The sequence below is a fragment of the Phacochoerus africanus genome, chromosome 15, assembly GCF_016906955.1.
Source record: "Phacochoerus africanus isolate WHEZ1 chromosome 15, ROS_Pafr_v1, whole genome shotgun sequence".
In the NCBI taxonomy this organism is placed as follows: Eukaryota; Metazoa; Chordata; class Mammalia; order Artiodactyla; family Suidae; genus Phacochoerus; species Phacochoerus africanus.
This window is the reverse complement of record NC_062558.1, coordinates 43,343,022-43,919,245: the sequence shown is the minus strand read 5'-3', so window position 1 is coordinate 43,919,245 and position 576,224 is coordinate 43,343,022. Positions and strand designations below refer to the sequence as shown.

The 576,224-nt window shown below is 46.0% G+C and overlaps 2 protein-coding genes and 1 non-coding gene across 4 annotated transcripts; 1 reads left to right on the top strand and 2 right to left on the bottom strand.

Moving 5' to 3' along the window:
* Positions 1-117,449: 117,449 nt before the first annotated feature.
* On the bottom strand, positions 117,450-354,702 carry MYO18B (myosin XVIIIB). Of its 2 annotated transcripts, none has more exons than XM_047761184.1 (44): positions 354,549-354,702; positions 339,728-339,898; positions 337,916-338,074; positions 331,571-332,839; positions 330,963-331,029; positions 330,028-330,140; positions 328,471-328,647; positions 323,323-323,521; positions 321,466-321,608; positions 320,581-320,681; positions 316,671-316,734; positions 307,640-307,784; positions 285,121-285,294; positions 281,427-281,517; positions 279,418-279,610; positions 275,986-276,066; positions 273,930-274,077; positions 269,369-269,528; positions 266,705-266,888; positions 265,689-265,911; positions 262,888-262,997; positions 255,385-255,450; positions 250,556-250,684; positions 248,778-248,921; positions 247,046-247,135; positions 236,447-236,566; positions 236,065-236,182; positions 232,280-232,401; positions 227,512-227,666; positions 223,948-224,071; positions 222,958-223,158; positions 218,608-218,718; positions 216,209-216,313; positions 205,194-205,346; positions 186,277-186,390; positions 184,884-185,000; positions 184,039-184,122; positions 182,921-183,058; positions 180,651-180,836; positions 150,468-150,598; positions 141,369-141,413; positions 139,964-140,101; positions 119,920-121,168; positions 117,450-117,665 (listed from the first exon to the last, which is right to left on the bottom strand). In XM_047761184.1, exons 2-43 carry the CDS (start codon positions 339,764-339,766, stop codon positions 119,932-119,934), a joined length of 7,668 nt encoding a protein of 2,555 aa, XP_047617140.1. In that variant the 5' UTR covers positions 339,767-339,898; positions 354,549-354,702; the 3' UTR covers positions 117,450-117,665; positions 119,920-119,931. The 2 variants fall into 2 exon arrangements, with proteins under 2 accessions (XP_047617140.1, XP_047617141.1); XM_047761185.1 differs by having other exon boundaries at positions 236,068-236,182.
* A 10,332-nt stretch (positions 354,703-365,034) lies between these two features.
* Positions 365,035-493,178, bottom strand: GRK3 (G protein-coupled receptor kinase 3). Its single transcript, XM_047762235.1, has 21 exons — positions 492,989-493,178; positions 464,179-464,255; positions 437,648-437,721; positions 427,908-428,009; positions 426,210-426,284; positions 419,247-419,308; positions 413,837-413,888; positions 412,015-412,106; positions 408,703-408,802; positions 401,088-401,166; positions 398,523-398,653; positions 395,625-395,719; positions 391,164-391,271; positions 382,310-382,376; positions 381,897-381,997; positions 379,425-379,491; positions 378,560-378,655; positions 375,407-375,569; positions 372,565-372,701; positions 369,384-369,497; positions 365,035-367,828 (listed from the first exon to the last, which is right to left on the bottom strand). Exons 1-21 carry the CDS (start codon positions 493,099-493,101, stop codon positions 367,667-367,669), a joined length of 2,067 nt encoding a protein of 688 aa, XP_047618191.1. The 5' UTR covers positions 493,102-493,178; the 3' UTR covers positions 365,035-367,666.
* Positions 493,179-507,359: 14,181 nt separating this feature from the next.
* On the top strand, positions 507,360-507,465 carry LOC125117165 (U6 spliceosomal RNA). The gene has a single exon (XR_007132523.1). It is a non-coding gene; the product is annotated as a U6 spliceosomal RNA (small nuclear RNA).
* Positions 507,466-576,224: the final 68,759 nt, after the last annotated feature.

Genomic DNA, 576,224 nt, shown 5'->3' with positions numbered 1-576,224 from the left:
CCTCTTGGCGGATGCTCATGGCAGCCCAGCGCTGGCGAGGCTGGAGAGCGTCCTGACCATTTTCCAGACCGTGAGATGGAGGCCTCGAAAGGAGCACAGCCCTCAGCCTGCAAGCAGCCTGGGGCTTTCCATTGCTCAGCCTTCCGCGGAGATCCCAGTTTCATCCCTTCTCCGCTGTATTTCAGCCCTCTCTCCGGACAGCCCTCCGTGGTTCCAAAGCGAGTCCTCATAACCCAGAAAGTCTCAAACTTCAGGCATCTGATGAAAGCTGTCGATCTCCCTAGAACAATACAAATGGCCAAAAAATTGTACGTCCAATACCCGGGGCTTCCTACACTCTGAAGCCCAACCTGGGACTCTAAATTAAAATGTATCCACGGTCTAAATCTGAGCGCCTTTTCTCACGTTCCCATTGTTAACGGGGCACCAGAGCTAGCCAAGGCTTCCTGTCAGCTCAGCCCTTTAGCCCCGCTGTATTCCTTTCCCCCAGTTGAGCCAGAGTTCAAGGCCTATTCTCTGCTCTTGCCTGGCCCTGATTCTCTGGGCAACTTGTCTTTTCTCCACAAATAGAGGTGGTGAGGGACAATAGATGGGGGAGACAGGCAGACACTTGGGGACAGGCATTGACCAAGCTTGCACCCACTCCTGCAGACTGTGTGGATGACCTTTGCAGACCCAGCCAGCTTCCCAGGCCTCTCACCCCAATTTAGAAGCTCTCCCTCTCCCCACTCCACCTTGCCACACTGTCTACACGTTGCAGCCTGAGCAGAGGGAGCAGATGGAGGGAAGGTTGTAGGCAGCAGTGAGGAGGAATACGTCTTTAGCAGAGTGGAGGAGCTGGGAGTCCCTATAAGGAATGGATGGGGGAGGTGCCTTCTGGTTGGGGGAGGACAGGAAGAGAGAGGGAGCACTCTGGTCTACTAGCCACACCCAAAGCTTCCCTGCCTCTCATTCATTCAATGCTCTTGCGCAGAGTATTTACTGCAGGTCCAGATCTGCATCAGGCTGAGTGACTGAGAGCCCCCAGTAAAACCCAGTGTTTGGCTGTAGGAAGTTTCCATTGCTGGCAGTAAAGCCAATTCGTTTTGATAAAGAGGGAGGCTGAGGTACACAGTGTCCAAGAGCTGAATTCTCCTTTGGGGAAGATGAAGCATCCATGCTTTGCTGGCTGGGGCTGGGAGCTCTGTAAGGGGTGGCCTTGCCTGCTTTGCTCATCACCACCCACACAGGGCCTCCACAGTGCTAGCATACAGCAGGCGCGCAGTGATACTTGTTGAATGGAAACGTAAATAAGCAAGCAAGATGGAGGGAAAGGGAGAAAGTGAGGGAGAGAAAAACAAAGAGATAGGCCAGCTCCACACCTGGAAGCAAGGAAATGAATGTAAACATCTACCGTTTGTCAGGTGCTATAATGAGGTAACGATCCTGACAGTGAGGTGTTATTGTCTCCATCTGACAACTAGGTCCCTAAGCCCTAGGGACCCTTACAACCCAGCTGAGTCACTTGATGGGAATTCGATGCCAGGTCTGAGCCCAGAGTGAGAACCCATTGCATCTCAGTGTGCTATTTCCCAGGGAGCACAGAGAAAAGTCCTGAGAGAATGAGTCACAGACCCAGGAATCTGAAATCGTGATGGTGGAAATATAAGGGGATTCTCTAGGAGCAATATTCTCTGGGCCTTTTTTTTTTTTTTTTTCCCAAGAAAAAATACCGTGATAGGAATAGAAGTCTGCAAGGGACCAGAGCAAGCAGCTTGTAGACAAAAATCTTCCCCCAGTACAATTTTGATACCCATATCACAAATGAGGAAACTGAGGTTCAGGGAGGTAAAGTGATTGCTCAGTAGCATGTTCTTGGTCTACCTCTTGTCCAGGCTTGTGCTATTACCCCTGGGCACTTCTGGCCTCGATTCTGGTGTCAGAGTGGACTTTCTGCTACCACTGCTACCGGGGGAAAGAATCCTAGATTCTCTGCAAAGCAAATGATGTGTGCTCACAACTCTGTCTACTTTATATGCTGTCACTTGATAAAGCTGCTCTTATACAGCTAGAATGAGTCCAGTGGAGACAAAGGTTACATTTAGCCTCACCTCTTCCTGCTGGGCAAGAAGCCCACATTCTTTAACCTCTCTGAGCTTTATTTTCCTCTTCTGAGGAGTAGGGATAAAAATAACACCATGTGGAGTAATTGACACAAGTGGATAATAATATCACTGTGACAGGAGGGGATACAACAACACTTATTTTATAGGGTTACAGAGGGCACTCCTTGATCTGATAAACTAGAGCATTTAGCCCAGTGCAAACTGTAAGGAAAACTCTCAGTTTCATTCTCAAATGTTTGGTGTTATGAGCCAGAGAGCATTGGGATAGGAGTCCTGAGTTCTGATCTCTTTTCTGCTGACATGCTGTGTGATCTTGGGTGAGTCACCAGCCTCTCTGGCACTCTGTATCCTTATCTACCCATCTATCTGTCCATCCATGCATTCCTCTATCTTACATCCACCTATCCATCCACTCATCCACCCACACATTCATCCATCTATCTACAAATATTATTTGAGCATCTACTATTTATTGAGTGGCTACTCAGTGCCAAATTCCATGCAAACTCTCTTGTTCTGTAGAGCTGGTAGTATAGTGAAGTCTGGCAACATGAGTGCCCAAATCCTTTCCAAGATTAATGACCTATGCTAGTGGAAGCAGAACAGCAGAGTGGTTAAAGGTGGGCTTTGAATCCTGACAGATCTGAATGTGAATTATTTCTCTTCTACTAACAGCTGTGTGACCTTGAACAACTGTCTTAACCTCTCTGAAACTGTTTCAATGAAAGGCTGCCATTTAAGATTAAATGAGACTATCATTATAAAGCACTTAGGATAATACACATATAGTAAACTCTCCATCCCTCTATCCATTCATTCATCCATCTATTCATTCTTTTGACAAATATTTCTGGAGCACCTTCTATGTGCCAGACCCTGTTCCAGGCACTGGAAATATACAGATGAACAAAACAAAGTCCCTGCTCTCTGGGGCTTGTCTTGTCAGGTGAGAGAGAGACAGTAAAGCCTTAATAAGAATTTCAAAAAGCTCTCAGTTCTATGAGGAAGATAAGGCAGGATGAGTTGAGAGTAAAGGAGGCTTGTTCCTTTTGAGTGACCGGGGAGGGATGGCCTCCCAGACTAGGAGATGTTTAGGCAGAGTGAACAATAGAGAAAAGGTAAACAGGTGAAGATTTGGGGAGGACCACCTTCTAAATGAAGGACATAGCAAGTGCTAGGCTCTGAGACTGAAAAATGGCTGTTGCATTCAATGGTAGCCATTGTCATCATTTCTGTGATGCCATTTTTTTTATTTATGAAAATCGTCATTAATCAGGGGCTTGGTTTTGAGGGCACCAGGAAGACTATACTCAGTAATTACTCTCTCCATCAACATGCCACACAGGAAGTGTCAATTTTATTTTCAGTCTTGCCCCACCCAAACCCAGCATCAATTTCTCCCTCAGGAACATCTGGTATTGGAACAGTCTTTATCACTGGAGGAAAAAAAAGAGAAAAAAATCTTTTGTCTTGGAGTAGAAACGAAATATGAAATGAGATGTCTTGAAAGAGAGGGAGAGATTAAAAAGGAAAAGAAAAAAAAAAGTCCCAGCAAAGAATCTATTCCAGGAGACAAACCTGCCCTGGATCTTTGAAGGGCAGGCAGAGCATCCAAGCAGCATCTCATCATGGGTTTTCAAGCCGGTTTTCATAAGGTGAGCCTTGCGGCCCCATGCAGGAAGCCTGTGGCAATCGTAGCCCTCTTGTCTGATGCTAACAAGGGAATGATCAACTGTGACGCAGCTGCCCCCATGCAATGCGTCCACATTACCTGGAAAGAAGCAATTATGCCTCTTTGGTTTCCCTGGAAATGCTTGCTCTGTCTCTATCACCTGCTCTGGCTCTTGAGAAATGCCCGTTGCACAGCAAAGATTCAACAGTGAGACAATGCTTTTATTTTCGAACTGAAAGTTTACAGAATACAAAGTGAGCCTGCAAGATGGATTTGCATTCTCCAGAGGCTTGTCTGGCAGGACAAAAAAGAAAACCAGTGCACTGTCAAGAACAGGAAGGAGGCTGAAAGGGAGAGGGACAAACATACAGGATCTGATGGGACCCCCTCCCCCAAGTCAAACCCAGTCGGGAGATTTTCCTGGGTTTATGTGTTTGAGTCTCAAAGGTGAGAAAAAAATCAATTAAAGGCACTGTGTATATTTATATACTCTGTTGGCATTATAAACTGTGATACACATGTTTTTCAGACCATAAAGAATAAATAGCCTATACTGGCATAAGATTACACACCTGTGGGCTGTTCTAAGCTGTCCTTTGAGCACCTGTATCATTTGGAATCATCAGGATTGTCTGTCCTTTGGAGTCAGACATGCCCGAGTGTGAATGAGTCAGAACTCCTTCCTAGATGTGCCACTTCTGAACCTGTTTCCTTGTCTGTATGAAGCGAGAGATATTAAGCTTAGGTCCTTGTCTGTATGAAGTGAGGGATATTAAGCTTAAGTCTCTCGTGATGGTAAGAGATGGGATGCATGTTCAGTGCTGAACCAGGTACCCATCCTGTAGTAGGTGCTTAATAAGCAGGAGGAACTATGAGATATTATGCAGATTGTAAGTGAAAAACACAGCCCACATGCCATAAAAAGCTCTTCTCTATTAGGATTTATTAAGTGTATTTAGATATGCCTCAAACCCAAGGGATGTCCATTTGGGGTTAAGGATGCAGAATCAGTAAAACCCCCAGGCCAGTCAGGGACTTAGCCAATCTAACTCATTTTCCACGTGATTTGCCTTGATCAGAATTAACCAAGGTGGAACTGCGTTGTTCAACTGGGGAAACATCCCCTTAGCCCTTTACCTTCCTCTCTAATCTCGCCTCTCTCTTCAGTATGGGCTATTGAAGTACTGGGGCTGTGTCAGGTCCCTGCTGAACCGTATCCTGACCTTTTTCCAGCTCCCCAGCCAAAGCCCAGCCTTTGTTCCCCAGGAGGACAGGAGGGTGGGGAGAAGAGAAGACTAATGTCTGAGGACCATCTGAGGCTCAAAGGGTCTGTGTTCTTCCATTACCCCACACTGTTCCCCAGGGGGAAATACCACTTGGCATCAGCAGGAACAGAGGCCAAGGAAATTACTCTTTAGAAATCATGGGTGGGCTTGAGTCCAGAAGCCCAAGGGAGAGTGAGCAGAAGTCAGAATGCCCTAAGACTGCCCCACTAACTCCTCTGTGATGTCTGTAAGTCCCCTGCCCTCTCTGATCCTTAATCATCCATATGAAAAAGGAAAATAATTAGGAAAAATGATCTCTTAAAGCCCTCCCAGGTCTGAAGGTCGATCATTCTAGGGTAATAGCTTCCATAGCCAAGACACGATGGGTTCTACTGCAGCTATCCTGGAAAGAATAAAAGCTGACTTTTTAAAGCAGCTGCCTGGAGTTTACCATTTGCTATTTCGCTTAATTCTCACAACCACCCTAGGAGGTTGTAGCGTTATAACCCAAACTCCTCCCCTAGCCTAGAGGACCCTCCAGATCTGGCCCCTCTCTGATCTTTTCTTGTGCTCCCCTTTACAAAGCTCCGGCTGCAAACATTCCAAACCCAGACCTCTCATTTTTGGTGCCTGCTGTTCCCCTGCCTGGAAGGCCCTTCCTCCTGATAGGTACACAGATGGCTCATGCTCATCCTGTGGTCAGACAGAACCCCATCTCCTCAGAGAGAACTTCCTCAGTTTTAAGTTCTTCTTAGGATTTCTTATCACTCTCTAAAAATCATCTTTCTTATTTCCTTATGCGTTTTAAGGTGTATTATCTGTGTTCTCCCCCTAGATTCTAACTTCTGTGAAAACAAGAACATTTTCCAGCCCAAAGCACCTTGGAAGTTTTCAGTGAAGTCTTGCCCAACACTGATTGATCGAATAAGTGAATGAATGAATGAATTTCCACTTTGCCGATGAGTAAACAGAGGCTCAGAGGGGTGATGAAATTTGTCAACAGTCACCAATCTGTGACAGAACAGAGACTCAAACCCAGGGCTGTCTGACCTTGGGCTAGAGTTTATAACCACTTGACCACATTGCCTTTCAGTTCTGGGAACAGGTGATGCTTCCCAGCAGTAAGATTCTAAACCAGCGGGAGTTCTCAGCCAGAGACATGATCTAAGTGGCAATGTCTGAATGTCTGTGAGCATTTCAAGTCGTTTCAAGAAAAGGCAATGTTAGCAGCACCATTAAAGCCTGCTGTTCCCCATCCCATCCCTGCCATCCCTACCTATTAAAATAATGGTATGAAAAATAAACAGCCTTTATGGACAATTTTCTACAATGCGTGCATTGTTTGTTTCTCTTACCGTTACCATGGCAGTGATGGTTTCTAGATCACTTCAAGTTCCTACATGATGGAAGGGAATGGAATAAAATTGCTTGGGGAAAAATTGCCAAAGGCGTTTTCCTTTTCTGGATGACCCACCTTCCTAGCACTCAACAGCAGCCGCACTCTGAGTACTGGTGCACAGGATAAAAGCTGCCTCTTAACCTGCAGCCTTCTGTGGCTCCCTAGTGCCTGAAATGCAATGGCCTGGGATCCTGGCATGGCTATAAGGCCTCTACTACCTGGCTTCCTCTCCTGCCCTTTGTCCTCCTGTCACAGAGACCTGCCTGTACGTAATCCCCCTGCTCATTTTGTCCCTTTCCTCTTGATGCTTCACACATTGGCTCATGCTGATCCAACCTCCTGGGCGACCCTTCCTCCTTCTGCATCTCTGCCAGGCCAGTTACTACTCAGTTTTTCAAGTCACAGTTCATGTGGGACCCCTCCTTGCTGCCCATCTCCCAATCTGGGCATGATTTTTTCCTCCCCATTTTCCCCACAGCCCTTTCAAGTATAGTTTGAAATGGTCACCCAGGTACCACCTTAGTGGAGGGTAGGAACCATGCTTGTTCAGTGAGTAACAGAGTGCCAGAAACACAGTAGGTGCTCACTAAATAAATTAATGTTCGTCGAACCAAATTAGAAAAAGAAAAATCAGCTGGTCTGAGAGGCTGCCTAAAGGCACGTTGTCTGAGTGGATCTCATTCCTTGGGAATAAACGTGGGGGTTTTAATTCAACCCCCTGAGATAAAGCCATGCTTCTCAACTTTGGCTGCACCTTAGAACCAACTGGGAGTCTCTAGAAATTCTAATGCCCAGGCTGCATCCCAAGTGCATTACATCAGACTCTCCCTGGGCATCTGTGTTCTTTAAAGCGCCCTAGGTGACCCCAGCGTGCAGCCAGGGTGGGCGCCACTGGGCTTAAGTTTCTGGTTCAGAGTCCCTATCACAGTTCTCTGTGAAGGTTCATGACCAGGATCTCCTATGGGCTGAGTTCAAGGACCCAGAGCCAGAACTGAGCCAAAATACACGCACTGTGTGCACGGCATGCAGCTAAGTGCATCCCCTCAGAATCATTCTTTAACCTATACAGTTGGCATTATGAAATTGAGACTCAGATACTTGGGAGATTGCCTATGTTTATGTATCCAGGCAATGGCAGAGACAAGATTTGAACCTGGGTCCATTTGAACCCAGGGACCAGAGCCCATGCTCTGAGCATTTCTCAAATGTAGGCAGATTGGGGCAGCAGGGAGGAAATGCAGATGTTAGAAGTACCCCAGCTCTGGCTCTCCAGGACACGCCCACTGCAAAGGAGTTCCTTCTGCCTCAGTAAGGCTCTGGTAGTGCTTTTCCCTTCCTCTCTGTGCCCGCTTTTCTGTTCTCCTACCTCTCCCTCCATCTCTCTCTCCCCCTGCGTATCTCTCTTTCTCTCCCATCCCCAGATCTTTCAGAGCAGTGGCTGGGAGCAGCAGAAAGAGCCAGCAGTTGGGGCTGCTCGAGGTCCCTAATTAGAGCACACTGGGAGCTGGGGTGGTGGTGGTGATTGCAAACCACCCTGTGAGGCCACAGCCTCAGCAGTTTCCAGGGCCACTACTGGGATTCAGCCTCCCCAGGGTGATAGTTTAGGTTTGGAGGATGAGTGCTGGGGCTCCCCACACACTCCACACTGACTTAGCATCCAAATGGCTTCTTTGTGCTTGTTTTCTGGCTGATGTTTATTGTATGTTTTTTAAGTGTCAAGTTCTGTCCCCACAACAGCCCTATAAACCAAATCAAGTGCAAAATGGAATTTGGAAACAAGAACAAGAGAACACACAATTCCTTTTTCCAGGTTTTTCTCAAATCTCAATGAAGTCTTCCCTGACCAAAGGGTTTTAAATGGCAACACTTCTTTATCCCACCCCTGACACCACATGCTACCCATCCTCCTGTCTTGCTTTATTTTTCCACATAGCAATTCTGAGCATCTGATTACATTATAATTTTTATTGTTTTTGTTATTTACATCTGCCTCCTCCAGCTAAAAAGTCAGTCTCATAAGGGTGGAGACTTTCATCTGCTTTTTTCACTCCTGAATCTCCAGCAACTAGATGTGCATGTGGTAGGGGCTTTGTCAACACTGGATGGGATTCATTATTATGTATTACCTAGGACTCTTTGATTCTGGGTAAATTCAGACATAAAAAGGTGGGAGAGCTTTGTCAGAAGGAAGGGAGTATCTCACAGACCTGGGAAAGCAGGTTTGAAGATAGAACCACAGGAGTTCTAGGGATCTAGGAAGTTGGGACCCTCTCAAGTCCTTTACAAAGGCTGCACTTGGTATGAATCACTACACAGGTTGGGTCATGTGCTCACCTCTTGGACAGAAATGGGTAAAGCCTTCTGAACGACACCAAGCCTGCATCTGATGAGTGGATCTTAAAGCCAAGTATTGATACCAAAATAAAGATGAGTAGAAATTCCATCAAGGGGAAACAGTAGTTGTCCATGATATTTGGCATATCAATCCCACTGGGCACCCCAGTATAGGTAGGAGTGTATGTGGCTATGAATGCCCCATGTACAGACCCTGATGTTTTGAGTTTTCTATGTTTCTTTCTCCCAGCCATCTGAGCTATCTCAATAGTGAGAGACCAGCTGCAGGTTGCATAGAGGGGCCTGAGCATTATGGCAAACCTCTGAACTTAGAAATCCCAGTTTCCCTTCAGTTTCCATCCAAAATTGGTTCTGGAATGGCCAGCAGCCAACAAGCCATCAGTCTCAGAATGTCTAATAGCCAAAAAGCCTTTAGTGCATTCAGAGCAAGGGGCACAAACAAAAAATTAGACTTGATGCCATCACTAATCAGTATGATCTAGGTTATGCTGCTATGACAAGGAAGCCTCAGAACTTCAGTTACTAAATGCAACAATGGTTTATTTCTCACTGACAAAAGTCCTATGGGGATTCCATTGCTCTCCAGGACAGATGTCTTCCCTGCAGTGACTGGATGACCTAGGCAACTTCCACCTTGTAGTTTTGTTATCTCTACAAGTGGTTTCCCAGCCACCACCCTTTAGTTCCTTCCAAATGGAAGTGACATATTTCTGCTCACAGTCTATTCATCAGAAGGAGTCACACGGTCTCACTCTAACTGCAAGGGAGGCTGGGAAATGCAGGGGACCACATGGAATATTTGATGAACTCCACTATCTCCTATATACAGATGGCAGAAACATTTCCCACCAGCTAAGGCCATGACAGTGGGACATGGGCCTTGCGGGAGGTATCACAGAAAAGCCTCTGTGGGGAGGCTGTGATTTGAAACCTGGAGATTTTTTTTTTTTTTTAATGCCACACTTGTGGCATATGGTAGTTCCTGAGCCATAGATTTACTCTGAGCCACAGCTGGGACCTATGCTGCAGTTTCGGCAACCCCAGATCCTTTAACTCACTTTGCCAGGCTGGGGATTGAACCCGTGCCTCCGCAGTGACCTGAGCTGCTGCAGCTGGATTCTTAACCCACAGCATCATAGCGGGAACTCCAAAACCTAGAGATTCTTGAGTTTGTATTCTATACATGCCCAAGCTATATCACCATCAAAACCATCTGTCAAGTGGATGGGACTGGATATTTGAGATGGAGAATCCACATGGTTCAAATGGCTAACTCCATGCCAGGCATGACCCACATTCCTTGTTACATTTCTAATATCCCTCTGAAATCTGTGCTCATTTTACAAATGAGGAAGCCAGCCGAGAGCAATGTAAGGACTTGCTAGAAGTTGCAAACTTTACGAGTGGCACAGAGTATAGAACCCCCGAACCCAAACTTGTGTTCTTTCCCCTATAACAGAAAGCTCACCAAAGCCACGGCAGGCATTGCAAGAGCATTCTCTTCACTGGATGGAAATGATAATGGTGATGTTAATGATGATAAAGAAGATGACGTTGAGGACAATGCTATCAACTCAATTACTGAAAGGTGACTTCATGTTAGAAAATGTATAATCTCAAGAATCCTCTCAGTCACCCTATGAGGTAGGTTCTACCGTGATCCCCATCTCGCAGGTGAGGAAACTGAGGTTCAGAGAGGCAAAACAAAACCTGTTCAAGATCACACAGCTAGTAAGTAGCAGAGTTCAGATGTGAACTCAGGGTTGCCCAATTTCAAAGCGACTCTATCCTACAGAAAAGAGAATGATTCAGTTCAGTGGGTTGTTTTGTCTATATACCTCTAATCACCACGTTTAACTAATTGCTTTTCTTTAAGCTGACCACTTCATGTCTTTATGACTTGCATCCTCCTCTGAAACAGTCCTTAAAAGGGAGTGAGACCAGTGTGGCCTGCCCCACCTAGGATGCAGAAGAGAAACATGAACGCCCCTATTATGTTCCCTGTAAAAATATACACCCCCACCTCGGTGTCCTTAACAAAAGACAGATGCTAATTAAAATTTTCACTAGCATTTACAGGCTCAATTTTAATTATACCAGCTCTATCTGAATTTACTGTAGCCCTCTGATTAACAGGGGAAGAAAATCAATAAGCATACTGAAAAATTTGGATATGTTATATGACTAATTCCAATTTTATGTTATAATCATGTTTTAATGTGGCTCCTAATTACCATAATTAAGCTGCCTATGACAGTGCTGGCTGGGACAGAAGCTGTTACTATTCTAAGATGACTTATTGAAAGCTTTTCCCAGATTTTGGGTGCCATTTGCCATTTGGCTGTTTTGGGGTGCTATGGGTGTGTGTGTGTCTGTGTGTGCATGCACGCATGTGTGAGATAGTTCTTGGAGCCCTAATTATTCCCACAAAAGCTTGCTTTCTAAGGTTAAAGCTAAGCCAGGTGGCATGCCCTTGTCACTCATCAAATATTTATTGAGCACTTACTATGTCCCAGGTCTTGTGATGGGCTCTGGGAATATGGATGAGATCTTCCTCTTCCACTGGTATGAGTTAACCATTAGACAACTAATTACATAAGGAGGAAAATACCAGGAGATATGGGAGCTCTTATCATTACCAATACATGTAACATGATGGAGAGGTCTGAAAGGCTTCCCAGAAGAAGCAAGTACTTAGCTGAGACATTAAGAGTCTTGGGAGTTAAGTAAATAGGTGATCATTTGTAGGACATCATCCCTGGCTAAGAAAGCAGCAAAGGGACCTGGAACTGAAAGAAGGTTGATGTGAAGTGTTATGAAAAAGGGAATGAGATGTGGTGTCTCACAGACCCCTTCGTGGATGCTCAGTGCCTGGCCACTTCAGGCTCCAGGCCTCTGAGAATCCTTCCTCCCTCCTTTCCTTTCTATGTTTCTTCCTTTTTCCATTTTCCTCTCTCCTTCCTTTCCCCTCCTATTCATATGAAGACTACCACTGACCATGTACCAGGACAAAGACTCTAGCTCTTGACTTCCTTAGATAGTCATTCATTCGTTCATTCATCCATTTGCTCTCTCCTGAAGAATTTTTTTTTTTTTTTTTTTTTGGTGGCAGGTTGAAGTTCTCAATCCAGGCATCAAACTCCAACAAAGCAGTGACCTGAGCTGCTACAGTGACAACACTGGATCCTTAACCTGCAGTGCCAAAAAGGGAATCTGCCCAAAGCATTTTTGTACCAGAAACCCAAGTACTAGATTTACAAGAGTCTACCTTGAACTCCATTCATTTAGTGAATGTTATTCATTCGGAAACTTCCCCTAAAGACTTACTATGTTTCTTTTCTTTCTTTTTAGGGACGCATCTGCGGCTTATGGAAGTTCCCAGGCTATGGGTCAAATCGGAGCTGCAGCTGCTTACACCTCAGCCACAGCATGACTAGCTCTGAGCCACATCTGCAACCTACACTGCAGCTTGCAGCAATGCCAGATCTTTAACCCACTGAGTGAGACTAGGGATCGAACCCACATCCTCACATGCACTATGTTGGGTTCTTAACACACGGAGCCACAAGGGGAAATCTATGTTCTAAATAGATAGCACTCTGGCCTTCCAGCTGAGTTCACTAAATAAGTCATTCATCCACTCGATGACCATTCTAGCGTGGGGTCCTTCAGAAGTAGACACTGAGACAAGGATTTGAGCACAAGTAGTTGACTTGGGAGATGATCCTGGGAAAGATCCGTAGCGGAGAAGAGAAGTGAGGAAAGAAAAAGGAAGGATTATTTTTCCCCTCTCCCTGCCACAAAAAGGATGTTATCAAGGAAATGACCACTGCAGATCATTGGAATTCTGTCTCACTGGGACCTCAAGGATACTCATGTCTTAGGCATAAACACCCCAGCTTCAATCAGTCCTTGTTTCCAGGACTGCTGGTGGTCTTGAGCTAACTCCCCAGGACTTGCAGTCTGCTCTGCTGGCAGGCAGTAGAGAAAGCCCTCCAGCAAAGAGATGAAGACATTAGCAGATGCAGGGGGTGGGGGTGGGCAGCACAGTTAAGGTTAAGGGCTGAAGGGTATGGGAAAGGGGAGATTACCAAGTGCCTGGACCATAAGGACATTTAACATATCTTCCACAGGCCAGGTATTTGCATTTCATTTACTGATGCACATCTGCCCAAGTATTTATTGTCCACCACTATCTGCCCTGCACATCAGATCCCACCCCCCAACCCCACTCACTCACAATTCTATCCATTTATCAAACTTGCTTACACTGGGCTCCTGGGATGCGCTAGGCATTTAAGATTTCAGCCTTAATCTCAGCCTCTAGGAAGCAAGACAGGACCCAAAAGGGGCTGCAAGAGGAGGCTGGACAGGTATCATCCCTCTGCTGATTGGAAGCCCAGACAGGGCTGGGGTGGCCTTGTGAGGTCTGAGCTATGATGGAGCAGGCGAGCCGTAGTCATTCTGGCTTCTGTCCATGGCCCCTGGGAGGGCACACAGCAGCTAAGCAAGTGGCCGGGTGTCAGTGAGTCCCCTCTGTGGATCCCAGAGCAGTTCTCTTAGGAGCAGGCGAGGTGCACACTGGCTAACAGGGATTAACTCCTTCCTGCCCAAGAGAGAACAAGGAAGAGTTTGGAGATTAACTGCCAGATAATTAACCATAGGGATCTGTGGTTCCCAACTTTTAATATTCTATAGGATCCGACTGTGAGACTTGTTAAACATGCAGGCTCCAGACCCCACCCCAGGTTGTGGTTCCGTGGGTCTAGGGTTGGGGCTGGGGATCTCATTTTAACTAGCATGAAGGTGATTTTTTAGAAGCAGGTGGTCCACAGGGCTCTCTGAGAAAAACACTGCCTTGGTGTAATAACCATCTTTTACAGCTGGGACAACTGAGGCTCAGGGAGAGATTCAAGCTGCAGTGATTCATGTGACCAGGACTCAGGCCTCCACCCTGAGGGCCAGAGCCACCCTCCTCTAGAAGAGGTAAGACATCTCAAGCTTCCAGGGACTTGTGCATTTCAGGCACACACTCTGATATTGACAGGCATTAATGGTGCTAACGAACTAAGGCGACCTGAGTTCACCCTGTAATTGCAGGTGAGGCTGAAAGAGTAAATATAATCCTCATTAATGTAAAGCAACTTTCACTATAGAGATTTTATGCAAAGTTTTAAGCAAAGGCAGAGTCTAACCACATCCTTTATTTATTCGTTTAGCTTTCAGGAAAAAAAAATATTTCAGAATGCTTATAAAATAGGTGCAGTAAGAGAAACCAAAGCTATATCAAGCTCCCCGCATTCAATGTACATAACTATATATTTGAGTTAAGACGAGTGTAGACCTAGGCACATGCCCATCTAGACATTTTAGATGGTCACTTGGACAGAGAAGCAAAGGGTGAGGAAGAGAAGGCATGAGAAAAAAATGGAGAAGGATGAAATAATACAGATGGTATAATGTTAATTGGATGCAGAATACAAAATTGTATACATATATTACCAAGGAGGTATAAAAAAAAAAAAAGCATCTATACAAGACCTGAAAAAAAAAAAAAACAATAAGAAGAAAAAAGAATTACCAGGTCATTAAGTTTAAGTTTTACACTTCTGTTTTTGAGCATCATTCCACATTCCCCCACCCCCACCCACAAAAAATAAAGAAATCTATGGAAAAGAATATAAAAATGTAGTAGCAAAAGAGAGCAAAAAAAGAGTTTCTATTCTGATAGGTGTGCCATGGGCAAGGGTTCTACAACTTTCTTGGAAATGAGAATTGCTGGGGGGAGGAGGTTGTTAAAATGCTGATTCCCAAGACCATCCTGAGAGATACCGATTTTAAGGAGTTTCTCATGTAGTTTTTTTTTTAATAATATTTTTTTCCATTATAGCTGATTTACAGTGTTCTGTCAATTTTCTACTATACAGCATGGTGACCTAGTTACATATACATGTATACATTCTTTTTTCTCACATTATCATGCTCCATCATAAGTGACTAGACATAGTCACAGCGGTATCTCATTGCTACACAGCAGTATCTCGTTGCTAATCCATTCCAAAGGCAACAGTCTGCATCTATTAATTCTAAGCTCCCAATCCACCCCACTCCATGCCCCTCCCCTTGACAACCACAAGTCTATTCTGCAAGTCCATGATTTTTTCTGTGGAGAGGTTCATTTGTGCTGTGTATTAGATTCCAGATATGTGATATCATATGGTATTTGTCTTTCTCGTTCTGACTTACTTCACTCAGGATGACAGTCTCTAGTTCCATCCATGTTGCTGCAAATGGCATTATTTTGTTCTTTTTTATGGCTGAGTAGTATTCCATTGTGTATATATACCACATCTTCCTAATCCAATCATCTGTCAATGGACATTTGGGTTGTTTCCATGTCTTGGCTTTTGTGAATAGTGCTGCAATGAATATGTGGGTGCATGTGTCTTTTTCAAGGAGAGTTTTGTCTGGATATATGCCCAAGACTGGATTGCTGGGTCATATGGTAGTTCTATGTATAGTTTTCTAAGGTACCTCCATACTGTTCTTCATGCAGTTTTAATGTACATTGTGATTAGAACACAATTTGGCCCCAGACAGTAGAGCTTGCCCTTAGACCCTTTTCTACCCAGCATGACTTGATCAGGCCTGAAATCCCAGTTAGAATCTACTTTTTGTAATTAGTGTATCTTAAATGCAATCTTGATCTGAGGGGATCACCTATTAATATTGATATTTATAAGACAGTGTGATAGGGTGAATCAGCCCTGTAGAACTTTTCCTGATACTGGGTTAATGTGCTAAGAAAAGCAAGTATTTATTGAATACTTATGTATGCAATGCCAAGAGCTTTACATACTCTCAACAGTTCCGGAAGATACTACTCAGATTATCACCATTTTCCAAATTAAAAAAAAAAAAAACCAAGGTACAGAGAGATTAAGTAATCTGCACAAGGTCACAGAGCTAGTAAGTGGAAGAGCCAGGTTTTGAACACACATTATCTTATAATATACTAATATGTTATTTCTCCCCAAAAGAGAAAAGTAGGAGATAACATGATGACTCAGGGAATCAAAAATGAGGGAAAAGACACACCAAGAGAGGATAAAGTAGGAATCTAAACCAAGTCTGATAACCATATTTCCAAAGCCAAAATTCCTATGTATGGTTAGGGAAAGAATTTTTTTTTTTCCATTTTGCAAAGGTCTGAAGATGTAATCATGCTTACTCATTTTAAGGAATAGGATATATTGAAACAAATAAAACTACATAAGTATATAGAAATAGGGACAGATCTCTCAATCAGGAAAAAGACATGAGCTCTGGGCATGGAGGGTAAAAAGGCCTGGGATGGGTCTATAGAGAAATGAGGTTATACCATCGGAGTTGTATTGTAAACTCTGACCTCGGGAAGATTTTTTCCTATAATCTGATGCTGTGAAGGAAAATGTTGAAATATACTAGATGAAATGACACTAGAATTATCAAGATACCAGTGGTGTTGCATTGCATGGATATATCACATTTTGTCTTCATCCACTCACGTGTATGATGGGCAGTCAGGTTGTTTACTTTTTGGTTCTTACAAATAAAGCTGCCACAAGAATTTGTATACAGGTCTTAGTGAGGCATTGTTTTCATTTCTCTTAGGTAGGAGCAGGAGTGGAATGGCTATATGATACAGTAGGTGTATGTTTAACTAATTAAGGAACAACAGGATGGCTTTCCAGAGTGGTTGCATCATCCTACATTTCCACTAGGAGCTTCTAAGTGTCCCAGTCACTTAACATCCATGCCAACTCTTGGTATAATTCAATTTTCTAATTTAAGCCATACCAGTGGGTGTGTGGTGGTATCTCAGCATGGTTTTAATTTTTATTTACTTTACAACTAATGATGATGAACATCTTTTCATGTGTTTATTTGCCATACATATATCTTTGGTGAAATGTAGGTTCAGTTCTTCTGCCCATTTAAAATTTTTGTGTTTTTAAATTATTGAGTTGTGAGAATTCTTGGTATATTCTAGAGACAAAGCCTTTGTTGGAAACACATTCTCTAAATATTTTCTCTCAGTCAGTCTGTGATTTGCCTTTTCATTCTCATAAGTCTGTCTTAAAGAACAGAATATTTAGGAGTTGTTGTTGTGGCTCAGTGGTAACGAACCCAACTAGGATCCATGAGGATGTGGGTTCCACCCCTGGCCTCACTCAGTGGGTTAAGGATCTGGCATTGCCATGAGCTGTGGTGTAGGTCACAGACATGGCAAAGATCCCACGTTGGCTGCAGCTCCGATTCTACCCCTAGCCTGGGAAATTTTACATGTCGTGGGTGCAGCCCTAAAAAGACAATAAACAAACAAACAAACTGGCCCTTGAGAAAATAAAGCATTTTTTTCAAAAAAGAACAGAATATTTAAATTTCCATCTCATCCAACTAATATGATCTTTTACAGTTTATGATTTTTGCATCATATTTTTCAAACTTTTGCCAAATCCAAGTCCACAGATTTCCTCTTCTGTTCTTTCTTGGACATTTTGTCATTTCAGCTCTTACATTTAGGTCTATGATCTATTTTGAGTAATTTTTGTATCTGGTTTGAGGTAAGAGTAAAGTTTCTTTCTTGTATTTATTTATTTTGCATGCAGCCATCCAATTGTTTCGGCATGAATTAATGAAAAGATTGCCCTTTCCCCATTGAATGGCCTTGGCAACGCCATTGAAAATCAGTTGACACATGTGTATAGGTCTATTTATCAACTCTCTATTCTATTCCATTGATCTATATGTCTACCTTTACGTCAATACCAAACCAATACAGTCTTGGTTACTATAGCCTTATAACATACATTAAAATCAAGCAGTGTAGATCTTCAACTTTGTTCTTTTTCAAAATGGCTTTTGCTCTTCTAGGTTCTTTGTCTTTCCATATGAATTATATGCTGTCCTTGTAAATTTCTGCAAAAACTCGTGCTGAGCTTTTAATTGGGGCAGCATTCAATCTGTAGATCAATGTGGGCAGTGCTGACATCTTAATAATATTAAACATTCTGACCCATAAATGCCACTTATCTTCTCATTTATTCTTTACTTTCTCTCAATGCTATTTTATACTTCTTAGAATACAGGTCTTTAAATATCTTTTGTCAAATTTATCACTAAGCATTTCACGTTTTTCCAGCTATAGTGGTGGTATTGCTTAACTTCAACTTCCAGGGGTTGTTACTAGTTTATAGAAATACAATTTCTTTCTTTTTTTGTATACTGAATTTGCTAAATTCACTTACTTCAGCAGCTTCTTTGAAGCGTCTTAGAATTCCTTCTTTGTAAAATTCTTTAGAATTTTCTATGGGAATAATCATGCCTTCTACAAATAACGTTAGCTTTACTTCATCCTTTCCAATCTAGATCCTTTATTTATTTATGTTTTTAATTTATTGCCCTGAGTAGAACTTTAAGCAAAGTGTTGAATGGACATGAGTGTGGACACCTTTGCTCCACTCCTGATCTAAGAGGGAGAGCATTCAGTCTGCTGCCCTTAAGGATGATATTAGCTGGAGAATTTTTGTTTGTTTTTTATAGATACTCTTTATCAGGTCAAAGAAATTTCTTTCTATTCCTGATTTGACGAGGATTTTTCTTATTAGGAATGGATGTTGAATTTTGTCAGAAGCTTTGCTGCATCTACTGAGATCATGTAATTTTCCCTTTTTAACTCCTCAATATGACAAATTCCTTGTATTGACTTTCAAATTTTAAATCAACCCTGAATTTCTGGCATACACTTCTCTTAGTCACAAAGTATTGTTCTTTTTTTTATACATTGTCGGATCTGATTGGATAGAACTTTGCTATCAATTTGTGTGTCTATGTTTATGACTGATATTGATCTGATCGTTAATGCCTTTGATTTTAGTATCAGGGTAATCATGGCCTCACTGAATGAATTCGGAGATTCTTTTTTCTCCTACTTTCTTAAAACGTTTGTGTTTAATTGTATTGTTTTTGTCCTTAACTGTTTGGTAGAATTCACCAGTGAAGTCATCTGGGCCTGGAGTATTTTTGTAGGAAGATTTTTCAACTAGAAATCCAAGTTCTTTAATAAATGCAACGCTATTCAGGCCATCTACTTTTTCTTGAGTGAGCTTTGGTAGTTGGCACTTTCCAGAAGGATTTGTCTATTTTAGGTGAGTTGTTGAATTAATTGGCATAGCACTAATCATGACGTTCCTTAATTTGCTTTTTATTATCTGTAGCATCTGTAGCAATACTGCCTCTCCTATTCCTTATTTTAGGGATTTGTGTATTTTTTTCCTGATTATTCTATCTAGAGGTTTACTACCTGTGTTAAATTTTCACAAAGAACAAGCTTTACTTTTATTGATTCTATTGCTTTTTCATTTTATTGATTTCTACCCTGATCTTTATTTCCTTTCTTTAGCTTACTTTGATTTAACTTGATCTTTTTTTTTTTTTTTTTTAGTACTAGAAGGTAGAAATTGGGCTCATTGATTTCTCCTTTTCTAAAATATGTTTGACATTATAAATATTCCTCTCAGTATTCCTTCAGCTGCATCCATCTTTTGACACATTGCCCTCTTTAAAAGTTCAGTTCAAATAAATGCATTTTAATTTCTCTTCTGATTTTTCCTTTGTCCCCTTGGTTCTTTGGAAGTGTGTTTTTAGTTTTCAAATACTTGGAAATGTTCCAGAAGTCTGCTACAGATTTCTATTTTAATTCCATTGTGGTTAGAAAATACACTTTCTAATTTGAATCATTTTTTATTTATTGACTTGTTTATGGTCTATGATATGGTTTATATTGGTTATAATGCTCCATATGCACATACAGAAATTTTTGTATCCTGCTGTTGTTAGGCCAATTACATCAAGTTGGTTGACCACATTCTTTAGTTATCTATACCTTTTTTTTATTTTATGTCTACTGTTCCATCAATTATTGACATAGGGATATTAAAATCACCGAGTATAACTGTGGATTTGTCATTTTCACTTTTAGTTCTGTCAGTTTTGGGTTCATATATTTTGCAGCTAATATTTGACATTTTGAAACAGCATTGTTGAAGTATAGTCTACAAACCATAAAGATCATCCAGTTAAAATGTACGATTTGGTGATTTTTAGTAAATTTATAAACTTAGGCAACCATCACCACAATTAAGTTTTAGAAAATTTATAGCACCCCTGAATGATCTCTCTTGCCTATTTGCAGTCAGTCCTTCATGCCTACCTTCAGCCTGAGGCAGCACTAATCTGGATTTTGTCTTCCTAGATTGGCCTCTTCTAGACATTTCATATGAGAGGAATCATATGGTATGTATTGTAGCCTTTTGCATTCTTCCACTTAGCATAATGCTTTTGAGGTGCATCCACATTGCAGTCTGGATGAGTACGTCCTTTCCTTTTTATTGCTTCTTATTTCATTGAATGGAGAGATGACATTTTATTTATTCAAATGCCTGTTGATGGATATTTGGATTGTTTTCTCTTTTTGGCAAGTACAAATAATATTGCTCTGAAGATTTGTGTCTAAGTCCTGGTGTGTACATATGCTTTCACTTCTCTTGGATAGATTCCTAGGAGTTGAATTGTTAGGTCATATGGTAAGTCTGTTTAAATTTGTGAGGAACTGCCAAACTGTTTTCCAAAGTGGCTGTACCATTTCACATCCCCACCAGCAACGTAATTCCAGCTTCTTTACATACCGCCAGTGTTTGCTAAAGTCTGTCTTTTTTATTGTGAACTGCGTTTTGACTCCATTAAAATGGCATTTATTTCTTAAAAATGGTACAAATGAACTTATTTACAAAATACAAATAGGCTCACAGATATATGAAAAGAAACTTACAGTTACTAAAGGAGAAAAGGGAGGGAGGGAGAAAATAGGAGTTTGAGATTAATGGACTCACACTACTGTATATAAAACAGATAAACAATAAGGACCTACTGTATAGCAGAGAAACTATATTCAATATCTTGTTATAACCTATAATGGAAAAAGATCTGGAAAGTATATACACACATGTATAACTGACTTTGTTGTATACCTGAAACTAACCACTGTAAATCAACTATATTTTAAAAAAATAAAAACAACTAATAGTATACCTAAAAAATGGCATTTATATGATTCAACTTAAGATTACCACTCAATTTTATAGCTGTGAAAGCTGAGAGCCAGAGGTGGAAAATGGCAGAGATCTGATTCCAGTTCACATTGGTCTGTCATGCAGACTCAGGCTTTAAGAGCTGCCTGTGGCTGCCTCTCTTCCTCACTGGAAGCTCAGACCTGGCTTTCCTTTGCAGTCCACAGGGAGCCAGGCTCCAATCTCAGAACCTCTTTCATCTCTTCTCTCAGTCCCTCTGGAGGCTGGCTTGGCCTGGAGGTTTGCTGCCTTGACTTGGCTGCAGAGATACACCAGCTCCAGGCTTGTCACCTGATGCAAGACTGATGCAGAAGGCAATCAGAACTTGCTTAGGTGTGTCTGAATCCCATGGGCTTCTTCCCAGATTGGTATTCAAACCAGGAGTTTCAGCTTCTGCTTAATGCATCCCCAATAAATTGTGAGATAACCTCATTTGAATCTGTTACTATATTATTGTTATTAAAAAAATCCTCTTTTAGGTTTGTTGAATTTGTGCTAATACCTGGGCAAGAAAAAAAATATAGAATATACAAATATAAAAATTATATATTTTTCTCCAGCTATTTATCAGTTGACACTTTTCTGAAAACACGTTATTTTAGAAGCATGCTTTGATACCCCAAACCTCTGTGCAACAGCCCACCCCTTCCCCCCACCAAAGCCTTGGTGGTGGCAGGGCAGGCAGCACTTTCAAAATGCTGGCCCTGGAAAGGTGGGCTGGCCTCTGATGAGGTTCCCCCTGGTCTTCTGTGGTAATGAGAAGACTAATGTGAGGAGAGTGCTCAGAAAGCCACATTTATTTAATTTAAAGGGCTCTCTTCTATTCTGCGATTATGATTTTCCCTTACCTTTTAGGTGCTAAAATGTCCTGGCGTTATGAAATGATGGTGGTAAGAGATGGTTGTCATTTTTATAAAAGGTCTTATTTGGTAAACTAGAAAATAGAATACACTACATCAATCCACATGTATTTACTTGTAACTTTTATTTGTTTAATTTTTTCACTGACCAGTGATGTCCAAACGTCTGGGAACTACTGGCTGGGTGACAAGGACACAGGGATGGGGGGGGAATTATAATAGGCCTGGCTTTAAAGGTGGCTTCACCACTCTGGAGCAATTTGATCTTAAGTAATAATAATAACAGGAACAATAATAATGGCAAGAATAAACACTAGTGGATGTCTTTTTATGTGCCAAATACCTTTCTAAGTACCTTATATTCATGAACTCATTTGGTCTTTAGGACACCCCAGGGAGATAAATAGAGTTAAAACTACCAGGAGAGTAGTGACTAAATTAACACACATGAAAGCTATTGGCCTTTGAGCCTGATTCCTGGCCAGAGCTCCTAAAATCCTGGGCATTTCCTGAGTGATAAGCATCTTTTGTTTTAATGAGGTTGTACCTAGAGAGCTTCAGGATGGGGCCTGGAAAGACCAAGCTTTGACGAGAAGCTTGGAACGTTCAACCTCACCCTTCAACGTTCTAGGGATCACCAGGTGCCAATGATGTAATGGATCCTGCCTACATAATGAAACCCCCATAAAGCCCCTAAATGATGGGTTTCCGGGTCACTGAACATGTTGAGGTGCTGGGAGGTGCTGGGGGGTGTGGCATGGAAGCCTCGTACCCCTTCTCCATACCTTGCCTTATGCATCACTTCCATTTGGCTGGTCCTGAGTTGCATCCTTCATAATAAACCAGTAACCTAAGTAAAACACTTTCCCGAGTTCTCTGAGCCATTCCAACGAATTATTCAACACTGGAAGTGGGGGTTGTGGGACCCCCTGAATCTGTAGCCAACTTGGGCAGTGTGCATAACCTGGGGACCCAAGGCTTGTGACCAGCACCAGAAGTGAGGCAGTCCTGTGGGACCTGTGGGGCCTGTACTGAAGTGGGGCTGTCTGTCACAATTGAATTGAACTGTAAAACCCCTAGCTGGTTTCAGAGACTCAGCGAATTAACTGGTGTCAGGAGGGGAAAAAAAAGCTTTGGGTGGGTGGAGGGGGGGCTTATATATTTCCTGACCCAGATGCGCCCAATTAATATTAATTCTCCCTCCCTTCTTTTCCTCTAGTCAAACCCTCAAAATTTCTCACAGAGGGCATGTTAATTGGTTGACAACTTGGGTCTGGGAATCTAACAGACCTGGATTTGAGACCAGGCTCTGCCCTTTCTTGGCAGGGAGACCCAGGGCAGTTTGCTCAGCCCCCCAGCACTGCAGTAACTGAAGGTTGTAGGGCAGCCAGGGGCAGTTTGCACTTTGTATAATATTCCTCCTCTGTCTGGGGAGAAGACCAAAAATGAGAGCCTGGGAAGAAGCATGTGAATTCCGCCTCTCCGCTTCACTCCTCCTGGACTGCATCCACCCCGACTGCAGTGATGTGTGACTTAGTGTCTCTTGCCTGCCCTCCGCCTGCCAGAGCCAGCTTCCCGCCGGGCCAGCCCCCCCAGCCGAGCTCACCCTTGTCATCGGTGCTCACCCCAGTGCAGGGTGGCCTGGCCAGCCACAGTGGAGTGTTAACTAAAGCCTGAGTCAAACTTCATTTCCTCTTGCCCAGGGAGCCTAGCCTGCTGAGGGCCAGGGGCCAGGCCAGCACACTGCTGACAAATCAGCTTATGCTACATGAATTCACCTCTTACCACACCCAGGTGAGCAGGCAAGCACACACACATCCTCTCCCCTGTCACAGAGCCCCCAAGGACACCTTGCTTTATGCCCATTGCACAAACAAGAAAACGGAGGCTTGGGTAGGCAGGGTTGTTTGCAGAACATCCCAGAGGGAGAAGGGTCTGTTGGGGTTGAAATCCAGGTCCCTTCTGATGCTGATTGTCCCTCTTCTTTTATGCCATTTTTGTCTTGTTTGCTCTTAGGTGCAAATGACTCATTCGCCAGGCTCAAAATACAACCCTCTCCTTGGAGAGCATCACGTGGAGAAAGAAATACAGCAGCCGGAGGGGAGGATTTTAGTGGCAGCAGAATTGTCCTGCAGGGTCTTGAATGGTAACAGCTACCATTTTGTGAGCATTTAGGAGAGCTGGGGGTTGGGCTTTCCATAAATCTTTACATGTAATCCTCTCAACAACCCAGCCAAGTAAATGTTAACAGTCCCCAATTCGCAGATGCGGAAATTGAGGCTCAGTGAAGAAAAAGAGCTGGCTCAGGATTGCACAGTCGGGAAATACAAGGGTGAGGATGTGAACTCAGCACTATGGCTTCAGAGCAAATTTCCTATTGTCCCTGAATGCCAACCCATGTGGCAGTAATCTGTCCCTCCTGGGGTTGGCCTGGGTGTATGCTGCACAGTCTAGGGTGAATCTTTGGTAATCTCTCTTTTGCGTACACAGGACACAATGCCGGTTGCAAAGGAGCTGTAGATACAGCACAACAGAACCTTGTGCCTCCAGTGGGAAGTGTCCAGTTGGGGAGCAGGAACACCTAGTTCTGTCCTTGGCACTGTCACTCAGTGGTTACTCTTTTCCTCTCTGAGTCGGAATTCAAATTCAGTCAAGGAGGGCAATCAATTCCAACTTATATGCCAACTCCTATCCATTGATATTTGGTGTCTAGAGTGTTATACTGAAAAGAATTGTGAGGCTCAGCAATTGATTTGTAATGTGTGTCATTACAGGGGTGGAGGTGAGTGTGTCTAAGGGCTGCTTTTAGGCTATGCATTTGCAAATTCCAAACCAAGGACTCTCTAAGAAAAAACAAAATGAAACAGCTTCCTATGTCAAAGAGAGGGTTGAAGGTTGTTTTCACTTAAGCACTAGGCAAGGGGGGAAGAAGGCAAGAGCTTAGGGTTGCCAGATAAAATCTGAAAGTCCTACATTTTTATTTGCTAAATCCAAGAGCTGCAAATTCAAGAGACTCCAAAAGTATCTTTCCAGCAGCTTGATTTAATCTCAAAGGTAGCCACAGTTGATATACAGTCACATTTGGCCACAGACCTTTGCGCACTTTATTCTGTACAAGCTCAGCTTAGATCACGAGCCTCTTTGTGAGTAGAGATACAGCTGCCCCTCTGTATCTGGGGGATTGGTTCCAGGACCCCCTGTGGATACCAAAATCTGAGGATGCTCAAGTCTCTTATATAAACTAATGTAGTATTTGTATAAAACCTATACACAGCCTCTGGTATACTTTAAATCGTCTCTAAATTACTTACAATAACTAATACAATGTAAATGCTGTATAAAGAGTTGCCACTATGCAGCAAATTCAAGTTTTGCTTTGGGGAACTTTCTGAACAAAAAGATTTTTTGACTGTCTTTCAATATGGTTGAATCTTTGGACATGGAACCCAGAAATTCAGAGGGTTGGAGCCAGCTGAATTACTTCTGGGCAGGGGGTGGAGTTGAACCCAGTTTCTTTTGGGGTGATTACCGGGCCAAGTCAAGATTCTTCTCCCTCACCCCCTTTCTTTATCCCTGGGTGCCATCTGAGTCCAGAGGAGGTTTCTGTCCTGGCTGGCCCCTGCGGACCTCAGGTCAGATCTCAGGGGTCAGCCTTCACCCGGCTGATGCCCACAGTACACCAAGGTAGCAGTTGTAAGGTCCACACACCAGCTAGGAGGCTTTGATTTTACTGCTTGCCTGGGAGCACCTCATGGCTGCCTCCAGTCTAGACCACACTCTTGGTTATTGCTACTCCGTGGTCAGGGACCCTGTTGAATTTCAGGCTTATCTTGGAAATATCAACTTATGGGAGTTTCAGTGGCCCCTGTCTCTTCTTCTGCCTCAAGACCAGGACCTTAGGGTCCTTCTAAGACCCTCTGCTGATTCTTCTTTCCAGCCCCCTGTCATGGAAGAATGGATACCATGCCTTCACATCTTCCTCTGTATTCTGGTTTTTGTCTTAGGTTCTTGATATTTGAAGTCAGCATTCAGACTTTTTTGTTGCTGTTAAAGGAAGGTTTTTTTTTTTTTTTCCCCTGCTTAAACATTTGACATTTTCAGTTGAAATCCATGGCTTTCAATACCATGGTTTGTGTTATAGATTCACAAAAGTCTGCCTAAGAACTCTAAGCCAATACTTTGATTCTCATTTCTTTCTTCCTTTCTTTCTTTTTTTTTTTTCTGTTCCCTTCCCTGAGGGCGATCTGATAGGATTCTTCACTGCTGCTAGAAAGGTAGGCAGAAGGATGGGTACAAGGACTTGAATATAAATACAGTTTTTAATATCAATATATTACACTGCTATGAATACACTTGGAATAAGTTATAAAATCCACAAACCCAAAGGATTCTACCTCCCATACAAAGCAATGATCGTGTAAACACAAGCTGTGCATCATGTCTGACTTATCTCCAGGGATGCTCACATATCTATGGCTAGGATCCTATTTTCCTAAGGTACTGCCGTCTGTCCATCACCACCACGCTGTGAAAAGACTCCCCTAGACTTTATTTCTAGAGTCTTGGTACAAGTTGTTCATCCATTCTTTCACTCATTGACTCGTCTATTCAGCTGCAGGATTTCTGCAGCTGCACTCTGAGTTAGGGACCCAGTGATAAACCAGAGACAGCCTCTGCCCTCATGGAGTTCACACATAAAGACACAGCAGTCCTGGGAAATGCTGGGTGAGTGAATGACCAGGTTCTTCTTGGCTACCCCTTGGTTATTGTGTTAGTTTACTAGAGCTGCCATGACAAGGCAGCACAGACTAGTGGCTTAAACAACAGAAAGTTGTTGCTCCAAGTTCTGGAGTTTAGAAGGCCAAGATCAAGATGTCAGAAGGGCTGCATCTTTCTGAGGGCTGGGAGGAAGCATTGGTTTCATGTGGCTCAACTAATTCTAGCAATCTTTGGTGTTCCTTGGTTTGCAGGAGCATTGTCCCAATCTCTGCCTTCATCTCCACATGGCCTTCTTCTTGTTGATGTGTCTTTGTCCAAACTTCCACTTTGTATAAGGACACTAGTCATCTTGGGTTAGGGCCTACCCTAATGATTATCTTAAGTAACAACATCTGCAATAATCCTGTTTTCAAGTAACATCATGTTCTGAGATATAGAGGGTTAAGTCTGTAGCATATAAATTCTGGGGACAGAAGTAAACCTGTAACAGTTATACATGGGCTCACAGTTCTCACATCAGACTGCAGGCAAGGAAAGCCTCCTGCCATCTCAGTAAACAAAGGATGTTGCAGCCATCAAGCCATCAGCCACTGCAGCCACCCCCAACTGTGCACCCTGAGGGGATTCAGGAGGAAAAAACCCAGCATACTGGCCCTAGATATTTAAGGTTCATATGAAAACAATGATTTCAATGAGCCCAGACTCTTGTATCTACCCATACACAGAAAAGTGCCAAATTTATTAACTTAAGATATCTGTTTTTTCTTTAATTTTATTTTAATTTCTTTAATTCAATCTCTTGATGTTCTGACTGTGTTTCGGTTGCAAAAATTCCTATATATCTAGGCTCCTCCCTCACCTCTTTGGTATAGGCCCTCAGAGCTATCTGAGAGGCTGTCTCCAGGGCCTAAGTCCACCAAATAAAACCTAATTCTCACCTTTTAGGTTGTGCATTTTTTTTCAGTTGACAAGGCTCAAGGTCTATGAGGACAGGCCATGACACTTGTACACCCCAGGAAGTAGCAGTGGACAGAGCCTGTAGCAGGTGCCCCATACATATGTCTTGAGCTGGGAATTATCCACAAATTCACAGAAAGAAAAATAATGAGGTTAAGGATTTGCCCAAGGTCCAAGGTGCAGTTAATGTGAGTATTTGAGAGTCTGTGTGTGAGAATGAGTGTGTGTGAGAGTGTATTTAAGTCAGCATGTTGCTATACATGTGAGATGGTGCATGTGAGCACGGAGGGCATTTGAGTGAGTGTATGGTTGTGCATTTGTGCAAGAAAGGGTCAGCTCATGAGTATGTGAAGTCAGTGAGCAGGTGTGAGGATGTGGGTGTGAACATGAGTGTATGGTTGAGAGTGTGGGAGCGAGTAGCTGTGTGGAAGCATATTTGTGTGTGTGCATGCATGTGAGCGTGGTGAGAGAGCAGTGACTTCCTCCAGGAAGGCCTCCTGGTGTGGCTGGTGAGCAGGAAGAAAGAGGGGGGAGGCAATTCTAGATGCTGAAGTCTCCTCCTCTCCCTGATCAAACATACTATTCTTTTCACGAGCTCAAACCTTAGCAAGAAGCGCATTAAACCCGAGAACAAGGTCAATGCACATGTTTGAATGTTCTTGTCCAGGAGCATGAATGCACGCACCCACACACACACACTGCTGTGGAGGGATGTGTACGTAAATACACATGACAGAGACAGAGATAGAGAGGGGTGGGAAGAGACAGCACTCCTAGTTAACCCCTTCTGATTGGATGTGATTGATCTCAAGGACATATGGGACAGTGGTAGAGCAAAACAACTGCTATGAGTTTTTCATCTCTTAACTCCAATACCTGGCATTAGTAACTAATCTTTTATGGCCCTTTCACACCCAAGCTAGGAAGTTAAAAAAGTAATAAACACACATTTGTGTGGTGAGGACTATACTTCCGGTTAGTACCTTTCACACATTTCTGAATGTGAAAGGTACTATTCTTTCACATACTCTTAGTATAATTTACTTATTGACAAACTCTTATTGAGCACCTATTCACGGCCAGGCCCTGGGTAGGTACTGGAGATACAGTAGTGACTATGAAAGAGAGGGTCATTTATTCACTCAACAAATTTCTGATTGCCTTTCTGTGGTTCTGAAACCAAGCAGGACTCTGGCATAAAAGCCTTTCTGTGTCCCCTGCTTCTTGTTTGTAGGCAAAAGGCTCACAGCCTCCTAGACCTTCACTGAGTTCCAAAGGGCAATCAAACAGTTGCTCATTAAGGAGTGAGGGACACAGAAAGAAACAACAGTGCAGGGATGGGGCAGGGTCAAGGTCCCTTATCCGGGGATGTACAACCAATCTGATCCAGATCCCTGAGTTCTTCTACAGCATCTAAGGCCCCTACCCAGGTGGAAGATGGTGACTTCAGGCTGAGCACAAGCACTGGACCCCAGACTAGTTGGAACCTGAAAGCTGATGATAGAGATTTCTGGACCAGCACCCTGTGACCCCCCACCAACCAATCAGAGGAAGGTTACCTGCCCTGCAGCTCTCCCTCCAAATTTTGCCTATAAAAACTTCTTTCCTGAAACCCATCAGGGAGTTTGGGTCTTTTGAGCACAATCCAGCCACTCTCCTTGCATGGCCCTTGCAATAAACCTTTACTTACTCAAAACTCTGATGTTTCAGTTTGTTTGGCTTCACTATGGGTCAGGCACATGGACTGGGTTTGACAAAAATCTTGTACTAAATACTGAGGCTACCATAGGAATTCACATCCATTCATTCGACAAATACTCATTGCCCACTCACTATGTGCCCTCAAAGTAACTCATTCACTCATCTACATATTTATTTATTCAACAAATTTGTGACGCCTACCCTTGGCTGTGGCTTAGACACTCAGGCTACCGTAACGAATCATGCAGGGAAATGTCCGCTCATTTGACAAATGTTCACTGAATATCTACTCCATGTGGGACAGATATAAGTCATTCATTCATTCAGCAAATATTAATTGGAAGCCTATTTCCAGTCAGGCCAGTCCCAGGGACTGGGGATTTCGTGATGAATAAGACAGACAGTGTCCTTGCCCTTGAAGCATCTTGGAAAGTCATCCCTGAGGTGGGAGTTTAGGAGATTCAGGATTCAAAGTAGAGAGACCATTCCAGGTAACAGGATGGATAGGTTCAAGGATCACCTGAGGAGCTGCTGGTAGGGACGAGGATGGGACCACGTCTTCCAGCTACCCAGAGCCTCTCTCAATGGCATCCGTCCTACATGAGCATTCATGGAAACCACTCCTCACTAAGGACAGGCTGCACTACCTACAACTCCCTGCCATCCTCTCTCAGCCTCACATGCAACCCTGTGCTCCCTCCAAGTGGTCTGCCTTCAGACTAATGCATGACTATTCTGCTTCAAAAGCACTGTCAGGGCAAATATCCAGCTCATCCCTCTCCTTGTGGCCTCGTGGAGTCAGCCCTCGAAGCCTGGCCAAGGGGGCCGCTCATCTAATAATAATGCTTGACAATGAAGTCAAGACTCACCGGAGCCTATTCTGAGCACGCAGATCAAACACCACACTTGCTTCCCCTCCAGGCCCGCAGCTTCCCTGCACTGGCTTGCTTGCTGGAACTCTGGCTCCAGGCAACTTCCCAGGGATTCCATGGTTTATTTTTGCCTGACCAAGCTGATTTTTTTCTTCCCCTCTCTTATTCTCTCAAGGTTTTGTTCCTGGCGCTGTTGCTGGAGATGCTCTGGCTTTGCAGGGAACTGAAATGTGATTCATTGCAGGGGGAAAAGAAAAAAAATAAAAAAAATAAAAAAACAAAGTAAAGACTGTAGCTTTCCATAAAATAGGTGTTCAGTTATCAGGAAAAAGTTGTAATGAGGAATAGAGGTAAAAACTTTTAACTCTTGTGGCAACAGGCTTCCCCCCTGCCTCTAGGAGTCTACTTGGGTCCAGCCATCAGGAGGACCCAGTAGAGGGGTCTCCAAACTGTAGCTGATTGGTTGATTGATTGATTGATTCATTCATTCATTCAATATTTACCGAGCATCTCTTATGTTCAGCCATTGTGCTAGGTGCTTGCAATACATTGATAAGGAGAACAGACTTGCTCCCTGCCTTTATGAATCTTAGAGTCATGGTGTAGAGACCCACTATAAAATTTACCCTGCAACATACAGAATGGGGGAAATATTTGAAAACTGTAAATCTGATAAGTACTTGATATTCAGAATATATAAAGAACTCCTACAATTAACAACAACAAACAACTCGATTCAAAAATAGGCAAAGGACTTCACACAAATATTTCTCCAAAGATGATATACAAGTGGTCAATAAGGAAATGAAAAGACACTGACATCTCTGGCCTGGGGTGATTGGTTTCCCTCCCTCTGCTCTTGACCCTATAGTCCATTCTCTTTCCTTTACACTGAAGTATAGTTGGTTTATAATGTTATGCTAGTTTCTAGTGTACAACAAATTGATTCAGTATGCATATAGATATAATATACACACACACATATTACAAGATACTAATCATTAGGGAAATGCAAATCAAAATGCAAATCATAATGAGATACCACCATCAGCAGGGCCGCTATCAAGATAGCAAAACAGGTGTTGGTTGGTGAGGAGGTGGAGAAATTGGAGCCCTAGTACACTGCTGGTGAGAATGTAAAATAAGTGAAATAAGCTAGTCAAAAAACATGATTCTACATGTATGAGGTACCCAGAGCTTCAAATTCATAGAGACAAAAGTAGAACTGTAATCACCAGGGGCTGGGGAAGTTGGTTGATGGGTGCAGAGCTTTAATTTTGCAAGAGGAAAAGAGTTCGAGGGTTGGATGATAGTGATGTCTAAAGAGCAATGGGAAGGAGCTTAACACTACACTTAAAAATGGTTAAAATGGTAAATTTCACATTACATGAATTTTATTACAATTTTAAAAAATTACCCAAAGGTGTGGTTTTGAACTGTAGCAAATGCTATGTGGGAAAAGCATAGGGATTATGACCAGGTTCAAGAGGAAGGGGGTCCAGATCTTGTTTGGTGACTGGCCAGGGAAGGTGTCACCTGAAGAGGTGACATTTAAACTGAGACTTGGAGGGGGAGGAAGAGGTCAGATATCAAAGAGGAAGGAAGGGCACTGCAAGCAGAGGGAACAGCAGGAAAAAGGCAAGATGTCTACGGGTTGGGCAGATTGAAAAAGATGAGATATTACAGCTGGAGGTGAGGTGAAAGAGGCAAAGAAGACCAGGATTTCTCTGTCTTCAAAGTTTAATGGGAAATCACCGGAAGGGTATATTAGTCATGACTAGATTCTTACTTTCCAGAGTTGACTCCAGCTTCATTTAAAAGAGAATTCTCTTTACCATACGATCCAGCAATCCCACTCCTGAGCATATATCCAGAAATGATGAAAACTCTAATTTGAAAAGATACATGTACCCCAATGTTCACAGCAGCACTATGCACAATAGACAAGACACAGGAGCAACTAAATGTCCAGAGAGATCGATGGATAAAGAAGATATGAAATACACACTGGAATGTTACTCAGCCATTAAAAAAAAGAATGAAATAATGCCATTTGCAGCAACATGGATGGACCTAAGGATTATCATACTAAGTGAAGTGAATCAGACAGAGAAAGACAAACATCATATGCTATCACTTGCATGTAGAATCTAAAAATACGATGCAAATGATCTTATTTACAAACAGAAACAGGCTCACAGATATAGAAAACAAATGTGATTACCAAAGGGAAAAGGGGGAAGGGATAAATTAGGAGTTTGGGATTAATAGATACACACCACTACATACAACATAGATAAACAACAAGGAACTACTGCATAGCACAGGGAATTATATTACAGTATCTTGTAATATGTGTGTGTGTGTATATCTATATCTATATGCATACTGAATCAATTTGTTGTACACTAGAAACTAGCATAACATTATAAACCAACTATACTTCAGTGTAAAGGAAAGAGAATGGACTATAGGGTCAAGAGCAGAGGGAGGGAAACCAATCACCCCAGGCCAGAGATGTTGGGGGGCATGGCACGCAGGGGAGGCAGTGGAGGTGGACAGAAGGAGACAAATTTAAGAGACAGACATGAGGGGAGACAGGCTGGGAGCCGGCAATGAGTTAGGGTCCCTCATGAACAGGGAACTGGAAACCAGGTCTGTGATGTAGCACCTGTGACCTGAGGTGGATAAGGCGGTCAATGAGAAACAAGTCATAAGGTCAGAGCTGGAAGCAAGGGAGGGAGGGAACAGGGGTTGCGGCAAGAGGGGCAGAAGTGAGCACATGCACAGCCTCCCCAGGCCAGGGGGCCGCTTGTGTGGGCTTAATGGCACCAAAGCAGACCTGAAACCCAGGAGCGTGGGGACATCTGTTTGTGTTTACTAAAGCCGTAGCAGCTGATTCTCCAAGATAGCACAACACCCTAGGAGGACCAGGCAGCATGAGGCTGTTGTGGAAAAATTCTAAAGACTGGCTCTGTTTAGGTGGTTGCCCTAAGTATCCCATTCTTATCTTACAATGCTGAGCTTGTGAGAGCTGATGACCACCTGACGTTTTCTGCGCTGCTACAGTAACCCTTCCAGGTGATGGACATGAGGCCCTATTAGAACGGAGGAGATGAAATTGCAGTATCTGAAAAAAAGATGGCTGCCATGACCTTGGGAAGAAATCTCTATTTAGGTTTCTTAAAAAGTTGCACTGCTGTTCTCGGATGAACGTGTTTTACTTGTGTGAAAAAATAAAATAAAGAAATACACTGTTGGGCTCACTCATTGCCAGAGGCCACTTGTATTGATGCAAAAAGCAATGGGGGCAGGCAGATATCAAGATTCTTTAAATTGTTTATGACTTTTGTTGCAGTAACTGTACTTCTGAGATTCTTTCTTCATGAAATAATCCTAAGTACGAAATAAAAGCTTTACAGATACAGGCATGGTCACTGCAGCGGTAACAACTGAAAAACTGAAAACAGCCTAACTGTCCAAAACAAGGGCCAAAAAATCCTGCCTCATTCCATTCACAATGGAATATTATATAGCCGCTCAAACCGATGATTGCAAAGTATGTAGGCCAACCTGGGCAACGCTTGCACAGTGGAATGTCTGTGAAATTGATCTCGACCACAGAAAGACAAATCCACAACAGCAAAAGTAGGTTTCTGAACAAAACCAATAAAACCAAAAAGAAATACAGCAAAATGTTAACCATCTTTGTGTTGCATTGATGGAACTGTTGATACGGTTCTTTATTCTGCTTTAATTTATGCAACAATATTTCTATAACATGTGTATTTGACAATGGGTCACATTATTTTTTTATTTAAAGGAAAAAAAAAAAAAAAACCTTTTCCAGTTAGCTGACTACTGGGAAAAGACTTGAGCTCTTTATGGATGCAGGGTTCAAGATGATGGAGGAGGTGGAAGTACTGCAGGGAAACGTGTGTCATGGTGATTAGGAACTTGGCCTTGGGCTTGGTGTTAGACAGGGCTTGAGTCTGGGCCAGGCACCCTGCCGACTACGTGACCTTGTGTAGATGACTCAACATCTCTCTGAAGGTTCCTCTTTCTCTTCTGCTGCCTGGAGATGATAACAGTACTCCCTTCATAGGGCTTGTGAGGATTATTTGAAATGATGTGAATAACCACTTAACAATATGCCTGCCATGTAGGCTGCCCTCCATAAACATGAGTTATTATTAATACTTTTATTGCTAGGGGACAGGCTTAAAGGGCTGTGTGGAGAAACTGATGACAGCCAAAGAATCCAGATTTCATTGATCCAAGAGAAGCAGGCTGTGTGGGTGTTTTACTCTGAAAGGAGAGTGATGTTGCTATCAACTCTCCATGGAGCTTTGTAAAAGGAGGTAGTGGTGCACGGCCAGGGTAGCAACCTGGGCAAAGGGCCCCCCACCTTCCCAGGAGCTGCCAAGAGCATCTAAGAAAGGGTTTGCATCAAATGGGCCACAGTCACGCTGTGGAGAAATGCCTGATTGAGGCCACTTTAGTGTTTCCCTGACTGTGGAAAATTCTTTCCCTCCATCCGGAGGACGCAATGATCTGGCACTTTTGCATCTCTGCACAAGCTGTCTCCTTTCCTTTGAATACACCGCCCTCTGCTTTCACCTACTGTGAATTCCCACTCTGTCTTTAAGACCTGGCTCAAATGGCACCTCCTCTAGGAAGCCTTCCTCAAATGCACTGCCCTAGAATTAATCACCTTTCACAGATAACGCCTTTGTACCTTATGCACTGTTAGAGAAACATCTTTTATCACCCATGCTTTGCTTCTCCTTTGCAGCTCTCATCATAACTATACTAAAACAATTCATTAGGGAACTGTCTGATTAATGTCTCCGTGAAGGCAGGGATTGTGTCTCTCTTGTCATGGCTGTGTTAGCAGTCTCTGGAACACAGTAGCTGTTTAGTCAATATTGAATAGATCAGTCAATGAACAAATGGATGCTTTCCACCTTCCAGGTTGCTCCATTTCAGGTATCCCACAGAACAGGTTTTCTCAGAGAAGAAAAGCTTGGTCAGGGCTGGGATTGAGTTTGTCTTGTTCATTGCTTTCTCTCCTATCATGGACTTGGGGATGCACTGCCAAGATCCCTCTCCCAGTGCTGTTGGCACGTGGCCCCTGCTCTATGCCCCTTCAGGGAAGCCCCAGCTGCAGAGAGCTGTAGGCCCAAGGTCATGGCCTTTCCAGGGTGGCCACACTCGGTGATTGATTGGTGTGGTCCAGTTTGGGCCAATGCTGGAAGGCCACCCCAGCTCCAGGGTCCTTATGGCATTGGCCAGGTCTCCTGTTGGTCTGTATATGGCTTCTCTCTACCCAGTTCTGCATCCTTCTCCCTCCTTCTAAAGGTGATCCTTTCAAGGGCTCTCTTTACTACCCCTGAACCTTGTCTCAGGTTCTCCTTCCCCAAGAACCACACCTACAACATCTTCAGTCCCAGGATGGTTCTGAGTAGCTACTAACTAAATATTTCCTGAGTGAATAAATGGATGAGTGGGTCCCTCTCTGATCGAATGACTGCTTGTCTCCCCCCACAGACCATGAGTTCTCCTGGAAGCGACTATGTTCCTTCATCTCTGTAACCTCAGTGCCTAGTACCATGCCAGGTATACAGCAGGTGCTCCATAAGTGTTGGAGGAATGACGGATAACATGAGCTCTAGAGGAAGACAGATTTGGCGAGAGAGTGGGGATGAGTCAGCATAAATCTGTCTGCACTCTCAGATCTTACACTTAAAAGAACTCTCTCAGAAGCTCCTTTGCTAAAGGTGGGTCAGGAGCACTGTTTCTGGACCAATCAGGTGGAACTGGTGAGTTTCCATCTCTGCTCTCCTTCCCAAAGGCTCTTTCAATACTGCATGGTTGAGGAGGAGATGCTGGCTTGGAACATAGCCGAGGTCGGTAATAGTAAACACCTCTTTAGAAATGACTTCCATCACTTGTGGTCAATTTGAGGCTTGCGGGCCATAGAAGCAGATCTCAGCAGGCTTGGAGTTGTGGGGGGTGACAGCAAATTGATTCTGGCAATTAACACAGCAGTTCTCCAAGGTCCAGACCCAGGAGACACTGCCCCTTCCACTGCAGCCCGAGCTGGGCTTGTCCAGAGGCAGTCAAAGCAGCAGACAGCACCCAGGCTTTGGGGACAAAACTTATGGGCCTTCTCCAAGCTCTGTGATCTCAGGCAAATGACTTCACCCTACAAGATCTCAGTTACCTCCCCTGTAAAATGGGGCCACTCCAGGGCAGGAGAGAACAATAGCCACCATGAGCTAAAGTTTGATTCACTTGGATGGGGTCTGAATTCCAACCCTGTCACTTGTTCAGCTGTGTGACCTCAAGCAAGATGCTTACCCTATCAGAGTCTCAGCTCTTTCATCTGTAAAATGGGGCTGATAATGCCTTTTCTTAGAAGCCATCGTGAAAAATAAGACATCCTACGTAGCACATTTGGTGCACTGCCTGACTCTTAGTGCAGGTTTAATATGTTTGCTACTGTTATAATTCAGGGTATGAAGGCAGTTCTATTGCCGAGGCAATTATTTTAGAGCCTCTATGGAGTCCACAAAGTAGCTGACAGGGGCTTTACCATGTCCCCATCGCTGGCTGGCCCAGTTATTTCTTACCAACCTGTATCATTTAATTTTTTTTATACACACTTCAATTTTCTCTGATTATATAAGTAACACATGTTCATTGTAGCATATTTGGAAACCACAGAAAAGCACAAAGAAGCAAATAAATATCACCCAGAGATGAATACTGCTAACACTTTGGCTTATTTTTCTGCTATCTATATATCTACACTGCACTCAAATACGCATATGTATGTAAATACTGGTGCTTCTTCCCTTAAGCTGGGTCGCATGGTATCATGTGGTATAAATTAGTTTGTAACCCGCTTTTTTCACTTAATAGATTATGGACATTTTTCCGTGTAATAAAGTATCCTTCAAAAACGTGATTTTTTTTTTTGTCTTTTTGTCTTTTTAGGGCACACTCAGGGCATATGGAGGTTCCCAGGCTAGGGGTCTAATCGGAGCTGTTGATGCCGGCCTGCACCAGAGCCATAGCAACGCGGGATCCAAGCCATGTCTGTGGCCTACACCACAGCTCACAGCAATGCAGGATCCTTAACCCACTGAGTGAGGCTAGAGATCAAACCTGCAACCTCATGGTTCCTAGTCGGATGATTCGTTTCTGCTGCATCATGATGGGAACTCCCCCGCCCCCCTGCCTCCTTTTTTTTTTTTTTTTTTCTGCTGTGCCTACAGCATATGAAAATTCCTGGGCCAAGGATTGAACCCATACCACAGCATCAACCCAAGCCACTGCTGTGACATCGGATCTTTAACCCACTGCACCACAAGATAACTCAAAAAATGTGATTTTTAATCATTTCATAGTATTCTACTATATGGATATATTCTATTTATTTTACCACTTTCCCATTAAGTTTTCTCCTCACTCCAAATTTCACTATTATAAACAGTACAGTGATGACCAGTTTTTTTTTTTTATTTGTATGTTTTTTTTTGTCTTTTTAGGGCTGCATCTGCGGCATATGGAGGTTTCCAGGCTAGGTGTTGAATCAGAGATGTAGCCACTGGCCTACAGCCACAGCAATGCCAGATCTGAGCTGTGTCTGCAACCTATACCACAGCTCACAGCAATGCAGGATCCTTAACCCACTGAGTGAGGCCAGGGATCAAACCTTCATCCTCATGAATCCTAGTCAGATTTGTTTCTGCTAAGACATGACAGGAGCTCCAGTGATGACCATCTTTGTGGCTAAATCTTTGAAGGCTCTCTAGAAATTACTGGTAGGACATATTCTTCAAGGGAAATTCTTGGGCAAGAAGATATATTTTAGGCAAGATTCAGACATTCACAGTTCTTGTGTAATATGATCTATTTGCATGTTAAATATCAACTTGATTTCTAACTATTCTGTTGCCTAAATGCTCCTCAGAGATGTTTACCAATTTTCATGCTTTCTAATTATTGCATGAGTGTGCAATTTCCTCACACTGTGCCAGCATTGTCTACTGTTTTATTTTTTAAGCTTTGTCTAAAGCGTGCTTTTAAAATACAAAAATCAATCTATATTGGATGTCACCATAAGCTTGTTGTGTGACTTTGGGAAGGTCACATCCCCTCTTTGGACTTCAATATCCCTATCTATCAAATGAAGGGGTAAACAATCAGAGAATTCTCTTGGTTGCAAGTGAAAGAAGCCAAGTTCAATTGGCTTAAAACAGTAACAATCATTTTTTGGTTCATGTAACTGTAAAGTTTAGGGAGTAGGACTTCAGGCACAGCTGCATCCAGTACTCAAACAAGATCATCAAGAAGTAGTTGTTTCTGTCTTCCAAAGGTTCTGTTTTGGCTGGCTTTTTGGGAAGTCACCATCCAGGTAATCACCTTGGGCACTTCCAAGCAGACATTCTCCCAGCTTTAGCACCACTTCTTTTATAATAGGGTCCCAAGATTCATTCTGATTGGGCCAGCTTGAGACATGGGCCCATTATAAACCAATCACTGTGGAGAAGGGGCTGGACTATGCTGACCGACCAGATCTAGATCTTGGACTCCCCCTGCAGGTAGAGAATGATGGCCCAAGTGAAAGAAAATTATGGTGTGACAAGAGTATGTGGAATCACTGCTGGGCAGGCAAATCACCCTGACAACCTGTGAAGATCCTCTAACCTTGGCATCCCAGCAGTCTGGAGGACCTGGTTTTCCCCAGCATACTTCCTGCAGAGGTTCTGCATACCTGTTTTCTCCATGGTCGATGGCTCCTGCCCATTAAACTCATGGGTCCCTTGTTTCGGTTATCTTTGCTTCTAGGGGCAGTGGAGCAGAGGGGAGGATAATTACCATATAGATTTATGGACCTCTGCTCAACAAACAGAGCCCTTTCCCTGCAAAGGCACAAAGCCAGCCTCATAAATATTAATCAGAAGGAAACTGCAATCAACTCAAGTGGGAAAGGAAATGGCAAATTGCTTTTTCCTCTCTAGGACATAAAAGCAACATTTATTTGTTGCATGACCAGAAGCTGTTTGGTGGGCTGACTGTCTTTCTCAGATTCCAATGATAATCATAATAGCAACTATTATTTGTAAGGTGCCTACTAAGTGCTGCACTTAAATGTGGCATTTCCCTTACATGAATGTTAATTCCAATTTTACAGATGAGAAAGCTGAGGCTCTGGAAGTTTAAGTCACTTGCCTAGAAAGGCATAAGCAATACACGGTTGAGTCAGGATTCAAATCTCATCCACCTGATCTCAGTGTCATTTCCATTTAACGGGCTGCCTCAAGTTTCTCAGAAGGGGGAACTTGATTGTCCTTTGAGTTTTGGGGACACCAGAAATCAGTCTTCTGTTTTATATGAACATCAAGGAGAGTAGAAAAAGGGATCCTGGCTGCTTTTGCAAAAATTTGTTGACACATGGACCTCACAGCCTGAAAGTTCTGGAAAGATCTGCTCTAGTTCCAGCTTTATGCAAGAGCCAGGTGCCAGATTTATACTCTTTGTCCCCATTTTATAAAAAGTCCACAACTTCACCACTTCACTAGTCTCAGGCCAAATTTATACACAAGGACATAAAGGCCAGAGGGGTGACTGAGATTACAGCCCAACTTTCATTCATTTTTTCAATGAACATTCAACTACAAGTGGAAGTAAGTACGTAATAGAATCTTAACCAACTTCCTCTAAACCAACTTGTCATATTTACAGATGCTCATTCTCTCCATAAAACATGACAATGGGTACCCACCACCCACCGATGGCTTAGAGACATCACTCTTACTCGATGGAGTGCTTGGCGCCCCTCAGCTGAGTTAGAGGCTTCCTCCAAGTCAGCCATGTCTCTTCTCAAACCTGTTTACGCCAGTTGAACTTGTTATTATAATTATACAATTTAATTAAGTAAACCGATTACACCAATTGTAGTGTGAAAAGAAAGGAAAATGCTTCCATGAATAGGAAACTCAATGCTCTACAAAGACTCAGTGAGAAGGAGGGTTCCTGGAAGGAGGCAAAAAAAAACTTTGCTATCAAATGAGGTGTGGGAGGTGATGGAAGGTGCAGATTCAACACATATCACCCGGAAGTGGCTTTGCAAGAAAAATTATATGAAGCTCCAAAAGCAGAAACACACCCATGAGAAAGCCTTACCTTCTGTCATAAGATTCATCTGCGCACACTGATGTTTAAAAAAAAAGGGTTAAAAAATTTATCCTTTTCATTCTGTTTTAACCATGTTCTTTTTGATTCACTCGTGAATTACTGGCCCTACGAGCATACAGTAAGATGGGTCCTCTGTGTCCTCAAGTAACCAATTGCAGCAGGATTTGGGGACACAGGGACATGAAGGAAATCAACACACTGGAAATGACTCCAACTTCTCCCCTTGCTCCCATCACAAACACTTTCCTTTCACAAGAAGGATGAATGGTACCTGCATCTGCCAGAAGGCTTAAGCCAAAACCAGGTGTCACCACAGACTTCTCTTCCCACCCCTTGCCCACAGCCAAAGTCCTGTCAATGCATCTCCCTGAAATGTCCCAAACCTACCCCGCCGTCCCTCCAATGCCCTCTTCCCCCCCACTTACTTCTCTCATTTATTCCCACTCTTCCTCCCTCTTCCTTCCCCTCTGTTCTCTCTTCCTCCACTCCTGCTTGCAAATACTTATGGAGTCTCTACTAGGTACTGGTTGACTCTGAGGAAGCACTAATAGGCAGGGCTGACGGGGTCCTGGCCCTCAAGAAGGTTATAGTCACACAGAGAAGCCTAAATAAACAAGAAAACTGGGAAAGACATTAATAATTATACACTGTTTGAAGTGCTATGAGAAGAGCAAAAGGGACAGTGAAAGAGAACTGTGGAGGGGACTGCTTTGGAGGAAATCAAGGAAGGCTTTCAAGAGGAGGTGGCATTTGAGCTGAAACCCAAATGATGAGAAAGAACCTGCTGAGGGAAAAGTTGGTGGGGGGTGGGGTGGAACAAGCCATGGAGAGGGTATGCCATTGAAGGAGGCTTGAAATCAGATGAGACAAAATGAAAGCTGCCTGGGGTGGCTAGAGTCTGGAGAATGGAGCATTGTGGGATGAGTTAGGAGGTCAGTGGGGTCTGAAGGCCAAGATGAGAGTTTGGATTTTATTATAAAGTCAGTAGGAAGTTTGGATGATTTTAAGCAGGGAACCAATGCTCTCTTTTCTTGAAAAAAAAATTAAAACTACTTTTTTAGCTGCATCCACAGCATGCAGAAGTTCCCGGGCCAGGGATCGAACCCACACCACAGCAGTGACAATGCTGGACCCTTAGCCCGCTGAGCCACCAGGGAACTCTCCATGGCCCCTTCACCCAGTTTCCCCCAATGGTGACACCTTGCAAAACTAGATACAATATCACAGCCTGGATGTTAACACTGATACAGTCCAGATGAAGAAAGGATCCATCACCTCAAGGATCCCTTTCATGGCCCCACCCGCTCCTCCTTAGCCCGTAGCAGACACTCGTCTATTCTCGGTTTCTATGATTTTGTCATGCATGAAAGTTATATAAATGGAATTATACAGTAACATTTGCGATTGGCTTTTCCCACCCCTACACTGAGTATAATTCCCTATGGATTCATTCAGGTTATTATACGATCAATCATTCTATTCTTTTAACTGAGTGGTGTTTCACGTGGATGTATCCCAGTTACATTAATTGTTCCCTCGCTGCAGGACATCTGGATTGTTTCCGGGTTTGGGCTATCATGAATAAAACTGCCATAAACATGCAAGTGCAGGTTTTTGTGTGGACATAAATTTTCACTCCTCTGGGACAAGTGCCCAAGAATGTGATAGCAGGGTCTTATGATATTTGTGTAAGATTTGGTTTTATGAGGAACTTCGAAACTGTTTTCCAGAGTGGCTGTCCCATTTATAAAACATTCCCACAAGCAATGTACGAGGGATCCGATTTCTCCATATTTTTGCCAGCATTTGGTGTTTTTTTTTTCTTTCTTTTTTGGCCATTCTGATATCTCGTAGTTTTAATGTGCATGTCCCTACTGGCTAATGATGTGGAGCATCTTTTTATGTGCTTATTTGCCACCAGTATATCCTCTTTAGTAACTCAGTGCTCTTTTACAAAGTTATCGCTCTGCTTTTACTGACAAGCTCCTCTTCCTTAATAAGACTTGAGAGCAGGATCTGATCCATGGATGATGCTCATAAGTGCTCCTGGGATGAGCAAACTCAGGATCAGGAGCATCACTGAAGCCCGGACATGGCTGATCCTGGGTCAGTGCCCCTCCTGCAGCTCACACCCTGATGTCAATGGCACAAATCTCACCCCTGCTCCACCAGCACCCAGCTGACAGCATCAGTAAGCTCCATCTAGGAAGGATTTGACACCCAGAGACTTGCACTCACTGTATAATTAGGTCTAGCAAAGCTTATAAATGTAGTCCCAGATTATAATCACTTTTTAATTATATTTACCTTTGTCTGTAGAGAGGTGCAGTATCTTATTGGCTCTGAGAGGTAACAATTCAAATCTTCATCCAAAGAAGCAGGTGCCCTGAGAAAGATACAAAGAAATTTAAAAATGATCTATAGACACAGCGGTCTGGCTTCCAGAATGAGTCTTGGATTCTGAAGTTAGGAAGTTAAGGGTCTTCAGGTTACCTATTCTCAGGGCACAGGGAAGATGGGAGATGAATAACAGAGTTCAGATCTTGAGTGCTACATGCTGAGTGCTATGCTAAAGACACTTGCCATAAGGGTCTTATTTAATTTGCAAAAGTAACTCTGGGAGGTAGAAACCATTAGTGTTATTCCAAGGTTATGGAGGAAATTGAGGAACAGAGAGGGTAAGTGGCTTGTTCAGGATCACACAGCCAGGGGGAAGAAGGACCAGAATTTGAACTCAGCTCTGCCAGATGTCAGAGCCCCTGTAGGGATCCCCAGTGCTGTATATAATATGACCCTGCTTTCCTACAGCTGGGTCCTCTGACTCATGCCCTTGGCATTCCCAGCTCCCTCTGTTCACCCTCATTGGCTCAGAAGGTATCACTCTGAAAAGGATTTTTAGCACCGCTTCCCACAAGGACCAGAGCAGGTGACATAAAGTCATGCACTCTCACCATGGCCATCCTGATTTGTCACTTCTGCTGACAGTAAGATCCAGATCCCTTTCCAGAAAGTTCTCAGCCTGCGGGATCATGCTGTGGTCATGATGATGATGGTGATGATGAAGCTGACAATGACAGCCAGTAATTTATTGAGCACTTATGTGCCTACGCTGGGCGTAGGTGTTAACTTCTTCATAGGAACTAGGAATGTGTCTCAGAATGCAGTCCTGGGACCAGCAGCACCCTTACTTGGGAACATACTAGAGGTGCAAACACTTGAGTCCCAACACAAAATCTAATGAATCAGAGACTCTGGGGGTGGGTCCAGAGATCTGTGCTGTGGCCAGCCCTCCGACATATGCTCAAGTTTGAAGACCATTACGTGAACTCGTTTCTGCCTCACAACCATCCATGAGGTAGATATTATCTTCATTTCATAGGTGAGGAAACTGATGCTCCAAGAAATCAAGTCACATGCACAAGGTCACCCAGCTGGTGAGAGGTGGAGCATCTCTCTGCTCTGTCTTTGCCTTAACGACTCCAACCCATACTTTCTACTCACTATGGTTGGAACCCCAAGAACATGGCTGCATCCTAAACCCCAGCTCACTCACTGAGGGCCTAGATCAGGTTTTCTTGACTTTGGCACTACTGACATTTTGGTCTAGATCATTTTTTGTCGTGATGGACTGTTCTGCACGTTTCAGGCTGTTTAGCAGTATCTTTGGCCTCTCCTCACAGATGCCAGGCGTCTTTCCTCCCCCATTCCAGTTATGACAAACAACAATGTTTCTAGGTATTGCCAAATGCCCCCTAGGGGAAAAAAAAACTGTCCCTGGTTGAGAACAACTGATGCAGATAAACCACCTGCTTCCATGCAGGACAGAGTCATCCTGGTCCCGTACCCTCACCACTTCCCTCCCATTCCACTGGGTCAGTTGCACATAAACTGCACTTGCATTAACTTAAAGGGGAAAAGTTGAAGTTTAGACCCGAGTTCAAAATCCAGTCTTCCCATTACTGTGTAACTGTTTGCAGCTTACTGTATCTCTTTGAACCTCAGTTTCTTCCTCCGCAAAAGTGATGAGATTTATGGCACTGGGTAGTTAGGAAGAGCAATATTCTGATGTAGGCAAACAGTCTTTAAGCCCTGGAATCAGATATAACCTCAGCTCACTTGCACACCTCACCACTAATAAGCTATGTGACTTTGGGTCAGTTCTTTCCCTTGATCCTCAGTTTCCTCATCTGTACAGTGGAGATGTTTATAACAGATGCTTCCTTAATAAAGCATGAGGTAATATAAAGGGTCAACAAGTAGGAGTTTTCTGTAGTATCTGGAACACAGTAGGTGATCAAGAGCACTTAGGGTTGTCCCTCTTTCCACACCAGCCCCTGATCCTGGGTCTGACTTAGCTAATGGACTTGCCCATAGGAACCAGCGGACCACTTTGCCTGTCCCTGCTGGACAGTGTGTTAGGGCTAATGGGCTGCCCCCTCTCACGAGCTTCTGCCCCAGCCCTGTTCCCACCTCTCAGTGGATGTCCCAGTCTCAGCTTGCCTCTCAGTCGAGGCTAGACACTCAGAGCCAAAAACCATGGCCCTCAGTAAGAGATGAGGACCCTCTTATCCAAACTCGGGGAGGGATCGATATTTAGCTCTTTCTTCATTCTCCAGTCATTTATAATCCATATTAATCTGCTGTCAGGACTGTTAAACCTGAGTCTAAATCCCTTGTCACTGTGGTTACCTTTTTATTTTATTTTATTTATTTATTTTTTTAGGGCTGCATCCGTGGCATATGGAGGTTCCCAGGCTAGGGGTCAAATCAGAGCTGCAGCTGCCGGCCTACGCCACAGCCACAGTAATGCAGGATCTAAGCCATGTCAGCCACCAACACCACAGCTCACAGCAACGCCAGATCCCTAACCCACTAAGCGAGGCCAGGGATTGAACCCATGTCCCCATGGATACTAGTCGGATTTGTTTCCAGTACACCACAATGGGAACTCCAAGTGGTTACTTTTTGTGTGGGCCCCAATTTCCTCTGCTGTAAAACAGACGTATAGGGATCTCAATGGCTTCCCTTCCTGGAATACGCTTTCCTTCTATGTCCACCTGTCAACTTCTTCCCATCTTCCAGACCCACCCTGGGTTCCACTTTACTTGAGAAGCCTACTCTAATTCCCTTCTTTCTCTGCTCACCTGGTGTGTACTTCCCATATTTATTACAGATTCAACTCTTTATATCCCAGAACTCATTATAATACTAAGCTGGGAATCATTAGTTCTGCACATGCCTGCAGCTGGTCATTAGTTTATTAAGAATATTGCCTGGAAATTCCAACCCATTTATCTGCCCATTTTCCCATCCATCCACCCATCTTCCCTCCCACTGATCCATCCATTCAACTACCCACCTCTAAATCAATTTGTCCATACATTCATTTACTCATTTGTTTGTTGATTTGTTTTTAACATTTATTCAATCATTCATTCATAAGGGATTTATTGGCCTTTATGTGATGGATAATTTTTAATATATCAACCTGACTAGGCCACGATATCCACCCAGATATTTGGTTAAATATTAGCCTAAGTGTCACCATGAAGGTTGTTTTTTGTTTGTTTTAATTTGTCAGGTCCCTTTTTTTTTTTTTTAATCTTTTTAGAGCTGTGCCCTTGGCATATGGAAGTTCCCAGGCTGGGGTTGAACTGGAATTGTAGCCAGTGGCCTACACCACAGCCACAGCAATGCAGGATCTGAGCCACACCTACAACCTATTCCACAGCTCATGGCAACGTGGATCCCTGACCTACTGAGCGAGGCCAGGGATTAAACCTGCATCTTCATGGATACTAGTCAGATTCACTTCTGCTGAGCCATGATGGGAACTCCAGTATTTTTAAGATGAGATTAATGTTTAGTCAGTATGCTTTTAGGACCTTAAGCATGTGGCTGAAGGTTAAAGCCATTAGTTTATGGAATCTTCTGGGGAAAGTGGATTAATGAGAATAATGAGCACAGAAAATCCCTGGAGAACATTGTTATTTAATGATAAAACAACAGGGAAGAACCTTGGTAGAAAGAGGAATATGAAGAAAGGACCAAAGAGGTATGAATGAAACCAAGAATTGCTTTAGAGGTTAATGGAAAAGGATATATATGGAAAGGTGTTATCAAAAGTATAAATTAGAGGAGTTCCCATCCTGGCGCAGTGGTTAACGAATCCAACTAGGAACATGAGGTTACGGGTTCAATCCCTGGCCTTGCTCAGTGGGTTAAGGATCCAGCATTGCCATGAACTGTGGTGTAGGTCACAGATGCAGCTTGGATCTGGTGTTGCTGTGGCTCTGGCGTAGGCTGGCAGCTACAGCTCTGATTAGACCACTAGCCTGGGAACCTACATATGACATGGGTGTGGCCCTGGAAAAAGACAAGAAAAAGACAAAAAAAAAAAGTATGAAGTAGAATGAAGAGGTCAAATCACAGCTTTGAAATCCAATTCAGCTCAACTTACTTATAGATCCCTTTCCTTCTGTGTACTTTGGTTTAATCATCCAGAAATGGCAATAAAATATGCCTTCTTAGAGCCATTACAAAAATTCAGGCAATGTTAATAGTCTAGCAATGCCTGACACATAGTAGGTAGTTAGTATGTGATATTTCCCATTCACATCCCCCATGATCAGGTCAACAATAATACTTCCAACTAAAAGAAGACCACAGTATATTACGTACACATCGCATTTTTTTTCTCACATGCAAAAATGATATGTGTTGTGGGAAAGGCAGTATGAGTGGCTTGGGTAATTTTTCCTTGCATGGTCTGGGCTGTCAAGGACTGACATCTCTGGTTCAGACTCTGTAGCGACTGTCATCTGATGCTACTGAAAACCAACTCAGAGTGAACTCCCACGGTGATGAGACTGGCACCCATGCCCTTGGCATGCACCCTATCTGCTGCTTATGCGAGGCTGGGGTGTCAGAGCTGTCAACCGAGCCTCTTATTCAAGCAGTGAATTCCCTGAAAATGGGGTGTGTGTATATAATTATGAGATGTAGATCCTGACATTAAAACAAACTGTCTTGAACCCCCATCATCTCTAAGGATGGCAGTTGAGGAGGGAGATGACATGTCAGCAATGATTAGGGAAGGCATATAACTCAGTACGCTGGGGGATGCACACAGTAGAAAAATAGAGGAGGCATTTAATAGCACAGATTATGTTTTTAATTGCTTTAGCAAACGAACTGTACTTGTGCTCTGGTAAAATTGTTGGTGAAACCACCCCCACTGTTCCCAGGCTGCCTCTGAGTCACCACCAGGTTGGGGGCTGGTCTTGGGAAGCCAGAGAGCTTCTAAGGCAGCACAACTGGGCTTGCAAGCGATGTCTACTTCCCAGGGAACCCTTTGTCCCACCCATCTGTGGGGATTCAGATCATTATCAGTGATGTGTTCAAGAGAAATGATGCTGGAGGTAGCCTAACTGGACTTGAAACTGACTGCCACCATTAATTAACCATGTGATCTTAGTTAAGACAACTGCACAGTTGAATTGTGTCCCTCTGCTCCAACCCTATCTTTATGCTGAATTCCTAACCCTCAGTATCTCAGAATGTGACTTTATTTGGAAATAGGGTCCCTGCAGATGTAATTAGTTAAGATGAGGCCATACTAGAGTAGGGTGGGCTCCTAGTTCAATGTGACTGGTGTCCTTATCAAAAGAGGAAATTTGGACACAGACACACACAAGGAGAATGCCATATGAAGATGAAGGCAGAGATCAGAGTGATGCTTCTAGAGCAAAGGAGTGCCAGAGACTGCCAGCAACCCACCAAAAGCCAAGCAAAAGGCATGGAACAGATTCTCCCTCACAGCCCCCAGGAGGAACCAAGCCTGCTGATACCTTTATCTCAGACTTCTAGCCTCCAAAACTACACAACAATATTTCTGTTACTCTAAGTTACCCAGTTTGTGGTACTTGTTGACAGCAAACCTAGGACATTAATACAACAACTTTACCTCTCTGTGCCTCTGTTCTCTATCTGTAAAGATAATGATAGTATCTAGACTTCATGGTGTTGCTGTAAGGATTAAGGGCAATTTACGTAAAGCACATTAAACCAGGCCAACTATATGACAAGCTCTCCATCGCTGTAAGCTGTCAGGTTTTATACTGAAACCATTTTGGAAGGGGATGCTCTGAATGGGGATTAAGAGAGGAAAGCCAACTTGGATCAGATATTTAGTGTTTACTGGGAGCCATTCTCAGTCCCTCATATATCTTGTTTACAGTAAGAAGGCATTTTAATCCCATTTTATTCACACAAAAAAAGTTGAGGCTCAGAGAGGGGACATGATATTGTACCCAAGATCACATGCTACAAGTAGTGGATAAGAGATTTGAACTGTGGACATTGGACTTGGAAGGCAAGAGCCACACCCTCTACTAACTTAGTGCTTCCATGAGCATTAACACTGCTCTTGGGATGGGGGACAGCAGGTAGTGACAGTAAGGGAACACAAGCAACACAAATCGTGAGAGGCCACTGGGGCCACGTAGAGCAGATTTGGACTTAGAACTCAGGGCCACCATCCCTTGGCTATCTGACCATGAACAAGTCATCCCTTGAGCCTCTACTTTAGCAGCTGTAGATGAAGCTCCTGACACCAGATGGGCACTCAATAAGCCTTCATTATTATTATGATTCTCAGGAGGGAACACTTACATTATGTGTATCTCATGCCAGGTGTTTTATATACCTGGATATGGGTCACTGCTCGATCATTTCTTGGGCAATCTCAGCGCCTCAGTTTCCTCATCTATAAGATGGGGTTATTAACCATCTTAATCCTTGGAGATGGTCCTTTCTGATATTCCCAGTTAGTTGATGAGTTCTGATTTTAAAGTCCTTGCTTATACAGAAATGAGAGGTTGGTGGCCTCCATGACCCAATTCTCTGCCTCCACAATTTTACTTTCCATATATTTTTGTGTTCCAGTCTTGTTCCAGTTACTATGGCTGCATAACAAATTATCCCAGAACTCAGTAAAACCACCATTTATATGCTCATGGATTCTGGAGGCTGGGAATTCAGACCAAGGCACAGCAGGGATGGCTTGTCTCTGTTTTATGATGCCTGAGGTCTCAGCTGGAAGACTCAAAGGCTGGAGCTGGAACCATCTCGAGTCACATTTATTCCTATGACAAGCAGTTGATACAGACTATTGGTTGCAGGCTTGGTTTGTCTCTGCATGGCCCCACTAGGTGGTCTCTCAGCATGGGCTGGTTTGGACTGCCTCCTAACCAGATGGCTGGGTTCTGGAATGAAGAGAGAGGGAAAAGGAAAAGGGGTGGGAGGGGGAGATGGGAGCTCCAGGAAAGAACTGTATCCTTTTTTGTGATCTTACCTTGGATGTCCCATAGCATTCTTTCTATTACATCCTATTGACTGAAGCAGCCACCAGCCCCTGCTGAGATTCAAGGGAGGAGACAAAGACCACTTTCTAAGTGGAAGGAGTGTCAGGTCCATTATAAGAAGAGCTTATGGGAATGTATCTAACTCCATCTTTGGAAAATACAACCTGCCAAGCTCTTTCATGGCTTTTAGATAAAAACACATCATTAAAGGTCCCTAAGAAAGGCAGTGTTTGGATAACAATGGGCAGAAACCATGAATGTCTGTACAACAGAATATTATCCTACTAGGACCAAAACTCCCCTGGTTTATGATGGCAGGTGCCCCAAAGGAGTTTATAAGAGACACACTACAATATGACAGCCCCCTGATGCTCTAGCAGAGAGAATACTCTGAGTCCCCACTGGACCCCTCAGTTGTCCCTGTTAAACCCATTGTGGTTTTGCTCATGGAAGCGCTGGGCCACACACACTCTGGCTAGCCCTGCAGTGGCTGAGGTTTGGAGGGCGGCCTTGGGACCAGGCTGGACAGAAAAGAACATCCTTTGTTCTCAGCCACACCCTCCATCGTTGTCCTGGGAACTTACACATGATGAGCCAGACACTCTGGCTGTCTCTGGGACAGGGGACACATTGGGGAAGCTTTCTGAAAAATCATCCAGAATCGCACAGTCATGTTTGTTTCACTGGGAGCCAACTGCATTGTTTTCATCATTCATTTGAACAACAACAAGGATAATCAGTTGAGGGTGTCCCACATGCCAGGTCATGGCAATAGTGTGGTGGGCAAGCCTGGCTTCACCACCTTACAGTCAGTATCCTAAACGCTCTAATGGGGAAAACTGAGGAAGCTATGGGTGTCCAGAGGTGGCCCCTGACTCAGTCTGGGGATCAGAGAAGACTTCCTGGAGGTGGGGATGTCTAGGAAGCTTTGTTTATTTTTGGTCTTTTTAGGGCCGAACCCTCGACATGTGGAGGTTCCCAGGCTAGGGGACAGAATTGGAGCCATAGCCACCAGCCTATGCCACAGCTACAGCAACGCAGGATCTGTGACTTACACTGCAGCTTGTGGCAACACTGAATCCTTTAACACACTGAGTGAGGCCAGGGATCGAACCTGTATCCTCATGGATACTAGTCAGGTTCTTAACCCGCTGAGTCACAATGGAAACTGCTAGGAAGGGTTTTGAAGTTGGCAGAGGAGTTCGATAAATGAAGAGGACGTGGGACAATGAGAGTTCTGGACAGAGGAGCCTACCCAAACAAGGTCCAGGAACCCAGCTAAGGGGGGAAGGGACACCAGGGCACAGCTTTCAGCCCCGGCAGGGGACAGAGTGAAGGTTTTGATATCATCCCTGCCGGGAGTATCCTGATGGGCAGAGGTGGCAATGTGGACAGGTGGGCTGAGGGCCCCTAAAAGTCTCAGTACTGAGCTGGATGTGGCAGGGGGTTCAGAAAAGGATGGGAAGGAAACTGTCAGCTAGAAATGTGGCAGTGGGTTTGGAGAGGATGTGAGATTTTGCTGAGACAACTGGCAAGAATTCGAAGGGGGTGGGGAGGAGGGAGGGTGGAGGAGACGCAGCTGTGAGGAGGACGGACAGGGAACCAGCCAAACTGAGGCCGGTCGAGGCAGAGCAGGGCAAGTACCGTGCACGGTGACTGAGCCATGTGAGGGGAGAACGGAGGCTGGGTGTGTGTGTGTGCATGGCTGGGGCAGGGGGTGTAACTCAGGTGCTTGTATAGGCGTGTACACAGACACACACACACACTTGCTGGCCGCCATGTCTCAAGCAGCAAATAAAAAACAAGTCTGTACTGTTTCTAGATTAAAAATAGGTAACATCTGGGGGTTTCCACTGTGGCTCAGTGGTTAACGAGCCCGACTAGTATCCATGAGGACTCGGGTTCTGTCCCTGGCCTTGCTCAGTGGGTTAAAGATCCAGCATTGCCGTGAGCTGTGGTATAGGTCGCAGACGTGGCTTGGATCTGGTGTGGCTGTGACCGTGGCGTAGGCCGGTGGTTACAGCTCTGATTGGACCCCTAGCCTGGGAATCTCCGCATGCTATGAGTATGGCCCTAAAAAGACAGACAGACAGACAGACAGACACAGACAGACAGACAGACACACACACACACACACACACACACACACACACACACACACAATAGATAACATTTGGACCACACTTACTTTGTCCCAGGTGCTGTGGAAGTGACTTGCTGGCCCTCTGCAGGCTCCAGGCAAGAGGGCCATGGATGGCTAGGGAGACCTTGCCCACCCCACCCCGCGACTCCAGCAAAAACTCTGTGAGATCAGACTTACATCCTGCCCTATCCTAGAGACGCTAGTTTCTTGTGACCCCAGGAGTGTGCTTACTTGGGGCTTTTATCTCCTTTTAGTAGAACCCACACAGTCCATGCCCTAGCTAGGAAGATCTCAGACACCTGGGCCTCTTCTAGTTCTCAGGCAAATGCAGCCCCATCCTTAGAGGCACAGCCACACCTGGGAGGAGAAGGTAGTAGCCAGGTGAGCTGGGAAGCCTCTCCACCCTCCTTTCTAGTGATCCAGAAAGACCATGCCCTTGCATCATTAATAATAGCCCCCTGAGAGCATGTAACCCTGTTAATAGACCCATTTCACAGACGAGGCTCAGAAAGATGAACATCACTTGAGCAGGGTTACACCTATTTAGTAAGTAGTACAGGCTGGATATGGGCCCAGTGGTTCTGAACCCAGTGTGTGCCCTCCTCCAATGCCCTGAACACCACAGTGTGATTAGGTTACAACCAAGTGTGGATGGAGGACCCTTACAGTACCCTGATCAGGGGGTCAAAAAACACCCACAACTTCAGAATGGACAGGACTGCAGGGCTGGGTCTTCAAGGCTGCATAGGAATTTGGTGAGAAAGGCATGGCGGTCGGGGAGGAAACAGCACGTGTGAAGGTGTGACCTGTGGCAAAGTGAATTGGGGAGTTTTGTGTGGTTAGAGAAGCCATGAGCCCAATTTTAAAGGACTTAGAGGCCACATGGAAGCAGCTGTGGGCTTTGAAGACCCAGAGGAGCCCAGCTATGGATCAGGTTGGTTTGCTGATGGGAGGCAGGGCTGTTCCATGGTTCAGAACCAGCTGGGGAGTCTGGCTGCTGCCTTCAGATCCCAGGGCTGCGGCACCTAGTTGCGTGTCCTTGGATAAATAACGTGGCTTTTCTACGCGTTACTGTCCTCATCTGTAAAATGAGGAAGAGGGTAATAAAAGTACAGGACTCAGAGGTACGGAGAGGCGCAAATGATCTAATCCAGGCCTAGCTTTCAGCAGGGTGCCTGGCGCATGGCAAGCGATTGATTAATATTCCCTGCCATTATCCTTTTTGAAGGAACTCTCTGGAGGCGGCATTCAAGTGATGTGAACAGGTGGGCAGACAGAGGATGGGGATTAAAGGGGCTGCAGCACAAGTCCAGACCAGCAATGGTGATGCCTGGTTCCCAGATGCAGCTGTGAGGACAAAGTGTGGAGCACAGACTGAGGGGAAGACTGGCGAGCATCATTCAGAGAGAGGATTCAATAAGCTAACACACACGGGAGGCTGCTGCAAACTGTACACATTTAAGTATGATTACAATTAGGGCTATTTTCATCAGCTTTATTTCTGGGCCCGTCAGCTTCGGTTCTCTCGAGAGAAGATGCCATTTAATTCTCCCAGATCAAACATGAACAAACATAGCACGGAATAAACCTAGCCTCGCCTATTTAGCATGCGCTCTGTATTTTTAGTTGCCAAGTGCAACGCCCGAGATTTACCACCTTGGCTGACATGATCCTCTGCCTGAGACGATCTGGACGAGGGACTGTACACACGCTGTCGTGGCCAAGAACACGGGACCTGGAGCCCGACTCCGTGGGTCTGAAACCCAGCTCTGCCCTTGGGAAGCTGCTCAACCTCTCTGTGGCCCCAGTGATAAAAGGAAGAGAATCTTAGAATTACCTGATGGGGCTGCTGGGAAGATTCAGTGACAGAGGGTCAGGGTCTGGAACGTGAATATATTCATCATGGTTGTCATCGCCACCATGAGCGCCACTCTTCTCAGTATTTCTCTTGGTTCTGCAAAAATATAGTGATTTTTTCAGCAGGACATATTAGGTATGTTAATGTGTAACATTTATTATCTGTAAATGAATAAATACGTGTATTTAAAATGTTTCTGTGTTCATTTCCGATGTGATACCTTATGTTGATATAAAACATATATATTTGCACAAAAGTTCTTTGCAGGTCTTCCATCATTTCTAAGAGTGTAAACAGTCTTGAGAACAATGCCTTTGAGAAACGAGAGAGACTGGGTGGTTACAACATCACAGGCAGGAAGTACTAGAAATTCCTCTTGAGTGCCTGCAATTAGACTGCTCTGGGGTTTCTGGACCCCACTCTGTGGTGAGGGCTGCCAATCCTGGCCAGGTGACGCTTCCATGATCGCAGCTGGGTGGACCAGATGTTAGGGGCGCAGGTCTGACGCCACCTTCCCCATCCACTGTGGGTTGACTGCCCTCCAGAAGCCATAGGCTGAACTTCACAGTTGCCACACCACTTTATGGGCCATTAATCTCCTCTGAGTCAGGGCGAAGGGCTTGGCTTGGCTCCCTGTGCTTGTCCGCTCCGGGAGTTGCTTGATTGTCTCTTTACTTTGGCCCCAAAGAGCACCATTCTACTAATTAAAGGGGCCTTTATTCTAGAGGCCTCTGGAGAGGGCACACATAGAGTTATTATGCCACAGACAAGCTGATCCTTAGTCCTCACCGGGTCCTTTTGGGGAGAAGAGCAGGAACAAAAATTTTCTAAGTATGTACTACACACAGGGCACAGTGTCCTGGCGTTTTTCATGTGTAGTTAAGAACACAGGTGTCAGAATCCTTTCAGCATGCTGCTTATTAGCTGTGTGACCTTGGGCAAGTCACTGCACCTCCTCTGGTCCTCAGTGTCTGCAGCTGCACAATGGCTATAATCATCATTCTGACCCTTGTAGAACTGCAGTGTGGAAGGAGGGAGACTCCCTCCACCCCGCCGAAGGTGCATAGTATCCATCACTAACAGGTGCTTGGCTCTGTCACTGATAAAGACTATGGCTACTATCTTAATAAACCTTCCAGACAACCCCACAGGTAAAGGAAGAGGGACCCAAAGCTCAGAAGAAATTTGTGTTCAAAGTCACACACCCTGTGCATGGCTTCAGCCAGGGTGGGGTGAGTTGAGTCCAGGAGCTGAGAGTCTTGTCTGCTTGGTGACACCTGCAGTTTCCATCCGAGATCTCATTTTCCCTCTCTTTCACCTTCAGGCAAGTTGCTAATATTTGATAGGAAACCCGACATGAAACACAGGATCTATGCCATCGTTTCGTCTCCATGTCTATTTCTCTGTCCCTGAATGATGGCAGAGAGTCTTTTTGACTGGAGCAGCAGTCCTGCTGCAAACAGCTTTGAAATGATCCAAAAATATTTCATATCATTTAATTTTTTTTTTCCCTTAAGGATATCAATTGTAAGGACAAGGGTTTTTAAAAAATGATTTTGATTTGCACTGAATGAGGGGTGATCCTATAGGAACTAGGTGTGGAAGGAGGGAGGAGGGCAGGAGGCTGAGTGAAACTGAGGGAAAGGAGGCTGGGGGGGATAATGTACATTCCCAAAGTTGAGCCGCTGAATTAAGGCATCAGGAAAATGTCCCAATTATGGTAGCAAATGGAGGAAAGACAGACATGAAATTTACCTTGAAAGTGAACAAGGCAGTAGGAAATTTAACACCTCCCAGATCAAGGGCTTCGATCTATTTGGAGAGGAAGAGCTGCCTTTATCTCCTTGATACGCTGCCTTTTTCTCCTTGAAGAGAAAAAGCTGTCAGATAAGGGGTGTGTGTGTGTGTGAGAGAGAGAGTGACAGAGAGCGGGCGGGGGTGGGAGGGCCATACAGAGACAGAGGGAGAGAGAGAAAACCACAAAGGAAGACAGATGCAGAGAATGAAATAGACCGTGGTTGGGAGGGATGGACTCAGTGAATGGACCAGGTCCAATCCTGGCACAGGCATCAGTAAGTCTCCGAGCTCTCCCTGTCCATCCGAGCTGCCCTGGTAAGAGAGCCCAGGGACCACCATCGCTGTGGACACCTGTAACCCCTGTCTCCTGGTTTGGGACACCCCAGGTGTCCAGTATGTAGACTGCAAGCTGGGCCTCTGCCTGGGAAGTGGACAGATTCCCCTTGACCCCTCTAGAGGGACTATAGTAGACAAGCCTGGTCAGAAGGTCTGAGTCCAGATCCAGCTCTGCAGGGGCTTGCTGTGTGATCTTGGGCAAACTTACCTAACCACCCTGGACCTCAGTTTTCCCACCTGTAAAATGGGAAGGACCATTCCTCTCCTTCCTATCTCCAGGGCTGGTGTGAGACTTTATTTATTTATTTATTTATTTTATTTTATTTTAGGTCTTTTTTTTTTTATTTTCCCACTGTACAGCAAGGGGGTCAGGTTATCCTTACATGTATACATTACAATTACATTATTCCCCCAGCCTTTCTTCTGTTGCAACACGAGTATCTAGACAAAGTTCTCAATGCTATTCAGCGGGATCTGAATGATATCATGGTTCTAAGTAGGCTTCTAAAAGTTAAAATCCTTAATTAATTAATTCATTTATTTTGGTCACACCCACAACATGCAAAAATTCCAAGGCCAGAGATCAAACCCACACCACAGCAGTGACAATGTGGATCTTTAACTGCTAGGCCACCAAGGAATTCCTGAAATACTTAACTTTCATCTGTGGGGGTCAAGGTCCAATTTGTTGCATTTCCTAGATAACGTTCCAATTCTCCTCTTACCTGTGAGCAGCCAGTCTGCCCAGAAAAGAGATTGTTGTGTTTTTAGGCTGTGGGAGGAAAATGTTCAGGGAATTTATGTTTTCCTCTCCAGAGGAAAACCCTTGAAGCAGGCCATGAAACTAGGTAGGGAGAGGATGATAATATAATGATGATTTTTAAAAGGAAAATGAAATGACAGACATCAACTATGATAATGTATGAGGGAAGCGCTGGGTGATTTTTTTCTTCCCTCACAAAGGTCCTGGCCTCCTCCCCATCACCGATTTCTGAATGGGCCAATGGCTGCTGGGTAATTCCCCCCTCCCCTTTTTTTTTTTTTTTTTGGCATATCCATGGCATGCAGAAGTTCCCAGGCCAGGGATTGAACCCAAGCCACAGCAGGGACCCAAGCTGCTGCAGTGACAATGCCGGATTTTTAACTCACAGCGCCATAGGAGAACTCCCAGGTAATTCCTTTGGAGAATGGATTATGGCTGTGACTTTCCCTTTCCATCATGCCTGGGGCTACTCCTTGCCTTTGTCCAGTCCCCTCCCTCTCAGGCCTGCAGGCGGGCCATGGGCAGCAGCTCCATAACTGCTCCCTAAGTCAAGGGGTTTGGCAGGATGTGGATTCCTTTAGCACATCCTTCCTCATTGCCTGTAGTCCTCCAGAAACAGGAAATGGAAGTGCTTCATAAGCAGGAGTCTTCTGAATGAAACAGCCAAGTAGCAGTCAGGCAGTCACTCACACAATAGCCTCACACCTGCCCTGGCAGATGAGTGTCATCAACACCCCAGCTTGACAGGTGGAGCCCAGAGCATCATGGTGACACAGAAGGTGAGATGGGGCTGGATGGCATGTGCCCTCGGCTTGCTGTGTGACCTCCTACATGCTCTGGGTCTGTGGAGACACTTCATCTAAAAATCGGAGAAAGCAATTTCTACCATATTTTGTGGCATGCAGGAAAGTGTGCATAGAAATGTCTGGCCTTGTATAGGAAGTTTAAAATAACAAAAATACGGAAATGGTGACCACTGACACATGTATGAAGGCCCTCAGGTTTAATAACTTGTCCTGGGAAATGGCTGGAATTAGGTTGGAAGATTGGTGTTCAGACTAGAATCTAGGGATCTTTCAAATAGGTGTGTATCCTGCGTCAAATTAAGGATATTAGCATTTTGATGGGGAGCGACACTGCCTTGTCTCCCTTACACTTTGCGGCTTCTCACCACATCTCACCTTCCCCAGAAAACACTTGATTTGTAAAGACAGATGTTCTGCCTTCCCCTTCATTGAAACTTACTGACCAGAGTCCCATCCTTTCAGAGCTCAGTCTTCAGCCTACGCTCATGCATTAAAACCCAGAGTGATGTTCTGATCCAGTATCAAAATCAAATAACTACAGGGAATGGGGCAGGTGTAATGAATATGAGAGGTGGTCATTTGTGAGACATTAGGGAACACTGAGGTCTGGGGCAAATCCTAATTATGTAAATTAATTATATCAATTAAAATTTAATTATATTAAATTTTAAAATGCAAAATTTATTATTTAAATAAATCATTAAATTTAAACATTATACAATAAATGTATTTAAATAAATTATTAAATGTATTGTTCATTTCGGAGTTCCTGCTGTGGAACAACAGGATCAGCACTGTCTTGGGAGCACTGGGATGCAGTTTCGATCTCCAGCCCAGCAGAGCAGGCTAAAGATCCCGCATTGCCACAGCTGCAGCTTAGATCACAACTGCAGCTCAGATCTGATCTCTGGCCTGGGAACTCCATGTGCCACAGGGTGGCCAAAAATAACAATAAAAAAAGCATTGTTTATTTAAATGATTATTTTAAAATAATTATCCCAATTAAAATTTTTATTTATTTATTTACTTATTTATTTTTAGGGCCATACCTGTGGCATATGGAAGTTCCTGGGCTAGGGATCTAATTGGAGTTGCAGCTGCTGGCCTACACCATAGCCACAGCAACACCAGATCTGTGCTGCATCCGTGACTTACACTACAGCTTCAACGTCAGATCCTCAACCCATTGAGTGAGGCCAGGGATCGAACTCTCATGCTCAAGGACATGGTGTTGGGTTCTTAGCCAGCTGAGCCACAACAGGAACTCCCTAATTAAACATTTTAAAAAATATTTAACAGAGATAAAAATAGGCCTCAGGGTTCCACATGGCTCACAGAGCACTTAGAACTTTTGTTCTAACTCAGCTTCTACACTCTGCAGAGAAAATTCAATTTGCCCATGTCCACAGAGCTTACAAGGTGGCTAAAGCCACAGTGGTTGTTTCTCTGATCCCAGTCCAGTACTTGTACTGCTCTGAGCTCTAACTAATTCATACTATCGTGTTAATGACTGAGCCTTTGTGTTATTCTTGGAAAGGTAACAGTCACCATAGAAATCCACTCACTTGTGACCATGTGTTGAGAGACATTTAAGAGCAGAGGTGTCCTTGGCATGTGCCCTAATTGTTCATCTCATACATTTACTTCTGAGAAAGAAGTAGCCTCCTTAGCCTTAACAGGAAATGGTGATGCCCATCACTTTCTATTTGTCATCAGGCAAGAGAAACCTCTTGGGCTGCATGACTCCATCTTAGGGAACAGTGCATCAGTTCCCTGCCACCCACCCCTCCCCAAGTCGAAGGCTTTCCCCCAGCACAGGAACGGACTTGCTAATGAATGCAAAGCAATGCCGTCTCCTTATATTTTCCTGTGCTTTCTGCAAAAAAGAAGCATGATGCACTTTATTTGAATTCTGCGACCTTTGCAAACACATGCCTGCTTATTCTGTTCTATTGCAGAGGAAAATGTGAAAGCCCACGTGATGCAGGAGGAAAATGTGAGACCCTTAAAATTTCCCTTGGTTGTGGCCTGGTGATGTATGTTCAAGGAAGCCTTGCAATGTTTTAAGACAAAGTTGATGAGACAAGTTTTGGGAAGCCTCTGTTTTTCCTTCTCAAAAATGGGGAGGATAATGTAAGCAACAAGAACTGATACAATGATGAAACCAGAAAACACCGTCTAAGCAGCCAGCACAGTGCCTCCCACATAGTAAGAGCTCAATATGGAAGAACAATATGAGGGATTTAGCCTCAGGGGAAGCAACGTACAGAGCAGGGTTGCAAACTATGGTTGCGGGCCAAATAAAACAATTCAAATTTCTTTGGAAACATTCATGTCCTTTCATGTGGGCATTATAAGTAGCTCTCTCTGTGCTACAATGATAAAGTTGACTAGCTGTTGAAAAAATTGACTATCTTGTCTTTGCAGAAAAAGCTTGATGACTTCTGACCTAGTAGAATCAGACAGGTCTGGGTTCATGGTTATGAAACAGGCTGCTTTGCTTCTCCAAGCCCCAGTTTTCCCATCTCTAAAATGGGGATAATAATTGAACCTTCTCATAAGGCTGTCACAAGGAGTAGACAGTATAGGGCCTGACACACAGTAGGGACTTAGATTTTTTTTTCCATTTTTTGGCTGCCCTGTAGCATTTGGAGTTTCTGGGCCAGGGATCAGATACAGCTGCATCCATGTTGCTGCAAATGGCATTACTTTGTTCTTTTTTGTGGCTGAGTAATATATATATAGTAGAATATATATAGGGATATATATATTCTATATATATATATAGAATATATATAGGGATATAGCTATAAATATATATATATATATATATATATATATTTATAGCATTTTCTTAATCCATTCCTCTGTCAATGGACATTTAGGTTGTTTCCTTGTTTATTGTGAAGAGTGCTGCAATGAGCTAGAATCTTTTTGAACTACAGTTTTGTCCAGATATATGCCCAGGAGTGGGACTGCTGGATCATATGGTAGTTCTATACTTAGTTTTCTGAGGAAGAGGTCATGCTTTTAATTTCTATACTATATACTGTCTCTTTAAAGGCACTGGATGAGGAAATCGTGGCTACAAACAAAAAAAGAACAACTGAATAAACAAGCATCCTTGCCCATAAAGACATAAAGAGAGACGTTGAAAAAATAGTCCTTCCTGTCTCAGGGCCGCATAATCTCAGGGCGCTGGGCAAGTCTCCCCGCCTCGCTGGTCCTCAGTTTCCTGGTCTGGCATATGGGGAGATGTCCTCCAGTGTCCTTTCCATCCAAGGTCCCAGGTTTCTGCACAGCCCCTTGGCTGCCAGCTGTGAAGCCAGGAGCCTGGGGCTGCCATAAAATTCAGGTCACACGGGCTGAGATGCACTGCTCCTTTCCCAGCAGGACCTGCGTCCCCAAAGGATCCCAGTGTACCCGGCAAAACGGAAACCAGAGAGACTGAATGCTTTTATCAAAGCAGCAACTCCAGAGAAGCTGGGAAGCTGTGAAGCCTCGGGAAGGCAAATCAAAGGCAAACTTTGAGGACACACTTTGTGAGGCAATGAACATTGCAACTGCACTATCGACTCTATGGAAGGCAATTGACTTGGACCAGAGTGAGGCTGTGTCTGTTCCTGTCTCCAGTCTGAAAAAGTGAACCCAGAAGGCAAGTCAGACAAGCATGCAGCAATCGGTTTGTCAGATAATTGGCATAAAAATGTTGCTTTTCCCTCGCCTCTTGAATTATTTGAGTGCTTCAAGAAAAACCTTCCGTCTTCAAATTTTATGTAGAAACACAATTGTGGAGAGGTTTATTCTTTATTCTATCTAACCTATCTACTATCTACTATCTATCTATCTATCTATCTATCTATCTATCTATCTATCTATCTATCTACTATCTTCTATCTATCTATCCATCCATCCATCTTACTATATAGCTGTCCATCTGAATGTATATTAGATACATATTAGATTCTTTCTTCTCTAGCTACCAAATATATGATCCCGTTTTTTTCCTTTCTTTCTACCTATTACCTATCTATAGCATCTCATCTATGTGTATAAGGGAATCTAACATGTATCAGAGAGTGAGAGAGAGATTCTATGTATCAGGCATTGAGCTAGTCTCTGGGGAATCACTGATTACAAGACAGACATGATTTTAAAAAAAAGGTGGTCTGGCCTCATCGAACCTGCCATCAGGGGATTATAACCCAGCTGCCATATGTGAAGTTGCAGAAAGCATGAAGGAGTGGAAGCTGGGAAGCCAAGGGGAGATCCCAAATCAGCCAAAAGGCGGTGGAGGGAGGAATAACAGTGGTCAGGGAAGGATCCCTGGGGAACGGTACTATCACAAAAAGCACTGGATTCAAATTCAGGATCAACATCTATATTTTCTATCACTTCCTCTCTATGTGACAATGAATATGTTGCTTTCCCTAGTGATCCTCATTCATAAAATCAAGCCAGCATTTCTCAAAGGATCTGCCACAGAACACCTGCCCTTCATGGCATTCTGTGTAAGAAGGGTTCCCTGGCCAACCAGGCATGAGATACCCGCATGGGACCCTACTCTGTTGAGAGTGCAGACTACATCTTAAGGTATAGTAAAGGCTCCGACCATTCTGCAGTAAAAATGAGAATTGTATTTTTAACTCCATTTCCAAAACTTCTTTGATAATACATGCTCTAAAGCAGAATCTCACTATTCTAGGAGTCCACGGGACACTTTTTGGAAAATGTAGAAACACTATCAAATTTAAAATACCTTACACTTGCATAGTACTTTAAATCTTATTAGCACGTTCATAACATCCTGCCTGATTATCACAAAAAGTCTGAGAAGATGATGCAACAGCCCCTCCCTCCCTTCTCCCCTCTCCTCCCTTCCTCCCTTCCTTCTTTCCCTCCTTCCTTCTTTCTTTTCCTTCCTTCCTTCTTTCCATCTTCCTTATTCCCTCAACATTTTTTGAATGCCTCCCTAGGCCAGAATTCAACAGTTACAAAACATGAGGAAATTGAGGTAGAGAGAAGAAATGATCTCTTCAGGGTCACCAAGAGCTGGAGTTAAAGACCTGTGCAGCCCAGGGAAAAACTAAACAAACGGCTGGTCCAGGCTAGAGGCTATGCAGTCTTACTTTCCTTCCTATAAAAGGTCACAAATTCAAATTGTCCAGAGGCCGGGAAGTGGCAGCATCAGTGAGCCTGGCAGGTCAAGTGTAGTGCAGTAGGAAGCGTTGAGGACTGAGGCAAAGTAGAGAAGAGAGTCCTTCCAGGAGAGGGTGGCCCCAGCTGATATTATTCTATGAAAATCCAGGCATGGTATTGTCAAATGTTTTGACTTTTCATGGTGAACTTTAAATCTACATTTTTCGGTAAAACTTCTAGATGATTCTTAGCCATAAGTTCCATTGTTAAGGGGGCCTCAACATACACTGATGGGCTAAATTTGACTCAGAGGGCACTGGTTAACCACCCCCCCCCAGTGAATATGCTTCTGTCACTGCACTTGGCACTCCTCTTTATACTTATTAATTCACATATCTACTCTCTTCCCCCACAACTGGGTTGTAACCCCCTTGAGGGGAAGGATTGTGCCTTAATCATCTTTGCATGTCCCAGCGCCCTTCATAGAGCTGGCATGTAAAAGGACATAATAAATGTTTATTGAATGAATGCTTACATTCCTTCCCTCCACAGCAGCTGAAAAATAAATATATAATAGCTTTTAATTAAAAGAAACAGTATGAAATATGCATGAGAATCTTATTCTTTAACAGGAGGCAGTGTGTTGGAGAAAGATTTTCAAATTACATTTGCCAGCAATGCTCCCAAAAGGCTGAAAAAATTTTCTGGGCATGTGGTCTCTGCTGGTGAAATCTTGTTCTCAGTTCTGCATTGCGACTAATGCTCATTGCGTTTGGATAGATCTTGAAGAACAAGAAGACTGCTCATCAAAACAGGGTGGGTCTTGCCCTCATCAGCCAGAGAGATCTACTGATGAGGAATCCAAACACCCCTTGTGCTACCTCACCACCATCACTCAGACTGTTACTCCCTGGAAATGCCTTTTCCAGCAATAATGATGAGCTAGTGCTAATTATGAACTGCCTCCAATCAGAGATCCGGTACAACAGCCTGAAGGTTTAACCAATGGTTTCAAAATCAGACAGATGTGAACCGGAATCCCTGCTTTGGCACAACTACCAAGGTGAACTTGAGCCAGGGCCCGAGTCTCTCTGAACCTCAGTTTCCTTTTCTAACATATGTGGATAATAATCCCTACCTTCTAGTTTTGATACAGAGGGTTGGGGACAGTATATATGAAAGGTGTGGCATAGAATAGATGCTGAATAAATGACAGCCACCACCACTTAAGGAGATGGTTTCCAAACTTCTTTGTTGTTGTTGTTGTTGTTGTTATTGTTGTTGTTATTTCTTGGGCCGCTCCCATGGCATATGGAGGTTCCCAGGCTAGGAGTTGAATCGGAGCTGTAGCCACCGGCCTATGCCAGAGCCACAGCAACGCGGGATCCGAGCCGCGTCTGCAACCTACACCACAGCTTACGGCAACGCCGGATCGTTAACCCACTGAGCAAGGGCAGGGACCGAACCCGCAACCTCATGGTTCCTAGTCGGATTCGTTAACCACTGCGCCACGACGGGAACTCCCCAAACTTCTTTTAAGCAGGAGGATTCCTCTTTGAATTAAATCATACCTAGAACCCCAACATGGGAAATAAAGCAAATCTCCCACCTCTGCTCCCAGGCTTGGCTCCCCTCACCCTTTGGGGGAAACTCTGTGGACCCCTAGGACTCAAGGGAATGTAGTCTGAAGGCCATGGGTCTATTCTGTCTCTTTCCAGGTGTGAAGACTGAATTTTAGGTGGGGTGCAGAATCCTCAGGACACATAGGAAATCTTCAAAGGAACTGGGACTCAGACCTAGGAAGCTGAGTGCCTAGACTGGTTGGTGCTAAGAGGTCATTAAGGTGCAGAGTAAAAGCAATGGCTTTGGGAATCACTCCAGCCTGGCTCGGATCCTGGGTCTATCCCCGCTGCCTGTGTGACAGTGAGGGGCTCACCTCTATGAGATTCAGTTTCTCCCTCCAGAACATGGAGACAATGATGTGTTCCTTACTTGCAGAGCCATTATGAGAAGTAAATAACATACAGCAAAGCACCAAGCAGGGGCTTGGTCCCATAGTTGCCAGTCTACCAAAAACTAATAATAGAAACAAAAGAAATTGTTGTAACCAGATGAATACATTATACAAAGGGCTTTAATAGTCATTTTGTCCTCGGTGGGATAGAGATTATTCTTCCTATCACACAGACTTTAAAAAAAAAAAAAGCTCCAAGAGATGCGATCATTTGCATCAGCTCACGTGGATAACAGAATGGTGGCAGTAGGAGTTAGACTTACCTCTGGTAAGGGTCTACTGACCCGACACTGCCCTATTGCCTTACAGGCACACTCCTATCTAGCTGGACTTATAGGCTTTCTACAAAAACACCCTGCATTACAAATGGCTGATACATGGCCTATGTACCACCTCTCTCCATTTCTGTGCTCATGGCAGACATTACTAATCAATCCCCAGTCTTTCCCACTGAGCCTCAACATCTTTCCTTGCACTGGGCTATTGTAAATGGGCAGCCATTTATGAGAGACTGGGTTGGGCCCAGGAGCTCAACTCTCTGCCCGTATCCCACCCTCACTCCCAGCCTCAGTCTCCTGCCCTGGGCAATTGTGAGCCCAGAAACCCAGGCTGCTATGCCTTCCTGAGTTCACAGGGCTCCTCACTGGTTGGATCACTGGATCATCTTCCTTTGTCCTCTGGCTTTCTGCCCAGGGATGCCTGAGGAAAAGAACAGCTATTACAGAAAAAGCTCTTTGTGCTTTAAAAAATCCTTTATCTAGGTGTTGAATCACATAATTGGAAGCCTTTCCCAATAAGATTGAAGCTCCCACCTGCATTGGTGACCACTGTCCACATTCTGCTGACCTCCTCACTGAATTTACGTCCCTGCCCGCTGCCTGTCCCCAGCAATTTTCTTGGACTTGGATTAGACATCAGTGAGAGTCTGCTTGTCCTGAATGGGCCCCCTTGAGATTTAGGTCTTTCCAGGGCAGGAGGAGACAGAGAATCATTTATGACCCCTGAGTCCCGGCTGCTTCGTTTTCAAGATACCTGGGGTTGGAAGAACAAAGAACAATCTCAGACACATGCTTCTAGTTATGGGGTGACTGCTCCCACCTCCTCCTTCCCAGATGCTCACAGTGGTTCTCTGGTTTGATGGGGAAAAAACATAATATACTGATGCAGTCATTTTACCATCACAATGTATGTAGCTCTCTTCACAGTTATGGGGCTGTCACATAGCTGACATGCCATGTTTCTGAAGGTTACATACACCTCCTGCCACATCCCCTCAAGGTATCTGAGTGTGTAAATGTGTGTGTGCGTCAGAAACGGAGGAGGGAGAAAGATGGCCCATTGTTGCAATCACTCTTTTGCATTCAACCTTCACATTCTCAACCACCTACCTCCTTCCCACTCAGCTGACAAAGCTTCAGCCCAAGTTAAATCTGAGTCCTGGCCTTTCCACACCTGTGGTTCCATAGATGCACATGGATGAGGCAGTTTTTCACTTTAAATCCCTGCTCACTGACCTCGCCATCCTATGGTGCTTCCTTGATCCCAGCTGCTGGATGACTTTCCTAGGTCTCTCCCCAACCCTGCAACTCTTCCCTATCAGCCTCAGTTAATAACGCTGCATCTTTTCCCATGAGAAAACAGGAAGCAATTCCCCCCACCCCACTCTACCTGTGCTGCCACACCTGCCAACCTTCCCCAGGTGACGCCATGCACCTGTCCCTTCCCACTTCCAGGAGGCCTTCCAAGCTGCCCTGGGCTCCTCCACTTGCACTGATGTAAACATATCACCCAGAAGTTAACCCTTTTCTCTCCAGTCTTATCAGTTTTTCTCTCTCTATGGGGTCATTCCCATTAGCACAGCAATGTGTAGCAACAACTACCTCCTTAAAACAAAACAAATAACACAAAAGAAACCTCCCTTGACCCCATGTCCCATTCCAGCCACCCTCTGTTTCCTTTAGGAAAAAAAATTACTCGGAAGAGTTGTCCAGATTCCTTTCATTCTCCTCGCATTCTGCCTTGAACCCACTGCAGCCAGGCTGCCCTGGGATGGCTCCAGCAAGGTCACTGATGAGCTCCACTTGGCCACATCCAATGGGCCCTCCTTAGCATTCATCCTATTTGAAGTGTCGGCAGTATTTGCTCCAACTTACTTGTTCCCTTTGTCTTGAAAGGCTTCCTTCATGTGGTTTCCAGGACACACAAGCTCCTGCTGCTTTTCCACCCCCTCCCTGGCTGCTTTTGTCCACCTCTTTCCGAGCTCCTCCTCATCTGTCCTCGACACACTGGGGTGTCTTGGGACTCAGGATGCTTCCCCTCTATGCTCACTTCCCTAGAGTTTCTTCCAGCCTCTGAACTTCGCATACAAGCTGTGCTCTGACAGCTCCAAGTCCACATACATCCCCAGGCTCCATCTCTCCAAACCCAACACAGTCCTGCTTAGGATATCCAGGATGTCTAATAGTCACCAACCTGAGGTGTTGGCCCTCCTCACATCACATAATTGGCAATTCTGTCCTTCCAGTGGCTCAGAGTCAATTTCATTGCATCCTTTTTTTTCTCACTCCCCTGTATCTGTTAGGAAGTACATGTCTTCAGGTAATCTAGAATCTTACAACATCTTAAAACTTCTGCTCTTGTTACTCTGGCCCAAGCCATCATGTTATCTAACCTCGATTATTTTGTCCTCATTTTTACTGGGATATAATTGATATAACATTGTTTATAGTTTAAGGTGTATGGTGTAAGTTTAAGGTGTATAGCATAATGATTTTATATATATATATATATAGATAAAGATAGATAAATAGATAGATATAGTGAAATAATTACCACAATGAGTTACCACCCATTACCTCACAGAGTTGTAGTTATTTTCTTACTGATGACAATTTTATTTACTTATTTAGTTATATTTTTAGGGCTGCCTTTGAGGCATATGGAAGTTCCCAGGCAAGGGGTCAAATCAGAGTTGTAGCTGTCAGCCTACACCACAGGCACAGAAATGCCAGATCCAAGCCACATCTGTGACCTACACCTCAGCTCACGGCAACACCGGACCCTTAACCCACTGAGCAAGGCCAGGGATTGAACCCCCGTCCTCATGGATACTCGTCAGGTTCACTACCACTGAGCCATGATGGGAACTCCCTGATGAGAACTTTAGATCTTGGCAGCCTTCCGATACAACCTGGATTATTGTAGTAGCCTCCCCTTGTTCCTCCTTGCCTCCAGCTCTGCCCCTACAGCCCAGCCTCCACACAGAATCCAGGCGCAGCCTTTTAAAACAAAATCAGACCATGACATTTCCGCACTCCAAATTCTCCAATGAGCTCCTATCTCACTTGGAGTCAGAGATGAAATTCTTGCCAGTGACCAGCAGGCTCTGTGTGCCCTGCCTCTTACGCCTCCCCGCTCCTTGCGCACTCTACCTAGACGGCAGCCTCTTGCTACTCCTCACACATCCAGGCACAGCCCTGACACAGGGCCTTTGTACGTGACTTCCCACTTCCTGGGGTGTTCTTCCCCCAGACACGGGCATGGCTCCCCCTTTCACTTCCTTTGTTCTCTTCTCACATCTTCTCAGAGAGACCTTTCCTGGCTGTCATACATAAAATATCACCCCCCCCCCCACACACACACCCAATCCATACTCTGTCACAAGAGGCAGGAGCTGGGGGAAAATATCCCAGTTACCCTGATTCTTGGTAGGCATATGTGAGTGTTTTCTTTGCAGGACTGAACTCCAGTCCCTCACAACAAAACTTACTTATTGGCATGTCCTTTACTGGCTTTCTTCCCCTCCTCGTATCAACTTCTCATTCCTTGTTGGTACCTTCTCAGACCACCTCCTAAGCACATGACCTCCACTTGAATCCTTTACTCAGTCTTCTTTTGGGAAATCCACACTAAGACATACCTTTTGGCCAGTGACATTTGCAAGGCAATATATGTAATTGTCATATAATTTATTTTATTGACTATTTCTTCCCACTAGAACATAAGCCCAAGGAGAGGGGAAGCATGCTCTTCTCAGGTGGCTGATGGGCCCTCACCAAATGTTTGTCCAGTGGGAAGGTTTACTCACTCATCTGACAAGTAGTTATTAAATGTCTACTCTGTGCCAGGCACTCTTCCAGATGCTGGGGATACAGTGGTGACCAAAACAGGTGAAGTTCCTACCCATAAGGATCTCACTTTCTGAGTGGATGCCTTGGTAGATGGATGAATAGACAGATAGATGGGGAAGATAGGAATCAACTGGGACCCACAACAACTTTATAACATCCAGCATTTGGATATGAAGGTACCATGCCAGTCCGAGGATTTCTTTTCTTTTCTTTTTGTCTTTTAGCCTTTTCTATGGCCGCTCCCACGGCATATGGAGGTTCACAGGCTAGTCAGAGCTGTAGCCACTGGCCTACGCCAGAGCCACAGCAATGCAGGATCCAAGCCTCGTCTGCCACCTACACCACAGCTCACGGCAATGCCGGATCCTTAACCCACGGAACAAGGCCAGGGATCGAACCCACAGTCTCATGGTTCCTAGTCGGATTCGTTAACCACTGAGCCATGATGGGAACTCCATGTCATAGGATTTCTTGTGTACAGCCTCTCATGACCTGTGCTTGCTTCATCCATTCTATTATCTCTACCCTTTTGTCGTGTCCCAACCACAGACATTTTCCCGAGATGCCTATGACCTTACTTACTTCTGGAGCAGCAAACTGGCCTGCTCGCTGCATTCTCAGATGCAATTTCACACACTCTAATGTCTTTCCTGCCTCCTCTGGATCTGATTCCATCCTTTTTCTGGTCCAGGGCTTTTGAGGCAATTCTGACTAAACCGTAAATGCATGGCAGTAATTTTCCCCATTGACTGGCATTTGTGTTCACAGGAAATTCATCTTTGTTATTAAAGGAAAAGGAAGTCAGGGTGGGGAGTAGTCCATTTTTTTTTCATTCAGGAGTCTGATAGGACTCAAACTGAGTCCCAACTGCATCACAGGACTGCATCCTAGCTGCATCGCATCGGGCTGGATGCTTTCTCTCTCTGGGACTCGGTTTACTCATGTGTTAAATAGGGAGGTGGACATTCCTCCTCTCCAAGATTATGGAGGAATCATATGAGATTATGAGTACAAAGGAGATGAATTTTTATTCAAATCCTGGCTCTGTTCCCCACTCACTGTGTGACCTTGGGCAAGTGTCTTCACCTCGCTGACTCTCTGTGTAATTATAAAACGGGGCTAGATGTGAATTCCTCATAAAGCTATTGTGAGGATTACAGGAAATCATGCATACAGAATGTCTGGCCCAGAGCCTGGTGCCTAGCAAGTACTTAATCAATTATTACCATTATTTTCTTTATAAAGCTTTTGAGCTCAAAAGCCCTGATGGACTAACAACCGCCAAGCAGGCTGGGCAAATCCTTGAAACATCAGACTGCTCACATGATGTGATGGCATCGATGATAAAATCTTGACCTGGAGATGTTGCTTTTCCAGGGCTTAGAATCTCCTATTCTTCCTTGGGCATTTTGCTTCTCCAAGAGCACTTAGAAGCAAGCCAAGATTCTTTAATTCTGAGGAAGGCAAGTGCTGCAAAGCCTAGGGTAAAATATGAAAGACTTCCTCTTCACGCTTATCCCGCCAGCAATCTTAAAGAGGGCAACACACCACCCTTTTATCTTCATCTGCAGATGAATGTAAAACACGCTGCTAGGGGGATGATGAATGGGGAAAGCTGCTGAACAGATCAGTTCCTTTCCAGAAGGTTGAGGCCCCCTTTGTGAAGGCAAATACATCAGCCAGAGGCCCGCAGGGAAGGCCAGATTTCAGCCGGGAGTGGGAGGAAAAAGGTGCTGATCCTCTTCAATAATTAATTCAATTTAATCTTTCAAAATTTTTATTGTTAAACATATAATACATACAAAACAGTGAAAATCTCTATACACAGTTAAAGAATAATAATAGCTTGAATAACTGTGTCCTCACTGCTTGGCTCAGGAAACAGAACGCAATTAATAATTCAGCAGCTCCTGAAAGAAATCACTACTCTGAATTTTGTTTTAATCATTTCCTTGCTCTTCTTTGTAGTTTTGCCATCATGCGCATGTTTCTAAATAATGATAATAATGACAATGTAATAACAATAACAAAGACAAAAATAATAATAGGAGCTACATTTACAGAATGTTTCTTCTGTGCCAGGCACTCTTCTAAGCACTTTCTACATAATAATTCTTTTCATCTTCACAAGAACTCTTTGAGGTAGGGACCATTGCCATCTTTCATATTCTGCAGATGAAGAAACAGGCACCGAGAGGTTAGTTAACTCACTGGGGTCACGCAGCCAGGAGGAGGGGACACCCACGCATGAACCCACTGTTCACGGTTCCAGAATGGCAGACCACCCACTGTTATTGGGTCCAGTGTTCATAAAAACCATGTGTGGATTTTTATGAGATTTCTTTCTTTAGCTCAATATTTACTTGCTGTTTCATATACCTTCAGTTTATTCATTTCTACAGCTGTGTAATGTTCCATTATATTAATTCTGTTGATGGAAACTTGGGTCGTTTGCAGTTTCTTATTTAACCTCTAGAGATCTCACCATGTAGAATATGATTCTTGTGGTTTTATGGATGAGGAAACTGAGGCTAGAGAAGAGGTTTTCCCAGGTTAGAGCAGGCAAATGTCCAGAAAGACTTCAAACCTGGAACTATCTGACTTTGAAGTGCTACCTCTTTCTGCTGTTCTGTGCTTAAACTTTATCTGCTGAACATAGACTTTTAACTTTGAATCTGCAGTGCTGTTTTTAGCCCCACCCCCACCCCAGGAACTAGCTTTGAGGCCTTCATTCTCTTCCTTCTGGGAGAAACCACATTCATCCTTTCACACGCACAATGTCAACGCCCCAAGTTTTGTGGATAGAGAGGAGAATGAGGCCCCCCTGGCCTTGGAACTGCTCTGATTGCAGGGAAAGGAGACAGACATTCCTAACAATAGTCAAAACGTACCTTGCGTCTTATAGGAGAAAGAAGTACAAGTGATCTAGAAGCATAAAGGATAAAATAAAATCAGGAAATGCTGCATAAGGAGGAATATTTAACGAATGTCTTGAAGAATGAAGAGAAGTTATCATGTAAGATGAGGAAGGGCACTTCCCGCTGATGGAGGAACAGCACAGGTCAAGACTCAGAGGTAGGAAAGTCATGACAAATTCAGAAAACAGGGAGAAGTTTGGGGCAGCCTGAGTGTCAGCTGTGGGAGAAAGGGGAACCCTGGGACAGGGGAGCTTGATGATGAGTGGTCTTGGATGCCAAGCTAAGGTGTTTGGACATCGTTCTATGAGCAGCAGAGATGGTTGTTATTGATGTGTCAAAAGGCACAAAAGTAACATAGTGGGACCACTGTTTCAGAACAATCTCCTCGTGTCCCATGTGGGATCTGGTCTTGGGGGATCAACACGAAGCTTCCCTTTCAAGAGAAGGGAAGTCTGGATTCCATTCTGTGAAGTGCTAAGGATCATAAGGGAATTTCCAGTCCATATTCATACCTTATTCTTTCCTTTACAGTCATACGTATTTCCCATGGGTTTAGCTCCTACTCCACTAGCTGTATGAACTGGGAAAAATGACCTAAACCCTCTGTGTTGCAGTCCCTTATCTACAAAATGAGCACAATAAAATTTAACAATGTGAGGAAATCTGGAGTTCCCATCGTGGAGCAGCAGAAATGAATCTGACTAGGAACCATGAGGTTGCGGGTTTGATCCCTGGCCTCGCTCAGTAGGTTAAGGATCCAGCGTTGCCATGAGCTGTGGTGTAAGTCGCAGATGCGGCTCGGATCTGGCGTTGCTGAGGCTCTGGTGTAGGCTGGCAGCTGTAGCTCCGATTAGACCCCTAGCCTGGGAACCTCCATATGCCATGGGTGCGGCCCTAAAAAGCAATAATAATAATAAAAAAAACTAGTATGAGGAAATCTCATGAAAATTAAAGGAATCCATATGTGTCTAGAAGTTTGAACAATGTCTAGTACATAATCTTAAATTTTACTGAAAGTTTAATGTAATTATCATCACTATCACTTTCATTATCACCATATTTACAGGACATAAAACCATACTTTGCCATACACTGAGTGATACTACATCTTTCAAATATCTCTGTGGAGTGGGGAGCATAAGCATCTGCCTTCCTACATTAGAGATGTGTCAGGTTGAGAGAATCGCCCAGTGTCATCTGAATCAACAACAGGCTTGTGATCTCAATCTGTGCCTTCTTATGAGTTTCCAGTCATGACTTCTTATATCTACTCTCAGACCAGGACATTACCCTGTGCCCCACCTAGAACACGGAAGTCCTTAGAAACGGTCAACTACATGGACTCTATAATAGCTTGGTCAGTCCCTTGGACAGTTGATGGGAATTGTTAAGGAACTGAGCACTTCGGCTGCAGAATAGCATTCCTCCAATGTTCTTCCCTGCACAACCATCATCGGTCCTGCAATGAACTAAACAGGATCTTCCGGGGGAGTCTGGAGGCTTCCTTACTCACTTTATAATTCCATAAGTCACCCCCCGCCCCACGATACTCTTATTGTTTATCTTCAGGGCTAATTCTCTGCTCTGATCTCAGTGGGAAGCATGTGCCCAGTTCCTGAACAGTTAATTAAGGTCAAAACTCATTTCCACAAGAAATAGCAGTGAGATTGAGGCTGCAGATGGTTCTGTATCTTTCATTATTCAGAAAACAGGTCTGTGTTTGCGAGGAGCTGGGGAGCAGATAAGAGAGAGGGAGAAAGAAAGTGAAAATTACAGAGCACATTGGCAAACTCTCAAGTTAGACCATTAGGATTACAGCTCCCAAAATTTTATGTGTTGGAATTTCTGGGCCAAGAAATGAGGACTAAGAATAAGCCCCAAAGGTGACAAGGTCAGAGGACCACAATAAGGCCCACTGGTGACTTCACCACACCTCGACGGAATCCAGAGACTCCTCCTTAAGTGTCCCTCTTTGTGAAACAAAGGATGACTCACAAATGAACAGTATAAGTGGAGTGACTTCTCTCCACTGCAGTTTTTACTAATCCTCAGCATTTGGACTAATTCTAGTCATAAGGAGTCTGTTGAGATATTCCCTATTGTCTAGTAGAAACAAAACCTGAGCTGGATGCTGTAGCCTGGGTCATGACACTAACTTGGTGTGCTACCCAAACTAGTCGTTTCTCCTTTCTTGGCCTCAGCATGCACATCTGTCAAAGGCAGGCCTATGCTGGGTTTTTTAATTGACAAGCATAGATCGAATGATGTAAGCACTTTGAAAAAGGAAATCAACACAAGGCAGTATAGCCCCCATGTTTAGCTCTGATCACAGCTAATTTAGCAATTATCTGTTTATGCCCTTCTTTCCTACATGAAAGTAGGCTCCTTGAGAACAGGAGCTGTATCTCATTCATCCTTGACTCGTGAGCACCTAACACAGAACCTTGCCCAGAGTGGTCCTCGCTAAATGTTTGCAGAACAAGAGGTAGGACAGACTAACAGTTCAGTGCATGAGCTGTGCTGTCAGGAAGTCAAGGTCATGTTCTGGCTTTGCTGCATCTCAGCAGTGTAACATTGAGCAAGTCTCTTAGCCTTTGTCATCCTCAGTCTGTCCATCTACAAAAGGGTGGTGATTCCTCTCTGGGTCATTGAAAATCTTAAATAAGACTATGCATATCAAGCACTGGGAAAGTTTCTGGTATCTAGGCAATAAACCTTAGCCAATGTATTTATCTTTCATGTTCTAATTTTTGCATTGTGGGCCATTAAGGGGTTTCACAAGGGAGAACCTACAATTGCTAAGTGGAAACTCTGCCATCTTTTGTGTGGCTATTCCAAACCCATTGCAATATGAGTGTTTCATCAGCCAGAGGATATCCAGAAATAGCCAAGAAGCATGTCCAGGTGCCATAGGAAGCTGAACAGATCTCAGATATGACACTCACCTGCTAAGTGACCCCATGCTGACCTGCTTTCCATCTCCTGGCCTAAGTTTTCCTATAGGTAAAGAAATGGCCAGGATCAATTTCTTTCTTTCTTTTTTTAAAAATATTTTTAGGGACAAACCCATGGCATATGGACCTTCCCAGGCTAAGGGTTGAATCAGAACTGCAGCTGCTCGCTTACGCCACAGCCACAGCAACGCAGGATCCAAGCTGTGTATGCAACCTGCACCACAGCTCACGGCAATGCCATATCCTTATTAACCCACCAGGCAAGGCCAGGGATCGAACCTGCATCCTCATGGATACTAGTCAGGTTTGTTACTGCTGAGCCAAGACAGGAACTTCCCAGGATTGATTTCTAAACCCACCCTGCCATTCTACATACCATGAATAAGCTCTGTGCTAAAAGGAGGTCATCCTTTCAGAATCCCTGCAGCTGCTCCCAGGGAGGCATGGAACCCAATAGAAGAAGGGGTACTGGCTTTGGACAGAGCCAGAGTGATCCCTTAAGCATCAGGGTCGATGACTCAACCCAGAGCTGGGCTGCCTGAAAGACACAGTTCACAGCAGAAACCAGAGACAATTCTCTGACTTTCACCTGGGAGAAATCTGAGTCTGAGGACTCTCCTGGATCCCACCCCTGCTTCCCCAAGGAGTCATTTTGCTCGACAATGCATTTCCCTGAGCCAATCGCTCTTTACAAGACGTAATGTAACTGGATTCAGCAAAGAGACTACTGCTGCTATACTGAAAAGGACATGGACCCACTGTCTTTCAGGAAGTGGAATGCTTGCTTAGGGCATTGAGCAAAACCAAACCAAACCAAATCAAAACACAAAGTAAACCCTTCCTTACTCCTCTGGAAAATTAGAAGGGGTATGCCAATCTTGAGTTTTCAGCAGCCTGGGAACTAGGATCCCTTTGTATGGCCTCAGTAGTAACTGAAAAGGTCCCAGAGAAGACTCGAGAGACTTGAGTTAATTAAGCCTTCACCACTGACAGGCTGGCTGACTTTGGGCAAAAAATGTCCCCTCCTGAGTCTGGTACTCCGTGCCAGTACTCAGTAGTGGCTCTTTCTGCCCTAACACAAAAGAAATTGTCCAGGATGGGGCAGATGCACTGCCTCTGAGTCTAGCACTGCCCTAGGTGCTGGGGAATGCAAGAAGACCTAGTTCCTACCCGCCTAGAGGGGATGACTGAAGGAAGCCGAGGGATGGCAAAGTAAGCGGATAATCACTTTCCCATGAGATAAATGCAGAGGTAAACAAAGTGCAGCTGCCCTGGGCAGATAGGAGAAAGACTGTGTGTGTATGTGTGTTGTGGCAAAACAGAAAAACTTCCCCAGAGGATGAGGATCTAAATTGAAATTTGAAGGGAAAATAATCATAACCACCATTTTTTGAGGACTTACTACATGACAAAAAGGATTATTCCATTTAACTGTGAAAATATTTTTTTGAGGTAGGTAGTATGAGCACTGCCCTCATCCTGGGGACAAGGATACAGAGGCTCAGAGAGGTAAAGTCATCTGTCCAAAGCCGCCCAGCTAAGAAATGACAAAGCTGAGTTTGAATGGAAGTCCTTAGTTTCTGAGCCCATGCATTTGCTTAGCTACCACCCCATCTCTCATAACAGAAGCTGGTCGAGCAAGTAGATGGTGAGAAGGAGCTCTAGGTAAAAGAGTACATGCAAAAGTACTTGGGCAACAGAGCAGGGAGTCTGCAGAACTGAATTCTGTGTACACTGGCTGGCATACAGTGTGAGCAGTGGGGAGTGTCCAGGAGGCAGTTGGTAGGACCCTAGGAGGCCAAAGAGAAAGGTAAAATCTAGGATAATAAATGGAGACTGTCATGAGGCCAAAAGAAGCCAGTAAAGAGTTTCCAGCATCAGGGAGCTATTGTCAGGCTTGCTATTTTGAAAAGCCACTCTGGCTGTCCTTTGAGCATGGAGGTTCCTTGCCTGGTGCGGATGGCCAGGGGACTTGGCCATCAACGAGGGACAGTGAGACGTTGCCCACAGGAGAGTGGGGCTCAGCCAGCCTCTCCTGCCCACTCCTCACTCATTGCCATCTTCTCTCCACGCATGACCTGGCAAGCTTCTGCTTCACCGTAGTGACAACATCTCACAATGGGTCAGACCCATCAGTTAGGAGCCCAATGTCCCATGACAGCCACTGCCGGAGGCCCATTGATGTTTAGCAGAACGGACCACCTGCAACTTCCCATTCAATTCTCAGTCCTGGTATGAGGGAGATGCCTACCAAGAAATAATCAATGGTACTGTGGGGAAAGACCAGAAGGCAATGACGGATGCAGGCTCAACATGTGTTGCCTCATGCAAACTGTGCTTCCTGCTAGATTGGTGGTGATAGCAGTTTTAGAGCCTGTTTTCCCATCCATACAATGAACTGACTAGAGAAGGTCCATGTTTTCCAAAGTATATTCCAACAAAATGGATTTACAAGATGCTCCTTGGGGAAAAGATCCCGTAACCTAATAATACTGGGGAAAGCTGCCTGTATGACCCTCTTCAGGGGACTCACATCACACACTAGTACGTTAAAGGCTTGGACAAGTCCTGCAGGAAAGACATTTGCTTAATCCATAGGCTCTTACACCTGGTAATGGACTTTCCTCTTCTGATATAACATCTCTGAGCATCATAAACCAGTGTCCTGTGACACCCACATAGGGAAAATTTGAAATAGATGCTATCTAACTTCCATGGCTCTTAGAGTCCCTAGTTTAAGATTAAGAGCTCCTGGAGGTCAGAGACAGTATCTCACATAGTAGGTACAAATAAAATATTAGATGAGAGGAAGAAGTTCATGATTACCTCACACCCAACAGAATCTATAGATAACCCTTTTTTTTTTTTTTTGCTTTTTTAGGGCTGCATTTGTGGTATGTGGAGGATCCTAGGCTAGGGGTCTAATCGGAGCTAGAGCTGGCACCCTACACCAAAGCCACAGCAATGCAGGATCCAAGCCATGTCTGCAACCTATACCACAGCTCATGGCAACGCTGGATCCTTAAACTACTAAATGAGGCCAGGGATCAAACCTACAACCTCTTGGTAACTAGTCAGATTCGTTTCTGCTGTGCCACAGAGGGAACTCCTAATCCTTCATCTTTATCTGTACTTTACCAGGTGCTAGTGACATACCTGGTCATGTCTAAGACACTTACTGATCACCCACATGGCACCAGATTTGGGGGCTGCAGATATGATTGTCGTCCAGCAATTTCCAGTCTCTAGGGAACCTGGAACTAAACGCAGTGCCGTAACTGAGGTCTATGCAGAGAACTGTGGGTGCTGGGCCTCTTTTGTTTGCCCTCTAAGCTTCACCCTGCTCTGGCCTCCAGAGCAAACTGCATCAGCAGACCCCTTGTCTTCTTACTGCCAGGCATGTTCTGCTAACAACAGGCACCAACAAGATCCTGGGAACTAGGAGGAAAGTGAGGTTGGGGTTTATTCTCCTGGTTCCCTCCCTGATAGGTCACTAGGAGGTGAGGCTGGCAGGGAATCCCATAGTTCTGTCTTCTGTGAATTTTGTAACTGTTCCTTCCTTTGCAGCTTTGGACTTTGGGGGGTAACAGTTCCCCTGCATTGTTATCCCAGGCACTGTCCTATATCTAGTTGGTTTCCTGGAACCCTGTCCATTTAATGCAGATTCCATTGTAAATACCCCTTTGTTACAGTGGCCTCATATTGTCCAGTTTCCATGTTTTCAACTGAGACCCTCATTAAGATGAGATGAACATGGAGAGCAGAGTGGTGGAGATGCAGAGCTGGCACAGCGACTAACCCCTGGGGAAAAGAAGGTGATGAGCAATAAAGGCTTCATGAAGGAGTGCATATTTGAGCTTGGTTTTGAAGCCTGAAAAGGAGTTGTCCAGGCAGATGTTATTTTGAGGAGGGATACACCTGAACAAAAGCAAAGGGGTATGAAGAGATGTTGTATTTGGGGGAAACAAGGAGAAGTTAAAGGACACTGGCGTTTCTTTGAAATCGTCCTCTCATGCCTCTGAAACTGACCATCCTAGAAGATGTGGAAGCAAGCTGTAGTTGCAAATTCTTCAGGATTTAGTGCCAAAGATGCTGTAAGTGAGGCCTGCTCAGAGACTGCAAACAAACAGCCTATGGGCCAGTTCGGCCGCCAGAAGAGTTCTATTGTACGCACAAAGATCTGTAGGAAAACTCAAGATAACACTTAAAAATTGAGATATTTTACTTCAAAATTCTGACTTCTCTTAAAAAAAAAAAAAAAGAATCTGGTGGTACCATTCCTGCATTCTAATCTGGCAGCATCAAGTGGAACTGGGAGGCCCCCTCTCCAAGACTAGGCATAGGGTCTGAAGTCTGCCACAGTCCCCAACACTCCCTACTGCATCCTGACCACACATTTTTAAATCTTGTCCACCAAGCTCTATAAAAATTATCTACCGTGCCCTATAAGAATGGATTGATGATGACTCTGGCTGTAGAGAGTCCAACCCCATCTATAAATCTTCTCCCCTCCCTTTTCCTCTGCCAGGACCTTCCCTAAACAAAACACCTTTCAACACTCAGACCTGTCTTTCTCCATGATCAGTGTCTGGGAGGGGCTGGAGCATGTTTTCACCTCACTGTCTTTGTACAACATGTACACAGCCTTGTTTTTAAGTGGCAGAGGCTAGGTTTGATCTGCCTCTTATGATCAGAACTGGTGGGATTTTAAAAGGCTGCTCTAGAGAAAAGCTCATTGTTTGATGTATGATGCCAGAATCAGAAGGACTCTGGCGGCATCAAAATCAACCCCCTCTTTTTACAGATGGGGAAACAGGCAGAGTGTGGTAGGACTCACATAGGCTCATGCAGGGAGTAAGGAATGAGATGGGGAAGAGAAAGAAACTGGCATCTGGTGGCTCCCTACTAGGTGTTTCAGAGGGGCTTCTGTGTTCCTCTTACAATCACTGTTAATTCCATTTTACATATAAAGGGATGAATGCTTGAAGCAATGGAGTGAGACGTCAGAGGCCACACAGCCAAAACATGGTAATGGTTCTGAACCTGGGGACCCCAGAGTCAAATGGACACAGGTACAAATATCAGCTCTGCTACTGAGAAGAGGAGCTGAGCCATCCACTGGTTTGTTCCAAAGGAACAATCTCTCACTGATGATTCTGGACACTAAAGGGTTATTGTCATGCAGACAGCCTCTCCTCCCTGTAAGGAGGATGCTATAGTATGACTTCGGGACCAGTCAAAGTACAGGTTCACACAACCATGCTCTGTTTACTAGCTTTGCATCCTTGGCTAAAGTCCATCACTTCCCTGAGCCTCTGTGTCCTAATCTCTAAATGAGAACATTACCTCCCTCATAGAACAGATACGAAGGTTCATAACAATGAAATTGTCAGGTGCCTTGCAAATTGTGGACACTGCTTTAAAGGTCTGTTCCTATTTAGGGAGTTCCTAAGACCATACACATCTCCTGTGATTCACTAGAAGCACTCATGGAACTAAGGATATCATTATCCCCATGGCTAAAGTTCATTACAGAGACACAGTCAGGAGGTGCAGGCAGCTCATTAAGGGAAGGAAGCACAGGTGGGGTCTGGAGGCATCTACGTGCAGGACCCTATGCTCTGCCCTCCCATGGGGTGGGGGGCAGTCACAGAGGTGCACTCTCCCTCCAGTACCAAAACGCAACCACACATTTGTAATACTTGCAATGCCCACAGTTGCCTGTTTGAGACTCACAACTTAGGCTATGGGGCTGATCACATAGATTTCTCTGTCTAGGAAGTATCAAAATTCCAGACTCCCAGAAGGAAATCAGGTGTTTACCATAAATCAGGATGTTTTGTATAAACAATCCAGGTTGAGGGAATCAACTTTATCAGTCAGGGAACAGAGGAAGCATTTTGAAAGCCAAGGTCCCAGACACCAGCTAAGGACCAACCTTGCAAGCAGGCCTTTCCAAAGATCACAGCCTCAGGCCTGTTATGTTAATTCTTCTGCAAAGACCCCATTTCAGAGCACTTATACTCATTCTATGAATTTTAATGGGAGTTTCCATTAAGTTTCTGTAACAATGAGACTCTGTGTATTCTGGGAACAAAAGATTCTGATATCAAGGAATTGGCAGCCTAGATGGTGAAAGGCACAAGGGAGAAAAATAATGGCAGTACACTGGACACTGGTTGGTTTGCAGGACACTGGTTGGTTTGGTCTACTCAAGTCCCTTCCTTGCTTCTTGAAATAACAGCACCTTCTTTATGGAGAACTTTCTCCCCCACAACCTCATACCCCTTGCCCTGGCAGTTCTCTGGTAAGGCTGCCAATCACAGATGCTGCATACTTGGGCATAGGCCAAATTTGGTCAATCACAGTCTGCTGGCTATGAATTTGAATTTTAACCAAAGACACTCAGAGAGTAGGTGGGACCCATGTCTCAGAGAGAAATTCCTCTGGCTCCTGCTTTCATGACCCCTAGACCTGCCAGCCTGCCTGATCCAGGACCTCCAAAAAGCCTGGCAGCTTCTTCTAGTAACTCTTGTCTTGGTTCAAGTGAGCCAGGGCTGAATTTTTGACCTGTAGTAGAAGCAAGGACAGCTGAGGTGTGACCAAACCTCTGACTTCGAAAGAGAAGGTGGAAGCCTGGATTTGATGTGAAACACTTGTTTTTGAAGCACTGTGCTGACCAAGCTAAACACGTTAGCCTACAGGTCATAAATCTTCAGTCACCACATTAAATTTCCACCAAGTTCCCACCTAGGACTGCCAGATTTAGTCAATAAAATATAAGATGCCCAGATCAATTTTAATTTCAGATAAACAATGAAATTTTTTAGTTAAGTATGTCCCAAATATTGTATGGGATATACTTACGCTAAAAATTAGGATTTTGTTGTTGTTGTTGTTGTTTTATATCTGAAATCCAACTTGACCAGGGATTAGAGTTAGGATTACAGTTAAGGTTAGGGTTAGGGGTAAGTATAGGGTTAAGGTTAGCAATTTTATTCCCCAGATGACCCACTTGGCTCACCCAACACAGAGGCAATAAACTGGCTCCATATTAATCTTCTGGCTCATCTGGGGCCTGTGCTAATTCTGTATCTTCATCAATAGTTCTTGGTACTCAGCCCACACTTCCCCTGGAGACCCATCCTTACCTTCTCTTATTGCCTTTGATGAATAAGGACTGCAGAGTCTCATCAGGTGCAGCCAGAACAGCCCTGCTGTGCAGTTGCCACTCCCAGACTCCACGACACATGCCAATATATCAAGTAACACCTGTCTTTTGATACAATGAGAGGAGAGGAAATCCTCTTGGCCCTCACAAAGCCAGGAGCTCCAGTTCTCTGGCACCAAAGAGCGATTCCGGAAAAGGCTCCTTAGGAAGTGGTTTCCCTGGGTTGCAGATAAGATGATAACGTGTCATCTTACTTGGATGCATGGCCTGGGAATGTATAAACAGCTGAATGCACGGTTTTCTTCCCTTGCCTACCAGGTATACAGTCAGTCCCCTAGTTGTAGAGAGTCTTCTGTGGACAGGTGGGTGATTGGGGTATCCTGTTTCTCATTCTTCTAGATGTCCTCCATGGATGCCTCTGAATGCCCTGCCAATGAATGGCCCCACTGTCAGCCAGAGATGAGCAGATAGTGAGCAGTGATTCCTCCAACTCAATTCCCTTCCTTTGCCAGTTCAGCACACTCAGATACCCATTCACCTGTTCTTTCTGTGCCTCTAGGCAGCAGCTCAAATGCCCCTTTGTGCTCAAGGCAAGATGACCAGGACTTATTAAACTTCGTTTGATACCTGGCATCTGTTTCCTTCTTCTTCCCTCATTCTGCTTCTCTGGCCCCATGAGTCTGCTTTTCTTTCTCCCCTAAACTGTCTCATCAGCTCTTAATGGGCTTCCATGATGCTGGCCTTTTCTGCCTTAACCCAGATGAGGCTTTGGGTGAGCCTCTGCACAGGGCCTGAGGTGGGAAGAAGCAACTTGTCCCTAATCCCATTTATAATCAGCAGTGGAGCCAAATACAAACTTGGGCTCAGTGGACTCCAGAGCCTCACTCTCTTAAGGCTCCAGCAGAGTCCAGCAGGAGCCAGTGCCAACCTGGTTGGATTATCCACACACTGGCTTCCAGACCGGGATTTAATTACAGCGCTGATGCCAAGGGCTTTGAAAGTCCCAGGGTAGGTGTTTAAAACACGGGAAGTAAGGCGGGTTTGCTGTGCCTCGCTTTCCCTTCAAGGATTGTTCCCTGAGCCGCATCAAATCCCCAACCCCCTTTCATCTTCCTTTTGCTTCTTCAGCTCTTTAGCTGTGAACCAGTTTTTTTCTTCCCCTTCCAGATAATTATTTACACAGAAGGAGAATAATTAGCAGCCCAGGAAACACTTCTTTGTTCTCAGCTCTCTGCCCCTGCCTGCCTCTCTTGTCTGAAGTGGTGCCGCTTGGAAGAGGGACATCAAAGCTGCTGGGGAGGCTCTGCACGGAGAGGGATTTTCTTTGTCTGAGTGAGAAGCAGAGAAAGACGACCATGGCTTGTCCATCTCTGCCCCCAAGTGCTGCCATTCCTCTGGGCCTGGGGAAACCTAGTGACCTCGGAGAGGTTAGAATAACAGATTATTTCCCAGGTATGGTAGGTGTTTTCCTACTTGGTTTCAATCTCTTTCCTTGGACCATGAAGCGGATGTTCTGCCTTCTGAGAAAATGTTAGAGCTGAAAGAGAATGTCTGGTCTGGAAAACTCAAACCCAAATGCTTCTTGTGGTTATCAGGTCACAGGTGGAGTGAAGCAGACAAGTGCAAGATGGTAGGGAGGGGTGGAGTCTAGGGTAACTGAGAGCACGATGCTCTCCGAAAATCTGTCTGTCCTCACTATGTGGCAATGGCAGCCCAATGTGGGCTGACCGCCAATTTTTCTAAAGAAGTTGGATACTTGAGTTTGCAAATGAAATTTCCTAAACTGTAAAATACTGTGCAGGCCAATTGAAACACCAAAAGAAGGGCTGGCTATAGCCTTCGACTGTTAATTTGTAATGTCTGATCTGTCCTAATCTCATCTTCACATATATAAGGGACACTGACGTTCAAACAACAGTAATAACTTATCCAGGACCTAACACTCCTCAAGATGCTTGGCACATAGTAGGAACTTAAATAGTTGTCAACTAGATAATTAGTAACAATATTTAATTGGCATTGAACATCTATTATGTTTTAGCTCCATGCTAGATGTTAACACATCTCAGATATATCCATCAGGACTCTGAGCTGCAAACAACAGAAAGCCAACTCAAAATAACTGAAAGACATATTGGTTGCCATATACAAAGCTGCAAGATCTTCGGGCATGTTCACACCAATCATCAGTTTGTTTTCTTATCCCACACTCTCTTTTCCTCATTTCTACTTCTCTAAAGGCAGTGTGTAGACTCCAGTCCTAGATATAGGCAAGATGGTAAAAGTTAGACAGCTCAAAGTTAGCTATTTTCCTGCTAAAGACCTTAGTAGGCAAGAGTTTCCTATCCTAAGAGTTAAGCGTAAGTCCCAGTGCTGACTCTCATTGGACCAACTGAAGTCACTGCTCATCCCTAAACTTTTCCTTGTGGCCAAGAGAATGGCATGCTCATGTGACCACATTTAATGCTTGAGTGGCAGGAAGAAAGAGGGAAGTACACCAGCCCCACCCAATTTTATCACCTGAGAATGTCGAGGGGTGGGGGGCACAAAGGAACATCAGGGTGCTATGTGAGGAATGAAGACTGCACAGACATACAGATGCCCACCCCGTCAGTGTTAATTCTTACAGCAGCCTTATAAAATTGATACTGTCCCCAGATCCATGTGACTCCTTGAAGTGGGATATGGGACCAGCAAGGTGTTCTCTATTCAGGAAAACTACGTGAATTTTTTAAGGCAGTAAATCTCAGCTGGGGGCAATTTTTGGCAACAATGGAGACATTCTTGATTGTCACAACTGAGAAGGAATGCTACTGGCATCTTGTGAGTGGAGGCCAGGGATATTATTAAACATCCTACAAGGCACATGACAGCCCCCACCACAAAGAATTATCCATTCCAACATATCAATAGTGTGGCAGTTGAGAAATCCTAAGAGTTAACTACTAAAGATACTGTACATGCATTTGTTCAAAGCAAATAGACACACAAGAGCCACACCTCTTTTGGGACTTTATCCATTTACTTACAATAGGATGGAGACAGAGGATCAGACCTAATCCCACTTCCTGGAGAAGGCATCCCATAGGCTAGTGCCCTAAGCAAGTACAAGCTGGAAGAAAAAGGTTGTCACTCATGGAGTCAGCTCAAGGTCTGGCAAACATGATCTTTGGGATTCTGAAGTGATCCCTGGCAGGGCACTGGGAAGACCAGGGAAATGAGTATCAAGGGAATCCACTGCAGGGCCCAACCTCTGTGTTGGAGTCTAAAGCCTAAATGGAACTGGAAAGACTGAGATGGTGTAAGCATCTCAGAGACAGAGACTCAGGTCAAGGTTTATGAGAAGAGCCAGGGCACTGCAGGAGGGCACAGGGCACGGGGAACAAAGCAGAGGCCCCCCATGGAAGCCCCAAGGCATGAGTGCAATAGAGGCTTAAATGTGGCCCACCTGCATGCGGGATTGGTCCTTCCTGTTAAGGCAGGGAGGATGTAAGCAGAAATCAAGTTATAAATGTGAGGGGATCAAACATGGAAAGGTCAGACCCAGGCATATCCTGACTAGTAGAGAATCAAGCTAACCACTTTTAAGGATACAGTTCAGTGGCACTGAGTACAATCACACTGTCATACAACCATCACCCCCACCCATCTCCAGAACTCTTTTCACCCTGCAAAGCTGAAACTGGGTGCCTATTAAACAGAAACTCCCCATTCAGTCCTTCCCCAGCCCCTGAAAACTATCCTACTACATTCTATCTCTACAACTTTGATTGTCCCAAGTACCTCATATAAGTGGAATCATACAGTTATTTGTCTTTCCATGTCTGGCTTATTTCACGCAGCATAATGTCCTCCAGGCTCCATTCATGTTGCAGCATGTGTCAGATTTTCTTTCTTTTTTTTAAAAGGCTGAATAATATTCCATGGCGTGGATATACCTCAATTTGCTTATTTGTTCATCTGCTGATAGGCACTTGGGTTGCTCTATTTTTTTTCCAGTTTATTGGCATATAATTGGATAATATGTTGTAATTGCATAATAATATTATATTACTTACTGACATATAGCACTGTATAAGTTTAAGTTGTATAGCAGTGTTGGTATCATACACTTATATACTGTAACACAATTACCATCATTGTGTTACCTAACCCTTCAATCATGTTACATAATTATCACTTCTTTTTCATGGTGAGAACATTTGTAATGCAGGCTCTTAGCAGCTTTGAGGTATATAATCAGGATTGTTAACCACATTTACATGCTCTCTCTGTTTTAACTATTATGAATAATGTGACTACAAAACATGGATATACAAATACCTCTTTGAAATCCTGCTTTCAATACTTTCAAGTATATGCCTAGAAGTGGAATTTCTGGATTATATGGTACTTCTAGTCTTAACTTTTTAGGAACCACCATACTGTGTTCCACAGCAGTTGTATCATTTTACATCCCCCAAAACCGCGTACAGCGTTTAAATTTTTCTGCATCCTCACCAACACTGGCTATATTCTGTCTGTTTTGTTTTGTTTTGTTTTGCTAGTAGCCATACTAATGGGTGTGAGGTGGTATCTCATTGTGGTTTTGATTTGCATTTCCTCAATGATTAGTGATACTGAGTATTTTTCCATGTGGTTATTGACCATTTGTTGATCTCCTTTGGAGATATGTCCATTCAAGTCTTCTGCCCACTGTTCAATTGGTTTGACTTTTTCTGATTGAGTTTTAGGAGTCCTCTATATAGTCTACGTATTAACCACCTTTCAGATATATGATTCGCAAGTAATTTCTTCCCATTCTGTAGGTCTCCTTTCTACTCTATTGATTGTGTCTTTTGATGCACGAAATTTTAAAATTTTCATGAACTCTAATTTGTCTATTTTCACTTTTGTTTCCTGTGCCATTGGTGTCATACTCAAGAAATCAATGCCAAATGCAACACTGTGAAGCTTTTGCCCTATGTCTTCTTCTAAGAGTTTTTATGGTTTTAGGCCTTACATTTAGGTCTTTGGTTCATTTTGAGTTAATTTTTGTATGTGGTATTAGCTAAGGGTCCAGCTTCATTCTTTTGCATGTGAATATCCAATTTTATCAGCACCATTTTTTGAAAATACTGTACTTATTGAATGGTCTTGGCATCCTTACTGAAACTTAGTGAATCATAAGTGTAAGGATTTACTTCTGGACTCTCTAGTTCATTCCCATTGGTCTAAATTTCTGTCACTAAGCCAGTATCACACTATTTTGATTACTATAGCTTTGGGTAAACTTGAAATCAGAAGCGTGAATCCTTGAGTTTTGCTCTTTTACAGAATTGTTTTGGCTATTTGGGGTCCTTTGAGATTCCATGTGAATTTTAGAATGAGTTTTTCTATTTCTGTAAAAAAACATCATTGGGATTTTGAGAGGGATTGTATTAAAACTATAAATAGCTTTGTGTAGTATTGGCACTTAACAAAATTAAAACTTTTAAAAATCTGTTTTATATGTGTATAGAAGATCCATATGTGAATTGTGTTTGTATGTTTGTTTATAGGTTTGAATGTCTGTGTGTTTGCATTTTGATTCATTCTAAAAAGAATATGAAGTGGCTCTAAATCTAAGACACTCCTGGCTCATGGTAGGAAGTCAACAACTACTTTGCTGAATGGTAGTGAATTACACTGAATGAACAGAGAACTTGTTATTGGCCATATTACAGTTCAGAGGCTAATGTTTATCTAGGATCAGCCAATGAGTAATTTGTGCTGATTTACTAATCTTAATCATCTGTTTATTCATTTGATGATTATATCATTTCTTTCTTTCTTTCTTTCTTTTTTGTCTTTTTGCTATTTCTTGGGCCACTCCTGCGGCATATGGAGGTTCCCAGGCTAGGGGTCTAATCAGAGCTGTGGCCGCCAGCCTACGCCAGAGCCACAGCAACGCAGGATCCGAGCTGCATCTGCAACCTACACCACAGCTCACGGCAATGCCGGATCGTTAACCCACTGAGCAAGGGCAGGGACCGAACCCGCAACCTCATGGTTCCTAGTCGGATTCGTTAACCACTGCGCCACGACGGGAACTCCTGATTATATCATTTCTTAATGCACTGTGCACTCATTCCTCTCTTACTGCTAAGGATATAGAGTGATGAACAAGAGATGTTTCTCCTGGAGTTTATGACTAAGTTGGAGAGAAAGAGACTCAAGAAATGATAATGTTTTAAGTGATGGCTGCTGTCTTCATTAAGGTCTGTTAGTTCATCTTAATGGATGGTTGGGTCTGTTGAGTGATAAGCTTTACTTATGCCCACCATGTTCTCAAGGATTATCTCTGAAAGACTTTACTCTCTTTTAAAAAGATGTTCTTTGAGTTGTTAATATGCCATAATAAGCGGGAGCCACTAAATCAAGAAAGGAATGATGGGGAAAAAGAAAAAAGCATAAATGGCCATGATAGTATTCTCAGCCTTGACCCTTTATGGTTGGAGTTGGAATCTACAGGCATGTTTTTCACAGGTGACAACTGGAAAGTGATGAAAGAAAACACAGATATTCTAGCAAAATGTTTACAGTTGGGAGCGCATTTTGACCTTGGCGTGGTGGGGGGGGCGGGATCAAGGGCAGAATCACTGCATGCACTGGCTGGAAACATGGGAAACAGAGTCCCACATTGGTCACAGGTGGGAAATAGCAAACACAGCTTGTGGGGTGGTGTGCAAAGAGAGCCAGACCAGAGCCAGGTACCCCCACCATCAAGGACTGATTGCCTCCCACTAGCTATGTGACCTTGGGCCAGTCACCTATTTTTGGCCATCTTGATGTCTGCATAGTGAAACCAATCATCTCTGCCTGCTCAGAGGGTGATTTCAGTATCAACAAGTTTGTGGAGGCTTTTATCCAAAGCTGTGGGGTTCTGAGCCTATAAGGTAATGTTTCCATTGTTCTCTTCACACATCAGATTCTTCTCATTTCTGCCACTTGTTTACACCTGTCTTCTTGGCACTTCTGCCATTCCACATGAGTAATTTCCAAATTAAAGCTGCCACTCAGCCGGAAGGCCTTGGAGTCTCTTTTATTAATCTGAATATCATTCAAGTCAACATATGTTGTTTTCTAGCTGCACCAAGTAAATTATTCCAGAATCAATGATCTGGAATCAATGATCTTTGGTGTTGGAACAGAATTACAGCAGAGAATGTAGAAATTTAGAGCAAATGCAGAATCATGGCATAACCCTAGGGGAGGCCTAGGATTGGGTGAACATGTCCCTAAGAGCCTCCCAAGTGGGTTGGCATGTGGTCAGTCCCCAGGATGCTGAGACTATGCCCTGGCATTAGAAAGATGAATTATGGATGGAGGCTCTGCTGTGCTCTTGACTTGTTGCATCTGTCTGCTCCATATTTGACCTCTCACTTTTATACAGCCATCTCTCTTTGGGGACACTGGAATGGGTAGACCAGAATATCAGCCGTGGAGCTTGACTTCAGGGACTGCATTCCAAGGACTGGGGGACAGTGGCGGGATTCTGACCCCAAGTGGCATGACACATATATAGAACCAGAGGAGGCTGCATCTTCTCCATCAATTCATCAGGCACTTGTGAGAGATAAAAATAAATTCAAAGTAGCTTAAACAAAAACTAAAATTTAAATGGGGTGGTGGGATTTATTTACTCAGGTAATTAAGAAGTCAAAGGAATGGAACTAGCTTTAGACCTAGTTCAGGAAATATTGTCAGGGCTCTGCTCTCATGCTCTCTCTCTCTCTCTCTCTCTCTCTCTCTCTCTCTCTCTCTCTCTCTCTCTCTCTCTCTCTCTCTCTCTCTCAATTCTGCTATCTTTCTTGGCTTGGGTTTCTGCTTGAATAGGTGCCCTCCACCTGACAGCCACTTGACCCACTGGCTCAGTAGTATCCTAGCAACTCAACATGCCCAGTGGAAGAAAAAAACAAGTCTTTCCTGAGACTCTTGCCAGCAAAGACCTAGCAAGGACACTGGTAGGTCCAGTTTAGATCACATCCTCATCCTCCACCAAGCCCTGTTAACAGGACTGAGTCATATTCCCAATCTTGGTGCTGGAGATGGTGGCAAGCATATCCATCCCACTCACACTGGATGGAAAAGGTCTTTGACTGGAGAGAGGTATCCTGTCACCAGAAGAAGGTGGGTGGGAGAAGGATGGGAGTTAGACAAAAATGCCAAATATTTATAACATCAAATAATGCTTCATGGATCCCAAACACCGTGAGATAATCCACACAAAGACAAAGAGTCTCATGTTCAAATTAGCTTTGAAAACACTACTCTCTCAATTGCTTTGTATGTTAAAGATTCTGAGACATCCTCTTTAAATTTGTTTAACTCAGCCAAGAGACCTCTTTAAATTTGTTTAACTCAGCATTTCTAAAATGTTTTGACCACAGATGATTTTTGTTTTTCAGAATCAAATTTTAAATCTCCAAACAAACAAACACACAGATGGGGTAGAGAGGGCCAAGATTCAAATGCCAAGAAGACCAAGGCCAAACCATCAGAGGAAGGAGTAAAGGTGGTGTTGACTGGAGCACAAGGCTGGAGCTGGCAGATGTGCGTGGAGAGCATTAGCAATTTGGGACTGAGCGAAGAACATCATTTCCTGGATGATGGGGGCAGAGAGCACAGGTGGGCTGAGGTGGCCAGGAAAGCCAGAAGCTGGGAACTCTAAGAGAGCCACCGACTTGGGGGCCCATCTCACTGTGGGCAAGAGAGCAATACTGGGGAATGGAGATGGGTGGTCATCTCATGAGGGGAGAGAAGCCCAGGGTCCTTGCAAGGACTCCTTGGCTGATGGAGCATCTGCTCCCAACACATGGCAGAACAGAGCCCCTGAGGAATTCAGAGCCAAAGTCTAACAGCTCAATCAAGGTACAAAATCTAATGCTGACTCTAATAGGACTTTTAGGCTCTGGTCTGTGACTCAGGTCAGGACTTGTACCTTTCAGGATCCAACAGATAAAACAGAAGCAACTGTGTGGATGAAGAATAGGGAATCTGGTACAGGGATTTGGTTATACAAATGATGCAAGGGCTGGACCTGAGTGAGCCCTGGTAAGAGAGCCCAGAGAGGAATATGGTAGTAAGCCCCCACCCCTTCTTGGTCAGAGGTAAAAGAGGGGAAGACAGTATTACCCAGAGTCTGAGATCCCCAAGCAGAAGCTGGCATCACAGTGGGTGAGTCCAGCAGAATCTGGGTCTATAGTAGCTCCTAGAGATGCTGACCAGACTGTATGTGTGTGTGATTAACTCTCTCCAGTCTCCTTCCAGTACCAGCCATTGCTGGACCCAGGCAGAAGCCTAAAATGCACCAAGAGACAACTCTTTTGGCAATTCCCTGAGCAGAAAAAAAGGAGAGAGAGGTGCTGGACCAGCACAGAAACCCAGCTTCAAATGACAAGATGATGTGGTTTCCCAGAGGTTCCACTAGATCAGGGATCAGAAAACTTTTCCTTTAAAGGGCCAGATAGTAGATATTTTTGGTTCCGCAGGCCATTCAGTCTCCGTTACAATGACTCAACTTTGCTGTTGTTTTGTGAAGCAGTCACAGACTGTATATAAACAAATTTGCTATCTTCTAATAAAACCTTATTTACACAAATAACAATAGGCCAGACTTGGCCTGCTAGAATGTAGGAACTCAGTGATGTATGAAAGACAGTTGTTCTCCTTGCACTTGACACCAAGGAGGTGAATTTTTTGCTTCTCTCTATAGGAACAGCATGCTGGGCTGCACAGATCTCAAAGCTCATAAAAAAAAATACATTAAAAATTGTTTCATGCTTAAAATTGTTTCTCCCAGGATTCTGATGTGCAAAATCTTTCCTAGGGCGTCACAACAATCTACTACATTGTCACCACATACATGTCTTTAAGATGCGTCAACATGTTGCAACCTGGCCCAAACAGGCCATCTCCAACCTTCTCTAGGACAGCATGTAATTTCTTCTTCCAAGAGTCCCAGGCACAAGGGACGCTTGAACAGCAGGGGGTTGATTTTGAATTGTACATAACGAACCATCAGTTGAGGGCTGCTCTCTCATTGGTTTGAAGAGGCCAATTCTGTCTCTCGAATTGTGAGAGTAATTCTCAAAAATGCCCTCTTGGGGTTTAAGGATGGATTTAGGCAGGCAGTGGCAATGCATTCAAATTGGAATTGGTCCAAAATGGTGCAGACAGCAGCTGCTTAGCTCAGGGTGCAGACAATGCCAGCCTGAGCTCCCCTTGCCTGGGAGAGGGGCTTGGTACTAAACTTTGACACACCCATGAGACAGAATCCCTCCCTTGAAGACACACTTCTTTAGAAAGCCCTATTTCTTAGAATTCCAAATGGAAATAGAGCCACTCATTTTGGAATTTGCATATACCCTCTCTTCCCAGCCCAGTGTTGGGCTGTTTTAAATGTAGTACCACCACCTCTGCCCTTCTCTCTTTGCTCTTCTGACTTCCTTCATTAATGCTCCCAAGATCTATCACCCCAGCAGCCACAGCCATCGAGAAAGTCCAGTAACAACCAATATGACAGAGTCTTGTTTTGTTGGAAGAATCTTGATCGAATTTGCTGATCACATGGCATCCATCACCCAGGAAATGTCCTTGTCCAAGCCTACTTCAGAGTGGTCCCAAAGATATTGTGGGGAGCTATACGACCCTCACTCTTTAATTCTGTTACCTTCCTTTGTACATGGGCACCATATAAAAGAGGAGACGGGGGGTGGGGGAGAAATGAGCTCTTTTGTACTGAATATATACCATTCATATTTCTTACCTGGTCCATTTACCTCCTAAGTCTCACTCCATTTACCACCTAAGCCCACTGCATCCACCTTCTCTTTCAGCTGTCAGTCTCAGCTTTCCTCTTGTCAGATTTTACATCCCTCTTCCTCAGTTTCACGTACATACAGATTACTCTCAGCTTACTGCTGTCTCTTGTTGACTAGCCCTCCAGCTAACAACGTCTCCCATCATATCCAGTCCCCTTGTGGTGGTCCCCATGCCCACTCCCATCTTGCTTTCTCATAACCTTGTGATCAGAGTACAGACATCAATTCATAATCTTGCTTTTCTGTCTCCAAAACTCACCAGCCTTGGACTTGGTCTTTCCTAGTCCTTTGAAAGAAGTTATCTTGGACTGATAAAATTTTCTGAAAGGGATAACATTTTTTTTTTCCTTCCCATTTATTTATTTATTTAGTCTTTTTGCCATTTCTTGGGCCGCTCCCGCGGCATATGGAGGTTCCCAGGCTAGGGGTCCAATCGGAGCTGTAGCCGCTGGCCTACGCCAGAGCCACAGCAACGCGGGATCCGAGCTGCATCTGCAACCTACACCACAGCTCACGGCAACGCCGGATCGTTAACCCACTGAGAGAGGCCAGGGATCGAACCTGCAACCTCATGGTTCCTAGTCAGATTCGTTAACCTCTGCGCCATGACGGGAACTCCGGGATAACATTTTTGAAAGCAGATACTCATTGTGTACTTGTTTGGGGTTGTCTTGAAGGCCTTGAACAGTGTGGAACATGGTAACAGTAGTAAGTAAGTTTTATCTCATCTCCCAAATACAGTTGATTGGGAGTGCCTATATCAAGCCATACCCAGGCTCAGGGGGAGAGAGTTCCATAATTGAATAGTACTGTCTGCAGCAGATAGGCTAGGAGAGTCATGACCTATGTGCTACTTATCTGCTGTCTCTATGGTAAGTGTTCAACTAGTACTGAGATAGAAAGAGTTCAGAATCCAGAAAAGGTAGGATTTAAAATGAGCATTGCTGCTCATTAGCTGGGTTGATAGTAAACAAGTTTCTAATCCTCTCTGGGCCTCTACTGCCTTAACTACTAAGGGAAAAGTTGGGAACCCAAACCAAAATATTTAATCCGGAAGCTCCAACCTGTAGAAGCTTGTGAAGAAATTGATAAACATTCCCCAAATGTCTGTCCATAATTCAAAAAGGTGAATAAGGAGTTTCCATAGTGGCTCAGTGGTTAACAAACCTGACTAGCATCCATGAGGACACAGGTTCGATCCCTGGCCTTGTTCAGTGAGTAAAGGATCTGGTGTTGCCATGAGTGGGGTAGGTTGCAGACACAGCTTGGATCCTACATTGCTGTGGCTGTGGAGCAGGCCAGCAGCTAAAGCTCTGATTTGACCCCTAGCCTGGGAATCTCCATATGCCACAAATACAGCCGTAAAAAACAAAACAAACAAACAAAGAGGCTAATGAAAAGGCTTCAGCACATAATGGTTAAGAATGACTTTGTGGTTAGATCAACCCAAGTGTGGAGCCTGGTGGGCAAGGGACAGAACCCCTTTGTACCCCATTCCAAAACTGAAATGAGGACAACCTAGTGACTATGTAGTAAAAATGAGGTAAGATAAGGTGTGTTGATTCCTTGGCAGGGCCCCAGGAGGCATCTAATACTCCTATCATTATTGGTATCATTATTATTGTAGATGGGATGGGCCACTTGTCCTATAAAAGCAGCCTATTAACTGAGTGATCTTCAGTTACACAGACCTGTGGTTATTCTGAAGGGAAACACATCCTTTTCCAGATGATCAGAGCAGTTTAGTTTGCTGGCTGCATCCTTTAGAACATGAGGCCCAGGGGAAGGGGGCTGGGGTATATCAAAGAGCTCTCTGATGTGGAAAAGGCCAGGGACCCTGGGGATGGTTGTCCTCCACAGCCCTTTCTTATTCCCAATGTCTATGTTCCTCTAAATGCCAGCCACACAACTCTACAGGGCTCGGCACACAAGCAGCTCTCTTGGTGGGAGGTGACACCATTCTGAGATTTTTCTGTACTATTCTGTGACTCAGTGTACAGTTCGTGTCCCCTGTTGGGCCAATTACCAACTTAAAATGTTGTTAGGGGAAGGCAAGCACATTCATTATGTAGCAGCGAGCACTCAGGCTCTGTGGTTTTCTATTTATGCTGTGTGAAAAAGCCATTCTTCCTTGGTCTCTTTGTATGTGCATGTCACCAAAAGGCCTCCACACCACAGACTTTCCCCTGGTAGCTGTCCATCCTCCCTTCCCATGCCTGCCCATCACCCTGTCCTGCCCTGCTGGGATCTGCCTGGACAGGAGCCACAGGCAACTAAGAGCTGAGCAGGAACCAAAGTTGCTGGGGACAGAGATGCTAAGTACTGTGAGAGTGCAGGGGATGAAGAAAAGTAAGGCAGGAATTGATTTATCTGGCCTGAGTTCTTGTGGCTCAGGTGGAGATGCGGTCACGTGATGCCATAACCATGAGTAAATTCCATGAAGATGCTGGAAACCATGAAAATAACCTAACATTCTCCTGGTGTGAAAGACTAGGAGTGAAGAGACCTGGGCTCTACTTATGGCCTGACTTTGAACAAGTAATTGAATTGTTCTGGCTCCCACCCCTTCCTTCTGCATATTGAAATTTGTTTGGTGAGATCTTCATTGTGCTTCCATTCAGCCCCTATGATCTGTGGATTTATGATTCCATGAAGCCTGTGGAGACTCTGCGTTCTTTGCTAGATTCCTATTTCAGCTTCACAGAGATCCAGTCTCTGTTCTTAGACCCTCAAGTGACCTCAGGGGAGGGGTCCCAGATGTGGATACACCTGGATCAATCCATATACATTGGAGTATAGAATTGAAAACTCCAGTGAGCTAGAAGACTATTTACTCATCTGGTCAATCAATCATTTTCATCCAACGATAAATATTTTATTGCAAGGAATGCATACACAGGCACTTTTTATTAATCCAAGTCTGCTATCAATCAGGGAATAGATTAAGGCTTTCACTTTACTTTTCCTAAGCAAGCAAAATGAGCTCATCTCAAGCGTAGGATTAGTTCCATCAGGAGTGTGGTATCTTTTCTGCATCTTCCAGTCAGTGTGCCATCCAAGTCCTCACTTCATCAGGAGCCCATGTCCCTAACCCAGCTGCAAAGAGGTGTGTACTTTCTCCCAAAGTGGCTCTCCTGATTTGGGGTTTCTTTACTGTCTCCTGCTTTTTTTTTTTTTTTTAATCACTCATTCTAAAGAATAAGGCACAAGATTTCCAGAGTTAACCTTAGAGAGCTCAGAGATCTCCTTCAGCTAAAAGATGCCCATGGAGTTTCTCCATCTCCTCTGCCTACTTTCTAGCCTCCTGAAAAACAGAAAGATAAAGAGTCACCAAGTGATTTGATCCCCTGTGCCAACATGATGGCAATAATCTCCAAGGTGGCTTTCCTCCTTTGATCCAAAGGGAGAGATTTTCCTTCCTCAAAAAAGAAAGGCTCTCCTCATGAGAGTCATCAGCATCTCAGTGTTTACTGAGCTAATATGACAATGGTCTCCTTAGCAACCTCACTCTCATAGGATTAGAGGAGACAAGTCTTTCTTTAGTGTTCCAGGTTACAAAAACACTACCATAGACCAGAACACTGCTCTCCTCAACATTGGTAAACAGGATGTAACGAGGTTACAAAAAAGGCAGTGATGCAAGATAGCTTGTCCCTGAGTAGCAGCGAGGCAGGGTTGTTATGCTACACAGTGGCACTCTGTAACTGAGGACCTGATACACAATGGATGGATGGAGCATTATGTAAATCCCATCCTGAAATGAATTTGGTGTTCTAAAGAGGAAAGAGGTTGGGCTTATACCATGCTTACCTCTTAGCTTTGGATTGAAGCTCACAGATTGTAAATGAGAGCTTCTACCATCGAGTATGCTACACACCAGGTCAGGAAACCTGATGGGGGTGAAGAGATTATGATCTACTAGATTGTCCCCTCTAAGAAGACAGGTATCAACCCGCCCTCTTCAGCTATCAATGCTTAGTGGTGCCTGGCACAAAACTGATGCTCAAAAGTTTGTTACTTAAATGTACTTTATATGTGTTACTACATTGTCAGATCCTCGATACCAGGGGAGGTGGGTAACACCATCATGTAACATTTTACAGGTGAGAAGAAGGAGACCCTGAGGTCAAATATCTGGACTTAAGTCCCGTGGTAAATGGGAGAGCCAGGCTCTGTCCCCATGTCCAGTTGACATTGGTGCCAAAGCTCTAGCCTTTCCTTCACTGTCTCAACTAATAGCTACTCTTTCTCTGGGCTCTGTGAAGAACAAAACAAGGTCCAATTTCTCTCCAGTGCTCTCAGCCCTATTTACCTGCCAACATGGAAGAAGTGTGATGTGGAGATTCCCCTTAAGGAACTTTAAACATCCTTGGTGCTTTGAAATTTCATAACTCTGCCTGCCCGTTCTCTCCATCACCCCATGCCCCCTGGAAGTTGTCTCCAAAGTTGAAGCTTGAGTGATACAGTTTCAACAAAGCTCCTTCTGATTCACCAAGGCGAGTTCATTCTCTGTTGCTTCTTCAACATATATTTATTCAAATTTATCACAGTAACACGGAATCACGTGTCCCTGGCATGGAGCTCTGCTGTATGGGCAGGTTTTCCTGGCAGGGAACACAAGCACACAGGACTCAGGAGTGGGGTAGGCACATAGATAATTTTATTGAGCCCTAGTAAGGTGCTGACAGGGTCTTTCAGATGCTAGAATTATAGAATAAGGAGACAAAAATGCAGCTGTGAACATCTGGGTGAGGCAATGTAGTTTATGATGCAGCTTCTTCAATGGGAGCCCCAAGAGCAGGTGATGCTGCAGAACTGTCTTCTGGGGCTGCAAGAATTTGTATATGGTCCTGGGACACCCTGCTCTGATTCTTACTAATCACTGACTGGGGGAAATACTGGTCACTCAGAATAGAAACCTCAGAGGCATCCTGGGATCTGCCCTTTTCTCCATCCCCACGCTCAATTCTTTTTTAGCAACACCTTTTGGGTCATCTCCTCTCTGAGTTCACCTGACATCATCTCTTACCTGGACTTTTGCAATAGCATCTCCACTGACCCCAGAACTCCTCCTTACGCCCCTCTCTGCTGTACCACCTCCTTTGCAGCTGGAATAATTTTCTTTCCTTCTTTCTCTCTCTCTCTCTCTCTTTTTTTTTTTTTTTTTTGGTCATTTTAGGGCCCCACTGGCAGCATATGGAAGTGCCCAGGCTAGGGGTCGAATCAGAGCTGCAGCCTACTCCAGAGCCACAGCAACTCAGGATCCAAGCCACATCTGTGACCTACACCAGAGCTCACTGCCAATATCGGATCCTTAACCCACTGAGAGAGGCCAAGGATCAAACTTGCATCCTCATGAATACTAGTCAGGTTCATTAACCTCTGAGCCATGATGGGAACTCCTGGAATAATTTTCTTAGAAGGAAAATCTACTCAAAAGCCTTCAAAGACTTCTCACGTTTTTATCATAAAATTAAATCCTTTAGCCTGGCATTCAAATCCTTCATGGTCTCACCTCTTTGCACCTGGCTTTATCCTTTCTGAGCCTCAGTACACCTCCACGTGGCTGTGCATGCGATTTCTATTAACCACAAGTGCACCCCAGACCTGGTACCCTTTATGCAATTCTTAAGAGTTGATGTTTCACTCTCCTCCAAGGGAGCTCTCCAGCTCCCCCAGGAAAATTCTTTTTTTTTTTTTTTTTTGCTTTTTAGGGCCACACCCAAGGCAAATGGAAGTTCTCAGGCTAGGGATCAAATCAAAACTGCAGCAGCTGGCCTACATCACAACCACAGCAACAAGGGATCCGAGCCTTGTCTGCAACCTATACCACAGCTCACAGCAATGCCGGGTCCCCAACCCACTGAGAGAGGCCAAGGACAGAACCCGCATCTTCATGGATCCTAGCTGGATTCGTTTCTGCTGCGCCACAACAAGAACACTCAGGAAAATTCTTAGTACCATGAAATCAGAGACTGAAAGGCATACTGTACAAATTAAGCACCCCAAGCCCTATATGAACACAGATTACACTAATGAGATGCTAATGAGGATGATAGGGGATTATAGCATGGGCTTCTTGATAATGACACATGGGGGTAAATTCCAGGGGAGGTAAATTCCAGGGGGAATTCACAGCTGGCACCAGCCCTGCAGCTGTGGGCAAAATGTTGAATCACATTTAGCCTGGGATTCTTCATAAGGATAGCAATATACCACCTTTATTGTTTAAAAAGAAAACCATGTAAATGCTAATGCTATATACACAAATGTGATGCAGATAACTGATAATGATGACAGCAATAGCAACACAACCAAGGTAAATCCTGGGGCACCACCTGGTCTGGTTTTGGAGTAGGATGACATTCAAAGAAGCACAGTCCAGCAACCAAAAAGTACTAAAAAGCAAGTCCTTTGTTTACTTCTCTCAAGGAGACATCCAGTTCATAAATCACAGCATCATGTTTATTGATTTTTTTTCCTTTTTATAGCTGCACCTGCAGCATATGGAGCTTCCCAGGCTAGGGCTCAAATAGGAGCTGCAGCTGTGGGCTCCCCCACAGCCACTGCAATGCCAGATCCAAGGGACAGCTATGATCTACAACTGCAACTTTCAGCAACGCCGGATCCTTAACCCTCTGATCAAACCCACACCCTAATGGACATTATGTCAGTAACCCACTAAGCCACAATGGCAACTCTAAATCACAGCATCACGTTTAAAACATCCTTTCCCAAGTTCTCTTATCCTCCCATCTGGTAGCTGCCCCAAAGTGATTTCCTTCCTAACCTTTCTATAATCCTCAACTCTTATTCTAACTCAGCTGTCCTCTTGTCCCTTCCCCTTGGGCTCACTTTCTTTTCTCCTAAATGAATATCTTCAGCCCAACCTCTTCATTCTCCCCCTAACTGAGTGCTCCTTCTTTTTGCATGTTTGAGGACCAGAGGAGGGAGGATAAGAATGCTAGACAAACAACAGCAAAATTTTCCCTGGCAGGTGAGGGAAGAAAAGGAAACTGATAATATATGTCCATTAATCCCAACTTTCCTGTTAAAACAGCATCAGGGCAATAGAGAACATGAAATAAACAATGAATTAGTGAACTGCCACCTCTCTCCTTGGTAACCAACTCCATCAATGGAGATGACCTTTTTCTTTTATTCTAGAAGATACATGTGAAGTGATCAAAACTATATCAAAGGACCCTGCATCTAAGTAAGAAGGATTCCTCAACTCCAGGCTCATGCCAGGGCTTATTATTATCCTCACTGGATAGACAAGGAAACTTAAGGTGAGACACAGTGAGAAACTTGCCAAGACCTGGAAAATGCCAGAGTCATGATGATCTTCTGCCTCCTGTATTCATTCCTAGCACCCTGTCTACAAAATTCAGATACAGTAAGACCTAGGAATCTCTGTCCCATCACCACTCTTTAATAGCCTCATCCATTCAAACAGACCCGTTATTCTCTTCCTTATTGTCCTTTTACCCAGCACCTGCGGAGTAAGGAGCTGCAGAAGGGAACCTTAAACAGCTTCTCCAGATTGCCTGTGGCATGTCTGAGATCTGAGAACACTTCCACAGGTCAAAACTCCCGAGGACACCACCTTGCCCCGTTACACTGGGGTTTCAATGGGCCCCTGGAGCCTGTTCTGCATACCCATGGTGTATAATTATGACACCATAGGCAGGGCTGTGAGCTCATCTCCAGTCACAGATAAATGGCTCATTATTCCCTACAATGCCAAACGTCCCTCTACAGCAGCTCTTTAGAAAGGATTGTGCATTTAATGATGGCCCATCAATTTCCACATACCCATTGCTGTGGCCTGATGGGTGGTAGTCAGCCTTGTTTATTTGTTTTATAATTTAATTTCCCACCAGAGATAAAACGGCATTGTTTTTCTGAGGTCATTTCTTATATGAATTGAAATCAACTCAAGCACTGATTTAGAATGGCTTTGCAAGGACAGCTGCTCTTTAAATTTAGAAGTGCCAATGTAGTTAGTCTGGATTGTGGCTTTGCAATACAAAAGAGGGTCTGCTGCTCTTCTGCACTTGTTGTATACCAGCCACAGGGCCTAGTGTTTAACATGCATTTTCCCACTGAATCCTCAGGGAAGTTTTATGAGGCCACTTTATGGTTATAGATGAGGAAACACGCATTAGAGAGGTGAAGTGACTCGGCCAAGACCACTTGGAAGTGTGGTCAGAACACAAACACAGACCTCTGGAACCCCAGCCCTGTGATTACTATCTCTTTAGACTCACATTTGTCTTACAAGTTCGCATCAGTGTCTCCCAGAGTGGGGCACTTAGGACTTGGCATTGAACAAAATGGTCACAACCCTGTGTTTGTGAAATCTTTATTATGATTTGTCAGCAGCATGTTATGCCTGCAAAATAACCACTGCCTTTTATTTGCCAAGCACTTCAAAGTTTACAAAATGCATTCACACTCATTATCTCGTTTTGAATAAATGTACTGTACTCCCTGATGCTCAAATAAATGGTAAATGAGACCTGTGACTTTGGAGTGGCCTATTTTCAAAGTGTATCGTCACTCAGTCTTTCCAAATCCAGAGGCTGTGTTTACTATACTTGAAGCAATTGCATTTAAATTAAATTACTGCCCCTCTTTCATTCACCTCACTCTCTGCCTTCGGCTGCTCTGAAAATGCTCCTTGGGTCTCCAGATTGGTAACTTTTGCTTTCCACTGCCATCTCACTTGGATGAAGGCATAGTTCTCCAGGCTGGGGGCCAGTTACCTTGGAGACCCATGGGATTTGATTGACAGCTGACTGACAGCTAGGGACAGCCCCCGAGCAGTCAACCCACCTCAGAAGTCTGTCCTTCTCTTATCACATATCTACCCATTCCAAGTTCTTTCTTCACAATGTTCCAAGCAAAATCAAAAATAAGTACAAAAGTATTTTTTAAAAAAACAAGCAAAATCACTCTAAAAACAATAGCCCATCAACTATGTATCATAAGCCCTATAGATCATGATAAAGAACTGCGATTTCTTTTGCTCTCAGGGTAATAGGGAGCCACTGAATGATATGTTCTAGTCGAGAGATAATCTGTCAGTTTCTGCATTACCTTCCTTTCAGAGAAAAATACTGTAGGCAGATGACAGAAGCCACGCTCTGCACTCCTACTCTGTTCCTGAGGAGTCTCCTCATCATTAACACCCAGCTAATAATGATGATAATAGTATCACTACATGTAAATCCAAAGCCTTTTTTTTTTTTTTTTTTTTTTAGGGCTGCACCTGCAGCATATAGAAGTTCCCAGACTAAGGGTCGAATCAGAGCTGCAGCTGCTGGCCTACACCCCAGTCACAGCAACGCAGAGTCCGAGCTGCATCTGTGACCCACACCACAGCTCAGGCAACCCCAGATCCTTGACCCACTGAATGAGGCCAGGGATTGAAACCAAGTCCTCATGGATACTAGTCAGGTTCTTTTCCACCATGCAACAATGGGAACTCCTAAGCCTAATTTTAATGATCTGAGCTCACTGGTCAAAAGTTTGGGGTTTTTTTCAGCTTGCTCCCCAAGTCCTTTTAGGGAATTCCTCTAACGATTATATTTTTTGTTGCTGTTTCATGCCAGGAAAGAAAGAGTTGCTGTCCTTATGGATTTTACTGCCTAGTGGGTGAGAGAGACAACACACAGCTGACCAATAACTAAAGTACAACCTGTGGTTCAGGTCATAAAGAAAATAAAGAGAGCAAGGTATAAAGTAACCAGGGCACACCTATTTAGACTCTGAGAGGGGAGGATATTTCAGCAGAAATGAGCCAGAACCAAACACGTGGACTTCAAGGGGAAGAGCACGCCAGGCACAAAGAACAGCATGAGGAAAGGATCAGTGGCAGGGAAGGACCTGACAGGAGGCCAGTGTAGCAGGAGCTGGTGAAGGAGAAAGTGGTGTTGGATGTCAGAGGCAGGTGGGGGCGAAAGCAGCACCATGAGATAAAACAGCACACAAGCCACGCGAGTAATTTAAAATTTTTCTAGATAGTCAAGGCAGTAGAAATAGATTGGGACCAAGATGGCAGGGTGGAAATATCTCGCAAGAGAGTTGTGATCATGGGCACACCAAAATCACACTATTTGCAGAACAACCATCAACGAACAAGACTGGAACCTCCCAGAAAAGATCTTCCACAACTACAGATATAAAGGATGCACAGTGAGGCGGGTAGGAGGGTAGTCTCGTGATAAAGCCAAACCCCACACTCCCAGGTGGCGGCTCACGCCCGGGAGAAGAACTGCACTGCAGAGGTTCTCCCACAGGAGGGAGGGGGCTGAGCCCCAGCCGAGCTCCCTGCCCAGGAAGGCGAGCCCCCAGGGCATCTGACTCTGAAGGCCAGTGGGGCTTCATCGCCAGAGCCCCGGGCAGGGTGTGGGGGGAGGCTGATAAGAGGCTTCACTCTCACAGGACACGCACAGAATCTCACGCTCCGGGAGCCAGGGCAGGAGCGGAACTTGGTAAAATTCTGGGCCAGCCCTACCTGCAGGTCTGGGAGGGTCTCCGGAGCCGGGGGTCTGCCGCTCACCCTGTCAGCAGCCTTAGTTGGGAGCTCCTTCCTCTGAGGGCCGCTGACACAGGTCTCCAGCTGGATACCGCCGAGGCCTGGCTGGGCCGACAGCCTGCAGACGCCGCTGCTGGGACCAGCCAAGCAACTAACTGGGCGGGGACTCGAGCCCCCAACAGCAGGCAGGCTGGCCAAAGATTCCCTGGGCCCGCAGCCGCCTCTGCATGCGGCCCTGACCACCAGAGGGCCCAGGACCCAGCTCCGCCCACAGTCCCAGAATCCCCTGCGCCTGGCCCCGCCCCCAGGGAGCCGGAGCTGGGCAGTGCACCTGCCCCACTTACCCTGGCAAGCTACGGGTGCAAGAAACCGGCAGTCCTGCAGCCTGTAGAGTCTGCAAACCCAGAGCTAGACCCACTAGCAGACCAGTGCAAGCTTCTAGACACCTTGGACCCTGTACCCAGGTGTGTCAGGAACCGACTTCCTCACCAGCTCTGGAACCCCTGATCCCTGCACCCGTATTCCAGGACCCAGCTCTACCTGCCAGTAATCTGGTACTAATTTCAGGACCTGGCTTCGCCCACCAGTTGGTGGGCAACAGCCTTGGAATCTTCTGGACCCTGATTCTACCCACCAGTGAGCTAGCAGTAGCCCCAGAGCCCCTGGGGTTCTACAATCAGCTGCTTGGTGACCTGATCCCATCAGTCAGTGGCCAGCAGCCTCCACACAAGGCAGAACCTGACAACCACCTGGCCCAGGAGCCTACCAAGCCTACCAGACTTCCCACGTAGTCAACCTGCCACAACAGAAGGACCCACACAGCCCTCATGGGGGAACCCCCGGAGCATATAGCTTGGATAATGAGAGGGCAGTGTGCTGCTGAGATGTATAAGAAGCCTCCTACAGTGGCCAATTCTCCAAGGTCAGGAGCTGTAACTAACCTACCAGATACATAAAAATACAAATAGCAACTTAGGCAAAATGAGGCAACAGAGTAACATGTTCCAGACAAAGGAACAAGATAAAACCCCAAAAGAAGAACAGTGAAGTGGAGGTAGGCAATCTACCTGAGAAAGAGTTCAGGACAGTGATTGTAAAGATGATCAAAGAACCCAGAAGAAGAATGGATGCACAGAGCAAGAACTTATTTTTTTTGTTGTTTTTATTTTAAATTTTAAAATTTATTTTTATTTTCTATTTATTTTTAATTTTATTGGAGTATAGTTGACTTACAAATATTTGTTACTTTCACTGAAAGCCTTCTCACTCAAATCTGGAACAAGACAGGGATGCCCACTCTCACCACTGTTATTCAACATTGTTTTGGAAGTCCTAGCCACAGCAATTAGACAAACAAAAGAAATCAAAGGCATCCATATAGGAAGAGAAGAGATCAAACTGTCACTGTATGCAGATGACATGACACTATGCATAGAAAACCCTAAGGACTCAACCCCAAAACTACTTGAACTGATTAATAAATTCAGCAAAGTAGCAGGATATAAGATTAACATTCAGAAGTCAGTTGCATTTCTGTATACCAGCAATGAAATATTAGAAAAGGAATACAAAAATACGATACCTTGTAAAATTGCACCTCACAAAATCAAATACCTCGGAATACACCTGACCCAGGAGGTAAAGGACCTATATGCCAAGAACTATAAAACTTTAATCAAAGAAATCAAAGAAGATGTAAAGAAATGGAAAGATATTCCATGTTCCTGGATTGGGAAAATCAATTGTAAAAATGTAAAAATGGCCATACTACCCAAAGCAATCTACAGATTCAATGCAATCCCTATCAAATTACCCAGGACATTTTTCACAGAACTAGAACAAACAATCCAAACATTTATATGGAACAACAAAAGACCCAGAATCGCCAAAGCAATCCTGAGAAACAAAAACCAAGCAGGAGGCATAACTCTCCCAGACTTCAAGAAATACTACAAAGCCACAGTCATCAAAACAGTGTGGTACTGGTATCAAAACAGACAGACAGACCAATGGAACCAAATAGAGAACCCGGAAATAAACCCTGACACCTATGGTCAATTAATCTTTGACAAGGGAGGCAAGAACATCAAATGGGAAAAAGAAAGTCTATTCAGCAAGCATTGCTGGGAAACCTGGATAGCTGCATGCAAAGCAATGAAACTAGAACACACCCTCACACCATGCACCAAAATAAACTCCAAATGGCTGAAAGACTTAAATATACGACAGGACGCCATCAAACTCCTAGAAGAAAACATAGGCAAAACACTCTCTGACATCCACATCATGAATATTTTCTCAGGTCAGTCTCCCAAAGCAATAGAAATTAGAGCAAAAATAAACCCATGGGACCTCATCAAACTGAAAAGCTTTTGCACAGCAAAGGAAACCCAAAAGAAAACAAAAAGACAACTTACAGAATGGGAGAAAACAGTTTCAAATGATGCAACTGACAAGGGCTTAATCTCTAGAATATATAAACAACTTATACAACCCAACAGCAAAAAAGCCAATCAATCAATGGAAAAATGGGCAAAAGACCTGAATAGACATTTCTCCAAAGAAGATATACAGATGGCCAACAAACACATGAAAAAATGCTCAACATCGCTGGTTATAAGAGAAATGCAAATCAAAACTACCATGAGATATCACCTCACACCAGTCAGAATGGCCATCATTAATAAATCCACAAATAACAAGTGCTGGAGGGGCTGTGGAGAAAAGGGAACCCTCCTGCACTGTTGGTGGGAATGCAAACTGGTACAGCCACTATGGAGAACAGTTCGGCGATACCTTAGAAATCTATACATAGAACTTCCATATGACCCTGCAATCCCACTCTTGGGCATCTATCCAGACAAAACTCTCCTTAAAAGAGACACGTGCACCCGCATGTTCATTGCAGCACTATTCACAATAGCCAGGACATGGAAACAACCCAAATGTCCATTGACAGATGATTGGATTCGGAAGATGTGGTATATATACACAATGGAATACTACTCAGCCATAAAAAAGAATGACATCATGCCATTTGCAGCAACATGGATGGAGCTAGAGAACCTCATACTGAGTGAAATGAGCCAGAAAGACAAAGACAAATACCATATGATATCACTTATAACTGGAATCTAATATCCAGCACAAATGAACATCTCCTCAGAAAAGAAAATCATGGACTTGGAGAAGAGACTTGTGGCTGCCTGATGGGAGGGGGAGGGAGTGGGAGGGATTGGGAGCTTGGGCTTATCAGACACAACTTAGAATAGATTTACAAGGAGATCCTGCTGAATAGCATTGAGAACTTTGTCTAGATACTCATGTTGCAACAGAAGAAAGGGTGGGGGAAAAAATGTAATTGTAATGTATACATATAAGGATAACCTGACCCCCTTGCTGTACAGTGGGAAAATAAAAAAAAATTATAAAAAATAAAAAATAAAAAATAAAAAAAACAAACAAATATTTGTTACTTTCAGGTGTACAGCATAGTAAATCAGTTATAAATATATCCATTCCTTTTTCAGATATTTTTCCCATATAGGTTATTAAACAGTATTGAGTAGATTTCCCTGTGGTATACAGTAGCTTCTTGATACTTATCTGTTTTATTTTACACTATTTTATTTTTTTGTCTTTTGTCTTTTTTCTAGGGCTGCACCTGTGGCAGATGGAGGTTCCCAGGATAGGGGTCTAATTGGAGCTGTAGCCGCCAGCCTATGCCACAGCCACAGCAACGCCGGATCCTTAACTCAATGAGTGAGGCCAGGGATAGAAGCCACAACCTCGTGGTTCCTAGTCGGATTCATTAACCACTGAGCTATGACGGGAACTCCTATCTGTTTTGCATACAGTAGTATGTATATGTTAATCCCAAACTCCCAATTTATCCCTCCCCCCATGTTTCCCCTTTGGTAACCATAAGTTGAATTTCGAAGAGACGTTAGTTTTTAAGAGTTGGAAAATATAAAGAACAATCAGAGATGAAGAATACAATAACTGAAATGAAAAATGCATTAGAAGGAATCAACAGTAAACTAAATGATACAAAGAAGTGAATCAGTGAGCTGGAAGACAGAGTAGTGGAAACCATTGAAACTGAACAGAAAAGAGAAAAAAGAATGAAAAGAAGACAGTTCAAAGGAACATCAAGTGCATTTTAATATTTGCATTATAGGGATCCTGGAAGGAAGAGAGAGAGGAAGGGGGGGCGGGGAGAGAGAGAGAGAAAGGGTCTGAGAACATATTTGCAGACATAATAGCTGAAAACTTTCTTAACTTGGGGAAGAAAATAGCCACCCTAGTATAGGAAGCTCAGAGAGTCCTATTCTGGATGAACCCAAAGAGGAATGCATAAAGACACATTGTAAATGAAATGACAAAAATTAAAGACAAAAGAATATTAAAAGTGGCAAAGGCAAAACAGCAAATAATATACAAGGGAACTCCCATAAAGCTATTGGCTGATTTTTCAACAGAAATTCTGCAAGCCAGAAGAGAGTATTATGATATATTTAAAGTGATGAAAGTGAAAAGTCTACAACCAAGAATACTCTACCCAGCAAGGCTCTCCTTCAGATTGACGGAGAGATCAAAAGTTTTACAGACCAAAAAGGAGCATGAGGGAAATTTCTGGGACTACTAAATAGTCTGTCTTCCTAGACATCTGTCAAAATAGACTGAACAGCACACTTCAGATCTGAACATTTCATTGCAGGTAAAGATGATGTCAGTTAAAAAAGCAATATGAACTATTATTATTACTATTGTCATTTTCTTATGCACCAAGTATGGTGGTTGACATTTAAGTGTCTTGTCTCATAATCACTGGACTATAAGTGCCATGAGGACAGGACCCTGTCCCTCTTGTTCCTGCCTGCTTTCCTAGTGCCCTGCAGAGTGCCAGGCACATGACAGGTGCTCAATATGTGTTTGTTGAAAGGATTCGTGAATGAACAGAAGAATGAGTGTTTGAAGAAGGAGAGAGCAAGAGTGAAAGAAATTTCTCGCTGGGAGAAATGCAGTCCTGATATTTACAGCCCTCAAGCATCTCTGTTCCGGTTTGCTGGACAAATAGGGTCTCCGTTAACACTCGTATCTCTGTATTTACAAGACATCCTGAAGGCCGCTTGGGAACTAATTCGGCATCTGAAGGAAATCATTTGCCTTTAGAAAAGAAGATGTAAATATTCCCCACTTGGTTGAACAGAATGGCTCCGCTGGGCTCCAGGAAACTGTCCTTAAGAATATCCTTTAACTAAGGAAGACTGGGAGAAGGATCCAGGGAAAGAAAGGGAAACTGACATTACTGAGGGCCTACTGTGTGTCAGGCCCCATGCCGGACACTTTCATGCACACTGTCTCCTTCATTCGTGATGATGATGAAGCTGACATGGGAGTCACTGTCTCCATTTCAAAGAAGAGAAAATGATTGCTCAGCAGTGCCCCAGGTGAGTTACACTCTGTTGAGGTTGGCACTGAAACCCAGGCCAGCCTGACACCCAATGAGGGGTGTTAACTCAGCTTGCTGGGTGCCCAGGGGCATATTATTCTCTGAGCTTTTTTTTTTCCCCATCTGTAATAAGGGGTCCATGCCTTGCCTTGTCTGCATCCCCAGCACAGGGCCACAATGACAGCATCCTGAAGGGTGTTCAGGAGGTACAGGTAGTCACTCTTTCTTGGTCCCTTCCAGCAAGGAAGAGGTGAGGCAGAGCAGAACCCCAGGAAAGACAGAGAAGCACCTACTCCTCATCTCACCCATGGCAGCTGGGCATGTCACCTGCCAGGAGGTCACCTGCCAGGCTATCAATGTAGGGGACAGGCACTCACATCTCCATCAAACATTTCCAGTTGGCTCTGCTTTATCATCTGTTGAGAAGTTCATCACTTCTCTCCACCTCCACTGTGACCACTCTGGTCTGAGCCACCTTCATCCCTCATCTGGATTAGTGGTCCCCAACTAATCTTGCTGATTCTGCTCTTGTTCTTTGCGTCTATCCAGCAACCAGAGTGATCCTCAAGTCAGATTGCATCATAGCTCCGCCACAAACCCTGCAAGGGCTCTAGGCTGACTGCCTCATTCTGGTTTGCCGTGGACGTTCCTGGTCTTAGCATTGAAAGTCCTGTGCTCTGGGAGCTTTCTCGGTCTGGGCAAAGTGAGATGGTTGGTCACCCAGAATGGCTCCCAAGTCTTTCTGAGTTAAAGCCAACATCTTTATAAAGTCCTACATAATATGGTTCCCATCACTTCTCTGACCTCATTCACTACTCCTCACCCCTTTGCTCACCCCACATTAGCCATGCTGGATTCCTTGCAGATGCTCACACACATCATTCACTCTCCTACCTCAGGGCCTTTGCACTGGCTGTTGCCTCTCCCTTGAATGCTCTTCCCCAAGTTATAAACATGGTTGCCTCCATCCCTCCCTTCAGATATTTATTTAAATGTCTTTCTCAAATCCTCCTCTACCCTACTCTGTTTAAAATATTCTCCATACCACTCTCAATGCCTCCTAGACCCCTCTGCTGCTTCATTTTCTTCCCCCCACTTTTCACTGAATCCTTTACTATTTGTCCCTACCCTTAACTAGTGAGTGGGTTCCATGAGGGCATGGATGCCTAAGTCACTGCTCCAATCTGCTGCTAGAATAGTCCCAGGGCCTGACACAGACCGGGTGGCTTAATAAATGCAGGTCGTGTGATGAATTTCCTCAGCATCAACTACAGGCAGGGTCCTGCATTTCACATTTGGGTGGGGGAGAGCAGTGAGTGAACAGAGAGCTACAAATGCAGTTGCAGAGGGAGACACAGGTGTGGGGGAGACTGTGACAGAGCCCCCAACCCTGAGAACTGAAGGGGAAGGGTGCTTCACAAGGTGAAAATGTAGGTGTCACTAGATGTGATGTCAGACCAGGAACTTCATCTGGGGTTGTTCAGTTTGTTGAGTGGATGCCCAACAAATCCATCTGAATTTGAAAGAATAAATGAATGAGTTCATGAATGAATGTTCAAGGCAGAGATGAAAGCATATGAGAAAGCCTGGAAGGGAGAAAGACCAGGGCAGGATTGGGGTGGTGGCCATGGCAGAGGCAGGCAAAGCATGTGGGACCACATCACTCAAGAGACTGGCAGCCAGATGAATAGCTTTTCCATCACGATGGCAGCTCAAGTCCACCAGTGATTGCAAAGTCAGGGGCAGCTCCAAGTGCTCTTTCATGCATCCACCTGTTTAATTTGCATAACCACTCTTTGCTTAGCCTCAATCTAAGCCCAGCCTCCCGAGGAAATAAAGCTGGGGCAAGGTTTAAATGTTTCTTTGTTACTGGAAGGTACAATCTCAGAGCAGTGAGACTGAAAGAGGAGGGAAGGCAGGAAAGATAAGCTATACGGTCGGTCAGTCACACATTCTGGCCCTGGTGGTGGCTGGGAGCCGTGGTATGTCTCTGTTAGAATGTACAGGAAAACTGCCTGGGGTGGTCCAATGGAGGGAGGAGTGGAGGGGGAGTGCATCCTTCAGCTCCTCCCCACTCCTTCCCCACTGGTGACAGTGCTTCCCACAGGGTGATCCCTTCATAATCCTGGGGTGGTGGGAAGAGACAGAGAGCCCGGAGTTTGGCTCCCTGACCTGCGTGTCTCTTGCTGTAACCAGTAGCTGAGATTCAGAGGGCAGCTGAGGGTCAGGAACTTGATGGGATCAAGAGAACCAGAAAAAGCTTGTGAGATGGTTCCAATCCAATTGCTGCTTATCCTGCCTTTGTAGCTGGGAAACAGGCATGGAGAGGCCCAATAGCTCAGCCAGCCATGCAGCTCGCAGTCCTGACACATAGTGAGTCGAGCTGGACCCCTCAGGCTGCAGAGAAAGAAAGCACATGGACCTAAATCTCTGAGACAGGGATGTGAAGATGCCATCAGGATCCTTGAGTTTACTCTGGGTTATCCACAGTCAACCCAAAGGCTGCATTAGCCTCACATCATTTCTCTCCAGCTCCAAGAAGCAGCAAGAATTGAAGGGGAAAATGCTAGGCTTAGGTCTGCTCTCAATTTGCTGTGTGACTTTGGGCAACAGATACTCCCTCTCTGGTCCTGTTTCTGCATATGAAAAATAATGGGCCAGTGCAATGCACTGGTATTAGTGGGGCCCTGCCAGTGGTGTCTACTCCTCGGCCACAGAGAACACCCTGTGTGCCCCTCCCTGCTTGTCCCAGCCTTCCAAATTCACCTGAGGGGTTTCCATACATAGGTATAGTGAGCAACAGTCCAAGGACCATGAACTGTGGCACCCCCAGCTCTGACTGAGATACCCAATGAGCCACGAGCAGGAAGGATCAAGTCAGTTACCTCTCTTTTCCTGGAGAGGACACATTTAAATCTACCTGATGGCTTCTAGTGCAATGGCAATTTGGCATAAGTCACTCGACCCATTAGGCATGAAATTGGGTTCCTTTAAAGACGGCTAGAGGCCAGGCGCCCATGGAGCCATCCTCCCATTCCGCCCCATCTTTGAGGCAGGTTGCTTGAAATTGGAGCAGGCAACAGAGGTGAATGACTGCTAGGGCAGAACCAGCACCCCCTTTTAGACTCTTCCCAAACTGGCCAGACAGCCATGCCATGAGACCGGCAGGAGGCCAGTGAATACTGGACTAGGAGTTAGGAACTCTGAATGCAGAGCCCAGCTCCTTTGCTGCTAACTTGGTCAGTCACTTGGTTTTGCAGAGCCTCAGTCTCCCTATCTGTAAAACTGGCATACTAGCTTCTGTCCTGGTGCTTTTGTGGGCCAGACAAGTTCTAAAAAGCAGGGTCTCCTCTTCCAACCAAGGCTTAAAGGAATTCAGTAGGCTGCTTGAGATCACAGCTTAAAAAGTGGCAAAGATGGGAATAAAACCAAGACTGCTTCTCGAGTCTAGGCCCCATTATCCCCCTGATGGAGCAGGCAGGGATGGCTTGGTTTGGCCTGAGGGACATGGTGAAGGTCAAGTCACATGATCCATAGGCCTCTTCTACCTGCTGACTTTAGGAAAGCACTGTCTACACTGCCAAGCTTGGCCCACAATATTATTATCAAGGACGCCTGGGTCTGGGGTCAGAGCCCTGGGTTTGAATCCTAGCACCTCATGTTCTCTCTGAACCTCAACACCTGATTCGGCAGAGGCCCCTCACTCTCTCCTCCCATCTTTCCTTTCCATCTGGCCCCTTGATCATGTCCCTCTCCCCACATGCTGAGTTATGAACTGTCATTCATTTAACCGTTCAGAGTCAGCTGCAGTCACAGGACTCAGTTGCCCAGGGGCGAGGCCAGTGTGCCTTAAAGTGTCGCATCCCCCAGCATCCTTCCACCCTGACTGCAGTTTCCTCCCAAGGACCTGCTGGGGGCAGGGTGAGGCCAAGGGCTTTTACCAAAGGCAGCTGTGTGCCCCATCCCCTCTGCAGCCAGCCTGAGCAGGAAAACCACAGACTTTAGATTATGGGAGGTATGGGATGGAGCAGTGGCTTAAATAAACCACAGCCCTGGGCTCTTAGAGCTGAAGGCTTGTGATTTTGCCCAGGGCCACCCAGCCTTCATGCAGCCAGTTACAAAGCAGCATTCTGAGTCATTTACAACTTTTTTCTTGTGTGTATAGATGACATGGGGTGATGGACAGGCAGCGGACCCCCCACGGCCGCCTATTAGAAGTGATATTTGCCTACAGCCCAGCACAGCACCTGGCTCTGTGCAGACCCACAAGGAGTGGGAGCTGTGGTGGCTCTTGACAAAGGGTGACAAGGTCACTGCCTCACCTGTTGCCAGGGCTGCTGCTTAGCATCTGTCCCCGGGCTCTGAAGGCTGCTGCCCATACTGACAGGTAAATAAGCAGTCAGGTCTGGGGGTGGGGACTGGGCTTGGGCTGCCCTTCACTTCTGAAAGATAACAGCAGGAGCTCGGCCAGGCCATCCATCACATGGAGAGCATTCTGAGGATGTATCCCACTCTCTCCAGCACCTGCCTCTCTCAGCTGCCCCAAGTCTCCCCTCTACTGATCTGGGGAATTGGGAGAGAATGCAAAACCACAGCTCCTTAGCCCTGAACTGTGTAGACAGCCAGGGCCCCTGGGACAAGGCTGGGTCTCTTTTGGCTTGGGGAGGGCTCTGGTCAGGGATGGGCTGGTGCAGACCTGGGAGGAGGACCTGCAGCAGGTAGACTACTGATGGGGCATTGGATGACTGGGCCCAGCTGATGTATATGTCCCCAAGTTTATTACCTGTCTCCTCCAGTAAACTGGAAGTTTCACAAAGGCAGGCCCTCTGCCCATCTCAGGATCAGCTTTATCCTCAGTGCCCTGGACATGGGGTGGCAGAGAGGTCAATAAATATTTGTTAAATCAAAAAACGTTAGTGTCCCTATTGTGGCTCAGTGGGTTACGAACCTGACTAGTATCCATGACAGTTCGGGTTTGATCCCTGACCTCCCTCAGTGGGTTAAGGATCTGGCGTTGCCGTGAGCTGTGGTGTAGGTCACAGGCATGGCTCAGATCCCACGTTGCTGTGGCTGTGTTGTAGGCCGGCAGCTGCAGCTCCGATTCAACCCCTAGCCTTGGAAATTCCATGTTAATTGAATTTTAACCTCAGATCTGGCTTTGTCTTAAAGACACATCTTTTCCCCTTCTGAGCCTCCATTTCCTCACCTGTAAAATTACCTGGAGGCTTTCTTTTAGTCCTGAGGGTCCAGGGGTTTTTTTTGTTTTGTTTTGTTTTGTTTTGTTTTTTAACGACCCAGGCACACTGCTAAAAATGGTCTCAGGTCCTGGAAACAAGGAAACATTTGGGGTGGCCACTTGACTCACCTGAACCCATGCCCTCCAACCCCTCACCTTTGCAATAACTTTGGTTAAACTGTCAGAGAAACTCCAGATAGGTGCCACCACACAGATGGAGCCTCCGATTTGGGCAGCAGAGAGATATGCCTCTGAGCCCAAAGACCAATGGTGCCACCGCTGACTATATGCCAGAGCTGACTACATGCCTTGTGCTGTGCTAAGTGCTTCCTGAGCATTTGATTTTTCACAGGATGCTGGGAGGCTGGTACCAGTTCTAGCCCATTACACAGATGAGTAAAGGAGGGCCCAGAAAGAGGTGAGCTGACTGAGGTCGTGCAAGGAGGGAACAGCAGAGCCCAGGGCATGAGCCTTTTAGTGACTCCAGGGAGCAGATGTCAGAGGCTTTGCACAGGGCTTCCTGCCCTGGGTCCTGGCTTGAACTTGTCGTTGATGGGACACCAATATCCATGCTGGAATTTGTGGAGTCAGCCTGCAGGGAGGAGGACCCAGCTGGGTCAGAATCCCCTGCATCAGGTTCTTTTGAGCTGGGGATGGCTGCCATCTTCTAGGATGTTCAAGTGGTTTTTTAAAATGAGCATCCTCAGGACTTCTTTTTCCTGCTGCATGATGAGGAAAGCTTGGCTGTTATTACTCAGGTTTAACCTTTCTGAATGCATTGCTCACACATCACTGAAGAATAATGACAGGTTTCTTCCTTTACAAAAAGGCACTTCATGAAATAAACATCCAGAAAATTTTTAACAGGAAACTTACAAGACAATTTCATCTTTCTTTTTCTTCACAGCACTTCTCACTCTCCGACAACATATTTGTTTCCTTGCCTATTGTCTGTCTCCCCAGCAAGGATGTTGCTCCCAGAAAAGCAGGGGGGCTCTTCTGCTCACCGTGGATCCCCCATGTGGGAAACAGTGCCTGGCAGCACTGAACAGGTGCTCAACAAATATTGGCTGGGAGAGTAATCCTAATCTTGCTGGCACAGGAGTGAGAGCTCACGGAAACCCACAGGTTCCAAGCCCTAAAACTCTCTGCAGAGCTCTAATAGGAAGACAGTACAAATCTTTTCCTAATTTCCACAGTTGCTTTTGTTTGGGGACTGAGCCAGGAGCCTGGGACATGTTTATTTGATCATCACATGAATAATTACAATTATTAATAAACTATACCACCACCTTCTTTGATAAGAGCATGTGCCACGGAATTTGTATGCTGAAGTCCTGACACCCATGACCTCAGAATGTGACTGCATTTGGAGATGGGGCCTTTAAAGGTGTGACTAAGTTCAAGTGGGACCCTTTGGGAGGGCTCTAATCCTCTCTGATGGGGCATCCTCTATAGGAAGAGGAAATGTGGACACACAGAGAGACACCAGGGAGGTGAGGGCACAGAGGGAAGGCCACATGAGGACACAGCGAGGAGGTGGCTGTCTGCAGGTCAAGGAGAGAGGCCTCAGAAGCCAGACGGGATGACATCTTGAACTTGGACTTCAAGCCTCTAAAATTGAAGGAAAATAAATTCCTATTGTTTAAGCCCTCCCCCGCCACCCCCAGTCTGTGCTATTTTGTTATAGCAGCTCTAGAAACAAATACAACATGCTACAGCAGCCATTCTCAAATCCCATTAGATTCTAATAACCATATTCCCATTGTTGAGATGAGGAAACTGAGGCCCAGCAAGGGAAGTGATCTTTCCAAGCCTCTAAGACACCACAGGCTCCACTGGAGGAAGACATGCAGACAAGCTCCCACCCTTGCCCCACACCCAAGTGTCAGCAAGCTTTTGAGCAGCATCCTCTTCCTTGCCAGGGCCTCTGATTCCCTCAGAGGAATGTCTGAGGATGTCTACAGACTCACCAACTGGGAGAATGCTCCTGCATACGAGAAAACAGTCCACTGTTCTACCGACCTGCCGCACCAGAGAGACAGGAAGGAAGCGGGGTCTTCCAGGGAGGGCATCTGGTGATTTTCCTTCCTGCCCCATCTCCCCTCCTTCCCACTTCCACCCACAGCCTTTGATGGGGATGGTCAGAGCTGGGGTCTCCCCTTCATGGAGTGAACCCCAACTGGTACTTGGTTAGGGCTTGAGTTGTGTCCCTCACCACCCACCCCCTCAGATATCCTGACCCCCAGTACCTCAGGATATGGCCTTATTAGGGGATAAGGTCTTTGTCCAGGTAATCAAATTGAGGTTAGGGTGGGACCTAATAAAACATGACTGTGTCCTCAAAAAAGGGGGAAATTGGGACACAGAGACAGACCTGCACAGGAGGAAAATGGTGTAAAGAGACAGGAAGAAGATGGCTGTACATAAACCAAGACAGAGTCCTTTAAGCCACTCAGAAAGAACAACACTGCCAACACCGTGATTTTGGACTTCTAGCCTCCAGAACAGCGGGACAGTAAGCTTCTGTTGTGTAGGCCACCCAGTTTGTGGCACTTTCTTAACAGCAGCCCTAGCAGATTAACACTGGTAATGCCAATGGGGCTTTCCTTCCTGATGGGATCTGTGACTGGCCATCCCAGAGGGGTCCTAGGAAAAGACCCACGTGGGGGAACTTGAGAAGCCGTGCTGGCTACCTCAGTGTGAGCAGAAGCTGGTTCTGCCTTTGTAAATAGGGATTAACAAGTGCATTTATCTTTCAGGACCTTTTTTTTTTCAAATCTTTTTAGGACCACACCCATGGCATATGAAGTTCCCAGGTTAAGGTCAAATCAGAGCTACAGCTGCTGGCCTACATCACAGCCACAGCAATGCCATATCTTTAAGTCACTGAGAGAGGCCAGGGATCGAACCCGCATCCTCAAGGGTATTAGTCGGGTTTGTTACTGCTGAGCCAAAACAGGAACTCCTCTCGGGACTTTTTATAATATCACAGTGGGGATGCACCATGTAAAATGCTAGCACAGTGGCCTGCACACAGTATGTGATCAATAAACATCAGCCTATGGTTTTAGTGTTATTAATTCTTCAAGGAGGTTTGAAAAAGCAGGTGTCCAGGCTACAAGTGTGCCTTTGCGAGTGTAGTTTTTGATACTCGTGTGGTGGTGTGTGTATGGGAGGGAGTGGGTAGGAACAAATGGTCACAGGTTCTTGAATGCTGATATGGGCGGTCATTTGTTGGGATGCATGTGTGTCAGTGTGTCACAGGCATTTGGGGTGTGTGGGCCACTGACTTGTCCCATGGTTCTTTCATTCATTCATTCATTCATCACAATTTCTTGAATGCCTGCACTTCTACACACAATACAGATACCTAAATAGACAAGGTAAATATAAGAGAGGTAAACATGGGAATTAAGGGAGAATGGAGAAAGAGCCTTTATTTTAGTTTGATATATTAGGGAAGACTTCCTGAAGGAGGTGACACCTGAGCTGAACTTGGCCAAGTGAAGAGGACTAAGATCACTGCATGTAGACACATAGGGAGAGAAATGGTGCTCCCGAAGCTACAAAGACTACAAAGAGTTGGTGTTATTTCCTTTCCTCGGAAGCCTTTCTATCACAAGCTGCACCCCGTCAACCCTCCAGAGTCCCAGGTAACATGATCACAGAACAGAGAGAAGGCACAGATGCCAAGTAGCCAACACTTTATTTGGTACAGACCTAGCACATTGGAAGCCCCATGTCCATGGGATATGCCTCTGCTGGGCCCTGCTGGCCCCTGGAGGGTGGCCGAGCTGGCTCTGGACTCAGGGCCTCTGAGGAGGCCTGGCCAGTCTCAGTCTCTCTCTCTCTCCGGACAGTCGTGGAGTCGAGAAGTCTTGGAGGGCAGCGCATCACAGGAGGCTGGAACAGATGCAGGTCAGAGCTGATAAGTGGGGCCCAGGGAGCGTGTTTTGGTGGGTGGAAGCCCCCTGAGCCCACATTCCCAGGTGGCGTTACTGCAGTGATGCCTCCCAGAGGAATGAGGGCAGCAGAAGGGAAATAAGTGGGGGGAACCTGAGACAGAGACCCTGAAGGGCCACCGTGTCCAAGTGCAGGACACCCTGACATGTACTTGGCCGCTGGGTACCGGGCTCTGGGCTGGGGTCTTGCTCACATCACGCTCACAGTGCTGCTTTGGGTGGCTGGTATTATCACCCCCATCTTCCAGGTGAGAACACAGATGCTTGGCAAGGTTGCATTGCTTGGCCAGTTACAGGGAAAACCTGAGCTCTGGGGGCTGGTGTGGTTCCGAATCCCACAGCGCATTAGCATGTGGGCAATGGAGGAGCTGTACTGTTGAGCTCAAGACTCCAGTGTGCCAGTTAAAGGTGGAGGTGATTTTCAGGCGGGCGCTCCATTATCAGAGTCAGCACTGCGGGGAGCAGGGAGGGGAGCTGAGCTTAAAAAAAAAAAAAAAAAATGGCAGAGACAAGATGTTCTGTGGCGACGTCTGCTAAGGACTGTTCCCCTTCCGGACGTGTGCCCTTTACTTGGCCTTTGAAACTGCGTTCTGTGTCCCCCAGAGCATAATAATGTAAATGAATATCAGAGCTCTCCTCGGTAATTGAGAGCAGAGAGAAGGCCATGTTAAGTCAGATGAATCTGCTCTGATACAGTCCAAGCTCATCTCCACGGAAGGGGCAATGGCTTTTTGATGGGCTGAGGGTGACTCTCCAAGTAGCAGGGCGTGCAGCTTGTTTTGGACCAGGAGGCCTGTAGAAGGAGGGCTGGTGGCTGAGGCCCAGTGTGGGCTGCGCACCATGTGCGGCCACTCCACCACCTAAGCTGCACTGATAATGCAGAGGTTTACAGAGGTGAGGAGCCACTGCCAGGCTGCAGGTGTGCAGAGTCTGAACCCCCCGGGGGGAGGCTCTCTCTCCTCCTCTGTGCCCCCACCAGCCTGCCTGAGGGGGCTTCACATTTCAATTGGGAGCCAGGAGGTGGTATTGTCGGCGCCCTGACATTTGAAACGTGCCCTGCGAGCGGCAGTCAGTGGCCGGCCCTGCCTCAGGGCAAAGGGCACTGGACAGGGAGTCAGGGTGGCTGGGTTTGCCACAGACTCACTGAGCGACCTTGATCTTGAGGTCCTCCTCATTTGTGCGAGAGTGGAGCTAGGGTCCGTGAGTTCCAACCCCCTTTTAGCTTTACGATTCTAAGGTCTGCCTCAGTTTGACCTCAATTGAGGCAACCTCTTTAAAGACCCAGCTCCATGATCGGCTCTGAGTTTACTCACACAGAGGTCTGGAATATGTACCTGAGAGAAAGTATTACTGACAAAAGTGTGGACTCTGAAGTTTCAAATCCCAGTTCTGCCTGGGTGATTCTGTACAAGGGAGTTAACCTCCTTGGTTCTCAGTTTGTTAACCTGTAAACGGGGAATAAATCATACTCACCACTTCTTGGGGTTACTATGGGCACCAAATGACCCCCTGATAAACACATTCGATAAATGTGAGCCATTATTAGCAATGAATTCCTCATCTTACCTCTACTGCAGCGAAGAGCCAGGATCAGGAAGGGAGCAGGAAGAGGGCAGAGAGAAGCACTGCTTCTCCCACATTGCGGTTCTGTGACCTCTGCACTTGTCCCATTCTCCCTGCTTCTTGGGCTCTAGTTTCTCTCTATACATTTAATATAAGAGTTGGACTTCACCACTGTCAAGGCCTCTTCTATTCTGGCCTGACTCTTCCCCACCCACCCACCCCAGATCTCCTCTCATTATGTGGACAGATGCCATCATGGCTCCCCCAACCTAGCCATGAAAAGAACAAGACAAGGGTGGGGAAACATGACAAGCCCAGCACATCCTTTAGCACCCACCCCCCACCCACCCAGGATCCTCAAGCTTTCTGATGGGTCTGTAGTTTAAAGAGCAAGGACACCGGTGGCACCTGGTGAGCACTTCTGATAAGTTTTGCATTTATCAGCAACACACTGTTTGCATAAACAGCAACCCATTATTTCAGTAAAAAACCTCTAAAAACTGCTCTCTAGAGAAATTAGTCACAGCATTAAAGGCAGCAGCAGCAACCGGTTTCCTCCAGGCACCCAGGCCTGGGTGGACTCCCTTGTTTCATATTCCCCAAGGGGCATGGTCCCAGCCTGCTGCTTGTACCTGAGCTGGTTCCTACTTCTGCAGGTATTTCTTCATGATGCTCTCAACATCCTCGTCTTTCCTCCTTGCCCCCAGCTCTCTGTTCTCCAGGGACGTTCGCTCCCCGCCATCGCCCTCCACTCGGGGGATTCTCGGCCGACTCTTGATGCTGTCAGCGCTTTTGAAAGACACGATGGAGCTGGAGGAGGAGGATGAGTCAGAGAAGTGAGCGGGGTCCTCCTTGGGCTCCGGGCTCTTTTTCAAAATGGTGGTTATCCCTGACAGAAAGCCCCTGTCGGCCTCTTCTGTCTCAAAGTGGACGCTTGAATGCTGTGAACTGTCTCGCCCATCTTTGGCAGCTCCGGCCAAGGACGTGGGAGTCTCGGGCTTCCGGATGGCAGGGAGGAAGTCATCAAAATCCACTTTGGTTTTGCGTTCGTAGTTGAGGCTTGGGAGCTTCCAGCTGAACGGGTCGCTGTCCAGGGGGCCCCCCATCAGGTGGGCGAACTGGCGGTTCTGGAAGACCAGCGGCTCCTTCCCAAGGTCCGTACAGCCGGCGTCGTCCAAGGAAGACTCCAGACAGCGCCGTCGAGGGCGCAGTATGGGCGACAAGAATGAGTCCCTGAGCGCGGACGGGGAGCTCGATTTCCTTCTCGCGCCTGCCCCGGGTTCTAGGAGGGACTCGCAGGAACTGAAGCGGGTCTTCAGCTTCTCAGGCAGAGGGGTGGGGCCCCCCACGCTCTCGGAAGAGATGCATTTCAGACTGGTGGACCGCAGAAGTCCAGCCGACATCCCGGCGGGACCCTCCGCGCCCAAGGGTGACGGCGCCCCAGACCTCAGCGAGAGGGCCCCCTCGTCGCTGCCCGCCCTGGCCCTCCTCAGCGTGGACGCCCCGGTGGTCTGGTAGATGGGGAGGGTGGGCCAGTCCTCCAGGCCCAGCGGCGAGCCCTGGCCCCTCTGCGCTCTCTTCCGCCGAAGCCCCTCCACGAACTCTGACAGGGCTGCGGAGGGACTTGGCAGCTTGTCCCTGGACAGCGGGGATGCGTCTCTGCTCCGGGAAGCCAGGGAGGAGGACGGCGTTCCTGCTCTCCCTGGGGGCTTTGTCTGGACGCCACACTCTTCGCCATCCCCAAAGTGGCAGGGCTTTCCCCGGCGGAGGGAGAGGGGAGAAGCAGCCTTGTCCCCTGAGGTCCTGCCGTGGACGTCCTGGGCCCCACTCCGAGGAGAAGCCCGCTGGGCCCGCTCAGCATCGCCAGCCTCCTTGTGCATCCTGCGCCAGGAAGAAAAGTGCCGTCAGCAGACATCACGCCATTCATACACTCCGCCCCATTGGTGTGAGGGCCACGGTGCGCAGGCACTAATACTATTTTTCTTCGGAAACGCCATCCCCACAGCACTCTCCAATGAACCGTGTGATTTAATGCGCAAACTCGGGCCGTATAAATGATTTCTCATTGCTTTGTGAAATGCAATTTCTGTCTATAATTAAACCCGGCTAAGTACGTTTGAGTAGATTAAAACTGCAGCTCTGACGGATGACTTAGATTTACGAGGCATCCTATCTGACATGATGGGACCTATCATCCCAGAGCCTGCTGTGAAATAGGTAATGTGCTTCGAAAACTCGAGAGGGACCTGCAGAAAGTTATTTATTTATTTAGGGCCAAGCCCAGAGGACAGTCAGACCATGCAGAACTTCTGAGAGCCAGTGACCCAAATATGCGGCTGAATGAGACACTGTGACACCCCCCACTGGTTCATGGGATGGAGGTGGGGTTAAAAGAACTGGTCCTTCAAAAGGGAAAGCTTTATACGAAATCAACTTGAAACCAAGACTATACACAAGAGGACAGACGCTTTCTATTCTGGGACTACACCAGGCAGAGGCATTTTGCAGCAGCTGAGCCAAAACCACTCTGCCTCTGAAAAGTGGGAATCTCACAGTGGGGCCAAATTATAGACTATAAAATGAAGAGGAGGGCTTAAAGGAAAGAAACTGGAGACTATCAGCCATTCCTTTGATAAATAAAATCTATTTGTCTTCTTTCTAAGACAAACAACCTCCTTCCCGCCCACCAGCAAGGTTGTAATTTATACAAGGGGTGCCCAATGTCAGCCCCTGAGTGTGGCAGACAAGGCCGGGGCTGGGCCAGAGGAAGCAGCGTCCAGAGCAGTGCTATGCGGGCTTCTGGTCATTAGGCCCAGTCCTTGCTTGCTGCTCTGCCACAACAGGAGTGATTACAGGAGTCAGCCACCTACACATGAAGCCTGGAATTCTGGCACAAACTGAGGAAGGCGTCCTGCTCTCCACAGTCTGTTATCACTGTCTCCACCCCCTGATTATGTAGGACAGTTTAGAAGGGAAAGAGCTGACTGCAGTGACCCAAAGTGCTGTTGATCCTCAGAAGGAGCCAAGCCTTCGGCCCCTGGAGGTGATGCCCAGAATGGAGAGGAGGGTGTGGAAGGGAAGGGGTTGGAGTCTTTTTCAGGGACCTAGGTAGGGACTAGACACTGCCTTCCTGAGCTCCCACCATCCCATAAGCCTCTCTCTTCTGATGTTGGCAAAAAACTCCCTGACCCAGGACCATAGCAATGGGAGGTTGGGAGGTTGCCATGGTGATGATGCTTTGTGAAAAGTTTCCATGAGTGACAGGTACAGGGCCAGCTGTGTTCATCTGTCCCTCCTTATGCCCTAGGTCAGCTAGGTAGAGAGAGTCAATGTCATGGTCTGGGGACCATGAGGGGACCACAAAGTAGATCCCAAGGTAAGGGTGTGGATGCCCTGCCCCCATCATCCACTCTCCTCACCATCCTCAGTCCTCCTCCTGGGCTCAGGGGACCAACCCCCTCCCTAACCTCCTGTATTATAAGTTGACCCCTTGCTCACTCTGCCCCAGCCACAAGGGTCTCCAGGGAAAGGCCAAGTGCTTCCTGCCTCCAGGGTTTGCACATGCTGTTCCCTTTGCTGGAAGCACCCTTCCACCTCCTCTCGGCAATGGTCACTGTGCTCATGGGGAGACCAGGGGATGAAAGAAGAACCCTGGGCTCAGTGCCTGGTACTAGGCTTCTTAAATAACGGTTAACAGTTATGACTAATTAATAATCAACAGCAAAGGACTATTAATCATTAATAATCAGCAGTTAGTGCTCCTTATAATTACTACTGATAACCTCTGAATTTCCAGAGACTTGCCCACCACTGGGTTCAAGGAAAGCTTTAACTGAAGTTCCAGGAGGCATGAACAGAAGAATAAATGGGCAGGTGACCTTGATCTCACTGTTCCTAAGAAAGGCTGGCCCTCTTGTGTGCCAACAAGCAGCCACACAATTTGCCCAGAGCAGCTGCTCCCTTCCCATTTCTTGCCTGTCACCTTTCATCTCTGTCACAGCTGGACACGGCTGGGGAAGGAGCCAGAGTGCTCCTGTGTGATTACCTGAAGGGGTGTTTGTCAACATCATCACTTTGGAATTGTTCCCCTAATACACAGCAAGATGGCATTCACAGGGCTTTTTTCTTTCTTTCCTTTTTTTTTTTTTTTTTTTTTAAATAAACAGCTTGGAGCTGCCAGGGCCAATGGGCTGCTGCAGAGCTGACAAAAGTAATTTCTGTCCTGTCCTGGCCCTCATGGGAGCAGGCATGATGAATGAGTCCTAGGCACGCTCGGTCTCTTCTGTCACCTGCCCCATGGGGATGGCAGCATCCAGGGCTCCTGCTGCCGAACCTCCTGGGACCTTGCCACCCCACTGGCCCCAGCTCCTCTCTCCTGTGCTGGCTGCAGAGGCCAAGACTAGGATGGAATAGAAGCTACAGGAGGAGGAGAAGGAGGTGGGGGGGGAGGGGGAAGGGGCAGGGGGAGAAAGAGTAGTAGGAAAAAAGTAGAAAAAAGGCTGGAAGAAGAGGAGGTGGGGGATACAGCTCTCCAGCCTGTGCCGTCAGGACCCTGCTGAGTCTCATGTCTGCACCCTGAGTTGGCACATGCCCAGTACACAGCAGATGCTCAGTATGTGTTGCTGAACTGAGTCAAGTCTTGGAAATCAAGTCTCTGAAAAAGAGGGAGTAGATAAGATGAGGAAAGCAAAGGAGGAGCAAAGAGAGTGGAGAAGGAGAAGAAGGACCAACAAGAGAGGAGCTGAAGTGAGGGGGCTGGTGACAGAGAAGGCAAAGGAGGAGAGAGGCTGGGGGCAAGGCAAGGGGGACAGAGGGGACAGTCGCAGGTGGATGCGGGCCGGCAGCTGAGGACCTGCTCTCATCTTTGATCAAAAGGTGGGACAGGCTGGGGCAAGCAAAGCCATAGGCAGCCCAGGAGCAGGGCCTGGGGGTCCCAGCCTGTGTGTGCTGCTGTCCAGGCCCAAAGGACATGGGCTCCCCAGGACCCAAGCCCTGGGGGCTCTGGGCTGGGCTAGACTCGGGAGATCCACCCACCTTCCCAGGCCCAGGCCCACCAGGAGCAGCATCTTCCTAAAGGTGGGCAATTCACAATGTCCCAGTGCAGCAGCCCAGGCTCCATCTGGCTGCCACCAGATGGTGATCACGGAGCTCTGCCCAGGAGCCCAAGGGCTGAAGTCCCCAGGGGGGTGGGTCGGGCAGGGTCCCACCTTCCAGAGTGCTCTGGTTGGTGCCTCAGCTGATAGGCCTGAAACCAGAACACAGACCAAGCAGTGTAGACTCCTGGGGGGCCAGAGAGTAGTGGGAGTGGGGGCAGAGTGAGGAGGGAGGGCTGACAGAGAAGGAAGGTGGGAGAAGGAGACTCGTCTCAGCTGAGTGCTGCCTCCTGGGTTTGCCATTGAAATCACCCACATCTCCATTTGGAGTTTATTTTTGTGTATGGTGTTAGGGAGTGTTCTAATTTCATTCTTTTACATGTGGCTGTCCAGTTTTCCCAGCGCCACTTTTTGAACAAGCTGTCCTTTCTCCATTGTATATTCTTGCCTCCTTTGTCATAGATTAGCTGACTGTAGGTAGGTGGGTTTAATTCTGGGCTTTCTATCCTGTTACACTGATCTATATTTGTCTTTGTACCAGTACCATACGGTTTTTATGACTGTTGCTTTGTAGTATATAGTCTGAAGTCAGGGAGCCTGATTTCTCCAGCTCCATTTTTCTTTTTCAGGATGTCATGGCTATTCTGGTTTTTTTGTGCTTCCAAACAAACTTTAAAATATTTTGTTCAAGTTCTGTGAAAAACGTCCTTGGTAATTTGATAGGGACTGCATTGAATCTATAGATTGCCTTGGGTAGTTATAGTCATTTTGCTAATATTGACTCTTCCAATCCAAGAGCATGGTATGTCTTTCCATCAATTTCTGTCGTTAAAGACCTAGATATAAGACCAGATACTACAAAACTCTTAGAGGAAAACATAGGCCAAACACTCTCAGACATAAACGACAGCAACATCTTCTCAGATCCACCTCTTAGAACAATGACAGTAAAAACAAAAATAAACGAATGGGACTTAATTAAACTTAAAAATTTCTGTACAGCAAAGGAAACCCTAAACAAAACAAAAAGACAACCCACAAAATGGGAGAAAATATTTGTGAATGAAGCAACTGACAAGGGATTCATCTCCAAAATTTATAAACACCTCCTACTGCTCAATACCAAAAAAACAAGCAACCCCATCAAAAAATGGGCAGAAGATCTAAACAGACGATTCTCCAAAGAAGACATACGGATGGCCAAAAAACACATGCAAAGATATTCAACATCACTCATTATTAGAGACATGCAAATCAAAACTACTATGAGGGTACCACCTTACACCAGCTAGAATGGCCATCATCAAAAAGTCTACAAACAATAAGTGCTGGAGAGGGTGTGGAGAAAAAGGAACCCTATTACACTGTTGGTGGGATTGTAAATTGGTGCAACCACTGTGGAAAACTATGGAGATTCCTCACCTCAGAAAACTAAACATAGAACTACCATTTGATCCAGTAATCCCACTCCTCATCTATCCAGAGAAAACCACGACTCACAAAGACACATATACTCCGATGTTCACTGCAGCACTATTTTCAATAGCCAAGACATGGAAACAACCTAAATGTCCACTGACAGAGGAGTGGATCAAGAAGATGTGGTACATATACACAATGGAATATTACTCAGCCATTAAAAGGAACAAAATAATGGCATTTTTAGAAACATGGATGGACCTAGAAATTATCATGCTAAGTGAAGTCAGTCAATGAGACACCAAGATCAAATGCTATCACTGACATGTGGAATCTAGAGAAAGAACACAATGAACTTCTTTGCAGAACAGATACTGACTCATGGACTTTGAAAAAACTTATGGTTTCCAAAGGAGACAGTTCGGGGGGGTGGGGGGATGTGCTGGGGGTGTGGGATGGAAATCCTATAAAATTGGATTGTGATGATCATTGTACAACTATAAATGTAATAAATTCATTGAGTAATAAATAATAAATGTGTTTAATCAAAAAAAAAAAAGAAATAACCCACTCTCTGCAACCTCTTTTTCTACTTCCTGTGTGCTTAAAAGCATTGCAAGTGAGCAGTCTGTGCTGGCCACCCCTTTCTTGGTGGATACTGCAGAATTTAATCTGAATTCAGATGCCCTCTTGCAAGCTTCAGGTGTGGGTCCCTGGTCTGCTGCCTGAGGCAGGATGTCCTCTCCTTTCTGCCCTGGCTCTGGAACAAATCGTGCTGTCTTCATCCAGGGGCCTGGGAAGACTCATTTTTTTCCCAGCTGTCCTCACAGGCCAGCGTGGCTCAGATGGAACTCCCTTCCATCAGCATTGTATGATGGATGGATGGTGGCTAATCAAGACGTCGCTGTGCCTGCCTCCCAGCGCCTTGGCCAGGGAGACAGATGATGGATGGGAGGCTCTATGAGTCACTGGGAGACAGCTATGGACACATGCTAGGTGGGGGCACTGTGGTTCTCTAAGAAGGGACTCCGGAAACATCTTGGGAACTTCTGCACCTGCCCCTTAGTCTATTCCAAAAGGAAGAGCCTTCTCGCATACTTGCCTGATAAGGAGCCAGCAGACATTCCTGGGTGTCCAGCCACATAGGTGCCAGGCTGGTCCTACAAGAGTTGCCCCTGCTTGAGCACCCACTGTGTACCAGGTGCCATGCTGCCGCCATGGACACAGGGAGAATGAGCGGCTGGGCCACCTGCCTGCGCGGAGCTAATGGCCACCTCCCTTATGATCTCGACAGCTACCCTGGGGGCTGGGGATTGTGAGCTCCATGCACAGTGAGGTGGGGTGACCTCTGCAAGCACACACAGCTAGGAGTGGCAGAGGCAGGGTTCTGACCCCACAAGCGGCAGCACCTTTCTCTGGAAACTTCCTCCAGACCCTGTGATGTGACCCAGGGTTAACAGGGTCTCCAACATCACCCCACCCAGACAACACTTGTCCCTCAGAGTGTAGTCTGGTTCTGCCACTCACTGCTCACTTAGTGGCCTTGGGATAGTCACCTAATTCCTCTAGGCCTCAGTTTCTTCAGATGTAAAGTGGGGGAAAAGCTGGTCAACCTTGCAACATTGTAAAGATGAGAGCTCCAGGAAGGCAAGGGTTTTTGCTTGTTGCACTCACTGCTATACCCTTGTGCCTGGAACAGTGTCAGAGTGCACACAGCAGGTGTTCTATAAACATGTGTTGAATGAGGAAGTGAAGTACCAGTTCCCTGGTACACAGCAGGTGCTCAATAAACATGTGTTGGATGAGTAAGTGAATCCCAAGCCCTCTGGCACATAGTGGGCACCCAATAAAAGCCGATTAAATGAAATGATGAATAAGAGAATATATGTAAAAATGCTCTAAAATTAGTGGCTCAAATTTATGAAGCTTATTAGATAAATCCGGACCTGCTCATCCAGAAATGCTGGAATTTCCTCTCTTTCTAACTTGCAAAACTAAGAATCCAGGTTTCAGGAAAGTAGACAGGCCTGGGTTCACATCCTGGCTCTGTCCCTTCGCAGCCAGGTATCTTGTAAAGCCTGGCTGTGAGAGTGGGTACAATCCTGCTGAACCTCACCGTTTTGCCAGGAAGCAGAGATGACAGGTGTGATCAGTAGAGTTGGTACCCAGGAGCGATGCCTGAAACACCTGCCCCTCCCCCAGCTCCTCACGCCAGGAGGAGGCTGCAGCAATTAAACCTGCAAAGTTTAAACTACTACTAAGTATGTGTTTAAAACCTTCATACTCGTTCAATTTGTTTTTTAATTAATGACCCCTTCCATCAGGGCTAGAGAAGGGGCAGCCGGTCAAGAATACATAATTCCTGGAGTTCCCATCGTGGTTCAGTGGTTTACAAACCTGACTAGCATCCATGAGGGCATGGGTTTGATCCCTAACCTCACTCAGTGGGTTAAGGATCCGGCATTGCCATGAGCTGTGGTGTAGGTCGCAGATGCGGCTTGGATCTGGCGTGGCTGTGGCTGTGGTATAGGCTCGCGGCTACAGTTCTGATTTGACCCCTAGCCTGGGAACCTCCATATGCCACAGGTGCAGCCCTAAAAAAAAAGACAAAAAACAAAACAAAACAAAAAAGAACATGTAATTCATATGTTTGAGCTTACTCCGTGCAGCACAGGAAAGGGATGAGGACCTTGAAGTGGTCTGTTCAGCCTCAGAGCTAGCCAGCTGCTGAGAGCCGTGTCTCCAGTGTGGGCCATGCCCCTTCCCCTGTAGGGCTGTCCTGTGAACATGGCTCCAGCCTTTTTCCTCTAGTGTCTACTACCAGGGTATAGACATGCCATCAAGACTGGGTGAAGAAGAACAAACTGCACATACTTCATCTATATCACCTCATCACCCCATCTTGCAGATGAGGAACGCGGGTGAGAAACCACCCTTTCAAGGTTCACACTGCTAAGTGGCAGGGCCTGGATGTGAACCCTGGTTGGCCAGATCTGAAGCTCCTGCTTTGTGCTTCCACAACATCTCACACTCTCCAGGGGAGAAGAAACCAACCAGTCGAACTCACATCTACACACATATATTTTTCAAAGTCCATTGAGACACAATGAGCCAAAAAAAAAAAAAAAGTGAGGCCTGAATTAAGGAGACTTTGGCTTTACTGGCATTAGACACACCACACAGCAAAGCTCCAAACTCCCAGGTCTGAGTCCGAGCAGAGCCTGGGCCTGTGGGAGCTATTGGAAATGTGATGCAGAGCTAATGACCCCATGAATCATCCCCCAAGACATGCTGTCACCCGCATTCTTCATCCACACCCTGAAATTAAAGAGGAAATTAAAAATGAATCAATGTTCTTTAACATCGAGGCCTGGATGGGAAACCAGATGTCCTTTGAAGATGGCCTGAAGGTTTTTCAGCCGAGTCTAACACGGTAATTGATGGTCTATAATAAAAGTTGACATGGTGCCCAAAACTGTGCCTGATGCAGTAGGAAACGTGAGATGTTTACAAGCCCCTAGAGCGTGTAGGTGATTTCTGTGTAATAGCAGCTACTGTAGCGTGGGCCTTTAGGCTTTGCAGACATTACTCAATTTTATCTTCACAACAACCCTCTGAAGCAGCTACTATTGTAATCTTCCCATTTCATAAATGAGGCTCAGGAAGGATGTGTAACTTGTCATGGAATAAATAGGAGGACATGAATTGCAACTGAAGATGCCAACTTTGGGATCCACGATTCCCAACTGCTCTGCTCTACTACCCTTTACTGCCTTTGACTGTTCCATTTTACAGAAAAGGAAACTGAGGTTCAGAGAGGCACATGGACTTGCTTCATTGCAGAAGATGTGTTGCCTTAGCCTTTCACCTGGGTCAACCATGAAGGGCCAGCTGTGCAAGCAGCTCCAGGCACACTGTGAGCTATGGGCCCAAAATGCAGAGGGCCAGGGGAAGGGGCTGAGGAAGAGGGGTAGGATTTGGGTGGTGGGGGCACTGAGGAAGACGCTTCAAGCGGGAGAAGAGTCCTCCCATGAGCGCCAGACCCTTGGCCATCAAGCCTGTTCCCTTCAATTCGCAGGCAAAGGCATGGAGCTTAGAAAGGCCACTGAGCTGAAAGGGAAGACCCAGAATGAGGAGGATGCCGTGGGGGTGGGATGCAGGATGCCCAAGAGGGCCTGCTGGACAGTAGGCAGAGGAGGTGGAACAAGTAGCAGACAGGCCCTAAGGTGCAGGGACTTGAGTCAGGAAAAAGACTCTGTAAATAGCCTATATTCCTTATAGTATGTTTTTAAGATACAAGATAACTTTAAAGCTTTGTGTACTGTTCCCTCCAATACGAAGTACCTGCTGAGTCCCTGACACTTTAAAAAAAACCATCAAAGTGAAGGGCCCTCAATGGATACCTGCCAGCACAGCTCCTGCGGGTCAGCAGAACTTGCCTCAACTCCCCCACACATTCTCACTAGCTACCAGGTAGTAGGGCCAGTGACTTTTGAACAGAGTTGCCCATCAGAATCTGTCTGGACTGCTACCAAAAAATCTGTTTCAGTGGGGCGGGGAGGTAGGGGACCATTTTAGTTTAAGAGACTGAAGGCTAATGGAGAATGTTAACAAGAGGGGAACCTGTGTGTGGGAAGATGGGGGTACGGGTGCTCTCTGTTAGTTCAGTTCAATTTTTCTGTTAAGTCTAAACCTTCTCTTAAAGAATTAAATCCATTCTTTTTTTTTTTAAGAGAGAGACCAAAAGAAACAAAACAATCAGATGCAATAAATGCCCTTTATAGAATCCTTCTTTTAAAAAGCACAATGATACAACTTCAGAAAAACTGGGGTAATATGAATGTGGGGATTTTAGATGATACTGTGGACTTGTTCACCTTAGCTGCAATAACAGTGCAATAGTTAGGAAATGTCCTTCTTCATAGGATAAAGATGTGAAATTATTTTAGGGAGAACGTTCATGATGTTTTCAACTTATTTTCACATTGTTGGTCATAAAAACTGTGTTTAGATTTAGACAGAAGTAGAGAAGAAGGTAAAGACAGAAATAAAGCCAGTATGGAAAAAAAAAAAAAGCCCTAGTCAGTGTGAAATTAAGGTGGAGGCTGGCAGAGTTGATGGTGCCCAGACACCTTTATTCAAGAAGAAGGGGGAGGGGAAAGAAGAAGAGGGGGAGGGAAGAGGGGAGGGGAAGGGGGAGGAGGAGGAGGAAGGGGAAGGAAGTGACACTTTACAGGTGATTCTGAGGAACCATTGATCAATTTTTTGCAAACAAACAAACAAACAAACAAAAACCACAAATATTTTAACTTGCCCTTCAATGTTGAGCCTGACCGCAGCCGCCTCCAGAGCCTTTGCCTGCCTCCCAGGCTGGGCTGGCACGTTCTCTGGTTCCCATAACCCTGTGCTCCTACACCCTCTATACTATCACTGTTTGCTTACTTGTCTATTCCTCTCAACAAGACTGTGAATTCTGAACTAGATTCTTTCTTTCTTCTGTGAATCCCCAGGATCTAGAAGAGTCCCTCAAAGAAGGTTCATGGAATGGAAAGAATGCAGGTACAGAGGATGAGAAAGATGAGAGTTCTATCTGGCTAGTTCATTCAGACCCCAGAAGCCCCACTTATTGGTCAGCCAAAGCCACTTTGCTGGGCTTCAAACCAATAGATTCATGACCATCTTCCAGTTTCACAATCTAGAGGGAATCCCTCATATGCTGAAACACAATCCAAACACCTGGTTTTATTTCTACTGAACTTTATCAACTTCAGAACTGAGAGGGAGCTGAGGCCACATCTGGTTTGAACCCCTCACTCTCCCCCTGGCAAAACGGAGAAGGAAGAGAGCTTCTGGGTCACGGTCTGATGAGACAGGGGAGCACGGGCTCTCAAATGGCAGCCTGAGCTTCCCATACAATCTCCACAGTGCTCTGAAAGGACAGACTGGGACATAGTTATTGATTACTCCAGTAATCAACATCTAACTGCATTAGAGGTTCAACTTGGCTTCAACATATTTTGCATACGTTTTCAATGCTTTCCTTTACTTTCCATGCACAAACATCACTTCAGCTGAGGATGGTACCATGGCAGGAACCCCACAAAACCTCAGACTTATTCCTAACCCTGCCCAGTTCATCATAAAATTGTAGTTTTAAGTGCATGCAAATCATCTGTCCACCTGCCCCTCTGCAGAGCCATCCTGAACTGCCTGTTGAGTGCCCTGACCCTGCTGCTGCAGACACTGAGTGACCAAGCCTGCCATTCAAGCAGCTTACAGTCCAGAGGTGAAGGCAGTTCACCAGCTGACGACTGGAGGGAAGGACGAGTGAACCTTCGTGTCATCCTGGGCATGGAAACTAAGGAAGAAATGTTTACTGGGAAAAGCCTCACTCAGCGTTCAGCTGCCAGTATGAGAGTCTAGCTTGTATGGGAGAAAATGCCCACTTTGAAAAAAACAACAGCTAAATTTAAACTTCAAGGCACTGGAGAGTTTAAAAAACAAGCATATGTAATTCCCAGCAGAAGTCGGATGGTGGCTTTTGAGTTGGGGGAGGTCATGAATGGAACAGATATAAGAGGGTGTTAGGGGTACGCGAGACGGTCTGGTTTTGATTTGGGCAGTAATTTCACAGGTAGGGCCAATGTTTGAAGATTTCCTAGAGAGGCAGTTTCCAGTATGTATGTTTCAGGGAGCTTACTGAGCAAAAGTTTTGCTCAGTTAGAGGATCACGGACTCTCTAAGAATGTTCTAAACCACCAGTCCAAATGGTTTTACGCAAACTTGCAATTAACCTCGGTGAGCCTCAAACCTCCTGAAAGGTTCGTCCATCTATCATGAATACCTGGAGCTCTAGATAGACAACAGCCCTCCTCCCCTGGCAAGCTGCCCGAGAGTGATCCTGGCTCCAAGGATGAACCATGGACACAGCCAGACTCCTGCTCCTCCCTTGCTCAGGCCTTGGGTCCATGGTTAATAGCTTTGCACTGAAAACTTCCACGCTTCCAGTTTCCATATCTTGCCCACTCATCTTCTTAATGCTGATAAAACTGAAAAGAATCCTTTTGTCCTAGGAAGATATAAAACCATTTTCATGAGAGGCTCATTCAGTAAGTATATTCAGGATGGATTAAAATGATCCTGCGCTCTGGTTCTAAGAATTCAGGGACCAGTAAACAAATGTGCTATTGAAATAAGATTAGCAGCAGACTCTTAACCTGCTTTGAGAACAAGCTGTTTTTAATGCCAAGTATCATCCATTCACATTTACATAATTAATGAACTAATTACAAACGAGTCTTATCTAATCATTTAAGCGAGTCTCACGTGACCCATCCTTGGCCCTACTTCTGCTGAGAGTAATTGCATTTCCTTGCAAGTAATACAACTTTATTTTAAAAACAATACCCTATAACTTAGACCTTTTTACTAATTCAACCAGCCTTACCCTACATAAAAATCAGCAGGGGCTGATCAGAGGAGGATGGTGGCATCTAAATCTTTTTCTTTTAGACTAAGGACCACAAGCCAAGAGTATGGGGCTGCAAATGTTTACAGAAAGCAAATTTTTCCCCTGAAAAAAAGGGAAAGTTGTAATGCCATCTTTTAGCCAAACGAAAAGCAGTTGTGTTAAATCGGTACCAAAGCAAATGATACATACAACAGTAATTAGCGAAGATTACACAGTAATTAAAATCACGATGATTATGTGAGTGAGAATAATTTATACAATAATCTCCACGCTCACATTGCAACATGGTACAAGTCCAAAAGCAACAGCAGAGAGCCATGTTTGGTAATAAATTCAAATCACAACAACTCTAATTACGTGGTGATAGATAGGTCATTGAAATTTAGGGATGAACTCTCTGACCGGGATACACACAATTTTATTTGGACTTCCCAAGGCTACCAAATGGGGATCTCGAACACTCTAGTACTCCCCACACCTTCCTCCCCAGAGGGAGCTCCAGTCCTTCAGGTTTTCCTATATTCCATTAATCCCGGTTCCATGATTGAGGACAGTTGACCCATCTGGCAATGCCACCCTTGGCTCTTGATATCAGCATCATCCTTCTAATCATCCTGGTGAGAGGCCATCTAACTTCCAATCACTGGCTGTTTATTTTTTTACCTTTTTTTTTTTTTTAATGGCCACACCCATGGCATATGGAAATTCCCGGGGCCAGGGAGTGAATCCAAACTGCAGCAAAGACAAATCTTTTAACCCACTCTGCAGAGCCACTGCAGTCAGATTCCTAACCCACTGTGCCCACAGCAGGAACTTCTATTTTTTTTTAATGTGTATTTGTTGAGCACCTACTATGTGCTAGACATTGTGGTGTGTGCCGAGGTATAATAAGGAAAAAAGGTTTCCGTCCTAAGGATGAAGGGAGACAACTGAACAGATGATCCCAACATGATATGGAAAGTGCAATGGGGGAGGGGATCATGGGGTCTGCAGGACCTCGTCAGAGGGGCATGTGACCCAGCCAGGGAGGCAGAGAAGTCTCCTGAGGAGGACGACATGAACTGAGTCCTGAGTAAGAGTGAAGAATCTTCTGTCAGGTGAAGAATCACGGGAAGGGAGTCCAGGCAGAGGGAATATCATGGATACAGGACCAAGGGAGGGAAACGCCACAGTGTGTGAGGGGACCTCCTAAGCCATCCAGGGCACAAAGGCTGGAGAAGTGATGGAGAGACAGGAGACCAGAGAGGCAGACAAGAGCCAGGGCACCGAGGGTACTGTAAGCCTCTGAAGGTAGCAGAATTTCCATCCTCTTCTCTCCCTCAGGGCAGAGGTCACAAAAGCCTCTCTATAAAGGACAAGTAGCAAGTATTTCTGGCTTTGGGGACACAGGATCTCTGTTGCATCAACTCAGTTCTGCCACTACAGTGCAAAGACAGCCATAAACAATATGTAACATTAAGGAAAAAAAACAAGGGCATGCCTGGGATCCAATAAAACCTGATTGACAAAAGCAGGTCAAGGTCCAGATTTGGCCTGTAGACAGTGATTTGCAGAGTCCTCCTCTGGGTGACAGGAAGCCACTGAAACCAGGTTTTCATTTGAGACAGATCACAGTGGCTGAAGCACAGAGGAGGGACTAACTGACAGTGGAGCTGGAACGTCTTTGCCAGGGTCTAGAACAGACATGATGGCAACGTGATTAAAGGTGTTGGCAGTGAGGATGGAGGGGAGTAAAGAGTATTTCCTTGTGGCAGGGGGTGGGGGTGGGGCAGAATGAACAAGACTCAGGGATCAGGTGACTCTGGGGTCCAGAGAGAGTCATGGGCTCCAGCTTGGCCGGCGTGTGAATGACAGGCCCACCAAGTGGTCCTGGTAACACTGGTGGGGGAAAGAGGAGTTTTCCTGAGATCCGCTGGGATAAGACACTGGGAAGACACCCAGATGGAAAGCTTCTCAGATACGATATATGCATTTAAAACCTGGGGGTATGTGAGAGCTGGAGGTCTAGATTTGGGGGTCACCTGCTTACAGTGAGGGAGTTAAAAATCCCAAGAGGACTACCTGGGACTGGGTGGGGAGAAAAACAGCAGATGAGAGCAGCATCCTCTGATCCTCAGCATCGGGGCAGTGGGTGGTGGGGGAGGGATAGGCAGGAAAAGACCATAACAGAGGTTTGGGGAGCACTAAGGAGCAGAGACATCTACGAGGCCAGGTAGACAGGGAGTTCAGGGAAGTGTCCGACAGATGCCAACGCAGGAGGGAAGTCCAGGAAAAGATTGGGACTGGAGATGCCCCGGTTAGACCCTGTGGGAGCCGCTGACAAGGTGAGAAAAGTTTCAGTGGAGTGGTGGGGCAGGCTCTGGGCTAGAGGAAAGAAGCGTAAATGTGAGGTGGGTGAAGGAGGCTTACGTGGATCCCACTTTGGAGAAGCTTGGCTCCAAAGGGAAGGAAAAGGAGTAACTCAGCAGGACTGCAGAGGGTGGATGAGGACAGAGTTTGAATGAGGAAGACCTGAAGGTGTGGATAACCTGTGGGGAAAGAAAGACGGGAAAGGAAGAAGCTGAGGATGCAGGAGAGTGAGGGCCCGCTGGGTAGGACAGAGCTGCATCTGTCTTCTGAGACCAGAGGGAAGATGGGGCAGACGGAGATGAATTTGCAGAAGTGGAAGCCATGATTTTCTTTTCTTGGAATGAACCAGGGGTTTCGGGCATCTCCTTAGAGTGAGGTCTAGGGTCTGGAGGAAAGTCAGGATGGTTTAAGAATAACTGTCCAGTGAAATGAGAGAAACAACAGGCCACTGACAAGATATTGGCGTCTGTCCAGCTGGTTCAATTAACGCCCGTCAGTGCTTGGACTCTGCAGAACCGTATGAGTGACTGAGGCCGGGGTTCTGCTGGATGGGGGGTGGGGGGTGGTCTAGACTGAACTGGGTCTCAGAACTTCCTTGGCTCCTTGGAAAGCCTGAGGTGCAATGAAGACCAGAGGGAAAGGAGAGAACACTCTTCTGGCGGGGCAGTGGCTCTGGAAGGCGGCAGGGCAGGGTGCACCTGTCAGCCCTGGACAGGCTGCCACCACCTGCAGCCAGACAATAAAGAGGGACCCCTGAGCCAAGCGTGGCTGCCACCACCAAGCCCGTGAACTCCCTCTCCCGGGGCCAAGGAGGTAATTTAGTGTCTCTGTCTCCAGAAGCTCTTGCATTTATTAGCGGCAGCTGCATGATTCCTGGGCTGTAAATCATAAAGCTTTAGGCGTATTTCTCTTGAGCTGACGTCCCCATATAAATAATATGGGGAATGCTTTTATTTTTTTGGCAGAACACTGCTTTCTCTCTCTCTTCTGTTTTTAGAGTGACCTTCTTTCTCAGTCAAATTGGAAATGTCCAAGAGACTCATTTTCAGAGCCCTGGGATGGGCCAGGTAGAAGGGGAGGGGCTCCAGGACCCTAGTACCCTATTGTGTACTACCTCCCAGCAGAAAGAACACTGGGATGGTCTGGCAGCATCTAGTCAACTTCAAAATGCAATGCCCTTTGACCTAGAGAACCACTAGCCTGTGTGCTTAAGGATGTGGGGGTTTTTAAGGCCCAGGCGAATAGCAAATACCCTGAAATCAACTAAAAGTAAAAGAAGAAGATTGCAGTTACACAAACCATGGTATCATTTTCAGATCTTCTGCAGGAACTTGAAGGAATAAGATAGACTTGTGTGTACTCATGGGGAGAGGTCTCCAAGGTACTTTGTTGAAGAAAAGAGGTACATTGTAAGACTGCATGTATAGCATAATACAGATAGTACAGCATCATATCATTTACGCTTTTTAAAAGCCCACAGACATGCTATGTATTTGTTACAAGTACATATATGTTCACAAATGCAGAGAAAGGTATGGAAGGATACACACCAAACTGAAGATGGTGGATACCTTTGGGAAGGGAGTTGGGGCTGGGGTGGTGGCCAAGGGAACTGTATCCTTCTTAGTTACATTCTAAGTTCCTGAAAAACGTAAGTATTTGTGGATTATAGAGCTGGAGGTCAAGGCACCTGAACTAGGTCAGTCCTTACTATAAACTTGGGTAAGATATTTCCCTTTGTGGACCTTAGTTTTCCCCATTTATATACTGAGCAATTTGGACTAAATAATGCTAGTGGTCCCTTCTAACTCAGAAGTCCTAGAATCTTTACATTGTAAACATTTCCAAGGACAAGGCTCGAAATTTTCAGGGCTTAATGCCATGGAGTCTGGCACTCAGTAGGCACTTAATAAACATCTTTTCAATGGATGCTGAATGTTGAACAATGATCCTTATGCAGTTTTAATATTAATAATGGGCCAACTCTCTGCCAGTCAACTTTTCCAGGTGAGTGATCCACCTCCTGGATAAACATCAGAGAGTCACAGCAGGGTGGTAAATACAAATATAGGCTTTGGAGGGATTCAAACCTGCTGAATGACATGGAACAAATTACTGACCCTCTCTAAGTCACAGTCAGTGTTGAGCTGTGACCAAATACAGTTAATATTTCTGCTCAAGAGTTGATATTATGGTCAGTTATTAATTATTTATTGAGCACCATCTGTGTGCCAGCCCTAGGGACACCAACATGAAGAAAACTGATGGAGCTTATGGTCCCTTCTCGCCTCCTGCCCCACACCACTGTTCCTGGTGTAGGCACCTCTGCTTTGAACTGAGGCTGGATGAGGGTGAGGACTTGGAGGGAGAGAGGGGTGCCTGGGGGTGCTGAGGACCACCCTGCCCAAGGTGCAGCTATGGGAGCAGCAGTTGTAACCTTTTTTTTTTTTTTTTTTTGTCTTTGTAGGGCTGCGCCCAAGGCATATGGAAGTTCCCAGGCTAGAGATCAAATTGGAGCTACAGCTGCAGGCCTACACCACAGCCACAGCAATGTCAGATTCAAGCTGTGCCTGCAACCTGCACCACAGTTCATGGCCATGCTGGATCCTTAACCCACTGAGCAAGGCCAGGGATTGAATCCCAGTCCTCATGGATACACGTTGGGTTCATTAATGCTGAGCCATGATGGGAACTCCCTGGTTGTGACCACTTTTGCCAGAATCAGTTGATCCCTCATCTCTGGGCCTGAGATTCCTCTTCTGTAACACAGGGGTAATGACATCCATCTCCTGGGGTTACAAAGCAGCTACTTTTGTGAGCCCTTTCTAGGTGCCCAGCTCTGAGTGAATCCTCTGATTAACCCGGACAATGATTTACTCAAAAGAAAACACGAAGAGAGAAGTTAAGCAACTTGTCCTAAATCTCACAGCTGCAGAGGAGCAAATATGAGATTGGAACCTCAACGCTCATACTTCCATGTACTAAAACCACTGCAGCCTCCCGTCTCCCACCTGCACAGGGGCTATAATCCAAGGGCTAAAGGCCCTTCTCATGCACCCTCATATAATTACAATCATGAAACATGGGGATTATGCTAATGAGCTCTCACACGCAGCTCCAGCCACCTCCAGTTCTGCTTCTGCTGCCTTACGCACTGGCTGATGGGGAAAACCAGGTATTTAGTTATTTGGAGAGAAAAAGTCCTTGTCATCTGGAGTTCATGGAGGACATGGCTCTTTCTCCACACAGGTCTTTGTTTTTAATTAAGGGCAGTAATCAGATAATCTCTCTTTAATTAACGCCCCGATGCACCCCATTTTTACAGCCTTCCTTTGATATTTTCGACATCAAATCTAAGATTCTCTGCAGACACCGCACCAGACATTTTGCCATTTGCCGAATAGGCCCGAAAGGCAGGTGTGAACTTCCACCCTGTTCTTTTTGTAGAGACAACCCCCTGCTGCAGAGCAAGCGTGTTTCAAGCCAGGAAGGGGTTGTCTGGGTTTGCGCCATTAGTCTGTGATTTCTTCTTTCTATCTTATCACATTGGTTCTTTTGTTATCACACAAACGGTGTGCATTTCATCTTAATTACACATCTGCTTAATCTATAATTTCTGATTTATGGCCATTATCTCCTAATTACAAGAGGGTCACCCTTGGCAAGGAAAATCAAATGAGCCGAAAGGAACAGAGCTGAATAGCAAGAGGGAAGATGGATTGAAGTCCTACAACAGAGTCCCAGGGTCCGTTTGTGGGAGGGTCCTATAGACTTGTGAGGGTCCCATAGGCCATGACTGCAGGTGTCTCCTCTGACGGTAGGAACAAAGCTGAATCTCCAAGGAAGAGATCATCCAGCCTACCTGCCTTTGCATGGACTCCCCATTAAGAGAAACAAAACCAAAAACCTTTAGTTAAATATGTTCATAAAGAAGAACTTATATCCAAAAATTATCTATAAATGGAAAACTAGTAGGACTTGCCTTAGATAGAAAACAACTATAACAATTCCACAGCTATTTCAAAAAAATGTTCACCCCACGCTATCTAAAATCATCTGGAAAACCATGTTTGAGGGAGGCTGTATTAGATCCTCATCATATCAACTGTTTGGGGCAGTAAATACAATTATATTTCCTGTTTTACAGATAAGGACATGAAGGTGCAGAGATGGTAACTGATCTGCCTAAAGTTACACAGCTAGGAAGTGACAGGGTCATACCTCAAACTGGACCATACTTGTCCTTGCCTAGGACACAGAGAAATGGAAGACTTGAACAACAGCCTTCAAAGTCAGAGAGTCTTTGAGCTGCTGGTCATCCAGAGGCAGCAGGGAGATACTTACCTGGAGCTGAGGATACGGCTGCTGATGGCTGACTGTCGAGACGGGGTCCTTGCGGTGTCTGTGGCCAGGGACAGAGTACAACTCAACCAGGACTGCAGACTGCCCTCTGGCTGGGAGCTGAGGATGGAGACGTTATCTCTAGAACCAGAATGCAAGAGGCTGTCAACACGATGATAACCACATAACAGCAATAACTTGACATCCACCCCTTTGCGTAAGCCAGACATTGTGCTAAGTGCTGACATGTACAGTATTGAGCAATGCTCCCAACACCATCTCTGAGAGGGGGAGCCAGTGCTGCACCTATAACATAGATGAGAGTAATGGGACCTGGCGAGGCCAGCTGGGTCTTGACCAAGGTTACCCAGTTAGTAGTGATGCCGTTGGGACGCAAACCCTGGTCCCTCCAATTCCAATGCCCATGCTAATCACCTTTGCTCTTCTTCGGGAAGATGAACACTCTAATATTGATGCTGAAGTATCTCCAATTTTGGAGTAAAATTTGGCACTGAATGTCATATCAAATGATATGTTCATGGAGTGTAGCAGGTCTTAACTCCTTGCCCGCCTTGCCTAGAATGTCTTCGTGGATAAGGACTTTATTTATATGCCCCCAATTTCTGAAAGCAGCACAGAGAGGGACTGCGTGGGCCTCTCATTGATGTGAGCAGTCAATGGCTATTTTATCTTCTGGCTGATATATTCACTCAAAATTTATATATACATGAATGTATTCATTTGTTTATAGAACACTCTATGCCAGGTACCATGGGAAGGAACTATAAACAGGAAACTAACATTGACCTTGCCTTCAAGATCCCATTTTAGCAGAGTAGACAGCCATATAAATATCCATGAAATAAAAAAGAAAATGATCAGTCCTGTAGCTAGGGACAGAGGATAGGTTCTAAGGAGGACAAGGAGGGAGCCTTGAGTTGCTTCTTGGAGTAGAAGGGAAGGAACCAAGTACTGGCAGTGGAGCTTGTCTGAGGTTAGGGCTGGGCCAGGCAGGCCTGGAGTAAAGAACTTCAGGTGGGAGGAAGCACATCCACACAGGTATGGAGGGCATGGATGACAGGAAAGGTAAGAGTCCCAGGTAGAGGGAAAGTAAGGGTCAGAAGGTACAGGGTTGAAATGTCATCCTGAGGCAAGGGGCAGCCACTGAAGGGGTCTGAGGACAGTGGCATGGTAAGTCATGGGCTTCTGTTTGTCTACATAAGTTGGACAGTTCAATAGCATGTCCCCAGTTCTATATGTTATGGCCATGGCGTCAGAGGTCTCAGGGGCAGTGTGGATAATTTTCCAGGTGGGAGTGGGTGTTCCCTCTGCAAACTGGACACAGAGAGCCAGGGGCTTGTCTTTGGCTTCTGTGTAACTGGCTAAGTTCTACTCGGGGTTAACTTACATCTCTTTTCTTCCACTGCCACCACAGTCCACTGCTGTCTGGACACTAGAAAGAGGCACAAGACAGAGTCTGTTATCTTTGAGTTGCCAGGGGCTGGGGGAGAACATGGTCTTTGATGTTAAACAAACCTGGGTTTGTTTGAGTCTCACTTCCAATTGCCACTGTGTGATCTTAGGCAAGTTGCTTGCCTTCTCTGAACCTCCTGAGCTCCTTTGTAAAATGTAGCTAATAATGGGCCTCCACCTCCAGAGTTGTGGAGCAGACTAAGTGAGATAACCCTTATAAAGCTCTCAGCATGGTTCTTGGCAAATAAACAGTATTAATTAAAGGGGAGCAACCATTACCACTACTCTTATTTTAGTACAACTAGTACTGATATTAATAGCATCATAGTTGTCAATGAGCAAGGCATTTGCTTTATATTCTTTGTGAGTGCTTACAAATCAGACATGGGGCAGCAGCAGTTGGCTTTCCTGGCGCATTCTAGGAAACTCTGAAACTAATTACAATAGCAGCTATTCTTTGGGGATCATCCCTTGGTTCAACAAATATGCCTTACACACGATCTCACCGAACCATCTTGCCTATCTCCACTGTAGAGCTGAGAAAGCTGACACCCTTGTCTAAGGTCAGATAGCACTGCATGCCAGGTTCTGTAAGAGCTACCAGGCCCATGCTTTTATCAGAGTGCAACTGGCCAATACATGGGTGCAGACAGCCAAACCACAAACCTCAGACACCTGAGCCATCCTTCTAATCCTGGTTCCTCTGGCCGGGATCTCTCAGCTTTATTTTTCACCAGGAGCTGGCTATCTCCTCTGAGGGATGCACCTGCAGCTCCTTGGTCCCTGCCCTCAAGGACCTCAAGGACTCTTGGGGCTTCTACTAACATCTCCCCATCCCCAACAGACTACAAGAGCCTCTCACAGGCCAAGGATATGACCTATTTGTCCCTTTAGCCCCAGGGTTCAGGCCAGACCAGGAGTTCTCTCAGACAATGCCTGGTGAGTCCAAAAGAAGAGGGGTCTGTAAATGACAGCCATGGGCCAAATATGACCTACACATCTGCTTTTATAAAAAGTTTTAATGGAACACAGCCACCCTCCCTCATCTGCATTTTGGCCATGGCTGCTTTTGCTCCACGGTGGCTGAGCAGAGTGCCTGCACTGGAGGACACATGGCCTGAACAGCCTAAAACATTTACTATTTGGCCTTTTAAAGGAAAATTTGTTAACCTCTCCAATATAACAAAAAGCATCTTTTGTGAATGACCCTTTGAGAGGTGGAAGACCTCGAAGATGTCAAAGATGTCAGCATCCTCATCCCTAATCCCAAGAACCTGTGACTGTGTTTCCTGACAGGTTAGGAGGGACTTTGCAGATGTGGTTAAGGTTACAGATCTTGAGACAGGGAGGCTATCCTGAATTATCCAGGGGTAGGGAGTGGGCCCAGTCTAATGACTCCAATCCTTAACAGCAGAGAACGGTCCCCAGATGTCATCTGAGGGAGAAGTGGCTGTGAAAGAACAGTCAGAGATGGGACATTTCTGGCTTTGAGGATTGAAGGGCCTACAAGCCAAGGACCGTGGGTGCCTCTAGAAACTGTAAGAGGCAAGGAAATGGATTCTCCCCAGCGCCTCCAGGAGGAACACAGCTCTGCTAACACCTAGATTTTATTTTAGCCCAGAGATATCTATGTAAGACTTCTAACTAATTAACAGAACTATAAGATAATAAGCAATGAAATTTGAGCTAATTTGTTATGGCAGCCACTAAATTTGTGTTCATTTGCTCTAGCAGTGATAGAAAACCCCTGCAATAGAATATCTTTGTGACTCTAAATCTTAAGGATCTACATAAAAGTTTTGATACAGCTTTTTAACAAACTATTTAAAAACACTTAACAGCAAAAACTTTAAGTGAAGCAGTTGATGTGAGCAGAAGCAGCTCTATTCCCACAGGTGACCTGAGTCTGGGAACACTAGACCGTAAGGAAAGGTGACCGAGTCCTAGTGCCCTCACTGTGTGGCCTTGGCTTCCTCTCTTCCCTGTTCAGGGCGTCACATGTCCCCATCTGCGAAGTGAGGCCTTTGCACCAACATGCTGAGGTCTTGTCTAGCTTGGATGCCTGAAAATTAGATGTAATGGAGAGGATGCACTTAGGCCTGAGAGCAGGAGGCTCGGTCCTTTATGAGCATCTTTTATGAAGACTATGGAACTTCCATTTCCCCAAATGTACGAATGCGGACTCAAATTTTAGTGCAATACCTGAGGGTTCATGGTATACTCTCTTAGAACTCATGCATGGACACACCTGCCCTTGACCTATTTGTTCATAGACTCCAGTTAAGGATGCTGGCTCCAGCTGACCAAAGAAGCTAGAACGTGCTAGGTGAGGGCCCATGGGAAACATCCAGAGGGGTCTGAGTGAATAGGGCTACATCTTCTGAAACGCTCATAGAAAAAGAACTGAGGAGTCTTGTGGCCCAAGCCACAGAGTTCAAATGATGCAGCAGGGCCTCAAAAACAGAGAGGGTGAGTTGTATACAGAACAGGTTTCTCGGGTCCACAAGCGGGGAGGCTGGACAAACACCGGCTGCAGTAGGGCTGGGACTTGAGGCAAGATGCCAGAGAGGGATGGGCTTCAGGCCCATTGTCCGCCACAGGATTCCATGAGTCTGGATTTAAAAAGGCTGCCCAGAGATCCTGATGGGTGTCCAGGCAACCTCATGTTTCCATAATCCTAGGGAGACTGGCCTGGAACTTTGCAGGAGACAAGGTCTGGGCAGCCAGGGAGACTTCCTCACCTACCTCATTGGGCCGAATGACAATTTTTAATTGAACCCAGCACAGGAACATTTTTAGAGAACAATGCAACCAGTCAAGGCATGGGCTGGACATCTTAAAGTCAAGGAGTCTCTAGTCCGGGGGGAAAGAGCCCTTTCAGAAGGAGGAAAATTTAAACACTGAGTCCACCCAGGGGGAACCTTCCTCTCTCACTCCAATCAGAGGCTGCACTCCATCCTAAGCTAGGGTTTTCTGTAGGAGTTTGCTTTAAGAAGGAGGTTCTTAAAGAAGAGAGTTTAAAACACACTGACTCTTCCACCACAAGGAGTCTGTGGACCTCAAGCTCCATGAGGTGGATCTGTGTTTGCCTGTCCCCACACAGGAGGTGCTTATTGATGATGATGAAGACAATGAGATGTTGTTAACCTGTGGTGGGTAAGCAGAGGCCCAGGAGGAGCTGGTGGCCTGTCCATGGTCCTGACCTCCCTGGCAGTGCAGCCAGAACTGGAAACTGACAGGGGGTCCCTTGGTTTTTCCCTCATCTCCTGAAATGGGGTCAGTGGTTCTTTCTCTTGCCTCGGGGCATGTACCTTTTCAAGAAGAACTTGGGCCAGGTTATTTGTGGAAAGGAGGACGGCTGATGAGCAAGGGAAGTAATTAAATGTTGTATTCCTTTTGGGCGCGTCTTCACCAGACAGCTCCAGTCTGGATGCAAGCACTGCCTAGCAAGTAACACACAAATATACTGGCTCCACATCACAGCAACAGACCCAAGCTCACCGGAATGACAGGCCAGATATGTGTCAGAGAACAAAGACCTTGACCAGAGAAAGGGGGAAGGAGGGGTAGGCTTGGCAAGTGTAGGTGGTGGCATCAGCATGGAAATCAGATTATAGCCCCACCAACTACTGGGTGACTTTTTTGACTTTTCTAAGCTCCAGTTTCTTCATCTGTAAACTAGGGGCGATAATGGTACCAACCTCAGAGAGCTGTTGTGTGTATGTACAACATGTTAAGTTGTGTGGTCCGGCACGAAGCAAGTCCTCAGGAAGGAGTACCTATTAGCACGATGCTCATTATGGCTTGTAATGCCAGAGTAAACAAAGCAGTTTGGAGCCCTCACTCCCCAAGAACCCTACTAGCAAGGTAGTCAGGCTTTCCAAGCTAGGAAGATCCTCAGAAAGACAGGTGTCCCCTGCAGCCTCATTTAATCATGTGCTATCCTGCACTAGAGCCCTGCAATGTAATTTGGAACATCTCAGAAAAATGGAGAAATGCTTTAAGCTATTCCTTCTAAGCAAAATCAGAAGGTAAGAGAGTTGTGGAAAAAGAGATGTGGGCAGTTCCAGAGCCCATCCTACGATATAGTGGGACTTTTACAGTCTTGTCAGAGCCTGGGACCACTAATCACCTCAGAACCATGGCCTCAGTGGCAGCAGTGATCTTTGGTTTGACCTAGGTCTTTCTTCTTGTCCAATTGCAGCTTGTTTTAGCCAAGTTAAAAGGACGTAGGCTAGAAAATGTATAACTTACACCAACACGGCAATAGAGGATTCCTTTCCAAATCATTCATCTCAGGTGGGACCAGCTGGCATGGATACACTCTCAGCTGACCCAGGAGTCAGAGGTCATCCACTGACCTCTCCACACCTCCTCCCCACCACATCCCAAACTCCTGGCGACCGATGGAGCTGCCGCAGACCCCGGGCCAGGAATAGATGGGGCTGTCAGCTAACGCATCCCACCCTCCATGAGTAATGAGCACTCCAGGCCCGGGGGAACAGCTTAAAGCATTTCTCCATTAATCTAAGAAGGTTGACGCTGCAGTCTAAGTTACAACGCAAGGGCCCTGGTGCCAAGAGCACACGTTTAAATGCTGCCGCACAGGCCACCTGGCTTTCTGAGCACGTAGCCACGCTTCCAGCCTAGAAGGCCTGTTACGCTCGGATCTAATTCCCAACATAGGGAAATGTGACTTTTCATAATTTGAACAAGTCTCTCAAAGAACCTCACCTCCAGCTGAAGCACCGTTCTTTCTCTCTCTCCCTCCCGGGGTGGGTTTGAATCCTAATTGAGAGCTCACTTTGGAGAGGTACCTCAGATCTGTCCCTCAGGCTCCCATCCAAACCTCTTACCCCAAAGCAATGACACAATTAAAGGGGAGCTCAGTGCAGAGCTGCCAGCCTGGGAAGCGCACAGGCCAGCACCGGGGTGGGAGCTGGGACCCTGCTCCAGATGCTGGCTCTACAACCCAGCAATGCACACACAGCTCTTTTCACTGGTGTTCACCAACTGAACTGCGTGGCGGCCAGGCAACATGGTTTGTATGGTAGTAATGCTCTGAAAAGTGTTGAGACTTCTCTGTGGGTGATTCTTCCCCAGTCTGCCCTGACTCCTGTGCCATTATTGAAACCTGTGTTCCATGTTTCAAATCTAAGACACAAGACAGGGAGTCAGGACCAAGGGCCTGTGAGAATTAGGAGATGCTTACTAAGGAGCCCTGGTCTCAGGGCTGGCTCCATGGGCTTATGGCCTGGGCCCAGAGGGCTGTGCTCATGTGATGCTCTGCTGGGACTGCCCTGCAATTCCAAATCTAACCTGAAGAAGAAGCCCCATGTTCTCATGCCACGGCAGGCCCACGGATAATGTAGTCGATGGTGCCACGGGGACCCAGCAGGCTTCTGTGAGCCCTTCCAGAGGGAATGAAAGGTGAGTGAGAGCAAAGGAGGAAGTGGGGGAGCATTTATCCTGCTCAGGAACACTGGTCCACGTTCACTCCCTAGAACATTCCTCGTCCACCCTGACTCACCCTTCTCCAGGGCTCCCGTGTCTGGTTCCTTCTTTTCATCCATGTTTCCACCAATTCTTCCTCTCAGAAGAATTCCCCCGTGTCCTCTGCCCTCGTAACTACTGCTGTGTCCTAGTGTTTCATGCATCAGTGTGTCCACTGTATTCACAGACAGGGACACATACAAGTGCACACACACACGCCTGTTGGAATGTGGGTGCCATGAAGGCAGAGGCCACACCTGTATCCTTCACTCTCTGCTCCTCAGGAATTTAACTTCTGCCCAACCTCGGGCAACTTATTCAATCTCCCTTTATCTGGGAGGAATACGGTAACAAAAAGGAAGTGGAATAAGACCAACACCCTGCACAGTGTCTGGCGTGGAACAGGTCAGAACCGAACACATGCATGAATGGAACTGAAGAGGGCTAAGCCCCATGCCAGGTACATGGTGCTGGGCCGGGGGTTGGTATTTTTCCACTTACTTATCAACCCATCTTACTGATGAAGAGACTAAGGCTCAAAGAGGCTAACTCATTGAAGGTCATGCAGAAATGCACTGCTGCCTCCCTGGTTAGAAGTCAGGCTTGTTGAAAGGCTGCACTGCTGCCCTCCCCACTGCCACCTCCACTTCCAGTTGCAATAATTCTGCTTATCGCCTGGGACTCGTCCAGGTACAAGATGCATTTCTTCATACCTGTCATTCTATGATCATTTCACCCCTCACGCAGCCCTGAAACGTGGGAAAGGTCCCTTCTGACATTAGGAAGTGGAAGGTGCTGGGCAGACATAAGAGATACAGATGAGGAAAAGGAATCAGATGTCTGGCCCAGGATAAGACAGGAAGCCCCAGAGACAAAAGATCATTAAAAGGCAGACAGAAAGCTAAGGTTCAGAATAGATTCCCAGGGTCCCAGGGACTGGAGCTCAGAAAACCTGGTTTGGAACGAGGAAGGCAAGTCTGAGGATTGTTACCTGGAGCAAAGATAGGTAAAGGTAGCTCCTTTCAGGATGAAGCTGAGGGCAGGGCCCCTTTAAGGCCTGAGAGGATCCCTGTGTGAGATCAGAGTGAGGTCTGTAACCACCTGTGACCTCCCACCAGGACCTCATTCCTTAGGTGAGACTCTGCTCCGTGTCCCTCATCACATCTTCTGCCCAGTGTGTCCCTGCACCTCCAAGCACGGACTATCTGCCTCTTTACAGTTCTGCTGTTTTTAGAACTTGTATTGCTTCTTAGAAAAGCAATCTCTTGCTCTGCACGTAAAAGTGGTTCAAGAGTTTTGCTCATTGGTTTAAAAAAAAAAACAAAACCAATCCTAGTACATATACAGCCATTAATTCCCACTATAATTAATGCAAAAGCTCTAGCATTTCTATTAACGACAAAGCCAGCCCAAGCATCAAGCGGGTAATATGGACACGAGGGGTTTGTAATTGCAAATGTTAGTTCTGTCATGACACTAATAAAACTGGAGGAGGGGATGGCAGACGGGGCTCCTGAGTGTGATCATGAACTGGGAGGAGGCAGCTGCAGCATCAGTATTTGCTATTCCACAGCCATTGGGCAGCTGTGCAAATGAGCAGGGCGTGGCAGGAATCCTGAAAACGTAGGAGGAAGCCATTTTTGCATAAACTGAGGCTTTTCTAGAGAAAGCCCTTTATTTGGAGGCAAGTCCACTGGGTCTCGGTCACATGAATGCTGAGTGAGAATGAACACCTTCATGGGAAAGCTGGAGGTCACAGGCCTCTGAGCAGCTGACGACCAGGCCAGGACCTGGTCAAAGACAGGAAATGTTCAAGGTCTAAGATCAGGGATATAAAGCACACGACTTATATGAGCAACTCTCTCAAAGCAGGCACTGGTATGGCTAGGGGTGTGTGAGTTTGTTCACTGCAGAAATCTGAGAAAATCTAAATAAGCTTTAAAAACCCCCAAAATTTAAATCACCAGAAATGCTTTCCCTCAGTGTTAGATAATGTTGGTATGTTTCCTTCCTGTCTTTCATTGGGACCAGACACAGTCAGTTCTAACATAGACACACAGGCAACTCTCTCCTGTCTCAAGCTCACACCTCCCACCAGCCAGCAGCCAGCCCTGCCCTCGCCCTAGGAAGATGGCTGTGATAGGCAAAGGTCTGGTGTAGGGGGAGTTCCCATCATGGCTCAGTGGTTAACGAACCCAACTAATATTCATGAGGGTGTGGGTCCGATCCCCAGCCTCGCTCAGTGGGTTAAGGATCCGACGTTGCCATGAGCTGTGGTGTAGGTCGCAGACGCGGCTCAGATCCTGCGTTGCTGTGGCTCTGGCGCAGGCTGGTGGATACAGCTCAGATTCAAGCCCTTGCCTGCGAACCTCCATATGCCGCAGGTGCGGCCCTAAAAAGACACACACACACACACACAAAATCAGTATAGGGTGTGCATATGCTGTGTGGCCATGAACTTCTTGGAGGGCAGGGTCCTCCTGTAGAAAAGGAGAGTGTTGCACTCTGTGGTCAGATATTTTACTGTTCTGGCTGCAGCACAAACTATCTCCCACAGAGATAAGACCAGAAGGGACTGGCTGCTGGTACAGTCCACCTGGTGTGTGTAGGGGTGGTTCGCTGGCTCTGGAGGAACCACAGCTGAAGGTTACTCTATCCTGTTCCTCATCTTCTATTTTCTCTCCCTTGTTGCCTAGGCTTGGCTGCAGGGGCCTCGATGGAGGCAGAGATGCCACAGCAAGATGGGCAGCTGTGATTTACTTCCAGAGAAGTAACATGTTATGGCTGCAAAGGTCACTCAGGAGAACAGCGCGCTATGGGTGGGACAGCTGGGGCCCATGTGCCCAGTCAGGATGCCCCAAACTCCCTGAGCTGAGTGGCCCTCTCGTGGCCTATGGCACCTTGAGACTCGAGTGGAGAGAGAAGGCACCTGCCTGACTTCCAAGGAAGGAGAGAGGCCTGACACTGAGGTGAGGGGTCATGCCAAACCCCAGCCATCTGATCCTGCATCCTTGAACCAGCTGTTGTAAAACAACACTCACTGTTCTGTGCAGCATTTACACGCACCAGGCACGGTTCACCTACCAACTCACTTCACCCTCACTCACAACCCTAGGAGGCAGAGAGTGGGTTGAGTGTGTAGAACGTCCAGACTGTAGGTCAAAAGTGGTCAAATCCTGGCAATTTCACATGGTCTGTACAACAGCGTTATGTCCACTTTACAATGAGGGAATTAGGCCCAGATTGGACATGTAACCCGCCCAAGATCACACACTGGAGTCCCCTTTGCAGCCACTCTTTCAGACTGCCTCCCCAAAGGCTTGGCGAGCTGGGCCTAAGGGTTTCAGCAGCAACGCGGAGACGTCACCTCCAGTGGGAAGCACCCTGCCGCCCCTCCCCTGAGCCAGCCATCTCTCCCATGCCCCCAGCAGCGGTGGCCCCAGACCCCCAGTCCTGAGAGTGGGAGCACTGTGAAGACTGCAGAGCCTCAGGGTGCAGCCCACCTGCTGCGCCCAGCCCCACCTGATCCCCCATAGGCTACCTCTCCGTGTCACTGTCGCTGGACGCCACCTCTTCCAGGGCTGCTTGCAGATCAGCGATCCGCCGGATGGACGTCTCCAGGTCTGTCTGGAGAGTCTGCCTCACTGCCGCGAGCTCTTCCACATACTTCTCCTGAAGACAAAGACCACAGCACACGTCGGCCTTGGGCAAGACCCTTAGCCCCCTACGAGAGTGCGGGGGAGGGGGCTAGTGTTCACTGGGGCCGTTACACAGTGGGTACCCACACGGGGCTCTCCCTCTGCAGGACTTCTGGACCCTCAGACAGATGCTCTGAATTTTACAGAGGAGGAAACAGATGCTTGGGGGTCCCGGAACAGAGCTCACTCACCCACCCACCCACCCATCCTGGGGGTGCTGAACCCACCCTGACAGACTCCAAGGAGACTCCAGACACCTTGGATGGAGGGGTAGATATGTGATTCCAATGAGCCTTTCCCAGCAGGGTCCCTGAGGCTGGTTCTCGAAGTTGAGCCTCCACCCCAGGGACGGATGCAGAGCAGGAGGTTAGGGGGAGAGCAGAACAAAAAAAATGGGTCCCTTTCAACTCTGTCACCTATGCTCTCCCAACTTTCTGTCCTCAAAGGCAACAAAGGCAGAGATGAAAATCCCAGTGGGGCTCCCTCATTCCTGAGAAACCTTCCATGCTCAGCATCTCATGTTCCTGACTCCACTCAGGCCTCTCACACCTGACAGGTAGGTCTTTATTATTGTTCCCACTTCACAGATGAGGAAATGAGGCCTAGAGGAGCAAAGGCTTATTGACCAAGCTGGAACTCAAGCTTGGTGCGCCTGACTCTCCTCTTGATGCTTACCCCATTCCTTTCTGCCCTAATCGGGTTTTGTCCAGACTCTCTGGAAAATGTGAATTCCATTTGTAACATTTTTCACAGACGCCTCCCCTTTCACACAATGACTGTCATCTGAGGTTGGGGACCTTGGGCAATGTCTAGAGACACTTGGCTGTCACAGCTGGGAGTCTGATGGCACAGAATGGAGGCCCAGCATGCTGGCCAGCATTCAACATGCACCCGGTGGCCCACACCCCAGAGCATTACTTCATACGAATGTCAGTGGCATCCAGTCTGAGAAACCCTGGGTTAAACCCAGAAATCCACCTTCTGGGGATTAATCCTACAAGGATAACTCAAAAGACAGAACAAGGCTCTATAGCCAAGAATGCTTGGAGTGGTACCAGTGATGACACGGAGAGGCCGAGAGCTGCCTCTAAACTCACAACTGGGAATGGCTAGGGCAATCGTGGTGTGTCTCTTTGATGCTATTAGGCAGGCAGACATCAACATTACAAATAAGGCTCGTGGCAAAGTGGAATGCTTCTGTGAAATAACGTGAAGCAAGCAGAATAGAACAGGGAAATATCATGCCCAGGTCTATATGCAAATAGCACACATACTGGAGGGGAGACTTCGAGAGCTAAGAATACTTATGGATGGGAGTGAAGTTACAGTAAGAGAGGATTTTTCCTTTAAGCTGCTCTAATTACGTCAAATTTATCTTTTGACTGTTGTTTTAAGAAACACATCTCTACCAACTGATGAGAATGTGAGGGGATGAAAATAAAAGGGTTGAGGGTCGATCTAAGTGCAGCTCCCCAAACACCCCGCAGTTGTGGGAGTGTAGTTCACAGCTCCTCTCTGAGCCTGGGATCATTTTTCTTTGTTTTGTAGACAAAGAAACTGAGGCCAGTGAAGTGACTCAGGGCAGTAAGGAGCAGAACCCTGGTCTGCCCTGCTTCCAGGCCAGTCATCTTTCTGGGGCTGTGTCCTTACATCCCAGTGAAAGTCATACAGGACCAGGGCTGCTCTATTTTATGGGGACATGCTCAGCTCTGTGCAGCAGATCTGCCTGTCCATTCATGGTACCTTAATTCTGTGCCTTTCAACTGATTTTGAGTCTTTTCCAATTTGAGAGAGAGAGTGAGCAAAGACCAAGGGAGCTGAAGGGCCAAGTCCAGCTGGGGAGAGAAGGGAGGGGTGGCATGGACAGGAGGGGGTTTGCAGAGGGGCTGGCAGTCCCCTGCAGCTGATTGAAGCTGCTGGCTGTGACACCCCCATTTTGGTGTTAATGAGGTGAGAGATGGTTGGAGGCGGCGGGGGGTGGGGGGAGACAGGCAGGAGGCTTGTCAGAGGAAATCACACACATGGTGGGACTGCATGGTGGGTGCTCGCCCAGGACACCAGCCTGTTAGCTCCTAAGATACCTAGGAAACCCACTGGGTAAACAGGCCCAGGAGCTCACAGGAGCATTGCCCGGCTCCACTCCCTACTAGTGGGCTGGGATGATGGCATCACTCAGAGGCGGAGGGGACGAGGCACCTGGGTGTTTGTAAGATGTGAGATGCCAGCTAACGTCCACGTCGGGGCCATTTCGGGCATGTGGTGGATGTTCACTGCAAAGGTGGGAAAATGGATCGCCAAGCACCTAAAGGCCTCCCCAAGGTTGCACGGCTGGGAGACTGGGCACCCAGGTCTTGGGTTCCCAGCTGAGAGCCCTTACGCCACATGGGCTGAGAGAGGAGACAAGAGCCCAGACGTCCCCTCTCGGTTGAGCTTGGGTGACCTTGGCCCAGGTCAACATCATGCCACAAGGTCCTACAGTCTCGACTGGCAGGGAGCCTCCTGGGGGGCAGAGGACAGGGACAGGGTGGGCACTGGGTCTTGGATGATTGGCTCTAAATCGGGATTAAGCAGGTGAGTAGAGGAAATGGGGACCTGAGATGCATCAGATCCATAATATCATGAAAGTGAAGGTAGGCTCTGGAGCAGGATGCCTGGGTTCGAATCCCAGCTCTACCACTCACTGGCTGTGTAAGCTTTAGGAAGGTCAGCCTTGACTCAACCTCTCTGCTCTCCATGGGTAAAATGGGGAGAGTAGTAGCCCCCTTCTCAGGGCTGTTGTGAGGGCCAAGCGAGCATGACGGAGATGAAAGGCACAGCCAATGGCAACGTGACTATCATTTAATTCTCAGAGGAGAATGAGGAGCCCCTGGGTGGGTGTCCCCACATCATGAGCAGAGATGCCCAGGTCACAGAGAATAGGAGGTGGGAATGCAGGACTGGGGTGAAAAGTTTTTTTTTCCATGTGCAGAGGAAAGACATGGTGGGAAGCAAGGTCGGCTGACAGGTGAATTAACAACAGCGTGGAGGAGAGTTAAGAACAAGAAACCCATTGCCAGATGGGGGGTGTGGTTCTGGGGACCTGCCACACCGCCCACGCTGCCCCTTTGCCCTCCGTGCCCCATCCTCCATCTGCCTGGGGATGCACACCAGGCTCAGCGGGAACCTCCTGAGGAGACAGATTTGGCAAATGTTGAGTCTGTGTAATCAGCAATCAGCAAGCCTTTCCCGCTTCAACTCAAAAACCAAACAGCATAGCTGATTGCAGACACCAAGCCATTAGGGGAAATGGATGCAGTGCCCCCAACAATCTCCCTGGGGAGGACGAAACAAGGCCCTGGCCAGAGACAGCTCAAGGGACATGGGGGCGGGGGCACAAGGAAGGGTGCATGAGGGAGGCCCTCCAGGTTTCTTCTGCCTCTGTGATCAGCAGCGCTCAGGACTGGATCAGGACTGCTATGCAAACAGGGTTCGTTTTGAGGCCAAGCATAAATTTGGCCTTCTCTTTTTAATCTCCCTTTGGGGACTTGGAGCAGGAAGAAATAGGGGGAAAACTAGGGTATGAAACTGTTTTGTTTTATTTTTTATTTTTTTAGGGCTGCACTTGTAGCATATGAAAGTTCCCAGACCAGGGGTCAAATCAGAGCTGCAGCTGCCGGCCTAAGCCACAGCTCATGGCAACACCATATCCCTAACCCACTGAGCAAGGCCAGGGATTGAACCCACTTCATCATGGACACTATGTCAGGTTCTTAACATGCTGAGCCACAAGGAAAAGTCCAGGATATGAGACTGCTTGGGTGGTGAGATGTATACAGCAGGATTCCTACAAAGTGCACCTTGTGCCCATATTCATCTACAGCTACAATACAGTGATGGGTGCATTATAACAGACACACAACAGTGACACAGATTATGCAGCCATTATATATGTTCCCATACCATTTAGTCAGTAAGCATTTACTGAGCACCTACTATGTGCCAGCACTGACCTAGATACAGGACAGTTAGATAAAACCCTAACTTCTGTGGAGCGTCTCTCTCACCACCTGGACCACTGGTGTCTAGAACAGAGCAGGCACTCCCTATGTTCTGGGGCCGAGCGCACTGTGAGAGAGGGGAAGGGAAGAAGGTCAGGGTATCAGGTTTACCAAGGCGCCCACAAGGAGGTCAATATGAGATGCCATGGTCTGTGATGTGCTGGCCTCCCCGGCATCACAAGAGTCATCAACCCCTGTTCAGCTCCCAGACAGCTCCCCCAGGCGCCGGCCGCTAGAGCTCCCTGTGTGGGGGAACACTTCATATGGTAATTAGTGGCTGCAATTAAAACCATCTCCTCTTGTGATGTTCAATAAGAGGCTAATATTTAAAACCCTTGTCTGGTTTCTCCGCCCAGGGCATCTAGTCTTCAGAGGACCCTCTCCTGTCAGCAAATGCACAGGACTCTCACATGTCACTTTCCGAGGCTCTCCTGGGGGTTGCCCTTCTGACCTTTCCAGCCTCCTTCGAGGCCTCCCAAAGCTAATTTCACCTGCTTTATATTATGGATCAGAGTTATCACAAAATACTCCCGAAATCTGATGAAAATTTATCCTGTTATTCTTTTCTTTCTTTCTTTCCTTCCTTCCTTTCTTTCTTTCTTCCTTTTTTGGCTACCCTGCAGCACAGGGATCAGATCCCAGCCACAGCTGTGACCTATGCTCCAGCTGTGGCAACAGTGGATTCTTATTCCACTGTGCTGAGCCAGGGATCAAACCTGCATCCCAGTGCTGCAGTGACACCAGTAATTCTGTTTGTGCCACAGAGGGAACTCCTTGTTATTCTTTTCTGATGCGCTGAAGACAAATAGAAACTTGCTGTTACTGAGTCTGGTGTTAAAAAAAATTATACACATGCATATGCTGTGTAAATATTTATAAATGAATAATTATATGGTATCTAAAAGTAATATATATAAATGTAAATATATATATATATATATAAATACATACACGTGTGAATACATGTGCACATGTGTATACACACCCAAAAGTACTCCCCGTCTGACACATAGCACAGACTTAATAAATATTTGTTGAACTGAATGATAAATGAATATATTTATTTCTCTTTCTCACACAGGCAGGCGTGTTGCTAGATGTGTGAAATACCTTCTCTCACATAATCTTTACAAGAGCCCTCAGAGTCACGTGCAATACAAACCCAGAAAAAGTTATGTGAGAATATTAGAACAAAGTGGGAGTGGAGTTATTAGCTCTGTGGGGTGAGCTATCAGATGATTTTTATTTTCCCTTTTATACTTCTCCAGATAGTCTGCAAAGAAGATGAATTACTTTTACAATCAGAAATTTTTTTAAAAAAGGACCTTATTTCTCCCTACACTGCAATGAACAACCCCCCAGGTCCACCTGCTCAAAGCTTCTCATGGCAGCCTCATTATCCCCATTTTACAGATGAGTGGGCTGAGCCTCGGGAAGATTAAGTCACTTACCCAAGGACATGCAGCCAAGACACAACGATCTAGAGTCAACCAGGTCTCCTGACCCCAGCCCACAGCTATTCTCCTCCTTGCCTCTATTTGCTCCTGCCTCATGCAAGGATGGCTGTGTCTCTGGAGGTAGGGGGACGTCTTTCCAAAAAGCAAGATGATGAGGAACTGCCATTGTTTCATTCAAACCATCCAAGGGTCACCTGCCTAGGAGAAAGGAGGCTGCAGGGGAAATTAAAAGCCCTGTGAATTGAGTTCTGGCAAGAGCTCCAAGGCGGTACTGACAATGCTGTGAGCAGTAGCAGGGAGTGTTCACTCTCATTTAGGGAAAGGAAAGAGCTGGAGTGCCCAGGAGAAACCCCAAATTATGCATCAGATTCTCTTATTAAGAGTGAAAAAGAGCCCAGCCTCTGGCTGGAAGCAGGACTAAAGAGAAGGTGGTTGTCACCAGGCAACATCCTTTCTTCATAATCTTCCTGCAAATTCACTGTTTTATTTCATTTTTATGATTGGTGATAGACCCAGAGAGACTCATCAAAGATCCCAAGGTCACACAGCTAGAAAGTGACACACAGATTCAAGGTCAGGCCTGCCTGTTTCCAAAGGGTCGGTAAACACTGACACCTCCTTCTACCCTCTTATTTACCTGTGGCAGGCACATCTTCTCAATCACTGCACAGACCCAGGCAACTCGGAGCCAGAGTCCACTCTCTGAACTACCAAGATAAGTGCTTCCGTCTGGTGCTGCCCTGCGCTCCAACTACCAGCATCAGCCACACTTTAAATGAACTCAGTTCTCCTAGAAATGCCTCCTGACTCCTCCAAGAAGACACTTACATTAGTTGATTGGTTCAAGGGGGGGTATTTTTCCTTGAAAACTGATGAGTTCTCTGTGGAACCAAGGGAAGCTGAAGACCACCACGCTTAGGGAGAGACCCTGGTGGGCGGGGAGGGGGAGAATGCAGATAACCAGCAACACGGGAGCAGCAGAGAAGCACTGGCTTTGGAACTCTGAAGCACTATGGATTTTGAAGAACTACTAACCCTTTTTACTTTCAGCTCCTCATCTGTTAAAATGACTATTATCCACGATAAAAGGCATTGCAAGGAACAAATGAAATAACATAAAACTGCATACATCTGGTATACCTAACACTGTGGCACATATTTGATCTGTAACAAATGTTCCCATTTCCTTCTTTCAAAGTAAAGACTCTGAAAATATGAAGCCTGCGGGGATTTTATAGTGAGGATAGCCTCATTTTTCAGAAAATGAATTCTATGAACCTGACCCTTTTTTGTTGAAGCCGGGAGGATTTAATGCAATGCCTCCAAGGAGCCTGTATCAGTCAGGAAAATAGAAATCACTCTAGATCACTCAACCAAAGGAATTTAATATAGGGAATTGGTTTTCCAGGTGATGAAAAAGATGTGAAGCCAGGAGAGATTAGCAAGAGCAGGAAGGCACCGCCAACCTAGGGCTGGAAGGAAAAGCCCAGAAGTTGAGCCATCCAGCAGGCAACCTCAGGGCTGCCCAGTGGAAGCTGACTTCATGGGGAAGAGTACCTTATGGGATGTGGAATTACAGAGGCCAAACTGCAGCCAGGGACATCCTCTCACTCCCAGGCAGTGTGAGACAAGAAGAGATACCCCAGTTCCTCTCCTCCCCTTAGGTTTTATTGTCCCTCGCTGCCTTTCATTGGCTGAACCTACAAGAAGGCAAGTTAGGAAAACGGTTCTGCAATTTAGAGCAGAGCAGAGAAGGGGTGGGAATGAACCTGAACACAAACAGGAGGATTACTGGTACAGAGCAAAAAAGCATCTGGGCTGTAGCCAGGCTTCATTATTAAAGACAGACGAGGGTGTTTCCAGTTTGTAAAAATTCACCCAACTGTACATGTTTGATTTGCACACTTTTCTACTTGCATCTTTCAAAGACAGTATTACAAGAAATCCAGCTATGATTGTCAAGTGTTATAGAACCAAAAGATGAATTACAGCCCCCTAGTCTGTATAAGTGATGGATTGCTACGTAACAAACTGCCTCAATGCCTAGTCATTTTGATACATCAAATGTCATTCATTATCTCTCATAGTTTTCTATGGGTCATGAATTCAGAGGTGGTTTCTGTGTGTGGTTCTGGCTTAGGGTAGGATGGATAATGACCCCCAAAGGTGTCTATGTCCTAACCCCAAAAACACATGAATATGTTTAGATGGCAAGAGGAATTTTGCAGATGTGACTAAATTAAAAATCTTGAGATGAGAGGTTAGCCTGGATTATCTGGGTGGCGTATAAATGTAATCACAAAGGTCTCTATAAAGGGGAGGCAAGAGGGTCAGTGGGGAAGAAAGCAGCTGTGAGGAGGGAATTGCAGATGAGGGTGATGGAGCCAGGAGCCAAGAAATGCTGGCTGTCTCTAGAAGCAGGAAGACCAGGAGTGGATGGTACCCTGGGGCTTCTAGAAGGAACCAATTCCACTTTCACCTTGATTTTAACCCCTAAGACTCATTCTGGACTTATGACCTTCATGACAATCAGAGAATAAGTTGTGTTATTTTATTTTATTTTATTCTGGCTATGCCCAAGGCATGTGGAAGTTCCCAGGCCAGGGATCTTGAACCTACACCACAGGGATCTCAACCCAAGCTGCTGCAGACACAACACCAGATCTTTAACCCACTGCACCACAAGGGAACTCCTAAGTTGTGTTATTTTAAAGCTACTATGTTTGCGGTATTTTACTGCAGCAGCAATTGAAAATTAATACACAATGTGTCATGAGGTCACAGTGAAGCTGTCAGCCAGGGCTACGGTTGCCCGAAGGCTCCCGTGAAGCTGGAGAATCCTTTCCAAGAAAATTCACTGGCCTGGCTCTTGGCTGTAGGTCTCAGTTCCCTGCTACGGGGGCCAATCACTGAGCTGCCTGAGTGTCTTCCCAAAGTGGTGGCTGGCTTCCCCAGAGCAAGTGATCCAAGAGAGAGCAAGGCAAACACCACAGGCCAGTTATAACCTAGTGTCAACGTGACATATCATTATTACCGGTCAGTGTGGGAGGAGGCTACACAGGGGTGTGAACACCAGAGGTGGAGACCTCTGAGAACTGTCTTAGAAGCTGGCTATCCCATTAACACTGAAATTCCTTCTCATATAGGCCCCATCTCCACTGACTCCCACCCACAAAAGACAGTCTGGCAGGAACCCTGAACTCCTTCTCATTTCTAGGAACACATTGGTTTATAGGCTGATGTATGCCTCCCCTCCCCCCAAAATATGCTGAAGTCCTAATCCCCAGTCCCTCAGAAGGCAACTGTATCTGGAGACAGGGTTTTTCCAGAGGTGATCAGGTTAAAAAATGAGGTCATGAGAGGGGGCCGTAACCAGTAGGACTGGTGGTCTTATGAAGAGAGGGAAATTTGGAAACAGAGACAGACACACACAGAGGGAAGATAACCTGAAGATACAGGGAGTGTGCCACGTGTAGACAGAAGACTGAATGAATGCATCTCGAATCTAAGGAACGTTAAAGATTGCCAGCAAACCACCGGGACAGAGGCATGAAACAGTTTCTGCTCTTGCACCTTCCGGGGAGCAAGGCCCTGCCAACATCTTGATTTCAGATTTTGAATCTCCAGAATATGAGACGATAAACTGCTGTGTGGCAAAGCCACCCAGTTTGTGGTATTTGGTTATGGCAGCCCAAGCAAATTAACATAACACCATGAGATCTCTCCTTTTTCTTTTACACACCGTAATGTTTCTTTTCTGGTTCTGATAGGGTTCGGTATAAAGAATTTAGAGAATAAAGAAAGTTGAAAAAAAAACCACTAAAAATAGCCCTTAAGTCCGTTACTTGGGACAACCCCTCTTGATGACCATGTTGGTGTAGTTCCATCCGGTGTTTACTTCTGCATGTGCGTGACACACACACAGGTGAAAGAGGTCTACTGGAAAGGGCAGAGTGGAGCTATCAGCCACGCAGACAAGCAGGGGACCTGGGCCCCCCAGCCCACCCCTCCAGCTGGCCTGCCAGCCTTCTCGGTTATCTCCAGGCAAAAGAGCGTGGGGGCTCTGGGTGCCTGCTTACTCTCTTTCCTTTTCCTTCTCATTTTCCAGGCTGATTGTTTTAAAATGCCCCCAGCTATTGCCTGAAGGCCTTTACAGCTTTCTGGAAAGTTAGGTAACATGGGCTGTTCAAAATCTAAATGATACAGATCTGGCCTGCACAAAGTCTCTGATGTGTGTATTTGCTACACATGCCCAAACATCCCGCCCGTAACCTCTGTGGACACTACACAGAGCATATACCCGGGGCCCACACTGAGGCTCAGGGCAGGAAGCCATATGGCCAAGGTGTGCTGGGCCATTGGGTGTCAGAAGCAGAACTATAACTCTAGCCTTTCCTACCCAGGTCTCTGGGGGAAAGTGCCTGCCCCCTCCTCTCTCCATTTACACACTTTGAATAAGTCTTTGTTTTTTTGTCTTTTTAGGGTCATGCCCACAGCATATGGAGGTTCCTAGGCTAGGGGTCAAATCAGAGCTATAGCTTAGGGCCTATACCACAACCACAACAATGCCAGATCCAAGCTATGTCTGCAACCTACACCACAACTCACAGCAACCCCAGATCCTTAACTCACCGAGCAAGGCCAGGGATCGAACCTGTGTCCTCATAGATCCTAGTCAGATCTGTTTCTACTGAGTCATGATGGGAACTCCTGGAGAAGCCATTTTTGCCTAAATACTGGCTCAGCTAGTATTTTGCTGTCATTTTATTGAGTGGTAACAGTGCCATGGACTGGGGCTGCGATGGTGAGAAGAGGGCTCTGTACTTGATTCTCAGGGCCCACACTTCCCCTGATGGGTTGGGAGTGGCAGAGGCACAGCATCCTTGGGAGGGCACGAGACCCTACACAGAAGGGGAGCGTAGCTGAGGGTCACTGGGGCCAGAAGGATGGGGACAGGGAGGGGAGGGCAATCTGGCTTCCAGACATTAGCAGGCAACTCTGCCATGAGTCTTAAGAATCACAAAGTTTGCAGATAAAACTGTTACAAAAAAACAACAGCAAAAAAACCTCTCTAAAGCTCCTTATAGCCCCAACTACTTAGAGCTCACTGCTTTCTCAGTCCTAAAACTACCTGAACCTGTGACCTTTGCTGCAGCATCTTCAGAAAGGGACAAAGAACTGTCACTGGAGTCCAATCCTCTCCAGGTTGACACCCACAGGGCCCTCAAAAGCTGCAGAAGACACCCTAACCTGCAGTGGACCCCACACAACCCAGTTCCTGCTGCCCAGAGCTGCCTACCCAATTGCTTCCTGGAAAAAGGAAAAAAAAAAGGCATTTGATTTTTTTTTGCTCAAATGCAAATATGACATATCTGTGCCATCCAATCTTCCTGACAGACGAATAATTATATCAATGGAATTAAGTCTCAAATGCAAAAATTATCTGTATTGCCTACACCGACACTATGCTGCTACATCAGAGGGACACTGTTCCACGAAGTGATTATCAAGCCACCTTTGACACGTCTTATTTCAATTTAAATGGAAATGAAGCTCATAGATCTCCTCAGCCCACTACCTCATGTGATGGTGGAAACAGAGAAAATGGACTTTAAAACTTCTCAAGTGGCTTCTGGGTTTAGCATCCAAAGAAGTTAAAGTGTGAGAACAACTGATTACTTTGGACCCCTGGTCCCATCTCTTATCCATCAATACAGTGGGCTGATCTCTTCATCTTTCCCCTGCTCTTCGTTCCTGTGTAAATGTGGTTTCCACCACTAACTCCCAAGGGTTCTCGTTGTCTTAAACTGGTACTCCTCCTTCAGTCCGGCCCCCTCTCCAACCCATGGTCCATAAAGCATCCAAGGGCAAATCTCTATTTCAATCAAGTCCTCTCCTGCTTCAGAGCCTTCAGTGCCTCTTCATTTCCCCAGGTCCAGGCTGTATGGTTCATCCTAGCAAGCCCTTCACAGGCTTTCTCCCAACCCACCTTCCAAGGTTCCCCTCCTCCCACTGCCCATGCTACACCCACACATCAGTAATTCCCAGTCTTCACCAGTGCCCAAATACACTGTGTCCTTTCATGCCTCTGTGCCTTTGCACCTACCATTCCTCCACCTGAAATGCTCCTCTCTGCTCTGACAAGTGAACTCCTATTCATCCTTCAAGACCCATTCCAGAGTCAACTCTTCTGTGATGGCACCCCTGGCTCTCCTGGGTATAATCAGTCACTTTCACCTCTGGGTATTGGTACAAGTCACTGGGAGAAGCACACACCCCATCAGACTGCAATTAATTTCCAATTTCTGATTTCTTGCTGTAATGAGCTCCTTATGAATAGGGTTATAGTCAGCCTAATATCCCAAAGGCCTCATGCAGTACCTGGAGCTTAGAAGTCAGCATAAATACTTCAGCATTAGATTCTCCCAGCTTCACATTTGTGGCAGGGGCAGCAGGCCGAAGGACTTACACAGACTCTGCCTTGCAAGCCAGCTCAACCGCCTTCCAGCATGGCCCTGGGCAAGTCTGTCACCTATCCATCCACCTGACCCTCAGCTTTCTCATCTGAAAAGTGGGAGCATCACTTTACAGCGCTTTGCTGAGGGAACTAGTTGCAGATTCTGGGGTAGAAGGTGCTTGAAACACTACCTAAAACATAGCAAGTTTTATGCTCAATAAACAACAGCCCCTTTGCTGTCCTCAGAATTACTGGGTGACTCCTTGTGAAATGTGGCAAGTTTGGGGGGTTTCCCCATGATGACAGCACTCCCCCTCCCCCATCTACCCTCTCACATGCCTCATTTTGGCATCTGGTGACCTCAGTCTCATAGTCCACTGGCCACACTAGTTTAATGCCCCAAATGCAGTCCTTCCACGTTCTTCCAGCCCCCTCTCCACCAAAACATGCTCATATTTTGTCCCACTCCCTCACTGCCAGGTCACAAGTCATGTGAACATGCCTGAGAATCAGATAAAATCATTACTGCCCATGTGCCACCCACCAGGAAGATTAGGTCTCATTGTTGTCAGCATCCACATGTGCCCAATGGGTCCAGGAGGGACGTGTCTGGGGACTGCAGACACTGCCTAGGGACACAGGAGCCAGAAGATGGCCTCTTGAATAAAGTCATCCGAGCCAGCAGTGACCCCCACGGCCATAGCCCGATGCTAGGCTGGATGGGCACTGCTGGTGCGGGTAAGGGGGCGGTCAGCACAGGGCTCCACACCAGCTTCCGGACCTGGAAACCCGTCCCACACCTGCAGTGGGTCCCCATGCACCAGCGGGCACATCCCCAGTACGTCCCCCACCTGCCCGGCAGGCATCAGCATCAGCTTCCTCCCTGCCTTCGACACAGTATTCTGTGAGGCCCAAGTCTCCTGCAGGTGCCTGTAAACTGTGAAGAGCTCAATGCATACAAAACAGTATTTATCACACTGCTTCTTCCCTCTTCAGATCGCCTTCTTTTTTCAGGCCAACCTGAGGGCAGGCCCCCCTCACCACTGAAGTCCCAGCGGCTGCTGTTCTCAACAAACCAAAGTGCCATCACCGATCAACTCAGGCGCCCAGGAGAAGCAACCCCACCCCCACTGCCACCCAGAATATCAACCCTCATCAATAGTTTTGCATTATTAGATATGTCCCCTGCCCTCCAGGATCAATCAGGCAGAACCCAGACTGGAATTATTGGTATTGGCAATCAATGCCAGATCCTGGCCTTCCCCGTGCTTGGATCAAGTCAATGCCGCCCGTCTGGCTGAGAAACAACGGGTGGAGGTGGGAGCTACTGTCAGGGAAAACTGTGTGTTCAACACAAACAGCAAAAGACGCCGAAAAACAGTGGGCTGCCAGGCGTGATAATGACTAGAGATTAAGACAATGGTTTCTAGACGTGACGGGCTTCCATCTGCTGAGGCAAGAGGATGTTACAGAGACACAGACACCCACCATGGCCTCCTTTCCAAGTGGTGGAAAGTTCCGCCCACTGACTGGGAAGTGGACTTTTCTGGTAGTTACAGTTCTCTTTTATCCATGCTATTTTTCTGGGAGGGTTTCAAATGCTTTTGTAATTCAAGGGCGCTGTGTGGCCTCCAGAGTGGGGTTCAGGATGGATTTTTATTTTCTGGACTGAAGAAGGCAGGGTTTCTTAACTTCAGCAGGACGGACATTGGGGTGACATGATTCTTTGTGGACGGGGGTCAGGGGAACAGTCTTCCGCATTTAAGGATGTTGAGCAGCACCCTAGCCCCTAAAATGTCTCCAGATGTTGCAAAATATTTCTTGAGGTACACAATTGGCCCCGGCTGAGAGCCAAGCTAAAGGCATAATGCAAGGTGGGAGACGTCATGTTAGAAAAGACACAGATGCTGGAGGAGTCAGATGTGAATCTGAATCCTGAATGAACTGCTTCCTACTGTGACCCCATCTTAAAAGCAGAAACCTCCCCCTTTTGTGACTTCAGCGGGTCTGGCATAAGGAGCAAGGAGGAGGTTGTGCCAGCCACTCCAAAGGCCGCCCCTGGGCCTGCAGCAGCAGCTCCAGGCTGCCAGTGAGAAATGCAGCCTCTCGGGCCCTGTCGTAGACCTGCTGGCTCAGGTTGTGCATTTTAACAACATCCCCCGGTGATGATATTTCAGAAACACCCAGCACTGTGATCGAGAGCATAGGTTTTGGCATCCAAGAGACAGCTTTCATGTCCTGGTGCCAGTCTTTTCTAGCTATCCTGCCTTGGGCAAGTCACTTCACCTTTTGTAAGCCTCTTTAAACTGTGTAAAATAGAGATAAAAACACTACCTGGCTCAGAAGGTTGAAAGTGCAAATTTAATTAGATGGCGCGTGGAAAACTCCACTCAGGCGAGGTCAGCCTCAGCGAGCACACAGGCAGTGAATGTGAGTTCCCGGACCACCCTGCCCTCCTCCCGGCTGCCCTTCTCTGACTGTGACATTAGCCAGCCTGGGCTCCCAGCAGGGAGCCATGGAGACAGGGAAAGAAGCTCCCTCCGTACACTTTTGTGATCTTCCTTTTGATGGAATCTAAAATTACACCAGCACTTGGCCACTCATGGTCCATTTACTCACTTACTGACCCAGCAGGAAGGAAAAACAACCGACAAGTGGTGCACTCTCTCTCCCTTCCACCTCTCAAGGTCACGGCCCACTGGCACATGCCTCTCAGATGAAAAGCCTCATCAGGTCCATCTTGCAGCTGGGCCCCCAGCTCTCTCAGGTCTATCCTTCCTGCCCTCCCAGGCACTCAGGGTCATCTCCTGCTTCTCATCCAGGGGCCTGGCTCGGGGAGACCAGCACTTTAGGAAGGCAGGCGTGATTCCAACAGCCTCTCACTAGTTTTCCTCATCAGAGACTCGGCTCTTTGGCTCTCTCCCAGCACCAGGGAGCATGTCAGCTATAGCCCCTCCAAGCCCTGTCTTCCCCTCATTCCCTCTCTGGAGGCCAGATGCTGTCCTGGGAGAGATGTGGTCTGAACTGGGCAAAACTGTCCTAAAAATGGCCCTATGTTGATTAGCAAATACAAACTAGTATATACAGAATGGATAAACAAGGTCCTACTGTATAGCATGGGGAACTATAATCAGTATCCTATGACAAACTAGTGGAAAAGACTATGAAAAAGAACGGATACATACGCATAACTGAATCACTCGGCTGTACAGCAGAAATTAACACAACGCTATAAATCACCTATACTTGAATAAAATAAAGTTTTAAAAAATGGCCCTGTATTTGAGTGGGACCCGTGGGAATGTCTAAAGTAGGTCTGTGAGTTTCCTGTGCAGATCTTAGCACTTGATGACACCCTTTCAACTTTTATCCAGAACAAGGTGCAAACTATGGCCCCTGGTGTCAAACCTGGCCTGTGCCTGTGTTTGTAAATAAAGTTTTACTGGACCACGACCACTCTTGTTCGTTAACAGCTTGTCTGCAGCTGCTGTTGGAGATCAGAGGTTGAGACAGAGGGACTCTATGGTCCCCAGAGCTGAAAATTTACCTGGCCCCTATTCTAAACTCTTGAAGTTCTACATTCTGTAGCACTAGGAGCTGATGATTCTCAGAACGTGCGGATTCAGATGTTCAGTATTTCTATTAGGTTGAGCTGCATGACATCAATGACATTCAGTCGTTTTGGCACTGTGCCAGGGGCAAAGGCAGATGGTCTGACTTGACCAGACTTCAACATTATGTATGTCCAGTGATTCAAGATTCTGCAGGTCCTCAGATTCTGTGGCTGGAAGATCTGAGGTTTGAGCACTGCAGTCCTAGGGTGCCATCATTCCAAGTGCAAGATTCCACATTGCTGAATATTGGGTAGCCAGACTGATAGCTAGGAAGTGCTGTTGCATTAGAGGAGGGAAAGTTATGGATATTAATTAGCAGACAATGAAAGGGTTAGCTAGCAAGTTCACTTAAAAAAAAAAAATGAAGGCAGGTGTGCAGGTTGGGGGGACCTTGTTGGAAAACTGGAAGCAGTGCAGGGTGTGGGTGACAATGCCTGCAGCCTGGCCGTCCCAGGACTAGGGGGCTCCAGGCACAAATGGGGTTTAACCTAAAGGAGCTGAGGACCCAAATGAGACCCGCTGAGCATGCTCTAGTCCCAAATCAAGCCTCCCTCATTATGGCAATGGCACGATTTAAAAAAAAAAAAAAAAGCCACATGGGCGTTAAAAAAAAAGAGGATTGGAAACGAAGCGGCATGCATGAAGCCTGGCTAACTCTACCCAGAGAAAGTCTGGAAGGGACTGAGAATAAGACAGAACCAAGAATCTACACAAAACAATCGTGCCTGCTTTCCGCAGCTACTGAGCACACCCTAGGTGGCTGGTGCAACTAAGCAACTCAATTTCTAGTTTTATTTAATTTTAATTTACCATGAGGAAAATAACTACCACACTGAACAACACCATTCCAGAGGATTCACATGCATGTGGTGAGGTGGAAAATAATCTAAGTATCCGGGAAACCAGTGTGCTTCACCTGCCCAGTGTGCCAAAACCATTGCACTGGGGGAGAAAGCTGGAGAAACTCCCAGGTTCTAAGAGCCTTTGAGTTCTGTGCTTCTGTGTCCAAGGATGCTAAGATCCCAAGGGGTGTTATTTTTACTTATTTACTTATTTTGCTTTTCAAGGCCGCATCTGTAGCATATGGAGGTTCCCAGGCTAGGGGTCAAATCAGAGCTGTAGCTGCCAGCCTATGCCACAGCCACAGCCATGTCAGATCCAAGCTGCATCTGTGATCTACACCACAGCTCACGGCAATGCGGAATCCTTAGGCCACTAAGAGAGGCCAGGGATTAAACCCGCAACCTTGTGGTTCCTAGTCAGATTCATTCCGCTGTGCCACGATGAGAACTCCAAGAGGTGTTATTATTCTATATTCTAAAGATCTACAGCTCTGAACATTAGAGGAGGGAGAGATGCACCCAGGAAACCCCAGGGATTGCTACCAAGAGCCACCATCCCTCTTTCAAGATGGCAGAGTCTCAGTTTTACGCATGCAATTGTCTCAGGGCAGTAGATATCTGAACCCCTCCCGGGTGTGTGGTTAACTTTTGGGGCCCCACTCTGGAAGAGTTAAGAAGAAAGTGATTCTTAACCATCAGAAGTAGATGGTGTTACTGGGGGAAGAGATACAGAAGCAAAACAAACAAATCACTGATACAAAGGCAGGAACCATAAGCTAAACTGGGCAGCAGACAGTGTGACCGTGGTCTGAAAGGGAGAAGCCTGGTCTCTAACCTCTCGTCTTCTCACCCATAATATAGTCGTGGTGAGGTACCTACACCAGGGCCCCTCCTGTCTGTCTGAGTCACCTGAGGGTCTGGTTAAAAGGCAAAACACGACTCAAAGGTGTGGGATGGGGCCTGAGATAACTGGCCACGGCTGCTGGTCTGAGAAGGACACTGATTTGGAGGAAAGTCACAAGAAGTTTGGGAAAATGAAATAACATCGTGTTCAAACTATGCCTCAGCCTGGCATGAATGGTAGGCTGTTATGTAAATAATAATCATAATGCTGACAACAATAATAAGTAAATACAAACTATACATAACTCAATTTACAATCAACCTCCAGCCAACATCGTAACAGGACAAATACATAAACCCGCAGAATCACAAATCAAGGTTCTTTTTACCCTTTCCTGATGAAGAGCAGTCTTCATTCCCGCCTCTGGTTAAGTGAGTCTTAACTATCAGCATCATCACACAAAAGTCAGAAGTATCCTACAGCCCCCATCTAAAAATCAGACCAGTTAAAACACAGAGATAATATCAGACGTGAAACAGTGTCCTTGACCTGCAGCAAGTCTTTAATGTTGGCCCCACATTAAACTCCCACATAAACTACTCCATCTAACACAGACTCTTGATTTGCATACTTGAGTTCTTCCAGCAAAGGCAGTACCCCTGGGATGCACAGGGGTAGGCTGAGCCAGGGCAGGTCTTGCGGTGGGAGGGCCCTGGGGGAAATGAACAGGGGACAGCTGGGGACACTCAGAGATACCACACTCTCAAGCTACCAGAAGATTGGCATCACCAGTCCTTAACCCAAGGTTGGGGCAGACGGGAAATCACCAGGCAGCCTTCGACAGTTTTTACTCCCTGGTGATTTTTAGCAGGGGTGAGGAGGTGGGGACTGGGAAGAGTTATAGTTTACTGACATTTAGTATGTGGAAGACACTCCTTCAAGGAGTTGCCATTGTGGCTCAGTGGTTAATGAATCTGACTGGGAACCATGAGGTTGCGGGTTCGATCCCTGACCTTGCTCAGTGGGTCAAGGCTCCAGTGTTGCCCTGAGCTGTGGTGTGGGTCGCAGACGTGGCCTGGATCCCGAGTTGCTGTGGCTCTGATGTAGGCCGGCAGCTACAACTTCGGTTAGACCCCTAGCCTGGGAACCTCCATATGCCGTGGGAGCGGCCCCAGAAAAGGCAAAAGGCAAAAAAAAAAAAGACACTCCTTCAATCTCCAGGTTACCTCAGAACCCCTTTATAGATAAGGAAACTGAGGCTCAAAGAAAGGAGATGACTTGCCCTGTCCACACAGTCTGCAAGGGCTAGTGCCATGGTGATTGCAATCTCTTTCTGCTGTCCATTCCCTACTCTGCTTTTCCTTCCAAGAGAGCTTAAGGCAGGAGCTGGCAAACCATAGCCTCTGAGCCAAATCTGGCCCATCGCCTGTCTGGTTTTGTAAATAAAGTTTTATTGACAGGCATGTTTGTTCACTGAGGCATTGTCTTGGGCTGCTTTTGTGCTCTAGCAGAGTGGTTGTGACAGACACAGCATGGTTTGCAAAGTCTAAAATATTTAGTACTTGGCCCTTTACAGAAAACACTTGCTATTCCCTGGCACAGTGCATTTAGTTGCTACCTGGGCACAACCTCGTGAGGTTTGGCCAGGCTCTCAGGAAGAAGTGAATACCATCTTATTTCTGACTTTTTTTCCTTTTGTTTACTTAGAAGTCACATCAGCCTTCTTTTTTTCTCCCCACCCACCAAGCAATTAGTTCACAAAGGCAGGAGTCTGAAGGATTCCCCCTAAGTGTCTGTTTATAAGCTTCCCTCCAGTAGGATGCTTTGTGTCTAAACCACTGCCAAACTCTAATAACAGCATCGACCGCGTCATCTCCCCCTAAAAGCAAACAGGAAGCCTGGCTCAGCTGCCCAGCTGGGTGGATGTCAGCTGCGGACAGCTGCAAATTGCCTGAACAAGGACAGATGTAGCTTGTTTTTGCCTTTCTTCTTCCATCTGAAAACTTTTCGGGGGGGAGACAAGAATGCTGTTAGGGAAATGAATGTGTTGATTCTAATTATCTGAGCGGGCGGCAGAGGTGACATGCAGCGGGATGGGCTCCACGTCATTTACCTGGAATGCAGCCAAGACAAGGCTGGGGAAAGAACAGAATTCCAATGAAGCTGGTGCCCAGAACACTGAGAACAAATAAGGAGGCATCTATGAACCCACAAGTCATAAGGGGAGAGAAGCAGCACGTGGGGGGCAGAACTCCCAAATTTGTCAACCTGGAAAGGATTTAACCACTGCCTAGGCTTATGCCTCTGCTCTGAAGCTCAGAGCCTGCCTATTCTCGAGGGGGCTGTTCTGCGCTCTCTGCTCTGGGTCTCACTGTCCTGGTGAGGATGGTGGTGGTGATAATGATGACAGTGATGAGGATGATGATGGCAATGGCAGTGATGGTGGGAGTGGTGATGCTGATGATGGTGGGCATGACGGTTATAGTGATGACAACGAAGGTGGTGGGGTGGTGATGGCACTAAGGATGGCGATGGTGGTAGGGATGATGGTGGTGATGGTGATGATGACCGCTTGGCCTGAATGTTTGCTCCCACCTCACTGATACTCTGAAATCCTAACCCCCAAGGTAATGGTTTTAGCGGGCAGGGCCTCTGGAGGGAATTAGGTCATGAGGATAGACCCCTCATGAATGGGATCAGTGCTTCTGTAAACGAAGGCAGAGAGATCCCTAGATTTCCCACTGTGTGAGAACACAGCAAGAAGGCAACAGCTATGAACCAGGAAGAGAACCTTCACCAATATGGGACTATGCTGGTGCCCTGACCTTGGACTTCCCAGCCTCCAGAACTGTGAGCACTAAATTTTTGTTGTTTATAAGCCACCCAGTCTATGGTGTTTTGTTATAGCAGCTGAAACAGATTAAGACTGTGATAATGATAATGATGATGACAGTGAGTCTGCTTTGTGCCCGACACTGTGAGAAGCTTTTAAATGCATCATCTCATTAAATCTTCCATGAAATGCTGTGAGGGAGCTGCAATGATTAGCCCCACTTTATAAGACAGCAGAGACACAGAGAAGGTGAGCATCTAGGCCAAAATCACACAGTAGGGAAGCAACAGCACTGACATCTGCATCTAGTCTCCTAACTTCTATTTCTCTGCTGCTTCTGTCAAGCTGCTCTTCATTCAATGTGAATTTTTTCATGCCCGCCATGCGCCAAGCAAGGTTCAAGGGTAAAGGTAAATGCTTTTCCGTCTGTAAAGGACCAGTTCATTAGATGAACTGATAAATTCCCTTTGGCTTAAGCCAATTTGAGTTTTGTTTCTGTTACTTACAACCAAAAGAGCCATCATTTAGACCAGTTCACTCATGCATCTTCATTTAACGTACACCTGCGGCTCCAAAACAGCCAGTTGGCCAAAGAACACCATTTTCTTTACCACTGCTTGTTCTCTCCTCAAGTTCTGAGGTCCCCTTCACCCTTCTACTTTCTCATTGCTTGAGCTCAGCCCCCAAAACAAAACAGAACCACCAAGAGTGCCAAAAAGACATTAATTCCCTTTCGAACCAAATTATGAGATGACTTCAGAACATGGAAGAGTCTGACGCAGGGCTACCTGGATTTCCTTAGGACCACCATCTCCTGCAGGTGTCCAACTGCGACGGTGATCAAGCTTTTGCTTGTGAAGATTAACCTTCCCAAGCCTCTCTGACATACAGTAAGTGTAGCTTAATCTTATCTAAACAATTTCAATTGGATTTAGTTCAATAATTTAATGTATACCTGCACCATTCAATCACTATCTCCCCCCACTTTTCTTTTCCTTTTTTTTTTATAAGTAATTGACTATGGGGAGTTAAGTTACTCTGATTTCCAGCAAGTCTAAAGCGACAAAAGTTCAAATGATGAAGTCTCCGGGGACAAAATTAGTATTTGCTCCTCCGTTTGCCATCTCCAAACTCCATGTGCTATTTGTAATTGGTATTAGCAACTTTAAATTCTGATTAATTACTGGAGAGCCTGTTTTCGATGCAAAAACAAAGCCACAAGTCAGGGAGTAATAGACCCAATTATTCCTAGGTAGGCTTCCCGTAATAGATATTATTACCCAGATATCTCATCTCGGAGGCAGATGCAAAGAAACTCATTTCATTAGATGATAACCCCTCTTGAATTGAGACAAGCACATTCACCATGTGGAATTAGGAGAGCCTGGAAGAGCTCCGTTTCAGAAACGTGTCTGCAGCTGGCGATAATGGGTTCTAAGTCCCTTTTAGGACCAAGTTGTTTTTGTTTTTTTGGGTTTTTTTTTTTTTTTTTTTTTTGTCTTTTGTGTATTTAGGGCTGCACCTGTGGTATATAGAGGTTCCCAAGCTAGAGGTCAAATTGGAGCCTTACCTGCTGGCCTATGCCACAGCCATAGCCACGCGGGACCCAAGCCACATCTGCGACCTACACCCCAGCTCACTGCAACACCAGATCCTTAACTCACTGAGCGAGGCCAGGGACTGAACCCACGTCCTCAGGATACTAGTCAGGTTTGTTAACCACTGAGCCATGATGGGAACTCCAGGACCAAGTTTCTTTTGTACAGAAACCTTTGTAGGGAGAAGAGCAGGAGACCATGGTGCCTGGAAGGGGTGATACAGAGGCTGCCTCCTCCCCTGCCAGCTGAGGATGCGGGAGGCTGTTCCTAGTGGGGAGTGAGACAGTGTACGAACAGTTTATAAACGTGTTGGGCCATTCTGGATCACACTGAGATAACGGGGCAGTAATTAGGAGAGCTATTTCCCTGTCAGGAGAGCTATAAAAGGTGTTATTTACACCCTGCTCATGGCCCCCAGTGCCCTCCATATGGAATGCCGTTTTAAATACTTCATTTCTCAGCCAAAATAATTCATCTTTATGCTCTGAAGTTCAGAGCCATTGGTGGGGGCGGGGGGAACACCAAGAGTTTTTAAAATGAAACCCTTCAGTCTGGGTTTGGTGGATGCCCTGGGTGGGTGGGGGAGGTTGTGGGAGGGGCTGTGTTCTGACTGAGAGTTTGGAAAACAGGAGTCTTTGGGCAGGCCCCCAAACCAAAACAAACCAAAAGCAAAAGCCAACATAAATACTAAACAGAATCTGGCTTTGGGCTTTCTGAAGCCCTTACCAGCTGTGGCCAGATTCTCAGAAGACAAAAAGAAAGAACCAGAGGGAGGAGAAAGGAGCCAGCAGGCCTTTGGGGACAGTCATGTGACAGGCGGGGTGAGAAGCACAGTGGGGGGACTTGCTTGGGTCTTTCTGAGTAGATCTGATCACATCCGTCTCATACATGAGGTGGAAGAAGGTCCTCAAGAGGACAGAGTTCTCATGAAATAACCTGGCTTAAAACAAGACATGAGCCACGAGCCTCCTGCCTCCAAGCACCTGCCCCTCCCCGCTGCCCACTCCCAGCCTCCTAACAGCGGCAGGGTGAGCCCACCCCAAGGAGACCCCAAGGCTATGGTGTGCAGGGACCAGCTCTGATGGGCTTGCAAGAGCTGACGGCTGAATTTTCAGGAATTTTGCAAGTCAGATGTTACATGTGATGACGCATTATTAAAACTCGAATAACATCAGCTTACAATTAAGTAAGTCATGTTAAAAACAAAGGTAACACATACTCAAAATACGCTGCTTCCTAATGGTACTAAAACTTTACCGTGCTTTTGAAGCTATTTATGCCATCATATCTGTATGGTGGAGAAGCTTATATGACAGCTGGCTGCTATGGATGGCTTCCCAATTCCACACTCAGCGAGGGCACATTGTTGGCTAGAAATCAGCCCGGAGTCGGGGTAAGGGGTGGGGGGCTGGCACCACAGAGACTGGAAAACACCACAAGCCAGGCTCCGCCTGCCCTGGAGAGCCAGTTGTTAGCATCTGCCAGCACACGCTCTCCTCAGATCCAAGTCCACCGGAACCTCTCCCTCGCGTCAGTGGGAGGCTTTCCCCTTAGAGGGAAGTTCACCAGAACAGAAGGGAGCCATCCCCTCAGCTGTTTTAGGCCTCATATTCCTTTTCACTTGTTCCCCCAAAGGTGGAAAATATACCCCAAAGTAACACCAAATAAATAATTCATAAGCCATATATAATTGATGCTGGGTTTAACAGAAGTAGAGCCGTAAGTGGTTGTCTATTAACTATTTATGACTTTGCCCGGGCTGCTGACAAGCCAGGCTTGGTGCAGAGATCACACCCATGCTCCCATGTTTTATTTAAACATTATTAAAAGTACACAGTTGGCAGTGAGGCCTTCCATTCCACTCAGAATTAGATTCTGCTGTGAAGTAGCCTCTGGGTCTCGGAAAGGTTGGGACTGGGCTTTGCTGGAACTTCTACTGTTTCCTTCCCGTGTAGGGTGTAGGCTGCCTCTTCCACCTCCCCTTGAATTTTTCTCTTCTTGATGTGACCCCCACTAGAGTTTTCCTGTGACCCGAGGGACATCACATCACCCGCCCACCTGTCCCGAGCCTCAGTTTGATCATCTGTAAAATGGGGAGTATCACAGGCATTACCTTAAGGGTTACTGTGAGGATGAGGTTAGAGAGCTATTAATGGGGTATTTTGCTCCCCAGGAAACACTTGGCTGTGTCTGGAGATATTTCTGATTGTGATAACTTGGGGGGGCACCTTGCATCTGGTGGGTAGAGCCCAAGGATGCTGCTAAATGTCCAACAAGGCACAGGAACCCCCCCCCCCATAACAGACCATTATTCTGCCCCAAATATCAATAATGACAAGATTGAGAAACTCCAGATTACAGAATCAAAAGCTATATTAACTTTTATGGCTCACTTTTTAAAAAATGTACTGAGAGAGTAAACATTATATGTATAAATTTTATGAGGAAGAGAATGGGTTTCAGCCAGGGAGACCCAGGTCCAGATTCTGACTCAGCCACTTGACTGTGACTTTGAAGTTAGTTCCGTTTTCTCATCTTAGCTTCTTTGTTGGTCAAACAGGGAGAATGACCTCAAAGGGCAAGGCTTAAATGAAAGAACCCATGTAAAGTCCTGAACCCAATGCCTGGCATGCAGTAACAGTAAACAAATGCCAGCTCTCATCAATGTCACCCCCAGCCATCGCAGGCATCAGGTGGGATGTGGACTCAGCACTGGGAGACTTGTGATGACATCTGAGTGGAAGAAGAGAGCCAGAGGGAGAGTGAGAAGAAATGAGAAAACAAAGTACCATCTATTAAGCGCCTACTGTGTGCCATCACTGGGCACTTCTACATTCACCATCTCACTTAATCCTCACAGGCACCCAATGAGATTGGCTGTATTTCGCTCCCATTTAACACATGGGGAAACTAAGGTTCTGCCATGTTAACTCAGCTACCCAAGGTCTCATACTTCAAGTTTGATGGTCTTTCCACCAACCTGTGGTGAGCTGAGGTGTCATCCCTCCCAAAATCATATCTATTTGGAACCTCAGAAAGCCACCTTTGTAGTAGTTAGTTGGGGTGAACACAAAGCAATGTGGGAACACAGAGGAGGTACATAACTTAGTGACAGGTGGGGTAACCAAGGGTCTCCTGGAGGTGAGCCCTGACCTGAATGTTAAAGCCTGAGTAGGCAGGCAGAGGGATACATGAGAACAAAGACGAGGAGTCAAGAAATAACTTGGTATTGGGGCCTGAATAAATGTGTTTGTGCTTGAGCAGATCATGCAAGGGGGTGAGAGGCAGACAACTAAGGGCAGAAAATCTACAGAGGCTAGATTTCTGGGAAGCAGTTGGGAGCCAGAGAAGACTTCTTAGCAGAACAGTAGGAACCCAGTAAGATGTGTCCCTTCTAGAATAATCTTCTGTAGGGAGGAGCAAGAGTGGTGGAACCCTAACCTTAAATCAGCAGCATGGCTGCTAATCTGTGTGAGCCAGGAAGAGATGGGCCACCGCAATTTTCAGCTTGGGTCACTGGGTGGTGAGCAAGAGTGGGGGAACCAAGATACAAGGTAACTGTGCAGCCCAGACCAGAAGGGCTGCAGATTAAAATAAAGATGGGAGTTTCCACTGTGCTTCAGTAGGTAAAGAACCCAGCCTGTAGCCATGAGGATGCAGGTTTGATCCCTGGCCTTGCTCAGTGGGTTAAAGACGCAGTGTTGTTACAAGTTGTGGCATAGGCTGCAGATGCAGGTTGGATCTTGCATTGCTGTGGCATATGCCAGTACCTACAACTCTGATTCAGCCCCTAGCCTGGGAACTTCCATATGCCTCAGGTGAGGCCCTAAAGAAAAAAAAAAAAATCCAGAGGGCGCAGGGTTGGGACATGGGATGGATTTGAAAAATATCTAAGTAGAATAAAATCAGCAGCATGGCTGCGAATCTGTGTGAGCCAGGAGGAGATGGGCCACTGCGATTTTTAGCTTGGGTCACTGGGTGGTGAGCTAAGAGTGAGCAGAAGTGCCATCTAAGGTTTTGGGACCTGGAAAGCTTGTGAAAGGGATGCGAGGCTCAAGGGACAGTTAAGACTAGAGGGTGAGGCCAAAGTGCTGAAGGGTGAACCCAACAGGTGCAGCCTCCGAAACCAGTATGTGTGGCTAAGAGCAGACAGAGCGGAAGCTTTCCTGTCACCCTCAGCTCTTCCCAACTGCCCCTGACCCCCTTGGATACCCTGTCCTGGGGCTGAGGTGGTCTCTCCTGAGCTCTGTAACTATTGAAAAACAATAGGATATAAATCCACAGATGAGCTGTCTCACTACTCCAAAGACAAAGGGACTTGAATGATTTAGAGCCAGAATATTCTTTTCTCCATAATGGATCCTGGAGTCTCCAGGAATAGTACATTTACGAAAATTAATGGCAAAATCTCATTTTTCTTTTTTTCTGGGATGAGAAGTTCCATCAACGGGGTAATTGATCCTGATCTGGATGTGCTGGTGCGCCAGCCAGGGTGTAAATCATTCACATGAGACCATGCACAGCCCTTTAAACCAACACCAACAGTGACAAATGGTACCAGCAAATGGGACAGGTGGAAATGAACACAGAGGGGAGATCCATCAACATCCTTCCCGCTTCTTGCTGGGGCCCAGAATGAGAGATCCTTTGCGGGGGTCTCCCACAGCAGGGCCACTTTGCAGCAGGGCTGGGTCAGCGGGCAGCATGGAGTCCCAGGGATTAGCTTGAAAGGACTCGTAGGAAAGCCAATGCCAGACCTGCTGCTCCTGACTCTGCAGCCCCAGGCCATGCATCCAGCACGTCTGCACCCGGGGTGGGGTGGGGGTGGTGATGGAAGCATGAAGGAAGACAATATCTGCAAAGAGCCTAAGCACAGAGTGACTCATACATGTTTGTCCAGGGAATGAGTGAATGAATGAATGAATGCTTGACCAGAGAGTTCAGAAATTCATTCCATCCCTCCCAAGGAGATCCGAAATTTAAAAAACAGAGGATGGGAGTTCCTATAGTGGCTCAGTGGTTAATGAACCCGACCAGGAACCATGAGGTTGCGGGTTTGATCCCTGGCCTCACGCAGTGGGTTGGGGATCTGGTGTTGCTGTGAGCTGTGGTGTAGGTGGCAGACATGGCTCTGATCTGGCGTTGCTGTGGCTCTGATGTAGGCCGGCAGCTGTAGCTCCGATTGGACCCCTGGCCTGGGAACCTCCATATGTCACGGGTGCGGCCCTAAAAAGACAAAAGACGAAAAAATAAAAATAAAAAATAAATAAAACACAGAGGATGAAAGGGCAGTAGTTAACTCAATGAAACGATTTATGGTGGTGCCTGGGAGCATGATGCCAACTGGCCTTCTAAGGACCCTCCAAATCCCAGCATGTGGATGCCTGGTTTTGCCCAGGCAAGTCCTGAGTGCCTGTTGCAGAGGAGCAGATAAAATACACAAGGGATGGCCTTGGCTACAGCTCTCCACTCAGTGAGAGCTCCTCTGGGGGGTGGGGGGAGGGTGCATCTGGTTCCCCGCAGTTCCCAACATCTACCACTGGGTCTGGCTGGGACTGAAAACTAGAGATATATATCAATTGCATGAGTGAGAGAACCAGAATGCTGACGGCCTTGCAGGTTCCTGGTGAGGTTTGTTGAAAACACACGGAACAGCCACCCCATCTTACAGGGGTGCCTTGGAGGAAGGGAAATTGGTGGCATAGACTTGAACCTGGAGAGGTGTGATGCCATCTCCTGGAAGGGTCCAGGATGCCCACCAACAGGAGGGGCCTCAGCCACAGGGCTCCTCTGACAATGACAGTGGTCAGCCGTGTTCCGTCCATACTGTGAGCTTCTTCAAAGAGCAGGGCCCTTCCGACTCCCTGCCCCTCCCTTCAATGCCCACCCCCGTGCCAGGCTGAGTCGGTGCTGCATGAACAACCAGGTGCTCATGGACAGATGAGTACAACCAGGAAATATGACAGCATCCCTTCCCCCCAGTGGGAAGAGCCCAGGGCCCAAAGGCAAGGGCCACACTTGAGGGCAAGTAGGTTGGGTTAGGACAAGGCTGTCAGCTGCCCTGTCTCTGTGAGCCCTGCTCATTCACAGAATGATTACAGAACACAGCTAGGCAGGAACATGCCCTCCCTCCCGTGGTGGGTCGAAGGGTGGCCACTAGAAGTTACGTCTGCCCAGAACTGTCAACATGGCCTTATTTGGAAAAAGAATCCTTATAATTAAGGTAAGGACGGGGAGATGACATCAAACTGGACTTAGGACAGGCCCTAAATCCAATTACAGGTGTCTTCCTAAGAAAAAGACAGGGATATCTGAGACACACACACAGAGGAATGAGGACCATGTGGAGCAGAGGCAGGGATTGGAGGGACCTAGCCATAAGCCAAGGAGCTCCTGGAACCACCAGAATTTGGAAGAGTAAGAAGAATTCTACCCTGGAACCTTCAGAGGGAGCACAGGCCTGACAATACCTTGACTTCAGACTTTTGGCCTTCAGAACTGTGAGAGACTAAATTTCTCTTATTCTCTTGTTTTAAGCCACCTGGTTTTTAGTAATTTGCTAATAAGGCAGCGCTAGAAAACATCACCGAATCCCAAACACACCAAAATAAAAAGACTAGTAAAGCCTTGGTAAGCTTACCCAGAATCTTGCAATCAGCAAACAGGGAAAGATGCAGGTCTAATTTCAGTGTACATGCAAACTTTGTGCTTTAATTTTGATTCATATGAGTGTGCTATAATCTTTTCCATATTTTAGGGTCTTTAAAGGTCGTAACTTGTCCCTGAGAATGGGAGTAGGGATGGAGAGAAGAGAGGAGAGAGCAAAAGAGAGCAGAGGAGAGAGGAAGAAAACCACTCCGTGATCTGACCAGAAATCCTGAGCATCTGGCCAGTTAAAGAAGACATCAGAGGAGGAAGGCAGGGATGTTCTCTTACTCCAGCCAGAGCTGGCAGGAGGGGAGCTGGGCTGCATGAGAAACAGGGCCAGTTAATGAGGAAGTTATCCTGTCAGTTGGAAGAAAGAGCCTTTCCTTCACCCTGGGCCATTAGGGGTGGAGGAACTGGCAGTCACAGACTCGGATTTTGTCTGGGAACCTGGGTCTCTGTGCGGAGCCTCATCTCCCCACTCTCCACCCCCCACAACAGCCAGGTTGGTGGCCTGTCAAGGGTAAAGCTAATGGGAATGACCCTGGCCGTGGCAGGCAAAGACCCAAGAAATATACTTGCTGCGGGAGGACAAGGTGGTGAGACCTGCCACAAAAGCAAGAGTGGACAGGGCGGACAGACGATGATGGGGATTTAAAGACCTTTGGGCCAAACCACATCATGCTGTATCTCAGAGAAGGCTCTACAGGAGCGGGCGGAGAGGTGCCAGGTGCCTCCCAGGCTACAGAGGCAGAAACCTGGAGTCTCTGGAACCGTGGGGAAGAGGAGGAACAGGTCCTCTCAGATGCTGTGATTCCTATAGGAAAACTGTTCTCAGGAAAATACAATGAACTATAAAGAAAACTTCCCATGGGAAAGAAACAAATTTTAAAACACACCTTGGCCCACACCAGAAGGCAGAGCATGGCTTGGTGAATGAAAGCATAGACTACAGAGTTGGACAGACCAAAGCCTTACTTGTGTGTGGCCTCAGGTAAGTGACTGTTTCACTCTGGGCCTTAGTTTGGCATGTGTGTGCCCCTGGGCCTCTGTTTCCCCATGTGGAAATGGTGACAAGAACAGTACCTACCTCACAGGACTGGTATGAAGGTTTAACCCAGAACCTGGCACATAGCAACTGCTTAATAAATAGTGGGTTTTGCATGATAAATATTGTCTTTTACCTTAGTGGTTGCTGTTAATAGCCCAGAAAGAGGGCTCACATTTACTAGCTATGACCTTAGACACATGATCTTACCTCTGTCAAGCCTCCAGTTTCCTCATCTGTAAAATGGGATAATAATACTGACTTCATGAGGTTGTTATGATGATTACAGGGTATTAAGGGTGTTAGGACTCCAAGCAATGGAGACATTTAATAATTGTCCATTCTCTGCTCTTGGCATGAGGCCGCTTGGCCTCTGGAGGAGAATGTGTGATGCAGTCAAGTAAGTCTGCAAAGGTGCTTGGAAGCCACCCAGCAGGAGAGAATGCGATTGGCTCACTTTGGACCCGCCCCCAGAGTTTGCAGCCAATGGCAATGCCACCTCTCCACCCATCCCCTCAGGCTTCTTCCCTTCTTTGGGTCTACCCCACTGGCTCCAGAGACCAGCCCCTGAGGCTCCCAACTTGAAGGAAAGAGGGCTCCCTCTCCTAAGCCGTCCCTCACCTGAGGGCGGGCACTGGGGACAGCACTCACCAGCTCCACGCACCGCCGGCTGGCCTCAGCCTCCCTCTGTACCAGCTCTTCCATGTCCGCCTTCAGCTCCTCCAGGCGCCGCTGGTAATATTGGCTGTTCTCCCGCTGCTGGGACTCGGCTGTGGCCACCTGGGAGAGTTCCTCGCCCATCTTGATCAGGCTGTCCCGAAGCCGGATCACCAAGACCTGGAAAGCACACACCCACCTTGGAGTTAGAGGCCTGGGGCTGGAAACAGGGAGCTCCAGAAAGAGAAATCCTTTGCTGAGTCTCTGTGCATAAGTTTATAAAGCAATCGGGATAATCATCCTGATTTCTGACACAAAAATGAAGAGAACACAGGAAATGATAGCTGCTATTCTGAGAGGCTGTGTAGTACAGTGACTGACTCTGAATATGTTCTGTGTTCAAATCCTACCTCTACCTCTTCCTTGCTGTGCGACCTTGAGCAGGTTATTTAACCTCTCTGAAAGACAGGGATGCTGTCAAGCTTGAACACATGAACTTATGCAGAAGGCTTAGCTCAGCGCATGGCACACAGGATGTGCTGATTATGGGTTAGGAATTCATTCGGCAGCCTTCACTCAACTCCTGCTTTGGGAGGTTGGAGTGGTGCAGTGCAGAGAACGCCACGCTGGGGGGGGGGGGGTCCACACCCCTTTCCCAACCTGGGTTTTGGTTTCTCGATTTGTAAAATAAGGAGGTTTGAGCAAATCATCTCTCATGAGCCTCAGCGCTAATATTTTATGGCATGTTTCTTTGTGTGTGTGTCGGGGGGAATCCATGAGGACACAATGAAACTATGAATAGAGAAAAAAGAGCCTTGGGCATCACCAGTGCTACAGAAAACAAACCCAAGGGCTGTTCTGCAGAATTCATTAGTTGGCCAACAAGCCTGGAACCAATCGATTCTGATGGGCAAATACTCAAGTGTTGACATAAAACGGAGCTGGCATGAATATTTTAGGTCCTTGATACGGACTCTGAGCCCCTTTCCAGATCAGAGACTGAATAATGGTCTAAAAGGAAAGCTTTATGATTCATTTCCTCTTCCTCTTCAAATGGAGCCTAGCAGCCATTTCAAAGGGCAGCAGGAGTGTTCTAAGAAGAGTAGTCCTCAAACTGTGTCCCCGAGGCACCCATCTTAGGCAATTCCAAGAACCACTGAGGGTCAAGGCAAAGAAGAATTTTTCTCCGACCTTCAACCAGAGCAGCCTTCCTAGACACCAAATGCCCAAGAGGGAGTCGGGAAAAAAATGTTTCAAAATAAGACGTGCAGCCTCCCACTGTCCAGACACACCATCATACTGTGAGTAAGCCAGCTGCAGCAGGGACACTGGAACCTGAGATCAGGATGGGGTGAAGATCAAGGGGCAATCTACTCCTGTCACTGACACTCCCCGGCTTTATGTTGAGTAAGTCGCTCGACCTCTCTAGGGTCACCTTCTCGTCTATCCTGCCTGCCCCAGAGGACTGTGGTGAATGTCAAGGGCAGTGGCTGATGTGGAAGGTTTTGGCGATGGTGATATCCTCCGTGAACGTCCCAGGCCACCGGTGTACAGAGCTACTGTGAATATTATCACTGAACCCCACCCCATCCCAAACAAGTCTTACCTACCCTTCAAGGTCCAGCACCAACACCACCTCCTCCTGGAAGCCTCCCTGATTCCCCACCCCTAAGGCACCTCCATCCTCCAAGCCGCACAGCCCTCTCTCCATATTATGTGTGTTTATGTATATATCATACCAGCATCTCCTATAAAGCTCTACGTTTCTGGAAAACAGAGTCTGTGTAATATACTGCCTCCCATGCACCTAAAACAGCCTAACACACACTAGGTGCAAAATCAGTTTCTGCTCAAAATGAGTGTTGGGTGCATATGTGGCTGCGCAGGTGGATGGAGGTGAGCAGAATGGGTTCAATGGATTAGAAGATGGACAGAGGGTCAAGGTCTGAAAAAAAGAAAGAATAAAGGAAGAGAGGAAAGAATACAGAGTAAAGGAAGAACAAATGGAGAGGGGACAATGGGTGGGCCAGCAACGGTGTATGGAGACAGACAGAAGGGGGAAGGTTGAGTGGATGGGTAGCTTGCAGGATGGTGTGACTGAAGAAAGGAAGAGAGGAGGGAGGGAGGGAATGCAGACAGGAGAGGGATGAGTAACACAGATCCAGAAAAAGGCACAGGCGTGGACAGATGGAGGGTGGGAAGCAGGGCTTATAGGAAGCCCTCTCAGCTCTAGGTCTCAGCAGTGTTTACTCATCTACAAGTACCTCAAATCGCTTGATCTGCACTTTCTGGAACTCCGTCTTGTTTTCCAGGTCACAGATGACGGCCTCCTGTCTGCTGACGATGGCTCGGTCCACAGTGGACTGCTCCAGGTACTCAATGCGCATCTGAGCCACCTGCAGCTGGGAGCAAACCCACGAGGGGGGTGACCACCCTCTGGCCCCAAGTCCCCGAACAGGGGAACCTGGCCAGACCCAGCCCCGGGCCCACCCACCCTGCTCTTCCTCAGCTCAGGTGCACGTGCACACACTGGACCCGGCCCCCTGGGTCTTGGGTGCTGGGAAGTGATGCTTCCTGTGCTTTCATCTTCCAAACAGGCCTTTCAGTTGCTTCTCTGCCTGCCTGTCCTACCTGGACCACAGCCACTCTGTGAGGGCAGCAAACGTTAGCCTCAAGGACACAACCAAGAGGAGTGGTTTGGGGAGCACATGGATCGGGGTTCCCAGTCTGGCTCATCCACCTGGATGAGTCTGGAAAGTGTCCTTCCCTAAGCCTTGTTTCTTCATTGCCATGTGTGAGGACTAAGGGAGGTTAGTGCCCACTGCATGACAAGCAGCCAGCAAATGGCCACACCTGCTTTCTTTTTGTTCCACTTGTTGTGCCCACAGACACCGCTGGAGACTCGGTCACTCCGACAGCCACGTGCAATGTGGGCACAGGCAATGGCTCTAGAAGAGCTTTGAGAATTTCATGGATAACAGCAACCCGCTAGGTAATGTGGGAAATTCAGGGGTGTTTGGAGGAACCATGACTTCAAAGGAAGATTTCACAAAGGAAGATGAGCCTGTCTTACACAGACCAACCCCTTTTCCTTGGAGCCATTTCTCCGGGAGAGAAATTCTGCACCGAATGCCTGATGAGTCTTGCTGAGTGGGGCACCTATGGATGCTGAACAAGCATGAGTGGGAGTGAGAGTGAGTGTGTGTGTGTGTGTGTGTGTGTCTGTCTGTCTGTCTGTCTGTCTGTCAGTCTGTCTACCTGCCTGCATGCTGGGATTGTTCTCATTTCATCCAGCATGCATCTGAAGTTGAATAACTGAATGACCAAAAGACTGATAGTTCCCAGGATCCTCCCTCATGACATGGTGGTGCTGAGGACATACTTGTTCTTGAAGATTGTGCTTCTCCTTCTGGGCCTCCTCCAGCTGCAGCTGCAGTTCTTGGATCTGCCCAATGTCAGCAGCAGACTGGTGGGACAAAAAATGTCACCTTGATGTTTTGCCAGAAATCCCTTCTTCATCCACCCACAGCTGTCTATGAATCTCAGAGCATCTATGACAACAGCTGATTCCAAAAGGGTACCTCTCATGTCCTCTCAGTGTTTGCTGAGTCACTCCTACTACATAAGCCCATAGCTTTGGTCAACTGTCCAGCACTTTATTATACACCCTGAAGAGCCCAGAGAGAATGAGCTGGCTACGGCACTAGAACCAGAATTCTGAGGGAAGAGAACTATTCTGAGTGTCAGGTAACTGGAATTCTGCACCTGGCTACCAGCCTTGACAAGCCATGGACCCTCTCTGCACCATGTATCGTCATCTGGAAAATGGGCTGAGAGCCTCTGCTCATTTCCTCTACATAGAGTTTGTCCAGAGATTAAATGAGGCAATAGAGAGTAGAGGTCCTTAAAAAGAGTTGAACCAAACGGTTGAATGTGACTATCCCCAAAGGGAAGGATTCCAGAGGGTAGGAGGGCCCCTCGCTTTCCATTTTTCACATGTATTTATTGTTTAAATTATTTATAATGGGCATATAAATCTACTGCTTTCATAATTAAACAAATAAACTTCCACTATGACCAAAAATGAGTGCAATTCACAATTCCTAATAACTTTGTGGCATTTATCCCTCCGAGGTCCTAAAAACAGTGGTCTAACCCTATCACCGTCTCAATCCCTCCACCTACGCCACCCAAGGCTGCCAAACCCCTTCTGCCTGAGGCCGTCACCTGAGCAATGAGGTCCTTGTGCTTCTGCATGAGGTCGTTCAGGTCATCCTGGTCCTCGTCGATGCGCTTCAGGAGGTCCGCCCTCTCAAACTGCAGCCGGTACAGCTGCTCGTCCACCTGGTGGAGGCAGGACAATGGTAGGGGGCTGCATGGGGCTGATGAAGAACAAAGAGGGGCTTGCCTGTGGGAGTGTCAGGTGAGCGGACATCTCCCTGTGAGGGAGGCCATGGCTGTGTCAGTGCCTTACGTGGGCATGACAGCTGTGTGTATGTACCTGGCATGCATGCGAGTGTGTGAATGCAGCATGTGTGTCTGTGAATGGATACGTGTCCATGTTGAATGGATACGTATCTGTGTAAACGCACCCAGGAATCTGCAAACATACGATGGATGTGTGCAAGGTGCAGAGGTGTGTGTAATCTCAGGATTCCTCACAGGGGCTGTGCTCTGTTCACAGGTACTTCCCAGCACTTGGCCTGCGTGTAACATGCTCAGTAAATATGGCTCAATTTAGATGCACATTTAATCTGGGAGGGCATTTATTTTGTGTGTCTGGTGACTTTGTATGTGAGTGTGTAATATTCATCCCAGTTTGTGTGTGAACGTTTGTGGGCAAGTTCCCCTTAATCTAGCACAAACGAAATCTGAGACAAAAGGGCAGAGAGGGATCTTGAGACAAACTTTTGCTTGTAAGTCTCAAGCTCTAACTAAACTTTAGGATTTTATGTTTTGAGTAAAAATCTCAGCCAAGCCTGTTCAACCAGAAAGGCACTAGAAACCCACACCTGGTCTTCACCAACAGAACAGATCCATAACACGTGTTCATTGATCCCTGTTTGGGGCTGAGCACAGAACAGGCCCATAACAGATGGTGGAGTCCCTCTTAGAAGTGAGCCCAAGTGGGCCCACGAGGGTTACCCTTGTGTCCACTTAGAAGAAAGGACCTACAGTAGCCCAACAATGAGAAGCATGTGCCCTCCTAGGGTGGTAAGCACACAGTAGGATGGCAACAGATGACTGGGAGCCGATTCCAGTGGCAGGCAGTGTGGGCACACAATGGATAGTTGGGTTCCCACTTCAGGTGCTGAGCAAACAACAGGCTCTTACTGGAAGCAGCCCCATAGGGCTGAGTACACATTGGGTCCACAGCAGGTTCCTTGCCTACCTTTGCACAGGTGAGCACACTGCTGACCCTCACAGGTGCCTTTACACCTTTATAACCCTTGGCTTTGAATAGGCGGCCTGGGCTCTCAAGTGTGTCCAGCACCCAGTAGGTCTACCATGGATGTCTGCCCCTCCAAGTACACTACAACGAGTACCCTTGTCCCTCTTCTAACACCATGCACACAGTAAGCCCACAAGGGCCAGGCCCCCAGCCCCTGGGGACAGGTACCAGGCTCTTGCTGCGGGTCATGCTCTCCAGCTCGCTGTGCATGCTCTCCAGGTCAGCTGTCAGCGCCTTCTGGGTCTTCAAGGCATCTTCACACTTGGCTTCACTCTGCTCCAGCTGGATGGGGCAGGAGCGGGAGAAGAAAAAGGGAGAGGCCTGGTGACACCACCTCCGTGAACGTCCCTCCCCTCCAGCCCAGCCTGGCCCCTCCCAGGCAGCAGTGTGCTGTCCAGGCGACCTTCACATCTCCACAGCTACTCATCAGCCCCCAACAGTGGAAACAGAAGTGTTGGCATTGGAGGCCGCCAGCTTCCGAACCCACTCAAAAATGAATAGGCATTGCCCCAAGGAGTAAGGCCAGGCTACCCCCAATTCAGTGCTGATTCAGGAGAGAGTCTCCAGCTCCGTTCAGCCAATATTTGCCGACACCTACCTCAGTGCCAAGTACGAGGCATGCACGGAACCATGAAGGTGGCCCCTGCCCTCCCATGGGGAGACAGGAAGGGACAGATAATGACAGCCTCTCTGAGGAACACAGGGAAGAGAAGGGCACAGGGACTGGGGAACACAGGGTGGGAGCCAAGAAGGCTTCCTGGAGGAGGTGCTCATAGTTCAGTGGGGACTTGCCAAGTAGATGGTTTTTAACCAGAGTCGAGAGCCCCTTTGCAATGGCATGCCAAATATTCTGTGTGCGAGCATTTTCCTAGTTCACGACTTTCACCAGATTCTCAAAGGTTAAGAACCACAGACTTAAAGTTTCTCTTCCTCACCCTTTCTTCCTCCTCCTTCCATCCACATGCATACAGTAGGCCTTCTATTCTAACAAAGTGGAGCCATGGAGGTACAATTATCTGTGTGGCCCCAGAAGACAGCCATTTCCCACTGGAGAAACCACATTCATGCACAAAGTCTAATTCTATTCTGAGACTGAGTTTCGCCTGGATTTCTGAACCCTAGAATCTCTGAGCAGGAAACAGCCTTAGAGAATGTAGAGATATGTATGACTGAGTCACTTTGCTGTACAGTAGAAATTGGCACAACATTGTAACTCAACTAGCCTTTAATGAAAAATTAAAAGATGAAAAATAAATAAACTGACTTAGAAATCACCGAAGGAAAACACTAGCAGTTCAGAGAGGGGCAGCGCCTTGTCTGAAATCACATAGCTACAAGGAGCAAAGACACCACTTGTATCATCCAGACCAGCACGCTTTCTCAACTGCCAGACCACTGTCCCTCCAAAATAGAAAATGATGTTGGTGCTAACAGATTGGGGGACAAAAGAAAAGCAAGTTGGACTCCTACTGAAATGACATGCATAAAGTCTGATCCCTGAGGCCACCCAGAGAAGGGGCCCCACTGATCTATGAAGGGAAACCAAGAGTCAAGGCAGAGGATGCTCCAAGGCCAACTGGCCATGGCGGGGACTCTGTGGGGAAAGGCTACCTGGGACCTCTTCCAAAGTGGGCAGAGAACGTCTTCCCAAGAATGTCCAGGAGCTCAGCCCAGATGTTAGAATAACAGTGATGACATGGGAGGCGGGGACAAGGCAGCCTGCAATTCGTACCAATATCTCCTGTCAAGCACCACAGTAAAGGCTCCTTCAATCCTCCCACCAGGTCTATGGGGTACGCGCTGCTAAACCCCCCCATCACAGAGGGGGGGAAACAAGGCCCCGGACTATTCCTGCAGTTTCCTCACACGGGCACCTCTATTTCCAGCCCCACAACACCACCAGCAGCCACAATTCAAAAGAACCCACATTTTGGGGGGAGCCATGTCCAAAGTATGTGGACGTTCTGGGACCAAGGATTGAACCCACACCACAGCAGCGACCCAAGCCACTACAGTGGCAATGTAGATCCCTGACCTGCTGCTCCACAGGAGAAATCCTAAATACCCATTTTAAAGGCTGTGAGTAAAGAGTATCTTTGCGGCTGGGCCCCTCAAGGGGCCTGGAGAGGAGGGCTTGGTGGCCTATTTCCCTCAGCACCTGGGAGGGAATGAGACACACTGAGAAAAATGATGTGGAGTGAGGGAGGTAATTGGCATCATTAGAGCATAATCGACAGAGGAAATGAGAAGTCAGGCACAGTCTCATCTTCCCTGCAGGCGGCTCCAGAGCCTCTGGGAAGGAGTGGGGTGGGGGGGATGGAGGGCTCCCCTGCAGGCAGGCAGGACAAGGTCAGACCTTGATTCATGCATAAGTCAGAGGCCTCGCTAAGGACAGGAATGTCAACTAAGACTTAAAAGATGCAAAGGAGACAGCAAGATAGCATGCTTTCTACAACTTTCAGTGGAAAAGTGCCCTGAGGGGAGGCAAAAGCAAGTGCAAAGGTCCTGAGGCAGGAACAGGAAGGCACTCGGGTGCTGTAGAACAGAACACTAGCCAGCAAGGCTGTCAAGCCATCCAGAGAAGGCCAAGAGGAGGTGATGCTGAGGAAGTGGACAGGGGCCACATCAATGAGAATTATGAGCTGGGAGGCAAAGCTCAGGTTTGTTTTCAGTCTGCAGGAAAACCATGGCTGCTCTCTAAGGAGGAGGGGGTGTGATCTCCCTCTGGATGCTGAGGGGAGGACGGGCTTTCTCAAACATGAAGAGCAACAGGGCAGCCAGGAAGGATGCTGCCGTGGTCCTCCAGGAAGGGGGCGGTGGAGGTGCTCTGATCGGAGATGAAGGGAAAGTGAAGTGTCCCCACAGGGGGTTGTGCAAGGAACAAAAGAAATGGGCAGGCAGGAGCAGATGGGCCGGCATGGGAGATGATGTCAGATAAACTAATAGCGGAAGGGAGGCGTCATGCAGGGCCCCGCTGCTGGGTCAGGCTGCTCGGCCCAGGGCCAGGAGGCAAGAGAGAGCCATTGTAAGGAGCTCAACAGTGCAGACGCGACACGATGACAGCAGTTCCCATCTGCCGAGCCCCTCCTTCGGCTGCAGTAGGGTTTCATCAATATGATGCTGCTGGTCCTCAGAGCCGCCAGAGAAAGAAGGCTCTATTTTTTATCCCCATCTTACAGATGGTATATGATGCCTGATCCAGACATGCTCCTTCCCTTCCTCAGTATCCCTGCAGTGAGCAGGGAGAGCAATGATTTATCCCCAGGGTGGAGGAACACAGAGAAGGTGTGCAGTCAGCGGAGGTGGCTGCTGGCATCAGCCTACCCGCCCCCCCCCCACTGGGCCAGAGATAGGATTATCTTGGCCCTGATGGTTTGGGCATGAATGGCCACACCTGCTACTATTGCCCGGGGACCATTTGCAGGGCTTTGTCTGCCTTGCTTCACAGCAGCCCCATGACTCTAGGAGAAGGTGCCACTGTTAGGACTCACTGACCAAATGGAAGTTCATGGAGGGAAGTTACTTGCTCACAGTCACAGAGAGAAGCCTGGTTGGTCCAAAGCCCCGAGCCCAAGTGATTAACCACTGAGCTCCACTGCCCCTCAGAGAAAGCTACTCTCTGGAAAGAGCAGGATGAGTTAAAATAAAGACAGAACTTGAACAGCAGGGGAACCAGCTTAGTGGCTTGATGCTATCATGGAAGCCACTCAGGCAGTGTCAAAATGAACTGAGCCAGGCAGGGGCTACAGAATGAGAAGTAGACAGATCAGAGAGAAGGGACAGAACCAGAGTTTGAACCCAAATGGTGGCATCAAGGAAACACACATCATGACCAGAGCCTTCCAGGAATGAGCAAGTCCATCCCACAGGCAAGAGGCTGGAAACCAACCCGTGCTTGCCCTGCTAAGCACCAGGCGCACCATATGCAAGGTAAAAACATCAGGGGCACTGGGGCCAGAACCGGGGGAACTGCCTCTTTAGCCAGTCACTGAACTTGTGTGCCTCAGTTTCCTCATCTGTAGAATGGGGATGGTCACATCACAGCACCTGTGCAGGATAAAAAGGTGAAAACACGAATATGCTTAGCACAGCATCTGGTACCGGGAAAACGCCAAAAAACCATGGTGGGCATTGCTGTTGTTTGCCCCTTTCATCCCTTAACAGCCTGAGAAGTGGGGACTTTTTAACCCTGTTTTAGAGATGAAGAGAGTAGCAGAGAGGCCAAGTGAGCTGTCAAGGTCACAGGGCCAGGATAAGGCACAGCCTGGACCACAGTTTTAGGGAGGAGTTTTAGGCTCCCTGGCAGACTGGGAGTGGTTGGGGGGAGGGTGCTGACCCCAAAGACACAGGAGTTAAGAAGTCCCAAGTGGGTCTGGATGGGCAAGACCAGAGATTTCCCAGCCCGTGGCCTCTGCTGGGCAGGCTTGGGGCTGCTGCTGACAAGCCATCTTAATGCCTAGCTTTAAAGGTGTCAATTTATTATACTTTAGGGAGCAGGAAGAAATACAGGGCCATCTTGGGCTGATACTCCATTATGATCACGTGGCATAAGAATAACTCACTGCCCATTATTTCCGTATCGGAGTTGTTTGACTGACATTTTTATGAAGTCGCAAGGCAAGCCACGTCAGGGCTGAGATCAGATCCCTGAGAAGCAGTGTGATGTTGCTGCTGATGCTCTGAAAGTGACTTCCAGGAGGAGCTGCAGGAGAGCAGTCAGAGAACAGAGGGAAAGGGATAGCCAAATGACAAGCCATCCCTCAAGAAGGATTCTTGGGGTCTGATCTGTCAGCACGGCAGCCAGTGTGGCAATGAGGACCCCTTTCAGCTCCAAGGCACCATCCCGTCCTATGGACAAGCCCTCTGGGGTTCATGGCGGACCTCTACAGCACATGGTGGAGAGGGCTCAGGGGGAAGGGGGGGGGGGGAATGGGACCTATGACCTCCATCCCCCACCAGACCAAGCGTGGGGCAGGACCCACCGCAGGCTCTCAGTGACACAACTGATTCGATTTTCATCTAAGTTCATGTTTTTCTTTCTCCTCCAAATCTTGTTTCTTGCAAAATCAATACAAGAATGCCCAAAGCATGTGGGTACAAAGCACCAAAACCACCTTTCAGAGACAGAAACTTACCTCCCCCTCACACATGCCTGGTCATTCTACCACTCAGTAATTAAATCAGCTATCTGGCCCCAGAGTCTGCTGAAAGGCAAGGCATCATCTCCTCCCTGGCCTCCTGAGCTAGGAGCCCCCCTGTTAAATGGACACATACCCTTTCCCAGTCCCCCCAAACCACAGCCATGGAAGGGGACATGCTTCCCATCCTGGTGCATGAATGGTGTCTAAGTTCAGCACAGGGATATGTGGTGAGGTCCTGATTCTTGCACAGTGTGGGAAGACACTGAAGGTCCCTGAAGCCTGGAATTCTTGGGGGTACCATCCAGGATCAGAGTGCTCCATCTGCCTGGGAGCTTCCATGCCCACAGTTATGAGGACGAGCTCTTACTCATGCCTGGCACTGCTCCCAACACTTTCCATCAAAGGATGGGGGTGGGGGGAGTTCTAACATGGCTGCTCATCAACCAAGAGGTGGGACATTCGACATCACAGAGCACTGCATGGTGGCTAAAAGCAGACTCAGGGGCCAGGCAGAACTGGGTCCCAGTCCCATATCCTCTACCTCTGAGCCCGTGACCTTGAGCAGGCTAGTTCATCTCCCTGAGCTTCCATGTTTCCCCCATCCACAAAATGGGGGAAATAATTAATGGCCTGCATTCACTGAGAGGCACTGCTAGGTACACTTGTACTTAGGTGTATGCTGCACAAGCACAGGGGCTGCAGTGCACACAGGTTATGAGCCTGAGCTCTTACTCTGTGCCAGGCGTGGCTCTCCATTAGCCCATTTAACATTGGCAACAACAGGCTGGGCTAGGGTCACTGGCTATTTGGTTGCTACCATTGAGGAAACTGAGAGGGAGAGAAGTGAAATCACTTACCTAAAGTCACCCCGGTACTAATGGCAGAGCCAGCATTTGAAACCAGGGAGTCTGGGCACCAGGTTCCCACACTGAGCTGTTACACTGTGCTCCTTCTGTAACAGCAATGCCCACCATGCACGCTCGGAAGGGGAAGTCTCCCGAGGGTGATGTGACTGCATACACCTGCTCTCCTTTCTTTTGATAGCAGTACCTCATCTTCTCTGCAAAGAATGTTCATTCTCCAATGTCCATGATGAGCTGACCCTCCTCCCTCAAGCCCGGAGAAGATGCATGTGACTCAGTCTTGATAATCAGAGCACCACCTGCTGTTGGCCATAGTGGTTGGTTGTGGGACCCTAGCATGGCTGACACCAGGATTTTGGCTGGGACCCTGGGAACAAGACTGGCTCTTTCAAATGCAGACTATAAGCTTAGGAGGCCTGGGGGCCTCTTGCCACCAAGAAGGAAGAGACTGTCTAAGAATACAAGGTGACATCGAGGTTGTTAAGGCAAAAGACACATCCTTGATGACATGGTTGGAGCACCTAGATCCAGCCAAACCTGAAGGCATAATAGCCTCAGAACTTTTCAAGATACTTTGGAAAATAACAACCCTTTTTCTGCTTGAGTAAGTTTGAACTGGGTTGCTGTTACCTAGACCCAGATACAGGATGAGTGAGCAAGTTTGAAGAGCTAATACACACATGGTGTCAGCCACAGAGTAAACAATCAGAACCACTGGTGAGAGTGAGTCTACCAAAAGGTGCATCAAAGTAGCTCCATCCAAAACCCTGTGATAGAATAACAGTCATGTATTGTTTATTCTGTGTATGGATCCTTCCTCCTAGGGAGACAAAGAGTCCCCCTTCTTGATTGTTCAATGGGGAGAAGGGGAGGGAATGAGATTTATCCAACACTGGTTATATCGGGCACTGTGTGGACTTGATGTTTATTATGACTATGGCTACAACAGCCCAACAAGGGAGAAATCAGCTTGGGCAGGGGAGTGACTTGCCCAAGGTCAGATTCAAGTCAATGAGACTCTAAATTCGTGCTGTTTCTGGGCCACCAACAACCCCTCTGCACACAAGTCTTTCTCTATTGCTGAGTTCATCTCAGGCATTCTCTCCCAATACCCGCCTCCTTTCATTCAGTATGAGGTCAATTGAGATTCCCAGCACATATGCATCAACTACAAACCAATGAATAGCATTTCTTTCCTAGGCGAAGCCATCTGCCTGCTTTAAATACCTGGGTAAAATGTTTGCTTTGGACTTATTAAGCTACGAGATGAGTTGGCTAGACATATGGAATGAGGTGGGGAGAGAGAAAATGCTGATATTTCAGCAGAGCAGTTAGAACCTGGATTTCTGGGTCTGAATGAACAACTCAGAGGATTTAAAAAATGACGCATCGAAAATGCCATGGCAAAGTGTTCGAAGGAATGGTGGCTTTGGTGGGCTAATCCCAACACACTCTGGCCCCTGACATCCCACCAGCACACCTGGAAGAATTAACCTTCTCTGATAAGGCTTTCCCTGAAGGGAATCTCCAACATCTCAGACCACAGACAGCCTTCGATGGTGAACAAATGTATTAAATGCACGCATATTAAAAATGTCAGGTCAGGGCCAGCAATGATCAGTCCAGCTCAGAAGTGTGATGACAGTAGCCTCTGGGAATTTCCTAAGACCATATGGCAGCTACTCTCTATGTCCTTGATCTCAAACTATTCAGGCATGTACTAAACATTCCACAGTTTTCCTTTCATTGGGCAAGAGGCCCATCATTTACTGATGCATTGAAATGCTTTCTGAGTATCTCCTGTTCCCACCATCTTCCTCTTTAGAGTAATAATCATCATTATGACTAGGGGAATAATAACAACTGCTCTCTAGGGATGCTTACCAAGTTTCTGTTCATTTGCAACATGTAATAACTTTATGAAGTAGGTATTTTCATCTCCATTTTATGGATGAGGAAGTTGAGACTCAGAGAGGTCAGTTAACCCATCAAGGTCACACAGCTAACAAATGGTGCCTGAAGCCAGGACCTGAACTGGTAGCTTTTTCTTGTAAGCCCTGGGGCATGTGCTTACCACCTACTGAGTAAAGCGGGTCTCCTTTTACTTGTTTTAAGTCTGTTTCTTTGAGGATTTAAGAGTCTTTTCTAATTTTGTATTATGGGATCTAAGGACCACGCAGGTCCTACCTGACTGAAGAGACTACAAGAATTTCCTTCCTGACTCTCCTCTGGTGACAATGGGTTTGTAACTCAGATATGCTCTCCAAAGAGAGAAAGAAAAACAAGTGGAAAAAGAGGGTATATACTTCCCTCTGTCCCTGTCTTGTTCATGTCCCCCTCTTTTACTATATTCCAGCTCCCCAGAGCTCCCCTAAATAACAGAGCATCTGAGGGTCTCTATGTCTGTCTTCCCGCTTGATAGTAGGCTCTTGGAGGGTCCCCGAGCCTTGCTCACCTCTGGAACCCCACAAGTGGGGACGCCACATGCATGCACTGAGGGAAGGCGGCTGAGAGGTCAGCGCAGCGCATTGCTGAGGCCTGGGCAGCCAGGCTGCCTCATCTGCAGGCTGAGCTGCCCATGCAGCTCACCCAGGCCTCTAATGCCCCCTTGGGAAGCACGGCCCCCCCAACCCTGCTGCCTGCCCACCCTTGCCCCCGGCTCCTTCTGAGCACAGGTCTCTGACCAGACACCAGTCCCGCTCCACAGGAAGGAGAAGGTGGGCTGTGTGGGCAGGACCCTCCCTGCAGACAGGGGTGACCTGAGTACGGAGAGTGACCACAGTCATGTTCACCAAACCCAGGGTCCCCCAGCAGGTGCCTTTCTTCAAAGCTGGAAGGACGTCAGTCCTGGACACATGAAGGAAGCCCAGTCAAGTCCAGCCTGGGGGACAGCAGGGCAGAGAAGTTCCAGTGAGACTTCCCCCTTATGAAAGCAGCTCCTTTGCAAAGAAGAAAATGCACACATGCTTGAAACACCAGGACAGTTTAAATCCCCCTCTTTTCACAAAAGAAAGCTCCGAAACCCCCACTTGAGGCGCTGCTTACCAAGGGGCTGGATAGCTTCCAGGGACACACCCTACAGAAGTGCACATGCTTGTGCCTTCCCCAGATAAGCTAACACTGGAGAATGTTCATAGCAGCTCTATTCCCAACAACCAAACTCTCAATAACTCACAGGTCCATCAGTAGCAAAATGGCTAAATTATGATCCAGCCTCATGGGCAGCAAGGAGAATGAACTGCCCATGACATATAATAGTGTCAGCAAATCCTGGACGCATCAATGGAACCAAAAAAGCAAGACACAAGGCGAGAGCAGGCAGAGGGTCCGATTTCAGCAAAGAAGCACCTTGAGTGGATGAATCATCCAGGAAAGGCTCCTAAACTGGCACCTGGTTCATCAGCCTCTCCCCTAAATCTTGGGAACCTCTTAAGAACAGGTGGTACAGAAAGGCCAGAGGGCCCTTTTATCTTCCCCATAATCATTCAGGGCTTGAGACGCTGGCTCTAGGGTGACCAGTTCAATGCTGTTTGCCCAGGGCTTCTGGGATTTTAAAATCAGAAGCTTCGTGTCCAGAGAACACCTTCGGACCCACACAAATTCAGAAGCCTCTGAGATGAAAAACACATGCTTCAAATTCCAGTGCACCCGAATGGAGGAAACTTCTCCATGCAACTGGCCTGAAATCTCTAAAAATGCCAGTGTTGTAAAATACAAAGGCGGACTGAGGCTCTGTGGCATCTGGAAACTGAATGCAGGCTCTTACCCACCCAGGGTGGAACCCTGAACCGGGGGCCAAATTGCTATAAAGAGCGTTAGTAAAACAACAGGCAAAATTTGAATAGTCAGCAGGTAAGATTGGAGGTCGGTAAACTTTTCCTTCAAGGACAAGCTAGAAAGGATTTTAGGCTGTGTGAGCCAAGGAACAAAACTGAAGGATACAGGCAGGTACTTATCACTTATCTAAGTTTAAATGTAGCCATTGAACAATGAAAACCATTCTTAGCTCTGAGGATGTTAAAAAAAAAAGAATAAGGAGAAACAGGCAGTGCCAGCTGGATTTGGCCTCTCAGCTACCGTTCACTGACCCCTGAATTAGAAAACAGTATTTTATCAATGTTACAAGTTCTGATTTTGATTAGGGTAAGGGGGGCACGCTGTCAGCCACTTGTTTTCAAATCAATTGGTGACTGTAATTTAGAGAGAAAATGATAAAGCAAACGTGGCAAAATGTAAAACATTTAGAAACCTAGTGAAGGATATAAAGAAATCCTTTGAACTCTTCTTGTAATGTTTTAGTAACTTTGAAATTCTTTCAAAATACATAAGTAATAAGTTCCCACAAACTGTGCCTTTGGACAGGATCCCAGATGCTGAGTGGCCTCCTGCACAAAATGGACATCACACTGGCTGCTTCCTGTGAGACACCCCTGCTCAGTCCCAGAGCCCTGGCTGTTTGCAGACCTGCTCCTCCCCTCCGGCCCCAGTGAGAAAAGGCCCCCGTGCTTGTGGAACTCACTACATTCAAATGGGTAGAGGGGAGAAAATTAGAGGTGACATCTAAGCACTTGGCCCAGTGCCTAGCACGGTGTAAACAATGGATGCCTACCATCAACATCACTGTCCTGATGGTTGTTATCATCCAGTGGCTTGTTGGGCTGCTTGGGGGCCTGGCACACCATAGCAGCATGGCACCTGGTCTTTTGGGGAGATGCATCGGTGGTGCTCCTGGTCTGCAATGAAAGCAGTCTTTCCCAGGAGTTCCCTTCATGGCTCAGCAGTTAACAAATCCGACTAGTATCCATGAGGATGCGGGTTCGATCCCTGACCTCACTCAGTGGGTTAAGGATCTGGCGTTCCCATGAGCTGTGGTGTAGGTTGCAGAGGCAGCTCAGATCCTGCATTGCTGTGGTAGTGGTGGTAGGCAGATTCGACCCCTGACCTGGGAACGTCACATGCTGCAAGTGCGGCCCTAAAAAGCAAAAAATAAAATAAAGTAAAATTTTAAAAAAGCAGCCTTTCCCCACTCCATTCACTACAGCCTTGGAAGTGTCAATATTTGTGGGGTGACCAGGCCTCTGATAACCATGTTTTAAACCAATTATTATTTGGTTTTTATCTCCTCTGACAGGAGGTTATGTTAATATTGAATCAATTCACTCCAACATAATCTCTTTTTTTCCTAAAAAAAAAAGTCTTCAAATAAAACATCCAGGCTGCCTGTACCATGGTTTCTGGCTGGAGAGAAGCTCCCAAAGCTCCCTTACACAGAAGGCTCCCAGCCGGATCATCTCCCCAGAGCTTTTTTGTTACTTTCAGCGTCTCTTGGAAGCATGGGTGCTACCTGGTGACAAACGTCCTGGTTAAGGACACTGGGGATCAGCAGTCTCCCATACACTAGCGGGGGCACTGGGAGTTCACTGTGTGGAAGATACACTGGGCTTAACAGGCCACCTGAGGGACACCAAAGTTGAGCCAGAATCCCAGAGTGGAAGGGGATACGGGGGCCCATGGGGCTTCAGAAGGGTTGGGATGCCCAGAGTTGACAGCAGGAGGTCCATGGGTGGTTTGTGGTAGAGGATATTATATAGCCCAGGGCTCAAGTCCCACCTGAGTCTCTTACCATCTTCTTATACCTTTGGACAGGTCTTGCAATGTGTTCACTCATTCCAGTCCTTGCCTTTAAGGCATTAGAAGGGAAATGACAGAGATAAGCCAGCAAAGAGGTCGCTGGGACAGAATAATATGGATGTCCTAGGGGTAAGCCCAGGAGATGGTGAGAGAAGAGCAGCGTGCCTCCCCTAGCCTCCGGAAGCCAGAGACGGCTCCCAGAGACAAGGCCCAAACCCAAGTTCAGGGCATCACTGAATGTCCTTCAGGCAAAAGGCTTCAGGGGGGGAGAAGCAAGTGTCTAGCAGAAGGCATGGCTTAGGCAAAGGTGCAGAGGTGGGAACAGGGGTGGGGGACCCTAAGACATTGAGTGGTTGATCAGAAGTGATAGGAGGGTAGGAGCTGGACTGCATCCTTAGAGGTGAAGTTGAGGGATGTGGACTGTAGTCTGAGGGCAATGGGGCAGAGGCACTAATGGAATTTTTGTTTTGTTTTGTTTTTTTAGGGGCACACCTGCGGCACATGGAGGTTCCCAGGCTAGGGATCAAATTAGAGCTGTAGCCACTGGCCTGCACCACAGCCACAGCAATGCAGGATCTGAGCCACATCCGTGACCTACACCATGGCTCGTGGCAACACCAGGTTCCTTAACCCACTGAAGGAGGCCAGGGATTGAACCTGGATACAGCATCCTCATGAATACTAGTCGGGTTCCTTACCATTGAGCCATGATGGGAACTCCAGCACTGACTTGAATGCAAAGAACCAAGACAGTAACTTATACTTAAAACTTATTTCTCCCAAGATCAGGGTGCAGAATGACTGCTTGGACAAGACCGGAGGCCAGCTGACTTGAGAGAATTCCAAATGAGAGACACAGGTGGTGTGTCGTAAGGTGGTGGCAGTGGGGAAGTGGGGGGTGCTGCTGGGTTCACTAGCTCTTTAGGGGGCACAGTGGCTGAGAGTGGTGACAGCTTTGTTCTCAGCAGGAAGGGGGATACAGCCCCCGGCACGAATTAAGTAAACAACTAAAGAGCTCAGTGCAGCCTCTTCTCCATTTAACAAAAAGCAAATAACATATTTCCTTTTGGGAGGAGACAAAGGTCAAAGGCATGAATCAAATAAAAAAAAAAAAAAAAAAAGGCAACCACTGCCCCGGAGCAGACATCATCTTCCACTTTCTCCTCAGAGCCAGGTGCCAGCATCTGCTGCTCACAGATGTTATTTATGCACAGCGATTATCTCAATTATATATCTTGGTTGTTGGAATTGCTTCTGTCTCCAGATTAGTTTGTTTCCAGTGGAAACATTCCATGGGAATTAATTAGTAATTGCTCCTGAAGAACAGGTGTCATTAGACCCACCCCACACACGGCCTCATCTACCTGTTCCATGAAGTCCTATAAAATCATGTGCCCAGAATCCAAAGTCTTCTACCGGCTGACTCTGGGGTGTGGGACACAGGGAGCCAGTGAGGAGCTCGATATTTTAAAATCTTTGCCTTACAGTTTTCAATTTAGAGAATTCCTCTGAATCCAGGATCTAGGGTTCTTTATGATGGCCCAGTAACTGGGATCATCATGCCCATTTCTTAGGTAAGAAAAGGGAGTCTCTGAAAGGCAGGGTGACCTGCTCAGAATCATACAACTAATGAAGGAGCAGAGGCAGGATTTGAACCCCCGAGGTATGCATCTTGCCTCCATGCGCCTTCTGTGTTTCATCACAGGGTCTTACGCCTGAGCCAGGTTTCCCGATGGAGGGAAACTGGGCATAAAAAGCCAGAGTTCTCTTAGGATTCTAGGAGGTGGGGCCATGGGCAGAGGGGATACCTGTCTACTTGGGAAGAAGCCAGGGGCTTTTGAAGATCCTCTAAGGGAACCCTCCTGCCTCCAGTTGAGCCTGGCACCCCACTGCATTCCTGCCATTTTTTTACAAGCACTTCTGACCAGGCCCTCCTGGGCTCTGTAGCTCTCTATGGCTCCCTAGCCCCTTTGAGACAAAGCCCAAACTCCACAGCCAGGCTCATGAGACCATGCAGAAGCTGACTCCAGCTTCAGTGATGACACCACCCTGTCTGCTCTTTCCCCAGAGCCTTTACTCCAGCAGCACTGTGCCAGCAGGATACACTCCCTGCCTCCACGCCTCTGTCCTGGATGCTCCACAGTTTCCTCCTAGGACATCCACATGCATCTCACCCACCCAGCCAGCTGCTTCCATCTTTAGAGACAGCGGAAGCCCCAGCTCCTCCCCACAGCTACGTCCAGGGCATCCTCTTTAGCGCCACCCTGGCACTCCCCCAGTAATGCTCACACCACCTGCTGGCAACGGTCTGCTCCTGGGTCTGCCAGCCCCCTGAAGGAGGGCTCCTCCTTATCCCTGCGGCCTGGCCTCGATCTGCACAGAATGGAGGCTGTACCAGTACTTGCTGAACACACACAGCTCACTAACAGGTGCTTGAAACGCATTCCCTCCTCTTGGCCCTCAGCGAGATAACCTTGCTCCAGGTTACCAGCGCTATAGTCAGTCAACTGTAAAGGCTGCAGAGGGTATTTCTCAAGCTGCAGCTGGCTTGACCTCATCGGCCCCCACAAGTGCCTGGGACATCAAGCAATGACGGTGCCTCACTTTAGGAAACGGGCCCATGCAGGCCCTGACACAGGTTAAAGGTCACAAAGTTAGCAAGTACTGGATCCAGTTCTCTTGACTCAATGTTTATTTAATTTTAGGGAGCTCCCACTGTGGCACAGTAGATGAAGAATCCCAGTACAGGGGGCTGGGGGCCAGTGCAGAGATGCAGGTTCAACCCCTGGCCCAGCAAAGTGGGTTAAAGGAGCCAGCCTTACCACAGCTGTGACATAGGTCACAGCTGTGGCTCGGATTCAATCCCTGGCCTGGGAACTTCGATACGCCATTATGTATGTATGTATGTATGTGTGTGTGTGTGTGTGTGTAAACTGGCTGAACTAGGCTCTTGTCACACGAAAGCTTCACTGTCCATTTCTCACCTGCAAAATGGACATACACCACCAAACCTGAAAGCAAGTTTTGAGGAATAAATGAGGTCCTTGATTCCCCAAACAGTGATTCTAAGACCAGCATTAGAATCCCCTAATGTGACTGTTAAAAAATGTATATCCTGGGCCTCAATCTTAATGGGAAAAAAAAAAAAAAAAAAGGAGGTGGGGGATCCAGAAATCTATTATTTTTTTAAATGGTGCTTAAGTTATCTGTTGTGCAGCCAAGTTTGGGGACCCCAAAAAGGAAAAGCCTGATACACAGTAAGCAGGTACTTGAAAAATGTTACCATCATGGATACAGAACTGTCCTGATGAAGTGGGAGATTTAACTAAGAGATATGACTCCCCCTTGTCTGAAAAAGCAGCTGGGTGACTTTTCAGTTCTGCTGGCCTCATACCATCCTTCTTGTAATTATGTAGCAACTACATGCCCTATGTCCAAGTCAACAGCCCTGCTAACAGTGCTCCAAGCCTTGCTTATCCGTTTCACTCCTGTAACCTTGCTTGCTCTGTTTCTTAGGCAGGAATGCTGTCTGCTCTGGGAAGGGGTGGTCCGGGGCTGCTTACATGGGAAAAACAAGATCCCATATGGTATAAAAGTTGCTGAGAACAAAGACCTGGTGCTCAGACTCTGGAGGTGACTCCTCTGAGCCCCCACGGGCTCAGAGGAACAAACCTTGCTTTTCCGCATCTCCCAGTGCCGTTTGTCTCCTTCCACTGCCACAGTTTCTGCAGTTGCTGCAACACCAACACTGGCAGCATTAAGACATATGCTGCTATGTGCCCTTGAGTAAACCACTCGACCTCTCAGAGCCTGTTTCCTTATTAGTAAAATGGGTCAAAAATAGAAATAACCACCTCCTTAGAGTTCTCATGAGGATTAGCTAAATAATGCACTTCTGTTGCCACCCCGACCACCCACACGTCCTGTCAGCTTCAAACCAGTCCCTGGCCACCTCCTCTGGCCATTGCCACAGCCACTTAACCCAGGAAACCCTTCCTCCATCCTCGAAGGGTCCACCAGCCTCCTAACAGATCCACTCAACCCTCCTCTATCCATCCCTCACCTTAGAGGAGTAAGCCTCTAAAATATGAACCAGATTATATTACGTTCTGCTCAAAATCTCCCCATGGCTTCTCACCAACCCTGGAATAAAAATCCAAACCTTCCAGGCCCCACATGTCTGGTCTCTGTCTGCTTCTCCTTCTCCTCAATCAGCTAAGCCAAACGAGACCCTTGGCAATTCCCTATTCCCTTTACTATTTATAATAACCCATCTTATTTCCTTTATTAACTGAATTAAGAGGTGAGATGTTTCTATTTATTTGTATCATTGCTTGCTCATCCTCTTTTCCATTGGTTTTCCCTACGTTTCATGAGGGAGAGAGGGAGAGGACCATGCCTATCCCACTCACCATCATATGCTTAATCTAGCACATGTCCTGACACTGAGTAGGTGCTGCATAAATACTGAACGAATGAAACAGCTCACAGCAAACCCAACATTGAAGACGCAGCCAGCAGTGAAGTTAGCTCTCTCCTCCTTCCCTCTCCCATCTACTCTCCCTGCCTCTGTCCCTGGAGCCCTCAGGTAAAGGACAAATGCCCTGCATGGGAGAGGAGAGACAGCAATGCCCAAAGTCATCACCACTTTATTTGATTAGCTCTGACTCTGGCATCCGGACACGTGTGCTGAGAGGCGAAGCAAGTGTACCCTGACCTCTGGTCCACGCAATCCCATCCTTATAACGATTTCCATGACAACAGCAACAGAAAGCCAAGGCTGTGAATTCCCTTTGATAGGAGCCGGATGCAGGGACGGGGAAGAAGGACTTGCAGAAGAATGAAGCTCTTTGATTCAGCTCAAGGCGCCTTCATTAAATACCACTATTTTCCAAGAACACACATTTTAACCCTGCAGAGGGAGAGTTCTCATGAATACTAAAAAAAAAAAAAAAAGAAAAAAGGAAAAGAAACAAAACTACTGAGGTTCCTTTTCAAGCACGTTCACTTATGGGGAGCGGCAGGGCTTGGACAGCATCAGGGATATTGTGACGGGAGACAGGCAGGGCACGTGGCCCCGCCAAGGGGGCTGCATGAACCCAAGATGCCCAAGTGATAGCCTAATGCTGAGCTGTCCTCCCTGCCTGACGGAAGGGGCTCAGGATCCTCCACCCACCCGCTTGATCAGACAAACAGGAAGATGCAGGGTGAGGCCAAAAGAGCCCCCAGATTCTGCTCTTAGAATCGCAAGCACTGGATCTGAATCCCAGTCCTGCCACCTATCTGCTGTGTTACCTCGGGCGTGCTGCTTCCCATCTCTGGACAGAACTGTTCCATCTGTAAAATGGGCATGATACCAGCTGCCCTCCCACAGGGGTACCGTGAGGACTGAGGGAGGGGACACATTCAAACACAGGTGATTCTGATTTATTGACATGGCTTTGAAGAGGCCATGAGTAATCAGCTGTTCTGGTCTCCCCAGGACTGAGGGCTTGCCCCTACATGGGGCTTTCAGTGCTAAACCAGGACAGTCCAGGACGAGCAGGGAGGGTCAGTCACCCTGCTAAGAATCACAGAGCTGTCAGAAGAGAAGGGTCCTTTAGTGTCTTCTGGTTTAACGGCACTACGTCTCTGAGGGTGTTCTTTCCAAACCCCCACAAACCTGGTCTAACCATGAAAAAATCATCAGAAAAACCCAGCTTGGGGGCTCTCTTACAGGACGCCTGGCCAGTACTCCTCAAAGCTGTCAAGGTCATGAAAAACATGGTGAGACTAAGAAACTCCCAGACCAGAGGAAACTGGGCAGGTGTGACAACTAAGGGCGGTGTGGGGTCCTGGGTTGGATCCTGGAACAGGAAATGGACATGAATGGAGAAAATGGTGAAATCCAAGGCACAGCAGTGACAAGGCGGATCCTCAACGTGCTGCGCCATCAGGGAATCCCTTTGGGTTTTGTTGTTTTGTTTTGTAAGATTTCTGCTTTAGCGAATAATCTCTACCTAAATCTTTCTACAGATGGGAAACTGATGACAGAGAGAGGAAGCAACATAGGCTCTGCATCCAGTTTCCAACACCTACAGCCAGACTCTGCTGCCTCCTGCTGTGTTTCCTGGGGGAGCATCATGAGCCTCTCCAGAAGGAAGAGAGAAGAGCACTGAGTCTGGAGTCAGGGAACACAGTTCCAGGCCCAGCTCTGCCTTTAACTGGCTGTGTGACAGTGGGTAAATCTCACACGTTCTCTGTTCTTTGGTTTCCTCATTTGTCAAACTGGGTCCATGGGTTTCAGCAGGAAGGCATTTCTTCAGTATCTCTAACGTCCAATGCACTGGATGGGCACCATCAGAGATGAATAAAACCTGGTCCTCAAAAAGCATGTTGTTGTTTTTGGGAGTCAGTCCAAAAAGTAGAGATTATCTGTCAGAGTTTCTGGGGATATTAGAAGCCCCTAGCCAGGAGGCAAGGCTGAGGTCACTGGAGAGAGGCCAGGAAAGAGGAAGAAGGGAAGGCAGTGCTCTGAGAAGGTGAGGCCACGAAAGCAGCAGCGGACACCTTCCACCCTCACACCTGGGTTCTGCACGACTGGTTTACTCGAGGGGGCATGGGACTTGCATAGTAACACTAAACACACGGGCACCACCTCCCCAAGGGGTCTGCAACCACCACTCCGCAGATCTGACCCAATCACACCTTGCTAGGCCTCCTGTCCTGGGCCACATTGTCCTTACCTGGCACAGCCCTCACCTGTCACATCCCCCAAGGACCTCAGCTCCCTCCTGACCTCACCTCCTACCTGCCTCCAGTTCTTCTCTGAGCAACCAGGGATGATGGGGCCTGAATCCTGACTCTGTCCCTGTCTAGCTGTTGTGACTCTGGGCGGGTCGCCTCCCCTCTCTGCCACCCTGTCCCCTCGCTTGTGCATGGAGATGATGTCCCCATCTCATTCAGCTCTCTTAAGAACTCCATGCCACCACCTGTATAAAGTGCCAGGTTCATGATGGGGGTTCCAGGAGGAAGCAGCCAGTGACAGTATCACTTCAGGATCAATACCACGGGCAGTGCAGTAAATGCAGTAGTGCCTGCTATTCTCACTGTTAGGAGCAGGACTTGCATTATGAACACTATCTGTTTCACACTTAGCCCTGGTGGTCACATGCACGCATATGCAGGCACGCATGCATACTGCACTCAGCCATTCTGCCCCAGGGCCCTGATCTGCCCAAGGCCTCAAAATCCTTCTGCCTCAGCCCTAAAGAAGGGAACAGGACTCCTTAGTCGTTGAAAACCACTCTCCCCTCATCTACCATATCCATGTGGCCCACCCAGTGTCCCCTGCCGCCTCCCACGGTCTATGAAAGTCTGAGGTCAGGGTTATGGCCATGCCCACATCTGGACAGGAGAACTATTCTCCCAGGCTGGCTGCAGTATCCTCTCCGCTGGTTCTGACACCCACCTGGCTCTGCACCTTCTCCAGCTCCTCCTTGCTGACCGACGTCTTGCTATCCTCCATGGTCCCCAGTAGGAGCTGTACATCTGACAAGAGTGCGTGAGTCCTTCTCAGGTCCCTCCGAAGACGCTTCTCCACATCAAAGTCCCGATGGCCAATCTGGAAGCCAAGGGAAGGCTCTCGTCAGCTAAGATGACAAAGCGGTGGCCAGGGTCCAGGTTCTCTGGAACCAGGCTCCCTGAGTTCAAATCCTGCCTCCACCACCCACACTGTGTGACCCTGGACAAGACCCTTCTCCTCCCTGAGCCTCAGCCTCCTAACCTATAAAAAAGGAATGGCAGTGACCACACGGGGCTGCTGTGAAAATCAAAGAGGTGCTTAGCCTAAAGCATAGGTTACAGTAAAGGTACAACAGATCTGAGCTCCTATCATTACTATTACGACAGCCTTTAAGGACCAAAGTCATTCTGTCTCATAACTGGCACCAGAGCCATCAGTATGAGCTCTCTTCACCTTGCAAGAGCCTGCATGTCAGGTGAGGCCCTCTGCTGGCAGAAGTCAGGACAGCAGCCGCCCTTGGTTGGGGGACAGTGTCTGGGTAACACAGGAGGACGACCTTAGGGGTGATCTGGGGCTGGTTTTTCGAGTGGATGAAAATTCAGTGAGCAGATAGAGGAGGTGAGGTGTGCTTCCCTGCATGTATGTTACACCTCCGTAAAGAGGGTTAAAAATAGCTGTGCTGGAGTTCCCGTCATGGCTCAGTGGTTAACAAATCCGACTAGGAACCATGAGGTTGCGGGTTCGATCTCTGGCCTATCTCAGTGGGTTAAGAATCCGGCGTTGCCATGAGCTGTGGTGTATGTTGCAGAAGTGGCTCGGATCCTGCATTGCTGTGGCTCTGGCGTAGGCCGGCAGCTACAGCTCTGATTGGACCCCTAGCCTGGGAACCTCCACATGCCTCGGGAGCGGCCCTACAAAAGGCAAAAAAAAAAGACAAAAAAAAAATAGCTGTGCTGCTTTTGAAGGTCTGAATCAGCCCTAAGCTTTTCTGTCCCTTGAGTCGGTCCCTTTTGCCAGTTTAAAGACGGGCGAGTGAGGTCATTTCTGCAGAGGGACTTTACCCAGAGGTGGGGACACTCTCTCCCCCATACTCCAAGGAGACACCTGTCAAGCGGCTCCTGAAGGAGCCACAGCCTGGGCTTGGCACTGGGAGGGTGAACTAGATTCCCTGACAACTCCCAGTGGCTGCCCACACGGGCTGGGACAACCCAATGGGGGGTGCACAAGCATGCAGGGCCAGAGGAAACCCTGACAGAAACAGAGCGCTGACTTCAAAAGCACCGGAGTTGGTGTCCTGGAGAGAAACTAACATAACAGCCCCTTCTCTCTTCATTTTTACTTTTATTTTCTGGCTGCAGCTGCGACATATGAAAGTTCCCACACCAGGGATCGAACCCACACCACAGCAGTGACAATGCCAGATCCTTAACTGCTAGGCCACCAGGAACCCTAAGCCCCTTCTCTTCAGGAGACCAAGGGAAAAAACATGGCACCACTGGTCAGATGGGGAGTTTCAAAGAAAACGGAGGGGATCCAATTTCTACACACCTGGATATCTGTACCTCTACACTTAGTGCAACCCCTTCCTGGGTTGTCCCAAGATATACTAAAAAGAACATGGGATTTAGAATGAGGTGGCCCAGGCTTGAAAACCTGACTCACCACTTGCTGGGGGTGGGGCTGAGGCTGGGTCAGGCCACACCTATGAACCTGAACTTCCTCGTCTATAAAGAGGGAGAAAAAAAATCCCTCTCCTCCTCATTGAGATAAGACAAAGATCAGACATGATAATAGATTGGAGGAAAGTCCTTTGTATGCTGTCAAGTGCTTTACAAACATAAAAGATTATGAGTATTGTCTGATAACCTAAAATGTATTTCTCTAGACTCTGTATTACTATTATGCTACCATCAGTTTTGAAGTCTTTGAAAAATGAGTTGGTTCTTAGAATATAGTCTCTTAGTTCTCAGAAGTATTGCTTTGTTAAGTTTAAAATGCTGAGATAGATGTATATATCTCAGGACTGGGCATCATGCCAGGCCCTTTGTCACATATTACTGCATTTAATTTCTGTGATAGTCTCTTTAAAATAGACATTATTATTATTATCACCTTTATGAAAGTAGTACAGCTTACACTTAGAGATGGTGTGCTACAAGTTAGACACCGTTCTACGCACTTCACGGGTATGAACATGTGCCATCCTTGTTGCAAATCTATGAGGTGTTCAGTATTACAATTCCCATTTTAAAGAAGATGAAACTGAGGCTTGTAGAAGTGAAGTGGTTTGCCCAAGATCACACAGCTAGTCAGAGGTGGCAGAGTTAGGACATGAACCCAGCTTTTCTGTACGCAAAGTGATAATTTAGTAAACTGTACAGTGACAGAGGTATGTTTCGCTCTTTAAAAAAAAAAAAAATGTGTTATGGAGGCACAGAGGAGCATCCCAGCTCAGGCTGAGATGGCATCAGGAAGAGGCTTAGATATGGAGGCGCTAGCTGGGTGAGGTACAGGAAGGGCACTGCTGAGAAACCACCTTGCATATATATGTGGTTCTGGGTGATGGGCATGAGGGCAGGCCACAGATGAGAGATATTCCCTGGGGCCAGCTCATGTCCTGTGAAGTGTGTGGGGCTATTTTTTTTTTTTCACCATGCCTGTGGCATGTGGAAGTTCCCAGGCCAAGGAGCGAACCTGTGCCACAGCAGCTGACAATGCCAGATCCATAACCCACTGTGCCACAGCTGAAACTCCTGTGAAGGGCTCGTAAGGGTGTATTGTCACAGAAAAACGGAGGCATAACTGATACAACTGACATGAGAGGGTAAGCAATCGGCCCAGGATCACACAGCTCCGAAACTGTTGTCCAGGGATTGGAATCCAGGTGGCTCAGGGTGAGAATTCAAGCCTCTAACCACTGCAGCACAGTGTCTGGTGCAATCAGCCTGGCTTATTAACTCTAGAGCCCAGGTTCTTTGCCATGACCTTTCTCATTATTGCATCTGCTCTTGCTCTGCACACATCCTGAAGTGCCTTTATTTTTTTATTTTTATTTTATTTAATTTTAGGGTCGCACTCTTGGCATATGGAGGTTACCAGGCTAGGGGTCCAATCAGAGCTACAGCTGCCAGCCTACACCACAGCCACAGCAACATGGGATCTGAGCTGCATCTGTGACCTACACCACAGCTCACAGCAACACTGGATCCTTAACCTACTAAGCGAGGCCAGGGATCAAACCTGCATCCTCATGGATGCTAGTCAGATTCATTTCTGCTGAGCCACAATGGGAACTCCCTAAAGTGCCTTTAATTCCTCCTATGGGGCAGGTCAGCATCAGGGACCTTCAGGACGGCACCATCCTCAGTGCCAGAAAGATACGGAAAAACGCTGGCACCATCTCCTTTCCAGAGGGATCACTGCAAACAAAATTCACAACAAAACCTCAGACCAAGTCATCCTCTCCTTCATAATAAATTGCTACAGGAGAGGAGGGAGGGGAAAAAACCCAAAAACTCATTAGGTTAATGGGAAATAAATGTCATTCTGCACGTTTACACTTTGTAACACAAAGATTCAAATTTAGATAAAGCTGGTGAATAATTAACCAATAAATCTAAATGATGTTTAGTGTTGTTGTGGGAAACTCTATTCAAACCTCGACCGTTTCACCATTTATCATAAAGGTAAACTGTTAGGGGCAGTTGTCAAAGGTCTGTCATCAAATAACTCTCCAAGCACTTTTAACATATGATCTAAAAAATATTACTAGGGAAAACTGAGCCACTTTACAGATGGGGAAATCAAGGCTTGGAGAGAGAATGCATGTTGCTGATGTTGTACTGCAAACATGAATGTCAGATCTGGATTGCTTGATAACATTATGAAAAAAGATGGTCCACAAAAGGATGATTCTAGTTAACTGAACTTAATCACTTTTAAGCCCCATGGTAGTAGATTTAAAAAAAAAAATACAGGTTTTTAAATAACATACAGATCTCACTTCAAATCCACCTAGGCCAGTAACAAGCTACACGATCTTTGACAACGTCCTTTACCTTTTGAGCCTTGCTTCTTTCATTTATATGAAGGAACTAAGAGGACCTATCCCACAGACTTGCTGTAAATGTTAAAGTATGTTATAAACAATTAATTGTGCTTACGTACTTAGTTAAAAATTTATGGGTAGGGAGTTCCCGTCGTGGCACAGTGGTTAACGAATCCGACTAGGAACCATGAGGTTGCGGGTTCGGTCCCTGCCCTTGCTCATTTGGTTAACGATCCGGCGTTGCCGTGAGCTGCGGTGTAGGTTGCAGACGTGGCTTGGATCCCGTGTTGCTGTGGCTCTGGCGTAGGCTGGTGGCTACAGCTCCGATTCAACCCCTAGCCTGGGAACCCCCATATGCCGCGGGAGCGGCCCAAGAAATAGCAACAACAACAACAACAAAAGACAAAAAGACAAAAAAAAATTATGGGTAAATACCAAAAGAATAGAAATATCGTTTATAGCTTTACACCCAGTAATATAACAAAAAGGGATCAGAGAAAGAAAACATTATCCATCTATCCCAAAGCAGGAAAGGGATAAAGGAAGAAGCAAAGAAAAGGGGAAATATTTGCAGCAACATGAATGCAACTAGAGATTCTCATACTAAGTGAAGTAAGTCAGAGAGAGAAAGACAAATAACATATGATATCACTTATATGTGGACTCTAAAATATGACACAAACAAACGTATCTATGAAAAGAAACAGACTCACAGACATAGAGTACAGACTTGTGGTGCCAAGGGGGAGGGGGTTGGGGAGGGATGGATAGTGGGAGGCTGAGGTTAGCAGATGTAAGCCATAAATACATGGAGGGGATAGTCAACAAGATTCAATTGCAGAGCACAGAGAATTATATTCAATGTCCAATAATAAACCATGACGGGAAAGAATATTTTTTAAAAAGTGCATCTATATGTATAACTGAATAACTCTGCTATACAGCAGAAATAACACAGCACTGTAAATCAACAATACTTCAATGAATAGAGAAGGGGCAATAAACCACCAAAATTAAACACATGAAAAAGAAGTAATTTCAAACACATCAGTAATTTTATAAAGGTAAATGAATTAAGTTCTCCAATGAAAAGGTAGAGACCAAAACACTGCATTAAAACCTACCCAGGGGAGTTTCCGTCATGGATCAGCAGTTAACAAACCAGACTAGCATCCATGACGATGTGGGTTCGATCTCTGGCCTCACTCAGTGGGTTAAGGTTCCGGCGCTGTGTGAGCTGTGGTGCAGGTCTCAGATACAGCTCAGATCTGGCGTTGCTGTGGCATAGGCCGGTGGCCACAGTTCCAATTGGACCCCTAGCCTGGGAACCTCCATGTGTCACAGGTGTGGTCCTAAAAAGATGAAAAAATAAAAAAATAAAATGTATCCAGCTGTTTAAGGGACAAGGACACACACACACACACACACACACACACGGAAAAGGTAAAAAAGAAGTGAAAAAAAGCAGTCTTTCAGGCAAACTAACAGAAATCGAGCAAAATAAAATACGGCAAAAATAATTCATGGAGAAAAGGATAACATTCAATAATTAAAGGAATGATGTACAATGTGCCAAGGAAATAAAATAATAAATGTATATGCACCTAAAAATATAACCTCAAAATATATACAGAGAAAACTGTAACACAATTATAAGCAAAACTTGGCCAAACCATAATTATAGTGGGAATATAGGACTTTCTCAGAAACACATCAAGAAGATAGAACCAAAGTTAGCAGGTAGTGATTTTTAAATACAGTCATATTTTTAATTTTTCCTTTATAGTTTATGCTTTTATATTTGAATACAATATTTAAATCACAAAATTAACAAGTTTGATCCATTTGCCATGTAGGGAATCCTATACTTAAAAATAGCAAAAGTGATGCTTCTCCAGTCAAAAATTTATTAAATTTGACCATGAACTGAAGCAACTAAGAAATCTCAATAATTTCAAAGAAAAAAAATTTTAAGCATTCTACTTACTATGTTATCTAAGATGTCATTAAATTAAAAATGAAAAGTAAAAACTCACTCCAAAAAATCCCCAATATTAGTAAACTTAAAACTCAGGTTTTGTTTGTTTGTTTGTTTGTTTGTTTTGCTTTTTAGGGCTGCACCTGCAGCATATGCAGGTTCCCAGGCTAGGGGTTGAATTGGAGCTATAGCTGTTGGCCTGTGCAACAGCCACAGCAATGCAGGATCCAAGCTAGTCTGCAACCTATACCACAGCTCATGGCAACACCGGATCCTTAACCCACTGAGCAAGGCGTCTTCAAACCTGCGTCTTCATGTCAGATTCGTCCATGTTAGTCAGATTTGTTAACCGCTGAGCCACAATGGGAACTCCAAAACTCAATTTCTAAATAACTTACAGGTTAAAGAAGAAAAACACAAAGAACAATGATGAACTTAATATGTAAGGATAATACATGCTAAGGAAACCAGCAATTCAAGGTAAATGTATTATCTTAAATGTACTTTAAAAACTCATTTTCATGAGTTCCCGTCGTGGCACAGTGGTTAACAAATCCGACTAAGAACCATGAGGTTGCGGGTTCGATCCCTGCCCTTGCTCAGTGGGTATATGATCCGTCATGGCTGTGGTGTGGGTCGCAGACGCGGCTCGGATCCCACGTAGCTGTGGCTCTGGCGTAGGCCGGTGGCTACAGCTCCGATTCGACCCCTAGCCTGAGAATCTCCATATGCCATGGGAGCGGCCCAAGAAATAGCAAAAAGACAAAATAAATAAATAAATAAAAAAAATAAAAGTTGGAAAGGAAGAGGCAAAACTACTCTTATTTTCAAATGGCAGAAGTGACTATGCAGAAAATCCAAAGGAATTTACAGGTGAAATATGAAAATAATAAGTTCAGTAAGTTTGCTGGATACACAAGCAACATATAACAATCAGCAATATTCCCATGTACCACTATAACTAACTGAAGTATAGAATACAGAAAAATATTCTACTCATAGTAACCACAGAAACTACAAGATTCCTAAAAATCTAATGGAAAGGCTTAAGATTTATATGAAAAAAATAGATAAATAAATAGTATTTATTACTATAAAATAAGAATATTTATGAAAGAAAATACATATGAAATACATTAAAGAATATTTTATATGTCTATGAAAATATTTATGAATAAAATATTTATGAAAATATAGTTTGTAATAAATATTTTGTTATTATGAAATAATTTTTTTTTTGGTCTTTTTGGCTTTTCTAGGGCCACACCCACAGCATATGGAGGTTCCCAGGCTAGGGGTCTAATCAGAGCTATAGCTGCCAAGCCTACACCACAGCCACAGCAACGTGGGATCTGAGCCGCGTCTGCAACCTACAACCACAGCTCACAGCAACGCTGGATCCCTAACCCACTGAGCAAGGCCAGGGATTGAACCCTCAACTTCATGGTTCTTAGTCAGATTCTCTAACCACTGAGCCATGACAGGAACTCCATGAAATATTAATTTATAATAAAATATATTTATGAAAGATAAAGCATGTCATGAATGCAATAGTTTCTTATTTTAAAAAATGTCACTTGTTCCCAACTAACTTGCAAACCAATGCATTGAAAATCCTATCAGGCTTTGTTATGGAATTTCAATAGGAAGATTAAAGGATCACAAAAAGATAAGACAATTTTAGAGATGAGAAAGATAAGCTGTTATCAAGTTATCAAAACCCAGCCTTTAAGGCCACATGGTGCAGGAATTGACAAATAAACCAGTTAAACAGAATGAGTAGCCCATAAACACAGCCATACATCTATGCAAACTGTGGAAAAATTATTCATGAAATGAATCAAAGGTAATCAACATCAGGGAACAAAATAGATTTCCACCTCACTCATACCAAGATAACATCTAGTTGGATTAAACCCTAAAAACATCGAGAACTTTAGAAATTTGAGAAATACAGTGAAATATCTTTATGAACTCTGTTAAGGGAAAACATATTAAAAGCACCAACTATATCTGATTAATACGACTATTGAAAAAATAACTTTTAAGTAAAAAATGCTATAAACAAAGTGAAATGATTATCCATAGAGTAGTAGATATTTGCAAAATATACAACCAAAAGTGGATGAGCACCTTGGATATGGATCATGAATGATAAATACAAAAAATGGTGAAGACAAAACACTGTAAACAGGCAACTCACACAAGAGAAAACCATAATAAACATAAAAAAGGCACAACTTCAGGAGTTCCCATCGTGGTGCAGTGGTTAATGAATCCAACTGGGAACCATGAGGTTGCAGGTTCAATCCCTGCCCTTGCTCAGTGGGTTTACAATCCGGCGTTGCCGTGAGCTGTGGTGTAGGTCGCAGACGTGGCTCAGATCCCGCGTTGCTGTGGCTCTGGTGTAGGCCAGGGGCTACAGCTCTGATTCGACCCCTAGCCTGGGAACCTCCATATGCCCATATACCGTGGGAGCGGCCCAAAGAAATAGCAAAAAGACAAAAAAAAAAACAGGCACAACTTCACTAGTGATGAGGGACAAGCAGTACAACTGAACTCTCAGGGACTGGTAAAGATTTTCACGTCTGACAGAGCCACGTGGTGGGGGGGAGCTGTGGGGGAGCAAAGGAAAAAATGCTGGTGACAACGTAAACCGCCACAATTACTTTGAGGACCAATCTGGGTGGCATCTCATCATTCCAAAATGGTACATTCCTAAGAGCCAGCAATTCCTCTCCTAGAAGCTCCTTCCCGTGTGCACAAGGAGACCTGTGTAAACAGGCACTGCAGCTCTGAGTCTCAGAATGCAAACAACTACATATTCACTAAGAGAAAAATTGGTTTTAAAAAAAATGAATACTGAGAGTTCCCGTCATGGCTCAGTGGTTAACGAATCCAACTAGGAACCATGATGTTGCGAGTTCGATCCCTGGTCTTGCTCAGTGGGTTAAGGATCTAGCGTTGCTGTGAGCTGTGGTATAGGTTGCAGATGTGGCTTGGCTCCGCATTGCTGTGGCTCTGGTCTAGGCTGGTGGCTACAGCTCTGTTTAGACCCCTAGCCTGGGAACCTCCACATGCCACGGGTGCAGCCCTAGAAAAGGCAAAAAGACAAAGAAAAAAAAAAAAAAAGAATACCGTGCAGCAGTTAAAAAGAATGGACTCCAGCTACATGTATTATTATCATGGAGGAATTTCAAAAACAGACTACGGAGGGGGACAAAGTAAAGGGCAGATTTATACGTACTGTATGTGGTTATAAGTTCAAAGGTACATGCAGGGGAATTACCGCCTCCAACCTCAAGAAAACTGTCCTTTCGGGGAGGGAAGGGAAGCCAAGATACAAGGATAGGGAGTGGGGAGTTAGGAACAGAAGCCAAGGGGCCACCAACTGTTTTTGAAATGTTTTGCTTCCTGGAAAATGTCTGAATCAGATGCGGCAAAATGTTAATTTATGTGAACCCTGTGGTCTTGGTGCACAGGCAATTACACTATCTGTTCTTCTTTCCCATGTGTTTGGCAAATGTCTTGCTAAAACATTTAGGAGTATCCAACGTGATAAGATATTTAAAGGCTCCAGCTTGGTGACTAACGCAAAATTAGCATTTCATTCACTTCAAGTTACCTTCCCTTTGCACACAAAATTTTAGATTTTAGCAGTATTTATGAAAACCCTTCTTTACTGGATTATCTCCTTTGTTTTTGCAAATGGACCATGCTGCACAGAGGGCAACCTTCTCCCAGTGATTTCTGACTCTCATTCTAGAATCAAATATTGGGGTGTGTTCTCTTGCACTGATGCCAAAGAGGCCCCAGTTTGCTTGGCTGAAAAACGAGAAAACCCGGAGAAGGAAGATCATATCTTCTCTCCCTCTCGGGGCTGTGGTAGTCCTGCTCCAGAATTCATTCATTTACTCAATTAAAAAAATCCGGAGTGAGCTCTTATTTGTTCACATTCCTTTGTGAACATAAGGAATGTCTCAGGGGAAGTTACTGACAGCAAGTTCATTACTAATTAAAAGACAATGAACACAGGTTTAAGCAAATACATTAAAAACCACTTCTATGACTCTTTAAAAGTGACCATAGGGACCACAGGCCTTTCTTGCCACTGCAAGAGTTTCCTGCAGCAGCAGCAGCAGCTCTTTTGGGGAAAGCGATAGTGGGGGCATGGAGGAGAGATTCCCCCCAGCTCTGATATCTGCTATCGGGAGCTGGCTCTGAGCTCTGCAGCTGCACTGCTTAGAGCAGTGATTCTCTGCAAAGACGGAGGTTGATTTTGTCCTGGAGCACTTGATAATGTCTGCCGACACGGCTGGTTATCACAACTGGGGGGGTGGGGTACATGTCTGACATTTAGGAGGCAGAGGCCAGGGATGCTGCTTGACATTCTAAAATGCAGGAGAGAGCCCCCACCCCCAACAACAAAGGACAATACTGCTCAGGACATCTGCAGCATGCAGTTGAGCACCCTGGTACATGGCGATGGCAATGTCCCCATAAGCCTCCGCTCTCCAGAAGCTCAGAGCAGTGAATTAGCTCACCAGAGCTGTAACGATGGAAGTGGCACAGCTAGGGGCTCAAGCCCCATCTGCCTAACTCTGCCTCCAGGCAAACTTTCATTCTCACAAGGCCAGCTGTGAGCACAGCAGCGGGTCACAATCACCCCATTAAAGCAAGGGCTGTCTACACTCACCCGACAGCAGCTGAGGGCAAGACAACCTCATCTGTCGCTTGTGGCTGGGCCCATTCTCTTTCTTTTCAAGGGTTCTCCCAAGAACCCTGCCGTGTGTAGATGCCCCCCCCCCCACCAAGGCCCCCTGTGAAAAGTTAGTGAGTGAGGATAGAGACAGAACTGGTGGGGAAGAGGCACCTGGGAGAAGCAGGGGGGCAGGAACGTGCCCTCCCCCACATCTGCTGACGCCTCCCTCTTACCTGATCGCACAGGGTCCCGATCAAGCCTTCTAGGTCCTGCTTCTCATGGAGGACCAACTGCTTCTCCTCATATTCCTGCTCCAGCTGCATCTCCAGCTGGTGGAGCTGTGGGCACAAAGGGCAGATGCGGGCACAGGGTAAATGAACTCCATCCGAACAAACCCCACATGGGAGGGACCCTCCAGAGGACTTGGGAGGACGTGGAGGTCATGGCCCCTTGCCTGGCCCCACAAAGGCTGACCTAGTAGTTGGGGGGGAGCATCTCTGTCTTAGAACTTGGAAGCCTAAACACTTGGGAGCCTGACAACTACCGGGAGGGCTGGCTGCTGACAAGGAGCCCTCTGCCATTCACTGTGAGGTCCCCACCCCCAGTTCCCTACCCATTTCCTAACAGGTGTTTGTGTCCTCCTCCATGATGACCTGGCTTGAGTGTTTACGAGTCTTGACACTCTGATTTTTTAAGACTCTGCACAACATTTTATCCTTTGTCTCTCCAAAATTCCTACATTTGAAATATTAACCCCAAATACAATATTATTAGGTGATGGGGGCTTTGGGAGATAGGGTTCCATGAGGTCAGGAGGGTGGAGCCCCCAAGCTAGGATTAGTGCCTTTTAGGATGAGACACCAGGGACCTTTCCCTCCCTCCCTTCCTCCATGTCTGTCTGTCTGTCTCTCTCTCTCCCCTCCCTCTCTCTCCACTGCATGAGGACATAACGAGAAGGCAGCCGTCTATCTACAAGCCAGGAGCAGGGCCCTCCCCTTCCACCAAATCTGCCAGCACCTTGATCTTCGACTTCCCAGCCTCCAGAACTGGGAGAAATAAACATTTGTTGTTAAGATCCCCCACCCCGGCAATGTGCTTGGATTACGGGATGGAAATCCTGTAAAATTGGACTGTTATGATCATTATATAACTACAGATGTGATAAATTTATTTGAGTAATAATACAAAAAAAGATCCCCACCCCATCTTCAATTCTGTTACAGCAGCCCAAACCGACTAAGACCTTTGGCTTCGAGCACCTCATTTAATTTATAACTGGCTCTGCTTTCTCCCAGCAAAGACAGGCATGCCCCGCTGGAACGGAGGCCCACTATACCCGTGCCCTGCATGGCCTCTTCCCCACCAGCTTCCCTCACATGTGCTGTCTCACCTACTCCTCCCCCCTCTTCAACCTGTGCTGTCAATGACCCTACTTCACAGATGGGCAGACTGAGCCAGAGACGTTCTGAAGCACAGACTCCTAAGATAGTTGCTGCTGAGAACAGTTAGCAACCTGTCTCCTGACCCTGGCCCTTCTGCCCACACCGACAGCCATCAGCATTCCCACCCAGGTCGCCAACAATTGATTTCCTGCCATGGTGAGAGACAGACAGAGCAGAGAAGTCATGAGGTATGCAGTCAATGTTAGTATCTGTCATTGGAGAACAACACCGTTCTCTGCCCTCACTCTCCCCCTGTATAAATCTGTCCACGGAAAAGCCTCGGGACAGCCTGGGTCACATCTTCACCTCATCAGGGTCCTGGCTCAGGGCACTCAGGATGCTCTGAGACACTCCTGGAATGCACTAGAAATTGTGCAACCTTCACCTGAGGGCACGTGGGCAGGGACTGGGGGCTTCCATCTCCCGACCCAGGGTGAGAAAAGCAGTACTGATGGATGGTCATTTCAAAAGAAAGTTCATTTCATAATTTTCTCTTAAGAGCGAGACACAGGAGGCACTCCGCTCACACCCGATTAAAATGAAGACTGCAAATGAGACATGTGTCTAAGGTGGAATGCTTTTAAGCCATTAAACATGTAAATTAGGTCTGAATTTACTGCCATGGAAGGAGGCCCAAGACGAGCTTCAGCGTGAAAATAGCAGGCTTCCGAGCAGCACAACCCCATTTAGGTAAAACGAAATCTCTACAAATATGCATGTGTGGGTACAAATGAATGAGAGAAAAGAACATTTATAAAGAGTAATATTGACGGTGTCTTGGTAATAAGATTTCAAGGGTTTACCGCCCTCTTACGCACCATTTGAAATGTTTGCCAAGAGCTTGGATAAGATGTAATAAATTATCTGCAAGGCCAATAGCCAGAAGGGACTGGTCCCCTTCTTGAAACATGTAAATCCTTACCCAAGGCATCAGTCACTTGGCATTACAGGCTCTTGGTAGAAATCTTGGGGTAATTATGCAGGACAGTTCCAGAGGCTTCTGGAAGTTCCAGGATTGTAGTTAAGATAGGTACTTCCACCCCAGCACCCTTGAAAGTCCTAGAAGGCTAAGGTCTCAGGTGGCTGCAGAGCCTGGCTCCAGGGCCTGGCACTCCCCCTGCCCTAAGGACAAGGCACCCAGGCTGGACCTGTGGGGAATCGGGGCACAGCTGAGCTTGCTGCTCACGTACCCGCTTCTGGCAGGACTGGCGCACATCCTCCAGCTCCTCCTCCTTGTCCTCGCGGTCCTTCTGGTGCAGCTGCTTCATCCGCTCGATCTCCAGCTCAAACCGCTGGCGGAGCTGGGGGCAGCAAGGACAGCGTGTGAGGGTGACCTACACCGACCGTGTCATCCTTAGCACTTTGTCTGCCCCGCTCATCTCTGTACTGATGGATGAAATTCAAGCATCCCCCAGCACGTAGGGAGAGCAGAAATGAAAGATGCATAGCCCAAATGCTGCCTCCACCCCTTCCTGTGGTCACAGCATGAGCCACTCATCATCATAGTCTTTGCCCCTGAGTTTAGATGTAACCTCAGAATCCTTCTTAACACCCTGAAGATAAAACAGATTTATCATATCTGGACCAGACATCAGGGGAGTATTTTTGGGGGGTGGGTGGATGGATGGACGGACAGTAGAATAAAAAAATTCACTTATGAAGATAGGAAAGCCTGGAGAGGAAGGTAATTTGCTAAAGTGTTACCTTGACAATCCACTTTGGCTCTGATTAGTTACCTTCCTCGGTAGAAAACAGCCTTCTTTAAGTGCATTTGTGAGAATTAAATGAAGTGACATGTGAAGCACTTAACACCATGTCTGCCACAAAAGTATTACTTTTTCTTTTCCCTATTATTTTGAAAGCAGAGAGAAAAAACTATCCCCTCCCTTCCTGGAAGCCTGACATAACTAAGAACCATGTTCCCAAGAAGGAGATGAGTTTTAAATGAGAACCTCCAAAACCCACTCAGAGCAGGAAAAGAGCCATACCTGGTGTTTAAACTGTGCAGTTTCACATAAAATGGTCTAGAATTGGAGTAGAAGTCATGGGATCTGGCTCTAGTTCAAGATTTTATTTTCCTGATTTTCATGACTGAGAGACTGACCCACACACTCTCGCATCTCAAGTTCTGTGACACATTAGAATTGCCTGATGTGGAAATTCCCGCAGTGGCTCAGCAGAAACGAATCTGACTAGTATCCATGAGGATTCAGGTTTGATCCGGGCCTCACTCAGTGGGTTAAGGATCTCGTGTTGCCATGAGCTGTGGTGTAGGCTGGCAGCTAAAGCTCTGACTTGACCCCTAGCCTGGGAACCTCCATATGCCACAGGTGCAGCCCTAAACAAACAAACAAAAGAATTGCCTGATGCGTTTTTGTTTTGGGGGGATTTTGTTTGTTTGTTTGTTTTGTTTTTGCTGTGCCTGTGACATGTGGAAGTTCCCGGGCCAGGGATAAAACCTGCGTCACAGCAGTGACCAGAGCCACAGCAGTGACAACACTGGATCCTTAACCCACTGCACCATAAGGGAACACCACTTGATGCATTTTTTTTTTTTTTAATTTCAATTCAAGAGCTTTTCTCTAGGCCTGTTGGGTCAGGCTCCCTGGGGTACAGACCCCAAGAACCTAGCCTTTCAAACTTTCATGGCTTTGTACTCTCTGATGCTCTTGGTCACGGTGCAGCTCCGGAACACACCACGGCAGAAGGGTTAGGCTGGAGAAACCACAACCCTCTGACCACTCACTGCATTGCCCAGCCCCTCTCAGTGAGCCTGCAGGAGGCTACAGCTGCTGCCCCCAACATGGACATTCCGTTGAGAAAAAAACAATTCTGGTCTTTTACAATCCTGAGGATATTCTCTACCATGCAGGACTGTGATGAAGAGGAAAAAGAACGGGGCACATCAGAGCCCCTGTTATAGTTCCCAGCAGAAAGCGGCTCACTTTAAATGCCAACTTCCCTTCGCACCTCCTTTCAAATGACAGAGGTTATGGGAAGATAATCCAAAATGAGGAGCTTAAGCGAATAAATATAATATTTTTTTCATTTATCGTCTAGCCTCTTGGACACTCCTGACGTCTGCAATACCATTTATGTCAAGCTTCTATGAGTTAACATAAAATTTCCTGGAGAAAGTGCTACGTTGTAATCAATAAATATCTCCTGGATGTCTACAACAGCCTAGCCCGGTAAGAGGTTATGGGTGAGGCTGCAGATGGCTGGAAATGTTGAGTCAGCCTCGCTTTCTGTGTAAGTGGAGGGGGAAATGGGGAAGCTGCATTCACTCTGGGGTCCTGCGGCCACAAGAGCACATTTCTGCTTCCAAGCACTGAGTGGTCCCCTGGTGGCATCTTCAAGAGTTAACATCATTTTTCCAAGTGCTCACTTTAGCCTTGACCCTAAGCTTCATGTGATGCTGTTCCATCCCCTTAACCACCTGCACAGATATCCCACCTCCTTCACAAACCTTTCCAGATTCAGAGCTGGGGTAGGGGTGGGGAAAAGCTGGAGGTTGAAAGGCTCTGCTCCCCCTTCTATAGCTGAGGAGACTGGAGTCTAGAGAAAATGGGGGCTTGACTAACGTCACATAGACCCCACCTAGATGCGACCAGCTTGCAGTTCCATAAATGCCACATGTCTTTCCAGCCTCCAGGCCTTTGCATGGGCTCTTCCCCTGCCTAGGACTCTCTTGGTCAGCCCACTCAGACTCCTCCTTCAGCTTTTAGCCTCAGTAAGCACCACTTGCTCCAGGAAGCCTTCCCTGACTGTCCCAAACCTGCTCCCCAAACCAAGTTACACTTTCCCATAACATTCAGCATGACTATAAACTTCAGAAGAGCAGAGACTTTATCTGTCTTATTTACAGGTGCATCCGTAGCAACCACCAGGTGCCCATCACACAGTATGTACTTTATAAATGTGAGTTTGAGTAGAACAGCTGTTTTCTGCACTGCTCCAGACTGCGCCCCCTCTCCTGTCACTCACATCTCCATACTCAGCAGACTCACCTCCCTTCCCACTTCACCAGAGCTGAGTTCATCTGCTTTACATATTCATGCTGCCCAGTCAGATGTTCTTGAAAAAGGAGTCCCAACTTAAACCACTTCAAGAAGTTCCTGTCATGGCTCAGCAGAAACAAATCTGACTAGTATCCATGAGGATGTGGGTCTGATTCCTCGCCTCACTCAGTGGGCTGTAAGCTGTGGTGTAGGTCACAGATGCAGCTCGGATCCTGCGTTGCTGTGGCTGTGGCGTAGGCCAGTGGCTATAGCTCTGATTCAGCCCCTAGCCTGGGAACCTCCATATGCATAGATGTGACACTAAAAAGACAAACAAACAAACAAAACACTTCACAATAATTATCCCTTAGGAAATCCCACATGAGAAATTTCTTGAGAATTAAGCATCAAGAAGAGCCTTGCTTCCCCTTGAAGAACTGGCTTGTCTTTACTTTGGGGATAATAAAAAGCTTATAATGCATGTTTCCTTTTTCTCTCTGGACACCAGGAATTTTAGAGCTAGAACGACTAAGTGTGTAAGATCGCATGTTCTCCGTGTCTGCATGTTAATTAATCATCCCATCCTTCCGATTTTAATTTATGTTTTTCTGGTTGGGCTTAGTTTTATTTTTTTCTATTTTATTATGCATACATCTTATAATCTGCCTTGAATTCTTTGTGGAATGAGTTGGGCATGAAAACAAACAAGCAGACAAATGAAGTATTCATTCGATGCTTCACCGGGGGGGGGGGTGGTATTTGATTCCTGCCTTATTGCCCTTAGTTATCCTTCATTTTCCAATCTTCCCAGAGGCCACGCACAGAGCTGTGCAGAGCACAGGTATTCTAGGCACCGTGGCGTCAGATCACGCAGGCTCCAAATCCCGCCCCTGCCACCTTCGCCTTGTCTCTGAGCCTCAGCTTCCACAGCTGTGAAGTGGGGAGGATGCTCAGGTCTCAGCGCATGACGTTCTTGTGGAGACCCGTGAGTGTATGTGAGGAGAGCTGTGGGCTTAAGGCTGCTACACAGACAGTGCTCAATAAATACCAGACCTTGGGTTGATAGTTCTTTCTTGAGGACCAACTGTGTACCTGGCCTCATCCCAGGCTCTTGGGATGCCCTGATAAGCAAGTTCAACCAAAAAATCCTACCTTCCTATAACTCACATCCTAATATGGGAGAGAAGCCTTGAGCACATTTTTAAAAACACATCGAATATAATGGCAGATGCTATGAAGAAGAACCGATGGGCTCAGGATGTGGAAAGTGAATGTGGCATGGAGGTGGGGTTGTTTTCAAGAAGGAGATCAGGGCAAGCGTCTCTGAGGAGGTGACAGTGACCCTCTCAGAGTGGTAGGAGTGAGCTAGATCGTGAAAGATCTGAATGTGGGACTGAGGGGCTTTGAGGTTCTCTGGGGTACTAGGGTGCCACAGAAGAATGAGGAGGCCCTGAGTGAGGCCTATGTCATACTTCAGTGACAACCTTCTAAACTAGAGTCAGCAGGGGCCAGGGCATCACTCTGACAGGACTTTCCTACCTGTTCCAGCTGCTTGATGGTGTTTTCCTGCTGGTTCTGGATTTTCTCTCGCTCAAGAGCGCTGGACTCCAGCTTCCAGAGCCTCTCCTTCAAGCCAGCGATGCCATTTTCCCCCAGAGAGGGCGAGGCCAGCAGCTCCTGCTTATGGGCCTGCAGCATCTCCATCTCCTGCTTCAACTGCAAGGTTTCTTGCTCCTTTTGCTAAGGGGACAAAGCGGGCAAAGACCTGGAGTCAGTGACCCTATTCCCGTGCCCCAGGATCCCTCTACAACCTGGGAACCTTGCTTTCTCCACCTGGGCCTCGCAGCTCCTCACCACCCCCTGTGGGACCCCCTCAGGCCCAGGCTGGCAGGGGTGGAGAATATGTGGGAAGCAAGGACCCTGCCCCACAGGCTAGACTTCAAAGCACAAGGAGTAAGTATTGGCCCCATTTGAAAGCTGGCAGCTGCCAAGGCCAGGCCCGAGATGTTGGAGCAGGGAGGCCAAGTGGCCAGAAATGACTCTTCCAGGTTAGAAAGTCAGCCCAAGGGTCAAAGAAGTCTGGGCTAGATCCTGAGGGAGCTGCATTCAGGGCTAAGAGGCTTAGAGGCTCTCCTGGGGTACTAGGGAGCCACTGCAGGCTGAGGAGTAGCCGAGTGAGGTGCCTCTGCCATATTTTCATGAAACCCCTCTGCACTGGAGCCTGCAGGGTACGAGCCCTGCCCCTAGCTGGGTCTACAGCTACCTCATCCTCCTGTGCTGAGCTCTCACCATCCCCACCCTCCCCCTACCAGGTGGCACTTTGGGACCCACGCAGGTCCTGGAGCTAGGGAGGGCTGATTATCCATCCACAGCTTGTTTATGAAGGTGCTGGGCTCCATGACACCAGCGGGCTGGCAGACCAGGGCACCCACATGGAGCTCCCTCTCCTCCAGCCTTGCAGCAGGCGTATGGAGGTTCCCCAAGACCCAGCAACAAGAGCCAGGGTGGGGCTGTGCCCCCAGCCCTCACCTTCAAGTGCTGCTGAAGGCTGCCCAGCTCGCACCGGACACTGGTGTTCTCCTGGGCCAATCTCTCGCGGAGACCCTTCTCAAACACCGACTCCCCCAGGGCCTGGGCCAGCTGTGCGTCAAACCTGTCCAAGCAGAACACGGGTCATGGCACCGAGGCGGGTGCACCTGGGGCGGGAGGGGAGGCTGGAGAGAGGCAGTTAGCTTGCAGAAAACTGTTAGAGAGGCTGGGGGGTGGGGGGATTCAATGGTGGGGGTCTGCTCTATGCTTGTATGTAAGACTGTGGCTATGGGGTGGGAATCGCAAATGCCAGAGGATTTATGGAGAGATTCTGTAGAAATACTGGATCCTTATTAAAAACGGGATGAAAATACATCAACGAAAATAAAAACAGAATAAAACTATTTACAAATAGAGAAAAAGAACAAAAAATATCAGGATATAGAGAAAAAGCTAATCTATCAGATTTGCCAATATATGCCAAGGACCTTTAGTTCTGAGGGGCCCCCTTTGGTATCATGCTCATTGACTGTGAGCCAGTTCAACACTTCCCACTGTACAGGATGCTGTGGGGCTTATGTACTCAGAGGCCATGGTAGCGCATGGTTACTGCTGATAGAATGCTGGGCAGTGATCCACTCCCTCTTGTCTTCATTTGTCTCCTAAGCAGAAACTCAAAGTCTTGACAGCCCCACTGAGGCCCACTTGCCCCTTCATGATGGTGACCACTGGGACATAAGGCATTCCTGGACTGGACATCAATCCACATGGTTGTCTCAGCAGAGGGCTGTCCCTATCACAGGTGAGGAAGCCAGCAGACGGCTCTGCCAGGCCTCAACAGGATGTGACTTTGGTCACTTGCCCTCAGGCTACGCAGAAAGGCTACCTGCTCCAGGGAACTTGGTGTTGCCAGAATAACTGAACTGGGTGTGGAGTTTTAGTCTTGGTGAGAAGGTTCTCCCTTGTAACAAGATTATCCAATGTCCTTTAATACTAGATGGTCATTCAAAGCCTCAAGACTCCAACAATGGGTCACAGGAGGGAGCTCTACTATTGGAAGGGCCTAGGAGCTTTCTGATTGGCTGTTGGTGACGTCATTCAAGAGGTACTATTGGCTGCCTCTGAATGGCAATATTGTGATGATGACAATGATCCAGCAGGCCCCAAGGGCCAGGCTCTGAGCTGGGGCCCATGGAGTCCCTATAACAATTCAGCAGGAAACACGTCATAACCATTTTACAGAAGAGAAAATCAAAGTTCAGACAGGTGGTGTGATTCTGCCAAAATTCTGAAGTGGGTTTGAGCCAGCTTCTCTGCTGACTTAGCTGGCCTCACCATCAAGCATCTCATCTTAGTGGCTCATGCCCTGGGCCAGGTAGGGAAAGATAGCAGTGGAGGCCAGACAGTGATGGTTTAAAGGAGTCCTTAGTGGGCCACCTGGTGCCAAAGAATGGCTCCTATAAGACTGTAACTTTTGGAACACAATGACCAGCCCACTGCCTGAGGCCTCAGGGACTCACTCACACCCTTCGCCCCACTAGGAGTGGGCCTGGGGCCCAGACTCCCATGGCTCCAGCACAGGCCTCATCCCTGTGGAAGGAAGCAGGCTGGGAGCTCCATCAGCCCTAAGAACCCTTGAGTAACCATGGCAACAAGAAGCCAATCCCAAATGGAACCATTCTGGGCCACTCTGCACTTAGAAGCTCAGCTGGGAGACAGAGAACTCTCTCAGCATGGACTCGTTACTCCATACAGAGCCCAGCAAATGAAGGAAGCAGCTGCATCCACCAGTTGATTAAACTCAAAGAGGTGAGAAGAAGTATCACTGCCTTCTAGACCTCTCCCTCTGTGCAGGCATTCTCCTGAATTTCTGCCATTAGACAGAGACTTTGACCTCCCTCACAGGCTCCCTGCTAAAATGCTAGTACACCTAGAAGGATAAGGGCTGCTGTGGGCAATTAGCATCAAAGCATAAATAAACTTCTGCTAAGAGATGGTCATGGAATAGAGGGCATCCCAGGGCAGGAAAGTCTTAGAGAAAGAAACGTAAGTATGATGAAATGGGCAATTTCTGGGGCCAGCACGGAGAGGTTCTGCAATGAAGGATTCTGCCCAAGGGGGCTGGTCAGGGAGTGACCAGAGAGATGGAATTTTCTGGCTGCACAAACTCCAAGGGTAGACATCCTCCCCACCCCATCACTCCATCAGGCCTCTCCAAAGAGGAGTGGAACTCACAGATATGGACTGGGTTGTCACAGCTGGCAGAAACCCACCTCCTAACTTTCACTGGAGTCTGGCAGAGCACCTGCTTGAAATATCAGTCAAGGTAGTGTCACTTGACAAGGTCACACAGGAGATGACCAAGGTGAGACTAAACCATTTCCCCACGGCAATGACAGGGTTTAGCCAGGGCATCCATGGGAAACAGGAAAAAGAAACAGTCAGATACCAACAAGAAGAAAAGGAACTTCCCTCATTTGGGGGGGGCATGCTAATAACCCCCCCCAAAAACATTTATTCAAACAAAGAAGCCAGTTCAGGGAAGCTCAAAGATAAACGAAACAATATTTAATGCAGATCCAGTTCAAAATCCGTGCCACTCCTAGGGAAATACAGCTCAGCTTGCTACCTCTTGGAAAAGTGGTGTCCTCAGCAAAACCACATTCTGGTACACACAGCAAGGTTTTTCTCTATTTTTATCCTGGATTTTCTAAAAGAGGCTGTGTTTCATCTATTTGCCTCCTAGGAAGTTTCCACTGGGGCTTGTCTAGCTCAAAGCAGGACCCCCTGCACAACTTTTCCTTCACCGAGTAAACTGAAGAGCTTTGGACACAGCTGAGGAGTCTGGGGATGGAGCAACACAGGAGTGAACTTGGGTTCCAGTCTAGGCTCCACCAACAGGGAGCTGTGAGCTATGACGACACCGGCCAGGAAAGCAAGCTTGGGAACCAGTGTGCGGCTTTAGGACTAGCCTCTTGTTTGTGTATAACGTCCGGTCCCTGCCAGAACTGTTCACGTAGGCTGAGCATCTAAACCCTAAATGAAAAGGCCAGTGACTCAAGCTTTTGACCACGGGAGGGGAATTGGAATTCAGTCCCCCTGGATATACCAACTGTAACATCTAGCCTTCACCACCAGGGGGCATTCTGCCAAAGGATCAAAATCAGGCCGAGGCAGGTTGACTCATTTATCCAAGGTCACGCAACTAGAAATGAGGCACCACTGGGACTTGAACCAGTAGTTGCACCCCTAACCACCATGCTGGGCTGCCTCTGCCTTCCACAACAAACTCTTCACTTGATAAATGGGGATGTTGAGGCCCTAAGAGGCCAAAGAAGTTCCCCAAAGTCACATGGTGGTGGAGCAGAGACTGGCTAACAGAAAAGAATGATTTCTTGCTGGATTCTTGGCAGAACCACATAAGAATGTATGACGGGAGAGAGGGGAACTTAAGGCAGAACAAGGAGGTTAAGCTCCATGGATGAACAGCCTGGCTCAGGAAGAGACCACGGTGCCCAGGCGGCCCACCCCAGCACCCAGGCAGCCATCTGGAACTCCACTTACTTCTTCTGCTTCCTCTCCAGCTCGCGGTTTCGGCTCTGTTGGCTCTCCAGCAGGAAGCGGGTGTCCTCCAGGTCACAGGTCAGACGGAGGCACTTCCTCTTCAGCTGCTGAGCTGCTGTCTTGGCCCCATCATAAGCCCTCTGCAGCTCCCCGAGCTGTTGGGAGGAGCAGAACCAATCAGCCGGCTGCGTGGTTGCTGAGGGCTCCCTGCTTTCTAGTTCAGGCAGCTGCCCTTTGCAGGGTGAGTGCAATGAAAAGAGAACAGGCACTGGGGCTGGAGAGTCCCTGTCCTGACCACTTTCCGCCTGTGTCACCGTGAGGAACTGCTTCTCTGGGGAAAATGGGGGGAGAGGTATCGACCATTCTTGTAGCTTTCTGAATTTTCCTGCCCCCAGATCCTTCCCAAGCCTGCCTCAACTGGATACCTGAGTACCATGAGTAATTACTATCCTCATCAGTTGGCACAAACTGGGGAGCTGTGCGAGGACTAGCCATGAAGTGGCCAGAACCGCACATTGAGAAAATCTAACCAGGAAACTCAAGAAACAGGATCTAAGGCTAGGGCAGTAAATGCACTTTCGACAGGCTGACTGCCACAGTCACGTGCAGCTGTAAACAAACAAAACAGCCAAGGCTCTTGCATCTTTCCACAGGAAATACCTCCCAAGTGTCCTAGTTTAGATCTGGGAGCGAGTGCAGCTCAGCACACTCGCTTTGAAGAAATGACCTCATTAAAGAATTGCTTTAAATAAGCAAAACGCTGAGTTAATGAAGCCTGTAATTCTAAATTCAGTATTTGAAGGCAAATGGGATGTTTTCTTATATTCTGCTGCTCAGAAAAGGTTGCCGTTTTATTACTTTTTAATGTAGCATGAATATCCCTCCTTCCTTGGAGAGATTGACCCAACTTTCTAATTTGTTATGAAAGAACTGGGCTGCTCCCCTGTGGCTGGCCGGCTCTGCCAATCTACAGCCCAGGGTATCTCCTGAGGATCACAATATGACGTCCGTCTCAGAAGTGACCACTAAAACCATGGCCACTGAGCCTCACTTCCATTGTTTATATAACCCCATGGGATTGAAGCCTGGTCCAGCTCTACAAGTTGATTACAGGGCAGTTTTCTTTCGCAATGAGAAGATATATAACAGCGGGACAGGCAAACAGAACCTCAGCTCTTCTCGTGCTTACCTCTAAGGGGGACACCAAGAAGAAAGCAGATAATTACAATACAGCATGATGAGGCTTATGTCTGGGGAAACAATTTAGGGGACACCCAACCCATCTGTGTCAGGGAAGACTTTCTGGGGGGAGGGACATTTACACTGAGATCTTACAGTTAGTTGCCCATATCTAGGTAATGGAGAAAGAGAAGGTTCTAGGAAGAGGAAATAGCATATACAAAGGCCCAAAGATGAGAAAGAATAAGCTTTTGGAAAGGTGGAAAAAAAAAAAAAAAGCATGCAATGGAACAGAATAGAGAGCCCAGAAATAGGCCCACAGAAATATAGTCAGCAGATCTTTCACAAAAGGGCAAATGCTACATACAATGGAGCAAAGACAGTCTTTTCAACAAATGGTGCCAGAATGACTTGACATTCACATGCAAAAGAATGAATCCAGACAAAGACTTTACACAAAAATTAACTCAAATGGAGACCTAAATGTAAAATGCAAAATTATTAAGTTCCTAGAAGATAACAAAAGAGAAAACCTTGATGTCCTTGGGTTTGGCAATGACTTTTTAGATATGACACCAAAGGCATGACCCATGAAGGGAAGAATTTATAAGCTGGACTTGATTAAAATTAAAAATTTCTGCTCTGCCATAGAAACTATCAAGAGAGTGTAAAGCCACAGAAAGGGAGAAAAAATGTTTGCAAAAGACAAATCTGAAGAAGAACATATCCAAAATACAAATAACTTTGAAAACTCAACAATCAGAAAACAAAGAGCTCAATTAAAAAATAGGCCAAAGACCTTGGAGTTCCCGTCGTGGTTAACAAATCTGACTAGGAAGCACGAGGTTGCATGTTCGATCCCTAGCCTTGCTCAGTGGGTTAAGGATCCAGCATTGCATATGTGGCTTGGATCTGGTGTTGCTTTGGCTCTGGCGCAGGCCAGTGGCTACAGCTCCAATTAGACCCCTAGCCTGAGAACCTCCATATGTCTTGGGTACGGCCCTAGAAAAGACAAAAAAAAAAAAAAATAGTCCAAAGACCTTAACAGATACTTCACCAAAGAAGATTACAGGTGGCAAATAACAATATGAAAATATGCTCCACATCAAATATCATCAGGAATTGCACATTAAAACAAGATAGTACCCCCCACCTACTAGAGGGGCTAAAATTCAAACACTGCCAATACCAAATGCTGACGAGGATATGGAGTAACAAGAATTCTTACTCACTGGTGGTGGGAATGGAAAATGGTGTAGCCACTTTGAGAGACAGTTTGATGGATTCTTACAAAACTAAACATACTCGTACCATATGATCCAGTGACTATGCACCTTAGTATTTGCCCAAAGGCACTGAAAATTTATGTCCACATAAAAACCTACACCTGGACATTTACTGCAACTTTATTCACAACTGCCAAAACATGGAAGCAAATGAGATGAATGAATAAATGAACTGTAATACATCCAGACGATGGAATATGACTTAGAGCTAAACAGAAATGATCTATCAAGCTACAAACAAAACGATGTGGAGGAACCTTAAACGCATAGTACAAAGTGAAAGAAGTCAGCCTGAAAAGACTGCATATGGTCTGATTCCAATTACATGACATTCTGGAAATGACAAAACTATGGACACAGTAAAAACATCAGAGGTTGCCGGAGGTTCGGGGTAAAGGATGAATTGATGGAGACAGAGGATTTCTAAGGCAGTAAATCTATGATGTATGAAACTACAATGATGGATACATGTCATTACACATTTGTCCAAACCCACAGAATGTGCAAAAGTAAACCCTAAGGTGAACTATGGACTCTGATGATAATGATATCAATGTAGGCTCACTGATTGTAATAAATGAACCATCTAGTGGTTGTTGATAATGGGGGAGATGATGCATGTTTAGGGACAGGGAGTAGATGGGAAATCTCTCTCTTCCTCTCAGTTTTTCTGTGAGCCTTAAACAACTGAGTTGGTTGGACTCGGCCGTGTGCTGAAGCTGTCTTGTACTGGCTTATGAGAGCTGGTACTGTCCATCTCTTTCCAGTTCCACTTCAATGACATCCAATGATAGCTCAAAATGGGCCATGGTAGGAATATTTCCACCACAGAAATGGGCAAATGCTACACATCGGGGTTTTTGTTTTCAGAGAGCCAGTTTACCAGCACACCACTGGTTAAACTATAGACTGGTTAGCATGTAAACTAGAAGTGGTTGGAGGCAAAGCAAAATAATCAGAGGCTAAACTACCACTACTTCATCTAGAAATGCTAGACAAGGTTACACTGTATTTGTGATGTTCTGCTGCACTCTCAAGAAAGAAAGGGAAACTGGGAGGGGGTCAGAAATGCAGAGGTCACAAAAAAGGAGCAGTAATAATACATGCTGACACTATGGCAGCCAGGGGTGGGAGAAGAAGAGCAGCAGAAAGATCCAGAAATATCTCTAAGGATAAAGGCTGTGTTCAAATGAACAGAGAGAGAGAGACAGAAGACAAGGCCTTGGCCCCATGGGAGATGGGGCTTAGAAAGAAGAGCCCTGCACTAAGCCAGGCCCCTCAAGGGGCTCACCTCAGGGAGGGGGGCAAGAAAAGCTCCACTCACTGGCCTTTCGGAAGCTGGTCAGGAGGCTTGCTGCCCCTCTGGCTCTGTGGGGTTGGGGAGAAAGATTTCTCACAAGAAATCAAAACCCCAGGCCTGTGCCCCATGTGGGTTTAGAGCTCAAATTGACACTTTGCGTATGCTGCAAAAATCTAAAATGCAGAATTCAGCAGAACCTCGGGGATGGCTGCAGAAAGAAAAAAAAAAGTGCAAAAGTGCTTCTTCCACAGGAACACATCCACAGCCTTGTAAACTCTGGACTTGCTTTAACATCAACAAAGAAGTTTTTAAAAGTTTTATAAGTAAGATCAACTCACAATAAAAAAAAAAAAGCTAAATACACATAAAATCTAATCATACGAGTCAGAAGGGAGACAAAAGGAACACCCACAATGCAGACTACTTGGGGCTGGTGCATGGGAGTTGTGGGAGTCGAGGGCCTGGGGAAGGTGAGCTACAAAACTGACAAAACACAAAGGGCGACAGTCCCCAGAGGCAGTCAGTGTAACCTGTGGTAACAGAACAACCTGCAGGAGACGCTGAAGTCTCTTGGCTGCAGCGTGGCAGGTGGTTGAGGGAAGAGGCTGAAAGCAAGGAGACCAGCTAGGAGGCCGCTGCACTGGTCTAGATGAGAGATGGAGGCAGGTGGCAGGTTAGAGGAGAGGGGATGTGGATGGATACCATTCGCCTATTCTAAGAGCGTTTTACAATTATTTAATAGACAGGAAATCTGAGGCCCAAGAGGTAAAAGTGATGTCCACAAGGTCAAAGTAGAAAGGAAGCTGGAAGTCGGATATCCTGAGTTGGACCACAGTATAGAACACTCGCATGGAGAAAACCACTTCCCAGATCCCACAGCCCCCCGCAGGTGTGATATCAGTGGAGGCAGAAAAACATGACCCCGGTGAGGCCCACTCCCCACGCCTGGGTTTGGCCGACCCCTAGAGTGGAGGCAAGGCCTGGCCCGTCTCCTCCCTCTCACCTTCTGCTCCAGCTCTTTCCTAGATGTCAGCTCTGAGTCCAGCCTCTCCTCGGACTGCTGGAGACGCTTCCTGAGAAACTTGTTCTCCGTCTGAGCACAGTCGAAGCGCAGCTGCCACTCGTCTGTTTAAGAGAGTCAGAGAGGCCAGGATGGAAGGATCGGGAATGAGGGCGGTTCCCCGCCACAGCCTTAGCTCTTTGAGCCCAGCCTCACAGTGTTCATAGAGCCCCTGAGCCTCAACCTTGGACTTCAGATTAGGAAGGCCCACATTAAATCTAAGCTTAAAAACACCACTTCCTCCAGGCAGCCTGCCCTGACCACCTCCAGGTGTCTACAGTTACTGACTGCTCGCTATTTTAAGCTTGTTTTATATTGCTCCCCTTCTCTACAAGGGTGCACATGCCTTTTTGCCCCCCAAGGAAATGCCATAATTTTGAGAGTAGAGGAGCTGTTTTAGTCATTTGTGGGCTTTCCACACCCCCTAGAAGAGTCCCCTTCACACAGAAGTTTCTCCCTCATGGTAACATGAGTTCTCCAACCAGAGTCAGACTACTGACCAAGCACACTGGGTGACAGAGTATGTGATCAGTGACTGTTGGTGGCATTAACAAATATATCACTGAGCAATAACTACAGTGTCTACTAAATGCAGCACAAGAGGGAGAGACTAATCCCAAGACGTCTCTCTGTGACAAGAGAACAATCCCTGGATTTGGTAAAAACTTAAAAATATCACTTGCTGGTGTGATGAAAACTGCTTGGCTGAATAGAATAGGCTAGTATAGGTTGTGATATCTTTTGACTGAATATCAACAGAGTAGTATCTGTCCTTTAAGGCAATGGAGACATGGAGAACACTGCAAAAATGGTCAGTTTGTGCATAGCGACTGCCCATCTCTCCATCCATTCATCCACTCACTCACTGAGCACACTCCTCCACACCAGGCACTAGGGATAGTGAAACCAGTAAGAGACCATTCTGTCTTCCAGAAGTATCTACTGGTGGAGACAAGCATGCAAAAAGGCCGCTTCAAAGGAGCGTGACCAGGACTCTCATTAAGGAAGCTTAGGGAAATCTGAAAGGGAACTCAAATGCATAAGGGCAGCAAACTCAGTTTAGTTCATGATTGTGTAGCAGGACTTGCCACAATGCCCTGCATATCGTAAACCCTGGATAACGTTCACCAGCTAGGTGGGTGGATGGAGGATAGGGTGTATGCATAGGTGCGTAATGGAGGAATGGATGATAACACTGAGGTCTTGCAGGTGGTGACCCCAACAGGGACTCTAACATAACTAACCCAAACAGAAGGATGAGATAACTCTAAGAAGTTAGAGTTTGTTCAAGTTTCCATCTGGGGAAATAATATCCTGGTAGGAAAGGAATCCTAACTCCCCACCAGGAAAAAAAATCTCATGTAGAAAACAGCATGGCCTGCAGGAGGAAGGAGCAGCCCACAGCATTTCTGCAGTGGCCTGTGCGCTCAGTGCTGTGCTGGACGGAGGAGAGGCACATGGGCCACGTGAACAGATGAGGAAACTGGTCTCTATCCTTCAAGGCTGATTTGCACCTCCAACCTCCCTCCCCATGGGTGCCGGTCTTAACCAGTACATGAAATGAGCCTTTCCTTATCCAGCCACATCTTTCCTGGCTTTGACCTCCCATCCAGAGTGCCAGGTTCTAGAAAGGAGGGCCCGACTAAAGCTCTTCTGTAACACCCCTCCACACCAGCCCCGCAGACTCCAGCTCCATGATGGATGTATACCATAAAAGGTTCTCTTTAAATACTTAACCATGCATAGTGGGAAAGCATATATATTTTTAATAATTTATACTCTAGCTTGATCCATCAAGGAGGCTGTGGCAGCACTGCAGTGGTGTGATTAAAGTGTTTTATTGCTTCTTTCAACTTTCCTGTATTTTAGAAATTTTTCTATAATGAGTATGTATTACTTTCAAAATGAAAAACAAAATATTTGTGGACTGGCTGCCTGGAATGAGCATCCTGATCTGAAAGCCTGCACGATGCGGTGACTAATGTGCAGGCCCCCCCACCCCGCTGCCACCATCCACCTCCCCGGGAAAACATCTTTCCCTGGGAAAACAAATGTCAGGCAAGTGCCATTTAGACATAAATCACAGGCAGGAGGAAACTGAGGCCGATATTCTTCTGGGAAAAGGGTGCTGGTTCCCCACTCCCTGCTCAGACCCTACCTTGCTGGGTCTCTTGTATCTGAGAACCTCAGAATCCTCTGGGTAACCTCCCTGGCAAGGCCACTCCAGGGGTGGCCAGGAGGAGTGGATGATGAGAGTGGTGCTGGAGGCAAATGCGCCTGGTCTCTTGCCGCCACCTCCTGACCGCCATCCTCTGAGCATCCCTGACATTTCTACGGCATCGACTCTCTGGGGGCCACTGAAGGAATGATGTCAACGTTCTATAAAAGCCGACACACACACTGGGAACGCTTCTCAACTAACTCATTTCAACTGGAGAAAGGAGGTGACAGAGATGTCACCCTGCCCATGCAGCTGTGAGATGTGAGTCTCCAGGCAACCATCCGAGATGGGCACCACCAGAAATCCCTGACTCCGCCGAGCACATCTCTCACTGGGCAGTTCAGGGGTCCTCCCCTCACTCCATTCATTCGATAACTGCTGAGTACCTGACATCACTTTTAACTAACCCAAACAGAAGGACGGGACAGGGGCAGTCCCTGCCCCACAGGAGATGAGTAGGGATAATGATCCCACTAATAAGAACACTGGAAATAATGATAAAGTAACTAACGGCTATTCAGCATTCTGTACCACGCTCGTGACCTAAATACTTTTCATTCATCATCTATGGCTACATCCACTTGAAAGATGAGAAAACTGAGGCGTGATAATTTCTTTGCCCAAAGGCACCCAGCTAATAAGCAATGGAGTCTAGATTCAAATCCTGTAAATTTCACTTTTAACCACTGAACTGTCTTCCTCAACCTTTATATTAAAAACATCTGTATAAATATAAGTATGCCTTGCCCATTCATAGAACCACTCTTTTTTAAAAAGTCATTTTTGGAATTCGCACTGCGGCACATTGAGTTAAGAATCCAACAGTAGTGGTTTAGCGGTTAATGAACCCGACTAGTATGCATGAGGATGCGGGTTCGATCCCTGGCCTGGCTCAGTGGGTTAGAGATCCAGCATTGCCATGAGCTGTGGTGTAGGTCGAAGACGTGGCTCAGATCCTGAGTGGCTGTGGCTGTGATATGAGCCAGTAGCTACAACTCCGATTCGACCCCTAGCCTGGCAATGCCACAGGTATAGCCCTCAAAAGACAAAAAAAAAAAAAAAAAAAAAAAAAAAAGAATCCAACTGCAGTGGCTTGGGTAGCAGAGGTGTGGGTTTGATGCCTGGCCTGGTACAGTGGGTTAAAGGATCTGGAGTTGCCACAGCTGTGGCGTAGGTCAATTCCTGGCCTGGGAACTTCCGTATGCCTAAGGTGCAGCCATTAAAAAAAAGTCATTCTTTGTATTATTAATGAATAGTACCTGTCACAATGATAGTTTATTACTTACAATACTGTTGGATTACCTGTTTAATGCCGCCTCTTCCACTAGATTAAAAGCTCCAAGAAGGAAAGATTGTGTTTTTTCTGCCAATGTCTCAGCCCCTAATGCAGTGTCTAGCACATCATAAGCACTCAGAATATGTGAATGAATGAATGAATGAATGATGAGTGAAACGAAAGGACAACTTTCTCTACTAGCCGCTAATCCCATGAGTCCCGGTGGCTCACCTCCTCCTCCTCCTCCAGTGTGACTCCTTTCCAAGTCATTCAACTGAATTTTCTGCTGGGCTTCTTCCAACTGCTTCTCTACTTCTCCCAAACTCTTCTGGACTTGCTCATACTTGCTCTGGAATGGAGGCCTCAAAGTTTCAAACTGGAGCTGGACAGAGGCCTGGGCTGACCATCTCACCAAGGTGCCTCCACGCCAGGACCTTCCCCCTGCACGGGCTTCACCCAGGACACCTCCAAAGCCAAAACAGGGGAAAACCCACACGTCCTCCAGGACCATGAGCATGGGTGTCGGTGAGCCTGTGTATCCCAGATGTGAGCAGAGGGAGGGCAGACCCATCTCCCCCCGTCACTCCCACCCCCAGCACTCCCACCCATTCACCTTTAGCTCCTGGACCTCCCTGGAGGCCCGCAGCCGCTCTGCCCGCTCACTCTCCAGCACCTGGCAGGCCATGTCCCCTTTGAAGCGCTCATCGGCCAGCTCTGTGGTCAACGCAGCAATCTGGGATGGGAGGGTTAAGGCAGGGTCACTCAATGGAGTCAACCCTTCTCCCCATGCACTCTATAGGACCATTCTTGGACCAATCACTGGCTCTCATGGCAAGGCAACCCTTCAGCATAATGAGGTGGTTAAGAACCTGGAGGTCAGAGTTTTACTGGTCTTGGTGTGTTAGAATTCCGGACCCCATACTCACTGGCTGTGTGACTCTGAACCAAGCAAGATCCCTTTTCCTTCCTTCCTTCTATTTCTTTCCTCTTCTTTCTTATATCTTGCTTTATTTTTAATTATAATTGATTTACAATGTTGTGCCAATTGCTGCCGTACAGCAAAGTGACACAGTCATACGTATACATACATCCCCCTTTTTTTTTTTTGATGGGCAAGAAATAGATTTATTAAAACAGGAAGGTTATGAGAGATGCAAGCGGGCAGGCAAGGAAGCTCTCCCCTTTCTTATATTATCGTCAATCACAGTCTATCCCAAGAGACTGGATATAGTTCCCTGTCTATACAGTAGGATATTACTGTCTTATCTATTCTAAATATCATAGTTTGCATCTACTAACCCCAAACTCCCAGTCCATCCCACTCCCTCTCCCCTCCCCCAGCAACCACAAGTCTGTTTTCTATGTCTGTGAGTCTGTTCTGTAGGTAGGTTCGTTTGTGCCATATTTTAAATTCCACATATAAGTGATATCATATGGTATTTGTCTTTGTCTTTCTTACTTCACTTAGTATGATAATCTCTAGTTGCATCCATCTTATTGCAAATGGCATTATTTTGTTCTTTTTTATGGCTGAGTAGTACTTCATTATATATACATAGGATGCCTTTCTGATGCCCAGTTTTCTCAACTTTAGAGTGGGATGAGAGATAACTCATAGAAATGTTTTGAGAATTAAGTGAGAGAACCCACATAAAGCTTAGCACATAGTAATAAGCACTCAATTTAAAAATAGTCATTTTAATAGAAACTCTCCTTAGCCATCTTTTCTCACTAGACCAACCAACAGGCTCCCTCAGTGAGATATAGAGATATCCACCACCCAGGAATGCTCTCAGCCAGGAAACCTCGCTGTGGTTCCCGATGGTCCATCTGCCTCTCTATCGTTCCCGACAGCTGTGCACACCCAGTATCAACTATGTGTGTTCCCAACACATTTATGCCTGTTACATTTTTACCACAATTGCTTATTAGCTATTACATAAACCTATAAAATGTGACTGGGCAGGGAGTTTCCATGAAAACTAGGTTAAATGCTTTGGAAGGAATGCAAGTGAATTGCTTCTTAAAATTTTGTCAAATAGGTCTAAGTGCAAAAATGATAGAGAAAAAATAAGAGGAGTTCCCATCATGGCACAGCGGAAATGAATCCAACTAGGAACCATAAGGTTGTGGGTTCGATCCCTGGCCTCACTCAGTGGGTTAAGGATCTGACATTGCCGTGAGCTGTGGTGTAGGTTGCAGATGCGGCTCAGATCTGGCAACGCTAATGGCTGTGGTGTAGGCTGGCGGCTACAGCTCCAGTTAGACCCCTAGCCTGGGAACTTCCATATGCCACGGGTAAAAAAAAAAAAAAAAGACACACACACACACAAAAAAAAGAAAGATAGAAAGAAAAAAATTAGAAGTAAAAATTCAGGCCTTCTGCCTTCAAATTACTTTGCCATTTGCTCTGCTTTAAAAGAATCAAAACTGGAAGTTAGACACTTGTATGTTAGGAGTGTGGTTTAAAAAAAGTAGATCTGGAGGCAGAAGCTCATCCTCAAAAGGCTTTGGTCCACCTCAGTGAGTTAAGTTAGACATGTTTAAAACAAAAACTAAAAATGTTTACTTTTAAATGAATCCCCATTTTCACTGACTTTTTTTTTAATACCTAAGGGTTTAGCGCTTCTGGTCTTGTTGTTCCAAGATATAGCCTTCTGGGTTCAAGAATATGCTGAACAAAGTGAGGAGAGAAATATACAAATGGACAGTTTATGACCAAGAGGCTCAGAAATGACCTCGAACGGAAGAAGAGTTGCTGTGAAACTGAGGCTGCTCCTTATGTGAGGCAGTGGTTAAAGTTCCGAGGGGAGGGAAGGAAAAGGGGAAAAAAAAAATAGAGGCAAGGCACAGGGTTTGAGTTCAGACATAGCAACTAACAAACTGTGTGACCTTGGGCGAGTCCCCTTCTCTGGGGCTGTGGCCATCTGAGCTATGAAATGGATTGAATCAGGCCATGTCTACTGTCTTCCTGGCATTCCCATTCTGTGTCATGAAGTCTGCCTATAAAGACATCAAAACACCACCCTCCGAGTGGTACTGAGGGGCTCATGGGGTGTTGTCACACACATGTGAAGTGGCCCTTCTAGCCTGGAATCCAGCTGCCCTTCCAAGCTGGTCTTCACCAATACTGTCAGCTCACAGGCTGTCTCAGAAATCACTCAGCTGCCCCATGAAGAGGAGGATGCGGATCTATACATTCTGACATAAAAATATATATATATATATATATATATATATATATATATATATATATCCCCAGGACATATTGCCAAGGGGAGAAAAAGCAAAGTTGCAGAATAGAACGTTTGGCGTGTCCCCATTTTGGTTAGTACTTGCACAGAAAAAGGCGCTCGCAAACTGTTAACAGAGATTTTTTTTTTTCCCCTGCAAGGGTGGATTCAGAGGACTCCAATCTCCTTGTGATGCATTTGGGTACTGGTGACTTTTTAAACCACCATCATCAGAAAAACACGGAACAAAGTATCTTTTAAAAATAGCCTAAAAAACAAATGGAGCTGCGGTTGCTCGTCCCCTCCCCTCCTGCAGGCCATCGGCTCCCCTCCCACCTTGAGGGCCACTCCAGCAGCTGGTGCACCAAAATGCCAATTAATAGAAACAGAGAAAACATGGAGGCTTAAGGGCATGTTCTGAAGTCATGCAACAAGTAAGTGGCAGAGCACAGACGAGGATCCAGGTCCTCAGATCCAAGTAATAACCACCAGGTGAAAGGGGGTGGGGGGCTCTCTCCCAGGTGCTCCTGGCTGCCTTTGCCTCGGGGCTTCCTTTGCTATTCCTCTGCAGCTTAGTCTTTAAAGTATCCAATGCCAGCACCTTGGACGGTGGTTTAAATGCAAATTCCAGGAACCTCACATCCCCCAAACCAAAATCTGAGGTGGGACCCAGGAATATGAATTTCAACAAACTCCAAGGTGATTCTTCAGCATGACAAAGTTTAAGAATTCCAGCCATTGAAACAGCTAGAACTGCCTCCTAACTTTGGTCTCACTGGGCTTTAGATGGGTTAGCTTTGCCTATGGGCTGGAAAAATATTCAAGCTGGAAAAGTGATCACTTGCAGGGGGCTGTGAATGCAGGAACACCCCTCACCCCACTCCCACCCTGCCATCAGCATTGATCCCAGACACCAGGTTTGTGTTCTCTCCGCCTTAGCCAATTAGTGTGAAATTTAATTGTGCTAATCGGCCTGAGCAAAGGGAGCACAAAATTAATTTAATGCATTAATTTTGAGTTTCACAGAACCCAAGCCTGGAGCCCAAAGGACAATTAGTCCTTTCAAACTGGGAAAATGACAAATCCTTTTCTCAGAGACAGTAGCCCCCACCTTACCCTGTCCCCACAAAGCCCTCTCCCTTTGCATATTTTGAGGTTCAAGGGCTTCATCCTTAAGGTGAGGGGTGGGCACCACACCCAGAGCTATTAGGTAAGTGCAAAATGAAAGCCAGTTTAATGATGGGGACAGCCTGGTTTGCAAACCTAGAAGGTTCTTGGGAGATTACTCAAGGACCAATTAACCAGAAATTATTCTGCAAACCTCCCTGGATCCACCACTTGACCAAATGGTGGATCAGAAACCCTCTTTCTAAGAGACAATATCCCCAAATGTCTGCCAGAAAGAGGGGGGCAGAAATGAATGAATTTGTACATTTGTATAGAGTCAAAAGAAATTATATATCCTGCACACGGGCACCATGCACAATTTGGGGGAATAGTGGGTAAAGGGGAATTTTTTCTGTCTTTTTAGGGCCACACCCATGGCATATGGAGGTTCCCAGGCTAAGGGTCCAATCAGACCTGTAGCCGCTGGCCTATGCCACAGCTACAGCAATGATGGATCCTTAACCCACTGAGCAGAGCCAGGAATCGAACCTGCATCCTCATGGATACCAATCAGATTCATTTCCGCTGAGACACGATGGGAACTCCAGTAAAGGGAATTTGATGGACATTAAATGCCAAGCACACGTGGGGTCCTTGGCACACCTGCCACTCATGATGTGAGCACCTACTGCTTGCCCTGCCCCAATCATTAAAGACCTCACCATCGAGTTGGGGAAATGAAAAAACCACATGTGGGGCACCCCTAGGTCTTGGCCCAATGCTGCCCTTGGTTCTTCTGTTCAAGGACTTTTGAACCCCAAATCACCTTTCCTGTAGAGAGCAAGTGGCACCCTTTCACTCTCCACCAGTACTTTCCAACTTAACCAAAACGATCTGTGCATTATAAGCCCTTGTATGAGAAACAGCTCACACTCATCCAACCCTGAGAACAGACCCACGCTTAGCACTGGGCACAAACACCTGATAAAGAGGGCATTTCTGTTATTCCCTTTCCACAGAACAAGAAGTAGTAAGAGGCAAATGATTTGCTCAAATCATAGCAAGGAGGGAGTCCAGCCCAGGCAACCTGACTCCCAGGTCCCAGCTGGACTTCTGCCCAAATGCTGTCCTCTGTCCCACATCCATCATCGAACTCAATCCCCTGCCCCCAGGCCCCTGGGGGTCAGCAGTGCGGGAAGCATGACTCAGGGAGGTGACATGAAACAGCCTGCAGGGTGCAGATCTATGGCCAGATAAGACCTGGACAACAACCACCTCGCAGGGCCATGGCTAAAGGGAGCCTGTGGACCCCCATTGGAAGGGAAGCCCCATCCCCATCAACCTGAGTGACTATAAGAGAAAATGGGGGGAAAAAAAGGGGGGGGGAAGAGAGGGGGCAGGAGAGAAAATGGATCAATAGGTGAAGGACAGCCTAACTGCAGGACCAGCTGGGACTGGGGGTGCCACTGGTCCAGGAGATAAAACCAAGGTTCAGTCTCTTGGTACCTGCTCTAAGGCTGCCCCAGCTACTAGGGAAGATTCAGAATCAATCTCTGGCTTAGTGGCAGGCTCCAGGGTTCCCCAGAGATGCACATGGGACACCAGTTCAGGCATCATTCTGTGTATTTCTCTGCCAACTGGGGACACCCCCGGCTCCTAAGTCACAGTACCACCTTAGTCATAATCAGGACCACCAACAGAGCTTACAGAGGCCTCAGCAGCAGGAGAGGGAGCACTGGCAGCTCCAGATAGGTGAGGAAACTGAGGTGCCCGGACGCAGCTGGCCAGTGGCAGGGCTGGGCCATGAATCAAGGCAGCCCGGCCCCAGAGCCTTCACTCCTGACCACGCTGAGAGACTGCCTCTTGGGGGCTCAGAAAACAATGCTGAGTGAACTCAGTGTCTGTGAACCGGGTATAGAGGCCAATGGAAATAAATGGGGCTCATTCTGTAAGAACACTGAGAAGAAGGGCCTTCTGCTGAGTGGGACACGAGGGATGACACATTGCCCACTGGCCTTGGGAGGAGAAGTGACAGTTACAGGTTTTCATAAGCTTTAGAGGGCAGTCTTTATGGGACTCCAGTGCCCCTCGAAGAGAATACAACCCCTCGGATCTGTCACCCACACATCCCTTCTTGAGAATGTTCTTTGATGCCATCCACCTTCAGGATGGCATTCAATCCTCTAACCCTGTGATCTGGCCCAGCTTCATGGCCTGACCCCCACCGTATAATCTCCTCCCTACACACACACACATGCACGTGGCTGCAGGGGCCAGATCAGGTCCCACCTTGGTCTGGGCCCCTGCTCCGCCCTCCTCTGGCAATGTCTCCCCACCTCCTCCCCAGCTGGCTCCTGCTCACCCTTCAAGATCCCTCCTCCAAGAAGCCCCCCTGAGCCCGTGCCCTCTCTGTGTCTATGTCCCTCCTCTATCCCAGCCAGTCTGGAGGGAGCCAGCCAGACCCGCGTTCAGATCTGTGACTCATGGGCTGTGCGATGGACAAATCACTTCCCCTCTTTGACCTTCACTTTTGTCACTAGGGCACACAGGTACCTCCCTCACAGTTTGACTGGAAGGTAAAATTAGATAATGCACGTGAAGAATTTGTCACAGCACTTGGCACAGCCTCATTAAATGTTCAGCATTATTCCATGCATTCATTCAATTTGCACTGAGCTTGGAGGGGTGCAGAGATGGCTAAAATGTATCATTATCTTGGAGAAACTCAGTCTGCTGGGGGGAAGGTGAAAAAAACATCAAATGAGCATCAGTCACAGTGGTGACATGTGGAGGCCATATCAGAGGCAGTGTGACGTTACTTTATACGCACCTCTTCACAACTGCGCAGGGGAATGCCTAACTTTACTGTCACCACTCACTGACGGTGATGTAAAGATTCAGAGACTTGAAGAAATCTGCCTATAGTCCCACAGCAAGAAGGGCCCAGGATGGGCAATCCAAGGTGCCTGCCCTGCCACCTCCCAACCCCATCCCCACCACCGCAGCAGAGCAGCAGGCAGGACATGCGCTCACCCTACCGCCACAGCCACAACCCCACATCTGTGTCACAAGGTAGGCAGAAAAGAGATGAAGGTGCTAATTTTTTTCATCTACATCCTGGCCCCCAAGGAGGGAGGCATAGTGTTGTGGCAGAGCCAGCCATACTCTTCAAAGTGTCAGGAGAATGGGATGAGGTCGAGGCTCAGTGACAATTTGACCCCCTGACCCTCTGCAAGCCCCTCATGGCCACTGGGCCCCCATTCCCCCAGGGCTCTGCACATGCACATTCTGCTCCAAAACTCCAGTCCCTGCTGCTTCCCAGTGACTCTCGCAACTCCTCACCCCAAAGTGAAACTTCTTGTGCTAATGAGGCAAGACAGGGACATGGGAGTGCGCAGGCTTCAATCTTTTGCCATAATGGGGTCCTGGCTACATTCCAGGGGGAAGAGAGCACCCCATGTACTCCCGCAGCCTCGCAGAAGACCAGCCTGCTTCCTCCTGAAAATGAAAAACCCCACTTCGTGTCAGGGCCAATTTTGCACGCCTGAAGAGTATTTATAGCCAGCTTCTCGGAGGTTCCCTATCTCTTCTGCTTCTTGGCAAATGAAGCACTTAAATCATTTTGCAATAATGTTGTCTTTTTAATAAGCCTCGTCAAATGGAGTTTCCACTGATGAGGCCCATGTTTCAGCGACATTTTTGCGGTTTCTTCTCTCTTGCTGAGACAACGGGGTGGGGGTGGGGAGTAGGGGTGCAGAGGCCGAGAACGGGGCTGGAGGCTGGGGTCTTCATGATGCACGAGGCCCTGAAAGAGTGTCTGCTCCCCAACTGCTAAAAGAAACTCAGAGGAGGCCCGTGTGGAAGGAGACACTGGTTTTCTAATGTTTCTCAAGGTGTGGTTCTCGGACCTGCACTGGAAATACAGAAGCTCCAGGGCCATCCCAAGCCACTGACTCAAGGCCAGGACCCAATGATCTACATTCTAACATATCCTCCCAGGGATTCTGACACTTGCATGGACGAGCAGCACTGCTCTAATGCAGCAGGACCCCTGCATCAGGGTCTCCTTGTGCCTTGTTGAAGAAGCACGGAAGGAGCCCACCTCCAAGATCCCCTCCTGGGTAAAACCCTTGAGAGACAGGACTAAGGAAACTATAGGGGTAACAGCTTCTCTGGGTGATTCTGATACTCTTCAAAGTGCAAAAGCAATCAAGTGAAATCAACAGCAGCTCCGTGGGGTGGAGGGTGGGGAGGGACTTAGAGCCTTCTCTTCACATGGAATCTTCCTTGGGTACCAACATGCTATGTTTCGCTAAGTCTGAGATGCCAGTGATGGTAAGATGCACCATTAAAGAACCTAAGAAATGCAAGTGCTGCCCTTTTCTAGTGTGAAATGCCATCAATTGTTAAGATGCATCTCAAGTCCAGAGATGTACAAAGGCAGAAAATAATGTGCATCTGAGAATCGATAAACATAGAATGAAACCCAAAAAAGTACATCTACTGTAATTGATGGAGTTTTGGGGGTTCTGGAGCCCTTTGATCTCTTCCTCACCCCTTGGCACGTCTAAAGAGACTTGGGGCTTCAGAAAATACTTCAAATGACTGCATCACAGAAGGCAAGCTGCAGAGTAGAAAATATCCTTACTACTTATATTGAACTACTGACCTTATATCCACGTCATATAAAGAATTGCTACGAATCAACAAGAAAAGCAACAGAAAAGACTTGAGGGGTGTTTTCTTACGGCTCAGCAGATTAAGGATCTGCCATTGTCACTGCAGAGGCTGCAGGTCTGACCCTTGGCCCAGGAACTTCCACATGCCACAGGCAGAGCCAAAACAAAAAAAAGAGGTTAACCAAATAGCCAAATATAGGTGAAAAGATGCAAATGATAATCACAATGCGGGACAACTGCACACCCACCAAAATCACTCAACGAAAAGGGCACATGGAGTTCCCATTGTGGCTCAGTGGTAACAAACCCAACTAGTATCCTTGAGGACACCAGTTCGATCCCTGGCCTCCCTCACTGGGTTAAGGATCCCGCACTGCCATGAGCGGTGGCATAGGCTGCAGACATGGCTCAGATCCCACGTTGCTGTGGCTGTGGTGTAGGTCAGCGGCTACAGCTCCAATTTGACCCCTAGCCTGGGAACCTCCATAAGCCGCAACTGTGACCCTAAAAAGACAAAAGAGTAAAGGAAAGGAAAAGAAAAAGGCAGGCAATACCCAGTGCCGGTAAGGATAAGGAGCAGGCAGAATGCTCACCCGTGGCTGTGGGAGTACAAATCGACACAAACACAACAGCAAACTGTCTGGCAGGATCTATGAAAACTGAACACTGGAACAACTTACAACCCAGTAATTCCATTCCTTGGTGTATTCCTAACAGAAATGAATGATCCGTGCCCCAGGGGACACATGTCAGAATGGTCACAGCAGACTTATTCACAGTGGTTAAAAAACAGCAACAGCTGAACGTTGCTTTAGAGTCAAAGGGGTGCTAGTAGAATACTGTACAACGAGGGGAGGGAAGGCCCCCAGTCACCTGCAACTATGGGGATGAAGCTCACCATGGCACCAAAGGAAAAAGAAAGCAGACACAAACGAGTCCACATGTTTGATGAACTTAGATAGACTTCAAAAACTGGGGGAAACTACTCTAGGGTGTTAGAAGTCAGTCTGGTGGTTACTGGTGGAAGGCAGTGGCTGAAAGGGGGCAGAAGCGGGGAGGCCAGGGGGCGATCTGTGTCCAGCTCTGGGTGCTGGTTGTGTCCACTTTGTGAAAACGCATTAAGCTATCCACTTGGGATGTGTGCACTTATGGATGGGCGTGGCTGCGTGCCAATAAAGCTTTATTCATGGAGACCAAGTGGTGAAATGGGTTCGCCCCAGGGGCCGTGGTTTGCCTGCCTCTTTATTCATTTTCACTTCGGTAACTGTTTTTAGTATAACAAATATGTTCATCCATTCTATCAACAGACTCCCATTTGGGTGTTTACATGTCTCTGACATGACAAGCGCTGCTGCTGTAAGCTCCGTGCCTCTTCCTTTCTGTGGGAGAGATACTCTGCATGTGACCCACAAGAGGAAGCGCTGGACCACAGGGCACAGGCAGCCTGAAAGATCCTTATCAGAGATGATGCAAGACTGTTCAGGAGCCACAAGAACAATTTACACCCCCAACCCCAGCAGTGTGAGTTCCTGTTGCTATACACCCTTGCCAGCACTTGGAGACATCAGACTTTCAGCTTTTGCCCATCTGAAGTGTGAAATGATACCTACTGTGGTGTTAATTTATATTTCCTGATTGCTAGTTCGTTGAGCATATTTTCCTGAGTTTACTGGCCATCTGAACTCTGGATCATGTGAACCCTGGGTATTCCCAATTCCTGATTTTTGCCCGGCCTTTTTTTTCTCCTTTATTGGAATGTTTGCCTTTTTCCATTTGATTTGAGAAAGTTCTTCACATATTCATGGGTACTCTCTGTCAGTTAAATGCACTGCAAATTGTTTGACAATCAAAAGTTGATTACTTTACTGGGGAAGCAGCGATCATTCCCCTCCGCCCCCATGATTTGTGCCTTTGCGACTTATTTAAGACACTCTTCCCTTTGGAGCCAGATGACACGGGTCTGAATCTCAGCTCTATACTTGCTGGTTGTTTGGCCTCGAGAAGGTACTTAATATCCCAGAGCCTCAGTTTGCTCCTCTGTGAAACAGGGACAATAACCGCAGGCACTTTGCAGGGTTATTTCGAGAAGGTCTGAAGGCATGTGGCACAACACCAGGCCTATCATCATCACCCCTGTCAACAGACACCCCCTCCCACCCCGGCCGCACAGGGACCCCACACACGAGGGGGTACCTTGCTCTCTAGCAGGTCTGCATTCTGCCGGAGTTCATTTCGGGACTTCTCCGACTTCTCTAGCTTCTGTCTCAGCATTGTAAGCTCCTCCTACAAAAGTAAAAACTTCTCAACAGAAGCCACTCTGGACCAGAGGGAGAAGGTTCCACATATATTAAGAGCAGCCGGGGACCGGGGTGGGTAATTCAGCCAGCTCATCTGTGACGAGGCCCAGATGCTAAGACCCTACAAGGGACTTTTTCTCTGACCGTTTCTCAATATCAACATCTCTGCTCATTCAAGTCTGGTCCACACCAGCCTGGTCTGGGGGTTGAATGCAAATCATTAGAACAGGACCACAGTTTGTCCTGAGCCTGCGGCCGCCCAAGTGATAAGGGATATTCAGCTCTTCATCCTCCCCAGTTACCACTCTCCTGCCAGTGGGTCAGCACTAGGCATGCAATACCACCATTAGGAGCAACTTAAGTGCCCAGCCACTGCAGGCTGGTGGAGTGAGCCCTGAAACACATATGTGAAGGAGGGCTACAGGGCCATGAAACAAAAACAAGGAAGATTTCTACAAAAACAGCAGTCGTGGAGCAGTGGGTGAATAATATGACTGCAGCGGCTCTAGTCACTGCAGAGGCACGGGTTTGATCCCCAGCCCAGCACAGTGGGTTAAAGGATCCGGCATTGTAGCAGTTGCAGTGTAGGTCGCAGCTGTGGCTCAGACTCAATCCCTGGCCATATGCCATGTGTGCGGCTATTAAAAAAACAATAAAGGCAATCATGTGACCGTGTATAAATGTATCATGTACAACATGCCGTACACCTTAAGTTCATACAATGTTATAGATCAAATGTATTTGAAATAAACTTTTTTTAAAAAAGAAAATCCCTAAAAATGGCATGATTCTCAAAATATATTTTGAAGTGAAAAATGCCTATTGCAGAAGAATACACAGAATGCTACCTTTTGTGAGGAAAGAAAGGAACCATTAGTTGAGTGTGCGTGTGTGTGTGTGCACGTGCGTGTGTGTGTGTTTGTGTGTAGAGGCATACATAACTTGCTTCACTGTGCTTGGCTTTACTGCACTTTGCAGATACTGTGTTTTTTACAAAGTGAAGGTTGAGCAAGTCTAATGGTGCGTTTTTCAAGCAGCATAATTTTTTAATTAAGGCATGTACATTGTTTTTTAGACATGATGTAATTGTACACTTAATAGTCTACAGTGTAATGTCAACACTACTTTTACAGGCAGCAGGAAGCCAACAAATTCGTGTGACTCACTTTATCATGATAACCTGCTTTATTCTGGTGCTCTGGAATTGAACCTGCATTATCTCCCAGATAGGCCTGTATTTCATAATTTTTGCAAAAAGATAGAACAGGCAAGATAAACCAAACCAATCAAAACAGTTACATACATCAGGGGGCGCTAACAGAGTTGAAGGGAGACTACGGGAAAGAAGCTGAAGGACTCAGGACTCTGGCACCGAGTCTCTCCGGGATAAGCAGCAATCATACGCTCAGGGTAGTGACGGTGCATCTGAGCAGCACCCACCAGCCTACTGAGGAGTTGGGTGTGGGATGGAGGAAGGGCTGTGGTTATGGCGCAGAGGGACAGCTGGAGGCAGGCAGAGAAGGCCGTTGGGCAAAGCACTCCTAGAAGAACGTGCAGGGGTAGGGGCACCGAGTCTGTATGCAAACACTGGGGAAGGACGGGGTGCGATGTCCACCACAAGGACCCACCTCCTTGGCATGGAGCTGCTCCTCCCCTATGGTGGCACTCAGCAGGGGCCGAAGGGAACCAAAGAGCTGCCACCACGGCCAGTCCTTGACCGCCAGGAACACAGCCACGTTCCTCTGGATGCAGCACGCAGCCAGGCGGTGAATCTGCAGGGGAGGGACAGTGGAGACTTGAGGGGCCCTTCCCGCCCAGCTAAAGGAAGCAAAGCGGGTGGAGGAAATGGGTTTATGGAGTTGGGCTATCAGCATTAGGCTTTGGGTCATAATCTAATCTTGCACAGCTTAATAGCAGGACCAAGAGTAGAGAATATTTTACAACAGGGTCACATCTCATATAAGGCTTAGGTTCAAAAGTCACCATGCGAGGGAAAATCTATCCTCGAAAATCCCTAAAGCTGCCTAAAAGAAACAGTGGCCACAATTCCATCATCAGTTGCTATTTAAGGGAAGAGATATTACTTTAAATGTATTTAAACAAAAATTCCATCCTCACTCTTAAGTACACATCAGAATCTCCTGGGGGGCTTGTTAAAACATAGATGGCTGGGCCCCCATGCAGTGGGTGGGATTCAGTGAGTCTGGGGCAGGGCAGAGAATCTGTATTGCTCACAACCCCCAGCTGATGCAGATGCTGGTGGCTGGGGACCACATCACGAGAACCACTGACCTAGTTCACTCCTGTCACAGGCAGGAGTCATGCTAACACTGCCCTAAGCATCTTACATGTTCCAACTCAGTCTTCAGGGCAGCCCTATGAAGGCAGATGTTATTATTCTCTCCACTTTACAGATGGGGAAACTGAGGCACAGAGAGGTACAGTCATGTGCCCAGTGTCACACAGCTTCTCAGTGGCAGAGTCAGAATTTGAACCCCTGAAGTCTGGCCGCACACGGAACCCAAGCCCTTAACTAACCTCTATTTCAAGTCATCCCAAGGCATAGGCCTGAGTACACTGCTCACAATGTTTTAATCACTAATGTTCTTGCCTTTTTCTATTCTTACCAAGAACATATACTTGAGTTTGTAAGTTCACATATGCTGGAGGCATGTGCAGTGAGACTCCGTGCCAGTGGCAGTAACAGCAATGAAGACACCATAAGCCACGACGGCTAGCATTTACTGAGCAGTTATGATTTGACACTTACTGCACTTCACCTTCACTCAGCTACTACATGGTGGCAGTGGGATTCGAACACGGTCCTTATTTGTCTCCAGGGCCATGCTGCCTTTCTCCACTGTGCAAGCTACAGAGAGGAAATTCAGTCTCTGGAGATGTCAAGGATGGTGGCCCAGGGTGGTTCAGGACTGTGGACTCTGAACTTGCCCTTTGGTCCCAAAAGCCTCTGTGGTCAGGTCCTACCCATAACTTGCCTGCTGACCCATGAAAGCCAAGTTCTCCAGAGATGGGACAGGTTGTAAGCACTTCCAACCCAGGAGGGCTCAGACAACCTCATGGATACCCTGACCAGAGTTGACAGCAGTGGCAATCTGATGCCGACATGTGGAAGCAATCATGTCATCTTCCAAAGTGTCTAGTAAAGCCTCAGCACTCAGGCAGGTCTGTGGGCCAACAGCCCTGGCACCATCACAGGGACATGCAGACCCCATGCTGACCCCAGACCCACTGGATCAGAATCCACATGATAACACTATCCCACTGGAGATTCGGGCGCAAGAGCAAGTGTCAGAAGCAGGGATTACAGCCCCTGGACCAGCATGGATGGTGCTTTTCCAGCACCCTGCACCCCTGCCACATTCACGAGCCACGCAGGTCCCCACACCTTCAGCTTCTTGAATTCCTGGCGAGACAGAAAGCCCTTGCAGGCTGCCTGGAACAAGATCATGGTATGAGACACCAGCTTCTCCCGCTGCTTCTCCAGCCTGGAGACCACACCCGCTTTGAGGAAAACCTGGAAGGAGAGAGGCTGCAGGTAACTTCACGGTCACCAAAACAGGCTGAAGTGGGAGGGGGCTGCCACTCAGATCCCTGTTCTCCTGCCTCCACCCCAAATATCTCCCATTGCCTCCTGTTTCCCTTCCTCTAGCCCCTGGATACTCTGAGTGTGGTCAGCACACACCCACTGCATTGTCACTGCCCCGTTGGTGAGAAACGCAGCATCTCGGTGCTGATTAAAAACTGGCATTTTAACAGCGTCCCCAGGGGATTCATGTACACATTCTTTTGAGGACCACTGGTAGGAGAGACCTGCCTAAGCATCTCTGCCCACCCGAGTCACCCAGTGACTTCGGTCAGTGCAGATTCCCAGGCCTTGCCCCAGGAAATGTAGAGTCCATGGGCTTCGTGTCAGTTCTGGGTGCTCATTCTCTTTTCATCAGTGCAGCTGGCCACCTGGGAGAAGTGGTGCCCTGGAAATACTCAGTCCTGCCTTACAAGGAGGGGCAGAGAAACGCGGAAGGTTAAGGGCTGCCCTCGTGGGTCAGGAGGGATTGGAGCCAGGCTGGTGCCCCCACGGATGGTGCTCAGGCCTCTAGTGGAAACAGCTCAAGGTCTGCAGGTGCCAGGCTCCGGCTCATCAATGATGGATGAAGGCCTCTGCAGCAAAGCCATCGATGCCTCCTCGGCACCCCAAGGGGCTGCCCTGAAAGAGGCTGCAGGGGGAGTTTCAGAGAGAATCTGCAACTCTGGGGCAAGGCCTGCTCCAGCCAACAGGGAGTGGTCCCCACAGCTGGTGTCACCTTCCCAGAGGTAAAGGAAAACAGCTCTACTGACGGGAGAGGGTTACATTTCAGGTGCTCTGGTGTCACTGATTCTAAGCACAGCCCCGTGTTTTGCTTTGCTGATGCAGCTTCTAGCCCCAAAGGTGTTGGGTTTCTCTGCGGGCACTGGAGAGCTCCACCTTAATCAGTGATACTGTCCAATTATCCGGGACATTATCAATCAACGGTCAACACTTACGGAGCCCTTGCTGTGTTGCGGACCTGAACTATCTGACATGCAGGTGAAGCACTTTGCAGGCAGAATTGTATGTGGCAGTCATGACCATCCCCCCATTTTATGGAGGGAGAAACTAAGGCTAAAAAGGAATTTCCCCACAATCCTCCATTAGCAAGTGCTAACACCAAGATTTACCTCCCTCTGTCTGACTCCAAGGAGACTACAATTATCCCTGAATGTAATTAACATTTGCATGGCATCTACATCTTTCTCTTGTGTCCCACTTTAATATTCAAAACAGCCCAAAGAGGGATCCATTAGCTCAGGGAGGCTAAGTCACTGGCTCAAGTTCACATAGCTGGGGATCAGTAAGGCTGAGACCTGAACTTAGACCCTTGAGTTCATCCCCTGCACCCATGCTCCACGGCAGCATGAGGCTTTACTTCCTCATGCACGTGATACAGACCCGAGGAGTTTGAGGCTGAGTTGCAATTTGATTCCAGGTGGAACAAAGGGTCTCTATCGATTCTCCCTCCTCTTGAACCCATTTTCTGTAATGAAGACCACGCTACCAACCCCAGTGGGAAAATGGAAATGAGCACACCCAATCGGTGCTAACTCGGTTTTGCAACCCTCCGTCGATTTCCTGAACACTTCCCATCAGCCAGGGCCACCAAGACAATTAGCCTCATTGAAATAAAGACACGATTGACTCATTACCTATCAGATTGCCTCAATAATGGCTGTATTAATTTCACAAGCTAGTGAGTCCCAAAAGCTGCTATTAAAAAAAAAAAATCAATGATCAAAGAGATGGCAGCACTAGTCTGTATATTACAAAAGGCAGCGGGTGCTGCCAAAACTGTTATTGATTAAGTATGAAGCTTTCATTAAAAAGATAATTGGAAACGACCATACACAGAATGGGAATAAGTCATCTCCTCTGCAGAATCTTATCTTGATTTTTTTCTTTTCCTTTTGAGAGCATACTGCCGACTACAGGGCCAACTGCATGTGGAATCCCACCTTTTTCATAAATGTCATGGCCCTCAGTACAGGCCTCGATAAGACACAGGGGTTGAGAATCACAAAGAAAAATCTAAATTATTCACTTTTCATGGGTCTGGCTGCTTATCAGATCCAAGGAGAGTGTAACAGCCTAATGCCCCCATCTTTAAGGGATCTCTGGGAGCCACTGCTATGCAAGCTGTTTTTGCACTAAAAATGCTGAAGGTCAAGGTTTAAAAATCTAATACGGCAATAGCTCTCCTTTCTGGTACTGCTGAGGAATTAGTTATTCTCCTTTTAGTAATTTTCCAGATTAGAGGAGTTTAATTTTTTAAATATTAAAATGTTATCCTGTTTGACAACACTGGCAAATGCATGCCACAAGGAATGACAATTTGCTGATTCCCACGGCAAACCTGGAAGGTAGAAAACTGTGGGTCTGCTTTACAGATGGGGTAACTGAGGCTCAGAGAGGCTAAATCTCTTACTAAAGACTCACAGAGTTAGAAGTGGTGGGGCCATTGTGGAGTTCTTACTGCAGCTCAGTGGTTATGATCCTGACTAGTATCCATGAGGATGCAGGCTTGATCCTTGGCCTTGCCCAGTGGGTTAAGGATCTGGTGTTGCTGTGAGCTATGGTGCAGGCCAGCAGCTGCAGCTCAAATTCGACCCTTCGCCTGGGAATTAACATATGCCACAGGTGCGGTCCTAAGAAGCAAAAATAAATAAATAAACAAAATAAAGGTGGTGGGGCCTGGGTGAGGACCGGTTTGTTCTCTTCTTGTGTTCATAGCACCTGCCCCCCACCTGCCTCCCAAGTAAGCACCAAATCCTGCTGTACATGAGAGTCACACCTGCCCTTAAAGATCTCAGTCCACTGCCTCACCTGGCTTCCAAAGGACACAATGGCCTTTGATTTGCTGGGGACAGTTTCTGAGTGAGTTCCAAGTATTAGTCAATAACAGCAATGTTTTATTATGGGGCTGTTGTGGCTTATAGACATCTTGCCTCACCACTGTGAAACTGTACACAGTGACTTGCCACCTGACTGTTTTCTCCCTTGCTTTGCATCAGCTACTGGAAATCCCAGGCACTGATTTTGAAATTCACGACATAACTAAGTAATCATCAAGACCAGTGGTTCTCAAACTTGAACGCATACCAGAATTCCCTAGAGGGCCTGTTACAACTCAGATGGTAAGTTTCAGATTCCCTGGGTCTAGGGTGGCAGCTAAGGAAGCACTCAGGTGATGCTGATGCAGCTGGACGAGGGACCAGACTTTGAGAACTGCTCATCTAGAAGGATAAGGTTCTTGGAGCTGAAGAATTCCTCTGACTGGGGACCATAAACAGTTCTTTGTAAAGGATGTGCTGTATATTTCCATTGCTAAACAAGAGAACCACAGCATATTGAAATGAACTTGGGATGTGGTACAGGTTTCTGTGGGAGCTGTACTCCTGGCTACCAAGAGGACTTGGAAAGGTGGCTTACTTTCCAGATGTACAGTGTCCTCATCTGTGAAGAAAGGATACAGTGACTATTTCAAGGGAGGCTGAGAGGAGAAAGGAGGAATGAAGCTGCCTGCACTAGCACCCGGCTGGTGGTGGGAGCCAGGAACCCACAGGTCTAGCCCCTCTACTGGAAACGTGCAGAGCTGCTGCCAGGTCCCAGCAGCCTGGGACCAGAGGAGACTAACAGCTTCATGCACAGGCTTAAGCAGGACCAGGACGTCTGTGGGGAGAAACGAGCGTGCCTAAGTGGCAATGACCATCTTAAATGACCATGAGCTCTTCGAGGAGAGAGGCGTGATGCAGCAGGACACTTGGCTTTGCAAGAGATACTAATGGCCAATATACCACCACAGTGGGCTTCTGGTGACCAGGGTCCTTCCTCAGCACCTGAAGGGGGACGGCGATTACAAAGGTTTATTGGACAAGGTTAATCAATCAGCAGATCACTAAGTAGGGAGCAGTCCCTTGGTCTCTTCTCTCTCCAGTTGTATTTCTAAACATTGTCCCCACTCCCTGCCCACCACCTGCTCCTTGAGTTTACCATCTCTGTGCTCCACTTTCCACACTGTGGCCCATGGAATGTGAGTTCTGGGTCTTCCAAAAACACAAAGGGTGAGGGTTCCAGGGTTAAATCATTTGGGGATCCCTATACACTCTATGTTCCTTCTCGAAAACTCACAGGATGCATGGGCCTATTAGGGCTCCATGAAATTCTTCTCGAAACATTTAAGCTTTCTTGGAAGGGCTTTTGGCTCAACCCCAGTTTGAGGAAAGCTACTTCCCTCAACTCTAAAGTCATGTGTCTTCTTCTGCAGCCCTTTCTTTCCTCTCACTGCTGCTAATTGGCTAGGGCAACACTTGTGTCACAGTTGGGTGCAAAGTAAGAGTTACAAGTGAAGACAGGTGTTGCTGAGGTGCGGAAGGGCTTATTGAGGTCCAGAATGTTAACTCCCCAGACCACTGAGGTCCCAGGGAGTGGAGCCTCTAATGAACAATATGTTATTTCTCCCACATTTATCACATTTTACCTTAGCAGCCTTGTCCTACAGGATGGGCAGAGAAGCACTAGCCCCATATCCAGTTTGATGAAAAGGAGACACACAGAAGTGGGGACGTGGTGGGGCAACAAGAGGCAGGTGTCACAGGGGTCCCTGAGGTCACGGGCAGTACGGCATGGGGAGAGGCTCTGCTCACCTGGCTGTGCCCCACGGCCACCGCCCTTTTCTCCAGATCCAGGGTCTGCAGGAGCTCAGCCACCGCCTGGGCAGAAGAGAAACATTAGAGGGGAGGACAGACCAAAGGCAGGGGACACCCCAGTGGGGGAAAGGCAGCTGGCTGGAGGGTGAGGGGTGGGGGGATACAGACAGATGGAGGGGGTGACCCCACACATCTGTGAGCTAACAGAGCTCTGCCCCCAGCTAAGAGCATGTAGTGAGCACCTACTGTGTGCCCACTGCTCTGCTGGGACCTTCACAGACACCATTTCGTTTCACCCTCACAGCAACCCTGGGCGGGTTGTCCCCCAACCACACCCAGTTGATACAGGAGAAAACCACAGACACAAAACGAAATGGAGAATGTGTTTGCTGTGGAAAACAGCATGGCGGTTCCTCAAAAAATTAAACATGTCATTCCCCTATGACCTAGAAATTCCACCTCTGGATATTGACCCAAAAGAAGTGAAGGCAGGGACTGGAACAGGTAATTGTACACACTCACAATCGTATCAGCATCACTCACAGTAGCCAAAAGGTGGAAGTAACCTAAGTATCCATCAACAGAGGAATGGAGAAACTTAGCCAAGAGAACGTCAATCGGCTTTACAGGGGACTGAAATTCTGACACATGGATGACCGCTGAGGACATTTTGCTGAGTGAAATAAGCCATCAGAAAAGGACAGATAGGGTATGAGTCCACCTACAGGAGGTACCTGGCGTGGTCAAATTCACAGCAACAGAAAGTAGAGGGGAGGCTGCTGGGGCGGGGGGAGGGGGATGGGAAGTCAGTGTTTCCAGGGGACAGGGTTTCCGTTTTGCAAGGTGAAAGAAACCTAGAGATGGGTAGTGGTGAATATACTTAATGCCACCGAATCGCACACTGAAAAATCATTAACATGCTAAATTATATGTTGCATATATTTTACCACAATTCTGAAAAAAAAAAAAAAGGAAGGAAGGCATTTCTGCAAGGTTGTAAGTTACACATGGGCAGGATTAGATTCAGACCCAGGTGTGTCAGGCTACCGTGCAACATCCACATCTTGACTGCTTCCTGGGCCCAGGATGGCTAAGAGGACCCTAGGCTGCTGGGAAGTGTGCCCGCAGCCCGTGGCAGCCTCCCCAGCCCCATGTCCCCTCACTGCACTTGCCAGGGACTGCCTCACTTGCACAAATACTTGCTGAGCAAATGACATGTCCATTAACTTTGTGTTCGTGACCAAGATGAGGGAGGGAGAGCCTGTGTTGAGTGCATTGCACCTGGTACTGTTCTATGCATACAGTAGGAGCTCAATAAACGTGAATGAATAAATAAACATGAATAAACTGAATGAGGGATCTCCCAAACACAAGCGATCTGGTGAGGGTGGAGGTGGGGTGGGGTGGGGAGTGTGGGGAAAGGCAATGCCAGGGAGGAGAAATAAATTCACCCAGAGATCCCTGGACGCGGCTTGGGCCAAATCACCAGCCACTTAGCTGCATTTTCCTCTCGTCCTGTAGGCCCACGAGCTCTGCGACAATCCTGCCAGGGATCTGCACCCTCAGATAAAGGCAGGTCAGGCCTGGTTCCCTGTGACTGCCAGTGCCCTGCCCACTCCGCCCCCACACCTCCCCTCACAGACTTGCTGTTCACTGAAAATCACCAAGTCTATTCTCAGAATAAACTGTCAGAAAAGCAATTGCAACACTCAAGCAAAAGGTATCATTAGACTAATTTCAATTCCATGGGTCATCGTCATTACAGAAAGCATGCTAAGATACAAAAATAAATAAATAAATAAAGCTTATTATGTCTAGTCCAAGACCATAATCTGGGGGGAAGTTTCCTCCTCTGACTTCCAGAAAGAACATTCCATAGCGCCCCTCCAAAAATTCAGTGGTTTCGCTTATTACACTTTAGCCAAAAATGTTCCAAGGGAGCTGTAGGCAGCAGAAGGCAAACAGCCGACATATCCAAAATGCAACATTTTTCTCTCTGCACAGGAGGAAAACAAAATAAACACTGACTGAAAATTAAGACAGCTGGATGGAAAAGAAATGAAGCCAATGGCAATTTTCTAAGTCTGCCTTGAAGTTAACACCCAGAGTCCATGGAGGGGTGGGGGATCTGGATCTGAGACTAGACCCCCGTGGGCCACCCACGAACCTGTGATCTTGGACGAGCTTTCCACTCTGAGCTGCAGGCTCAGAAAAAGGGGCTGGGGCTGGGGAAGAGGCATCTATTTTGGAAGATTCCGTGGCTGTGCTTGGGGGGGGAGCGCCCTCATGTACCAGCAGGCAAGCCTAAGCCCTCGGCAAACACTGGGCTCTTCCTGCTGCCCCAGAGCCAGTCCTCTCGGCCACTCAGACAAAACTCGGTAGAGGTGCTGCACACCACGGACTAGTCTTCTATCTCTCAGCTGTCCCCCAAACATGGCCAGAACACCCACCTGTCCCCACAAGGTCCAAGGATGCTTCCCCATCCCCCTGCTTTCTGAGCGCCCTTCCCATGTCTGTGTAGCCAAGAGCATCAGGCCTAACAGAGCTACTCTATCCTGCTGACCACACTGCACAGGTAAGAAAGCTGAGGTCCAAGTGTGGAGTGAGCTGGTGGCTGCAGAACTTTGCTTCTGACCCTCATATTCCTGGTCGAGACTGTCCAGGTGTTGCGAGAGCTGACTGAGAATGTGCACGTGACCAGGACTTTGTTAGTGACTTTGTACTCACTTGCTCTCATCCCCAATGTTAATGCTAATCTTAGACCCCTCACTTAGCTGAAATATCAGTGATTTCCTATGGTTCTACCTGACATAATCACCATCAAAAAGCCAGTTGGTGGGTGACAGGGCAAGGATCCAGGTGACTGTAGGACATGTCTTCCTTGTCCTGCCTCCTAGAACCAGCTATCCATCTGAATTGTCCAGACAGTTGATGTTTATCCCTCTCAGCATGGAATGCTGAGTAAAATGCTGGCCATTCTGCTCCCCCCGCCAAAAAAAAAAAAATGAACCAGTTTCCCCTTGTGCTTTGAGGTCTGAGCGCTGCTCTAAGTGCATTACTTATATATAACTCATCTTATTTTCAAACCTCTGCAACAGGTACCATTTTACCCATTTTACAGAGAAACAGAGTCCATGGCAACGAAAAGACTTGTCAAAGGTCACATGAAATAACTGCAGGGAATCAGATGACTGTTCTCTGCCCTCTGAGGCTGGGATCCAGGACAGCTCCCCCTTTCACTAGCTGTGTGACCCCGAGCAAGCCACTCTTCCTCTCTGGCCTTCTCGGTGCCCTATTCTAGAATGGCCTGATGGTGTCAGGCCATCGACAAGGAGGTAGTGGGGTTTAATGATGTTGCCAAAGTAGCATGTAGGAGAGAGACATCCAGAATGGTGGTACGAAGAGCTTGATAAATCCTCTCCCCAAAAAACAATAAGAAAAATGGATAAAATTTGCAAAAACAACCCCCATACTACTCTGGAAATTGAGCAAGAGGATACAATAGAAGACTTGTGATTGCTGAGTAGGAAGCAGGTGGGAAGGACTGGGAGTTTGGGGTTGAGAGATGCAAACTATTACATTTAGAATGGACAAGCATATGAGGTCCTGCTGTACAGCACAGGGAACTATACCCAATCACTTGTGATGGAACATGATGGAAGATAATATGAGAAGAATAATGTATATATGTGAGAGACTGGGTCACTTTGCTGTATATCAGAAATTGACAGAACATTGTAAATCAACTGTACTTTAATTAAATGATTTTAAAAAAATAAGAAGCATTTATCCAAGAAAACCTATTGAGCCTTGGGTAAGAACAGTGGGAGTTTACAACCAAGGCTCTTCCATTCCCCACCCAGCTCTGTCACTGTAGCAGCCCTACCATGGCAAAGCAAGCCATGAAAATCACTGGCTTTGCTGTCAGAAGGGGTTTCCTTATAAGTGAGTACAGGCAATCCCACACTCAGGATCAGTGTCAGAATCAGTAGTGATCTTGGCAGTGAACAAATGGAAGTCAATGGCACAGTGAACAGAGGAGCATGGTCCTGATCAGGGCAGGAACTGGGCTGGGGACTGGCCAGGTCCTTACAACAAGGAGACAGGGTGGGGACAGGGGATGGGACAATCATAGTGGACCTCACTCAACCCCCCCATATTGCTGGCAATCCGGACGGTACACGCATGCGGAGGAGGGACCAAGAGGACCTTCGCTACCTACATATCCCTTCTTAAAATAAGGCCACGTGCACAGGCTCACACCGCAGAGGAGAGAGACTCCCTAAATCTAGTTCAGATAAGTTACTAAGTAATTGGGAAAAGATCACAAACCTAGAGATGCCATTTTATATGAAATGTCCTGTTTTCAACAAGAAATTGTAAGACATGCAGAGAAATTGGAAAGTGTGACGTCTACTTAAGAAAAAACAGCAACAAAAAGCAGTCACTAGATACCCTCTATGGGCTTAGATACTGGACTTGACAAAGGCTCCAAGCCGCTCTCACAAAGCACATACCATGCTCACTATCGTGTCCGGCACATGCTAAGTTTCAGTAATTACTGAGAACCAGTGGTGGTTCTGAGGTTCGAAGCCCCTCTTTGGCACTGTGGAGTGATGACCCACCCTTCACCGTCACCATTCCAGACTCAAGTTGTGAGTCCTTGGAGGAACCCAATTCAAGCCTCCACTTACAGAGTCCTTTTGTGTCCTAGCATTCCATAAAGAGCTCTCTCTCCAATGTTCAACAAGCATGCACCCAAAAAGCATAGAGTCTGACATCTCACGTTAAGCTGAACACACCAAACGAGCAGCCAAAGACTCTGGGAACCATGAAGAGCCACGGCTGGGAAGCACTTCCCCAATTCACTCCTCAGCAGAAGTGTGATACGGGGAATCCACGTCTGCGGAAATGGATGTGTTCCCAGTGAGCCACGTGGCTGCTGTCAGCACAGCACCTCTGCCATGAAACCCACACCGTGGCCCACTGGCTGCCCTATGCTGTGCACCTACTACGCATCACACTGTCTGGCTGGGTGGTGCCGGCCTCAGTGGCCTCTGCTGTAAAATGGGCCTAATTCCCAGAGCAAGCAGGAAGGTTTCTCTATGGAAGGCTGTCTCAGGTCCAACGTCAATAGCCTTTTCACATTAAGCCTGATACTTTGTAATGCGAGTTTGTGCATATGAACTAAAAGGCATCTGCTATTTTTGTTTCAGGAGTAATGAACATCCAGGAGAGACCCCCCAAATGAGAGCACTTCATTGGGAAAGAGTCTTATTTAAGCACCACCTGTTAGGCCCCGAGGGGACCCACCAAGGCCCATTTTACACCATGACAATGAATTCCCTCTGCTGCCGTCTAGTGTCTAATGACAAAATTGACCTTTTCTAGCTGTCAAACTTGTCTTATTAAATCCTGAGGTCTTAAATGCTTTGCACACAGAGGCTGACAGTTTGCCCACCCAAGCACGTGTTCATGTATAATTCATGGCATATCATGTTGCCTGGAAAATGAATATTTATCAGCTTTTTCAGAAGAGGCAGGATGGCGTTTCCATTTGTCGCTACCAAAATCCTATGCTGCAGCAAATGAAATTTGTGAGCAAATAAAGAAAGAATAAGAAGCAGCGAAAACTCCCAACCACGTCCATTCCACTTGTAATTTTCCACTTTCCAAGGCCTCCAGCGTGTGTACGGAGGTGGTTTCGGTTTGGCTACAAAAGAGAACTGCTGAGTCGTCCAGAATAGAAACACTTCCATATGCTACACCCATTGCCCCCACAGAAAACTCCCCCACACTCCACTTCTGTGCTGTTTTCATCTGTAGAGGAGCCCAAGACCCTTTAAATGGTCTGCTCCCAAGGCTCTGAAAGGAGATCGAGTTGGGGGGCACTAAGGATAAGGAATCCCAGTGAAGACTGGTCCAGAGTGGTTGGTGGCACCATGCCAGGCAGAGTTTCGTGGCTTCCAAAATGGGTTGTCACCCAGGGAGGGGATACCTCTGAGCCACCCCAGCTGTGTCTGAGGTCCCTTCGCCATGGTGAGTCAGGAGGGCCACACAGAAATGCCACCTTGTCTGCAGGAGGTAACCTGTGCCCCAGTCCCTGTTGCAGAAAAGAGCCTAAGGATTGTGACTCTGTTCATTCTTCCTGCATCCTGGCTCATGAGGATTCCAGTGCTGGGAGCTCAGGCACACCACCTTGGAAGTGGAGTTTCACACAGAGTCTGTGTGGCTTGGCTTGGCTGCCATCACTCTGGCCTTGGAAGAAGATGCTGCTGCTGCTGTTGATGACAGCAGTTCATATACAATGAGCCCTGACTACATGCCAGCCTCTGGGTCAAGCACATGAATGATATTATTACACATAATCCTCCAAATGCCCCACTGAGGTTGGTATTATTGTTGTTCTCATTTTATAGATGAGGAAACTGAGGCAGAGAGATGAAGTAACTCACTGACATTCACATAGCCCTGGTTAGGAGTCAATAGCAGCTCTGTTTGACTCTGGAGCCCATGATTTCTCAAGGACCCTCCCTGGAATCAAGAAACTTGGGTTCAAGGATAAAACCCACAAATGTTTGGCTGTGTGGCTTCCAGGGAATCAATTCATCTCTGTGAGCCTCATTTCCTCATTTATAAAAGAGACGTAAGAACTCTTATTTTGCAGGGCTGCTGTGAGCGTGCACTCGGGCTGTGCAAATTCTACAGAGCTCTATAATCACTGATTAGTCAGCGGCAGGTCTCAGGAGAAACACTGATGGAGGGCTTGGCAGTAGGGGTGAGGCCCTCCAACTCCAGGAGATTACACCAGAGGTGGAGAAGGGAGACACGCAGGGGCAGAAATCCCAGGTTAAGCTGGTGGATCCCTTCATTCATCCAACAGGAAGTTTGTTGAGCACTTGCTATGAGCCAGAAAATACACAGGCAATCTATGTCATTTCAGATAAGGATATGCAGTATGCAAATATTAAAACATGATGATGTGATGGAGAGTAACATCCAAGCCAAGATCTGAAGCAAGATGACAGTGGCCAGGCATAGACTGGGAGAAAAGGGCTGGGGGCAGAGAGGACAGCGAGTGCAAAGGCCCTGAGGGGGACTGTTCACTGTACTTTGCTAAGTCAGGGGCTCTAGTCTGAAATACGTCCCAAACACCTAGACCACAGAGCCCTCTGTCACAGGCACTCTCTGCAAGCTGGTGCCGAGGGAATTGCCTCTGGGAAGGATGACTGTTCATCCTGCCAGGAGCCCTCCCAGCCGGCTCTCATTCTCCTCATGCACCTCCTCATGCAGGGGTTCAGAAGGACCCTTCTGGGACAGGCAGTGTTCCAAGTGACACTGCAGGGGGTAGAACATGGAGTTGGGGTCTGGCTTGAACCTCACGCCACCTTCGTATTTGCCCCCAAGGCCTGACTCTTGGGGCCCAGCCAGCCCCGCTGCCCCTGGAACAACCCCCTACGGAACAGAAGCCTCCGCCCCCCTTCACGCCACTCCACATACCTTCCTCTCGTCTACTCCCTCCGGGGCAGACATGAGCTTCTTGGTGAGCAGAGGGTCCAGTGCCTGGAATCTTCGACGGAACTGAGTGAGCCCCATGTGGTCAGCGTAGCCTGGGGTGAGAACAGCAGGAGGAGAACAAAGAATCCACTAAGAAGCCCAGCCCAGGACTCCAGGGCCCACTCCCAGCCTATCAACCCGCTTTCTGTGTGCACTCGCTTCCTGGGCCTCAGTGTCCCCATGTGCTAAGTGAAGAAACTGGGTTCAATCAGCATTTCCCAAATGCCTTCCCCAGAACGCGAACCCTGTCAAAGGTCCACTGAAAGTCTCAAAATATCTTCCTTGTGCTGTAGACACGCTGGGTCTGTATTATTACACCCATTATACAGATGTGGAAATTGAGGCCCAGAGAATTCAAGTCACCTAGCCCACAGTGACGTGGATTGTAACTCTCCCACGGCATTGTAATTCAAACTCTGACAGCCACCATAACTGATCCAATGGATAGAAACCAACAATGAGGTCAAAGGTGAGCAGGGACTGGGTCCCCAGGGTCTGGAACTCAAATTCCAGACCTCCAGGTTTAGACTTCATCCTAGATACAAGGGATGTGGTAGAGCCTCAGCTACCTCAAAAAGACCTCTCAAGTGGCTGGATGGGAGATGGTCTGGCGAAATCTCACTCCATTTTGAGACTTCACTTCACAGTAAGCCAAAGGCATAACAAACCATGAGGAAAAGTTATGGTGGGTGGATACGGCAAATCTAGGAAGCCTTCCTGGGGGAAGAAGAGGGTTGGGCCAGGTCTGAAGGATGCTGACCCGCACAGAGACTTGGAGACTGGGAGGTAACAGGCCCGCCCTTCCGAATCAGGCTTAGCTGGGTTCACATTTCCCTTCCGCCCTGATTAGCCCTCTGACCAGCAACAAATGACCCCACTTCTTTGAGATTCAAGCTCTTCACTTGTCAGATGAGAATAGTGAGATCTCTTGTCACACACTCACGGTGATGATTAAATCCAATAATGATTATAGTGAAAGAGGCTAACACATCTTGAACATGTTTCCAAGTCCAGGCACTTTTCTAGCTATAATTCCCTTATTAATTCCTCAACCCCCTCATCAGCTCTCTGAGACCTGAGCTATCACAGCTGAAGAGAGGGATGTACAATCTAGGGACTCACCAGGGTCAGCCACTGTCAAGCCCAGAGTCTGAAGTGTACCCACCAGGCTGCCCCAAACCTAACATTTAATGAGCATTTACTCTCCACCAGGCAGTGTGTAAGGGCTTTGTGAGAATGCCAGTTAGTGTGTGTAAGCACACAGCCCGCTGGACATCGTGGGTACCTGAGAACCAGCAAACGCATGCGTGCCATCACACACATGTGCACAGGTACAGGCAGATCTCAGAGATGCTGTGAGTTCTGTGGCAGACCACTGCGATAAATCAAATATCACAATAAAGCATCACAAAACCTTTTTGGTTTCCCAATGCATATAAAAGTTATCTTTACACTGCACTGTAGTCTATTAAGTATACAATAACATTATATCTAAGAAAAAAATGTACATACCTTAATTAAATAATACTTTTTTACTAAAAAAAATACTAACCATTATCTGAGCCCTCAGCGAGTTATAAATTTTTGCTGGTGGACTGTTGGAAATACTGCAAGAATTACCAAAAGGTGACACAAGACACAAAGTGAGCAAATGCTGCAGGAAAAACCGGTGCCAAAAGACCGGCTTGACACAGGGTTACCACAAAACTTCTGTAAAAAGCACACTGGGCAAAGTGCAATAAAACAAGGTCTGGTCTGCTCTTAGGTTACATAAGCATGGATTCCAAATCACAAATACCCGATACTCGTGTATGTACCTTTGTATGCATGTGACTATTTCTTAGATGCCGTGAAAGAGAGAAAACAATGAGGAAATGAACCAGGTCTGGGGGCAGAAACTTAACCCTCTACCTAGCTGGAAGCTCCCTGAGTAGGGCTATGCTCAGAGGCAGAGGGCAGATGCCGCAGGAGAAAGGGGCCCAGCTGACCCTGGCAAGCAGGGGCTCTAACCCGAGGGCCAGGGCGCCTCCTGCCAGCCAGGAGGAATCGATCCCCCAGCTGTGACCAGTTCGCTCTTCCCTGTGACATTATCTGTCTTCCTGCACCTGTGGTTGTGCAGACAGGAGGGAAAATCAATGCGACGCTTGGAGAAGCAAAGGGCTCATCTTTGCTTCTGGCTCTCGCAGCTGCTCCCACCTTCTCTGTCAAGTACCTCATTGCTCAGGGTTCCGTATTAACTCCATGGGAGGACACAGGGGCAGCAACCATAGTTGGGTCGTCGGTGACCATAGAAATAAGTGGGTGTCTACCTAGCTCCCTGCCAGCCCCAGCCACCTCCTCTTCTGATACAGAGCAAAAGATTAATCATTGAAAATTCCACTCTCTTTTCCAAGGCAGGTGCTCCTCAGGCATCTGCTATTGAGAGGAAGAAAAGTAAAATGCACCCCTCGCCTTCCAGGAGCACACAACTCACTCAGGAGATAAGATGGGCTTTGGATCCAGAAACCTTGGTCCAAACCTAGGCTCTACCATGTCCCAACTGTGTGGCTGTGAGCAAGTTCTTTCTCCTCCTGAGCCTCAGTTTCTTCATCTGTAAAGTGAGGTGAGCATAGCTGCCCCCTCACAGGGCTGGGCTGCTGCCTGGGAAGCTCTAGGCACAGAGGTGATGCTTCTGCACCTTGGCTGCCTGTGGTCAGCAAGCACGTCCCAGGAGACAAGCTACTCCCTCTCCAGCTGCCTCTTACCTGCCCTGTGTAGACGTAGTGCCTCCAGGATGTAGGACCCTGCAAGCTGCACCCTCAGTGCCGGGATGTCCAAGGGAGGGGACCCACCTGCCCCGGGCTTGTCTCCACCAGGCTGCGGTGGAGTCGGAGACCCCTGCCCACCCCTGCTCTCCACTGCAGGGCTCGGCACCAGGCAGTGGATGAAGTGTAACTGAGACCGTCTGATCAGGCTGATCAATGCGTCCTAGGACCGAGAGGAAACAGGGTTAGTGCTAGATGCCTGGGGGAGACAGACAAGACTTGAGACATTCCTCAAACATACTTTCAACCTTTGGGGGCCCAACATCCTACACTAAGGCCCTCCTAGCTACGGCCTGATTTGTACTCATGAGAAATAAAGGATCTTTATAACGACTCTTATTACAAAACAGATGGAAAAACTGGGACATGGAGAGGGCAAGCAAGTAGCCCCAGGCTGCATGAACCACTAGCAAAAGAAGACGACTAGAACCCAGGACCTGGCCTGAAGGCTTTTCCACTATAACAGACTATGAGTTGTTTCTTAAAGCCTATCCTGCCCATGATCCGCCCTTCTGAGTATAGCCTGACCACTGCCCAGTGCAAGTGTTCTCACTTGTTACTGGACTTGTGTGTCCAGGTAACATATTTTCAGTCAGTGCTGGGTCCTGCCGCCTTCCCCTACGGAGAGCCTAGAGTGGACATGCAGGCCTGTGTGAGGCAGGGTGGGTCTGGCTGTGATATTTGTCACCTCAATCAAGAGGGAAACTGTGGTTCCTGCAAACTTCCCGAGGTTGCTCAACTTAAACCAAAGATCTGAGACTTTGGCCTCAGACTTGGATGGGTCACTTCCCACCAAGTGTCTTTGCTCCTGTGAGCCTCAGTTTCTTCCCAGGTGGAGCATGGGGGTGCCTGGCCCTGCGGGCTCAGTGGGGAGCTCAGCGATGAAGCGGGTGGATGACCCACCCTGGAGGAGGGCAGTGAGGCCACGATGCCATGGCCACAAGGCACCCACTCACCATTTGCAGCTTGATCTGGGAGCATGGGGCTTTCCTCTTCACCGCAGCAAAGCTGCTGGCAAACGTCCTCCTGACAGCACAGCTCCTCTGCTGGGCCTGCTGGGAGGTGCCCTCCAGGCCGGCTATGGCCCGGCACACGGGGGACAGCTTGGCCCGTGCCTGGAACAGTCCCCTCAGCTCCTCCCTGGCAGGTAGGAGGGGAAAGAGAGGGGCTTTAGGAGGCTCACAGAGTGGAATGAATGGGGCCCCCAGCTTCCTGAACCTCGCCTGGGATCACAGCCTGGCTGCCTACCCCTGTGTTCACAGTCCCTTCTGCCAGAAGAGCCTGTGCCTGCTGACAAATGCCAGCCCCGTCCTCCGTGCCTCTCTCCCTCCCCTGACCTCAGAGCATCTTTCCTTTCACTGGACATTCTCATCACCTACATACCTGCAGCCATTCTACCAGACCTGCACTTCCTTCAAGGGCAAGATCACCTTAGTTATCCCCAGAATAGGCCCAGGACACAGCAGGTGCTGCCTCTCTTTCATGCAAGAATGAATGACCCACAAGTGGACAGACAGCTTGATTACCGGGCAGACACTACTGTGCCCTGGGATGAGGCCAGAGAAGACCTCATGCCCCTCTGGTGGCACCAACCCCACCCCCACAAGAGAAGCCATCTTTCCCTGCCAGTCCAGGCCCCATCTCGGCCCTGCCCTCAAGACGCGTTACCCATCCCCCTCTGTGCCTAACCTGACTACTAAGGAAATGAATCTTGTCTAGATGCACCAGGGGTGTTGAGAATGCATGGGGGAGCACACAGACTAACAATGGCTTGAATATGCTCCTGTTGAAATAAAATTCTGGAGATAGAACAGGGCGAGCCCACTGGGAGCAGGAGCCCAGCCCTAGAGGGAAGGACGTGGCCCCCAGCCCTGGTACCTGCGAGGAGGCCCACAGCCCCGACCCCTGTGAGGACTGCCTGTCTGTGGGGTTGAAGGACCTGCCCTCTGGTCTTGGATTTACTTCACGGCCTCGGGCAGCCCCTCTTGGGACCTCCATATACTCTAGGGAATGAAAGGTGCATGGGCACTAGAACCTCGTGAGAGGCCTCCCCAGGGAGACTGGAGGGCTCCGGGAATCATAGCTACACAAATACTCCTGGTCAGTTGGCACTCATGGCTGCAGAACCACATGCCGAGCAAAAGCATGGTTTGCTCTCAAAATCATCAAACCTTTGCTCTCACGCCAGCAAGAAATGCTGCTGAGATTCAGCCAAACCCGTCATGCTCTTTTACCCCACCCCCACCCTAGCACATGCTGCTCCTTTTTCCCAGAATGTCCCCCACTCACCAGGCCATCTGGTCAACCAAGGTGTGCCTGCCCCGCCCTAACCCTAGAGCCCTCATTCAGCTTGAGCCACAGGATCTTAGGGCAGGAGGAAAACCGACGAGGCAGCAAGAGGGTGGGCTATGAACCCGCTCTTTAATAAGCCATCTGCCACATTAGATCACCAAAGCTTTACATCACACGTGCAAGCCTGGCAGCATCATTCCCACTTCTCAGACTGTGAGAGGGAGGCCTAGGTCATGCAGCTTGAAAAAGGCAAAAGAAGAATGTGAACATATGCCTCACTCACCCAACAAACCCTTATGTTGTGGTGGAAAAAGCAAGAAACCCAGAGGAAGGAAAGCGACAGTCCACAGTCACCCAGGTGACAAGGGGCAGGGCTGGGACTTGCCCCCAACCCCCTGGCTTCCCACACAGCCCTCCATGTGCTCGTTAACCTTCCTTCTGGCCCATTCCCAACTTGATCTCTCCAAGAGCCATGTGCCCCGAGCCCCCCTAGATACAGGCTTTCTAATCAACTCCGACCACCTGAGAGCGCCTCCAAGGGTCACTTAGACCCAAATTGTACCCCAGCTTGGACCCTTTTTCGCCGTGTGATCACAGACAAACCATTTCACCTCCTGGGGCTTCAGTTTTCTCATCTATAAAATGAGCCTAGAGATACATTTGTAAGGACTAACATGATGCTTAGAAAGCATTTAACCTGATGCCAGGCTCATAACAAGTGGTTAGTAAATGTGGTCTCAGTGACACACAGACACACAGACACACAGACACAGACACACACACACACACACACACACACACACACACACACACCCAACAAGCATTTCCCAAGAGCTCTCTGAACACGAAACAGTGAGTGCTGCCAGCCCTCTACCAGCACATCTAAGAAGAGTAGTCAAGAAACGTAGTGAACTAGTTTTAACGCCACAAAACATTATCACTTGGGTTTTATGACCCCCCAGCTGGAGGATGTCCATAAAAGTCCTTCCAGTCACACCATTTCTCAGACACTTAATGAAAGGCCAGAAGCCAAAGTAAGAAGTCACAGCTTCCTCACTTTTGCTCTGCCTCCCCAAAGGCTAGTTTTCTCCTCGACTGGACTCAGGCTGGCCCCAGGGAGACACTGTACTGCTCCTATGACTGCAGGCTGTTGCCTTCCCTCCTCTGGATTTCTTGCTTTTTTCCACCACAACATAAGGGTTTGTTACATAAGGTCTTTGTGTCATTAGGGAGGGGGTTCCTGAATGCCCTCCGTCACTGGCTTGTTCTGACTTCGTGGTCCCAGCACCTTGAATGCCCCTGCCTGTCCCAGCCCTGGCCAGGCTCACCTCTTTGATTGCAGCAGGACCTGGGGGGCATCCAGGGCCGAGAGGTTGGGCTTGGCCCTGTGGAGCCAGCCAGTGAGGTCGTAGCGCACGGGGTCGTGTCCCAGCTGGTGGGCAATCTCGCACTGGAGGGGCTGCTCACAGGACCGGAGGGCAGAGGTCTCTGGAAGCAGACACAGGGCATGAGTGCTGGGGCCTGCCAGAGCAGCAGGGCACTCTGTCATCACCTGGCATCATTAAGAACAAGGCTTTTGCATTTTAATGTTTCAAGCTAGCAAAGCTACCAGTTCCGGGCACCATGTTTCTCCTGCTTTGTGCACTTATGTGCATCACTCTCAACCTGGGTTCTATTCCTCCTGGCTTTTTTTTTTTTTCTTTCTTTTTATGGCTGCAGCCATGGCATATAGAAGTTTCTGGGCTAGGAGTCAAATTGGAGCTGCAGCTGCCAGCCTATGCCACAGCAACACCAGATCTGAGCCACACCTGTGATCTATGCTGTAGTTCAGGCAACACCGGATCCTTAACCCGCTAAGCGAGGTCAGGGATCCACACGCATCCCCACAGACACTATGTCAGGTTCTTAACCCACTGAGTCACAATGGGAACTCCATTCCTTGTTTCCTTACATCAAGGATACCTATTTTCCCCAAATACCATCACTACATACAGTCTTCATGACTTGTGCCATAGCCATGTGTTTTCACCTGGGCTGTTGTGTACTTAATGTTTTCTTCCAAATGACTCACATTTCTACAGGTAAACTCCATTTGTACAGAAGCTATATACTGCAGGTTTGGTGTGCCAGCTATATATTTTTTCTAATACTATGGAAATAAATATGTAGTGATTAAATATTTTTGAAAACATGTATGCATTACCGCCTAAAATTGTCTTGAATGCCAGTGACTAAATAAATGAATAGCGTATTCTTAGGAGATGCTGGCAGACAGCAGACACTTGGTTCCAAGGGACAGAATGGGACAAATAAATGAGCTTGGAGTTAGAGAAGACCTGGGTTCAAACACTGATTTGACCATTTATTACATTGGGACCAGCACTGAGCCACCTAAACCTCTGAGCCTCGGTCTCCTCCTTTAATATGGATTAAATGATACATGCCCCCCAGAGCAGCATAAAGTGTGAAGGAGATCATGCGTGTAAAATACTTTGGAATGGTGCTGCAGCAGTCGCTCGGTGAGTAGTAGAGGGTGCCACTACCTCTTCCTGCACTGAACTTATGCTGATGCTCTAGAATCACAAAGGGTCTACCCCAGCATCCAGTGCTCAGCATCACGCTGGCCCATGACTGGAGTCTGGAAATGCTTGTGGAATGGATGAATGAATGGATGGATGGATGAATTCCGGATCTTTTTTTCCTATCAATCTAATTGCAGTGGTCCTCTCAGACTGAGTAATGGCTCCAGACCAATTATCGTTTTGGTTCTTGAATCTTTTGCGACCCATCTTTCTATGTCTTCTCATCCACCACACGTCTTAGGATCCTGATTCCCTGCCTTAAATCCTCACTTGCTACCTCTACACTGTAGCTAAGAAACGAAGGACCTGCATTCTTAGAACTCTGTGCAAAATACACAAAGTCCAAGGGTCTGCAGGTTCGTGGATGAGGAAGGGGCATGTTCTCTGCCATCTGACCGGCTGCTTGAAAGTCCTATGTGCTCACGTCCAGGCTCTCCTCGTGTTCTGGATGATTAACACTTCTTGTTAAGTTAAGTATCATTGCATCTAGAGCATCCCGTGAGCCCTTCAGAGCCATGTGGTCACTGCCCTTCCATTGAGAGAGGAGAGCAATGTGACAGAGAGACACTTGGCCCAGCACATATGTCTGCAATGCCCCTGCAATGCTGCAGGTGTCTGTTTTCCAGGCTGCCTCTCTGCACTGGGCTGGAAGCACTGTGAGGGCAGGGACTGTGTCCACTTATCATTCTGTCCAGCAGCAAGCACAGATCTGGCTCTGAACAACAACTCTAGGACACTGATGTAGGGGAGGGCAAAACAAGAAAGAAAGAAGGATGTTGATATCTGCCAAGCCCTAGCCAGCCTCTGTCATTCAGTCCTCACTCTGCTGTGATTTGAGTATCAATGGCTGGTTTCTAGAAAGTGCCACTGAGGTTCAGAGAGATGAGACAGCTTGGCTAAAGGTACATACATGTCAGGACAGAACCAGATTTAGGACACAGGTAGGGCTGCCAGCCCCAGAGCCCATCTCCGAGCCAGGAATATGGAGGAGTCACGATTCCCAGAACCAGCCTGAGGACAGCTCCCAGGATGGAGGCCAGCTCCAGCCCCTCACCTTCCCTCCCTCCTGGAAATGGCTGCACACCATGGTTTTGTTCATTCAAGCATCTCGCAGGCAGCTCTGGTTTTCTGGAGCCCTTGGAAACATCTGTAAGAGGGAACCTCGCCCAGAAGACCTCTGTCCAGGTTTCAGCATCATCCCCTCCCCCAGAAGCTTGATCCCTCAGACTAGGGCAGGGGCTTCTCTGCACCATTCTACCCCAGGCCCTTACTCCCTGTGGCTGAGCTGTCCACTGGGCCTGGGCTCTGGGAGGGCTGCTCCTGCTCCCCCTGAGCTTCCACTCTGTAGGGCACCTTAGGTGAGAGGCAGCAGACAGAGAGCACCAGCTTGGCCAGAAAGCCCTACCTGTTCTGCTTGATTGAAAGTTCTTGTTAACTCAGAGCTAATCAGAAAACCCTAGAGATAAGGTTATTTTTTGAATACCAGTATGTCTGAGTTAATGCGCCTGTTTCAGTCAGTCCAGGACAAGGGGTGTACACAAAGCTCTCCTCTGAGGACTTAGAGTCTGTGGCATCCGGCTCAGGGTGTCCAGGACTGGCACCATCAGGATTCACAGGGGAACAAGAGGGGACATAAATGTAGATATTCCTGGACTGGGATGCCCCAGAGCTGAATCCCTGGCCATCTTCACCTCCAACCCACATTCCTTTAGTGATCAAACCAGATCTATAGTCCTCAACTTCTTATAGGTTTTTTTTGTTTGTTTGTTTTTGTTGTTTTTGTTTTTTTTGTTTTTTTTGTTTTTTTTTTGCTTTATCACCCATCTTTTCTGCTAGAATGCCAGTCCCTCAGGGTTGGGGACTTTATTTTGTTCATGGATATATTTCCCGGCATAGGACAGTGACTGCCACCTTGCAGGTGCTCCATAACGACTGGATGAATGAACCTGAGAATGAATGAACCCACCTCTTGACCACAGCGCCTCTTGGGACCTAGGAGCCCTCAGAGTGTCTATTCCTTCTTATGTGCCTGGGGCATCAGGGTGGAGAGGGCTCCCGAGAGGTTTAGATTCAGAGCTTGTGCTGACTCTGCCTTTGGCCACTTGCCCTCTGGCAGATCGCAGACAAGCATCTCTATGAGCATTTCTCTGGAGCTCACTTTCTTCACCTTGGGGAGTAAGAATAGCAACCTCCACATACATGATAGGATCCTACCAGATGCTGTACACAACGCCCCAGGTGTGGGCCCTGCGTGGAGTGTGGACAGCCTTCCTCCATCCCCTGAAATGAAGGGGATAATGTTCTTTTATCACCATTGACAGACCTGGTCTCATCAAAAATGCCCGCAAAACCTGTCAGTCCCATGTGCTCACAGATAACCAAGCTCCGCAGGTGCCTCTCACCCGATCACTGCAGAGGAGGTTCTGGTCAAAAGGAGGCCATGGCCATCTCCACGCTCACTCGAAATTACATGAGGTTTGCTCAGTGCCTCACTGGTGGAAGGACAAACAGCCAGGCTTGAACTTGAGGTTGGCCGATGCCAAATCCTGTAGTCTCTGATCTTGTTTCAGCTCAAAGCATCAATCTCCGCTCAGACTTCTCCCTCCTACCAATCTCACCCCTCACCAAGTGCTGGGGGTCCTACCTGCTCAGTACCTTGGGAGTCTGCCCACCTCCCCAGCGCAGGCCAGCCCCTCTCTCACCTCCTTGGCCACTTTCCTATCGTGTCACCAGACTGCAGTCTGGGTGAACTTCCTGGAACATGAATCTGACCAGTCTCACTGCCTAGAATCCTTCATGGCTTCTCATGGCTCTAGGTTAAAACCAATGTTGTCTGCGAGGTCTTCAAGGGCTTCTGAGCTCTGAGCCCTGACAGCATCTCCCTCCCTGGCCCACAGCACTTCCTATCCTCTATCAGATTTACCTGCCTCTCCCCTGAGAGCCCCTGGCTGCTGGAGAAACAACATCTGCCTGATGCCCACCACCAAGCCCAGTTTGTCATCTCAGGCCCGTCGGACACGCATGTGCTCATGTGTTAGCTTGGCCATCATCTCCCCACCCCCACCCAGCTCCCCAGCAAGGACATGGGTCCCATCAGCCTATTCACCACTGTACGGAATGGCACCCAGCACACATACAGTAGCTGCTCAGGCCACTTGCTGAACACATGAATGAAGGAAAGCACTCACAGGCACAGGAACGGATGATTCTGCACTCAGATTCCCCCACCCGGCTCTGCAGACCTTACTAGTACTCTGACAGGTTCTGATTCCCAGGCTGGACTCAGCACCACCTGCTGCCCCCTTACCTTCAGCTCCAGCTCCTTTCTTCTCAAAGAAGGCACAGAGGCGCCCAAGCACCACGGCATCACTAGAGCCCTCCACCCGGACCTCCTCATCCAGAACCCAGAAAAGGCCCCTGGTGTCCTCAGCACCTTCTCTGGCTGGTAAGTGGACCTGGTGAGAGATCAGGAGACACTAAGGAGTCCAGATCCCATGGCAGAGGACAGGCCTGAATTTCTCTTCCCACCCATGAGGGTCGGGGACATGGGTCCCAGGCATCATGCCTCATGCATTGGCCTGGACCCCTGTTCCCGCACACCCTGGACACTCAGTGTTGAAGCCACAAAACTAACATTCTCTCAGTTACCAGGGGTCCAGATCCTGCCTCTGTCTTCATTTCCTCTGTGACCTTGGGCAACTTACTGCACCTCTCTGAGCCTTGTTTTTTCCTCTTTTGCAAAATGGAGACTGGCAATAGTTTCCTCCCAGGGCTGTTGTGAGGCTTTAACAAAGGCGCACACTCTGTAAACTACACACTTCTGGATCTACACAGGCAGCTGGTCTATTTGTACACTGCCAAACATGAAAGGATTAATTCCACCCACCTCACTTCCTCTTAGAAGTCTCTATTTTTTAAAAACTAAAATCTTGAAGGAAAAAAAAAAAAAGTGCTAGGAGAATGCCTTAGAGAAGGTGAACTTGGTTCAATGGCACAGACGTGGAATTTTAAATCCAGCCCCCAGCATCAGAGGCCACTCAAGCAAGCCTGCAGCTCTGTGTATGGGAAACTAAGCGTGGCCTGGGGGTCTGCAGGGCTGATCCAAGGGCCCACAATAAGCTGACACAACTGAAAATGGTGACAAGCAGTCGAAGAGGAAATATGATGTGTGTGGTGACCCTCAGGCCCAGTGTGCCAGCAAAAGGGGCTTCCCAGGACATGAGGATTTTGGTGTCAAGGCCAGCAAAGTGCCTGGCAAACCAGGACAGCTGGTCACTCTAACTCAGGAATATTAGTCCACACCCTACCAAGAGGGATCCAGAGACAGGAAGAACATATCCAGGGTCACAGGGAGAGGCCCGGGCAGAAGTGAACCTGGATCCCAGGCATCCCAAGTCTTCACCTTGGCCTTGAAAGGTGAAGGGGTTAAAACCTAGAGTCAGCCCATCCCCAGAAGGCAGCTGTTCCAGCCACTGCCCGAGGGTCCTGTGACACCATGATCCTTCCCCCCTCACATGCCCCCAGGGAAGAAGCACGACAGGGACAGGGTGCCAGCCTGAGAGGTGGCAGCAAGCAGCAGATGTGGGTATGAAGGGCCAGCAGAGCTCACAGATAAGGGAACTTTGCAGGACCAGGGTCAGCCCACTGAGAGCAGCCAGGGAATGAGAACAAGGTGTCAAAGCCACCTTCAGGACATCCACTGTGTGCCACGCACCTTGCAGGGGCTGTATGTGCCAGATCTAATGGATGGTCTCAACAACCCTGCAGCTGCTATCATTCCCATGTGGGTGATGAGACAACTGAGGCTTGGAGAAGTGAAGTGACATGCCCAAGGCCACCAAGATTGGGCCAGAGCCTGGCAAGTTCCACAGCCCAAGCACTTTCACACTAAGATGCGAAGAAGGGGCAGAAGTCCAGTGAAATGGTCAAGGGTGGCTCTGGAGAGAGGGCTGAGCATAGGCACAGATCTGGGGTCTGAGGATGGGGACAGTGAGGTAAGGAGTCGGGTATCCCCAAACTAAAGCCTCCTGCCTCCAAGGAGGTCAGGAGCCCGGGTCCAGCACTGCCCCCATCCGCCCAGGCCCCCAGTGTCCCAGGCTCCGATGGGCACGGCACCTTCATCTGAACACCTGATCTTTCCAGGTGAGAGTGGCTGGGGCCACTGGGCACTGGCCTTAAACCCCCCTCAGCTGAGACCACAGGCTCCAGGGATAAGCTCTTTCTAAGACACAGACTCAGATTCTCAACATTGATTCCCAACCCGAAGTGGGGGAGGATTTAAATATTCGTGCCCAGGTCACATCCACAGACCACTTGATGCAGAATCTGGTCTGGGCACCCTGGTTTGCTGGACCCCATGTTACCTGTGAAGGACTCTGATCCACAACAGCCACTGTGGTCCCCGGGGACGTCTCTGGGAGATCGAACGGCACAGGAACACCTTCCTAGAATGTCACAGAAGTTCAGCATTAGTTGCTTCTGTGAGCTGATGGGCTAGAAATTTCTGGGGGAGCAAAGAGAAGTGAGCACGTCCATCATCACACCTGGGTCTCTTTTTATTATTATCTCTTAATTGTGGTAAAATAGACGTGGCATAAAATTTACCATTTTAATCATTTGTAAGTGTACAAATCATTGGCGTAAAGTACATTCATGTCACTGTGCAACCACTGCCACCATTGTCTCCAAACCCTTTATATCTTACAAAACTGAAACTTTGCACCATTAAATATTAATTCCCATTTCCCTCTCCCACTTCTTCCTCTTCGAATCTGAGTGTATCATATCAGTGGAATCAGGCAGTATTTGTCCTTCTGTGACTGGCTTACTGCCCTTAGCATAAGGTCCATGTCATAGCATGTGTCAGAATTTCCTTCCTTTTTTATGGCTGAATAATAAACCCTTGTATGAATATATCACATTTGTTTACCCATCATCCACTGATGGACACTGGGTCGCTTCCATATTTTGGCTACGGTGAATGAGGCTGCTCTGAACATGGGTGTAAATATCTCTTAAAGACCTTGCTTGCAATTTCTTTTCAGTAAATACCCAGAAGTGGAATTGCTGGATCAAATGGTAATTCTATTTTTAATTTTTTGAGAAAATACCATACTGTTTTCCACAGCAGCTGTACCACGTTATATTCCCAGCAGTACACAAGGATTCCAATTTCTCTACATCCTTCCCAACACTTGTTACTTTTTTGTTTCATTAAACTAGTGGGTGTGAAATGGTATCTCAATGGGTTTTTTAATTTTATTGAAGTATAGGTGATTTGCAACTTTTGCCGTACATACAGCACAGTGGCTCAGGTGTGTGTGTGTGTACCTTTTCAGATGTTTTTCCATTATGGTTTATCACAGAATATTGAGTGTAGACACCTGTGCTGCACAGTAGGACATTGTGCTTTTCTCAATGTGGTTCGATGTGCATTTCCCTAAACTGGTGATGCTGAACATCTTTTCATGTGTCTACTGACCATGTGTATATCTTTTTTGGAGAAATGTCTATTCAACTCCTTTGTCTATTTTTACTTGGGTTCTCTGTTTTTCTTGGTTTTTATCATTACCCTCCGCCTTTGTATGAGAAGGTTGCAGACTGTACCCCAATAACATCCTAATAGCATCCATCCTGCAAGGCTGTCAGCAATCATGAAGAGAGCTTCATCAGGAACTGATACTTCAGTCCAAACATTTCCAATATGTACTGAGTACCTAACAAGTGCTGGGGGCTGGAGAGGGTAAACACAAACTAAAGATTATAACAGTTGCCATGGAGAAGTAGCCAGAAGTGTGCAGACACGCTATACTCAAAAAATGTTCATCACAGCGTTGTTTATAACCATATAAATGTGGAAAACACCCGGACGTCCAAAGGAGAGTTGAGGTATAATCAGACATAACCATTCAGATACATTTTTACTAAAAGCGGTAAGTGGAGTGAGGAAATGTGAATAACATAATGGTATGAGGGAAGAGCAGACTATAAAATCATGTATAGAGATGGATGGGACATCTGTAGAGAAGACAATATATGGAAAAATAACTGGTATAAAATACAGGCAGTGGTAACAGCGGTTGCCTCTAGTTGGTGGGGCTAAAGGAGATGGTGTTTTCTTCCTCTTGACACTTATATGCACTTCCCACTTTCTAAATAAAGAAGATGTTTTACTGTAATCATTAGAAATACGTGAAATATTGTGGGAAAATATGATAGCTGCTACCATAACTGGAATGCCTAGCACAAATTAGGTCTTTTCTATCCAACTTCATCAAATGCTCAAAATAGTGTCCTGAGGCAGCACAGTAAAAATGATTATAAAAATAACCACCCCCCCTCCCCTTCCCTGCATCCATGCTCTTTGCACAGATGCTGCAGTTTCCCCCATTGAGCAGTGGACACCATTTCCCCACCCCTCAAGTCAAGGCTCAGCCCTGGGCCTGTTGTGACCAAGTGAATCCAACAGAAGTGACTCTGCCAGTTCCAAGTCTAGGTCCCAAGGGCCCTGTGCACTTCTGCCTGCTCTCTTGTACCCCTAAAAACAGCCTGGGCTCACATGCTGGAGGACACAACAGTCCCAGAGCATCAGATGAGTCACCCTAGCCAAGGGTCTGCCTGGATCAGCTTGTGGCCAGCTGACCCCCAGACACATGGGTGAGCCAGCCAAGACCATCAGAGCCACTTACCTAACATGTCTGGGATCACAAGCATGTGCTGTCCCAGCCAAGAAGAACCACCCAAGCAACCCAGAGACATGTAAGCGATAACAAAAGGTCATTTTTTAAGCCACTATGTTTTTTTTTGGGGGGGGGGTTATTACACACCATTACTGCAGCAAATGGTAACTGTTACAGGAGTATTGCTATTTCTTTTTTACGTGACAGAATTGAGGATCAGAGAGGGTGAGAGACTCTCCTAAGGCCACACAGCCAATAAGTGACAGAGTTGAGTCAGACCCCACATCTCATCAATGTCACGTGTTTAAGATTTATCCATGTGATGTTTTCAAATTTATTGCTGTGTGGGCTCCAACCAAAGAAATGACTATAATTTCAATATCCATTATTCTTCTGATAAACAACACGGTCATTTCTCATATTTTTCCATGAGCACTTGCTAGAGCCTAGGGTTCCCCTCAGGAAGGAAGGAGGGAGCAGATGGGAGGGGCATGGGGGTGCTGGCTGTGTCCTCCTTTCCCCCTGGGTGGCAGGCATGTGAGTGTGCTCGGTTGGGCAAATTCACTGAGCTGAACGCTTCTGATTTATGCACTTGTCTGTGTAAATGTTACAGTTCAATATAAGCATTTTTAAAAATATAAGTAGAGAAGGGCAGGCAGGAAGCCGTCTGCACATGTTTGCTGACACACACACACACGGAGTTTCTCCGGGCGTCTCCTCAGAAGGGAACTGCATCTTCCCCTCGGTGATACTCCCATGTTACAACCCAAAGGGTGTGCAAACCCACTGTTCTCCCCCATTATAGAGAACGAAGGGCTTTCCATGGGGAGGATGCAAACCAAGCGCTGGGAGTGGGAGTGCAGAGGAACAGGTCATCCCACACAAGGGACGGTTGTGGAGCGAGGCCTGGAGAGCACCAAGTTCTGGGCTGTAAGGTGCAGGGGCCGTGGATGGCTGGAAACCAGACTGGGAAGGCAGGCCTGGAGTTGGGGATTTAATCAGTGATGGACCAATGAGGATGAAGCCCGAGCCACTGGAAGACCAGACGCCCCTCCCTGCCCAGCCTCCTGCCCTCCACTAAGCCCCCGCCAAGGCCCCATTCTTCCCAGGCCATACCTCCCGGTGTCGCTCCAATGTCGAGACAAAGGTCCGCTGGTAGAAAAGCAGCTGCAAGCGCTCATGAGCGTAATTGTGGCACAGCTCCTCGAAGGTGGCAGCCCGGTCTTTGCCCTGGTGCCGGGGATTCTGGAAGCCTGGGGAATCCACCACCATGATGGAGGCCATAGAGAGGTGGTGGGAGGAGAAGGATCTGGGGGAAAAGGAGAGGGGCCCCAAGAGGACATGCAATCTCTGAGCCCTGCTGGTCCAACCCTCCCACTCCCCATCACAGAGATGGAGAAACCAAGGCAGCATGCTGGGTGGGTCTGCGGATCCAGCACATCTCACCACTGACAGGCTGTGTGACCTTAGGAAAGTTACCTAACCTCTCTGAGCATGGGTCTGCCCACTATTAAATGGTGGTAGGGGTGGTGGGATGATCCTATGGGGCTGCGGTAAGAAGAGAAGGAGTTAAAGTATGGAAAGCGCTTCCTGTGGACCCCGAAGGCCTTCAGGAAACACTCTCTCTCCTCCATCAGGCCCAGAGTAGAGAGATGACTTAAGGTCACACCACAGATTGGCTGTAAAGTTAGGACTAAAGCCTTCTTTTCTTTCTTAGTGACATGTTGCAAGAGAAAAGCAATTTTGCTCTATGGCCATACCACCCTGAGCATGCTCAGTCTCATCTGATCTTGGAAACTAAGCAAGGTCAGGCCTGGTTAGTACTTGAATGGGAGAAACAACTTTGTTCAGTGCCTGCCTCAGTTTACAAAGCTCCTTCAAGCCATCACCTCCCTGATCCTCTTGACAAAAGTATCAGGGTGGAAGAGAAGGTATTATTCACATCACAAAGCAGGAGTTAAGGGACTCTGGAGACCGTCACATGTGGGCTTCACCCTTGCTCACCAGCCAAGACAGCAATGAGCTGTGTGTCTTGAGAGAATTGCCTGACCTCTCTGAGCCTCAGCCGGGAAAGGGCTAATGATGAAAATAGCTATTGGGATGGTTGGATGTGATAAGACATCCATGGCTCTGAATGTGGCCAGTGCTCAGCAGGTATTTTCTATTATTATCATCATTAGTATGACCAGCTACGTTTGGAGGGGCCCTTCGTCTGAAAAGGAGCTCTTCGCCATTATCTGGTGAGGTTTTCCATCTGTAAAATGGGGCCAATGAGATCAGGCACCACATAGCTATAGACGAAGACCAAGTCAGTTAATGTTCAGAAAGCCAGACGCCTGCTACGTGCTCATAAATGGCAGGACAGTGGGAACTGTTATCAATACACCCATTTCACAGATGGGGGCTCCGATGACCAAGCAGGAAGCAGCTTCCTCCCCTGGCAGTTCACAGGGGAGGTTCCACACCAATAAATACTTCTTCCTCTAAGCACACTTGATCCCCCTGGCTTCTGGATAATGTGTTTGTGGTCTCAGATCGCAATTACTCCAGCAGCAAGAAAAGGGACCGATTCCATGTCCATGGAGAAGCCCCGCTGCTCTGTTGCTACGCACCAGCCTCATCCCCTTAGCAGGCTGTCGGAAGCCTAATTATCCCTCCTGTGCTCACACAGGAGGAGGAGAAGCCCTCATCTGGGCTCTCAATCAGTCCCACTGAAACTGCTTTCCGGGGGCTCAGAGTGTCACTTACCACAAAAGAAAACAGAGGCTCCCCAGCACCTGCTGTATTTTATGATCATGATTAAGGAGAGTCGTTTACATATGTTATTTCCTTTTTAAAATTTATTTACTGCTTTTTATTTGTCATTGATTTCTTTTAATACTCTCAATGACCATAGAGAAGAGAGGTATTTCACTGAGGCAGAAGGGGAGGTCAGAGAGGTGAACTGACTTGCCAAAGTCACACAGCCAGTGGGTAGCCAAGGTGGAATTTAAACCCAGCACCATCTGGCTCAAGAGCCCACTCTCCAGCCCAACCAACCCCAACCTGCCATAAATTCCCCATGCTCGGGCCCATTCACACTCTGCAAAGGGCCAACTTTGTACCTGGGAGAAGGCTGCCATTACCTGTTGATGAGCGAGACCACAGCAGCAAAGACCTCCTGGTACAGGCCTGAGGCCATGCCCTCCACACACTCCACACCTGTCATCTTGAGCCCTGCAGTGGGGAGGAGGGGAGGGCCACCATCCCATGGTCAAAACCTTGCCCAGGGCCCAGGACATCCCTCCAGCCACATCACTGCTGGCCTTAGAGAATGTGCGCACCCATGTGCTTAGGACCAAGTTCAAGCGTCCTGCCAGGTGCTCTAGGTTCCTGAGTATCCAGCCCCTACCTCCTCTCTACCTTGCTCTCCTGCTCAGGGCTCAACCCAACGTCACCTCATCAGGGAAGCCTGCCAGGACCACCACACTTCAAATTAGGCCAAGGCCTAGGTCTACCTTGCTTTTTAAAAAAAGATAGTTTTCAGAGTTCCCATCATGGCTTAGTGGTTAACAAATCCAACTAGGAACCATGAGGTTGCGGGTTTGATCCCTGACCTGGCTCAGTGGGTTAAGGATCTGGAGTTGCCAGACGTGGCTCAGATCCCATGTTGCTGTGGCTGTGGCTTAGGCCAGTGGCTACAGCTCTGATTTGACCCCTAGCCTGGGAACCTCCATATGCCATGGATGCGGCCCTAGAAAAGACAGAAAGACAAAAAAAAAAAAAAAAGTATTTTTCAAATTGAAATTTGATTGACATACCAAAACACCTGTTCATTTTTTGTTTGTCTTTTTAGGGCCTCATGTGCAGCATATGGAAGTTCTCAGGCTAGGGGTCCAAACAGAGCTGTAGCTGCCAGCCTACACCACAGCCACAACAATGCAGGATCTGAGCCACATCTGCAACCACAGCTCAAGGCAATGCTGGATCCTTAACCCACTGAGTGAGGCCAGGGATCAAACCTGCGTCCTCATGGATACTAGTCAGGATCATTACTGCTGAGCCACAACAGAATTCCCACCTGTTCATTTTTAATGTATATATCCTAATGAGTTTGAAATTAAGTATACACCCATGACACCACCATAAACGTGCCATAAACAGAACCATCACCTCCCTGTGTGTGTGCATGAATGTGATGGAAACTTTTAACATAATGTTAACAAATATTTAAGTATAGAGTATGGTGTTGTTAACTACAAGGATTCAGCTGTACAGCAGAGAGATTCATCTACTAATCATCTTATTCATCTACCCACTAGGATTTCAGCATTTGCATAAATGAAACTCTGTATCCTCTGACCCAAATGTCCCATTTCCCTCTCCTTCCACTCCCGGTACCCACCATTCTACGCTCTGCCTCTATGAAGTCGACTATTTTAGATTTCTGATTTAAATACTGTATTATTCAAACATAAAGAAGGAGATCCTACCATTCGCTGCAACATGGATGAACTTGGAGGATGTTATGCCAAGTGAAATAAGCCAGACACAGGAGGACAGCTCTACCCTGATTTTATTACACTGCCCACATCATATCCTGACTTTGTGGTTATTTCATTAACCTGTGCCTTTCCTCCCAGGGTGGGAGGCCCTGAGGATGGGGACTATCTCTGGGTTTGTTGGCTCCAAATCCCCAATTCCTGACATACCATTGTTACTCATTAAATATGTGCTATTCCCTCTTTCTGGACGGAAATTTGGCAATTTTATAGCAGAAGCCATAAAATGTTCATATACTTGGACTTAATAACTTCACTCTTAGGATTTTACTCTAATGAAAAATTCAGAGAAACAAAGATTTCCGCATACGTATGTTCTCCCAGTTGTTGACTATATTGGCAAAAATCACCTTTTTCAAAACAACTTAAATATCCAACAAGAGCAAATGGGTTAGATAATTTGTAGTCTGTCCATACAAGGAAATGAGCAAAGTCAAGTCTAGAAGAATACTAAATAAGATGGAAAAGTGCCTGCCCATAATATTGGGAGGAATAAAAAAGCTTAGAAAACTCTCCTAAAGGCAGTCTCAATTTTTTTTTTCTTTTTTCTTTTTGTCTTTTCAGGGCTGCACCCGCTGCATATGGAGGTTCCCAGGCTAGGGGTCAAATCAGAGCTACACCTGCCAGTCTATACCACAGCCACAGCAACACAGGATCCAAGCCATGTCTGCCACCTGCACTACAGGTCATGGCAACACCAGATCCTTAACCCAATGAGCAAGGCCAGGGATCAAACCCACGACCTCATGGTTCCTAGTCAGATTCGTTTCCACTGTGCCATGACGGGAACTCCCAGTCTCAATTTTGTATAAACACATACACCAGTCCATTAGAATAGCCAGCTTTGATTGGGGACACTGAGCAAACAGGGTAAGGAATGGGGGGCTCAGATCACAAATACTGACCCTTAGGTTCTGGTTCCATCCACAGAATGGGAAACACAACTTCCAAATATGCACACACTAGTGCCTGGAAAAATAGTTCTGCTTGTACATTTCAGGCACTCTGCTGCAGCCCCAAAGCATTTCCCATCCTTGCTTTAATTCCACCCCAACCTGGTCGTTGCTAGGCAACCCACAGCCTCCCGGCATCTCTCCTATGCCTGCTGGTCCCCTGCCTGCTTAATGTCCACCCTTGACCTCGTCCTGAGAGGTTGACTCAGCTTCACACAGCAGTGTGTGCAAGTATTTGTGCTTGAATGTACATGTGTGTGCACATAGCGGTATGACCCTTAAGCAGACCACAGCTTACACCAGAGCACAAATGTGGAAGCCAGTGGCATCCCAGTGACATCAGCCATCAAGCTGAAATCCTTTGACAGTGGAGCAGCCACAGGGATCCAAGGAGCCTCTAACAGATGGGCCCCAAACTACAGCTCAAAACAGGGCTACCCATTAAGCCCAGACTCCGTGGTCTCCAGGAGAGCTGTCAGAGACCCCTGAGCCTCCGAGATGTCTCCTCTGCCCTCACCTCAGGCAGCTAAGCATTTAGCCGCAGAGGCAGCAGACCTGGGGACTCAGCAGACCCCACACTAGCCTGGGCAGCACAAAGTGCTCCTGCTGTTCCCCCAGCTGGTCAGGCTGAAGTCCTGGAAGCCACCCTGGCCCCTAGGTTTCTCCTGGGCTCAGGCCATCAGCTCTATTTGTAACCTAGACCTTGAACTGGTCCACCTCGTCCCATCTCTACCACCATGACCTTTGTCCAACCACCATGATCTCGTCAAGGGGACTGGTCCTGTTCCCTCATTCCCCATCTTCCTCCAGGCCAAGCTTCATGAAGACTATACCAAATCATGCCATTCCCCTGCCTGGGTCCCTCCATGGCCTCTATCGGTCTGAGAATAAAGCCCCCGGCTTACAGACTATCATGTGAACTGACCCCACCCTGAGCTCTCCAACCTCGTCTATCATTCTCCTACCCAGTCCAATCATCCTGGCCATTTTTCTGTTCCTTGAACTGAATGGTCAGCCTTCCCCCTACCCTGCTGAGTAGGGGATCAGCAAACACAACATCCAGTGGAAATGCGGTGGTGCCTTGGCACCATCCAGAGTGTCCCCTCTTTGCATCACAGACCCCTCCCGGGTTTCAGCAGCCTTTGATCACTGGACAGAGCTAACTATGTGACCACAAGCACCATGCAGGTAGGAGCCATGTCCACTTGAAGAGAAGGTCTGCATATAGTGGACTGTCAATAAATCCCCAATGGACAGGAGGAGGGGTGCTCGTGTGTTCCCCCAAGCGGGGACCCAGCCCACCCGGAAAGGCAGCCATGCGGTACCTGAGCTGGTCTCCTCATCCTCCGGGCCCCGTCGGCTCGGCCCAGCCGTCACTTGCTCAATGATCTGTCGCAGGTGGTGTTTGAAGGTGGCTGTGTTCAGCTCCTCGTACTCACAGCCTAGGGCCTCAGCTGCGTGGTTGGCCCACTCAAAGCGCATGAACTGCTTCCGGCCCACTGCACAAGGGACAAAGCAGGAGGAAGGAGGTGAGGTCCTGGGCACCCAAGAAAACCTCAGAGAATCTCGCTCCCCCACCCCCCTCTGGGCCGCCCACCCTCTGCAGGAGCCTGAAAAACTGCCCTGGCCTGAGCCCCCAGGGGGATGGCCCCAGGCAGAAGCCAGCTTTCCCGAGACACATCTGTCCTAGTTCCTTACCATGCGCATTGGTCACTTTTCCAAAGCAATTAAATATATCGCGGGGAAGACTCTAAATGTGGGACTGGGGATGATCCTCCCATTTCTTCACTTACCCATCATCCATCCTCCAACCCATCCGCTCAGCTACCCCCACCCACACTTCCAACCTTGGACCCCCTCTCCTATTTACTCAACACACATTTATGGAGGTCCTGCTATGGGACAGGCACTGGGTCGGCCTCTGAGAAATTGATAAGCAAGACAGACAAGGCGCCTGTCCTCACAGAGCTTACAGTCTTTTGAGAGGGAGACAATAAACAAGTAAGCAAATAAATAATTTCAGGTGATGAAATCATAGTTATTTTTTTCTCCTGTAAGAAGAAGATAAAACAGGGTGATGGGGTCAAGGGAAACTAGGGGAGTGGCTAGGGATACATGGTGGCCAGAGGCGGCTCTATCTGAGGATGTGATATGTGACCTGGAGTATAAAAGATGGGAAGGAGCTGGCCACATAAAGAACCAGGGAAGAGCTTTAGAGGCAGAAGGGAGAGGTGGTGCAAAGGTCCTGAGGCAAGAATGAGCATGATGTGTCAGGGAAGTGCCAAGAAGGCCAGCATGGCTGAGATATAATCAGAAGAGGCTGGAGTAGCAATGGGAAGCCTCTCTACAGACTAATATAAAGCTACTGAATATCAGCAACAAAGACTGTATGGCATGGTCAGTGCTTATAGTCAAGTGTTAAATGAAAAGGACTAGAAAATCACATTATAGTATGGCATCGACTGTGCAAATCACTCTAAACTGCTATAAAAAATAATGAAAAGGAGGTATAGCCAAATATTAACAATCACAGGGCAGGGGGATTTTGTGTTTTCCAAATTTTCTGCAGTAGTTGTGTACTAATTTTGTTAAGGCAAGTTTAAAAAGTAATGAACAATGTCATCCTTAAATAATTTTCTCCCATCCCTCATCTTCCCATACACATATATGTTTCCTTCTTTGAAATAAGAATCTCAGCCACCAACAGAGATTTCTCAATCCATCAGAAAGAGATCATGAGGGCTCTTCAAGCAGATGACTTAAAGAATCTGACTGGTTTAAGGGAAAATTAGAAATCTGGAAAAACACTTTATCTGGGATTTTGACAATACCCAGGAAGGAGGAGCACTGGCCACTGCTGACTGAGGTCCTCCAACATGCCAGTTACTCAGTACTGATTATTTCAAGAACCTCATGTTATTACCTCCATTTTACACATTATCTCCATTTTACAGATGATGACACTGAGATTCAGAGAGGTTACATGGCTAGGAAAAATGTCCTGCCGCTTTAAAAAAAATGATGGGAAAGGTAACCATGATGGTGATGACAATGTGGTGATGATGGTGGAAAATAATACGATGATGATTGGTGGTGATGATGACCATTGAAGAGATGAGAGCGGTGAGAATGGCGGTGGTGACGGAGATGATGGTGGTGCTGGTGGTGATGACGATGGCAGAGATGGCAGTGGCGATGATGGTGGTGGCAATGGAGATGATGATGATGGTGACGATGATGGTAGAGATGATAGTGGTCACGATGGCAGTGGTGATGACAGCAGTTACCACTCACTAACCCCATTTTATTCAACTTGTCATCTTTGTTCAGTTCATGGCTTTTGGAGTCAGAAAGTATGTGTGAGAGTTCCAGGTGTAGAAAAAATATCAATATATGCAAGTTGCCATTACTTATTCTTATTACTATTACTGAATCTTCACAAAAGTCCTAGAAAGCAGTATTATTCCTGTTTTATAGAAGAGGGAACTGATGCAAAGACGTAGCCAGAAATCAGACTAAGTGGAAGAACTATTTTCTATTTTCCCCAAATCAATCCTCCTAATACCACCTTTAGGAAATCTGTCAAAAGACTTCCTTTTAAATGGATCCACTTATCTTTTCCACTTACGTAAACACCTTGTGAAAGGGAAAGTTTTAGCACTATCTTACATGAGAACCCATTTGCTGAAGGAGGTCACTGAGAAGATGGGACCACCAGGTGACCTGCGAGCTGGCCCTGGACAAGGGGAGGCTCCCCATCCCTCCCCTTTCCTTGGAATATATATTCAGCCCCCCACCCCCACTCTCGCAGAGAGAGCTACTGCAAGGAGGCAGCCTTGAGGAAGCACGGTGCTTTTGAGACCATCCCGACTGAGACTGAGCCCAATTACAGCCTCTCTCTATAAACTAAGCCTCTGGTGGGCGGGGGCGGAGTTCCACTCATTCAGCCATCAAGACAAGCCATGTATACAAGCTCCCTTGCTTATTAAACCTGCCACCTGCCTACCTGAAGTGGCTGCCTCTTTTAGTCTCTCTCCCTGCCCTCCATGTATGGGGGCCAGTTTTTGAACCAGCACCGTTATCACTTGTCACAGACAGGAAGTAGAAATAAATCCAATATGCGTACAAAAATACCATTAGATTCTAATTAGATATGGTTACCTGGGAGCCTGAGGTCTGCTTTCTCTTTGATGAACAAGGAATATTAGCATGTATTACAGAGAGGAGCTAAAGGCTGCTAGCTCTGAATGAGATTCCCTTCTTCCTATGATGGAGCTGAAAGCAAATGAAGCAGGAGGTGGCCATTCAGGTGGGCGAGGTCCTATCCCTCTCTTGCCCCCTCAGCTCCACTGCCACCCTCTGAAACAGTCTCCCACACTCCACCTACAGCAACCCAAAGTCTTCCCGAACTGGGAGAACTCATGAAGGGGCCCAGCAAGGGCTGTTTCTGAAAAGGGGAGCAGCAAATGGACTGGGCAGGACCCTCTGAGTCCTGCCTGACTCAAGGGGTGCATTTCCAATGAAATCCAGGAAGCACATGGGAGCTTTGCCAGGAAAATGCATTTCTGTTTCCAGCTCCCCAGGTCTGGCCAGTGCAGCAAATCCAGCCCCATGGGCTCTTCTGTCTCTGTCCAAACCTGAGGGAAGCCTGCACCTTCTAAGGAGGCTGAGAATCCTAGGGCAGCATCTGAGGTGGGAAGAAATGGGATGGGACAGGAACACGAGCACTGAAGCAGACAGGACCTGGGTCTCGTTCCTGTTCCTGCCATTCTCAGCTGGGCCAGCCACATAGCCTTTTGCAGCCTCAGTTTCTTCATCTGTATAGTGGGATCACAAAACCCCAGACACCTCTTCACAGGGCTGCAAAGACTGGGTGAGATGACAGCCCGTGTGGTACTCAGTGGAGCTCCTGGCCCTGGGAAGGTGCACATCCCATTTCAATTCCCTTCTCCACCTGTAAGATGGCACCACCCGCCCTAATAGGAACTCCCCCATCCTGGGGCCACAGGCACCCCCTCTGGCAGATCTGTCTGCTGTTTCACCAAGCACAAGTGTGGAAGGGATGCTGAAGTAGTGAACTTCAGGTGTGAGTCACGCCCTGGGGACTTGAGCCCACTGAGGCTGTTTCTCTGCCAGGGAAAAGCAGATACATGTGGGCTCAGCGCTCCCCTTCAACCTACCCCAAAGCAGAGACAAAACCATTCTTGGAAGGCCACCGAGGCTGGAGATTCTAGCACACAGGTGGTTCAGTCTCCCACCAAGCCTTCATCTAACTATTGAGAGTGGCTGTTGAGCAGTGGGCACATACTGTGTGCTGGGCACTGTGCTTACGTTCCCCTCCCCTGTCCCCACCCCACCGCTTTCCTCTTATAAAAACCCTCTGGAGGAGAAAAGCAGATAATAAAATTCCATTTTTTCATACTAATTTTCAGAAGCAATCGAGAGGATCAAATAAACTAAAGCATGGTTATTATAAAACTGGCTATATTAAGGGTATCTGATAAACAGTTGTTGGGTTTATTAGTCAAAAAGGATAAATGACTTAAAGTATCAGATGGAATGTTAAACACTGAAAAACTTTAAAAAAAAATACAAATAAATGTTTAAAAACCCCCTGGGCTCACCCCCATATAGAACGGAGTAGGGAAGACCTTGTTTCCTGTCTGAGGTGGTGCAGGGAGTGAGGGGTGGGACCAGGACTCCCACACGGGCGGGCTGACGTCACACTGCACTATAGCTTCCTGCTGTTCTGTGCCAGCAGAGGTCTCAGTGGTCACCGCTTTAGCCCAAGAGAGCTGGCACAAGGAAGCGCTCAATTAACACTTGTAAAGTGAGTGATGAAATGAAGGAAGGAGTCAGTGATGAAATTAACATTTCTCGATGCCAGCCGGCCCTGCCCAAGGTGGCAGATCTCCAAGATCTGGGTGGGAACCACTTTGTTTCCACTCCCAGGAACCAGCCATCTGAACCACAGAGCTGGCTTTCTCTACAGGGAAAATCAAATGAAAGATAAAACAAAAGGGAGAGAGGCAGAGAGACAGACAGGAGGAGAGGCAACCAGCAAGACAGAGATGGAAACAGAGAGACGGGACCAAAGAAATGTCTGAGGGGAGGGCTGTGGATTTTTCCCACCTCCAGTCCCTCCACGAGGGGTCACACACTCTTCTCAGGGTGCCTTCCTGCCACCTACCAGGAAACAAGGAGGATGGGTCCAGAGAGATCTCAAAGCTACACCCAGAGATCATTTTAGGCGCATGCATTTGCCATTGTGTCGGTCACTATGGGAAACAGGACCCCGTGGCAGGTGGGCCCAGGGTTGGGCTCTGCGATGGGCTTTCACACACTCGATCTAGGAATCCCCTGTCTATTCTGCAAGCATCATGCAGGAGACGTGTGATGCTGACCCACAGGAAACACTTCCTGGTGCCTCAGTGGTCTCCCCTCCTCTGTCTCACCCCTCCAAGAGAAAGAATCAGAATGCAAAACCCTACAGCATACCAAGGACGACCATAACACCTTCATGTCAGTCGGCACCTTGGACAGCACCCTGACCCCAGTGGCCTGAGCCCTGGACACCCACTGCCTCATTCAACCCTCTCCGCAGTCCTATGAAGTCAGTATTTATACTGCCCCCCTTGACTTATGAGAACACTGAGATGCAGAGGGTGACCTTCTGAGGTCATGCAGTTGGTAAATGGCAGAGGCAGGATTTGATTCTGCCTCTCAAAGGGAGCCATGCAAATGGGCCTTCTCTCATAAGGGGGTATCATTCTGAAGTCAAAAATCTAAGGTGAAAAGTCAGGAATGCTAAAGAATGACTCTTAAGAAGTGCCTATAACATACAGTACTGAAGCATATTTCCTCCACAAGTCCAACACAGTGAGCTTCCCCTCCAGTGGAACGCCAAAGAAACACTGAAGGGAATGGGTGGCTTGCCTTTAGGGCCCATGACATTTGAAAAAAATGTATCTGTAACCAGCAGCCTCACATCTGCCTTTGCACAAGTTGCATTTACATAAATACAACACATGTCTGATGGGACCGCCCACCCCTGAAGAAGTTCTATATTAAAGAACTCCTTGCAATTACCAATTCCATTATTATGCTCAGTGACAAATAGTCTGTGCATCTTGCTGTGGCCTGGAGAATGCATGCCTGGGCGTGTCTACACAGAGATGGTTGTATGACCTTGGCTGATCTCCCAACAGCCTCGCAAGGTCTGCAGATGAATGTTGTTAGGCCTGATTAATAGTACACACCACCAAAACCCAGAAAGGGATGCCGCCAGGCCCTGAGCCACACAGCAGGTAAATGTGGCTGAGCTAGATCTTGAGCCCAGGTCCCCAGATGCCCAGCTGTGGCAGGGGCTTAAGGGCAGCCCTGGTACCCCTACTAATCCCATTTTGTACCTAGCTTGAGCATACACACAAGCTGGAGATCAAGTCCAAAGGAAATTGGGACAGACTTCGGAGAGCAACCTGCGGGTGGACCCAGAGCAGAGCTGCTCCACTATATCCCCAGGGCTGGCTGTGCCTGCCATGCTGAGGGCCTCTCTCGCACTGGCATCCACGCAAGCACAGGGTATGGTTGGAGGCTCCATGGAATTAATATCCCCAGCCACGGAGTTCCCATCGTGGTGCAGAGGTTAACGAATCCGACTAGGAACCATGAGGTTGCGGGTTCGGTCCCTGCCCTTGCTCAGTGGGTTAACGATCCGGCGTTGCCGTGAGCTGTGGTATAGGTTGCAGACGAGGCTCAGATCTTGCGTTGCTGTGGCTCTGGCGTAGGCCGGCGGCTACAGCTCCAATTCAACCCCTAGCCTGGGAACCTCCATATGCCGCTGGAGCGGCCCAAGAAAAGACACTCCCCAGGGAAGGAAATTAAGGCCCTTTGAGTGGGGTCGCTTGGATATGTGCTCTATGCTGCACTCCCAGAGGTCCCGGGGACAGACCCCCAGCTTCCCACAGAGGCAGCTGGTTTCTGTGACTCACTCCTTCTGGTTGGCTTCCTTTCCCACTTCCATTCCTCACACTCCTCCCAGTACTTCCTGGGACCACCTCCCACATGAAAGGCTTGCTCTTGAGGACCTTGTCCCAGCAGCTGTACCCACGTAAAGGGCAAAGGCTAAGAGAGGCCTCAGAGGCTGATCACACTTAGCACGAGCACGGTTTGGTTTGTTTTGGTTTTCTCTTCAATTACTGAGGCTAAAAGAGGGTTCTCTGAAAGGGAGCCAAGTTCTCAGCACATGGCTCTTTTGTGTGTGTGCTTCTGTCTATCATCTGCACATCTGGGGTGAGGCCTGGCTCCAGCCAATGTGCTACTAAGGGCAAGGCTGAGTCAGAAACTACCCAGGGAGTTCCCGTCGTGGCGCAGTGGTTAACGAATCCGACTAGGAACCATGAGGTTGCGGGTTCGATCCCTGCCCTTGCTCAGTGGGTTAACGATCCGGCATTGCCGTGAGCTGCGGTGTAGGTTGCAGACGCAGCTCGGATCCAGCGTTGCTGTGGCTCTGGCGTAGGCCGGTGGCTACAGCTCCAATTCAACCCCTAGCCTGGGAGCCTCCATATGCCGCGGGAGCGGCCCAAGAAATAGCAAAAAGACAAAAAAAAAAAAGAGAGAAAAGAAACTACCCAGGTGGCCAAAGAGGTGTGGAGCCGGGCAGAGGGGCCACATGGCTGGGGCTCTCAGTTTCCCAGAGGGGCTCCTCATAGCTGTCATTCCATGGACTGTTCATGCGTGTCACCAGGGAAAAACAAATTTTCTATTCTGTATCAATCTGGTCATTGCCTGGTGGAACAAGTTTCTTAACTGCGGGACATCTCAGAGCCTTTAAAGTATATCTTGTGAATCTCCAAGAAGGGCCATATTCTATTCAGACTTATTTGGCCTCAGAATGCTTTCCTAGAGGATCTGAGTCGAATGTCCCGAGAGACACCAGTTTAGGAAATACTGGCTCAGCTGAAAGACCCCTCAATTAACCAGGTGACCCTGGGCAAACTGCTTTACCTGACACGCTTGCCCAAGATCACTCTGCTGGCAAGAGACAGGCTGGGATTTGAACAGAAGAAAGGACAAAGGAGAAATGAGAGGAAAGAAAAAAAAAGAAAGAGTAAGGGAAAGCAATGGAACTGCAGTTTCTGAACTGCTCAAATCCACCTGCAAAGTCAGGTTTTCCCCTTTATGATCAATACCAAAAAGAAAAAAGAGAGAGAGAGTGAGGAAAAAAACAACATACTGCTTTTCCTCTGTACACCATGAGTTTCACTGCTATCAATTACTGTGGCCTCCTGCATTTATTAATGACCAAAGTTATTTCTCCTTCCAACAAGAGCCGTGCTGTTGCTGAACTACTGAACGTTATATGACTCATTTATAACGCTGGTGCACTGGGGTCACATTTCCTCACACAGAGGTTTACAGTTCGGAGGCCTGTAAAGAAGGAGGCCACCTATAGGGAAGAGATGAACCCTAGAAGGCTGTAGATGCTACGAGAACAGACAGTGCTCTGGACACAGACTGTGGGGGTTCAAATCCCACCTCTACGGTCAAGGGCCATTTGATGTTGGGGAAGTTGTGTCACCTCTCTGAACCTCAGTTTCTTCCCCTGTGAAATGGGAATCCATGGAGACCCCTGGGGAGTTCTTACAGAGCCTCAGGGGGGTTACATGTGCAGATCACCAATCTGCTCCATACATGTCAACACTTTTTAATTGCAACGATTTTTAATACTTATTTATTTTGCTTTTTATCACCACACCTGAGGCAATGGAGGTTCCCAGGCTAGGGATCTAATCAGAGCTGTAGCTGCCAGCCTACGCCACAGCCACAGTAACCCCAGATCCGAGCCACACCTGCAACCTACACCACAGCTCATAGCAACACCAGATCCTTAACCCATTGAGTGAGGCCAAGGATCGAACCTGCAACCTCATGGTTCCTATTCAGATTCGTTTCCACTGCGCCATGGTGGGAACTCCCATGTCAACTCTTACAAGTCCGAGCACACTCTGAGACTTCTGCTGAGGGACATCAGGTGTCGTTCAATCGCTGGGATCCCAGAAAACATAACCCTCTTAGAGGTCAGAACTTCAAGTCTCTTCCTTCTTAAAGTTCCTGCTGTTCCTGCCCCTGGGTGCCATGCGGCCACACAAAGGCAGTCAGACTGCTCCATCTGCCTGGCCTTGGACAAAGTGGCCCATCCATCGGCAAAGTTAGCATGGCCCATAAGGCCTGGCCAACAAGCCTTCAATAAAGCACTCCTGAGTTGTTCATAATCCAACATGAACCACTGACTGTGTCCCATCAACTGGAAAGACAATGCACGACCTCTCCCCAATGCTCTGGGAAATGTGAGCAGGTGTTGTGGACAAAGAGGCTTGCTGGACAAATCAGCTAGGGAAGCATCTGATTAAACCAAGCAAAATGGGCTGCTCCCCTGCAGGGCTCCTCAGAACCCTGAGTATGCCAATGTGCACTGAGAGTTTACAAGAGAAAGGGGGCATGGCTAAGGGTCTCCTGGATTAATGCAATCAAGACGCTGGAGGGGAAAGGCTGGTGTGGCATCTCTGGATACTGGGAAAGGCAGTTCCAGCCTGGCTGCAAGATCTCCAACAGGAAATCTCACCCCCTGAGCCTCAGTTTCCATATCTGTACAATGGGGTGGCTCCTCTCCCAGTTGGTCATTTCAAGGATGAAACAAGATACTAGATGTGAAGCTGCCTGGGAGTGTCCCCAGAGCAGGTGATCGAGCTGAGAAGCAGAGTCACCAGGGAGAAACTGCAGGGGCAAATCCTGTGGGGGTGGAGCCAGCACCCATTGAATGACTCCCATGAGGTCACATGGCTAGTGAGGCGGAAACTGGGATTAAACCCAGCGCTGGCTGGACCCCTGTCCAATGCTCTTTCCACCTTCAAGAGTCCCTCCCTCACCAAGGCAGCCTGGGCAGGAGTCCCTCAACTTATATCATAGTCTCCTCTGAAGCTATTAGCAAGGGTCCAAGGAAAGCCCAGGAATAGCTGGTGTTTCCTGAGTACTCACCGCGTGCCTGCCCTGTGCTAAGCACTCAATCTCATCAGTGCGAGAACCACATGAAAAGGTATGATAACTAAGTTCTCGTATATTGATGATGCCGTGGACCATCCAGCAGGACATGGCATGAAGGGGAGGAAGGCTTCAAAGACAGAACTCCTCAATCCCAAACTGGGATCCTCCTTTCCCCAAGTCCAGGGCCTTAGATAACTCCCTTTACCTCTCTGAGCCTCCACTGACTCACCCATAAATCGGGGATAACCCACCACACAGGGTTACAAGGATTAAGTGGAATAACCATGCAAGACAATTAACTCACGCCTGGCAGAGAGGAGATTCTCACTAAACAGTGACAGTCAGTTCCATCATCATCATAGCTGTCAGCAGTGTTGTTATGCTCCGCCTTCTGTCTGAAGGGTGGTCCATGCGTTTACAGTTGAGTTCTCGCTGAGTCACTGCTTAAAGGAGTCTCTGATGGGCACGGCTAAGAGACCCCAGGGAGTGTCCAGTCCACCCCTGTTAGGCAAATCTTTTCCCCTCTCTGAGCCTGTTTCCTCATCTGTAAAATGGGGTGATGGCGCCTACTCCACAGGGCCACTGAGATGGTCAAAGCTCCTATTCCTGCACCCTGTGAGCATTGGATAATGTCAGCTGCTGTCATTACTTACGGGAAACAGAGGGGAGGGGCTTTCGCAGGGTCCCACCCAGACAGAGTGGCTGGGCCAACCTGAAGCCTGCTCCCTCAGGCTTCCAGCCTCCTCACCCCGCCCTCCCAAAGCCTGGGGCTGCCAGTGGGGTGCCTTCCAGCATCAGCCACTTCAGGGTTTTGTGGCTTTTTAAAATATAATTGTTTGCATCCCACAGCAGCCATTCTGGCTTAATGAATGAATTCAATATGCTCAGAAAACGCAGAATAAATCCTTGCCAGTGGCCCAGAATAGGCCCGGCTGCGGCAGCTGTCGGGCAGGAAGCCAAGCCACCAGCTGGGTGCCTGTGACCACAGGAAGGCAGGCGGTGGATGGGCCCAGGAAGGGACCGGCCTCAGGGGGTGCTGGGCCTACTCTAGGGCCCCATGGGAATCCTCCCTCCACCTGAGTCTGGCTTCAGTCCCACAGCACCAGGGCCAAGGGCTGAGGTTGGCGCTTTGCAGATGGGAACACGGAGGCCCCAGGCCTTGCTCCAGCCACCACACCTCTGCTCACTGAGGCTCTCTGTCTGGTGCATCCACTCTGATCTCCCCTCAGCTTGGGAGATTCAGCTCAGGGGTCCCAGGACCCAGGACTCCTTGGGTGGGGCTGACCACCCTGCACCTTGGGTGTCTCCTGCCTAGATTTTTCCCTTGGCATCTCCAGTGCACCTGTCTGGATCGCCCTCCCCGGATCAGACTGAAATTTTGTCTTGGAAAGTGCAGATGGTGTCTCGGGGCAGCCGAGGGTCTGCCACCCAATAGACATGGAGGAGAAGATAGGAAAGGAGGAGAGAAGGAGGGAGGGCAGAGAGAGGAAGGGGAGAAATGAGGGAGGAAGGGAAGGGTGAGGAGGACCAGGGTGGGGGCAGAGGGAAGGAGGGGGTGGAGCAGCAAGACCGCAGCAAGGGCCCAGACTCTGGGTGTCTGGGGACCCACGGGCTTGTGAGAGTGCAGTAAGCCAGCCCGCATGGACATCCGGGGAGGGGACTTGGGCTGTGTTCACTGAAATGTTCAACCCCAACCACAGCCCTCTGGTCCAGCAGGCCCAGGTCCAGGAAACCATGCCTCCAGAAGGCTTACCACCTCCACACATGAGGATGACCATGTGACGTTATTTAGAACACCCCAAAGCAGGAAACAACCTGAGTGACCATCAGCGCAGAGAACTGCAACATAAGCAGAGGCCCCCTCTCTGGGCAGGCCCCACAGTCAGCAGAGAGAACGAGAGGCATCGCTACGAACCAAGAGGCAGAAAGGCCCCAGCCTCATTGTGAAAGCGTGGAAATGGAGCCTGTTTGACCCTATTTACGTAAAAACAGCAGCCAACCACCCACCCAACCTATGTATTTTTCGTGGACACAGATGGAGCTCATGCTCGGCTTTTTTTTTTTTTTTTTTTTTCTGGCCAAGCACATGGTATGCAGAGGTTCCCAGACCAGGGATCAAACCTGTACCACAGCAGTGACCCAAGCCACAGTGATGTCAGATCCTTAACCTGCTGAGCCACCAGGGAACTCCTCGTGCTCAGTCTTTAAGTGCCTGGAACTGAGGCCTGCAGTGGGGGCCACACTGTGACCACTGTGTCACTACACAGCCGTATCCGCTCTCTGGTTTTGACATGGACTACAGCCATGTCGGCCACCGACTGGGGAAGGGTTCAGGGGACTCAATGTGACTGTTCTAACTATTTCTGTGTCCTGATGATTTCAAATCAGAAAGTTTAAGAGGAAAAAAAAAAAGGCAGCCTCTTAGGGTAGCAGAACTGTCCTGTGTCACAGGGCCACAGTAGATACATGACACGGCACATCTGTCAAAATCCAGAGAACCTACGACACCACGGCAAACCCAGCAAACCCGTGGGGGGCTTCAGTTAGTAACTATGTGTCAATATAGCTCATCAGTCGTGATGTCACCCTTACACCTCAACAACAGTCACCTTTGAGAGCAGGAGGATCAGGGGGTGGAACCTGCTTTTGACATTCTATGCTCGTCTGTTCTGTTTCCATTTTTCATAGGAAGACAACTTTATATATCACTCATGAAGTTCTTGGTTTTTTCAGAGTTTCTTTGGTTTTTTGTTTTCTGCTGTTTCTATTTGCTTTTTAGGGCTGCAGGTGTAGCATATGGAAGTTCCCAGGTTAGAGGTTGAATAGGAGCTACAGCTGCTGGCCTACACCACAGCCACAGCAACATCAGATCCAAGCCAGATCTGTAACCTACACCACAGCTCATGGAAAACACCAGATCCTTAACTCACTGAGTGAGGCCAGGGATCAAACTCACATCCTCATGGATCCTAGTGGGGTTTGTTATTCCTGAGTCACAATGAGAAATCCTCATGCAGTTGTTTTAAAACAAAACAAGAGTAAACCCATCCACCAGGTATTTGAATCTACAATAACTGCTTCACACTGACAGCATCGCTGTTACTGCTTCCCTCAGCCTTCTGTGCTCGGGTCCTGCCCTGGCTTGGGAAGCGTCAGTCCTTGGATGGACTGCGCAGGCTGCTAGATGGCAGGAGTCCCAGCAGAAGGCGAGGGGCGGGGGGGCGGGGGGGGGGAGGGGCGCTGGGCCTCTGTCACTACCGCCATCATCTCTCCTTCCTGCGGTCCCTCCAGGCTCCCCGAGTTACAGCCCCATCTATTCGGGGACTGACGTCATTAGGGCAGCAGGGAGCAGTGGCTGATGGCTGGCCCCTCGCCACCAGCCCACTTCAGAGCCCCTCCCTGTGCTATACCTGGGCCCAACTGTGTCATATATGAGGCACTTAGTGACAAGTGGACACGCAAATTTAGTAAAAAACAGATAAAGGCAACCTCCCATAGGCTTTCAGAGCCAAAGGAAAGCAAGGCAACTTGGCCATCGAGGAAGATACCGCCTATCCTTGTTATGTTGAATTCTGAATACTACTGTCATTTTTACGGAGTTAACGAGGGACAGCTGGCAGAGTGACAAAGAATCTCAGGCTATTTAAGCAGGGCTTATGTCACCCCTTACAGCTATGGGGCCACAGGAATTGGAGAGGCTTAAAGACCAGCCTGAGTCAGCTCTGCAGACTCCAGCTTCGCCATCGAAACACCTGAATGGCAGATAGATTTTCCGTTAATAATAACAAGGATGACAGAGCTTTACATTTTCAGAGTAAATCACATCGCTTCCCAAGGGCCCCAGGAGGTAGGCACTCCTATTACCCCCAATCTACAGGTGAGGACACTGAGGATCAGAGGTCAAGAGTCACAGATCACGCAGAGAAATGGGATCAAACAGGTCAGCCAGGACCCAGAGCCACACCTTTAGCTCTCCAGCCTCAGCTCTGTCTGGCAGATGACCTTCCAGGTGAAGGGACAGGATTGGAGGCTGGAGGCGGAGCTGGGAAATTTTCTCATGAGGGGGTGGAGGTCCAGGCACCCAGGATGAACCCAAGGACTGGGCCAGGTGGGAGGCCTTGTGGGGGAGAAGGACACCAGCTTTGGAGGTAGAAAGGCCCTGATTCTAACCTTGGCTACTAGCATCCACCACATGACGCTGTTTGACCTTGGTGATGATGTTACATAACCTCTCTGAGCCTTAGCATCCTGAACTGCAAAGTGGGAATTCCTTCCCTACCTGTCAGAGTGACTGTGGAATTAAAAGCAAGAATACAGGTGAGTCACTGCTGGCCCTGGGCTGCCCTGTGGAACAGGGAGACGCTGAGAGGATTTTATCAGGGAGCTCTTTACTGGGAGGGGGTCATGTCTGGTTTTAATCTCACACAGCCAAGAGGCTCTGGGACAGAGAAACAGTTTCTTGCTGCAAAAAGGGCTCTGAGTTCATCCTTGACTCACTCTTCTTGGGAAGAGGGTCTTCAGGGGGCATCAGAGGACAGTGGGGGGCACTGGTAATAAAAGTGGGGAGCAGAAATCCCAGGAGCTCCTCCTGCCATCTCAGTGGGGAGCTGGGAAGCAGCTACAAGCCTTGCAACATCCTACCTTACAGCAGCCTGCTCTTGCGTGTGCCCAGCACTGTGCTAAACCCTTGACATACACCTCAGCTCATCTCCATGGTAGGTCTGTGAAGTCACTACTCTTTCCAATCCCATTTTACAGGTTGGAAGACTGAGCCTCAGAAAGTGACATTTCCTTGCTCAAGGCCACTGTGGCAAAAGATGGCCACACCAATATTTCTCATTCTCTATGTTCTAGAACTTTGCCACTCCCTCACACCAGGGTTGGGGTCTAGATCCCTCGGCCCTTGAAGCTGTGATAGGCTTATAACCAGTGGAGTGTGGCAGCAGTGACACCATGTGACAGCTGAGGCCAGCTCAGAAGAGGTGATGTAGCTCCAGGCTGCTCTCTGGACACTTGCACTGGAGCCCTGGAGCCACTGGGTCAAGAGGAAGCCCAAAGAGGCCCACATGGGTGACCTGAGAGCTGAGATACAGAGAGAGGGAGGTGCCTGGCCGACTGCAGTCCCCACTGCTTCCGTGTCAGTCACCCCCAGACCACAGCCCAGCAGAGCCCTTGCACACTGTAGGCGCACAGGAGCTTGGAGACATAATAAAACGATGGCTGTTCAAGCTGCGGAGCCTGGGGCTTATTCCTTCCGCAGCGCAGTGACCCACCCAGCCTCAAGCTGGCAAGTGCTGGAAACTTCGCTTCCACCTGAGCCCAAGTCTGTGTCACTCCCCACTGATCTGGCCACTGCCCTGTACTGTCCCTGGCCCTCAGGACCTTCTGCAGAGTTGTGCAAAGAGCACTGGACTGAGAGTCCAAAACTGGACTTCAGTTCTGAGGCTGCTGTTCACTAGCAGAGCTGTCTCGTCATGTGCCCTTCAGCAAGGAGCCACAGCTCTCGGAGGCACCTGTCCAGGAGATGGGCCTCAGGACCCCCACCCAGCCCACCTCAGGGGCAGGCTTTGACCCCCATACTGACAACTGACAACAGAAGTGCTCTGCAAAGAAAAGAGAGCTAGGGTTTGCTGAGTACCGCTGGGTGCCAGGTGGCATGCATCCATTACCTGCCTATCCAAAGATGTAGAAGGTTTTACCATTTCACAGCCATGGAAGCTGTGGTCGAGGGGTAAAAATCTCTTGCACAGGTGAAATCAGAAAATGGAGGAGCCTGGATTCAAGGCCAGCTTGGCCCAACTGCAAGGCCTGGGGTTTTCCCTCCTCTGCACCCTCTCCTGGTCAAGGGAGCTCCAGAGACTGTCCCTTTGCCACCATTCAAAACACAGGAGTGCCAGCTGATTGTTCCATGGGCCACATTTTCCCAAAGGGCAGAAACACAAGGTTGGATATGGCTGGTGGGCCCCAGGTCTAGATTAACAGCAGACCAACCTCGATGCCAGATCACCCAGGGTTTTCTGCCAGCCTTGCAAAGGCAGCCCTCAGCGTCCCTCCCACCATGTTCCCAAGGCACCCGTCAGGGTAAGTGAGCCTGAGCGACAGAAAGGAGGGGGAGACACAGGGCAGAAAGAGAGCCCCTCTACTCCAACCAGCTAAGGCAGGAGCCACCTTGCCTGTCCACGGGAAGTGACCCAGGGTCCCAGCATTACCAGCACCGTGACCATGGGTGAGCCTGAGACAGCTCTATACCACCCTTTCTCCCTCTGCCAGCTGAGATGAGGTCACACCAGCTGAGACCTGAACCCAGGACTGACTTGGATGCACCCGTGTGCTTTCCCTGCCACATCCTGAGGGGAGGCATCCTCTCTGAGGCTACCCTGGGCACTACTGATGACAGAGGGTGATCCAGAGCCCCATAGGCAACCAACATTCTGGAGTCAAGAACACCAAGCCACAGGGGCTGAACAGACTGAGAAGGCGATGAGGGAGGGTCACAGTGGAACCTGATGTGCAGGGACACGGAATCAGTGGGGACCTGATGGGACTTCAAGGGCAAGAGGCTATATCCCCCCCCAAAGGAGGTGGCTCAGAGGGACCTGAGGGCCAGTGTGTGATGTGGGTGTTGAAGGATCCCTGTGGAGAAGCCCAACTGAGCAAGAACCATGAGCATGTTGGGACCATGTGGTGAACTGAGGGCTTGGGTCCCCATCAGTCTGGCACCAACCCACATGGGCTCAGTGGCCTTTTATGGGGCCAGCAGGTCTGGGGGCTGTTGCACAGAGCTTGTGAATTGGCACCTGTGAAAAATGTATATTTCTTTGTGGTTTCTGGCATACAGCTCCTAAAACACTTGGATTCTCTAAAGTGGTAATAGTGGCTTTTTATGCTAATGACCAGTGACTGGGGGCTCTAGAGAGCTTGGGGACAGGGCTGGTCACCGGAAAGACCAAGGCTCATGCTTAGAAGCTGAGAACTTTCTGCCCCATTCCCTGACATCTAGGGAGAGAGGAAGGGCTCGCAATGAAGTTAATCCCAGGGCCAAAGATTCAGTCAATCGTGCCTGTGTACTGACACCTCCATGCTGGGAGCTTCTGGGCTGCACATGGAGGTGCTGGGAGGTTTGCACACACGGCGAGGGCATGGAAGCCCATCCTAACTGCCCCGTGCCTCTCTTCCGCTTGGCTGTTCCTGAGTTGCATACTTTATAATAAACAGGTAACAGGCAAGTGGCCTCCTGAGTTCTGTGAGTCATTCCAGCAAATTATCAAACCTGAGGAGGGTTTGTGGGAACCTCACTTGACAGCCGGCCAGTCAGGAGTCTGACTGGTGTCTGAACACCTGTCCCTGTGGGACTGAGCTCTTAACCTGCACTAACTCCAGGCAGAGTCAGAACTGGACCCGACTGTAAGACACCCAGTCAGGAGAACCAGAGGACTGGCTGGTATAAGGGAAACCTCGCATATGTGGTATCAGAAGCGTCATGAGTAAAAACAGCTCAGAGTAATCCAGTGAAAACATGACATCACCAGCCCTTGGAACCTGAGGACAGAAGAGCAGCACACGGGGCCAAGGAGAGTTGGGCTCAGCGCCTGGACAGACCTGGGTCCAAATCCCACCTCTGGCTTTAGCTGTGTGCCCTGGGGCGTGTGGATGAATCTCTCTGGCAGACCTCAGTTTCCTCATCTGTAAAATGGGTTCTCGCCTCTCCTGGTTGTTCAAAGGCTGTGTGGTGACATTGGGTCTGTAAGCATGCAGCAAGGGGCCCAGGAAAACAAGTTGAGTCTCCAGCAAGGAATGACCCTAACCACCCTTGGCAAAGTCCAGGGCAGTGGAGCGATCTTTCCAGGCCGACCAGCCGTGGTTCCAAACCTCACTCTGGACCTACTCGCCATGTGATGTCAGATAAACTGCACTCCTCCTCTTACAAAGCGCCCCCTGTGAGCAAATCCTGGGTTCCACGCCTTTTGGCACTGACTCAATTAATCCTCATGACAGGTCTACAGAGTGGATGCCATCGTTAGCCCCATTTTACAGAGGAAGAGACTGAGGTTCAGAGAGGCTAAGCCCAGAGGCTGACCCTTGACCATGGAACTATCCTTTCTCATCGGGTTGCTGTCTGAATCCAATCAGATCAAAAGGCACAAGAGAGGTATGAGTGCTTTTTTTTTTTTTTTTTTTTGCTATTTCTTGGGCTGCTCTCATGGCATATGGAGGTTCTCAGGCTAGGGGTCAAATCGGAGCCATAGCTGCTGGCCTACTCCAGAGCCACAGCAACGCAGGATCCAAGCCGTGTCTGCAACCTACACCACAGCTCACGGCAATGCTGGATCCTTAACCCACCGAGCGAGGCCAGGGATCAAACCCGCAACCTCATGGATCCTAGTCAGATTTGTTAACGACTGAGCCATGACGGGAACTCCGAGGTGTGAGTGCTTTTGAAACTGTCAGACGCTAAACCAATACTGGCAGTGGTGGTGGCGATGATGGTTACTGCCATGATGGCTCAAAAGCCCTGAGCCCAGATACAAGGCCTGAAATCTCCCCAGGGACTCATACTGTTTTTTAAAAATAGGATCAAGACTTTCAAAATAAGTTAAGGAAGTCAGGCGCACTGGGAGGAGAGCATCGTTTTAATGGGGGAAAAAAAAAAACCTGATTAATGGAAATGATTCTTAATATATTTCAAAATGATCTGTTATGACACAAAGCAAAGACATTTATATACGACGCTGAAATTCTTAATAGCTGACTTTAGAGTAACCTATTATGAAATCTTCCAGAGCAGAATATGTAGTAAGTAAATCATCAGGCAGGCCTCCCAGGCAGACTGACGGCAGCTCCTCTTAAAATAATTTATAAGGAGGGGTGGGGGAAGGCTGGGAGAAATTATTGCCATAATCATGTATTAATAAAATATTTATAAATGTGACTTTCTCTTTTATTGTTACAGGTACGGGGCTGAGCCCACATCCGGGGGGTGCCCTACGTGGCCCATGAGGTGACAGTCAGGCTTCAAACTTCTCTGGTGACAGGTCAATGGGTTGTCACATCAGAGGCAGAGAGGGCTCAAGTGCAACAGGGAAAATCAGGAGGTGGGTCCCCACCACCACCACCTCCTGCCCTCTTCTCAGGCTTTGCGAGTGAGCACCGGGAAGGAGCCAGCATGCTTGAGTTGAGTGCAGAGAAGCATAGAAGCACATGGCTGTGACACCTTGGGAGAGTCAACAAAGGCTCTGAATGATCCACTGAAGGACTGCCTTGAGCTAGGGGCACAACTGACCTGCCCACCACTCCTTGCCCTGGCCATCCCACACGGTGCACCTCACACATATCCCTGGCCAGTCACTACAAGTACCTGTCTGTTCCTCTCTGCAGCAATACTCAGCTGATGCCTGGGGAGGGCTGGGGGTGGGGCTGATGCACCCCTCTCCCCCTCCCCCATTCTGAGCAATCTTGAGCCAGGGAGCAGTAGGAGGTGGTGGACCCACACCAGCTCCCTTGCCTCTTGGGTCATACACAACTAGGAGACGTACTTCAGAGCCTCCTGGAGGTCCCCAGCGACACTGGCCCCCGCTTCCCAGAGCAAATCCACTTATCAAGGCACCTAGCATCGCCTGCCCCTTCCTCCCTAGCTTCCTTCACTCCCCTAGTGGTTCCTTCCATAAAAAGCTACAACATGCACCCAAATCTCTGTCTCAGGGTCTGCTTCCAGGAACCCAGCTTAATTCAGCCTTCTCTTCCTTATTCCATGAATCCCCCCACTGACCCCATTCTTAGCCTGTTGAAAGAGGAGGTCTCTAAAGCTCAGAGGAGTTTGCTTTTGAGCTCGAATCTGCCTCACCCAAAAGCCCACACCCCGGAGTTTACTGCACCTTGACCTGCTGAGCCTCAATTTTCCACTGTGTAAATAAAGCAGGCTTGCCTCCTTCCACACATCCCCAACCTACAGACGCCTGTGGCCCAACTCTCAATCTTCAGCGGCTTTTCTGATCTGAACTATGCTGTTGCATCCCTGGTCCCCAGTCTGTTTACAAAGCTGGCAGACGGTTTCATGTTTAGGACTCTCATCTCTCTAAATGAGATGATAAACCCACAAGGAGGGACCCTATCCTCACAGCTTCTCATGTCCCTCCCTCGGCCAGGTCTGGGCATAGAGCACATGGGGGCTGGTCTTAGAGACCGGGGTGCGTTATGGGTTAAATTATGCCCCCCTCCTCAGAATTTGTATGTTGAAGTGCTACCCCTTGGCACCTTGGCTTGTGACTGTATTTGTTGACTAAGCCTTTAAAGAGATGACTAAGGTAAAAAAAGGTCACTTGGGTGGACCCTAATCCAGTAAGACTGGGGTCCTTACTTAAAAGAGGAGAAGATCAGGACACAGATGACACACAAATGGAAGGCAACTAGGTGAGGACAAATGAAGCGGTGGCCATCCGCAAGCCAAGGAGCGAGGTCTCAGGAGAAATCGACTTTGCTGGCACCTTGATCTTGAATGTCAAGCCTCCAGAACTGTTGTTTAAGCCACCCAGTCTTTGTTACGACAGCCTTAGGGAATGAATACCCCCCCTGAAATCCATAATAAAACTCTTAATAGGGGAGGGAGTACACAGATGCTAGATTAAGAACCTCTGATCTGCCCCAACTCCAGAATTTCACAGCTGAAAACAGACTAGAGAGAGAACTGACTTGCTCAAGGTCACACGGCAAGTTGGCGAAAGAGCTAGAATCCTGATATCCTCTCTCTGGATGGCTGGGTCTGAGGAGGATGGCTTTTTTTTTTTCAGCATACAACCAAACAGCTAGGCAGTTCAGAGGCACAAAGACTCCCCAGTGCTGAGATCTTCCACGGAGATAGGACCCCACAGAATAGGGGTTGGCCAACTTCTTCCATAAAATGCCATAGAGAAATTACTTTGGGCTTCACAGGCTGTCTCAACCACTCAGCCACAGACAGGGAAGTGAATGAGGGTGGCTGGGTTCCAATGAAACTTTAATCATGGACACTGTAATTTGAATACCAGATAATTTTCACATGTCCCCAAATGTTATTCTTATATAAATGTTTTCATCTAATTGAAAATGTAAAAGCCATTCTTAGCTTATAGGCTGTATGAGAGCAGGCAGCAGATTCAGTGCACGAGCTGTGGTCTGCTGAACCCTGGTGTAGACCAAGCCAGATGCAGAGGTGGGGGGGTCTCCAAGTAGGGACTCCAGTTTTACAGGCTGCACCCCAGGCTAGACATGGGACATGTTCTCACAGCCTGGTGTGCAGCATGCAGATCAGATGCGGTGGCCCAGAACTGAGTGAGAGACAGTGCAGTCCCGTGAGCAGTGAGGCCCCAACAGCTGGGGAGCCAGCCTTTGGAAAATGCGAGTGGCATTTGCATTTTCACATTTGCGCAGTCCAAGCACGCCTGCCCTTGGCTTGGACTAACCAGGGCATCCCTACCTTACCTATTTCTGACTCAGCATAACTTCCAGCAATCTCCAAAATCAAATCACTGGGCCAACCCATGCAACTCAAATGTATGAAAATCAAAGGAGTAGGCCACAAGGCCCACAGGTGGAGAAATGGCAGGGATGACGTGCATATTCTTGCATATTCCAGAGAGAGGTCTGCTGCCCCCCGAGAAATGGCCCAGAACGTCAGCTGGAGTCAACCCACGGTTCCAGAGGACGGGCCTCCAAGTACGCATGTGTCTGTTCAATGAGTAAATTCCAACACTATATTCTGGGCCCACAGGAAGCCACTCTTACTGGAAAGAGCTAGACAAGGTCACAGTCACAATATATGGCACCGTAAGCCCCATGAAGGCAGGATGCTCCCACACTGCTCTTGATGTTGACCATTTCCCTGGGACCTTTCATGGGGCCAGAAGACACTGGTTAGGGAAACGAGGGGCCTTGAGTGCCAAGCCAAGGAATTTTACTTGATTTAGCAGACAAGGTCGAGCCACAGGAGGACTCTAAGCAGGGAAGGGCACATAAATCTGTGTTTTAGAAAGAAGCCCAATGGCCATGATGAAGGAGGAGTGAAGGCATCAGCATTGAGGCTACTGCAATAGTCCAAGCAGGGAAAAAAAAAAAAAAAAGATTGGCAAATACCTAATCTAAGGTGATAACAAGAAGAATAGAGAAGTCAGGGCAGAAATGCTGTCACAGAAAGTATCTACAGGGCAAGGTGAATGACTGGATAGGGAGGGGGGAGGGGAGGAACGATCAGAACCACTTGGGGGGACCAACTCGAAGCAGGGAAAATCAGCAAACAGTTAAGGGGGGGAGCAGGCTTGGGAGACGGAAGCTGGGTGGGCTTCAGCACACATGGTGGGCAGCATCTCCAAGATGTCACAGAAATAATCACCTTAGTGTGCAGACCCAGCCTTGCCCTACATGTTCCTGGGTGTCTCTCCTCAACATGGCAGCACAGCACAAGCCACACATGGCTATTTAAATGTATGTTCATCAGAATGTAATGCAATTAACAATTCAATTCCTCAGGCGCACTGGCTACAGGTCAAATGCTCAAAGCCACGTGCAGCCTGCAGCCACTGTACTGGACAGAGAACCTCGCCATCATCGCAGAAAGTTCCACTGGAAGGTGCTGGCCAATGAGGTTTCCCTGAAAAATCCAGCTCCACTTTCTCCTCACCATGCCTGGCTCAGCAGCCTCCAAAGAGCAGTCCCAGAGACACAGAAGGTGACAGACTGACCCTGTCCCACCTCCTGGAGAGAAGGGCCTGGTCCGGCATCTGCCAGCGGAGACAGCTGGCAGCCCAGGTGAGCTCGACGAGAAGCACGTACCTTTACAGGCCCCCGCCGCGCCCAGGTGGTAGATGGCTGCCAACACCCGCCAAATGGCTCTCTGCTCGCTCTCCGAAATGCCCAGCGTCTCCATGGCGCCCTGGAGCTGCGCGAAGGCGGCCGCCGCCCTCTGCTTGTCTTCAGGCTGAGAGCAGACGGGGAGAAGAAACAAACAGGCCGTCACATCGGAGGACATGCAAACCCACACTGGAGGGAGGACCCAGCCTCAGGAGAGTGTGGGGTCATTTTATGACCACAGTAAATTACCCACGATTAAGCTGGGGAGTATTGACACACAGAAGTCAGGCTGCTGGGATCGTCATAAAAATCATTGCTGTCTAACTTGGAATGCGATGTGATTTTTATTCATTCATGTGTTCAGTCGATAGATTTATTGAGGCTGTGGCACTGTGCTGGGCTCTGGGGAGGCAGACATGAGCAAAATCTGGAACTTGACTTTGAGGACCTCTCAAGGGAGAAGTGGAAAGAGGCATCGAAACAACTAAGTGTGATGCAAAACAACTAAGCCCCCCCACCAAGTGGGGGCTGTGGGTCTCAGAGAAGGGCCTGGTGGATGAATCCCACCCAAAAGAGACAAAGAGACTGTCATAGATGATGAGACAAAGTTGTAATTGAAGTTTGAAAGATAAATAGCCAGAGTTGATCAATTTAATGAAATAAAGGCCTGAAGGACAGAGGGAACAACGAGAACAAGGGAGACCTTTGGAGATAGCAGGGGGCCCACTGACTGTGCACAGAGAAGCAGGTGTTTCTGGAGGTGGGGCTGACAGAGGAAGGAAGGAGATAAGTATGAGAAGCTGGCTGGTACCAATGGGGAAGGCCTCAAACATGGTATTAAAAGGCATGGACTTAAAACCAGCCACGGCTGACAAACACTCTATTTACAGTCCTGGACCCAGAGCAGACATCACCAACCAATCAAGATCCCACAGCAAGCCAATAAGCCCAGATTCCTTTCAGGACATCATCCCTTGCAGCCACCACCAACCAATATAGATCCTGTCTGCCAGCCCCGGGGCAAGCAGCAGGAAACTGCCAAAGATCTTTAAGCAAGAGGAAAGAGAAAATGGAATGATCAGATGTTTATGGGTTGCAGGGTATTGCTTTTTCTTTTTCAGATTTATGATCCCAATTACGTTTGATTGAATATTAAAATTAGTCTGAAACTCCTGCACACACACACCATCTGGCCGAGGAGTCAACCCAGAAGGCTGCTGAGTTGAGGGGAAGTGAGCAGGGGAGGAGAATTCTTTTGTCAATAATCCTCCAGCAGATAATGAGGAACTGATTTGCACTTGGCCTATTTACAGAGCTTGGGTGATGAACTGTAAGCTGTCAAAAACTGGCAGGTCCTTGAATTTTATGGAGTCCAACACTCAGAGAGGGGATGATGCTTGCCCAAGGTCACACAGCGCATTAATATCAGATGTAGGATTAGAATCAGGCTTTTTTGACTCCCTGTCCAGGCCACTTGTCCCCTCTACTCAAGCCACTTCTCCTAATTGGGAAGGAAACCTGCAAGGATCACTGACCAAGTGGGACGACGTCAAAGCTTGCGGTGACATTGAGAGATTTGCAGTGGAAACATTTCAATTAATAGCAAAAACATGTTCCACTGATCCATCATATTTCTGAGCCACCACAGGACCACAAAATCCCTAGCAACCAGGAGCTCAACCTAGCAACTGCAGCTGCTCCGCTGGAGCAAACAGAGGAAAGGAAGGCATCTTACCAACATGCTCTTGGTTATTTATGAGATTTCAAAGTAGCAGAGAAAGGACACCAAAAGGACAGTGGAAACACATTTATTATGGCTCCTCTGTCAGCCAGGAGCATTTGACTTTAAGCTACAGGCGGACTCCATCATCTGCCACTTAGCTCATATGAGAAGAAGAATTAGAAAACTTCCACTAAAGCTTATTTGATTTTTTTTCCTCTCCCCCGCCACCTTCCCCAGTCTCCTTTGCAACAGAAGATGCAGAGGGACAAACATACATGCTTCCGATCTAAAACAACTAGGATCAGGAGGATATTTACAATTCCCTAAACTTTGGGGGAGCCAAATGCCTCTGCAGAACGTCCTGATGAAAGGTACTCCCACAATTGTGAAAGTAGAAATCAGTCAGCTCGGGAGGACAAACTCACAGCCTAAATATCTACAACAGGATAATGAGAAATGGCCGGTGGTTTACCAACTGTAAGGGAGTGCCATGCAGCAACGAAAAAGCCATGTCCCTGGTACACGCAAGCATGTGTATGAGCCCCACAGACCCCATGTGAGTCAGGGGGCCGCATACAAAAGACTACACTCCACGTAAGTCCTTTCACATGAAGTCCAAACATCCCGTCGGGAAGGGAAATGGATGATGTCCTCCAGGGCAGAAGGGACACCTCTGATGGGGTGGGGACTTGAGGGAATCTCTGTTGAATGAGGAATGTTCTAGATGTCCATCTGGAGTAGGTGTATGCAAGAATATAATCATCAGGGTTGTGCACTTAAAATTAGTGCATTTTGTGCACTTGACTCTGTCTTGTCTCAATTTAAAAACAATATATTAGTGGAAAAAAATAAGTCAACTCAGATGTTGCCCAGTCTGTCTCATGTACACCAAAGATGGCAGTTAATTTAGTGAAAAGAAAAAAAAATCCAAAATCTTCTCTCCTCATTAAGCTGGGCCACGTTTATGGCACGTGGGAGATTCCAGCAACGCAGAGAGAAAGGCCAAGTTCCGGAATGCGGAGGCGGACAGAACTGTGTGCTCTCGGGCTCCACGTCCCTGTGATGTGCCGGCACAAATCTCTTGCCCAGGCACTGGAGGCTATTTCTGCTTCTGGAGAATGGAAGTAACAGCCAACCCTCCTCCCAGGCCCTTGTGAGGATTAAATGAGTTGACACGTGTAAAGCACCAGCACAGCACCCGGCACACAGTGGCACTCAATAAATGCTGGGCTCAACCCCCATGCCTTTGCCCAGGCTACTCGGACTTCCAGGGACACCTCTCCCCATTGCTGCCCAAGTTCATGCCCAGCAGCCCCTGGAAAGTGAATCAGCTGCAGCCTGTCCTTGAGGGGCTCCCAGTCCGCTGAGGGGATGGATGTGTAAGGAGAGGGCGTGCTGGGCCCAGGGGCTCTGTGGAGGGGTGAGGAGCTGCCTCTTGCAAGACACGGTGTGAGAAGCAGAGTGAGCATGGAAAAGTGGATGCTGGGGAAGCAGGAAGCGTCTCCAAGCAGGAGGGTACGGGGCTGGAGGACACGGTGCATTGGGTGCTGAGAGCCCCAAGGTGGCGTGGGCCTCTCGCAGAGCCTGGGGCAGCGGAGCTGTGGTCCGCACTGGGAGCTGGTCTCTGGTGGAGGGCAAGGCCCTGAAGGCCTGGCGGCTCCATCCTCTGTTTACAAGCAAAGTGTGAGGCCTGCGTTCCACTCTGCTCCATGGGGACGTAAATCATATCCCTCCTCCAGTGCTAAGCTGGGCTCCCTGTGTCTCTACAACCAACCCAGCCAGGGGCCTCCCAACCCCTCCAGTTCCTGGACCTGGAGCTGCTCTGGGGTGGGGGGAGAATGCTCAACACTGATGCATTTGCAAAAGAAATGTGGGTGCCTGTGCAGGGAGGTGGACTTCACATAGAGAAGGTAGGGAGGGCCAGACAGTGTCCAGCCAGGAGCTCCTTTTACCTCCACAGTGACTAGTCTATGTCCTCTCTGGGCACTGGAGCCCAGTTAAAGAGGGAGGGGAGAAAGCATGAACTGAGCACCTACTATGCTGTGCTACGTGCTTCTACCCTGTAAGGTAGCTGTGCATCTCTCCAATTGTCAGAGGAGGAAACTGAGGCTCAGAGAGGGTAAGGCACTTGTCTGAGGCCACCCGGGTGGGGAGGGGCAGGGTCACTATATGCCAGATCCTAGGAGCAGACCGAAGGGCTGAGTGATGCTCTATCCATTCCACGGGTGGAAAAACTGAAGCTGAGAGATGGTAAGTGACCTAGCACACATAGAGGGCCACATCCAGGAGCATGGGGTCCCCAGCCAGAGCACAGGCCTGAGATGACAGCACGGGACAAACAGGAGTGTGGGCCGACCTGGATTCATGCCCTTCCTCGCCATTTAAAACCTATGTGCCCCTGAGCAAGTAGCTTCACCTCTCTGAGCCTGGTTGCTCCTCCTGATAAATAGATGTGGTAATAATCTCTTCCCTCCAAGGGTCCTTAGGAAGATTAAGTCAGAAAAAGCTCCTGGCAAGCCCCTGGTAGGAGCGAGCGCATGACCCCCCCACCCCCCGCCCAGCCCATCCTCCTGTCTAGAGCCCATTCCTCCACAGGTGATGCCTGGTCATAAGAGACAAATGTGCCTCAGGCCAAAGACTGGCTGGCAAAACAGCCAGAAGCAGCCCACTGCTGGGAGGCAAGGATTATCATCATGACCACTGCTGCTGGCACTTTTTGAAAAAATCAGGCTAGGTTGCGGAAAAATAAATTACAGCGAAGAAGAAAATAATCTGAGAGCTTTGTGATTTCAAATGTGTCCTGGTGCCCTGGCAGATATCAAATAAGTTCCATTTAAAAGCTGAAGTGTGGCAGACAGCAAGGGCACAGTGCAGGGAGCAGGAGGGGAGCCTGGCAGACAAAGGGCAGATGCAGGCGTGAAGGGCCAGCGCCCAGGGCCCCTGCTCCAGCTGATAGCCCCGCCCCATGCCCTCCCCCTGTGCTCTAAGATTGCTGACCACCACAAGGCTTGCTACCTCTGCATCAGAGGCTGGGTGTAGCAGGAATGCTGGCCTAACCCACCTGACTTCTCCCTCAGCCCAAGCTAGCTCAAATTCCCCTCCTCCAGGCAGCCTTCTCTGATACAACTTCAACCCTCCAGGCCTGCTCATGCAATATCTGGGACATCCTTAAGTTAAAAATTATTCAATGTTTATCTGAAGCTTGACTTTAACAGGCATCCTATATTTTTTCCAGCTTTACAGAGTTATAATTGACAGATTAAAATTGCATATTTTTAGGTGTGTAGTGTGAGGATGTGACATCTAATCAGAGCTGTAGCTACTGGCCTACACCATATCCAAGCCACATCTGTGAACCACACCACAGCTCACAGCAACGCCCGATTCTTAACCCACTGAGCAAGGCCAGGGATGGAACTTATGTCCTCATGGATGCTAGTCAGATTTGTTAACTGCTGAGCCATGACAGGAACTCCTTTTTTAAAATTATTACTATTACTTTTTTAGTTGCCATCTCTTGGAGTGTGGTGAGAACACCTCTCCTCTGCTCTCCTAGCAAATTTCAAGTCTAAAATAAGTACAGTATGGTTAACTATGGTCACCACGTTGTCTGTTAGATCAGGCATGAGATGAGTAAGGTCTTAGCATCCTATATTTTCATTTGCTGAATCTGGCGGCTTTGGGGGCCTGCACTCTCATTCTTGGGGGGCATTTCCTGACCACCAGATTCCCTGATGGCCCAACCCCAGAAAACTAGCCCAGGCTTGTATCAAAGCCCAATGAGTCTTCAGATTTTATTTTTGCTCTTAGAGAACAAGGAAAACACTCTCTCTGTATCTGCCAGGTAGCAGGGAGGTAACAAAGAAATGCCCTCACAGTTCCCACAAATCAACCAGTCTAAAAAACACCCCCAGAAACACAGGGAAAAAAGAAAACCACTTCAAACACTTCCTTGATATGGGTTCATGCAGCCTCTGTTTCTACAGGCAGACTGTGAACAAACAGGTCTGGCTGGGAGGCTCACAAGGGCCTGGCTTGAGCCCTTTTCCTCCTCAAAACCAAGAAAACAAACAACCCTCTTGCTGATTCAAATGGATACATTTGGTGCAAACACATTAAAGAAAACCCAGTGGTGGGATAGCATGGCATCCTCCACAGTCCAGGGAGAGGGAAGTCTGGGCTCCTAACCGCCCCCAACCAGAGGGAGAAGAGGCACAAAAGAGGAAAATACCACAGGTCCCCCCCAGTTAGAGGGGTGTCAGGGAGGTGAAGCTGGGGGAGCCCCACCACCCCACTCCATCACACTCCACCCACTGCCAAAACAGACTCTCCCACAGTAATTCCCAAAATGGGTCCCTGGACCTACTGCTTCAGTACTGGAACTTGTGAGAAGTGCAGATTCTCAGGCCCTACCCCAGACCTACGGAATCAATCCATAACTCTGCGGATGGTAGTCAGCAGCGTGGGTATGCATGCATGCGTGTGTGTGCGTGCACACATGACAGCTTTATTAAGATGCAACTGACAAAGATAAACCACTCATCTTGAAAATGTACGATGCAATAAGCTTTGACACATATACCAGTAAAAGCATCGCCACTAAACAATGGACACTTTCATCCTCCCAGAGTTCCCTTTTATAATCCTCTCCCCATTCCTCCTACCCCCAACCCAATCCCCAGGCAACCGTTGACCTGCTTGCTATCACAGCAGTTTGTCTTCATTTTCTAGAGTTTCGCATACGTGGGATCACACAGCTATAGTCTTTCATCTGAGATTTTTCACTCAGCATAAATATTTTTAGAGACTTGTGTTGTTGTATATGCTGATAATGGACATATTATTATTTTTTTTTTTTTAGCCGTACCTGTGGCATGTGGAAGTTCTCGGGCCAGGGATGGAAACTGAGCTATAGCAGTACCAGAGCTGCAGCAGTGACGCCAGATCCTTAACCCACTGAGCTACTAAGGAACTCTAGTGATCAATTTTTATTACTGAGCAGTATACTATCTTTATGAATATTTCACAATGAATTCATCCATTCACCTGTTAATAGACATTCTGGGGAGTTCCTAGGTTTGGGCTATTCCAAATAAACCTGCTAATAATTTTTTGCATGGTCGTACACTTCCTATCTTCTGCCTAAATACCTAGTGTGCCATGTGGGAGGTGTGCATCTAACTTTTTAAAAGACTATTTTCCAAAATGGTATATATTTGACATTCCCACTAGCAGTGTATGAGAGTTCCAGTTACTCCAAATTCTCACCAGCACTTAGTATCAATTTTTTCAAATGCAGACCTTCTAATAACTGTGCGGTGGTATTTCATAGCCGTTTCTGTTTGAATGTCTTTAATGACTAAAGATGTTCAACATATTTTCACATGTTTATCTGCCATATGTGTGTCTTCTTTGGTAGAGTCTCTACTGAAATCTTTGGCCCATCTTTTTTGTTGGGTTGTTTTATTTATGAGTTTTGAGAGTCATTTATATATTCTGGATTCAAACACTTTATCAGATATGTGATTTGCAAGTTATTTCCTTCCAGTCTGTAGCTTGTATTTCATATTAACTGTGACACTCAAAGAGCAGAAGTTCTTAATTTCAATGAAGTGTGTGATTCATCGACTTGTTCTCTTATTGGTGTCACATCCATGAAATCTTTGTCCAATCCAAAGTTACAGCAATTTTCCTCCTGTTTTCTTCCAGAAATTTTTTTTTTTCTTTTTTTTATAGGGCAGCAGCCACAGCATATGGAGGTTCCCAGGCTAGGGGACTGCAGCTGCCAGCCTACACCACAGTCACAGCAACTCAGGATTCGAGCCACATCTGTGACCTATACCAAAGCCCACTGAGCGAGGCCAGGGATGTAACCTGCGTCCTCATAGCTGTTAGTCAAACTCGTTTCCACTGAGCCACGACAGGAACTCCCAGAAATTTTCAGATTTTAAGTTTTACATTTAGGTCTATGATTCTTTTTTGTTGTTGTTGTTGTTAATTTTTGAATACGGTGTGAATTTGAAATTGAAATTCAAATTGAATTTTTTTTTTTTTTTTGCATGAGAATACCCAGCTATTCCAGCACTGCTAGTTTCCCAGACATATGTTTGGGGAAAGGCTTTGGATTAGAAATGATCCATTCTTCTCTAGCTGGTGAACTCCTACTCATTCTTCAAAACCCAGGTCAGAGGTCACCTTGGCTAAGAAGCCTTCCCTGACCAAGGCCAAGTACCTCTTTCAACTATCCTCTGGTGCCAACAGAATCTTGTATAAACTCTGGCATATTCCTTTTTTTTTTTTTTTTGTCTTTTGCCATTTCTTGGGCTGCTCTCGCGGCATATGGAGGTTCCCAGGCCAGGGGTTGAATCGGAGCCGCAGCCACGGGCCTACACCAGAGCCACAGCAATGCGGGATCTGAGCCGCGTCTGCAACCTACACCACAGCTCACGGCAATGCCAGATTCTTAACCCACTGAGCAAGCCAGGGATCGAACCTGCAACCTCACAGTTTCTAGTCGGATTCATTAACCACTGAGCCACGACGGGAACTCCAACTCTGGCATATTCTTATCCCACACGACTGCATTAATTCTCAAGTCTTTCTCTCCTGATAGAGTGAAAATTCATGGATGAGGACCATAACCCCAGCACTTAACAGAGGCCTAGCAGAGAGGGTAACGAAGCACAGGGTGTGACTCAGAAAACAATTTTTTAAATATTAAAAAAGAGAGAGAGAGAATCAATAACAGAACAGTTTGCTTTTTTAAACAATTGAATACCACCTCTCTAGGTCCTATTCAGAGGCCCCATCTTCCAGGAAGCCATCTCCAAATGCACCTACTACCCACACTAACCATGAGCAATATCTACTAAGAGGACCACCACTGATTGAGAACACCAAGCCCAGTGCTAGGTGCTCTCTGAGCATCATTTGATTTCATCCTCACAACAAGTCCATGAGGCAGATACCACTACCATCAGCGAGGCTAGGTTCCATACCTGAGGTCACATGTCCAGGAAGTGTCAGAGTTGGGATTTGAACCCAGACAGCCTGTCCCAGAGTCTACGCTCTTCCCTGTACATGTACCACCTCCTGAGGCCCTTTATTTGTACAAGACTCAGTTTCCTGACAAGCCCAGGCCCTGCAAAGGCAACCCTGCCTCTGCCACATGATCAGCCCCTGTCATCCACACACCATGGTAACAAAGGAGATGAGCCACATGGGGGACCCCTCTAACCCTGGCCATGGGGACACAGACACCACCCACACCCAGAAGGCCCTCCTCCTTACCTTAGACCACGTGCCCATGCCAAAGGAGCTGCTGTCTGCCATCTGGTTCAGGTACAGCTCTGTCCTGGAAGCAGAGAAGGGACCAGAAGTAAGGGAGGACTTGCCCACATCAGTGGCCTGGCAGGGCAGGTGGTCACCATGGCTTGGGGCTCAGCAATGCCCCAGCAGCCCCCATGGCTGCCCCAGGTCCTGGCACCACCCTGCAAATATTCCTCACTCAGCCCTTCCTAAGTGACATCATAGAAGAAAGGGCCATGGACTAAAATCAGGAAGTGGGTTCTAACTCCAGGTCTTCTATTGTGTGACCAGCTGTGTGAACGAGCTCAAGGATACCAAAGAGTCAGTCATCCTAAATAAGCCCTTTCTGTCTGCTGAGATATGAGATTATTTAGGACAGACCCACCCAACAAGTGTAAATGTTATTCCCATTTCAAAGAGAATAAGACTGAGGCCCTGAGAGTTAGCACCTTGCCCACAGAGCTAGCAAACATGGAATTGACAGTCAGTTGGGCTGAGCTCTCCTGGCCCCCCCAAGTCCAGAATCCCATGCTGTCCTGCCTCCTGCCCCCTTCCCCTGGCCTCTGTCCTCACCCTGTGAAGTGACATGATGTTTAAGGCCCCTTCCAGTGTTTAAACTGAAGATTCCCTAATACAGAGCCCACCTCACCCTGGAGGCTTGAAGAAGTAACCAAAGGGGTAGGCGGAATTACAGCCATGCCCCGCCCCCTCCAGGCAGGACCCACCCACAAAGTGATGCCAAGTCCAGCCTAGGACCCCACACCCACCGTGGGGGCTCAAACTGGTTCCTGAGAAGTGGCTTTCACTCACCAGTACCCAGCCAATTTCCCCAGTTCTGGGTCCTTCAGCGCTGTCTCCCCCAGGGTCTCTACAGACCACACCCTGGAAGGCTCCTGTCAGACACACTTCACATCCAATCTCAGACAACTGGACAGACAAGGCAGCTCTCCTCTGAGTCTCCCTTTAACGCATCTGTAAATAGGGTTCTCCCACTCGCCTCGCAGGATTAACTGAGATGCTGTATGTGGACTCCCACTTTCGGCTGTGCACAGAAGACATGCTCTGTATTTGTTTCTCCTGTACTTGACCTGATCGCTATTCCACTAGGTGGAAGGTGACAAATAATTAGGGAGCCTCTACCCAGTGCCAAGCCCTGTGCTGAGTACTGGAAAGACAGAAAGGAGTGAGGCAGGGCCCTGATTCAGAGATCTCACAGTCAGTCTGGTGAGGAAGAAAGACTCGATGTGGCAGGTTTACAGGTGGTATGAACCAGAAGCATGTATCAGACACAAATATGGTATAAAGGAGAAACTGAGAAAACAGGAATCGGGCAGCATTCCTGTCAAGGGGTTTGGAGCAGGGTTTTAAAGGGTGAATAGGAGTTTGCCACCTGAACGTATGGGAGAAAAGAAAGACATTTGTCAAAGTGGAACCAATTTTTCTCCTTCGGAAGCTTCACCAAAGAGCACAGTCTAGTAGCAGCAAAGGTAGAGACAGGGAGACAGCCCGAAGGTCACCAAGGAGCCCGCAGACAGGGTTGAGGCCTGGGTTTTTCTAAGTACTTTTCTCCACGCTCCCAGATCCCTGAAACTCATCTGCGGCAGCCCCCTACCACAACCAGCTTTGTCCTGGCTCCTAAAAACCACACAGCCACCTGGGTCAGGCCCACAGACATGGAGCCCCCAGATTAAGCCAGGCCTGGCATCCTCTGCTGGCAGCGGCCCAGCCCCACCATTCCTGTGCTGCTCCCAGTGGGAGACTCCAGCTCTCCCTCTCTAGCAGGCAATGGCTCTAGGCCAGAACCTAGAAGTACAAGGGTACAGACTGACCACCCCAATGCGGGGGCCACAGGAGAGAGGGGCTTGCCCTCCAGTGTCCTGAGAGATGAGACAATGGAGATGAAGCCTGTCCCCTGAGGCCATGGGGCTGGAAAACAGGATTCAAACTCCCAAACGTGCAAAATCTACAGATTGTGCTCTCCCATAGCATACCCCTACTGTGCACGACACACCGCACCTGCTGCCTTGGTGTGTGATCCAGTTTATTTATTTATTTATTTATTTATTTTGGTCTTTTTGCTATTTCTTGGGCCGCTCCCGCGGCATATGGAGGCTCCCAGGCTAGGGGTCCAATCGGAGCTGTAGCCATTGGCCTACACCAGAGCCACAGCAACGCTGGATCCGAGCTGCGTCTGCAACCTACACCACAGCTCACGGCAACGCCGGATCGTTAACTCACTGAGCAAGGGCAGGGACCGAACCCGCAACCTCATGGTTCCTAGTCGGATTCGTTAACCACTGCGCCACGACGGGAACTCCTATTTATTTGTTTTATTTTTGTCTTTTCTAAGGCTGCACCCACAGCATATGGAGGTTCCCAGGCTAGGGGTCGAATCGGAGCCGTAGCCGCTGACCTACACCACAGCCACGGCAATGTGGGATCTGAGCCGCATCCGCGACCTACACCATAGCTCACAACACTGCCAGATCCTTAACCCACTGAGTGAGGCCAGGGATCGAACCTGCAACCTCATGGTTCCTAGTCGGATTCGTTAACCACTGAGCCACCATGGGAACTCCCTTGCATGTGATCCAGTTTAAACGCCTAAAGGGCTGGCACAAGAAGGTACCCATTCTACAGAAAGGGAATCTGAGGTTCAGAGACGATCACATGGGGCAAAGCCCGGCTCTAAATACACATCCCTCTGGAGGTGGTCCTTTCTGCCACACCCCAGGTCTAAGCCTCCAAAAGAAACACCACCACATGTAAAGCATTCACTGTGCCCTGGCGCTGTTCTAAGCACTGTCCATCTCCCCATGCTTTAACTGTCAAGCAACACTCCGAGGTAGATATTAACACACTCATTTCACAGATGGGAAAATCAGGCTCAGAGAGGTGCAGTCACCAGCCCAAGGTCACAAAGCCAGCAAGCAGAGAAGCCAGATGTGATTCAATGCAGCTTGACCCCCAAATCAGTGGTCCTAGCCACTGTGCTACAGCACTCTACTCCAAAATCTTCTATATTTCTGAAGGCCTTCCAGAGGCTTCCTTACCACTCTGTCCCCTTTCCCTAAACACTAGGAGTTCTCCCTCTAATCTGCCTTCTCTCCAAAGGGGGTAAAGTCATCCCTCCGGCCTTAGGCAGGAGGTTCAGGAAAGGCTGAGCCTGCCCTTTGGAGCAGGGAGGAAGGCAGGAGATAAATAATGGGAGATGCAGAGACAAACTTGAAATTATCACCCCTTGCCTGGGGAAAAGCTCGACTTTTTCCTCTCCCTGGACCTTCAATAGCACCTTGCCCCTTCATTCAACAAATGAGGAAATCTAGGCTGAGTCAGGAGGCCACAGGCCCAGGGATGCCCAGGACTCAGCAAGGGGCAGAGATGTCTCCCTGGGCCCCCGCCCGCAGGAGGCCCTCCAAGATGAGTCTCCTGGCTGCCCTGCTAGCTGTGTCCCCTGGTGCCTCCTTGCCCTGAGGTGCCCCGTTGAGCAAACTCTCGTGTGCACCCAAGTCTCTTACAGAGTTTGGAGGTCTGCTGTTCCTTGCCCTCCTCCCACATTGCTGTCAGAACCTGTACCGAAATGCCACCATGGCAGCAGACACCCTTTGCCAACCCCTGCCCTGCATGCGTAAAGGGCAGGATGCGAGTTATCTCACTTAATCCTACAAGGTCAGTCCAGGTACTGTCTCCACGTTGTGGAGGAAGAAACGGACGTTCAGAGTAGATGACGTTTGGCCAGTTTTACCCAACCCGTGAGCAGCACCAGGCAGCCGGAATCTGATACCATATTCCAAACCAGTGGATTCCACCGCCTCCCAGCTCTGGGTGGAGCCAGGCCGGGCCCCTCAAGAGTGGGTGCCCTCTGCTGTCTCCGCCCAGCCCAGTCGCTCACCTGAGATCCAGATCCAATCCAGCCAGCATCTGGGAGAAAACCTCAAAGTTGCCTTCCCCTTCTGGCTGCCGGGCCACACGACTCTTCTCCAAAAGCATGGTCTGGGGGTGGGGGGTTGGGGGCACAGGCGCCTGGTCAGCACAGGGTGGCGTCAGGTCACCCCGCCCTGACCCGCTCCTGGAGGCAACTTGGCGGGACGTCTCTGTGTCAAAATGTACCAACCCTTTGTCTCACTGATTCAGAGTCCATCCAGGGCATCAATGAATGCAAATGTCTCATTCCGATTAAGGAATCCAAAGGTGACAACAATTAAACAGAGCCACCTCCACCATATTCTTATTTAACAGAAGCCTTTAGAAACTGGACCCGAGTGGTGATGAATGGTGGGATCTCAGGGCCAGGACAGAAAAGGGATTTATTTGGCACCAGTGAGTCTGGATATTATCCCAGCTCCGCATACAAACAACCCCTCTAATAACCTAATCCTATTTTCTGTTCAAACAGAATGTCGCGAGGGCAGCGGAGAGGCAGGGGGGTGATTTTGGAGATAGGAACAAACAGGCCATGTGCTCGTCACACACGGGCTGCCGCGCAAGGCCAGAAAGCTTCTGTTTAATTTCAGCTTACACTTGTAAGACCCAGCTAATGAGCAGCTGAATTGTATATTTACTCATGAATATTTCATCCCTGTGATACTCTGAGGCACAGAATATCACACGCTGGCTGGCTCCAGGAGGGGACGTCCCGGGAACTGAGCAAAGTGGGGAAGAACTTGGCTACAGGTTGGGGAGCAATGACCATTTAGACACAGTTTAGGGTCCCAGCTGGAGGTGTGGGCTCTGCAGCCCCAAAGGCTCCCCTCTCCCACCCACCCAGAGGCCTCACCTGGAGCTGAGCGGCCGTGACTCGGCCTGTGGCATTGAAGTCCAGCGACATCACCATGGCAAACCGGGTGGCACCACGGCTGTGGCCAGCGGACACGGAGCCAAAAGCCCGGAGGACAGTGAAGGTGGCTCGAATCTTTTCCACTGTGGGGACATGAGGCAGGGTGTCACTCGTGGCCCAGACCACGCCGGCCCCACCTCTCACAGGTTTGCATTTGGCCCCAGGCCCTGGTGGGTGCCCTGCCACCTTCCCACCTCAGCTCTAACCCACACCATTTCACCACTGGGCTGGCTCTGTGCTGCCAGGCACTGTGGTACCTGGATACAGCCTAGCCTGACTTGACTCCCACTCTCCAACACAGTACACACTCTCTCAGAAGAATTACATTCTGGGAGGGCCACGACTGGTGCCCCTCCCCCCTGTATCCACAGCTCCTAACACGGGTCAGGTGCAGAGCAGATGATCAATAAAGCACTGGAATAACCGCAGGGGAGAAGTAGGATAGTACAATGGACAAGGGAGTTTGACTATGGGCTCTCCCCTTGGCTAATTACCTGATTTGGAGCAAACTGATTAACCTCCCCATGCCTCAGATGCCCTATCTATAAGAAGGGGATAATAACAGTACTTGGGGTTGCCTCAGGGGATTGTCATGAGGTTGCCTGCCTCATGAGGTTATCATGAAGACTAAAAGACTTTTAATAAGGTAAATTGCTCAGAAGGCAAAGTGTGATAGTATGAGTATTATGTTTGTTATTACTAGAAAAGCAATGTTGTCTAGGCCACATATTCTCAGCAGGAAGAATACTGCCCCCAAAAGGGCAGAAATTGATTCTTGAGAGGGGGGGGGAGTTTACTCTTTTATGTACAGAGCACAGGTACATAAACGTTGCATAAACAGATATGTGGTGTATCTACAGCATTAAATTTTCATGGTGGGAGATGATTAGGAGAAAGAACATCTAAAAACACTCCTCAGAGGGGTAACCATTCAATGAGAACACTGGCCCTGGGGTGACAGCTCTGGAGCCAGACTGCCTGGCTTTGGATCTCAAAGCTAGGATGTATTAGCTGTGTGGCCTTGGGCAAGCTAGTTAACCCCTCTGTGTCTTAATGGCCTCATCTAATAAAATTCAAGTAATAATGATAGTTACCTTAAAGGACTATTTTAAATAATAAGTTAGCCTGCGTGGAATAGAGCCTGGCATGTGAGTCCTCAGCAAGTGTTTACTATCATCACTACCAACACTATAATTACTCACTGACACTCTTTCTTTAAGGCCCAGCTCAAACATCACCTCCTCAAGGAAGCCTGCCCCCTCCTCTGTGCTCCCTCTCCCTCTCCCCTCCCCAGCTCCACCAGCACTTGGTGCAGAGCATTCCCATTTGACACAGATGTGCAGCTGAATCTCCCTTCTGGCTGTTAGTTCCTCCTGAGCATAGGCCCTGCCCTTGTCTTTACTTGCCTGGTCATCTGCACAGTCCATCAGGCTGTGCACTGCACAAGGATGCCACATCTAAGGGGCACATGACTTATATCACGTGGTTATGGGTTTGTACACTTATTAGAATACTGGCCCAGAATGCGGCAATCAAGTGTTTGGTTCTAACAATGTCAACGCGTGATGACTGCCCCACACAATGCCAGTGAGTGTCTTGAGGAGAGAAGCACCTGTTTCTTAGTCACACAAAAGTATCCAACAGACTAGGGGTGGCCTTGCCCAGAAGCAGGCACAGGGTCTGCGCACAGGTGAAGGGTTATAAGGAGGAGCTGCCTGGCACTCCCTCCACCTCTCCCTTCCCTCCCCCACCATGAACCTTCCCCCCACCTCCCATGACACCAGGAAACCACAGTACCTGAGACCCTGCCATCCACACTGCCCGCCAGCCCCACCAGGTGCTCCAGGATCTGCTCGCAGCAGGTGGTCTTGCCAGCGCCACTCCTGCCCAGGGTCACGATGCTCTGGTCTCTCCGCTGGCTCAGCAGAGCCCAGTATGCCCGCTGGGCCAGGGAGCCAATGTGAGCAGGCAAGCCATCCCGCCGGCCCCTGGGCACCTGCAAGAGGATCACAGGCATCAGCCTTCCCATCCGGCTAGTGTCCAGAGAGCCCCAAAACAGTACTCCACACCAGCCTCGACCCCAGATCCACATCTCTGCCCCCCTCCTACTCCAGCCTTGGCAGAGAAGTTGTGTATTTTGCTGAGGAGAGCCCAGCCTGGAGGCCTAGTTCTCCACAAGCTCGCTGTGACCAGCCTATGACCCTACTCTGAGCCTGAGCCTCCTCTTCAGCTAAACAGAGGCATGAACTAGTGCTACATTAGCTCATGAGGTTTATCTCACTTGCTACACAGATCATTGGATGGTACCTGCCTGAAATAAAGCAGCTGGGTAAATCAGCACAATTGCTTAGTGATGTCTGCCATGGAAACAGAGTGGGGCATGGCAGAGTTGCTGATACGTGTGCTATGTATTTGCTGTAAAAGATGTAGATGATACCTGAAGTGCCTTCCACTTCATTCGTCCATCCACTCACTCTTCACTCAGTTAAAAAGTATTTATTGAGGGAGTTCCCATTGTAGCTTAGCAGGTTATGAACCCAACTAGCATCCATGAGGATGTGGGTTGGATCCCTGGCCTCACTCAGGGGGTTAAAGATCCGGCACTGCCGTGAGCTATAGTGTAGGTTACAGACATGGCTCGGATCCTGAGTTGCTGTGGCTGTGGCACAGACCAGCAGCTGTAGCTCCAATTTGACCCCGAGCCTGGGAACTTCCATAGGCTGCACCAGTGGCCCTAAAATGCAACCAAAAAAAAAAAGTATTCACTGCATGTCTACTACATAGAAGACACCATCCTGGGCCCTGAGGCACAATGCTACTCAAAGCAAGTAAAGGAAATCTCTGCCAGCCGTGAGGAAATACCATTATACACCTACTAAAGTGGCTTAAAAATGTTTAAATCTTTTCGACACTGATTATCAAGTTCTGGTGAAGATGCAGAGCAACTGGACTTCTCGTACAATGCTGGGGGGAATGCTACAGGATGCAGCCACTCTGGAGGACAGCTTGGTGATGTCCATCGTGAGATGTTATACAACCCAGCACCCCACTCCTAGGCAGTCACCCAAGAGAAACGAACATTTCTATTCACCAAAAAAACCTTCTGTGTCATTGGTTCTACTGAATGTGTATTCCAAATGACCAAAAACTAGAAACAACCCAAATGTCCTTCAACTAAAGAGCTAAGATAACCAGCCATCCCAGTTTCAGCCCTGAAAGACTCGTGTCCCAGAAAACCACTTGGTCCCTGGGGAGCCAATACAACTGGTCTCCCTATGAATAGACAAACAAGGCCGCGTAATAAAATACAATAGAACAAAAGCACCAATGGCTTGTAGCTGCAACAATGTGGGTGAATCTCAAATGCATGGTGCACTGTCAAAAGGTGAATCGTCAAAATGTGACATACTGTACAATTCCATTTAAATGACTTTTCATAAAAGGCCAAACTAGAAAAAAAGGGACAAGAGAACAGTTGAGTGGCTGCCAAGGGTGAGACATGAGGGAGAGGGGTCTGGAGAACTCTTAGGGGTGATGGAGAAGACAGTCACACAACTATACATGTTTGTCAGCAATTCAGTGAGCTGAACGCTAAGCAGGTGACTTTAACTGTCTGTAAATTATACCTTAAAAGACTTGACGTAAAAGAAAAGCCCTGCCTGTGGAGCTTGCTTTCATTTGGGAGAAGACAGATGATAAACAAACCAACTAATTAAATTATGTTGAAGGAGAGCCATTCAAAAGCCAGGTGTCTGGATGAGATCGCTGAGGGAGTGGGCGTTTAAAGAGGAAGAGAGGAGAGGTGTGGATGGGGCGCCTGGACCAGGAGAGATCAGGGACCAGCAAAGGAGGCTGAGGGGCAGAAAGAAACCAGGAGAGTGGAATCCTGGAGCTGAGGAAGGGGGTGATGGCGGGAGGAGGGAGGGACCAGCCCCTCAAATACTGCTGGCGGTCAAGTCAGAGGAGACCAGATGACCCTTGGGCTTGGCAGCATGGAGATGACCAATGACCCTGACAAAGTCTGCTCAGTGTGGTTTTCAGGGAGAATGGAAGAGGGCGGTGGGACACCCAAGGGAGCAGGGGACAGGCAAAGCCACATGTGCCCTCCCCAGTGGCTTGGAGAGACCAAGGGCCCAAACTCCAACATGGAGGCCCTCCCCTAGTCCAGACCTCCAGTCTGGGGCTGAGGGGTGCCCCCAATGCACCATCGCCTTTCCTGCACCAAGACCCCCAGGAACAGTAATCCTTCCCCACTGACACAAAGCACAAGGCATGGCAGGACTCCAAAGCTGGTGAAGCAGGACATGCCCCACATTGGCTGGACACAGCCTCAGGGCACATGGAAGGCACAGGGTCCTGTGGTCTGAGCCCTAGAGGTACCTCCTACTTCATAAACAAAATTCAAGACACCATCAGAGGAGTTCCCGTCATGGCTCACTGGAAATGAATCTGACTAGTATTCATGAGGACACAAGTTTGATCCATGGCCTCAATCAGTGGGTTAAGGATATGGCGTTGCCATGAGCTGTGGTGTAGGTCACAGACTCAGCTCGGATCCCATGTTGCTGTGGCTGTGGCATAGGCTAGTGGCTCCAGCTCCAGCTTGACCCCTAGCCTGGGAACCTCCATATGCTGCAGGTGTGGCCCTAAAAAGACAAAAAGAGACACCATCAGACTCCTGAGGCCTGGAGGGAAGAAGAAAGGATTCTGCAGACCTGCACCCCATGCACACACAGGCACCCTGCATGCTTGCACCAGGCCTGCTCAAGGTCCATGCACCCAAGAGTTGCTGAGGCCTCTGCACACAGGTGGACCTGTTTGCACCACACAGTCACCCTGCATGCTTGCACCAGGCCTGCTCAAGGTCCATGCACCCAAGAGTTGCTGAGGCCTCTGCACACAGGTGGACCTGTTTGCACCACACAGTCACCCTGCATGCTTGCACCAGGCCTGCTCAAGGTCCATGCACCCAAGAGTTGCTGAGGCCTCTGCACACAGGTGGACCTGTTTGCACCACACAGTCACACCTATACTCACACCAGCAGAAGCCTGCACCCCCAGGCACACACCTAGCTCTCAGCCACCAGGAGGGCCCAGACCCCGGTGAGAGAGGCTCCCAGCCCTGCCCAGACCTCACCCACCCCATCTTCAAGGTGGCCCCAGTCCCAGCATTAAGCAGGTCTCTGCTCCCACCTGGTGGCCATTTGAGGAACCAGATGAGACTCAGCCAAAGAACAGAAGGCAGCTGTGAGTTTGGGTGTCTGGAGAGGAGGTGACTGGAGGGGGGCCCACCCCCACCTCAGCATTCCAGAGGCTTAAGGGGTTCATGGGACTCGATTCCTCCTGCCAGGTGTACCCCAGTGCCTGCACTTTTAGGCTCTTTGGCCCAGGCTGTGGAACAGACGCCACAATCCAGGACAGCCTTTGGATTCAGGCTTGCGGAAAGGGTCTGGGACAAATAACTCCTCCCAGAGCCCCTAAGAAGCCCAAGGAGGCGCTAGTCTTCTCAAAAGGCTCAGAGACCTTGGGCTGCAGTTAACAGAAGCAGAGTCCGGCCAGCAAAGGAGGAGAGAAGGCACGTGTGGCCCTCCCAGGCCCTTGGCCAGAACAGCCAGGCTGGAGGAGGACCTGGAGGGAGTCCTAAGAGGGGTGGTGTGATGTCCTGGATAGGTCTCAGGGGGTGTTCAGGGCTACTGCCCCCTCTTTAATGGCTCAGACTCATTCAGAAACTAGGAAGGGCTTGTTCTGAGGGCAAAGATCTAGCTTTTCATCCCCAATTGACAGATGAGAACACGGAGGCCAGAGAGGCATCGTGATCTAAGGCACCTGCAGTGTGTTAGCAGGTATTCTAGAAGCCTGAACCTTCTCTCAGCCAAGTCCTCAGAACTGGGCACAGATAAGACTTTGGACCTCCAGTGGGTCTCCCTGCCTCCACTTTTACCAGCCTCTAACCTCCACCCAGTGGCCAAAAGGATCCATTTGCAGCATAAGTCAGACCACGTCACCACTCTGCTAAAAATCCCCATCAGGCTCAGGGTGAAAGCAGAGTCTTTAGGACCACATACAAGACCAGGCAGGACCCCGTCCTTGCTCCCCGCAACCTCCTCACCATCTCTTCCTCCACATTTATCTGCTGCACAGTTACCTTTATTACTTTGGGTCTGTCTTCCCCCACTATGATGGAAACTCCCTGAAGGCAGATTTATCTGCCGGTCTTCCCTGCTCCTCACACCACGCCTGGCATACAAGAACCTCAATCACTATCTCAATCAGGAGCCCCTGAATGAATGGAGAGATTGTAGCTGCCAGCCTTTCCACAAGGTGGCGCTAAGAGATTGCCTTTGCTTTGATTGAAGTGTTGACCAAAAAATGTGTCATTTCTACCCTCCACGGAAAAAATAAAAGTGGAACTGAGGCTTTGGTTTCCCAACTCATGTGGGTGTTTGGGACTCCCAAGAGTCCAGCATGGGGTCCAGAGCATAGGCTGGCTGGTGGTGTGGGTGTCAGCCCAGCCCCTCCATCTGCTGAACCTAGGAGTCTGGCAACAGGCCCAACTTCTTACCAGTGAAGTGGGGCTAGTGATGGTGCCTGTCGTTGCAGGCGGGTCTGAGAATTAGCAAAGATAATGCACAAAGATGCATGACACAGTGCCTGGTACAAAGCTGATACCCATTCAATGCTTTCTCTCTTATTATTACTGGCCTTAATACTTCCGCTGCTCTTTCTATCAGGTACCCATCTTTCCCCTCTAAGAAAGGGGGAATCACATGGTGGGGGATCAATGCCCCCACCTGATGCCCACAAGGCCCCAGGATCTCACATCTGCAGGATGCTTCTGGTAGGTTTTGGTGCGGGGGTGCTTTGGTTGCTCTGCTCTCCCGAGATGCAGAGGGACCCGCCCCCCACTGTCCCCACCCCCAGTCTTGCCCCCAGGATCCCCCTCACCTTGCCTGCAGAGGGCGCTGTGGGCCCCTGGGGCTGGAGGACAATCAGGTCGGGCCCGGCGTAGGTGTGCGGCAGCTGAGCCCGGTAGCGGTGCAGAAGCGTGTTCAGGACACTGGATTCGTTGACACTGACCAGGGAGGCCAGGTCCTCAGCCTGGTCAAGCTCTGGGGGATTGGCCTGTGAACCATCACACAGAGTGTCCTCTGGCCTCCTGGACTCCTACACCTCCACCACCCCTACACACACCCCCTACACACACCCCTACACACACACACACCCTCCCTGGAGGACTGTGTGCTAAAGGCCACACACACACACACACACACCCCTGAAGGACTGTGTGCTAAAGGCCAGAACAGAACACACAATGACTCTGGAGAGAGTGATAAAACCCTATAAATGAAACAGGGGCACCTCTTCTCTGCTCTTTGTGCCACCCAGGCCCTCTCCCCACACAGGTCCTTCTGCACTTAGCACCTCCCCAGAGGAAGTGCTCTCAAGAAAACGCAGCAAGATTTGAAGCGCCTTCTGTCTCCCAAACACCCAAAGACGGGTGGTGCCTGCTAGAGAGAAAGTGTCTTCTGCTCTTTCCTCCTCCTCTGTGTCCTGTCGGGAAGCCCTGCATGTGCTCTGTGACACTCAGGACAGAGGCCAATGACCTGACAGCCCCGTTTCTCTGAGAGCCCGTCACACGCTGATGGCTTGGAACTATGCCCAAACACTTCCAGAAGCAAGGGAGGACTGCAGCCTCTCCTTGGGGCATCCACTCTAAAAAAACTACTTCCTATCATTCTTTCCAGCTTCAAGGAGTTCTCTGGCCCTGATGTTCTGGGGTTTGGGTCAATCCTGAGCCCTGTTATGGGTCAGTTTTTCTTTGAGGACATCAGCCCTCTGCAAACTCCCAACACCAGTGGGAGCTGAAGGTCTGGGATGGACCAAGGAGGAACGGAGAGGGATGAAGTTGAACAGGGCCCACATGGGACCCCTGGAGGAAACTCCTTCTCAATCAGTAGGCTGTGAGGGGGAGGAAGGGATTGGGGTAGGACCTTTCACTTCTATCATCACACTCTCACTTATCCTCAAATATATTTATGCTATAGCACAAAAATTATGCAAAACAACTGAAGCAAAACCAAAAGAAAGATTGATACCCGAAAGGTAGGCCATTGGAACCCCTGCTACGATTATTGGCAAACAGCAAACTTGACTGAGTTCCCTGGAAGCCAGGGTGAAAAGGGAAGCACACTTTGTAGCATGATTTGTAATGTCTATAACAATGGAAATAATGACTTTCTTGGGTCAGGCAGAAGAACTCCCAGTTCCAAGACCTGATAAACACATCTCTTAATGTGTCCTCATAAAGGGGACACCATGGAACAGAGTAATAACCCCTTAACAATATACATTCAGCATAGCAATGGGTTCAGGGGTGATCTTCCCTATAACTCCCTCCAGGGCATCAGGTCAAAATATTTTCTGCAGTCAAACACAAGGAAATCTCTCGTGGGGGTGGGGAAGGACAGTGTGGAGCAGGCAGGAAGGGGGACGGGGGCTCACCCGATGAACATGATCTTCATCCACCTCGGTGATGCTCCTGTCAGCATCGACGCAAAGTCGCACCCTTCCTGCTGGCAGGTCGGCTGTTCCTTCGTCTGGCTTCAGCACCGTAGCTGGTAGACAGCCCAGGGTGCGGGGTGGGTAGAGGAGGTGCAGAGAGGGGAGACAAAAAGAAGAGCAGAGAAGGAGGGGAGGGAAGAAGATGGGAGAGGAGAGAAAGGTTCTGAGCTGCTGAGCCAGGCCCAATAGCTGGAGAGGGGACCTGGGACAGGTCAGAAATGGGTAGCATCCTCTCCCCTTGGGGCCTAGTTACAGGGAGGGTCCCGAATTATGACCCCAAACCCTTTGAGGACAGTGGCTGGGTCTGCCCAAAACTGGGGCTCTATCAGCTGGCACACTGCCAGGCCCACAGTCAGCAGCCAGGTGGTTGGGTGCACTGAGCTATCTCTTACCTAGACCTGGGATGGCTGGTAATGGCATACAAGCTGCCATTTCTCCTCCCAGCACCCATGAACAGACATCACTAATCAATCACTCTTCTCAGCTATGTTCTGACTAGGACTCAGTAGAGTCTGGTCACCAGCCACAAGTAATTGACAAAAGTGGGCTCACAAAATGAAATCCACTTGCACTAGACACTGAGCTCCTTGAGCAACACCATAGGAACTAAACGAGGCTTGTTGCTTTATTGAATTAAATAATTAATTACCAAGGCTCAAATGCCTTTGAAAATAGCACCAAAGAGACCAGTTGCCAAGGATGAAATGACACCCAACTATTCCCACCCAAAAGTCCCCAAAATCCCAGCTGCTCCTCACCCACCCCCTCACCTTACTCCCCAAACTGTCATCAGGACCTGGCAGAGAGAGCTGGCAGCAGCTGGGGGCAGGAGAGGAAGAGACTTAGACCCCAGATGTGCTAACGCTCTTAATTACCAAGAGTAAATCCGTCCTTCTGAACCAGCCAGACTTTCTCTGCCTCGTACCACCTGTCCTCAGGAGCCTGAGGGCAAAGATCACTTAAATTAGAGCAGGATGACGCTGCCCTCCCCCACCCCGCGTGTGAGAGGCAAACTCCTTACATGGGAGCTTCTCACAGTACAACGGGACCACCTGAACCAGAATCTCCTGGTGGTGAGTGTGTGTGTGTGTGGGGTGGGGGGGGTGCTTGCTTATGTGCAGAAGCCACGACCCCACCCCAGCTTTCTGAATGAGAAGCTCCAAGGTGAGGCCCAGGAATCTGCATTTTGCACAACCTGCTACTTAAGCAGCACAAAGAGCTATCATATGACATCAGGAATAAGCTTAGACAGAAGGAACATTTCACATGGCTGGAACACTCCCTCACTCTCTGGAGAAGCTCACCCCAGTACGGTCCTGGGGGCCCTCAAGACCCCAGCTTGTCCAGGGGGAACTGCTTGTTCCCTCCTCTGGGCTGGCCACACCCCCTCCAATTTCCTGTCCATCTCTTGTCCCCCCCAAGGGCAAGTCCCATCCCTCTTCTCTGGCCTGCCCCCCCAACTCCCAGGGCCACAGCCCCTCACCTGGTCCAAGACTGCACTCTGGCCTCCTCTGCTCGCCTCCTGCAGCCTCTCCGCAGGGCTCTCCTCCTGCCCCTGCTGCCTTCCCGCAGGGCTCTCCAGACCAGGCTGCCTTGGTCCTTCTGGCTCCACCCTCAGGGCCCTGGCCCCATCACCTGCTCTAGTGCAGATCCCTTCTGCTTCCTGCCCTCTGCTCCCTGCCTTGTCCTCCTTGACGGTTGCTGCCTGGGGCTGCTCATGCGCATCCACCTCCTTGGGAGCTTTAGAGCCCTTCTCTGTCTTACTCCTGGCTTTACCTGCCTCCCCAGACTCACTCTGAGCTTGCCCCACCTTTCCCACCTCACCCTGGGGCTCACATGCCTTTCCAGTCAAGCTCTGCCGCTCACCTGCTTTCTCCACAGCTAGGGGAGCCTCCCCCAACTTTCCACCCTTTCCCTGCACTGTGCCCACCTTCTCTGCCTTGCTCTGAAGTCCGTGTGTCTTGTCTGCCTGACTTAGGACCCCTTCTTTGTCCTTCCTACTCTGGGGACCTTCCCACTTGCTCCTTCTGCCCAGGGAAGCTCCCCACTTTCTCACCTGGGTTTGGGCTCCCGCCCACTTCCCTTCACCTGCTGCATCCTTGGAGAGATTCCCCTTGGCCACCTTGTTTGAAAGGTCCCCTCCCCTTTTCTCCACTGTCCCTGGCTGCCCCCCCTCACCTGGCCCCTCTTTGCCCTGGGGCTCACCCCCTTTCACCCCTTGGGTTTGGGGGGCCCCACCCCCTTTCCCCAATTCATCCTTCTCGCCTTTTGTCAGTGGCACAGTTCCCAGATCCCTGAGACCCTCAGTCTGGGTCTTCTCAGCCTTTGGGGATGCATCCTCGGTGCTGGCCTGGGGGCCATGAGGAGTTCCCGGGGTCTCCCCTTTCTTGCCCCCTCCAGGGTCTGTGGTTGGGGGTGGGGTCTTTCGAGGAGGGGCATCACGTGACTGAGTCCTCTGCTCCGACTTGGCTGAGTCCGGGTCCAGCTTGGCCACCATCAGCAACACGTCGCCCCTCCTCACACCTCTCCTGAAGGGCAGACTTTTTTTGGCTGGTGTCCCACTGGGGCCGGACTCCTGGGGCTTCTCGCCATTGATGCTGGTCATCAGCACGGGGTCCATGCTGCCGGCCCCCTCGCCCTTCTTGTCCAGAATGTTTGAGCTCTGGGGAGAGCCTGACTGGTCGTTCTGGGAGATTTGCTGGCTTCCAGATTTGGTGACACTGTTGGGTTGGCTGGTGGAAATCTCTGGGGTCTAGAAGAGACACCACATCCAAAGCTGTTACTGGCCAGACAGATCTATCATTCACTCATTCATTCCTTCATTCATTTGCTCACCCAGCCATTCATTCACCCAAAGACTCTCAAACACCTACAGGCAACAAACCAAACCCCACATCCTACACCCTAGACCTCAGCTCAGAACCTCCAGGCCAAGTGACATTATGAAAGGAGAGTGGACTTTGGAGCCTGACAGACCCAAATCCAATTCCTAACTCTGCCACTCACTAGCTGTGTAGCCTTGGGTAAAACACTTCCCCTCTCTGGGCCCATTTCCTTACCAATAAAATGAGGATCATAATGGCCTACCCTGTATGACAGGTATGAGGATCCATGCTAACATATGGAAACTGAGCCCAGCACTACGTCCTCAGGAACTGTAGCTGCCGCCATTGTCCTTGGTGCTGTTGTCACTGTTATTATTTACACCTGATTCTTCCTGTTGAGCCAGGAAGGGGTGGGGAAAGGACGTGGAGCCTGTTATCAGAGGACCTGTTCTAGGCTTGGCTCTGATGCTTTCCAGCTGAGTGGCATGGACCACATCCCCCATCCTCTCTGAGCTTCAGTTTTCCCTCAGTGCAGGCGGATACCACCTGACCATCCACATCGTCTGCTGGCTGAGATGTGGAAACTGCAGAGAACTGGGCTGAGGGAGCTGCCACTACTTCCGCTGCCCTGGTCCTCGACCTCACACCAATGGAGGGTCTGCTTCTGCTCTGAGGTCCCCCACTCTGGCTTGAACTAGATGTCTGGTCTAGTGTGTCTCCACTGCCTGTTCCTGTCATCTTTCTACTGCCTTGTGATATCAGCCCTGCCCAACACCCCCCACCACCCATCCTTTAACCAGCCTGCCTGTGGCTTGGACCACCCACAGGGCCAGCTCTGCCTCTGCCTCTGCCGAAAGAGACCTTGGGGGTGGTTCTACCCTAATGTCTGTTCATCATCTGCCCTCGTCTGGGTTCTGCCATCTTGGACGGCGCTATCGCCAGCCTCCCACACACCTGTGCCTGGGATGCTAGGGTTCGCATCCTCCTGCCCCCAAAGCAACTCCAGGATTGTATTGATTCTACCTGCAAAGCTTCAAATCTAAGTCTCCTTTCCCAAACCCAGGTATCCTCTCTCTCACCCAGGCTACTGCCACAGCCACTGAGCTGGTATCCCTTCAATGTGCTGCCAGTCATTTAAAATCCGATCAGGGAGTTCCCGTTGTGGCGCAAGCAGAAACGAATCTGACTAGGAACCATGAGGTTGCGAGTTCGATCCCTGGCCTCGCTCAGTGGGTTAAGGATCCAGCGTTGCCGTGAGCTGTGGTGTAGGTTACAGATGTAGTTCGGATCTGGCGTTGCTGTGGCTGTGGCAAAGGTCAGCAGCTATAGCTCCGATTAGACCCCTAGCCTGGGAACCTCCAAATGCCCCAGCTGTGGCCCCTAAAAGACAAAAAAATAAATAAATAAATAAAAATAATAAAACCTGATTAAAAGATTTTGGTAACTGACCAGAGCCTCCAGGAAAACCATTCAATGCCATCTCCTACCACCCAAAGTTCTGGAAGAGGAGTCCCCACCTCCATCTGGTCTCACTGGCCCTGCTCAGCTCCAAGTTTCAGCCACACCAGGCATCTCCTGCCACGCCTGACACTTCCCAGCTTCCATGCATTTGCTCATGCTGAGCCTGCCGCCTGGAATGCCCCGTCCCCTCTCCACTCGTCCACAGTCTACTCATCTTTCTATACCCAGCACTGGTGCCCCCTCCTCTGCAAATCTGTGCCTCACCACCTCCATCAGAAACTGACTCATGGACCCATGAAGTCACAGAACCCTGGCACTGGTGCACTACTTGCAACAACAACCCCATTCCACATCCTGGCCTAGCTCTGATGTGTCTCTCTCCTGTTTAGGTGGTGGATGCCTCTAGGGCAGTCTCAATCTTCGTCTTTGTAGAAATGACAATAACAGTAATGATGGCTATCATTTATAGATCCTTGCAATGGCTCCTCCATCACCATCATGCAATATCCTACTTAACCCTAGGAAGTAAATTCTGAACTTCTCCCCATTCTACGGATAAGTGAGCAAACACAAAGAGGTTAAGAGGCTTCATCTAAAAGACAAACCCATAATAGAAAGTCACACATGGAGTTCCCGTCGTTGCTCAGTGGTTAATGAATCCAACTAGGAACTTTGGGGTTGCAGGTTTGATCCCTGGCCTTGCTCAGTGGGTTAAGGATCCGGCGTTGCCAAGGCTATGGCGTAGGCTGATGGCCACAGCTCTGATTCAACCCCTAGTCTGGGAACCTCCATATGCCATGGGTGCGGCCCTAGAAAAGGCAAAAAGACCAAAAAAAAAAAAAAAAGTCACACAGGCCTGAGCCTACAGCCGGTGCCTTTGACAGCCTGGCTTGTCTTCCTGGGATTCACTGGAATCTGCTGGGAACTTAAAAAAATCCTGCCATGTTGGCTCCAATCCCACAGAGTCTGATGCAGTTGGTCTGGGCAGTGGTTCCCCCAGGTTACTGCAACATGCAGCCTTGGCTGGAGGCTCAGTCTGACCTTCTGGGCCCAGGCAGGACACCTCCTTGGACAGGGGATTGGCTGCACCTGGCAAATCTCACCACTGTCTAATCCATTTTGAAAAGTGAGTCAGTGCCTTATTTTTAACCAAACCCCCACAAAGGAGACACAGGGATGGGCCAAACAAGGTAACGCAGCCCAACCTCCACCCTCCATCCCGTGAGCCCTCTTCCTTAGAATTTCCTCAGTCACAAGCTCTCAGGCCCCTCTGCAGCTTTCCTAGTATAAGGGGGAAGGGGCACATTGAGAATCACTGGAGCCAAGAGGAAGCTCACAGCACAGATGAACAAACTGAGGCCAAGAAAGGGCAAGGGATTTGGCCTGGACCACACAGAGTGGCAGGGCCAGAGCTAGAACCTGGCTCTCCTGACATTTCAGATCGCTTCCTGCCCCCATGTTATTCCGGCCTCTTGCCCTCCCTCACTGGCTGGGTGGTCTTAGGGAAACCAAATCACTTCCCTGAGCCTTGTTTTCCATCCCTGCAAAATGGTGATGGGGTCTAATGGCTCCTTGCAAGGATTATATGAGGCTCAAGTCAAATGGCTGTGCTAGGACGAGGAGAGAGAGGCCAGAGCTATTTATTGATTGGGACAAGAAAATCACACTGGCAGGACCCAGCCAGGGCTTGCTGCCTTGCAGGAACATGTCCTGAGGCTGCCCTGCTCCAGATCCAGGAACATCTTGGCCCGTGGTCCAGACACCTGTTGTGGATTGAGACCCGTCCATCCTGCTCAGAGTCTCCATCCAGTCCCTGCGGTGACAGCCTGTCCCCATCCTCTGCTATGTTCTGCTTCTTCACCTGTGCACAGACACTAGCAAAGCCTTCAGACTCCCAGAACCCTTTCCGCCTCAGGCCTCTGTGGCCACCACACCAGCCACCTCACTCCCCAGACTGGCCCTTTCCCAGGCAGCTCGCCAGAGGGGGAGGACCCCTGGGCTCCCCCCTGGCTCTTCCACTATCACAACCTTGAACAAGCGCCTTGACCTCTCAATCTCTACCTCTGGTAAGTGGGGATAATCCCATCTACACCACTGCTGCTCAGAGCATCAAAGAGCCCCTGAGCAGAGATTAAATTCTGTCTAGTGATAAACGGTGCATGACAACACTTCATCATAGCCCAACAGCAGCCTGTGGGGGTCGACTCTGGCCCCCACATAAGCCTGGGTCAGGCAGGGGTGGGGACAGAGCCTGTCCTCCCTGTCACCCTCCCCCACAAAAGACCTGGCAGGGGTGTTTCAGCAGCTGCCACTGTTCACTTGCTGGAGGACTTTCCTGACGCAGCAAAGTCACTGTGATTGGAGAAGTGTAGGCACACGGGGGACCAGCCGGGCAAACAACAGCTGAAGGGGCGTGGGAGGCAGAGCCAAGGTGGCCACTGGGCTCAGGCCAACCTCAGGCCCTGAGGCTACCAGATCTTAGCCCAGACACTGAAACATTCACCCCATCTCAAGAAGGCGTCGCTGAGACACAAGGAGTCGCCCTTTCTGCTAACGTGGGAATACGCCCAAGGTGCACCGTGCTCCAAGCCCACTTCCCTGGGGTCCAGCCTCATCCTCCTGCCAGAGTGCCCTGGCTAAAGAGCTGGGGAAAAGGACAAAGGCAGCATGGGTCACCATCAGGGATAAATCTGCAGGTCCTTAGGTAAAGCACAGGGACTGCACCTCATTCACTTACTGCTTCCATCCAGCACTTCTATTCAGAACAGGCAAGGGTTTTAAATGGACACCAACTGATCAGAAGGGATGCCAGTTGGAGCAGGGTCCTGAGGTGCCTACCTGTGCCGAGCAGTAATCCTTTCATTATTGGCTTATGACCAGTCTGACGGACTCAGGGAAGGGGCCTAGGTGAGCATGACAGCAGGATGGCACTTGGGACCTGAGGCCATGGCCATTTACCACCTGGTATGGTGGAAGGGTTATATTTTAACAGCCAACACAGCCATAACCAGTGAATACCAATGGAACATCTTTTCTGCTTAAATGAAAGTGAACTAACTATACATCCTGAGCTAATACTTAGGTTTCTCTTTTCACAAAAGTAGTGGTAAAATGATCACCATCATACATCAACTGATATCATTCATTCATTCAACAAAAATTTTTAATTCACTATGGGCCTATTATGGGCCAGGTTTTATAAGCTGCTCAAGATACAGAGTCCAATAAGAAAGAGTTGCTCTTAAGGACTTCCTAGTCAAATGAGTTATATGATCAAGTAATTACTATGCTGACCACAATCAAGGCAGGCATAGCAGGTGGAGTGGGAATTAGAGGACGGCAGGCAATGGGAGAGCTTTCTAGAAATTAAAATTTGAACTGGGTTTTGAAGGATGCATAGGAGCTCAACAGATCATGCTGAAGGTAGGACACTCCTCAAAGTGGGGACAGCAGGAACAAAGACAAGTGACGGGTGACTCAGAGGAGGCTCACAGGACATGATGGTACTGAGGTCACCTGGTGCCCTTCTTGTGGACACTTACCTCCCGTTCCGGAGAGGCAAGTGCTGCCTGCTTCCTCCGCCTTGCCTCCTTGGACTCTTTCTCAGTCTCCCGGACCAGCTGCCTAATGAAGCCCCCTGGGATGACAGAAAAAAGGGGAGGGGGCGAGGATGGTGGAGGGCTCTTGTCCTCTTCCCGAATCTGTTTTGCAGAAGCAAGGAAAGAGAAAGCTCAGTGAATGAACCAGCAGGACAAGTTGCCCTTTAAAGAGCCTGTGATGGAGCCAGGGAGGAGGCCAGAGGACATACATGAGCAAGCCCATGTGTGAGAGGTCATAGCAAAGCAGGCGGGGCTCTGGGAAGCCTCAAGACAGCACATGATAATGGAACGCACGAGCTCCAGAGGCCCCTCTAGTTAGTGCAATCTCTGCCTGGACAGTTTCATGATAGAGCTTGGATGATCAAGGCCACTGGTTCCCTTCCTTGGTGTGGGACAGACCCACCTCTGGGAAGACCTGTTCCAAAAGGAGCCTTTCTGGTTTCCAAGGAGATGATCACAGGGAACCATTCTCCTGCCCCATTTCAGCTTACAGTTAATATACCAGATTAAGTGATTCATCCATCATTCTAATCACTTTCTGTATGCCAGGAGCACAGTAAGGGAGGGAAGGGCTTCTAGACATGGTTTGGAAGGATCCAGCCCTAGGGTTCCAGCCCACTCAGTTGACCCCATGCTGTGCCTTCCTGATGGTCTTTAAACCAGGACCCGGGCAGCCAGGGGCTCCACAACACTGGGCTTTAAGGCACCAGAAACATGGTCCAGGACAGAGCTGGCTGGACCTGAGCTGCAGGTGAGACTCTTTCATCGGCCATAGCGATCTTTGGGTCTGGTACTGGCTGTGGAACATGAGAGTATCTTTAACCAGCATAACTGTGATGGCACATAAGTTTTGAAAAATTTTTTTAAAAAGTGCTTTTTATAGCAAGCTACATGCTGGTTTAAAATAAGCTCCTTATCAAAGTCCTATTCACAGGCTGGCACTGATAAAAGGGGACCTCTGTAGTGCACTGATAAAAGGAGCATCCAAAGGAGATAGGAAAGGCCAGGAGATACAGCAGAGGCCAGGAGATAAGGCAGACTTCTCCCCATGAGGAGAGAAGCAAGGGACACAGGAGGCTGGGCTCACACTTACACCACACCTCTCCCTCTCAGTATGTACAGAAACCACAGAGGCAGCCAGGAGGCAGCCAGAAAGAAGCTTCTCAACCCCTCTACCCTTTAGCCTCCGATTTATCAAATCATGTGCACGAGCATGGGATGAGGGGTGGAGGAGCTCACAGGCATCAAAGAAAGCAGCAGCTCTTCATGGAATCTTATGAGAAATACAAAAGGGAAAAGAGGCATCACTGGGAAGGAGGGCCCGCCTTCAGTTCTCCATGGTGACAGAAGGCAAGAACCACAGAAACACATCCCCATAGCATAGACCTGCCTGCCAACAGCTATGCCTCCCCGCCCTGCTCTCCCCTCCACCTTCCCCACTCATCAGAGCTGCATGAGGTTGGAGCCAGGACAGCTGGTCTACCCTCATTCCTCTGCCACCTGCTGAGGAACCAGCAATGACCAGGCAGCCAAGGGAAGAAAAGGCACAGTCACTGATGCCTGGCTGAGCTGGAGCAGCCATGGCTACCCCAGGCAGAAGATGGAAGGGGTCTGTATATGCCCCCAGGGAGGCTCTGGATGGCAGAATCCCTGCCTGAGGTGGGAGGAGGCTGCCTGGCCACCAGGGCTGTGACTTATCCTTGGAGAGTCCGGGTGTTCCCTGCGGCTGCAGCCCAAGCCCTGAGCATTACTTTCCTTCTGCTCCCACAGGGCGAGGCGTGATGAGATGGCCATGCTGAGGCAACGTCAGGACTGTGAGATGAGATGAGATGAGATGAGTTGAGAGACTGAGATGGAGCTCTCTGCCAGACAGCACAGAATGTGACTCTATGGACACACGCAGCGCATGAGGTGATGGACACGAGACTGACCCATGGAGACAGTGGGGAGAGAAGAGAGAGACAGGTTAGCACACGGGCACTGCCTGGCTCCCACCCCAACCAATGCCATGAACCAAGACCACATAGCTGGGCACAACTCACTGTCATCTACATCCAGGGGGAATGTGGTCAGCATGGAGCTGCTGGACATGTTGTGAACAGTGCCCTGAAATCCTTGTCCCCTGACACTCTTTTTCTTGACAAACACAATCAGAAAACTCCCTACTCCTAAGTGCATAGCTCAGTGACTCTCACATAAAGAACATAACTATGTAACCAGCACCCTGACCACATGAAAACTAATCATTTTAAACTTTTAAAATACAAACATGATTTTATTTGAAGTATATTAAGGAGGTCCCGTTGTGGCACTGTGGAAATGAATCTGACTAGGAACCATGAGGTTGCGGGTTCGATCCCTGGCCTCATTCAGTGGGTTAAGGATCCAGTGTTGCCATGAGCTGTGGTGTAAGTCAAAGACAAGGCTTGGATCTGGCATTGCTGTGGCTGTGGCGTAGGCCAGCAGCTGTAGCTCCAATTAGACCCCTAGCCTCCATATGCCAAGGGTACAACCCTAAAAAGACAAAAGACAAAAACTAAATAACTAAATAAATAAATAAAAGTATATTAAATTTAGAGTTCCCCTTGTGACTCAGTGGTAACGAACCCGAGTAGTATCCATGAGGATGCAGGTTCAATCCCTGGCCTAAGTGGGTTAAGGATCCAGTGTTGCTGCTCAGTGGTGTAGGTCAAAGACTTGGCTCAGCTCTGACATGGCTGTGGCTGTGATATAGGCCCACAGCTGCATCTCTGATTCAACTCTTAGCCTGGGAACTTCCATATGCCGCACATGCAGCCCTAAAAACACAAATATGTATATATAATTTAAATTAAAATATTATTGAGTAAATTCAAATATAACTTTAATCTTAAAATTATATTATAAAAAACAAAAATTTTAATTAAAATTAAGTCAATTTTGATTTAAATAGTTTCACTTATAAATCTATTCTAGAAATATTATACAGATATTAATAAATATTATAAATAAAATCACAAACAGGCAAATCTAATCTATAGTGATGGGGGCCAGAAGAGCTGTTAGCTTTCGTCTGGGAAGAAGCACCATGAGGAGAACTTCCTAAGGCAATAGGAGTGTCCCCTGTATCTTGATGTAAGTTGTGAAATGTGATATAAAATAGTCACTGTGTCAAGGGATTTTAAAATGGAGCCGGTGGGCCAGTAAGGAGGTGGACCTTACACACGCCACCCCCTACTTCTACCCGGTACAACCACAAACTTGCAACTGGTCCAAACCACACATATTACATAGACTCTGCAAGAACACCTGCGATTTGTCCCAGTCAGGAACTTTTACTTCCCTCTAGTGACAGCCTTGGCGCTCAGTCACGTCAAGCTAAGACCAGCTTCGGCCACCAACTCCAATTAAAATTCTTTATAATGGAAACCTCCCCCTCTGCCTTTAAAAGGCCCTGTTCGCGCTGCTAGCAGAACCTGTGTGCCTGGAGTTGCAATTCTTAAATCCCAAATAACCGGCTTTTGTTGGGTTACTGCCCCCTAGGTTTATTTAGATTGACCAAGTGCTGCTTACACAAGTATATCACATGTAAAAATGCATCCAGCTACACAATTGAGATTGCAAATGTTACTGCATTAAATCGTATCTTTATTAAAAAAAAAAAAAAAGAAGAAGAACATTACCAGCCCCTTGACCATCCCTTGTGCCCCCTTCTAGTAACTATTCCCCAGGGGCAGCCACTATCTGGATTTCCAAAACCACAGAAGAATGGGTATTTCTCTTGTGAGGGAGCTGCTGGCTCCACAGTTGGATGGAGAAAATGAGAAAAGCATAGAAAATCATGACTATTCATTGACCCTGAGTTTGGGGAAAAGATTAAGCTTATTTAGCATCATTTTGAGAGGCTTAACCAACATTCAAAACTTTGGACCTACAAAGCCTCTTCTGGGCTTTTCCACAAGTTTGAGGAAGTGATACTCAACCAGGAAACTTCATCCCTGTGTTGCTTGCAGCACTAAAAACCTAAGTGTCCTATAACTAGAGAAGGTTGAATAAACTAGAGTGCAGCTGACTTGAAGGAATAGTGTGAATCCACTGAAAAGGATGTTGAGGAAACATTTTAAAAGAGCTTTATTCATCCCACCATCAGACTTTCTAGAAGGCCAGTGTCTGTACAAACGTGCTGAAGAGAGCCTACCATCTCCTTTATTCCCATACTATAAATGGCAATGTCGGGCTGGGGGGGGGGGATGTAAATTACTGAGCCCTTAAATGGAAAGAACTGGTCAGCCTCATCTCCAGGTGTCAGTAATAAAGTAAAAGATTAAATTATTAAAGTAAAAATAAAAAATTGCTTTATTGCTATGCCAGCTACAGGATTCACACATGGTAAGCATACACTTTGCTGTTTTTTAAGAAACAGTTTTTAAAATAAATTTACAGAGTTTTGCAACCATCACCAGAATGCCATCACCCACAAAAGATTCTTCATGCCTTCGTGTCTGAAAATCAGACAGTGTCGTTTCTTAAAAAGTCAAACATAAAGTTAGCATACAACCCAGCAGTGCAGCTGCTGTTGAGGGGTTGCCTCAACCCCAGGAAATCACTCTTACTCTCTAACCTCTAGAGACTTCCTTTTCTGGATATTTGGTGTAATTGGAATCCTAGAGAATGTGGTCTTTTCTTTCATTTTGCATAATGCTTTTGAGGTCTGTCCACATTGTTGTGTATATCAGCATTTCTTTGCATGGATAAACCACATCCCCTTTATCCAATCACCAGCTGATGACCATTTGGGTTGTTTCCACTCTGGGCCATGTATGAATAATGGGACTATGAATAGTCATTTAAATCTTGGTGTGCTCATGTGTTTCCACTGCTCTTGAGGGGACATTGCTGGGTTGCCTGCTACCTTTATGTTTGACTTTTTAAGAAATGACCCCAATGTCCGTTTTTCAAAGTGGCTGCACCATCTCCCATCGCACCTGCAGCGAGCACCTCACGCTCCTTTGGGAGGCATTTGCAGTCACAATGGAAGCTGCATTTGTTGGCTACACAGACACACACACACACCCACACCCACACACCAGCTATCCAAAATGGGCAAATAAGGAAGCACTCCACACAGAAAATGAAGAGCAGAATAAAACACAGCCCACCCACCCATATACACAGGTTCTGCACCTATGAATTCAACCAAGTGTGGACTGAAAATTTGGGGAAAAAATTCCAGAAAATTCCGAAAAAGCAAAACGAATTTGCTGTGGCCAGGCAACTATTTACAGTTACATTGTATTTACATAGCATTTACATTGTATTTATAACTGCCAGCAGCATTTACATTGCATTAGGTATTATAAATAATCTAGAGATGATTTAAAGTATATGAAGGACGCCCTGAATACATTACATGCAAATACTACACCATTCTATGTAAGGGACTTGAGCATCCATTTTGCTATCTTTGGGGGTTCCTGGAACCAATCCCCTGGGGATACTCAGGGACAAGTGCACCAAAATCTTAGTGAAGGGGTTGGGGGGGGGGGGCGAGGAGGGGATGAGCCTCTTTCCTCCTCCTTTGACTTCTCTCATTTCTAGCTCGGAGCAGGTTCCTTCATTGACGCCTCAGCCTCCGCGGCCCACGCCCACCCCCCGAAGATACCCCCTAGCCCAGACTGTCAAAGTTACTATCGTTCAGGAGTTTTCAAAGGCCCCCGCCTTCTGTAAGTAGCTGCTTTCAGGGCCTCTTCCATAGCAAGACCCCTTCGGCAGCGTTTCACACCACCCTGCCTCACCGGCACCCACAAGCTGCTCTTCCTGAAAGCTGGTGAGACACATCTCTCAGGCCCACAGTGAGACTAATCCATCTCGCAAGATCCCAGCTCCACGTGGGGCCATGGCACGCCTACTCCCCTCATCTCGCGAGAGCTCACTGTGGCCCTGGGCTTTGAGGGATGACCTCAAGCCTACTGTCATAATCTCGCGAGAGCCCACCGTGTCCCTCGTTTTCCAACTCCCTGTGGGGTGATTACCAGCAAACTCCTATCATCTCGCGAGAGCCCCCTGTAGCCCATGGCTTTCCAACTCCACCTGAGGTGATGTCACATGATAGCTTGAAATCTGCCCTGCGTGTTTACGCAACAGAAACCGGCCAAAACTACACAGGAGAGATTTTGCTCCCCAAGCCAGCCACTAAACATTGACCAGCACCGCACTGGCTGACACCCCAGTGCTCGCAGGGCCTGGCAAGGATGAAATTTCAAGAGCTACAGACCAAGAAGGAATTTTCAGCTTTGATGAGGTCTCGTGCCCACGGGGAGACCCAGAAAACATGTTCAAGCGCAAACAGCCAAGTCCCTGCTTTAGGAAGAAGCCCAAATAGCGTGGGCTCCCCAGCTTGCAGAAGCACGTGAGAAGTAAATAAAACTGGAGAATGAGCAGGAGGCCAGGTCTCTGGGGAGCGGGGCAGGGCAAAGAGAAGGGGGCCAAAGACATCCCTCCCCACTCAGCCCCTTAGGAGACACTGGAGAGGCCCCAAGTGACTCAGAGCCAGAATCGCTCTGCTCTGCCTGGGGAGCCGAGCCTAGGTTATGAATAGGTCTGACGTGCAGTGGCCGCCTTGGCCACTCTCTTCCCCCCAGCACTTCCCATCCGACCCAGGCCTGGCCAGGTCCGTGGCTGCTTCCCAAGAATTGCCCTCAGCTTCAAGGCCTGAGGGGGAATCTTGGCTGATGGGCCTCGGCTGTCCTCAGCAGGGCTGCTGGCGGGCCCAAAGGGCCATAGCACATGGGGGCGATGAGAGAGAGCTCAGTTTCGGGCCTTTACTCCTGGTGTCCAGCCCCTCAAAGGCCCCGAGCCAGCTCCACTGACCCAGGGCCAGGAGCCAATCCTATTGAGGTAGGTTTGTCAAGCCTTAATTTAAGCAAGTGTTCTTATCGCCACATTCCCATGCAGGCCTGAAACTCACACCTGCTTCATCAGCTGCTGTTTTAAGCCCATGTGGAGGCCCCAGATGCTCTGAATTCATGGGATAAAAATCTCAAGTCTTCCCTCAGGGGTGAGGGACGCTGGTGAAAGGAAAAGTTAACCCCCAAAAGCCAAGGATGGCTCAAAGCAGTTTTCCATGTAGACATACTGGGTCTGAGGGACCATATAGGGCCCTCAAGACTTTTCCACTCACCCTGCAATGTCCAGCCCTGATCCAGCAGCCCATCCTCCAATGACTTCACCTGTTTCAAAGAACAAACTCCCAGGCCTTTATGGTGGCCTTCAGGGCCCTCACAGGCACCTGTCTTAACACCTCTCCCCCTTGCTCCTTCACTTCTGTGACACTGGCCTGGATGCACCCTTTCATGCAGGTTTCCACCTCAGGGCCTTTGCACATTCCCTTCCCTCTGCTTCACATGCTTTTCCCTTGGCATGGCTCACATCTTCACCTCTTTCAGGTCTTTGCTCAGGGTCATTCTCTCCATGATCCTGCTGTCACCATCCTATTTAAACTGCTTCAGAGGCCCATCCACTGCACCCCACCCTATCCCAGGATGGCCCGTCAGCCTGCCTGGCTCTTTTCTTCCCCCAGAGCACTTCATCGTGCTGGTGTTTTTTGTTTAGATTCTGACTCTGCATGCAGAACATGGCCCCTATGAGGTTCAGAATTTCCATCTGTTCTCTTCACCTATGTAGCCCTGGAGCCTAGAATAGTACCTGGCACATACTTTGCCCTCAATACATATTTGTCGAATGGGTGAATGAATGGATGAATAGATGAATGATTAGGAGAGTGGCTGGGGAGGGACAGAGCAGGCAGTCTCCAGCAAGTCTGTGGCAGGAATCTCTGATGTCCCCTGTGCCGTCTGCATCTGCACACAGGGGACAGTATGTTATCATAGCCCAAATTCATGTCCTGCCACTAGACATGGGCTGGGAGCTGTAGGAGCCCAGGAAGTTCTCTGAGATTGGTTTTCTCAATTGTAAAATGGGAAGAGGATACCCACATACCCACATGCTTAGTGGTAACTGCTTTCAATCATCTTTTCATTTTTGTTTGACTCCATGGTCAAAGTTGGCCTGGAGACCCCAGCCTAGGACCCAGAACAAAATAACTCACCAACATTCAGGGAGAACCTATTATGTGCCAAGCACTGAGATAGAAATCTTATACCTAAACTGTCCCCAGCTCCCTTAAATTCCTATTGGACCTGGTATTTAATTATCTTAAAATCCTATCATCACATTTCATTCCCAAGACAGCAACCATGTGGTTGGCATTACTCCCATAGAGCAGACAGAGACTCAGAGAGTTTGAAGCACTTACCTGAGGTCACTCAACAAAAAGGTCAAGCTATTTCCTATCAGGTCCCTGACCAATACTGCCAGGGGACAAGTAGGTTTCAATTCATATATCAACCCTGATAAATAGGTTGTTTTGTCTGGAGTGTTACATGGGAAGGACTCTGAGTTTTTTTGTCTGAGCTCAGAGGAAAAAGAGTACTCTGACTGATTATTAATTGTCTGCCTTGAGTGTAGAAGGAGGGAATGATTTACAATTGCTATTTGCCGTCTATAAGCTAAATGGAAAAAATTCACTCATGATTTGTACATGGTCCAGCCAAGCTCACCAAGACCTTGAGTTTGGTGATCAAAGTGTCAAGTGGTAGTGAAAAGGGACTTTGCTCAGCACACAGCCCTCCTCCTCTAATCCAAGCAAGAGAAGATCACAGCCAGCAACTGGCTGAGGATTCAGGCCACACACAACCCAGATGAGAACAGGGAGTAGGGGTGAGTGGGGAACGAGGGCAGGGAGGGAGGTTAACAGAACAAAAGAGAGGAGTTCCCATTGTGGCTCAGCGGTTAACGAATCTGACTAGCATCCATGAGGATGCAGGTTTGATCCCCAGCCTTGCCCCTGGGAACCTCTATATGCCACGGATGCAGTGAGATGGAGAATGATGGCCAAAAGAGGAAGAGCAGGGTCTGGAGACAAACTACCAAGTCCCATCCCCCATCAGAAAGCTTCAGAGGCCCAGCCCACTCTCAAGGAATTTCCTGGATGGAGGATCAATGAGTACCCTCTTGGTCACATCCAGTACTGGGGAGCTCACTACTAGATAAGACATTCAGGGTCTGCTCAAATAGCTTTCTTTTTAAACCGGAGCTCCAAAGCCCTCAGAGGCCACAAAACCCACTTTCTCCCATCCTAGCATCTGCAGGGCAGGAAAGGGAAGCAACTCAGCTGAGGGCCCACAGCTCCTAACAGCAACAACCAGGGTCCTCTTCTCCCAGTGCCCAGGGGCTGCTGCTTTTTCCTCCTACCCAGAGAGCTTCCCGGCCAGGATGGCCACGTGCAGGCCCCAGGTCTGTTCTCTGGAGTGATGGATATGGCATCTCATGTGACACTTGTGGGGTCCACCCCCAATTTTCCCACCTGGAGCCTTCAACCATTTCATAGGTGAGAAATTTCTCATGGTTCCACTCCTTCCCCTGTGAGTGCCCTGGACTTTTCTCTGCAGAACAAGAAGACACTTCCCTCCACAAGAGGCTGACCACAGTGAGCACAGGGGGCTTCCGCCCTTCAGTGGGCAGATGTCAGTCCTACAGCTCTCACATCTGAGCCTGGGCCCCACACTGCCTGTTGCCAAACTTCTCTGAGCCGCAACTCTCCTGTCTGTCAAATGGGGGTGCTGGTTTTTCTTGTCCACTTTCCGGGGGTGGTGTGAGTACCAGCCCTCTGTACACCTGAGCCGTCGTTACTGACTTTATGACAACGTCCTTTTGCAGTGGTCCCTCCCCAGTTGATGAACTGAGATGGAGTCCTGGGCCCAAATCCAGTGTGTGTGTGGCAGGGTGTATGTGTAGCAGGTCAGCTCAATTCTGCCTTTGTCTACCTGGAGTTAGGGTTAGATGCCACAGGTAAAGGGCTCAGTCCCAGAAGACCCCCCCACTTCAGACACCAATCCCAAGCCCAGGTTGTTATCTGTGCTTCTGACCAACTGGCTATAAATCAGAGGTTCCCATGAGCCCCTCCTTGGTTTTGATAAATTTGCAGAGCAGCTCACAGAACTCAGAGAAACATTTCACTTACTAGATCACCAGGGTTTTTTGTTTTGGTTTAGTTTGGTTTTGGGTTTGTTTTTTTGTTTTTTTTGTTTTTGTCTTTTTAGGGTTGCACCCATGGCACATGTAGGTTCCCAGGTTCCCAGGCTAGGGGTTGAATTAGAGCTATAGCCGCTGGCCTACACCACAGCCATAGCAAAGCCAGATCCAAGCTGACTTTGCAACCTACACCACAGTTCATGGCAACGTTACAATCCTGACCTCACAGATCGAGGCCAGGGATTGAATTTGCATCCCCATGGGTACTAGTCAGATTTGTTCCCACTAAGCCATGATAGGAACTCCTAGATCACCAGTTTATTATAAAAAGATAAAACTCAGGGAGTTAACCCTTGTGGTGCAACAGAAACGAATCCGACTAATATCCATGAGGACGTTGGTTCAATCTCTGGCCTCGCTCAGTGGGTTAAGGATCTGGTGTTGCCGTGAGCTGTGGTGTAGGTCACAGATGTGGCTCGGATCCTGTGCTGCCGTGGCTGTGATGTAGGTCAGCAGCTGAAGCTCCGATTTGACCCCTAGCCTGGGAACTTCCATATGCTGCGGGTGCGGCCCTCTAAAAGCAAAACAAAAACAAGATATAACTCAGAACAGCCAAATGGAAGAGAAGCATGGGCAAGGTGGTGTGGGAGGCAGGGAGGGGCTCAGAGCTTCAATGACCTGTAAATGCACATCTCTCCCTGAATCTCCCATGTTCACCAACCCAGATGCACTCTGAACACTGTCTATATATTTGGGACTCACAGCTCCCAAAACCCTTGGAATTTCCTAAGTATTGAAAATGATAAAAGTGTCTTGTGATGTGAATGAGGTGACTTTTGGAAAGTCAAATATATATGAGATGGCCAAATACATATTTTTGGTCTGAACAACTAAATATATAATTTCCTTTGTAAATCACAATAATGTACCCAGCTCAATTAAAAGCTCCAAATGCTTTGCACATCAGCTGGCTTTGACAAGTGAGCACCTCCCCTCCCCAACCCTTACCCACTTCCTCCATCCCTAAATCATGCTATGAGTGTTTCTCAGAGAAATAATTAAAGAGAAAAACTTGGCTCCTCTGGCCTGTTGCCTCTCTCCTCTCCATATCTGTGGTTGCCCCACTGACCCAGGTTGGCTACATGCGCATTGCCAGCCCCCGTACAGCCTGATGAAATGCCAGAACTCACAAATGAACCTCCTGGCCTAGTACAGGCATAAGCAATAATGTTTCTCTCGAATGCCAGCATCAACCAATCTGTAATTGGGGGCTGCCTGGAGTATTGTATTGAGAAGGATCCAACGCTATGGCTCAACTAGCAAGAAAGTGTGCAGCGATCAACTAGTAATGTCTGCCACAGGCACAGGAATGGTTAGAAGTGGTGCCTATGCCAAGTATTTGCCATTTTCAGTGGTGTTTCCCCTGCCACAGTGAAGCAATAGGTTAGTCAAACTTCTGCTGGGAGGCTCCCCTGGCTGATTTTATTATTATTTTTTTAAAGGGCTATACATGTAGCATATGGAAGTTCTCAAGCTAGGGGTCGAATCAGAGCTACAACTGCTGGCCTACGCCACAGCCACAGCAGCCCAGGATCCGAGCCGCATCTGCGACCTACACCACAGCTCATGGCAAAGCTGTATCCTTTAACCCACTGAGCGAGGCCAGGGATAGGACCTACATCCTCATGGATCCTAGTCAGATTCATTTCCTCTGAGCCATGATGGGAACTCCTTCCCTGACTGCTTTTAGAGTTTGATTGTTCCATTGAAAGGCCATCTTTCTACCCCTGCTGGGTTGCTACCTGGAGCTGTGCTAATACAGCAGCCACTAGCTGCATGTGGCTATTTAAATTTCAATTAATTAAATTAAACTAATTCAATTAAAATATCAGCTTCTCAGGCACATTTCAAGGTTGAGGCACCACATCTGGCTAGTGGCTACTGTACTGCACAGTACAGATACAGAACATTTTATTATCAAAAAAGTGCTGGAGAGGGGGTGCTCCCAGTATCTGGCAGGTAGGGGTCAGGGATGCTGCTCAACATCCTATAGCGCTCAGCCCCTTCCCCACCACAAAGAATTATTCAGTCCCAAAAGTCAATAGTGTGGAGGCTGAGAAACCCTGGCCTGGAAGAATCATGTCAAGTGGAGGGGAGCATTAAGGGGAAAAAAAGGCAAGATAATCTTGCTTCAGACAATCAATGTGACATAGAAAGCATTGAGAAAATGAGCCAACCCACTGCCAACATATGAATAAGAGGAAAAGTAATTCCTAGACCCATCACTACTTCAGAGCTCTGGGGGTCCAGGCAAGTCTCTAATCCTCTCTGATTCTCAGTTTTCGTCTCGATAAAACTGGAACAGTATCATGTCCCCCTCCTGGATTATCAATGGATTGAATGAGGCAATGAGTTTGAGTGGGCTTTGTTATCTGCCTCTGTGGTGCAGTGTTGCCTAATGGGTTTTCTTAGTTCCTGTTGTTTATTAGACCAGACTAAATAAACAAGTCTCTAGCAGAAAGGCACCAAGTCCCAGTTTCATTTCACTGTGCATGACCTTGGGTCACTTAAGCTGCTAAATCTCACTTCCTGATCTGTAAAATGGGGCTAAACACTCATGCCCAAACTTGAAGCAATATCCAGCGTGAAGGAGACATTTAATCCCACTAAGCAACCATCTCTTTCTCTCTCTCTCCACTCAACAGCTAATCCAGTTGCACTCCATGAAATTGAAACTCAAACCCCAGCTGGTACCCAAGAAACAGCTGAAAATGCATGAAGTCTTTTTATGGGCAGAGATAAATTCCCTTGGGATCCCAGACCTGGAAATTCTTGCCTCCCTGAGCATGAGCACTGGCCATGTATTTGGTAAACCCAACTCAAAGATTCTCAAAGATCTTTTGTTTATTGCCAGAAACTGTAGTTTTTAAAAGTAATGAAGTATCAGGGAGGAGCACAGTGAAGCAGAGCGAGAAAAGAAAATTATGGAGCTGGGTGAGTCATGCCAGGGCAGGGATTGGGGGGTGATTCAGATGAAGCTGATGGTGACTCTGGGCTCTTCAGAATGAATGGTGTGTGTGTGTGTGTGTGAGAGAGAGAGAGAGAGGTCAACACCTGCCTTGATGGTTATGAGATACCCTGTTTGTGTAATAAAGCTCATTTTCATTGAAACTAGAGCTGAGATTTAATCCTTTCCTTTGAGGCTTGGAGGATGAGGATGGAGAAGGTTTTGGGGGTGGAAGGAATAGGGAGATTTCAGTTGTTATTCCTAGAATGGGGAGCCCCAGGCTCTTCCCTGAATGCCAAACTTGAAAGCAGGGGCTGTTTTAAGGCCAGCGCCATCACTGCAAAGCTGTGTGTCCTTGGGCAAGTTGCTAACCCTCTCTGGGCCTCAGCAGCCCCATTTGTGAACAGTTAGGGCTGGATGTGACAGCACTCGGGGCCCTCCACTTGTCTCAAACTGACTCTTTCCATTTTTCAAATAATTCAGTTTCACATAGTTTAAATATTAAGGGTACCATGAAAAGACATGAAGGAAACGTAAATGCATGTTACCAAGTGAATGGACCCAATCTGGAAAGATGACATTCTGTATGATTCCAACTATATAATAGTCTGGAAAAGGCAAAACTATGGAGACAGTAACAAGATCAGTGGTTGTCAGAGGTTGGGGGAGAGAGGGTTGAACCGGCAGAGCATGGAGGATATTTAGAGCCATGAAACTACTCTGTATGATACCATAATGATGGGTACATATAATTAGGTGTTTTTTCAAACCCACATAAATTACACTCCCAAGAGTGAACTGTAATATAAGCTAGGGACTTGAAGTGATAGATGATGTATCTGCATAGGTTCATCAGCTGAAACTAATGTCCCACTCTGGTGGGGAATGTTATAATGGGGAGACTACAAATGTAGGGCATGAGGGTGTGTGGGAAATCTGTGTAACTTACCCTTGATTTTTTTTGGCCATACCCACAGCACGTGGAAGTTCTCAGACCAGGGGTCAAACCTAAGCCACAGCAGCGACCTGAGCAGCAGCTGTGACAACACCAGATCCTTAACCCCCTGAGCCACCAGGGAACCCCCCATCCCCTTAATTTTTCTATGAATCTAAAACTTCTAAAAAAAAATTCATTAGCTAGAAAAATTTAAGGATATACCATATACATAGCAAATAACCACCTGCTTAAACTGGACCATTCAAACAGCTGTTTTTATCTCCTAGGTAAACTAGGAGCTGCTGAAGGGCTATCCTGTCAAGACCTAGTAGAGACCCAGCCAGAGTTCCCATCCTTCTGGAAGTCCTGGGAGTTTCTCTTGGGCATTTGGGGCTTCTGGTCTCATCTCAAAAAGCCCCCAGAAGTAGTTCCCATCATGGTGCAGCAGAAACGAACTAGGAACCATGAGGTTGCAGGTTCGATCCTTGACTCTGATCTGGTGTTGCTCTGGTTGTAGTGTAGGCCGGTGGCTACAGCTCTGATTAGACCCCTAGCCTGGGAACCTCCATAAGCTGCGGGTGCGGCTCTAAAAAGACAAAAGACAAAACAAACAAACAAACAAAAAACTTCCAGAAGCGTTTGATCTTGTCCCTTGCTGAACACCAGCCTCATGAAATTTTGCAATAATCAGACCCTAAGAGGGCAAGATGTGTGATTTTTATGTCTGTGCTTTGATGAGTTTTGACAAGGTGTGTGACAAGCAGCTGCCCCCGGGGGTTTTTTCGGCTTCCACAGAGGAAAGGCATTTCTCCAGCTTCGGTGGGCACCACACCCACCTGTCACATTTGAAATCTTGGATTTCCAGGCCCCTTCCCCCACAAGACTGTTCAGTAGTTCTGAGACAGTCCTAGGAACCTGCGCTTTTTTTCTTTTCTTTTCTTTTCAGGCCATACCCTCAGTATTTAGAGGTTCCCAGGCTAGGGGTCCAACAGGAGCTACAGCTACTGGCCTACACCACAACCACAGCAATTTGGGATCCGAGCCGCATCTGCGACCTACACCACAGCTCATGGCAACGCCAGATACTTAACACCCTGAGTGAGGCCAAGGATCGAACCCGAAACCTCATGGTTCCTAGTCAGATTTGTTTCCGCTGCTCCAAGACAGGAACTCCGGAATCTGCATTTTTAAAGCCACCCCCGACACACACACACACATATCCCCACCACCCCACCCTCAGGTCAGGTCAGTGGAGGTAATCAGAATAACCCATCCATAAAGATATATTGCCCTTGGTATTGAACTCTGGCAGCTTCCCCAGAGTAGTCTCACCAAGGCCCTCAGGTTTTCGAAGGCAAAGCTAAAGCTCAGATCCCTAAAGAGCCTGGTCCGAGGTCACAGAGTCAGCAGAGGCCAAACTAGGCTATTCAAGGTGACCAGGCCTATGTGCAGGTGACACCCAATATCTATAATGGGTGACACGCAGCCCTTCAAAAGTCAGGAGACCAGGAGGTCCTCCTCCTCTTCCTCCCCCTCCCTCCTCTCTCTGTCATTCTTTTCTAGAAATCATCCACAGCCTAAAGCACACAGCCCACCCTGGACCTATTATCCAGATACAAGAGAGCCTAAGTCAGTTGCCAAGGCAACCTCAAGGGAACACAGTCCTGTCAGACACAGGAAACCCCAGAAGGACCCTCGCCCCCCACCCCTAGCTGGTGCACTGAGCAGGGCAGGCATTTGCTTGAGTGAAAGCCACAGCCTAGTTTCCCCGGCCTTGTGGGACAGAAGCCCAGGCCCCTGGTGTGTCAAGGCCAGACTGGGCAGCTTAGAAGGGACTTGGCTTCCCCCTCCATCCACCTCTATGGAAAAGCCACACAGAGGCCATGGCCCTGAGGCCTGACTCCAGGGAGGGAGCTCCATATGCAAGCACAGCCCCCTCCCTGTCCCCACTGCCCCTGCCACCAAGGCCCATGCAAATTTTCCATTCAAAGAAGTGCACTAACGGTGTGCCAGAGAAAATTCCTCCTCTTAGATCAAATCAGCACCACATGAAATTTAACCCTTAATCCACCATCTGCCCCCGCCCCACACTTTTGGAATAAAAAACTCTTACCATCAAGGCTTATACTAAACAGTGCTGGAAAGGGAATTTGGCTTCTTGACCATCAATTGACACCCAGTTAAGCAGAAATCACTGGGAACTGAGGAAAAATAACAAACCCTGCCACCGTCTGCTCACTGAGATTCCACAGTGAAGCTTATCTCATGACTCAAAAAATATATATATATTTTTTTAATAAGCAGCAACCAGGTCCTGTCCAGGGTGATCCTTAAAAATGTCCCCTCACCCCAGAGTTTTATCCTAAAATCCTTCCACGAAACACTCTTGTTTTCTAAGGCAACCAGCAAAGGGAAGAGAGGCCTAGCAGGCTGGTAACACCAGAAAGGCCTAAAATAGACGGAAAGGCCAGAGTCCTGTCACCGCAGCCCCCAACGCACATTCCGGAAAACTATCCATCAGCTCACAAGGGGCCCATGGCAAAACCCAGCCCGACGGGTACCTGGTCTGCGCGGGGCCAAGGTCACAGGATCCACTCCTGCCCAAGGGGGTCTCCCCAGGTCGCCGCGCGGAGACCCCACCAAGCCCGGAGAGCAGGGACTGAGGAGAAATGTCCGGAGCTCCCCTCCCCACACCACACACACATCCCCTTCCCTGCCTGCTCCTCCCTGTCCTCCCCCTCCCTCGGCGCCAATGTGATAGCAGCAGCTGAGTCCACAAGTCATTTCTAAAATTAGCCGGTGAGCTCCAGGTCTGGCCAGGAGACGGCAGCCCCGGGTGGCCGTTGACCAGGCCATCAGAGCACATGGACATATTTGGTGGCGCGGAGCAGGGGAGGGGACAGCTCCCAACGCAAGCACATTCCCCTCCGCCACCCCTGTCTCCAGCGGCGGGCGGGCCGCACAGCCGCACTGCTGCCTCTGCTCCAGGCAGATAACCGGAGGCCACAGGACTTGGGCGAGGAGGAGAGCCTGGCTCCAGAAAGTAACCTTAACAAGTGCTGGTGTCTCTTGGTAAACAACCAAAGAACGGAAACACGTGTGAGGAGGAGGCAGCTGCTGTCACACACACGGAGTCCTTAATGAGCTCATTTCCTATGCTCAAGGCTGATAACCCTAGGAAGTAGGGTTTCCTCACTCCCATTTCACAGACGGGGAAACTGAGTCACAGTCGCACTTACCTGAAGCAGTGGAGAGCCAAGGTTTGAACCCACGTTGTTCCGGCCCCAGAGGACACAGCCTTAAACACTGCGCCAAAGAGGATGCTCTAAAATGTGTTTTGTGTATGCGCTTGTCCGCTACCTGTGTCACCCACTCGGGTCCTTGGATTCTTTAATCCGTTGGAATTGATAAGAGGCCCTATGAGGAATTTGGGCAGGGCTTTAATGGGGCTACAGGAGTAAGGAGGGAGATCAAGCACTGCCGCACTCTCCTCTAAGAGGGCGGGCCCGTCCTTAAATGAGATTAGGGAGGTGTGTGGGTTGGGCAGGAGGCGTGGCTTAGGTGGTCTGCTCACGCCCCGCCCCCCCGCGCAGTACCTCGCGCAGGGATCCTGCGCAGTACCCTGCTTTTGCTCTGGGCAGAAATTTGTCGCCTATTTTATCTTACTGTTTGTATCTTATTATTCCTAATTGCCCCAAATGTGCCTGCGGGCAGTTATTTTTAGTCTCTTTGTATTCTGTTGTCCAGGTACAAGCACTCCAGTAAATGGTCCCGGATCCAGCTTAACGCACCTGGAAAGAGAAAAGTAGGGGCTTGCGTAGGTTAAGTATATCATGCATTCCCTTCAACTAAGGAGACTCAAATCCAGGTCTTGCTGACTTTGAAGCCCACAGTTATTGGAACACCATGTGCTGCTTTTCTTAAGAGTCATTTCCACCATTAGACAGGTTGTGACTCTGCTGTCCCCATGGCTGATTGAGCAATAGTTTTCCAAAGGAAACTATTATTTTCTTCTGGGTGTTGAAATTAGTGTTCAAGGGAGTTCCCGTCATGGCTCAGCGGTAATGAACTGACTAGGATCCATGAGGATGCACATTCGATCCCTGACCTTGCTCAGTGGGTTAAGGATCCGGTGTTGCCAAGAGCTGTGGTGTAGGTGGCAGACGTAGAGCCAGCATTGCTGTGGCTGTAGGCTGACAGCTGTAGCTCTGATTTGACCCTTAACCTAGGAACTTCCATATGCCCTAAAAAGCACAATAAATAAATAAGTAAATAAAAATTTAAAAAAAAAAAAGGAAGAAGAAAATGAGTGTTCAGTAGAAGTTCATAGAGACGCAAAGCGTGGCCTGCTTTGGAAATGGCCATCTATGCAATCAACATGAGATTGAGGCGAGTCCCTGGGAGTCCCATGGAGAGTGGCATGGGACATCTTAGGCTGCTCCATGCAGAGAGTTTGAAGGTGAGAGGTCCCCTAGAGCTATTTTCTCCATGTCATGCTTGATTGTCTAACATTGAAACGTGAAGCACCTTGTGACACTTCCTGAAAACTCATTTGCTGGGGCTTTGCTGTCCTTTGTATCTTTTCACGGCTGTTGGTCTTAAATAGTGGGGGCAGACTCTCTGGGCTGGGGGCTGGGGTGGGGTGGGGTCTTCATAAACCGAGAGCTGCAGGGATGGTTAAGTTGACTTAAAGGGATGTGTCTGCGCCTTGGGTCTCTGCGGAAATCTGCTTTATTCCCCTGGTACCCATGGCGGGTGGATTTTCAACACCCAGGACAATCCAGTATTGCTCTGACCTCGGCATGATTTAGGGACTTGTAAGCACCATTTTGTCACCGGCTGAGCATTTATCTCTGTCTCCAGGCTCTGTCCCCTAGGTGGGAGGAAAGGACTAGAAAGTGAAGGCACACTGACAGAGTCCGCAGGGAAGGGTGCTGTCTGGTTCTTCCAGTGCAATTAGCAGGGCGTCACTGATGCTATTCTCAGCGTGTGGTCTAAGTGGCTGTAGGTTGTTCTGCGCAAAGACTAAGGGCGTCATTACTGTGCACACACCTGCCCTGGAGTCGCTGGTCTTTCTGCCTGGACCTCTGACCTCTTCTTCTGCAGGTAGTGAGTTCAAGATCCACAAAAAGGCCAAAGGGTTGTGATGATGTATTGGGGCGTTTGACTTTAGTGGCTTGATTGTCCTTAAGTCTCTTTTTGAGGGAGACCTATGTCAGCAGCCCATCTCTTTGGACCCTTGGGGTGTGACATGCTGTTCATCATCTCCTCCTGTCCTTGGAACCAGGAGCCCCCAGCTGCTCCCTGGACCTCGCCACGCGCTAGGATGATTGTTTCCATTTGGCTTCTGATGGTTATGAGCTGTCATCCGGCCTCTTTCTTTCCGGGCTCCCACCATCCTCCCTACCATCAGAGAGCCGTGTGTGTGTGTGTGTGTGTGTGTGTGTGTGTGTGTGTGTGTGTGTGTGAGTGATGATAACCTGGAGAAGAGTGTACATCTGTCCGTGTGATGATCATGAGAGTCTTCTCATGTGACCACTGTGGGGGCTGGTGGTGTGTGTCATGGTCCTCATAGGGATAAAGGGGAACTATCTGTCTGTGTCTCTTTAAGCGACTAGTACAAAGTAAGTGCTCAATAAATATGTACAGACCGAATAATCAGAAGTTTGGAAACTGAGCTGGAACAGTTGTCTGGGGACCTGGTCCCTCGTCATGCTTTCTCTAGATGTCTGTCTGTCCATCTCCTCTTCCCAGCTGTGGTCTCCTATTTATCCCAGTCACCCAGCATAGGGCCAGGCACCAAGGAGGTGCTCATGGGATCCTTGGAGAACAAAGTAATCAATGACCAAAAGATGATAACCTGGGGTGTGGAGGGGGAGAGAGTCCTGTTGGGAAAAGCTTTTGAAGCCTGCCCTCTGCTTGCGGTCGGGAGGTAACACATCTGCTCAGAGTTCTGGGTGTGGGGAGAGAGCATGAATTTGGAGTCTGGCCCAATCCTGACACTGGGAAAGTGGCCTCACCTTGCTGGGCCTCCGGATTCTCATCTGTAAAGTGGGGATCCTGATCCTACTGACCATTCTAGCATGTGTGGCCCATGCTAGGGTCTCAGTGGATGTTTGTTGAGTGACTAAATGACCGAATGAAGATGTGTAAAACATTTTCCTACCATCGGGGCTGCCTGCAGAGGAGAGCTGCCATTGAACTTCTCAGTGGTGCAGGTACCCTTTCACCCAATGCCCTTGCAGTGGTCTATGATCCCAAACGCATTAACTCTCCCTTATCTGGCCTTATGTTCTACGCCCCTGGCTCAAATGCCATTAGCATCTGGTCTTGCCTGCCCACTCTAGGGTCCCACTCCTCCATGCAAGATGGGTCTTATGGCTCCACTGAATATAATCCCCTTCCTCCCTTATTAGGCCCAGCAAGAAACCAGCTGGGTTAGGATGTGACTTCTCCGTGGCTATAGGCCTAGTGACAAGGACCAGCTCATTCCTGGGGGCCTATGTTGCCACTGCATCATCTTCAAGTCAGGGGTGAAAGTTGCTGGTTCATAGGAAGGAGTGGAAAACTTCTGCAGCCTGGGAGGGTTCAGAGGTATCTGGAGCCCCAAGATTCTCAGGGGCACGAGCTCAGATGTCCCTATCCTGTGTGACAAGGTCTCACTCTTTCCCAAGAGAGCTGTGCCTTGGCAGAGCAGACCTGGAGATCATCTGATCTGACTACTAAGTCCTGGGTCTGGATGTCCATTTTCTTTCCCTCCGGCTACATCATCTTCAGATGTAACCAAGGAGGTGCCCTGACTTTCACAATTAATAATAACTTTCCCTCTGCTTTTTATTATCTTTTCCAAAAAGATCCATTTAGTTTAGCAATAACCACCCAGTTCCGTGGTCTGATATTGACTATTTCTCCCATTTTTCTCAAAGCCTTGCCAGGACACCCTGGCCAATGCAGCGCTTCACTCCTATCCCACCCCAATCCACCTTTGTTGGAGATGTGAACACTGGGACCCCAATCTGAACTAGGGGCCATCTATGCCTCACCCATTACCACGGCCAGCCGGGCAGCAAGCAATCCAGCTCCCAGGTCCCACCTCAGCCCCTGCTTTCAGGGTACCAGCTGTTGCAGACTGGATTCCCTGGGAAGCTGACTTTGGTACAGAGTCGAATGAACAGACGTTTACTAAGGGCGCCCTGGTTTCGACGCTATGGGAGGATGGAGTGCTCTTCTCCCACTCAGTGTTACATTTGGACATTGATGCACTTACTTATGGTTGATTTGGGGGTTTGGTTTGTTTGTTTTGGATTTTTTTAATGTGACTGTATCAAATATATATTACATGTAACATACACATAAACGTAATCCTTGAGCCTAGCTGAAGTGGTATTTGCTTTTTATCGAAGTGTAGTTGATTTATACTATTATCTTAGAGTTGGGTGTACAACATCGAAATTCCAAACTTTTATATATTATACTCCATTGCAAGTTAAAGTGAAAAATGTAAGCTTTTTCAATAGCGACTGCAAAGTGCAACTGTATTTGTCGACCTCACATAGCTAAGCCTCTGAAGTACAGTCAGTTTGTGTTAGAGGGATCAAGTTTTATACAAACAAATAGAATATCCATAATCCTTTTCCTTTCTTTTTCCATTCCTCCTTGGCCATAGGGCCTTTCAAGGGAGAGAAATGAAACAGCTGTATCTGCCACATAGGGTTTTATTTGGCTAATCGGATCCCTGGAGATAACCAGCCTGAACAACTCAGACTGAAAACCTTTTTTTTCAATTTCCAGTATCCAGCATGGCTAGAAAGTGGCCAGGGGAAGAAAGCCTCCCCTTCAGTTTAACACCTGGCACCTGCCCAGGTAAGCCAGCAGGGGCTCCAGGGTGTGGGGAGTCACGGTTAAGAGGGAGAGGGGCACAGTATTCACCCATAAGGCGAAGGGGAAGGAACTCTGGGGTGTGCAGGGCAGCATTTTTTTTTTTCCTTTTTGCTCCCCAAGGACAGCCGAAGTCCCTCACATCTACCATTCACTAAAAACTTGGAGGACGTTTTGGGTTGGAACGGTCCCTCAAGATCATCTGCTTCAACTTCCTTAATTTAGGGATGAGAAAACAGAGGACCAAAGAGGCTGCCCGGTGACCTTGCTGGGAGGAGGGTTCCCAGGCTGCGTCCTCTCCTGCTGGGTGCCAAGGGGTGACTTGATTTCTTCAGCTCTCAGGCGTGGTCCTTGGTTATGCACCGGATCAGACCAAGGGCTCCATTACCCGGCTGCCCTCTGCCCATGGAGCTGACTATGTGTTCTGTAGCTGGGGCTCCTGTCAATTATTTTGACAAACACAAACACCTTCCAAGGAAACTGGATGGCTCCATGGACTAATTGTGACTTCCTTCTTCCTTGAACCAGCAAGGGACAGGAGGTACTTCCAGCTCAAGGATGGAGGTATCTGCCCTCTCAACATGTGGACCCACAGACAGTCCTGTGTAGGCAGCTGTGGCTCTGGGACCATCACCTCCTTGGATTTCTGGTTTAAAGTGGTACATTCCACGGGGTCTCTGTTCACGTGGAGAGTGAGAGGTTTTAAATTTTGGGAGGGACTCCAAGGTCACCCCAAGAGTACATGGGGGAGTCTGGTGCAGCTCCTAGAAAAGCAAGACGAGATGGACCTCCACCTTCCCCAAAATCTTTCCTGGCACCACATCTTACACAAGCAAGTGGTCTCCCCCAAACCCTGACACTGAAGTGGGCTGTGCTCCGGCAATTCATGAAATCAGCAGAAAAGGTTGTTGGCAGTTCCCTTCCTTTTTTATAAAATCAGCCTCTGCATGAATTTTCCCCAAAGTCAGGATTCTTAAACATGAGCCATCTCCTGATGACCTAACAGCTTGATAAAGAAAAGTCATTTTTAGCTGGGGAGGAAAACAGCACACCAAGTATCTTTATACAGATCCTTTTTATTGAGGCCTATGTAAGCAGTTTATCAACACAGAAAATCAGCCTGGCTGCCCCCAACATAACCGTGAAAGATGGTGATACTAACCGACAGTGACACACCACACAAGGCAGGTGACTGTGGACTCGGACCAGTATCTCGAGTGGGATATGATTTCCAACGTGTATAGTAAACACCTACGAAGAGGTGACTATAAAACTCCAGTGGCACAACTGATGTGAAAAGAGATTAAGATGAGGGTAATTTAATAGGGGCCATATCTAGACTTATAGTACCTAATTCACTGGCTTCACTTGGTGTAGCAATGCATGACGGAAAACGGATTTACTTCTTCAAGGGCATGACACTTTGCCACGGACAGAGTAAAATACATGACCACGTGGATGGCTATACAGCTAGGAAACCAGGGAGAGAAAAATATCAGCATGTGGGGAGGGACGACCCGCCCAACAGGGACTGATCTGTACTCTATTGCACACGGACCCTCAAGGGTCTGCTGGAAAAAAATACCTCTTGTAAAGTTTTAACCACATAGGAGCCCATTTCCAAAACCATTTTGAAACAGTGGCGGGGTGGGGGGGGGGTTTAGTCATGTTCAAATGTGCTCCTCCCGGAAGAGCTGTTTTTCAACCCAGTGGACCTTTTCTAAAGAATGTGGAGGAAGGATCTTCTATTCGGTAGCTGATGACTCAGGTGCGACAGTCAAGTCTTGAGGCGATGGTAAGAATGAGGCGGGATGGTGGATCTGGCTTCACAGGTGCACCTCAGCCCATGAAGGATGGCCACACAAGAAGGGATGACATCTACCTGCCCTGCTGGCTGGGGCCCCTACACAATGCCGTGACATCTGCATCAGGAGGGAGAGACACCGACGTGCTGTCCTGAAATCCTTTTATGATGGAGCCAGTCTAAAGTAAAGCATTCGGGGAAACCTGTCAGCAAGCGGGGACCTTGGGACGAGGTAGATGAAAGCAGTATTTCACAGCAGGTTCGAGGTCAGATGTCACCCCAAGAAGTGCCCTTGCCTCTCGCACAGATGGGAGGGTAAGCCATTGATGAAAACGGTCCATGGCCGTGAGACGGGATGTTTGCCCCACATTGCTGTACGCTTTGTTTCCGTTTTATTTTGTTGGGGGAAAAAAAACCCACAACAGAAAGGACTGCCCTTCCTTAAATAACAAACTATACAAATAAAAAGGAGCAGAAGTGTTGAGGAATGTTTTTGATGGAAACAAACCTAAGGATTCAATAAATAATATAAAATGCTTTTGTGCTAAAATAGAACTCTTGTTTTATATATTTATAAATGGAGTTTGGCAATCTTTATGTCACCCAGAAAAAAGCCAAATCGATCACAATTAGTTGAAACATACAAAAATACAATTTCACAAGAGAACAAAAAAAAACAGCCAGTGCTTAGCTTATCAACCACATGTAATATGCACATCATGGAATATAATCAACTAAGAAACAGGAAGTTGAATGTCAAGTCCTTTGGAACATGAATACACGATTAGAAATACTTCTCCATTCCCTACCCTGAAACGAGAAACATTTTATATTAGGGCAAGATTAAAAATGGAAGGGAGCATAGTTACCAGTTTTTCAGAGATGACTTTGAAATGTTAGGTATAAGAGAATCTCCTATAAGAACGTGAGTTAACTCCCAAATGCAGGTTTTTCCTGTATAGTTTTGATGGAAGGCATATACTGTTAAAGCCATGGTCTGCAGTGTGTACATGCTTTTTTTAAAAAATAAATAAATAAAGGCAATTTAAAATTTGGAATGTTACATTTATCAGTAAGTGCTAACACAACCATGCCAGTGAAGTAGCCAGACGCTCGTGCCCCCAGACGTTGCCAGAGCAGGGCACTCCTGTCACTCTGCTGTAAGAGAGCAGCTCCCTTAGTTTTTGAGAATGAAAGAAATCTAAAGGCCATTATGACTTGAGGACACCAAGAAGTATCGTTTTAGAGTTCAACTTTCATTCCTTCTACAGTAAGTATTTTTTGGCTGCGCCTTCAGCATGGGGAAGTTCCCGGGCCAGGGCTCAAACCTGTACCCCACAGCTATAATTAGAGCCACAGCTGTGACAACGCTATCTAGCTTAATCCACGGAGCCATGTAGGGACTCCCTTAGGCAGATTTTTTAAAATGTGGCCTGGATACAAAAAATTCATATTAATATGAATTTAAGTATTTATTTCAAGCTTCTCAAGACAACCTGATGTGGGAGGGAAAAATCATGTTCGATCTTTAGGAAAACAATGTTTTGAAAATATAGACAATTTAAAGCTTGCTCTGCCTTGGTTATTATGGCAACTTCGGTGGATGGGCAGCAATGTCCCCACCTGACCAGCAGGGCCCAACACTGACAGCTGCCCCCAACCCCTCGGTTGACTGCAAGTCACACACACCAGGACGGTGTACCAGCTCTGGGCCTTGTGCACCTTGCCCGAGGGTGCTGGATGACAAGCAGGGGCGACAATAATTGCTACAGAAAGTCCTGCTGGAAAGGAAACAGCCTCTTAGAAATGTCAGCAGTTCCATATTCAAGACTTAAAGGGACCAAGTCTTAGAATAGTTACTAGTCAATTCTTTTTTTTTTTTTTTTTCCTTTTTAAGGCTGCACCTGTGGTTCATGGAAGTTTCCAGGCTAGGGGTCGAATCAGAGCTGTAGCTGCCAGCCTATACCACAGCCACAGCAATGTGGGATCCGAGCCGAACCTACACCACAGCTTGAGGTCACGCCAGATCCTTAACCCATCGAGCAAGACCAGGGATCAAATCTGCATCTTCATGGATACTAGTTGGGTTCTTAACCTGTTGAGCCACAACAGGAACTACTCAACTCTTGTTAGAAGGGGAAGACTAATCCCAAAGCACCGAGTTCAACTGTAATTTTCCCTGGTGCTTTATGGTGGAAAGAGACTGGCTTTTACCGGCAAATTCACTCCTTTTTCCCTTTCCCCATCTCCACCAGGATCCTGCCTTCTGTGACACCTACTCCACCCACCCCCCAGCATCTGTCACTGATCCGAATGAAGCCAGATTCCTCTCTGGGTATAAACCAGGCATCCATTCTCTGCAAGGGGAGGAATTCACTCCTCAAGCATCTCTGAATGACATGGAAACATTTCCCTAAATGGAACTAAAAAAAATTACAAATAAATAAATCAGAAGAGATAAGTCTTATCTTAAACTGGCACATTTCTAAGTTTTTTTTAAAATAGGTTTACAGCAGGTGAGAAAAGTCCAACTTTTTGAGAATTTTCTTTTCTTCTTGATATGTAAAATTTCAAAATGTAAGAAAGGTCAATTCCACCAAAAAGTCAGATGTATTGGATTGGCTCAGCTATAAATGGGGCAAACAAAGAAACAAACAAAAAACAGTAGGAAAAAAGCCACACTTTGATCTTCTTGATAGTTAAACCACGTTGTCAATTGGTCAATGACATTTTTCAATGGCCAGGGAGGGCCTTAAAACAATTGTTTTTAATATCTGAACAGCACATTTCAAATCGCAAATCAAGCAAAATCTTGCTTAAAACAGATTGTTGTTTGTGGGTGTTGCTTTCCCTATTTATTTTCCAGTTTTTTGGCTATCTTTCTTGGGCAGAATTCTTCCTTTTTTCAGCAAGCCCTGACACAGGCCCTCCTCTTTATATGCAATAAAATATACGCAATTTGAAATTGTCATGTCTGTGAATTGACCAACCAGAGGCCCAAGGGGTGAAGCATTCATGTTAGCATGAGAAAAGAGGTGATTTCTAACAATTTTGCTGAAACGTCATACTTAAACATGATAGAGAAGGAAAAACCATGAACCCCAATAACATAAGGGGATAGAGCCACTGGAAAGAACATTTTAGGTTAAAAAAATAACTTTGGATTCCCAAAACTTTAAAAATTTATTCCATATATGCTATATAGCAGCTTAATCTATTGAGGCTTTGCTTTAACGATTCCTTTCATTTATGAAAATCAAGACAATATAACATAACTTTATAAAAATATCAACTTCGACGATCTTCTCTGACAATGCTTAAAGTACACCAACCACACAAATCTAAAATAATAAGAACACTTGTGCTCAATTTTGTCCCTTTTAATGGTCCAAGAGTAGGTAGGGTCAAACACCTGGGAATGATGTAACACTCTTAAGACCTATAACAGCCACATATACCAAGGCTTCTAAACTAATTGACCTCTTTGGCCATGTGGGGACCAGTGCGGCTCAGAAGGGACCCGGAGGAGTCTTCATTCGGCACAGAAATGCTCACCCCATCAGAGGGGCTGTAGGCATGAGTCCAGGTGGAAGGCTGGCCTCTCCATGGCTGCCAAACCAGACCCCAACACAACCAGGGACCCACCCACCCAGGACCAAAGCCACTCATCCTAACCTCACAGAGTACTTTTAATAAATGGCATCCAGGTGATGCACTGAGCGCTGTCATAATCAACCAAATTTGAGGTGGGAAAGGATAAAAGGTGACTTGCAATAAACTGGAGGCAGAAAGTCTCTTGGAGTATTTCCAATTGATTTTCCTTTACCAAAAGAAAGATAATCTTTTATCTTACTCCGGAGCACAAATGATATTTTTTTCAAAGAGAGGCGAATTGGCATTGGCTGGTGCCCCGGGTATGGAATGTGAGACTTAGCTAAGGCCAGCCGCTCAGGGACTTCATGCACCTTCTCCACATGAGGCTAAATCTCGACTCTGTCCAGCAGAGGTGCAGGACTCAGTGATTCCCAAGCTGTAATTACTCATCTCTGAACCATAAATGCTAAGCATAGGTGAGCTTGTGCTGGAGCCAGTAACCACAGCGACCGTGATAATCAACCATGCCTGGGAACTCACTCACTCTTTGCGGAGAACAACTGCTTTTCTGTCTTCGGTGGCTTTTTGTTACTTAAATTTCTTTTTTTAAAAAAAGTAGAATTTGAATGCTATTCTTTCAGGGAATCCAGGAGTTCCCTGGTGGCTCAGCAGGTTAAAGATTCAGCATTGTCATGGCTGTGGCTGAAGTCACTGCTGTGGCGTGGGTTGGATCCCTGGCCCAGGAACTCCTCTATGCTGTGGGTGAGGCCAAAACAAAACAAAACAAAAAACAGAGGACTCCCTGTAAACCGGGGCCCCCTCCTCCTACATTGGAACCAGTAGATAGAAGAACACATGTTAAACTCTGGCTAGTAGTTGAGACGGTGAACCTCAAGGTTGCTTTTCCAAAGTAGCTCCTATGAAGTAAAAGGCTCTTTTGGTAATTATCTTTCAAACTCTCAAAGTATCATCTCATTAAAAAGGACTTACTTTCCCAGTGAGCGTGGCACACACATGTAAACACAAAGATTTGGAACCTCTAAAAATATCGAGGACAGGATGCAGATAATTATGATGTCAAGTTATTTATATTGTTAGTAGTTGACTTAGAAACTTACAATAAAATTGCACTAAGAAGAGGACAAATACATGGATTTTGAAAATTACTGTTATTATTTTTAGTCTGATGACATGGAGGACTTTGCTGGGAAACACACTGGTTCTTATAACCCGGCACTTATTTGGGGTGTGAAACAAAGCACGGGGAGAGCAGGCCCCTGGGACCAGGCGAATGGCCTTTACGCTGTCACAGGCCAACCGCCCAGTGCACAGAAGTCCTCGCTAATGACAGCTGAACGACAACACAGGTCAAGAGACACAGTTAAGTAACCCCTTTTGACACATTCATCTTCAGCATTCTTTTTTTTTCAATAAAATTCATTTTAAATTATGCAAAAATGTAAAACAGAGTTTCCTTCCTTGATACAGCCGTTACAGAGATGCTTCCTGAGGTCAGGCAGAGGGGACCAGGACTGCTGTGTCACACAACTGCTTCCTGTCCAAACCCAAGACAGGCACACCCCCCCTAGCGTTCCTGGGCACCCAGACATGAGAAAGTGCTGTTGACCTGAAGGTTTTTGAGAATTGCTATTGCCTGGAAGTATAAAATGCCACTGCCTCTCCTAGAGCCACTGTAAACCTTCCCATGGTCCCGTGTCCGACGCCTTCGATGCCCAGCGGCTCCCACACCCCCAGGTCCCAGCTGCCTAGGCTCCCTGTCGGAGGTAGGCTAGTCCCTGGGGCTGTGCACCTCGTCCAGAAAACCTCTGCAGCTTTCGACCCCTGGGCAATGAGAGTCCGGTTCTCAAGCACACAGAAGACACCCCTGGGTGGGCTACTGTCCCCCCGCAGAATGAAGCAAAGACATCTAAACCCAGCAGCGGCTGTTTATGGATAAAACACGGCAATGCTGGGGCAATCTGCTACCCGACACGCCAGACGGTTCAGTCCCATTTTGACAAGTCTCAGATATGTTTGACATCAGATGTAAAAAGTGACGCGATCAGTAGGAATCGTTTCAAGTTCTGGGTTCACCTGTCACCAAAAGAAGTGTGTGGCAAAGAACGAGAACTTCATTTCTTCAGTAGTTTTGAGTGTGGACAGATGCAGTCGTGGCAGGAGGCCCCCAGGAAGGGAGGAGGCATGCCCCAGGCCTGAGGGTGGTCACCATTCCTACAGATGCCTCTCAGAATCCCGGGTCCCCAGCTATGGAGAAGCCTGGAGGCGCATCACCGGACCTCTCATCCTCACACTTCTCCCCAAGGCTGCACTTCGAGGGCTGAGCAGCCCGTGTGGACTTCCCGGAGGAGGTGCCGTCTCCTGGGACCCTCCCCAACCAGAATGTCAGAGGCCGTTGCTGTTCCTGTGGCAGAGAGGTGGCTTTGAGAGCTCCACGACGGCCGAGCGGGATTTGTTAAGGAACTTGGGAGCCCGACGTAGCAGCCGCTGGGCCTCCATGAACGTCTCTGTCAGCTCTTTCTTCCACTGAACGAACTCGGGGTCGCTCTGAAGGCAAATACACATGGGGGAAGAGTTGGGACAGGGTCACTGGCTTTGCCAACAGACATGGATGCCTCTGGCCAGTGCCAATGTCCTTGGAACTCCACCCCCTCCCACCACCAGGGAAAGCACACCCCATGTCCTGCTCCTCAGCAGGTAACTGGGGGGCAGGCCGGGACTTCCTCCAGGGTCTCCTTGCTCAGAGAAGGGACCAAGCCCTTCAGAGGAGCCTCATTGAAGCCCACCAGGAGAATCGCTGCCTTTGATTTCTGATCTTTAAAACAACTCGAGGAGTTCCCATCGTGGCGCAGTGGTTAACGAATCCGACTAGGAACCATGAGGTTGCGGGTTCGGTCCCTGCCCTTGCTCAGTGGGTTGACGATCCGGCGTTGTCGTGGGCTGTGGTGTAGGTTGCAGATGCGGCTCGGGTCCCGCGTTGCTGTGGCTCTGGCGTAGGCCGGTGGCTACAGCTCCGATTTGACCCCTAGCCTGGGAACCTCCATATGCTGCGGGAGCGGCCCAAGAAATAGCAAAAAGACAAAAAAAAATAAATAAATAAAAATAAAAATAAAACAACTCGAGTCTAGAACATAGTCCATGAGGAGGAGTTTTTACAAGTTCAAAAAGCACCTTCACGTATGCAATGATGTCCGGAAGTACTTGAATACATGTTTTCCTATCAACTACGGGTTTATCTCTCTAAACATGCTCTAGATACACATACACACCAGTAGAAACGTATTTAAACACACCTTTGTCTCTACTGTTGCCTTCTCTCTCTAAGGACACTCTTTTCTTCTCCCCCCAACCCAAAACCCCAGCAGAGAAGTATTCAGGAATTAAGTTTGGGCTACAATAGAACTGAGGAGAGAAAGAGGGCATTTCCCCTGGCAAGAGGAATCGTGGGGAGTCTTATGTTTATTTAAACACACAGATCTCAACTTCAAACATGCTGAAAGATCAGAGCAGATCTCGAAAAACTGTGCAACAAATAAAATTCAAGGCCCCTATTAAATACCGGACCGTTTCCAGCTAGGGTGACCATATATTTTCATGTCTTTTCTCCTGACATTTCTAATAAACCTTTCTTTACAATTAGAAAGAAAATATTTATTTATTTTTTGGGGTTTTTGGGCCGCACCTGTGGCATATGGAAGTTCCCAGGCTAGGGGTCAAATCGGAACTACAGCTGCCGGCCTGCACCACAGCCACAGCCATGCCAGATCCAAGCTGCATCTTTGACCTACACCACAGCTCACGGCAATGCCAGATCCTTAACCCACTGAGGGAGGCCGGGGATTGAACCCGCATCCTCATGGATACTAGTTGGGTTTATTACTGCTGAGCCACAATGGGAACTTCCTACTTATGTTTTTTAACACTTCTTTTAAAGTTACTGTTAATTTGCTGACAACCTTGTCTCTTCCGGCTTTTTTTGCTAAGTTTGCAAGTGATAGAGTATGGAGTAAGAAAATGTTTTATAACCAGGCAGGCATCTTTGCTGAATGTCTATATAATTGCTCAAACTTTCACCTCTGGAAAAAGTAAAAATAAAACTCACCTCACACTGTAAGACAAATTGCTTCCCTCCTTTTATCCTCAACAAAATGCATTTTTTGTCTTTAATCTGAGTTTCTTCCACGGACAGAATCTGTTCCATTGTCAGTAAATTTTGCTGACCATAAAAATAAAAAGATTATAAGTTACTTCATGTTATTTCATGATTTCTTAAGCTAAATGAGTAAGTAATACTGAAAACTTAGAAAAAGCTTTTAAAAATGGGCATTTTTCTTTCTTTGATGATATTCTGGGGAACGGGGGTGGGGGGCGGAAATGACTACAAAAGAATAGGTACAAAAGTTCAAACTATAACACCTCAAAGAAAAGCGCAAAATACAATATCTCACTAGAGAATACGATCTCAAAGAAAGGAATGTCTCTATGATGAGAAAAAACAAAGCTGTTCCCTCAGCACAGAAGTGACATGTGAACAAGTATGACTCCCATGTTCATTTTCTGCATCACACACTCACCTAGAGCTCATCAGTCCTGCTATGAGGGGACAATGATGCACCACGTGTGATCTACATGAGCAGAAGGGGTGTTGCTGGCTTTGAACCCAGCAGTTGAGTGACGGCTTGGTCACGTGAGCTTGGAAGCCAGTGCTATTTTGATCACATCAGAATGATGTTATAAACACAGGTGACATCATTAAGATTGTCCCACTGAGTCTATAGCATTATTGCTTCAGGCAAATGCTCTAGTGCCGCTGAGCACCTTACCATTTTATGTTTTTTGGGATAAATACTCCAGGAATCCTAAATGAAAAACAACACCATCATAAACGCACGTCTTATTTTCCTTACTTAGACTGATGAATCTACCTGTGTACATTATGTAGCTTCTCGAATAGATACTAAACACTGACTCTTTTAAAACCAAGATAACTTGCATCCCATGTTAAACAGAAGTTTTTTCTTTCTTTCTTTTTTTTTTTTTTGCTTTTTAAAAAAGGACCACACTTGCAGCATACAGAGGTTTCCAGGCTAGGGGTCTAATTGGAGCTATAGCTGCCAGCCACAGCCACAGCCACAGCAACGCCAGATTCAAGTCACATCTGTGACGTACACCACAGCCACTGCAATGCCAGATCTAAGCCTCATCTGCGACCTACACCATAGCTCACGGCAACACCAGATCCTTAACCCACTGAAGGAGGCCAGGGATTGAACCCGCAGCCTCATGGTTCCTAGTCAGATTTGTTTCCACTGCACCATGACAGGAACTCCCAAAAGATTTTTTTTTAAAGTTTAAAGTGAGACAATTTCCTTTCAATGTGTACAACAGTGACTTACCAGTAGATAGCATAGTAAAATGCAAAATATGCCCAGGGCCACTCATTATCTGGAAATATACATTAAATAATGATATATGTATGAATTACAACTCAGGTGCTAGGAAGTACTCTATAGTATAAAGAATACATATGTAGGTGTTTCTGCCTTGGTGCAGTGGGTTAAGAATCTGACTGCTGTGACTCAGGTCACTGCAGAGGTGATGAGGGTTCAATCCCCAGCCTGGTGCAGAGGGTCAAAGGATCCAGCGTTGCTGCAGCTGTAGCCTGGATTCAATCCCTGGCCTGGAAACTTCGATATGCCATAGGTACAGCCATAAAAGAAAATACACATGTAATATCATACAAAATATAGTTATACTTATAGATAATTATATATACATATTTTATGAATGTATCTTATATAATACCAGTACCTGAGTTAAAGTTCAGGGTGCCCAAAGAGTCTTATTATTCACAACTAGATGTATTAATTTTTAAAAACTGACTTCTATGGCACTAGTAACAGCAAGAAGATCCTGCTCACTTGTAAAGAATGTGCTAATATGCAAGAGCAATCACTCATAATTAAATGGCATCTTCACCAACAGGGATTTCCAAAACACATTCCAAAGTCAAATACACAAGACAGGCGTTCACAGTTTCCACACTGACCGCCGGAGCACTGCGTTCCGAAAGGGGGCAGCATTCTGATAGATAAAACGTCTTTCGGGCTTGGGATGATGTCCTGCTTTCTAGGACAATCATTCCTTCCCCAAGGGCAGACACCCTTCCACTGGGTTGGCCTCTTCCAGGGAGACAAGCCTGGGCTCCTCACACAGCAGGTACTTAATAAATGCTGCCTGACTTGCTACAAGGAACAGGGTGGATAAGAAATTTCATCAGCACCTGCGAGGACCTTAGAGGGCAGCTGTATCCTCCCATCCAATTGTACGAAGCCCACGTACAATTTGCCAACAAAGTGGAGCCAACGGGAGGGGCTGCAGGTGACCTGGGCTCAGCCTACACCACTTATCTCAGTTTACTTGACCTTGACTCTGAGTGATGGGGATGTGGGGCACAGGTAGACCCCGGTCAGAATCACCCATCGCCTACACCTGTCACTGGTGTCAAACTCTCCCTTTCTAAGGCTTGGTTTCCTCTTTATAAAATAAAGGCTGGAGCTCAAAGGTTGCTAAGCAAATTAAATGTGTGTGCGTGTGTATATGTGTGTGTGTGTGTGAGTGTTTACAGCACCTGGACTAAGATAAACATGCAAAGACTGTAGTAGCTATCATTTCTTTTCTTTTTTTTTTTTTTTTTGGTCTTTTTTAGGGCCACACCCACAGCAAATGGAGGTTCCAGGCTCAGAGTTGAACTGGAGCTGTACCTGCTGGCCTACACCACAGCCACAGCAATGTCAGATCCAGGCCTCATCTGCGACATACACCACAGTTCATGGCACTTCTGGATCCCGAACCCACTGAGCGAGGCCATGGATTGAACCTGTGTCCTCATGAATGCTCCGTAGCTATCATTTCTACTTCTCCCATTTCACAGACGAGGAAACTGAGGCTCAATCAACATAACATGTGCCAAGTCCCGGAGACACGGAGCAGTGGATTTAAACACCTCTGTGACTCCAAAGTCCTAGATTTTTTTTTGCCCCATTTTGTTCTACCCATCCCCTCTCCAGCAGTCCTCCAATCTGTCTGCTCTGACCTCACTGGATGGAACATTCTATTTTCAGGTATGACCAAACCCTTCCTTGACTCACAAATCTAAAAGTTACCATCTGAACATTAAAATCTCATGTGTACAAGTTAAAATAGATATACAGAGCAAGGGGGAGATTTTATAAAAGGTGCCAGCACCATGCAATTGCCATGGAAACCAGCGCGGGACTTACTCGGGACTCGCCCTCGCCTCTCCATTCAAGTCTGTTTGGAAAGAGGTAAAAATAGCGACGCTGCCACTGAGTCAGGAACGGGTTTCCCAGCTTCAGCATGTACCCGTGCATGATGCAGTCTCTTCCCAGAGCGTAATCTGAGGCACAGAGAACACAGCAAGGAACTCAGTAGGGTCTGCGTGCTTCTCAGAAAAAAAAAAAAAAATTATACCCTTTTTTGGGGGGGGGAAGAAAGTAAGTTTCTATAAAGAGAACACATGATGGAAATCATTATTTCAGTTTTTAAACACATTGAAGATGAGGCTTCTTCAGCTCTCTACTAACATGGAATGGCTGTTTCTCAACATTCTGAGGAATTCATGATGTTCCTCTGCTGCTCGGGGAGGGTCAGTGTTTGTTTGCAAACTATTTTTTTTTTTCCATTATGTAGAGTAAGAATTGAGGAATAGCAAGTGATTTTTTTTTTTGTCTTTTTGCCTTTTCTAGGGCTGCTCCCGTGGCACATAGAGGTTCCCAGGCTAGGGGTCTAATCAGAGCCGTAGCCACCGGCCTATGCCAGAGCCACAGCAACACAGGATCCAAGCCGAGTCTGCGACCTATACCACAGCTCAAGGCAATGCGGATCCTTAACCCACTGAGCAAGGCCAGGGATCGAACCTGCAACCTCATGGTTCCTAGTCAGGTTCGTTAACCACTGCGCCACGACGGGAACTCCAATAGCGAGTGATTAAACTCAAGCTTTGCCCAAAGTACCTTTGCCTTTATGTTGAACTGAGGTTCTTATTTATTTTTGGCTGAACCTTCATCTATGGAGGTTCCCAGGCGAGGGGCCGAATGGGAGCTGCAGCTGCCGGCCTACGCCACAGCCACAGCAACAATGGATCTAAGCTGCATCTGTGACCTGCACCACAGCTCACAGCAATGCTGGATCCTTAACCCTGAGCAAGGCCAGGGATTGAACCCACATCCTCAAGGACACCGTCAGGTTCCTTAACCCACTGAGCCACAATGGGAAAGCCCCTTTAATGCTATTTAAAAAATAATAATAATAACAGAAAGGGGGTTTTCTTGTCCAAGGAAGCCAAATATACATAAGGATCAAAACCTATTCTTTCTTACACTTAAGGTTATAGTTATCCTTCAAATATATGGTTATAGAGGGAGACCAAGTGAATTCACACTCATGCTGAGTTCTGATTATATTTTTACAGCAAAGCATTGTTTCTGAAAAAGAAAAGCATTGTTTCTGAAGTGGCTTGCTTTGCCTTCTTTGGAGGCCTTGGTGATTGTTCTAAAACTCACTCATTTGCTTATTCATTCAACTGTGAAGGCAACGGACACCAGGTGCTGGGCCTGTTCCAGGAGTACTGGATTCAGCAGCAGAGAAAAGAGACAAAAGACCTCACCTTCAGGGACGTTATATTCTAGTGGGAGATCCAGGTAAAAAACAAATAAGCAAAACCCATGTTGTACCACTTGGACATAAGCAGGAAGGAAAAGAATGAAGGAGGAAGGGGCCGGGGAGGGTCAGAGGCAATGGGGTGTGGTTTGTGGAGTTGCCATTTTAATGGGAAAAGTGTCTACATTTAGAAAGTATATTTAAAGTATAAGTCTTATATTTTTACTTCAGAGATTTAAGCCTAGACGTCATTGTTCTGTCAGGGTGACTTCTGAGATCTTCAACCAAGATCCAGGTATCCCTGAATTACTTATATAGGAAGATAAATTCATTAATTTGCTAGATGTGCTGCTTGCAGCTCTAATTAAAAAGACACTTCAACAAGGTCATTAAGACATGCATTTTTTTTTTCTTCTGGGTCCAAATCATCAAGATTCTGGTGACATCACAGCTCTCCCCTGGGCAAGTTACTGCGGGTATAACTTCCTGTGTAAACTGTGTTCTGGCGCCGCAGTCCTGAGTGATCTCAGTGGACCCGTTCTCTAAAGGACAGCTTAGGAATAAGTCCCATTTCCCCTCAGAATGGAGGGGAGCACAGTTAAGGGCTGTCGTGTTCCACTAGTGCACTCAGGTGGCTTTTAGGTAAGGAGTCATTCATCCAGGACTGTGGACACCTTTCTAAATAGATGAAATATGCTCCCGGGGAACAGTCAACAAGACCCAGGAATCCTGCATCAAGATACTTCCATCTGGGAATTCCTACTGTGGCTCAGCAGTAATAGACACGACTAGTAGGATGTGGGTTCGACCTGACCTTGCTCAGCGGGTTAAGAGTCCAGCGTTGCCAATAGCTTCAGTGTAGTTCGCAGATTCGGCTTGGATATGGTGTTGCTGAAGTTGTGGGCCAGCAGCTGCAGCTCCAAGTTGACCCCTAGCCTGGGAACTTCCATATGCTGAACGTGCAGCCCTAAAAAGGAAAATAAGAAAAAAGAAAAAAAGCAAACTGTTCATAGACTGAAACCATTCCTTGTCATTCTTATTACACATTAACCTCAAAGAGGTCTTTGCTTAGATGTAAAACAGAAAGATGTATTATCATAATCACTCGGTGCAATACATTTAAATGTCCAAATCCATCATGTCTTAGAAAAATCAAGAGTGACTTCAATGAAACAAACTTTCAAATTGGCCCCCAAACTCTCCAAAGTAAGAAGGCATATTGACAAAAGCACTGCTGGCTACGTATTATTTATTTGTGGACTAAAGACTTTGAAATATTATCTCACACCCAACTTTTCCAAGCCCGATAAAACAAAAACAAGTTATGGCGTTTCCCTCCTCTATTAGGAAGTACTTTATGACCCAGATACCGTTTTCAGCTTTACAAGAAATCTTGAAAATTCATTGCATTAGAAATATCTTGAGACACACCAGCTATTTTACCTTCTTCATGGCCAAGTTGCTTATTTTTAGCTCTCTTCCTGGCCTCTATTTTATCCGTGTCTGCATTTACTGCTTCGTAAACTGTTTCCGCCACTTCCTGCTGCCAGCGCTCGGAGATCACCAGAGGGAAGTTCTTGTAGAGTTCTTGGTCGCAATCAAGAAGCTTATTAATTTTAAGAAATCAAGATATTTATGATTTAACATGCTTACAAAGGCAAAAGATTCAAAAGCACCATAACTGTGTAGGAAGATAACTAGATGACAACCTATAACCACTTAGGGACAATTTATTCGTTGTCCAAAACCAATGATAATCAAACAACTAGGATACACAAAGGGTGATAACCCTGGGTCGGTTTGGTTCAGCCTAATCTTCTGCAGCACCGTTGCTGTGTTTTTACCAATGAAAACGAACATATACAGGGTTTTAGTTTAAGTACTATAAGAATCTGACCACAAAATAAAATTTCAATTATAGTAAGGATATTTTATTTGTAAAACCAGGAAAACAGATCCCTATGGTTTCAGATATAGTTCCAGGAAGGCTTTCTAACCTCCTTCCACTCATCTGGAAAAAAAAAAAAAAGGTGAACTAGGCTGAATTTACCATTTGTCCCAGGAAGCTTCCAACCAATCCATGCTGAGTAGGGTGATCATAAAGCTTGAGACACATGGAAAGTTTAGGCAACCTGGCCTTTCAGAGGGGCTATCATAAAAATTACCCTTAAAGATAGCATTTCTCTTCCAAACTATTACTCAAAATTCTCCACTCTTCCCCCTCAGTGAGGCTGAGCTGTGACGGGGAGCTGAGGAAATGGCTTTATGCATTTGAGCTACAGTTTTGTGGCAGAAAGGCGAGCGATCCGGCTGATGGAAAATAATAGGCTTGTAGAGACAAAAAAGCACAGGTCTCTTTAAAAGCTTGACTTGCTCACTCCCTGGCCTGAGGGATAATTACGGGAGAGATATTATTACGGGCAAGTTATTTAGAAGGAAAAGGGAGAAAGACCAAGAGTGAGGCACTGCCCACAGGCCTTTAGAGAATCATCGAGACACTGAGGGAACCTGAACTCTCCACCCACCCTTAACTGATGTTATCCTGATGTGTTGATTCTGAGATCAAAACATGCACAGTTTTTCCCCTTTGTCTTCTGCAAACTTTGCCCAAACCAAGCCTAGCTCTGAAACCTCTGGTTGTTAGGAGTGTGTGTGAGTGAGTGTGTGTGTGTTGAGGGGTGGGGGGTGGGGTGGGGAGTTGGAGCATCAAGGCCAGAAGAAGGGCACTAGGACAGCTTCTGGAGTGTTTAGCAAAAGTCAAAATCCCTCCTTTCCAAAGCAGGTGCTCTGAAATGGACCACCCTGCTTTGTATACATACAGTTCCACCTCCATAAGGTCACAGAACCTTGGTCTTTACGACTTGGCCTATCTGAGAAATGAATAAAACCTTTACATGAAGTGAGTTTTTTTTTTTTTCCTTTCCCCTTAAAGAATTAGGTATTACTTGGGCCGCTTTTCAGAGACAAGAGTATGTTCTTTCTCAACTCAGGCTCAGGAAGAACCCAAACCACAACTACGGGAGCTCTTAGAAAATATGCCAGAAGCTTGACACAGGTGATCCATCCTCGGGGAAGGCTTGGCAATGAAACTGCTCACTCGCAGGTGAAAAAACCAAAGCTCATGGGGTTCCCTACACGGCTCAAAGCACTGACGTAATAAATGCAGATCTGAGCCCAGCCTGTCTGACTCCAAAGCCTAGATTACAGGTGACAAAATTTAAAGCCCGAGAATCTCTTTTGAACATCAAAAATGTCACAGCCTCCTGCGTGATATTCATTTTATGTTTAATTCCCTTTGATGGAGAGAAGTATGTCTAATGACAAGAGTCTACTGTGATGGCAGTGAGCCTTTAAGACAGCTTTGGGGAGGGAGGGACTGTTCCCAAGGCTCTGCAGCAGGAGGCCACTTACACCCTGACGACCCGTCTGCCAAGGTGTCTGGGCCATGGTCACACTGCTGCCCCTGGGGGTGCCCTCCATGGTGCCTTGTCTAATCTGCACCCCTGCCCCCCACGACATGCTGAGAAGCTGGTCCCGTGGGCACCCAGTCACCTTAACAGCTCATCTCTTCCTTCTCGACACCATTAGTTATAACCAACTCCATCCCCGGGGTCCTGACTGTACTGGGCCTTCTCGTGCTGCCCCCAGTAGCTGCCCTCCTCCTGAGAATCTTCACATCCTCCTTCAGCCATGCAGCCACCATTTCTGCCCCCTTCCTATGTGGTCCCAGTTCTGTGTGTCTCTAGTTACAGCTCTGGCCAGGTCCTTGCATCTCGTATCTCATGCTTCCCTCATACCTACACCTGGCAGGTGTGAGTGCTAACAGGACTGTGGCCTCCCCTTCCCTTCTACTGGAGGAAGCTACCTGTTAGGAAAGATGAAGGGGGATGACAAAAGGCCATAAATGCAGGCAGCTGAGAAGACACCAGGGGCCTCTTGGAAGGAGTGGGGAGACCCCGGGAGAAGCGGAGAAAGTGGGGGCAGTGAGCCCTTGACATGTAGTGACACACTTTGACTCAGCCTCCTAGGAGATGACTTTCCCCGTGACTCACCACCTCTAATTACACCCTGTATACTTGGAAAATAATGATAGGAACAAAAGTTTGAAAAATGCAGGGGATTCTATATATATATTTAAAAAACAGTGATTATTTCACTTTTGATTGACAAATGCAAAATGATTCACGCTGTTTGCTCTTTTTCATCCTAACGCAGAGAGAGTGGGATGCTTGGGAGCACTCAGAAGACTGGCTCTCTGGCAGGAGGCCAAGCACGTTTGCCATCACATGGGTGCTTCTTCTGCTTCGTTACACTCTTGGGTTTTCTATCAACCAGAAATCCATCCAAATCAATAAAAACGTGACCATTTTGCAGTTTATCAGACACAACGTGGTGGCTCGAAAGAAAGCTTTCATGGTTTCAAATTCAGATCCTTGACACTTAATAGCCACATCCATCAAATATGTGGACAGTCATTTGAGAGTTACCGTCCACAGACAGGCCAGGACCGACAAAGTCACAAAGTTTGATTCCCAATTGAAAAATCCTCCACCCTCTAAAAGAAAACCCTGGAAGCAAAAAGCATCACAGGTGTACCTTGATGCCTTTGGTATCCTCTTCATCAAATGAGCCGATGTCAAAGGCGTCAGCAGCATTGACTTCTCCCCGAGGAGGAATCAAGGGTGGAGGGTACTGGAAGATGCAAAGAAGTGGGCTTCAGTTAGCAAGTGACTCTCAGCCCTGTGCCCACCTGCTATTCTATAGAGATCGCAGTGCAAGACATCAATGTGCCACATGCAATATGCAGCTCACTCAAGCTCAGGCAATCACAGCAGGGCTCACAGACAAGCTTGTGCCAAGAACAGCCCCCAAGGGAGATGCGGCCCCGCATTCCAGCTGCTAGAGCCTTAATGCCTGCAATGGAACCGGGCGGGTGCCCCGTGCCCACAAACATCCCTGAGGCCAATGTGGGCTCAACCCGGGCTCAGACTCCAGTTCTAATCAGGCAGGACAAACTGGGCATATTTCCTCAACTGTCTGACTTTATGCAGAAACAAGTTCAAAGCTGACCATCCACATGGAGAGCCAAAAAAATGACTTTAATTTGGGGTGTGTTTCTGTATTCTCTCTTTTAATGAGAATATTAAAAAGTAGTTTAAAATAAGCAAAGAGGATTGTGCTGCTATCCAATAACGCTAATTCTGAAATTACATGGTGCTGGGCTAGAAAGATATCTGTAGGTTTATGGCAAATGTTTCTGGTACATTTTTACATATAAATGAGGAGGGAGAAGTTGCCCCCAGGGGAAGAAGCCATAAGGCAGCGCTTGGATAGGAAAGCCAGAAGCAGGGCTGCAGAGGGGAAAGCTGGGGCAGAGCCCTGGGGGCAGAGCCAGGAAGTGGAGATGCAGATGGGGAGCACAGCGGGGGTGGTACCCAGGGTGGGGTCCCAGCAGGAGTACCTTCTGCAGGTAGACGTGCTGCCAGTCGATGCCTCTGAAAAAATCATGCGCTTTTAGCTCCTGTGCACTGCAGGAGAGAGGGAGTCACAAGGGTGGTAAGAGTGTGTTTGGAAATCTAAGAAATGGTCTGCAAAATTGATCTCCCATTAGAGAACACACAGGGATGATTATTTCCAGCTCTTTGAGAAAGCAAATAAAATATGCTTCTTTCAAAGCAACCCAGGAAACACAGTGATGTTTAGAAATACTGCACACTGAGCCTAGGAGCACTATCCCCTATGATAATTTCTTGGGGATGTTTCTCCCCGTCTAAGATAACTGAGGTGTTTTTGCAGATTAGATCTACATCTGTATCTGATTCTGTCATCATGAGAACCAATTTAACTAAGAATTAAATTAGAGATCTACACGTTAGAGAGACTGACGGCAAATGTCTACAAGTCATGACAGATCAGATGATAGGAATATGAAGCACCAAATATTTATTTCAAAGCGAACTAGAAACCTAAGAGCAGCATACTGTAGACCAAAGAAGTTCATAAATTGAAGAAACAGTTTTTTCCAGTGAGCACTGCTAAGTTCAGTTTATGTGGCACAGAAGAAGCTGCCTCCATCTAGGACACGTATGTTCCTGGCACCCCCATACCTGCGGTTCCCTCCCAGGCCCTGCCTGGGCCACCCTCCCGTCCACATGGCAGAGCCCCAGGGCCAGGTCTCAGGCCCTTCCCTCTGCAGTCGCTCCCTAGGTGATCTTACCCTGCCAGGTTTCTCAGTGCCCTGTGCTTGTAGATGACTCCCAACCCTACCTCCCAAACACTGACCCTTGTCCTGTGCCCCAGAGGCCTCTTTCTCCAAGTGCCAACTCAGCACCTCCACTCAGATGAGGTCAGAAGGCCTGAGGCACAACTCCTGACTGTCCCTTCCACACTTTGCTGTCTCAAGCCACCAGCCCAACATCCCCATTCCATACCTCCCAACAGTCACTAAAAAGACAGGAGAGGAGCCTGGAGACATAAATCCACCACAGAGAGTGATGGACACCCACCAACAGACGAGATGGGAGCAGAGAGAGGAGCAGTGGTGGACAGGAAGTGGCAGGGCCTGAGATGCTACACTCCAGGCTCGTCACAGTGTGTGTGTGTGTGTGTGTGTGTGTGTGTGTGTGTGTGTGTGTGTGTGTGTGTGTGTGTGTGGTGAGACAAGCTGAAGATAGAATGTTACCTAGAACTCTGTACATGGAAACCACACACACACACACACACACACACACACACACACACACACACAGCCCATACTTTCTTCTACATTCAAAACCAAAACACCTGCAGCTATATCTTTAATGGGAGGAAGGGACCTTCTGAAAGGTTCTACTTTTGAGAATTTAAACCTGGGGAGTTTCCATTGTGGCTCAGTGATAATGAACCCAACTAGTATCCACAAGGATGCAGATTCGATCCCCAGCCCCACTCAGTGGGTTAAGGACCTGGTGTTGCCGTGAGCTGTGGTGTAGATCACAGAAGCAGCTTGGATTCTGTGTTGCTGTGGCTGTGGCGTGGGCTGGAAGCTGCAGCTCCGATTCGACCCCTAGCCTGAGAACTTACATATGCTGTGAGTGTGGCCCTAAAAAAAAGAAAGAAAGAAAGAAAGAAACTAAACCTGGGAACTGTACTCAATATCCTACAATAACATATAGTGGGAGAGAATGAAAAAAAGAATATACACAAAAATATATATACACACACACAGAGCCGAATCACTTTACTATACACTTGAAACACAACATTGTAAATCAATGCTATTCCAATAAAACTTTTTAAAAAAGAAATTAAACCTGCTAAGGATTTTAAAAAACGACAAAGGATGGAAACCTAAGCTATCTCAAAGCAAAGATACAGATAACATGTGTGACCAGGAACATGGTGACCACTCTAGAAACCCCAACATCTAGCAACAGGAGCTGTAAGTGCTAACCATGAGTGTGGAGGCGAGGAAAGGCCAATTCAACGAAATAAGAGTATTCTCCAGCTGAGGAATGGGAGAGAAAGATCTGTTTTAAGTCTTTCTCTATAAGCTTTCCAGGTACTGCCGCTTAGGTTTGTTTGCTTTTTCAGGGTCAGGGCAACAGACAGAAAGCACATTTAACATATCAGTGGATCAGTGAGATGTGAGAGAAAAATACAAAAGAACCAGATCAGAATGTTCCACTGCCATAGTGACAAACAAGATCTTTACTGAAACTTTCAAATGAACTATGAGATATCGGAATTCATTTCCACCACCTTCATGGTTGATTTTTAAAGTCAAAAAGGTAGAGACGCCTTTAATTTGTTAATTACAAAATACATGCGACCACTTACCTAGTTCCTATGTGAGCCCTTCCCCCTCCAATTGAAATGGGACCTTCGTGACATAATGAAAAGAATGGCTCTGCTTTGCAGAGGAAGATGCCGAAAGGCAGAAGTAATGGCCTACCCGCCTCCGTGGCAGCCGAGTCGCTTACTAACGTCGCGCTGGAGCAAGCTTTCCAGGAGGGACTTCAGCTCAGGGGAGAAGATGTCTGGAAGTTCCACATTCTGGGGGAGTGGCGGAGGGGATAAGATTTCAAAAAGGCATTCATGGAAACAGTGCCCGCACAGCCGATCAGATTTAAAGGCCTTTCCTTGGATGAGGAAAGTTCCCACAGTGGGAACTCTTAATTTCATTCTTGACTTTCCATAAACGTTCTCTTACGAAATGTTGGCAAATCCTGATATTTGCCTTGGCATCTATTTCCATTACTTGAAGAAACCCCCTTTTCTTTTCTTTTCTTTTTTTTTAACACTGGTTGTAATGGAATGAAACATGAAAATTACAAAGCAGATTAAAACAGTTTTTGAGCTCCTTACCATGGTGAGCGTCATTCGGTCTATCTCGTGCTTATCTTTGGTTTTATGTTGTCTGAAAGGGCTGTGACTGTAGAAATAAAGAAAATTCTATTACCGTATGGTTTCAGGCAACTTAGCAAATATCACTGACTACTATCTGGGCAAGGTGTTATGTTCTGTCACTGCTCCTTTAAACCTGTAGAAATGCAAAAGCCGTAAACATCTACCATTTCAGAGAAAAACTGATGATCAGATTAATGATCAGATATATTAGGTCCTGAAAGAGCAAGGCTTACTCTTGAACTGCCTGATCCTCAGTTCAATAAAATCGTGGTACCAAAATACATTTAAATATATTCCAAGTGATAATTTAAAACATCAATTGGAAAAAAATTAGCCATCTGGTACTTATGAAAATGAAAGTCATATATATAACATTTGTCACATTAGTGCTTGAGGTAATAGTAATATAATTTTCATACTTTTGTTTCAGAAAAATGAATATTAGTCCCTCAAACAACCTAAAGAACTGCAGTCAAGTCAAAACATGACCAAGATGAACACTCATCCCCTTAGAATCCAATAATTTTAAGCAATGCATTCCTTTGAGGATAAGAGATATAAACTCACCCTGTTCTTCTAGACCCTCTAGCGTTCTGAGAACTGCTCACCCACATTTTAGCAATTTTATAAAGAGCCTCGGACTGAAGAGTCAGAAACCCTGGGTTCACACTATGACTTGGCTGTTTGCTAGCTGTAAGCCAGTCATGTAGGCCTTCGGTATTAATTTCTTCATCTGTAAATGGCACAGAAATGAACAACCAAAATAATGTATATGCTAGTCACTAAGATAATGGCAGGATGCAGTGGGTATCTGATATACATCTGTGAAATTAATTAATAAAGCTGAATCTAACTCTATAAAGTGAATATCTGCTTGAAACTATGTAGGGAAATTATCCTTACTCTTTTTTTTTTGGGGGGGGGTGTCTTTTTTTTTTCAGGGCCATACCCACAGCATATGGAAGTTCCTGGCTAGGAGATGAATCAGAGCTGCAGCTGCTGGGCTGTGCCACAGCCACAGCAACACCAGATATGAGCTGAGTCTGCAACCTAACCCACAGCTCATGGCAACATGGGATCCTTAACCCACTGAGTGAGGCCAGGGATCGAACCTACATCCTCATAGATACTAGTTGGGTTCATTACCACTGAGCCACAAGGGGAATTCCAAGTTATTCTTACTCTTGATTATGTTTTTAACATGCTGAAGAAGCTGGCTTTTTTTTTTTTTTTTTTTTTTTTGCTTTTTAGGACCACACTTGCGTCATATGGAGGTTCCCAGGCTAGGGGTCTAATCTGAGCTCCAGCTGCTGGCCTACACCACAGCCACAGCAATGCCAGATCCAAGCTGTGTCTGTGACCTACATCACAGCTCACGGCAACGCTGGATCCTTAATCCACCGAGCAAGGCCATGGATCGAACCTGAAACCCCATGGTTCCTCGTTGGATTTGCTTCTGCTATGCCATGACGGGAACTCCTGAAGAAGCTGGCTTTTAAGGTTTATCATAGATATTACTTACACATGGAATATGACGCAAATGAACTTACCTACGAAACAGACAGAGACTTGCAGACATAGAGAACAGACTTGTGCTTGCCAAGGGGGATGCAGGGTGGGTGAACAATGGACTGGGAGTTTGGGATTGGCAGATGCAAACTGTTACACACAGAATGGATAAACATAGTCCTACTGTATAGCACAAGTGTGTGTGTGTGTGCATATATATACACACATATATATGTATATATGTATGTATGTATAACTGAGTCACCTTTCTGTAAGGCATAACTTAACACAACACTGTAAATCAAAAAATTAATCTTAGCATTAAAAGAGACTAGTAAACACATAAATTAGAAAATCATGGCCTTATTCATCTCTTTGAAAATGAAAGATGAGGTATAATGATTAAGTTTTCTGACAGCAGGACATGCCTATGAAATGATTAACCCTATATTTTATTTATAAAGGCAAATATAACAATTTGAGATATTTCATGAAATAGTTTTAAAGTTAACTCTATGAAATGGACTATGATGTTGAATACATAAATCAATGTGATTTAGAAATAAGAATCAAAATTCCACCACTCCTCACACTACTACCTACTGCTACTGAATTAGCTAAATAAACTATGTACCAAATCATCTCTTGAGGTGATTCCACTTCAGAATATTTATTATCAACATTTCAATTTTTGCTTTGTACAAGAGAGGGCACTCTAATGCTTTCCTTCTTATCATGCAATGAAAAACAGTAATTTCCATCTCTTCGAAGCATTAATTTTGGGGGGGGTTTCTATACAAGGTGAATTAGTACCAAGCAAACATATACTAATCTTTAAAAGAGATTTTGATTGGAAATATTCTTTTCATCCTAATTGTTTCCAAGGAGAAAAATGTCAAATTACTGCATTTAAAAAGCAAATAGGATAGAATGACAAACAATATCTGTTACTTATGACACTATAATCTTTTATTTTAATTTAATTTAATTTTTTTTTGTCTTTTTGCCTTTTTCTTGAGCCGCTCCCACGGCACGTGGAGGGTCCCAGGCTAAGGGTTGAATCAGAGCTGTAGCCACTGGCCTACGCCACAGCCACAGCCACAGCAACTCGGGATCTGAGCCGTGTCTGAGACCCACACCACAGCTCACGGCAACACCGGATCCTCAACCCATTGAGCAAGGCCAGGGATCGAATCCACAACCTCATGGTTCCTAGTCGGATTTGTTAACCACTGCGCCACGACGGGAACTCCGACACTATAATTTTTTAAACTTGACTTGTATCATTCTTTTATGTGAAATATACAGAGATATTAACAAGCTCCTGGCTCAAGAGAAAAGGAATAAAGATTTATTAACTCTTACTAAAACTCATCTCTCTCCCTGACACAACTGTTTCCACCCCACTGGGTTCCTTAGTGTATAAAAAGGGATTGTGTGAAGGTCTCCTGTGTTTCGGCAAATCCTCCTGATAAGGCTCCTGTGTGCAAAGCCGGGGGACCCATCCCTGGTCTTGACCCTGGTGTGCCTGCTGGCGTCTGACGCCGGAAGCAAAGGGCTGTGCCCTGACACTTGGAGAAAAGGACTCCTGTGTTCTGACAGCAATGCTCTGTGCTAAATTTAAAAACACTTTCATGAGACCAGAGGGAGGGCTTTGCAAGGGGACGGGAGTTAAAGCTGGTGGTGCCATAAACATTCCCAGCACATGGGCCCGCACTCCATAAATCCCATTTTATAAATACAGCCCTGCCACGTGTGGCTCAATAAGCCACGGTCGGAAATGCTTTTCGGCTCTTCCGTCCTGTGCTGTGGTGTTGAGAAAGTTTGGTCTTTCAAGTTCCAGTCCTGATGTGCATCTGTTTCCAATGTATTCTTGATTATTCTTTGTGAACAAACCAAAGATTCCATTTCTATTTTGGAAAATGTAAAAGAAAACCCACGATAGTAATAATCTCCATTCTGCGGGAGGCACGTGGTGCTCACAGATCCTGTGTGATCACAGCTGCTCCCTGCTGCAGCCGCTTTAAATAGGAGACAGTATCGGGCCTGTCAACAGCTTACAACACCAGCCAAGTTCTGCCAACAGCACATGTGACATTCTGGCTGCATCGGGGGATGTTATGGGAATAGAATTCACATGTGCAGTGGTCAGATGTGGCTTTTGAATTACAGAGAGAGTGAGAGAGCTGCAAATTTCCCCCCAAAGAGTTGGGAAATGGTTCAAGACATGATAAATGATGGGGAAACACACACACACACACACACACACACACACACGATGCATCATATTCGCAGTGAAACAATGAATTAAAAAATAATCCATTTATAAATAGCATGCTTAAAAATTCTTAACATCAAAAATTAATTTTAGAATACCAAAAATAATTGCATGTTACATCAAATGTGAGTTTTGAATCTGAGCCAACTGCTGCCAAAATATTTATAAACATTCCTTTTTTCCCTATGGGAACAAACTCAATAACCTCAGGCAGAGCTCAGCTCTCCTCAGACCACGACCCAGGCTCTCTCCTCATGTCTGACAATCAATGGTGGCAAGTTTAAGATTAAGGCTACCGTCATATCAATTCTTTCTTTTAACGGCTATCTGAAATCTAGATAGAGAATCAGGACAGCAGCTCTGTACATCTGCCACATGGACTCCTCTTTGTGCACAGAGGCTCTGGGTACCTGATGGTCAGCTGGAAGTGGAAGTGACCTCACCCTACACGCAGCCCTGAGTGGCTCGGTCCATCATAAGCCTAGGGATGCAAACATGTTCTTAGACCTTGACAGCTTCCTCACATTCAGATTCCCGTCTCTTGGACCCGCAGTATTCTTCCAGGGTGTCATGACAAAACTAGGGGTGCAGAGAAGTGTTTCAGCAGAAGCTAGGGGTCAGTGCAAGGAGTGTTCAATCACAGAAAAGAGACGTAAAAAAGACCCTTGGTGACCAGTGGTCACCTCTCTGAGCAGACGTGGGTAGGAGGGGAAGAGCGGTGTTTCTCATCCTCAGCTGGGGGATGCTTTGCTGGGGCAGCAGCGGCGGTCCCATGCTCTGTATGGTGTGGGGCAGCATCCTCAGCCTCGATCCACTAGATGCCAGAAGTAGTCCATCCCCAAGTTGTGACAACCAAAAATGTCTCCAGGCATTGCCAAGAACTCTGGGGTTGAGGACCAGTGTTGGGGAGTGGCTGGCACAGGGTCCGGTTCATTTCACATGGACTGACACCACAGCTGCCCTAGGACAGCACCAGGATACTGAGGGGACAGGCTGCCCCACCTCCCAACCCAGCTCATGCCCAATGGGCCCCACAGGCAATGCTTTCCTTCACGGGAACCCTTCCTTAGATACTTTTTTCAGTTTCTTAGGCCCCTTATGCCCCAAAAAAGACAGCAGCTTAGGGCCCCCTTCTATATGGCACAAGAGAACTAAACAGGATGCTTCTATACATATTTTCCAAGTTTCCCCACGTGTAACCTTCTTAACCACCCCACCCCACCCCAATAAACTGAGGTGATGAAGGCTCCATCACCTGCAGGACTCACCAGGGTGTTTTACTTCTGAAGGGCCCCCAATAAACAGTTTAATATGATCACTGACATTTTACACCCATTGATATTTTGGAATGATAGCACCATCCTCCCCATCACCTTGAATTTAAACTCCTTTCCTTCCATATTTAAGCATCCATCAAAAAAACCAAAAACCAAAAAACAAAAAAAAATTAAAAATTAAAAAAATTTTAAAAACTGTAGCCTCACAGACGTTAAGTATGATCCTGTTAAGTCATGTGTCGCCTTTCTGGTCCCAGTCCCACAGCGCTACCTCAAGCCTGTGCCTGGGTTCTTAACACACACCTCCCACCAGCCAGCACATTGTTACTGAGGAGCAACCCAACCTTCGCTTAAAAGAGTGCTGCCTTCCTTTGCTTAAAAGCCTTGTGTCACTGGGTCTTAAGAACAAAGCCCCCACCCGCACAGATGGAATTCAAGGGCCTCCCTGGCCCTGGCCCAATGTTCTCCACTTCTCTCTCTGCACACCCACCCCGTCTGACAGAGAGCTGCCACCTGCTCACAGGTCACTGATGGGGAAAGACCTCCTGTTCCATGTTGTCCCCTCCCCGAAATTTATTCCTGCTCCAGGTCTTTGTCTTGCCAGCCTGGCTGAGAGAATACAGCACATACCAACTCCGACATGAATTCGGCGCTATGCTCGCAAGTTAGGGCTGGTGATTCCAGCTTGCTGGTGCACTGGGACTGCAAGTCGGCACAACCCTCCCTGTTCATGACCCTGTGTGTGTATCCAGCTGCTCTCCAGGACTGTGTGTGGCTTCCTCCCTCCCTTTCTCCCTTCCTTCCCCCAGAGCATCGAGCAATCTCTTGCATACGGTAGGTACTCAATCAATGCTCACCAAATTGTATTTAAGTGACTTGACAAAAAAGATTTCCCTGCTCTTTGGTTTAGTGCTTACGCCACTCCTGGGACTGGCTTCTGAACAAGTATTAGAAAGAAGGGCAGAAGATCATATGTCTCAATGGGGAAGATTCATCTAGCCCCGTGTGTTAGGCACTGGGAGGATTCTTTCCACTTTAGGCTTCAGAGATGGTCACCAGGTAGTGACAGGGAGCTGGTTATCTGGGAGGCAGAACAAGCCTTCCTGGGGCAGCTCAAACACTGAAGAGACATTCATTCTCGCATGAAACTGAAGTCTTTTCCTTCCTGCAAATGCCGGCTGTCTGGAGCTAACCAGGTGAACATGACTCCTTCAATAGGATGGGCCTTCTAACAGCTGGAGCCAAGGTTATGGCTGCCTGAAGCATGGTACCCGTTCCTTAAACCTATCTGTCCATATGAGCCACGACTTCTAGCCCTGTCAACATTCTTATTCCATCCATCCTCACGACCATCCTCTGGATGTCTTCCTGTCAGCCAAGACTCCTCTCAACAGAGATCACATCCAATGGAGGACTTCAACCAAGCCCAATCAAGGCCGTCACAAAGGAATTAATCTCTGGAGTTCCCATCATGGCTCAGCGCAAATGAATCTGACTAGCATCCAAGAGGGTGCAGGTTTGATCCCTGGCCTCGCTCAGTGGGTTAAGGATCTGGCATTGCTGTGGCTGTGGCATAAGGCAGTGGCTTCAGCTCCAATTCGACCCCTAGCCTGGGAACCTCCATATGCCACAGGTGCAGCCCTAAAAAGACAACAACAACAAAAAAGGAATTAACCTCTAGTGCAGTACTCCAAACTTGAATCATGACCAAATATGACTGAATTCACCTCATTAGCCACAAATCACACTGCTGGCATAGAGTTAATGATTAAACCAGATCTTCTAAAACTAGTGTTATCTGCTACATGGCCCCCAGTCTATACACATGGACATTATTATAAACAGAATGATAATATTAAACACAAATCAATAAAGCCCTAAATGCAAGGCCTTGCAGGCCTCCCTGCTACATTTTACTACTGACTTTTGAGCCTCGAGGTAATGCATTCAATGGTTTTGCTACGGCAGGGCTTTGTTTTTGTTTTTTAAAGATCTTACAATTCCTCAAGTATGATTTCTAATCTCCAACCCCACCTCCAGCGGAGACCCGAACCAGGACGGCGTGTCTGGATGCACTCACTGTGCACGCAGAGACTCCTGCCAGCTGGAGACACGTCTCAAGGTGGGAAGTGGTTTTCTCTGGTTTGCTTTGCAGAAACTCTCTAATGAGGTCAGCTAGTCTGATGACAAGAATTAAGGCCATCCAGGCTCCACAGATACGATAATTCAATTGAGGAGCAACAGGACCTGACTCTCTAAGCAGTAATACGATTTTAGTTCCCAAGTGAATGTGGTGAGCAGAGAACAACTAGATTATCTGAGTCCTGGGGAAGCAGCCAGGGTGCTTGGAACCTGGTTTGCAGGGAAGACAGAGAAGCCAGCCTCTTTTCAGAATGTGCTAAATATAATAAGAAGATGCAGTGATGCTCTGTGGGGCCTTCCCAGGGAAATGAGAAAAGTTTAGCAAACTACCAGGCTTGTATATTCAAAGGAGAAATGACAGAGGGAAAATTCTGACTAGGAAATTTTTTTTTCTCTTTTTTTGCCCGCCCTGCAGCATATGGCATTCCTGGGCCAAGGATCAGATCTGAGCTGCAATTGCAACCCATGCCACAGCTGTGGCAATGCCAGGTCTTTTAACCCACTGTGCCGGGCCAGGCATCAAACCTGCATCCTGGTGCTGCAGAGATGCCAATGATCCCATTGTACGACAGCAGGAACACCCTGACTAGGAACTTTTAATGTAAAGTGCTTTCTGTACCTCTGTGAATAGAGAATAATCAAAAATGTATCTTAAACACTTAAGCTCTCTATTACAGCTGGCTAAAGACTCTTGGCAATTAATGGAAATAGTAGCATAATTTAAAACTGTTCAACATGAGAACTTATTTTGAGAGTGCTTTCATTCCATCATCTTTCCAATGAATTTCATCATCTCTAGTGGTTTAGAACTAAGGGTCAAGTATAACACAAATTAAAAACTCAGAATTACACAATTTCGTTTTTGTATTTTTTAAAAAAGCACATATTTCGGGAGTCCCTGCTGTGGTGCAATGGGTTAAGAATTCAGCTGCAGCGGCTCGGGTTGCTGTGGAGGTGCAGGTTCAATCCCTGGCCCAGGAACTTCCATATGCTGCAGCTGCAGTCATAAAAAAAGAAAAAAGAAAAACCCCACACATTTCAGCATGTTTACAAACAAATGCACACTTTTAAAACAGGTTCACTCTGGGTTTTCATCTTTTTGTGTAAAAAGTGCTTTAAGCTCACAATCCTGAGTAAATAATTTCTAGGGAAAAAATTCTCCTAACTTCTTGGATTATCTACATTTAAAAATAACACTTAATGGGAGCTCTCTGGTAGCCTAGCAGTTAAGGATTTGGTGTTATCACTGTTGTGGTTCGGGTTCAATTCCTGGCCTGGGAACTTCTGCATGCTGCAAGTATGACAAAAAATAATAATAATACATATTCCCAAAATAAGGCTTGTTAATGGGAACATATCAATGCAGGCTTATTTTAGGTCCAATCACATCGGAATTCCTTCCTGGTATGGAACAAAAAAAGCTGATGGAAAAGAAACTCTCACTTTTATGGGCAGAAAGAGCCACAGGCACTGCCTGGATCAGTGTGTGGCTCAAAGATTGCTGTGTGATCTGAAACAGTATTAGAGCCTGACAATATGTAAAGTTCTGGGTTTTGATCCAAGCGCCTGCCATGCTGACGATACTAAGAGGAGGCACTTCACTCACCCTCTCAGAAGCTTGAATAGCATACAGCCCAGGGAGAACCAGTCGGCACTGCTGTCATAGGCGGTCCCCTTCTGCAGAACCTCAGGAGCCATGTACCCGTGGGTGCCCCTAGGGAGAAGAGGGGGTACGAGCAGTTATCAGCGCATGCCCAGCTTATAGAAGATTGCCCGCTCATCGAGAGGCCCACGTGCCATTCATCAAACAGCATCAACTACAAAAAAGAGAGAGGGGACAACGGGGCTTCCACCCCTCATGATTCCACCAAGCGTGATTCTATCACACGCACTTCCACCATGCGTGACTTTACCACACATGATTCTACCGCATGTGCTTCCACCACACACGATTCCACGAAGTGTGATTCGGCAAAGACCCAATGGGAAATTGACCTTTTCTGTCTTCATTAGGATAGGAATGGATAGAAATAAATTACCATGTGAAATGAATGTGAAGAATGGTTATTCTGTCCCAGAGGGGAAATCTTAACCTTGTTAGTCCTTCCCCACTACAGCTAGGAAGAGCCAAAGATCTCTAGCCGGCGGTCTCTAGCCCAGCTCCTGTGAGAGGGATAGGGCTGGGGGAGGTAGGGCAGGGGGGATGAACAGGTGACCACCACAGGGCAGTATTAGGGCCCTGGAGGGAATGGGGACAGGCATGCCAGTGCTGAGGACCAGGGCTCGCAACCCCCAACCATGCACAGTCAGTGACAGCCCCCGAGGGAGTAGGGGAGGACTGGGGGTACAAGGCAACAGATAGGGGGAGAGATCATGTGTCAGGCTTGAAGAGCGGCTGACAGGTCAAAGGAGTCTGCTAAGCATATGGGAAGGCGATTTTCAGGAAGCTGAGAAAAAGCACTTGGGAGGACAACCATGTATGAAGAATATGTACTATCTGCAACTCAAACCCGTTCCCGGTCGGTCTGTGACTCCACACCCCTCCTTAAAGACCTCAGTGCGCACTGTTCTAGGAGCAAGAGAAGGCTCATGGGGAACTTTCAAAGATGTAGGCTGAAAGGGCCCAGGAAAAGCCATTACCTGTACCTCGTTCCCATTCCTCATTGATTTTCTTCACTGAGAGAACGGGTGATAAAATATCAGCTGCTGCTATGAGGACATGGAGTAATGGGCTTAGGACAGTGCTGGCTCTTAAAAAGAATTGAGTCCATCTTAGGGACCTTATGCTCTATTCTTACGTTATTACAATCATTTTTAACCTGCTTATGCTCAGAAACAGTGAGAATCTGCTCAAGAAGAGCGATCCTGGGCCCGGTACCTGCTCTGCCTCAGAGTTCTATCTTTTCTCAAACAGTGAAAATGAGTATTGGTTCATCATTTGGAAAAGCTCCACCATCCAGAATCCAGAGTTTGACAATGTGAGGTCAGCAAGCCACATTGTGAGAATGCCAGAGATTTCCATAAGGGGCACTCCAGCCATTTTCTGGGAAGGTTTCATTTCAGTGGTGCTGGGAAAACCTTTGTGGTGACCTTTTTAACCTGAGATTCCTGGGATCAAAACCCAGTCCTGAGATGGGAAGATCTCCACAAGGATAAATACATGGAGTTAGGAGTTCCCATTGTCCCTCAGTGGGCTATGAACCAGACTAGTATCCATGACACAGGCGTCGATCAGTGGGTTAAGGATCCAATGTTGCCATGAGCTGTGGTGTAGGCTGGCAGCTACAGCTCAGATTGGACCCCTAGCTTGGGAGCCTCCGTGTGCTGCAGGTGCGGTCCTAAAAAGCAAGAAAAATAAAAAAGCAGGGTTAACACAGATCATATCTCTCAGCAGATGATCAGGGCACAGAGCAGATCCTTGGACTGCCTGCTGCTGCAGGTTTCCTGCTTCTCTACACAGCAGCTCCTAGTGCTTCCTGATGCTTCCCACTGAGGATCTGTGCTATTTACTCTGAAAGAACACTCGAACCTTTGAAGACACTGTGACAGGAGATAGAGCTTTGTGTTCTTGGAGAAAATAAGCTGGTACTCAATTAGTCACTGACAATCTGCTCAGTTCCAAAATCAAAGTTTTTCTTTGTCGTGTCGTGGCTGTTCCATGGTTAACCTCAGTTTATATGAATAATTTGATTCCATCATTAAACGGACTGAGTCTAAGCCTAGATTGGGAACCAACCACAACACCACTTTGCAGATGAACAGCGCTAGACAAAGTGCTCGGATCACACCTAAAGCTTTGCAAAGACGGGAGAAACCCAGTCTAGGGTAAAATCCTGGCCACAAATCTTCAATCTAGTGTCAAGTCAATCATCTCAAAGCCTGGGGAATTTGGACATATCATAAGGGATCAAGCTTTGGAGATGGGCAGGCTGGATTTTAATTCTGGCCCCATGATGTGCCTGGCATGTGACTTGGTTCAAGTTACTTATTTACAGAAGTTTCTCTGAACTTCAGTGTCCATCCTGTAAAAAGTAGGTAATTATACCCATGGACTATGGGGGCTTTTGTGAAGATAACAGCATATTAAGAGCAGCCAGCCATGCATGCCTGGGACGTCAACATTCAACCAACTAATGGTGCGGGTGCTGAGGCTGCTGGTTCCAGGAAGTTAGGGAGCCCTTCTGGCTTGGTCCCCCCTGCAGAGCTATGCCCTGGCACACAGCAGGGTTAAGTAAATACTTGGTACTTGAAGGAGTTGACTTCACCCTCACAACTGCCACGGAAAGTAAACTGCACTGTTACCTCCTCTTTGCAGAGGAGAAAAATAAGGCTGACGCCATGAGGAAGCAGGATTCAAACCCACATCTGCTGACTTGAGAGCCTTTGTTCTCAGCTATAACATACCTCCTCTGCTTAAAAACATAGTAATTCATTGTGCATTTATTTTTTTCAAGTAGTGGCTTAGAGATCACTGTTTAAACATGGAAACCAAACCTCCCAATCCTCTCCCTTTACAGACCTATTCAGATACGGACCAAAGCCCACCCTTCAGAGCTGATGTGTGAATTGCATTTGGAAGAGGATGAGGCCCTATAAGGATATAAGCAACCCCCCATCTGAAAGTTAATTCCTTCCGAGATTAACTTTTAGGAGCTCTTGGATTCATAGTGAGTTGTGACTACACTAAATTGAAGACATTAGCATACCAAATAGCTGTGGCATTAAAAATTCAAATGACTCTCTTAAAAATGTCTGATGAACTCCCTGGGAGAAGCTGATAGAACCACAGGTTCTGGCCTCATAATTGTCAAGTGCTGGCAAAAAGCTAAAGCTTTTATCACCCTATCCCAGATTCTGCACATAGAACCGTGTTTACAGAAATGCTGCTTGTTTGCCATTAACATCTGATCAGAGCTTTAAATGGCAATTCTAATTTAACGCAGCCCGTCATAAAGTACTGCAGTTTTAGAACCACTTTATTTCTAGTCCCACCCAAAAAAAAAGAAAAAAGAAAAAAAAGGATGTATCGTTTATTTTCTGCATGGATGCATGAAATGAGACTCTTGGGAGTTACTTCAAGACTATTCAACACAGGGATGAATGTTAGCTCAAGATACACAATAAAATGTAATTTTAAAAGATTCATTGCTAAGACTGATATATTGAAAAAGAAAATAAGCAAAAGTCATGTTTTTCCACAAACTGCAAACTTGGCCATACTTTCACGCAAATACACTGATACCAGAGAGATGGGAATGAAAACCAGTACGTATTCCGTTCTGCTTCTGCTGTGACCCAGGACAGCCACTTCATCCTCCTGATGTCAGTTTAACAACCCAGATTCGGGAATTAGTGTCAAAAGGCATGGAGCAAGCACGGCCACACTGGGAGCAGCTGAGGGCCCACTGAGGGGATGGTGTGGCCAAAGGCCATGGCACCAGGGAGCTTTCTCTGCATGGTTGTTTAAAGAACAGAGGTAACATTCAAATCTAACAACATGACCTGCGTTAAAAGCTTGAACTGCAAGGAGATGACTTTTTTTTTTCATTAAAAGAACTTCTTAATTTCTTTCAGAGAAAAAAAAAAAGCTGTCTTGAAAAAGAAGAAAAAGTAGATGGAAAGAAAAACTTGACCTGCAGGCCTTCTTGGAGAGTTCTATGCAGCTGCCTGTGCACCTTCTTTGGCACACAAGCTTTCAGGGGTTTGTCATGACCTCTATCTTACAGACAAAGAGGCTGAGGGTCAAGCAGGTGCACTGACAGCCTGAGGCTCCCACTGCCAGCATGGACTCTGGCCTGAGGCTGAGGCCCCTATCTTTCCCTGAGACCACCCTGCCCCTGGGTGGCTATATCGTGGGTCCCTGAGTGTTCCCACAACCACCCTTGTCTCCTTCCTCACAGCCTGGCTGAGGGGACTTTCCCCTGGCCTGGCACTGCCACATAATGAAAATTACTGCTGGTGAGAAAAACTGGAGGAACAAATGACCACGTCATTTGACCACATCTCTTTACTGAGTAAACGGGTCACGATGGGAAATGACAGTGAACAGGGTCCATGTTCTACTCACACGCTCGCATGCGGCTTCTTTTTAGAAAAATCACAGGCAAGACCAAGGTCTGATATCCTAACGTGTCCGTGCTCATCCAAGAGGATATTTGCCGGCTGAAACAAAAGAGAAAACCATCTTCAAGAATCCCCAAGGTATCCTGGCAGTTTTGAACTTCTAAAGCTATGGGCACTTGATGTCTATTATTTTTATCATAGCTCATCCCTAAACTCGAATTCTAGCATTAATTATGTTATCATACCCAAGTAGCGCATGACACTGACAATGATGTGTCTCATGTTAGTGTCACGGCGGGAAAGCAGGAATGACAGACGGGAAGGATTCTACTCATTTGACAATGAAACACAGGGTGGGTAACATGGGAGGGTGATGACCACTGTTCATTAGGGTTCAAGTATTTCCTTTTTTTATGGCAAAAAGGGCCATCCAGCCGGAACAGGCAGTCTTTCCACAAAGGGAGGGAGCCCACCGGCCCCTTGGCCTCTGTGACCCCCTTAGCACTTTGGAGAATGAAGCCATGAAACACAGCAGAGAAAACATCCTTGTAAGGATCTACAAACAAGTGACCTAAGAAATCAAACTATTCCATGGGGCCACACTAATCCCGATAAATGTCATTTCTGTTTATTAGGACATCATCAACAGAGGGCCCCAAATATGATTTTGACCACAACTCTGATGAAATGTATCCATTCAGATTAGATTTGGTCAGCCTAATCACGGAAAACAAAGCTCTTCTCCCTAATATACATTGAATTATAGTCATCTTGATATTTTTCTGCTGGAGATCAACTATTGTTTTGCTTGAAATAAAAATAATAGCATGCCATTATAAACTTGAAGCATGAATAATCATGAGTGACTAGAATTAAGTTTGAATAGAAATTAGATAATACCATTGCCTACTAAATAGCTTAGAAAACAAAAATACTGCATCAAGATGATTAGAAACCGGTTATAGATTTAAATTGAAATATATTACAATAGTGTTTCATGGACCTTTAGCATGTATTTTATTCTTCTGTAAAATTCGTATGAGGAAATAAAATGTCATATGCCAACCAGTGTCTAATTATTTCTAATTTGATGAAAACACATTTTTTTCCCTTCTTTGTGCTCATACGAAGGCTAAGGGAGTAATTCTTTAAACGTGCAGAGAGCTTTAAAAGTTACAAAGGGAGTTCCCGTCGTGGCGCAGTGGTTAACGAATCCGACTAGGAACCATGAGGTTGCGGGTTCGGTCCCTGCCCTTGCTCAGTGGGTTAACAATCCGGCGTTGCCGTGAGCTGGGGTGTAGGTTGCAGACGCGGCTCAGATCCCGCGTTGCTGTGGCTCTGGCGTAGGCCAGTGGCTACAGCTCCGATTCAACCCCTAGCCTGGGAACCTCCATATGCCGCGGGAGCGGCCCAAGAAATAGCAACAACAACAACAACAACAACAAAGAGTTACAAAGACTTGTGATTCTCAGACAAAGACATTTTAGATTCTCAGAAGGCAACCTTAAGAAGCTATTCAAAACAAATCAGCTCTGGGAGCTCCCTGGTGGTCTAGTGGTTAGGATTCAGCACTTCTACTGCTGCAGCCGAGGTTCAGTCCCTGATTTGGGAACTGAGATCCTACATCAAGCTGCTGCATGTGACGGTAAAAAAAAACACGAAAAAAAAATTAAACAGGAGTTCCCGTTGTGACTCAGGGGTAACGAACCCAACTAGTATCCATGAGGATGTGGGTTGGCCTCGCTCAGTAGATTAAAGATCCAGCATTGTTGTGAGCTGTGGTATTGGTCGAAGACTAGGCTTGGATCTGGCATTGCTGTGGCTGTGGTGTAGGCTGGCAGCTGCAGCTCTGACTTGACCCTTAGCCTGGGAACCTCCACATGCCTTGGGTGTAGCCCTAAAAAAAGAGAGAGAGAGAGAATTAAACATAACAAAACACAAGCTCCTTAGAGAAAGGAACATCATCTGTACACTTCAGTTGGTTAACTTGGGTTCAATTTAAGAAGGAATCTGAGAGAGGAGACAAATACACTCTCCTGGAGTCTTCTCATCTTGGGAAGTTACTATACTTATGATTTTTCTTCTTACCATTATTTATACCTTTATATTTCTACATGATAATTTCTATAATTTATCAGGTCTCTTTTCCTCTCTATCCCCATCTTCATACTGCTGGCTAGATGAATATCCCCACAGATGTACTGAGCAAACTCCCAGCTCCCTCCTTAATGCAAAACCCAGGACCAAGCATCATGTCTGGAATGGAAAAACTCAGAACGTACCTATTTCATTTGTAAAGAATCCAGTAAGATTTTAAAGAGAACCATAATGAAAAAGCCCAGGCATGGCAGACAGGGATCTAAAAATCTGTTAGTGATTTTTTTTTTAAGGCAGTCTCAAAACAATCTGAGGCTCCAAGAGTGGTCTTTGGGGAAAATTCTACAGCTGTCAGCCACTCCACCCCAGCTGGTCCGCCCTGCCTCAGATGAGTTATGATTCAGTCATTCTACGTGTTGGTTCACCAGCAGATACGTCCCATGAGATGTCTGTTCTCTGCCTGTTCACCTTGGTACATCTCCTGCTTACACACAGCACCAGGGTCAAACCAATTGCTCAGTGAACATTAATGGAATTACAATCAATTATAAAATAGGTGACACCCAAAAAAACCCTTCCCTTTCTTTTCATGATTTAAGCAACAAAAATTTCTGAGTTGGTATATGTGCTGCACCAGGTGCAGAGGTGATGGAGACCAGTAGGATGGACTTGATTCTGAGAGTTTAGAGTCTGAAGGAGACAGACATCACACAGGTGATGACTTTATCAGGGCTGAGATGGACGTGACCACAACGTAACATCTCCTGCACAGGTCCCAGCTACAGAGTCTGTCAAACAGCCTTACCTTCAAGTCTCTGTAAACGACAAACCGATTATGCATGTGCTCTAGCCCCAGGATGATTTCGGTGGCGTAAAACCGCATCTCCTTCTCAGAAAACACCCCGTGCTGTGAAAGGTGATAGTGCAAATCGCCCCCTGGAGTCAGAGATGTGGAATTTAATCCAGTGTGTTAATTTAAAGGGAAGAAAAATTACTGTTAGGCTAGTCAATAAAGCTAGGATACAGTCGATAAAGGTAAACTATGCTACTGGTTTGTCTATTTATCTAATTGTTTTCTGTAATTTGACAAAACACTTTTAAAATTACACAGAAGGAGTTCCCATTGTGGCGCAGTGGAAACAAATCCAACTAGGAACCATGAGGTTACAGGTTCAATCCCTGGCCTCGATCAGTGGGTTAAGAATCTGGCATTGCCGTGACCTGTAGTGTAGGTGACAGTTGCGGCTCAGATCCTGCATTGTTGTGGCTGTGGCGTAGGGCGGCACCTGCAGCTCTGATTGGACCCCTAACCTGGGAATTTCCATATGCTGCAAGTGTGGCCCTAAAAAGCAAAAAAAATAAAAAATAAATTAAAAACATAAAAATTACAGGGAAAACTCAAACATTGGGAAGCCTTAGATGCAACAATGGCTGGAACAATATAAAACAAAGCCACCGTCCTCTGATCAGTTTCACAGCTCCCAGACACACCATCACAGAGGGTGGGGAGGATCAGCGAATCTGCTTTGATTACTGGAGTCCTGTCTCATAACTGAGTCGACCCACATCGCGACCCAGTACACGGCTTAGCAAGTCGCTCTGTGGACAACAAATAAGGAAACAAAACAAACACATTGACAATGTTGGTAGATAGTTGATAAAGCAAATAAGCAAAAGTTTAATTGATAAAACCCAGGTGATGGGGTTTTGAGTGTCCCTGGTAAAATTCTTTCCATAGTTTTGAAATTTTTCACAACAAAATGTTGGAAAAAGTAAATCATCACATGACCTCAAGTTACAGAGACAGAAAATGCCAGCAACAGGGTAATGTTCTCATAAACTACAAAGGAAGAGCCTCCATTGATCTACAAAGGTTCATGTGTGTCCAACTTCACTGCCCTTGATTTGAGAAGTATCTTCCTGTTCACACAAACATATTCCTGTATAGGCTCTATCAGTCGAAATATAAAAGATCTCCAACTGCTGAAGGCTTCTGCATGTCTGTCCCAGGCAGTCTGTTGGTTCACAGCCCCTGATTAGACCAAGAGGATGCTATTTCAATTTCTCCCACCATCAATTAGTTTTGCCAGCTATGAAAGTCACAGAAATAGAGCCATGCAGGGTATATGCTGCTGCATGTGGCTTCTTCTGCTCATTGTTGTGTCTGTGAAATTCCTACACGCTGTTTTTTGGGTTTTTTTTGTTTGTTTTTCATTTTTTTTTTTTGTCTTTTTAAGGGCTGCACTCATGGCATATGGAAGTTCCCAGGCTAAGGGTCCAATTGGAACTGTAGCCACCGGTTTATAATATAGCCATAGCAACACCAGATCTGAGCTGTGTCTGCAGCCCACACCACAGCCCACGGCAACAATGGATCCTTAACCCACTGATCGAGGCCAGGGATGGAACCCATGTCCTCATGGATGCTAGTCAGGTTTGTTACCACTGAGCCATAAGGGGAACCTCCTGGATAAATCTGATTTTAATTCAAACACTCAAACCGTATTATTAAAATTTCAAGTGAACTTCCAAAAAGGTATTGCATTCGTTGAACTGTAAGCCTTTTCATTTCTGTTCTTTTTACTAAAAATGCTTTCAATATATACATGTCACTTTATAGAAACTGCTTTCTAGCCAAAACTCTTTTTGTATTCTTTGGGTCATCATTCACAGTTTAAAAGATCCATGTACAGTGGATCAGGGCTAAAGGTACAGAAGATTAGGCTAAAATCTGTACTGGCCAAAAGTTGGTCCTTCAAAGTGTTTTGTTGTTGTTGTTGTTTGGGGTTTTTTTGCTTTTAAGGGCTACACCTGTGGCACATGGAAGTTCCCAGTCTAGGGGTCAAATCGGAGCTGTAGCTGCCGGCCTACACCACAGCTCACGGCAGTGCTGGATCCTTAACCCACTGAGAGAGGCCTGGGATTGAACCTGTGTCCTCATGGATGCTAGTCAGATTTGTTAACCACTGAGCCACATGGGAAATCCTGCAAGTAGTTTTTAAATACATTTCTACCTTTGGCCTATATACCTTTCATTCCTAAAGCTGAGGGCCAGAAACAAGCTGACTAAAAGTCCAGGCCAGCTGCAGTCTAGAAAATCAAGTTTCACTGTGTTTTAAGTATTTCATGAAAATCTTTTCTAGAAAATGCTACTTCCTGAGGAGAGACTGGGAGGGCCAGAGGAAAATGCCAGTCAATGTTTTTAAATGAATTTTACCTGCTGATTGAAGAGTAAAAGGTTTCCTTAAACTTCATGGGGAATCTAATTATCTGAAAAACCCAAATGGCCAGTCTGTCTGGAGCAGTGCATGCTAAGACCGAACATTATGGCACAGTTTCAGTGCATTCAGACATGCCAAGTATTCCTTACCATTCATCAGATCCAAGATGAAGCAGAGTTTATCTGGAGTATGGAAGGCATAAGTCATACAGACAATGAAAGGACAATCCTAGAGTTAAAAAAAAATACATAAGAAAAGCAAAAGCTGTTCTGGAAAACATATCTACTACCAAACACCATCTACACATTTTTTTTTCAATCCATCCTATTGCCCTGTGCATGAAACACAGACCCCTACGTGGTAGCTTTAACAGACACAGTGAAGTGGGTCTGGTTCCATGATAAAATTCATGCAGACACAATATTGCTAACTGGAGCAGATGAACTCAAAGATCCTGTCACTCTGATGCAATCATGACTCTTCTGCCTTTATCTTCTTCAAAAGACTAAGACTCGGAGTTCCCGTCGTGGCGCAGTGGTTAACGAATCCGACTAGGAACCATGAGGTTGCGGGTTCGATCCCTGGCCTTGCTCAATGGGTTGAGGATCCGGCATTGCCGTGAGCTGTGGTGTGGGTCTCAGACACGGCTCAGATCCCGAGTTGCTGTGGCTGTGGCGTAGGCCGGTGGCTACAGCTCCGATTCAACCCCTAGCCTGGGAACCTCCATATGCCGCGGGAGCGGCCAAAGAAATAGCAAAAAGACAAAAAGACAAAAAAAAAAAGACTAAGACTCGACACATAAAATAATGCTGCTTGCTAGTCTATTTGTTGGTCTACATTTCGGTTCTGGCTACTCAAATATCCATTTCAATCTCTGATTCTCAAGTTGGAAGAACCATACCACGGAGGAAAATGTTATCTGTATTACTGTCTTGAAACCCTGAGAATGAAAATGGAATTAAATTAGCTTTTGAAAGTGGAAAAATACACCAGGGTTGAGGATCGCATAACCCAATTGTAAAGATGTCAATTTTCCCCCAAATTAATCTATAGATTTCATGTACTCTTAATTAAAATGAAAATTGATGAACTGATCCCAACATTTATGTGGAAATGTAAATGGCCAAGAAAAGTTCAGATACTCTTGAAGAAAAATAAAGCTGGAAAACTCATTGTGCTAGTTATCGAGAATTATGATAAAGCAACAGTAATTCAGTGTGAAACTAGCCCAAGGACAGACAAATAGACTGGTAGAAGAGAACAGAGAATTCTGAAGTAGACCCATATGTAAATGGTAACTGATTTGTAATTAAGAGACACAGCAGGGTGAAGAAAAAGCATGACCTTTCCAATCAATGATGCCAGGGAAAGAAGCCATCTGTAGGATAAAATGTGAGCATTCACCCCTACCTCACACCACACACTAACATCAACTACAGGTGGATACAGATCTAACAGTCAAGCAAGAAAGCTTCTAGAAGAAAACCAAAGAGAACATCTTCAGGATATTAAGGTAAAGATTTGTGTGTGTGTGTGTCTTTTTAGGGCTGCACTCGTGGCATGTGGAGGTTCCCAGGCTAGGGGTCTAATCGGAGCTGTAGCTGCTGGCCTACACCAGAGCCACAGCAACTCAGGATCCCAGCCATGTCTGTGACCTACACCACAGCTCATGGCAACGCTGGATCCTTAACCCCCTGAGCAAGGCCAGGGATTGAACCCGCAACCTCATGGTTTAGTTGGATTCATTTCTGCTGCGCCATGACTGGAACTCCTTTTTTTTTTTTTTTTTTTGAAGATTTTCTTAAATAGGTCACAAAAAGCACTGGTGATAAAAATACTGATGAGCTACGGAGCTCCTGTCGTGGCGCAGTGGTTAACGAATCCAACTAGGAACCATGAGGTTGCGGGTTCAGTCCCTGCCCTTGCTCAGTGGGTTCACGATCCGGCGTTGCCGTGAGCTGTGGTGTAGGTTGCAGACGCGGCTCGGATCCCGCGTTGCTGTGGCTCTGGCGTAGGCCGGTGGCTACAGCTCCGATTCAACCCCTAGCCTGGGAACCTCCATATGCCGCGGGAGCGGCCCAAGAAATAGCAGCAACAACAACAACAACAACAACAAAGACAAAAGATAAAAAAAAAAAAGTACTGATGAGCTAGACTAAAATAAAATTAAGAACTTCTGTTCTTCAGAAGACATCATTAAGGGAGTAAAAAGGCAAGTCATAGAATGGGAGAAGATATTTATAATCCATAAATACACAAAGTACTTACATCTAGAATATACAATATCTATATATTATAGAATATACAATATTAGATTACATAATATTTATATATTCTATAATATCTAGAATATATAAAGAACTTTCATCAATCAATAAAGAAAAAAGCAAACAACCCGATAGAATAGTAACAAAACAATAATAATAATAGAGTAGGCACTTAACATTAGGGAGTATCAAATGGCCTGGAAGCCTACAAAAAGATGCTAGACCTTAGTTATTCCCAAAAAAATGTAAATTAAAAAGCATAATGTATCATCACTAAAACCCACAAGAATGGCTAAAATTAAAAAGACAGACAATACCAAGTGTTGCAAAGGAGTTACTAGAACTACCAACGTGGTGGCTGGGAAAGTCCAATGGTACAACCACTTTCACAAGATGTTTGGTGGTATCTGCTAAAGCTGACCACCACCTGCAAGCCCTATGAGCAGCATTTCCACCTCAGGGTATTTATGTAACAGCAATCTGTACTTATGTGCACCAACGGACCTTGTGACAATGGTCCTCACAGCACTATTCAAAATAGCCCATGCCAGGAAATAACCGCCATGTCTACCAATATTAGGACTGAAACATGAATTGTGGCACATTTCTACAATGGAATACTAGAGAGCAGGGGTCACCAAGCTTTTTCTGCAAAGAGATAGAGAGTAGATATTTTAGGCTTTGCAGGCCCCATCCAGTCTCTGTTTGCTTCTTTTCTTGACAACCCTTTAAAAATGGAAAAACCATTCTTAATCCATGTGCTGTGAACAAAAGCCAGATTTGGTCTCTGGGCCACACACATGGCTCGCTGGCCCCTGCTCTTTAGCTATAGAAGGTGCTGTTGCTATGAGCAACGATGCAGTGCATCTTGAGAGCAACAAGGAGTGAGAGAAGCCAAACACAAAGAGAGTACATTGTATGTAAAGTTCCAACAAAGGCAAAGCTAAATTACAGTGCTAGACATCTGGGTAGTAGTTAGCTTGGGTGTGGGGTGAGTGATTAGCTGAAAGGGGCACAAAGAGACTTCTGGAACACTGATAACTCTCTCACTTGATCTGGGGGCTAGATACCAGCATGCATTCCTTTATGAAAATCCATCGGTGCCACACTAGATCTTGTACTAGGTCCATGGAGATAAATATACAGTGTATGCTCGCTGCTCAACTGATTCGAATAATGGCATCAAATATCAATGTCTGCTTTCCTACCAGAAATAATTATTAAATTCCACAGAAAATATTCAAATTTCAACAGAATAATCTGTAAACAGAATTCACCTTGTTCTAACCTCTAGATTCAGGGCACACTGACAAACTTAACACATTCCTATATATTCAAGATTCATAAACTTGAATGCGATTTTCACAAATCTTCTAGGGGAAATTATTCCAGAGCGAACTACAAGATTCATTTTGTGGCTACCTAGTTTTCCTTGGAGTTCTGTTGAGATGGTGTTGATGTTTACTAATTTCAAGACTTATTTTTCTTTAAATAGGTAAAATAAAGGTGCGAGACTTTATGTTAAAAGCTACGCGGTTCTTGCGGGGGAGGAGATCTTCCTTCTTGGAACCCCACTAGAGTTTCACCAGACCTTGCCACAGTCGGCTGCAGATGGCTCATTCTGCTCCAAATGTCATGCTACTGCCTTTACGGGGTTCCCCACATACTCCAGTTCCTGATCTGATGAGCAATTCATTTGGAGAGCAGAGGAGCGGGTGGACCAGGAACTTAGTAAAGTCCACATCTTTCCCAGCCTGAGAAAGCAACTCTGCTCACTCCATCCAGGGGACTAAGAGATCCTAGAAAGGGGGGATTTCTAAACATGATGGGGTATGTTCCTTCTAAGGACAACCCCAAGAAAACAGCAAATGGTCAAAGTGCAGTTAAGATACTATGTTATTAAGATGGGATGTGAATTGCAGATCTAGAATCATAAGCCACCCGAGTAGGAAGCACTTTAAAAAAAAAAAAAATCACTTGGTCCAACTTCTTTAAAGACAAGGAAACGCACCCCCACCTGGCCCGCCCCAAAGGAAAATGACTTGCCTGAGGTCACAAAGAAATTTGGTAGCCAGTCAAGAGTCAAACCCCAAGACTCCTGACCCTCTCCAGAGTCATTCTAGGTTATGCTACTTGCAAAGGCAAGGATTCTACAGCATTGAAAAATAAAAGCTCAGTTAAAGGGATTGGACTTGGTTACCTCTACAGAACATGCTGACCACAATCCTTCAACTCTCAGGCCCTGAGCAGATGCCACCCTGGGTCTTGGGTGGAATCTGAGACACACAGAACTGAAGACGGACCCATGAGGAAAACAGGCGGCAGTGAAATGATGGTGTTCATACAGTTTCAAAGATAATTATGGTTAAGATGTTCTGCTTTGATTACAAACTCAAGACAGATAAGACCCAGGGGTTTTTTACAGGTGAATCCTTAAATAAAAGCTCCTTAGCAAGGAACTGTCTCCTCTGATTGCTTACCTAGTGAGCAAAACATCTTGCCTGTTGCAGGAGCTCCGTATGAGACAGTGAGGAAATAGATCACAAAGTACTCCAGAAAATTTCTCCACACTGCAGTCAGAGGACCCGTTTCAGATTGGCAAGGCTTATCATGTTATGTAAGATTTTTTTTTGAAAGCTTCAATACTGCCCCAGAAAGCTCTGTCTGGCCTGGCTTCTGTCTGCTTCTCCCCCCAGCTTCTTCCTGTGGTCCTCACCCCATCCCTGAAGACCCCAGATATGCCAGCCTTCTGTGAGTCGCCAAAGCTCAGGACCCACACACACCCCAGAGGGGCCTTTGTTGACAACATCTCCCCTCTGGTGAGTACCTTCCAAGCATTGTGGACCTGTCTTTTGTAGCTCTTGCCCTGTAGTCCAAACATCCATACATTCCCAAGGTTGTGTGAACAAGTACCACCTTCTCTCACTCCAGGCAGTTCTTGTAAGAGCAAGGACCAAACTTGGACTTCAGGACCCCCGTCTGGTAGCGAGGTGCCCACCACAATCTAGGCACTCAAGCACATTCCAGGAATGAACAAGCAACACATCTCATGAACTGTAAGTGACTTAATGAATGAAGGTGCTGCTGCTCCTCCCAGTTGTGGCCATACCATCCTGACTCCCTTTTCATTATCCCAAAGTTACAGAATAAAACTGGGACTAGCATGTCCTACCATCTCTATGGGGGATGATGAGTAGGAATCTTCATTTTAAGACTGAAAAACAATCCTCTGGTAAAAAGAAAACTGATGGGGGCCTGCGGTTCATCTTCACACCAACACCTTAGGAAATCCTGTTGACGCAGGCTGCTCTTAAGTGTCACCTAATGAGGCAATTTTAAACTAAAGATTACTTACATCCTGTAACTGTGGCTTCTGAAGAGCAAAAACAATTCTAAGTAATTTTACTACAGTTCTTTTGGTTAAATTCTGTACTTAAAATGCTAAAAGGTCTGGATATATTTGAACAACAACAACAAAAAAAACAATCTTTTAAATTAGTTCGAAGAAGTAGCCCAATATAACCTCAATCTTTCATTTATTCTCTTATGGGCAGCCCAGTGAGGAAGTATACAACTGCTTCACCACGCTCCCCCTCACCTGAATAAAACATAAAAATGCCACACGAAAGTTAAAATTGTATGTACACTTTTCCAACACCAAATTTTTTTCCCCACAGGGTATCTTGTGAATAAACAACCAGGGCTTTGAGATAATGGATTAAAAATTAATATTTTACTTAAAAACTGCAGTAAGCGTACACCCATGTCTGAAATGAAGACAGATATTTCCAATAGATCTTAGAAGCCAATATCATTCACACTGATTCCAACACAGTGCAGGCAACTCAGATACCACTGAATCAGTTAAAATCCTGGTCGTGCACACAGAATAAGTCTTATTTGAAATGCTTAATGTCCATACGTTGGCAGGTGGAGGCACATCATTACAGATTATTTATAGCGATGGCATTTTCGTTTGTTACAGTTGAGCTAAATTATGATATTCTTTGGCTTCAAGAGCAAATAGCCTTTCTAAAACCACTTAAAGCTAATGATGCTAGAATAACATAAATCACAGTACAACGAATATAGATAAATTTGATAAACAAAATATGGAGCCAGTAAAGTGATGAGAAAGGAACACTAGGAAGGTCTAGGAAGTCCAGGGACTTTGGGCAAGGAAATGATGTCTCTGGGTCTCAGGTTCCTTGCTTAATAGCTAAAAGGAATTCTTTGAGTCACCAGTAAGATTCAAGTCTTTCAGATCCTCTTGGTGAAGACGATCTTATTTAGAACCCAGCTATGAGTGTTGAAGCCCCATCCAACTCCCCACCCCGCCATGGCTCACTTGCATATAAATCTTCCTACTTGGTGTTCAACATTAAATTCACCTGTGAGTACCACAGCTTGGGTCTGGTCACTCCACACTCATTTCACTCATTTCCTTCTAGACCCTGACCCCCCTGGCTTCCTCTGAACCTTGGACAGCAGGCCTGCTGGGGCACATGGGCAATGCCCAGGTTTCTAGGATGGTGGGTTTTTCTGGATGTCTTTATATACATCTGTACAAGTAAATAAAAGCCAAGGTCTTGATCCTGGGTAATACCATTAACAGAAAAAGGAATCAGAATGGGGACACTGCTCTGCAGGTCAAGGTGACCAAGGGTAAAAGCTGGCTTTTATATATGCTGAGCTAAAAATGACAGCATGGCATACAAATAATACGTCCACCAGGCAGAAGTGTAGTGCTGGAAATGGGAAAGACCAGAATCCACAGCAGCTAAGAAAGAATAGCAAGTGGGGAGAAGGAAAGATCCCCTCCAAATGAAACACTGACTGGGCAGCACCCCAAAGGGACAACTTGGGTTTAACTAAGCCAAGGCGCTTCCTCTCTGTTTGTGAAGGACAGGAGTACGTTTCTCTTCCTTCTTCTCCTCTGGGTTAGTCCTTCTTGGTCATGCAGTCATTTCATAATTATATTCAAGTGACTTTTTTGTCATTCATATGACTATTTTCTACCACCTCTGCAACCACATTCCTCAAAGAAGGACATCATAAATGTGCACCAAGAGGACAAGTCATAGGTATGCACAGTGATGGTTGCTAGTACTTTCCTAATTCTCTGGTGCAGTGGGTTAAGAAGCCAATCGCAGCAGCTCAGGTCACTGTGTAAGTGTGGGTTCTATTCTCAGCCTGGCACAGTGGGTTAAAGGATTGCCACAGCTTCAGTGTAGGTCGCAGATGCAGCTCAGATTCAATCCACGACCCAGGAACTTCTGTGTGCCTCGGATACAGCCATTGAAAGAAAGGAGGTAATATCTGAATTACGACTTAAATTAACTGAATGCTGTTGCTCCCTGCTATAAATTCTAATCCCTCAAATTGGCTAGCTGCATAATTCACAGGGGGTGGGGGGAGGCCGTATTTTAAATAAATTGTCCTGATATAGAAAAACAAATAAATTTTTTCAAAAAATTGCTCAAAATTGAATACTTACTCCTGTGCTCACAAGGGACAACATAATCCTTTCGTTTAAGGCTAATGTTTCTCCTTGTTTCATCTTGATCCTCTTCTTATCTAAGCATTTCATCGCATACCTAGAAACATAAATATTATTGAAAGATCTACAGTGAAAATTTATCTAAGTTGATTTAAACCATACACATCATACTCAAGGAAGTTTCTAAAGATTTGGGAAGTGTTTTAAAGAAGCAAAAGCCTTCTTAAATATGAAGGAAATCTGGAGTTCCTGTCATGGCGCGGTGGTTAACGAATCTGACTAGGAACCATGAGGTTGTGGGTTTGATCCCTGGCCTTGCTCAGTGGGTTGAGGATCCGGCATTGCCGTGAGCTGTGGTGTGAGTTGCAGACCTGACTTGGATCCTGCGTTGCTATAGCTCTGGTGTAGGCCAGTGGCTGCAGCTCCAATGAGACCCCTAGCCTGGGAACCTCTATATGCCACGGAAGCAGCCCTGAAAAGACCAAAAAAAAAAAAAAAATGAAGGAAATCTGAACAAAGTGGAGGTATCAGTCAGTAATAACCTACCAATATTAGTTCATTCATTGGGATGAGTGTCCCATACTAAAGTAAGATGAGGATACTGGGTATGGGGTACATGGGAATGCCCTGGACTATTTTTGCACTTTTTCTGTAAACTAAAAATTATTCTAAAACAAAAAGCTTATTTTTTAAAAAATCAAGCACTAATTAAGATATTTCTATCATTATATGAATTGACGTTTCAGTTAATTAAGAGCATAAAGTAGATGGATATCAAATTTGGAGGATTTTGTATTTATCACAACTGTCTATTTCTACTCCATGTGTGGGTGTGTGTGTGTTATAGGGGGTTGTACATACAATATTTAGCAGTTAGAAATTATGAATTCAGCAGTGGTCAAGACTTTCTAAGAGTGTAGAGTGTGAGACTCTAAAACATTGATGATGAACCAAATGGGAAGGGAAAAGCATGGGTGCAAAAGTCTGTGTTCTCAAATGCTACTTTATTGATTTGCTTTTGATCTAAGCTTAAATTGCCATATTTCAAATAATAAAAACAATCAGGAAAATTTTTATATTCAAGTTATATTAAAGTTAGTTGAGAAGAAACAGTTGACAATTTAAGGTTTTTGAAGATTTAGAACTAACTCATATTAAGGAAATATAGACATGCAACTCCGGATACTCTGCAATCACAGGTTAAAGAAAGCAGATGCTTTTACAGCAGGACATTTTTACCAGGGTTGCAGGGGCTTGAAAATTCTGTAAGTGTGACTATAAATTCCCACTGATGTACTTCATGATACCCAAGTATATCAGTTGTCTGACTGTGGTAGGACACACAAAATCCACCTATTTCTCACGGATCATAATTTGTAACATTATGAGTTATAGCAAAACAGAGATAGATGTTCAAATTTGACATTTTTATCCATTCTTCTAGGCGTCATATATGACAAATCCATGGACAAAACATTAATTAGGGATCGAATATTGAGAACCCCAGACACATGCTCTTGAAATACTTAATATTTACGACAGAGAATTTTCAAGATGCCTCATGCAACTTCTATCACTGTTCTCTGCCGTGACAGTGTCTAATAAGCCCTCTACATGTCAGACCAGAGAAGGCAGCATCCATAGTTCTTGAGCCCCTGAGGGCAGGGGGCAGGTCACTGTCACTGGCTACCCAGAGGCTACCAAGGACATACTCAAGGATTCACAGGAACTGAGTGTGGCCACTTTCTAACTGTGTGACTCCTGAGAAGCGTCTACTTAACTATGAGACAGAAGACGATTTACCATGGCCTATGGTTTCCGAGAGTCAGCTATGACCATAAATGTGTACGAAGAGATAAATTGATACTGTTTACTCCTACATCATCATGTGACAGACTAGGTATCCTCAACACCTCGACAAGTGGCTATGACGAAGTTAAACTAAAACTTAGTGAAAGGTTAGCAAACGAGAGATAAAGATCATCACTGAGGGTCAAGAAGCCCACCACACAGTGCAGGTGGGGAAGGGACATTTTATCAGGGAGCTGGGTTGTAGGGGACTCTGTCTACTAATACCTACCACAGGGCAGGCAGGGTTCCAAACGTTTAATGTCTTATCTCACTTAATTCTCACAACAAGGCAGATGCTTTTCTTATCTCAATAAGAAAAACACAGACTTTGAAGGCTCAGAGAAAACACAGACTTTGTCCAGGCCAGAGAGTGTGGATCTGATCTATGATGTTGGGATCCAGACTCTGGATCACTAGGTACCCTGTCTCCACTTGGCACCAGACTCCAGACATGTGGGTGCTGAATAGTGGGTTCGCCCCGCATGGGGTCCCAAAGCAGGAAGAAGATCAGTGGGTGCCAATTAGTGGTGCAAATTAGTGGAGATAATAAAAAATGTGCCAATGCTTGGGCCTGTGTGGGGATGGGGAGGGCAGCACTTGATGCCAGGACAGACCAGGGCAGAGGCTGCGTGATGACCCAGGGGAGTCACTGGGGCAGCGGTGGGGGGTGGCAGGGGCTGAATGAGGGGACTCGATTACTCCTTCTCACACCGACTCAAGGACTTTATAAACCAAGCTTTACAGAGGATTCCATCTAACACGCCCATTACATGATCAAACTGGTAGTTCTGGGTCCAGCTAATATTCTTCAGAAGTAAGTTCACTTAAACTGCTTCCATATTAAAAAAAAAATTTTTTTATCCCCACCGCTGACTCTCCAGAAGACTTTGAGCCCTGGCTCATGGGCACTGAAGTGCTTTACATCAACCTCTTCCAGGACAAGTAACTGAGACGAGGGATGGAGTTCCACGGCTAGGACCCTTGTGGAAGAGTGTCTCACTCGTCCACATCAAGCTACTGTCTATGGGACCAATGTCCCCTGGAACACTGTTTCACCCCAAACTGCACATGCCAAGTCAAGTCACAGGTGGGTCATTATTCAGAAGGGAATGGCTCTTCCCTGCAAAGCCGACAGTTCTTTGCAGTCTGATCGACTGAAGGGCTCTGCATAACACCCCTTCTTGGCCACCTCTGGACTCCTGGCCCTTCACCGATGGCCTGAACCACTGTGGCTCCTGACACAGTTTCTGGTTACCTTCCCATTTAGCATTAAGAGGCAGAAGTTCCAGATGATTTCATTTACTATGCTTTACAAAATACAGCCCGATTCCTTCTGAGGTAAATCACTTTAGCAGTAAGATCATGGGCTTCCATAACTCTCTGTAGGGATTTTCTTTTGATGTGAGCATGAAATCCTCTTAATATCCCCAGCAAAATACATGCATGTAGAAAGCTTACATTTTCCCAGTGTCTGCTTTCCTGCAACCATATACTTCACCGAATCCTCCTCGTCCAATAATCCTATGGACGCTGAAATCATTCATGGTCAACTGTGAATTCAAAATGCAAAATGGGAATGTAAAGCTGCATAAAAACCATGGCATTGTTTTCATGCAAAACATATACAGTTATCAAAAGCGATTCAGATACAGGGGTCCGTCTGAATTTCCGGGACTGCTTCGTCCAGCTGAGATGAGATGCACAGGTGGCAAGACATTCTAGAACCTCCTTTTATGCAAACTGCACAAAATGCACACCATGGAGGCAAATGGGAAGATGACACAGCAGGAGCCCAGTTTCCTTGTGTTTCTAATCCCATTAATCTTAGATGATAAGATGCACATGGTGAAGACAAGGGAGTGCAAACATTCCAGGCAAAATAAAAAAGCAACCTCAGTTACTCTGAAGTCTAAAATTTAGGAACAGTCCAGCAATGCCAGGAACTGTCATGGCAGGAAAATAAGTCCACATCAAGGATATCTATGTTTTCTTAACAGTGGGCCATATGATCAGAAAGCCCAACAGATGCTGGCCATGTGACTTTTTTATCAATAACGTCAGTGAGTAGCAAGGACTCATGCTAGGCATGTGAGAGGGAAGCCAGACCAAGTGTCAGTAACTTTAATAAAGAGGCTTTATTCATAAGCACTTTCCTTTTGTCAATAATATCTCAGCAGTGCCTTCCTTCTTCCTGAGGAGTTTTCAGAGCATTAGATGGTACAAAGGCAGACAGTCCTATGCTAATGGTAACAGGCCATCAGACAACAGCAAAAGCCTATTAGTTTTCATGTCCTGGCCAATGAAGGGTCCTGGCCAATGAAGGGTTTCCTCCAGACAGTGCTTAATACATCATGTCTGCAGCCAGGCAGGAGCATCTGGCCCTCAAGCTTCATGTTTGGTGCTCAGAGGACATAAGAACATGAGGACACCAGGTTGGCTACAGGAGCACAAGTGCGAGAAAGATCCACAGCAGATGGAAGGCATTAAAAAAATATATGTTATTGTCTCTTGCTTCTAAATCCTATAGGGAAATGGGATGGAGAGGGGAGGTTAACAGGAAAACAAAACAGAAAAACCAACTCTGTCCCTTCTTCGACAGTACCGTTAAAGTTAAAAACTCAAAAAAAAAACAAAAAAAAAGAATCTAGTTATTTCTTTTTCTCAATTGCAAACCAATGTGAAGGGAGAGCATAAAGGAAAAGGCAAGAATGTAGGCTCTGAAAGCAGGTCAAAAACAAGGCCTGGAATTACTGACACTGGAAAGCTAAAAGCAGCAACACTAAGGGGATACATGTTAGACAGTGGCCTGTCTTTGGGGGCTGCTTTTATCATTCTCAAAATAATAAAAAAGATGAAACTGTGGCCTAGTAAAAGATCACCATTATTTTTATTACATGACTGCATCTAATAATAATAAGGAAAAAGGCCGGGGGGTGGTACTTTACTAGGATGGCAAAGGGCACGGGCATACGGGAATCACATTATGTATGAGACTTGCATTTTGACTACTATTTCTATAAAGGGTCAGTGATCACTTAAAATATCCTTTCTCCTATAAATAAATGCATTCTTATAAGAATGTGAAAAAAGAGAATTAAAACTCCAAGTGTTTACAGTTGGGGATGGGAGGATGAATTCTTCATGCAGAAAGCTGTAAGCAGGACATCTGTTTAGGCAGAGTACTACCCTTGGGAGTACGCTCCCGAATAAAATATTTTCTCACGAAGTTGAGCCAAAGGAAGTCTTTATTTAAAAAAAGAAAGAAAAAGATGATACTCACATGGATATTCAATTCTACGTTTTTCCACTGACAAAATCTAGTGAACTTGTCACTGAAAAAGAATGTTAAGGAATTATTAAAAAGTTAACTTGATTTAAAGAACAATGTTCTAAAAGAAACTAGAAGCGTATTACTTGTGCTGCTTCTCAGACAGAATATGTCTCCGTAAACATTTTTTCATAGAGCATTCACCCAGTATTCAAGGCTTTATTTTATGATTCAAAACGAAAACTTTGTGTTTCTCCTTTAATTGTCATTATACTATGGCAACATCTTTATCTGAATCGGCGTCAACCAACAGACAGGTAACACAAGCCGCACAGGTAAGTCAATTTTAATAATATATTTGATTTAATCCAATATATCAAAAAGTTACCATTTCCACACATGATCAATATAAAACTTTTCTGAGATAGTTTACATTCTTGTTTTTGTATTAAGTCTTTTGAAACCTGGTGTGAATTTTGCATTTACGGCCCATCTTAATTCAACCTGTCATATTTAAAGAGTTCAATAGCTACATGCGGCTAGTGGCAACCACATGGGACAGTGCAGATCTAAGTGGTTAAAAAAAAAAAAAATGTTTACAGGAGTTCTCGCTGCAGTGCAGTGAGTTAAGGATCTTGTGTTGCTGCAGCTGTGGTGTAAGTTGAAGCTGCGGGTTGGATGCAATCCCTGGCCCGAGAACTTCCATATGCCAAGGGTGTAGCCAGAAAAAAAAAATTAATGTTCATGAATAATTATGGGGTAGAAAATACTTAAACAGTGCTTATTATGTGCCAGGCCCTGCTTGTTTACTCCTCTCACAACACAGTGACATGGTACTAGGATGATTCCCAACTTCCAGAAAAGACCTGAGCTCCCCACGGTCACGTAGAGAAAATGGATGGAGCCACATCTGAACCCAAACCAATGTCTGCCTCACAAAGATACAAAGAGTGCAGCAGAGAAAGCCTCAGGTGAGAAGCAGAGGATGGAGTAAATCACCCTGCACTAAGAGGCTCCCACAGGTCACTCCACTGCTGGAGGGTGGTTTTCTCATTCATGAAGTAAGAAAAATGTCACTCCCATATCTATTTAATAAAGACATTACTTTTACTCCTTTTTAAAAATTAAAAAAAAATTTGGGGGGGCCACACCTGTCGCATACGGAAGTTCCTGGGCCAGGGATCAAATCCGAGCCACAGCTGCACTAATGCTGGTTCCTTAACCCATTGCACCGGGCCGGGGATTGAACCCATGCCACTGCAGAGACAATGCCAGATCTTTAACCTGCAGCACCACAGTGGGAACGCCTTGACTCCCTTTTTAACTTAATGAGCAACGTATCAATAAGGCATGTGTTTTAAAATATTTTTCAGGAGTTCCTATTGTGTCTCAGTGGGTTCAGAACCTGACATGGTGTGCGTAAGGATGTGGCTTTGATCCCTGGCCTTGCTAAGTGGGTTAAGGATCCATCATTGCTGAGAGCTGAGGTACAAGTCACAGATGCAGCTGGATCTGGTGTTGCTGTGGCTGTGGTGTAGGCCAGCAGCTGCCGCTCTGATTTAACCCCTATACCTAGCCCAAGATCCTCCATATGCCACAGATGTGGCCCTAAAAAGAAAAAAATATATTTTTTGAAAGAGATGCATTCAGATTGAATACTCCTTAAAAGCAAAGAACAGCCTTGATGGTTGTTGGATTGCATCTAACCCCTGGCATGATTCCCTGCACAGGCACAGCATTCGGGGTTCTATGAATGAATGAATGAGTAAATAAATTAATGAATTTTTTAAAAAAGAAGAAAGGGAAGGAGGGAGAAAGGCAGGAAGGGATGGAGGTAGGGAGGGAGAGCTCATGAAGTACCAGATATAGGTATTAGCAGCACTATAACACGATGCCTTCAGCCATCCAAATATCCCCATTCCCTGGGGGAGTCATCTAATAGGCTCTCTAAGGATATTTTTAAAATATTTCTGAAGCTAATAATCCAATTAAGAATTAAAGCAGGGAGTTCCCATCATGGCTCAGTGGTTAACCAATCCAACTAGGAACCATGAGGTTGCGGGTTCAATCCCTGGCCTTGCTCAGTGGGTTAAGGATCCGGTGTTGCCGTGAGCTGTGGTGTAGGTTGCAGACTCGGCTCAGATCCCGTGTTGCTGTGGCTGTGGTATACGCCGGCGGCTACAGCTCTGATTAGACCCCTAGCCTGGGAACCTCCATATGCCACAGGAGCGGCTCTAGAAAAGGCAAAAAGACAAAAAAAAAAAAAAGGAATTAAAGCAGAAGAACTGGTGATTACATAGCGTCTTTTCTCAAGAAATCTGAAATGACTGTTGAAGAAAGTTTCACTGATCCTCCTAACATCTCTATGAGGTTGGTTAAAATAAATTTTGAGTTTCTGAGAGTTATTTCAAATCGTTTTTTTAAAAGTATGTTGTGTGCAAGGATGAAACAACATTGGGGCGTATAGATCCATGACTGTTCATCTGAATTCACTAGGTGTGGTGGGTAGTGCCTATGCTCTCTTCTCACAGATTCTGGAGCTCAGAGCTGGCAACGGGGCAGTGATCTGGTGTGTTTTGGGAACATGTAAACTAGCCGGGGAGAGTGAACAACCAGGGAGAGAGTAGTGTCCTGCCGGCCAAGAGGAGAGTTGAGGAGAATCAACCTGTAGCCATCCCCTAGGTAAAGACCAGAATACCTTCAAACATACATTTTGCCCTTGAAACATGGGTTTGCTGTGCCAAGCTCTTCTTTAGGAAGTATGGGCGGCTCCCAGGTCCAGACTCAGTTGCGTGTCCATGGGATTCCCGGCCACTATCTACTTACCAGAATGGGTGCTTCTGGATAGGGAGGGAGGAACCGGGGCTGAGTAGAGAGCAGAGCTTGGGCAACAAGGGGCTTCAGAGAGCCAGAACCCTCGCAGGTGACTTACAACAGCCTCAGAGGGAGAAGCAGAGATTAAAGACACAAAAATGATGTGGGTGCAGTGAGGGTGGACAGAGCAGTGTTTTTAACTCGAATCCCTTATCCCTTACTTGGGCTTTAGACTACTGAGCGATTTGATGTTCACCATCTGGCCAAGGCTCACCAGCCTCATCCTGAAGAAGGAAGGCCTTCCTCCTAGATTCAGCCCTGCCAGGAACTTAACCCTGGGTCCCCACTGGGCCTCAGATAGCAATGAGACAGGTCCAGCACGGTTGCAGACTTCCTCTTTATTTCTTTATTATCAAACTGCAGTGGAGCCACCAAGAAAAAAATCACCTTCACTCTGAGGCCCTCAGCATGAAAGGTCCTGGCGATGCTGAATGCTACAATATTGTAGTTATAGAATGCCTGTGCTTTGCAAAATCCAAACTCTAAACTCTTGTCCTGATAATAGGGTTTTTTTTAAATGATAATTTGAGAATGTTTTAATATAAAAAGAGCCAAAAATTACACACATATACATATGAACGAACTGACCTTATAATTAATTCATTTATATAAAATGGCAATGGTTTTGTGTATGCTTGCCTAAAATGCAAACAGCTTCACTTAAATTTTCTGTGACAACATAAGTAAATGGTTAGGGGAAGTGGGGGAAGGATGGATTGGGAGTTTAGGGTTAGCAGAGGCAAGCTATTACCTAGAGAACAGGTAAACAATAAGGTCCTACTGTACAGCACAGTGAACTATATTCAATAAGCTGGGATAATGGAAAAGAATATATATATATATATATATATATAAAATGAATCACTCTGCTGTATAGCAGAAATTAATACAACATTGTAATTCAACTATACTTTAATAAAAGAAAAAACAGGAGAGAATGGTTAACTCAGCGGTAGAAAGTGACATGCTGGATACACAGTGCAGTTAACGAGATCTCTTCCTCAATTTTAATTACCAACCCCATTTGTCCCCTCTCCCTCAAGGATCACACAAAGGCTGGATTGACCCAAGAGTTTGGGAAAAAGTCAGATTTTTAAAAATTTTTTTAAATGATTTTTATTTTTTTTCCCATTATAGCTGGTTTACAGTGTTCTGTCAATTTTCTACTGTACAGCAAGGTGACCCAGTCACACATATATATATACATTCCTTTTTCTCACATTATCATGCTCCATCATAAGTGACTAGATATAGTTCCAGTGCTATACAGCAGGAGTCCCAGTGCTATACGACAGGAAAAAGTGAGATTTTAGAATCAACATTAAGGTAGGCAGCCCAGGGCTCAGTTGAATCTCAGCCCTGAGGCTGCAAACTGTCCCCTCAGTTAGATTCCACTGCTTTTTTTGGCAAAAGTCTCTGCCCTTGCTCAGGAAAGTGTAATCATTTGTATGCAGATTAGTTTCCCAAAGTATTGACTCTACTCCAGATAAAATTATCTCTTGAACTCTGGAAGAATCATAACACAACTTTTTTTTGTTATAATTACTTTAGTTCTGTGAACATGTGGAGAGAAAAAAAGCTGCACTGAAGCATTTGTTCTTAAAGGGCAATTACTGAACAGCTGTGGTTGCTCCAGAGATGAGGCACAATCAGCACGTCAATTGTCTAGAAATTAGCCGAGTTTATGGAAAGAAGCACAGTTGGCGTGCATGCAGATTTGGGGTTTTGGGGGGCTAATTTTTTTTTTTGGGGGGGGCTGTGCCCACAGCATGCAGAAGTTCCTGGGCCAGGGATTGAATCCACACCACAGCAGTGACAACACCGGGGATCCTTAACTGCTAGGCCACCAGGTAACTCCCAGATTTGGTTTTTGAAAGTCTGACTCCAAAGGTGTGTTATCACAGAGGAACACTCAGGATTGACTCTTAGGTGCCTGAGAAACAAATGAGCACTTTTATAGACATCACGGAAAATTTTCAGAACTTTATATGAGAAGCATGCTCTGTAGTTTGAGTAACCCAGAGGGACATATCTACCAGGTACATTAATGATGTATATGACTATACACATTTGCCGATACCCAGAAATTCTACTACGCAAAGAAGCAAGAAGATTCTTGATTTTGAGGAGCATAATTTCAATGTATAAACAAATAAATTAGATATAGAGTAATGTTTGCACTGGCAAAAGTGTCCCAATAAGATACTTTTAATGTTGAGGTTCCCTACTTTATTTAAATTTGGGACCATTTTGAAGCTAGAGAACTAAAGGTCAAAACAATATTAAGGTATCAAAATACTAAATCATAAAATATAGAGGGGACAATCTCATGCAAGACCTGGCACATAGCACCTGCCCAATAAATGCTTGTTGAATGAGTAAATTAATGCACATTTTAAGGATAGTACTTATTGGGTAAAATGAGGTTACACATACACAGTATAAGATTTTGCAGATACACTAATATATATTAATATCATGTTACATGTCAAATATATCTCAGTAAAAAAATTTATATATATATACATATATATATAAAGCTTCATACCTTTCCATAAATTTTTGAAAAATGCTGCCTCGAAGACTTTCACAAATTTCTTCTATGTATGGCTGTAAAGAATGGGAAAGAAGTTCCACGTTGCATCAGTAGGAACGTGTTCAAATGAAAAACACAGATGGATGAGACTCAGATGAGGTGAGGTTTCCAATTATGCCACACACCTACATCTTATACTCGCCCTTCTTAGCTCATGTCCAATTGTCACCATTGGATTCATGGTCATGATAATTTACTTAGCAATATAACCTAGGCCACTCAATGTCATGTTCCATGAAGGCAAAGACAGGTCTGTCCCATGTGCCACTACATCCCTACTGCCTGACATGGCTCCTGGCAAGTCACAGACACATCTTAAATGACAAGAGTTAGCGTCATGGACAGGTGATCCATGAGGTCCCACAGAAGGGCCCATGGCTCATCATCATCTTGAAGTTCTCAGTGATTTCTGAACAAGGCCCCCACAATTTTCCTTGTGTGCTGGGCCCTGTAAGTTATGTGGTACATCCTGAAAACAATATAGTGCAGCCTATAAGTTACTATTAATTATACGGTTACTATTAATAACAACTACCAGAAATGATTAGCATTAATATTGAGCTTTAAAGATGAAAAGCCAAGGGACCCATGGAGTACCTTTTTTTTTTTTAATGAGCTATTCCCAAGGTCTTTGAGCAAGTTCGTGGCTAAGTCAGGATTCAGGCCAGGGCTCCTGTCTCACTTGTAAAGTGCTCTTTTCCCATGGAGAACAATCTACTTCAATTTCATGCCACTTTACACATTAACAAATAAAACTGCATAAACTTATTTTCCATGAGATAGACTTCAAATCAAGAACTACAGAAATATCAAGTGCCAACATTTCACAGCTCAGCCTAGATTCAATTTGATAGTTTTAGAAAACATCTTGATACCCTAGACTCAGTGAATGAAGCAAATTTAATGTTTTCTGTGTCTTCATAGAGCATCCTGAAAATTTACAAAAGAGAAGGACCAAATCAGGAACCATCCAAGGTAAGTGATAAAAAAGGAAGCCTATAGAAGCCACGGACACCAACACAAGCAGTGAAACAGCCGCAGCTTTCCTGGAACTTTAACTTCCTGCCACAGGGCTAAGCTAGCCTCCACCATCTGGCAGGGCTATTGCTGTCCTGGGCAGGGCACTGGACCTGGTCACTAAAACCAGGTGGACTTTGTTCCCTCTTTAGCAACAGGGAAAGCTGAGCTTCTTTCTGAGGCCCCTTCCAGCTCTGAAATCCTATGTTTCTATGATGACATACAATAAGGATCGTAGCCAAGTCTTCTAGATACTAAAGACTTGGGGCCACAAGTCTTCAGAGGTTCAAAAGTCATCAAAAGACAAAACAGATCAAGTGTTAAAAGATGTATGAAAAAGTTAAATTTATCTATGACAAATTTTATATTTACAAAAACTGTTATGTGAATTTTTTTTCATATTTTATAAAACATCGTGGCGTTCCCGTTGTGGCTCAATGATAATAAACCCAACTAGTATCCATGAGGATTTGGGTTTGATCCCTGGCCCTGCTCAGTGGGTTAAAGATCCAATGTTGCCATGAGCTGTGGTGTAGGTCACAGATGTGGCTTGGATCTGGCATTGCTGTGGCTGTGGTATAGGCTGGCAGCTAGAGCTCTGATTCAGCCCCTAGCCTGGGAACTTCCGTATGCTGCAGGGGCGGTCTTAAAAAGACAAAAAATAAAACAAACACAAAATCCTGTGCTTTTGCTAACAAAAGACAAAGTTTACTATAAATTCTTAAGACTAGATATGATATACCACATTGTCACTTTTCAATAGGAAGAAACACAAAATATGTTAGGTAAACAGAACAACAGCCAGAGCTTAATAGTAGGTTCATGAGAAAACAGTCTCACCTCTCTGGTTCTCAGTTCCCTTAATCTGTAAAATGGGATAGTTCACAACTAATTTGTAAGGCTGTTGTGAGAACTTACTAAGATTAAGAACACTGAGAGCCAAGCACAGAGCCTGGCACATTCTAGGACCCTAAAGGTAGTCCTGGTCCCCTCTCGACTCTTGCCACCAAATGTACAATTACTTATGTGCAATTAGTTATTTCTAAAGTTGATTTTGCAAAAGAACAAAAATAAATAGAAAGCATTTTCTATTTACTTTCAGATCTTTTTTTTACTACCTTCTTCTCCTTGATCAGAAATTTCAATGCAGGCATCACACTTCCTGATTTCAAAAATAAATAAATAAAAATAAAAACAAATAAATAAATAAATATAAATATATATATATATATATATATATATATATATATATATAGCTTTTCAGGGTTACACCCATGGCATATGGAGGTTCTCAGGCTAGGGGTCTAACTGGAGCTATAGCTGCCAGCCCACATCACAGCCACAGCAACGCCAGACCCAAGCCATGTCTGTGACCTACACCACAGCTTATTGGCAACACTGGATCCTTAACCCAATGAGTGAGGCCAGGGATAGAATCCATAACCTCCATGATGGGAACTCCCTAAATATATTTTAAACCTACAGTAATCACAATAGTGTGGTACTGACATACAGACAGACATTATGGACCAATGGAACAAAAAAGAGTCCAGAAATAAACCCACATATCTATGGTTAACTGACCTTTGACAAGGGCATCAAATACACACAATGGGAAACAATAAATGGTGTTAGTGGAGTTCCCGTCGTGGCTCAGTGGTTAACGAACCTGACCAGGAACCATGAGGTTTCGGGTTCGATCCCTGGCCTTGCTCAGCAGGTTAAGGATCTGGCATTGCCATGAGCTGTGGTGTAGGTCATAGACGAGGCTCGGATCCTGAGTTGCTGTGGCTCTGGTGTAGGCTGGCGGCTACAGCTCCGATTAGACCTCTCACCTGGGAACCTCCATATGTCACGGGGAGTGACCCTAGAAAAGGCAAAAAGACAAAAACAAAAAACAAAAAACAAAGACAATAAATGGTATTAGTAAAACTGGACACCCATATGGAGAATGAGACTGACCCTGACCCTAAACTCACACCATATACAAAAATCAACTTAAGATGAAGTAAAGACTTAAATACAAGACCTGAAACCATACAACCACTAGAAGAAAACACAGGGGAAAAGCTTCTCGACACTGGGACACTGGTCTTAGTGATGACTTCTTTGGCTATGACATCAAAAGCTCAGGCAACAAAAACAAAAATAGACAAGTGGGACTGTAGTAAACTAAGAAGCTTCTGCACAGCAAAAGAAAACAATTAACAGAGTGAAAAGGCAACCTACAGAATGGGAGCAAATATTTGCAAACCATATATCTAAAAAGGGGTTAATATCCAAACTATATAAGGAACTCCAAAAAACTAAATAACCCAATTCAAAAGTGGGACATTTTTTAAAAGAAGTCACACAAGGGGCCAACATGCATATGAAAAGGTGCTCAGCATCACTCATCATCAAGGAAATGCAAATCAAAACCATGATGAGCTACCACCACACCCCTGTCAGGATGGCCATCTCCAGAAAGTCAAGAGGTAAGCATTGGTGAGGGTGTGGAGAAGAAGGAACCTCTCTGCATTGTTGGTGAGAATGTAAACTGGTCCAGCCACTATGGAAAACAGTATGGAGGTTCCTCAAAAAATTAAACAGAGAACTACCATATTATCTGCAATCTCCCTTCTGGTGTATATGCAAAGGAAACGAAATCAGTCCTGAAGAGCTCTCTGCCCTGCTGTGTTCACTGCGGCAGTATGCACAACAGGGAAGATATAGAAACAACCTAGGTGTCCAACAATGGAATGAATGGGACAAGAAAATGCGGGATGGAAACACACACACACACACACACACACACACACACACATAGATTTAAGGCATAATGCTATATTATTCACATAGAAATCCTGCCATTTGTGATACTATGGGTGAACCTGGAGAACATTATGCTAAATGAAATAAACCAGACACAGAAAGATAAATATGATATGATCTCACTTACATGCAGAATCTAAGAAAGGTCAAACTCATAAAGCCAGAGTACAATGGCAGTTGTCAGGGGCTGAGAGGTGGGGAAATGGGGGATGTTGGTCCAAGGATACAAAGTGTGAGTTATGCAGGATAAATAAATCATGGAGATATAAACCACAGCATGGGGATTACAGTTAATAATACTGTACTGTATACTTGAAGTGTGCTTAGTCTTTAAGGGTGTTTTTACCATACACCAAAAAATGTAACTGGAAATATGAGGTGATGAATAGGTTAATTAGTTTGATTATGACAATCATTTCACAATGAATATGTGTATCAAAACTTCACTTTGTATACCTTAAATTACATACAATTTTTATTTGTCAGTTATAACTCATTAAAGCTAGGGGTAAAAAAAAAAATTCCAAATCAAAAAATGCCAACTAACTTTATGGTCAATGTCCCTGTATAAACGGGACATCTAAGCATATAACTTCTTTTTATACTTTAATCAGTACATGTCACAATACACTGCACTAATACACCTTCTTATTTAAATCAACTCAATAATGACTATTTCCTTCACCTTTCTTTTCTTTTCTTTTACAGCTGCACCTGTGCCATATGGAAGTTCCCAGGCTAGGGGATGAATCAAAGCTGCAGCTGCCAGCCTAAGTCACAGCCACTGCAACACTGGATTCTTAACCCGCTGAGCAAGGCCTGAGATCAAACGTGCATCCTCACGGACACTATGTTGGGTTCTTGACCCACTGAGCCACAACAAGAGTTTCTCCTTCACCTTTTAAATAAGAATGTCAGCCAATCTATGTCTATTTTACAGGAACATTATTGATTTATTTTCTTATGAACAAATCGGTGAAGTGTTTTGAGAAGATATACTGAAGTACCTTCTAGATCAATACTCCTTGAAGGCTCAAAGAGAATTTTGGTGGTCTTTGCATCTCACCCAGAGTTAGCTTTTTAAATGTTATTTATGCTCCAGGAAAAGCAAAAATCAGGGCTGTAAAGTCCATGTACCCAGAGGTATAATTTAGCCAGGTTCGATGTAATTGACAGCAAGACTGTCTCTGAACCGTGTCAGACTTAGAAAACTGAAATTTGAACACTAAAAATATCATGGAGGCAACAAAAAGCAGACATTCACGTTGCACTTTCTGAATGTAAAACGTCTGATAAGAGCTGACATTTATGGAGCATTGCGATAGGCCTGGGGCAAAGCAACTCGCATGAATCTGAACTGAATCTTCAAGACCCCCATTTGCAGGGAGGGGTGGGGTCATTCCACCTCCCACATGGGAGGACTGAAGTGAGGAGAGGTACAATAGCTTGCCTAGGGTCTCTAAGTCCAGGGCACTGAATTTCAGAGCCCAAGCTTATGACCAACTAGACTGTATGAAAAGATTCTACATGTTAAGAGATACCCATCGAATCATTTCAGCAGAAAGAGAGCACCCAATTTGTGACGGTACCCAAATGGTCTCGGAGTCAAATATGTATTTTCCCTATAGAATAATCAGATTCATTCTGCATAAATACATAAATCCTATCATAGGACACCAAGGCAAAAATCAACTTACTTCTCTGGAAATGACTGAATAAGGATAAATGAAAAAAGAAAAGGATAAATGAATTAATTTCATGTATGAGAACCAATCCATTAATTACTGGCATTTTTTTCATATTTCTTAGAACTCAGAGAGACATAAAAAGTTACATTATTCATTTGAAAATGTGAACATGTCCTTGCAAGTTGCCACCTCTAAACCCACAGGACGACAGAAAAGGCTTTGGGGAGGAGAAATCAGTATATCTGAAGGGCAAATACACAGGCCCATTAGTTGTGGACTGAGTTTCCCAAGTCTCATCATTTAAATCTGTATGACTGTGTTGTGTTCCAGATATGAGGAGTCAGGGTAAAATCCATTTCCTCAGTCATGATGCCAAGGCCGTTCAAACATTCACTCTTGATTCTTGAAAATGAATCTGGGAGTTCCTGTCGAGGCGCAGTGGTTAACCAATCCGACTAGGAACCATGAGGTTGCGGGTTTGATCCCTGCCCTAGCTCAGTGGGTTAAGGATCCGGCATTGCCGTGAGCTGTGGTGTGGGTCGCAGACGCGGCTCAGATCCTGGGTTGCTATGGCTCTGGAGTAGGCCAGTGGCTACAGCTCTGGTTAGACCCCTGGCCTGGGAACCTCCATATGCCGTGGGAGCGGCTCTAGAAAAGGCAAAAAGGAAAAAAAAAAAAGAAAAGAAAAGAAAAGAAAAGAAAATGAATCTGTTTCATCTGGGACATAATCACTGTAGGGATTGACACCCGCACCACTAGAAAGTAAACCTTGAGAAAAATAAAAATAAAAAAATAAAAAAAACAAAAATGGCATTCCCTTCATGGCTCAGTGGTTAACTAACCCAACTAGGATCCATGAGGATGTGGGTTCCATCCCTGGCCTCACTCAGTGGGTTAAGGATCCAGCAATGCCATGAGCTGTGGTATAGGTTGCAGACGCGGCTCAGATCTGGCGTTGCTGTGGTGTAGGCCAGCAGCTGTAGCTCTGATCGTACCCTAGCCTGGGAAGCTCCACATGCTGCAGGTGAGGCCTTAAAAAGAAAAAACAAAAAAAAGTAAACCTTGTAAGGTCCCTGCTCATCACCAGGGCCAGGATGTCAACCAGGAGAAAGCTCTTTCCTCCACTGTCTTGTCTTGATTGATTTATAGAAAACACATTTCTAGAAAGCTCTCGTGGCCCTTTTGGGGAAAGCCTTTACAGAGGATGTTGGTATAAGAGCACAGTGCAAGGAGAAGACAGGCAATATGAAACTCCAGTTGCTCCAGATAAACCTCCAGGTAAGAAATACAGTCTCATGTACCAACTCCTCCGACACGTCCACATGTGCCAAGAATGTCCCCCAATCCACCTGTTAAACAAATGAGAAACATTTACTTGGAAATCATTTTCCCTTACCTGAAAAAGGGTTGACGTCACTTGTTTCTTAGACAGATGACTCTGTACGTGTTCTACAGCTTGCTTGGAGAATGGCTTTAAAAAAAAAATAAAAAAACAGTATTTTTCCCACAAATATAAAACAGAGCAAAACCTCTGTATGTTTTACAATATCACAACATATAATTTAACACAACAATTACTAAGTAGGAACCTATGGTGATTACATCAACATGCATTCTTCAAAAAATCTGTTGGATGCTTGTGGGCAATCCAAACAGATGACTATTCCTCTGAGCTCCCAGGGTCCTCAGATCCCACGCCAAGAAGGACGATGAGCACGGAAACATCTAACTGATGTGTCTAACCCCACAAGTGATCAAGATCACTTCAATAAAAAAGTGTAAGGAATCTTATTATCACATTATTAAAATGCCTACATCCCTCGTTTAGCTGACACTGAGGGCCTAAAGATCTAAAATTCCTATTATATAAGAGAAAATGAATGCATAGAAATATATGTAAGAATTCAATGCCAGGATTGCAAAGTTAAATCACAATGTTGTAAAAGACTCTAGGTTAAGGACAATCTTGCTGTAACCACAGCACAGGCAAACTGGTCCTAAAAGAAACTGATACTGACAAAAATTACAAACTCTATCCTCCCCCCCAACTTCAAATTATATCTGCAGTAATGCACAAGAAGAGCTTAAAAAGCACACCGTCCTGCTAAAAACCCTCTACACTGTTGCCCTATGTGAAAACTATGTTTACAGAGGCTTTTCCAGTAAGCATCTGGCATTTTCCAAGGTGGCGAGGTAGAGAGCATCGATGATTGGCTCCAGCTCAGAAATTCGGTAAGATGTGCAGGCATCATGATAAATACGGAAGCACTAACACATCACTCTCAGGACCAGGGCAGTCCATCATGACTTCCTGTGCTAATGGAAAAGTTGTGACTCTGCTGATACAGCAGCTACTACTGAGCACTTGATGTGGCTCATGAGGATGCCAGGAATTAAGTTTTTAATTTCATTTGATTTTAATTAATTTAAACACATTTAAACGCCCGCATGTGGCTGGTGGCTACAGTATTGGACACTGTGGCCCAGGGCCCTTAGGGCATGCCTTCGGAAAACAGTCTTCACACAGAGAGATTACACAGTAAACTTTCATTATTCATTATTCCACTCACTCCTGGTGGAATAATTTTCTAGGAACCTACTTCATCCTAATGACTGCATTAGGTTGTTTCTCTGATTTAAAAGGGAAGAAAACTATCTCAACCATCGTTCAACTATCAATGAACTGAATTAACATGATAATTACAATTCTCATTAATTCAAAGAAAGCATTAAACATTTTTATTGATCAATGTTTGATTAGCCTAACTGTTAAAGGAGAGTTAAGGGAGAAATAATAAACCTTAATTTCCTTTAGAAAATCTGGAATTGAGATTAGCCTTCTCTTCCATTGACCTGCATTAGCCATGTTATCAATGTCTGCAGTGAAAGCAGCCACTCTTGGAAACCTACTAAGTGTTATGTAGGCAACAGCCATTGGAGCCGTGTTATCAGGAAACAAGTGACAAAAGAGAAGTGGGTTCCCTCCTGGATGAGCATCGTTTGATTTTTACATTTTCATTTTCATTCTGGGAACATCTGAGGGCTGTCTCGAATTTATCTATACGAGAGTAACAGGATGAAAAGGGATACTTACATGGGAACAGGACAGCAGCTCCTTCATGATATAGGTGTCATAAATCTGCCGACTTCTACAGAGGCGATCTTCCTCGTTTTCAAGCTTCTCATATTCCTTTATCTAGACATTAAAAAGTTACCACTGTTAACTATGTCTTCCTAGAAACCTACCTTATTAAAGGCTATTACTAGTCTTGGCAGAAACCATTTCCACATGAGATCAAGCACATTACTGAAGTGGCTATTCCACAGGAAACAACTACTTCTAATGTTGTAATGAAGTTGGAATAATTTAAATTCAGCTTGCAACATACAAATGGATTTTTTTCCTATGATGAACCTCGTCATTTAAATTTAGAAACACAATATTAGGAAACAAATCCTGCCATGGTTACAATTATCATACAATATACCAGCCATGGGCCATTCATCCTTGCCAAGCACAAATAATTTAAATTTAAATTTGGGCGTAATCCAGTTCTGAGAGTTATGGTGGGGATCGTTCTCAACTACAGTGTTCCTGTTACAAAACTAACAGGAAGGAAAATAATAATAAATTGCCAGGATTCATACAAAGGTTTTTCTTTTTAATCAACTAAATATTTCGGAAAGGCATTAACCACAGATAAAAGCATTGGTTTTTTTGTGTCGGAACTTTACCTGCACTCGAGAGGTATTAACAGAAAGCTTCCTTCAAATTGTTATGTTTTACTAATAACTTAGGGGAGGTAACCTGACTGGTGTAAACATAAGCCAAATAATGAAATGAGCTTTGGAAACACTTGCTTTATGAGGACATGACCCCTATTACTTTAACCTCGTAACACAAGTTCTCAGATCAGAGAAGTGTTTTTATTTATTTACAGAAATATGTTTAATCTAAAAGACAAGAAGAGAATGAAAACACTAAATACAGAGATAGTATGAAGACGGCAGCAAAGATTTTCAATATATATAATCACCAATAACTAATATGACTTATTTTTGGGGAAAAAAATGTTCCCACCAAGTAGCCAATAATTATACTGACTTTCATAATATCTGAGTATTTCTTATTCTGGTGTGATAAAAAGTGGGGCCACCTATCCTATGGAAGAGAGTATAAACTGAACAGGAATAAAAGTTACCTTTTCACTGTATAGTCTGAGTTTGACAGTTTTGAAACCAAAACCAGTAAATCCTCTCAGCATTTCTGATAATGAAAGGGCAGGGAGGGGGTATATTTGATGCTGAGGTCCTCACCAAGGGCTACCTAGTTCAAACATTGAGAAATTTACTGGGATCCTCTTAACTGTCCTTAAATATCATCAATGAGCTGGCTGAAATTCACAAGTCTGTAACTGTCAGGGCTTAGAATGAAGCCTTCTTGGGACAGACACTTAAAATCCTGAACATAAAGGCAGGCAGACTAGGACAGACTGATAACCCACCCGAGAGGAAAGCACTTTTTTAATAAAGAAGCAACCCAGCCGTGTTGACATAACCAAAGGACCTGGGCTTAATCATCCTAAATCAATTCAGGAGAACATGTCTAAAGGGTTCAAACGCTGTGCCAGATGCAAATACAGCAGCTGCAAGGAAACAGAAGCCAGACGCTGAAATCTGAGGTAGAGTTGGAAAATAAACAAAGGACTCAGGCTCGGTTGATTTCTTTTGTTGTTTTGTTTTAATAAGGTCCAAAGTTAATGCCAGAATGCTAGGAGACAACAGCCAGACTGCTAGTGAACCAGAGGCAAATGTTTCTGCCTACTCACTTACTCTAGGAATAATATAACTTCATGGAATCATTACCCTTGAAAACAAGTGTAATGATACCTAGGTCTATGTTCCAGGGGCCTATAAAGCAAGCTGACATCTGGTTAAACAAGCTGATTCTATGGGAGTTTTCTACAAACTGTAATAATCTGACTATACAGAAAACTCCAGTTTCTTGGGCAAATGATGCTCTGAATCACAATGCTGGCTTTAGTAAGAGCTTTGTGCCTCAAACTCCAACTCCAACAACAGAAAAGGTTAATTCTTAGTAGGCAAAGGAAGAGCCTAAAATATCCGTAATTCAAAATTCACTTTTTATTAACAGTCAGACCAAAAATCAAAGAACATGCAGTCGAATATCAATTAGCTCTACACAGGATGTCCTGGTTGTCGCATATGGAGAGAATTCTGGCAATCAGGTTGTCCTGGGAACCTGAGCAGGAAGATGCCGGGGTTCAAGTCTGTGAAAAGTCTCCCCTACAGCAGAACAGAAGCATCACCACCCACGATGAACATTCACTGATCACAAAGTGCTCCCCTTCAGCTTTGGTGGTTTCTGATCTAACAGCTAAACATGGAGCCTAAATACTCAGAGCCCTAAGAGTGGGTCCTTTCTGCCCATAGCTGTCATGGTCCCCACTTTCTTGCCTCCCTTTTGTCTCATTACCATCTCGGTGGTCAGGGAAATCACTAGCAGCCTCTGCCTTGCCCAAGCAAGGGTGCCTTTTTTGCCCTTAGCTTCCCTGACATCTCAGCAGCATTCAGTGCAGGGGTCCACCCCTGCCTTCTCTGAAGCTTTCTTGTCTGACTTCTGTGATCTACACTCTCCAGGGGTTTGCCACACTGCCTCCTCTTCTTGAATCTCCCCTGGTAATTCTTCCTCCTCTGCTAGACTTCTAAATGCTGGAGTACCTCAGAGCACAGTGTTGGGGGCACCCCTTTATCACCCACTACACTGTCCTTGGGTAAGGCTCTTCAGTCCCACAGTGTCAAACACCCACTATATTCCAATCACTGAGCCCAGATCTCTTGGACTCACTTCTCTCCCAGAGTCCCAGATTCTGAATCTTAAAATACCTGGCAGATATTTCCACATCTTTATCCCAGCCAGTCATGCTCTTCCCTTATCACAAAAACGAATAAAGCATCCTCCCAGCTGCTTAAGCCAAAAAAGGAATAATCATCATTGATTCTGCTCTTTTGCTAATGCCTCTGTCCCCACCACCCCCTACATCCAATTCATCCACCAATCATGTTAGTTTTATATTTTACCACAAACCCAGGCCCAGCTTCAGGTAGCAGTGGACTAACCTCTAATAGAACAATTCTGGACATACATAAAATCCAACTGCATTGGACCATTGGAGAGTGATCAAAAGTACACAGATATGGAGAATGGGCATCAAAGAGAAGCTGGAAAGTAAGAGAGGATATTTCTGAAAGTAAAGAGCCAGGCAGAGAAGGAGAGCTCCAAAATTCTACATATAAACTCTGGTGGACCCCAAAGTGACATGTGAGCATGACAGACCTAAAGTATTCCAGCTAAGGCTAAAAGGACTGAAGAAGATTCGGTTACTACTCACCATATGAGAAGACAGAGCTTAGTCTAAGTAAATCTAATTAACTGCTGGGGCAAAAATAGCAATATCCTTTGAAGAAGCACACAGAGTGTACAGTATCAACAACATCAGTATACAAGATAGAATCTAATATTATTCCATGTACGAAGAAGCAGGGAGTGTGGCTCATATGCAAGAGTACAGACCAATCCAAGATGATTCAGATGCTTGAATTATCAGACAAGGATTTTAAAGTAGCCATTGTAAGTACACTCAAAGACATACAGAAAATATGCATGTAATAAACAAAAAGATAGCAAATAGCAGCAGAAAATAATAACTGTGAAAAGAACCAGATGGAAATTTTCTCTGAAAAAAAAAAAAAATTTCAATGGACACACACAATAACAGACTAGAGATACTAAGAGTCAGTGAATTTGAAGACAGCTCCATGGAAATTATCTAATCTGAAGAACTGAAAGAAAAAAAATATTTGGGGAAAAAGTACACAGGGAATCAGTGACATTGAGGATAATATCCAAAGCTCAAATATACATATGACTGGGGTTCTAGAAAGGGAGGAAAAGAGATTGAAGTAGAAACGAAGCTTTATAATGGCCCAAATTTTACCAGATTTGGTGAAAGCCACAAATTTACAGATTTAAGAAACCAAGTGAACCCCACAAAGAATAAATACAATATCTGAAATTGCTCCACTAAAATGCAGATTGTCAGAAATGACTGTGTTGGGGTGGGAGAAGCAAGATACTTCCACATTTGTCAAAAAGAAACATACTTCTAATATAAAAATACTTGTTGAAAGTGGATGGGAAAATATATAATGTGAAAACAAGCACAAGGAGACTGACCTGGTTATATTAACATCCAGGGAGATCAATTTCAAGACAGTGTTACCAGCAATAAAGAGGAACATTTGATACAAAAAGACATAAATGTATATGCACCTAATAACAGAGCTTCAAAACAAAGGAAGATTTTTTGACAATAAAAAATAAATTGTTGGAGTTCCTGCCATGGTGCAGTGGTTAACGAACCTGCCTAGGAACCATGAGGTTGCAGGTTCGATCCCTGGCCATGCTCAGTGGGTTAAGGATCCGGCGTTGCTGTGAGCTGTGGTGTAGGTCGCAGACGTGGCTCAGATCCTGCATTCCTGTGGCTCTGGTGCAGGCCAGCAGCTATAGCTCCGGTTAGACCCCTAGCCTGGGAACCTCCATATGCCGAGGGAGCGGTCCTAGAAAAGGCAAAAAAATAAAATAAAATAAAAAAGAAATTGTCACCACCACCATATTGGTGATGCTAGCATTTGTCTTGTCTTAAATATTGGTTACTGGAAGGTCTATGTAGGAAGGTAATGGAATGAAAGATAAAGAGGGAAAAGTTGGCAATAACTAATGCAGAGAAATGTGAGTGTTGGGATAAGCAATGAGGAATTTAGATCATAGAAACATTACATGTTTATTTTGTGCAGAGCCTGGGGACACAGGAAAATGGAAATGTAATGCACAAAATAAACATGTCAAGATAACTGACAACAGAGCTTTCTAGGCATCAGAATCATAAAACCAGAAATTAAAGGAGTTCCCATCTTGGCTCACAGTTAACGAACCCGACTTGCATCCATGAGGATGCGGGTTTGATCCCTGGCCTCACTCAGTGGGTTAACGATCCAGTGTTGCCGTGAGCTGTGGTATAGGTCGCAGACATGGCTCCGACCCCGTGCTGCTGTGGCTCTGGCATAGGCCCCTAGCCTGGGAATCTCCATATGCCACAGGTATGGCCCTAAAGAGACAAAAAGATAACAAAAACCCAGAAATTAAGAATCCACTAGACAGATGAAATCAAGGAGTCATAACAATTACTGATAACTTCAATCTTAGGGCTTACTGACTTAGAGAACTGTATTTGAAGCCCCAGGGTGGATGGTATTGCCAGTTAAAGAATACAGAGCAAGCTGTCAAGGAGCTCTAAAGCATTTTCCTCCAAGGGGATAAACTGATAGGCCAGATCAATCATATCAGGCCAGGAGAGAGGTGAGAAGAGCTAGAGAATAAGCCAACAGAGAGAAATTCCAACGCTTGAAGTTCAAATGGAAACACACTAGCAGTTGCTACCACCACCATATTGGTGAAGAAGTGCTTAAGAAACAACCAAAGAAACTGTGCATCTGTTTCATCTGAAGGAGACGTCTGTATTTGACAAAGCAGCTGAGTATATGCTGAAATTGGAGATGTAAAAGCTTTTAGAAATACAAGAAAGAAAAAAACTTTTAATGGATCAAGCTGTGATTCTCATTCAAATAAAATGCCTAATTCAGACTGAAATAATAAAGTTACTTCATACTGAATAAAATCCTTTTGGATTCAGCTTGCTTTTTTTCACATGCTAAATGCACATCATCATTTGATCATTCTTCCTGAAATACAGTGATATAATTAAAAAATGTAGAAAAATATCAAGTTCTCATATATACCAACAAGCCAGGACAAAAAAAGAATATCCCTTCAGTTTATTTTGCACAAAGATTACTACTATCAGCCCTAACTATGCTATGCTTTCTTTGGACCATTTAAAAGGCTTTAGGGTAAAGCTACATCATGCTAATAATGCTAGCATTTGTCATGTCTTAAATATATTTTAATTAAGATGTTTTCTAGATTTTAATTTCCTATTTGGCCCATAAATTAGTTAGACATTATTTGTCTCCAGACAGCTAAGGATTTCTTATTTAGGGGTTCCTGTCATGGCTCAGTGGAAATGAATCTGACTAGCATCCATGAGGATGCAGGTTCGATTCATGGCCTCGCTCAGTGGGTTAAGGATCCGGCATTGCAGTGAGCTGTGGTGTAGATCACAGACGCAGTTGCTGTAGCTGTGGCTGTGGTCGGCAGCTGTAGCTCCAATTTGACCCCTAGCCTAGGAACCTCCATATGCCGAAAGTGCAGCCCTAAAAATACAAAAGACAAAAAAAACTTTTTAATTTTTTAAAAAAAGGATTTCTTATGTAATGCTGTTACTAAATTTAGGCTTAAGCTGACTGTGGTCAGAGAACACATTCTGAACAATTTCAATCCTGAAATCTGTGGAAGCTTTCTTTAGGGTCCAGCCTATGATCTACTTTGGTAAATGTTCCATACGTACTTTAAAGAATGCAAACCCTATTTCTGCTGGGTGTAGCATTCTGTATGTCAATTAGGTCAAGTTTACTCATTATTTTATTAAGAACTTTCTATCCTTACCAAGTTTTGCTCTGTTTGTTCTATAAGCTCTTGAAGTATGTGTGTGTCCTACTAGGATTGTAGAATTCTTTTCTTTTGGATCTTCCTGCCAGCTTCTGTTTTACATATTTTGAAGTTATGTTATGTGTAGCATACAGATTTAAGATGGAGATATTGACTCCTCTATCATTATGAAATAATCTCTCTTTATCTCAAAGTAGCATTACCATGTACTTTGTTGTTAGTATAGCTATACCAGCTTTCCTTCAGTTAGTGTATATATTAAATATCTTCTTCTTTCTGTTTAAAGTTACTTATTTAAAAATTGTGATTCGCTATTTTGTATACCTGTAACTTCTATAATGTTGACAGCAGCTACACTTAAATAAAAAAATAAAACAAAATATTTTTAAAATAAATAAAGTATGTCACTTATAAGCAGTATATGACAGGGTTTTCGTTATTTACCCAATCTGACAAACTTATTCTTTTACTTGGAGTATTTAGTACATTTATATTAAATGTAATTACTTATATAGATGGATTTATAGTTACCACCTTAGTTTGTTTTCAGTTTGACCTCGTAGTTTATGTCTACCTTTTATTCCTTTTTGGGGGGTTAATACAATGATATTTTATTCTAAATTTCCCCTCTTTTAACTTGTTAGACATACATACTTTATCCTCTTAGAGATTACAATATGCATCCTTTACAAACCAATGCAAATTATTACTTTTATTATCCCCAATAATCCCAGAATCTTAAAATATTTTAACTTAATTAACCCCTCTCAGGCCTTTTGTGCTACTGTCATACATTTTAGTTTTACATACATTTCAAACTTAAAACATAATATTGTTTTGTATGGTCAACATTCTTGTATTTTACATACACATTTACCCTTTATGATGTCTCTCATTCCTTCCTGCATTTCCATCTGGGATAACTTCCCTTCTGCCCAAAGTACCTCCCTTTAGCATTTATTGTAATGCAGTTCTACTACTGAAAAATTCCCTCAACTTTTTCTGAAAATATCTTTATTTCACTTTCATTTTCGAAGGGAGTTTTTGCTAGGAAAAGATTCCTAGGTTGACAGCTTTTTTTTTCTTTCATTACTTTAAAGATGGTCATTTCACTGTCTAGCTTTTTCTTTTCTTCCTTCATCATTTAAGATATCACAATCATGTTGATCATATTACTGCTCCTTTAAAAATAAACTGTCTTGGAGTTCCCATCGTGGCGCAGTGGTTAACGAACCCGACTAGGAACCATGAGGTTGCGGGTTCGGTCCCTGGCCTTGCTCAGTGGGTTAACGATCCGGCTTTGCCGTGAGCTGTGGTGTAGGTTGCAGACGCGGCTCGGATCCCGCGTTGCTGTGGCTCTGGCGTAGGCTGGTGGCTAAAGCTCCAATTCGACCCCTAGCCTGGGAACCTCAATATGCTGCGAGAGCGGCCCAAGAAATAGCAAAAAGACAAAAAAAAAACAAAAAACAAAACCTGTCTTTTCCCAACCCCTGATTGCTTTTAAAATTTTCTCTTTGTCATACTTTCCCTAAGTCCTATAATGAGGTGCAAAGATATGACTCCTTTGTACTCATCCTGTTTGGGGTGTTCTAAGTATTTTGATTCTGTAAGCTGTTATCTTTCATCATTTGGTAATATTCTTAGTATTATATCCTCAAATACTGCTTCTGTCTCATTCTCTCTCTTCTCTTTCTGGAACTCCAACTCTATTTGTGTTAGACCTTTTAAGCATGTCTCACATGTCTCTAATGCCCTTATTTCTTTTTTATATTCTTTTTTTCTCTGTATTTCAGTTACAGATTATCTAATGACCTGTCTCTCTATTTATTAACCCTGTCTTGCATTATGACAATCTGCCATTAGGTTCTAATATAAAATTATTTTGTCCATCTTTTCCTCTACTGTCTTGAAAATATTACAGTTATTTTTAAGTACTTGTCAGCTAACTCCAGAATCTGATTCATCTGTGGGTCTGTTTCTATGGCCTTGTTTATAAGCCATATGATCTTGCTTCTCAGGTATCAAATCTTTTTTTTTTTTTTTAACTGTATGATGAACACTGTAGAGTCCCTACATATTATTACTTTCTACCTCCAAATGAGACAGAGGGCTCCCCTTGTTCTCTGCCACACAGTTAGGGAGGGAGTTCATCACCCAATAGGGGACGGTGCTGGGCTAGTCTGGGTTGCCATTTTTGCAGGACTCAGTCTGCCTCTGGTTCACCCCTGTTCCCAAGGCCTGGTTCTCCATGGAGTTCGATGACAGATATTCCTCCCCTCAGCACTGGAGGAGTTCTGCCCTAAAGAAATTTTCATGATAGCTCTTTGGCCTTTGTCCTATTCAGCTTCAAAATTTGGCATATGTCTCGAAAGAGAGATTCATCATGTTTTGGGGGGCTCCTCTAGTTTCATCTGTTTTTTTGTTCTAGACCCAGAAACTTCTGGTTTTTCTGTCTCCATGAAGGAGTCTTCTGCCAGGAACCAAACCCAGATTCTCTTCTGCCCACTACACCTAGAATCAACAGCTGCCCCAGGTGATAAGTAGTTATAGATCTTCAGTGTCCACAGACCATGGCCCAGGATTTCATCTCTTGCCTGTTGTGTTTTCAGTTTCCTGCCACAGCAGATAGACACTTCAATACCGTTTAATATCACCAGGCTGTGGGAGATTTCAATGTGTCTTCCAGAAGCTCTTGGCCTGTTTCTTAAGATCCCCTCCAAATGTCTTGCTGAGGAAACCAGCTGTGGGTTTGAGGTTTCCCTCTTCCACCAAGTCTCCAATTTGTCATTCCAGTAATGTGTGACCACAAAACTTTGCTAGTTTCTCTTGCACCCAGTAGCAGCCCTCTGCCTCAGCTTCTGTCTCCAGAATCAGCAAGCTTCCGCAGAAAATACAATGGCTGGTAATGCTCAGTGTACCTCAGAATGATTCTCTCTCCTCTGGAGTTTTAGTCCAACTATCCCTCACTGACTCCAGAACACTACAGAGCCTTAAAAATATGACCTTGTTGTTGTTAGCATCTCTAATAAACTACACATATCTTGTACTACTAATTATATCTTGTACTACTGACATTCAATGAATTCCTGAATATGTATAAGATATTTAGTCATCTTAATATTTCCCAAAGCACAGTTTAAATATGCTTTTGAAATAAAAGCACTGATAAAACAGTTACTTCTTACCTCTTCATAAAACTTCACCTGAGGTACAGCTTCATTAATTTCATTCAAACAAAAATCTTTAAATAGCAAGAAACCTAAAGAAAAAGAACAAAAAATTTCAGGGTGGGCAATGAATGGAAATTTTATCCCACAGGGTGTTTTCATACTACTTTGTTTCAACCTCTTCCTCCCCTACCTTAAAAAAAAAAAAAAAAAAAATCTTCAAGAGGCTACTTAATTCCTAAAAGTAAACAATCCAGGTAAGGTAAGGGTATCACACACTTGGCTCCTTGCTTTGCGGTTCCTTCTCTCCCCTCCCACTTTTTAAAAATGCACAATTAACGGGGTCATCACCACTGAGTGCCACTGGTCACTAGAAGGAGAAGATTAACGAAAGAAACCAGAGATGCAGGGAGTAGAGAAGTGTTGGTAAGAATCACATGGAGCTAATAAATACTGTGCCCACAGAAAGAGAACTCAACTCCTTTAAAAACAAATAAACATACAACCAAAAAAACTTTCCTAACCTTTCTAGCCCTTTCGCTCACCACTTATTACCTCAAAATCCCAACCAAACACCCCATGCCAGAGCAGATCACCCATCCCCAGAGTATTTTTTTCTCCTTCACAACTCCATGCCTCATCTCCAAGCAATCAGTACCTTACACCTGGGATACCATCTCCACTGCAGTGCCTGGTACACAGTGGGGGAGGGGCAATAGATACTTATTGAATGTTTCCATGGCCCCTCCAGCATGCCTCTGCCAGAGCACTCAGCACACCCTCCTTAATTATCTGATTTACAAGTCTCCCACCCCAGTTCCAAACCCAGTACAGGGCTCAATGCCTCTCACCTAGTCAAGTCTCAGTGGATGAGTGAAGTTGAGCAAGACAAGCTGATCCCAGATGAGGGGTAGAGAGAGAGGAAGGTTATAAAAAGTCAAAAACAACGAAGGGGTTCAAAAAATTAAAGAACTGTTAGGATAAACAGAAGTTACAGGGGAAAAAATTGAAGAAAGACTCGAAAAAAATCTAAACTGCTGGGAGAGAGTAGACCTGAATTCCCCAGGTAGGACAGAGAGGGAAGGGAACAGCTTTGACGAGATTTTAATTCAAGTTAACCTCAGAATTGGGCAACTTCAGCTTGTCTGTTACTGCCCTGTAAATTCCCCTCCATGGTTCCAGGAACGTGACCTTTGAAGATGGTAAATGTTTGTTCATTGGAACCAGAAGAGAAGTACTTAGACTACTTGGTTAAAAGGGCAAGGCCAGACCAACAAGGGCTAGGTGCAGACCTGGGCCATGCTCATCTTATCAAGGAACCACAGCAAGGCAGACACAGGAAGGACACAGGGAATTCAAGAAGCAGACAAGGAGTCTACGTGTGGCTTAGCTAGTTAAGGAGCGGGCATTGTCACTGCAGTGGCTTAGGTCCCTGTTTTGGCGCAGGTTTGATTCCTGGCCCAGGAACTTCCTCAGGCCACTGAAGAAAAACCAAAATAAGAAGTGATAAGCAGGACAAATTGAAGATGTGACTCTGTACCTGTTTGCATATTAATATTTTTATTTTAAATTAGAGTAAGGTTGTCTTTTTGTTTTCATTCATTTCAAAGTCATTTTGAATCTCCCTTGTCATTTCTTCTTCGACTCATGAATCATTCAGAAATGTGTAGTTTCATTTCCCGATATTGGGGGGTTGTTTTTTTTTTTTCAGGTTTTTTTTTTTGTTATTGATTTTTGTTTAACTCTGTTGTGGTCAAAGAACATATTCAGTAGGATTTCAATGCTTTTTAAATTTATTGACACTTGGCCCCAAAGTTCAACTATCTAAGGGAATGTTTCATGAGTACTCAAACAAACAAACAAAGCAAATAGTATATGGGGTAGAGTGTTTCACTGATAAAGTAAAAAGGCAATTGAGCCAAGTTGGTCAATAGGGTTGACCAGGTCCTCTCAATCCTTACTGAATCCCTGCCTACTTCTTCTACCCATTACCTTCAGAGGACTGTTGAAATCTCCATTTGTAAATTGGGGGAGGGGGGAAAAAGAGGGAGGAGGATGGGGGGAGCTGAATGAACATGCAACTTAACATGTCTTTACAGACTTTAATGAAATTTCCATAGCCAATCTGTAAGATGAGCCAAAGAATTATTTTAACATCATATAAAGAGAAAAAAAACAGTATTTTCTTCGTGTCTGTACATAAACTGAAGAATTACTTTCTATCACAGCAGCCATGAAAATGGAAAGGCCAGAAGAAAGATATTTTGTCTTTTGGATAAATCCCAGATCATTGTGTTCCAGGCTGAAAGCAATTTACCTTCATTAGGCTTAAATTATATAAAAAAACAAATGAAGCATTACTTAGATTAGAACAAAAGCTAAAGGGCAAAAATGAGGAAATAATTTGCCTAACAGGTTCACTTCATCAGTGCAATTTCTCCAGATTTCAAACAATAAAAAATAGTGACCCAATACCTGCTTCCTAGATAACTGTGGAATGTGTTTACCCTTCTTTCTATATTTGAACCACTGCAAACTGCCTGAATACTGATTAACGTTTGAGTGCATATAACATCCAGGAAAGGCAAACTATCCCACTTGCCACCATAATATTTTGCAAAACTTAGGACTAAGAATTGTATTGCCTTTTATAAAATATTAATGATGATTTCATAATATATTAATATATATTTTAAATTGCTTTTAGAAAATATCAAGAACTTTTGAAAGTATTAAATATAAGCGGTTTCTATGAGAAATTAAATTTTAACCTCTTAAAAAGTTTAAAAAGGTGAAAGGGAAATATGGGAAAAAAAATCTTGCAAGAAATAATACTTGTCCTAGGTTTTACTAAGGAGATTCAAACACACGGAAGGAGGATGGATTGCATAACTGCTAAAAGTTCCTACTGTTATTTACTGGTTTGAAAAAGCATTTACTAAGTGTATACTAAGAGCCACTGTGCTATGCGTTGGTAAAGACAGACTTTTTCCTACAAGAGGATTACAGGTTGGTTTAAGGGGCAGGCAACAAGGCAGTAAACAAATGAAATAATTATAATTTATCATAAATGATATAAAAGAATTAAATATTATGCCAAGATCAACGTAACACAGAATGTTGATGACCTCTCTTAGCTGCAGGATGAATAAAGTACAAAGCATTTAAGATTAGAAAAGGCTAGAATGCCTAATCTCACACCTTCTGCTCAATACTGTGTTAGAGGTCTTAGCCAGTACAATAAGAAAAGAAAAAAAAATAAAGTTATTCAAATTAGAAAGGAAGGATTAAAACTAATTTTATTCAAAGACAACCTGGTTAACTATATAACAAATCCTATCTACAAAGTAACTACTAGAATATATAAGTGAATTTATTAGAAGGCCATATAATACAAGGTCACTAGTTAAGAATCAACGGCATTAGATATACTCACATCACACAGTTTTTAAACTGAATTTTGAAAAAGCCCATTTGCAATAACATTCAAACATAATCGATACTTAGGAATAATCAAATAAAAGATATGCAAGGCCACTATGTGGGAAACTACAAAATATTACTGAGAGATCTAAATAAATGGAAAGATACAGTCAGTTCATGGATTGGAAGATTCAGTATTGCTTAGATGTTAATTCTCCCCACATTGATCTATAGAGTCAGTGCAATCTCAATCATAATCCCCATTAAGGTTTTTTAAAAAAAAAAAAAAACTGACAAGCTGATTCTAAAATGTATATGAAAATGGAAAAAAACCTAGAAAACCCTAAGCATCTTGAAAAAAAAGCCCAAAGTTCAAGGACTTACACTGCTTAATTTTAAGATCCACTATATAGCCATGGTAAGAAACATAGTGTGGTATTGGTACAAGACTAAATCAATGGAACAGAAGAGAAGATCCAGAAATACATTCACACTTACATGTGGTCAAATTATTTTTAGCTAAGATACCAAAGCAATCTATTGGGAAAAGGAAGTCTTTTCAACAAACAGTGCTAGAAAAATATATCCAAATTGGGGTGGTGGGGGAAGACAACCCTTACCTCACACCTTTCAAAAAGTGAAGATCATAGAAATAAATGTAAAAGCTAAAACTGCAAAGCTTCTTGGAGTTCCCGTTGTGGCTCAGTGGTTAATGAATCCGACTAGGAACCATGAGGTTGCGGGTTCGATCCCTGCCCTTGCTCAGTGGGTTAAGGATCCAGCGTTGCCATGAGCTGTGGTGTAGGTTGCTGATGTGGCTCGGATCTGGTGTTGCTGTGGCTCTGGTGCAGGCCAGTGGCTACAGCTCTGATTAGACCCCTAGCCTGGAAACTTCCATATGCCACGGGAGCAGCCCTAGAAAAGGCAAAAAGACAAAAAAAAAAAAAAGCAAAGCTTCTAGAAAATATATAGAATATCTTCATAGAAAATATTTGTGCAGAAGTTTTCTTAGGTTACAGACAGAAATGATCAAGTTTGAGAATTTATGTCCATTAAAAGACACATAAGAAAAGACACAGACTAAATAAAATCTGAAAAACATGTATATCCGGTTTATAGAGACATTAGAAAAAACCTACAAATCAATTTTTTAAAGACATAATAAAAGAATGGGCAAAAATTTTTTTTTGAACACTTCACAAAGGAAGAGATCTGAATAGTCAATATGCACATGAAAAGGGCTCAACACCGGGGTCACTGATCATCCTGCAAATATACATTAAATCACTTTGAGCTACCACCTCACAACCAATGGAATGGCAGAGTTAGGAAGACTGACAATATCAAATTCTGGTAACCAGAAGTCTGAGTTGCTGAAAAGCATATACAATGTTCTGGACTCCCCATGCCTCTGAACCAACAGGCACAGAAAAGAATTACTGCGCTAGCTGGGAGGAGTGATCCTGATTACCAAGGGAAAATCTGGCTGCAACTCCACAATGGAGGGAAGGAGAGAAGGGAAGAAGAAAGGAAAGAAGAGGACGCTCTTCCTTAGCATCATATGCCAGCCAAACACTACAAAAGGGATGACAGAGTTAGAAAATCCACAGGTGCCAACATTAGGGGTTTGATAAAGAAGAGAATATTTACACAGTCTCAAAAGTAATGTCCCATAAAAGGGAAAGCAGATAGGCCACAGATTGGGAGAAGATATTTGCAAAATACATACCTGAGAGAGAACTTGTCTCCAAAGTACACAAATAACTTGCAAACTCAATAATGAGAACATAAACAATATTTTAAACAATATTTTAAAAAATTGAGTAGGATTTCAGATTTGAACACTTTCACCAAAAAAATACATTAATGTAAAATATGCACATGAAAAGATGTCCAACATTATCAGTCATAAGGAAAATGTCAATTAAAACCACAATGAGGTATCACTATATACTTCTTAGAATTGAGGACGAATTGCCTGCCATATCAGTAAACAAAGGATGTCACAGTCATCATTGAGGGCAGCCACCTCCAAGGGTTAGCCGGTGAGCCCTGAGGGAATTCAGGAAGGAAACAAAGAACACCTGCCATCCAGCAGCCATGAGACTGCAGCCCTCCTGAAGGTAAGCCCTCGGGAAACTCAGGATCTGAAAACACAGGACACCAGCTTCAGACAGCTGAGGTGCCTATTAAAGGAATGATTTCAGTGAGCTCAGACCTTTGCACCTTCCCATACACAGAAAAGCACTAAATTCCCTAACTGGAGATATCTGGTTTTCTTTTATTAACAGTAATCTTTTGTTTCTACTGCTTGTCCTTTGTTGCAAAACTCCTATATATCCCAGCTGCCCCCCTTGCCTCCTTGGAGCAGTTTTCCTGGGGCTACTTGAGATGCTGCCTCCCAGGCTTAAGTCCTCATTTTAACCCCAAATAAAACTTAACTCTCAACTTTTAGGTTGTACATTTTTTAAGTTGACAGAATAGTAAATAAATAAAGAGACAATACCATTGCTGGTGAGGAAAGGATATGGACTAACTGCAACTCTCAGACTGCTCGTAGGAATGCAACTTGTACAGCATCACTGGAAAATATTTCTTTAAGGTTAAATACCCATTCGCTTTTCAACCCAACAACCCCACTCCAAGGTATTTTATCCAAGAGGAATGAAAATTTACATTCACACAAAAATCTGAGCACAAATATCTATAGTAGCTTCACAAATAATATTAAAAAAACTGGGTATAACCCAAACGTTCTTCAACTGATGACTGGATAAACTGTGATGTTTTCATACAATGGAACACTACTCAACAAGACAAAGGAATGAACTGTGGATATATATACACCGTACCTGAATCTCCAATGCTCTGTACTAAGTGAAATTAGCCCCACTGAAGTACCTGTTCACACACCCAGCAGCAATGGATCTGCTCCCGTTTTAATACCCCTGGCCATACCAAAAGTGTGTTATGAAACCTCTGGATCTCTTGACAATGCGAAAGATTAAGAAAAATAATAGTATTTGAGTAACTTCAGTTTGCATTTTGCCAAATTTTTAATATAAAGTCAAAAATCTTTTCACATGTTTAGGTTCTATTTTTACCTTGGGTTATGGGTCTTTTGCTCGCAAGCGACTAGGGACTTTGGAACTGGGGTCTGCTGGTCAGCACCCCTCCACCTCTCAGGTACATGGCCCCATCTGGGTAGACATGGGTGACCTACACGTCCATTTCTGGTTCCTTGTTTGCTGATGGCGTTCACTGGCAACACCTCTAGCGTCTCCCCATTAAACATGACACTGGTCTCTGGAGTAGCTGGCAGTATTGTATTTAGAAAGGATGCACCTAAGTCGTTGTTTGCTCCTGGGCTCTGGGAAATTACCCAGTCTTGTGCGTTTTCCTCTCTAAGCCCCGACACAGTGGTTAGGACTGAATCAGCTTGATAGACATTTGATAAATTCACTAGGGAAGATCAGCATGGCTTGAGCTACAGTCACAGATGGTTGCAGTGAAGAGTGAAGTACAGGCTGGGCATGGAGAAATTGGTGGGCCACAGAGCTGAGAGGAAGAACAAGTCCTCAGAGGCAGGGAATTTCCATGGAGATAAGGATGGATGAGACTCTGAATCTGGACAGAGGGTCCTCCAGGAGAGAGGGAGGGGTGCTCTGTCCCAGGCTGGGATGTGGGAGGATAGCTGGGCTTCGCCAGCAGGCTCCATTTAAAAGAATACCGGCATGAGTATTTATTAGTTACACAATGCTTACTGTGTGCTAAAAGCTTCGAATGCCCAAGAGCCTGCTGGGGAATGGTTTTTAATAGAAGTGGGTGATTGTTTCATGAAAAATTAAACTCGGCTCTCAAAGTCAGGTCTGAGGATTTTAGAGCTGGGACCCTTTCTCCTCAACACAGCAAAGCTGAATCCTTACTCCTTCCGCTTCCTCAGGAAGCTCATCTGCCACCGTGTCCGTCCCGAGATGACCCTTTTCTCCCCACCCACTCCCCGAAGCCCACCTAGAACAGGTATTAATTGTTGACTGCTATGTACTTACAGTGCCTGCCTACCACCTCCCTCTGAGTATTTCTACCGTAATGTGAATATGTTATCAAAAGCCTTCAGGGCTCAAAAAAGTAGAACTTGATAGTGGAACGCCAGGCTGCCACTGCCAACCTTTGGAGGTAAGAAGGCCCACAGCCTGCTGCTGCAACACCTCAAGTGACTTGTGGTTGGAGTTACTTTTCATATCTTTTTTCTTTTTCTTTCTTGGCTGTCAGCAGCTTGATGTGGGATCTCAGTCCCCAGACCAGGGATTGAACCCAGGCTGCAAGCAGTGAAGGCACCGAATCCTAACCACTAGACCACCCATTTTTCATATCTTTGGTGTAAACTGTATTGAATCAAAAAGGATTTCTTACTAGAGCAATGAGATGGTTTCTGTGATTATTTAGTCCAAATTCATTTTAAATTATAACCAGCTGACTCCAGTCGTTTGTTAACTGAATGACATAGGTATTTTTTTTTTTGGAAAGTTACATGGTAAGTTTAATAACTGTAATGTTGTATGCTCAGGGCCTTACATCTTCTCCCAGGAGTAGGGATGTGGCCACAGGAAGCTCCTTCCACTTGTTGTACATGGCGGGGACAGCTACCTGGCTGCACTCCTGTGACCTGTACTCAACAAAGACACCCAACTGAGCCCTCTATTTCCCTGGACGCTCATGCTAATGCCCATCCCAGCAGTGCACGAGGCCAAGGTGAAGGTGATGGACAGGACAGCTGAGGTAATATTGGTGGGCCATTATGTCACTCCTGGCATTGCACTCCTCACACGGAGAAAATAATCACACACTTTACAAGGGTATGCCTACTCCTTACACAAAATGCTATAAATTAGAGTAATGGCAGCTGAAAGGATTTCATGCTAAAACAAAAAGACATCCAAAAAAAAAGGAATCAATTCTTCTGATGTATGAAATACTAAACAAGGTGCTTTTGAGTCACAAAGAAGAAAGAGCATCAGAGGTTATCTTTGGTCTCAAGGAATGTGGATTCCAGTTAGAGCAATAGCATGGAAGGGCACCTGGTAACCACAGAAAGTGCCAAATAAAAGGCACCTGCGTGCAACAAGAATATCAGAAAATGGACTGTTTGTGGTCAAGCTCATCTTGAATGGCTGGATCTGAGAAGCACACAGGCCAGAAGGTGGTGTCCCACAGAGGGGGACAGAGTGGAGACAAGGCATAAGGTGATGGGGCAGAAGCCTCATCAGTGAAGTACCTGCTGGAAGAAGACAAAGGAAAAAAAGACTGAGGCCCGTTTGGGTGACTTGAATGACGGAACTCTATCCTGCAGTGGGGGCTCAGGATAGGTTTAGAGCAGGAATGTGACAGGACCACATGGTGTTTACAATTCCCCCTTAACAGTGAGAAGAGGGAAAGAGAGCCGGTTCTGGGAAGTGTAGGCCAGTAGTAATTCACATCGCGTAGCCCAGAGTCTGGATTAGGGTTCCCACACAGGTGTATACCAAGATGCTGGCGGTGGAGATGGAAGATGACAGGGTTTGTGTGACAAGGAGAGGGGCTACAAGGCATCAGTTTGGGGCCCTGGGTGGCAGAGAGGATGGTGGCTTCGTTAACATCAATAGGAAGAGCAGAAAGGGGGTAAATGGGGGTGGCGGTGGTTTCTGAGTTCTGGGAGCAGATGATCAGGGAGGTCTTGGATGTGGAGTCAAGGGCAACACATGACACCAGAAGTGATCTCTGCTCAGATGAGCCACAAGGCTTGTGACAAGCCGGCTCACTAAGGCTGGAGGCAAAGCAGGGGGACCAGGTGTGGTGATCTGGGGGATCAGCCTGGACAGAGAGGGATGCACACACTGCCAAGGCTGACAGCCTCATGCAGCCTTGAGGGAAGGGAATTAGAAGATGCTCAATTCCGTCACATCCACTGGCCATTGTGACTCATCACCTCCTCCTCTTTCTGTGTATTCACTCGTTCCTTCCCTTTCATTGTTGTAAACAATTTAAAGAAATACACTTTATAGAATTATTTATTCCCCTAAATTATAAAAATTAAGTATACTATCCCAACACGGCCTTTGAGTTCTTGAGCCTTCCTTTCCCTCACTCTCCATGTTCATTAGCCAATCTATTAGGTTCTACCTCCAGAATAAATTCCAATGCACCCCTTTCCTGCATCTCCATGGCCCTCATTTGATGTAAGCCACCACCGTCAACTTCCTGGGTGGTAGCGGGAACCTCCAAATTCATCTCCCAGCTTCCACTCTCCCACTTTCCATTAGTATAATTCATTCACCATAAAGAGGCTGGAGTGATCTTAAGACATATCAGGTGTGGTCAAAACATGCCAGAATTTCTCATTACACATACAGTAAAACCCTGACTTCCCCCCCACACCCACCCACCCACCTTCTGCCTATCTTGGCTTCTGGCTATTTCTAGAACACCCTCTGCCCTCTCCTGCCCCCAATGATTACCATGCTGTTCTGTCTTCCAAGAATGCTCTTCCCTCTCAGTTGAGAACACTCTTCCACCTGATCCTCACAGGGGCTCCTTTCTCGAAACCAATCACTTCTTCAAGTCACTTCCTCAAAGAAAACTTCCCTAAATAACTAATTTAAGCAATCGCCTAGCCTGTTTCTTTCTTGTCATCTGCTTTCATTATCCACATAGCCCTGAGAAGATGCCTAGACCTGACTCATATTCATGACACCCCAGAGTCAGATGGCCCCCACACCCCACCTATGGTCAGTACACCCTGGACTCAAGCTTCTGTTGTTGCCAACAAGCTGTGTGGTTTTCGGCAATTCTTTGTGCTAATAGTCCTTAGTTTCCTGATCAGTAAAACAAAGGGACTGGGATAGATAAAATCTAATGTTTCATTTAAGCTAACATTCTATGGCTTCATGAACTGAACTGGGGTAGATTTTTATTTTTTTTTTTATTTTTTTATTTTTTGCTGTTGCTCTTACTGCTGTTTGGACAGATGGAGTGGTGGCAGGGGAGGGGGAGATAAAGGGGAAAAAAAGAGTAAAGGAAGAAAGGTAGGAGGCAACAGAGGAGGAAGAGAAGACAGAGAGAGGGTGAGGGTTTTTACGGAACCACTTCTTGTGGGAAACTAATCATACTGCTTTGTCCTAGCAACAAGAAGCTACTTCAGGAAGAAACTAACCACTTCATGCACAGAAGTTGCAGCACTAGTTAGCCGGATCTCTACTGCTGTCCCTTAAGATGTTTCATAGGCATTGTTGGCTCAAGACAGTAACTGAGAGCCTGAGCTCTTAGGGAGCAGCAGACTCCAACTCTATAAGGTCAGTTCCAGCTCAGCCATCACCGTGTAGGACACTGGACAAGTGGCTTCACCTCTGAATGCCAGTCCCTTCATTTGTAAAATGGGCTGACACTGACCTCGGCATGGGGTCATTTTGAAGACTGAATGAGATCTGTCTATAGAACACTAAGCCCAGAAGGGCTTGATGATGGCCTGTTATCATTCAAATGGTACTGATGCTGACTTTTTCAAAGCTACTTCTGAAGTTCACCTGTACTGCTACATGGGGATAAGTCAGAAACACATTGTCACTGTCTCTGTATCACCATGTAAAGCTACAACAAGGGTGTCAGGTGTCTAGGGTTTTACAGGTAGGCCCAACTGCATATACCTAACCCATTCTCCTGCCAAGAGCCAAATGCTTTATTTCAAAAATAAAATTAAACTGAATCACTTTGCTGTACACCTGAAACTAACACAACATTGTAAATCAACTATATTTCAATAAAGTGTTTTTTAAATTAAAACCTATCCCTAACATAAAATAAAATGATACTTTAGGACTTAATATGGTAACCAGAGCTGGACTTATCCTTCCACCACAACAACCAGAAAACTGGACAAAACATACGAAATAACTGTTTTCAGACAGAGGAAGGGCTATGGGCCCTGAAAGGAGGGAGATAAACCAGAAGGACCTCAGGATGGGTTGGCTCTTGCCCTGGATATTTTCTGAAACGTGGAGGTTGGAGGGAGACCCAAGCAGACCCTGTGGTCCTGCTGAGGGGCGGGCACCAGGAGCTCAGGGAAGACGAGGTGCCTGGAAACACCAGAAAAATAAATGAAATGAAGAGCTATATGGCTAATAGGCCGGGGTGGGGGGGGGGGGGGCAACAATGTACTAGCATACACGCAATCCAAAAGGAGACAGGAAAAGAAAAAAACAACAAGGAAACAAATAGAAGGTGAGATTTAAATCCAACTATATTGGTAATTATGGAACTGTAAATGGTCTGTCTACAGAGTCTAATGAAAAGGCAGACTAAAGAGTAGATGCACCATGCAGACACTAATATCAAGAAAGCTGGAGTGATTATATCAACATGAGGCAAAGCAGATGTCAGAATCATATATTATTACCAGGGTAGAGGACTTCTCATCAGGATAAAAGTGGTCAATTTATCAAGATGATGAACCATCATGTGTGTGTACCTTTCACAGGAGAAGCCACAATGCCCCTCGTAGGCACTTACCAAGGAGAAATAAATGACAGTATTTGTCCATGAGCAACTTTATTAGGGATCATTTGACCCAACATGTCCACAGCAACTTTTTTCATAATTGCCCCAAACTGGAAGCAACTCTTTATGTCCATGAACAAGTAAACAGGTGTTACACCTGTGAATTTTGTTACACAAGTAAATTGTGTTACAATAAAATACTATTCAGCAGTAAAAGAAACAAAATCCCAACACAGGCAAAGAATGGACCTTGAGGGACTGTGCTGAGGTAAAGGAGACAGACCCAAAAGAGTGACAGGATCTGACTGCACTGATAGGATATTCTAGAAAAAGCAAGTGTAACCTATCTGACTGAAAGCATATCAGTGGTTACCTGGGGCTGGGGTCAGTGACTTACAAAGGGGCAAGAGTGTACTTTTTTAAATGATGGAAATGGTCCAGGTATGGACTGTGGTAGTAGGTACATGGTCGTACACTTTTGTTAAAACTCAAACTCTATACTTAAGTTGGATACGTTTTATCAAGAACATTTTATACCTCTAGAGAACTGCTTTTAAGAAAAACAAGGAGGAATTCCCGTTGTGGAGCAGTGGTTAACTAATCTGACTAGGAACCATGAGGCTGCAGGTTCGATCCCTGGCCTCGCTCAGTGGGTTAAGGATCCAGCCTTGCCATGAGCTGTGGTGTAGGTTCCAGATGCGGCTTGGATCCCGCGTTGCTGTGGCCCTGGCGTAGGCTGGTGGCTACAGCTCCGATTAGACCCCTAGCCTGGGAACCTCCATATGCCGTGGGTACGGCCCTAAAAAAGGCAAAAAGACCAAAAAAAAAAAAAAGGAGGAAGAAGAACAAGGAGTTCCCATCATGGCGCAGTGGAAACGAATCCGACTAAGAATCATGAGGTTGCGGGTTCAATCCCTATCCTCGATCAGTGGGTTAAGGATCTGGCGTTGCTATGAGCTGTGGTGTAGGTAGCAGATGCGGCTATGGCCAGGAGCTCTAGTTCCAATTAGATCCCCTAGCCTGGGAACCTCCATATGCAGTGGGTACGGCCCTAAAAGGACAAAAGACAAAAAAAAAAAAAAAGAACAAAAGTATACAGCCTACTTATCAGTGAACAATTGGATCCTCAGATATGTGGTGTCTCACGAGGAGGAAATCAGGCATATTCTGAAAATCATAAGCTAAAAAGTAACAATGGAAGAAAAGGGCCTGAATCAATGTTCTCAGGAGGCTATCCTATTTCAAGTTCTTTTCCATCACCAATTCTGAACCCACTTGTTGGTTTAAAAGTAGAAGCCACAAAACAAAATTAATTTCAATCTTCTTAAAGAGTCACAGATTATATGGGAAGCAAATGGATTCCTCAAGAGCAAACTTTAAGGACAACGAATTAAGGTTGAGCGGTATCAAAGCAGTGAAAATTTCAATTAAGGCGAAAACAAAGATATCTTTGGAGAATAAGTGGGTCTTACAAGGTAGGAATGTTTGCTTCTTGAAGAAGTTGTCCTAGTTTCTCTCTGTGTTCCACTGTTATAAATAGCCTCTTTGAGGAACAAGAACTACTCTCCCCACCCCACCCCCCTTTGCTAGGATTTCTCTTCTAAACCAAATTGTAAGAATCTTCTCTGCTCATCAGTAAGCAGAAAGTAAGTAGAGTCAGAACACAGCTCTGAGCTTTAGGGTTGACCTAAAAGCATCAGGAAGAACACAAAGGAGGTGTGAAAATACTCTTGAGCAGATGGCTGCTGTGCAAAGCAAGTTACCTTAATTCCAAAAGGGCGTGAACACAGTCATCCACCTATATCCTCAGCCTCTTATCTGAGCCTCTCCTTCATCTTCTGACTGCTACTGAACCCAAGGACACTGTGCTCCTACAAGTTCCTATCCCTCCTGCCCTGCTCAGTACCACAATACAATTCATTACAAATCTAGCTTCTCTTCAGATGACTTCTCACCACCTCCAGTGCTAGCCCGCTGGTCCCAAAGCTGGGATCATCTCTCACGGGCATGCTGCAGCACTCCCACTCCTTGTTCAAATGGCACTAGGACGATGCTCCGTCAACACCTGAGTCAGGTGTGCTCCCCCGCTGTCCAAACATTCCCATGTCCCATCTCATGACGATAAAAGTAGAAATCCTTTGTGACTGCCTAAAAAGTCTCCCTGACCACCCTCTACCTACCTGTCACACAGTCACTCGCAATGCAGCCTCCTTGCTGTGATTCCAATCCTAGGGTGCCTGCTCTGCTAAGCCCTCTGCCTGAACCCACTTCCCCCAAATACCCAGGGGCTCCCCTCCCTCACCTCTCTGGGGCACTGTGCAACTGTCCCTTTTATAAGTGGTGTGTCCTCTGAACATCCTGACCCTCTAACCTCTCTACAATTCTCCATGACACTTATCACCATGAAGACAGTGTGTATGTGTTGGTCTGTCTTCCCCCGCAGAATGTCAGTTCCACAGATAAGCCGAAGTCAGTGCTGCTCACGGATGCATTCCCCAGAGCTAACAAGAATACATGGTACACAGTGAAACTTACTAAATGACTAAAATTTTAGCAGATTTCAAACAAAGCCTGATAACCGCCTCACTGTATACCTCTACATTTTCTGATCTTAACTTTGACTATTACCAGAGTCAAGACCTGGATGCAACCTAAATGTCCATTGACAGATGACTGGATAAAGAAGATCTGTGTGTGTGTGTGTGTGTGTGTGTGTGTGTGTGTGTGTGTGTGTGTGTGTGTGTGTGCGCGCGCGCGCGCGCGCGCGCGCGCGCACACACACATACAATAGACTATTACTCAGGCTAAAAAACGAATGAACTAATGCCACTGGCAGCAACATGGATGGACTTAGTCCATCTAATTCGATCCATTTTTTTAAACCTTTTTTCCTCCAACATTTATTGGGATTGACTTGGTTGGAACTGGCAAAAGTGTTTCATAACTAGTGATATATCCACAGGTAGCTGTTTCTAGAATTAGTACTTTAAGAAAACACACAGGCATGAATTTTCATACCAAGTGAAGTAAGTCAGACAGAGAAAGACAAAGACCATATGATATCATTTATATGTGGAATTCAAAAAAAATGATAGAAATGATTTACAAACAGAAATAGGCTCACGGAAATTAGAAAACAAACATGGTTACCAAAGGGGAAAGAGGGGAAGGGATAAATTGGGAAATGGGGACTAAAAGATACATACTACTGCATATAAAACAGATAAACAACAAGGACCTACTATATAGCCCAGAGAACTATGGTCAGTATCTTATAATAACCTATAGTGGAAAAGAATCTGAGAAAGAATATATATGTATGTTTAACTGAATTGCTTTGGTATACACCTGAAACTAATTCAACACTGTAAATCAACTATACTTCAATTAAACAACAATAACTCTATACACAGGCTGATTTCCACACCAACTTTTCCTGGTGACAGGTAGAAAAAAAGCAGTTGTGAAGAGCCTGTCTCCAATTCAGACTCTGCTTTCGGGGGCTGAGCAAACTTATCACATGATTTTACCTCGCATAGAAAACACCTGTGCTGTATTTATTACACAAGCAGCCATCACTGTCCTAAACCAGTAGTAATTCCCATCAACCGTGTGCTCAGAGGAGCTCAGGAAAAATTAAGTAGCAAGCATCTAAAAGGTCAGAGATAGGGAGTTCCTGCTGTGGTTCAGTGGGTTATAAGCTCGATGAGTATCCATGAGGATTCGGGTTTGATCTCTGATCCCTGGCGTTGCTCAGTGGGTTAAGGATCTGGCGATGCTGTGAGCTATGGTATAGGTCACAGACACAGCTTGGATGTGGCATTGCTTTGGCTGGGCATAGGCTATCAGCTGAAACTCCAATTCAACCCCAGGCCTGGGAATTTCCACGTGACACAAGTGTGGCCCTAAAAAGCAAAAATAAATAAATTAATTAATGTATTTAAATAAAAAATAAAAGATCAGAGATAGAGTTGCCAGCTTGCAGATCAGGGGTCTGGTGGTCATATGCCAGCATCCCCACAGTTCTAGTGATGAGCAGATGTTAAAGGATTGTGCCGTTCTGGTAAAACTGTAGCTCAGAATTCTGAGTTTTTCTTGAAGCAAAAATCTGGCCTTATCTTAGAACCTGAATGATGGCTTTAAAAAGGAAAACCAGCCCAAATAAACTGGTTTAAAATAAACAACAAAAAAAGACAACTGAATTTCCCATAGAACTTGTTTAAGCCATTTTTTACCCTCTTGGAAAGCTGCCCCAAATCTCTCAGAGGGCCCCAGTTTTCAGAGTTGTATAGGCTGTGTGGCAGGGCAGGTGGCGGCTCTGACAGGCTTGGCTGGAGCCAACACAGATAAGGGGTCTGCCCAAAGGACTGCCTGCCAGTGGGGTTTTCAGTAAGAGCCTGTCTCTCTTCTTCAGTGTCCTCCCTCTCTGGGCAGCATTTCTATTAAGAAACACAAGTTGAAACTGAGCAGAATCTGTGCCCATCACTTCTGTGGGTTCCCTCACCACTGGCTGCCTGAGGCTGGGTGGCCTCTTCAGTTGAAAATCCAATTAGCTGTGCTTAGTCAAGTGTTTACCTCTGCTATTTGCAAGTTTAAATGGATCTTTAACTCTTTCCCTCAATAAAGTCTCCAAGGAGGCATGGATAATGGAGGCAGAACTGAAGGGGGCCCTAGGTTTTTCTTCTCTGTAGGGGCTGGTGACTCTGGGTAGGAGGGAGTTTTATAGGTCAGGTAGGGTGGGACTGGGACCGGCTGTGACTGTCCCTCAGGGAGGGTGTTCGTCCCCAGAAGGCCCCGCCTAGGGACAGAAACAAACACTTCCAAACGAAAGTGGAAATAAAAGAGAAAAAGACTGAAGCTGGTTCTCAGGTTAAGATTCCCCTCTCTCTAACCACATGCAAAAGGGCTCAATTTGCTATCACTTCACACTGGTCTTGGAACCAGAAGTTGCACAGCTCTAAGTATTTGCGGATTTTAGCCATCCACTCTGTTTTGAAGCACAAAGCACTTCAAGCAATAATTGTATAATTATAAAATAGATTTGGTTTGTTCTTTGAAACCGACCAAAAACGTAATCTTAAAATGTTTTCTTCTGTGTCACTTTTTTTCCCAGTATTTCTGTGGTCTTTTATAGTTACTGAATTTAAAAAAATAGTGCCTATGACATATCTGTGTTCATCTTTATTTCTATGGGTTCTGTTGAGAAAATATTCTTAAAAAGGAGTTTGTAAGGCAGTAATTTCTGCCTTTCCAGTGTATTTATTTTATGATGAAATTTTTTATAATGAAACATACACAGTTTTTTTTCAAAGCCCATGGCAAGTATACTTCTTATGCCTTAAACCCAAATGCCAAATATAATTTATGCATTCCTCCTACCTAAATGTTCTTTGAAATCATGCTAAATATTCATTAAACCAATATTAATAACTATTTAAGAAATCAAAGTGAAAAGAAAAGGCATCAGATTGGAAAAAAAGAAGTTCGTTTTTATTCAGAGACAGGATGCTGCATGTAGAAAATACTAAGGAATTCACATATGCACACACACACATCTACTAGACAGATTAGTTCAGCAAGAGCGCGGGATACAAGATCACAATAAAAAACTCATTCTATTTTCATGTACTAGAAGGGAACAACCAAAATGAAATTTTAAAGAAACAATTCCAGGAGTTCCCGTCATGGCACAGCAGAAACAAATCCAGCTAAGAACCATGAGGTTGTGGGTTCAATCCCTGGCCTCGCTCAGTGGGTTTAAGATCCGGCATTGCCGTGAGCTGTGGTATAGGTTGCAGATGTGGCTAGGATCTGGTGTTGCTAGGATCTGATGTTGCTGTGGCTGTGGCTGTGGCTGGCAGCTGCAGCTCCAATTAGACCCCTAGCCTGGGAACCTTCATATGCCGCAGGTGTGGGCCTAAAAAAAAGAAAAAAAAAATTCCATTCACAAAAGCATCAGAACATTAAACTATTTGTGAATAAATTTAATGAGACATAGAAGACTGAAAAATACAAAGCACTGCTAGGAGAAATTAGAGACAAACTAAAATTATAGAGACATTTTATTTTCATGGATTGGAAGACTGAATATTGTTAGAATAGCAGTTCTCGGCAAATTGATCTATAGATTCAACATAATCCCTGTGAAAATCTGAGTAGGAATTTTTTTTTTTTGCAGAATTTGACAAATTGATGCTAAAATTCATAAGAAAATGCAAAGGATTCCAAAGAGCCAAAAACAATTTAAAAAAAAAAGGAATAAAGTAGGAAGATTTTTATTTCCTGATTTCAAAACTAACTATAAAGCTACCATAATCAAGACAGTGTGGTACCAGCATAAGGACAGACACATGCATCAATGGAACAAAACTGAGATTCCAGAAATAAGTCCTTAGATTTATGGCCAATTAACTTTGAAGGAAATGTGCCATGATAATCCAAAGGGGAAAGACAACTTTTTTTCCAAAACAAACAAAAAACCCAGACTTACCAGACAACTGAATATCCACATGCAAAAAAGATGAATTTAGACCCTTACCTCACATCACACATGATAATTAACTCAAAAAAAAAAAAGATTAAATGTAAAAGCTAAAAAGATAAAACTTCTAGAAGAAAGATAGAAAAAAATCTTTGCGGAATCCAGCTAGGTAAAAATTTCTTAGATATGAATGACACCAAAGTATGAGTCACTTAAAAAAAAAAAGGTAATAAATTGGACCCCGTCAAAATTAAAAACTGCACTTGAAAAGTCAGCATTAAGAAATGAAAAAGAAGGAGTTCCCGTCGTGGCGTGGCGCAGTGGTTAACGAATCCGACTAGGAACCATGAGGTTGCGGGTTCGATCCCTGCCCTTGCTCAGTGGGTTAAGGATCCGGCGTTGCCGTGAGCTGGGGTGTAGGTTGCAGACGCGGCTCGGATCCCGCGTTGCTGTGGCTCTGGCGTAGGCCGGCGGCTACAGCTGGCGGCTACAGCGCCGATTCAACCCCTAGCCTGGGAACCTCCATATGCCGCGGGAGCGGCCCAAGAAATAGCAACAACAACAACAATAACAACAACAACAAAAAAAAGAAATGAAAAAGAAGCCACTGACTGGAAGGAAATATCTGTATATTACACAACCGATGATAAGTAACATAAATACAAACACTTTTTTAAATGGGCAAAAGATTTAAACAGACATTTCACCAAAGAAGATTTTAAGAATGGCTAATCACAGCATGTGCAATATCATTAATTGTTAGGGAAATGAAAATCAAGAGCACAATGAAGCAGCATTCCACACCCGCCAGGAGGGCTGGAATCAGACAACAGCCAGTGCAGAAGAGGCTAAGGCAAACCCGGAACTCTCATAAAATGAAGGTTTTTATAGTACAATTGAGAGAACAAGTAGGGATTTCTTAACAAGTTAAACATGAATTACTATACACCCAGCAATTCCACTCCTGGTTGCAATACACACATCCACACTTGTACATCCAAGTTCACAGCAGCAACATTTGTAATCGACCAAAAGTGGGAGTAATTCAAAGCTCCATCAACTGGTGAAGGGCTGAACAAAATGTGGTCTACCCACATACAGGAAAATTAGTCAGCAACAAAAGGGATCAGAGGACTGGGACACACACTGTGGATGGACCTCCAAAACCTCACGCTAAAGGAGAGAAGCCAGACACAGAAGACTATAGCATATCCTGCAAGATCCCACTCCTAGGAAATGTTCAGAAAAGGCAAATTGCCTGGGGCTGGGAGCTGGAAGTGACTACAAGTGGGCACAAGGGGTCTCTTTGAGACATGCAAACGTTTTAAAATTGGATTGTGGTGCTGGTTGCACAACTCTCAATTTACTAAAACTCATCAAATTCTACACTCCCCATGGGTGAACTCTATGACATGTAGTTCCATGCCTCAAGAAAGTTGTTTAAAAGAGGAAAAACTGCAGAAGTGTTGTGTTGACCAAAAACCACCAACATTATCTCACATAAATTCAAAAAGATTAATATGCAGACTCTGGATTAAGCTCTGAAGTCAGAGTGAGAAAATGAAATGTCTTCCGTGGCAATAATGATGTGATGTAATATTACATTAACCATGATGTTCTTTATACATGAGAGTAACATTTGCATACCTTATGAATTAAGCATCTATTTTGGAGTCTCCTTATAATCGGAAACATCTTTCTCTAACAGGAGAGGGTATGCAGACAGAGGCTGACAGACAGATGGAATTTATCAAATGATATGTGCCCCACGTGCATATGAGGAAACTATGATTTCAGACTCTCAGAGAAGACAATGGTGGCAAAATCATCTTAACTGTACCTGACAAATTGATTTCACTGTCTATTCCATAACCAGTATCCCTTTAAAACCATGCTTTCAATGAGCCAAACCAAGGACACTGTATCAGTGTCTAAATGAGTAAATTTTACTGACAGCAAATTAGGAATCAAGTTAATTGATGTCCGTTATGACATACAACTTCTATGTAAGGATGAGGAAGATAAAGGCAGCTGCCCCTTAATCTTTTAATGGACAGGGAGTCTGGGGCTGGTGGATGCAAACTGTTACATTTGGAATGCATGGGCAGTGGGGTCCTACTGCACAGACAACTGTGTATGACTGGGTCACCGCTGTACTACAAAAATTGAAAAAATATTGTAAATCAACTATAATTTTTTAAAAATTAAGTAAATAAAAATGAAAACAAAGAACTGCATTTATCCTGCTCTATTAGTTTTCTATTGCTGTGTACCAAATACCAACAAACTCAGTGACTTAAAAACACCACTAATAAATACCTCCCAGTTCTGGAGGTCAGAAGTCCCGGTGGGCTCTGCTGGGTTTTCTGCTCGGGGCAGGGGTGGTGGTGGGGTGCTCACAAGGCCAAAACCAAGCATCTGGCAAGCTGGGTTCTTATTGAGAGTTGCTGGGGAAGAATTTACTTCCAAATTCAGGCTGTTGGCAGAACTCAGTTCCCATGGCTGTAGGACTGTGGTTCCTATACGCTCACTGCCTGCCATGGACGGCTCACTCTCAGCTCCTAGAGCACTCACAATCTTTTTCATGGGGCCCTCTCCACCTGCAAGGTTGCCAAGGGTGTGTCCAGTCTTTCCTGGGCTTCCGTCTCTGACTTCCTCCTTTGCTGCCAGCCTCTGCTATTCAAGGGCTGGTGTGAGATTCAGCCCATCCAGAACACAGCCATAATTACATCAGCACAATCTCAGCTGGGTTGCCCCTGAGAGCAACACCTGGAGGCAAAAGTCATGGATGTTGTCATCTTAGAAATCTTCGATCCACACCTGACTGTCTTTAAAGGCAAATAAATAGCTTGAGTTGGTGAGTAAAAGCAATGAATGTGGAAGGAATGGAATGATTAGCAAACTCACCATTTTGTAACTTCCTGATAAAATAATCCATGTAGGCAAAGACCATCAGTGAAAATGAAACAAACAGCAGATGACAGCTAAAGGAGGAACCTGCGAGCAGATCACACCTGAGCCCACTTTAGAGACGTGACAGCAGAGTGGCCCCTATGTGTCACATGCCTCTTGCTATGCTAATCAAGCTATTGGAGCTAGCTTTCAGTTCACATGAAATTGAGGAAGCAGAAGTGCAATTTAAATGACATCATAAAGAAGCAAACAGAAAAATCCAGAACGTGTAACACTCTACAACAACTGGCCCTGTCTCTTCAATTCATCAATTACTTGGGTGGGGGGGGGTATACTAGATTAAAGGGATGTTATTATCAATTACAATACAAGAACAATACTTGTAAAAAAAAAAAACAGTAAAAGGACACTTTAAAGTTAATCAGAAAATCTGAATATAGACTCAGAATTAAAGAATTGTCATTATGGAGTTCCTATTGTGGCTTAGCAGGTTAAAAACCTGACTAGTATCCATGCCATGTGGAAAAGAGTTCAGTCCCTGGCCTGGCTCAGTGGATTAAGGATCTGGCATTGTTTAAGCTGCAGTGTAGGTCGCAGATGCAGCTCAAATCTGGCATTACTGTGGCTGTGGTGTAGGCCAGCAGCTGCAGCTCTGGTTCGACCCCTAGCCTGGGGACTTTCTTACGTGGCCCTAAAAAATTAAAACAAAAAAAAAGAATCATCATTAAATATTAAGCTAAGACATCATGTTCATTGGTTGGGATAAAGGTATTAAGGTTGTTTAAAAAAATTTCAGATTTTTGCGTATGGTCCGATGCTACAAGGGATTTGCTAATTGCTTTCAAATATTCTCAACAGAGCAGGAACATAAAATTGCTGAAAATACTGAATCTGGGTGGAGGATATGCATTGGGAGTTTGTTATTCTGGTCCAGAACTAAAATTTTTTATCACGAACAACTTCATTTAAGAGATTTCATTCACTGAGCATCTGCTGAGAACCAATCACCATGTTCAGGGCTTTGCATCCATTTCCTGCTGGATCCTTATGAAGTAGATACCATTTGGACCCCCACTTGTACAGCTAAGAAAACGGATGACATGACAACCAGTCTGGAGTATAGCCAAGAGGCCTGTCAGCTACCTGGAATCTCAGTGGAGCCTCAGAGGCCAAGCAAATGAAAGACTTCTACATTTTTTATTTCACCAAGCATTTTGACACGTTGGCGAAAGCTCATGGCTCAGTCCCCTAAACCACACACCAACTAGCAGCATGGGGGATGCTGGAAGGTTCAGAAAGAGAGAAAAGGATGAGACAGGAAGAGGATGGAGAGGGAAAGAGAAACCAGGGGGCCACAGAAGAGCAACAAGGTGGGAACCTGTGGAGACAGCCAGGGACAGAATCAGAGGGAACTGATGGGTAAGGAGAAGGGGGAGGGGTGTGTGCGTGAAAGAGGAAGTCAGAGACCCAGGGTCACACCATGCTTCCCCAAAGTCAGTCCCCCTTCCATTCTCCCCACCCCTCACACCAGCCGCAGTGCAAAGGAGGGACCAGACAGATGAGCACTAGACAGGTTAAATACAGAGCTCTGTCCCGCGGAATTACAGGTCTGTGTCTGGCGCCCTTACCTTGGTCCTCTCTCCCTGCCCCACCTCCCAGTCTGTCCTTTCCTGCGACTGTGTCCAAGTTTAAACCTGGCTTCTCCCAACCAGCTCACAAGTTAGAAGGAAGAGAAAAAGGAGTCATTATTCATCTAAACTACATTTCTTTTTTTCACACCTTCTCTGAGACAAAAGCCATGGACCATCAATGCCCTGTCAAGCCGCTCTCAGGGAAGAAACTGTGTGGCTGAAGTTAATGGCACCAGAGCCACATTAATGCCTTTAGGGGCTCAGATCAAAGGCTCCGGAGCCGACTGCAGGTGAGGATTTAATCACAACCAGGGAAAAGCCAGGGCTGGGGCCTGTAGGTATGATGGGGTGGCAGATGGGAAAGGGGTTGCAGAAAAGAAAGCAAAGGGCAGAAGGCATCAAGGAAGAAAGAGCCCTCTTGCATCTCAGAGCCTGGAACCGAGCTGCAGGGGAGGGCCGGCTCATCACAACCCACTAGGGCATCTTCACAACAGGGAGCCACTTGCTCAAATTACACACTAAAAAATACCTTCCTCTCAGAATGGCATTATTCAGAAGAGCCAAATAACGGAAACAATCAGTGGATGAATGGATAAAGGAAATGTGTTCTATCTATACAGAGGGACATTACCAAGTGAAGAAAGGAAGGCAGTGCTGATGGCCTGTGATACACACACCGCAACACAGAGGAACCTTGAAGACATCGCTCTGAGGAAAGCCAGGCCACGTATTCCATGATTCCATTTATGTGTCCAACACAGGCAACCCCACAGAGGCAAAAATTAGATGAGTGGGAGTTCCCCGTTGTGGCTCAGCAGTAATGAGCCTGACTAGTAGCCACAAAGATGGGGGTTCAACCCCTGACTCCACTCAGTGGGTTAAGGATCCAGCATTGCCATGAGCCATGGTGTAGGCTGGCAGCTGCAGCTCCAATTGGACCCCTAGCCTGGGAACCTCCATATACTGCAGGTGCAGCACCACCCCCCACCAAAAAGAAAAAAAAAAAAGAAAGAAAGAAAAAAGACATTAGATGAGTGGAATCTAAGGGGTGGGGGAAGGAGGAGAGTAGAGAGGGACTGCTGATGGGTTTGGAGGTTCTTTTGTGGGTGTTGAAAATGTCCTACGGTGAGACTGTGGTAATGGTCACGTGAAGTGATTTGTATGCTATGTAAAGTATATCTCAACAAAGCTGTAAAACATCCTTAAAAGTTTAACTAACAAATAAAGAATTCCTTTTTCCCCTTCCCTCCCAAAGATGCAGAGTTTCTCAGTCTTCTTATCAGGATGGTTTTATTTTCTGGAGGTTTTTTAGTATGAAATCAGAAGCTAAGGAGAGCATTTCTATAGATGAAGTTAACCATGCACCATGAAAGCAAGGAGAAGCAGTGATAAAGGATGAGATGAAAGCCAAATCTGTTCCCCCACCAAGCCCTGATGACCAGGATGAAATGTTTCCACATGGCTAAGAGCCACTAGGTCCCCCCACACTATCCTCAAAGCAGACAGGCCACACTTGATGTGCTCCTCCAGAGCACACCATCTGCCTCCTGACCACTGCATTTTGTGGGTTATCACAGAAGCCAGATCTACAGAAGACCATCTTCACAGATGGCTACTTTTTGACAAAAAGTGGTTCACAAAAAATCCAAAAACTTTCTTCGCTGGTTTCTACTTTACTTGAATGAAAGAGATCATTGTAATGCCTCCTAAAAAAAAAAAAAAAAAAAAAATCTATCTAGTTCTTACCAGGTGACCTTCCAGAGTGCATTTTATAGTCTTGGTTTCCTCTAAAGAGCCTTTAAAGAATGATCAGAGAAGGCGAACATGAGCTCGGAACAAATCACTTCCACAACCTGGGTCTACACTTCCTTACCTGTGTGTGGAACGGTGAGCCAGAATTATCTCTAAGGATATTCAGTCTTAAAGGGATCTGTGGGCCTGTGGCTATGCATCATGGAAAAAGAACTTAATGCAGAAGGAGAATTCCAGGAAACATTAGGAAGACTTTAATTTCTTTTTTTTTTTTTTTGTCTTTTTTGCCATTTCTTGGGCCACTCCCACAGCATGTGGAGGTTCCCAGGCTAAGGGTTGAATCAGAGCTATAGCTGCTGGCCTACACCACAGCCACAGCAACGCGGGATCCGAGCCACATCTGTGACCTACATCACAGCTCACAGCAACACCAGATCCTTAACCCACTGAGCAAGGCCAGGGATCGAACCCACCACCTCATGGTTCCTTGTCGGATTCGTTAACCACTGAGCCACGATGAGAACTCCAGGAAGACTTTAATTTCTTGAAATTTTAATAGAATAATTTCCTCTAGTGTTAATTTAAAAACTAAGATCCAGTTCCTCTGCAAACTTGATCTGAACAATTGCGGGAGGCAAACAAGATGCAAAGAGAGGCGAAGAGTTTCCTGGTCTCCTATATTCAGCTAAGCTGATTTCATGTAAAAACTTTCCATTATCTGTTTATGGCATAACTATGGGCAAAGGAGTAATACAGTCAGCTGGCAGGCCAAACGATGAATCCTATCCTTGAGAACAAAGTACCATTTAGGAAATTTCTGGACAGTGGAAACTGATTTGGGGGAGTAGGAAAAAAAACAGGTAGACAATACCTGTCATCTAATCCAGCTGTCAGTCACCTCTAAACAAGCTGCCAGGCTTTCAATGGCAGGTGAGAGAATATAACCTTTCCTTGTGGGCCTCAACATTCCCACTGAAGCAATTCCTGTCTGGTCCCAGTTTCTCAAGGGCGCTAACTGTTGGTAACCACAGGGCACTCCTACACAACCACAGGTCCTCAGGGGCCAAGACCAGCATGGGCCAGAGGTGGGCATCAGCCAGTGAGTGATGGGCCCTTGAGCTCTGTGTACACAACAGGGGGAGTCTCGCTGACCTGCTAAGAAGAGATTGCAAACGGAGCCCCAGGAGGAAGAGTCACTGTGTGTGACCGACAAGAGTGAGTGGCACCTAAAACCCATAAGCCTGGGAGAACTGATCAAATAAGTCAGCCCCACACTTTGCAAGGAGACAGTGGGGTGATATTTATGAAGATGCATGCCAAGCCTCCGTGATCACAGAAAGTACCAGGTCAGGGAGAGAAGCTAAGGACCTCAAACACAGGTCCCAACAGACAGAGCTTCTTTCTGGTTACCTAGTACCCAAGCCTTTAATTTGGGGAACCCCAAAACTGCTGTAAAACCTAGTCAAACTAATCTGTTTCCCAAGAACTTTTTTTCCCCCTCTTTTGGCTGCACTTGCGGCACATGGAAGTCTTCAGGCCAGGGGTTGAATTCAAGCCAGAGCGGTGACCTACGCACAGCTGCAGCAACGCCAGATGCTTAACTTACTGTGCCACAGTGGGAACTCCTCCAATAGCTTCTTTATAAGACATATTACTAGGAGTAATCATTTAGTATCTTACTAATTACATGCAATTGCCTTCATCCCCAGCTTGAGCTATAAAGCATATAAAAGCATTGGGAGCTGCACTTGTATATTACTGTAGTACCACCCACTACCACTGCTGGAATTACAGTTTGACAGACAAACAAGCAGACTTACCAATTTTCTGATTAAAAATCTTGTCAAAGGTGATTTCCTGTCTCTCCTCAAGATACTTCTGCATCACGCTCCGGATACTAAAAGAGAAGAGTGACATGTCTTTAACAATGACAGCCTGCATCACTGGGAGTAACCATCCCTAGACTGGAAAATCTACAGGTGTCTTCACTCAAGGATACTGGCTTAACATTTTTTTCTCTTTTTTTGGCCATGCTCTGTGGCATGCGGAAGTTCCCAAGCCAGGGATCGAACCTGCACCATAGCAGTGATCCAAGCCACTGCAGTGACAACACTGGATCCTTAACCCACTGAGCCACCAGGGGACTCCTTGGCTTGATTAACTTGATTTTGGTATTCATTTCACAATGTATGTGACTAATCAAATCATGACACTGTACACTTTAAAGATATACAATTATATTTATCATTTATTCCTCAGTTTAAAAAAAGCTACCCTCAAAAAAGGATACTGGCTCTTATACCCATGACTGTATGAACAGCTAACTAAATTTAAAGCTGGAAACATCACACCTCCAGCTAGTACCCTCTGCTGTGACTCAGGGCCAACCTTACATATAGAGACTTGACTACAAAAAATAAGGGGCGGAGTTCCCACCATAGCTCAGCGGTAACGAAACTGACTAGTATCCATGAGGATGCAGGTTCGATCCCTGGCCTCACTCAGTGGGTTAGGGATCCAGTGTTGCCCTGAGCTGTGGTGTAGGTCGCAGATGTGGCTCAGATCTGGTGTTGCTGTGGCTGTAGCGCAGGCTGGCAGCTGCAGCTCTGCTTTGACCCCTAGCCTGGGAACTTCTATGTGCCATGGGGACAGCCCTAAAAAGACATATAATGATAATAATAATAACAACAACAACAACACTTAAGGGGGAAGATCTCCCTCAACACCACTACTTTCCAAAAATACTAAAAGCGTGCATATAACATGTGACAAATACTGCTAATCAATAAATGAGTTTCTTCCTAGAGCAAAAACAAATGTTCCCAGGATATATGATTAATATTCAAAAAAATCACATTTCTATACATCAATGACAAACATAATTAGAAGGATGATTTCACTTATGATAGAAGAAATATCAAATGCTTTCATTAAAAAATGATTTTAAAAAACAGTTTAAAGAAAGATCAAATGCCTTGAACTAAATCTTTCAAAATATGTGCAGGAATGTTTTAGGGGAAATTACAAATTGTACTGAGAGTAAAGAAGATCTTAAAAAGCAGAAAGACATACCACAGTAGGAACAGAAAGACTTAACATTGCAAAAACTCAGACTCTACCCAGATTCATCTATAAAATTAATACCATACCCATAAATATTCCAAGAGAATTTTTCACAGAATACAGAAGCAGATAAGCTTCTTGTAAAATGTATGCAAAATAACATTGGTTCAAGAATAAATGAGACATTTCTGAAGAAAAAGAATGATGATAAAAGGGCATATTAATAGCTAAAACATTTAAGATAGGATAAATGAATTGATCAACAAAAAGGAACAGAAAACACATACATGGAACTTTGCTATGTAATAGAAGTAGCAAGGCAGAAAAATGAGGAAAGGAGGGATTATTCAATAAGTGAACCCCAAAAGTCATTATCCAAGTGGAAAAAGAAATTAAATCTCTCTCACTCACTGATGAGCAACAATTTGGCATTACCCCCTTCCTTTTTAACTTTTTTTTTTTTTTGGCTTTTTAGGGCTGCACTCTCGGCACGTGGAGGTTCCCAGGCTAGGGGTCCAATCTGAGCTACAGCTGCCGGCCTATGCCACAGCCACAGCAAAGCCAGATCTGAGCCGTGTCTGCAACCTACACCACAGCTCATGACAATGCCGGATCCTTAACCTACTGAATGAAGCCAAGGATCAAACCCGCAACCTCATGGTTTTAGTTGGACCTGCTTCTGCTCCGCCACAACAGGAATTCCCCTAATTTTTTGAGACAAACCAACTGAGGTATAATTTACATGTAACTAGATGAATATTTAATGTACCATTAAATGAGTGTTTCACATATAATACTCTCCTAATCGATATGACAAACATTTTTATTACCCCAAAAGGTACTCCTTTGTAGTCAACTTCCCCATATTCTAGGATCCAGACAACTATTGATCTCCTTTCTGTTAATACAGATGACTTGCTACCATTTTCAAATTTTATATAAATAGGAATTTCTCTTGCGGCTCAGTGAGTTAAGGAGCCGAAGTTGTCTTGATGAGGATGCAGGTTCAACCCCTGGTCTTGCTCAGTGGGTTAAGGATCCAGCATTGCCACAAGCTGCAGGATAGGTCACAGATGAGGCTTGGATCCGGTGTTGCCATGGCTGTGGTATAGGCTGCAGCTGCAGCTCTGATTCAATCTCTGGCCTAGGAACTTGCATATGCCACAGGTGGAGCCGTAAAAAAAAAAAAAAAAAAAATTATACAAATAAAATTTTACAATATGTTGTCTTTTGCGTCTGGCTTCTTTTACTTGGCATAAACAAGCTCCATCCACATTGTTGTGTACATGAGTATTTTGCTCCTTCTTATTGCCAAGCAGTATGTCATTGTATGAATATTCTACCATTTGTTTATCTGTTCATCTGTTGATAGACATTTGGGTTATTTCCAGTTTGGGGCTATTATAAATAAAGCTGCTTTAAGCATTTGTGTATAAGCCTTTTTATGGGCATGTGTTTTCATTTTTCATAGGTAAATATCTAGAAGTAAAATTGTTGGTCACACGGCAAATGCTACTGAACACTCTGAGAAACAACTGAAACATATTCCAAAATGGTTGCAGGATTTTACATTCCCACAACAATGTATGATAGTTCCAGTTGCCCTACATTCCTCGCCAATATTTCAGTTGTCAATCTTTTCAGTTTTAGCCACTCTGTTGAGGATGTAGTCGTATTTTAATTTTAATTTGCATTTCCCTGATGAATAATGACATTGAATATGTTTGGATATGATTATTGTAAAATGTATATCTTCTTTTATGAAGTGTGTAGTGAAATCTTTTGCTTTTTTTTTTTTTTTTTTTTTTTGGCCACATCCATGGCATGTGGAAGTTCCCAGGCCAGGGTTCTATCCCACATTGCAATTGCGACCTGCACCACAGCTGCAGCAATGCCAGATTCTTAACCCACTGTACCACACAGGAACTTCCTCTGCTGCCTATCTTTTGTTGAGTCATCTGTCATTACTTAGTTGTAAGATTTCTTTATATAGCTTGGAAACAATACTCTGTCAGATTCATGTGATAATATTTTCTCCTAGTCTGCACCTTGCCTCTCCATTTCCTCCAACAAGTTCTTCTAAGAACACAAGTTGATGAGTTCCAGTGTATTGATTATTTCCTTGGTGGACAATCTGTGCTAAGAAATCTCCCAAGGTCATGAAGATTTTTAACATATATTTTCCTTTAGAAGTTTTAGAGTTTGGAGTTTATGTTTAGGTCTAAGATCCATTTCATGTTCATTTTTGTGTACAGTGCAGGGTTTAGAAAGTTTTTTTTTTCCTTATAATACCTAATTGTTCTGGTATCATTTGTTCAAAAACTATCCTTCCCCCACTGAATTATCTTGGCTTTTTTTTTTTTTTGTCTTTTGTCTTTTGTTGTTGTTGTTGTTGTTGTTGTTGCTGCTATTTCTTGGGCCGCTCCCGCGGCATATGGAGGTTCCCAGGCTAGGGGTTGAATCGGAGCTGTAGCCACCGGCCTATGCCAGAGCCACAGCAACGCGGGATCCGAGCCGTGTCTGCAACCTACACCACAGCTCATGGCAACACCGGATCGTTAACCCACTGAGCAAGGGCAGGGACCGAACCCGCAACCTCATGGTTCCTAGTCGGATTCGTTAACCACTGCGCCACGACGGGAACTCCTTTTTTTTTTTTTTAATAATGATTTTTATTTTTTCCATGATGGCTGATTTACAGTGTTCTGTCAATTTTCTGCTGCACAGCAAGGTGACTCAGTCACACATACATGTATATGTTCTTTTTTCTCACATTATCATGCTCCATCACAAGTGACCAGGCATAGTTCCCAGTGCTAGACAACAGGTTCCCATCGCTTATACATTCCAAAGGCGATAGTTTGCACCTATTTACCCCAAATTCCCAGTCCTTCCTACTCCCTCCCTCTTCCTCTTGGCAACCACAAGCCTGTTCCCCATGTTCATGATTTTCTTTTCTGTGGAAAGGTTCATTTGTGCCCTATATTAGATTCAGATATAAGTGAAATCATATGGTATTTATCTTTCTCTTTCGGACTTACTTCACTTATATGAGAGTCTCTGGTTCCATCCTTGTTGCTGCAAATGGCATTATTTTGTTCTTTGTTATAGCTGAGTAGTATTCCATTGTGTATGTATACCACATCTTCTTATCTTGGCATCTTTAGTGTTGATTAAACACTAAACACATGTATGTCTATCTTTGGACTATCTTGCTGCATTGATCTATACGTCTATCCATATAAAAATGCTGTATTATGTTGGAGTTCCCATCATGGCACAGCAGAAACAAATCCGACTAGGAACCATGAGGTTGCAGGTTCGATCCCTGGCCTCACTCAGTGGGTTAAGGATCTGGCGTTGCCATGAGCTATGGTGTAGGTTGAAGACATGGCTCAGATCTAATGTTGCTGTGGCTGTGGTGTAGGCCAGCAGCTGTAGCTCAGATTGGACCCCTAGCCTGCGAACCTCCATATGCCAAGGGTATGGCCCTAAAAAGCAAAAAAATAAAAAATAAAAATACTGTATTATCTTGATTGCTTGGGTTTAGTAAGTCTTGAAATCAGGAGGTTTAGTCATCTAAGTCTTCCAACTTTGTTTTATTGCTTTTGGTTTTGTTTTTTGGCTATTCTAGGTTCAATGCACATAAGTTTTTAAAATCAGTATGGAAATTTTTTCCCAGAAAAAGCCTGTTGAGACTTTGATAGGGATTCTGTTGAATCAATTTGGGGAAAGTTAGACTCTTGATAATATTAGGTATATAATGCATAAATATGATATATTTCTCCATTTTTCTAAGTCCTCTTTAATTTACTACTATTTTATAGTTTTTGGTGTAAAATTCTTATTCTTTTCTTATAATAGCTTTCTTTGGTTTTGGTATCAAGTAATAATATGATTCACAAAATGAAATGGGAATTATCCCTTTTTATTTAATTTCCTGAAAGAGTTAGTGTAAGACGTATTAATTCTTCCTTAAATGTTTGATAGAATTTATCAGTGAAGCCATCAGTGAGCCTTGACTTTTCTTTGTGGTAAGGTTTTTAATTAAAAATTCCACTTCTTCCATAGATATAGAGCTATTCATATTTTATATTCTTCTTGTACTGATAACATATCCTTTAGGGAATTTGTCCAATTCATCCAAGTTGTCAAATTACTGAAAGTTGACCATATTTCCTTATTGTTTTTTTAATGTCTGTCAGATTTAGTGATAGTTCTTCATTCATTCTTTACCCTTACCCTATTAACACTGTGTTTTTTTTTTCCTTGATCAATCTAGCTGGAGGTTTAGCAACTGTATTGATCTTCAGCTTCTGTTTCATTCATTTTCTCCATTATTTATACTTTTTATAATTCACTGATTTCCACTCTTTGTTAACTAAGGGCTTATAATTACTGTGGGATAATTTGCTACATTTCTAACTTCTTGAAAAGTCAAATTAATGAATTTAAATATTTCTAATATAGCCACTTAAAGTTATAAAATTTCCTCTAGGCTTCGACTTAACAGTATCTCACAGATATTAATACAGTCTGTTTTCATTTTCATTCAAGTTACTGTCTAATTTCTCTCGATATTTCTTCCTTGAGCTATGAGTTATTTATGACTGAGTTGATTCATTTCCAGATATTTGGAGACTTTAGCTATCCTTCTCTTATTGAATTTTAGTTTAATTCTGCTCTTCAAAAGAAACTGGAGAGAATTAAAAGACAAGCCATAGACTGAGAGAAAATGCTGGCAAATCAAATATCTGATTAAAGAATTGATCCAGCATATATGAAAGCTCAAGAATAACAAAACAAACAACCCAATTTTTAAAAAAGTCGGCCAATGATATATATATACAGACAGTTCACAAAAGAAGATATGTGGATGGCAGATAAGCATATGAAGATATGCTCAACAACATTAGTCATTAGGAAAAGGCAAACTAAAGTCACAATATTACTATACACCTACTAGAGTGGCTAAAATTAGAAAAGATTGACTATACCTCATGTCGGCAAGGTGTGGAATAACTAGAATTCCCATACACTACTAGTGGGAGTGTAAAAAGGCAACACTTTGGAAAACAACTTGGCAGTTTCATAATAAGTTAAACATAAACCTCTATATAATCCATCAATTTCACTCCTAGGTATTTACCCCAGGAAAATGGAAGCATATGCCCACACAAAGACTTGTACATGAATGTTTCAGCAGCTTTATTTGTGATGATCAAAAATTGGAGACAACCCAAATCCCCCAATAGATGAATAAATGGATGAGTAGATAACCATATAATGAAATAACAGTCCACAATAAAAAGGAATACATTATTGATACAACATGAGTGGATCTCAAAATAATTATTCTGTGTAAAAGGAGCCAGATTTTAAAAAAAGAGAGAGAGAGTACATATTGTTTGATTACAAAGATGCAGGAGTAAACTTTTGGAGATGACATATACAGCAAAATAAAAAATATCTATATTTGTCCTTTGTCCTGATTCTTAGCACAGAGCTCCTAAAGCCTCTGGAATTTCCTGAGTGATAGGAGTATCTTATTCATAAGGAACGCTTTTCATCCATAGGTGAATTTATGCTAATGAGGTGGCCTGGAGGGTCCCTAGACAGCTTCAGGATGGGGCTGTTTGCCAGAGGAACCAACCATGTGATTGATTAGATGGCTGGAACTTTCAGCATCACCACTTGATTTCCAGGTGGCTAGAGACTGAAATCAATAACTAATAGCCAATGATTTAATCAGCTCTACCTATGTAATGAAACTTCAATGAAAACTCTAGAAGGATGAGATCTGGTACTCCTGGATAGGGTAAGGAAGCTCTGTACTCCACCCCTTCCCATTAAGACCTTGCCCCATGTGCCAACCATTATGCGGTTCTGAGTTACAGCCTTCACAATGAGACTAATCATAGGCATGGGACTTTCTTAAGTTCTATGAGTTGCTCCAGTGAAATCTCAAACCTAAGAAGATCACAGGTAGAAATGCAGGCAGACTGAAGGCACAATTTGCAGCTAGCATCTCAAGTGGGGGCGGTCTTATGGGACTGAGCCCTTCATCTGGGGGTCTGTTCCAACTCTGGGCAATTAGTGTCAGAACTAAACTGAATTGTAGGCCCCCAACTGGTGTCTAAGAATTAAAAACTGTTGGAAGAGAACACAATGTATAGGTTCATTATCTTAACTTTGGTAATGGTTTCACTAGATAAAACTTACCCAACTGGACACTTGAAATATACGTGTAGTTCATTTTATGTTAATTACATCTCAATAAAGCTGAGGTTTATTATTATTATTATCATACCACAAAGACACAAAATCTTGGGTGTGGAAAACTACACAACAAATAACCCAATTTCTTTCTTTCTTTCTTTTCTTTTGCCACACCTGAAGCATATGGAAGTTTCCTGGGCCAGGGATGTCTATGACCTATGTCACAGCTGCAGCAACCCCAGATCCTTAACCCACTGCACCAGGCCAGGGATCGAACCCGTGCCTCAGCAGTGATCCAAGCTGTTGTAGAGACAATGCTGGATCCTTAGCCCACTGCACCCCAAGAGGAACTCTGACCCAATTTCTTTAAGAAAAATTTCAAGAGGGAAAATAAAAGGGAACCTATAGTTCGAAAAGACTTAAATAACAATCAGGCATAACATGTGGATCTTATTTAAAACTCAATTCAAGTAAAAAAAAAAAAAAGAAGAAATTCTTGGAAAAAAATTGAAGAAATGTGAATACAGACTGAACATTTTATAATACTAAGCAAGTATCACTTTTTTAGCAGTAGCAATACGTTATGCTTGTGTTTGGTATTTTAGGATTGCTTATCTTTGAGAAATACAGAAATATTTATAGATGACATATCATGTCTAGGTACACTTTGAAATAATCTAAAGGAAACTAACTTGGAGGTAAGGATGAAACAAGACAGTAATGGGTTGGTAACTGAGTGATGATGACATCAATTTGATTGTCTGATTCTTTCCTATATATGCCTGAAATTTTAATTATCAAAAGTTTAAAAAAAATCAAAATCTGGCCTCCAGATTTCTGGGCCAATACCTTACAAACCTCCTCATCAAAATAAGCCATATCTACTTACTATATATAATACTATACCAGTTGGAGGCCTAATGGGGTTTTTTTAAGTTAATACCAACTAGTTGGTGATATACCAACCCTACCTGTTATGACCTATCAGGGTTCTGCTATATAAATGCATGGCAACTATGACAAGTATTGTATCATAATTTAAAGAATTTTTCTACTACTGAAGTAATTTAAAGATTAGCGACCAGATTTCTAGGTTCTACAGACTGAAGAATAAGTAGAATAGATAGATATCTCCCATTATCTCTCCCAAATAGTCTCTACATTCTATGTGAAGTTTGTTTTATTCTGATGTCCAAAGTAAAATGCATCTAAAAAATATTTCAAAGGATATGTAACACATCACCTAAAAAAAGCCAGTAGGACATAAGGTAGTTACCAAGATTAAGCAAGATGGCTTTGTTAGAAGCACCACCCAAATGAGACCTGTTACCGTTACGACCATCAAAAAATCCAAAAGGCAGACTTTTTTTAAAAAATAGGATGACTAAGCAATGATATCAAGAATCAAGTCCACCCAAAAGAAAACTACTTTCTTTCATATGTAGTTACTAAATATTTTTCACTAACTGCCCATTAAAAGCCCAAAATAGAGCTACATTATGCAAAGTCACAATAAAGACTTTACCACTAGATTTAAAGCCACCAAACTCTGCCAACTGGATACTGTGAAGAGGGCTTTAAAAGTTATCTGGTATAGTTTACTGTCAGCTCTTCCTATGGTTCCTAGTTCACCAGATCTCTGGCAGAAAAGTCTTGCATATAATTTGCATAGCATTAAACAATTGTGCATGAGACAATCTATATTTAGGAGATCACAACCCAATTAAGCTAAATGAGAATTCCTTTGTGTTTTTTCCTCCAATATTTTGACAATCCATGTCCTGTTTTTAATGCCTTTTTTCCTTTTCAATATATTACCTGATATTAAAGTGACACTAGACATAATTGAATTTCACTCATCATAAAAAAACAAAACCTATCATATACAAAAGTTACCCTAGAACAGATACAATGGGAAGGATGAACAAATGTATAGGGCCATTAGGTTTACCTAATCAAAGCTACAAAAAACTCTCTGATCTAAACATCCCTTCAAATTGGTTACAATAACCATTTTAGAATCCATGTACCTTTTCCCCAAAATACTTTTGTGTCAGTAATGATTTAGAAGCAGATTCACTCTATGGCTAGGTCACTGCCTGTGTGGAATAAGCCTCAGAGGACAGGAAGACTGGAGTCAAGGTGGGTCTGTCCGTGGTGGTGGGGGGGGGAGCGTCCACCTTGTTTCCAAGAGCAATTTTTCATGAAATTATCTCATTTAAAAGATCTCAAGGCAGAGCAGCACTATTCACAATTGCTAAGACATGGAAACAACCTAAATACCCATCAACAGAGGATGGATAAAGATGATGTGGTATGTACATACAATGGAATAGTAGCCATAAAAAAGAATGAAATAATGCCATTTGCAGCAACAAGGATGGACCTAGAGATTATCATACTAAGTAAGTCAGACAAAGACAAATACCATATGATATCACCTATATGTGGAATCTAAAATATGACAGAAATGAACTTATCTACCAAACAGAAACAAATTGACAGACCTAGAGAACAGACTTGTGATTGGGAAGAGGGAGGGGAGGTGAGGGAGGGAGGGATTGGGAGTTTGGGGTTAGCAGATGCAAACCAGTACATACAGGATGAATACACAACAAGGTCCTAACCTATAGCACGGGGAACTATATTCAATATCCTGTGATAAACCACTAAGAAAAAGAATATGAAAAAGAATGTATATATGTATAACTGAATCGCTTTGCTGTATAGCAGAAATTAATACATTGTAAATTAACTATACTTCAATAAAATAAATTTTTAAAAAAAGATCCCAAGGGGCTCACATTTTGCCCAATGTCCAAACTCCTTGGTTGGGGGGCATTTCCAAAGAGGCCCCAGCCTACATCATCAACCACATCTTCCCTCTGTCCTCACATGGTAGCCCCGCAGGATTTCTTCACTGCTCGATAATTCCGTAAATGCCATTCCTGCTGACGCCTCTCCTCACGTGAAAACCTCCTTCTCACCCTCCAGGATCCAGCTTGGGGTCACTAACCTTCCCCATCCCCTGGAGAAGCAAACCCTCTCCTTTCAGTTTCCACTGTGAGTTGTACAGCACTGCTGGACCACTTTGCCCACAATATACCATATTTATACACACCTCCACATCCATCCTCTGTTCATTTAATCGTTCATTTAAAACAGGTAGTGACGAGTGTTTCTGCTGTGGTGCAGTGGAAATGCATCTGACTGGTATCCACGAGGACACAGGTTCAATCCCTGGCCTCGCTCAGTGAGTTAAGGATCTGGCGTTGTGGTGAGCTGCAGCGTAGGTCAAGACAGAGCTTAGATTCCATGTTGCTGTGGCTATGGCCTAGGCCGACAGTTACAGCTCCGATTTGACCCCTAGCCTTGGAACTTCCATATGCTGCCGGTGCAGCCCTAAAAGGCAAAAAAAATAAAACAAAACAATCAACAAAAAACAGGTAGTGGCGTCCTCTCTGCGAGCCCGGCACTGTGCGTGACACACGAAATACACAGCGAGTCCTACCCGGTCTCTGCCCTAAAGGGTCACGTCTAGAGGGGTGGCAGTGGAGTAAGCAGGGAGTCCCAATGCAGTGTGACAAGTACGCCTCAATAGGGGCAATTACAGGGGCTAGAGAGTCCAGTGCAATGAGGCTGAACTACAGACCAGAGGGGACACCGGCAAAGATGAGGTGACAGAGAAAGCCAAGGGGCCACTCGTGCAGCATGTGATAAATCATGCCAGCTGGCACCAATAACTGAAGGAAACAGATGAAGGACAGCAGTGATTACACACACACACACACACACACACACACACACACACACACAGAAGAATGCCATTAACATAAAGCCTCCACTTTCAGACAATTTATTTTTCTAAGTATGTGAGAAGAAGACCTAAATTACCACCCTTGAGATTAATGTCCAGCTTTTCAAGGCCTTTTTTTTTTTTTTTTTTTTAAGCAAACGCTTCCTTTCCACAGATGACATTTTGTTCCTACAACTGGCAAAAATGCTGACTGGGATATAAATCGCCATGCTTCCCTGCCCCCCAGCTCTTCTCTAAGACAAGGTGAACCAGTCCAGAACCTCAGTGGTCAAGCACTCTCGAGGCAAATAGATTTACAAGCTAAAATATGCTCTGTACAAGATCATCCAATGGAATTTTTTTTTTTTTTGTCTTTTTGCTGTTTCTTGGGTTGCTCCAGCGGCATATGGAGGTTCCCAGGCTAGGGGTCTAATCGGAGCTGTAGCCGCCGGCCTACACCAGAGCCACAGCAACGCAGGATCCGAGCCATATCTTAAACCTACAGCACAACTCACGGCAACCCCGGATCCTTAACCCACTGAGCAAGGCCAGGGATCGAACCCGCAACCTCATGGTTCCTAGTCAGATTTGTTCCTAGTCGATTTGCCACGGGTCAAATCGGAGCTGCAGCTGCCAGCCTGCACCACAGCCAGTTTCTAGTGCACAGTAAAGTGATTCATTATATACACATATATATTCTTTTTCATATTCTGTCATTATGGTTTATCACAGGATATGGTTTATCACAGGATATAGTCCCCTATGCTATAAAGTAGGACCTTGTTGTTTATTCATCCTGTATATACTAGTTTGCATGTGCTAACCCCAAACTAATCTGTCCCTCCCCCATGTCCCTCCCCCTTAGCAACCACAGATTCCACACATAAGTGATATCATATGGTATTTGTCTTTCTCTTTCTGACTTACTTCACCTAGTATGATCATCTCTAAATCCATCCACATTGCTACAAATGACATCATTTCATTCTTTTTTATGGCTGAATATCAACTACTCATCTTTCAATTTGTTATATGATATCATTCGTCACACGGGAACTCTTAATCCATGTCATGCATTCATTAATTTCCTCCTTTATGGTTTCTGGGTTTGGAGTTTGACTAGGACAGCCTTTTATACTCCAGAGAAATAAAAATATATTCTCTCATATTCTTCTATTTTTTATTAATTTTATGATTATCTCATTAAACACTGGAGAATTTGGTTTTTGGTACAATGCGGAGGGGTTGTGACTATCTGGTGGCCAGTTAGCAAGCACAATCCTTTCCCCAATAGACTCAAAATGCCACCTTTACTCATAAGCTAAGTTCAAATTATACTCCACAGATGAATATAAATATGAATACACATGGGATTCTGCATGCTGTGCCCACTTATGTGTCTGTGTCTGAAACAAGACCACAATGTGTTAATTCTTAGAGCAATGTTTTATATTTGGTAGAGCAGACCCTTACTGTTTCACTTTTCCAAAATGTTATTGGTTATTTTTGCCCATTTTTCTCTTCCAGATGAGTGAAGATCAGCTTATCACATTCTTTAAAATTCTCGTGTGAATTTTTTTTAGAGTATAGTTGATTTACAGGGTTGTGTCCATTTCTGCTGTACAGCATAGTGACCCAGTCATACATGTATATACATTCTTTTTCTCATATTCTCTTCCATCATGTTCTACCCCAAGATACTGCACATAGTTCCCTGTGCTGTACAGCAGGACTTCACTGCTTATTCATCTGGTGTGAATTTGATTGGGATAGATTAATTTGAAAAGAATTCACATCTTTCCTGTACTGAGTCTGACTATCTAGAAATACCAGGTAACTCTGTCATGTAACCAGGTTTGCTTTGACTTAAGTTTTGGCTTTCTTCATACTGGTCTTACCAATAATTAGTTAGTGAGGTCTCATTTAGAGGAACACATTAGAAAAGTTATTTTAAAGTAAGTATTTTGAAATGTTTTGATGAATTAAAATTCACATAATGTAAAAATAGAAAGATGTTAAAGGAACCTCAGTGAGAAAGAATTATACTGCAGCGTCTCATTAGGCATGGAAATACACTTAGAGGGTAGATTGTCTTAAATAGCACGGGTTATTATTTTTTTCCTGCTAAATGTAAACATCAGAACTATGATTTGATAGATATTCATGACTAAAGCAGTTCAGTGAAGTCGTCTGTACTCAGGGAGTAAATGGATATGGTTTTCTAAAATTTCATGTCTTAACTACGCTTTCTCTCTTGAATAATCTTTTTGTAGCTTTTTTCCCTCATCCTTGGAGAAGTCTTCAGGTCAAATGGCTGTAAATCTGTCCACATGACTTGAATTAATCAGAACTCTGGTTGCAAATAAATTTACTACAAACCTACCCCTATCTTTATGATCAGGGTCCTGGAGCCTCTTTTTGAGTCATCTAATGCAGTTTCCAAAACCACATTATCCTTCCTTAGGTCTCAGTTATTTGAGATGCAGGACGTGTTGGATCTCCATAGGATGCTGTCACAGGAATTTATATCCTATGTCACGTCACCAGTGCTGGTTATGTGTGATACTGGGACGACAACAAGGTTATCTTCAGCCCTATCCAAATATAGTTGTGTTTTCACACAGCTCCATCTATGCTATTGTTTTAACAAATTACTGTAAAAGTTGTTACACAGGCCAAAAGAATGGCAGGGGGAACACCCATAACCCATCATTCAACACCTCATGAACAGTTTATTAAGGTTTTCGTCTGCTACTTTCATCCTCCCCCTCATTTCTCCTCCTTTTTAAAAAGAACTTTAAAGCAAATCTCAGACTGCATTTTCATTTGACCTTTACTACTTCAGTCTGTATTTCTAAAAACTACTGACACTTTTCTTCCATAAACAAAATCCACTATCACAGCCCAACCCCACCCTAGCAATGACAACACCTGAAGATCTAATACTCATTTCCAAAATCATATTTCCAGGACTCTCTCAGAGATGTCTTGTGTATAGTTGGGTTTGAAGCAAGATCTAATCAAGATCCACACATTCGTTTGACTCTATTTGACTCTAGAGTGCCTCTATCCCCACCAGCCACTTTTTATCTTCACGCCAATGACTTACTGAGGAAGCCAAGACAGCAGTCCTGGAAGATGGTCCCTGTTCTGGATTTGCCTATTGCTTCCTCCTAAGGTCATTCAGTTTGTCCCTCTATCTCCATATTTCCTGTAGGTTGAGAGTCAGCTCTGAAGACTTGAGTACATTCAAGTCTACCTTTTGGGGCCGGAACACTCACTAGATAGTCTTGGTACTTTATATTGCCTCATATAAGGAGACACAGTTATTTCTTCTTATGTTGGGAAGAGGGGAGATTTCCTTCCCAACTCTTCTTCTTCTTCTTCTTCTTTTTTTTATGGCCACACCCTCAGTAAATGGAAGTTTCCAGGTCAGGGACTGAATGTGAGCTGCAGCTGTCACCTACTCCCAGCTGTCTTTAACCCCACTGCGCTGGGCCAGGGATCAAACCTTTGCCTCCACTGCAACCCAAGCTGCCGCAGTCAGATTCTTAACCCATTGCACCACAGCAGGAACTCCTTTCCTACCCTTCTTGAGTTCTTTGAGCCAATCTAATAATTAGACATAAGACAGAGTAACAGTTGAAAAAAATTTAATTTATATGTACAGAGGTCTCATAGAAATAGGCAGTTTTCTACTTTTTAGACAAAGACACAATAAATTTGTGAAGAACTGACAAGACAAAGACATTTAGGCTCAGGGTCGTAATTTAATGAAGAAGTAAGGAGGTTTGTTTACACAGCCTTCTCGGCCCTGAATTCTTCATCTCTGGTGACAAGGATGTCTCTACCTCCTAGTGCAGGGGGGGCACTAGGGGGAGAATTATTTCCTCTTTCTGGAGACAAAGGAGGGTCAGAGTGTTCTTCCTGCATTGGCTGTTTCTTAAGGAACTTACTTCAAAATAAACAATATGATACTTTGGCATATTTTGAGGACAGCTTGTCCTAAGCCCCAATATTAGTGATAGGAAAATACAGTTGGTGAAAGTCTGACCTCTCATTTTAGACTTCCCCACCAACCTTTCATTCAGTGGTTTCATACACCAATTTTCAGTAAGAGTTGCAAAAGGACTTTTTTTTTCTAATTCCATCATTCCTCAACCATTGATTTGCTGCAATTCTTCTGTAAAGAAGAATTTTCCCCCATCAAGTAGAGAAATTTGGTTACCCCTAAATGTAGTTCTTACAAGAAAGGTAGTTCTTTATTATTGTCATTGCCACTTTCCAGAGACAGAGTTGGTGCCCTGTTTTCACTGCTGGTGGTGATCAGTAAGATGTTTTGTTTGGGGAAGAGCATGGTATGTTCGTTTCCTATTGCTGCTTACAGAAATCACTGCAAACTTGGTGGCTTAAAACAACAGAAATTTATTATCTTACAGATGGGGGGGTCAGAAGTCTGAAATGGGTCTCACTGGGCTGAAATCCAAGTATCAGCAGGGCTGCGTTCACTAACTTATAGAAGCCTTCCGCCCTCATTCCTCTGCACATGGCCCCATCAAAGCCAACAAGGGCGGTCTGCTCCTTCTGAAGCCCTGTTGCTCCGTCATTGACTCCAGCCTTCCTTGTATTGACTCTGGGCCCACCCAAACAACCCAGGATGATCTTTATCTTAAAGTCCTCAGGTTAGCTGCCTTAATTCTCTTGCTGTGTGACAGGACATACTGACAGGTTCTGAGGATCAGGATGTGGACATTTTAGGGGCTGTTATTCTGCCTATTAGGAGGGTTTGAATAGGTAGTATGTTCTGAATATTTCAGTCAATTACAGGTATATTCGTTTGATGTTCAAATTGCCCCAGCTTTGGCCAGTGGGAATCCTTCTTCTGGCCTCTGCAGGGTCCCCACCGCAGCTCCTGGATGGTTCTCTTGCTTTCTGATTCAAGGTGTAACAGAGATTCTTAGGCTCACCCTGCCCAGCCCCAAAGTCAGGTGTGGTTGTGCAGCACCCTGGCTGCAGCTGACAAATACATTTATATGGAAAAAGAAAATCATGCATTTAAAATCTTTTCAATTCAAATTTAACCTTCCAGAGTTTTTACTTGTCCTCATGTATCCCTTCATTTTTTAATTTTTTCTTTTTAGGGCCACACCTGTGGCATATGGAGGTTCTCAGGCTAGGGGTCGAATCAGAGCTGCAACTGCCAGCCTGCGCCACAGCCACAGCAACATCAGATCTGAGCTGCTATCTGTGACCTACAGCACAGCCTGCGGCTACATCGGATCCTTAACTCACTGAGCCAGGCCATCGATCAAACCCACATCCTCACAGACACTATGTCTTCATTTAAAGCCTTAGTTCTTATTACCCAGCTATATCCATACCATATAGTACATATGAAATAACTATCCACGGGAAATAATTTCAAAGGAACAACAACACTGAGACGTCTTAGTAAAGTTTAACATTTCTTTGCAGCTCTACCTATCCTTAAAATACAGAGGACAATTTGACATCATCTAGAAAAAGCTGAAAATGGGAAGTTCCCTGGTGGCCTAGCGGTTAAAGATTTAGAACTGTCACTGCTGTGGCTCAGGTTGCTTTTGTGGCACTGATTTGGTCCCTGGCCTGGGAACTTCCACATGCCATGGGTGAGGCCAAAAGAAAAAGAAAAAAAAATGAAAATTTCTGAAAAAAATGAAAAATCTTTACTTTTAGGTAAATACCTTTTCTGCTCTACAGAAAGGCACCAAGTCGGCCCAAAGATACACAGGTTAAGCATATTCGCTGCAAGAGCACCTGTGATCATGAGCACAGGGCTAGGTAGATAAGGGTTTTAGGACTGATCCTGGAGCAATGCAAAAGACTGAGGCTTATCCATACTTTACTGATAAGGAAAAGCTGAACACGAATCACTGGGTGAAGAGGTCAAGTCTGTTTCTGACAAAGAGATCTCCCTCCCAGTATGATCCCAACAATCTTTCTGTGTGATGGTTAACTATACAACCAGTTTCATGAATATTTCATCACAATTAAGAAGGCACCACTAATAAGATTAATAAGTTGAACATAAAAAAATCTTAAATGCATCTAGAGTACCTGACAAGCATATTCAAGTCAAAGATCCCCATTCACCTACTGACGGAGAGAGATATGATTTTTAATTTTGCTTTTGAAAATAAGGCTGCATGTGAAATTACAAAAATGGGTTTGGGGTAAGAAAATATTATGAACTCCTGACATGGCGCTGTCTTCAATTTATAATACTGCCATCGTTATTAACAAGTATCCTGTGACATGAAATTTATGACATCTTTTAAGGAATTACGTTTGTATTTATGATGACATCAATATCTCCAGTAAAAGTGTCTTTAAGCTACTGGGATACCTCATCAGCTCCCTGTAATTGATCACCCAATTGAATCAAGACAGTACATTTTCACACTGTGTTACAAAACTGACAATGTTCTTCTCCCCAAATCCAAGGCCCTTCTTTGTTTAGAAGATTTAGGTGGCAGTGAGGGTGTCTATTAAATTGCACAGAATTTGAACTGAGGCTCACTGGTGCCATTTGCTATCCTGGTGATCTTGAGCAATTAGCTTCTCTCTGAACCTGAACTTCCTCCTAAAATGGGGATGACAAGTCCTGTGGAGCTGTTTCCAAGAATCTAAAAATCGGGGGGGAAAAAGCTTGCCCTCTGAGCAGGGAAACTGTACATCAGCACATAAGACAAAGGGCAGAGAAATGCCAAAGGCTGCTCGGCTGGCAAGCCTGGGCTGTGGCTTGGGTAACGGTGTTATCGAATCCAGTGGAGGCCTGCCTGCCAGTTAGGACAGGAAACATGGAAATGTCAGGAGATTCCAGGATTCCACACCCAGTGTAAAGCCACCCATAGAGAGATGACCTGGTCCCAGTTTCTGCTGCTGCCTTCTGTCCCCTCTAGCCATGGGCCCATGCCACCTGTGCCGCCTTCCAAGGACAGTTTCACTTCCACAAGGGCCACCCATAGGAGAAGATGCTTGGCCCCAAGGACTTGGGGCACCAAGGCTCCTTGAGAGTCAGTCTCCAGTGGCAAGTAGCAAATCTGACTTCCCAGCTACACAGTCTGGCTTTTCAGAGAAATCGACCACAAGAGTCAGTGCGTTTGGGGCGGTGGGAGCCTCTAGCTAATTAGATTCTCAAGTTGTCTTTAAATTAGAATCACTGGCTTGGTAGCTGAGAAGGCGTCAGTCAGGCAACCCTGGCTGATTGATGGAAACTTCCCAGAGGGAGAGACTCAACGCAATGACAGGATCTAGCTGCTGAGTCTGAAGGGCACAGGGCCACCTCTAGGACCACAGGCAAGACACTAGTGTCCAAGGAAAGCACCAGTTTTTCCCCCAAAGAAACAAAACATCTCCATGTGGACATGTCTGGAGTAATTTTCTTTTTCCTTTCTCAAATTTCTACCTACCGCAGAGGATGGCTGTAAAAACTAAAAAGAGTTATTAGCACATGGAAAACTACAAACTACTATATGCAAGTGTTAGTGGATTTTTTTTTACTCTAAATTCAAATCTCTCGCATAAATATAAAACAGATGACCATCAGATGTCACTGGGTTTAATAAGTTAGCACAGTCACATCCAGATCTAAATGTTAAGCCCAACAGGCTGCTCTTCCATCATGACCATCTCAATACTGATGAGATTTCACATCCCAGTTCTTCAGAGGGAATGTTTCTTCAGAGCAGGAAAGGAATTTTATCAAGTTAGGACCACTGAGGCCCGTCGAAATTAAAGACTGGCTTTTTCTACTGTTCTGCCATTGTACAATCCTATTCCAGAGAGGCCTGAAATGAACCATGGGCCATCATGTTGAAACTAAAGTTCTGATCTTACAGGAAGAAGCCTCCACACTCTACTTCATCAGACTTTTCCAGGATGCAATGGCTAGGGGAAATAACCTTCTCGAACAGAGTAACCTGATTTTTTTTTTTTTTAAATGATTTGAAACAATCCCCTATCAAGCAGGGCATTTTAAAGGACAGAAACATTGAAATGCTAGCTCTGATTTTCTACATGGAATAGAACAAACCCAATCAACCAAATGATTAAACCCTAAGAAGTCCTTGAACACAAAAAAGGCTCACAGGTTTTGTGGGGGAGTAGGGGGTGGGGATGGGGTTAGTAACCTAAGCGTCCTCTCTTCCCTTGCTTAGAAACTGCTACCTGCCGAGAACAGCTTTCCCTTCTGGCCCAATTCTAGTTGGGATGTTCTGCATAACATAATAAGTTTTCCTCCAGGGCCACTGGAAACAAACCAGAAAGGAGGTGTTCCAAAATGGAACACAAAAGGAACGCAGGAAAACTTGACACTCTGTACTTAATGTTGTGATGGCAAGATTCATTGCATAATCTCTTTCCCAGTTAGGGTGTCTTGATGATATGAGAAAAGAAAATAGTACATGGAGTTGAAAAAAGCAGGGCCGTTTTAAAGACGACTATGAAAGTCCCTTGACCTTCTCCTCCATTAGGATCAGTTCCACTTCTAAACGTACACTCTTCCACCCCCACTATCAAACAGCAAAAGCCTCATATATTTAAAAGAAGATATACTGAAAATGTCATCAAAGCCTTAGACATTTTCATGATGCAAAATGAAAGCCTGCAGTATTTAACGGCTGTGGAAATGCCCTCCTATTTTTAACAATTACTTATTGAAAACCAGAGAGGTAGAAAATTTATTTATTTATGTCTTTTTTTTTTGTCTTTTGTCTTTTGTCTTTTTAGGGCCACACCTGCAGCACATGGAGGTTCCCAGGCCTAATCAGAGCTATAGCTGCTGGTCTACCCCACAGCTACAGCAACGCCAGATCCGAGCTGCATCTTCGACCTACACCACAGCTCACGGCAATGCCGGATCCTTAACCTACTGAGTGAGGTCAGGGATCAAACCCACAACCATGGTTCCTAGTTGGATTCGTTTCCACAGTGCCATGACAAGAACTCTAAGAGGTAGAAAATTTAGAGGAAATAACCTGAAAATATAACCGGTTGTCTTTTTAGATAGGAAAATAAAGACCAATGGGCTGATTCAATGACACAAAATACAAATACTAAGAATGTGTTATTCAAGAAGGTTCTCTTGCTAAAAATGAGGAAACGTGCTGCCTTCCCTAGTTAACAGAGTCGTAAGTTTTTGAATATGTGAAACATACCCTCTACAACAACCCTCAGAAGATGATCTTTTCAGGATAATTAAAGCTCACTTTCTTCCTGAAATGGTTTAGCCCATAATTACCTAAGAATTATACAGTGCCTAGCACTTAGTGCTGGGCAAAGGGCAGCCACTGTCACAATACACATATAACCCGAGTCTAGCTTCTAAACTCTAACAGAAACAATTAATCCCCTAATCAAACTGGTATAATGAATTTAAAAATCATTCAAGGAAACAAAAGTGTTCTCCCGGGAGTTCCCATCGTGGCGCAGTGGTTAAAGAATCCGACTAGGAACCATGAGGTTGCGGGTTCGGTCCCTGCCCTTGCTCAGTGGGTTAACAATCCGGCGTTGCTGTGAGCTGTGGTGTAGGTCGCAGATGCGGCTCGGATCCTGCGTTGCTGTGGCTCTGGTGTAGGCTGGCAGCTACAGCTCCGATTGGACCCCTAGCCTGGGAACCTCCATATGCCGCAGGAACGGCCCAAGAAATAGCAAAAAGACAAAAAAAAAAAAAGTGTTCTCCCTACAATGGAACTTTTAGAGGGATTCCACCATGCACTTGCGATAGGATATTACTAGTTTTGCCATCACCAAATTCATTGTGGTAATTTTACAGATATCTTTTTAGCCTTCATATATTTTAATATTCTTACTCAGCTAGGTAATGTTCAGACAGATGAGCCTGGATTACACAGCGGCATGCAGACTTCAGTGTGTTATGAGGAATGACTACAGGAATGGGGGATGGCTTCCCATAGAAGCCTCTCAGGCTGTGATAACTACTTTCAAATGTCAGAAGATCCGTTACTTTGGGGAGGGAGGACCCCTGTGGTTTCAGAGGACCACAAAAGGACAGTGAGATATCTGTGTGCAGGATGAATTCCAAGAGAGCTTTCTCACAGCACAGAGCTTCTGGAGATGCTCCCCAATGATAAGCCTGGCTAGGGATGGGAGACGGAGGTCACTACGCTCCAAGATGTCACTTGCGGAGTTCCCATTGTGGTGCAGCAGAAACGAATCTGACTAGTATCCATGAGGTTGTGGGTTTGATCCCTGGCCTTGCTCAGTGGGTGGGGGATCCAGCATGGCCATGAGCTGTGGTGTAGGTCACAGACTCAGCTCAGATCCCAAGTTGCTGTGGCTGTGGTATAGGCCAGCAGCTGCAGCTCCAGTGTGACCCTTAACCTGAGAACTTCCACATGCCGCTGGTGTAGCCCTAAAAAGAAAAAAAAAAAAAAAAAAGATGTCACTTGCAAGATGCCCTCCAAGACCTTTTCAAACGTGAGCTACAATGATGCTAGGTTATTAATATGCAATCTGTGAATGTCAAAGGAAAAGTAGAATGCCTCACCTTATGCTCAATACACCTAAGCCAGCTGCTTTTAGATTATGAGTTTTGGTTCATTGTACTGAAACAAAGACCTCTAGAGGATAAGTCAACTCTCCTAATTGCTTAGTTACCTACATTTAAGAGTAGCATGCTTGTGAACTCTCACATACCAAAGCCAATGTAGCCTAGAGCCTATGGGCTGATAGATGAGTGGATGGATGGATGGATGGATGGATGGAAGCAAGAAGAGGGAAGAGAGGAGGAAGTAAGAAAGAAAGGGAAAGAAGGAAGGATAGGGAAAAAAGGAGGAAGAGACACAGAAAAAAAATGTAAAAACCAAGTAAGGCACCATGTGCAGAAGGTTCTAGACCAAAAATGCCACCAGAGAGCTAGCAGAAGAACACGGAGGAGAAACCTGGGAAATGTCCTTACTTATGAGTTTAAGGGTCAGCATTTGCTCTTCACTGCCCTGGTCAAAAAACCAACTTTTTGGAAGTCCTGCCTCCCAAGCCTACCACCTCACAGCACATGGCACAAGGGTCTCTGTGCAATACTGCCTTTATCTGCTACTGTTCTGTACTCTTATTAAAGGTGTTATTATGTCTTGAACTGCATATAATCCCAACCACCACCACCTATGGTATGAAGAAATACTATCTTTTCAAATTGGTTCCAATCTTTTTTCTCTTCAGTTTTCTGTATATGAAATGCAGGTTCTCTCTCCTCACAAATGTATGTATGGATAGAAAATGCTCACAAGAGACATTGGCACATTTTGTGATCAGAAAGGAATAGATATCATATTGTATAGATGGGGGACCTGAATACAGTGAAGTCAAGTGACTGACTGGGGGCCCATGGCAAACTGCCAGTGGAAGCAGGGCCATACTTCCTACTAGAACTTTCTCTTTTAGTAAAGTACAACAAGTGGTGGGGAGGGCACAGGAAAATGAGGGGCCAGCAATGACAGCTAGCCTTCACGTTCACTAAGGATGAAGGTCTAACTGGGCTACTTTCATATAATCACTTTTTCCTGTTCCTGAGACCCTGGAAGAAGGAAATGGGAGCAAATGAGAGTATAGGTCCAAGGCTGGCTCAAGGCTGACTCTTACAAGCTACAGATCACAAAATATATGAGCTTCAAAAATATTTTCACTATGTTCTCTAGTGGGCTTTTTCTTTCCTGTCCTATATAGGAAGTATTGCAATATGTTTATGCTGCTCTGTAGTGAGGCTGTAGCCCAGGTGACCCAAAAGAAGACTTCCAAATTGTTTCCAGGCTTGGGGAGCCTGCTGCATTTCAGATCCATATTGCAATCCAAAAAAGGTCCAGCGCTTCTAATTTCTAATCGATGAAAAACAAACAAACAAACAAAACCCAGAGGAGAAGAAAGAAGCGATGAGGAGGAAAGGCAGGGAAGGGTGTAGGGCCTGGTCCGGGACACCCAGCCTCATTAGCATGCCAATGACTTAGAAGACAAATGATTTAACAATAATAAAGCAAAAGTTGCCCAGTGGATCATTTCCATTTCCCCACCACAAGCATCCAGAGAAAAAGGACAGACCATCAGGCAGGCAGAATGCATCTTCACCTACAGCAGTCTCCAAATCCATGGTTTTATTAACAAAGGAAGATTATCTGAATGAGAGAGTAATTTTTATTGCAAATAGAGCCGAAAACATTGTCTGACCCTTTTCCCAGAAACAGGAAAAAAAAAATTTGGGGGGGGGGGGGAGAGACTGGGTGGCCTGTGCTGCCCTTCTTTCTAATGATAACAGAGGTGGAAAGCCTGTTGGGCAGCCAGGGTCTATCATTACACAATTTCTCATTAACAGCTGCAAGATTGCACTTCTTGTGTTAAACAGAACAGGCATTTAACCCCCGAGCTCCTCCTGGGAAATAAGGCAGAAACTGCTTATTCACTTAGTCATAATTACCATTTTGCACAGGTCCCAGAGGAAGAGCTGTTCTCCATCAGTCTCTGAGGACGGTCCTGACTTTCCCAAAGCCGCACTGGCAGCTTATTGAGATAACACGCAAAATGAGTTTCCCCCAACCAAAAAAAAAAAAAAAAAGTATCACTATTTCATCCACCCCCCGTAAAATGAGAAGTGAGGGTGTTCCCTATTCATTCTGGTATAAAAGAACCTGGATTCTGGGAATATCTGGGCTTGCATTCTGCTCCTGCCTCGGCCATGTTTGGCTATCACTTGGGCTGAGTCCCTAAATCTCCCCAGCACCTGCTCCTTCAGTAAAACAGAGCTGATGCCACTCACCTGAGAGGACTGTTTGGGGAACAGATGCTCTCATAAGGCAAGGTGCCTGGAAGAGGGTAAGCTCTGGGTAAATGGGAGTTATCTCATCACTACTTAGTGGAATTTGAACACCTTGCTTGTCAGGGATACAGGGACCCCCAGGCATGCTCTCACACTGCTTGCCATCCACTGACTGATAAAGACCTAAGCATCTCTTTGTCAAGCCTTGACACCTGACACCCGTGTCCACCCACACACCCCCCAAAGAGACGTTTGGCAAAGCCCAAGCCCGTGTACCAAAGACTTATTGTCTCTGAGAACACCTTGCTTCTAAAAGCTGGGACTGTCTGTATCTCAAAGACGTCAACCGTACTCTCGATGCAAAGCAAAATCACAGCGCTCGACTTGGGCAGATTCTGGGTCCAAAACATATTGCACCAGAACATCTACTTCTAAGAATCACCAAGTGCATGCAGCTCTTACATCTTTAAGTCGCTGGCACAAAAAACTTTGACTGAGAAAGAAAAAATAACTGAAAGGTCAGAACAAATCACATTCTGAGTGTGTACCTTAAAGAAAGAGAAGCAAGAACACCACCACTGTATTTATACATAGAAATATTCCTACCAACAATAAAGAGTGCTTTCTTCCCGAAGGCTGTTCGTTCTTTCAACATCGACTTCTCAGTTCAGAGTTAGGCTGAGGGCACGGAAGCATGCAGACACAGAATACCCTCCAACCTAGACAGACAGGAATCTTTTGAGTCACACCACTCACTTGTTGATGGAAGTTGGGGAGATCACAGAATAAATTCCATTTCCACATCAGAAGACAAGAAGAGCTGGTTTTCAGGATCAATTACCTATGATAGTTTTAATAACAGGAGATGCACACTACCATCTCACTAGGTATATTACAGCTAGACAGCCTTTCAAAGGGGATAATTAACAAATTACTGTAAAACACTTAGCAGACATAATATAATGTGTTCTGTGAATATAGAATGATAAAAGCCACACAGTCCTACTTGACCATTATTAAATAGAATCTTCAAGCAACTGCACTTGAAAATAAACATCTTTCTCAACTCTGTGTATTCCGCACTAGACTGTAAGCCCCTTGAAGGAAGAGGCTGTGGCGGGGATCATCACAGCAGCCCCCTGCTTGGCTCCAAGAAACAGCCCTACCACCACATACTGAGTTGATATAATAAACGGTATAACAAACCTTCCTAAGGACTGTCTAAAATGTTCCTGGAAAGTTATACAGACTCTTGAAAATGTTTCCAGACCTTCCTATCACAGCCAGTGAATACTTGGAGAGGAGAAGCTTAGTGATGGATGATCACAAATTTTCAGTGTCTGCTGAACAGAAATGAAACTCCAGAGGGAAGATCAATTTTATGTGACTCAACCTCTTTCAAGCGTGGGTGACCTTGAGTCAACTGAATTTCACTGTCTAGAAAAGGTTACAAGAGTAATGAGCCCAGGGGGAAAGCTGCCTTGAACCTTCCAGGGCTTAAGACGCTGACCCTCTGTAAGCCTTGGCTTCTGAATTAGACCCAATTAAATAAGAGCGTTTTCTTCTCTAATATGGCATAAAACAACTGGCACGCACATCTCAACGTGCGCATGTTCCGATGGGCCTGCAAAGTGAGTCCACAGGTCACAGTTTACCATTCCCAGCAGATCCCATTATCAGCTACATTAGCTCAACAAATGTTTCAGTAAACTAAAGCAGCTATATAACTTGAACAAATAGGCAGATTTTACAGGATTTACACTCAGTGGTTCATTAATTGAATAAAGTGTCAGCATAACAAAACGGTTGCCTCGTGCCATCTCGGAGATGTAAAATCTCCCCTGGGCAGAACAGTCCATTTTCTAAGTTTCTCCTGTAATAGGCAGGGGACTGCACACCCTGCATTTCATTTAAATTAGCTAGATATTGTTTCGTGCTGTTGCCTTTCTGATCAAAACTGCGGAAAAGTAAAATAGGGGAAGCACACAGACTACTGCAGTGGCTTCAAATAATTAACTGGAAAAAAAGTGACTAGGGATAGACCAATGGCAAGTTTTATGCTTCTCATTCAGATACTAAAAATACTAAAAGCTAAACCCCTTTTTCAAGAATGCCAAAGACTGGTGATCACATGGCTCACTCCGAAATGAAGCTGAAATAGAAACTCTTATCACAGAACATCTGACCTGTATCCGCTACCAAAGAGTGAAATCACACTAGTCTTTTGAGTCATGATGCTGAGACATGTTAACATGAAATTAACTCTCTTGCCATATCTAGAAATCCCCCAACCTCTAACCCCTGTCCCCAAATCCACCAGCTAGGTCATTAACTGCCGTCCAGTGATGGAGGAAAATGTGTAAGAGGTTTGACCTCATAATCTCTAATCAATGTAACAGAATCCTAACACAGCACCAGGAGTGGCAGTTACTTTGTCAACAGTCACAGTACAAAATGAAAGCCAGTTGAGATAAATTCAAAACAAATTAGAATCTCTGGAGGAGGTTTCAATGGCCTAATTCAAGAGCCCATTTAAAAAGGGGGGGGGGGGGCAAGCAACAGAATAACACTTACTAAAGGAGACCTGCTTCCTAAAATTACTGGCTTGTTGATATGTCTCAATTCTAAAATGTCATGAGAAATCTGCTTGCCGTCACTAATTCTGCCGTAAAAGAAAGCATTACCAAAGAATGCTACCGAAAACAAAAGCCTTCATACAAGGAAGTAAAAATGGTAAGCACACAAGTATATTTTAAGAGGGACACTAAAAAAGCAGAAGTCACAGTCAGTTCAGAACACCAAGAAAAAAAAAATGAACAGAAGTTCCTAATTTTAGTAATATTATATATCCTCCCCCCCCAAAAAAAAACTGTCCATGAGTTAAGATTTGTTGATTTTACATATAGACACTTTATATATTTAGAGCTCCCTGCCCTTAAGGAAGAAAAGAAAAGGAAAAAAAGAAATTAAGCATTACATATGACATTTATAGAAATGAAAGGTTTTTTTTTTTTTTTAATGAAATTCAGGTTTCATTTGGGGGTTCCTGTTTTAGTTTTTCATTTGCCAGAAATTTTAAAAGGCACTGATTTTCAATGAACTTCAGATATACTGATACGCTAAAGTCTGGTATAGTAATGTTGATTTCACAACACTCCAAAAGGTCTCCACTCTTTCTTGACTTTCCCTGCTTGGTTTTGCTCATCACAGCATACTCCCTGCAAATCTACAAGATGCAGGGGCTATGAAGGGCAAGCTGACCAAAAACATCCAGCAAGCATGTATTCATGTACAACATTTGACTTTTCACAACAAATAATGCAAAGGGACTGATATTTTCTAGATCGTGGCTCTCGGGCTCATGGACTTGTAAAAATAATCTGATGATCACTTAGCATCATTACAAGAAACTTTTTTTTTTCTTATGTCAAAGATAACACTGAAGCAATCCTGGATGTGTAACCCTTGAAGGACTGATGCTTTCAAAACAGAATAGTTTTTGGTTTAGATTCCAGTATTTCACAAAAATGCCATGGTCTCAAACTCACCACAAAGGAGATGCCTCTTTTTATCAACTCCACCAAAAGCTCTTTAGCATCAAGAAGCCACATACTCCGTACAACTCATAATAGTGTCAATCAGGAAAAAATCCAACCCTAATCCTTGGGCACACTATTTGAAACTCACTATTAATCCGATGTGTGATCTTTTCTGGGGTGGTGCTAATGATATGAACTAATCATGTCTTTTTACTACTTCATCAATAATAAATCATTTTTGAGCTAAAATGACAACTTGGTATGGACCTCACCCGAGCCCCTTGCAATCCAATCAGGCCCTTCTTTGGTAATTTAAACAACAAATTCTTTCTAAAATCACTCATTCAACGTGCATTTTTAAGTGAGCCCCGTTTCCACCTTTTTACAAAGTGTCCGCTTGCAAGTTGAGGAAAGCCGCTCAAGAGACCCAAAATATAAAAAAACCTGGTGGGTGAGAATCCACTCCCTGTTGCCTGGGGGCACAAAAGAGAAAAGGGATGCAGGGAGCTGACTGGACTGGTGGACCTCAAGGGGAGCAAGCACAGAAAATAGCAATTGAAGTACGCGGAGTAAAAGGCAAACCGCCTGCACTCCCCAGCTCGGGCACCCAGAGGGAGCTGAAGAGAGGACGGAGTTGCAAAGGGGAACAGCAGGACGAACCAGGGAAGGAACGACCAGGATGGAACACTAGGGAAAGACGGGCATGGGGCAAGCAGGGATGGGGCAGGCGGGGGACCATATGTTGGGGCTAGAGGGGAGAAAAGGGATGACAGTGGGATAGGGATAAGGATGGGGCTGGAAGGACAAGCCTGGGGCAGGAGGAAACCACAGCAATGAAACAGGGAGAACCACAGGGATGCGGCTGGACCGAGAGACTGGGATGGGACAGGAAGGGGGGAAAGAGATGGAGCTCGTCCAGCAAAGTCACAACCACATCATAGCAACCCCTCGCTGGGGCGCTAGCGGCGCGCTGGACACGCCGCGCCGGGCACTTTGGGGCGCTTTATCCCGGAGTCCGCCCGACAGCCCTCCGATGCCCCATTTCAGAGACGGGAACAGCGAGGCCAACCCCGTAGCGCCCGCTCCCCGAGGTCGCCGGCCGGGGGACAGCAGCGCCTGAGCGCCCGACCCTCCCGGACACAGGGGGTCGCTGGCGGCCGCAGGGGGGCGGATACGAAGGGGTCGGCGCGGGCCCGGGAAGCCGGTACCTGGGCTCGGGCAGGACGATCTTCTTGCTGGCACGGGCGGCCGGGGTCGCCTTGCTCTTCTCCATCGCCATCAAGTAGCTGACATCGGCCAGCACGGCCTCCAGGTCCGCCATGTTGGCGAGCGGCGGCGGCGGCGGCGGCGGCGGCGGCTCCTCGGGACCCGGACGGGACGCGCTCCCGCCGCCGCCGCCCGCCTCGCCCCGACGTGGGGGGGCCGCCCCGGGGCAGCCCCCCCGCGCGCGCTCCCGCGCGCCGCGCCCCCCCCCCCCCGCGCGCCTCCGCCCGCCGCGCGCCCCGCGTCCGGCTCAGCGCCCCGCAGCCTCGTGCCCGCCCCGCCTCCTGCGCGCGCCGCTCGCAGCCCCGCGCACGCGCCGCCGCCCCCGCCCCTTCCGCGAGGGTCGGCAGGGAGCGCGCGCCCCGCGGCCAGTGCCCCCAGGCCCCCGGGCTGAGCAGCCTGGCCTGGCCCTGCCCACCCTTCGCCGCCTGACCCAGTCCCTGTAGGCACCGTTCCGCCCTCCCCTCAGAGTGGCCACGGGGGACTTCCTCTCCTCCTCCTCTCTCTTCTCCCGACTTCCCGCCCGCCGCTCCCGCCGCTCTCACGCCCCCTCTCCCCTGGGACCTCTGCGAGCCCGGGGCGCCCCGGACCCGACGCCTACCACCCAAGGGAGGTCTCTGTGCCCCGGAGACGTCAGTTCTCAAACTGAACAGTGTCCATCAGCATCCACCAGGAGATCTGGGGTGGCCCCAGAAATGCATGTGCCCACCTGTCCCGCCCAGGTGCTGCTGAAGCCGTGGTCCCCGTCACCTTTGAACAGCGCTCCGCAGACCTGCCCCTAAGCCTCAGTCCTGACCCTGAAAACCGCCCCTCCGCCCCCAGGCCCCGGCCCCCAGCCCCGTAAACTCAGAAAAGAGAAATCTAACAGCTGGAGTAGGGTGCTTGTCTCAAGCTAAGCAGGGCAAAATGAGGTGAGAGCTCCCTCGTGGGAGCGGAGCTGCCCTTAGGAGCCCACTGGTGGATGAGCTGTCTGCCCAAGGATGGTCTCTGCTCCCTTGCCCGCAAAGGTTTGAGTTTAAATGTTAAAATGTTCCCTGAGAACTAGAATTATTCTTGCTCTTGTGGTTTTACCATCAATTCAAGAAACAATTAGGGGAGCCCTACTGTGAGCACAGATCCACCACAAGGGTGATATAGGGAAGTAGAAGAGGTGGAGGCCAAACACCCAGGCAGGAGGGAATTTCCAGCTTCCTGATCCTCAGTCTGGGGTGGGTGTCTGGAGTCACCACTGCCCCTGTGGGCCTGGGGTTTTCATTTACTTCTTATTTTTTTCACAGTGGTACACACAAGTCCACAGTGAGAACCATCACTCCTGCCAGAGTGATGTTAAGGGGCCCCCAGGAAGTCTTACAAAGACATAAGCTGAGAATCAGTGGATCAAAAATTATATATATATACTTTTTTTTTTTCTTGTCTTTTGTTGTTGTTGCTATTTCTTGGGCCTCTCCCGCGGCATATGGAGGTTCCCAGGCTAGGGGTTGAATCGGAGCTGTAGCCACCGGCCTATGCCAGAGCCACAGCAACGCGGGATCTGAGCCGCGTCTGCAACCTACACCACAGCCCACGGCAACGCCGGATTGTTAACCCACTGAGCAAGGGCAGGGACCGAATCCGCAACCTCATGGCTCCTAGTCGGATTCGTTAACCACTGCGCCACGACGGGAACTCCATATATATACTTTTAATTCATCCCCTCTGGTCACATTGCACCAAGAGCCTCGACTTTACTAGGATTTGAGTAAATGTTCTGTCAATAGTTTACGTGGTCAACAGAGTTCACCAGAAATGGTTAAGGACATTAAATGTAATGTCACAGCAGAAGCAGCCTGATTTGGTCATATAAGAAGCCTGCTCTCTTTTGTTCTCTTCTCTCACCCCCCCTTCATCTTTTTCCTGTATGCCTGCCATCACAATTGGCTGCTTTAACCAGATGTTTCTCAAGATCTAAGGCACAATATTCAGTGAAGTTGTCCAGAAAAGGACAAGAGGGGTGTAAGAAATAAGCACACAACTCAAAGGAGTTTGGTCAGGCAGCAGAAAGCCAAAATGATGAGGGGACACAAAATACACCAATGAGACAAAGATTTGCATGAGCCAAATACCAAACTTTCATCTTCCACCCACTTTTTTTTTTGCCAAAAAACAGGAACACAGAATGTCTTGTCAAAGGTCACCCCAAAAGGAGGGGTAAGTTCCCAAAAAAGCATAACGCATCTTTATGATTTAATTAATACATTTTCTTTCAATCTATCTTTTTTATCATCCAAGTTTCACATGATTGTCAAATGAATACATACTTCTGGCTACATTTTCACAGTCTTCCAAATATGGAGATTTTTAACCTTGCCTCTTTGAATTGTGTTAATAATTTGTTTTGTTTTGTTTTTCCTTTCTTCCTTTTTTTGAGGGGAAGAGAAGGGTTGCAGCATGGTATATTAAGTTTGGAACTAGAGACACATCTGTATTCAAATCCTTGCTCTGTTCTGATTAGCTGGGTGATCTGAGAGGTACCATTTTATTCTCCATGCTTTGTGGTATTCATTAGTACAATGAGAATGAGGCCACTGATCCCGGGGGTGTTAAGACAAAGGAGATAATACTCATAAAAATGCACCTTGCCTGACACCCAGTAGGTCCCCAACAAAGGTCACTGCCTTTCCTCTATTTTGCTTCATTTTTACTCTCATCTGCTAGAGAAGATACATTGAAATGAGTCATTTCTAGAAATACCCTTGAAGCAGAAAGACACCCTTACCAAAAAGTAACATCTCCTTCGTGCATTTCTAGGAATGCAAATTGGCAAAAAAAAAAAAATATATATATATATATATACACACACACACACAAATATATATGTATATATACATATATCCCATGTATATATGTGTGTGTATATATATATCCTTTTATATATAGATGCAAGCAATGAGTCTTCTAGTTAAAAGAACTGTGAGTCCAAAATTGGGTTCCCTAACCGAAGCCCCTCCACAGTGAAGTCAATGACCAAAGCACGCGGAGTGTGAACTTGGGATTCCTGGCTCACTCCTTTCCTCTCTTGCTATCTCCACTCACTGCCCCGCCCCCGCCCTTTCCCCCGACTCTTAATGCTGAACAGCTTCTTGTGTTCATTGCAAACAAAAGGCACTAATGACAGTGATGAAGCTCTCATAACTGACCTGCTGTCTCCTGTTGCTAAACACCAACACCAGCCTGTAATCATTATGGACGAACCGAGAAAACAAATAGCAACCCATTCGTGCTCAGCCAATAATGCTCCCTTGCAAATAAGTTGCTCAGCCAATAATGCTCCCTTGCAAATAAGTCGGATTCCCACCCTCCCCCTCCCCAGGATGATTTCAAGGACTCTGGACTCCTGCTGCTTGTGTTAATTGATACAACGCCAGAGTTCCTGCAAGCTTCATAAAGTCCTCTTTTTCTCCTTTTTAGGACTTTAGGGGAGGTGTGGCTGAGATGGATGCATTAAAGTGTATGCTCTCTGGAGTTAATTTTGATAACAGCTTCAAGGGAGAAAAACAAACTATAGAACTAACTGGTATTTGCTTTAGAATCAGGGCTTTACTGGGACTTTCTAGTCACAATGAGAATCCCTGGACTAGAAACGCTGGGAAGGGAGGGTTGTTCTGGGAAACCAATCAGGCATGTATGAAAAAAGTCAACTCTAAGACGGCAATGAGAAGATTTTTGAGACCAGCAGAAACTGCCTGCGCTTAATTCATTAATATCCCAATATTTAATTCAATCCCTGCTAAGAGAGACTTGGATTTTGGGTAGGCAACCCCTCCTAAATATAGTCACTTCACAGGGAAACTGCACACAAGTGAGATTGGAATGGATTTATTCCCAAACTTCTCACTGTAAAGTCTGCAAGTATTTGTAGCCATGTCAGGGCCACTGTCTCAATTCACCTGTTACTTAGGTCACAGTTCTGCTCATTGTCTCGTGCATTATAGGAACTGCTTTTCATGCTATTTTAACAGCGAAGCTTTACAAGCTTTAATGGAGGTTCTGTACCCTGCACTCCATATATTTTAAGGTCTGCAGAAAGGTACAATACCAAACCTCAGTTTACACAGCACTGAAGTTACATTCAATACAGAAGTAGCTTCCTTTAAATAAGTGGGTGGAAACACACTTCTCTGCCCGGGCTCCAGTTCCCTCCCCCTCTACAGAGAGGCCTTGGAGTGATGTGGTTCAGAACCTGGGCTCAGAAACCAGAGGGCCTGGATGGGAACCCCTGAGCCAGTACTTCTGAGGTATGTGAGCTTAGATAAATTGCTCAACCTCTCCGGGCCTCAGTACTCTCAGTGGCATTAATGGGATTGCTGTGAGAATCCCATTGTGTAATCTGAAAAACACCTAGAACAGGATCTGATGCTCAAAAAAAATCATCCTCCTCCACATCGTGCCCAGCATGGTGGAAAGTAACCCGTCCCAGGAATGGAAAAGCTGTGCTGGATGTGACCTGCTGGCTCTGGCATTGCTCAATTATGGTAAGTGAGCCTCTGCAGCTTTTTTTTTTTTTTTTTTTAATCTTTTTTGGGCTGCACCTGTAGCACATGAATGTTAGGGTCAAATTGGAGCTGCAGTTGCTGGCCTCTGCCACAGCCGCAGCAAAGACCAGATCTAAACCACATCTGTGACCTATGCCACAGCTTGCAGCAACGCCAGATCCTTAACCCACTGAAGGAGGCAAAGGCTCAAATCTGCATCCTCACAGACACTATGTTGGGCTCTTAACCCACTAAGCCACAATGGGAACTCCTCTGCAGCTTTTTAAATCTCACCTTCCACTGCTGCTTAATGAAGAGATTGAATGAGCTGGTTCCCAAGGTCCCTTCAAATTATAAAATTCTTGGAGTGCCCATCATGGCTCAGCAGTAATGAACCTGACTAGTATCCATGGGGACATGGGTTCAATCCCTGGCGTCACTCAGTGGGTTAAGGATTTTGTCTTGCTGTGATCTGTGGTGTAGGTTGCAGACATGGCTCAGATCCTGTGTGGCTGTGGCTGAGGTGTAGGCTGGCAGCTGCAGCTCCAATTCAACCTCAAGAACTTCCATATGCCATAGGTGTGGCCATTTAAAAAAAAAAATATATATATATATATATTTCTCTGGCTTTATTTAATTCTATAGTGAATCCCTTTGCATGGTGAAGAATACACCCTTCAGGAACATCTTGTGAGTTTTTGTTTTACTGTATCAGGATATACCTGGAGCCCTGGTCATCACCGGTACCACAATCCACAGGTGAGGTGGGCAATCGATCCATCATCAGGTTTCTAGAAACAAGCACATCTGTATTTCCCTCCAGCATCTGCACTCTGCACACTGACCTTGCTCAATACATGTGTATTGAATGAATGAATGAATGAATGAATGTGCGAATGAATGGCATAAGAGAAGATAGGTTGTTTGCCTCAAAGAAACTTCTATCAGAGATCATCTAAAGGGAATGGGGGGAAATGCTATTGAAAACTACAAGTGCCATCTAAAGAGGGTGCTTCCTGGTAAAGGATGAGCCCTTACCCCCAGGTCCCTGCTGGGCCTTCCTGCTGCTAATGGCTGAGAAGGCCTCTCTAGCTTCTAAGAGACTTGATGCCCTTGGATTTTGCAAAGGTGGGTCTGAGAGCTTTAGGCCTGGGGATGGAGACAGCTAAATCTCTTTGCCTAACAAGAGAGCTGGAGGAGAACTTGAAAGAGGAATACTAGGGAGAAAGCAATGAATGACCCAAGGCCAGGCTCTCCATGGGATGGGGGAGCCAGAGAAAACCCCCAGAGGTGGGAGGGACCAGGGAATGTCAGAAATAGGAAGTCTGTTCTGTTTTCTGCACCTTTTTAAGTTTGCTGTTCTGCACTGCAATGACACACCTTTCCCGTAATCCTTACAACTTCATGGCTTATATCTATGGGTGCTCTGATGTGGGTTGCAGGGGGGATTGGCAGCCAGGACCCACACCGGGATCAAGACAGTGATAAAGGAACAATGACAAGGCTGACAGCAAAAGAACTCAGCAGAGGCAGGAAACCATGTTCAGCATTGACACTAGAAAACTGGGCTCCCTGGAGTCCTCAGACGCGCAGGGCAGACTTTGACTTTTCCATGGGACTGGAAAGCCCAGCTTGTCTCCCTTTTGAGATGTGAGAAGATGACCTCTGGATATGTAAGTCACAAAAGGCCAGGGCTTTTCTGCATTGCCAAGTCACCTCTGGCCCTTCATCTGGTGGCCTTCCTTCCAAGGTTCTATCCAAAAGAACACATACCTTTCAGCTGGGAAATTATATCAGTCCAAGAGAGGCCACCACAGACCCCTGGCTGCTAAGAAAAGTCAAATAGATTTCCCATGCCATTCCTTACAAGTTGTCTGGGGGCCTGCCACATGGGCCAGCGGCTGCAGGCCTTCGGGGAATTAATCCTCCACGTCTCAGGGACCATCTCAACTTCCCACTCAGCCAGGTCTGTTTCTTCTTTCCTGGTAGCAGGTAATAGCTCCCAAAGTGCTCTCATTTTGTCAGAGCTTATGCATGTAGATTTCAACAGGCCAGGCTCAGTAACGAAATCCTGGTGCCTGAACCAGGCCTGGCTTAGCCCTGATCCATGAGGGAGCCACCAGAAAGGGGGTCGCGTATATCGGATACTTAGGCATTGAAATTGCTGAAGTACAGGTTCAGATTCAGAGGTCTGGGACAGGGCTTAAGAGTCTGCATATCTCACAGGTGGGGCCAAAGCCGCTGAAACATTGGAACCTCGGGTCCCACGCCAAACCCACTAAAGCAAGATCTGCCCCAGAACAAGATACCCAAGGGATTCCAGGGCACACTGAAGTTTGCAAAGCCCTGGTCCAGGCTCTGAAATAGTTCAAGCAGGCATCACAGGGGGCAGTTCTAGATGAAGGGTCAGATCAGCTGCGCTCACATGGGCAGACCCAAGAGAAAGGAGAAATGGCAGAAAGAGAGTGGTCAGTAGGGCAAGATTATGCAGGGCCTGGGAGCCCCAGAGGGGACGTGAAGCATCTTAGGGGCAGTGGGAAGCCAGTGGAAGTTTTCAAAGAGAAGAGTGACAACATCGGAGGTGCCTCTTCAAAAGACTCTGTTGGCTAGATGGAGTTTCCACTGTGGCTCAGCGGGTTAAAAACCCACACAGTCTTCATGAGGATGTGGGTTCGATTCCTGGTCTTGCTCAGTGGATTAAGGATCTGGTGTTGCTGAGGCTGTGGGGTGGGTCGGCAGCTGCAGCTCTGATTTGATTCTTAACCCAGGAATCCATATTTGATTCCTAACCCATGATTCCCTATGTCTTTAAAAAAAAAAAAGAGTCTATTGGCTGGAAATACAGGCCAGATGAATGAGAAGGGACCTTGGAGCCATCTAGGGTAAATCCAGAAGACCTGGTGAGGGCGGCTGCAGTAGGCAGACAGCACATCACAGGTAGAGATGTACCAGGTATGTTCTGAGATGGAAGGGAGTCATCCAGGGTGAGTTGTAGGCCTCTGAGGCAGCAGTAAGAATGAAAGGAAAAGTCCTCCTTCCCTTTCCTCTAGAACCTGCAGAATAAGTTAGTTACTCCTCATCCAGAAGATGCCCACAGCTTGCCAACTATTCCCCCTGCTTTCAAACCCTCCCTCCTTCAAGTCATCTCACTTCCCTGTCCCTGCTCAAGAACTTTCAATAGCTCCCCACTGCCTACCAAATTATCTTCAAACTCCTCTGCCAACACGTCTCTACTCTACCTTCTATTCCTGCCTGATCCATGTCGCATTTGTTCATGTTTTCATTCATTTAACCAATATTTACTGAGTACCTTCAATGTGGCAGGCAGTAAAAAGGAATTACTCATCTGCCAAGGCATGGAATCAATTTCAGGAGGTTTATAGCCACACTGAAATGCTCTTCTAAATAAGCCACTCTTGGCTGTATAAAATAGAAATAATAGTAACTATATCCAGTCTCTTGGGATAGACCATGATGGAAGATAATATAAGAAAGGGAATCTGTATATATATATGACAGGTTCACTTTGCTGTATAGCAGTAACTGGCACAACATTGCAAATCAACTATATTTATTTATTTATTTGCATTTTAGGGCCACACCTGTGGCATATAGAAGTTCCCAGGCTAGGGGTTGAATCAGACCAACAGCTGCAGGCCTAAACCACAGCCACAGCAACACCAGATCCAAGCTTTGTCTGCAACCTGCACCACCGCTCACAGCAATGCCAGATCCTTAATCCACTGAGCAGGGCCAGGGATCGAACCTGTGTCTTCATGATACTAGTCAGGTTTGTTGCCAGTGAGCCACAACAGGAACTCCTTAAATCAACTCTACTTTAATTTTAAAAAAATGTTTTTTAAAATAACAAGTAACACTTATTAAGCGCTGTGTGCCAACTATCACATTGAACACTTTGTGTGACTATCTCATTAAATCTTCCCCAAATGCCCACAATGGTCTCATTTTAAACAAGAGAAAAAAACATCGAGTCACTTGCAAAACAAATTAATAGGATGTGAGCCTAGGCAGCCTGTGTCCAGAGTTTGCTCCCCTGATTCCTGTCTTCAGAATGACCCTAGACTCTAAGTCATGGGGCTGCAGCATCAAACAAGATAACACAGTACATGTTCAAGTGTGCAACAAGCTATAAAAATCCCATTAAGATGCTCTTTCCAGCTCCCCGCCTACTCCTCACTGAGTCTGGTTGACACTGGCCAAGCTGAGTCTAGCTTCGGAGGCTTTCCTCCTGGTCCATTTGCCTGGAAAACTCTCCTTCAAGCCTTTTTTTTTGGGGGGGGGCTCCCACCATTCAATTCTCTGCTCAAATACCACCCCTGGCATCTCTGCAAGAGAGACTCCATTTAGTCACCTCTGCACAATAAATAGAACTGTCAAGGAGTCTCTCCTGGGGCTCCCTCCATTTCCCAAGCCCCTTTCTCCTTTCTTTCCCCTTTCTCTCTTTTCCTCTCTCCTTCCTCCCATCTCCCCCTGCCCTGCTAGCCTTTAGGGACAAATGCCCCTCTCTACTTCTTCATACCTCTCTTCTTAATCAAAAGCTGCTCTCAAGAAAATCTTTCCTATTAGTCATTTACACCTTAGTGTGAGTTGGTCAATAGGTCAACTTTCCCCAAAATGTCTGCATTTTGAAGCCCTCTATTATAAAATCATAGGCTTTGCTCTTCTTGTTATTATTATTATTTTTTTTTCCTTTTTATGGCTGCACTCATGGCATGTGGAAGTTCTCAGGCTAGGGGTCTAAACGGAGCTGCAGCTGCAGGCCTATACCACAGCCACAGCAACACTGGATCTGAGTCACATCTGGCAGGTTGCAGCAACTCAGATCCTTAACCCACTGAGTGAGGCCAGGGATCAAACCCACATCCTCACAGATACTGTGTCAGGTTCTTAACCTACAGAGCCACAGTGGGAACTCCAGCTTTGTGCTCTTCTTAAAAGGAATGTATCTACCAGGATCATTTTGTGCATTGGTGTGATGTATCAAGGGCAGCAGGTTTTTCCATCCCAGGAATCATTCAGCCGACCTCACTGGACCAGAGTGATTTCAGGGTGGTGGTATATTTGAGAGGAAAGGGGATAGATATTGACATAGGTCTCAATTTGAACTCACTTCTAACATCACTTGTATGCTCTTAGACTAGGTGACTTCCCCTCTCAGAATATCCACAGTCCCCTCTGTAACCAAGGACAACTCACTATAGTAAAGATGATTGCGAGGAGTAAATTAGATAAGGCACATGGGACGTGAATAAGTGACGTCCGCATGGGTACAGTCAGGACCGATGGACCCTGTGCCTAGACTCTCAACACCCACATACCCTCCCAGGGCCACCATGGCACATCATTGTTTCCAGAAAGAAAACAGCACACGGGATCTGGCAGGAGACCACAAAAAGTCCTGGAATCCTGACTACTCTTGAGTCTAAAATGCATTCCTTCAGCGAGTCACATTCTCAAGGCCAATTTTAAGAATTTAAGACTGAACTGAGGATTGGCACCACTCCAGCCCCGGAGCTCTCCTTCCTGTTCCTGTAACCAGCCAATGTCACTCCCTACTGTGTCAGCCTTCGGACCTTCTCCATCAGCATCACCAAACTTGACCCCTCCAAGAGCAGAGACCAGTCCCCTAGAGGGAATCATAACCCAGCCACCATAAACCTCAGAGCTAAAATAGTAATTACCAGAGGATGAGGAAAGCTCTATCCTGGTCTCTGGGGAGCCAAAGAAAGTTTTCAGAATAAAAAAATTACCTCAAAAAATTCTATTGAGGAGTTCCCGTTGTGGCTCAGGGGGTTAAGAACCTGACTAGTATCCATGAAGATGCAGGTTCAATCCCTGACCTCGCTCAGTGGGTTAAGGATCCGGTGTTGCCGTGAGCTGTGGTGTAGGTCATAGATGTGGCTCGGATCCTGCGTTGCTGTGTCTGTGGGATAGGCTGGCAGTTTCGGCTCCAATTGGACCCCTAGCCTGGGAACCTCCATATGCCACAAGTGTGGTCCTACAAAGAAGAGCAAATTATATCAATCTCCATTCATTCATTTGTTCATAGATTCCTTCACTCCACAAATCATTTATTTAGCAAATCTTTTTTGGGGGGTGAGGGGCCACACCTGTGGCATATGGACGTTCCCAGGCCAGGGATCTAACCCACACCAGAACAGTGACCCAGGCTACTTCAGTAATGATACTGGATACGTAACCTGCTGAGCCACCAGAGAACTCCAAGAAATGTCTGTTTTGCCTTTTCCTCTGAAGTGCCAAAGACCAGTGTAAATCGTATTATATAAATAGATGCCACATGCAAATGGTAACTTGTTGGATTCATTGGCTAAGGGACAAAGGTTCTGCAGGGTTACTGCAGGATCTGGGTGCTAGGGCTGTCTTTGACAGCATATGTGACCTCTCCCCTGTGCTCAGGCACCTTTGTTGCCCCATCAATTCAGTTGTCATCCACGTGGCCACCAAACATGATTAAGAAACTCCTCCGACTGAGCCCTTGCTCAAGAAATGTTTCCACAACTAACAGCCCACTTGGGAGTCTTTGTGACTATGCTGATCACACTTAGAAGCCAACAAATGTGCAAGGGAGAAAGTGATTTCCCGAGCCTGGGATTACAGTCCCGACGTCATGGGATGTTTGGCTCCAAAAGCCTTCCTCTGGTGGTCAGGAATTGTACGACTTCAGCCTCAGGGTTTTTTTTTTTTCCCCATCCAGACATGATGTGCTTGTCCACTACCAGCACTTAAACTGGCTAAGATCTGTTGGTTGACCAAGTCTGTTTTCCTTATTGCATTCTATATCTCCATACAGAGACAAAGCTTTTGTATTAGCATCTCAAAGACCCTGCAGGTCAGGAATCTAGATATGGCTTAATGGGGTCCTCTGTTCAAGGTCTCACAGGGTGGCAGTCAGGTGTCCGAACTGGGGCTGCAATCTCACCTGGGGCTGGACTGGGGAAGGATCTGCTTCCAAGTGTACATGGATACTGCTGCCAATCTTTAGTTTCTCACAGACTGTTGGATTTAGGGCCTTGGATTCTTGCTGACTGTTGACCGGAGGCTGCTCTCAACCCCTAGAAACTGCACTCAGATCCTTGTTACACAGGCCTCCCCAAAGCCACCAGTTACGCCATCAAAGCATCTCAAGATGAGCATAAAAATCTTACACATCCCATCTCCTTTGTGTAGTGTACTGGTTAAAAACAAACAGTCACATGCACGACTCACACTCCAAGGGAGAGGGCTATGCAAGGGTGTGAACACTTGGAGGTGGGTTCACCCTAGAGTAACTTTGGGAAAATTTCCTCCACTGAAGGGAAAAAAAATTTTGGTCACTGGTTCAAGGATATATGTACACACACACACACACACACATATATAATCATATATAATATATAAATGTATATTAAATATATATGTTATATAATTATATTGAATATATACTTTAATATATTCAATTATATAAAATTACTAAATTATATTTAATATATTAAAATATATTAAATATGTAATTATATTATTAATAGTTACAATTAATATTAATAATATATTTATTATAATAAATATAGTGTGTATGTGTGTGTGTGTATATGTATATATGTGTATATATATATATATATACACACATGAGTTGCCTAAATTTATACCTTGAGTGATGAAAAAATAAATTCTATCACCACAGTCTACAAGGGAATATAAGATTGAATGAGAGTGCAGGTTCAGATTCAGAGATGATACTTAATGAAATAAAACAATCACACATAGGGACTATGCCCCAAAGTACCTCAACCTAAACACGACCCTGGTTGGTGATCCTCAGAGTTGATCATGGGATATCCAGCAGAGATAGGACCAGGGTGTTAGCGGCACAATTTGAATCTCACCTTTGTCATACACTAGGCAAGCGCCCTTGAACAAGTGGCCTGACCTCCCAAGGCCTCTGGTTCTTTATTCAGAAAGTGGGAACAATAACAGGCCTTGTCATGAGGATTTGAGATAATTCATATAATGTAACACATAATGATGCTGTAGCAGAGTTTTGAGCTGAAATGGCTTAAATAATAAAATGCAATTGATGAGGATGTCGAGCAAGTGGAGGTCTTATACACCGCTGGTGTGAGTATAAACTGGACTGACCATTTCGGACAATTGTTAGGTGGTTCCCACTAAAGCCAAATACATGTTTACCGTATAGCTGAAGAATTTTACTCCAAGACATATATACCCTACAAAAATGAGTGTTTCTGTATATCTAAAAAACCTGTACAAAAATGTTCCCAGCTTTCTCCACAGCCCAAACAAAACAACCCAGATACCCATCAACTATCAAATGGATACACTGTAGCATGGTCATGCAATGGAATACTACACAGAAAGGAAAAAGCACAAACCATGACTCTGTGCAGCAATATGGATCAATTGTATACACACACAGTTGAGAGAAGCCAGACGCAACAAGAATACATACTGTATGAAACCACTTATAACCAATCGAAAAACAAGGAAAACTAATCGATTTTGATAGGAATCAGAATAGGGTTCCCTTTGGTGGGGATTGCCTAGGAGGGGAAGGAAATAGCCTCCTGGAGGTAGGAAATGTTTTATTTCTTAATCTAGTTGTTACTTACTTGACTGAAGTGAATAAAAATGAAGTATTTGGTGTCGACCTCCTGGTTCCAATTCGCTAACCCTTCTTGGCAGCAGGCTGCCTGGATTGCCCCACCTCCAGGCATCGGGAGAGAAAGGGCATCCATCCTTTCCAGCTCCAAGGCTCTGCATACGCTGATGCTGACCATTGAAACAACCTGGGTGTGCAACGATGTTAGTGACTATCTACAGGGATTCAATCAGAGGCAGATGGAGATGAGCAGTCTGCATCCTGCCTGGAGTTCTCAAATGCAAAACTGAAAATCTCTCCTGCCTGGGCTCTCTCTCGTCTCATCCCAGAGGATCTCGCCTACAACATTCCACCTGGGATCCTCTGAGGTCTGTGCAGCTGCTGCTCCTCCTTATCTTCTGACAGCAACATTGGGGAGAGTTGAGCCGCCTGTGTTAGAACCTAAGCGGTGCTTCCTAGTAAAAACCCTCTTGCCGGTTTCCTCCCAAGGATGTGCGAACCCTATCGTGCTCTGGGACCACAACCCTTCCACGTCTGACGGATGGCGGCATGTGTTAAAACAACTTGGTTTCTATTAGCCTTGTCTCTGGGCTGGCCTTTTGGCAGAAGGCTCCCTTTCCGCACTTAATGTCTGTCTACTTAAGGTCATTTCTACCATATGATTAGTCCTCTTTTCTTATTTTCTTTTACTCATCATTACTTAGCATGCTGTAAGCACTCAGTAAATGGGAGTGATTATCACCCCTTGGCAAACTAGCACTGCAGTCAGTAGAGGAGTGAGCTGCAAAGCAGGGCAGAAATATCCCAGGCAAACCTACGGCAGACTTGATGAATTCACCCTCAAAAGACCATGACACTCTCAACTCATTCGAATGCCAAGCAGCTTTCTGATTAACTTTACTTCCTTCCAAGATTCCTTGCTTTCGAGAAGAGATGTCCTAGGTCAGTGCTTTTTAAGCTGCGACTCCAGGCCAATTGGCACAACATGAAATACATTTAGACAGACGCAGGCAGCGTTTTCAAACAATGAGGTAAAACAGAATGGAACAAAAATCATCAGAAAGTGAGTTACGCAGTGTTAAGCATCATTCTGTGAAATGTTTGTTTCAGAGGTGCATGCAAATGTGTGTGTGTGTGAGATATGTATACTGAGCTGCTTTGTAAAAGGTACTTCGGGTGCAGCACATATACTAAAATTGGAACGATACAGAGAAGATTAGCATGGCCCCTGTGCAAGGATGACATGCAAATTCATGAAGTGTTCCACATTTTTGTGGTATATATACACAATGGAATACTACTCAGCTATAAAAAAGAGCAAAATAATGCCATTTGCAGCAACATGGATGGAACTAGAGACTCTCATACTAAGTGAAGAAAGTCAGAACGAGAAAGACAAATGCCATATGATATCACTTATATCTGGAATCTAATATATGGCACAAATGAAGCTTTCCACAGAAAAGAAAATCATGGACTTGGAGAACAGACTTGTGGTTGCCTAGGGGAGGGGCAGGGAGTGGGATGGACTGGGAATTTGAGGTTAATACATGCAAACTATTGCCTTTGGAATGGATAAGCAATGAGATCCTACTGTATAGCACTGGGCACTATATCTAGTCACTTATGATGGAGCATGATAATGTGAGAAAAAAATGTATACATGTATGTGTGATTGGGTCACCTTGTTGTACAGCAGAAAATTGACAGAACACTGTAAACCAGCTATAATGGAAAAAATAAAAATCATTATTTAAAAAAAAATAAAATGTACTTCTGGAATTCCCATCGTAGCTCAGTGGAAACAAATCTGACCAGTATCCATGAGAATGCAAGTTTGATCCTCTGCCTCCCTCAGTGGATTAAGGATCTGCGTTGCCGTGAGCTGTGGTATAGGTTGCAGGCAGACACAGCTGGAATCTGGTGTTGTTGTGGCTGTGGCGTAGGCTGGCGGCTACAGATCCAATTTGACCCCCAACCTAGGAACCTCCACCCCTAGCCTGGGTGGGCGTGGCCCTAAAAAGACAAAAAAAAAAAATGTACCTCTTGCTGTGAGACATGATCAAAACTTTTGAAAGTCCCTGAGCCAGATAACATATCCACAGGCATCCTGGTCACTGCAAAGATAAATTAATAAGTTGATCTCCCTCAGCTAACTTATAAAATTGAGTCCCTAAACCAGGGGCCAGTCCCTGAAGCAATTGGTGGTTGCTCCCACCAAGATCCAACTGACCCCCAGGAGCCTCTGCCTGATAATTACCCTCATTCTGCCCACTTTAGTGTAGAAATGGAAATTGCAACTGCAATGATCAATGCAAATTGTTTTAGGTGAAGATGCTCTCAGACCTTTTGCATAGACGATCAGCACTTCAGAGAACAGGCTTTCAGAGTGTGGCCTTTTAAGGGATGGGTCACTCGTAAGAGGCTCCGTTGCAGGCCAAAATGAGTGTTGTGTGATTTAGAGCAAGGCACTTAACCTCTTTGGGCTTCTGCTTTTTCGATGATGAAACAAGGAGTAAGTGGGAAAAAGCAAGGGAGACAGAATTGTTTTCTTTTTATACTTCTGTGTTGCTTGATTTCCAATAAGCAGGTTGCTTCTGTAACTTAAAAATACAAGATTTAAAGTTAACGTAGGAGTTCCCATTGTGGCCCAGCAGGTTAAGAACCTGACTAGTATCCATAAGGATGAAGGTTTGATCCCTGGTCTCGAGCAGTGGGTTAAAGATCTGGCATTGCTGCAAGCTGTGGCGAAGGTCACAGATGTGGCTTGAATCTGGCATTGCTGTGGCTGTGGCGTAGGCCAGGAGCTGCAGCTCCAATTTGACCCCTAGCCTGGGAACTTATATGCCGTGGGTTCAGCCCTGAAAAAAAGAAGAAGAGGAAAGATCGAAAGATCGAAAGAAAGAAAGAAAGAAAGAAAACAAAGTTAACATAAAAGGAGAGAGTTGGGCTAGATGGTGATTTTTTGACATTGGAAACTCACATTCCCTTTAGTAGAATGGAAAGTACATGTGTTTGGGCCACCTTTGCAGACTTTGTCCTTTCCCCTCTCAATTTCAAACCCAGACTCAGGAAACCTATGAGGAAGAAGGGAAGGAAGGGAGGGAGGGAGAAAGAAAAAGGAAAAAAGCAAAAGTCTACTTGGACATACAGCCAAGGAGTGTGCATCTTCCTGAAGATTTGGTGGCACATGTGAAGGAGAGAATTATATCACAGAGCAAAAATGCCCAAATACCATCTTGGGACTTATCTGCTCTTTCTCTCTGTTCCTGGACTCCAGGGACCGTGTCTCTCTTATTTTGCACCGCGTCCCACTCCTCTGGATTATTTTGTCAGCAACTTGGTTATGCTGGGAAACACAGTTTCTAGACCACCTTTCTCTGAATGGTTCTGGGTTAGAGTTGCCTAAAAAGTGAAGTTGTGCAGGACCAGGGAGACCAAGTGAAGCAGCAACTGCTGTGCTCTGAAGGTTGTCCTTGGTTAGAGGTGAGAGGCAGACAGATGCAGATGTGCCTGCAGCACCCAGTTCATCCTTCCTCTTCCCTGCTCTGCACCCAGCTCTCCCTAGCTCTGCTGACCAACAGTGACATCAAGCCCATCTCTAGACAATTAGCTGCAAATTCACACAGGTGACAGCCAGAGACTTCCATGAACTTGTACAAATGCCCCTTTCATGGAGCCCCTGCATCAGCTGGACATAGCAAGCTTCCAGAGTTGTCTTCATCCTCAGCTCCCCTTTATGAACCTTTTTTCCCATAGCTTCTTCCACATCCATGTATGTTCTGATTCCTATAATATAGATCTTAGTCCGCAACGTATTATGGTTCTGCTTCCCTGACTGGCCCCCTGGAAACACACCAGGGTCTGGCCCCCCAGCCTCAAAGACAGCAGATATAAAAATGGGGCTGGAGATCTCAACAAAAGCCAGATTCTGCAGGATCTTCCAGTTTGGAGAAGGAGTGTAATCCTGAGGGAACTAGGGAGCCATTGAATGTGATATGCAGATGCATGGGATGACTACATTTTTGTTTTCAAAACAAAGGCTCTGAAGAGAATGAATTAGTGGGGAGCCAGAGAGACTGTCAGGAGACCAGTGAAAGGGCCATCACACACATTCCCAAGTATTTATTTGCATCTCTATAGATGGAACAGTTGATCAATGAAAGTTAAACTTTAATCATGGCATGAAAAGTAATAAATCACTTGTCAAGCCAATATTTACTATCTCCAGCCATAGCGCCTCAGTGATAGGTAGATAGTCACCTCTTTTTCCATTCAGGATCTAGAACATAAGAACTCCCTGAAAAGGTGACAAGATGGACCGGATTAACAAATGAACCAAAAAAAGATGGATGAGTAACACGGAGATGACAGACAAGAGGGGACAGTTTAAACAATAGCCACATGGCAGGACCAGGGACCGAGTTTGCAGAGGCTGGTTCAATGGCATCAAAAGAAAATGTTCCAAAAATGAACATTGAAGAAAAAAAAAAAAGAAAGAAAATGAGATTTCCCATCTCCCTTCCCATCCAAGTGCAGCCATTTTAGCTCTGTTCTAACTCTCACATTTCTTTCAGTTCATTAAGAGCAGGTGTGCACACCAATTTTCCAAGCAATTTTCTAAGGCTCCAACTCAATACAGCATTATCTTTATGAGAATCAAGCCTTAAATGAAGCACCTGAATTTTTTCCTTATATGGTAGGAAAAGAGGGGAAAAATTAAGAGATGAGGGAGAGAAAGGTGGATTTTGACTGTATATTCTGGTTTCAACTTAAAAAAAAGATACAGCTGCCTTGAGCATCATTCTTTTGAATTTCTGCTTTGAGGTTTACATTTAATAACAACATTGTATTGAGAAGGGCTCCCCGAAAACCTGCAGGGGCATGCGAATCTGAACTGGTAGCAGAGAGCGGAGGTGGGGAAGTTACCCAACAGCCCAGAGAAAAATTATTTTCATTTCTTCTGAAATTAAGGGAACTATCTTTATTCCCACCTCATAACAAGGAAGTGGAAAGAAATGATAATGTTGAACTGTAACGGCCTGGAGTGTCCTTTTGTTCCCCTAAATGGACACTCCTAGATTGCAGCTTGGAAGAGAGGCTCTTGGGGGTGACGAGACAGCACAGACCTCAAAATACCAGGCAGAAATTAGGTGATAAGAACACTGCCGCTTCTATTGTCAGTTCTATTATATTCTGGACAAGGATGCTTCTCTTCTTTTTCAGTCTCTCTCCTCTCTCTCTCTCCCTCGCACACATACATGAATGCACACACACCATTCCTTTCAGAAATGTTCTATGAATAAACTTGAACAACCGATGCCAAGCACCAGCCTGCCCCTCCGCTCCCTTTCACGTTGACCCTCCTCCTGAGAAATCCCAATTCCCCCCCCACCCCCACCCCCCCCCCGCCATAACAATATCAAAGCCCCTCCCATTTCCTATCCTGCTCCAAAGGACACTGCTGCCTCCATTTAGCACGATTCTGACTAGTTTTTACTCTGTGCCAAACACTGTGTCACCAGAATTGGCAAGGACACTGCCCTTGGAGAACTCTTATTCTAATAGGAGACAGATAACAGGTGAATAAGTGAATCAGATGGTGTTAGATTGTTAGCTGTGAAAGAACTGAATGGTGATTTGTAAAGAGTGTCAGAATATCTGGGTGGTCAGGAAAGTTCTTTCTGAAGAGGAACTGAGATCTGTGTAGATGCCAGGAAAAAGAGAAGCCAGAAGGGCACTCTAGGCAAAGTGAATGGTAAGTGCAAAGGTCCTGGGGCAGGAGTGAGCTCTGAGAAGTTATTTATTATTATTTTTTAATGATTTTAATTTTTTCCATTATAGTTGGTTAGCTCTGAGAATTTAAAATTCTGTGAGCTAAAGGGAATGGGTGGGAATACAGCTGATAAGATCAGAGAGGTAGGCAGGGGCCAGATAATACAGTGTTTTAAAGAACATGTTGCGAGATGAGGAGTCATGGAGGGGTTTTGCCCAGCAGGTGTAAGAATGTCTGCATTTCTTTTATGGGGTTTTCATCATCCTTTGGCCTGATGTCTTCAAATAATTGGACTCTCTTTGGTTATCAATAAAAACATGTATTTCTAAGTATAGATTACTATAAACATATTAAGTTCTAGGAATTTATACTTGGTCTCATAAACTCTGAATTTTACAACTGGAAGTAGTCACTAAAGATCATCTCTTTTTTTTTTTTTTTTTTGCTTTTTAGGGCTGCACCCACGGCATATGGAGGATCCAGCTAGGGGCCAAATCGGAGCCAGAGCTGCCAGCCTACACCACAGCCATAGCAATGCCAGATCCAAGGCATGTCTGCAACCCACACAACAGATCACAGCAATGCTGGATCCTTAACCCACTGAGCAAGGCCACGGATCGAACCCACATCCTCATGGATCCTAGTCGGTTCATTTCTGCTGAGCCACAATGGGAACTCCTACATTTTCTGATTAATTTTTTTTATTTAATTAAAAGTGCTAAACGCTGAATTCATTGAGAATAGCTTGGGTATGAATAATGAAAACTCAACTAACTGGCTTAAACCATAAGCTATTTACTGACCTTTGTTTGACTGAAAAGTCCAACGGTATGTCAGCTTCAAGCAAGGCTAGATCCAGCTGCTTGACAATGGTGCAAAGAACCTACTCTTTTTATTGCTCTGTTCTACCATTCATAGGGTATGCTTTCTCCTAAAGCTGGCTCACTTTCAACTACAGGATGACCACATAAATCCCCAAGGGCTATACTTTTCCTTGTTAATGCCTGGTGAAAGAGAGCCATAGTCTTTATTTCTACTTGTCCAGCTGAGATTCTGAGATTAAATTTGGACTAGTTTAGGTCATGGGCCCACTTCTGAACCAATCACTGTAGCTAGGGGAATACAAAGACCTCAGTGCCTTAGCCCAGGTCATGTGCTCCACCCAGGAAGAAACCAAGAGGTGAGGTCACTTTTTCCAGAAGCACAGCAGCTAAGGCAAAAATAAGGGTCATACTGCCAAAGTTGAGAATGATGGCTGAAACAGACCTTCAGATCACTTGTCAAAAATGAACCACTCATGGTCCCTGGTGGTCAGGTGGCTAGGATTCAGCACTTACATCACTAAGGTCCAGGTTTGATCCCTGGTCTGGGAACTGAGATTCCATATCAAGCTGCTGCATGCTGCACTGCACCACCCCACCCCCCAAAAATGAATATTCACATACATAAATATTATAGCAGTTACAGTTTACTGAGTTAACCCAAAGGAGTCATCTAATGGACATCAGGAAGGGGGATTTTATTAGTCATGATATGCTAACAGCTATAACAAATATATCTAAATCTCAGTGACTATCAGTCAGTGACAATGACTGTTTATCAAAATGGTCCAAAGTAGTGTGGGTTGGAGGGCATTCTGTTCCACACAGTTATTCAGGGGCCCAGGCTTCCTGTATCTGACAGCTCCCCCATGCCTGAGGGACCTGGAGACCTCCACTGGATTTTCTACAGCTAGTGAGCAGATGAAGAAATGGAGAACACATAGAGAAGGCACACCTGTCCTTAACTGCTTTTGCCCAGAGGTAACATATAACACTTTTTGCTCTCATCTCATTGGCTGGAACTAGTCACATGGTCTTATCTAGATATAGGAGAGCTGGGAAATGTAGTCAGGCGCTCAGGAACATGGTATTGGTGAGCACAGCACCTTTTCAGCAATATGTCATTGATCACAGCTTTTGGAATCTCTGCAATTTCTCCCATGTGCTCATTGTAGAAAACTCAGAGATTTCAGAAATACCTTTTTTGATATTTTTATAATTAATCCATGAGAAGAAGTACACAGTACAATATGGTGGATTATTATTTAGAAATATTCACTCCCTCTCATCTATGCACTGAAAGGGTAGAGACTTTGAGACTTTTCCCCCACTCCTTGATGTCAAACGAGGCCACATGACTTGCTTTGGCCGAGAGAATGAGGCAGAGGTGACTGAGTGCTGGTTCTGAGCCCAAAGCTCAAAGGACCTCTTAGTTTTCACTTGTACTTTCATGTTTCTGCTGTTGCCACTGGAAAAATGTGGCAGGGTAGGGCACTGATACCAGAAGAAAAATGAGAGACACATAGAACAGAACCACCCCAGCTGGTCCCCCCTTAGATCGCCAGGTCTTTTTTATTTTTTGTTTATTGATTTTTTTTTTCCTTTTAGGGCATATGGAAGTTCCCAGGCTAGGGGTCAAATAGGAGCTGCAGCTGCTGGCCTACGCCACAGCCACAGCAATACCAGATCTGAGCCACATCTGTGAACTACACCACAGCTCATGGCAATGCTGGATCCTTTGACTCACTGAGTGAGGCCAGGGATCAAACTTTCTTCCTCATAGATCCTAGCTGGATTCCTAACCCACTGAGCCACAATGGGAACTTCAGAATACCCAGTCTTGATGGCCCACCCAGTCACCAAGTGTGAGCAACACGGTTGAGATGAGCAGAGCCAAACAGCCAAGCTCATATCCATCAGCCACCCCCAACCAACTCAGAAACCCATGAGCTGTAGAAGTGCTTTTTGAAATAAACAACCCAGGAGTTCTCGCTGTGGTACAGCGGAGATGAATCCAACTAGGAACCATGAGGTTGTGATTTGATCCCTGGCCTTGCTCAGTGGGTTAAGGACCTGGTGTTGCTGTGAGCTGAGGTGTAGGTCGCAGAGCTGGCTAAGATCCAGAGTTGCTGTGTCTGTGGCGTGGGCTGGTAGCTGCAGCTCCGATTAGACTCCTAGCCTGGGAACCTCCACATGCTGTAGGTATGGCCCTAAAAAGCAAAAAAAAAAAAAAAAAAAATTCCCATCATGGATCAGCGTTAATGAACCCAACTAGTATCCATGAAGACATGGGTATGATCCCTGGCCTCACTCAGTGGGTTAAGGATCTTGCATTGCCATGAGCTGTGGTGTAGGTTGAAGATGTGGCTCAGATCCTGTGTTGCTGTGGTGTAGGCCACGAGCTATAGCTCGGATTTGGCCCCTAGCCTGGGAACTTTCATATGCCACAGGTATGGCCCTTAAAAAAATAATAATAAAAAAAATAAACAACCTAATCCAGAAGACTTAAATAGACATTTCTCCAAAGGAGATATACAGATGCCCAATAGGCACATGAAAAGATGCTCAATATTGCAATTATTACAGAAATGCAGATCGAAATTACAACAAGGTTTCACCTCACACCAGTCATAATGACGATCATTAAAATGTCTACAAGGAGTTCCTGCTGTGCCTCAATGGGACGGGCGGCATCTCTGCAGCACCAGGACACAGGTTTGATCCCCAGTCCAATACAGTGGGTTAATGGGTTTCGCATTGCCACAGCTGCAGCATAGGTCACAATTGTGGCTTGGATCTGATCCCTGGCCTGGGAACTCCACATGCTGTGGGGCAGACAAAAAAGAAAAAAAGTCTTCAAATAATAAATGCTGGAGAGGGTGTAGAGAATAAATGCTCCTATGCTACTGGTGGAATGTAAATTGTTGCAGCCACTATGGAGAACAGTATGGAGGTTCCTTAAAAAACTAAAACTAGAAGGAGTTCCCATCATGGCTCAGTGGTGATGAATCCAATTAATTCCATGAGGACGTGGGTTCAATTCCTGGCCTCGCTCAGTGGATTAAGGATCCAGTGTTGCTGTGAGCTGTGGTGTAGGTCAGCAGCTGTAGCTCCAATTTGACCCCTGGCCTGGGAACTTCCATATGCCGTGATTGATGCCCTAAAAAGACAAAAACAAACAAACAAAAAAACCTAAAAATGGAGTTACTATGTGGTCCTGCAATCCCACTCCTGGGAATATATCCAGAGAAAACTCCAATTTGAAAAGATACATGCATCCCCATGTTCACTGCAGCACTATTCATGATAGCTAGGACAAGGAAGTAACCTAAATTTCCATCAAAGATGAATAGATTAAAGAAGACCTGGTATATGTAAACATGATGGAATATTACATAGCCATAAAAAGAATGAAATAATGCCATTTGCTGCAACATGGGTGGAGCTAGAGATTATTAAATGAAGTGAAGCAAGTCAGACAATGACTTAGCATATGATATCACTTATATGTGGAATCTAAAAAATGATACAAATGAACTTATTTACAAAACAGAAAAAGACTCACAGACCTAGAAAACAAACTCACAGTTACCAAAAGAGATAGCAAGAGCAGGGGAGATAAATTATGAGTTAGGATTAACATATATACACCACTATATATAAAAGAGATAAACAACAAAGACCTACAAATAGCACAGGGAACTATACTCAATATCTTATAATAACCTATAATGGATAACCTATTAGAGGTTATCTTATAATAACCAATAATAACCAGTAATAAACTGTAATGGAAATCTATAACTTATAATGGAACAACCTATTATAATATCTTACAATAACATATATATATGTATTGGTGAGCACAGCATGTTTCCAACAATATGTCATTGATCACAGCTTCTGCAATCTCTACAGTTTCTTCCATGTGTGCTCACTGATGAAAATTCACAGACCTCAGAAATACCTTCATTTGAGATTTTTATAACTAATCCACAAGAAGAAGTGCATAGTGAAATATGCTGTTATGTATAACTGATTCTATAGCACTGGGAAATTTACTCAATATTCTGTGATAACCTACATGGGAAAAGAATTTTAAAAATAATGGATATGTATATATGTATAACTGAATCCATTTGTTGTATAGCAGAAATTATTACAACATTGTAAATTAACTATACTTCACGCATGCTGTTGAACTGTTGTGCTTGTTTGTCATGCAGCCCTAAGCCAATAGGCAGGATTTCTCAAGCTTGCAGAGGATACCACACTTTCCCATGTTATGGTCCGTTGAAGACAATGTGAGGTAGGAAGGTGTTAAAGAATGCTGTGAGCAAGCATGGAGGTGTCAGGTACATGGTGGGAGAAACCTCCAGACTCTGCTGAAGATAATATACTCTGAGTGATCACACACAACTGGTGGGGTGAAATTCCAGAGCCGTGGTTAACTTCATCGCTGGTGGCCATAATCCAGAGCCATGCCTTGGCCAGAAGGTGCTGGCATCAAGACAGAAAGTAGTCTCCTCCTTGCCCAGAACCATGAAACATGCACGCCTAGAAGTCACCAAGCCATTCTGCTTACAGAAGAGCTAAGGAAGGTAAAAATGGAGCCCAAAGAGTTCAGGCACCAAGAGCAGAGAGGAGTGACAGACGAAAGCCTCCCATTCTGAACAAAAGGACATAACTGGAGAAAAGATCTGACTTCCACGTGAAAAGGAGACACCCACCACCAAAATAGCAGAACCAGCATCTTGCCCTCAGATCTTGATTTCTTTTTTCTTTTTTTTTTGTGTGTGTTGTTGTTGTTGTTGTTGCTATTTCTTGGGCCGCTCCCTCGGCATATGGAGGTTCCCAGGCTAGGGGTTGAATCGGAGCTGTAGCCACCGGCCTATGCCACAGCCACAGCAACGCGGGATCCGAGCCGCGTCTGCAACCTACACCACAGCTCACGGCAACGCCGGATCGTTAACCCACTGAGCAAGGGCAGGGACCGAACCCGAAACCTCATGGTTCCTAGTCGGATTCGTTAACCACTGCGCCACGACGGGAACTCCACAGATCTTGATTTCTAATGCCATTCTTTACCAAAAAGGAACCAGGGATTTCCAGAGAAATGGCTGACTCTAGGACTAGGGTAGGAAATCTACAAGATGAGGCTGGAGGATATTTTTTTTCTTTTTACAGCGACACCTGCAGCATATGGAAGTTCCTGGGCTAGGGGTCAAATCAGAGCTGCATCTGAGGCCTACGCCATAACCAGGGCAACACTAGTCGTAGCTTGCGGCAATGCCAGATCCTTAATCCATGGACCAAGACCAGGGATCGAACCCACATCCTCACCAACACTATGTCGGTTCTTTTTTTTTTTTTTGTCTTTTTTGCTATTTCTTGGACCGCTCCCGCGGCATATGGAGGTTCCCAGGCTAGGGGTCTAATCGGAGCTGTAACCACCAGCCTACGCCAGAGGCACAGCAACAGCGGGATCCGAGCCGGGTCTGCAACCTACACCACAGCTCACGGCAACGCCGGATCGTTAACCCACTGAGCAAGGGCAGGGACCAAACCCGCAACCTCATGGTTCCTAGTCGGATTCGTTAACCACTGCGCCACGACGGGAACTCCCACTATGTCGGTTCTTAACTTGATGAGCCACAAAGAGGACTCCTGGAGGATCTTACCGTTTCAGAAAGTAAGAAACATGCTCAAGCAAAAACAACACATGCAGAGTGATGGGAGTGTATCAGAGGAACCTAGGAGCCAACTGAAAGAGATCCCAGGGGCCATAGCTAGCCAATTTGAGCTATAAAAAGAATAAAGGAGTACTGGATTGTAGCCCAAGGTATCAAATAAATATCCATGCATTGCTATGGATATAAACAAGTGATTATATAAATAAAGGGGGAGAAGAGACACATCTCCTGTGCAGAAGAATTCCAAGAAATGTATGTAGCCACTCTACCCTTGAGGAGATGGAACATGACTGCCCCTCCCTAAGTGGGGGCTGTGCAGACTGTCTTCCCTCCAAGGAGGGGTGGGGGGTGGTTGGGGGTTGGGGGAGAGGGTAACTCTGGCCGTGGAGAAATGTGACCAACACGACATCAGCCAGGTGACCAAAGTTAAGGCCTGTTGTATGCGTCCTTGACAGGATGTGATGAAAATGACACTTAACTCTGTGGTCTCTCTCCTACAGAGCCATTACCCAGCTCATCATGGAAAAAAGACCAGATGAATCCCAATGGAGGAGCGTTCTACAAAACACCTGACCAGGACTCCTCAAGTGAGGTCACTGAAGACAAATGACACGGCCGAGAGGCATGACAAATAAACAGAACATAGTATTCATCCTGGATGGCCTCCTGGAAAAAAAAAAAAAAAAAAAAAAAGGGACTCCAAAGAAGGTATAGCTTCAGTTAATAACATATCAGAGCACAATATTGTAAGTCAACTATACTTCAATAAAATAAATTTTTTAGAAAAACGAGGAGTTCCCACTGTGGCTTAGTGGGATAAGAACTGACATAGTGTCCGTGAAGATGCGGGTTTGAGCCCTGGCCTCAATCTGGTGTTGCAGCAAGCTGTGGTATAAGATCACAGATGTGGCTTTATCCAGCACTGCTGTGGATAAGGCATAGGCCAGCAGCTACAGCTCTAATTCTACCCCTAGCCTGGGGACTTTCATACACCATGGGTGTGGCCATAAGAAGAAAAAAATAAAAAATAAAAAAAGAATGATAACATATCAGTATTGGTTCACTACTCTGGGCAAATTTCCCATACTAATGTAAGACATAATCAAAGTTAATAATAGGGGGAACTCAGTGATCTACTAAAACTCTCTGTATTATCTTTTCATTTGTAAATCTAATTCTATCTTCAAATAAAACATGTATTTAAAAGCCAATAAACCACAGATATCCCTTGAAGATAAAGGAGGAAGTGTAAGCACATATTTCAGTCTCATGGCTTTACATTTACTAGGAAATGTAATGTAAATGTAAAGCCATGAGATGTAAATGTAATGTAAATGTTTGACCCTGGGGTAGTCATTTAACTTATAAGCATTTTCAACTTCCTCATCAAATGTGATCGCCACAGTTTCTTCCTCACATTTTGGGGGGGAAATGTCAAGGAGGTCAAATGCCCAAGCCAAGGGGCACACAGCCAGCAGTCAATTATGGCCACAGTCACCATTATTTCATGTTCAATAGGAAAAATATAGCAGGAAAATCCTTTTCTACTCAATAAAAAAGCAAATAATCACCCCCATTAGATTGTTCATGCTGAATGTATGAAATAGTTGGGTTTTTCTTTTCTGTTTTTTGTTTGTTTGTTTGCTTGTTTGTTTGCTTGTTTTAGGGCCACATCTGTGGCATATGGAGGTTCCCAGAGTAGGGGTGGAATCGAAGCCACAGTGGCCGGCCTACACCACAGCCACAACACCACCAGATCTGAGACACTGCAACCTACACTGCAGCTCATGGCAACGCCAGATCCTTAACCCACTGACCAGGGCCAGGATCAAACCTGCATCCTCATGGATGCTAGTCAGGTTCATTACCGCTTAGCCACAATGGGAACACCCGAAATAGTTTTAATAATCGTTGAGATCAAGATGAGGATATGTGAGTTATGGTGGAGTGGTGGACAATACTGCTTATTTAAAACGCTTCCATCCACCTGGCTCTTGCTTCAGTGTAGACACAGTGATACCTACCCCACTGACTTGAGGCGTGGCCCTGCAATTTGCCTTGGCTGATGGCCAGTGTGCAAAGGTGACATAAACGGCGGCTTTAACTACACTTGAGGGCTGTGAGTTGGCCTTGCTCCAGCTAGCCACTGCGTCTTCATCCTGGTCCCAAAGTGAGAGTCACATCGAGCTGCCCTGAATCCCAGCCTGACGAGCTGTGGCTGATACCCAGCCCCACGGGACAGAGAGAAATACACATAGTTTTTGTAAATCACTGAGATTGGAGTTGCTATGCAGCATTATTACAGCAATATCTGACTACAAGTGCATTTGGGGGCACTATCCAGATGTCTCCTTTTCTGTTTTCTGTTGACTCACTGGAGGCCAAGTTATCTTTCTAGGAAAAGCAGGTGATGTCCCCTCAAAAGACAGACCTCCAGGCGAGAAGAAGGATTGATCTTATATACAAACATTTTGGGGCTGCTCAAGAATTTCTGTTACAGTTTTTTCCTTGAATACTTCAGTTTCTCATCTACATCATTTTTTTTGGTAGTTATTAATTATGTAAACTATAGCTGTGTATAGAGTGCTAGACAAAGTAGATACTTCATGAAAATAACACCTAGGTCATGCAATACTTTTGTAAAGTTAGATTTTTTTGTCCCCAATTTTACAGAGGAGGAAATGAAGGTCCATTGAGTCACACAGCTGAAGCCTTCAGATTTAAGCATATGTCTTGGGGTTCTGCTTTCTTATTTTCTGTATTACAACTTTTTTAAATGGATGCACATTTTAAAAGTGGAGACGTGGAATTAAGGGCTGGGGTCAGAAATGAATCACCAAGGCTAGGTGTCAAGACACCAGCAGCTTGGTGAGGGAGACACTTTCAGAGAAAAAGACATCTCAGAGATGCTCAGGTCACCACCTAATCCAACAGTGACTGTCTCTTGAACACCTGTTACATGCCAGGTGTGTCATGTACTAAAGATGCAAAGCATCACATGTTAGGCAGTTGGAGTTTTGTTCTGCAGTAACAGATCCACAGAAAAGTTTCAGACAGAAGGCTATTGCAGGAGTCCAGGAAAAATATGATAATGACCTGGTTGAAGATGATTCAAAAGGCACTTTGGAGGTAAAATTAATATGGGTGGGTGATGGGGAGAGGAGGAAGGAGAAGAAAAAGGAAATGATAAAGACGTCTCCCAGCCTTCTGGCTTGGACAACTAGGTGACTGGTGATGCCATTTTCTGAGACTGGGAGCACTGGGAGGAACTGGTCTTTCTGTTCATTTGAGAGGGAGAGGGTGAATTCAGGTCTATCTTACTTTATTTTATTTTTAGGACCACACCCACAGCATATGGAAGTTCCAAGGCTAGGGGTCGAATCAGAGCTACAGCTGCAGGCCTGTGCCATAGCCACAGCAATGCCAGATCCTTAACCCACTGAGCAAGGCTAGGGATCAAACCTAGATTCTCATGAATACTAGTCGGGTTCATTACCTCTGAGCCACAATGGGAACTTTGAATTCAGTTTGAGATAGGTTAAGTTATAGGTGGATGCCTGTCAAGAGAAATTCAAAATAGGTAAGTATCCAAATCCTAAATCAGGATTTAGGGAAAGTTCACCACTGATGAGTTTGAAATAGCCATGAAGCTTTGGTGTCTGAAGTTTAAAGAAGCAGCCTCATATACTTGTCCTATGGCATATTTCTAAATGTGTTAAACATTTTATGTGTTAAATATACTGGTTTCATGAACACCATGCTGGTTTCTCTTTTTCCTAAATGTTTTATTATGGAAAATTTCAATTATATACTAAAGTAGAAAAGACTATTCCTCCCATCTACCCATTTCAGAGAGTCAACAAGTATCATTCACTCATGATCATTCTTTTTTTTCTTTTTCAGCCACACCTACAGCATATGGAAGCTCCTGGGCCAGGGATCAATTGTGAGCCGCAGCTGTGACCTAAGCCACAGCTGTGGCAATGCTGGACCCATAACTCGAGGCACCAGCAGGAACTCCCCATGATCATTCTCGTTTCATGTATAATTGCCTACTTCCCTCCCCTAAACTTGATTATTTGAAGCAAATTCCTGACATTGGTATCATTTCATCTATGTATATTTTAGAATAGATATTCTAGAAGATAGGGATTCTCTTTTCAAAATACAACCACAATATTGTTAATACTCCTAAAAACGTAATTCATTAACACATCAAATTTTCCTGGAGTTCCCATTGTGGCTCAGTGGTTAACGAACCCGACTGGCACCCATGAGGACTTGGGTTTGATCCCTGGCCTCGCTCAGTGGTGTAGGTCACAGATGCGGCCCGGACCCCACATTGCTGTGGCTGTGGTGTGGGGCGGCAGCTATAGCTCTGATCAGACCCTTAGCCTGGGAACCTCCATAGGCCACGGGTGCGGCCCTAAAATGACAAAAGACAAAAAAAAAAAAGAAAATTTCCTTATTGTCTCTCCAAATGATCAGGTCCAACATCCGATCATTTTTTTGACAGCTGATTTGATTGAGTTAGAAATTAAAGAAGGTCCATTCATTTGCATTTGGTTATGTCTCTTTATTTTCCTTTACATATTGTTTCTCCCTCCCTCTTTTTTATTTCCCTTGCAAATTGTTATTGACAAGACTGGGTCATTTGCTCTGCAGAGTTTGTCACAACCTGGGTTTTATGCATCATATCCCTGTGGTGTTCTTTTTTTAAAAAAAGATGTCCCTCTATCCTTTGGATTTCCTGTGAATTGGTCATTAGATTTAGAGTTTTTATCTGATTCAGATTTGAGTTTGGGGCAAGAATATTTTATGGGTAACTGAGCTATTCCATCAGAAGGCACATTAATGTCTGCTGATCCCTTTAGGGGGATGTTAGCAACCAAGATGAGCATTGCGCAGATCCATTATTTCCTTGGACACTGCAAAACGCTTCTAGTCTCATTCTATTACTCCTTCATTTTTCGTCTTCTATAGAGCAAGCTCTTCTTCATTTCACTATTTGATTATACTAAGATATAGGTTCTGAAGGAAAGGTAAGATAAATGCTTGATTTTCTTACTTACCAATTTGCAGAATGATGATTTGGTTCTTTACCATCATCCAAAAAGATCTGATGAGTTGTGGCCTTTTTGTTTGCTTGTTCTGTATTGTCTTTAGTATCATCATAATTTCAATATAGTTGATCTAGTTCAATGCATTGCAGTTATTATTCTTTTTGATGCTCAAGGAGTCTGTTCTGCCAGAGGATCCAGCAGGTTGATTCCTGAGTATATTTGACGCAACTACAGTGGTCTTTTTTCTTTTTAGGGACACATCCGTGGCATATGGAAGTTCCCCCACTAGGGGTCGAATCAGAGCTGCAGCTGCGGGCCTACACGACACTGGATCCTAGCCGAATCTGCAGCCTATGCCGCAGAATTGGCAACACTGGATCCTTAACCTACTGAGCAAGGCCAGGGATAGAAGCCGCATCCTTATGGACACTATGTCGGGTTTCCACTGAGCCACAACAGGAACTCCCGCCACAGCAGTCTTTGACGGCTTCCTTGCTTTCTGATGTAACTAACACATCCCACCGTCATCTTATACATTTCCTGCTCCAGTCCTGGAATCAGCCATTTCTCTAAGGAGCTCTGGTTCCTTGTATTGTTCTTACAAAGTGTTCTTAGAGACCACAATCTGGGTCATTACTACTGTGTTGGTCATTGCTTCCAGGTATTTACAATGACCAAAGTTGGAAAGTACAAAAATTTTTAAAGAGAAAATATATCATGCAATCATACAATTTGCAGTTCAGATTTAGGATTACAAGGCCATGTTTACTTCTTTTTTTTTTTTCTTTTTACAGCCGCACCTGAAGAATATGGAAGTTAACAAGCTGCCAACTTACACCACAGCCACAGCAAAAGGGGATCCAAGTCGTGTCTACACCACAGCTCACGGCAATGCCAGATTCTTTAACCCACTGAGGAAGGCCAGGGATCGAACCTGAGTCCTCATGGAGACTAGTCTAGTTTGTTATTGCCACATAACAAGGGAACCCCCATACGCATTTCTTGATTTGGTACTTTTACATACTTTCTTTCAGGCTGAAACTCTTGGTTCCTACGACATCAATATAAAATATATTTACTTTATACATTATTATGTGTTAATATACAAATGTATATAAAATAGTTTTAATAATAACAATGTCTATGTTTTTACTAATATTATGATTAATGAGAATGGTTTAAGGTTTTTTTGGTTATATTTTGTTTGTTTTTAGGTCTTTTTTTTTTTGTCTTTGGGGGACTTCCCTTCAAATTGTCAAGTTTTGAAATCACTTGTGTATGTATGGTTAAGTCACCAAGTCGACACACAGTTAGGTTTACTGGTTTCACTTGGCTTTTGATTTTAAAGAATTACTCTTCATTTTCATTTTAACTTTCTATAAGAGAAATGTACATGGTTCCCAAGCCAAACCTACAAAACAATATATTTTCAGATATTAGTATTTTTAAATGTGTCATCCACTCTGTTCCAACTGCTTTCTATTATCTGGAAAATCTTAGATCACATCTACTAAAAGAAAGAAGTAATTCTAGGCATCATTCAGACTGTTGGAAACGATGGTTTTTTTTTTTTTTCCTATGAGGAGAAAAATATTCAACCCTGCAACTTGGAAGCATTTTTGTTTCCCCTAACAAGGACCTGTCTGTCAATTGTCCACAGTTTTAAAACCCCACTGCACAGCCTGAATGAAAACACAATGTCATTATGATTACTGAAATCAATTAGATGTCAAGGTTTTTCTATTTGCACACAGCCTCCTTCAGACAAGAATGTTTTTCAAAAAATCTTTATTCCCTTTGGAATTTTTTCCCCTTAAAGCTTTTATAATTAATGTGACAACACCAACCCAGCCGTGTCTGTAACTTCCTTCCATAGATACACAAATAGAATGTACCAGTTTTATAAGAGTGATGCTCATTGTCCTGCAGGACTAGAAAAACCAGGCTAGAAGCGCTGACCACATCATTGAGAGCCATCTCTCTTTCTTCCCTCATTGCTAGTTCCCTCTCTGTCTCGCTAACTCCACAGCCCAGAGTCTCAGGGATCCAGTCTTCCTTTCCTTCCTCCCTGCCTCATTCCTCTGCCAGCATCCTTCATGATGGATGGTACCAGCAGCCCAGTTCTCCTGCCACCGCCTCTCCCCTCCAACCACTCTCCACACAGCCACCAAAACATTCTTTCGAGAAAATCACAAAGCCCACAGTCTTAAATTTCTGCTTAAAATTTGTTAATGGCTTCCCAACAATCAAGGAACAAAATCCCCAAATCCTTAGCATGGTATAAACACCTTTTATAATCTTGTCCCAAACTTTTTTTTTTTTTTTTTTTTGCTGGTCCCTGGAAGCCCCTCTGTGCTCTTCCTACCCCATGCATTTTTATTCCTCTCTGCCTTCGTTCATATTGTTTCCTTACTTGGAATGTCCTTCCCCACATCTTCACCTAACCAACTCCTATTTATCCTATAGCACCCAGTTCAAGAGTCACTTCTCTCATGAATCTTTCTCATCTCCCAGTCTCCAAACACAGAATAATCCTTCCTTCCTTGATGCTTCTGTTACAGTGTTGTCAGGCTTTATTTCGGTACTTATCTTCCATATTGAGGAAAGGGTCACAGACTTACCTCTTACTATGAACAACTGTAAACTGACAAATGAGATAACCTACATGAAATGGACAAATTCCTAGAAACACACAAATTACCAAAACTAACTCAAGAAGAAATAGAATATACGAGTAAACCCATAAAGAAAGGTAAGAGAGTCAATCAGTCATCAAAAACCACTCAACGAAGAAAAGCCAGGGACCAGATGATTTCACTGGTGAATTCTACCAAACATGTAAGAAGAATTAATACTAATCCTCCCTAAACTCTCGCAACAAATAGAAGAGGAGGGAACACCTCCTAATTCTTTCCCTAAGGCCACTATTACCCAGATATCAAAGACATCACAAGGAAAGAAAACAATAAAACTACCTCTTTTTAATCTTTTTTGGCCACCCTGCAGCACACGGAGTTCATAGGCCAGGAATCAGATCCAAGCTGCAGTTGCAACCTATGCTGCAGCCATGGCAATACTGGATCCTTAACCCACTACACCGGCTAAGGATAAACCTGTGTCCTGGCACTGCAGAGATGCCACCAATCCCCTTGTACCACAGTGGGAACTCAAATAATTTACTCACTTCTTATAATAGGATGAGTTCCTATGTCTCATTTACTATGATGTTCCTACTAGCATATAGCATGCCTGGTACATAGTAAGACGGAATAGAAGCTTCTTTACTTGCGAATAATTTAAAGGGTAAACATGGATGTATTTGTATTAGAGAAGGCTGTCCAACTTGAAAGAGTTTAAATCCTCAGATAGTTTTAAATGGTTATAAAAATCCATCAGAGAAGATCTTTGGGGGGACAGAGAGAAGAGTCTTGAAGGGAGGAAAAGGATGGTTTCTTAACATCACTGCGGTGATAAAACTCCTATATTAATTACCCAGAATTCCCAATGATCCTTGTCATTACAAGTTAACATGGAATGTATGCCATTATTTTCCAAGGAAGTTGGTTCTTTGGGATTCTTTTACAGAAAGTTTGAATGGTCCTTGGGTGTAAGACAATGTGGGTTCTGCATCTCATCTTGCACTATGATTTATCCCTTATACACACTGTGATTTCCAATTTTGTCAAGAATGTTTTCATCTTTTCTCCAGCTACTATAGAAAAGTTCAGTGGAGCTTCCTTGACAGGCTGATCATAAATGTATCAGGATTTCATCAGAAATACAGCAATATTCTTGTCCACAGATTTATACACAAATGACATTTTTGGAACACTGATATCAAGCCCTGGAATGCAACAGAGTCATTTTTCACTGGCTGAGATTGTATAGAAAAGCTGGATCCTTTGTTTTGGGGAGTGCCAGTTTCTGGTGTACAGCAAAGCGACTCAGTCATACATATACACACATTTTTAAAAAATCTTATTTTCCATAATGGTCTATCCCAGAAGATTGGATATAGTTTCCTGTGCTATACAGTAGGACTTTGCTGTCTCTCCATTCTAAATGTAACAGTTTACATCTACTAACTCCAAACTCCCAGTCCATCCCACTCCCTTCCCCCTCCGCCTTGGCAACCACAAGTCTGTTCTCTATGTCTGTGAGTCTGTTTGTTTTATAGATAGGTTCATTTGAGCCATATTTTAGATTCCACATATAAGTGATGTCATATGGTATTTGTCTTTCTCTTTTTGACTACTTCACTTTGTAGGATAATCTCTAGCTGCATCCATGTTGCTGCGCATGGCATTATTTCATTCTTTTTTATGGCTAAGTAGTATTCTATTTTATGTATGTACCACATCTTCTTAATCCAACCATCTGTCGATGGACATTTAGGTTGGCTATTGAGAATGGTGCTGCTCTGAACAGAGGGGTACACATAATCTTTTTGAATTATAGTTTCGTCCTGATTTATGCCCAGAATGGGGTTGTTGGATGGTAATTCTATTTTTAGTTTTCTGAGGAAACTCCATACTTTTTCCCATAGTGGTTGTACCAATTTACATGCCCACCAGCAGTGTAGGAGGGTTCCCCTTTCTCTACCCCCTCTCTAGCATTTGCTATTTGTAGACTTGTTAATGACGACCATTTTGCCCGGCGTGAAGTGGTACCTCATTGTAGTTTTGATTTGCAATTCTCTAATAATTAGTGATGCTGGACTTTTCATGTGCCTACTGGCCATCTGTATGTCTTCTTTGGAGAAATGTCTATTTAGGGCTTCTGCCCATTTTTCAGTTGGGTTGTTTGTTTTTTTGTTGTTGAGTTGTACAAGTTGTTTGTACATAGGATCCTTATTCTTACATTCCCACCCCGCAGGAGGTAAGTCCATCACGTTCCAACACCACTGTGATTTCTCTCCTTCAAACTCCCAAGGGAGGGAACTGGAGCAGGGCAAAGCTAGGATTTTTCTTCAGGAGGTAACAATTCGTCCTCTTTCTTGTGGGAGGGGCTACAAAGATAAAAGGGCAGCAGAAGAGCATTCCTTGTATGTTTCTAGAACAAAATAGGCAACGATACAGAGAAAGTACAGTTGCTCAACAGCTGAGTTACCCTCTAGGAAGAGCCTTGGTTTTGTAAGGCAGATACTTCAAAGAGTTCCTTGGGCTTGGGTTGGAATAGAATGGAGGGAAGAGATGATGGCTAGGTTTTCTTTTTGATTATTGATTTATTTTGCAGAGTGCAGAACATCAATGTAGGATGAGAGTGGAATTATTAAGGAGATGTGAGGATCTGTAGGAAGAGGAGGAATAAGAAAGATGAGACAAGCATCTTCAGCATTGAGGTCCCTGGGGAATGAATGATGGAGGATCTTAAGGTTTCTCTTTTTCACACGCTACATGAACTCCTGCCCCAGCATTCCCATAACAATTTGAGTAAAATATTCATTTCTCATTAACATAGTCTACAGCTAGACCTTGGTTGATTGGTTAGTTGGTTTGTTGGTTGGTTGGTTGGTTGATTTTTTAAAGACTGAACTTAAGTGCTATGTTGACCTAAACATGGGATCACAATTAAAGTAGAGCTCTGCATTAGGACTTGCTCATATTTAAACTGCAAGTATGATGCTCGATGTACTAGCCAGAAAGCTTTTAGTTGCAAGAAACAGAACCCCAGCTTTAAATGATTGGGAGAACAAAAGAGAATTGTTGATTCACATAAATGAATATGGTTTCAGGAATTGCTTGATCAGAGTGCTAACTCCATTTCTCTGCAGTTGTCCTGATTCTGCCTTCTTCCACATGATGGTTTAGTTTTCAGACTCACTTTTATCACAGTGACAAAATGGGACAGTTCCGTACATCACATCTTCCTGAAGAGGAGAGTGTTTCCATACCACAAAAAACACCAAACAAAATTTGGGGTTTCTCTCTAATTGAACCAACTTGGGGCACATGCGCACCTCTGAACCCATTGCCATGGCCAATGGAATTACCATGTTCTCATTCATTGGCTTAGGATAGGCTTTGTGTGATGATCTCTGAAACAAGTGTGTGTAAGAGTAGAATTTTCTTTTTAAAAATTTAAATTTTTCCCCCAGGTTTATGGGTATATAATTGACATGCAACAATATGTAAGCTTAAGGTATATAATGTGATGATTTGAAACACACAAAAATTGTGGCATGTTTACTGCAAGAAGATTAGTTAACACACCCTTCACCTCATATCATTACCATTTTGTTTTTAGTGGGAATATTAAAGCTCTATTCTCAAAGCATCTTTCAAGTAAAGATACAGCATAGGTAGCTATAGTCAGCATACTGTACCCTAAATCCCTGGTATTGTTACCTTATACCTGAAAGTCTGTATCCTAGGACCAACACAGCCACATGCTGAATGAGACAAAAGATGAAACCATTAGCATTCTCCCCAACCTAAGGTAACAGTTCGGTTAGGGGGCCCAGCCCAGAGACTGGCATGCAGTAGGTGCTCAATAACTATGTATGGATCAATAAGTGAACCAAAAAATGAATGAAAGAGGGCACCGCAACCCAAGAATTTTCACCTCCTTTTTGAAAGCAATTTTTAAAAATAACTTTTTTATTTTAGAAGAGTTTCACATTTACAGAAAAACTGCAGAGATAGAGTTCCAAAAAAATCCCACACCCAGTTTCCCTTACTGTTAACATCTTCCATTCCTGGGACACATTCGTCATGATTAACAGAACAATATCGATACATTATTATTAAAGTCCATCCTTCTTCTGATTACCTTAGTTTTTACCTAGTGCTCTTTTGCTGTTCCAGGGTCCCACATTATATCTACTCATATCCCTGAGAGTCCTCTTGGCTATGGCAGTTATTCAGACTTCCCTTTTTCATCTGCTTTTTACTACTTCTACAATGTGGCAGAAGGTAGCCACATGAACATATGAGAAATAGCATTGCCAGTATTTTCCCGGTTTAATTTTTTGTCTTGTTTTGGCAACACAGCAGGAATGGCCCCTGTGTGGAAATCAGGATACCTGGGTTCTCATCCCATTCTGCCACTTCCTCACTGTGTGTACTTGGGAAATTCACCTCCCTTCTCAAGTCCTCTGATTCTCTGTTCCATGACGGACTTGGGAGAACACAATATTTCCCAAGTGTGTCCTTGGACCACTGACATCAGGGTAATTTTGCAGGGCACTAATGAAAATGCAGATTCCTGGGTCTCTCCCTAAACCCACTGAAACCAGTGCTCAGGATTCCTGGGTATCTGCATTTAATAAGCTATAAGGACCATTTTTCAAAATTCTTCTTGGACTGCTTCAAATTCTAGTATATTATGGCTTTTTTTTTTTCTATCACAAAATTCAATTTATGACATGAAGTTTCACGATCATCTTTCTGTCTCCACTGTACTTTCAAATACCTGAGGTACTCATCCCTATGAAGGAGTCTCTCTTACACAGTCAGAGCATCCTGGCTGCACCCATGGATTCCACAGCCTCCAGAATCCAGGGGAGAAATCCAATTAGATCACTTCCCTTTGTCTTTACACACACATAATTTTTCATTGGAATCAATGGATGATTCAACAGTTATTTACTCTGCATCTGTTTTTCAAAACATGTTCCCTAAAGACAGGTATCTTTGAATCCAAAACCTGTGATAGAATTCCTCTCAGCACATAGAACATGCCAAATGAATGTTCAATTGATTAAATGAAGAAATACAGATGGATGATAACTAGCAAGTGAGATAGATGGATGGATAGATAGATAGACAGACAGGCAGCATAGCCATGAGCTGTAGTGTAGGTCACAGCAATGGCTCAGATCCTGTGTTGCTGTGGCTGTGGTGTAGGTCAACAGCTACAGCTCTGATTCAACCCCTAGCCTGAGGACTTCCATATGCCACTGGCACAGCCCTAAAAGAAAAAAAAAAAAAAAAGGCATGATTTTAGTAACCACTCAAAAATCTCATTATGAGGCCATTTTCCCTGGAAGGGCAGCCCTATCATAAATCCGAAGAGCAGTATGGTGTGGGCAGAGTCCAGGACTGGGAGCTGGGAGACCTGCCTCTTAGTTCCAGCTTTACTGGATAACCCTGGACCAAGGGACTCTGTTTACCCATCTATTTAATAAGAATGTTTAACATAAATGAGTTCCTCACCGACTTTGAATCTAGGATCCCATTTAGGATTTTGGAGGGGGAAACAGAGATGGTAGAATAGAAAGGATGAGGCAGTGGTGTGCTGGAGCCAGCTTGTACCTATTTATGAGAACCATTTGTGCTCATCTCTTTCCATTTCCCAATTCTGTGACATCATGTCAACAGCTTGGAATTGGCCACAATGGGAATATTTACACCATGGGAATTGGTGAATGCTAAATCAGAACTTTCTTGGTGGGGGAGCCAATTGCTAAACATTTACCAGCACAGCACTTAAGGGGAATCAACATTTATTGAGCATCTAGTATATGCCAGGCACCTAATGGAGACTGTCTCTCTGTTTTTCTAGTCCTCACAACCATGTGACAAACTCCATGAGGCTCAGAGATTTAGTACCTTGCTCAATGTCACCAAGCAATTAGGAAATGAAGCTGATATTCCAACCCAGAATTGGCTAAATCCAAACTCCTATTACCATACTTGCCTCTCTGCATTTGGAAAGCCAAATATGCTGAGAAGCCGCAAATATAGCTGGGTCAGAGCTCTGAAAGGTACTTTGTGGGTGGATGGATGTTGGGTAGTAGAAATGCTAGATCTCCTTCTCTGCCCAACAAACGTCCTCTAATATTCTCAATTCCACTTAAGATTTTTCAGCTCACACCATCAATATAGAATTGGCCTGGACTCCACTTTTTTCCATTCTTCTCTCTTGGTGGCTCTGCATTATGGGAACTTAGAGCCAAATTATTTGCGGCATTTGCCAAATGTCAATTTAAGGGGCTTGCTTTGGCTGTGAAAGTCCAATAACATTACAAATTTACTATTGTGCTCAGCTGTTGGAAGGCTGTATCATGGGCCCATTGGAGGACAGTTCCATGGTATTGGACCAAATGTAAACCCTGTCTTTCCATTGTAGGAATTGCTATTGTTGGAAAAGCTCTACTTAAGCTAATTCAGGGAGCATATATGCAATTTCCTGCAAACACACATCCTCCTCCGTTCATTACTAGTTTCTCTCTTTGAAGACTTTACTTCATTCTCCTTCACCAAGAGGGAATGGCTCTCAACTGGCTCTGGGAGAGCAACCCAGCAGGAAAAAAAATGATGAGGACCCTTATCAAAGGTGTTTCCAGTAAAAGCAACATCCCCTTATTGAGATAAATTGCATCCCCAGAATGATTTTTTTTTTAATGGTTCCTGTGATGTTAAGGTAACTCATGCCTCTGCCACTTATTCAAGATTGAATTGGGCTGACGTTACTGGTTTTCCTGTGACCACAAGGATGCCTCTCTCACTCCACATGTGATTGACTTTTAATCTGTAGCAGACATTCAGTGACTTTCTGGTGGAAAGAGTTCGATTATAAGTCAAAGTTCTCTCTAGAAGGGTCTCTCTGGACCCTCACAGGAAATACAGTTGAGCAACATGATTTTTCCTTTAGCCTGATTCCCTACCCTTTAAATTACATACCACTAATGGAGTTCCCATCATGGCTCAGCAGAAACGAATCTGACAAGCATCCATGAGGATGCAGGTTCAATCCCTGGCCTCACTCAGTGGGTTAAGGATTTGGCGTTGCTGTGAGCTGTGGTGTGGGTTGCAGACGAGGCTCGGGTCTGGTGTTGCTGTGGCTGTGGTGTAGGCCGGTGGCTACATCTCCACTTTGACCCTTAGCCTGGGACCCTCTATATGCCTTGGGTGTGGCCCTGAAAAGACCAAAATAATAATAATAATGAATTATATACTATTAAGCTCAGTGAGCATCAATTAAGTACATGTGGGTAGAAATCCACATCACCTAGATTCTCTCGCAGCTCATGTGCCTGGAGGGCTCATTCACGGCTTTCAGCCTTTCAGAGTGTTTTAGAGAAAAGGAGTCTCTCGTGTCTTGGTAACCAGCATGGATCCTCCTTCAAAGAGGAGGATTTCAGCCTAAAAGGTGTGTGGCCGGTGACTGAGAAGAGCTATGTGCAGCCTACAGTGAGAGATTAAAAAGCAGGAATCTATATGAATTTTGTCCTTGATTTGCTGTGGGGATTTAGCCAAGTCACCTCCATTCTGATCTAGACCTTAGATTTCCTACCTATGAATATGGGGAACAGGCGTAACTAGGGGTGGAAAAATCTTGTGACTTTAGAGGCAAGGCAGGTAAAGTAAATGACTTCAGAGAGTGGAACAAAGAACTTAGGGAAAGCAGAGAGTGCATCCCCACCTAAAAGGAAACTGGAAACAGTATCAAGGATAATGCAAATAATAGTTATTATTATCATGAGTGAACACCTATTCCAGGCACTATTTTTTTTATTTTTATTTTTTTATTTCTTACAGCCACACCTAGAGCACTTGGAAGTTCCTGGGCCAGGGCCTGAATCCAAGCCACAGCTGCCACCTATGCTACAATACTGGATTCTTTAACCCACTGTGCCAGGCTGGGGATAAAACCAGCATCTCTACAGCAGCCTGAGCCACTGCAGTCAGATTCTTACCCCACTGCACCACAGCTGGAACTCCTCCAGGCACTATTCTAACACTTTACATGTATTAACTCATACATTTCTCATCACACTCCAACGAATTAAGTGCTATCCCCCTTTTGCAGGTGAGGAAGCTGAGGCACGGAGATGTTTGGTAACTTGCCTAGAGTCACACAGCTGTAAGTGGAAAAGAATCCTCATGGCCAGTTTTCAACCCCTGGACTAGGTGATCTCTTCAATCCTCCCAGTCCTGACCATCTAAATCTCTATAGAAAGCAGGGTCTGCATATAGTAGTTGCTCAGTAAAGACTCGTCAGATCAGGAGTTCCCGTCGTGGCGCAGTGGTTAACGAATCCGACTGGGAACCATGAGGTTGCGGGGTCCCTGGCCTCGCTCAGTGGGTTAACGATCCGGTGTTGCCGTGAGCTGTGGTGTAGGTTGCAGACGCGGCTCGGATCCCGCGTTGCTGTGGCTCTGGCGTAGGCCGGTGGCTACAGCTCCGATTCAACCCCTAGCCTGGGAACCTCCATATGCCGCGGGAGCGGCCCAAGAAATAGCAAAAAGACAAAAAAAAAAAAAAAAGACTCGTCAGATCAATATCTAGGTGTCAAATTTCAGGTAACAAGTAGCATTTATTGAGTAGTGATTTTCCAAATTCCATGTTAGCACCGGCAAGTATTCGTTTGTGAATCTGCCCAACCCCATTTTATAGGAGATTAACTGAGGTTCAGTAGATGACTGGCCAAAGTCATAGAGCTAGAAAGTGGCAGAATTAGGATTTAGCTCTAAGCCTAGGGCTTGGCAAGCTATGGCCCGTGGCCAAGAAAAGCCCTCACCTCCTGTTTTTGCAAATACGTTTTTATGGGAACAGAGGCATGAGCATCATTTACATCTTGTTTATGGCTGTTTTCCAGCCACAGCAGCAGAACTGAATAGTTAGAGACCCCATGACCCACAAAGCCTGAACTACTTACTATCTGGCCCTTTATGGAAAAGGTGTGCAGACCCCTGGACAGGAAATGCAAAGGGGCAGAGAAGCAGGAAGAACCAGTGGAAAGTAATGGAGCTGGCAGTGCACATGCAGGCTTTAGCAGGGTTGGAGGGCAGGGGTGGTTGGCAAGTGGCTTTTTTTTTTTTTTTTTTTTTGGCTACTCCCATGGCATGTGGAAGTTCCCAGGCCAAGGATCAAACCTGTGCCACAGCAGTGACAATGCCAGATTCGGGAACTCTGGCAAGTGGCATTTCTGATAGGTGGGTAGATAAAAGGAAAGAGGGTTCAAAATTTGGACAAAGACTCAGCTCAGGCGAGAAAACTTCAGCTGTGGAGGAAAAGCAGGCTGGGGAACAGTTATTCTGGGCAATGGATGGTATTTCTAAAAGGCGAGAGATTGGATCGGATCCTGGGCTGATTTTGAAGGAGATGTTGTTGCTGTTCACTCAGCTAATCAATGGTTTATTCACCAAGAGGAGGAGTCCAGCAATGGAACAGGCTGCTGTTCAAGGAAGGGAAACTGGATTTCAGATGGGGGAAGGTGTTTATTTCATTTACTCATCCCTTCCCTCAACATTTCTTGAACATCCACTGTGAAAGAGGCATCAGACATACTACCAATGGGGAAAGAAGTGGGAGCAGAGAATGTTAAGGAGAGCAGGACATGGAGAAGGGAGAAAGGTAAATGAGAGAGAGAAACACAAGCAGAGGCAAAGGAAAAACCAGCAGCAAGGGAGAGACACAGACATATAGACATAAGAGATCCAGTCAGAAAATGAAAAGGATACAGTGAGGTTTGAGTTGTGAGCTTGACAGTAAATAATGGCCTTTCACTGTTTTTCTTTGCCCTCTTGGCAGGCTATTGTTAAATTAACCCACTCTAAATCCTTAAGTATTCAGAGGCTATGGTCTATCTGGTTCTAAGTAAAGGTTGGGGCAGGGGATTCATCTCTGATTTACTGTTGGGAGTCCAGAACACCTTTCCTGATGGGGTAGGTAAAATTAAATTTGGACACACAACTGGCCCATAAGCAAAAATTTCCCACCATGGGTATTCAGGAAAAGAATTAAAGGCACTTAATAGTCAGGGAGATAAGATTTATAGTCAAACGACAGTGTAACATGGTGTAGAATCACCGACTATTCAGAGCTGGGAGAAACCAAATAATGATGATGGTGATGCTAATGCTGCTATGGGATGATGATGATGGTGATACGGGATGATGGATAGTAATGATAATTATGATGGATGATGATGCTGAGATGATGATGGAGCGGCAGCAAACTAATATGTCTTGGTTTAATATATTCCAGGCACTTTTCTAGTTGTATTACCAGTCTCATCTCTGAATCTTCCCAACAACCCTATGAAGGGTTATCTCCATTTCTCAGAGAAGAAAACAGAGACCCCCTCTCACCCTCCGCAAAATCAAAGCCACTAACCCAAGCTCAAAGCTAGAGCAGAGGAGCTGGGATTGGCACCCATCTCTCTGAGCCCTGAGCCCTCTAGGCCAGTGATTCTCTAAGTATGGACCCTAGGCCATCAGCATCACCCCACGAGTGGCTATTTAAAATGCATATTTCCAGGCCACATCCAGATTCACCAAATCAAAATCTCTAGGGGAAGAAAGCTTCAGATCTGTATTTTGATCCAGAGTTCTACATTTCTGCATTTTGAACTGGATGATCTCTACATTTATTGAGACTTGAGATCACCAAATGAGACTCAGTTCAATCCAGTTCTTAAAGTGTGACCCACAGGCAGCTCTCCAAAGTTCTGGGACCTGCCAATAAGAAACTGAAGTATTGTTCAACACATGTTCATTACTTTTCCTCTCCCCTTCTGGGCAGTAGATACTTTTCTGCCACACTGTCTATGAGCTAAACCATTTGACTTTGGCCAGTGGCATGTGAGTAGATGGGGCTGTGACAGAACCTTGAATCATGTTTGTGTAGTGTGGCTTGTCTCTTGGCTTCAGCTATCACCATGAACACATCATGCTTCATACAGCAGTGGTCCTTTCAAGCTTGGGCTCCAGAATCAGACTCATGGAGCAGAGCTGAACTGTTCCAAAGCCTAGAGCCAAGCCCAGCCAACCCATTCTCTGAAACCAAAACACCCAAGCCAACCCATGTTCATGCCAATCACAGGAGCAAGAAAAATAAGTGCTTTTGTTGTCAGTCATTGAGTATGGGGTGATTTGTTATGGAGCATTATTGCAGCAGTAGCTAGCTAATACACCTAAAATTGTATACCCTGAATTGTGTGTCTGTCTTTATATTGTGAGTTCACTCTTCTGAAGAAAAGGGTATATCTATACTTTTCAGCAAATTCTTAAGAGACTAGGGACCCCCAAAATATTAAGAGCCATAAATATACTTGAAAATCCTCCCTATTCTCAATGGAACCTCAGGTTCTGGGATTTGAGCTGAAGAGTTTTCCCTGTCCCTCCCTGACACTTAGAATGCAAATGTGTGCTTAAGTCTTAAACTTTAAGTGGTCCAGATTGAATATGCTATAGGAGTTCCAAGAAGGGGCCTGCATGAGTCTTAAGACCCATTTGCAAATCCTTGAACTCTTAAAAGTATCACAGGAGTTCTTCGGTGGTTCAGCAGGTTAAGGATTGATGTGGTCACTGCTATGGCACAGGTTTGATCCCTGGCCCCAGAACTTTTGCATGCCTCAGGCATAGCCCAAAAAAAGTATTATAAGACACAAAATAAATAAACAGAAAAAAAGAAGTGGGAGAAGAAAGTTAATGGAGTCATTGTATCATAAGGCTTTCCTCCTCTTGTACCTTATAACTTACCCATTTATCACCCCAGTGGAAAGAAATTTCTATCTCTGTGAAATAAATAAACAATTCAGTGAATGTTTGGCCAGATATGAAAAATTAAAAATAGCGTATGCCCCTGGCTGGGCTGGCTTCCATGTAGATAAATATATACAGAGTCTACGTTCAACACCTCAATCCGGAGAATTATGTTAACATGTTACAGGACATTAATTTTTTTCAAGACCATTAGGCAATATTTTTAGGAATTTGTGAATATGAAATTTACGTTGTTTTTGACCCATAGATTGGGAAGTAACACCTCCAAGGACCCTTGGTGGGCGGCACGGCTCCCGAGGAGCATGTGAAATGACCTAGCTCAGACCTCATTTATTTTACGTCACTGCTCATATATTATCCTGAGTTGGAGACCAAACAAGCCAATCTAGGAGCCATCCATTTTCCCAGGCTGGCTGCATCCCCTTGGCTGTTTGTTACCAGCCAAGTATTGCAACACGGGTGGATGGATTCTACCCAGTCAGGGAGACAGGAACTGAACTTGAACAGAATCCAGCTGGCAAGATTTCTGATTGCCAAGATGACCTGCTACTTTCAAGGAGAGCAGAATTCAAATGGTGAGAGTGAAGTGATAGGGAGGAGAGTGAGAAAGGGCAGAGGGGTTTGCATATGGCAACCTCAGGCTACATGGGGATTGGAGGAGGGACTTCTTAGGTCATGTGGAAGGAATTAGAAGGGCTCCTCCTTCCCCTCCCCCACCCCAGTAACAGCTGTACTCTCTGTCCTTTTGGGTTTGGGTGCATCTTTTGTTTGGTGCATAGCCTGGGTTTGGATCCTAGTTGCACCACTTATTTGCTGTACAGCATAGGGCAGTACCTAACCTGTATGTGCTTCTGTAAGGTTGGCGAATGAGGACAGTTAATACACCTCAACAGTTAAATGAGCTGGTGAGGTGGGCAGCGTGGTGCAGTAGTGAAGAACGGGGGCTTTGGAGCTTCTGGGTGGGTTTGAATCCCAGTTCTACCACTCACTTGCTGTGCAGCCTAGGGTAAGTTACTTAGTCTCTCTGTGCTTCAGTTTCCTCTTATGTGAAATAAACATGACATTAGTTCTTACCTTGAGGCTTGTCCTGATGAGTTAATAGAATCGGCACTTCTGGTCTTAAGCCTGAGAACTTAAAACTTTATAATAAGCTCCCCAGGTGATTCAGCAATAAGAGAGCAGGGCAATCCTCTGAGAAAATTTTCTATGCATCTTTGAATAAGTGACTTCCCTTCTTTGAGCCTCAGCATTTATAAAATGGAAGCACTGGGCTGAATGGTCCCTTAACTGCCCTTTTAAAATTTTTTCATTCTGTGGGCATGTCCACTGACCCAGAAGATGAGGACTTTGCATATGCTGTTCCTTTTGCCTGGAGAGACCACCCTCACCTGTTGACGTGGTGAATGTCTACCCACCCTCCATGCCCCAGCCCTCATGTGGTTTCCTCTGCAAACCCTTCTCTGACCCTTCTAAGCAAAGATGGTAGAGACTGGCCCTGCACCCTCCACTCTTCCTTAGACATCTGGCTCTTGCTATACCCACCTCCCTTTGCTAAACTCATGTGATACACTTGAACCAGGTCTGTTCATTCTCCTGCAAGTTTGCCTTCAGCAAGCCAGAGAGATTTTCTTCAAGTGAGAATAGACTTAAGTTGGACCTCTCTAGAAGATGGAGCCAGGAGGTATGCAAAGGGCGTGGGTAGGATGGTCCAGACACTGAACGAAGTACAGAGAGGTACAGAGGGAAAGAGAGTGAGGGGCAAGCTTCTCTAGCTTGGAAGAGAGCACTACAAGACCCTCTTTATTCTGGCTTAGGGTACAGCATACAGTAAGTGTTCAATAAATGTTTCTAGGATGACAGAAAGGGTGGATGAATGAATGGATAGATGGGTGGGTTGATGGGGTGGATGGGATGGATGGATGAATGATATATATTGTGGTACCCAGAGTTAGTGCAGACTCCATGGGCTGAAGACACGGCCCCAACAATACTGTCTTGACTTCAGATGCCAGCAGCAAGGTTAGGGGGTCCCTGGGCCACCACATTTCTGCCCAACTGACCACAAAAGTGAAGGTCCCCACTACACCCCTCAGATTTGGTAATCAACTAGAACAACTCACTAGAACTCAGGAAAGGGCTATGCTTATGAATACGGTCTTATCAAAAAGGATGCAAATCAGGACTAGTCAAATTAAGACACATATAGGATATTATGGGCCAGACTGTGTACCCCTCCAATTCGTATGTTGAAGCCCTAACCCCCAGAACCTAAGAATGTGACCATGTTTGGCGATAGGACCTCCAAAGAGGTAAAATGAGGCCAGAGGGCATATTGATGTGTTCACCAACCAGGAAGCTCACCCAAGCCTCAGTGCCAAAAATTTTCACTGGGGTTTTGTTATGTTGGTATGATTGATTGAATCATGAGGCTGATAACACTTGGCTAAAGCCTCGATCCTCTAATCACATGGTCGTGGTCAGTCTCTCCAGCCTGACCTGGCCTCAAGCTGAAATTAACTAGGGGCTCATCTTGAGTCACTTGATTAGCAAAAACGCCCTCCAGGTGCAGCCCTGGGGGCCCACTAGGATTAACAAAAACAGTCCTAAACCCTAAATTCCAAGGGCTTAGAGGCTCTATCTCAGGAACTAGAGATGAGAACCAGCCAGATTCTGTATTACACAGTGCATATAAATCTATGTGCATGATAGATAGATAGATATGCTATAATTAATTGCTCTAATTATATAGTAAATATATATTGGAAAGATTTTTTGTGATTTTAAAGGTTTTAGTGCAAATGTATTATCTTTATAGTCAGAATTCTACTTCTTTTCATTTTTAATAGTCTAAGAGTTTCAGGTCAGCACAGTGATTAAGAACTTGGATCAAATTCCCATCTCATTAGCTGTCTGACTTCTCTGGACTTGGGTGTCTTCTTTTGCCAGGTGGAATTTATATCAGTGGTTCCTCCCCAAGAGTTTAGCTGTAGACAGAGCCAAATGCAGTATCTGGGACTTGGTAATTAACCATGACCAGATCACTATTGTAATGCTTGGGAGTTTGGAATGAGCAGGTGCAAACTATTACATACAGACCATTGTTAACATTCTTATAACTCATCCCACCACCTAATGAGTCACCTGGAAAATGGCATTGCGCACCTACGGCATGCAGGGCAGTGAGTGATCCAGATGCAGGAGACCTGCGCCCCTCCCCCCATGCTTTCAGAAACCTACAACTGCCTTGGAGAATATACTGACCCACCACAGAATAGAGGGTAGCCCCATGCCGAAGAATGTCATTTGTTGAGGTGTTCTGGTTGGCACCTGAAAGGTGAGGAAACTGCAGGATTAGCAGGGCTCAGGGCACCCAGGAGGGGTTATGTCAGTAGAGGGTAGCATATGGGCACAGCAGACCCTCTCGTAAACTGCCTTTTCTATCCCAGCCCCCGGTGGTGAGAACTTTCTACTCCCTACCTCTTGCCAGCTCACATTTCCCACTGCCCGGCACACACCCCTCCTTACATGAGGTGATGTCAGCTTCACCAGAACATCAGGGCATGTAAAAGATTCTCATTTTACAGATGGAGAAACTGAGGCTCAAGGAAGCAGTCACTTGGCCACCTAGTTAGTAAGTGGAGGAATTGAGGTTCTAACCAAGGTTGGAAGCAGGTACAGGTGTGAGTATGGAATGAAGCCACCAGGATGGAGCCAATGCTAGATTGAAGCCATCTCTGTTCCTCCTCAGGGACCAGAATCTTTTCTCCCCCACTGTCTCCTGTGGACTATTTCAGAGCTGCTTCTTAGTATCAGATTGTAACAACCTAAGGAACTTTAAAAAGGGAAAGCAGGTGTTTCATCATGGCTCAGTGGTTAATGAATCCGACTAAGAACCATGAGGTTGAGGGTTCGATCCCTGGCCTTGCTCAGCGGGTTAAGGATCTGGCATTGCTGTGAGCTGTGGTGTAGGTAGCAGACGCGACTCAGATCCTGCACTGCTGTGGCTCTGGCATAGGCCAGCGGCTACAGCTCCGATTCGACCCCTAGCCTGGGAACCTCCAGATGCTGCGGAAGCAGCCCAAGAAATGGCAAAAACACCAAAAAAAAAAAAAAACAAAAAGGAAAGCAGCCAATACCATGCACTTAAAAATGGAAATTTCATGCACATTGCAGTGCCCAGGAGGGATTTCCATCACACATGTTTATGGGGGGAGGGGTACAGTTTTAAGGTTTTTTTAATATCATAATTTTGGCTCAAGGATTAGATATATCTGGGTCTAAGAAACAACTCCAAGGCTGTTTACTGAACCACAGTTGAATAAAATTTCCCAAGAAATGGCAAAAAGACAAAAAAAAACAAAAAAAAAACAAGGAGTTCCCGTCGTGGCGCAGTGGTTAACGAATCCGACTAGGAACCATGAGGTTGCGGGTTCGGTCCCTGCCCTTGCTCAGTGGGTTAAGGATCCGGCGTTGCTGTGAGCTGTGGTGTAGGTTGCAGACGCGGCTCGGATCCTGCGTTGCTGTGGCTCTGGCGTAGGCCGGTGGCTGCAGCTCCGATTCAGCCCCTAGCCTGGGAACCTCCATATGCCGCAGGAGCGGCCCAAGAAATTGCAAAAAGACAAAAAAAAACGAAAACAAACAAACAAACAAAAATTTCCCATTTGGAAGGAAAAAGGGGAAAAAATTAACATCCATTTATGTCCAATAAACACAAGTGCCATGAAGTGATTGACATACATCATCTCATTAAATCCCTGAAACCACTCTATGACAAAACTATCATTAATTCATTTTACAGACGGGGAAACTGAAGTTCCGAAAAGTGAAATGACCTGCCCATCCTCACGATGACAATGCTGCACTGCCTCCCTCTGGTGTCATTGTCTGCACAACAGGGAGAACAATACCGACTTCACGTGGGCTGTAGAGTCTCACAGACCCGGGGTTGAATCTTGGCTTTGCTCTTTGCCTGGACCTCTTTGCATAAGCATTTTCTCAGGATGACTTACTCATGTCTGCAATACCAGAGTAATAACACAGACATGGCACAGCTGTCAAGAGCGTTCAGCAAGGTGCAGCCACTATGGAAAGCAGTATGGAGGATCTGTAAAACACTAAAAATAGAACTACCATATAATCCAGCAATGCCACTCCTGGGCATACAGTTGGAGAAAACTATAATTCAAAAAGATATATGCAACCCCCTGTTCATGGCAGCACTATTCACGATAGCCAAGACATGGAAGCAACCTAAATGCCCATCGACAGATGAATGGATAAAGATGATGATGATGATGTCTGTGTGTGTACATACACAGAATGGAATATTACTCAGACATAAAAATAATGAAATAATGCCATTTTCAGCAACTTGGATGGACCTAGAGATTATCATACTAAGTGAATTCAGAAAGAGAAAGACAAATACCATATATCACTTATATGTGGAATCTAAAATATGATACAGATGGACTTATTTACAAAACAAACTCACAGATATGAAAAACAAACTAATGGTTAACAAAGGGAAAAGGAGAGGAGTGATAAATTAGGAGTTTGGGATTAGCAGATACAAACTGCTACATGTAAAATAGATAAACAACAAGGTTTTACTGTTTAGAACAAGACTATATGCAATATCTTGTAATAACCTGTAACAAAAATATGAAAAATTATATGTATATATAAATCCATTTGCTGTACACTAGAATCTAGCACAACATTGTAAATCAACTACACTTCAGTTGAAAAAAAAAAAAGAATGTTCAGCAAGATTTTATCTATGTAGCACCCAGTACAATCCCTGGCACAGGTGGGCATGCAATAGATGTTATGGATATGGCTATGCCCAGACCTTGAACACCCAAGAGGCCAACAACAACAAACTTTAATTCTCACCACAACCATTCTTCTGCCTATGAGATGAGGAAAGACAAAAGAGGAAGAGATGCAATTTTTACTTTCAGAAAGCTCATAGCCTTGACTATCAGAGAAGAAAGACCATGGCAACAAAAAGCAATCAAAAGAAACCATCTATAATTGTACAAGTCAGGGTGCTCCTAGTTGAAAAAGAAGTAGCAACTAAATCAGCTTTTAAAAATGCATTACTTTAGGTAGGTTTACTCCTAGGTATTTTATTCTTTTGGATGCGATGGTAAACAAGATTGCTTCCCTAATTTCCTTTTCTGCTTTTTCATTGTTAGTATATAGAAACGCTATCGATTTTTGTATTGATTTTGTATCCGGCAACTTTGCCAAATTCGTGGATAAGCTCTAACAGTTTTCTGATAGAGTCTTTAGGATTCTCTAGGTATAGTATCATGTCATCTGCAAATAGCGATAGTTTTACTTCTTCCTTTCCAATTTGGGTTCCTTTTATTTCTTTTACTTCTCTGATTGCTGTGGCTAGGACTTCCAGAACTATGTTGAAGAGTAGTGGCGAGAGCAGACATCCTTGTCTTGTTCCTGATCTCAGCGGGAATTCTTTCAGCTTTTCACCATTGAGAATGATGTTCGCTGTGGGTTTGTCATATATGGCCTTTATCATGTTGAGGTAGGTTCCCGTTATGCCCACTTTCTAAAGGGTTTTTATCAGAAATGGGTGTTGGATTTTGTCAAAGGCTTTTTCCGTGTCTGTTGAGAGGATCATATGGTTTTTATTCTTCAGGAGTGGATCCAGAAGATGTGGTACATATACACAATGGAATATTACTCAGCCACCAAAAAGAACGAAATACCAGCATTTTTAGCAACATGGATGGACCTAGAAACTATCATGCTAAGTGAAGTCAGCCATACAATGAGACCCCAACATCAAATGCTTTCACTGACATGTGGAATCTGAAAAAAGGACAGACGGAACTTCTTTGCAGAACAGATGCTGACTCACAGACATTGAAAAACTTATGGTCTCCGGAGGAGAGAGTTTGCGGGGTGCGGGGATGTGCTTGGGCTGTGGGATGGAAATCCTGTGAAATCAGATTGTTATGATCATTATACAACTACAGATGTGATAAATTCATTTGAGTAATTAAAAAAATGAAAAAAAAATGCATTACTTGGCCCATAGGAGTTCCTGTCGTGGCTCAGTGGTTAACGAATCTGACTAGGGGCCATGAGGTTGTGGGTTCGATCCCTGGCCTCGCTCAGTGTGTTAAGGATCCGGCGTTGCCATGAACTGTTGTATAGGTCACAGACGTGGCTCGGCGGCTGCAGCTCCAATCAGACCCGTGGCCTGGGAACCTCCATATGCTGCAGGTGCGGCCCCAGAAAAGACAAAAGACAAAATAAAAAAAAAGTATTACTTGGCTCATAAAATGCTAAGGGTCCATTTTAATTTTAAACTGTCAGTATAGTGGTTAAGAGCTTGGATGAGTACATCTTCAGGTCTGGTTTGATCAAGGGCTATCAACATTTATATTAAGCCAGCATCTTTCGATAGCAAATGACTTGTTATGCTGCCTTTACAATTCTGAAATAAAATCTACAGATAATATCATCCACCTATCACATAATTTGATAGAAAACCAATATTGTGCCCTTATATTACAAAAGTAATATGAAGAAGAGAATAGGTTTATAATTAAAAATACATGTCAGTGTATAAATGTTCACATAGCAACTCCATTGGAAGTTATGTCCATTGGAAGATATAACGAAGTAACCAAAAGCTTGACTACTTAAGTGAGGAGACAATGTGTAGCTCAAAGGTGCCAACAGTTTTTCTTTCTATTTAATATATTAGAATAATGGCTACATAGCTACCTTCATATATACATGTATGTCCCACAGAAAGTTCTAAACTATCACATCCCAACAGACTGCCTCCTGTTTTTTCATATCCAAACTTCACGGAACATACATATTTCCCAATGTACATTGATGTTTATATAGGCAAACATTTATATGTACATCTCTAAAATTCAATGCAACATTTTAAACAAAGTGTTGTACAGACCGCTTCTGATGCTACACTCTAAGTACAGCTGCAGGAACATTGAGATCCGTTTGAAAAGTACACTCAATGGCAACCAAACTTGTGTGTTTATGTCACAACAGCTAAAAGAAACCATGTAATACAAACAAAACCACTGCTCGTGTTCCTTTCTAGGATCTTTGTTGAAACACAATTAACATACAATAGCCTGCATCCATTTAAAATATGCAATTCAATAATTTTTGACAGTGTATACTCCTGGGAAACCATTGTCACAATCCATTAATCCCCGAATTTCTTTGTGCCTCTTTGCAGTCCATTCCTCCCACATCCTGGCCCCAGGCAGCCACTGAAACAGAGCAACTGTTTACTGCGGTGACATTGATTATGTGATGATGTGGTAGACATTTAATATCCTAAACAAGAGCTTGTCACTCATATAAAGCAATTTGACTATGTTTCAGTTACATTTTAGGAAATTGGTTGGGGATTTGGGGTTGACATGCAATGCATTCTAATTTTCCTATCTTAAGATAGCAGAAACTAAGACTTCCACTTCTGGGCAGATGAAATAGATGTACTTTTTCCTATACCTCCCACCAAGTGTATTAGAAACACTGGATGTTATATGTAAAACAACTTTGAGGAGTTCCCGTCATGGCTCAGTGGTTGACCAACCAGACGAGTATCCATGAGGACGTGGGTTCAATCCCTGGCCTTGCTCAGTGGGTTGAGGATCCGGCATTGCCATGAGCTGTGGTGTAGGTCACAGGTGCGGCTCAGATCCCGCACTGCTGTGGCTGTGGTGTAGGCCAGTGGCTGCAGCTCCTATTTGACCCCTGGCCTGGGAACCTCCATATGCCGAGGTACGGCCCCAGAAAAAACAAAAGACAAAAGAAAAAAAAATAGGAAGACTTTGAAAGGTAGAGAGGAGAAGGAAGACCAGCTAGGGTCATCGACACTTAGGGAAGGACATTCAAAGTAGCTTTATGACAGGCTGGGACCTGGGACCTTTGCTGCAGTGCTTGCACCTGGACCATGCAACTGTCTCCTTGAGCAGCAGAATACAAAAAAACTCTAAAAGACTAAGAATAACAGTACGCATGCACAGATGGGGCAAATAGGAAGAGTAAGATACCCAATGGCCACAAACCAACTGCCGTTTCTGATGTGCCAGGAGTAAAGCAGAGCCCTGAGCATGATCCCTGCACATAGCACCACCGAGGAGGTGGGCAGGCCCCCTAAGCCACACCTCCTGCCCAACCACCTATCTACCCCTTCCCTCATCTCATTTAAGGAACCCTCCTGGGGCAGGGGGTTGGGAATTGAGCAAGGGCACCTGTTTCTTATTCTCATTCCCTCGAGCTACAGCACAAACCCCCATAAAGCCTTGCCTGAATTTTTCGTCTGGCTTCTTGTCAATTCCTGTGGATTAAAGAGTCAGAGGACCTGGGTTGGTAACAGTCTGAGCTTTCCTCTGGCTTAATATATCCCAGAGCTGGAGCAGACAAAGCTGGCAACCAAAAAACACCAACAGGTGCAGACAGAAAAAACCCTAACAAAAGCCTGCTCTTTCTAGGCAAAGGACCAAGAAAGAGGTAGCCAAGCAGGGCAGAAACTTTTAGGCAATAAACCCTCTACTGTATGCAAACACAGAAACATCCATAGCCCCACCCACACCCCAAACAGCAAAGACCAAGGAGGAAGCGTAGGTGTCTACCTTCATGAAGCTGGTACGAGATGCCCCAGCACGCCTGCTGGAAGGGTATCGGAGATGTCCAAGTCAGAAGCCAGGACTTTCAGCCCACCAACCAGAAGGAACCCCTCCCTGGATTTCCACCTCCAGTTGGCACTGCCCTGCTGCAGTGACATCAGAGGAAGCCTGATGCAAAGTGAGGAATTTCGTAATTGCACAGTTAGTGAGGCCAGCCCTCACCTCAGCTTTCATGGGGACCACATGGGAGCTGGAACACCCCTCCTAGTACCTATCAGAACCCTACTTTTGGGAGTTCCCTTGTGGTGCAGCAGGTTAAGGATCCGGCGCTATCATTGCAGCAGCTCAGGTTGCTGCTGGCTAAGGTTGGATCCTTGGCCTGGGCGAAAAAAAAAAGAAACCTACTCTCCTTGGGTGTCAGTGGTGGGAAATCTGGACTTCTCCCTCCTTTGACTCCTTCCCTGCCAGAGCAGCATCAGAAAAAGCCAACTAAAACCAAAGGTTTAGATAAGATTCAGTCTCACAGCATAATATGAAAATGTCCAAGTTCCAATCCAAAATCACTTGTCATCACAAGAGCCAGAAAGATCTCAAATTGAATGAAAAAAAAATTCTAGATGTCAACAGCAAGATTAAAGGGACGTTAGAATTATCTCACAATGATTTTAAAGAAACCATGCTCAAAAGCCTTCAATGAGCAGTTACAAACATGCTTGGAACAAGTGAAAAAATAGAAAAATCCTCTGCAAAGAAATAGGACATCTCAGCAAAGAAGCAGAACATATACACAGAAAACAGATGGAAATTTTAGAACTGAAAAGTAGAATAATAGAGATGAAAACCTCAGTGGATTGGCTGACAGCAGAATGAAGGGATGGATGAAAAAAATCAATAAACTGTAATACAGCATGATAGAAATGAGCTCAACAACAAGGAGAAAATAGACTGGGGAAAAAATAAACAGAGATTGCATGACCTATGAAACTGTAACAAAATACCTAATGTTTGTGTCATCAGAGTCCTGGGAGAGGGGAGAAAGAGGGTGAGTTTGGAAATATACTCAAATAATAGCTGAAACTTCCCACATTTGTCAAAACACATACCCATACAGATTCAAGAAGTTGAGGGAACCAAAAACATCATAATTAAATTTCTGAAAACTAAGGACAAAGAAAGATATTTGAAAGCAGCCAGAGAAAATGCTCGTGAGATTCATGTATACTTCACTGAAGCACTAGTTTACTTATCCTTATGTTTGTATAGTATTCCAAGTTATGAAATTACCACGATTTTTTTTGGCCATGCCCACGGCATATGAAAATTCCCAGGCCAGGGATTGAACCCATGCCACAGCAGTGACAATGCCGAATCCTTAACCACTAGGATACCAAGGAACTCTTGTTTGGCCATTAGAAAATAAAGCTGCTGCGAACATTCTTGAACAGGTCTTTGATGAACAAATGTAGGCATTTCCGTGGGTAAACATTGAAATGGAATTGCTAGATCATAGTGTCGGTCTATGTTCAGCCTTAATAGAAAATGCCAGACTGCTTTCTAAAGAGTTAGAGTCGGTGCATGTCTTTGAGACAACCAACAATACTGGATGACCTTCTAGACTCCTCTGGGGGTTGGAGGGGTGGCTTGGGTTGTTCAGCCTGCACTGAGCATTCACTGGTCAAAAGTTGTCACAAGGTCCTGACTCCCTCCTTCTGTCTCTCTTCCAAGATTCTCTGTGTTAGCTTCACCTTCAAGTAGGTCCCCTGCGTGACAGCCAGACAGCTGGCAGCAGCTGGTGGAAAATGAGGAGGCATTTCCCTCCCCTTCCTAGACCCTCCAGACTAAGCTGTGTCCATCCACTAACCAATCAGTGGTGGGGAGAGGTACTGTACTCTGATTGGCCAGACCTTGGTGATGTGCTCATCCTGGGTGGAGTCAACTCCACCTGAAGTTCTTTTTTTAAAAAAAATTGTGTTAAATGTGTTAATTAAAGCATAGTTGATGTACAATGTTGTGTCAATTTCTGCTGTACAACAAAGTGACCCAGTCATGTATGTTTGTGTGTGTGTGTATTCTTTTTCTCATATTATTGTCCATCATGTTCTATCATAAGATATTGGATATAGTTCCCTGTGCCATACGGTAGGACCTCATTGCTTATCCATTCTAAATGGAATAGCTTGCATGAAGTTCTTATAGGAGGAGTGAGGAAGGGGATTTCCAAGAGAAAAATCATCATGCCATTATTAGAAAATTTACTGGATAACAAGAACATCACATACCCACCACAAAGGTCATGTGCTAAACTGTGCAATGTGGGCAGAGTTCTATAAGACACAGAGAATATGAAGGATTTCAGAATCAGGATCCAAACAGAAGTGAGGAAGCAAATCTTAGAAGATGACATTTATAAGGGATAAATATAAAGCTTTATTCTTAGGTCTTAAACATTGCACAAGTACAAGATGGATTTTGCAAAAGCTCCTGTGAGTTAAATATATGGGGTTTTATTCAAACCAAATGCAATGTCATGGACGTAAAAGCTAAAGCTTTTAAAGGCCACATTAACAGAAGTACAAGGTCTACATGAGGGAGGTGATGATGCATACTGAATTTTGCTCTGGTTCTCCTTAAATTATAATGGACAGTGAAAGAGAGTATCCAGGTAGGTGAAGGGAGCTTAAAAGCATCCTTGTGAGATGTGGTTGAAGAAACATGCAAAGTTTTGCTGAAAGGAGTGAAGTTGGGACCTGGAGGGCAGGAGGCTGTGACAGTCATCCTCAGAGCTTGGAAGGGCTGACACTTGTGAGAAAAGATTAGATATGTTTTGTAGGGTCAAAGGACGTAAGCTTAGGGAATCTAACTATCAGTATGAGGATGAAGATCCTACCAGTTGTGTAAATAGACATTTCCTTGCTCTGGGTCAAGGTTGACGGATCACGTTTCAGGAACATCATAGCTTGGTTCTCCACGCAAAAGGGGTCTTACATCAGTTCAGCTTTCTCCAAAGTGTCTCCTATAGAACTCTAGTGGAAAAGAAATCAAATCTGCCTGGAAAACACACACAGTAGAGTCCTCCTTTTCACACTTACAACATACAATGAGATTACGAGAGGCACCAACAGGGCATTCAGTTGAGGGGCCTGTGTAGCTTTCCTTAAGCCAGTGTTTTCCAAATGTACTAGACCAAAATATCTTCCTTTTGTTTCCCTTCTCCTACTAACGTCCCTTAGGGAGAAGGCCCTGTGAAATCTAACTTTGAGAAACACTGGACAACTTAGAGTTTAGACTTCTAGCTAACCCATAAGCCCATTACTTGGTGGGATGGACAAGATCAGTAAGGGCTGTGTGCTCTCTCCCTCCCTCCCTCTCTCCTTCCCTTCTCTTTTACCAGCAACAAAATTAAAAGCCCCAGCCCTACCATCACATTCTAAACTTCTTCCCAGTTCACAGTTTACTAATAAGTAACAATATAATGTATCTTTGTTCATGTTGGAGAATGTATTAGTTATTACTGTGTAACAAACCACACCCCCCAGTCAATGTTTCAGAACAAGGATTTACTCAGTTCACAAGTCTGTGGGTGTGCTAGATGATTCTCTTATCTGCGTAGTGACTGGCTACACTTGGATAGCCCATCGGCTGGTCTGGAATGGCTTCTGTTGGGATGTTGCATCTCTGCTCCATGTGTCTCTCATCATCTAGGAGGCTAGCTTGGGCTTATTCACCTTGCACCTGGGCAGGGTACCAGGCGAATGAGAGGGGGCCTGCAAGGTGTCTTGAGACGTGGGGTCAGAATTTGTGCACCATCACCTCTGTCACATTCTACTGGTAAAGCAAGTCACAGGGCAGCCCAGATTCAAGGAATAGGAAAATAGACTCCACCTCTCGTTGGGAGGGACTTCAAGGTCTAATTACAAGAGATGTGGGTATAAGGAGGCCATAACTAGGACATTAATGTAATCATTTCACAGCAAACAGTGAACAGGAAATTCCATTAGTTTCTTCTTTGACTGCTATCCCTGCCATACCTGCCCCAGAGCTAGAACCTTATCTACTCTTTTACCTTTCTAGTGCGCAAATATTTGCAATTATTTATTACGGTATAACCCACAACCAGGTAGAAGCCTAAGGGTATCTCCTAGGTACCAGGTGTTGTGTTCAGAGATAAGGAGATACTAAGACGGGATCCTGCCCTCAAATCTAGTGGAGGAGTCACATGTAAAAACCATGTGATAAGCACCACGAATGACCCCGTGCTCAAAAACAGAGTGACAGCACAAAGGAGAGTATGAAGAACTCTGTTCAGGTCAATCAGAAAAGGCCACAGAAAAGAGATGTGCGAGTGGGATAAATGAGGATTTATGTGGGCAAGTGTGACAAAGAATAGCATTCCAGAGAGAGGGAACAGCATGGGCAAAGGCATAGAGGCTTGACATAGGATGCTGAGTTCAGAGGGATGGTGGGAGATGAACCCGGGGACTGAGGACTGCACAGGGACTTGGGTGCCCTACAGAGAAAAGCTTTGTGCCAGGGGCCCTGGCAAGAGCTGGGAGAGGGCACTAAGCAGGAGGGTGACCTGGGGAGATTAGTTTCTAGAAGGAGGACTTAGGAAGCTGGGTGGAAAAGAGGGCAGAGTAGGAGTGGGGGAAGGGGACGAGGATGAGTTCTGTTTTGGATGTGTTGGATTTAAGATACTGATGGGGCATCAGGTGGGGGTGGATGCCTCCAATCAACACGCAGAAGAGACTCCAAGTGCTGGAGCTGGAAGGGGGCCCATGGAAAAGGAATCCCATCCTCTCCAGGATTTTCTCACTTTTCTGCATCTCTCCATGCACATATCTCTCTCTTCCCACACAGACACCCTGGCAGCCAAAGCCTCAAATCTTCCCCTACCCTGGGAAGGGGATAAATTTTTTAAAATTCCATGGGGGTGGGGGTGGAGGAGTATCTGCTTTCTGATGGACAGTCTCTAAAAAGTGGCAGGGCCTCAGATCCCAGTCAAATGTCCTTTCCCTCCGCTGGTGCACACGCATAGAAACACACACACACACACACACACACACACACACAAGCACACACCATCTCCCACGGTCTGGGGCCAGCGTTTCAACATTTCCGTGCAGATCAGTGTTTTTCTCTCAGGGCCATCTGTCGCTGACTCTGCTATAAATCTTGTTGTGTTTCCTTGCCATATGGCATAATTAATTACTTCAAGGCACAAAGGACCCCACTGCTCCTCAGGCTGGGGGCCAGCTGGCTCACTAAGGAGCAATTGCAGTGATGGGGCATGGCCTGGCTACTGTTCCCTGTCACCCAGCTCCCACGGCAGGACCTGAGCTGGCCAAAGCCCCCATTCTCTACGGCAGCATCTGACAGCAGCTTGGCAGTGGCAGGGCCCAAGCTGTGACACGGGTGGCATTTATCGAGAAGAAGGCCACACACCCTCTATTGCCATAGAAGGCCATGTGTATCTATTAACTCACCCAGGACCCTCTGCCTCATTTATCATTGTCATTTAATGGCTAAGTTGAGAACAGCCTGTCTATTCCACGTGGGCAGCGGTCTGGGGGACTTTCAAATCTTTGGAACACAGCCAAAGGGGGGAAAATTAAACACAACCAGGGAAAGCTAGGATGTTGAGCAAGCCCCTCCCTCAGCGTTTAGCCTTCACATTGGTAAACCAGGAGGCCTGGATGAGCACTCTCTTTCCTTGCAGCTCTACATGCCAAGACTCCCTCTGTGCTGGGGACGCCACTCCAATGGGGTAGGCATGGCCCCTGTTCGCGAGGCGCTTGCTCCTACAGGAAGAGAACCCGCTACATGCATGTTCACACACATATGCAATAAACATGTAAACAGACCACATAATCTCAGGTGGCGGCCAGTGGGATGAGGGACTGAATCAAGGGGTAGAGTTAGAAAATATCCGGGGCACCACCTTCAGAGAGAGAAATCAGAGAGGCCCTCTTTGAGGGGGTGACTTTCTGTTAAACAGATGTACTGAGATGTAATTCACATCCTACAACATTCGCTCTTTTAAAATGTACAATTTAGGGGGATTGAATATATTTGCAAGGTTGTGCAATCTGTACAAACTTTGGAATATTTCATCACCTCCAAAAGAAATCTTGTACCTATTAGTAGTCACTCCTCATTCTCCCCTTCCCCCCATCCACCAGCAACCAGTGAGCTGCTTTCTGTCTCCCTAGATTTGCTTATCCTAGACATATATTATGAATGGAATCATAACTACACGCGGTCTTCTGTAAATGGTTTCTTTCTCTTAGCATCACATTTTCAAGTTTTATCCTCATAGCATGTACAAGTGCATCACTCATTTTTCTTGCCAAATAATATTCCATTGTATGGATAGAGCATGTTCCATTTATCCTTCATCAGTTGATAGTCAGGTTGTTTCCACTTTTTGGCCATTATGAATAATGCTGCTAAGAATATTCCTGTACAAGTTTTTGGGCGTATGTGTTTTTATTTCTTAAAAAGGTGACATTTAGCCTGAGCTCTGAAGGGGAAGAAAGAGCCAATCATGCCCAAAGCTGGAGAAAGATTATTCTTAGCTGGGGGGACAACACAGGCAAAGGTCTGGGGATGGATGGGCTCCAGGATTCTTTGTGTGTATCCGCATAAACCTAACTTTCTACACACCCACATCCAGTCCCTTCCTGAGCTGTGTAATCTGTGCCTACTCAGTCAGAGGGTCACTGTTGGCTTAGAGAAAAATTCCTTTGGGTGGGTAAATTGGGGTGATTCCTGGGGGTCCACAGTTTGGGAGTCTTGGGGGTCATGGGCAGAGGGAGTTGAATGGAGCAATTCAGGGTGGCAGCACAAGGTGGAGACAGAGGGATTTGAGAGACAGATCCTTGGCACTGGCACATGCAGTAATTACCCCTGACTCCCACAAAATGCAGCCCAGTTGCCTGGCAGCAAATCTCCTCTCTCTGCTTCTATTTCAACCTGGCCACCAGTGAGCTCTTTTTCCCTTAATGAGTCTGCATGGGTTCTCCCACCACCTCAGCTTTATTGAGATATAACTGATATATACTGTTGTATAAGTTTAAGGTGTACAACGTATTGATTTGATACACTTAAATATTGCAAAATGATGACCATGACAGTGTTAGTGAACTCCTCCATCAGTCACATAATCACCCTTTCTTTTCTTTTTTTTTTTTTTTGTCTTTTTAGGGCTGCACCCACCATAAACGAAGGTTCCTAGGCTAGGGATCACATTGGAGCTGTAGCCTCTGGCCTACACCACAGCAACAGCAACACCAGATTCAAGCCTCATCTGTGACCTAAACCACAGCTCACGGTGACGCCAGATCCTTAACTCATTGAGCGAAGCCAGGGATCGAACCTGCGTGCTTATGGATACTAGTCAGATTCATTTCCACTGAGCCACGATGGGAACTCTTTTTTTTTTTTTTTGGACCATTTCTTTTTGGTGGTGAGAACATTTAGGATCTACTCTCTCAGCAACTTACAAGTATATAATTTTCTTATATTGACTGTAATCATCTTGCATTTGTTTTTAATCTGGCTTCACCTGGATCAACCTGGTACAGGTTGCAAGGGGTTGAGCTCATACTGACTTGGGTATCCTCTGCAGGGGTCCATGAAGGTCATTTCACCAAGTGCTACTGTGGGGAGGATCTTACAGGAGTGTGTTCAGACAGCAACAGGAGGATAAATCTGCCACTTGGCAGTGGAAGAAGATGGGGTTGAAAGCAGTTAGCGTCACAGAGCCTAGATCTAAATCATAAAGTCAAAAAGGGAAATGCTGGTGTTTGAAAGTGGACACTTGAGCTCTTTGAAGAAACCCCTCAGTATATTCCTTTTCCTAGCTGCTAAAGCTTCTTTGCACAAGGCTCCTGATATTTTTCTGCCCTATCATGCTTCACGTTTCATCTCATAGTCCATAGTGGCTGCTGTTGCACCAGACATCACATCTGCACCATAGGCAAGAAAAAGTAAGAAGAGGCAATGTTACTCTCACCTTCTAGTCAAGTTTGGTTCTTTTAAAGAACTTTCCTGGAAGCTCCATATTACAATTGTTACTTACAACTCATAACATACGCCTACCTGCAAGGAAGGCTAGGAAACATGCTTACATAGCCAGGAACATCGATAAACCCAGCACTAGAGTGTGACTGTTATTCAGGTAGAGGGGGAGGGTGGATAATAGGCAACTAACAGCCCCCACAGCAGGGTCCTAGTTTAGTAACATCCTTAGAGAGGACTTCCCTGCCCAACCTATCCAAAATAGCACCTCTCACTCTAAGCTTCTGCTCTGATTCATTTCCAAGAATGTATCACTCTCTGAAATTACTTGTGTTATTAGTCTCCTTATTTGCTGACTGATATTCCCCACTAGAATGGAAGCTCTGTCACAGCAGAAACCATATCTATCTTATTCCTTGCTGGCTTAAGTTGGAGAGCCATGTGGGTGAGTGTTGGATAGCCCCCACTCCAAAAAGGAGCTGTGAGCACTTCATGAGATGCTGCGTACAAGGCACTGACCCAGAGCCTGGCACAGAAGGGCTGGGACTGGCTACAGTGTTTGCTACTCCATTTCCCTATTCCTGTGGTTGGCATGACCATGTAACTGAGTTCTGGCCATTAGGGTCAGAGCTGACATGCATTGCCAGCCAGTAAACTTCTCAGGCCACCTCCGTGCTTTCGCCTTCCTCATTGGCCAGTTTGGTGGAGGCCCCTTAGAATCTGGTAGAGCTATAGCAGAGAAGGTATCTGGGTTTCTGAAGGACTGAAAGGAAGAGAACTCCACCACAGCAGACTAGATGTGAAGGAGAAACAAATCTTAATAGTTTGAGCTCCTGAAGTTTAGGACTGTTTGTTACAGCAGCATTTCATTAGCCTTCACCGCATCAGAAACCATCCCCAGTGCCCCCTGAAAACAACATCTTGTGTCTCATGAGTCTTTGGATTGCTTCTGAATTTCTTCTGCCAGCTTTGCCTGGTCTCATTCACTTGGCTCCTTTGGTTGGGGCCTTAGCCAGGCTGGAGGGTCTGAGAGGGCCCTACTCGGTGTCTGGCAGTTGATGCTGTCTCTCTAATGGGTCACCTCTGACTTCCTCCATGTGGCTCTAGGAACAGCCTCGTGGGCCCAAAGTTCTCACAGGACAAGAGACACTGCAGTGCCCTGTGAGACCTCGCCTCAAAGGCACACAGTGTCACTAGTGCCACATTCTGTTGGTCAAAGCAAGTCCTAGATCCTAGAGGGTGGAGAAAGAGGTTCCCCTTCTTCAGGGGATGAGCAACAAAGGCACCTTGCAAAGGGAGGGTGGAGCCAGACAGGCAGGCCGCTATGATCTTTATTTTATTTTTTGTATTTTCTAGGGCCGCACCTGTGGCATATGGCAGTTCCCAGGCTAGGGGTCTAATTAGAGCTGTAGCTGCCAGCCTATACCATAGCCACAGCAACGCAGGATCCGAGCCACATCTGTGACCTACACCACAGCTCACGGCAACGCGGGATCCTTAACCCACTGAGCAAGGCCAGGGATCGAACCCACAACCTCATGGTTCCTAGTCGGATTCATTAACCACTGTGCCATGACGGGAACTCCCTGGTCTTTATTATTATGTTGGTCTACCCCAAGGAGTTAACATCACATGAGCTATATGGCTGGTTTGTGCCCACCTTCCCACTCCCATCCTTGTCCCAGCCCCACAGAACGCTTATTTCTACAGAATTCTCAGATACCCACATTTGGCGGCCAACAGTGAGAACTGAATCTCAGCAGGACACAGCTGCATTGACAGAGCTCGTGAGTGAAGGGAACTGCCCTCCCGGGCTTGGCTTGAGGCCCAGAGCTCAGAGGAAAGGTCACCCACTCCCGCTGGCAGGAGGTCTGAGTCAAATAGCTGTTAAACCAAACAAACTAATACCCACCTCTACCGCTGCCCACGCAGATGTGACCGATTCTTTCCTTGAGAGAAAAGACTTCTCTTTGTCATTTGCCACTCTGACCTCTGCAGCATGGAAACTAAAAATAATACCCACAAGGAGAGTCCTGTATGCTTATTCTATTGTTCTTTACAGTCACAGCAGCTTGTGTCATGGACACCAGAATGAGGCAGGGAGGAGCACTTGGAACATGGGCAGATGAGTTGTGGGTCTTTAGAAACCAAAGCTTGCATTCATTTTATAAATTCATCCATCCACCCATCCATCCATCCACCCAACTATCTATCCATCCATCCATTCATCCATCTATCCATCCATCCATCCATCTATCCACCCACTCACTCATCCATCTGCTCATTTATCCATCCATCCACCCATCTACCTATTCACCATCCATCCATTCATCTATTCAATATTTATTGCATGCCTTCTCTGTGTCCAGCACCATACTAGGAATTCATTGGTAAACTCCACCCTCACGGAGTTCCCAGTCCAGAGATGGATTTAGACAATAACCAAATAATCAAAGCAATAAGTAGTCGAATTGCTTTTTGAATAGGTATATGAAGCCGCCGCCCAGGGGATGCAATTTGAGTGCCTCTACTGGATCAGGCACTGCCATAAGCAGGGGATGATTATTTTCTAATTTAATTCTCATTACTACTTTATGAGGTTGTTACTATTAATATTCCTGTTTCACAGAATTGCAAGCAGAGACTCAGAGGGTAAGGTGACTCGCCCAAGGTCACACAGCTGCCAAGTGGCAGAACTGAGATTGGAACCCAAGTGTGTCCACTGGTCATGGCAGAGCATCACAATGGGGAATCTCTGCATCCAGGGCCTTCTGCCCCCATTTGTTCTGGGCCTTGTAGCCACATCAAGGCCAAGGCACATGGGGTCTCCCCACACGGTCACCCTCTTTGCACCTGCTCTCGGTCTGATGACTCATGTCTCTGGGAATGGGATAAACATTAACCCAGTTTGTCTCCACCAGGCCCCAGGACAGCCACGCCTCCTGCTGGGCTCCTTCCTTGCCTCCCAGGAAGTCACAGCCATCAGCTCGGGCCCACATGGCCATCAGCACATGGCCAGCAGCCACAGAGTCTCAGAAAAGGTCTTTGGGGATATAAACAGAGATGGCACTCAGAACAAAGGAAGCGTGGCTGTTACCAGGGTTCTTCAAGACCATCTGACTGCTGTCCTGCTTCAAGTGTCCACATTGCCACAGGCTGGCTGTGTGCCCCCAAGCAAATTCTGCCTCTCTCTAGACCTCTGTTCCCTGCTGCTGCTAGGTTTGGTACCTGTTGAATTCATCCATCCAGATGTTTTTGAAAACCTGCCACATACCAGGTTTCACGATAGGCCCTGGGAAGTGACTCAGCACAGAGTTACAGTTACAAGAGAGAAAGTACAAGGTGCCTTGGGAATGTAAAACCGGCCGGCTTGACCTAGATTAAAGGCCCTGGGGAAGTGACATTTCGGCTGAGACCTAAAGGATGCATAGATGATAATTTGGTAAAGATACAGAAAAGAGAATTCTAGGCAGGGAAACCAGCATCTGCAAAGTTCCCAATGTGGAGGAAAGTCATGGACCCGGGGAGCTGCCAGAATGGCTGGATCCTGGGGTGAGGGGAGGACAGTGCAGGAAAAGCACAAGGAGATCAGGAGGTTTTGGAGACAACACTGGGATTGGGGTCCTTGAGAAAAGGGAGATGTGGGGCCACTGAATTCCAGGGGTGGGAGCGTAGGCCACGTATTCATGAAACAGGCTTCGTCGGCTCACCGAGGGAGGTCAGGTGGAACACTGGGGCTTCAGAAACAATCTTGACCTATTTCATAATATTGCCAGTTCTGTAAGAGTCAGTTCTGTAGGAGCGTATGGGTTAACAGCTTTAACTGTAGCCTGGGAATTCTCATAATGGGAGAGCAGAGCTCAGAACTTCATATGAGCAAATGCATAATTTATTTAGCCCTTTCCCATTGGTTCGAGGATCCTCTAGACCCTAGGACTCAACCTGCAGTTGGAGCTCTATCTATTGCAGATAGCAGAGAACCTGACCTGAGAAAAGGGGATTTCCTGGAGCCTGTGTTTGAACAGCCAGGGGAAGACCTTCAGGTGTGGCTTGATCTAGGGGCTCACATGCTATCACTGGGATCCACTATCTCTTTCTTCACTTTTCAGCTCTACTTCCTTGGGGTTGGCTCTGCCTGTAGACCCTTCATCAAAAACGATGTTGGCAGCTCTGCATTCCATTCCTCATGTCCTCCAAGAGCATCAAAAAAGACACCCTAGGCTCTTCTCAGGACTGCAAGTCATGTGACAAACTCTGATTTGGGAGCATCCCTAGACAAATCAGCAGCTGGAGAGATAGGATCTGCTAATTGGCTCAACTTAGGTCACATGCTCCACTTTGGCATCCAGGGGGTGGAGTCAGCTTCCTTGAAAGCCCGGAGAATGAAGTTAAGGAGTGCCCACCCTGGCAAAACTGAGGCCCTTAAAATGGGGAGGTGGGTAGTAAGCTGTGTGAAGAGAACAACCACATTCAGCACAAAGAGGGGCCCGCAATTCTCTGAAGGTGAGAACCTTCTAGACCTTCTTCAGGAGTGGAAAAGAGTTGTTTCAAGGTTGCTAAGATCTGAGACAGGGGTAATTTCATTGCCAAAGGTGCAGGCTAGGAGTTCATCAGGAAGACAAGGGGAAGAGTCTGGGAAGCACAGTTCCCAGAGCTGGAGGAAGGGGGAGCTCAGTGCAGGTGCAGAGTTCTCAGTCAAGACATGATACTGAGAACTGCATGTGTCAGAGAGATAGCTGCTTACACTGACCCAGGTTGCAGGGAGGAGGGAACATGTGCTCCATCCACCTTTCCCCTCCCCCTACCTGAGTGGGGAGTTTCTCTCCATCATCGGCCAGTGTACAGGGGTCTCCTATGGATTTTAAGCATCCTAGGGTCTGGGTCTCCCTCTGGATGGGCTGTGGGCTGATGCAGCAGAGTGCCACGAGCATGAACACTGTCCACCACCTACAGGGCAGGTGCTCCAACATAGTTCCTGGGGACCTCAGAGCTGCCTTCCTCATCTAGCCCTGGACTCATGAACCTGGCACTTCCTGAGCAGCAGCCACACTCCCAGACCCCTTTCCATTCCAGGCACCTGCTTTTTTCATCCCTGCCTTCCCAGACCTCTGTGCTCCATGCTTCCAGGATGCCCATGTATACTGGCTTTCAGATTTTTTGTTTGTTTGTTTGTTTGTTTTGTCTTTTGTAGGGCTGCACCCACGGCATATGAAGGTTCCCAGGCTAGGGGTCAAATTGGAGCTGTAGCTGCCAGCCTACACCACAGCCATGGCATTGCAGGATCCTTAACCCACTGAGCAAGGCCAGGGATTGAACCCACATCCTCATGAATACTAATCGGGTTTGTTAACCACTGAGCCACGACGGGAACTCCCTGACTTGCAGTCTTGGTTCACATCTGCATCACTGTGTAATTACTCATGGTACCCCTTTCCTTCTCAAAGTGTCTTGCTTTGGGTGAGAAATTATAGTACCCTATACTTCCCTCTGCTCCCAAATCCCTGCCCGCTTCCTTTCTCACAATAGGCCTGATGGGCCCAAGAGCTGTGAAAACCTGAATTCAAATGATCAGCAACTGAGAAATCCACTGCCCACCCTGCCATGAGGGCTAAGGAATCTTAGCTTTGGACAGCTATGGCCATCAACTTGTCCCGGTTTGTTTACAGCCAGGCCCGGGATGGGGTCCTTCCTACAAGGGCAGGTAGAAAGATTCCTTTTAAAGGAGCAAAGAAAAGAGATTCCACGTCAAAACAGTTCCAGTCCCAAGGGTTTTCCCGCCTCCACCCCCTCTGCATTCCTGTCCCCATTTGTCCCTACAATAAACCCCCTGTTTTAAGGTAACTCGTGTGGGTCTCCTTTTCCTGCAACAAAAAGAGGTGTACCTAAAATAGGCCAGGGCCCGGGCCTGTGGCCAAATTTGGATGAAAAACTGGGTCAGGCAGGGGAGGGAGCGGCAGGCTGGGCTCATGGAGGATGGGGCTAGACAGCGCCTGCGGATGGGGCACTTCTCTGTGCCAGGCCCTGAGCTACACATTCAACCACCATGAACTTATGTAAGCCTCTTGCTGCTCGAGGAGGCAGGTACTATTACCTACCATTTAACAAGGAGGAAATGGAGAGAGTCGGGATTGGGGGCTCACATCTCAGTCTTCTGACTCCACCGTCTGTACTTCGGGGTACAGGGCAGACTTCCAAAGTACGAGAAGGTGGCTAGTGTCTCAGCCATCTGGCATTTAGAAGTTCGGTCTTGCCTGGCCCAACCTGGAGCTTTTTGGCACAAGCATGTCTGCAGTTTTCTTCACCATTTTTAAAGGGAATTTAAGGAGGGAGAAAGAGATCATCCTTTCAACTTAAACAGGTTTAAGGGCAGGGCGACATTTAATCTTGCTTCAGGCATGGCTAAATCCAGGGGCTCACATGATATCCTCCTGTGTGTGGCACTCAATTGTCTCTCCATTGCTCCTCTTCCCTGTGTGTGTTGACCTCTCTTCAAGGCAAGAACAATGAGCCTCATCCCTATGGCTTGCAATACAAAAGGGAAAGTCACTCTCCCTCCCTTTGTCTGCCTCTCTCTATTTCTTCCTTTCTTTCATCATCGATATAGGAACCAAAAGAAGGATTTGGGTTGGCTCTGCTTGAATTACATGTCTACCTCAGGACCAACCACTGGGTCCAAGAGGATATGGCTATGGTGTTAGGACTGACTCAACTCACTGATAAGCAGCCCTCCCAGTGGTGAGGAGGGGGGGGGGCTGTGATTTACAGCCTCAAGGTACCACAAGAAGTGGGGGAGGCATGGTTCCATCAAGGAAAGGATGCTGCTGGTCAAAAACAATATATCCACCATTCTTAGAAAGATATGTTACAGGGTAACTAGTTTAAACGTTTTTAATGTACTTTTCAGTGTGACTTCCTGATGGTAATTTTGGGTCTGTACAGCCCTGGGCATCCATTAGTCTGGGGGAGATTAGAATTTATTTCAGAAGATGAAAAGAGAAAGACAGAGATTATGTTCAGTTTTTGACCTTCGAAATTAGATGATGCTCCCGACTGTAGCCTTGAGGAAGAATTTTTCCAGGTTCCTCATCTTTGAACTGATCAATAATTGTGCCAGACAACTTTGAACGTGGAGTCTTCCCATGGGGTACAGGGTCTGTTCTCCCAACTCAGGACCAATGGGCCAAGTGAAAGTAGGAGAAACATTGGCCCATTTTCTGATCTCAAGATTTTTGGGTTTTTTTGTTTTGTTTTGTTTTTGTTTTTTCGGGCCACAGGTGCAGCATATGGATGTTCCCAGGCTAGGAGCTGAATTGGAGCTGCAGCTGCCAGCTTACAGCACAGTCACAGCAACACCAGATCCAAGCTGCATCTGTGACCTACACCACAGCTCACAGCAACACTGGATCCTTAACCCACTGAGCAAGACCAGGGCTTGGATACTAGTTGGGTTTGTTACTGCTGCCACAACAGGAAGTCCCTGAGCTCAAGACTGTGGGAAAAAGTGGGGGCAAAATGGGAAACACTGGTCCTTTGAAGTTTCTCTACATCAGGTATCAGGGATTATTATTTTTGTGCCCTTACCATCTCCCAGGCACTGCACTGTGTAAGAGCTCATTCATCTTTTAAATATCCCTATGAAACAAGCATTTCTATCAATCAGGATTCCTGATTGCAAGCAAGTCCTATCAACTCAAACAGGAGAAGGCATTTGATGACAGAACTTGGATATTGTGATCATTTGTTTTATGTGCCAACTTGATGGGAGCCACAGGGTGCCCAGATATTTGGACAAACATTCTTCCTAGTGTGTCCATGAGAGTGATTTTTAGATAAGATTAACATTTAACTCCATAGAAGGGGGGGTGTAATGTAGATTGCCCTCCCTGATGTGAATGGGCTCTTATCCAATCACTTGAAGGCTTGCATAGAATAAAAAGGTTGACTCTCCCTGAGTAATAGGGAACCTCCCTTTTGAGAGCCTTTTCCAAAGGTCTTCTGCCTTTGGATCAAACTAAAACATCACCTCTTTTGGAATCTTGAGACTACTGGGTTTTCGACTGGAATTTATACCATCAGCTCTCCTAGTCTCCAATTTGCTGACTACAGATCTTGAGACTGCTCAGCCTCCATAATCATATGAGCTAATTCCTTATAATAAATTTCTTCCTACTGATAAATAGATAGATATATCAGAACAACAGAGAGAGAGAGAAAAAGAAAGCGTCTGTGTGTGTGTACTCATTGGTTCTGTTTCTCTAGAGAACTTTGACTAATGTAGACATGTGGGACAAATTATGCGTAGGCTTCAGGTATAGCTAGATCCAGGAGTTTAAACAATGTCACAAGGCTCTTTCATCTCTTCCTAGGTCTTAGACAAGATTTCTTCACATAGCACATGTGATGGTGGACACTGGCAACCAGGCTCATGTCCTTCTAAACCTAGCACTTACAGAAAGGAAAAACATCTCTCTACAGCCATCTGATTGACCTCGCTTGAGTCACATGTCTATTTTTGAACCAATCACAGTGGCCAAGAGAATGTGCTACAGGATCCACAGAACACATGGAGTAGGGGAGGAGTTCTACAAAACAAAACTGAACACACCACCATGGCAGGTCAAGTAGGCAAAGATATTGTGCCCATTTTATAGATGAAGAAACTGACACAGAGTATGTAAATGACCAGCCTCTTAAGCCTCCAGGCTACCAAACATCATTGCTGGGATTCAAACCCAGGACTTGTAACCACTAGTCCATATTGCCTCTCACCCATTAGTCCATATCATAAAACCAAAGTCTTCCAACACCCCAACCCTTGTTCCTCACATACAGGCTTTTCAGGAGGCACACATTCTCTGAGACTTTGTGGTCATTTGTTCTGTCACATTTCCGTGGCCATACTTAACTGATATAGGTAGGTAGGTGTGGGAGGGAGTGATAAGTGTGAGTACCTTCCTCTCAGCAGGAGGGAGCCTTCAGTGCTTTGCTATAGGAGTTTGATTCTTCTCCCTGCCTCAGCTCCAAGGAGGGACCCGAGTGACAAGCTGAGTCTGCCAAGGGGTTGGCATCCATCCCCACACAGCTGTCCCCATCCTCGGATACATTTTCATTCCCTTTGAGAACTGCCCAATTTGGGCATCTCAAGAACAGATGTTTCTTAACAACCACAGTTTACCATGAGTATTTTTGGTCCTTTAATCTTGGTAAATTGTTGGGATTTTGCTGGTTCTCCGGGGAACAGACAAAACAGCCTCCATTGAAGCTTCATTTGAAATGGCAGCAATAGGCTGGCATGATGATAAGGCATTGCATTGGTTATCTGTTGCTGCATATTGAACTGTTCCAGAACTTGGAAGCTTAAGACAATAAAACATGTATTGTCTCACAGTGTCTGTGGACCAGGAATTCAGGAGTGCCTGAGCTGGGTGGCTCTAATTCAGGGTCTCTCGTGAATTTGCCATCAGCATGTCAGGAGGATGTAGTCATCAGAAGGCTTGACTGGGGCCAGATGACCTGCTTTCAGGAGGGCTCACTCCTCTAGCTGCTGGCTGGAGCCCCCAGGTCCTCACCGCATGGGTCTCTCCATCAGGTGGCTTGAGTGTCCTCACAACATGGTGTCTGGCTTCCCCAGAGTGATGATCCTCAAAAGGGCAAGGAAAGAGGAGTTCCCGTTGTGGCTCAGTGGTTAACAAATCTGACTAGGAACCACGAGGTTGTGGGTTCGATCCCTGGCCTTGCCTAGTGGGTTAAGGATCCAGTGTTGCAGCGAACTGTGGTGTAGGTCGCAGATGCGGCTCGGATCCAGTGTTGCTGTGGCGCTGGTGAAGGCCGGTGGCTACAGCTCCGATTCGACCCCCAGACTGGGAACCTCCATATGCCACGGGAGCCGCCCTAGAAAAGGCCAAAAAGAAAAAAAAAGGGGGGGGGGCAAGGAAGGAGTCTCAGTGTCCTGGCCTTGGAAGTGACAACCTGTCACTTCCATCGTATTCTAGTCATTAGAAGCAGGTCAGGAAGCCCACCCAACACTCAAGGCCCCCACCTTTTGACGAGCGTATCAAAGAGTATATGGATACATTTTTCACCAGCATAGGCACTGCTGTCAAGCACAGTTCTTTCCCCAGCCCTGTATTCCTGCTCTAACTCAGAGACCTTGCAGTTCTTGGGCTTGGACTTGTAACTTGCTTGGGTCAATAGAATGAGGCAGGAGTGACTGTGTGCTGGTTGTGAGCCTGGGCCCCAGGGGGCTCTGCATGTTTCTGCTTGCCTCCTTGGACTCCAGCCATCGCCAGAAGAAGAACAAGTCCAAGGCAACCCACTGATACCAGGAGAGACACATGGAGCAGAACAGACAACCCAGCTGAGCCCAGCCTGGCTCGACCAATGCACATTAGGCATGTGAGCTAAATAAACACTCACTGTGCTATAGCACTGAGACTTTGTGGTCATTTGTTCTGTCGCATTTCTGTGGTCATACTTAACTGATATAGGCTTGGGAGTCAGCCAGTCTTAATTCAAATATCAAGTCCACTCCTAACCAGGTATGTGGCCTTAGGCAAACCACTTCACTCCTTGGAGCCTCAGTGACCTCATCTGTAAAATGGGAGGATGTCATTTGCAAAGTGGAGGTTTTGTGGTGATTAAATTCATGCCTATAAAGTGCTTAGAGCAGTGGCTAGCACAGCTGTGACTGCTGTTACCAAAATACTCTGGGTCTATTGTCCCAACACTCAAGCGCAGCCAAGGGTAGGATGTGACGTTCCAGCTCAAGCATCTGCTGTAGCTCCTTGGTTCCAAGTTCCCCAGTGTGATCTCAAGGATTCCTTCCTCTTTCTCCCATACTCACAAGCCACTTACCACCACTCTCCTACCCAACAGCCAGAGCCCCAACCCTGCACATCCTGTAAGCTTCCCACCAGGCCACCTCTTTATCCTGGCTCAGCTCCTATGTGCCTGTTCAACAGTCCTCAAATTCCCTGGGCTGTACAGGAGGTAACAGCACAGGCTCTGGGATCAACCATCTTGGGCTCTGAGGTCCACCCCCCCCCCCACCAGCTGTGTGACTCTGAGAAGTAACTATACCTTTCTGTGCTTCCAGTTTCCTCATTTGCAAAGTAGAGACCATCACAACACTTACCTTATCAGGTAGTTGTGGTGATTTGATCCTATTAGACACGTAAAACCATATCCCTATGCCTGGCATCTTTTAAGTGTAAATAAGAGTAGTTAGCTTTCCACATTATGGTTTTCTCCAGATACAGACCCTGGAGTGAGATGGCAGGATCATATGGTAGCACTATTTTTATTTTTTTTAAGGTACCTCCACACTCTTCTCCATAGTGGCCACACCAATCTACTTTCTCCCCAATAGCATAAGAGGATTCCCTTTTCTCCACACCTTCTCTAGCATTTATTACTTGTAGATTTTTGATAATGGCATTCTGACTGCTGTGTGGTGAAGGATCCATGCAGCCCAATTTCTCAGCAGCATTATTGACAACTGCCAAGATATGGAAGCATCCTAAGTGTCAGCTGACATATGAATGGATAAAAAAGATGTGGTATGTATACACAATGGACTATTACTTGGTCATAAAAAAGAATGAAATTATACCATTTGTAGCAACACGGAGGGACCTAGAGATTATCACACTAAGTAAGGGAAGCCCAACAGAGAAAGACAAATACACATGATATTGCTTATATGTGGAATCTTTAAAAAATGATGCAAATGAATTTATATATTAAACAGAAATAGGCCCACAGACATAGAAAACAAAATTATGGTTACCAAAGGAGAAAGGTGGGAGAGGGATAAATTAGGAATTTGGGATTAACAGATACACACTACTGAATATAAAATAGATAAACAACAAGGACCTACTGTATAGCACAGGGAATTATACTCCATATTTTGTAATAACCTACAAGGGAAAAGAATTTGGAAAAGAATAAATAGATAAATATAAACACGAAACGGAGTCATTTTGCTGTGCACCAGAATCTAATACAACATTGTAAATCAATTATACATCAACATAAAAATAGTAGTTAGCTAATAATTACTGTCCCTTATAGTAGTTTTTCCATCTGTAAATGGAGGGACTGCATTTGCCTTGAACATGCTTAGGGCCCTGATGTTGGAAGCTGATGCCAAAGGGCTCCTGTGGGTGACGAGACTCCAAGGGCAGAATTCCAGGCCCCCCACTGCCACTCCAACAAGCTCTTATCTGCTTTGCACATTAGGATGCCTTATGCCAGCTTATCCTGAAAACATTTTCTTTGCTTTAAAAAAAAGGAAACTATTGGATCAGATGGTCTTCCTGGGCCTCCCCAGATTTACGTTTGGGACTTGGACGAAATCCCAAAAGGAGCCATCTAAGGGCTAGCAGTGGGCCTGAGGGGCCACAGTGTCAGGAGGGATCTAAACAGGGCACAGCACCCGCTCCACTCTGCCGCCCCGGGGTACCCACTCTGGGATGGCTCTTCTCCCAGCTCTGTTCCCTTTTGTATATTTTAAACCCTGCTACTTGGCTCCCAGCCCCAGCCAGCTAGAGCGAAACAACTTGGGGGAAATTCCTTTAACTGGGAAGATGCAAGGAGAACCACATCAGCTCTGCAAGGTGAGAAAGCACAGGGTGAGAATTAACAAAGGGGCGCTGGGCCGGAGGGTGGGCTCCCCTCCCCACCCCATTATGATGTTGTATTAAGAGCTTGTTTTGATTCCGTGGTTGCCATGATACGGGAGTGTTTAGGGGCTGTTTCTAAGAGGCCACGTGGAGGGCTGTTGAGATCCGTTCCACGTGGCAAGAACACAAAGAGTGGCCAAGCTTCAGGTCCAGGCTGGAGGTGTGTGAGGGCAGGAGTGGAGGATGGAGTGTGAGGGGTGGGGGTGTCCCGTGTTTGGGGGATGAAGCCCTGGAGACTTACAAAAACAGCCTGGGGATCCAACCCCCGAGCATTGCCTGGAGAAAGTCCATTCATCCTGACATGCTGTGTGATCTGCAGAAAGTTTCTTTACCTCTCTGAACTTCACTCTCCTTATCTGCCCAAGAGGATAATAACATGTTCCAGAACCACCTCACAAGGGCTAGGAAATGGAAGTGAGGAGAGAAAAATGGATCTTTGCTGAGTATCTGCTATACGGTAACCACCATCTCACATAATCTTGATAACACCCTGATTAATGGACGATGAAGGAGAGACCAGAGAAGTTGACTGGACTTGTCCAAAGTTCCACAGCCTGGAAAAGAGGGCTGTTACCCAGCTCCATTTACCCTTTGCCCTAAGCTCAATTTATAATAGCATAAAATTTTATCAGACACTTGCATGGCACCGCCCTGTTCCAGGTGCTCACCTACGTTAATACACGAATCCACACAATGCTCCTGTACAGTAGGCGCTATTATCCCTATTTTTATGAATAAGGAAACTAGGGTCCTTTAGGTTCAGTTACACTGTTCTCGCTCTCAGCACAAACAGCCACAGTGCCACTCCAGGAAAGGTTGAAGTACACTGTGAAGGTATCTGTGTTCACAGCAGTTTAGTTTATCGTAACACCCAACGAGAAGCACCATCAATGCCCATCAACTGGACACGGGATTAGTAACTTGCATTATATCCATACTGTAAGACACCCCACACCAGTTAAGATGACTGACCCACAGCTACTATATATTACAACATGAATAAGTCTTAGAAGCATGATATTGAGAGGAAAGTCACAAAAGGCTATGTTGAGTATAATTTTTTTTGTTTGTTTTTGTTTTTTGTCTTTTTAGCACCACACCCATGGTTTATGGAGGTTCCCAGGCTAGGGGTCGAATCAGAGCTGCAGCGGCCAGCCTACATCACAGTCACAGCAACACAGAATCCTCACCACATCTGTGAGCTACACCATAGCTCACGGCAATGCCAGATCCTTAACCCATTGAGTGAGGCCAAGGATCAACCCTGAATTCTCATGGATGCTAATTAGATTTGTTTCCACTGAGCCATGATGGGAACTCCTTTTTTTTTGGTTTGTTTGTTTTTGTTTTTTATTGAATGTAGTGTTTATGGAAAGTCTAGAAACAATGCTATGCCCTTTTATGGATACTCATATATGGAGTAAAAGTAAAAAAGTAAACTGATGCAAGTGGTTACTTTAAAGCAAGGGAGGGAAAGGGGATGGATTCGGGGGTACATTGCACCGTAATGGTAGCATTTTATTTTATTCATTTATTTCTTTTAGGGCTGCACCCACGGCACATGGAAGTTCCCGGGCTAGGGGTCGAATCAGAGCTATAAGCCACCAGCCTACGCCACAGCAGATCTGAGTTGCATCTGCAACCTATACCACAGCTCACCACAATGCTGGATCCTTAACCCACTAAGTGAAGCCAGAGATAGAACCCACGTCCTATTAGTTGGGTTCATTACTGCTGAGCCATGATGGGAACTCCTGTTTTATTTCTTATAAAAGAAATGGCATAGAATAGACATGTGGTTGCCAGGGGGACAGGGAGGGAGTGGGATGGACGGGGAGTGTGGGGTTAGTACATGCAAACTATTCCATTTAGAATGGATAAGCAATGAGGTTCTGCTGTACAGCACAGGGAACTACATCCAATCTCTTAGAATAGACCGTGATGGAAGATAACACAAGAAAAGGAGTGTATATATATATGTATGACTAGGTCATTTTGCTGTACAGCAGAAATTGGCACAGCATTGTAAATCAACTACAATTTAAAAAAAAAGATTTAAAAAAAGAACAAGAAATGTCAGAAGGAAGAAATACACAAATGTGCTATGAAAGATATCCACATGGAACACCATGAGCAGACAGTAGGGCGCCCAAGGGCCATTTACAAGGAGTGGGTGCACCAGAGTCCCACATTATCGTTTAGCACCCCCGCCACCACGACAGTGCAAAGAAAACAGCTTCCAGCCCCTCCCTGCTCTGCCCAATCCCACACCTTAGCCTCAGAGAATGCTCTCCAATGCCAATTGGACCATGCTACGCTCTTTCTCAAAACCCTCCAGGGCCCCCCAGTGCCATCTGGGAAAGCTCTGAAGGGCTGTGTCAAAAGGTTGGAAGATAGACACCCCCTAACTTCCCCTTCATAATCCCCTCTGGTCATTGCTGTGTATTTGTTACCAACTTGCTTGTAAAATCAAAGGTAAACTCCAGCCCTTCTCATTTCAAAAGCAAATCACTGCCACCAAAACAGTGTGATAACACAAAAAGGCAGAATGCACCGCCCTCTCACTGAGCCCACAGATGTCTCTCAGAGACCTGTTCCCTGGGTACTTCCTGCCCTGCCCACCCTTGCCTTCTCCTCCCTCAGAGGCTCAAAGACCAAAGATCACAGGTGGCAAATGCACCCCCAATTCCTTCCACTTTCTATTCCCAGAATTACCAAAAAGAAGCAAAAAGGTTGGGCTGTACTCATGTGTGTATGTGGCCCACACAGGGTACACAGAAAAAAAAATCTATAATTCCTTTTCTGCTTGTGATTCCATATCTGTCTTTAACAGAATTGCTCTGTACAATATAGCAAATATATAGCTCATATACATGCACATATTAAATGCCTAGACATTCATATGCATGTTTTAGGCACTGAAGTCTTGCCACTTGCCAATAACAAAGCTCTTGCCTCCAGGCCTCAGTTTCCCCACCTGTGAAGTGGGAGACTTGGCCCCCTTCCAGCTCTGACAGTTTATTCAAATCTGTCTCTGCATACCACATAGAGAAAGCGCTTGCTGTGCACACTTTGTCTTAATCGATCCTCTCCCTGTTTGCAGCCCTGGGAAAACATTCTCATCCACAATGGTTTTTTTTTTTTTTGCCTGTTAGGGCTGCACCTGCGACATATGGAAGTCCCCAGGCTACAGGTCTAATCAGAGGTACAGCTGCCAGCCTACACCACAGCCACAGCAACGCCAGATCAGAGCTGCGTCTGCGACCTACACCACAGCTCACAGCAACACTGGATCCTTAACCCCCTGAATGAGGCCAGGGATCAAACCACAACCTGATGGTTCCTAGTCAGATTGTTTCCGCTGCGACATGACAGGAACTCTCTCATCCACAATCCTTATTTAAAAATATTCTTACCTCCCCACAACTCCAGGATAAGAATCCCTAATACCAGAATCCCTAGTTCTCATCCTGGGGTGATTTTCACTGCCTCTGCCATAGTTGGCTGTTCCGAAGGTGTTAGTGACATCTAGTGGACAGAGGCCAGCAATGCCCCTAATCATCTTGCAATGTACAGAACAGTCAGTTGAGACTCAAAACCTCTCAAGAGAGCTGAGGTTAAGAGCCCCGCCATAGAATGAAAACATTTATTGGATACTTTTCTCTAGAAGCTCAAGGAGATGGCTGGGATGGCACCAGGGTAGGAAGAAGCATTGACAGTTTAAAAGATAAAAGCTACCTTTGTTCCCCAGCAGCTAGGCATCCTGCTCTGGACTCATCACTTCAAACATAAGCCTCACGCACCGGCTTCCAGATGAGAATATTAAGGCTCAGTTGGTTAAGGCCACACAGCTAAGAAGAGTCAGGGTTCACATCTCGCCCCATGACAGATTTCGGAGTCCCATGTTCTGGAAGGAATAATGGGGGAGGGTCACCAATTCAAGAAGGAGATGGAGGAGGGATCAACTCAAGCCCAAGGAGCAAGACAAGATTTCTCTCCTGCTGCCTGGTTTTCCCTAGACTGACAGTCTTTGCCTGGACATGACTGTTTCTAAGGAGGTTGGACCACCCATCCACCCATCCATCCAATATCTATCAAGCCTCAACTTTGCGCTGGGCTCTTGGTTAGATAGAATGCAAAATTAGACCTGGTCCTTGCCCTCAAGAAAACTTTAGTCTAGGAGGGAACTGAAATGAATTAAAGTACCGGACCAGTGTCAACCAACACGTGCGCTTAGGCCTTCAGAAGAGAGATGAGCAGAGAAGAAAATTGCATGTCCCCAGAGGATTGGCCTCACCTGGGAAACCAGGGAAGACGCTGGGCTGGAATTTGAAGGCTGCTCAGGGGCTAATTAGGCAAACTGGGAGGCCCTGTGGCTGCACAGTTCATGATATGTTCAAAGTGCAGGAGAAAAGTGTATTTATGTAGGGACTAGCCCTCCAAGGTCTTGTGAGTCAATGACTCGGCTCTTTAGCCCAAGGGCAATGGGGAGCCATGGCAGGTTTTAAACGGGGGGGGGGGGGGTCATGATTGGATTTGCATTTTGAGAAGATTCCCTCTGACTGCTGTGTGCAGAGGGACCCCAGGGGGAGGCTGTTGGGTTTGTGAGAAAAGGGGAGGATGCAGCTTGGATTGGGGGATTGGTGAGAAGTAGGTGGATTTAAGAGAAATTCAGGAGGTCAAAGGAGAATGGAAGTTCAGAGACCAACACAGAGAAATCACACACCTGTTCTGCTTCAAGCCTTTCCTTCAGGGCAGTTCTGCCAAAGCCTCTTGATGCTGGAGTCCATCCCCAATCAGCTTCCTCCCAGAGATGGGAGCGAAGTTTTGGTTTTAGGAGGCTTGTAATGGGCTGTGTCTCTGAGGCGGGCTTGCCTTCCAGCCTGGATTTCCCGCAGAGTCTGTCCAGAGGAGCCAGCAGGACACTGGGACCGGATAGCCCAGCCAGCCAGCCAGCATCAAAAGCCCCAGTGAGAAGGAGGCTTGGGAAGGACTATTTTAGGCTCCCTATTTTTAAAAGCTCCGGTCAGGGCGCCCTGCCCACCAGCCTCCCCAGTACTCCAGGCTTCAAAGGGCATCCCCTGACCTTCCATCAGCCCAGCACAGGGCACAGGACTGCACAGTGACTACCAGCAGCCAGGAAAAGGGCCCTCAGAGCAGCCGGTGGAGAGTTCGGGGTGTGAGGGTTCAAGAGCAGACAGGCCAATGACCCTGGGTCAGATAGACCTCTGGGCTCCAACCCGTTTTTCCATTTTCTCCCAGAGTGGACTTGAGCAAGCCATTACCCGCTCTGTGAGCCTCAGCTGCTCACGTGCAAAACAGGAATAATCCACTGTTTGTTGTAGGTCAGAGAGTAAATCCCCCACCTGTAACAATGTGCTTCTGCCCCGCTTTGATTTACAGGGCCGGGATCCAATCAGGGGCCTGCAGGCGGGCAGCCCTGAAGATGACGCTTTGCTGCCACCTGGTGGCATGAAAGGGAAGTGGCTCCTAGAGGGCAGGAAGGAGAGGCAGAGCGGGTCCCTTGGATACCAGAGGAAAAGGGGAAGCTGTCCATGCTCACATGATGGGCGTTGGGAGGGTGGGGGAATTAGAGCACAGCCCACCCGGGGCAGAGAAAGAGGGATGGAGGGAAGAAGGTGAAGGAAAAAATAGGAAATGAACGGGGAGATAAAGAGAGAAAAACAGATGGAGAAAGAGAAAGATGAAGTGATAAGGGCAGAAATAAAGACAGGTACCATGAGAGACAGAAATACACACATATATAGAGACCAATCAGAGAGAGATGGGGGGAGGGACAATGACCCCAACCAGATAACATGTCCAGTCTGTTCTTTCACTGAACAGAATGAAGTCTGAGAGACAGAGCATGTCATGGTCCTATGAACACAGGCCCTCTTCCTTGCCTTGTGAAAGTCCATTCCTGCCTCACTTCCCCAAGTGGCAGATTGTATTTTGTAAGGACAGCCCCCATAATATATCTCATCTCATACACTGACCTTCCTCTCATTGACTGGCGGGGGTTTTGTCTCCTCCCCTAGAACCTGGGTCCACCTACAGTAATCCTCTTCCAATAGAACTTGGAGGAAATGATGCCGTGTGACTTCTGAGACCAAGCCACTAAGATACCAGGCGTCTTCTGCTTCCTCTTGTGACGCTTTCTCTGAGAACCCAGCTACCAGGTTGTGGGGAAGCCAGTGACACGGGGTGTCCACATGTTGGGGGTATCCGATCTGAGAGCTACAGTTGAGGTCCCAGCCAACTGCCAGCACACCTGGCCATGCGGTCATCCACCCCAGCCTTCAAGCCACCCTAGATGACTCTATTTGAAGCAGAGATGAGCTGTCTCCATTGGGTCCTGCCTGGGTTGCACAGGTGTAAGCTAAATAAATGATGGCCGTGCTTTTACCATGAAGTCTATAGTAGTTTGGTATGTTCAAACAGACAACTAGAAACTCTCTTGGTGCCACCTGCCACACATACATCACCATTACCATCATCACCACCATCACCATCGTCACCACCACCATCACCATGATTGTCATCATTACCATGACTGTCGTATTCGTTACCATCGTCATCACCACCATCGTCATTACCATCATCACCACCACCATCACCACCACGCTCACCATGATTGTCATCTTCATTACCATCACCACCACCATCAGGATTGTCATCGTCATTACCATCACCACCACCATCAGGATTGTCATCGTCATTACCATCATCACCACCACCATCAGGATTGTCATCGTCATTACCACCATCACCACCACCATCAGGATTGTCATCGTCACTACCATCATCACCACCACCATCACCATGATCATCATCATCACCCTCATCATCTTTCTCCAACCTCTTAGGACCTTGTGCTTAGCAAACCCTCTGAAGTTTCCACACCCCAAAGTACCCGCCGCACCTGGACCACTGGAACCTACCAAGTTCTTTCTCACTCTTTCTTTGCCTACTCTGTTCCTTTTGCTGAGATTGTCCTCCCCAAGATTCACTCTTTGAACACCCCCACTTTTGAGAGGTCCACCCTAATGCCCCAGGCAGTAACCCCTGCCGTCCCTTGGTGTCACTTGCCCCTTCCTCTTACCATCACTGCGGTAGCGTCCCAGGGGTGCAGGAGCAACGTACCACAAGCAGAGCGGTGTAAACAATGGACATTTATGCTCTCATGGTTCCGTTTGCTAGCGGTCCAAGGTAAAGGTGTCTCCAGAGTCGGTTCCTTCTGGGGGCATATGTGGGAGAATCTGTTCCATGACTCCTGCTTTCTAGTGGTTTCCTGACAATCTTTGGTGCTTTGTAGCTTCTGCTGCATCCCTCTGATCTCTGCCTGCATCTTCACGTGGCATTTTCCCTGTGTACGTGTGTCTGTCTCCAAATTTCCCCTTTTCATAAGGACACAAGTCATATTGAATTAAGGGCCCACCCTACTCCCGTGTGACCTTAACAAAATTGATCTGATTGCATCAGCAACAACACTCTTTCCAAATAAGTTCACATTCTGAGGGACTGGGGCTTAAGATTCAACTCAGAGTAATTGCTATGGTTCTACTTCAAGCTATTCCCAGAGTGGAAGCTTCCTGGGGGCAGAGGCTCAGTCTCACTTCTTTGTATCCCCTCCTCTGCCCATTCCAGGAACGAAAGAGGCACTCAGTAAGTGCTGGCTGAAGAATGAAGAAACAAATAGAAGCTGGCAACATTTATTAAGCACCGATTAGTTCCCATCTGTATGTTTCAAATCACTTTAGCTCATTCAATAAGATTTCCCATTTTTCCAGATTTGGGGAAGTGATTTATATGGAGATATAAAGGGGCGAGCCTATCTAAAATGTCCTTGAAGAAGAAAAATGACTT

What these genes read in the sequence shown, in the direction of transcription:
- MYO18B (XM_047761184.1), bottom strand. Translation starts at nt 339,766, where the DNA reads ATGGCCATCTCATCACGCCTCGCCCTGTGGGAGCAGAAG. An exon ending in CAGACCTGCTAGAGAGCAAG is followed by an intron (nt 236,567 to 247,045) that starts GTACCCCCTCGT and finishes CTCCCATCCCAG; the next exon opens with ATTGCTGCGTTGACCACAGA. An exon ending in GCCGGCGGTGCGTGGAGCTG is followed by an intron (nt 150,599 to 180,650) that starts GTGAGTGCTGTC and finishes CTTTGTCTTCAG; the next exon opens with GAGAAGTATGTGGAAGAGCT.
- GRK3 (XM_047762235.1), bottom strand. Translation starts at nt 493,101, where the DNA reads ATGGCGGACCTGGAGGCCGTGCTGGCCGATGTCAGCTACTTGATGGCG. An exon ending in ACGTAGAATTGAATATCCAT is followed by an intron (nt 412,107 to 413,836) that starts GTGAGTATCATC and finishes TTGAATTCACAG; the next exon opens with TTGACCATGAATGATTTCAG. An exon ending in GCAACTTGGCCATGAAGAAG is followed by an intron (nt 372,702 to 375,406) that starts GTAAAATAGCTG and finishes TCTGTGCCTCAG; the next exon opens with ATTACGCTCTGGGAAGAGAC.